At 41.2% G+C, this 539,440-nt stretch overlaps 1 protein-coding gene across 1 annotated transcript; it reads left to right on the top strand.

Moving 5' to 3' along the window:
- The first annotated feature begins 9,014 nt into the window (after positions 1-9,014).
- On the top strand, positions 9,015-479,940 carry CA10 (carbonic anhydrase 10). Its single transcript, XM_045569812.1, has 9 exons — positions 9,015-9,432; positions 82,784-82,858; positions 206,225-206,367; positions 382,084-382,269; positions 457,527-457,622; positions 462,125-462,197; positions 474,365-474,519; positions 476,388-476,562; positions 478,602-479,940. The coding sequence occupies exons 1-9, from the start codon at positions 9,372-9,374 to the stop codon at positions 478,622-478,624; spliced, it is 987 nt and encodes a 328-aa protein (XP_045425768.1). The 5' UTR covers positions 9,015-9,371; the 3' UTR covers positions 478,625-479,940.
- The last annotated feature ends 59,500 nt before the right edge of the window (positions 479,941-539,440 follow it).

The raw sequence follows: 539,440 nt of genomic DNA on the forward strand, positions 1-539,440 counted from the left end.
GCTACCTGATAGTACTACAGCTGGCTCGTGGAGAAGGAAATATTCCTGTTGGTGTCAAACTTCAGTGGAAAGTGTTTAATGTAAAAGAAACACCCCCCCACCACACACACACACACACAGTTGGGTAGATTTGAAAGTACACTGTACAGAAAAAGAAAATCTGGGAAAAGCATCTTCCACTAAGATGCACGGTTTTGAATAAAACATTTAGCGTCTGTGTTTCAGCTGTTACATGTGTTACTTGGTAACAAAAGAAAGGATAGTGGGGATGGAAGGTTTAAAACATGAATTAATAATTAGGAATCTAAGTTCTACCTCTTCCTCTGTCTCTGCCTCAGTTTAAATTTGGACATATCATTTGACTTCACCTTAAGCCCCCATCTTTTCACCTAAAAATTAAAGAAGTTGGACTAGATCAGAAATGAAAGTGTATTAATGTGCATACTAGGAAATTCAACATACTAGGAAACATCTGCCATCCAATCCATGACAAAAATACAGGAAAATGCATTTATTTGAATAAACAAACAAACTTATTCAATTTTTCAGCCATCAGTTACAGAGTGCCTGCTGTTTTTTATTGCAAGTAAGTCTTTCATCTGTATGATCTTGAGTTCAGGTGGCTGGATGTTTGAGAGAGAGATTAACTGTCATAAAAAGAAGAAAGATGCAGCATGGGTTTCACTGACTTCCAAAATGGAGCCCAAAGTATTGGCCACAATGCCTTAATCTTAGTGTGTCCTATTTATTTCCTATTCAATACTTAACCACCAAAATTTAAATGGCAAATAAGGCATAGAATTTTAATTTCTCTATGTTGGCCACGGATTATATAGTATGAGTGAGAAGAAAGCCTATTTTTAATGAATGAACGCTGGTGGTAACTAACCTATTATCCATTTTGATGTCAAAGAGAGGAAAATAATCTGTTCTCCTAGTGGTATATGGTATTTCAACATCCTGCCATTCTTTGTCCAGAGAAATGAATGGCATCCACTCAAATACTTTAACATCTCCTCTTGATAGACTCTTTTATGGAGAACAAGGTCTCATACCAATGCTTCAAATAACCCACATGAACACACTATTGAAAAATATAAGGCACATTACTGTACAGATTGAAAAGTAGCAAGCATTTCTCTTTTCAGTGACTTCACGAGAAGCTCCATTGATGTACGCTTGGCATTTTTATTGTGACCTAAATCTACCTGTTTGTGGTAGGCAGAATAAGGCCCCCCCCCAAAGACGTTCACATCTTGTTTCCTGGAACATGGGAATATGATACTTTACATGGCAAAAGACATTTTACAGGTGTGATAAAATTAAGGATCTTCAGATGGAGAGACTATCCCAGATTATCCAGTTGGGCCCAATCACAAGGATCCCTATAAGGGGAAGAGGGAGTCAGAGACTCAGAGAAGGAGATGTAAGGATAGAAGTAGACGTTGGAGTAAAGCCATTGCTGAAAGAGAGCCGTTAACCAAGGAATATGAAAAGCCTCTAGAAGCTAGAGAAGACAAAGAGCAAATTCTCCCCTAGAGCCACAGCAAAGAATGTTGCTCTGCAGATTCACCTAAGATTTCTAACCCTCAGAAGTCTAAGATAATAAATTTGTGTTAAATCACTAAGTTTGTAATAATTTATTACAGCAGAAATAGGAAACTAATATGCAGCTTGACAGCCTCAAGCTGCATGCTGGATAGTAGATTCCTAATCCCACTTTTGAGGTTCTTTCCTCCCTACTAACTCTTGGACAGTCCCTGCTGGGTGACTCATCTGTTCATAATCCATGTTATTTCTGGCATCTTCACCATCCCCCATCTCTGTTCTGCCACAGGTCTGGCCCCTGTCCATCCCACACTACAGTTTGGGTTTGAGGTACCCCCAAAAGTTCACTCCTGCTTCTGCTACCATCTTCACATTGGTTTTTGGAACTGTGGCAATATTTTTTATTCTTTAGCCCAAGGGTTGGCATGGAAATTTTTCCCAAAGAAGGTTATGATGTTTAGCATAGTCATCTGAAGAGACATCAGAAAGGAATAACATTCAGAAATTAACTTTAACTGGCTATTAGATATGAGTACTCTCAGATCACAGAGTTACTTGCCAATTTTATTAGGTCACTTCAGCATACCTGCCTGTGTTACCAAAGGCTTCCTCCTTGCCTAGCTTACAGCCCACAGCTCAATAACAGAATTCAGCTTCCCCATCACCACTACACATGCCCTCAAGTGTACACAGACTCCTTCACCTCCCATCCTTGCTCAATGTAAATGGAACATTCCTTGCTCATCCCCAGTCTAAGGCTCATCCTTCAAGATGTACTGACCTGGGTCATTTCCACTACTTTCCAGGCAAATGTCCCCAGTTAGTAATAGGAGGTCTTACCCTATGGTCCCAAGAGGATAATTACAGTATAACATAATAATCCAATACCTGTAAAACAGATAAAGATACAAATACAGCATCAGAGCTACCTCTTTACACCAGACTCTACAAATTATGGAAAGAACAAGTAGTTTAATTTTTAATATTTTTCAAAGTCTGAGTAATTTAGTAGGTGACAACATTTTACATAGAACAATGACAGTGTGGTAAGGTTGAGTTTCTCTAAGCCTAGTCCAGACACAGAGTTTATTAATATATCTATTTATAATTATAGTCTCTGCCTTATATTTTTAACAACTAATTCTTTCATTTGGATGCAGTATCTTGAAGGATAATTGACCTGAAACAAACTGCACATGCTTAAAGTGAATAATTTGATAATTTTTGACATATGTATATATTAAACCATCAACATAATTAAGATAATGAATAAACATTACTGGTAAAAGTTTCCTTATGCTTCTTTGCAGTCTCTCTCTCTTGTCCCTCTCTACTTCCCGGCCTCCCTCCCTAGGCAACCACTATTCTGTCTTCTGTCAATGTAGATTAGCATATATTTTCTAGAATCTCATGTAAATGAAATCATACTATATGTATTAATATTCTATTTTGCCTGACTTCTTTCACTCAGTGTAACGATTTTGAGATTAATCCATGTTGTTCCATGTTACAATAGTTCATCACTCTTTTATTGATACATAATTCTTCCACAATTCATTTATCCACTAATCTGTTCATAGGCATCTGGGTTGTTCTTAGTTATAACTGTTACAAATACAAGACAATAAACATTTGAGTAGAAGTATTTATGTGAAAATAAGCTTTTATTTTTCTAGGGTAAATACCTAGGATTGGAATGGTTAGGTCCTAGTGTTTATATATGCTTAATTTTTAAGAAACTGCCAAACTTTTTTCTAAAGTGGCTGTACTATTTTACATTTTCATTGGTAATGTATGAGTTCTAATTCGTTCACAGTCTCACCATCACTTGGTATTGTCATTCTTTTTAAAATTTTATCCAAACTAATATATGTTTGCTGGTATCCCATTGTAATTTTCATTTTCATTTCCCCAGTGACTAATGATATTGATCACTTTTTTATATTCTTATTTGCCACCAATATATCTTTTTGGTAAATTGTCTATTCAAATCATTTGCCCTTTATACAATTTTTTTCTTTTGTAAATTGAGTTTTGAGAATTATTTACATGTTTTGCTTACAAGTCATGTGTGACATATGTAATTTTCCAATATTTTCTCCCAGACTGTGACACTTTTTTATTTTCTTAACATTATATTTGAAGTGCATAAATTCTTAATTTTTATAATTTTTTTCAAACTTCTGGCCTCAAATAGTCCCAAAGCATGGGATTACAGGTGTGAGCCACTACTCCTGGCCAAAATATATTTTTTTAAAAAATGTATCATGCTGTTCATATCATCTCTAAGAAATCTTTGGATAACTGAAATTATTGTAAATTTTCTCCCATTTTTTAGTAGTTTTAAAAGCTTATGTTTAGCCTATAATCCACTTTCAGTTAATTTTTAATAGAGTCCAAAATATGAATCTTTCTTTTTTCTCAAAAATGGATATCCAAATATTGAGAAAATAATTTGTTAAAAAGGCTATTCTTCCTCCCAGGAAATGCTTTTGCACTTTTGTTGAAAATCAACTAAATCAAATACATGTCAGTCTATTTCTATACTCACTATTATGGTTCATTGATTTATTTGTGTATCTTGATGCCAGTACTGCATTGTCTTGATTACTGTAGTTTTATAAGTCTTGAAATCAGATAGTTTAAATTTTTCAACTTTGTTTTCTTTTTTTTTCAAAAATGTGTTGGCTATTTTAGGTCCCTTGTATTTTTATATGGATTTTAGAAACAGCTTGTCAATCTCTATGAAAAAGTTTTCTGGGATTTTCATTGAGATTATATTGAATCTATAGACCAGTTTGGGGAAAATTGGTATTTTAACAATATTGAGATTTCTCATCCATAAACATGGTATATCTTGACATTTATTTGGGTAATTTCAGCTATTTGATGGAAGTTAGGGGTAGTTGAATCACTAACTTCTCTTTCCCTCTAGCATCAAAGCAATTAAAAATAGAAACATTTCCTAAAATATGGATGGGACATTCATTAAATTGGGCTTGATATGTTCCAAAATGCTCTAGTATATAGTTATATTGTATAAAAGGGTTTAGACATAAGATTACAATGGCATTTTCCAATTACTCTCCCCAAATCTAGAACTAGGAAATCACCTGTCACGATAGTTGGGTCTACAGAGAAGGCTCTCAATATGCTTTCCCAGCCACATGAATGATGGGATTACTGGCAATTACTGCAAGAAAGCAGAGACTTTATTGGTCCTGCTCTTTGAGAGTGGTATAGAAAATAGATACACATAGATATACATACTGAGCTCATTAAGCCTGAATGCATGTTTACCAAGAGGGTAGAGGAGTAGGGAAGAAAGATAGATCTCCTTTTTCTTCTAATACCGTTTGCCCAGCTGCTGAGAAATGTGTCCTAATGAATGTCAAGATCATACAAAATTTGCCATCAAATGAGTCACTGTTTTTTCTATGGGGTTGAATGAAAGAGAAGGTACAGAAAGAACCCAAAACAATTCAATATTACCTTCTCCTGAAAATCGGAACTGTAATTCCATATACCCTACAGGGCAGCTTGTCTCATACTTGGGCTTGGTCAACACTCTGTTAAATGTGTAAGACACTCACACTGAATTTGTAGTGGAGAAATGTAGAGAAGTAGAAAAGAGACAAAAGATGAAGGCAGGTATTGTGGAGAGAGATTTTTTTATAGTTATTGAGGTGTGGATATAAGCTCATTAAAATATTTAAAAAAACAGAATAAATATTTTCTAGTGTCATGTGGTTTTTTTCATTTTTTGTTTGTTTTATGGGTTAAAGGAGATAATAAGGAAAGACACTTTACTTCAGTTTGAAGGTTTCTACTTAATATATTTTTTACTGAGTTACTTTCTGTACTAAGATGGAGGATTCCTGAGAAAAACATAGGTTAAGCCTAGAAATGACTTAAGAGTTATTCTTTCTTCTAGAAAATGCTAATATGTTATCAAAATGCTGGGGGACGATTGTGTTCATTGCTATATATTCCAAGTGCCAAGAACAGAATGTGCTTCTAGGAGTCACTCAGATTCTTTCATGAGAAATGGTTTTGATTACTCCTACTTCCTGGTGATCTTTTCTTTCTTCTCCTAATTCTAAGGCAGTTAGATTCTAAAATGCATAATCTGCCATTACAGTTTCATCCTGGTTTTGATTAACTTCTAGCTGTGTACTTCTGCTCTTACAGAGGATGTAGGGAGGTGGTTTGGTGTGGTTTCTGATTTTGGACTGCCCAGCTATGGTTTCTGCACTACTGATTAGTAGCTAAGAGACCTTGGACAAATAACTATTCTGAGCTTATTTTATCATAAGTTAAATGGCATAAAAATGATATTTGTTTCATAAGGATGTTATGATTAAATGAGATAATTCATTTATGGAATTTGGCAATTCCTGGCACATAGCAAACATACATTCAAGCCATAATTTTTACTAACAAATACTCTCATGTGAAATGATTTTAAAAATAAATAAAACAACTTAGTGTTGGGGAATGGATTAAATAATCTTTGGGAGTGCTGAAGGTGAGTATGCAGGCTGAAAAGACGGAAATGGAGTTATTTTACTGACATTGGCTCTGAAAGCAAAATGTAGAGGGATGTGTGGTCTGTAGCTTTTTGAAAGCAAGGATTATGCATTTTCCATTACAAAACCCCAACATCGCCACAGTATTTGACGCATATAAGACATTCACTTAAAATATGCAGAATTCATTAATAAAAGAATGGATCCTGGTATGAAAACCCAGGCACCCTGCTTCTGCTTCCAGAGGAAAGAGCTCTCCTGCTGGTAGCAAATCCCTCTATCCAAGAGCAGAACGGAGGTCCTCGTCCTATACGTTTCTCAAGTGGGCTAATTCTCGGATTCTTTTAATGTTCGCAAGTTTCCATGCCTTTCCTGCTCAGCCTGGAAGCTCTGCATAAGACTCCTTGATTTATTTTATGTGGGCCTAGATTTTTAATGTGTTGACCACCTGGAGTTCTTGGCCTTTATCTCAGAGAACGCTCAGCGAACCGATCTCTCCCCCGACCTCATCTCCTTCTTAAACAGTAGGCAAGTCTTGCTGGCGGGTCCTTTTTCGAATCCCTGGAGGCGGCGGGACGGCGCAGCTCTGGCTCCGCGGTCGGCCCAGCCCAGACAGCTTGGAGAGCCGCTTCTCCTGTCTGCACCCTCCCTTGTCCCTCCCTCTTCTTTCCGCCACTCAGCAAGAAGACCCGCCAGACTCCCGGGCAGCTGGAGTCCGTTCAAGAATCCTAGGAGCGGTGTAGTGTAACTCCTTTGGCTCCCCCCGCCCCCCGCAACCTCAGATGTCACACAGCCCGGGTGATGGGATCTCTACGGGGACACTCACTAGATTGTGCTGAACGGCACCTTTTCCTTCGCCTCCTGCTTCTCTACTTATCCACCCTTTCTTTATGCAGTTATTAGAGGCTCAAACTGAAATGACTTCTAAACCTCAAAAATTTTAAAGTACCAAAAAAAAAAAAAATCCCAGCGGGTTATGTGTGTGTTTGTGTTTGGTGTGTGTCCATCCGCGCTTGTGCAAAATCTCCCAACGTCACAGTTCGCAGTCGGGACAAGCGCGTGGAGAAATCCGAGATCTTTCCAGGGATTCCCTACATACCCTGCCCTCCTCGTCTCCAGCACCCCCAAAGAGGTAGGTTTGGGCTTTCTCGCAAACCACTACTGCAGCAATAGAAGGACACGCATCTGCTGCGTTTTTTTTTTTTTTTCTTTCCCCTTTCGTTCCCAGCCCTCTTAGGCGAACGGTCCCGAGCGCAGGGTTTCCTGCCAGCTCCCCTGCAGCCGCACTGCAACCGAGTGCAGGTCCCTCCCGGGCTCCAGACAGCCTGCCTCTCCGCCAGCCCTTCCGCGGACCGGCTGGCTCCGGCCTCCGCCGGGGTGGTGGGTGGTGCTCGCGCCGCCCCTACCTTCCCCTGGGCCCTCGGAGAGCCGGCGCTGGGCGGTGCGCGCGCGCGCGCGAGTTTGGTGGGGAAACCTCCATCGGTGGAAGCTGCTGAGTGTCGCTGGCAGAGTATCCTGGAGCCCAGCAAAAGCCTCCAAAGCATTAGAGCTTCCCTAAAGAAAAAAACAGAGTAAAAGATAGACAAGAAGGGAAGCCTGTCCCCCGCTAAAGCCCAGGTTTCCAATAGTCTTGGATCCTGCCGGAGCTGAGCAAAGGCGCAGTTGGCAGCAGCCGCTGCTGTCACCCCGACTTGGGAAGACGATTCCCGCCCCCCCTTTTCGGGAGGAGGGAGGTAGGGATTTGCAGGCAAGAGTTGCACCTGGTCTAGGAACCTGCAGAGAAGAGAACTCGGGGGTAAGTAGTGTTCTGGCACCGGAGCGGAAAGGGGGAAGGAGGAGGGGGCATGAGAGGGACGAAAGGGAGAGGGCAGGGAATGAATTATGCAAAAAAAAAAAAATCCCCAATATTTCGCAGCAGAGGGAAGCACTGCACAGCACTCCCAGGATGAGTCCCGCCGGGGTCTCCTGCGCCCGACTGGCAGGCGCGAAGTTCTTTTTAAGGAGAAGAGAAACTCAAAAATCCTGGAGGGCATCAGAGGCAGACGGAGCGGGGCGGAGCTGGGAGGCGGTTTCTGGGGACTGGGGCCGAGGCAGCGGCCGAGGTGGCCCGGAGCTCTGTCGCCCAGCCTTCTCCTCCTCCTTATGGCCGCGCTCAGCCTCAGCTCCCCACCCTGGCCTCCTGCCTCCGCCCCCGGGCGCCCGGCTCCTGGGCTGACTTTGGGACACCCAGCGGCGGCGAGGACGCTCACCTGGCCAAGCCTCCTCCTCCTCCTCCCCCCTCCCCTTCTCCTCCTCCTCCCGCCCCCACCTGCCCTCCTCTCGGAATCGGGAAGAGTCGGGATCCGTAGGCGAGGAAATAACGACCCCTGCAGTTGCATTGCGGAAAATCTGGGCAGCGGCGCTAGTTGCGGGCGATGGAAGCCAGGCAACCGGGGGTTCTGGGGAGTCCAGGAAAATAGGAGAGGAGCAGAAAGCGCGCCCGCGACTTGGGGCGCCCGTGGGCCCAGCGCGCCCCAGTCCCCGGCGCCCAGACGCTCCGCTCGGCGCCCCGGACGCGCGGCCCAAACCCGGCTCGGAGGCGGCAGGCTGCGCGCGGACTTGGGGAGCAGGGAGGGTCGGCGGAGGCTGCTGTCGGCTGGCGATTTCGGGCAATAATCCCTGCCTCTCTTTCTCTGTCTGTCTGCTGTGTCTGCTCCTCCCCCCGCCCCCCGGAAGCAGGAGAAGAAAGGCCCCAGAGCGGAGCGGCCACCCTCTGACCATGCCTCGGTGAGGGCGGCGGACTTCGAGGGCAACTTGTCGCGGACTGCCTGGGCTTAGCCAGCGAGCGAGGAGCGGCCGGGAGCCCGGAACTGCACGGCGCGGCCCGGCGGGGGGCTATCGTCTATGTCTTCTTGGGGCGCCAGGCGGATCGGGGTCTCGTTTTTCCAGGAAGAGCCCAGCGCTGGTGGCTTCAGGTGGCTGCCGCCGCCGCCGCCGCTGCTAGTGCGGTTTCCGCCGCCGGTGCGAGGAGCAGAGACGCGCGAGCGGGGAGACCTCCGAGGCAGCGAGGCATCGGACATGTGTCAGCACATCTGGGGCGCACATCCGTCGAGCCCGAGGGGAGATTTGCAGGAACAATTCAAACTGCGATATTGATCTTGGGGGTGACTGTCCCTGGCCGGCTGTCGGGTGAGAGTGCGAGTGTGCGCTCGCTCGGGAGTGTGTGCGCGTGTGTATGTGTGTGTGCCGTGTCGGGCTCCCCCTTTCCCCCCCTGTTTTCCCGTCGAGTGATGCACTTGGAATGAGAATCAGAGGATGGAAATAGTCTGGGAGGTGCTTTTTCTTCTTCAAGCCAATTTCATCGTCTGCATATCAGGTATGGGACGCGCTGGAGTCGCGGGCGGGTTTGGGTTATGTCGTGGTGTCTGGATCGTACAGGGTTTTATTGTGTGTAGACGTGCGGCGCGAGGGGGGGAGGTGGCAGAGACCCTTTCAGCTCTTAGGGTTTGCCGCCTTCAGAATCAAAACCCTTCTGAGCCCAAGGGTGTATGTGTGAGGGGTGTGCGTGTGCGTGTGCGTGTTGTGTGTGTGTGTGTGTGTGTGTCTAGTGGGAATTAGGATTTGTGTAGAGTCCTGAAAGGGGGCGGGGGGAGCGGTGAGAAAGAAGAAGCAGATGGGTGTTGATTTTCAACTGCTTTCCTGGATGAGAACTCTGGCGCCCAAACCCGAGCCTTGGCAACCCCCGCCCCCATCCTCTGGCTTTCAAAGTTCCCAAACTCGGTGGTTCCTGGCTGGCAAAATGGATGCAGGGCTGTGCTCTGGTATCTAGGCACTTTCAAGAGACTGCAGGAGGATGCGGGACTGGAGAGTGCCAGCAGGGACCAGAGAGATGCCCTCCATGCCTTCCCCAAACACATCAGGACTGATTGTGATGGCTTGAAACCTGCTGGCACACACCCCTCTACCCCCAAATAAAATGGGGGGGGGAACCTATCTGAAACAACACAGTGTCACAAATACCACTTTAGATCGTGGTGTTTCTTAATTCCCAAGGCAAGGATATGCTGGCTCAGACTCACTGATTTCAGGCAACTTGTGCTGATCTGTGGTTTTAGGAGCAAATGGGAACCCAGGATGTTGAGGTGAATGAGGGAGAGCTTGTGCATACCTGCGCCTGAGTGTGTGTAGGGAGAAATTCTGATTTTTGAGCAGTGTCTTTGTTGGTGCAGGGAATTGGGAACGCGAGGGCGCTGCGGGAGGGCGCTGCCAGGGAAAGCCCCAAGACCAGCCGTATTCCCCAGTTCAGTGGCTCCTCCCCTCAACAGCGCCCACCCACGTTTCCCTTCGCACCTGCCACTTAAACACCCAAGGCAAAGCCCATTTGTAGTGCTCCTTTCTGCCTGCATTCCCTCTGCAGAATTGGGGACTCAGCCAACTTCCCAGCAAGTCACCAGAAGAGGAAAGCAGGAACCTTGCCCCTGTGAGCAGACACATTTGAGCAGCATTGGGGTGGAGGGACTCTGTGTCTTGCCTCTTCCTTCAGCCCTGTCAATCCCTTCCCCCTAAACCAGACCTGACTCTGGATATTAAAAAGCCCTTGTTCTGCCCTCACCCTGGGCCCAGTTCCAAACACCACAATCCAGTTTCACTTTTCTTCTCATAGGGCAGGAATGGGAATCTGTTATCAGAAATCATTCTGTTTTGAGCTCAGCCACCCTGCTAAGAAATTTGCCTCTATAATATTTTAACGAGATATGTTGTATACCTGGCAGACAAGAAAAAGTGCCCCAGGGTCACGCCAACTCCTCTAGTGGGACCTCTTTTACTCCATCCTGCATCTAAGAGTAAAAATTCTTGGGTGACTTGTAAAGGTTTATATCACTCCTATGACCAGGGATGGACTGGGCCGTATCTCACAAGGCCACATTTTACATCTTTCTCTTTTGTATGTCTAGTTCAAACTCTCTCCCTTGTTTTAGGATATTTTGCCAGTTATAAAATAGCCTTTCCCTACTTCTCTCCAGCATCATAAATAATTTTCAAATCAGACAAACCATCTGAGTACCTTTAAGATTTGCAAAGGGTTAACATTGATTGAGACTCTGGACTTCCTCCAGCATCTTCTTAGTCCCCAGCCCTTACCCTGAATTTGGCCAGGAAATCACAGAGGGGAACAAGCTGAGAAAGGGTCTGTTCTCGGCCTCCAGAAGAGGCATTAGTGGGATACCTGTCACAGCTTTATTTGATCTGGTGTATCAGCAACTAAATTATTCAAATAGAAGCATTAGGAAGGGGTTATTTCCAACCCAGGCGGAGTGCGATGGAGTACATGGCCTTTCACATGTATTTACTAAATAATCATTATTGCTATGTAATGAGAGGATAAAAGTGTAAGCAAAATTGCTAGCTATTAGCTAAACACAGAAAACTAGGTTAGCGTTCCAAATGCCTAGTTAGTAACTGCATTAATTTGCACTTTATGAGGACATTTAGGCAGAGAGGCAACATTATGTACTCTATATTTCCACATGCATAAACTTAACTTTAAAAAGCCATTCTTTCTCATGGCCAAGGTGGACTCCTCCTCCTATAAGCAGAATTACTCGTTCAGTGATGCCCATGTATGTCAGGATTATTAGTAATATAATTGTGGCTCACAATTGCTACAGTTTGGGGGCCTCAGACTCCTTTCTTTCCCCATCTAACAGCCTTGGGATGTATAGGAATGCAATGCACTAAGGTTGAATAATTGTGGCTCAGGGAGACTTTGGTGGGTCTTTCATTTCTGTTTCTGTGATTTGCAGTTTTAATTTACTCACGACTGAGTTCTACCGAAAGGAACAGAACCCTGTGATCATATAACCTACTAAATCTTAAGTTTAAAAAAAATTAATAAGCAAAGCACCTCTTCACCATCATGGGATGAATTGCCCTAACCAGTAAATGGGTGCTAATTCTTACAGTTACCAGGCATCAATGATTGATGCATTGGTGGGGTTGGCTTTATTACTGAGGAATACCAGACTGGAGAAGGCTGGCAAAAGTCTGCAGCATAAACAGTTTGCAGAGGAAAATGTTGGTAGTAGCTTTGGCCTATGGAAGGTATATTGACTGAATTTCATTTGGAGACATTTGCTTTCAGGAACACACTGGTGCTTTGTAGCTTAGTATATTGTGAATCAAAGGTTCCAACTCCTCTCCACCCCACCTCCAGAATTAAAAGTATACCCAAGGAGTTTTCTCCCTGGGCCTATTTAAACACATTGCTTAAAGTACAGACACCTGGGCTTGCTATAGTTAGTTGATGACTCTGCACTAATAATTCGGTTGTGATGCAGCTGTTAGTAAATGGGATCTGTTTGGCCAGGCTTAGCTAGACGCTGGGTAAGTAGCATGCATGTCTTTTATTTGGGAGATCATATCTATTTTGGCTACTTAATGCAATGTAGCTAGGCTGAAGAGGGAATGCCATGATCTGGGAGTACTTCTGGTTTTACATTAAACTCAGATCTCACTTTACTAGCAATGTAAGGTAGCCAGGGTCTGTGAAGGGAAAAGAGAGAGACAGGAAGAGAGAGAGAGAGAAAAAACAGGACGATTTTTCTCTGTGCTGCAAGAACACCATTCCCTTCCTACAAAAGCAGCTCAGATCAGTGAGAATGTATGCTTAGCAGCATGAGGAGAAAATTCCCTGGTCAAAAGAGAGCTGCCTGATTTAATTTATACAAGGCTTGCTACTTCCCTCTTATGTAACTTTACTTCTTTGTCAGTTTATTCATGATACTAACAGTAACAATTTGAATTATGTGGTGCTTTCACATATTTTACATATATTGAATGTATTTTAACTAATCCATTCATAGAATTTGTGGGTTAATTTCATAGATGAGGCAACCAAAGCCCACAGAGGTTCAGCGTGGAGGATTCACACCCAAGTCTGACTGACTCAAAATTCAGTATATCATTTATGTTTTGGTTCAATATTCCTTTCAAATATTTTTACTCAATAATTTTTTTATTTTAATGTCTTCAATTGAAATAATAAATTGGGTTACATGGATGTAAATCTTAGAGAACTTGGAAGTGAAAGTTTAAGGTGATTACAGCTTAGAGCTAGAATTAAGGTAGCATTTGAGCTGCACCTGTCAATCAAACAGAGGAGACTATTACCCAAGTGCTCCTCTGCATTTAATGATCAACAGTCACTACACGCACGGGATATTTAGTGCATTCTTTTCTTAATCTGAAAATTAAAATGGTTTAACTTTAGTGTCTTTGTGTGTAGAAAGAGAATAATAGTGCGCATGTTTGTTATATGGATTAAATGAGATTGTATGTTCAGTGATTTTCACTTAGCAGTGTCTGACACATAGTAAGCACACAATCATATCATTACTTATTTCCTACAAATCTGACATTGTATAGGTTTGGTTGATGGTAGAGTAGAGCTTTTACCTCCTTCCAAGTCAACTGATTTAAAAACTAAAAGGAAATAATCTTTGGCAAGCACATTTTATAACACTGAGCATGATTTCCATTTTCAAGGAGGCCTTGGCTAAATAATTTTGAAATGTCTAATTTTTCTTCTCATATTGGTATGACACTGGTAGCACTTAGCTTTGGTGCATAGTCATAAGTGTAACCCACCTTATCTCTGTGAGCTTGGAATATTGAGGTGAAGCTTGGAAAGTTTAATAAATTACCTGGAAACCATGTAATGCTTATTACCCAGAGGATCAACAGAATTTTTCTCCTTCTGCTAATATGTTATAATTTGGTATTGACCCAATTTTAAGGTGCTTCCAAAATGGTAAACTGCATGGGCTTTCAATATGGCTTGATGTAGGACAACCCATCAAATAAAAAAGAGCCCCACCCAAAGACTACTCATCTAATTGTCTCATTAGCAATACAGTTTCTTTAAACCCAGTTTCCTACATGATGTCATATAGCCCAATCACTGCCACACAACTATCATAGATGAAACTCTAAGGATAGTCAAGAAAGTCTTCTGAGTTATATAAAATCCCAAGGGGAAAAAGAAATGTCAATGTGGAGAAACATTCCCCTGGGTGAGGAGAGGAGTTTGATTGCCATCCTAAGTCTGTAGCTAACATCTCAACTTGTCACTTTAATTAAGCATTCCATGTTTGGGCCTGGGGTTTAGGTCAGAAAAAATCCAGGTACCATAAATGTGTATAGTAGTGAGCCATTATGTAACAGAAAGAGTATGAAATCAGAAGACTCACCTTGCAATAGAACTCTGCCTTAATTACCTCTGACTTTGGGCAATTCTCTTAACCTCTCAGAGTCTCAGTTTCCTCATCTGTAAAATGAAAATTATGTTTGCTTTGCCTGTTTCAAAGAATTGTTGAGGGAAACATGACAGAGAAACCCTAATCATTTTTTATGTTAGGCAGATGTAAAGTATCTGTGTCTTAACTATACAATGGAGTGATCTATGCTTAAGATACAGCTATAAAAGCAAAATTGAGATACACACACATAGTCTAGAGTGATATAAAATAATATGAATGATGTTTAATCTTTGAGATATAATTATAAAACCAAAGTTGTAATGCCAAAATGTATTGTGGTATAAAACAATGAGAATAATGCCTGTTTAATAAGAGATATAAATTCTATAGAAGGGAGCAGTCCAGACATGAAATAAAAGGAGGATATTAGATTAATGTCGGAGGTTGGGATAAAAGAAACAGAAGGGGCCACATTATCAAAAGGGGAGGAATAGCAATGAGTAGCTATACAGAGAGAATTATCCCAACTGAAATAAAAGGTTCACTTTGGGAAATACTGGAAAATTGGGGTGAGACCACTTAGAGAGCTATTGAATTGAAAGAATATGGAATGTCCCAATATAGTTATTCTCTTTGTGATTTTTCTTTTTTGTTATAATTCTTTGCATTGATTCAATAGACTGAATGTGCTTAAAACTTGTTTGATATCCTAATGTTTCTTTGGATTTTAAATTTGTGGTGCATGTCTACAACTACTGCTGTACTATGTATACTTTGTAGCCTTTTTGGGATTGTTGACAGTTGAGTTGGGTTTTTTTTTGCAGGTGTGGGGGGTGATGCAGAGAGCTGAGGAGAGGTTCCAGCTTTCTCATCTGTAAAATGGAGATGAGAACCTCTCAGGGTTGTTAATACTTATCAGTTCACAAAGATAAGGTGGTTTATACTCATGACTATGCACCAAAGCTAAATGCTACCAGTGTCAATAGAAGAAGAAAAATTAAGACACATTTCAAAATTGTTTAGCCAAGGCTTCCTTGAAAATGGAAATCATGCTCAGGATAATTATAAAAATGTCAAAATACTATTTTTAAATGTCTAACAGGTTATCTGGAATACAGTAACCACTGGCCAAATTGTACATATCATCTGAGAGCAAGCATGGGCTTTGGAACTAATACCTGCCTACATGTGAACTCTAACTTTGACATTCACTCTCTGTGTGGTCTTGGGGAAGTAATTTAAGTCCTCTGAGCCTCAGCTTCCTCATCTGTAAAATGAGGACTAGGGAAAATGGACTTAAGTTCCTGCCATAGTAACGGGCATATAGTAGTCACTTAGTAAATGGAAGCAGCTCCCATAACATCATCATCATCATCATCATCATCATCAATAATAATTATTATTAACACTGTGGACCTGATCTATTAAATGCCAGCTCATTATTTAGTTGTTTAGTCATATGTTCAGTGAAAAAGTATTGACAGTGTACTGTATGCCAGGCACTGGAATCACAGTGAACAATACTTGGCCCTTAGCATTTGCAAGATAGTACATGTTATATGGCAGAGGTGTGTACAAAACGTGATGGGAATATAAATCAGGAGCAATTAACTGTTGTTGGTAGATGAAAGTGGGGAAGGGGAATGATTTATAGAGGAGAAAACATATGAACTAGGCCTGGAAGAATGCATGAGATTTCAAAAGAATAGGGGAGAAAAAAAGATATATCATGAGGCAAGAACAGTGTGTTCATCGAAAAAAACAAAATATCAGAAATACAGTAAAATGGGCATATGGAGTAGATGGGTTGGGATAAGTGACAGGAGACAGGGTTACAAAAATAACCAGGGGCCAACGTGAAGGAGCTTGCAAGCTAAGATAAGTAGTGTAGATCTTATCTTTAGTTATGAGTAGCTAGCTAAGAGGAAGCTAAGGAAAATGACATAATCAGGTTCATGTGCAAGTTAAGATACTTTTGTACTTTAATTGTAATAAGCAATAACTCAGAAACCCAACTCGTTGTCTTCTTTTCTTGTCAGCCTTTATTTTTGATCACAAAACCCATTAAAAAATATCCTGGCTTAATAGCTCAATTAGGAGATTATGGGACATTCTGAGTGACAGATTTAAAAAAAAAAAACAAACGGCCATTTTCCGATCTTTTGTGGCCCTGTTTTACCCTAATCTTTGAGATTTGGTATTTTCATGTTAAGCAAATGCAAATGTCTTCAATTTTGTGCTTGAATAATAATAATGATGTCTTTAGCATTAGATGAAGACTAAGAGAAATGAATCATCCATCCATTCATCATGTCATGAAGATTAATTGTGAGCCAAGCAATAGATTCACTATTTGACATGAAACAGACGCTTGAAGCACTATGAAGCATTTTGCAGAAGTTTTACCTCATAACAATCTGCACAACTCTTATTTCCAATAGATTGCATGTTTACTTGGGAGAATATACACATGGTCAACTACATGATATACCCATTTTATCCTCTCAATGCTCTAGTTACTACAGAGTGAGTGTAGAGATCTAAAATGAAATGGTTTCCTTTGTCCATTTAATCATTCAACATTTATTGAGGGTGCACTATACATCAGGAACTGGAGATCCAACAAGAATAAGTAAGACACTGACCTTTCCCTCGAAGAACTCATAATCTAGTAAGAGATTGATTTTTCAAATAGTAGTTATAACAGAATGTGATAAGTATTATAATAAAAAGAGATACAGAAAGTGTTGGTAATAAAAGGAGATACACAGAAGGGACATCTGATTCATCCTAGAGGTAGGAGGGGGAGAGGAAAGAGAATAAGTAGTGTTAGTTAGAGAATGCTTGGGCTGTGTCTCAAAGGATGCTAAAGAGTTGGCAGGGAAGATTTGGGCCGATTAACCAGGAGAAGTATGACGGGGAAGGGATGATCATAGGAAATAGTATTTACAAATGCATGTGATAAATTCAGGGGATGGTCAAGAGGTCAATATGGCGGCAACTAAAGAGTGGTGTGGGACTGATGAGGTTGAGATGGAAAGAATGTTTAGAATATATGATTTCAATAAGAGTAATGCCTTACATATAATAATGCCAGTAGTAAAAATCAGCCAGTGCCCCTCTGTACAGGAAAGCCATACTTTTAAGGCCCAAGAGGACATGCAGTTTGCATCCTTCTCTTTATTAGGAACAAACCAGTCAGGGTTAAAGCTGTTGGCTCTGGTCCAGCTGTGCTCCATGTGGTCCAAATCACTAGCCATTTTCCAGTGTTGTCTCTGATTCCAGGTGGCTTCTCAAAAGCTTTTGAGGTAACTCAGACATAGATTACAGAGTTTCTCTCTTTATATAGTTTATTGCTATGTATTTACAGCTTAGGGAAAAGATCCAGAACTCTATTGTCTGCTCCTGGATTTTGCCATGTGTCAATTATCATCTTATTCTCTTTAATTAGTGAATCTTTTCTGTAGTTGTTTTTCTTTTTGTAGTTTTCATTCTGTGTAACCTTAAACAGAACTTAAAAGAATTTCGAGCATTCAGGGGTTGGGGTAGGGGGCTTTGGGTGATGAGAAATGGTCTAGGATGACGTTTATAGCAAAGCCATATTTGCTCTTTATTAGCAAGATCGGGCTGGTAATGGGATTGCCAGTGTTTGGATTTGATTACATTTGCATTAAGGTGCCATCGGGATGGCAGTGGAAAGATCATCAGTAGTTACGAAGGAGACAGCCTACAAATGCCTTTGCTTCCCGATCTGGGAGACATGGTACTTTTGTCACAGCAAATGAAGAATTAATCTTTAACTTTGTCCAATATTTCATGCCCAGTGGCTGAAGGGGCTGGCAGTAGGAAATGAGGCCTGTGACTTTCAGGTGGGTTTTCCAGAGCCAAGTCTTGCTGGCTTTGCAGCACATTTGGCAGCAATGCCAGGGTTGGAATAAACACATTTACTGAAGGATATGAGTCAACATATTCCCTTTCCGCTCCCCCCTCTCCACTACACACACAGCTACCTTTTACCCTCAAGGAAAGCAATTCTGGTAGCCGTGCTTATTGATGAGCACAGATAGACCTTTCCTCCTCCGAGAGGTTGGAATAAGAATAAATACCTCATAGGATTCTTGAAGTGAACAAATAGGGTAACATATCGAGGAGGAATGGATTGTTTTTCCCTCAGTGTTTAATGTGTTTGTTTATTCCACAAATGCTAATGAATGCCTCCTATGAGACAGATACTGGGCCAGGCGTAAAATAACATGGAGCAAACTAAACAGCCATGATCTGTGGCCTTATAGAATGTGTATGCCGTGATGCACAGATATTGTGGGGTTTTCATTTCCCATTGCCCAACCCAGTGTCTGGCATTTAGAAGATACTCGATGATGAATGACTGAGTTAATACATAAGTGAATAACAAGGAATGACTTAGAGTGGCTTTCCATTCCTCACAGGGGTCTGGGGCACAAAATGTGAGACTAGGAGGGGGAAGAGATGAAGAAGATGTCTCTGTCAGCTGCTCTCTTGCCCCTACAGCACCTAGGGGTTTGAATGTGAAAAGAATCACAGAGGAAGGGAACCTTCCCAATGAGCAGCATATTTGCTAGCTTTCAATTTCCTTTTCAGGAACCATCCTTATTTGGGGCACTTACAGCTGTTTAAAATGTAATTCAGCTCCTTCGTGTCCTGTGACACCATACTCAAGACTTGAAGTGGGTAACTAAGGATCAGTGGATGCATTGCTGTTGCTTTCTCTGTGTCATCTCTGTTCCTATTAGAGGTGATTGCTTAGGACATGGTGTTTTCTTACTGGGTTCCAGCTTGGGAGAAGCCAACACTTCAGAAAGCTCACTGTTCTTTAGTTAATATTGAACTAGAGTGCTTTACGAGAATAGCCGACACCATGTTTAAGTCTCGATGCAGAGCAATACAGCAAATGCCTCTGGTCTCTTTGGTGTTTTCAGTCCTGTGTCAGAAACCATTACTTCTCCTCTGGCCTTTTGTAACAGAATTGTGGCTTAGCTGACTTGTTCTTGAGAAGAGTCAAGAGCCTAGGAATTGAGAGAAGAGTGTGGATTTGCTGTCTTTGGCTGGGAATTCTGCCTGTAAGGTTAATCTTTACTCCTGTAAGGAAATGGTCAGTGGATAATTTGCAGTTGTTTGCTTGTTATACTAATTACAGAAAAAAAAAAAATAAAGGGATGTTATGGGAAAAAAAGGCCTTACTGCTAACTTCTCAGTAGATGTTTAGAGATTATAGAAAGTGAGGCATCTGTGGGTATTAAATTTCTATCGTATGGCCTGGGTGTGAATAGAAGTATGTCACTTGCTGTCTAAATCTTCTTGTAATGCACCATAATGATACCAGCTCTAAGTTGCAGTGACTCAAACCTCTGTAAGATGGAATATAAAGTAGTGAAATCATTATTTTTTTATATCTGTAACAAGTTCCGTATTCCTGATTTTCCACCATGGTGAAGTTCTCTGTGGCCGTTTAGTTTGTTTTAGTGCTGTGTTGTAGTGGCTACATGAGAACTGAATACCATTTTAAGTTCGTGAGTTGGTGCAGCCTTTTTTTTTCCCTCCTGCTTTTAGAACTGCAGAAATTAGAGCGTGACTAAGCCAGGTAAAGTCTTGTAATGTGCCACATCAAAAGGTAAGATGTATTGAACAAATTAATGAATGAGAATTTTGTTTATGCATTGATTGTTTAGGCTAATCATGTATTCAAGTGAGATGCTCCTTCTTGATCAGCACTCCCTGCAAGACAGGGACTTGTATATGCAAAAGTAGTTTAATGTCACAAATACGAGTGATGCTGAGAATCAGAGTTTATTTTAATGCAAAATATAATACAAGAGTATCAAAGAAAATTAAAGAAAAAATGATTTTCCATAGACCAAATTTTTATTTACCAAATTTTACAATTATGACTTTTCCAACTTGTACCTTTTTTAAAACCTTTACATTATATCTTAAGTATTTCCCTACATTGCCTCCTTGTTGGGTCAGTTCAGGATATCCTGGACTCTGTAACAGAAAAATTCCACAATCTCAGTGACATAACACAATAGAAGCTTACTTCTTATTCACATTAATTGTCCAGTTGGTGTCTGTGTGTGTGTGTGTGTGTGTGTCTGTGTATGTGTGTGCGTGCCTTCGTGCACTCACGTGCCTGGTTGAGGGAAGAAATAAAAGAGAGAAAATCTTGTCTTTTATAGTGACTTGGGAGTCTCAAGGCTGATGCGGGCTCTGCTATCTCTAAGACATGCTTTCCAAAGTTGTCCTGGGCAACAGCATCAACAGATGGAGGAAAAAGTGTGGAGGAAGATCATGGGGGAGGCTTTTATGGGCCAAGAAGGAAAGCTGCGTGCATGATTTCTGGTCAGTCACATGGCCACATTTTCTTGCAAAGGAGTTTGGGAGTTGTAGGCAAGCCTTATGCCCATGAGCAAAAGGGAAAATGGCTTGGTGAACAATTAGCTAGTATCTGCCACTTTAATATTCATGATTTTCTTGTTGTATTTCCACAATAGTTTATTCACCTAAAATAGCATCATTTATATTTATCGTTCCTTCTGTTTTTGAGCACCTATGTTGTTTCTAGTTTATGACATTTTTTGGAATTTGTTTTCATGACTGTAAATACTTATTTTTATTGAATTATTTGTTTAAAATAATCCCAATATTGTGATTACTGGGTTAAACAGTATGAATTTTTTATGGATTTACTGTATTATATCCATAATATAATGGATATAGTTTATGCCTAAAATGTAGGCATACATAATGGATATAATATGGTGATAATTATACATAATGTATAATCTGTTTATAAGGCTCCAGAAGTACATTTTGATTCCTTGAGAGAGTAAGCAAGAATGTAGAATAGTGATTAAACTTTCAGAGATCTTTTCAACAATGACCCGCCCCAAAAGGTATTACACAAAAGCTAAATAGTTATGTGATGCAAGATGTTATTTTGCTTTACAAGTTATGTCAGAGACAGGAAACTGGTTGAGAATAAACAAATACCTTTTCTAGATCTAGAATTTTGAGACCTTTTAAGTATTGTTCCTAGAGCATATTTTTATAAATTATAGGGAAGAGAGAATCAGGTGGTTCACTGAAAAGATTATTAGGACTGAAGTTAGGACATGTTGTATTTGGTGTTATCTCTGTTGCATGGAGGAATTAATTTGACTGCTCTGGGTTCCAGTTTCTCCTTTTAGACAGGGACATTGGATGAAGTAATTTCTAGGTCCTGTTGCCACTTGGGAACTTTATGGTATTAAGAGACTTTCACAGAAAATTATCCAAGTTTGCTGTTGATGCTAAACTTCTCCAGTTTTTGAAATGTTGGGGCAACAAGATTGTAGTACAAGAACTTTCAAGACTGTGAGTGAACAGAGAAAAATGACAAATGATTTCCTAGATGGGCAAGCATAAGATAAGACATTATGAGAAAACAATCCAAATATTTGTAGAATTGATGACCTTGTAGCCCTCTAGGAAGACCCTGGGAAAGAGTGTAGAGGTCATCATTGACTGCTACATAAAAGTATTTATTGAAAACATTGTATATTAAGTCTTATTTAATCTCAACTCTGCTGTTACTCATTGGTGACCTTGGGAAGTTACTTAATATCCCTAACTAAGCCTCAGTATCCTCATTTATAAACTGCAGGTAATAACACCTATCTTTGGAGTTAAAGGAGATTGAAATTAAAAAAAAATGTAGCATGGTGCTTAGCACATAAAATACATTTGATACATGGTGGTTTTTGTCTTCGTTATGGCTGAAGCTAAAAGAACAAAAGACATGTTGAGCAAAATTAGGAAGGAATTTGGCAATATCGTGTAAAACATGGGATTAAATGAGCCAATGCATGTGAAAGTGTTTAGCACAATGTCTGCACATAGCACATAATCAGTTAAGGTTGGTTGAATTTGATTCACTAGGGGAAAGTAGGATGTTTGGGGAATATTTTAAAGGTAATAAGAAGGAAGACAATCATGCCTTTTCATAAAATGATTTGCAGAGATAATTTATTGGGTCTGGCTCACATTTTCCTTTAATAATTTTTTGAAAAATTTAGTACCCCATATTGTCATTTTATAACTGTGGTTTAAAATCATCCAGGCCTCTAATGTAGGTGTTAGGTCTCTAATAATCCAGTAAATATTAGGCTTTGACAGTAGTGGAATAAACAGAACCCTGATTCAGGAATTTGTTTGTTGTTTTTCCTGCTTAATACATTAGTAAATGTTGGGTCATTGGCCAGAGCAATAAAGAAGCAAGGTATCATGATTCAATCCATTTATAATAAAAGATATAATATTTACCCTGCATGTTTTGGAACTGCTCACTCATTTTTATTAGAATTTGGCTATTCTAGTTCCTTTTTATTGTTCAGTCCTGCCAGCTTCCCCAAGCACTAATTTGTGCACATTGTAACCTTAATCATGTTTTTTCAACCCATTTGCAACATGAACACATGGCTTTGATTTATGTTTCCTATTCAGTTGAGAGAAGGATTTTTTAAATGATAATTAAATGCTGAGCTATTCCTGGGATTGCAGCATCGTTCCTTTTCAAATATATCTGATCTGAGTATTTCACCAAAAGGCATAAAAGAAAAACCAGCAAGAAGTAGGAGAGATGATAAGTGCTGTACTGATGTTAAGTAAAGATAAGCAAACTGTGACCTGAGTATGTCGGTCTCTAGGGAGCCTGCTTTAGAGCTTTTCTGAGTGTTTGGTTTTGTGTGGGATTTTTTTTCCCCCAATCACGTTGGTAGAGGCTGGATTACAAGGGAGAATGCAGAGATTAATGGCCTGTTGTGACTAATCCACTAAACCCCTACTCCTGTTTCTCTTGCATTGATTGAACTGAGAGAAGCTACAGATAGACCCACACCAGATAGCCTGACATTATATCACAGTGATTTAATGAGACCAAATATCTTTAAGTACATGTGACCAAGAATCATGAAACTTTCATGGAACATAGTCACTTTTTGCATTCGGAGATTCTTTTATTAGTTGGTTATTAGATACCAAAGTGTTGTTTCGTAAGCTCCCTTTTTTTAAAGAGAACATTTTTGTACGTTTACATTTTAAAATTACAACACTAATATAACCAAATTTTAAATAATTTAGAAAAAAGAGAAAAGGAAACAAATCACCTCTAATCATATAACTGTAATACAGCTATTGTTAATACCCTGGCTTGTTTCCTTCTAGGCTTTTGTTTATACGAGCATTTTTACTTATTTGAAATTACATCACATTATTTGACAAAAAAATTCATGAGATAAATATATGGTTTGTGTGTATTAAAGCAAAGTATACCTAAAATGTAGGCAAAATAATGTGAAAATAATTATATATAGAGATAGGTATGACATTGATAAAAATCACAATTTTATGCTAAATCAGTGAGCTCAAATTAGATAAAATTTGGACAAATTCTTATATCTTTTAAATTTAGAATTCTTTCATTATTAATCCAGTGCTATTAAAAAATAATTAGTAGGAAGGATAAAAAGTTGAGAGATGTAATCGTAACATTGGGGTTTTTTGAGTAGGAGAAACACTGAGAGAAATAATTTAGAAATGAGGTTTTAAAAATGTTTTATTTAACTATTAAAATGAAGAAATATGTTTAAATGTACTAATAAGCCATATAGCTTGCACTGAAAATGATTAAGAGCCAGGTTTAAATCCATAAGTTGCCTCTTACGTGCTGGTTGGCTTTGTGTAAATTAACTACTTCTGCATCTCAGTCTTCTAATCTGTAAAATGGGGATACATAACACCTGCAGTGATTTTTTTTAATGTGTTAAATTACATATGAAAGTAAAGCACTTAGTATATTATTATCAGGCAGTTAATAATGGCTTAATAAATGTGACTCATGAGTAGCATCACATTTATTATATATGAGATGCAACTAGCACAGCTTGCTTGTAAAGGAATATTCTTTGAGTTCCAGCTTTGTAGGAAATATTTTACCAGAAGCTCAGAAACCTTCAGTTCCTCCCAGTGACTGTAAAAAAAAAAAAAGAGTTCGTATTGTTGAGAGTGATGTCTAAAAGTCTTCCATGATATGCCACGAACTGAGCTTCCAACTTTGCTCCAATTTGCAAACTTGCTGTTTTACAAAGACACCTTGTACACACTTACCTGTGCCTTTGCTCCTGCTGTTTTCCCACCTTACTTTGACCCTCCTGAACCCTGTGTGGCTCACACTCACACGTTTAGCAGAGATTAATGGCCCGTTGTGACTAATCCACTAAACCCCTATTCCTGTTTAGCCAGAAGCTCCTTCTCTGTGAATGCTGTTGTGATCAGTCCAACCAGTAGGTCTCTCACCCCTACACCCCATTGGCTCCTACTGTCTCCAGTACTGCGGATCCACTAGCCTGTCTTTCTTTTTTTATTATTTTTATTTTTTTTTTTTTTTCAGAATATTATGGGGGTACAAACGTTCAGGTTACATATATTGCCTTTGCCCCACCGGAGTCAGAGCTACAAGTGTGCCCATCCCCCAGACAGCAAGCACCACACCCATGAGGTGTGAATATACCCTTCCCCTCCTCCCCTCCTCCCACCTCTCTTTCTACTTTGATCAAATGGAAATTCACCATGGCCAGGGGGCATCTAGTCACCTAGTGTCTCCCCTCCCCACTCTCAGTACAACACGCTCAGAGGTTGGGTTTTACTCCCCAGTTTGTAATGGTAAGTTTTATCACATCCTCACAAGTAGTATCTGCTGATTTAAGTTTTATTTCCTCTTCCTTGATCCACCTAGTTCCTTCTAGATAGAAACTAGCTCAGACCAAGGCTTAGCAAAAAACAGCCTGTGGGACAAATGCAGCCCACTGCCTGATTTTGTAAACAAAGTTGTATTGGAACCCAATCATGCTCCTTCACTGATATATTGTCTCAGCCTTCTTTTACAACACCACAGCAGTTTGGGGTAGTTAAGACAGAGACCATATTGCCTGCAAAGCCTAAAATATTTGCGTATTGGTTTTTTACAGAAAAACTTTGTAACAAACAATGGATTTAAATACTCTCAACAGGTATAAGAATAAACTGGATGTCTGGATAATTATTTTTTTTTTAGTAAAGGATTGGTTGAATTTTAGAAGAAATATTCAAATTTTAAAAAGCCTTGAAGCTGTAGGAACCTCAGAACTATCTTGACTTTTATGGATACCTTCTTGGCAGTTTTTCTGCCACCCCAAAGTGATTCCTTAAGCACCTTCCACTGTCAAAAACCAAAAAGAGGAAATCTCAGTTTGTGCTGGTTTGGATTTACAATGCTCCCTTTGCTGTCAGAGGAGCTTGCAGTAGCTCTGGCCCTATCCAGCCATACATTCTAGGGGAAAGCCACCACCCCTAGGGGTGGCTTCTGCTGGGAATGGCAGCTTGGCAGGGAAGGAGCAGGCTTTCTGAGAGTGCTGTTCTGCTGCCAGCTCTTTGAGAAAATATCCCTTCTCTTTGGGGAATGAAGGTCAGACTGTATTCAGAAATAAGAACCTCACCTGGAGAACAAGCAATTTTAGGAATGACAACCTGAAAAATCAAACCTTTCCCCCTGATGATTGAGACAGGCCAGACTCACAACCCAGGCCATGATCAGCTTCTGTGCCTGGAGAGAGCATTTTCTTTTTTATTTATTTTTATTTTTTTGAGACAGAGTCTCACTCTGTTGCCCGGGCTAGAGTGAGTGCCGTGGCGTCAGCCTAGCTCACAGCAACCTCAAACTCCCGGGCTTAAGCGATCCTCCTGCCTCAGCCTCCCGAGTAGCTGGGACTACAAGCAGGCGCCACCATGCCTGGCTAATTTTTTCTATATATATTTTTAGTTGTCCATATAATTTCTTTCTATTTTAGTAGAGACGGGGTCTTGCTCTTGCTGAGGCTGGTCTCGAACTCCTGACCTCGAGCAATCCTCCCGCCTCGGCCTCCCAGAGTGCTAGGATTACAGGCGTGAGCCACCTCACCCGGCCTTGGAGAGAGCATTTTCTCCCAAATAACAAGCCGAATAGGCTTTCCAGAGATCTGAGAGATGATTTTTGTCCTCCCTGCACAGATGGGGAAATTGAAGTCAAGAAGCAGCGGCTTAGGCTAGCCCCTGAGGGAATGGGTTCTGGCAAGGACCCTGCAGGACTCAAAGGTGCTAGATCCCCAGCCCTTTAGACATGGCATTTGCACTAAGTCCCCAGAGCAGATTTCATCGTGCTGCCTACCAAAGCCTCTTTCCAACTCTGGAGCAGGGGCTGACAAAGAAGGGCCAGTGGGCCAAATCCATCCTACTGCCTGTTCTTGTAAGACCTGGAAGATAAGAACAGTTTTTACATTTTCAGATGGTTAGGGAAAAAAAAAATTAAAAGAAGAAATATATTTCGTGGCCCACAAAAAATTATATGAAACCAAATTTGGGTCCATAAATAATGTATAATTAGAACACAGCCGGACCCATTCATTTGTGTATTGTCCATTATCTATGGCTACTTTCACACTGCAATGGCAGAGTCAAGTACTTATCACAGAGTCTCTAGCCGGCAAAGCATGAATCATTTACTGTCGGGCCCTTCCAACAGAGAAAGGTTTGCTAACCCCTGCTGTAGACCGTGCATAATATATAATCATTAAAATCAATTTTGTTGAAGTATAATATACAAAAAATAAAATGGACCCATTTTCAATCTACTGTTTGATGAGTTTTGGGGAAAAATTCCAGTCCTGTCACTGCCACCATGATCAAGATATAGAACATTTCCATCACTCCCCAGATTTCCCTGTGTCCCTTCGTAGTCCATCCCTCTCCCATCCTTGAATGCAGGCAGCTAGGGATCTGATCTCTGTCACTAGCAACAGCTACTGAATGTTTATTTAGAGAGCATTTCAGATCACTAATGACCATGTTGATACAAGATGAGACAGAGGGTGTGGGAAAGCATGAAGCTGATTTTATTCTTTCATTTGATAATTCCTTAATTCATTCCAAACACCCACTCAAACGGCCACTTCACTGTTCATGATATTAGAAACTAACGGGCACTGTGCAAAGTGTTCTCCATTTATTATCTCATTTTATATTTTTATCCTATGAGGGAGTTCTTCTGTATCTCCCATTTTATTGAAAGGAGACAGAGGCACCTGGGTAACTTACTGAAAAGCACACACCTTGCTAAGAAGCAAGTTATTGTAAGATCTGAACTCTGGTCTGTCTGAATCCAGACTCTGAACTCACTCACCATACCACATACTGATCCAATCTTTATTACAACTCTACGTGGGGGTACAATGTCAACATTTTACAGAAGAGGAAGCTCAGAGAGGTAAAGTAACTGGTCCAAGTCACCTAGCTACTAACTGCCAACATTAGGATTTGAACCAAATCACTCCAAACTACAAGCAGAAAACACAGAATGGGGAGGGATTGAAATATATTATTATTTTTTTTTTTTTAAATAGCCCTGTCTTACAAATGGTTGAACTAAGAGCCGTGAGTGAGCAAGTTCTAGATAATGCAGAGGTGAGTGTGGCAGTAGGCAAACAGCAATCTTAAGCCATATGTACTTTTGCTTTCTGTACTAATGGATATTCTAAGACTATTTAATTAAATATAAACAACTAATGGCTGTAAAGTGCTTTGAAAATCACTGAGGTTGTACTCCCATGCTGACCAGCATCAGTAATCAAAATCTCTCTTCCTGTCCCTTCAGAAACGGCATTATTGTCTGCATTGGTTTGTTTAGATTGAGAAGGGGATGAAAATTAAAGTTGCCAAAGAATGCCTCATGGAGTTTTCTCTTTCTCCCCTCCCCCAGCACCTACTATTACAAAGGGTAGAGCAGTTTACCAGCCCCTAGTTTGAATGATTGCATTGCGCTTCTTCAGAGCCTTTGAATATGTACTAGGCACCTAAATAGTGCCACACATTGTTGTTTGTTGTTCCTATTTTCTGGGAGCATTCCAGCAGCCTCCCTGCAGGCCCTTCTTACAACCCCAGTGCAGAAGGCTTTGTCCATTGGAGCCCTTAGTTGGAAATAACGAGACCTTTTCCAGGCCAATATAAGCAGAAAAGAAATTCATTAAAGCATTTGAGGTGTTCACAGAATCTAAGGGTGGACCAAAGAATAGGAATTGGAAACTCTCCTTAAAGAATATGCTATGGTACTGCTCTAGAGAAGACTCCTGCTCCTGCCGCTGCTGGGCAGAAACATCCAGATCCCAGCCCTCATGTGGAGTGGACACTGTACCCCACTGGCATCCAGAAAGCGGGGCACCTCTGCTGCCAACTTCACCAGGAAATGGATTCCATATCAGACCTCCTTCCTTGTGTTATTCACTTCAGGTCTAAAGTCTCAGGCATCTGAATGGCCAAGTTGGGTCACATACTTGTGTCCTGTTAAAAGTAAAGTTCAGGATTCTACTTGGGTGGGAATTGAACATAAAAGGCAGTAAATACTCCAAATATAGTGGGTTGGCTTAATAGACCAGAGATGGTCCACATCCTGATCCCAGGAACTTGCGACTATGTTAATCTCACATGGTAAAAGGGATTTTGCAGAGGTGATTAAGTGAAGGATCTTGAGATGGGGAGATTATCCTAGATGATCCGGGTGGACCAAATGTAATCACAGGGTCCTTATAAGAAGGAAGCAGCACGATCAGTCAGAAAAAGGAGATGTGAGGACAGAAGCTGAGGTTGGATTGATGTGCTTTGAACGCAAAGGAAGAGCGTTATGAGCTAAACAACGTAAAAGGTCACTAGTAGCTGTAAAAGGCAAGAAAACAGATTCTTCCCTAGAACCTCCAGGAAGAATACAGACCTGCTGACACCTTGATTTTAGCCCCCTAAGACTCGTTTCAGACTTCTGAGCTCCAGAATTGTAAGATAATAAATTTGTATTATTTTAAGCCACTAAATTTGTAGTAATTTGTTATAGCAGCAAAAGGAAACCAATATACATAGGACAGGTATTAAAATGTGATGGGAATCCAGAGAGCATGACCAATGCCCAGCATGGCAACAGTGAAGGAAAGCCAGAAAAATTGTTTCCCATGTCCGGTTTATAGGGGTGCATCTCTCCACCCTTTGTAGAACTCTAATAGAGTTCTACAGATGGGGTGTGTGAATAAGCGAAGTAAAATCACTTGTGATTATTCAGTTTATTCACCCACTTTATTCATTCCATGTTTTATTCAACAAATGTTCTATTCGTTAAATAAATATTTACTGGAGCTGGGTGCCAAGCACTGTGAAAGATATCATAGTTATACAAAGGAGAGTTAGACTTAAAGCTAACAGTCAAGAAGTTCAGGGACACCAGCTTTAGATGTAACTTATTATCCATTGTCTCTACATATCGAATCCCACCCAAAATTCATATTAAGTTTGTTTTCAACAGTGGAAGTTAGGATTTCCAGGTGATTCCAGAAGAGGAACCCCAACAATTTATGAATAAAGGCATTATACCAGAATGAATGTTTGTAAAACATTGACTATCTATTATAACAATAGTCAGTATTTCTTGAGTGCTTCCTGTGTGTTAACGATAATGCTGAGTATTTTATATGATGTATCTCCTTTAGTTGTCATATCAGCCCTAGGAGGAATGCACAGTTATTCTGCCCATTTTATAGATGAGGAAACTGATGCCTAGGACATATGACCAAATTCTCCCTGTTGGGCCACACATAGAGCTGGGATTTGAACCTCAGGTCATCTGGCTCCTGGGGCCACACACTTTACCACCTTGCCTGCCTGTGTGCCAAGCAGTCCCAAGGGATTAGGGACTCACATGTCTTTGAGAAAAAAAAAGTCCCACATAAGTGAACTTCAAGTTTTAGTAGATAACACGAGCTATGGAAATACAAATGAGGAAACATGTAACTTTCAAAGGTGACTGATTTTTTTAAAAGGGGAAAACCCTCATTTGGATATTAATTTCCAGTTCATTTGGCAAAAGATCATATTGTTGCACAACCGAGGTAGGAGCAACCCTAGTGTTGCTTTCACTAGTCTAATTACAAAGTTCATTCTCCTAGATTATTTCTATTTTAAAATCATATTTCATAAAGAAAAGGCATGGATTGTACTCCTTCCCTGCATCCATAACAGGGTGATTGCTTTGGCCAGTGGTATTGTTGGGGTTAATACTCCCTGCAGCCTCTTGCCAGAAATCGGAAGGATCAGAAAGAGGAACAGAGGCAGCCTCCAGGTCCCTCTTCCTAGTTCGGTGCTTCCCCTCTGCAATCAAACATCCACACAGAAAAAGCCAAAACTGGCTGAACTGTGAGCAAGACACACAGATATCACTTATCACGCCTAGCCTGAATAGTTAGGGGATGTACAATTTCTTGACCACGGTGCCAAGGGCCATGTCTTACACAAAAGGCGCCCAAGCGTTCTGCTCCTCGGGTTCTGGGAGCTGCTGTTTGCTGAATTACCTCTCAGCAGTCCTGTTGACAGATGGTGTAACTTGCTCATTAAATCAGGATCCTCCCCATTCTGAGGGCCCCAGGCATGTTAGGAGACAGACTTGGTGTTTTCTAATGCTAATGGTCTGCAGCGCAAGAGCATGAAGATAAATATTCTACTTCATTGTGCATCCACTAACTTAAGCCTTACTGGGTCTGTTCTCTTCGTGTTGACAGAATGCATTTAGAAAAGTGAAATGAAGTGCTTTTAGGTACCCAGCTCCTCCATCCGTCAAGCCTGGTCATTTTCTCTGAGGCCTGTCTTCACACAGTGTTTTATATCAGCGGCATGCAATATCCTGAACCCAAAAGAGACCTTTCCGGGCTTAACTTTGGTTTTGCTGCAGTGTTGTGCAAGGCTTGTTTCTTTGGGGAGTGGTTGGAGGGAAAGACAGCAGCCTATGCAGAGAGGGGGCCTGATACAAGCCAGTGTGGCTCCAGCATGGTAACAAGCATGATTGTAGAATAACCGTGTTCAACGAGTTGCATTTTATGCTAAGGGCAATGATAGGGGCCTCAGTTTGGGGATTTCACATCATCATGTTTGCATTTTAAGAAGACCCCTCTGACCGCAGAGTGGAGAATTGACTGGGAGTGTGGAGCAGAGAGGGACACAGGGGACATTGAGAGGGACAGTCTGAGGGCTCTGGTGGCAGTCTGGGTTAGAAATGGAAGTAATCTGATGAAGGTGTGGCATATTTAGAGAGCAAGGGCCAGGGTCAGGAGCTGTTCAGGTGCAGAGTAACAGAGTCTGATGAATTGTATGTGGTGGGGGTGAAGGAGGATCGTGGGTCAGAAAGAAGCCCAAGGCTCTGGCTCATGAACTGGGTGAAGGGTAGTGGCATTCTCAGACAGGGGGCACAGTGGAACAGGAAGCTGTCACGCGTAGCATGCACTCTGCATTGAGTCACGAGGAGGATTATTAATATAAGACACCTTGAAGGGGAAAGGCAGATGTGGCATTGGGAGAGGAAAGAGAAAAAGAAATAATAACAGAAGAAAGAGAAGACAGCCCTCGCTCCCAGATTGTGTACCAAGACATAAGCACAGACAAACCTACCATTAATACCTTTTTAAACTAATATTGGCAACACTACTGTTACTAGCTGCCATTTGTTGTTTAGTCTATGTCTAAACCTTACAATAGCCTTCAATTCTTACAAAAACCATGTAGATAGGTATCATTTATCTTGACTATGGAGCTGAACAGACTGAGTCTCAGCTATATTAAATAATTTAGCTAATGTTAGAAAACTTGACAGTAGACAAGCTAAGACTCAAACTCAAGTTTGTCTAGCTCTAAAGAATATACTCATATCTCCTATGGAAAATTAATACCCTCCAAGGGACAAATAGATGGGTGTAACATTAGAATGATGTAAATTAAGGATAAAATACTGAGTAACAAAGAAGCTAATGGGAGGTTATTTTAGGAACATTTCTTAGAGAAGTTGAGGTCTGTTGGTTTTGAATGAGGCTATATATGCCAAATCTTTGAGTGTAAGCACATGAGTTTGAAGTAGGGGGCAAATAAATGAGATTAATAACATGTAGAGTGAAGAGGACACTGGGGTGATGTCATTGGAGGTAGGTCTTTGAAACATCATTCTGTTTTACACTTTGATTATGCTACTTTGCCAGTGAGACAAAGCTGAAGGATTTTCCTTCCTTCTCTCCCTTTCTTCCTTCTTCCTTCCTTCCTCCCTCCCTCCCTTCCTTCCTTCCTTCCTTCCTTCCTTCCTTCCTTCCTTCCTTCCTTCCTTCCTTCCTTCCTTCCTTCCCTCCTTTATTCATTCTTTTATCTGTTATTCATTCAATGATCACAAATTGAGCATCTATCATGTGCCAGGAACTGTACTATAAGTCCTGGAGATATAAAGAGGAACACCCTCAAGGAAATGGTGGGTGGCTATTGTACATGGACTGTACAATTCATTGCATTATATTTGTGTCTAATGAAAACTGAGACCAGAATAGGGTGTGACTTTGTCTAAGGGGGTGAACTTTGAGTTAGGGTTACAAACAAGTAGATATTTGTCAAATGGGTACAGGAGTTGGAAGAATGGAAAATAGTGTGCAAATGACCAGTTGAGCAGTTTCTGATATGTGACAGATTTTTTTCCCCCCTCATTACTATCTTTTGCTTTTCTCTTCCAAAATCCCAAAGCCTCTTGTATTGTCTCCTATTTTCTGCTTCCTTCCACCTCTTTGCTGACTTTCTGGATTAAGCTCTTCATTATGGATCTCTGACAGTTCCTCTCCTGCTTTGCTAACCACTTTAAAAAACAGGCATTTAAAAGCCTTCTGTGGATCTCCTGCTATGTTATGGCTCTCCTGCTGTGCGAATCTACTGCTCCCTGCCCAGAGGACGGGTGCCCCTCCACTGGGCCCTGGAGGCTCCAAGGCTTGCCTTAGAGGTTTGCTCCATGAGCTGTGCTGATGACAGCTTGGCCTCAGTTCCCTGGGGCTAGTCACCCGCCGTGTGTGCCTGCCTTCAGCAAAGGGCAGGGCACCAGATTGCTTGCTCACCAACAGGGTGAGGCCCCAGCAGGGCAGGGCAGTGAGGCAGCCCCATGCAACGTGGACCAGCTCCAGGCTGACTCCCTGCTTTTCCTTTCCTTCGGTGTCATATGGTCCTTACCTGCATGCTCAGCTTGTTTATGGTGCTCCTGGCTACTCCTCAGCTGATTTAAACCACCCCACCCCATATATTGGGCCCTGCTCCAAGGCACCCTTACTGCTCTCTCACTGTGATCCTTTGTCTCAGTTGAGCCATGGGATTTTGCCTGTGTCTGGAACCAAGTCCTGGTTGGTGCCCCAGTCCTAAGGAGGGCCCTCTCTCTCAGTACCTAGTGTGTGCATTTCTGTTGTAGTAACCCATACAGGAACCTTGGAATCTCTAGATGAGGGCCCAGTGTCATTCCTCAGTTTACTTCTGCGACCCATGGGCTAACCTCACTGAAACTGAGTGGACTCATATAGCCAGAGCGCTAGAAAAAGATGCTGAATTCTGAATACCTGCTGTGCCGTCATTCCCTGTTGCTATGTTCCACATATAAGTCATGAATCCAGATATCAGATATTGTTCTTCATTCTACTTATTATGAACAATATAGCAGTTAATGCATGTAGTGCACTTACTCTGCTGGTTACTGTGCTAAGTGCTTTAGAAAAACTGGCTCACGTAGCCTCCTAAGATTTCCATGAGAAAGGCACTCCATGGCACTAGGGTTCCAGTTCAGGCAGCCTTCCATCCAAGTCTGCTTCTTAGCCGCCATGAACTTTACTGTCCACTTCATCTGGACCATGTCCTCTTGTTCTGATGCTCAGTGTCTTTCCAGCTTAACCAACTTTTTTGCAGCATCTTTCTCTGAGTCTGCCTCTCCAATGTTTTCACAGCTCTTATGTGTATTTGCTGTGTACAACATGATGCTTTGATATATGTATACACTATGGAATAGCTAAATCTAATTAACATATCCACTGCCTCACATACTTATCATTTTTTTTTGGTGAGAACACTTAAAATCTACTTTCTTAGCAATTTTCAAGTATGCAATATATTTTTATTAACTGTAGTCACTATGATGTGCAATAGATATCTTGAACTTATTCCTCTGGTCTACCTGAAATTTTATGTCCTTTGACCAACATCTCCCCAATCCCCCACCATTCAGTTTCTGTAACCACCATTCTATTCTCTGCTTCTATGAATTCAACTTTTTTAGGTTCTACAAATAAGTGAGATTGTGTGATATTTATTTTTCTGTGCCACTTATTTCACTTAACATAATATCCTTCAGGTTCATTAATATTATTACAAATGACAGAATTTCCTTCTTTTTTAAGGCTAGATAGTATTCTATTGTGTATACAAACCACATTTTCTTTATCCATTCATCCGTTGATGGGCACTTAGGTTGATTCCATATTTTAGCTACTGTGACGAGTGCTTCAATGAACATGGGAATGCAGATATTTCTTCAACATACTGATTCCATACATTATCCTTTGGATATATACCCAGAAGTAGGATTGCTGGATCATATGGTAATTCTATCTTTAATTTTTTGTGAAGCCCCCATACTGTATTCCTTAGTAGCTATACTAATTTACAATGTCACCAACAGTGCACAAGGATTCCTTTTCTTCAAATTCTTGCTAACAACTGGTTATCTTTTGTCTTTTTGATAATAGGCATTATAACAGATGTAAGGTGATATCTCATTTTGGTTTTAATTTTCATTTCTCTGATTATATCCTTACTGATATTCAGCATTTTTTTTCATATACCTGTTGGCCATTTGTATGCTGTCTTTAAAAATATCTCTTCAGGTCCTTTGGCCATTTTTCAATTGGGTTACTTACTTTCTTACTATTGAGTTGTTTGAATCTTTTATATATTTTGGATATTAATCTCATACAAAATGTATAGCTTAAAAATATTTTCTCCCGTTCCATAGATTTTCTCCTCACTTTGTTGATTGTTTGCTTTGCTGTACAGAACTGTGGGCAAATCTTGTTCCAGTCTAGCCCCTTCCCCATGCCAAAGCCTATGTGAAGTAATTGGACCATGTGCAGTTGAGTCTTGAGATGATTGCAAAGTGGATTTAAGGGCACTGAAAAGACCAGTAGTGTCACATTGTATATCAAGAAGCCAATGAGTCCTTATTGTATAATATTTATTTATGTGCTCAGCTGTTTTCAGTACTATAGAGGGATCACATAGAAAAAGAGGTGTCAGTGGTTAAGCTCATAGATTCTAGAACCAGACTGCCCAGCTTTGAGTACCTATTTTACCACATGGTGTCCATGTGAACCTGAGCAAGTTATCTAGTGTCTCTATGCCTCAGTTTCCTCATCTGCAAAATGGGGATTAATAATAGCATCTACATTGCAGGGTTCTTGTGAAGACCAAATGAATTAATTCAGATAAAGCATTCTATACTCAGTAAGCTAAACAAATATTTGCAGAGGTGATGATGATGATAGTAAAGGACAATATGGCAACATGTTCCCTGCTTCAAGGAGCTTTTAGCCTAACAAGGGAGACAATAAATCACATAAAACAAAATGAAACCATATATATTTAACAATTAAATACTGGTTTGAGTAATGAATGTCAGAAGTTTAATAAGATTCCTAATAATCATTGGAGACAATAGGGGAAGGCAACATGGACTGTGGCTTTCAGGATGAGTAAGCTGGAGAGAGGCAGAGGGGAAAGTGATGGCTTAGTCTTCTTGACATGAGGGCTACTTTTTTCAATAGGACACTGATGGTCCTTGTTACAGTGTTTGTTACATGTTATCTAAACTGTCATCCAAATAAACAGAGCCCAGGATTCTGGGTCTAAGCTGAAACACTGGGGGCTTGCATTAATTATGGGTTGGGTGAGATTCATCCCTGGGAAGTAGAGCAGGGATTGGAAGGTGATTCAAGAGATAGTGTCCAGAGATAGAGCTGACATGGAAGCCAGACAATCAAGTCAGACTTCCACTCAGCAGCTGAGTTGGAAGGCAGAGTAAAGCCATACCCAAAAGACTGGAAACTGGGGTTGAATGCTAGAACAAGAGGACTTGGAATGAATGATAGAAAACAGCATAAAAGGAGGGAACAGCAGGCTTCAAAGGGCTTTGATCGATAAATTAAGGCAAATTAATTCTAATTACTGTATCAGATAAATTAACTCACATTAAGACATCAGGTCTTGCATCAGTGGAGTAGTAGGAGAATGGGCCATAAGGCAAATGGTTCTTTGTGGTAGAAATGGGATTAGAAACCATTCATGTCTGGAGGTTCTGTTCTAAGAATTATGTCCAGGAAAGATGACCCATGAAGGCCATTGTCAGATTCAGCATGCAGACACTTAGTGATCTTGGATTGTATGGGAGACATTTTAGAGATTGACTGGTGAGTATGTTTTTCTTTCAAAATATATTTATCAAGTTCCTACTGAGTTTGAGGTACTGTATCTTTTGAAACAGTGGTGGAGACAGAGAGTACTCAGCCATGCATCTTTCAGTTGAGAAGTGAACAGTCTAAAAGATAAGATAAATCCTATTCACAAATAACTAATAAAAGGTATAACAGAAAGCAGTGGCAGATTCAAGGGAGGCAGAGATAAAGAGCCTTAGGTGGGCAGAGGAGGGAGTGATTGCTTGCAGTGGAGCCTGGTGGCTCACCACTCCAGAACTGACATTGGAACACTGGAATCACTGAGCCCAGGTTCATATTTCTGCTCTAACACTGAATAGGTGTTATGACCCTGGGTAGATTCATGTCTCTTTTTGAATATACCCTCATCTGCAAAGTGTAGATCAAAAGAATACCAACCTCACAGAGTTATTTTAAGGATTAACTGAGATAGTGCATGCAAAGTATTTGGTATTCAATAAATAGTATTTGCTATTAATTCCAATAGACTATTTTATTAACGTCAAAGGATATATAGGTCCAGAGGATATCTGTTATCAGAGATCTATGGCAGCTAAAACCCGAAACAGGAAAGAGCAAAACAACATAAAAAATTAGCTCTAGAGAAATGAAAAGTGGAGAATTGTTGCCAGCTGAGCTCCTTCCACTCTCCTGGGATTTACATACTGACTGTATGTTCATAACCCCCAGAAAGCTAGAGCACCCCATCTTCTCCTTCCCTGTCCACTTTCTCCCTACAGTAGCACAAAGATGTGCCTTAACTGGAATGGATCCCGCTGGTGAAAGTGTAAATTGGTACTCCCTTCTTAGAGGGAAAGTCTGCAGTGTCTATTAAAATTTAAATGGGAAAAAAAGAACTGAATGTCCCTAAAGCCACAATTATACCTCTCAGTGTATACCCTGGAGAAATATGTACACATGTGCACCAGGAAACCTATACAACATAATGATATTAGAAACAGCCCAAATGTCCATCTACTAGGAATGGAATCAGTCAACTACAATGGACTCATAATACAATACCATGCAACAGCAAAAAAGAATGTGGTAGAATTCTATGTCTCTGCATGGTGAGGTCTCCAGGACATATGTTAAGAAACAAACTTGCTGAACAGTAGGTATCATGTGCTGTTTATATAAAAATGGATATATATGTCTGTGATTACATAGTAAAAAGTATAAAAGGATACACACCAAATTGATATCAGTAATTCATGGTTGGGATGAGGTTATGATGGTGACGGGGAATAGGCAAAAGGAACTTGAGCCTTTTAAGTACTTACTTCCTGAATTATGAACATGTGTTCACATCTTATTGTATAATTACAAATGTTAATACATAAATAAAATAAAGAGGCCTGTGCTCACTTCCATTCACCACATTTTCACCTCATTCCTGGATACTTTTCAAAAGAGTTGATATCAAACTCTTGTTTAGCAAGTGCAATATAGAAAAGGCATTGTTTATTCTCATGTACTAATCCTTTATAAAGCTAGTAAAAAAAAAAAGGTATGTTGCCATTTTTTTAAGATTTTGCAAACAGTTACAAAACTAAATTTGGTCCCTAAGTTTCCGTGGGAAATGATTTAATGTTCTCCCACACATTACTGGCATTCACATATGCCCCAAATAAAAATGAGCTACATAAAAATATAGATAACATTTATGTGAGATGGACAGTCCTGCCTAGCTTGTTTTCCAAAGTGGGCATGAAAATGTCCATTTAAAATTTACATTTAGACAGGAAAATTACTGTTATCTCAATAGTATAAGAAAAAAATAATAATCCTAGAGATTGATGCTTTCAAGTGCACTGCAGTAAACTCATGACTTTTCCAACCACGCAAATAGGTTAACAAAACACCCAGATAAAGAATGAAGCCATCAGCCAGACATTTGCTTATTTTCTAATATATAAATGACTGATGGATTTTTGAAATTCAGGTGTTGGCTCTTGGAGAAGGTAAACAGAGATTGTGTTACATCAAAATTAAAATAACAACCATAAAGACATACACTTGATATGTTTTCAAAAATGCATTCATATTCCTTTATACTTTAGCTTTGTAGCAACTTTACTGGTTATTTAGAGCAGATGTTATTCGTGCCATTTTACAATGTCAGTTTATGACATTGAGTTTGAGAGAGATTTAATAGGTTTGTCCGGGATAGTATGGGCAACATCATAGCCACATCTTTCCTTACAGCACTTATCACTAATGTACATTATATTGTATGTTTATCTTTTTTTATTCTGGTCTGACTCCTTCACTGGAATGAAAACTTTATGGGGGCAAAGGCTTTGGCAGGTCTCTTGATTGCTTAGAATAGTACCTAGCACATAGCTAGAACAGCTCCATGAATAGCTGTTGAAAGAATGAGTGAGTGAGTGAGTTAATGAATGGATAGGACCTGAGCCTAAGCTAGTAGCATCTAGTTCTGCATTCTTTCCACCACATCTGTCACCCGCAAAACCTTTTGTAGAGTGGTGATTGAAAAGATAGACAGAAATCCCCAATAGGGAAAATCAAGGAGAATCTGATCAGAGACTCTTTTATGGGACAGGCAGGGAATGTATCAAAGAAGAAGAAATCGGGGTCACAGGGGGAGAGTCAGTCACTAAGTGCTGATCAATGAGTCACCGGTGAGGAGGTGCACGGTGGCAGAAGCGAGGAAGACTGGCACTACCCCTGACTCAGGGGGGCTTCCTGGAGAAAGTGACATTTCAGCTGAGACCTCATGGAAGACTGAGTTGGAATTTTCCTAACAAAGGGGATGAGGGAGGCAGAGGGAGCTGTGTGTGCAAAAGCTGAGAGGAGGAGAGAGAGTGTGTGATGAGTGTGTGAAAACTGAAAGCTCTTCAGTATGGACAGAGAATAGTGCAGGAGGGTGTGGTAGGTACAGGAAAAGGTGAGACTGAAGATGTTAGTCAGAGACAGATCATGAAGGGCTTTGACTGCCATGTAGAAAGACCTGGATTTTATCCTGAGAGCTGTGGGAAGCTACAGAAGTAGCAGCATTGTGGGCACAGAGGAGAGCAAGCCTCGCTCAGAAAGAAAGTTTTATAAGTCATACTTTAGCAGGCTCTATAAGGATGAGTAGGGTTTTTCCAGGTGAACAGGGTGGGAGGGACATTGCCAAGGAAACGGCATATGCACAGGCTTAGAGGTGTGAAGCTGGAGGGCAAGGGATCCCGCCAGGCCTGAATAATGGGAAACGGTAGGGAAGAAGCTGGAAAGTCAGACATGCCCAATTATGAGGGTCTTATCTATCATGCTAAAGAATTATAATTTTAGTCCATAGGCACAGAAATATGTGGCTCTTCAGTATCATCTGAACTTTTTTATATGACTCATGTCACTTTTTAGGTCAGGCTTTAAGCAACTACATGCTATATACCTGGCTGAGGTCCTTGGTAATATAACAGAATTCTGCACACAGATGAAGGTGTGGGAGAGTACTCACCTGGGGAAAGGAGACGTGGTTCTGAATTCCAGATCTATCACTTGCTGAGATCTGGGGTCGACACACATAAATTCTCCGACCCTCAGTTTCTCCATCCATAGAATGAGACCAATGTTAACTTTTGCTTTGCATACTTCCTAAGATTGTTATGAGAACCAGTTGAAAAAGTATGTGAGAAATTATCCACACTGGACCAAATTGGGAGGTGGGAGGAAGGGGAATCAATGCAGAACTAGAGAGGGTAGACTAGAGTGTTGGAGGGGCAGGAAATACAGGATGGAGCACCACAGGGAAAATGAAGAAGAAATGAGAGTGTGTTCAGGGTGGGATACTATCTCAAAGAAGAAATTGGAGAGTTCAAGTGGGACAAATGCAGGAGAAAGAATCTGTGGGACATATCATTGATTTGTTATTCAATATGCGTGAGTGAGTATGAGGGTGTTTTATAACGTCTCCTAATCATTGTTCTTGACAAGATGCCTTTTTTAAGCAAGAGCCCAAGGCTCTGCTCCTATTGGATGCCTATGTCATAAAGGTACAGTTCTCTCTTGATTCCGTGTAAAATTTATTCACATGTTAAAACAATAGTGATGAAATAACTCATTCATTCCTTTATTTATTCCATAACTATTTATTGAGTCTGTCTTGGGAGGGCACCCTGCAGGATATGGGGACACACAGCTGGTTCCTGCAACTCAGGGAGCTTGCATTCCAGTAGATAACCTTGAAAGACATCTGGAAACGTCATTTTCTTAATGAATTATATATATATATATATATCAAGCTTTGGTCAATGGCCTTTGGTCCCTTAGCCTACTTGTAATGTATTTATAAGTCTTCTCTTCATGAATACTTGCTCAGAGACTCATTGTGCTATCAGTTCTCTTTTAGTTTTTCCTCATAGCTTATTCATATGTGTGTGTGTATATATGTATATCAAACCATTTTTCTTTTTACATAGTACATACTTTTATATACATACTTTTTATATACCTATGTGAAAACCAGTCTACCATTTGTTTTATGTCCCTCCTTTTAATTAATATCTCATTATAATTATTTCTGAGAACTTCTCAATGTTTCAAAATATCTAACAAAAATGTGACAGCCTTGATGAAGCTGGGCAGGCTGACCTGAAGGCCAAGCATCTATCTCTGCCTTTGGTCGTAATTGTGTCTGCTCAGTAGGGCAATCACAGGTGATCTCCCACTGATCAGGAAATATGATTGGCCAATACAGATATCTTGGCCTATTAAATGCAGACAGGATTTATTAATAAATGTATGAATAAATGTTTGGCAAAAAAAACCCCACATTTTCAAAACTCATGGCCTGGTTAGAGGTAGCATTAAATAATTAGAGTCTTTGATGGTACAAAGGCTGGGGATTACTCGTTTAAAAGGACCTTGCTTGCAAAACGAGACGCAACATGTAGCAGAAATGGAGAAATTAATGTTAAATTTGGGACTTTCCAATTACAATCTCTCCAGAATAAAAACCATGGCATTTGAACCTGAGAGGAATGTTCAACCTGTGTAAGAACGCTTAAGTAAGAACTGGCCTCATTCCCCTGGCGCTAATTCTGGGGCCCCTGATTTTTTTAATAAGATAGGTAGCAGTATTCTGGAAGGCTACATCAGAAGGCAATACCCTTGTTCTTTCTAGTGATATAAGGATTGTCAGTAATTTGGAGCAGGGCAGGAACAAGGCGGGGATAAGCAAGGTGCTTGCGTTGGGTGCAAATTTAAGGGGGTGCCAAAAAACTCTGAAATCAAGATAAGTAATATTTTAATGAAATACTTTTTTTCAAAATTGAAATTCATGCCAAAAAATCCATAATGAATGACACATCCAAATTTTTAATGAAAATAGAATCAGCATTACTGATTTTTTCCTTTTGCCTTAGGCTTTGAAATGGCTCCTCATGGCACTGTTGAATTCTGTTCTTTAAAACTTTGATATTTTGTTCCCAATAGATTTTTTTTGTAGTCACTTTTTAAAATATTGCATTAGAATATTATTGATCTCAGTTATGGAGCTTTTTGATGCACCTTGCATTTTGCTTCACCTGCCTAATGCCCACCACCTAGTCCCCATCATCTGTGGGTTCTTTATACAAATTGCATTAGAATATTATTTATCTCAGTTATGGAGCTTTTTGATGAACCTTGCATTTTGCTTCACCTGTCTAATGCCCACCACCTAGTCCCCAGCATCTGTGGGTTCTTTATACAAATTTGACTTTGTAGCTCATTGATCTGGTTTTTGAAATCTGACTCTTCTCCCTCTGCAAACTGTGTTAATGGCCATTTGGGTAGTTCCGATGGAGGTGTGCATTAAAGGATATTTGCTACAGAATGAAAGACAGTAAGAAGTGTACTTTGGATGAGAGTTTGGTTTGCTGATCCTGGTGCTAGGCTAAGAATCGTTACATTCTGAGGGATGCTCTAGCAGTCAGGGAGGAAAGAGTAGGTCCAGTTTCCTAATGATCAGCTTCTTGCCTGCAGGTTTCTGGAAGCCATTGGAGGGGAGGGCAGCACAGGTGTGCAGCTGGGCAGGATTGTCTGGGAGATGGGCTTTCTTTTCTAACACAACCTGCACTGCATGTTCTGAGCCGCACAGTGTTGTGATTGACCCTAGTGCCTTCTTCACAGTGATTGGAAGTTAATGGTCAGCATTTTGTCTTGATGTGTTTTGTGTTTATTTGTGCAGAGATATAGCCAAGGATTTCTTCCATTTTTTTCCCCTTTTATGTGATTGCTGGAGGAGGTCTACTGAGAGGCTGCGATTCTCTTTACTTTTTGATGAAGGTCTCTTTCTAGTGAAAATTATGGGTGGGGTTCATGGCTCCCCATACCTAGGCTTTGTAGAGTGATTTATGGAAGAGCTATTCACAAACTCTGTTCTGCAGTACATGCTAAGCATTAGGCTTTAGTTTGTGTCATAAGCAGCAGGGTTTTTTTTAAAGCAATGTCCCTGTTCACTTAGGTCTTCTCCCTATTTTAATGCTAATGAGACAGTTTTGCCAATAATAGCAGAATCAAGGAGTTCTGAATGTCATCCTTGTCTTCTCCTTTTGTCAAACCAACTGACCAAGAGATGATGGAGAGAAGGTGAATCCTTTGAGAATGCCTGGAAGGAACTCCTAGTGCATTCGCCACAACACCTGTGGGAGAGTAGGTGATTCAGCCTTTTGAGCCTACCTGCCATATGGAAAACTCTGACAGCACTCTGAGTGGATTAGATACCAAACCACAAATGGCAAAGATGTGGCAACCAGTCAGATTCTTGTAGGAATAGGATGTGATGAGAGAAAATTTCAACAGACCACGGAAGATATCCAGGGAGATATTCAGTCATCGTCTGAGCAGGCCCGACACAGACAAGATATCAGGAGGGACTCAGTCGGTAGAAGTGGTCTGGGATGCAGTCGCAGAGTTCTTAGAACGACTGACGTGGGGCAACACTGAGGGCTCCCTCCAGAGAAACATTGGGCTTTTCTGAAATCAGGACCTGATAGGTAGAAGGAGAAGTTTAGAATTAAGTTATTACCATTAGGTCCTATTGGTGGAACCAGGGGTGGGGTAAGAGACACACAAGGCCAGAAACAAGACTACCAAATAGATGAATTCTGACTTGTGGTATCTCCCTTTGTAGGAACAGTGTTGGTCCCAGAGAAGGATGCAGACTGTCCTTATAGCTGGCATGTTAAGTAATTAGAAGAATGCAGTGACAGGGTATGACAGCTTATATTTATTAGCTGCTTACTGTGTACCAAGATGGTTCTAGAAGCCTCACATGTGTAAACTCATTGGGCCCTAGCGACAACGCTATGAATTCAGTAATAGTATCCACCCCGTTTACAACTGGGCAAACAGGCTCCGTGGACGAATGATCAGTTTGTTCAACATCACAGTCGTGGGACTGGTATTTGAATCCAAGTAGTTTGTTTTGGGAGCCATGTTCTTTACCACTATGCTACGGAGTTTTTGCAAGCAGATCACTGAGTTACCAAAATATCAGCTCCAGTGGTCCAAAAGGAACAGAAATATGGATGTGAGCTTAAACTTGAATTTGGTGGCATATCTGGGAATAAGCCCCTTTCCCAAACATCTAAGAAGTAAGGATAGCAGCAGTGAATTGGTGAATAAGATAAAGAAGTGTCATTCAGGAGATTCACTTGCAGGTATTTTAGCTTGGTCTTTCTAGAACTTTGTACAATTCAGTCACTCCTGCCCATTCACCTGACTCTGGGGAGGCTGTTCTTTGAGTTCATCTGTGTTCTGTCAACTCTTGGGTTTTTGATGCAGTTGAGGACCCCTTCTCACTTTTTGTTTTGGCTATGGAAACATGTCATATTCTCAGGACTTCACCATTCCAAGTGTCCTGATTCCCATCTGACTATCCTACACATTTTGGTCTAACCTACACCTTCCCTCTAAAAACATTACAACCAAAGTTGTTGGAAAACAAGGTTCATTGGCCAATTAGTACACATGGTTAGCCTGGTAATTTAGTTAATTAATGTTCATTTTAAACTAAAACACCTTAAATTACTCACTTGAAATGTAAATACATATTTAACTTTTGCGTTTTTATCTTCCTTCAGTAGGAGAAAAGTAGGAAGGCTATTTTCTTACGTTTTAGTTAGCAAATTCACATGCCATGTGAATCTTATTCTCCCCTGAAATTTCTATCATGCTAACGGTCTGGAGAAAGCATTTAGCAACTAATTACTTACTACGTGGCAGTATCTTTTTCATTGTTGTCTTGTACTGTCATTGAACTCATTAATTGCTATTTAACTTTTCATGAGCTTGTCTTGCTTTTCCAAGTGGATTATTAACTCCCTAGGATGGGAATTTTACTTCATTTATTTTCTCCATGGTGCCCAGGGCAGTTTCTTGCACATATGGGTATCAGCATGACTTTTTTTTTTTTTACTCAGAACACTGACCTGTTATTATTGAACACTAGCCATACAGAAAAGGGGAAAAGAAAGAGAGAGAGACAGAGAGAGACAAAGAGAGGGAGAGAGACATAATCTATTCATCCATCTGTATTTCTTCTCAAGGAGGTGGGTTATTCACAGCTTCTACTAATTTATCCCCCTACTTTATACTCTTACCCTCTGTGTATCTTCAGCCACTAATCTACATGAACTAATAAACTCTCGTAGGAATTCAAGGTTAGTGTTCTAAACCAGTCTCTGGATCACACAATCTCTTCAGAACCCCTAACTGATTTTAAAGGTGATAAAACACTATTAGTTGGGAAAATAAACCTGTTATTTGATCAGGGTTGTTAGGCTGACCATTGACTATTTTAGTAAGAGACAGAAGAAGGAGGTTGAAACCTCTGCATGAGCTTTCTACTGAAGCTGTCTTCGAGGAATAATGTGAGGAAAAGAAAAAAAAATGGTTTCCCCTCTGCATGGCTGCTGAAGAATAGGTAGAAAGTGATCTGTCCACATTCACAGTAAGTCAGAAAGACATTCCAAACTTATCCATGGGGAAGGGCAGAAGGGAGTCTAGTCTGTTGGAACAAGGGCCAATGACATATATGGGGAGAGGAAGGAGACTTGTTCTTGCTGTTTGTAAGGGTCATGGCTAACAGTTAATGAATCATGAATACATGGTAGACACTGTTCTAGGACCTTTGAATATTTAAACTCATTCTATCTTCTCATCAACCCTAAGTGGTAGGTAGTGTTAATTTCCTTGTGATGATGATACTGAAAAACTTTCTCAAGGTAACACAACTAATAACCCCAAGGGGTTTAACAGTAGTGTAGGAGTCAACAAATATTTCCTGAACAAATAGTAAATATTTTTTGCTCTGTGTTCCAGCATGATCTTTGTCTTACCTACTCAACTCTACTGGTGTATCATAAAAGCAGCCATAGGCAATACTTAAATGAATGATCATGGGTGTGTTCCAATAAAATTTTATTTATAAAAACAGGCAGAGGGAGAGATTTGGCCCATAGTTTGCTGGCCCCTATGCTAGAGCTCAACTATATTCCTTTTGAAAATTAGAGTCTTTTTTTTTTTTTTGCCTTTACTATGGATTTACATGTGAGAGCTTACTTTGTGGATTATCCATACCAAATAGTTAGTTTTGCTTTTTACTCCCCCTCCCACCCCTTTTTCAAATACCTTGTGGTCCTGATAGAACTAAACTGAAATCTGGTGAATTGGAGCAATAGATCCACTTTTTTCACACATGTGAATCTTCCCAAATTCAGCAACATTCATTTCCTTGAACTCATGATAATGATGATGGTGTCTAAAATCCCCATTCCCTTTTTATATGATAACTATTGGCTGTTCATTATTAAGGTTCTCCTACCACCTGCTAACACTTGTTTTCTGGATTCAATTGAGTCCCTGCCAGGACAGAGAGTATCAGATAAAAGTACAAGAAAGGAGCTGGTCTCTCAACCAGTTTAGCCTCCTTTTTCATTTGTCCCCAGTCATTAGAACAGATGTAAAATCTCCGGAAGGGGCTGATTAATTCAGAAGGCGATGTGAAACCGAGGGCATTGAACATAAAGTTGATGGTGAAGAATTAATATTAATACTAATAATTGACCTTTATAAAACACCTTATGATTTACATAATGCTTTCCCCCATTCCTACCAGTGACCAACCCAGCTCTCCCTTCCCCTCCCTGGGTGCCTGGGGATTGGTCCTAATGGTGTTTCGGAGTGTGAAGCTGCTGATACAATCTAATCTGAGCAGGTGCTAGGACCTGAGCACATTACTTATTCGTGCGTTTGCTGATAGAGATGGAAACCGAAGCATGACATCAGTAGATACAGAAGGCGATCCTTCACATCTTCTATCTCTTTAAATCTGGGTCCTTGCTTGTCAAGGAGAAGAAAAAGTACATCATTTAAAAGTGCATCTGTCACTTACGTGCTTGGAAACATGTCACAGCGAGTGGTGAAACATTATTAATTCCTTTTGCCTTCGAAGAATAATTCATGCACTTACAAGTATAATCTGCATCACAATGAAATATTTGGATGTAAGCGTAGGTGTAATTAGTGCCAGAAAATCTCTGAAACAAGAGAAGCAAGGAAATTTATAGTTAAGTCAGCATGAGACATAATCAGTGTGCCAAGGAATTTAGGGACCTGCTACAACCTTGTGTAATCTTGGTAATTCTGAGGGCCAGTGAAGGGGAAAAATGCGAGAGCTGCCTCCAAAGCTTTTGGACCTGTGACCAAGACATGAGCTACTCGTTCTGGTTTTGCATACTCTCTGTAATTTGGATTCTTTAATTTAGTCCAATGTAACAATGATTTGTTGAGTCCCTATCATATCAAAATCTCCTATCTGGACATAGGATGATACAAATATAATAATAATAGGGTACTGGGTGCTGTTGGTTCCCTGCCCAGATCTTCCTGGCATGATTGCTGTGAGTGTTGGCTTTTATCAGCTCACAGCTGCCCTGTTCTTTAGGGAGTTGTCCTTGGCCAAACCGGAGCTGCTTGATCACGGAGGATATGTCCTTCCCTGCCCACCAAGGGGTGCAGCTCATAGCCAGTGACCGACTGACATGGAGGGTTTGGATGAGTGTGGGGAGGATATAATGGACTGGACCCATTCCAAGGTGGAACCAACTCTGGTGCAATTTATGCTCCAGACCTCCCCATGGGATCACGCTGAAGCTAGAGTTCCACTTAGCTTCCCCTGCTGCCCTATTTTGCTTCTTTCATTCCCTTATTCCTGAGACCACTCCTTCAATTAAATCACAGATACCCAAATCTTCATCTTAGATATTGCCTCTACATAGCCCAAACTAAGACAGTGCTAAGACGTATTGCATCAATTGCTAGGGGCAAGGCATTGGCTGAGCAATTTACATATATTATCTCATTGGATAATTACACTAACTTTTGCTGTTGGGATTGAGGCTCGGAGACATTCCGGGCTCCAACTCCTACAGTTAGTAGAGCTGACTTCTGGGATAGGTCTGTCCAACTCCAGAGGTCTCATTCTATCCTGCTGCCTGAGTTAGTAAGGGACATAATCATACCTGATCCCTACCCATAGGAGCTTACAGTTTAAGAGGCAGAAAAATTAAAGGAAAAACTATTATTGGAGAGATGCAAGAAAAGTTATGGGGATTCAGAGGACGGAGAGCACACACCCAGTTGAAAACCAGGACTGTCTGTAGAAATTATATCACATGCTTATACAGACACCGTGCTGCTCTCTCATTTTTCCAGCTGAACTCATACTGGTGTCTAGTGTGGGGAATTTTATGCCTTGTATTTGCAGAGTAGTCACTTGGATGAGATTGAAGGGGTATGAGCACACACAATTATATCATAAAGCTCTGCATACACCTCTTGCAGATAACACTTTGGTGAGCATGATACCAAAGGAGGCATAGGGTGTATTGCCTCTCGATTCCAGAGACAAAGGAACAGGGTCTCAAATCCTTTAATAGTCAGAAGGGAAGAGGACTCTTCTTTGATGATGCCTTCTCTGTAACTGGCTATCTGAAAGTCATGAAACACACCTTCAATGATCCTATTCCTACCTTTTGGACCATTAATCTAGGATAGTAATACCAGAAATGGAGGGAATGATGGGGTTTGGGACACATTTTTAAACTAGACCTGCTAGATTTTTAAGGACTTGCTCATGGGATTGGCTGTGACCTGCATTAAACTACCTCGCTATTACTTTCCAACCCCTAGAAACTATTGTAATGGCTACTATCTTGTCCCTGGTCCTCATAGAGAACAGTGTAATCTGCACTAATCTGCAATAGCTGGTTCCCCAACTAGGCAATGAACCGGGGAGGGATTGTAGCCTCTGATGTCTTCCACATGGTGCCTTGTTCTGGGTGATCTTCACATTGAATAGAACTCCTGCTTTGGAAAATGTAGTGCAAAATCAAATCAAACATTTCTTCTCCCAGCTCAATTGCTTTGTTTTCTTCCCCCTGGGAATCCATGGTTAATTTCATTTTTTGCTCTCCTTGGAAAAGAAGACACATGCACACATGTATACATATAACCCTAACATCCTTAGAATGACTTGCATGTTTGCTCAGAAAATCCTTTAGAGCAAGATTTTAAATATCGTAAAATATTAATAGTACTTAATATTCATATGTATGATCTGATCTTTGAGGGCAAGGTATATAATCCCCTCAGTTTCATCTACAAAATGAGCCTAATCATTGCTCCTATCACCCCCTCCCCAGTATGGTTTCAAGAAGCAAATAAAATTATGCCTTTGAAAGTGTCTGGTAGAATAAATGGGTGATTAAATATAAGGAAGTTGTTATATTCTTTTACTCTGGAAACCTGGTGAATTTTCACTGGGCCAGATCATGGCTAGGTCAATCAATTTTATGTTGATTTATGTGACATTTTCTGCTCTCCCTCATGGTAGAAATAGATGTTCTCAGAGCACTGCCTTGCTCTGACTTTCTTAAATGCTCTTCGTGTTTGTTTCAAGGATGGAGGATTACACTGTGCTCACCTCGCTAGAGCAAATGTCTCCTTTGAACTGTGAGTGGGGACCAGGGAGTCCAGAACAAACTGATGGAAGCAAAAGGTTGCCGATCGCATTGCAGGTCTGCTTGGTAGAGGGAAGGAGTCCAGCTTTTTAAAAATGTTTCTGCTTAGGTACTTAGAGGCAGCTGTTCTCCCTGGAAGGCCTCATCATTTTTCACATTGTAAGAACCTGAAATAAGTCTAGAATCCCATGTTAGATTTTTTTCCTCCCCTACTTTCTACACAATAAAAAACTTAAGAGTTTATTCAAATTCTTCATGTGGAGACAGTAGTTTCAGTTACAAGTATGAAGGGCTATGTAAGGGATAAACCTTGTTTTCTAGGGAGTTGTCCTAAAAACAAACAAACAAACAAACAAAAAACCCAGAAGAGTTTCAATGGGAATTATCCTTCCCAAAATTTTTCCTTGTGTGTGTGCTCAAGCTTAGTATGACTTAAGTCATAACATGTTAGAATTCAGAGGAGGCTTGGAGATTCCTTCTCCTTCTTTGTTCACTTTAGAGCAAGAGTAAAAGAAAATTAGGACTAGACCTCAGCGCACCTGGCTTCTAACCAGGGTGCAGTCCCCATCTTGCACCAGCTTGAGAGATTGAAAGGGGCTTTGTGTCTGTCTCGCCCCAACCTCTTTCATTCCCAGAGGAGAAGACAGGCCCATATGAACTCTGGTCTCCTGGCTCCCGGCCATGTTTCTTCAGAAATCACCAAATACATGAAATGGAACAATCTTTCACAAAGCAAAATATTCAAAAATAAAGAAGAAAGTTTGGGATTTAGTATAGGTGGGTCTCTCCACCGCACTCACAATTGACCTTGAGAAAGTGTGTTTGAGTTAAAAAGCCCAGCACTTTCCAAAAATAGCTGTCGTTTTTGTAAGACATGGTCAAAACCAGGCAGGTCCTCCAGTTTATGGCCAGTAGAGGGCGATCAAGTTAATACAATCTTTATGCGCCGTTGGACTCTCAATTAATGCAAGGATGTGAATAAATAAAACAAAGATCCAAGTTAGCCTAAATGTTTTAAAACAAACCCTTTAATCAATATCCACTAAACGGGGGAAACGCGTTTTGTCTTATCTACTGTAGTCGTTCACCAAGAAGTATCCCAGAGTTATAGCATAACCTGTAACAGTTCATTAATTAAGCCCCAGAAATCGAGGCAGCTTGCTACTCCATCACTGTCGGGGCTCTGGTGGCCGTCCGGTGGAAGACGGGCATGAAACTTGCCATTTGTATTTGTAAGGTTTGTAGAATTTTCATATTAACATCAACAAAAAGCTGTACCCAGCCAGAGTGAAAGGACCTCGTATCAAATGTGATGGGGAGTAGCCCTTAACTCATTTCTCGCACCTCCCTCTTCCTCCCTATTCAATTTTCAAGGACTCAGCAGTAAACAAATCAGTGGTGGAGGATCCCACCTCCCTGGCTCACTCCACAGGCAGCATAAATCAGTTCTGCTCGTGATTAGAGCCCGGGGCAGGCAGGTTTGAAGCATTTGGAATCAGAATGAATGGTCCCATGGTCGGGGCAAGTTTCACAATCTTGAGCCATGAGCAAGATCAGTTGGAGAGTGAAGGCAAATATAAATTTCCTGATAATCCATTCATCTGTGTATTCGGGAAACATTCCTTAAACTCCTGATGCATGCCAGCACTGCGAAAAAGGCTGAGAAACAAGTACGAGTGGGACACTTGGCCTCCTGTAAAGGGCCAAGTTGGACCATTTTCTTGGATAAGAAGTGTTTTAGAAATACTCAAAGATTATCAACCTTTACAGAAAATCTACCATTACGTGTAGTTATTATAGCTGGCATTTATTGAGCAGTTACTATGTACCGGACCTCTGCTAAACACTTTATGTGCAATATTTCTACTTTACATGTAATATTTCATTGAACCCTCATGACATACTTCTTTTATGTTATTTATAATCTGATGCACAAGGGGTTTAGTAAACAACCCAAGGTCACAGAACTGGAGATCAGACACTATGCCTCATACACACACAAACACACACACACACACACACACACACACACACACACAATGCTCACCCACAATAAAGGGTCAGTAAATTCTTTAACATGCTAATAATAATAATAATAATAGCTATCATTTAATGAGACTGCTGTGTGTCACAGATTATGCTAAGTTGATTTCCACCTTATAATACCCACACATACTTCTACTGCAGATAACGTTAATATTGTCATTCTATAGGTGAGGAGCTGGCTTAAATATTTTGCTTAAAGTAATACGGTAGTGAGTGCAAGAGTTAAGGGTATGAACACCTGAGCTCAGATCTGACTCCCGAGCTGAGAGTTTAATAGGAAACCAGTGGATTTTTAAGCTTTAGTTTGGATAAGAATCAGCTGGGGGCTTGCTTGCAGATTCCTTGATCTCACGCTAGTGCGTAGACACTAAACATCTATAAAAATCACCTGGGAAGCTTAAAAAGCTTTAAAAATGTGGCCCCACCCCCACCGCAGATCAGTTGAACCAGAAACGCTGGAGGTCGGGGTCTAGGCGTTCGGTGAGTCTAATGTCTAGCCGGAGTGGTAACTTTCCGCAGTTTTGGGGTGTGGGGGGACTCAGGAACCTGTATGTTTTACAAGCACCTGACTGAGAAAAGTTGCTTAAGCTCTATTGCTAATTAAACTATACCTGAACTATCGGGAGAGAGGAAATGGTGGTTACTGGTGCAGCAAATGATGAAGAGACGGAATGGAACCCCCAGCAGAGCCGAGGCTATAGTGGGGTGCCCTGGGCATGAAATGTCAGGGGTTAGTGCTCTCGGGACTGTGGGAGTGAGTGAGCACCTCCTTAAGTCCTGCTCCCTGGGGCCTTTACCCGAGTCCACCCACCCTCGAGACATCCAGGGAAGGCGCTGAGAGGGCAGGAAAGGGAGGTGAAGCTAGCATTTTCAAAAAGAGTTGGATCGAAGAGTGGGGGCATAGATATTTTTCAAAGCTGCCCCATTAGTTACTGTTATCTGTGCCCTTGTTGGAGGAAGAAAGCTAAAAAGGAGGCGGGGGTTGTGATGTGGGACTCCATCCCCCTTTGTAAGGGGAGCCAAAGTAGGAATGAGCATGTACTGATTGCTTAGCATATGTGCCTAATATCATCTTGTTAAATTCCATTAGACTCTTGAGACAGTTCTATTATTTTATTATTATCCTCATTTTACAGCAAATGGAATTTCAGTCAAGTGTAGTCCTTGGCCCAAGGCCACAGAACTTCAAGTGGCAGAGCTGGGATTTGAACCCAGATCAGTCCGGCTCCAAAGCCTCAGGTTTCCACACCGCGTCAGGCTGGCTCCCAGCATGTGCGGGAACCTCTAACGTGTGAGGCAGCACCCACACCACGGTGGCGTTGTGTCCTCAGACTGACCACCCACGTGCCGGGGGTACTGTCTTGTGCTGTACAGAGGAACTTGGGCCATGTCCCTGGAAAAAATGAGACAGCCTTGGAACCGAGATGAACTTGAAATGAGATGAACTGCATTTTTCATTGTATGTTTGTGAATCACTCACCAAACAGCAGTTCTCGGGTCTGTGGTTGAAGAAAAAGTTCAAAGCTGAAATCACCACGGTTCATGCAGGCAGCATCTAGCTGCCCAGCCACGGTGCATTGTTCCACTTAATTATCCTGGGAAAGGTGGAGTTTCCCCAAAGTAAGCGTCAGCAGTCTCGGGCACAGGTGCAGACCACTGAGTCGCTCTGAGTAGGAAGGGGGGGCTTACCTAGTCTCACTCTGGAGCAAAAGGTTGACCAGCTCCTTGAAGGGGAGCAAGAAAGAGATCAGGGTGGCACCCAAAGCTATAAAAACGGAATGTGCAGACAAGCACAAGCCTTAGAAGTCCCTGCGGATGATGCTGTGGACAACCTAAGCCTAAAGTCTGTACCTGACCACAGGAGTTGGTGTATTGGCACCCAAAGAAAGAAAATCATAAAGCTATCCTTCTGTGCTGAACAGCAAGGGAATCTCTCAGGGTTGGGCACAAAAATTACCAGGTGAGAAAGTTTTACAAAATGCAAATTCTTGGTGTTACCCCTCTGATTCTCATTTAAAACGTCTGGGAGGTTTTTGGTAGTTTCAAAATCTAAGTTATTCTGATAATCGCTTTAGGCTGAGCCCTGCAATTCTAAAAGCTTAAAGTCAAGGACAACAAAAAGAAGTAAAAAGTACACGTAGATAACAGGAAAAAAAAATCTGATATGTGAAAGTCCTTGAGTATTTATATTCATGGCAAGAATAAGTGACTTTCCATAGAATGTGGAGGGTAAATTAGTATATATCTGGGATCAGATGCATTTTGGACTTTGTGAGTTTTAAGCATTGAAAATAATTTCTCATTCTTAGGTCTGTAATGAGATTGAGAATTTTCTTTACCAACATTTTTGAGAAGAATACTGTTAAATGATAAACTGAGGCACAATAACATTTTCAAGAGTTTATTTAAACAAACAGTGACTCATGAATCAAGCAGCAAGTAGTTTGGGGTTCCATTAAGGAAGCCCAAGGGGAAGGTTTTCATAGGATGAATGCAGAAAAAAGACAAAAAATATTTAATTGGTTATGTAGTTGCCATATTCTATCCTACTGGAAAGCCCCTAGTTACATGACTCTAAGTTAGATGGCAGCTTTGGATTGGTTAAGCTGAAGTTTCATCTTTCATTAATACAGGCATTTACAAGAAATAGCTCAAGTTACATTTTGCTTATGTTTGCAGTCAAACAAGGTTAAGGTCACTTTCGAGGCTAAACTGGCTGTGTCTGCTTGGGAATTTTTCATGCCTGGGCTCGTTTATTTTAACACCACTGAATTTGCTTGGGAGAAACACTCAGCAAGGTTGGTTAGTAAGGGGGTGGGAAAAGGTAGAGACCTCAAGGACATGTTTAAGTCACCAAAGGTGTTCCACAAACAGTCTTCCAGGGAGGTCAGGCTCTATTCCCTGGAGGAGCCTTTGTTTTCCTGAGAATTTTGGTGTTTGGGTTTACAAGTTAAGAGCTGAGAGGGTGCTATGTTTGGAGGCAGCATACCTAGGAAAGAAATTCCACAAGGAAGGGAACAGGATCCAGAAAAATAGAGCTGCAGGTGTCAGGATGGCTAAGGAGGGATTTTTAGAGAACAGAATTGTCTGTGCATTTTAATTTTTAGTGGATATGCTATGCACTCCCACATATAATCCTTCCCCATGACTCCATCATTCTTCAGACTAAGAAAAAAAAGGTGCAGAAAAGAGGGAGAAAGGAGGGAGAAAAAAGAGAGGGAGGAAGGAATCTACTAATTTGTGGGTGCATTATTTTCCTTAGAATATTCCTATTTAAACCCTATACTATATATGTTTGAGTTAATTTTCTCCATACCCTAAGAACAGCTAACATTTGAAATGCCCTTGAAAAGAAAACACTCCAGAGGAGAGCATTTGAAAGGCACTAATTAGTAGTCAACAGTTCGATGACAGCCAGCTGAAGCCGTCAATTCCCCATGTCTAAATCTCCACCTGGAGACTCTGTTGGTGAGCACAAGAGATATTAGAAATAATTTTTATTGGTTAAATTAATGGTATTCCAGACATGTGGATTGGCTAGAACTATCATACAGGCACCACTGCCCTTGAATAAATGAGGTATGAGGATCTAGAAAGCTTGAAAGCTATATACCCCTTGCCAGTGGTGCCCCTAGCTTAGGGCTCCATTTAACTCCTATGTCCTGCCACTTAAAAGAGAATTTGTTTGTTTGATTCCACTGGAAGATCAGCTGAATTCAGCTGCTGACATGATGTCACATTTGCCTTAAGTAACCTTTTCATAGAAGGGTCCTTTTGAAAGTGCACACGGAGATTGTACTTCGCCAGCTCATCAAAGTATGGAATTTTGTGGACATGCTCGTGAATAAAAGTGTGCATGTGTTGCGGAAATCAGTCAGAGGCACGTTTTCATTGCAACATTCTACCTAGGTTGTGGGGGAGGGGACCTAGCTTTCACCTGGAGCTTGTTATTGGAGGCCATCAACATGCAGCCAAAATACCCTGCCGTCTGTGAACGGCAGCATCAGCTTACATCATTGTCAGGCTTGTTGAGACTAGACTTCTTGTGAGAATATATTAAGAATCTGAGTTTTGCAACTGTTTTGACTTAGAACCAAAAGAAGTACGCCTGTATGGGCAAAGGATCAGCTGATACCTGGACCAGGAGTCAGAATAGCCAACAAATATTTAGAAGGCGTTGTAGGCGATCAAGGTACCATTATTTCCTTCAAAGAGCCTACCAAGACTATAATACAGTATAAGAAAGACTTTGATAGGTGACGTAATAAAACTGTGAGAAATTAAAGGAGGGCAAGACAGGTGCCAATGGTGGGACGCATTGGTGGATATCAGGAAAGGCTTGATCTAGGCGATATATTTGAGGTGCCCCTTGAAACATGAGTGGGATTCTCAACATACCAGATTGAGAAGTAGAGTACGGGGAGAAAACTGTCAGGAAGGCACCATTTTAAGTGTCAGAAATGGTGATGAAGAAGTGCAATAAGAGAGGTGAACTATTTTAAGAATTGTGAAAGATGTGCTATTGATGATAACACATTTCTTTTCCCTGATGTCTGTGTTGAGAAGTTGCTTACCTCTTTTATCCACTTTGATGTAGAATATTGTATTTTTTTTTTCATTTGTAGTTCTGGTGGGGTCCCACCAGGTGTTGGCTTGTCTGTTTTTCTTAAGAGTGCTGTTGCACTTGAGAATTGGTTATGCCTTTTTAATCTGAAACATAAAGAAAAATAGAGGCAGGCAGGAAATGCATACATCATTTCACTGCCAAAACAATCTATCTGCCTCTGTACCTTGTCTTCTATTCACTCCTGTTTCTATGGAGATAGTGTCTCTGCACCTATCAGAGTCCGGTCCTAAGGCTTTTGGTCTGTATCCCAGTCTCTTTCACCTTCTCAAGGTCTTTACTCCTGCAATTTTATCTTCCTTTATTCCTGAATCATCACATTATCTTCCTCTACTAGTTCATTTCTATTATCATACAAATATGCTCTTGGATCGCCTATAAAAGAAATTGATCTCCTGTTTCCCTCCGGCTACCCCTCTCCTCACTCCCTTCACGTAAACTCTTGAACTTGCTGTCTGCAGTCACTATTCTCAGTTCCTCACTGGCATTCTCTTCTCGACCCATCTGATCACGCTTTCTTGCACACCACTCCACTAGGGCCACTATTACCAAGGTCACCAGTGGTCTATTGCCAGTTTTCGTGGGTATTGCCCTGTTCTTACATGCCCTAACCTTACAGTAGCATCAGGTATAGCTACCACCTCCTAGAGCTCACAAGGCTCCAAGTCTTTGTTCTTCCTCTTTTTAACTGGCCACTTCTCACATTCCTTAGCTGGCCTTTGCTGCCCTGATCAGTCTGTACATATCCCCATGGATATGGCTTAGGAGCCATCTTCTGAATATGCCAGGTCGTCTTCTCTAGCCCTGACAGCTTGTGGATTCTCTAGGACTCTTATTTCCAATAGCAACTTGGCATGAACGCGTGGATGTCTATCTAGCAGCCACCTCAAACTTGCCATGGTGAAATGAAACTCTTGGGTTTTCCCCTCAGACGTCACCCACACTAGAACTTTTCCCAACCAAGTAAACAGCCCCAACAGCCAACTAATTGCTAAAGCCAGAAACAAACAAAAATTAGATACCCGATAATTCTGTTTGAAGCCTATGGACTCTACCTCTGAGACAGATCCAAAAACCTCTGTAATCTCTACGGCTGCACGTCACATTTAGAATAAAATCTAAACTCCTGACCTGACTAATGCAGGTCGACAGGATCTAACCCCTTCCCACCTTTCCAATGTCAATGAATTCTACCCCAACGCTTACTAATTATGCTCCAGGCAGCTTACTGGCTTTCCTGTTTGTGAGTACATTAAGCTCTTTCCTGCTTCAAATTCTAGTACCATCTATTCTCCTGTCTGCAATGTTTTTTCTTGTATCTATACACGGTTTCTTCCTGCTAGTCATTCATATCTCAGCCTAACTGATGTCATCTCAGAGGCCTTTCCTGACCACTCAATCCATAGTAGGTACCCTGCCACTCTCATTTCTTGCTACTATCCTCAGCATAAGATTTAACACGATATGAAATTCTTGTTCATTTATTCATACATTTTTGTAGCACATCTGACCCCAGTAGCATGTAAATTCTGTGAGAAGGCACTTTGTCTCAGTACTTTAAACAATGACCTCCAGGGATGAGTGCTCAAGCACGACTTGTTGAAGGAATGAGTGAAATACTGCAAAGAATGTGTCTCGGAGCCTTAGCTCACTGGAAAATTGCTTTAATTTGGCAATGGACCTTTAGACAGGTTAGCAGAAGCTCAGGTGCGTTGTCAGATGTATATGAGGTATACCTTCTCTCCGAACTGACCTGGTTGAGTAACAGTTAGGTTTTATAGCCACAAACCACCATCGCTAGCCTCCAAAGTAGTGTGGCTGCAAAGATGTTTGTACGAAGACATATTTTCACAAAGGAAAGATGAAGATGTGTTGAAGTTAACTTTAGCCCTTCCTAAAAAGATCTAGAGGACTTAGATCAGTTATGTGCCCATAGTGTGACACTGTTGTCAAAGAACTGATGTGACACTGGGCTGAGTTGTTAGCAGTGTTGGTTTGGGATTAGGGGAGCGTTAGTTCAACTATATTCTGAGCTAGCGAGGCCCTTGCTATTCAAAATATGGTCCACAGACCAGCAGTAGCAGTATCTGCAGGCAAGTTGTCAGAAACACAAAATCTCAGGCCCCAGCCCAGACCTTCTGAATCATAATTTGCAATTTAACAAGATCTGTAGATGGTTCATGAACACATTAAAGTTTGATAAGCACTGTGCTTAGGCTGTTTCCTCATAGACCTAAGTATTGTTTAGCACACTATAGATGATGAGGGCTAAAGACAGACCTGAAAGAGAAGAGCTGGGATGGTGAGGATCCCTGAGACCAGATCTCAAGCGAAGGCAGCCCCTCCTGAAGGAGACAGTCAAAATTTGTAACAGCAGTTCTGGGCACCTGCCAATCTGAACAAGGGGCCGGATGCAGCACAGGCACGGGGTCCTGGGGCACCCCCCCAACACTGTGCCACCCCTTTAATGTAGATATATTGGGGGGCTCTTCCTACAAGAGTGTCCAGTGATGGGGGGAAGATACACAAGAGGTTTGTGACAATGGCTATTTATCACAGATAAATCTTATAGAATTCTTACCATTTTAATAAATGGTGTGGCGAAATGGTAAATATCTGTTAAAATCATCCTCATTCTGTGCTATCTTTGTTTCTTGCATGTGTCATTATCGTTGGACTTACCATGTTGTGGTATTTGTTGGTTCAATGTCTGTCTCCCCTAATAAACTATCTCATCATTAACTTGACCCGTGCATTATCCCTGACTTTAGTGAGTACTTAATTATTGTTTCCTGAAATTAACAAATGAATGAATGGATGAATAAATGAATGAACAAATGAAGGTGTACGGCAGTCATATGAAAGAATTATTCTTTCATTCCAGAATGTAAAACCAGTGTACCAGATGGAAATACCGACAATACAGATTTGGCTTCAATCTTAAAGAAGAAACTTGTGAAAATTAGAGATGTGAGAAAATAGATTGAGATTTGCTAAGGAGGAGTAAAATTTCCTGGAACCAGAATTATTTGAACAATCTAATAAACCATTTGATGTACAAATCATGTAAACAAGACTGTTCATAGATGAAGAAATTCCAACAGCCATAAATGTATGAAAAATTTGCTCAGCCTCACTGGGATTCAGGGGAAATTAAAATTGCAGTAGCATACCGTTCCAAACTCATCATATCAACACACATTTAAAAATCTGATTATACCAACTGTGGGCAAAGGATGTGGTGATTTAAATTGTTATAACCACTTTAGAAAGAACTAATTTATTTCAAGATCGGCATAATCTACAATTGAGCAGTTCTGCTTCCCAGCGTCTATTCTAGAGTTTCTTTTTAAATGGGATATCCTTGTGCATAAACAGATTTATACAAGGATAATCATTGCAGCCCAACTTAAAATGGCTAAAAACAGAGGAGAGGGGTCCTACTATTTATTAGTAGAATGGACAAATCAATGGTCACTTACACAATGGTTTAGTACAGAGCAGTTAAAATGAATAAATTAAATCTTATAATAAATGAGAAAGGCAAGTTACAAAGGATAAACAGGGCTAGATGCATTTTATGTAACTTTAATGAGGATTCTGGATAGAAAACCCAGAGAACGTATGCAGATTATTTACACCAACTTCAGAAGTATGTCGCCTCCAGGGAGAGGAAAGGTGAGGAAAAAGGATGGGGAGTGGAATGTCGGCCCTACCCATCATATTTTTTCCAAGAAAGAGATCTTAGTATTTAGCAAAATGTCAACATCTCTTCCAGAAGGGTGTTGAAGACATTGCTGTCTATTATATTATTGCCTGAACTTTTTGGTATCTGACAATATGTAATAATTCTTAAAAACTAAGGGTAACTAATTGTCAAGGAAGTTATGGAATTGGAGACACAAGATTGCTCACTCTGTCCTTGGAGCCAGTTCCTATATCTTTCTTCTACAATCAGCTGTTCCAGGATGGCCAGAAACTTTCTCTAAGGATGGATAGAAGGCAAGCCAGAGGTTCTGAGTTTCCTGGTCATTATCCAGCCAAGCCTTTTGAGACACTCACAGGCTTCTCTTTGAGTCCCCCTTCCTGACAGCAGAAGGTCTGTGTTCATTAGTGGGAACACCCATCAAGTTCCAGAAAGGAAATGTAGGTCAGAGAAAATGTGACAGATGGAGAGTAATGAGATCCTCAAGCTGTGGTGGGGACACTCAACCTGCTTCCGCACTGACGTCAGCCTGTGCACCCCGATGTGGGCAGCCAGGTGAACCCTACTCCCTTGCTTTTTAGCTCACACTGCTTTTCATGTGCATTATCTCCTGAGATATTTACAAAACCTGTGAGGTAAATGGGGGGAGATATCCTGATTTTTAGAAGTGAGGGGGCAAAGATTCAATAAATTGAATGGTTTACCCGGGATCACACAGATAATCAAAGGATGTCTAGACTCGAACTGAATTTTTCTGATGCTGAGTATTATGTTCATATACCATAGGCAATGTTACCTTTCAACTTCTGTCTTTGGAATCTTGTTCATTGAGTACATTGTGTTATGCCCTTCCCTGCATCCAACATGGTTTTGAGACCCTGGAAGGCATACATAAAAGATTTTCATCAGGATGGAAATGGGGCTGGAGTTGGGGGAGTGGGCAGCAAGAAGAAGGAATGGAAGTAAATATACCAAAACCCAGGCCAGAGTGATTAATTTAAATATTGAATTAGTATGCGCTTCCTGGCACGGGAAGACATGACAGAATATATGGTTTAATTGTCTGATAAAGGGAAGCTTGTCAGCGTGTCAGGAGAGACAAATGTTTGCCTTGGACCTTAATTTAAAAAGGAGAGATCACATAAATTGTTACACAGAAAGCTGGCATAGTTATATTTCCATTCACCATGATCTCCTCATTGGGAGACAGAGTGCTATGTGATTGATTGATTGCATTTTATTGGGATTAACATATAAAATGCACAAAAAATTGTACACATTGATTAATTTTGCATATATGTATACCCATGTAACCATCAGCCAGGTCAAAATATAGAACACTTTCAGCACTCAAGTAGGTTTTCCCTAGTCAATTCTCTAGTCAATTACCAACCTACAACCCTCACCCAACAGAGGTGAAACCTATTCTGACTTTCATAATCAACTTGTTTTGTCTGTTCTTAAACTAAATATAAATATCATCACATGGGACGTGCTCTTTATGTCAGGCTTTATTTTACTCAACAACGTACCTGTGAGATTCACCTGCATTGTTGCAGGTAGCAACTGTTTATTTTTCATTGATGTGCAGTATGCCATTGTATGAATATACAAAAATGTATTTATTCTGTCAATAGGCATGTGGCTTGTGTACAGTTTTTGACTATAATGAATAAAATTGATGAAAAGATTCTTATACATGTCCTTTAGTAGACATGTGCACTGATTTCTTTTGCACGTTTACCCCAGAGTGAAATTATTATCATAGGGTAGGTGGGATTTGTAGTTTTTATTAACTTTAGAAGATAATGTCAAACAGGTTTCCAAAGTGGCTATATCAATTTATGAGAATTCCAGTTGCACCACGTTCTTGCCAATACTTGGTATTGTCAGCTGTGCTAATTTTAGCCATTCTGGTGGTGGTAGTGGTATTTCGTTGTGGTTTTAATTTGTGTGATGAGTAATGATGTTGAGCAAGTTTTCATATACTTGCTGGCCATTTGGATATCCTCTTTGTGAAGGATATTTTCAAGTTTCCTGCCCATTTTAAAAACTTGGGTTATTTGTCCTTTCCCTATTAATTTGTAGGAGTATTTCCGGATACTGTAAGAGGATATTCTGGATACAATATATTCTAAATTCAAGCCTTTTGCCTGGAGACACTTCTCTCAAGTCATGAGTTACCTTTTCACTCTTTTAATGATATCTTTGGGTAAACAGAAGTTCTTAATTGTAATGAAGTTGAATTTATAATCTTTTCTCTTAGTGGTTAATACCACTTTTGTTCTACTAAGGGAGCTTTTACCTACCCAGGTTTTCTGAAGATATCCTCCTATATATTCTAGAAGCTTTATTGTTTAGTATGACAATTTTAAAGACAAACTTTGAGAGTTGCATCTTGGTTTCGGGTTCTAACTTTCCTACTTACCAGATGAATGACTCTGATCAAGTAATTTTGAGCTTCAGTTTCCTCCTGTGGAAAAAAGATAAAATCTACCTAATTTGTTGTGAGAATTAAACAATATATACTTGTAAAGTATCTAGTGCAGAGTAGATTCTCAGGAAATTTAGTTATTATCCTTTTCCCATTCTTTCATGTAAAAGTTCACAGCACTTAGGAGTATTTGTCTTTCACACTGAAAATATTAATAAATAAAACATTTGTTTAGCATCTACTCTTAAAGGGTCACAGTGAAGGAACAAAACTAAGGTTCTCTCTGTTGAAGAGACAGTGACAACAAGGGAAGAGTGAAATAGCAATACAAAAGTTAAGCAGTGATTAAAAATACCACTTAAGGAGTATTCACAGAAAAGTATAGGATAGATTGCCAAATACATGAAAACTGTCATAAACATTTAGAGAGGAGCCTTTGTTTTACTCTGTAGTAGCAAAGGAGACTTTCCATGGGTTGGTGATGGTTTCAGCCAGCGTGTAAATAGCGTTTGTAAAGGATGGGAAGATATCTCAGATGGAATCTACTAATGGAGCAAGAAAACAAGTTGCATTTATAGGGGGTACTTTTCTAGTTGGCTGGAGTGAAAGACTCGTTTATATGAGGATTGGGAGATAATACTAGCAGTTGGTTAATTAATCCAAAAAATTAATAAGCACCCACTGTGTACTCATCTCTGTGATGCTTAGTTTTCTAACTTAATTCCCTGGTGGGTGTACATATGCATATCCATTCACCTATATGTATATACTCATACACACATGTACAGTGTAGCCTCACTGAATATTGTCCATAGATTCTTAGAAACTGACTTTAAGTGAAACAACGTGTAACAAAACCATTTTTTTCTCCTCAACATTATAACAAAACATTGACGGAGATAATTCTTCAGTACTGTACATTGCAGTTTCCAAGAACCTATCGATGACATTAAATGAAGACTTACTCTGTGTATGTATGGTAAACATAATTATTTTACCTATTTTTTAATGAGAATAAATTCAGTATGTTACAGGAACTAAGGAAAAACTAAATTAAGATGAGTGCCATGGTGCTCAATCCTCAGAGAACAAGTACAGTAAGGACTGAGTAATGGGCATTGAGTCTAGGACATGAGAAGCCCCTTGGAAGGGTAAGTTTACATTGTCTAGGGAATGAAAATCAGGTTGCAGGAAGTTAAAAAGGAAGCTGGGAGAAGGGAGTGAAGAGGGAAGGAGGGAGGGCTTGTTGCTCTGTGCTCTGCCGTCTTTATACCTGTGGGTTAGGTCAGCTCACATCTTAGGCCATGGAATTGTCAGCCTGTAGATTGGGAAGAATAGCCCTTGTGCTACAGAAAGTGCTCTCTGCAAGTGTGTCCACATACCAAGAAAGGTGTTATTCCAGAGGGTGACCACAGAAATTCACTACCAAACAGCCATCTTTTGTGAGTAGACACAGCCTTTGGACAAAATCCTTCTGTGAGCATCAGTTTCCTGAATTAATAAGAAAAGTTCTTTTTGCCTCCTCTTAGGGTTGCTAAATGGCTTGAATTAAACAATGTATATAAAGTAACAAACATAATTCCAGGAAAAGTAAATGCTATATAAGTCCCATTCCCTTTTTTAAAAAATTCCATGGACAAGAAAGAAGGGATGTTGTGCAGAGAATTAGAGACAGACACCAAGAAAGAGACTAAAAGAAACAAACACACAGAGACAGAGACACAGAAAGAAAGAGAGGCAGAAGGAGATAGACAGAGACAGGCAGAGAGAGGCAAAAAGAGGAGAGACATGTCAGCATGCAGAAGTTTGTGTGTGATTTAGAACCACAGGTGTGGAAACAGCATAGGCAGCGCTCGCCTTTCCCAGGTACCATTTAAGCCCTTCCACATCTGGCTCATGAAACCCTATTAGCGGTGCAGAGAGCAGGTCTTTCCAGGGCACGCTTCATTGTGCAGCTGATGTCCTATTAGGAAGACGCTGTGTCATGGAATTGGTCTTCGGGTTCCCTAACAGAATCTGAGATTTCCTGGTAAACTGGAAGTTGGCATATACCATGAGGCCTCCCCCAGTGCCATCCATTGTCATTTTCTGCAGCAAATCAAAATCGAGTCGAAAGGATTATCAAGTTTCCTGAGCTTAGAGTAACCCTCCAGGCTCCCTTCGTTAATAGTCACCCTTAAGGAGGTGTTTCTGATTTGACATGTATCTTTTATGCATGAGTCAAAATGAGTAACTAAGAATGAGGGGAAATTGTTTTGCCAGCAGCATAGTGGCCAGTGTGAGTAAGAAATTATGCTCTGGGACAGCCAGTGTCCTTTGGATTTTTCTGGCTCCCATCTATAGAACTGAAAATTAAATATTAATGTTGGAGAAACTCATTATTTTTACTACTAAGAAGAGAAGTTGTTAGGGTCTTCGCTGAAATCCGGGTCATTGATTCTGGGGAGCTCAAACACAGTGGGAGATTTTGCCTCTTTAAAATTTTTATAACAGTTTTATCCTAATCATAAAAAATACATGCACATTTCAAAAAGTTGGAAAATACAGAAAAATAAGGGTTAGAAAATTGGCTTCCCAATCTAACCACCTGAAAATAACCTTACTTAATATTTGGTTGCATTTCTTTTCATAATATTTTTTCCTTCTCAAAATTGGGATCATATTTTATGTACATTTTTTATCCTGATTTTTTTCATGTAGTATTTTTTTGGCGAGGATATTTCTGTTTAAGTAATTTTAAAAAGACATGGTTTAATATTTCTTGGTATGGGTATTTCATGATATATTTAGCTAATGCTCTATTGCTCAATGTTCTGTTACCTGTAAATTTATTAATAAGATTATAGAGTCAGCAACCCTTATATAAGTCTGTCCTCCTAGGCTCGTGGTAATTTCCCCTAAAGGGCCGTGAGGGGTATCCAAGATCATCAGACAATCTACACAAACCTGTAACCCAGTTTCACATCAGGTTCGAGCTCATCTCCCATAGGGGTGTGGGCAGGATTTGTTTCAGTTTCTCTGAATGCTCTGTGAAAGGTAGGCTGCTGGTCTACCTAGAATACACAAACAACCCCTAGGTTTAGGAGAAGAGGGGAACCTACAGTAACTTAAAATTGCTTTATTTCTGACCCAGAACAAATGTTATTATATCTTCTCTATTTTTAAATTTACATTTAACTTAACCTAGAATTTATCATCTAGAATTTATTCATCTAGAATTTATATTGTGACAAATATATTTAATAATTTTGTTACATTTAGTCAATTTTCTTAGTAATTGTTTAAAGAAGCCACCACTTTGCCATAGATTTTGATGTTTTCGTTATATCTTATTTTAAAAATGCTAGGAAATATTTCAGCGTCAATGCTATTTTATTGATCTGTCTGCCAATCGCTTGTGAATAATTCATCATACTAGCTATTGTAACTTTATGAAGTTTTGATATCTGCACATGTAAGTCTCTAGCAATATTCTTAAAGATCTGATTGGTTTATTCTTCCATATCAACTTTGGAAACAGTTTAAGTTACTGAAGATTGTCTTGATACTGAAATAGAATTTCATTAAGACTCTATTTAAGAATTGACATCTATTCAGTCTGTCATTTCTGAAACACGAATGATCTTACCGATCTCTATTTTACTAACTTGTCTCTTACTCATCTCTTTCAATGCTGTTTTTTCCCAGTTAAATCACGTTTATCTAATAACATGTTTATTTACAATGATACCTCTTTTCTCTTTTCCTATTTCATAATCATGGATTTGTTTAAGCATACTGGAAAAACTACTTAAGACATGTCAATGGTACCCATCATTATGAAATACAAAATAACATTTTGCCACATTTGCTTCAGGTATTTTTAACAAATAAGAATTGTAATAATCAGTGTACCCCTTTCTAGTTCTATCCCCCACTCTCTCCACTCCTCTCAAGATACAGAACCAATTTCTTGAAGTTAATATATATCCACATTTTTATAAACTTAATGCATATGCATGCATGAAATTTAGTTTTATTTTGTTTTAAAATATGCATATTATAAATATATATAATTATATGCTATATATACATTTCATATTTTCAGTGTTCAAATTCGTGTTTTACTTAATTGTTCTATTTTATCATTAGTTATTGTTAATCTCTTACTATGCCCAATTTATAAATTAAATTGTTACAGGTATGTATAGGAAAAAAACATAGTATATATAGGGTTTTATACTATCTGCAGTTTCAGGCATCTATGGGAGTTTTCAAATGTAACCCATGCAGATAAAGGGGGGCTACTGTAATGCTGAAGAGGATGGATGTGAGTTTAATGAGTCAATGTATGTGAAGTCCTTTGAAAAATCCCTACCTATAAAAGCTATTTAAATGTTAGCTGTGATTATTTCTTCTCTTGGCTGACTGTTGGCTGCTAGGAACATCTTTGAACCCAACTCAAATCCAAAACCTGATGCCAGCTCACCCCGGTCCCCTGTGGTGGCACCTTCACACATGGCATACTCAACAGGACCAGCATCTTTTCATTTAACACCATAGTACACTAGTGACCCAAAAACTCAGTTAAGGAGAATATTGGTATATTTCATGCCAACTTCTTCAATCTTCTTATTCTATCTTTTTGACCTTGAAAATTAGAGCACAACATTTGCATCAGCATCACACAACATTTTCTGTGCCTGGTTTTGCCTACCTTTTGAAATTTATGATTGCATGATCCTGGATGTTCCAAATAAAGTGGACTTAGAGAATTGCAGAGTGTTAACCTAATGATGAAAGAGCATTTACTTACTTTCTAACTAGAATATGGTCCAGGAAACCTGGCCAGAATGATGAAAGCATTTTCTTGATGGAGCCCTCTATATATGATTCATGATGTATTTTTCTACATTTGTGCTTAGTGCTTTTTTTCTGAAAGTCTAGGGGGCTGTGGCTCTCAGGAATGGCATCTGGCTGGCCTCTGTGATTGGATAGTACTTGTAAGAGTTTTTTTTTCTTTTTATTTCTTGGTTTTGTGATCATATGCCTGTGTGCAATATTTATAGCAGAAATAGAATGTTCCTGGCATTCCCAGAAATTTGAGAAAACCTATTGTTTGAGGGGAAAAAATGGTAATTTTAAAGTGCATTTGCCTTTGTTCCTTTAGAAATTAACTTTTGGATGGGATCTTGGAGGAAGCAGGCTCCTGTAGATTCTCTTTTCATTTGCAATAATACTTGATTTATGAGTGGATAGACCTTGAGGGTACATGGCACAGTTCTGTCGCTGGATGATGGAAGAACAAAAGGCACTCACTATAATTCTGGAACTTGTCAAACTGTTCTTCTGCTCCATTTTTCCAGACAGAGAGGCACATCCTGTTCCCTGTGTACCTTTCCCAGGATCCCTTTTCCACATGCCTACGAGACAGAATCCAGTCGTGACAGTAGTTCGCTCTGGTGGAATTACTGCATGTGCTGTTAGAAAAGTTTAGACTTCGCTGATGACTGAACTAATTTTCCAAAATAACTGAATTCGGATGTTCTGTTTAACCTGACAACTGATCGTTCCTTTTACAACTCTAATTTAAAATCCTTTTAGATGCAGTCAGAAGAGCAGCCATTTGGTCCCCAGAAGCCCTGAGTCACAGTATTGCCCCTGCTGTTAAGAACCCTGAAGATTTTCACTCTTCCAGGTCTCAGTTTCCCTTTGATAAACAAGGGGACAGAAAACAGTATTTCAGAGCTTCCTTCCCCATCTATAATTCTATGTCATATTTTCATTTTCTGAACATTGCTGGCCCATACTTAGATAAAATGTAAATACAACTGAATAATTTCTGTATAAGGTAATTATAACAGCTATTCTTACTGTACAGAACAGGAGCTGGAGAAAGCATAGAGGCCATGTTGAATATTTTGCTAAAGTTACTCAGAGAAAGGGGAGACCCCCATCCCACCTCCTACCACCCAGCCTTTAATACCTTCAATAAGCTTCCTCCCTTGACATGTGCCTCTTTTTCTTCTAACTTTAATATGCAAGGAAAAGTATCTGGGTCATCACATTTCTAATTGTAATTGTGTGTTTTCTGTAGTCAATTGAATTGGCTTTATTGATTTATTGGCTGCAGGTGGTGATCAGGAAAGTGGGAGAAAGTATAGGAGGAGAGGGGGGAGGAGCACATTCTTTTTAAAAAAAATTATCGATACAAATATTTGTACATATTCATGGGGTACATGTGATACTTTATTACATGCATAAACTATGTAATGATCAAATCAGCGTATTTGGGGTGTCCATTACTTCGAGTACTTACCATTTCTATATGTTGCGAACATTTCAAGTCCTCTCCTAGATATTTTGAAATATACAACACATTGTTAGTAACTATAGTCACCCTATTGTGCTGTCAAATGTTAGAACGTATTCCTTCTATCTAACTACATATTTATACCCATTAACCAACTCTCTTCATCTTCCCTCCACCCACTCACACACTTTTCCCAGCCTTTGGTACCTGTCATTCTATTCTACCTCAATGATACCAGCTTTTTTAGCTCCCACATGTGAGTGATAATACATTATATTTGTCTTTCTATGCTTGACTTACTTAACGTAATAACCTCTGGTTCCATCCATGTTGCTGCAAATGATGTGATTTTATTTTTTTATGGTTGAATAGTATTCCTTTGTATATGTATACACCACATTTTGTTTACACGTTCTTGATGTGGATTAGACAACACACATACAAAACAAAATATGGGTTAATATGTGGAGGATCTGATACAAATTTAAGTGCCCTACAGGCAGAGTCTTCAACTTGGCTAAAGCTACATGTGGCAAAGACTGCTGTGTGTAGAGATCATATAACTTAACTAACCTGTGACATCTCAGAGCAAAAGAGGACCCTATTTATAGTTGTATCAGAACAAGTATAAACTCAGTATCACCTAAGCAAATTAGAAGTTATGTTCACTCTGGCTAGGTGTTTTCCAAAACATACATTTCCTCCTCTTAGTTCATTTCAAGGGAATAGAAAGCTTTCAAAATCTCTTCACTATCATTGTGGGGATGTGAAGGATTCAACAACACTTAGTTCGGTTCTGTCCAGTCAAACACCACTGGGTAGTCCATGGTTAGACTGTATTTCCCTAGCCTTCTTTACTTTTAGGTGTATTCATGAAACTAAGTTTTAGTCAATGAAAGGTGGGAAGAAATAGTGAGTATCATCTGTATGCCAGGAAATCAGCTTATGAGAGACTTTCCATGCTCTTTTCCCTTCTGGCTTAACGTACACAGCATGGTGGCCTTTGAAGTCATATGTTGCAGGTAGCAGAGCCACAAGATGGAAGGAGCCTGGGCCCTCACTTGGAGAGTTGCACACTAATCAGGAAAACCACTTTGGGATTTTACATGTGTGAGACACAAACTTGTACTGTGCCATTAAGATTTTAGAGTTGATTTGTTTCAGCAGGTAGACTAGCATTGTCAGCACTAGCATTATCTTAATTTATGCATTACACAAATATTAGCCTGAAATATATTAAATATATCCACTTGTTTCTCATTGAACTGTAAACCTCTCCAAAATAGAGACCCAGAATAGGTAGTCAAATACAATGAGCATATTCTAAATGTTTTCTGGATTAGATTGAATTGAATCATACTGAATTAAAATGAAATAAATTTTATATAAAATGGTAAGCAACTTCAGAGATAACAAAGCTTTCTTCCCACTGGAGAGACCATGGAAGGTTTCAAGAAGGTGGTCTTTGAGCTGGTACTTGAAGAACTGGTTACCTTTGGATACGCAGTGAAGAAAATGGTATTCCAGGAAAACCAAATAAGATAAGCATATGACAAACAAAAACAAGAGCAGATAGTTCAGTCTGACGAGGATACAGGGTCAATGAGAAACAAATGTCTAACTGTACTTCAGTTTAAGCATATTTATTGGGCACCTATTCTAGCAGGAGGACAAACCCATGAGTAGGTAATTTAAGAAAATAGTATGTGTGATAATGTAAATGTATGTAATAAATGCTATGAGAACACAGAGAAAAGATACCCAAAGGAGACTAGAGTGAGTTTTGAAAAACAGGTAAATTAACCACGCGATACAGATACTGAAAGCCTCAGTGGAGCACTTACACATTATTGCATAACCAACAGGAAGCCACTGGAGGGTTATTGTGGAGAGCCTTGAAAAATGGTCAATGAGTTTAGATATTGCTTTGTAAATAGTTGGTAAATGAGCTTTGTAAAAAGACTCTGCTCATGTCATTCACTGTTCCTTCAAATGTGAGAGACATGAGCAGAGAGATGCTTCAGGCAGAGGAATCTTATTAGTAGGGTAGGTGTGGAGATAGCAACAAGGCACATGGAGATACCAAGTCCAATTATTAGTTGGTTGTAATTGCCTGTTTCAGTGATTATTGAGGACCTGTGTCTAGAGATTGTGTCTAGGCAGTGTCAATGTACTGGGAGGAATGAGTTAGAGCTATAACAGAAGTAGAATCAATGTCTTAACTCTGGATGTTGGGGGTGAGTATATTATCACTTAGCATTAGTTTCAGCTGTGAGTAACAGGCAATTCTAAATAAGATGGAGGTTTATTTCTTGTAAATGTAGGGACTATAGGGATCGTAGATCCTTCTATTTTGTTGCCAGAAATAGGCTTTTGCTTCCTGGTTTAAGATGGCAACTTGAGGTCTAGCCATCATGTGCACATTCCAGCTTGCTGGAAGGGATGAAGAGAAGCATAACATCTCCCTTTAACACTTCTCTTACACACTTCCCTGGCATCTCATTCACTAGAACTTAGTCACATGTCCACACTTAGCTACAAGGGAGATAGGGAAATGTAGTCTTTATTTTGAGAAGTCATGTTCCCACCTAAAAACTAGGACTTCTCTTGTTAAGGAAGAAGGGGGAAATAGATATTGGTGGATTAGTAGCATTGTTTTTGCCATAGGGGCAGAAGACAACTGTGCCCCACGAGGTCCTGGAAAGTAGTGATAGATCTTCTATTTAGTGGGCTGCTGAAAATGTTGGAAGGAACTAGAATTTAAAAAACCCAGTGAGGAATAGAAGTTTGTGTTATCCTCATTGAAGTGGTAGCTAAGATAGATAAAATGAGCACATCTTCCCAGTTAGAACTCTCCAGATAATTCAAGTTCCAAATTTTACTCTGGTCTTGATTATTTATGTAATGGAACACTAGTCTGGCCTGTCTGGACAGCCCGGATATGCTCATAATTCACAGGCTCCACTTAAAAGTATATGACAGCACCCATCATGTAGTGCATGCTCAGCAAATACTGAGTAAATCAGAATCTGAATGAAGGACAAAAAGATGTCAAGCTATGGTATGTGAAAGAATAAATGAATAAAACTTCTCTGGCCTTTTCCTAAGGTTTGCATGTGGCCTTATGTCCCACCATGGCTCATTGATTCCAATTGGTTATTTTGTCCACTTTCCTATGGGCATTGGAGTCTTCCTGGGCTTTGTCCTAGCAAAGAGTACAATATTCCTGCATGAATTCCCTGAGTCAGCTTTGCATCCTGCTTCAAGGCTCATGTTCTGTTTCCAGAGTTTCCTCAGTGACTGTACTTTGGCTCGCAAATGTCGTGATTGTCCTCAGAGACTCCTGAGCTCTCCCTCAGTCCAGTAGAGCTTTTTACTTTCACAAGTTGGCTAAGAATTGAGAGGATGGAGCGTGCATATTATTTCTCTAGTCCATGGTATTTGTGTGTATATATTAAATTTTAACCAGATTCAAGGAAAACTGTGCCACAGCTTCCAGTTTCTTTTTCTGAGCAATTGTTTACTCACTGTACCCCCAGCCCCCAGCACCACCACCACTAACATCAAATAATGAGGATAATGAATGTCATTGACTGAGTTCAAACTATCATCTTACATACATTAACATATTTAGTCCTTTTGACAGTCCTTCAGGTATTTTTGCTCCCAATTTTCAGATAAGAACACTGAAGTATTGGGTTTTTTTATTGTCTTTTTGCTTATTCGTTTGTTTTAACTGAGCATTTAAAGGATGGAATAATTTGTTCAAAGTGACACAATTGGGATTCAACTCCAGGCTGCTGTATAGTTACCATTATTTCACACTGCCTCTCAAAACAGACCAATAAGCTTAAGAGATATATGAGGAGATTTTAGTCTCAGAGATGCTAGTTGTGATGGAAAGTTTTGTATGACATGAGATTAATCCCACAATTGACTGACCCATGGATTTCAGGAATTACCAATAATTCTTTGCACTTGTCGTTCCCTTTTAGTATTCTGAATACAGCACACACATAATCTCCTTATTGCTGTGACTTATGGGAGGCTGGGTGAACCTGAGCATGGGCTTTGAAGTCTTAGGGTCCCTAGTTTCATCCATCTGCTTAAAACTGAATAGACCCTACTTCCAAATTGAGCTACAATATTCATGGATAATACACCAACACCTCATTCTAAGATGATAAATAATAGTAAAAAAGATAAAATATGAAATGCATCCTGACTCTGATAAAATGTTTATCTCATGAATTTGTGACAAAAGAGAATCATTCATTAGACAGAACGGTAACATTTCTTGATTAGTTGTCAGAAATAAAAAAAAAATTTAAATGGATAGCATTATTCTATTATTGGTCTTGAGGATACCCCAATATTTTTTACAGAAATAATCACTTGAATCACTGTGGCAATGCAGATTATTATAACATATTTTACAAAGTTAGCTAACGTACACATTTATGTCACTCGACCCTGATTTTGGCATGCTGTGCTAAAGACAAGTTCTAAAAGAGAAGGAGTAAGGGAAGCTCCATCCTTGAAAAGTTTAACTGCAGCATTGAAACCACTGAAGGGTGAATAGGAAAGCAATCATTGTTAAACTAAGGCCTGGCATATCTATGAAAAGGACTATTATCTGCACATTAAAAATAATGGCAAAACAAGTAATCTTTGGTGAAAGATGCAGAAAACAAAATTATAGCTATACTTTTATAATTAAGGTTAGAGATGATCTCTTTGTCCCTTTTATTTTGCGTTCCACTATTGTTGTTTGAATTACACCATTCTTGAATTCTAAGGAGCAGTTATCATTAAATTTATTTCAAGGAAAACGTGGAGAGTAGTTTCAAAGGTGGATATTCCTACAAAGCTTGTGAATAACATTTGTAAATGGAGCTTTATGTGTGTTTCTCCCTTTGCTGTATTTATTAGACACTAAGCCATTGTACCTATGATACCCGCTGCATTATGGTAGACAAGGCACAGCATTCTTTCCCCTTGAGATAGCTTTAATTTAATTTAGTCAGGGAGACAGGGATAATAGGAAAATATAAATTAAAAATATATGAAAAATTGATGCATCCATGAGGAAACACTGAAGACATGGCAATTAAATTGTGTGCACGGGATCCTAAAACAGAAAAAGGACATTAGGTTAAAAATGTAGGAAATTTGAATAAAATGTGGACTTTAGTTAATAATAATGTATCAACATGGGCTCATTAATTGTGACAAATGTACTGTGCTAACATAGGATGTTAGTAATAGGGAGTCTGAGTATAGAATCTATTATGGAGCTGTCCATACTATAATAATTTTTCTATAAATATAAAACTCTTCCACAACAAAAATTGTGTGTGTGTATACATATATAGAGAGAGAGAGAAAGAAAGAAATGTACAAAAAATGGCACTGTGGACTACTATTTTCTCTCCTGTTTTTTTTCCCTAAATTAAGGACCTCTCCCTCTATTCTCATTTTGGATATTCATCCTCTATTTAATCTCTAAATACCTAGCATTCTGGAGCCTCTTCTGTGTCCCTTTGGGTCTCTTTCTAACATTTTCATATTCTTTTTGGTGACCTCTTCTAGACTCATGGCTTTTAAAATATCATACAAATGTCAAAGCCATAAACATACATTTCCTCTTGACCTCTCCTCACAACACAACTCATTTTATATTCATGAATAGGATGAACATCTCCCCATAAATGCTCATTAGCCATCTCCAACGAAACTCCGACTTACCTCTACGCTCCAGAGCTACTCCTCTGACGGTGTCCCTAGTCATCTCAGTAACTGTCAACATCTAGTCACTCAGGCCAAAAAAGTGAGTTATCCTGGACTTCTGGTCTTCAACTTCCCTCATCCGATTCAGTAGCAAGTCCTATTCACTCTTCCTCTAAAACATACAGTGTTGGATCTTTGCCAACACTACCCTAATTGAAGCCACCATCATCTTCCTCCTGGACTCCTACCTACACCATTGGACCTCATCTTGAACCTCTCTCCCCCTGCATCTGCAAAGGTCACACATAATGGCCACTTCTGTATTTTTTTTGAAAAAGCCAAACTCTCCTTCCTAGCTCCTTAGAGTCTTTGAATCCACCTGAAATACTATCACTGTTGATCTTCATGAGGCCAGATCTTTTTTTTGTTATTAAATCTCTGATTATGTGTCACAATCTCAAAGAACATTCCTGCCACACAATCGAATATGATCTTCCAGTCACTCTATTACTGCATCCTCTTTAGTTATACTACAGAGTACTTTTCTCCATCTAATATTTTTCTTACATTTTAATTCAGTTGTTTCCTTTATTCTGTCTCCACCAGTAGAAAGGAACTTCTTGGAAAAGAGGAACTTTGTTTGAATTCTCAATGCTAACACACTGCCTGACAATCACAGGTACTCAATAAAGGTTTGTTGAGTTAATGAGAGTAGAGAATAAGGAGTAGACACTAATGTTCTGAAATTCAGGGATTTCAGTAGAGTTGGAATGATCAGTAGAGGTTTCTTGAAAGGAGTGGTATTTGGAGGAGATACTTTGAGAATTCAGTAAGACAAGTGAAGAAGAAGTAGATGAAGAGGGAATTCTGGGAGATAAGAGGGTAGAGAGAAGGTGTGGAGAAAGTAATGAACATGTGTACTTGGAGGCAGCAGGTAGAACAAACTGTGTAAAGATTATGAGAAATGAGATCAAAATGTGTGGTCCATCCGAAGTGCAGAAATTCTAGAATACCAGGCTGAGAATCATCCACATTGGGGACTTTGCTCTTGTTGATTTTCAGTTATAGTTACCTCTGAGCTTCTTAACTATGACCCATGCTAGGCTTTTTAGGAGAAAGTAAGGCAGGCTGCCCCACCTCCATTTATTTTTTCTTTTCTTATCTCCCAACAGAAATAGAATTTTGATGTTCGTTTGCTTAGATCTGGTGCAATGAAAAAGGTGATGTTAGGTCATGTCCATCTTCTCTGCTTGGAATAGTCACTGTGTCACCCAGTTATTCACTGTTCTTGATGATCTGAGTGCTCTGTCTAGTTTCTGTGGTCAATGGGAGTGTCGCATAGGGTGGAGAGAGGGAAATGAGTTTCATTCTGTCTCACAGATTCTGGAAAAGTAAAGAATGGCAGAGATGTAAATAGTCTCAGGTATGGCATTTTTCCTCTTTGCTTTTAAATGAAACATATCATGCTAAAGAAAAGTGGGTTTGCTATGGCTTTGATTTCCCCAGGCAGGATGTCACCTCCTGGTGTTCTTCCATCTGTCAAGCGAGTATGGAGCTGTCAACCAACATGAAAACACTTTTGTCCACATTCCCCCTGACCACAAATACAGACGTCACACCCACAAGTCTTTGAACATAGACTAAAACCTCCCAGGGAGTGAGTAGCATGAGCTGGACTGCAAGTTTGTATGATATACAGCTTCACTACAACATTTGCCATGCATTCACTCAGTTTTTACTGGGTACCTATTACGTGTTAAGCTTTCCATAAATAATGAGATTTTAAAGGAAGATACCTTCCCTGACCTCAGGAAAGTTACAGTTCAGTAGGAAAGAATGACGTGGAAATGGACAGTGTAGGGCAATCCCTGAATCTTAAAATGTAGGATCACACAAAATACTGAGAATGCACAGAGAAGGGAAATAGCTAACGGGTGGTGTCAAAGTCACGTACTTGAGGACGGGTGTTACCCTGGGTGCCATGGTGCCATGCAGTGCACTGAGGTGGCCATTAACGTTTTCTCTGACGATCCGTGTTCTTCTCAACATTGCTGCTGCCCATTAGGAGGCAGAATTGGCCAGTAAGAGAAGACAGTGCTGTTCTGAGGATATGATACTTTCCTTGCATCATGCCTCTAAGAAATTTTTTTTGCCTTCCAACATCTGGTGTTTTCCTGGTCAATAGATTCAGTGCCTCCTTCCTTGAGTTACTTCCTCCAGCAAAGCAAAGCAGTTTCAATGTTTCAGGGATTCCGCCATCACATTAAAACCAAGTAACCACAGCAGCGTATGTACTCTAACTGCCTCTCCCATGTATTTGGCTCCGTCTTTGCTAGTCAGAGACCACCCAGCACATGTAGAGTTTGTTTGTTCTTGGAAGCGCATTTTTACAACATGTGTGCTTACAATTTGGTGTGTAAGCTGATGGTGGAGTTTTGTTAAGCAGTCTCCCTGTGTAAGGGGCTCCTCTATTCTTGCTGTACCATTTGCTTAACTCCCCTCAATTGTGTACTCTCAGGTGTTGCTCTTGGGTCTACTTCACACCAGGTCAAGAGACCACTAGAATTTCTACATGGAGGTTTTGCAGTTGTGTTTTCTCTGAACCTAAGTTAGTTCAATTACTTAGATTGGATTAGTAAACTGTCTTGCAACCAATGATAACGATTGACATGTATCCCTGCTCACACAATCCTTAAGAGGTTTTAGTCTATATCCAAAGACTTGTGGGTGAGATGCCTATATTTGTGGTCAGTGGGGATGTGAACATAAGTGTTTTCAAGTTGGTTGACAGGCCCACACTTGCTTGACAGATGGAAAAGCATCCGATTTTATGAACGTGTGGGGAAAATAAAAGGAGGTTTGGGAAATCATTCACATCTCTTGACTGGTTAGGAAAACTCAGCATGGGGTTGTGGGTTTGTTTATATGAGGCTCCTCTAACTTTGGTGGTTTAACCCACAATGGAAATTGAGTGAGGAGGGGGACGTAGTCAATTTTCTGTAGACTCTGGTTACCAACTTCAGAAAATCTGCAAAAGATTCTGTGTTACAATACTTTCTGCTGTGCATATTGGTCAAATATCATGTACATGTAATTAGACACCGTTACGTTTCAAAATTCTAATTTTCTCTTTAAAGCAGCTTGCTTCTGATCATTCAGTAAGAAGCAGAACTAGATAACAAAAATCCTTTCTAGCTCTAAGACAGGAGTCTTAGCTATGGCCTACAGACCAAATCCAGATCTCCATCTGTTTTTGTAAATAAAATTTTATTAACACACAGCGACATTCCTTCATATTGTATATGGCTGTTTTTGAGCTACGATGGCAAAGTTAAGTAGTTGGCTCAGAGACGGTATGGCCTTCAAAGCCTAAAATATTTATTATGTGGCCATTTATAGAAAAAATAATTTGCTGACTCCTGTTCTAATACCCTTATACTTTCATAAGTGTCATCCTTTTTCTCTGCCTATGTTTCCTCATCTGTATAAGAAGCAATTGGAGCAATGAATTTGGTGCCTCTTCCAAAATGCTGAGATTCTGAGTTCTCTAAGTTCTCTAACTGCTGCTATGAGAAAAGGAGAATAAAATCAAAAGATTTTTCCTTGCTATGTCTATCTCCCCATCTGGTCGTGACAGCAGCTTTTATTGTGAACACAATTTTTTTTGATGAGACACCTGGATTTTTCCCAGGGGCTGGTTGCACGTTAAATAAACAAATTCTGATCCATAGGCAAAGAGAAGCGAAAGAAGCTAAGGCTGCTCTCTGTTCACCTGTTTGAGGAATTCTCAATCAGCTCTGCACTCACTTCAGATCAGGTAAACAACAACAAGGTGACAGCTGAGGATCTGGTGGGAGAGGTTAAAATCCGAATCCTGCATTTCTCCAGCTTATCCATCTAAAATAACCCTCTTGTTAGTACTGTAGCAGAACTTTAAGTGGGGAAATGAGGTATCTTTTTAAACGTGCCACCCTGTCTTTCTAAATTGCCAAACAATACGAGGCCAGACTGAGCATCCAAAGGCAATCGAAAATATATTACATACAACACCTTCATTTTCTTCAATTCTAGCCTGCAGCTATCATATTTTGTAATTGATAGACATCAAATGGACTCTACTCAGGCTGATTGATTTTTGCAGGGAGAATTGGGTTCTTCACAATGCATGTCAAAGAAAGCTCACAGGAACTGCAGCTCTCCCTTACAATAGGCTTTATTCAGACGGTCTGATTATCACCTACCTGTTGCTGAAATCTTACATCATTCTACTTCTGAATGGATGGGATAGCTGAAGAAGGAGTGATTGGAGCTGAAAAGAGAGTATAGAGTGTTTTGCAACTTCCTGGGTGGAACCAGAGGCTTTCGTGATAATTTTGCCAGTTGTAACACTCTTACTTACCCAGGGACGACTTCTTCTTCCTTTCAAATGATGTTTCGTAAATTGATGTTTCCATCAGACTGATAGGCCTTCCTTATAGGGTGTGTGTGTGCGTGGTGGGGTGCGTGTATGTATGAGAGAAGGGAGAGAGTATGACTGCATCTAAAAATGTGAAAACCTAGTCATCTTACTCAGGGTTTTATTAGAATTACTTTCCCTTTTTTACTATCTTGATGACAAACATCTTTGCTTTCTCTTTTCCTCACTGCCTTATCCTTGGTAGAAATAACAGTTTTTAAGGATATGATCAAATGACAGGAAAAGTAGAAAATGTTTGAATGTGAGATGGGGTGGCAAATGTACTCAACATGACACTACAATTCAGATATATAGGGAAAGATGTGTCTTTCGTCTAGATAAAACACTATCCTCTGATAAGTGTTCAATGTAATGTTTCACTCTCTCATTTAACACGTATAAGTAGTACTATGAATAAGTCCCATTAGGTCAGCAGTTGTCAACAGGGATGTTACAGATTGTTGGGGAATATTTTGGAAATGGGCAAGGGCAGTTGAGATTGTTACATTAGTAAAATGAACAGGTTGCAATTAGCATCAACAGAAGATAGGCAAAGATGTTGTATGCTCAGCAATATATTACACAGTTCCAAAAAATGATAAATTATCCTATGTCCCAGCAGACATTCAAGTGAGTGAAAAACTGTTTAATTTTTCTCAGCCTACAATCAAACTCCATTTTGCATAGGAACACAAAGCATTTACGAAGTTTTATTATATCGTGTTCTTCAGCAGTCAAGAGAAGGCTTACTTTATTCTGTTCTGAACTTTGCCAAGAGTTGTTTACTGTTTTAGAAAATCACACTGATGAAACCACTGACACTTGTGGATTCTGGAATCTCCAATACAATAAATACAAGGGTATTACTTGTCCCTGTTTCAGCCAAGCAGCCACCTTCTCCATTTTATCTTCTAGTGCATAATGCTCAAGTATTTACATGTTGAAATACATATTATAAATCATCTTCCCTGTATTTCCCCCTTATATTACAATTAAAGCATTATGTTGATTGGTTTTCTTTGTGAAATCATGTATGTAAATTAGCAGTCAACAACCTTTTCCAATAAACCTAGAGGAAATATTTTAGGCTTTGCCAGCTGAATGGCATCTTTTGCAGCTATTCTGCTCTGCTATTGTGAAAAAGCAGCAATAGACACTGTGTGCATAAATGGGCATGGCTCTATTCCAATGAAACTTTATGGACACTGAAATTTAAATACAATATAATTTTCACATGTCACAGGTATTCTTTAATTTTTTTCAACCATTTAGGAATGTAAAACCAGTTTTAGCTCTTGGGCTAAATATACAGTGGGCCTTATTTGGGTAACAAACTAGTTTGCCAAGCTCTGTTCTAGTGTATCACGCTCAAGCATTCACACATCAAAATACATATTATTGTAAATTATAACATATCTTTTATGTCTCCTTTATATTATAGTTGAAACACTTTTGAATTTTTTAAATATCTATAAATGCTATAAAAACTTGTACAACAATTAAGTAAAAGTTTTAATGTAAAATAAAAATTTTTGAGTGCTGAGTGGAACCTTACTTGGAATAACGAAATATATGCAAGAGAATGCAGCTTCCCCAGTGACTAGCCCTGAGAGTAAAGAGAGAAGGTTGTATTTATGGTTTAAGTTGTTCGATGGCAGGCATCAATCCTGACTGAATAATACTTAGTGAGTTTTGATAAAACTCAGAAGTTTGTGATGAGGAAAACTGGTCCTGGCTTATCTCTGATGCAAGGCTGTTAGGTGATGTTTGCAGTTCATTGCTTTTGAGCTCTTAGAAATGTGTATCTTTTCCAGGCTTAAGACATGTTCGTTCCATGTATTTCAGAGATGGGCTGATGTTTAGTGAAATATCAGGGTTGAGATTTTGTTGTTTATAGTAGGTTGTACTGTCCATGAATTTCATGTAATTCTAGTCAAGGTGAGCCTTCCAAAGTGGTAGTTTCACAGAAGGGCCATTAAGTCTGTGTGCCTTAGGTCATATCTGATCTTATAGATTATAAGCCTTTGGATTCCCCTCTCGCTCCTATGATGCCCCTCCAATGAATTGGGGAGGAGAAGAGAATGGATCATGCCAATGCCAAGGCCCAAAGGAAGAATCAAAACCCTTATGAACTCCAGAGAAATGTTCTTAGAGTATACTCACTTGGTGGATTCTGCAGCCACATAACTCTTGATCAGGTTTCTCAACTTGGTCAGGCCCAAAGGCCTCCTGGATGACTGCCAATGTCCTTGGCTTTCCTTGGTGCCACAACTTCCAGGAATTCCAAAATTCATGATTGGATCTTCCTCTTGGCCCCGTGGCTGGACCTAGCCTTTCCTGCCTCTGCTTTGAGGTCATTTCCCACTTGCCTGTCCCAGAGCGGATCGCTGGCTTTCAACCTAGCCACCTTCAAGATCTTCCTCAAGGGCTGTGGAAACACCTGAACTCAATCCACACCATGTAGGAAGCCAGAATACCAGGAAATCATATACATTGATGCATCCATGCCCTAGATTTGTGCTGGGCTGTGAGAAAAGTGTTACCTTCCCAGAGCCTTAAACAGGTTCTTTGTCCCTCTTCTGTTTGTTTCCGAATCCCCCTAACCCCACCATCAGTTTCACAAGGTGTGGGCTTCACTTTTACTTAGCCTATATCATAATTAATTCTCCTTCAACCCCAGAGATACAAGCCTCAGGGGACTTAATGTCATGGGCAGAAGTATCTTCTCTATACTCTGAGAAGACCACTTGGAGATAAGCAACACAATCTGATCTGGAAGCTAGAGGAAGTTAGCAAGTCCTTTCTCTACATAAAACCTTGATTCCAAACCCATTGTTTTGTTACCCATTTTTCGTAACCCAGAAAGATGTGTCTCATGGCTAGGACTTTGAAGACAGAGGCTGAAAAACAAAACAAAAGCAATATGTAAAGAAGGAAATTAAAGTGAAGGATTAGCATTTGCTATATACTTAGCCAAATTACAAATATGGATGAATTTGCCCTATTCCAATGTGATGGAGAACTGAGATATGAATGAAGTTTAATTAATAAAGGAATAAACACAAGTTTGTGTGTCACCTGTACTTTGAGGTATACACGGATGTGTCTAGAATTGCCCCAATTCACCTACTGACTGTCATAAATAGATTATTCTGAGGTCAGACTTCTATGGTATTTCCCAAATCTTAAGTCTTCGACCATTTCTCACTGTGATGTCAAAAGCCCTAACCATGATTACTTATATTTTTGTTTTCATTTTCCTGGGACCTGAGGAAGGCTGGCTGGTTCCCCTTCAGCCTTTCAGCCCAGCTCCTTCAGCAAACTCCCAGCCTCTTCAAATACGATTGTTCCATGCACATACCAAGTTCTTGCTGTGGATGGGATTTGCCTCCTCTCCTCAATTCTAGCGGGGGTGTAAGAGAGAGGGAGATTTTGTGTGTGTGTGTGTGTGTGTAGGGGACAGATGAGGACTTAAATACACAAATACTGTCTCTTACATCAAAACATCTGAGCAGTTTTTATAAAAATCTGTGACAGTAGATTTTTTAATCATTAACAATCATGTTAATGATTTGGAAAAAGAGTTGGGGGGTTGCTGTTTTATTATGACTTTTGGATAGAAAAGGGTTATTTAATGGATATTCACCCTTCTTGTTTTGACAGCCAGACCACAGTGTAGTACTTCTCTACCACTGTCTTATTCTCTCTTCTCCTTTGCTTTTCCTTTAGCTCAACAGAATTCACCAAAAATCCATGAAGGCTGGTGGGCATACAAGGAGGTGGTCCAGGGAAGCTTTGTTCCAGGTAAGTGCACATTTATTCTTGTTACCTACTTTATTTTTTAAAAAGAATTCATATTAAAGCTAATGTTACCAGGATTTTACATTTGCTACATGGCATGGAATGTATTGCAAAAAGGTACTGTTGTCCAACTGATGTGTCAGATGAATACTTTCTCAAGAGAAAGTTTGTTAAATGAGTGTCAACTTAACACGTTTTTCTGAGCCTATAATCCCATGGTCCTTCCATCTGTAGGATGCTCTGTCAGGGAGAAAGGGATGGATAACTGAGAGTCAAAGCTCTATCTGCCGACATTTGACTAAGTGAGGAAGAGCCATTTATTAACATTAATGAAATAGAAAATATGAAAAGGCCAAACATGACAACAAAGCTTGCTGGGATGCATATCACTGGTGTCACTTTAGTACCATCCATGGCCAAGACTTAGATCAGCCCAAGCACCAGCTAAAAATAACAAAGTGGATGCCATCAGCATGGGGGCAGAAGGTAGAGAACTGAAGACAGGTTGGAGCTGAAAACATGCCATGACTTCAGTTCAGAAGCAGGGTTGGAGGGTCCTTGTCTTCTCCTCGTACTCCTACCCTCATTATGGTCCTCGTCCTTCTGCTTCGAGACTTTAATCGGTGGTGGGAGGAGGGAAAGAGTAAAAATATTAGAGGGAAGGATGGAAGGGAAGGCAGGTGAGATATTGCAAAATATTTTTAATAGCTTAGATGTGAAAGCATAAGAAAGAAAGCCCTCAATAGGAGCCAGTGTCCATTTTCTGCCCGGGCACTGAATGAAGACAAAGTGCCAGAGGTGTCTGTTGATGTCTCTGTAGTTGGTGGCAGGTAGCAAGGGCAGTGTCCCAGGTCACCTGGTTCATTCTTGGCTGCTATGTCGTCTTTTCCTATTCTTTTGTGGAGCCCATTACATCAGCTGTGCAAAGCTAAGAAAGCTACCTAATTGCTCTGAGAAACTCTTTTCTCCTTTTCATTATGGGGCAATAATAAGTACTCTTGGAGGTTTCCAATAGGAGGGAAGCAGGCATGGTAAGAGGGAGAGTGGGTGACCCAGGAAAAAGCAAACTTGCCAAGTATGGTCAGAAATTAACATTAACTGGATAAATTTACTCTAGCACATCTATTCTGTGGCCCAGAGAGCATAAAAACTGAACCTGATTAATTTATCCAGAAATGACCGAGTTTCTATAGAAAATAAAACAATTTAATTGACACAAGGTGTATTTGTATGAAATGATACAGGTCCATGGCATTTCATATTTAACATTAGAAGTGTCCCTTTACAACAAATAGAATGTTTATGTATTTTCTGGCAAGGAATCTGCTTCTCATATTTCCAGATATCCCATAAATTATATCTATAATTGTATTCTTGTACTTTGTAAGTATGGAGTTGGAGTAACACAGGGGCTTCCCTCCAGGTTATATAATAAGTCTTGCTAAATTGTCACTACTCCTGCAAAGAACATCCTCTGCAGTGACAGAAACGCCCACCAAGAACACTGGATGGTCACAGCAAAATTTTGCTTTTCTGCCCCACATCTTTTTCTTCGATGTTTTCTCCTCTGTTGTCACATTGTTTCTTTATATGTGTTCACAGCCCCGTTTGGGGTTGGTTGTTGCTTCTAAGACAACCACAGGAAAGAATTTTTATCCTTATGTGTTGATTTAAAAGAATGTAACTTTTCCTCATTCCCAACTTTAAGACGGTACGTGTCAGTCCCACTACATGGGAAGCAGTAAGGCGTGGTCATCTGATCGTGAACTCTGAAGTCAGACATGCCTGGGCTTGAGTCTGGGTTCCCTGGCTTCCTACTGGTAGGACTGTTAGCAAGTTACCCACCCACTCTCAGCCCCCTGGGTTCTTCATCTGTAAAATAGAGATAAAAACCAAATCGGCCTCATGGGGTTCTGTGAGGACTAAATCACATAATGGAGGTAACAACTGGTGCGTGGTGGGAGTCAGTAAAAGACAGTGGTTGGTATGTGCTTGAGAAGAGGCAGGAGCCACACTGGAAAGTGTGATAATGTAAGGGAGGTTCTCTGAAAATGCCTGTCATACAGAAGATGGTTAGTAAATGTCCTTAAAATTCATAAGCTCGAGGGTCTCTACACAGGGGCCAACCGAGAGATGACTTCATTGTCCTCTGAATGTAGCCGTCCCAAAGTATTCTGGCTTCTTGGCAAAGAAGGCTGGGATCTGATGATTTCATTTTCTAAATTTTTGGGAATGCTAACTCGGTTAAAAAAAAAAAAAAAAAAAAAGGGCAGTAAGAGTCATGAGAATTCATGCATCTTAATGCATAGTTGAACCTGGGGTTGTAACACCTGACTTCAGATGACCTACTTTATCTGAGTTGGTACTTGGGGCAAACAGTGGACCCTTTCTCTCTTACCATGACTTGCCTATAAGGTTAGGAGTATTCTTCAACTTGCTACTGAGATTTTTTCAGGTTCTGGATGCGTGAAAGAGGAGACAACTTGATATGACTACCTGAACTAGTTTTATTGTTCCATGAGTTTGTCCCTAAAGTGTCTGGAAATAATTGGCAGTTGGCGTGACAGTTGTGAATCTATGACTGCAACAAAGCTGTGCTAGATAAGAATGTATGAGCTCTATAGTAATGGTGAATGCAGGTTAATTGAGCACTCAAATACCCCGCTTTGGTCAGTTCAGTAGCATTTATGGACTACCTACCTGGTGCTGAGCATCATGTTTGGGGCTGTTAATGAAGAGGTAACTGATACATGATTCTTTCTCAAGGGTGAGCCCATGATCAAAAGCCATCAACCCAGGATTTAGGATGACAAGTGCTCCAAAAGGGTTTATATAACACATAAAGGAGGCTATACAGTATTATGATTCTGCCTGCCTGGTGGTTAACAGACCTTGTTTACCTGCTCAAATCCACACCTTCATCTGACCCCATCCATAGCCAGAGTGTGCCTTGCAGGCAGAGTCCTGTGTTCAGAGAAAGACGCTCCCACCACCACCAACCAGGGTTGGTTACTCTTAGCTAACATCTACACCAGTCACGGTGATTTGTCTCCTCCTCATCAGTGATTGGCTTAGACATTGTGATAGCTAAATTTTGGGTCCCTTTGGCTAGGCATAGTACCTTAATCTTTGGTCAAACACATCTGAATGTTGCTAGGAAGGTACTTTTTCAGATTAGATTAACATTGAAATCAGCAGACTTTGAGTAAAGCAGATCACCGTCCGTAATATGGGTAGGCCTCATTCAATTAGCTGAAGACCTTAAGAGAAAAAGATTGAGGTCCCCTGGGGAAGAAGAAATTCTGCCTCCAGAAGCTTTTGTCCTATAGTTTGCAACATCAACTTTTCCCTGGGGGCACCAATCTGTCTGTCCGGCCTACCCTGTAGACATCATACTTGCCAGCCCTTAACATCATGTCAGCCAATTTCTTAAAATAAATCGATCTCCAACCTCCCAAACCTCCCTCACCTTCTGTCGGTTCCGTTTCTCAGAAGAAACGTGACTAATACAGATATGAACGTGTGATGAGTCGTCCTACCCATGGCATGTGCGAGGAAGGCAGCTGAGTATGCTTGGGTACAAAAGCCATGCTAAAGATGGCAACATGGAAAGGTGGGGAGAATTCATGTCTTGTATGGCCCACTGGAAGGTGGAATTCACCAAGGAACCAGCTCGCCACTGACTGTGCTAAGTGAGATAACAAACTTATTGTGGACCCACTTTGAGTCAGGCTTTCTGTCATTTGCAGCCCAAAGCATTCTTCCAGATCCAGGTATCTGAGCACAAGGCGGAAGGAAGGAAGTTGGAACGGAGTCCTGATGATATTTATGATTGCTCAAAGTGGAGGAGCAGGAGAATGAGAGGAACATCAGACAGCAGGGGTGAAGAGGGATGAGAGTGCACGTTGCCTTTGGGGAGGGTGGTACTTCTGAGTACCCACAAGGCTGAGTACAGGGTCGAGATGACACATGAGAAAGCCAGCAAGGTTGAGGGGCCCAGTGATAAATCTCTTTGCATTCTGTGTGCGAGAGTGTGCGCACAGTTCCTTTAAAAGTAGGGGAATTAGTAGAGACATTTCTAAGCTCTGGAGAGACACAGTCAAATGTGTGTTTTAGAAAGCCAGCTATGGCCACAGGAGTGGAGATCCTCTGTATCCCACTGAGGGTATCAGAGTCAGAAAGATCAATGAGATACTTGGTTTGTTTTCTTTTAATATAGCCCAGATGAGAGATGACAAGTATGTCAACTAAGACTGTAAAACCAAAAATATAATGTTAATCGTGTTATTGAAGGATTGGCATGGGGCTTGTTGGATAGCACTTAAAGTGTATGAAATATATGAACAGAGTGTATATATAATATATATCGCAAGTAAAGAACATATTTATAATTTAGCATAAGTATACACATATATATTTAACACATTTCAGGAAACTTTGTGCCAAATACTGTCTATTCAAACTGTATTTATCTAAAACAGTAAGGAAATGGGGCATTGTTGTTAGAGGAGGCCCTATGCTAGGAACTAGGATTGCAAAAAAAGATGACCCCTAGCATCTCAGAGTTACGATCTAGTGGGAGAAACAGACATTAAAAATAATAAACAACCCCTCACCCCCAGCACCTACTTCACATGGTAATGTTTGAAAGGAATGTTTTGTCCTGCTTTTAAGACTGGGATGCCAGAATCTTGGGGCTCTTTTCCATTTTAAAGCATTAAGTCATGACCCTTCGGGTATGTATTTTTCCAACTTGATGGAACCCAAGAGCAAGTGAAAAGCCTCCTTTCAATTCTGCCACCTCTGCAGGGTCACTCCCAGGTAACTCAGTGCAAGCTCTGCTGCTCACTTGTCCAGCACACTGTCTGGACACCTGCTTTCAGCATGGCCATACTCGGTCCTGGTTGGATAAAGATGCAAAGGAGGTTCTGCAGTGGCCTCCAGGAGCTGAGTATAGTGGGAAAGAGACTGGCAAATATCTGTGACTTCACAGTGTTTTTCGTGTTGTCTTGGAGGGTGCCTGGGGCCTACCCAGGGGAGCTAATGCCTAAACTGAATCCCCGAGGGTCAGCTAGATTCTGCTACAGGAGGAAGCAAAGAAATGGGATTTCAGAAAGGGGTGCAAGATGGGCAAGGGCTGGGGGCCTGAAAGAGAATGTTCACTGGAGCAAGAAGAGCTCAGGGAGTCAAAGCCAAGGAGAGCAGCAGAGGCTGGACTGTGGAGGGCCATACCAGCCAGGAGGCTGGATTTTCTCCTAAAGCCACTGAAGAATTGAGGGAGGGACTGAAACTCTTACAGAATTCAAAGTCAGAGAAGAGGATGATGTGAGCTAAAATACCAGTGAGGACTCTGGGGAGAGTCCAGCTTCAGGGGCAGGGACCCCTTTGTCTTCTACCACCTACTCCTCCAGCAAGTAGCCTGGGCCTTGGACGCAGCAAAGATTCCCCAAACCTTATGTCCTTCTCGCATTGCAAAATGCAATCATTGCATCCCAACAGTTCAAAAAGTGTTAACTTGTTCTAGCATCAACTCAAAAATCCAAACTGCAAAGTCTCATCTGAGATTCAGGGCAAGTTCCACCACCTATGAGCCTGTGAAATCAAAATCAAGTTATTAACTTCCAAGATACAGTGGCTATATAGGCATTGGATAAACATCCCCATTCCAAAAGGGAGAAATCAGCCAAAAGAAAGGGATTAACAGGCCCCACACAAGTCTGAAACCCTGCAGGGCAGATGTTACATCTTAAAGCTCCAAAATTATCTCCTTTGACTCCCTGTTCCACATGCTGAGCACAGTGGTGCGAGGAGTGGGCTCCCAAGGCCTTCGGCAGCCTTGCCTCCATGGCTTTGCTGGGTGCATAGCTCATGTGGTTTCTATTGCCTCTTGCTGCTCAGGCCCTAACCCTTGTGTTTTGTGACCTTGCCTTTCTGGATGCTGGCTCAGGCTCAGTGCTTGCATTCCCCACTGCTTCCCACCTCCTGTTGCACTTTGGAACAGACCAACAGGCTCTGCAGGCTCTGATGGTCGAGTGTAGCTCAGGATACAAGCTTTCTCCCCTCAAGAATTCAATATATGATCATCTGTGCCCCCATTCAGTCTCCTTTGAAGGGAAGAGGATCCCACTGCCAGTAAGCTTATTGTATCCTCCAGCAACTTCCATACTTCCCAATTAAGTGATATATAAGTCATGGTATTAGTTCTCTGTGGCTGCTGGGACAAACTACCACAAACAACACAGATTTATCATCTTACAGTTCTGAAGGTCAGAAGTCCTAAAATCAAGGTGTCAGTAGGGCTGCACACCTTGTGAAGGCTCCGAGGATAATCTGTTTCCTTGCTTTTTCTACCTTCTAGAGACAGCCTTCATTGCTTAGCTCACAGCCTCTTCGTTTCATGACTCCAGCCTCTGACCCTGTGATCACATGTCCTTCTCTGGCCCTCTTTCCTCCCACTTAGAACAGCCATTGTGATGGCATTGACACATCTGGATAATCCAAGATGATCTCTCCATCTCTCAAGACCCTTAATCGAATCATATCTGCAGAGTCTTTTGCCATATAAGGTAACCTTCCATTCACAGGTTTTGAGGATTAGGATATGGACATTTGGAGAAGACGATTGATTCCAAAGCTCACGGCAGCACAATAATCGATCACGTGCATATTTTGTAGTTGTTAAAATACCTTCCCTTACATTAGTTCACTCTACCCTTACTACATTTGCACTATTATTCCTCTTTTTTTTTTTTTTTTTTTTAAGGTGAAAAAAACAAAGCAAATGAGCTGACGTTATTGTCTAAGTTTCCAGTACAGCCAGGTCAACATAGAAACAGCTCTGGAAATTGGTAAACTTTGCTTCTGATCCAGTGCTCTTCCCATTACAGATATGTTCAAGTGTGATTAACAGAAGACACCACTTCTTGGTTAGAATATAGTTGTGTTCAGCTCATCTAGTAAAAAGCAAACTAAGCAAGAGACAAAAGTCAAAGGAAATGCTATGCCAGATTAATTCACTCAAAACTCCTCAATCCAAATTTATCTTCTCTCTAGACAGGATCTAGCATTTGAATATAACTTGTTACATTTTAGAAAGCCTCTTCAGTTATCTTTTGAAATAAACTATTTATTTTGGAATGATTTTAGATTTATAGAAAAGCTGCAAAGATAATGCAGGGAGTTCCCGTATACTCTTTACCCAACTTCGCCTAATGCTAATATCTTACATCAGCGTGTATGTTTATCAAAACTAAGAAACCAACCTAGATACATTATTATTAATTGTAGTTTTTTTGGGTATTCCAGTTTTTCCATGGAGCTCTTTTCTCTGTTCCATGATCCAAGTTAGGATATTATATCACATTTAATCATCATGTCTCCTTAATTTTCTCTGGGCTATGGCAATTTCTCAATGTTTTTGCATTTCTATGACTTTGACAGTTTTGAGAAATACTGCTCAGCTATTTTGGATACTATCGTTCAAATTTGTGTGTTGTTTGATGCTTTTCTCATGATTAAGCTGAGATTGTGAGTTTGGGCTATATATGGTGCTATTTTCATCACATCGTATCAAGGAGTACAGGATATTAAAATGTGTTATGTCTCGTTTATGACAATTTATAAAGGAAAACTTACAGATATTTCTGTCACCAATCAGTAGGTGTGGAAGACTCATTAAGGCTATGGATTCATCCATGGTGTGGCACAGATGAATGGTGACATTGGATCTAGAACCCAGATATTTGCACTGATGGGCAGTATTTCTCAGACTAGACCATACCCCAAAACCCCTCCTAAAGTCATTTTATGACATCAGTTTCTTTGTGACAATAGTATATACAGACCTTTTTGTAGAATTGTTTCAATTTCTCTCAAGGATAGAACTTGCATCTTGAAGAGCCCTGTGGCATACTGTTTGGTCAAGGGAATAGCCCTGTCTGTTGGAGCCAGTTGGTCCTTACTATGTAAGTTCTTGTTTTAAAGATTTTTTTCTTGAGCAGGACATTGCTCACTGGCTCTTCCACTAACCAAACATGAAATCTTGGGCAAGTCACTGAATATCTCAGGACCCTGATTCCTTCACATAGAAAATCACAGTTTTGAGCTGTGTCGCTTTTCAAAGACCCATTCCAGCTTCTATATTCTCTGGAAGTTTGCTAATGTGATAGAAGATTGGTTTGGGAGATCTATTTAGCAGCATTAAGAAATAGAATGTTGATCTTTATTCACAGGATAATTTGATTATATTCTCAAGATGAGTATTTGGAAAGGTAGAGTCAGTGATACAAATATCTCTCTAGATTTCTGATCTCTCATCTCTAAGAGGAAGCAAGTAGAACTTAACGGTAATATTCTCTCTCAATATGGGAGGGTGATGTTACACTGACTCATTCTCTATTATAGATACTGGCGGTTACGTTTTCTTTTCCCAGAAATTGGGATACATATTGTTTAAAATTTACTGTGAGCCTGATGTGCCAGACACTGGGGATACAGAGAGGAGTAAACCACAGCTTCTGATCTAGGAACTCACAGTTGAGTTTAGAGACAGACATGCAAATCAGGGGTTATAGTTTAGCCTAATTAAGGATGTGAGACCTGCATGGTGAGATCCATTGGCCGCACAAAAGGGAAAGCACCTTAACTGTACCTTTGTAATGACAGAAGTCTTCACAGATGAAGGCTTCTCTTGAGTTAGGACTAAAAAAGATGCATAGGCATCCGCCAGGTAGACAAGATGAAAAAGAACATCCCTGATGGATGAAACATGATGGAATCTGAACTACTACTAAATAACAGATTTTAAGCTTCTTGAAAGTGGTAAACTCTCCTATTTATCATTACATCTATGATAGTCCTTATTATTACTGTACTTCAGAGCTGTATAGTGGAAAGTGCACCAGGCTCAGAAGTCCCTCCCCCATCACATAGCAACTGTTGGAAAATCACCCAATGTCTCAGTGCCTCACTTTACCCATTTGTAAAATAAGGCAATAAGACCTGTGTCTCAAATAGTTTTATAAAAATAAAATTATATATTAGACCTTGTCATGCCTTAGACTGTGAAAGTACACAAAGGTATCACTATCTTTATTACGATAATTTTCATTAGACTATTTAAATTTCCAAGGAAGAGACCTTCTCAGGTCTCCCACTACTATGAGTTCCTAATCCATCCTTCTAATCCAGGGAGGCACTGTAAGCCTTTTAAATATATGTTAATTACAGCATATTGCACATGAAGACACAACCTCAGAACAAGTATACAGAAACCTGCATACATATTTCAGCAAGAGAGGGTTTGTTTGGCTCAGGTTGCAGTCATATGGAGTACTCCTATTAGATGGGCTTTTGCACCAGTCCCTCTCAGAGATGCATGGTTTTCCTGGTGTCATATGCAAATCCCTGGCCAACCAACACACGTAGCTCTAGCTAATCAACCACTTGGGAAGTACTTCTAGAGCTTCAGGACCTATCTAGTCAGATGTGTGCCAAGGGAGGCACAGTGGGAGTGGTTCATGCTGGGTGTGTACAAGGGTGTACATTGGCTATAGAGAACTTAAAAAGAATAATGAAACCTACCGAAAGTTTGATCTGTTTTTTATTATCCCCAGATGCTGGACATTCTAAAAATGCCAGTGATAAAATATCCCTCCCCAAAAAATCTTTTACTGGTCTCATATTAAACAATTTCTATAGATGCTATTGAGTTTTAATAATACAATTCACCCTTGAACAACATGGGGATTAGGGGTGTTGACTGGTTGTACAGTCAAAAATTCTCATGTAGGTAGCTTTGACTCCCACAAAACTTAACTACTAATTAGCTTATTGTTGACCAGAAGCCTTACTGATAACATAAACAATTGGTTAACATATATTTTGTGTGTTACGTAAATCATATACTGTATTCTTACAATAAAATAAGCTAAAGAAAAGAAAATGTTGAGAAAGTTGTAAGAAAGAGAAAATATACTTACTATTCACTATGTGGAAGTCGATCATCATAAGATCTTTATCTTTAGAGTCGACATATTGAGTAGACTGAGAAGGAGGAGGGGTTGGTCTTGCTGTGTCCGGGGTGGCAGAGGAGGAAGAGGTAGAAGGGGAGACAGAAGAGGCAGGCACACTCGGTGTAACTTTTATTAAACATAAATCTGTGTGTCAGTGGACCCACACAGCTCAAACTCGTGTTGCTAAAGGGTCAACTGTATGTGTGTAATCTTCAAATGAGCACACATTTTTGTTACTGATCCTTTAATAAGCACTGTATTCTACACAGAAGTTAATTTGGGGAACTCTGCATTATTCAGTGAGGCTCCAGCACAATTCGGCTACCAACGGGACATTTCTAAATGTTCCAGATTGGTGGAGAACACTGCACACTGTACAGCAGTTCCTGTCACCAATTCCTGTGGTACTACTCATTTCTGAATTTAAACAGTTTATTCAAAATAAGCAACCAGTAGCACTGTGATTGTAAACACAAAGAACAGACCTTGAATTAGCTCAATTATGTCTTTCTGTATGACTATCTTGAGTTTTTATTTGTACTTAACATTTAAAACAGTGAAGGAGAATGTGCGCTGTCAGGTGTGATATTTCTGTCTAGTAAGTGCAACTTTCACCTCACACATGAAACATTTTATTGAATTCGAGTAATACCTTGTTGACCCGAATAAGTGACTGAGGCAAAAATCTCAACCAATGGAGGTTTATTAAGTCAAAGTTGAGGATGTGCCTGGGAAAAACATGAGCCACAGACAGACCTGTGATTGTTTTCTGAAGGGAGTTTGGAAGCTTCAGCATTTAAAGGCTTACAGAGGGAAGGGAAAGAGCAGGGGGCCAGCAGTGAGGCAAAATGGTTACATTTTTGTGAGACCTAGGAAATCTACATTTTACATAAGATGAGACCAAACATTAAAAAAAAAAAAAAAAAAGGGACTGTGAAGGAAGTGTCATTTGGGTAGATGTCCCTGGGTAGGTGGAAGAATGTCTGATCCTGTCTTGTTTCCTATTCTGCACCTGTGAAGATAAACTTGTAATGCATATTATTAGTGTGGAATGGAACAAACTTTAGCTTTAGGAGCTAGACACACAGTCTGTGGAACTAAAGTTACAGTTTGCATGTCCTTGCTTATGAGAGGTCAGCAAGGAATTTCCTTTATGAATGATCTGTTGGGGCCAATAATGTACAGGTCCCCGAAGCCTTTACCTTCCTTTTTGTATAAGGAGTTGGGGGCGGGGGTGGCCCTGAGATTTTGATTTTCTTTTGACAACTTTTAACATCTAAATTTCTTTTTAAATTGTTTGTTTTAAAACTAAGGAAACATCAAGAAAAATGATCATTTTATTATGATATTGTGTGATTATTACAGAAAATAATTGTGTTGTTGAGTGTGGATATGAAAAAACTAACTGCTCTCAGGTCAGATACTTTAAGTGTATCATCATAAATAGCCTTAGTCTCAGTAACTTTCTATTCACTGAAAACCCATTCAAGGAACCGGACAACCCAAAAGCAGAGCTCATGACTGTCTTCTGGCAACTGGGTTAACTTCCACAGTGTTGCTCTCGTAACCCCCTGGTTTCCCAGCTAGATGAAAATTCACTTTTCCCTTCTCCTGGCAAAGCCTGTCTGAAAGACAAGCTTGATTGCCTTCCTAAGCCACAGATACAGTTTTATTGAAGAGCAGCTTGGTTAGTTGTTGGATGATACTTTGTAAGAGTAAACAGTGCTCCTTGAGTTATTGTATGATAATGCAGTTGTTCACAGAATACACAGCAGGGTGCTTTAACCTCAGGTTTATACCTTTTGTCGGATAGAATATAATCAAAGACAGGAAGACTGTCTCAACCAGGGATGCTACTACTTTTACCTGCAAAAGCATGACAAGGAAGTGCCTGTGGACTGTTACAGAATATAATATTCTATAACAGTCTCAAACAGACACACTATATGGCAAAGGCATTTATGCAGCAAGTATCCGGCATGGGATTGTCTTACTTTGCAAATTTGACAATACCAAGCAAGCTAATTCCCCTCCCCCAACCCAGCCTGAGTTGCAAGATCCCAGTGTGATAAGGGCTAGGGTTGGGGGTCTCCTCTGTCACCAAGCACTCTGTGCCTTCTTATGAATAGACCCCATGGTGATTGTGATGACTTTTGCATTCTAACTCCAAATTGTCCTGCAAGTTGTTGTCTCCCCTCCTTGAATAGAATCAGCTCATCAGTTCCTGCCAACTGTCAATTGACTCTTTTTCAGCCCCCACTCCAATCACCAATGATCCTCCTTTGGAACACTTCCTCTTCCTTTCTGAAGAGTGCAGATTTCTAAGTTTGAGGACTCTTGCAGCCTTTTGTGCCTACTATTCTTCATGTCGCTTCCTAAAAGATGGACTTCCAGAGCCTCTTCTTTTGCCTTCTCAGCTCTTCTCACAGCCTTAGTTGATGATCACCTGCTTTATGTGAACAACTACAAAATCTCCAACACTGGGTTCTGGTGTATTCCCAGTTACAACCTCATACTCCAAGTATTTGGTCAGCTCTGTTTTTCCACCTGAGCACTTGAACTTCACAGGGTGTAGCTGATAACAATTAGAAACTCTATTCATCATTGGAGGCTATCTGTCTTATGCCTGGAGATAGGACATTTTTTTTTTCACAGAATGATTTTTCTCACACTGCATCAATTACTCAGAATTATGCTTCATTTTCGAGTGTTGTATATTTAGAACATGCCTTTTTTGCATTTATTTTTCCTGGGAAAATATCACTTTTTTGTGTGGTTAATTAGGAGAAAATATGCCCTCATCTCAACAGTATGAAACTATATCAGGTAATATATTATTATAATACTTTTTGAAATATGTCACACTATAATGTATCAATATCACAATAGATTTATACTCCTGATTTGTAATCATGTATTTTGTACTATAGCAGCCACTTTTTCTTAGAGACATGCTTTTTGGAGCTTCTAACATTCTGTTCTAACGTAGACTGATTGCTTTCCAAGCTTGTTGGTCAGCTATCACCCTGCGTTTTTGTTTTGCTACCTGGGTTATTTCTATTCCTTCTCATGTGTGATGGTATACTTTGGGATTCACTTGATAGTTTTCTAAAGTTCATAGTTAAGTTTTCCTTTTCTGTCTTTTTATAGGAGGGCATATGGAGGAACAATTTTCGGGGTTCTCAGGTGTCCAATCAAAGGTTTTTCTTTTGCCCTCACACTTGAGTGATAGTCCATCTGATAATAGAATTCTACTTCTAAAATTACCTTCCTTCATATTTTTCTAGGCATTATTCTACTGTCATCTTGCAAACAGTGTCCCAGATGAGAAGTCTGATGTTTTTGTAGATAAATGTTCCCCACTGGCTGAGGCCCTGACTAGCTTTTAAGACATTATCTTTATCCTTGAAGTTCAGAAATGTCATTGAGGTGTACCTAAATGAATATGTCTTTTTTCATTGTTTGTGTGCAGCATGCTGAAATGCAAGTTCCAAAGGGCAGAGATTTTTTTTCTGATTTTGTTCCCTCATCTATAAATACTAAAACACACAATGCCTGGCAAAAAGTAAGAGCTCACTAAATCTTACTAAATGGACTAACTTTCAAGTCACTTCTTCTTCTCCTTCTCTTTTTTATTTATTTATTTATTTAGTAATGACAAGATTTTGCTATATTTCTCAGGCTACTGTCAAACTCCTGGCCTCAATCGATCTTCCCTCCTCAGCCTCCCAAAGTGCTGGGATTACAGACATAAGTCACCATGCCTGGCCCAAGTCACTTCTGAGAAGAAATTTTCTTCTAGTATTCCTTTGATTATTTTCTCCCATCTGTTTCCCCTGCTCTGTCATAGGAATACAAGACTTCCATTAACTTTTTAAATTTGACAATTACATTTTAATTTTTTAAAACTATTTTTATTTATCTTTTTATGAACATTTTCTTGTTTTATAGACATATTATTATCCTATATCCCTACAAGGGTTACCCTTTGTCTACATCCTCACCAGCATTTGTTATTGCCTGTCTTTTTGATAAAAGCCATTTTAACTGGGATGAGATGATATCTCACTGTAGTTTTGATTGGCATTTCTCTAAGGACTTACTGACATTGAGCATTTGTTCAGATACCTGTTAGCAATTTGTATGTCTTTTAAGAAATGTCTATTCCAATCCTATGCCTATTTTTAAATTGGATTATTTGATTTTTTTCCTATTGAGCTGTTCGAACTCCTTAAATATTCTAGTTATTAATCCCTTGTCAGATGGGTATTTGGCAAATATTTTCTCCCATTCTGTGGGTTTTCTCTTGACTTTCTTGTTTCGTTTGCTGTGCAGAAGCTTTTTAGTTTTATGGGATCCCATTTATCCAGTTTTTCTTTGTTTGCCTGTACTTTAGAAATATTACTCAAGAAATCCTTGCCCAGACCAATGTCCTGAAGCATTTCCCCAATGTTTTCTTTAAGTAGTTTCGGGTATTCAATTTAAGTCTCTAATCCATTTTGGTTTAATTTTTGTATATGGCAAGAGATAAGGTCTGGTTTCATTCTTCTACATATGGATATCCAGTATTCCCAGTGTCATTTATTGAAGAGACTGCCCTTTCCCCACTATATGTTCTTGGCACCTTTGTTGAAGATAAGTTCACTATAGATGTGTGGGTTTATTTCCAGGTTCTCTTTGCTGTTCCATTGGTCTGTGTTGGTTTTTTATGCCCATACCATGCTGTTTCAGTTACTACAGCTCTGTAGTATAATTTGAAGTCAGGTAATGTGATTCTTCCAGTATTGTTCCTTTTGCTCAGGATGGGTTTAGCTTTTCTGAACCTTTTGTGGTTCCATATAAATTTTAGGATTATTTTTCTATTTCTGTGAAGAATGTCATTGATATTTTAATGGTGATTACATTGAATCTGTAGATTGCTTTGGGTAGTGTGGACATTTTAACAATGTTGATCTTCCACTCCATGAGCATGGAATACCTTTCCATTTTTTTGTGGCCTCTTGAATTTCTTTCATCCATGTTTTATTGTTTTCATTGTAGAGATCTTTCACTTCTTTAAGTTTGTTTTCAGGTATTTCATTTTATGTGTAGCTATTGTAAATGGGATTAATTCTTTGGTTTCTTCTTCAGATTGTTTGCTGTTGGCACTAGAAATGCTACTGATTTTTGTATGTTGATTTTTGTATCCTGAAATTATACTGAATTTGTTTATTCTAATAGATTTTTGGGGAGCATTTAGATTTCTCTAGATGTAAGATACTATCTGAAAACAAGGATAATTTGACTTCTTCCTTTCCAATTTGGATGTCCTTATTTCTTCCTCTTGTTTGATTGCTCTAGCTAGAACTTCCAGTACCATGTTGAGTCACAGTTCTCTAGCTAGATCTTCCAGTACTATGTTTATTTTTTTTTTTATTATTCAGGTTTATTTATGTTTTAAACAAAGAATTCAGTTGCTTGATACTGGAAACTGGTCTGGTTTCCTCTGCAGTTACGCCTGTTTCTATGATAAGCCTCTACCTGGAATGGGTGGGTTAAAAATGGAGGCGGTGCTGAATAGATTGTCTTCCTTCAAGGTATATGAGGAGAGGATAAAGGGGCAAGCTGGTGAATCCCAGTCTCTAAAGTAAGGAAAAACTTCAGGGAGTGATTTGTGTGGTTGCATTTCATTCCTCTGAAAAATTGTTCTTCTCATTTTTCATCTCTATGTAAGCTATGTGGTTCTAAAGTTATTTTAGTTTGGTCTGCATCTCTCCGGCTCCAGGCACATGCCAGTAAGCCACACACACACACACACGCGCGCACACACACACACATACAGTTGATCTCTGCTTTATTGGAAGGGCCTTTTCATGGCTTCAGTATGAGAGCAGATTCCATAGCCAGCCTTAGCAATAATGTGCCAAGGAGGAGAAGGGAACACAGCCAAGACTCACCTCTGTTGTATGCTAATCATTGCCCTAGGCTTAGGCCTGCTTCTGCTTATGCCACATGTGCCTTTGCCTGCGGGTTGGGCCTTTTTCTAGGGACCCAGTGAAAAGTTAGAAAGAAAAGCTATTACCACTGTAAGGGATTTATTCTCTTATTTATTATCTTACTAAATCTTATCCTGTCTACTTTCTTCTGGAAATTTCTCAACATCCCTGGCCCTGCAAATGGTACTTGTTTATATTTACTGAAGTTGTTATGTATGCGTTCCTTTTATGCTATCTGTTCTGTAATTATTTTGGGGAAGTGTGAATGGGAGGGAGAGTAAATATGTATGCCCTGAATGATGATGAACCAAAAGCAGAGGGAATCCTCTTATGCCGCCAAACTAGTTCTTTGTTCCCAACTCCCTACTGTTTTAATGCCCCACCAGGTCTGAGAGGCAAAAGTTAATGGCTATTGATTATGGTTGGTAAAGGCCTATCTTTCCTTCTTCCCTTCCTCCCTTCCTTGTCAAAACATATTTAAATCCAGGCATTGGGAAGCCTAGGTGTATACTGGTTAACAGAACAAATATGATCTTGTCCTCTCAGAGCTTTAATAGGGGAGATAAATGTCAATCAAAATAAGCCGATAATACATATTTACAAAGTATGGTACATTCCAAGACAGAAGTATGAGTGGGAAGGACTTGCTGGGAAAATGTCATTTGAAGTGAGCTCTGAAGGGTAAGTAGAATTTGACCAGCAAACCAGCAATGTAGGAAGGTCGCAACAAGGTGGAGCACAAACACTAGAAGCCCTTGAGGTGGGAAGGATCTTGGCATGTTGAAAGGATGGTAGAGAAAGCCAGCAAAAGGATTAAAGGACATGAAAAGAGAATGAGAAATTGGGAATAAGGAGTCTTGTAGGCCATGTTTTGGTATTGAGGTTCAATTATTTATCCAGTGGTAAGCAATTTAAGAGTGTTAACCAGTGGAGTGGCATGCATGTCATACATTCTTAAATAATCAGTTTAGCCATTGTTGGAAGAATTGACTAGAAGAAGCTCGGAGTGGAGCTGGGGAAATTAGTTAGAAGACTATTAAAAAAATTGATATGAGAAATAATGGTAGCTAGACTTGAAGAGGGAGGAATCAAGATCAAGATAAGTGGACTGATTGTGGAAATGTTTTGGAGGTAGTGCCTGCAGGACATACTGATGTATTGAATGGGAAAGAGTAATGCACGATGAATCTCAAGTCTGAGCTTTCGACAACTTGGTGAATGATGATGCCATTATGTGAGCTGGAGAACTGTATGTAGGAGATGCAGGCTTGGAGTGGGAGAGTCAAATATAGTCATGAATCACTTAAAATCGGGGATATGTTCTGAGAAATGTGGTGTTAGGTGGTTTCATCCTTGTGTGATCATAGAATATACTTATACAAACCTAGATGGCATAGCCTACAGATAACGAGGCTATCGTTTCTAGGCTACAAACCTGTACAGCATGTTACTGTACTGAATACCATGGGCAATTGTGACACAATGGTAAGTATTTGTGTATCTAAATATATTTAAATACAGAAAAGGCCCAGTAAAAATAGTTTTATAATGTGGTGGGACGACCGTCATCTATGCAGTCCATTGTTGGACTGAAATGTCGCTGTGTGGCATATGCTGTATTCTATTTAAGTCATGTTAATTTTGACACACTTGTGAAATTTTCGAAAGGAGGCATCATTTTGGGAAGAGAAGTCCGAGAGGACACACACATTTGCCTCCTCACAACATACAAGTGGTATTTACATCCACTGAGTAAATGAGATTGCCTAAAGAGAAAATACAGCTCTCAAACAGATTAGGAACTAAGGAAGCCAATATTTTAGGAGATGGGCAGAGATGAGAAAAATTTCACCCACTATGACGACTCACATTCACATAGGACTGCATGAACATAGTGAGGTTTTGTTTATTTTAACAAACATTTATACAACACTTTGCAAATGTTAACTCATTTATTCCTCATGACCACCCCGTGAAGTATGGGATGATTATTGGCTCTGTTTTACAAACGGAGGTATGTGGAGTTTTAGTAACTTACTCAAGGTCATACAGCTAGTAAGTGGCAAAATGAGGACTCAAACTCAGGCAGTCCAGCCCCAGAATTCACACTGTGCCACCACTTAAAGTGAATATTGCCAAAACTCGTAACTTTTAACCACAAAATCATTCTCATATGTGTCATGCCATTATATACCTTCTGCCACCATCCTAATTCTAGACTTGCAGAATATTGTGATAAACTTAGTTGGTTTTAATTTTCTCCATGTTCCAATCATTTTTTTTTTTTTTTTTACTCATTGTAACCAGATTAATGAAAGTACAATAGCATCCTATTATATCCTTGGTCAGAAACCTTCAGTGACCTCCCATTTCTTACAGGGTGTAATGTCTATGCTCCTCTCCTGGTATCCAAAGCCATCTGTAATTTGGCCTTAGCTTCCCAGCTCATCAGTCACAGTTCCCCAGCATGTAGCTCCTGCTGTCAACCTGGACGAATTAACTGTTCCCTGGGTTCCCTGGGTATGTCCTCAGGATTCTCAGGTCAGCAGCTTTGTCTTGACTCTCAGGATATTTAGTTTCTTCTTTTACTGTGTCCAACCCCAAGGGCTCCTACCCCTGCCTGTCAGAATCCAACTCTTTCCACACAATCCAGCTTTAGAGTCCTCCCATTCATGATTCCTTGATATTTCAGCTGGAAATGATCAAATTCTATTCTGCAATCTTAAACTTGGTTTGTGCTCTTTGCACTAGTCATTACAAGAATTTGTATGTACTGATTGTCAAGTCCTAGAGGGCAAGTTGTCTGTATCTTTCCACCCCCCTATCATGCCTGCACCGTGCCTGGCTGACAGTAGGTGCGCAAAGTATTTATGTGCCCCATAAACAGATGCAAGCGTTCTCTCCTAGCTGCTGTTTGCTGTCTGATTAGTACCTGTGGAGTGCTGGCCCCTTTGTCTTGCTTTCCAGTGGAATGATTCTGCTTCCCAAATGTATTCACAGCATAGAGTGATTTATTACATCTGTTCCAGAAACATAAACTAAAACCAAGGATGCTAAGTGACTCCAAAGTTAAGCCTTTTGCAGATAGGATGAACTACAAACAAGACGGGGTTTTTTTTCCCCCAACTTGGCTGTCAGCAAACTGCTTCAGATGTTTCAGGAAAAGAAATAAAACAAACTAAAAAAAAAAAAAGTGGTTTTTGTGGGGTGTAATGGGAAGAGCTATCAGTTTATAGATGGGAAGCAAGTCCTGAAAACCCATTTGTGCTCATCTAAATGAGAACAAATGGAACTTTTTCAGGCTTTCATTTTACTAATGATATTTCAATATAAAACATATTTCCTAATGGGAATTTATCTTTGAGTTGGAGAGAGTTATTTTTCAATACTTATGAACTAGATATTTTGAGTATTTTGACTAGAAAAATAAACCCCATGTATTAAGTTTTAACTTTGTAGGTTTAGTAATAAAAGCAAGATATGAAATCAAATATACAGTATGATTCAATTTTGTTTTATGTTCTCTCATAACTATGTAAGAATAACCCTGGAAGGAAAACTGCAAAATAGAAAAAGCATTTCTCTCTAGGTGATAGGGCTATTTTTTTATACCTTTCTGCATTTTCTAATTTTTTTTGGTAGTTAGCATGTGTTACCTTTATCTGAAAATTTTAGTAAAATCCATCTTTTATTTAAAAAAATGTTAAATGAGGTATTGAGTTTTTATAGTCTATATATAAAACCTAGGAATTGTGAAAATCTCAGTCTCTTTTAAAAATCTTTTATTGCGTTATAACTTACTTGCAGTAAAATTCTTTAATTTCAAGTTTATAATTCCATGAGTTTTTATAAGTGTATACAGCACTGTGATTAACCCCGCAATCATGATATATAACATTTTTCTCATCCCAAAAAGGTTCCTTGGCCCCCATTGTGGTTTATCAACTCTCCCTACCCCTTGGCCTCTGCAATCAGTGGTGTGCTTTCTATCAACTAATTCTCCATTTTCTAGAGGTTCCTACCAACAGAATCCTACATATACAATGTTCGGTGGCATTTCTTTCCCTAGCATTGTGCTTTTAAGGTTCATCCATGTTATCTTTTTGGAAATATTAATAGTTAATTCCTTTATATTTCTGCATAATGAGGTATTATATATATCACAAACACTGTTTTATTTCAGAATATTACAGGGATACAAACATTTTGGTAACACGAATTGCTTTTGTACAGTTTGAGTCAAAGTTATAAGTGTGTCTATCACCCATATAGTGTGCACTGTGTACCCTTAGGTGTGAACTTTCCACCTCCCTCCTCCCCTCTCCCACCTGCTTGATTTCTATTGAATTTTACTATCATATGTGCACATGAGTGTTGATCTGTAAGTTTCAAGTTAGTAGTGAGTACATACGGTTTTTGTTCTTCCACTCTTGTGTTACTTCACTTAAGAGGATGGTCTCCAGTTTCATCCAGGTTGTTAAAAAGGTGGTATTAGTTCACCTTTTTCATGGCTGAGTAATACTCCATGGTGTATATGTGTGTGTGTGTGTATATATGCACACACACACACACGTACATAAAGTATTTCATTGGTTCACTCACGTACTGATGGACATTTGAGTTGTTTCCAGATTTTGCCTACCTGGAAAAAAGCTTCTATGAATATTCTTCTGCAAAGTCCATGTGTGTGAACGTATGTTTTCATTTCTCTTGATTAAATACCTAGGAGAGGGATTGCTGCATCTATTGAGATGATTATGTGGTCTTTTATTGTTAGTTTGTTAATATGGTAAACTACAACGATTGATTTTTGGATGTTGAATCAACCTTACATTTCTGGGATAAACCATACCTGGCCATGATATATTATCCTTTAATATATTGTTGGATTCAATTTGCTAATATTTTGGTAAGAATTTTCACATTTATATTCAAGATATGTATTGGTCTAATGTTTTTTAATATTTATAATGTGTTTTTCTGGGTTTGGTATCGAAGTAATTCTATGTCTGGTCTCACAGAATGAGATTAGAGGTAGTCCATCTTTTTTCTGGAAGGCTAAATATTTGATAAAATTATCAGTGAAATCATTTAGTCCTAAGCAATTTCTACCAGAAGATTTTTAGCAACTACTTCAATTTCTTGAATAGTTACATGACAATTCAGGTTACATATTCCTCTTCTAGAGCAAGTGGTGATAGAATCTGCTTGCAAGGAATTGGTCTGTTTTTATCTAAGTTGTCAAATTGATTGGCATAATGTCATTCATTGTATTCCTTTATTACACTTACAGTGTCTGTAGTGTCTTAGTGATGACCTCCTTCCTTCTCTTTGTGTTATTGATAATTTGTGCCTTTTCTTTTTGTTTTACTTTTTTATTTCTTTTCTGACTGGAAGCTTACCAGTTTTATTCATTTCTGAAAGAACCAGTTCTTCATTCTGTTTTCTATTTCATTGGTTTCTCTTCCAATCCTCATGATGCCCTTTCTTTTCTTTGCTTCTGAGTTCAATTTCTCTCCTCTGTCTAGTTTTTTAAGGTGAAAGCTAGACATCTTGCTTGCATTCTTTTTTAATATAAGAATTGAATGCTAAAAATTCTCCTCCAGGTACTTACATTAACAGCAACCCAGAAATTTTAGTATGTTATTTAATTTTTATTCAGTTCAAACTATCCTCTTATTTCTGTGATTATTTTTTACCCATGGATTATTTAAAATATGCTGATTAAATTCCTAATATTTTGAAATTTTCTGTGGTACTAATATATCCCTGTTACTGATTTCCAGTTCATTTCTGTTGTGACCAGAAATACTTCTTTGTATATTTTAAAACTTCTTAAATTTATTAAGACTTGTTTTATGTCTCAGAAAATGATATAATTGGAAAGCAGACTGTGTGCATTTGAAAAGAATGTATATTCTGCTGTTGTTTGGTAGAGTGTTTTATAAATATCACTTAGTTTCTATTCGTTGAAAGTGATGCTCAGGTCTTCTACATATTTACTTATTTTTGTCATTAATTATGTCAGTCATTGAAAGAGGTGTGTTGAAATCTCCAGTTATCTTTGTAGACTTGCATAGATCTTTGGTCAGTTCTACCCATTTTTTTTTCATGTATTTTGAAGCTCTCTTATTAGTATATTGGAAACTTACAATAGTATATGTCTATTTCCTGCCTCCTGGCTTTGTGGGATTAATATCATACATTTAACTCCTACTTATGTTATAAACCCTATTATATTAAATACATTGTCATTTTCACTTTAAACCATGAATTATCTTTTAAAAATTACAAATGATTAAAAATTTCTTACATATTTAACTTTTCTGACATTCTTTATTTCCTTGTGTAGATCCAAATTTCGACCTACACAGCTATCATTTTCCATCTGATCGCAGTAGCTTCTTTTAATATTTCTTTTAGTGCAGATCTCTTGGCAGTCAGTAATTTCATATTTTGTTTTTCTGAGAAAGATTTTATTTAACCTTTATTTAGTAAATGTATTTTCACTGGGTAACAAAATCTAGGCTGATAAGTTTGTTTTCCTTTCAGTATTTGATACTGCTTCGATGACTCTAGCTTGCATGGTTTTAAATACATTTACTATCATTCTTATCTTTGGATCTCTCTATATAATGTATCTTTTTTTCTTTGATAGCTTCCAAGATATTTTTTTCTGATTTTTATCAATTTAGTTATAATGCATCTTACCATGATTGTCTTTATGTCCAGCTGCTGTGCTTCCTTGAGCTTCTTAGATATGTAGGTCTTTAACAAATTTGAAAAGTTTTTGGCTGTGACTTTTTCAGTTTTTCACTACCACTCCCTCTCCCACCTCAACTCCTTCTGGGATTTTAGTTATGTTTCTTAAGCTGCTTGATACTGTTTCTCAAGTAATTGGGGTTCTCTTGAGGTTTTTTTTGTTTTGTTTTGTTTTTTTATTTGTTTTTTTGAGACAGAGTCTCACTCTCCTGCCCGGACTAGAGTGCCGTGGCATCAGCCTCGCTCACAGCAACCTCAAACTCCTGGGCTCAAGCGATCCTCCTCCTTCAGCCTCCCGAGTAGCTGGGACTACAGGCGTTGTACCACCATGCCTGGCTAATTTTGTCTGTGTATATATTTTTAGCTGTCCATATACTTTCTTTCTATTTTTAGTAGAGATGGGGTCTTGCTCTTGCTCAGGCTGGTCTCAAACTCCTGAGCTCAAACAATCCACCCGCCTTGGCCTCCCAGAGTGCTAGGATTACAGGCGTGAGCCACGGTGCCCAGCCTCTTTAGTTTTTAAATTTCTGTTTTTGTACTTAAAATTTGATAGTTTCTACTGCTGTTTCTTCAAGCTAATAGATCTTCTGCATTGTTTAATCTGCTATTAGTGTCACGAAATATATTTTTCATTACAAATATGTTCCTTTTTCATGTCTAGAAGATCTTTGTGTATTTTTTAAAGCTTCCATTTCTCAGAAACATACAACCAACCAAGACTGGATCATGAAGAAATAGAAAATGTGAACAGACCAATAATGAGTAAGGACATGGACCAGTAATCAAAAACTTCCCAACAAAGAAAACCCAGGACCAGTTGGATCATGAGTGGATTCTACAAAACATTTAAAGAAGAGTTAACACCAATCCTTTCAAACTATTCTAAAAAATTAAAGAGGAAGGAAATCTTCCAAGCTCATTTTACAAGGCCAGCATCACCCTTACACCACAGCCAGATAAAGATACTAAAAGAAAAGGCTATTGTAGATCAATATTTCTGATGAACATAGATGCAAAAATCTTCAACAAAATACTAGTAAATTGAATTCAACAGCACATTAAAAGTATCATACATCATGCTTAAGGATGTATCCTGAAAAGGATGGTTCAACATACACAAATCAATAAAAATGATACACCACATGAAGAGGATGAATAATAAATACATAATCATTTCAATAGATGCAGAAAAGACATTTCATAAAAGTCAACTTCCTTTTGTGATAAAACCTCTCAAAAATTAGGAATAGAAGAAATGTAGCTCAACATAATAAAGGCCATACATGACAAGCCCACAGTTAACATCATACTGTGCAGTGAAAAGCTGAAAATGTTTTCTTTAAGATCAGCAACAAGACAGCAGTGCCCACTCTTACAACTTCTATTCAACATAGTACTGGAAGTTGTAGCCAGAACAATTAGACAAGAGAAGGAAAAGGTATCCAAATCAGAAAGGAAGAAGTTAAATCGTCTCTGTTTGCAGAAAACATCTTACATATACAAAACCCTGAAAACTCCACCAGGAAGCCTTTAGAACTGATAAATAAATTCAGTAATATTGTGGGATACAGAATCAACATAAAAACAGTACTTATTCTATACACTAACAACAAACTATCCAAAAAAGAAATTAAGAAAACAACCTAATTTACAAAAGCATTAAAAAGAATAAAATACTTAGGGGTAAACTGAAGCAAGATGATAAAAGATATGTGCACTGAAAACTGAAAGACATTGATGAAAGAAATTGAATAAGACACAAATAATTGAATAATTCTGTGTTCATGAATTAGAAGCATTAATGTTGTTAATGTTCATACATTTGTGACCTACAGATTCCATGCAATCCCTACCAAAATTCCAATGGCATTTTTCACAGAAATAGAAAAAACAATCTTAAACTCATACAGAACCACAGAAGACCTGAATAGCCAATGCAATCTTGAATAAAATAAAACTGGAGGCATCACACTTGCTGATTTCAATCTATATTACAAAGCTATAGTAATCAAAACAGTATAGTATAAAAACAGACATATAGACAAATGGAACAGACCAGAGTGTCCAGAAATAAACCAATGTAATACAGTCAACTCACCTTTGACAAGGGATCAACAATTCACAATGGGGAAAGGATAGTCTCTTCAATAAATGGTGTTGGGAAAACTGGATATTCACATGCCAAGGAATAAATTTAGACTCTATTTACATCATATGCAAAAATTAACTCAAAATGGGTTAAGACTTAAATGTAAGACTTGAAACAGTGATATTCCAAGATGAAAACACAGAAGAAAATCTCCTTGACATTTTTTTGGCTATTCCACAAAAAAAGCAACAAAAACAAACATGTTGGACTATATCAACAGATACTTTTTCCAAAGAAGACATACAGTTGATCAGCAGGTAGATGGAAAGGTGCTAAACATCATTAATCATCAGAGAATGCAAATTAAAATCATAAGAAGATATTACTTCACACTTTTCAGGATGCTATTATCAAAAAGACAGAGATAATGAATGTTGGTAAGGATGTGGAGAAAAGAGGGAGGACTCTTACACACTGTTGATGAGGATGTAAATTGGTATAGCCATTGTGCAAACAGTATGGAGGTTCCCCGAAAAAATTAAAAATAGAACTACCATATGATCCTGCCATCTCACTTCTGGGTGTATATCCAAAGAAAATGACATCAGTATCCATGAGAGATACTTGCACTGTCATGTTCATTGACATTATTCACCAAAGCCAAGATATGGAAACAATCTAAATGTCCACCAGTGGATGAATGGATAAAGAAAATGTGATTCACATACATGCAATGTAATATTATTTAAACATGAAAAGAAAATTCTGCCATTTGCAACAGCATGGGTAAACTTGGAGGACACTATGCTAAGTGAAATAAGCCAGATACAGAGAGACAAATACTGGATGATCTCACTGGCATGTGAAAGCTAAAAAGTTGAACTCATACAAGCAGAGAGTATAATGGTGGTTGCTAGAGGCTGACGTGGTGCAAGAGGGGGAAGGGTGGAGCACAGGGAAAATGGGGAGATGTTGGTCAAAGAGTACAAACTTTCATTATAAGATGAATAAGTTCTGATACCTAATGTACAGCATGGTGACTATAATAAATAATATTGTGTACTTGAAATTCACTAAGAGTAGATCTTAAGTGTTCTCACCATACACACAGAAAGTAATGATGTGAGGTGATATGTTAATTAGCTTGATTGTGATAATCATTTCACAGTGTACACACAAATCATCATGTTGTGTACCTTAAATATATACAATTTTGTCAATTACACCTTAATGTAGCTGGAGGGAAAACACTCCCATTTCTCTTTTTATCATATTCCTACTTTCTTCTACCTCCTGAGCATATGGGAAATGATGATAATAGCTGTTTTCATATGTCTGTCTGTTAATTGCATCATTTGTGTTATTTTTATGTTTGTTTCCATCAATTAATTTTTCTCCTGGGTACAGGTTGTCTTTCCCTGCTTCTTTGTATGACTTGCTATTTTGAATTGATGGCAGATACTGTGAATATTACTTTTTGGTTGCTACAGTTTGTTACATTCCCGTTCTGGAGTTGGATTTTGTTCTAGTATGTAGTTAACTTACTTGGAATGTTTTGGATCCTTTGAAGCCTTACTTCATTAGGGTAGATCTAGAGACCATTCTAAGGCTAATTTAGATCCTCTACCAAAATCATACTGTTCCATGGATTCTATCTGATGCCATGTATATTATACACATGTGTATTTCCATTTTGCTTACTGGGAAGAAAAACTATTCCAAGCCTTTTGTGATCTTCAAAACCAAGAGACTCGTGGAATTGATTAATGAATTCAATAAAGTCTCAGGTTACAAAATCAATACACACAAATCAGAGGCATTCATATATGCCAATAACAGCCAATCGGAGAACCAAACTAAAGACTCAATTCCCTTCAAAATAGCAACAAAGAAAATAAAATATCTAGGAATATATTTAACTAAAGAGGCAAAGGACCTCTATAGGGAGAACTATGAAACACTGAGGAAGGAAATTGCAGAACATGTAAATAGGGTGGAAAACCATATAATGCTCTTGGATTGGAAGAATCAACATTGTTAAAATGTCTATACTACCCAAAGTGATCTACAGATTCAATGTAATCCCTATTAAATTACCAACATCATTTTTCACAGATTTAGAAAAAATAATTGTACACTTTGTATGGAATCAGAGAAGATCCCATAGAGCAAATGCAATAAAAACAAAATGGGAGGTATTAATTTGCCAGACTTCAAACTATACTACAAGGCTATGGTTTTTAAAACTGCCTGGTATTGGCACAAGTGCAGGGACACAGACCAGTGGAACAGAACAGAAAATCCAGATATAAAACCATCCTCATATAGCCATCTAATCTTTGACAAAGCAGACAAAAACATACTCTAGGGAAAAGAATCCTTATTCAATAAATGGTGCTGGGAAAACTGGATAGCCACATGCAGAAGACTGAAACAGGACCCACACTTCTCACCTCTCACAAAAATCAAATCATGGTGGATAACAGATTTAAACCTTAAATGGGAAATGATTAGAATTCTAGAAGAAAATGTAGGAAAGAGTCTTACAGACATTGGTCTAGGCAAAGAATTTATGAAGAAGACCCCTAAGGCAATCACAGCAACAATGAAAATAAATGAATGGGACCTGATTAAATTAAAAAGCTTCTGCACAGCCAAAGAAACAGTCACGAGAATAAACAGACAACCTACAGAATGGGAAAAAATTTTCACATACCACACATCAGATAAAGGACTGATAACAAGAATCTATTTAGAACTCAGGAAAATCAGCAAGAAAAAAAATCAAACAACCCTATCAAAAAGTGGGCAAATGACACAAATAGAAATTTTTCAAAAGAAGCTATAAGATTGGCTAACAAACATATGAAAAAATGCTCAACATCCCTAATCATCAGGGAAATGCAAATCAAAACCACAATGAGATATCACTTAACTCCAGTGAGAATGGCCTTTATCAAAAAGTCCCAAAACAACACATGTTGGCGTGGATACAGAGAGACAAGAACACTCATACACTGCTGGTGGGACTGCAAACTAGTGAAACCCCTGTGGAAAGCATTATGGAGATACCTTAAACAGATTCAAGTAGACCTACCATTCAATCCAGCAATCTCATTATTGGGCATTTACCCAAAGGAACAAAAGTCATTCTATGACAAAGACACCTGTACCCAAATGTTTATAGCAGCACAATTCACAATTGCAAAGATGTGGAAACAACCCAAATGCCCATCAATTCACGAATGGATTAGTACAAGTGTGGTATATGTATACCATGGATTATTACTCAGCTATAAGAAATAATGGTGATACAACATCTCTTTGGTTCTCCTGGAGAGAGTTGGAACCCATTCTATTAAGTGAAGTATCCCAAGAATGGAAAAACAAGCATCACATGTACTCACCAGAAAACTGGTTTCCCTGATGATCACCTAAATGCACATTGGGGAATGATACCAATTGGATATCAGACTGAGGCAGAGGGTGGGGGGAGGGGATGGGTGTATGCCTACATGATGAGTGTGTTGCGCACCTTCTGGGAAATGGTCATGCTTGAAGGTGCTGACTTGGGGAGCTGGGGGTGGGGGGAGGGGATGGAGGTATAACTACATGGTGAGCGCCAGGTGCACTGTATGTGGAATGGACACGCTTGAAGCTCTGACTCAGGGATAGGTGGGACATGGGCAATATATATAACCTGAAATTTTGTACCCCCATAGTAAGCTGAAATTAAAAAAAAATTGTGGTTACCTTTTTCAGTGGTTTTTTTTTTTTTTTTTTTTTTTTTTTTTTTTTTTTTTTGAGACAGAGTCTCACTTTGTTGCCCGGGCTAGAGTGAGTGCCGTGGCATCAGCCTAGCTCACAGCAACCTCAGACTCCTGGGCTTAAGCGATCCTACTGCCTCAGCCTCCCGAGTAGCTGGGACTACAGGCATGAGCCACCATGCCCGGCTAATTTTTTTTTGTATATATATTTTTAGTTGGCCAGATAATTTCTTTCTATTTTTAGTAGAGACGGGGTCTCACTCTTGCTCAGGCTGGTCTCGAACTCCTGACCTCGAGCGATCCACCCGCCTCGGCCTCCCAGAGCTAGGATTACAGGCGTGAGCCACCGCGCCCGGCTCTTTTTCAGTGTTTATTCCCTGGCTTTGGGCATTCTTTTTTCAAGTGTGCTAGCATTTATACTCAGCCGAGGACTTTGAAGGATGCATCTGCACATCTCTGGAACTTCATCTTGATGATAGTTCCCTTCTCTTCAGTAACTTGTACCACATTTTTTTTTATTTTTCTTCTTAATTTCAGAATATTACAGGGGCACAAATGTTTTGGTTACATGGATTGCTTTTGTACTGCTTGAGACAAAGTTATAACTGTGCCCATCACCCAGATAGTGTACAATGTACCTGTAAGGTTTAATTTCACCTATCTGTTCTTCTCCCTTCTCACATGCTTGGTTTCCATTGAGTTTTACTTTCATCTGCACTCAAGAGTGCTTTTGGGTTAGTTCCAATTTAATAGTCAGTACAAGTGGTGTTTGTTTTTCCATTCTTCTGATACTTCACTAAGGTGAATGGTCTCCAGTTCCATCCATAGTCTACTCATGAATTGGTGAACACTTGCGTTGATTGCATGTCTTTGTGGTTGTGAATTGTGCTGCATTAAACATTCAAGTTCAAGTGTCTTTCTGATAAATAACATTTTTTCCTTTGGGTAAATACCCAGTAGTGGAATTGCTGGATAAAATGGTAGGTCTACTTTTAGTTGGAGGACTCTTCATGCTGTTTTCCGTAGAGGTTGTACCAGTTTGCAGTACCACCAACAGTGTATAAGTGTTCCTTTCTGTCTGCATCCACACCAGCATCTGTTTGGGGAATTTTTGATAAAAGCCATTCTCACTGGGGTTAGGTGATATCTCAAGGTGGTTTTGATTTGCATTTCACTGCTTGTACTACAATTTATAGCTGCCTTAGCTTCTCCAAACTCCGAACTCTGTCTTCTCAACTCAGTGAAACCATTGGATTCTCCCTTTCTCTGTTTTGAAATGCTGGAGACATTTTTTCAGGTCGCAACCTTGGCCACTCATTGGGGTCATCATCTTGTTCATTTTACTGCTGTCCAGTGTCTGAAAACTATTTTTCACATTACTATTCTAGCTATCTAATTGTTTAAGGCATAAGGGTGATCTTATCTGTGTCATTCCATGGTAGTCTGAAATGAAAATTTCTTGATCCATTCCCTTTTAAAGACTGACATTAAACATCTGTAGAATGCAGACAGGTTTTGAAGGCAGAACAGGAAGCAAATTACTATCATAGAAAATGATCTGAGAGTCCAAGTACCTGTAATAGAAAAATATATCATTAGTGGAAAACCAACATAAACCCTTATAAATAGAGCCAGTAACTGACATTGCTTTGCTATTAGAGTTCCATGTTTACAGGTGAGGAATGAAAGCCACATCTTCCCTACAGTGGAGGTGGTGATTTTTCTAACTTACTGATTTTGAAGATCACTTGAGAATGACTCCAAGAAGAGTAAAAAGGTAATCTTAATGCTACAAAGAACCTTTGTTATTTCCCAGCCATATCATCTCTGACAGATGGTCCTCAGCCCTCTCCTTCCATACATTCTGTGTCCAGTGTCACCTTCTGAGAGGACCTTTTCTAACGTAAGAGGGCTTGATCATTTGGAATCTTCTCTGTGCCATTGAACCGAATACCTCTTCCTCGTATTTATCTGTTCTTTTCTCCTGAATAATATAGAATATATTGTGCTAAATCATTTATAACAATTATGAGGTCTCCCTTAAGTCTTTATTTGAATTACAATCCTCTGTCTTCCTGTAGAGAACACGGCTTTCAGACTCTTTTACTGTACTAGCTGTTATTCCTTGGACAAACTTTAATGTGTTACTTTTACATTTAGCATGTGATTGCAAGAAGTGAATACTCTAATTTAAATATAGAGTGAAGGGGTTGATTATTTCCCATGACAAGGAAACTAGACTTCTATTAATGCAGCTTAAGGTGGTATTAACTTTTTTTTCAAACATGCAGAGATTTAATTTCTAGGTGTATCTGGAACCACAGGTAATTTAAAACACATTTATTTCCTACCCTATTGATACATGGGTAGCAGAGATGATCACAGGGAACCCATTGGTTCCTCCGTCTGTCTGGGATTTGGATGAAGATTCGTGCTGGTTTCAGATCACTTTCTAAAAAACCAATGTAACTTTCATTCCCTGAATTAAAGCCAGTGCCTGCTGTTTAAGATGAGCGCTTCTCTCCTGAAATTTTCTATCAGCTGCCAGCTGACGAAAGGTGCTGTGTAGAATGGAAGTATTTTTTTTTTTTTTTAAATCCCTGTCAACGGTGAGAATGTGAACTCAATCTAATATTTAGAGGAGAAAGTTATTCATCCTGGATTTCAGTGCTATAATAAGAATACTCATAGGGAGAGGAATTTGTCTAGTATGTATTTTCTTCCCCAGAATCATCTTGGGAACAGGAATAAAGACATCTCCAGATTCCTAAAAACCAAGTTGAAAAGGAAGGGTGTAATTAAACTGTTTCCCTTATCACATGGATTTCAGAAGAGTCAATAATCATAAATACATGAGTTCGAAACGATTTTAGAGATCATTTAATTACACTCTCATTTTACAGGTAAAGAAAGTGAGTTTGAGGCCAAGAGAAATAAAATTATTTCCATGTGGTCACACAGTTGGTTTGTGGCAGAACAGGCCTTCTGACCTCACCCTAGTCAAAATTTCCACTGCACTATTTGAAATGTTTCTTGAAAGAGACCAAACAGGACTTAATTGCAATCACATTATTCTTATGGCAAAAAGAAAAGGATAAGCAAAAATTTTTTGAGAGAAATATTTCAAAGAGGATAGGATGGGAGGAAGTCAGGGGGCCTATAATTATTTGTGTCTTGAGTTATATATGGCTTGTTTCAGTTTTGCAAAATGCTTTCAAAATATATTTGCTTCTCATCACAACTCTGTGAAGCAAGTAGACAAGACAGATCTGATTTCTCTATGAATGAGAATCTCAAGGCTCAAATCAGGTGAGTGACTTGAACAAGGGAACTCGCCTATAAGTGGAAGAGTCATGACCGAAGTCTAGGTTATTGAAGCTTGTTCAGTGTATTTTTCAACACATAATACTGTCCACACAATTAATTTTGATCCATCCTTTTAATTATATGCTTACTTGTTCTGGCATCAGCAGTATGGATGCCTTACCCAATCCTACTTCCTCTCCCCAAACTTCAGTTCTCCTTATCTCACTCAATTCTCCAGTATATATGCATATTTCCTAATTTTCTTACACTTGTCCTAAATTATTTTAAAACGCATTTTAAGCATGATACCATGTTTCCTCTATCCTTTCAATAACTCTATTGAGTGACTTCAATATATCAGGCACATGGATACGATAATAGAATCGAATAGAATACAGGTTGATCAAGACAGGTTTTTTCACTTTCACAAATGAAGTATAGGTTGTGAAAAATTGCTACAAAGAGTGCAGAGACAGAAGGTAGTGGAAGGTGGGCAGGGTAAGAGGGTCTGATAAGGCACAAGAATGAAGCTTTTTACAGTATGGGTAGAATTTTTCCTTATTTTAGGAGAAGGATAAGGGAATTCTACACTGGGGGAACAGAGTGGCCAGAGGGCATGGAGGGTTGAAAAGCCTTGGTGTGGGTAGGAAAAATACAGGCTCTCCACGTGGCTACAACAGTCTTCACAACAGGATGTCTGGCAAAGTGAGGCTGGGCTAGTTGTCATCTGGGGCAGGTCAGAGGACCTGGAATGTCATACAGGTCCTGGGACAGAGGAAGAAAGTAAAGCATTCAAATCTTTATTCTTCTTGAGGTTTTCAAAATGAGAGTTTCTTCTGTTTTTTTGTTTTTTGGGAAAATTTTGCTCTTTGACCTAATTTATGTCTATTTCCTTTATCTTTACCTTCTTATAATGCAAATCTGTATATCTTTATGAAATGTATATGATACATTCCATCTATAATATAAAACAGTTTTAAATTGCATCTCCTGGTCCTAAGTCCACTGATCCTTACCTTGCTCAATTTCTGGAGCACTCTGTATTATTGACCGCATCTCCTTGAAATTCTTCACTTAGCTACTGGGATAGTCTCATGAGTATTCTCTTCCACTCCTCAATCCTGACTTTTTAAGCATTGGTGGGAATCCTCTTCTCTTTGCATAATATCACTGGATGATTTATTTCACTTCCATCTATTCGTCCACCAACTGAGGGATCCCATATTTAGCAAAGATCTTTCTTTTGCGTTTTAGACATTTCCATTTAGATATTCCACTTACTTCGAAAATTGACCTCAATTTCTTTTCTTCAAAATCTGCCCCTACTTTCTGGATTATACATCACTCATCTTAATCATTCTCCCTTTCTTCAGTTATAAGGCAGACTTCTAGCATGCCACTCCTCTGCCTAAATTCCTCACTGCCTGCCCATTGCCTTCACGTAAAAAACGCCATACTAGACGGAGTCTTTCACTGGCTGGCCTTGCCTGCCTCAGTCACTCCACCTGGCTTCATACTCCAGCTCACTGATGACTGTGAATGTATCATGCTCTGATACATCACTGGCCATGATAATAATGCTAATAATAATTGGCTAATTGTGTCTTAGGCCTATGCTAAAATACTGTACATTCATCATTTTACATAATCCATACATCAACCCTATGCGGTAGGTTCTTTGAGTGTCCCTGTTTTTGGAAGAAGACACTGAGGTTTTGAGGTTAAGTAATGTACCCAGGCTTGTAGCTCATAAGTGGCAGAGCCAGAATTCCTGCTGTTAAGCATGATGCTATGTTGCTTCCCTCATGCCTTGCACAATCTGTTCCCCCTGCGTGGAATTTCCTCCTGTCACCTGCTTATTTTGACTGGTTGATTACTATTTATCTTTCAAGATACCCCAGGTGTCACCTCCAAGAAGCCAAGTAATTCTCTGTGGTCCTGCTGTTTCCTGTGCCCCCAGGAGTCTTGCATACTATGTCATCTATTATCTCATTCCTTCCATTAGACTGCAAGTCCCTGGAAGCCAGGGACCATGTCATATTATCTTCTCATACCCAGAACCTAACACGGCACCCAGGATACAGCTGCAACTTCACGTGAATTTTTAGAATAAATAATATTTTGAATGAATCCTCAATTCTCTCGCTTGCTCACATGAGAAGTTGAATCAATGTTTCTGATCTCGTTCTCTTTATGTACAAAATAAGAAAATTAGATCATGGCAGTGGTCCACCAAATGTGGTCCCTGGCCCGGCAGCACATCAGCATCACCTGAAAACTTGTTAGTTCTCAGCATCCACCCAGATCTACTGACTCAAACTCTGGAGTGGGACCCAGCAACCTGTGTTTAATAAGCTCTCCAGGTAATTCTGGTTCATGGCAATCACTGAGAACCACTAGACCCAGGGGTTGGCAAACCATAGCCTCTAAAGAGTCTGTGAGCCCAATTCTACCCAAGGCCTGTTTTTGTATGGAAAAGTTTTGCCAGCTTCTTCACTAAGTGACAAGATCACAGAGGAAACTTCTAGTTCTTTATTCCTTTGTTACAAGCCCTATGTGATTTCTCTGATGGATAGTAGATTGCCAGCCATGAGACAGATATGTCTTGCTCTGCCCACCAAGGGTTTTCAAACACTAACTTATCAGTCCTCATAGCACTGTTATTAGCCATATTTTATAAGTAAGGAATTGAGACTTGGACAGGTAAGGTCATTCTCCCAAGGTCACGCACGCACTGGTGAAGTGGTAGAACCAGGGTTGGATTGGACTCGAGCAGTCTGGCTTCAGACCCCTACTAATCACCGCACTAAAATATCATGGACTCCCCTGTACCCATCACTCAGCTCTCACATCTAAAAATGCTGCCTTATTTGTTTCACATTTCTCTCTTCCCTTTTATGGAAATAAACGTGCCAATCATAGTTACAGGTATATGTGTACCTCTTAATCCTCTTCCTTTTCTTTCCTACCTAGAACAAACCACTATTCAAACTTTTGTACTCACATTCCTGTGTCATCTTTAAAAAAACCCATTTTATTAGGGTACAGATGACATAGGAAAGACTATACATATTTGAAGTATACACCTCAATGACTTTGGAGAGAAGAATGCACCACAATCTATGCTATAAACCTATCCATCGGCCCCAAAAGTTTCTTTCTGCTCTCTTTATGATTATTACTATTTCGTGTGTGTGATAAGAGCACGTGACATAAGACCTATGCTTTAAAGGCAAATACTTAAGTATATAACACAGTATCATTAATCATAGATTCTATGCTGTACAGTAGATTTTAGGACTTACCTTTTATGTCTGAAAGTTAATATCCCTGGACTAACACCTCTCCATTTCCCCTCCTCCAGCCCCTGGCAACCACCATTCCACTCTCTGTTTCTAGGAGTTCGGCTATTTTAGTTTTCATATATAAGTGAGATCATACGGTATTTCTCTTTCAGTGTTATACAGTGTTTGTGTTTCTGTGCTTATTTCACTTAGCATAATGTCCTTAAGGCTCATCTATGTTGTGGCAAATGGTGGATTTTCCTTCCGTTTTAAAGCTGAATAGTACTCCATTGTATGTATATGATCTAGAAGAGATACGATCACTCCCATGTTCATTGCAGCATTATTTACAATAGCTATGCAAGCTTTTTATCATGTAATTATACTATTCTTGTATATGTTCATTAAACAATTGATAGTACTATTTTCATGCCATTAATCTTTATCGATATGGTATCCTATAGCACATGTCTTTCTGCAGCTTGTTTTTTTTCCTACTTAATGTTTGTGAGATTTATTTATTTTGATAGATACATTGGGTTTTAGTTCATTTAACTGCTGAATAGTAGTCTATTAAATAGATTTACTACAATTTATTTTTCCGTTGTGCTGTTTATGAGCACTTAAGTTATTCCTAATTTTTCACTATGATAAAGAATATGTAATGAACATTATTTATATATTTACTCTTGGATACACATGTGGGTTTGTGGCAGGAATTTTATTTCTGGATTATAAGGTATAAACATCTCCAATTTCATTAGATACTTTTGTAGTGGTCTCCCAAGTAGCTGTACCCATACATGGGGTATTAATCCATATCCTGATCAGTACTTGCTATTACAAGGCTTTTGTATTTTTTCAGTGTTGATGAAGCTTAAAATGGAATCTTCTAGTTGTTTTCTCTCTGAGTTCTGCACTAAGCTAGTTGCTTTCTGAGTTCATATTGGAGTAAGCTACACTGTGCAATTTTACAACTTCACATCTTTGTGCTTGCCATTTCATTCTGCATGATATATTCTTCTGTTTCTCTATTTAACACTTACTATTTTTTTTCATGATCCAAATCAAAAATTCCTGTGAAAGCCCTGGGGGCCTGCCTTCCTCCAAATGCATGTTGCTGCTTTCTGCTTTGTGTTCCAAAGCACTTTGAACTAACTATGGTAGTGTTTATGACAGTTGTCCTTGCATAATTATTAAGACTGCTCCTTTCATTTTCAAAGGTGACCCTATTTGGATAATGAATCAGTGTTGACCCTGATGGTAACTCCATTATGGACTTGTTTGGAGTTTACTGACAATCGTGTATTTGCCCATTTTTCCCTCCTTGCAAATCTGAGATCTCCTAGACCAGCGATCTCTTCATCCAATGTGCCTGACTTCTAGTGGTTACTTACTAAATGTTTGTTTCAAGCTAGCCACTCTTCTGTCATCCAGAAGGAAGGTTTTCAGTCATGTTTCATCCTCTTTTCATGGGGCTGGACTTGGACCAAACTCCTGGCCAGGGAGAAGTATAAAGAACCCTTTCTCTGCAGTGGAAAGAGTTTCCATTTCCTTAGGAGTGCTCTGCCAAAGGGAAGACACCATGAAGTCAGTAACAGAAAGAAAATAGTCATATTTCTGTTTTTACTTCAAGTTTTATTTAACAGTTGAGTTTCATGAGACAATTAGAATAAGTCAGTGTGTCCAGCATGGAAAAAGAGGTACAAAGCCTTATGGATTAGAATTATTCAGAAAGCTATCAGGTTAGATCTATGCATAAAAGGAATTGCTCTTCAAGGAAGGTTCTTTGCAAAATGAAAATAATAAAAATAGTGATATTGGTAGCCTTTGGTTTCCATGGAAATACCAGTTTACCTGCTCTTATTAGATTGTGGTCCATTTCACTATATTAGGTCTAATAGAAAATCATATACCCAACTATGTTTTAAAAATGTCTGGGATTTAAAAATATTCACTGGGACTGTAGTGGTAGTGGGTATGCATAAGCATAGAATTGTGCATTTTAGTTTGAGCCTTGGTATGGACCTCCTTCTTGGGTTTAGAAGGCAGAACAGCCAGTGTTTTTAACTTAATTCATGTTTGGTTGTGCGTATGAAATTAGAAATGTTTACCATGTACATGGCAGCTCCTGTATTTTTTTTAGAGTGCTTCTAATTTCAAATTCCTGTTCTTCTGTTAAAGCTCTGAGTTGCACTGAAAATGTGGTCATGGTAAAACTAAATCTCAAAGATTGCAAGGCAGCTAGACATTCTCAATTTCTAATGTTTATCGACTTGATTAGTTTCTTCCACATTTGTGGATGAAGCAAGTTAGTGCAAAGGGGAAGGTTGGGGATGATGGGAGAGAGAGAAGATACTCACACTTATTGAACCCATGATATGACCAAAGAACTGTGTGAAAAACTTCGTAATTGTGATCGTCTTTTAATCATTAAGATGGTAAAAACCCTTGATTTTTCTTGTTTAATATTTTGGGAAACTCTAGAGCTAGAGAATGGAGGAGGGTTTGTATGAATTCTTCTTATGATTAGTGACAGAATTCTGTGCCATTCCCAGTATACAATGATGAATTGATCAATATTGCATATATTTTAAAAGTGTAGACATTTACATTATCGGATGCAGGTAAGTAAATGTGTTTCTGCTTTACTTGTTCAAAAGTTGGAGTCATTGCCAACCATTTAATAAGACAAATATGTTACTTCTCTTGATTCATGCCTTGATGTGTACCCATATTAGTCAGGGTTCTCCAGAAAGACAGAATCAATAGGATACATAGATATGAGAGGGGATTTATTAGGGCATTGGCTTACGTGATTATGGAGGCTGAGAAATCCCACAACAGGCCTTCTACAAGCCGAAGACCCTGGGCTGCTTGGAGTGTGGCTCACTCCAAGTCTAAAGGCCTCAAAACCAGGGAGGATGATGGTGAAACTCTCAGTCTTAAGCCAAAGTCCTGAAAACCTGGAAGGAGGAATGGTCCTGGTGTAAGTCCTGGAGTCCAAAAGCCTGGGGAACCTGGAGTTTGTTGTCCAAGGGCAGGAGAGGAAGAATGTATCCCAGTTCCAGCAGGAAGATCAACTCATTTGCCTTTGCTCTGTCCCCTCTAAACCTCCAGTATATGGATGGTGTCTGCCGGCATTGACAGCGTGTCTTCCCCACCTAGTCCACTCAGACTCACATGCTAATCTCTGGAAACACCCTTACAGACACACTCAAAAATAACATTTTCCAGGTTTCTAGGTATTCCTTAATCCAGTCAAGTTGACACCTAAAACTTACCATTGCAGTACCCAGGGACCACATATTTGGAGCAGAGATGGAAGTGGAATCCAGTTTGTACTGCCTTTGCTTCCATTTATTTACATGGGATTCCTCAATTCCCGTAGGAATAAGGCAAGTTTCCTTTGTCATCCTAAACATCCCTTTCCCACTCTGCCCCTGCATGGGGGCTGCTTCTGTGTACACATTCTTTCACACTTCCTTCCATTAACGTTATCCCACTGTTTTGCAACTCACCATTAAGACAGAAAGGTCAACAGGCCCTACTGCATGATCTTTAAAAGGCTGATAATGTCAAGATAAATGCATCCTCTTAAATCTGTTTTTAAAGGCCAGAGTCATTCATGCATTTCCAGGAGCAGATAATGACATAAAAATTATGACCAGGAGCCAGTCCCTGTGATTATCAGGGGCAGCCAGAATTGATTGCCCAGCTGGACAGAAGCCTTTGCTACCAAGCGCCTGTGTTTCAGCCCTGGTGGACTCAATTTTGGGGTGTGAAGAGCAAGTCATTCCTCTGCTCTCTGCAACGAAGCAGTGTGTCCTCCATACAAATGAGCAGATACCCTCACTTGACATAAAAATTCTTATAAAAAAGTCTTTCTTCCTAGAAGTATAAATATATAGTTGTGAAATACATACACACATGTATTTATACCATAAATTACAGAATAAACCCACATTTTAGTTCCGTTACATGGCTTTTTTGATACTTGCATTTGAAATATAACATATGGCTGAGGAGTTACAAATTTCTTAGAATATTTGGGATCAGAATTCAATGGCTCACATTTCTCAATCCAGAGATTCAGGTTCAAGGTGACCATGAGGTAGCACTATTGGCCAGACACCAGGACAGGCACTTTGTGTCTTACTGATCTTCCACAATAATAGTGGGTGATAGGAATCTTTGGCATTTTACAGATGAGAAACAGTTGGGGCCTTGAGAGGTTGAGCATGGGACCCGAGACTTGTGGCTGGGGCTCGTAACTCCAGTCCTTTGCTCTGTTACTTCTCTGCTACAGTCTCAACAGGATCATTGTCAAGGTTAGGCAACAGGGTGCTTTTTGGTCAATGTTCATTCTAGAATCAGGAAGAGCTCTCAAAAGTTGTTGGAATCTAGTTAGATTTATGGACCAAAGGATGTTTTGACATCACAAGTTCTTAAATTTGAGATGATCTTAAATTCTGGGATATCCTGAGAACTTAACTTTGAAATTTGATCCTTGGTCATCTCCAGTGTTTAGGCAAGAAAGGGGGTCCTGGGTCTAACTGGGTTCCTTCTGTTTCTTGGGACTTTATGGAGAAGACATGAGAGAGAAGGGTAAGACCTGAGAGGTAACCCAGCAACCAATAAACATAAAATGGCTCAATTGAGTTATCGGATTAATTTACAATCTAAAAGGGAAGATGCTCAGTGTTTACTAATACAAAACCTTGACATATTAGGGCTATCGGCGCCCTCAAGAAAAATTATCCAGTCATTTTAAATAGGATTACTGAACAGAATAGGGGGCCAGGGTAAACAGGATTTGGGGAAAATGTAATACCAGGAAAATAAGTTCTCCACGCCACAAGCTGGGAAGAGTTGTAGTGGTAAACTCTGTGGGAAAAGGTAAAAATTGAAATGTTAAAAGTTAATGTTACCCTCTTCATGGCCCTAAAAGGCCTAGCATCAAAGCAGAAGCTTTGTGGGTACCCAGAAAGAGCTGGCAATTCTGAGGATTTGCATGAGAGACGTGGACAGTCTAATTTAAGACTTTGCTCCCACCTCTCTTGAATAGCACCCCCCCTTTGCAGCGCAGTGGCTCTCCGCCAAGCGTGGTCCCCTTCTTATTTTGTTCACACCCAGGTATTATTCTTAGTTGCTTTACCAGGGCAACAGCCTCCAACATTTGCAAGGGATGCAGTTGGTTGGTAGAATCTTATCCTGGGTGGGCAGCACTGCTGAAGTCTCAAGTGGTATCCTAGAAACTTCCCTTGCACTTCCCTTTATGCCAGAGCTGTGCCCTTGAAAGCCTTTGAGTAAATCACTGTTTTACAATTCCAATTTTGCTGAAATGCCACAAAGCATGAAATACACTGAAGAAGTCTTTTTTTTTAAATAAAATCTCGCTCTATGAAAAGTATTCATAAATAGAAGTCCCTGATTGGTATACTTTTCCTATTAATTGGGTTTGCATAAAATAGGTTTGTTTGAAAGTGAAAACACATTTTGTTAGTTTCATTATTAGGAAATACAAATTTCATATCTATGTTTCCTTCCTAAAAAAAAAAAAATGAGGGTGTAAGAATTTGGCCAAATGTTAACTCTGCAGCCCCTGCATGTTAATAACACTGTAGTACCCCATGGGGGGGGTTGGAGGTTTGTTTGGATTTCAGAATATTACAGGGGTACACATGGTTTAGTTACATGGATTGCTTTTGGTACTGCTGGAGACAAAGTTATAAGTGTGCCCATCACCCAGATAGGGAACGGTTGTACCCATTAGGTATGATTTCACCTACCCGTGTTCCCCCCTCCCACCTGCTTGACTTCCATTGAGTTTTACTTCCTATTGTGCACATGAGTGCTATTCAGTTAGTTGCAATTCAATGGTGAGTACCACCCTGAACATGCTCGATCTCATCTGATCTCGGAAGCTAAGCAGGGCCTGGTTAGTACTTGGATGGGCTTTTCACACCGTCATTAAGAGGAGCTCATCTGGCTCTCACCTTTATCATCTCATTTATCTTACCATCCCTCGGAGGCATGGGCTCAGATACTGTTACTTGCATTTACAGAGGGGAAACTCGGGAGAGGTCAGCCGATATTAAGAGATGGTCAGCTAGAAGGCTCCAAGGGAAACTCAAGTGGGCCAGAATAGTCCAGTCCATGAATCTTTGTTGCAAGTAGGATCCCAGGAGCTCTTGACACAGGGGCCCAAGGAAAGTGAAATCCTATCAAATGACAGCCCTTACCTCCTACTTGTCCCTCTCTGCCACTTACTAGAGACACGGTGTGACTTTGGGCAAAGTACTCAACTTCTCTGACTCACAGCTTTCTCATCTGCAAAGTGCAGAGAATATTATCTGTCCCACTTCTGGGAAGAGACTGTTTCCCGAGAAAGATTAGCACTGATTCTGAGTGGGGGTGAGGGAAAGGAAAGGGGAGGTGATCTGTGTGCTGATTTTCCTGCTGGACAGGGTTTCTACAAGAGCAGCAAGGTCACAGCTTCACACCTCAAGGCTCCTTCCTGCCTGTACTACATAGATTTTTTTAAAGGTGACTTATATGTGCATATCTCCTCTCCCCAATTTTATTGTGCATTTCAACTTTCTCATCATCCTATCCTAGAACCTACAACAATAGGATTCCAAAAATGTGTGCTGGTTTGAGACGGTTGGGATGATTTTCAGTCCCTGTTACTTACTGGGAAGAGCCAGAGGAAACACAGAATCCTAGATTCCGAGATCCCCCCGTGGGGGGGTAGACTTCAGAGAATTATAGTTCAAACCCCTCCTGTTATAGATGAGAAAACTGATATCCAATGAAGGGATTCCAAGAAGAAAGCTAGTCAGTTGTGTTTTATTTCCCTGGGAGGTTTTCTCCTGTCACTTGACTTTCTTTTTGAAGACTTGAGGTCACCGGGAGGAGTCAGCTAGAGAAAAGGGACAGGGGGAGGTGCCTTTGAGTGGAGAACTATGGGAGTTGTGTGGGAGGGGAGAACAGGACTCCCCAAGTCTGGAAAGACAGTGGTGGCTCAGAGGAGATTCGGGGAACTGATTTAATCATACGTAAGTGCTCATTTATTGCACACCTCACTTGGTGAAGCAGGATGCTCACCTACATGGGACCCCTATCCTACGTCACTCTGCTCTACCTCAGTAGGAGACCTTCGGATTTCTGAGACTATTTTCTCTATGTTCACTCACTAATGAGAGCCCATATTTGCCAGAATATTAACCTCAGCCGGGTCAGAGAAAAACTGCTATTTTTCCCTGAATTTAAAAGATATTTTTCCTGCACTTTGTGTATACATAATACATACATTTATATTTATACATAATATGTATTACATATTATATATTTTTTCCTTCTACATGAGAAAAAGAGCATAAAAGTACATCCCGGTTAAGTTTGTGGTTTCTCCTTTTATTTATTCATTTGCCAGCCATCCCTGTGTGGTTTCACCTGTTTCTATTATCATTGTTTCCCTCCATATCCACAGCTGGAAAAGCAGTCATCAGATTGATCTGTGTCAACAAAGTTTCCTGTCCCATGCTGAAAAGGCTGCTATTTGATGGATGTTAACTTCTCTATAATCAAAAATATCTTATGCTGAGAACAGGAAAGGTATTCATGAAGAAAAATGGCAATGTCCTGATTTTATATTCCTATCTAGGGGTCTTGCCCATTTGGTTTAAGTGGCAGTTAGATTTTTTTTTTAATTATCGTCTTTAAAACAGTGCGTTCTAAGCAAAAATCCATCTAGTCCTAAGTGAATGCAAGCCCTAGGAAAGTTGTTCTCTATTAGCACTATTTTCCAGCAACAGCCACAATGAGGAATGTGCCCCTTCTGAAATACGTGCTGTTTCTCCTTGGAGACCTTGCTTTGTTAATCATCCTGAAATTCCAAGCTGTATAAACTACTAGCATGGAGTGCTTCTCTAAGCTCTATGACGATGAGTGAGTTAGCTTCATTCGCTCCCTGACACTATTGGTATGAGGGACACAGTTGTAGCATGTCTTGTGTCACAGGGGGGCTGTTTAGGCTACTGGCCCCCCGATTTGGAAAGTCAGAAGCTCAGGAGTATGACCACTTTAAAGTAGAACAAATAATTTCAATGCAGTAAATGCTAGACTTTCTCTTTCTCCTCAATGCACAGTAAATGTATACATACTCCCAGAAAGTCAGCTGTGGTATGTCAAGACCATGCACTGTGATACCCTCTGTCTTCCTCCTGATAATAATTATTTTCATTTCATGATCATCATCACAATCATCAGTATCTGCAGCACACAGTCATCATCGTGATCACCATCACCATTATCATAGCTCTGACTTACTAAACAATTACTATAAACGAGACACTGTTCTAAGCAATTTGCATATTTATTATTTCCAGTCACTACAAGCCTGTAAGATAATTATTTATGATTATCATCATTTTAAGAAACCTGAAGCTTGGAGACAGGGAGTTGTCTGTTTTTAGAGGGAGGCCTGAGTATCATCTGTGCATGAGGAAGTAGCCGGTACCCCACGGTGTGTTGGGGTATCTTCTAATGTACCACTCTGCTCCCTCCACCTGCTTCCCTTCCTCTGCCTCTTTTTGGCTTGGGTTTCTGGCAGTGGCTTTGCTTCATCTGATGCCAGCTTATGATTTGGCAGTCCTTCCTGGACCCATGGGTGTACAGTGAGGGTCACATTGCCCTAGCACTCCCACGTAGGGCAACTGGTGACCAGGACAGCAGAAGATCTAAATTTTACTTAATAGGCTTGAATTATTGCTTTCTTACCTACCTTAAAGTTGGCCCACATTTCACATTTGTGACTATGTCTAAGTAAAAATAAGTACATTGTGTATTCAGTGTATGAGTAGGATTATTACAGTACAAAAAGTGTCACCTCAAAAGGGAATGTTCTCCTCCTGGCTATGGAAGATTAGCTTATCAGATTGATCCTTTTGCTAAGAACTGGATAATGTGCATAAAATACTTCTTAAATATCCCAGAAGGGATCACAGAGTACTAAGGTTGCCAAGCCTTAAGCAGCCAAGAGCCCAGACAGAAGGGAAGTACAGAACGAGGTAGGAGTCATGTTTGGTGAGATAACATCTGAGAATTTTCTAAAACTGATAAACACACTAACCCACCGATTCAATAAACTTGACAAACCCCAAGCAGAATAAAATTAAAGAAAACCACACCTAGGGATAACATAGTAAAATTGTTAATAAAGACAATGAAAACTTTAAATGCAGACAGAAGGAAAAAGAGACAGATAACTTTCAAAGAAGAAAAAATAAAACACAGATTTCTCCATCTCAACAGAAGTTATGGGAGGAGGAATAAATGGACTGACATTTTAAACAAATTAAAGAAAATCACAGAAATCCTGAAATTCTATACCAAGGGAAAATATCTTTTCAACACAAAGGCAAAATAAAGACAGTTTTAGCCAAACAAAAACTGAATGATTTTGAGAAAAGAAAATACAAGGTAATTCTTTAGGCAGAACAAAAATGATCCCAGATAGATGCAAGAAAATTCAGAAAGAAATGAAAAAAATCTATAAATTAATATTTACCTTATAAATCAATAATAAAAATAAAATACGCATAGTAGTTTTGAAATCAAAATGCATGCAGAATTAAATGCCCCCAAAATAATGGCATAAAATGAGGTTAGAGGACATCATTGAAATTCAAACTTCTAAGAACCTTGAATTTTTCAAGAAATGATAAAAATATTAATTTATATTAGACTTTAATAAGTGAAGTATTGATGTTATAATATATCAACTAAAAGAACAGTAAGATTATATATCCAACAAATGATATACCTTTCACTTGAAGTGAAGATAACAAAGATTTAATATGTTATAGAAGAATATAAAAAAACATACCTTCCAAATAGTTTAATATCAGCATAATAAGATTTTAAGGCAAGAAATATTACTAGAGATAAAGAGGACATTTTATAATGATAAAAGAGTCAATCTACTAGAAAGATATAATAATTCTAAATTTGTACTCACCTAAAACATAGCCTTACTCCTGATAAAACCCAACTTGACAGAACTAAAGAATAGAGGAATGTACAATTATAATGAGATACTTTAACAATACTTTTCAATAACCTATATAACATCAAAACACAGCCAACGTATAGAAGATTAAATATGTATTCTCTTCACAGTGATATTACATTGTAAGTAAATAACAGAAATGCAACTAGTAAATTCCCAAATATTGGAGAATTAAGTAACATGTTCTAAATAAATAACCCATGGATCAAAGAAGTGACGATGAAAATTACAGATTTCTTGCATATTCGTGTTTCTATTTGGGGCTTCTGGGTTGCTAGAAGGGTAGTCATATATTTCTTGATGGTAGGACCTACATTTTAGGTGACAACCACACACAGGTATTCACATTATGAGAATGAATAAGCCTACACATTTATCATCTGTGCACTTTTCTGCATGTATAGTATATATCAACTTAAAGTTAAAAAACCATAAAGTGTAGGCTCTGATTTTTTCTTGTAAAAAATAAATAAATAAATAAACCAACCCCCAGATGGCTTTTACTGCTGAAAGCTGCTTGTGGGAATAAAAGTAACCCTTTTCTCCCAGTATTCAGAGTGGCTGAAACTATGAAAGGTAACCTTTTTGGCATGAGAGTCAATTCAGGAAGAAATTAAATCGTTTATAAGCTACGACACTGAAACAAGTGGCGATACTGAATTCCATTAAAAAATTCATAATTTCAAAACTAAGATTACATTCTTTATTAAAGAGAATAATGACAGAAAGCTGACTCTAATTTTAAAACACTAAAATACCCGAATGTTGGTGTTTGTGAAAAGAAGCTAGAATTAACTTTTTTCCAATCAGTACAACACTTACTGAGGGGTGACTGAAATCCCAGGCCTCTGCTATGCACTGGGAATACGAAGTCAATAAAACGGTTAAAAGTGGGCCTTCTCCAAAATGGTTATTCCTCTCCTTTTCTTTGTTTCCCCTAATTTCTTAGAACAAATTGCACAAGTCAGCAGAAAGAGCCACCTACGTTTGGGGAAGGGCTAGCTACAGGGTGCCCTCGTGCTTTGCATGGAGATGCTCTGATCTTCTTTGGACCCTGGTGTCTGAAAGCCCCAGCTTTGCTGTAGCTCTCAGCTCAGTCCATGTCAGGACACCGTGATGCCCTTCTCAAAGGATTCTCCTTCTCTTCCACCCCAACCCCTGGATGTCCACTCCACAGCCATCCCCACCCACCTGGAATGTACCTTTTCAGAGGAACTCCTATTAGAAAAATTCCTCTCCACATCCAAGTTGGTTGCTCTAAAAGGATCTCTGCTTTGTTTCAGTAAAAAGTAGTATTCAAAATTAGTTCATATGCCAATGACATGTGGCCCAGGATTGTCGTGGTTCATTATCGGTCTGCAACGGAAGTTTTGTTTTTTTTGTATTTTTTGTTTTTTTTTTTTGTTTTTTTTGGAGACAGTCTCACTCTGTTGCCTGGGCTAGAGTGAGTGCCATGGCATCAGCCTAGCTCACAGCAACCTCAAACTCCTGGGCTTAAGCGATCCTCTGCCTCAGCCTCCCGAATAGCTGGGACTACAGGCATGTGCCACCATGCCCGGCTAATTTTTTCTATATATATTTTTAGTTGTCCAGATAATTTATTTCTATTTTTAGTAGAGACGGGGTCTTGCTCTTGCTCAGGCTGGTCTCCAACTCCTGACCTCGAGCGATCCACCCGCCTCGGCCTCCCAGAGGAACAGAAGTTCTTAATAACGAATTTCCTTAGATTAGGTTTCAGATGTTGGGCTTTAGAAATGGTAGGCATATTTTGCATAGATGTGCCTATTTTTGGGAGAGAGACTTTAAGCTTTGTTCAGCCTCTCAAAGATGACACAGGAATTTTAGGTAACACCGGCTTAGAAGAAATAGCTGGTGACCTGTAACTTATAAAACCTTATATCCGAGGAGTCATTTGGCCTCTGGCAATTACCTTCCTCATTAAGCCTTAGTTTTCACTTTGCATCCCTTCCTCACAAGTTGTTTCAAGATCTGTCTATTGACTTTCTTAGGATTTGTTCATTTCTTCAGTGTTCTCTTCATCACGCTCCTTGTGGTCAACCCACATTTTAGGAACCATATCAGTCACTGAAAAGTTACCCTATTTGGGGCAAACTTCCTGTTTGCTTTTAAGGAGCTCAGAGGCAATAAGTAGAAAACTAACATGTGTACCATCTACATCAAGTTACCAGCTTCACGGCCCAACTCACTGTGAGGTCAGTTCCAAAGAGAAGAAAATGGCAACAATAAAAACTAATGAAGTGTTTTTCTTATTTGGCTCAAAGATTTTATTTTTAGAGAAAATGGTCTATACAATTACTAGTATATACTTCCCCATTCCAGTTTCTTTCCCTTTGTCTCTAGAGTAGAGCACTACATTGAAGTTAGTACACCATCTTTTATTCTTGGTAGATGGGTCTTCTCATCATTATTGCATCATACTATACATATCCTTTTGAAACTTGTCTCTTTAACTATGTTTTTGAAATATATCCATGTTTATGCATATAGGTATAGTTTATTAAGTTTATCTTTAGGATTTCATTGTATGAATGTACCACAATTATTCATACATTTTTTCTATGAAATGTTTGCCCAATCGCAAAATTTTGCTGATGGATGTGAATGATATCTCTTTGTTTTTCAAATACACGTTTCTCTGAATTACTAGTGAAAGTGAGCATCTAGTCACTTGATTGGGTATCCTCTTCTGTGAATTCTTAGTTGATATCATTTGCCTATTTTTTGATTGGTTTTATGAGTTCTGGATACTAATATGTCCGTTATATGCCCAGCAAATATCTTCATTCAAAGACTTTCCATTTTGCTTATATAGAACATTTAAAATTTTAAGGTGTCACATTTACCTATTTGTTGAACTTTTCCATGATACTTTGTAGCTTTTGTATCTTATTTTGGTAACCCTTCCCTATGCTAAGGTTATAAAGATATTCTCCTGTATTTCTAAGTTTTACAGTTTTGCATTTCACAATTTGGTATTTTATCTACATTCTACATGGAATTAATTCGTGAATGGTGTGAGGCAGTAATCCAGTTACTCCCAACAACCAATTGACTCATTACAGTTTGTGAAATAGTCTATCCTTTAGTCTATCTTGATTTTAATTACCACTTTTTTCATATTTCAACACCCTACATATACATGCATGTGATTCTGGGATTTCTCCTCTGTAACCAGTTCACTTGTCCCCTGCTTATACTTGTATAAGTCCTGATACCTGGTATAATAAGTCATCGTCCCCTGTACTTATAGACTTGTCTTAGTGCTTTCTTCTTTCATATGAATTTATTTTTTATTGATATAAAATGTATAATGTTGAGACTTTAAAAAATGGAATCTGATGCTCTGTTTTTTAACTTGGAAGTTTAATTCCATTATTATTTATTATGACTACTGATATATTTGATCAAACCTCTACCATCTTCTATCATATTTCTGTTTGTTGTGATTTATCTTTGCTGCTTCTAGATTCTTAGAGTTCTATTTACAGTCATTTAACAAATAGTTATGCTCACATTTATGCTATGCCTACATGAACTAACAAAATTTGAATTTGATCAGTACAGTACAGTTGGACCTCCATGGATGCAGAAACCATTGATAGCGAGGGCTAACTATATTACATATTTCATATGAGGAACTTGAGCTTCTGGGAATTATCATATCAGAGCAGGGTCCTGAGACCTGTCCCCCAAGAATACTGTGTGATGAGTGTATTCAGAAGCAAAAGTGGAAATCAGTAAAATGCTATCATCAAAGACATAAGTGAAGACTAACAAACAACAATTACATACCCAAATAAGTTATTATTTCTTGGAAGGTAATCTATTTCTTTCCACCCTCTATATCTCTTTATCTGTCTTTTAATATATTCTATATTTTTCTCTCCCTGTATGGAACTCTGTGGTTTTCTCATATCTATTTTCCAATTTTCTCATTCTCTCTTCAGCTGAATCATATCTGTTTAATACATCCACTGCATTTTAATTGTATTATAATTTTCATTAGTTTATTTTGGTTTATTTTTTAACAACTTATGATGCATCTTTTTTACTTTGTATTTTTTATATTTATGGTTATAGGGAGTACAAGTGCAGTTTTGTTACATGGATATATTGTATAGTGGTAAAGGCTGGGCTTTTAGTGTAGCTATTACCCAAATAGTGTACATTATACCAAACAGACAATTTTTTATCCCTCGTCTCCCTCTCCCCTTTTGAAGTCTCCAGTGACTATTATTTCATTTTGTATGTCCGTTTGTACCTGTTTAGCTGCCATTTATAAGTGAGAATATGAAATATTTGACTTTGTTTTTCTAAGTTAATTCACTCAAAATAATTGCCTTCAGTTCCATCCTTGTTACTGCAAAAGACATTATCTCATTCTTTTTTATTACTGAGTAGTATCCTATGGTGTATATATACCATATTTTCTTTATTCATTCATTGACAGACAAGTAGGTTGATTCTATGACTTAGCTGTTGTGAAAAGTGCTGTGATGAACATATGAGTTTAGATGTCTTTTTTATATAATGATTTATTTTCTTCTGGGTAGATACCCACTAGTAGAATTGCCAGATAGAATGGTAGTTCTATTTCTTTAAGAAATATAGAACCCTGTAAGCTTGCTGAAGTTACTTATCAAACCTAGGAGTCTTTGGAGTTTTCTGTGTGTAAGATCATATCATCAGTGAACAGAGGTAATTTGAGTTTCTCATGTTCCAATTTGGATGCCTTTTCTTTCTCTTCTGTGATTGCTCTGGGTAGGACTTCCAGTACTATACTGAATAGGAATGGTGAAAGTAGTCATCCTTGTTTTGTTCCAGACCCTTAGGAGAAATGATTTCAACTTTTCCATGTTCAGTATGATGTTGGGTGTGGGTTTGTCCTGTATGGCTTTTATTATTTTGAGGTATATTCCTTTAGTACCTAATTTGTTGAGAGTTTTTATCATGAAGGAGTGCTAAATTTTATCAAATGCTTTCTCTGCATCTATTAAGATTATTGTATGGTTTTGTGTTTTTAATTCTGTTTATGTGTGGACTCAAATTTATTAATACATGTATGTGGAACCATCCTTGTATCCCTGGAATAAAACCCACTTAACTGTGGTGTGTTATCTTTTTGATGTGCTGTTGGATTTGGTTTGCTATATTTTGTTGAGAATTTTTGCATCTATGTTCATATGTAGTTTTCTTTTTGTGTGTGTCCTTGCCTATTTTTGTTAATTTTAAAATCTGTTTTTTCCCCCCACGTGGAGAATTCTTTCATTATGATTGCCATCTCTTCTTTTCTTTTTATTATAAACATGTTATTGCCTTTATCATGATTATATATTATTTTTGGTTCTTATAGCACATTCTCATTTTGATTTTAGATTTTTACTCTACCCCATATTGTCTCATTTCCTTATGTTTCCAATTTTAGTTAGGAATTTTTTTTCAATGGGTATGATTTTTTTCTGTGGGAGTTTCTTGTGGAGATGGTTGTAAAAGTGTTTCTATAGAATGATTTTGTTTTTCCTTCTCCCAGTTCTCAGAGGTTTGTTACTTTTTGAGTATAGGATTTTCTTATCATGTTCATTGTAAGATTTAAGTTAAAATTTCTCACGTAACATTGATGTCTACCCATACTCCTTGGCCAGCAAGTAAGCTACATTGATATTTTTCAGTAAATACATTTCATTTCCCTAATTCTCTGTCTATAGCAGAGGAAGCCCTTTCAAGGTCAATCCTGGGCAGAAAAAGCACTAACGGCTAACTAACTTCAAAATAAGACATTTTGAATGATCAACGTATTTCCATTCTCTCTTCTATGTTTAAACTTGCCATTCTCCAATCCTTCAGTATTACAAAGAGAATTAATATAGTATTGAAATATCATAGGCTATTAATCGTTACTCAGAAAACATTAAATTTGGTATCATAAAACTACACATGTAGGTAGATTAGTTTCTATATGTGTATGACTTTCATCCTTCATCTTAACAATTATTGAACATATGGAACACAGTTTAACTTTGAAGCATTTACTTCCCTTGGAGTATTTCCTCATGTATAAAATAAGCGCATTGGAATAAAAGATACCTAAGGGCCTTTCCATCTGTAAAATTCTATACAACTTTGGCCTTCGCACATGGTAGATACTGAGTAACCATTTGAGCTAGACACATCCTCTACTATGTAGGATAGTAGGAAACAATGTAGGTATCCCAAGTCCTAATGGATACATGTATGTGATTCTGCATTTTTTCACAGAAATATATGCAAATTTTGGTTCTTCTACCTGTCAGCTATGTGACCATTGTTAAGTTTACTCAAATTTTAGTTTCCTTGTATGAAAATAAGATTAATAATGCTAAATTGAGGTTGTTGTGAGAATTAGGGCTTTTGAAAGAATTCGTGAAAGTTACTTAACCTCTTTGTTCCTCAGTTTCCTCATTTGGTCATGAGATTCCTCATCACAGAATCACTATAAGGATTATAAGAAAAATTGTAATAAATTGCTTAATGTTATGCCTAATAAATGATAAGCTACTATAACTAACTCAGTTCATGGCATATTGAGGCTGAAAGGTGAAAGGTCTCCCTGGCCAGGCTTCTTCCTCATCCCTGCCCGCCTCCGCCCCAAACCCTGCCACTCAGCCTGGGTTTGGGCTCATCCCTACTCCTGTCTGGCCTCACAGACAGTTCTGCCTCCTTATCCGTGGATAACATTAAAACATAACTGTGTTCACAGCCATACAATTGGGGCTAGTTACTTGGGAAAACAATGTTCATTTCTTTTTGAGTGTTCACTTTTTTCTTCCATGATGCTGAAGTCATTTCTCCATCAGCATGTACTTCTGGTCTTTGCCTCCTTGATGATTCTCTCTCCTCCACAAATCCATAGGCCCTTGTCAATATTGTGATCTCTTACAGTTTTTCCTGTGTCATGTCACTTATAATACGTAGTCCTTGTAGTGTTGCATGTGTAGTTCACACACACATAAAGTTATCCCTTATTACAGCCCATTGATTTGTAGTAAAGAAGAAGAAAAAAAAATATCCAAATAAGCTTTTGGCAATTTAGACATTTTTTCCTCATTTGCTTTAATAAAGCATCTCATGTTTTATATATTGGTTAATATAACTGAATAAAATTATTTAGCATTATCTTCATTTTATGATAGACTGTTCTACTTTATTATGATCACCTATAAAAGATTAATGCTTAAGCCATCGAGAATGTAATTTTTAAAATTGCCCAAAGTATTTGCACCACAGCATGCTGTCATACTAATGACCCTGAGGACAAAGTACTTCTACCTCATCAAAGCAGAAACTCAAGTTCCAATTTACAGGGCTGATCCTAGGGCCTTTGCACCCAGGCCACATTGCTTACTTTGTGGAAAATTTTCTTCGTCATCATCATCATCATCATGCTAAATGACCATAAATTATAAATGACAGTCTCCTAATACGGTATTAAAAGCCTTCATACTTTTCAATAGTCTTCACAAACATTCTGCAAGGTCAGAATTATAATTCACAGTTTTCAGGCACAGAAAACAAAGCTTGGAAGGGCTAAGTGACTTTCCCAGGTTGGTAGTTCGCTGACTCAGGACAGGAACTTTGGTCTCTGTGATTCCACTACTTGTGCATTTCTAGCATTTCCCTCTGTACACTGCTTCTCAACATTCTCTACAGTAAATTTACTGAAACTGTACATCATTCTCTGATCATAGAACTTAACACCTTAATCACATACCTATTGGCAGAATGAATTGAGGGCTTTGATTTGCTTACATCAGCTTTTTTAACTCTATTTGAAACAAGGCTAACATGCATTTTTCTGAAACAAAAATATATTAATACACCTTGAATAAAATGTAAAAATCCTCCAGGTGTTATAACATTTTGATTTGCAGTGTAAGTTTTGAATCATAAATTTTTCTTACCCCTCTAAAATTAAACATCTCACAATTATAAATTCAGAAGAGAAATGTTCTTACACTTTTATGTATTTCAGTTGACCTTTGCTTTAGAGATCCTCTAAAAGCCTGGGAATTATATGTAGCCTTGCTATGAAACCACTGTTGAGGGGCTGATTCTTCTTTGAAGGGAAGGAAAACAACAGGTGCAATGCCCCCAGGACACCTTCTTTCCAGATGACATGTCATCACCATAGTTCAGGAATCTTCATAAAGACCTGGTGAACATAATGATTAAGTAGTAAACAAGTAAAAAAAAATCCAAAAATGTTAATTTATCTTTCTTATAAATTATTCACCAAATATTTATAATTTGCTTTGCTATGTATAGAACCAAAATTTAGACTTATTCTAGTCCAAGAGTTTATAGTCCTATAAAAAAGGAGAGTCTATATCCATAAGTCACTAGCCTATATTATAGGAAATAATAAGTGGCATAAAAGAGATGTTAAAGTACTTTTCAAATTAAAAAAAGGAAAGAAATTATTTCCAGTTAGGATTATAAAGAAAGGCTTTATAACAGAGTAGCTGATTCTTGAAGGAGTATAATTTAGACTTGTAGTGTCTTTAAGGTTTAGTATTAGTATTCTTATTTGTAGAGATGAGTTAGAATAATATCAGTGACAGAAGAAAGCATTCTGTCTGTCCAAGAAGTAATGGTTGATCACTCTGTGCTAGGCACTGTACTAGGCAGTAAGGTCAGACAGATAAAAAGCACTTTGCATCTTCTAGGAGCTCATGGTCTAGTGCTCAAGTAAGGGACTGAGGGAAAGGTGAAAGAATGGACAAAGGCAGAAAGGCAGCAAAATGCCAAACCTTCAACAGGGGCGCGCCGGTTACTCTGCCTGGGATGAGGGAAGTGTATGCAAAAGTAGGATCAAGAAATAAGCTCAGATAGGAAGCCCACTACATATGTGTTTGAATTCAGTTTTTTTATTTTAACAAGTTCAGAGAGCTTTATGTATCTAAGGTCTGCATGACACTTGAGACAGAAGTTACCTTTCAAAATTTTCTGAAATGAGAGGGAGGTGCTAGAGTATCTGTAACTTCCAGTAATGTCTGTTGTTGACTTCTAGTCAAGATTACATTGTATGTTTATATTTCAAGCCCCTGTTTTGCACCAAACACAGAGCAGTGACAGAAAAAAATCTTAAAAGAGACATTACAAAGGCTTAGGCAGAGTACTCCCTTAAATTATTAACGTACTTAACCAATGTGTAAATTATTTAGTTTCTCTACATGGTTCCTGCCAAAAAACAATTATGCATTAAATATTTTTTGCACTCTGCACTCCCTAGTAGGTAGTGTCTAAAGCCTTATCTCTCTTCAATAAAAAGCAGTTCTTGTAATATTTTAATCTAGTTGTGGATTCTGAATCTTCTCATTTTAAATTTACTTTGTGTTTCCTCTATTACTTTCTTTGTATCTGGAGCATATTCACATCTTAATTGTTGATTTTATTGACTCCCTTTGCAATAGTTTTCCTCAAGTATTTTAGAACTTTATTTGCAAATGAATCTTCTGGAAAGAAGTAGTAATGAAATAGGAAACATCTCAGATGATCAGCAAAACCAAAACTAGCCCTTTGAAAAATAAACAGGATTGTAAAAAATCTTAAAAAAATAAGATTGATTTAAACAAAAAAAGAGACTGAGTAAGGAAAATATAGTATAATTATACATATAATGAAGAGATAAAAGAAATTATAGTATTTTTAATTTATTTAATTTATTTATTTTTGAGACAAGGTTTCATTCCATTGCCTGGGCTAGAGTACAGTGGTGTCATCATAGCTCACTGCAACCTCAAACTCGTGGGCTCGAGTGATCCTTCTCCCTCACCATTCTGAGTAGCTGGGACTACAGGCATGCACCACCATGCCTGGCTAACTTGTAAAAATTTTTTGTAGAGATAGGGCCTTGCTATGTTCTTGGGCTGATCTTGAACTCATGGTGTCAAGCAGTCCTCCCACCTTGGCGTCCCAAAGTGCTAGGCTTATGGACATGAGCCACCATGAGCAGTCAATGATACTATTTTTATTATGCTATTATGACAAATATTAAAAATTTTAAGGGATGAGTAATTTTCTAGAAAAATACAAATGATTAAACTTGCTTGAAAAAAATAGTTTGGAAATCAAAATGAACCAGTAATCATTACAAAAATGTTTCTCTTAGGAAACTCTAGCTATAAATTCGTTTATGAGTAACAGTCCATATTTAAAACAAACTACTTCATAGGATAGAAAATAAGGAATGTTGCCCAGTTTATTAGCCCTCTGTAATCTTGAACCAAAATCAGATAAAAACAGAAGGGAAAAAAAGTATAAGCTATTCTCACGTGTGTTCATATGTGCAAAATCTTAAATAAAACATCAGCAAATTAAATCCAACAAAGGTATTAAAAATACAATGTATTATTCTTAAAAAGCCATTTTTTCCAGGAAACTTATAATGGGCTACCATCATAAAATTTCCTCATTGTAGGTTAGATGCACTGGTGCACTACTGTAATCCCAGGGAGGTTGAGGCAGGAGGATCACTTGAGCCCAGAGAGCTCAAGGCTGCAATGAGCTATGATCATGCCACTCACACTCCAACCTGGGCAACAGTGCAAGACCCTCGTTTCTGAGAAAAAAAAAAAAAATCCCTCAGTGTAATTTGCTATGTTGATTAAAGAAAAAATCATATGGTCATCTCAAGAGAAGCTGAAAAATATTTCTAAATTTTAGCATTATTCATAACAATTCTTATCTAAGTGAGGCTCAAGTAAAACTTCCTTAATCTATTGAAGGATATCCACCAACATCCTGTATCAGACACCTTACTTAAGGATGAAAGGTAAGAAGTATTCTCATAAAAGACAGGTATTTGGTAAGATATTTAGTACCATTGCTAGCATGTAAATTTGTTACTGGAAGTCTCAGCCATGGAAAAACAAGAAAAAGAAACAAACTGTACAATGATTGGAAAAGAAGAAAAAAAAGTCACTATTGAATATGATATGATTATCTATATAGAAATTTGAAAGGATTTACAGCCAAATTGTTAGAAGAGTGCTTAACAGGTCTGTTGCATATAAGATCAGTGTGAAAAATTGAGAGTACTTTTATACATCAGCCATAACAAAATAGAGACTATAATAGGAAAAAAGATACCATTCATAATCATAAATACAGTGAACCTATAACTATGGATGTGAGCATGAGTGAAAGGACTTTAACAAGAACTAACAAACAAGAGATGATCAACAAAACCAAAACTGGCCCTTTGAAAAATACACAAAGCAAATTATATTAAAACTTAAGCAAGATTGACTTAAAAAAGAGACTGAATGAGTCACAAAAAAATAATGTAAATATAATTATACATACAGAAGAGAGATAAAGGAAAACTATGATACTATTTTAAGCATAGTTTTTGCACATCAAATTATGGCAGTTGAAGGATCTAAAAGATTGGATGAAAGGAAAAGAATCACAGTGTATATGAATGGCAAGAAGTAATAAAATAAACATGTTAATTTTTCCAGATTAATTTTTTCTATTTCAGCATATTATGGAGATACAAGTGTTTAGGTTACATATATTGCTTTTGCCCCACCTGAGTCAGAGCTTCAAGCATGGCCATCCCCCAGACAATGTGCACCACACCCATTAGGTGTGTATCTACCCAGGTTAATTGTTTCAGCAATACTTTAATTTAAATTCCAAGAGGGTCCAAGAATCACAATGACATTTTTAAAAGCAGGTGTTTATGCAGTAATACATTGATATATCTCAAGCAATCGTGTGTGAAAAAGTTAAGTACATTACTGCATTTATGTAAAACCTTAAAAACTCAACAAATTAAATGTTGTGTGGAGATGCATATATGTAGTAAAAATATATAAGCAATGATCAGAAAGGGTATTAACACAGCTTCAGGACATTGATTACCTCTGGTGAGAGAGGGGCAAGTGGGCTTAAAAATGATGAAAATGAGTCTTCTACTCAATTTTCATTTTCTTCACAAAGAGAGATCTGTTGAAAGAATGACCAGTGTTAACATTTGGTAAATCTGAGTAGGGGCACGTGACATTTTTATATTATTTTTGGTATTTTAAAAATATTGTAATATTTCATAATTTTAGCTACATGTCTGCTCTATTTTCTGTTTTGCTGTAGCCGGTTGGAAACTAGGGCAAAGAATAGGGTGGTAAGTTGCACATCATGACTTAATCCTTTTTTCTGTAGAGATTGCTGGTCTAATGGTGGATCACTCAATAGAATTTATATTAGGTGCTATTTCCTTCTACAGAGACAGAGACCTGCATCTCTGGTCATTTTGCTATTAATCAGGGATTTTGAAGTATGTGCCTTCTGCACCTCCTTCTCTCCCTGGCCCTCTCATTACTTCACAGCTTATATCAGATGAAAGTTGCAGTCTAGCATCATCTCTAAGATGCAAGGAAGCTCTGGATGAGATCAAAATGTTTATCCATAAGGGCAGTGTTTTTTTGTTCTCTTTTCTCCTTGAACCCTTAAATCATTTCACCCTCACCTTTCCTATCTCTTCATTTGTCACTCTACTCTTTCCCTGTCCAGATGTTGAAATTACATCTGGTTTATGGCCCACCACTGCAGCCCCTGGTTGCTTCTCATGTGACTAATTAGCATGAGTCAATAGAGCCAAGAGATCAGTGTATTTTGGAGAAAGTTCTCTGCAACTGAGAATTTGTGAGGATATAAAATGATCTTTTGGTGGGGGGTGGAGTTTATCATCACATCAACATAGGAGACCACAATCCTGACAGCCTTCACTTACAGCTACCCTGACCCATGAAAGTCTGGTGAGGAATCATCCATCCATGAAATGGCTTTGACAACTGCTTTCAAGACCAATGAAATGGAGAAATCATGGTGTTTACTATGGACAAAGTGCCCTAAAGAGTCATAGTGTTCGATGAGTATAATGCCACTGAGCTATAGATTGGAAGCACACAATGAGAGTTTGTGGTGGAGCAATCCCTTGGCTAGGGAGTAGACCTGGTAGCCTGTTTTTCAATAAACTTTAGAAGTTACCTATTACTCATTGGTTAGAGAATGATTCTCAAGATGTCAATACCTAATGCAGAAAAAGTCTCTTTTAAGATTCCAGTAAATTCATAATTAATGTTACAACAGCAATGTGGAAGCATAATGAGGCATAGTGTTTATTTTAGAAGCAGAATTTATTTTTATGGGTTTAAATGATTTTATTAGTGCATGTATAGAATCATTAAGGTTCTGAAGTATTCACTGAATTATTTTGTACTGTACTATATTTTATGGAAGAAATGATGTGCTATAGATGTATTCACAACTTTAGGGATTTATGAAGATCCAGATTCTAATGTTTTCTAGTTACTTACTTCACAGTAACTTGCTAATATACCATAGAACTTCAAAAGCATTTAGATACTTGAGAGTCTTAGTTGTTAAGTCTTCATTTTGTTTTTTAGATAAGTTCAAGATTTGAATAAGAAAAATAAGTCTCATTGTTGACCTGGCTTTGAGATGTCTGAGAACAATTAGCAAATTTCTTCAGAGCCTAAAAGTAAACTGGAATTTTAACAATTTTATACTAAAAAAATAGAAAGCTCTTCATTATAGGATGTGATTTATCTGTTATAAAACAAGAAGTAGACTTGATGATAAATAGTTTTTCTCTGAGGCATTCACTGAACTTTGGATGCCTCTCCAAACTGTTGGATAAAGTTATTGAAATACTTAGATAATTTTGTAGAAATGGTGTGAAAAATAATTGGTGGCATGTATATTAGTGCAAAATTCATAAATGTGTTACAGAACTTAGGTGTTGCATCATTTCACTAACTCTTGTTAAGCTATAGAATGACTGTGCTAAGAATCTGTACTTGTCAACTTCTAAAAAACAAAACATACAAAGGCACAGTGGCTCATGACTATAGTCCTAGCACTCTGGGAGGCTGAGGTGGGAGGATCTCTTGAGCTCAGGAGTTCAAGACCAGCCTGAGCAAGAGCAAGACCCCTGTCTCTACAAAAAATAGAAAAATTAGCTGGGCATAATAGTGCATACGTGCAGACCCAGCTTCTGTGGAGGCTGAGGCAAGCTGATTGCTTGAGCCCAGGAGTTCGAGGTTGCAGTGAGCTATGATGATGCTACTGCACTCTATCCAGGACAACAGAGCAAGACTCTGTCTCAAAAACAAATACATACATACATACTTACATACATATACATATGTCTTTTCCACAGTGTTGGTTATAAATTACAGTTTTGATGGAATCAGCAAGATACTGTGTTTATTCCAGAAATATACAGGTGGCTTTCTTGTTATCTGGGTAATTTTGTTGTTCTGATTCCTAAATAGGTTAAGTGCTTTTTTATGTGTCTTTTGGTTTGGGTTCCAGTTAAGAAATTACAAGGTGAGAAATTTGTTTCATTAAGTCTTAGAATACATGTCTGTATATAAGGTATTGTTTGTGATTGACTGCTAAGGGTTAATATAGGGAAATTATATACTTATGGGGATTTATCCTGGTGCTGAAAAACAAGATAGTAAATTATACTGTAAGAAGAAACATAATTCAATGAATTTTTATCATCTGTAGAGATGGGCAAATTGCATTGCAAATGATAAATGAGTTTGCAGCATCAAGATCTATAAATAAATCATCATAAGTAGCTATTTTGATTTATTAATATAACTAGGAAGTAGCTCCCTTGGGATATGCATGTTATTTTCAGTGGTTGTCCTGCTAAGAGACAGCTAACTTATGTGTTTTTTTAACTACAAGTAACTACTCTAAATATTTTTAGGAAATGGTTTATTCCCTTAGAAATAAGATTCCTTGTTCTTGTAAGTGGCAATAGATGCTAATTTGATTAGCTCTGTTACCAAAACACAGTAAAACCTGATAAAACTCAACAGAACAGTGGGGAGGTCTTTCTCCAACTTTTTCTTAAAAAAGCCGTTGCAACCAAGTGTACCCAATTCCCTTATGAGTAAACTGAGTGTTTTCTTTTCTACCTGAGTTGCAAGTTCGATGTCAAATCCCTCTGTGTTAAGCTTCTCCTACTCCAGTATCATTGGAAAACTAAGAATAATTAGCATTGTTGTATGTATTTCCTTCATCAGCTACCATCCAAAACTGTAGCCCAAAACTATTAAATAGAAAAAAAGAGATTTTGTTTCGTCATTTCTTTAACACATGCTGACTGACCACTTGTAGGTCAGTGACTATGCTGGAGAATGGGGAAATAAAGTACAAACAAAATATAGCCCCTGCCTTCAAGGAGTTTACCTTAAAGCAAAAGAAAGAAATGTGCAAACTGGCTATTATAACAAACCGTAGTGCATGCTTGAGAGAGAGAGGGTGAGGTACCATGAGAACTCACAGGGCAGGCATCTAAACTGGAGGGCATCCTTGGGGGGCCAGGATAGTTGCAAAGTGAAAGGGTGGTGAGGGGAAACTTCCAGGAGGAGCTGATGCTCAAGCCCAACTTGAAAGATATGAAGATCAGCTAAGGGTATCCCTAGCAAGGGGAATGGCAGGTGCCATGGTTCATAGGTTAAAGGGAATATAGTCAGGAACCAACAATAAGATCAGTCTCTTGACAGGTCCAGAGTGCAACCTAAGGAGCAAAGTGGAAGCAGCATGGTTTCTAGAAAGAACAAGAGATTTGGAGACAGCAAACCTTCCTTTCTTTATTTCTGAGAGAAGGATAATCTTATATAGAAAAGGTAGGGTTGGAAATTGGCCAGGATTACAGCCAGTCGTAGAGTTCAAATTCCAACTTTAGAACTTGCTGCTTATGAGATGTTTCCTAAACATCTCAGTCTTAGCCTCACAGGTTAAAAGACAATAATTGCAATAACTAAATACAGGATAATAAGCATACCAGATTCTCGGGATGCTTGCATGAGGGAATGTGGAAGTATCTATAGAGTACCGGAAATATCAAAGGGAATCAATGGATGTGTTTCATTTCCTTTTATTTTCCTCCTAATTTCAGAAATGGAGGACTTGATTCTTCCTCCGTAGATGGATTTTAGTGATCAAATAAAATTATGCCTGGAAAATAATCAGTAAATATATTTAGGTATATATTCATTATTTATTTGTGTGGGGGGATAAATTTAGAGACCCCTAAAGTCTCACCATTTTTTAAATACTAGCGCTTTTCTGTTTGAGTGAATCCATATGTTTCCATCTCTGTTCCATGACCCCAAACTGGTCACTTCTTTGCAGCAGTACCTGCTGTATGTGGCCCCAGGGACCCCAGTCTTTTTATGGTACTGAGCGGATTTGTGGGCTTGTTTCACATGCCCTCTAGCTTCCTGCTTCTCCCTGACATTGATCACTGCTTTTCTCTCTCACACACCTTATCTCTGCAAGGGAGCAACCTAGAAAAATTTCCAGGAGATTCATGTTTTTAATTAAAGTTGCATGGCAGCCTTAGAAACACATACTTGTTTTAATATGTGGCCTCTTTACTCTCTTCCTAGCAGACCTCTGGTAAAACTAGGGTAAATTCTAGACTGGCTATCAGGTTGTCTGTCTTAAGTACTTCTTACTCCTTCTGCTTCTCTTTTATCTAGAAACTGGGCCAGTAGCCTTGAACCTCAGGGTAGCCATTGCCTTTGGGGTCACCTAACTGGAAGAGAGCCCAGTCTTCCAGCACAGTGACCTGGCTTCTATGCTTCCGTGTTTTTTCATGAAGACACATGCTACCTTCTAAACACACATTTTCATCATAGAAAGTTGTTAATAATAGAACCTGAAAATCTGCTACAGACAGGATAGTTTTGAGAAAATACATATGTAACCCTAATATAGTTGGGCGGCCTCATGGCCTATTTCCATACAGTGTGACATTCTAGAGAAAATACAAATCCACAGTCAAAAAGTTACATGAATCTTTGCTAGAGAGTATGAAAAAATGGTAAGAGCTTATATAGTGTGACAAGTAGCAGTGTCCTCCAGAAATAACCTACTGCCCTATAGTTATTTATCCTTCAATCACTTATAGCAAGGGGAGGCAGCAATGGCAAGAGAGTATCTGGTATTTCATTCACTTCACTAAAAAACACCAAATACAGCTTTTTTCTACCTCTTTCACTCACTCTTTCTATCTTCTGAGAGCTATTCATTCTCTAGGTTGAGAGAGAGTAAATCCATCTTTTTAGAGTAAATCAGTGTAGCCTTTATGGCTCTTTCAGTTCTATACCTCAGGGTCAAAGAAGCTGCATGAATAGACCATGAGTTGCTGAACTTTTTCTGTAAAGGGCCAGATGGTAAATATTTTAGGGTTTTCAGGCCACATAGACCTCTGTTTCATATTCTTCTTTGTTTTCTGCAATTCTTTGAAAATGTAAAAACCATTCTTATAGGCCATACAGAAACAAGCCTCAGGCTGGACTTGAGCTACAGACCCTAGTGTCCCAACCCCTGGCATAAGCAGTAAAGGCACCAGCTCTTTTTAGACTCACTAAGCCCTAGCAGATGAGACAGCTGACCAAAACAGGAGTGCTCGGTACATGTCAGGTATGGTATGAGCAGCTTGCTTCTATTGGCTTGGTTAGTCCTCACAACAACAGTATAGGACAAGTACTGTACTGGTCCACTAGTAATAAGAGGAGACTTGGAACACTGTCACCACCCCACCTACAGCCCCTTGATCATCTATAGTTTAGATTTTAATACCCACTTAACATTTGCCTGCTACATAACATAAAGAGGCAATTTAACCTCTCCTAATCTTTGAATCTCAGTTTCCTAATCTGTAAAAGAGTGAAACTATTATTGCCCTCATAGGTTGGCTGGCTGGCTGGCAAGAAAGAAATAAGCCAATCTGTGGAGGCAACGTCTGGCTTAGACGACACACTCTGTACATATCAGCTTCATCATCATCATGTTGGTAGATCAGGTTATTTGTCCTTGTCCCACCACTTGCCAGCCACATGACTTTCAAGCAAGTCATTTATATACTCTGATTATTTCCTCTTAAGTGGGTATTAACAGTGTTTCAAGATTTACTATGAGGATTCACTGAAGAATGCTGGCCAAAGTCAAACATACAAATGTAAGAAATGTTAATTACGATTAATTCACTCCTGTGCACCTAGCTTCATCCTGCAGTCTCCACATCTATTATCAATGTGTTTCTCACAGCAACTCTATAAGGCAGGCGTTTTGCCAAGTGTGGGCACTAGCTGTGAAAGCCCTTGAAAGAAGCGAGGTGTTAAACACATATGTGAATTTATTATTTTGATGCAACCACACTTGGCAACCACAGATTTTCCTCTTAATCTTCATCTTCATCGTGGGCTTCTTCACATGGGGGGCTCAGGGTTTGGGGACTCCCTTGAAATGTTGCTCACATCGTGAAGTCCAAGACCAATGGTGACTCTTACCTTCACAGCAGCCTCACCAGCTAATGTAGCTCATGATTATTAATGTGCAAATTACCTATTTTGTGAACTATCTGTGAACAAAAAGAAAAACCTCTTAGCACAATTCTGGGTCACCCATCATTTTCACTATAAAACCAGAGAGACTAATTACTGATAAAGAAACAATTATCTGCAGAGAAGAATAATTTTGTGGGACTTCTCATTGTCAGAGTTTGATCAAAGAAGCAGACCTAATAGGAGCTATAAAGAAGGAAGGATTATTATAGGGACTAGACCTTACGCAGTTACGGGCACTGAATAAACAGTCTATAGGCTATGTGAGGCTGCTACTTCTGAATCTTGGTGCTGGAGCCTGAATCCACACATAAGTTAGTAGAGAAGGAAGGATAGACATGAAGTCAGGGAAGCAAGGACAAAATGGGTGGGCTGGAACCCATGAGGACAGCCCCCAAACCCACATCAGTCTCCCACAACTCCCAAGCCTTCAACTTTCATGATGGAGTGATGTGCAGGAAAAGCGGGCGCCCTTCCTCACAGAGCTGAACACACAGGACATCCAGCAGGAACTGAAGGTGCTGCAGACCCAGCCTCTGCCCCACACTAGCAACACATGCTGGCAGAATAGTGACCACACTCTGTGCTACAGCAGTGCCTAATGCCCCTGCTGACGTGGCTTTACTTCCGCCTTCTAAACCCACACAAGATGTTTCCTGTGGCCCACACCACAACTCAAACACTGCAGCAAAAGGAATTTTGAAAACCAAAATTTCCAACTTAGCTACCTTGGCACAATACGTATCTTCCATTTTCAGTACATGTGTGATGGTCCAGAACTTGAACCCTGTTTTCTGTAACTCTTAGCCCAGAGATTTTCCCACAGTCCTGTTTCCTTCTCTGTGCCTTTTTCATAGAGTGATGGCATAAGATAATGTTTATGAAGTACCCCAGACAGTGTTTGACACTCTAAAAAGTACTGTCATCTTTTTCTTGCTGTCTACTTAGGGATTAAGAAAACATAATTAACAAGAAAGGCAAGATTTTAATATTTTAGGGTTAAAGTTAGAGATTTAGGGTTAGGGAGAGGGAGCAAACATATATTGTACTCCTCAAGATATGAGTACCATTGATTCAGAACCAGCTATTAGTTTACATTATTCACTCCACTGATCCCCATTGCTAATAGGAATAATGGAGAGTCAGTTATAATTTCACCAAACCAATTTGGAAGCTGGTGGAGTTGATGTGGAGTGGAAGAAATGTGCTATTCCACATGGAAGAAAGAGGACACAGGTAGAGAGACTCATTTGATTACTCTCAGTTTATGGCCTGACACCACTGGATGATGACTGAAAATTATTCTGTGAGCAAAATAAGTTGATTAAAACCTAGCGCTGAAGTGAAATTAAACTACATAGTGTGCTTTTAATACCAGTCTCTTTCCCTATGGTGTGTTGTGTAATAGAAACCAATTGAAAATACATATATTAGGACAAATAAATATAAATAAATTGATGTGCTATGCAGAAAGTGAGCCCAGGGGATCCCACAGTGAAAGAAGTTTGTCAGAGTTGAGAGCAGTATCTTTTAATTAATAAAAGATTTCTCTTCCTTCCCATTTCCCTACCAGAAGAAGATGGGATGGTACTGTAATTTTATAAGGTTGGTGTTTTATGGGATAAGGAATTCCCAGGGACAGGCATTAAAAGAAAGTAAAGTTAAATTTATTCTTGGCTGACTACACTCGATGAAGAATTGCAGGGGAGCAAATACTTATATCCCATCCTTCTCTGGATGCTCTTTCTCTCGTCTCTAAATAATCGATAACACCTGTAGTGTGAACATGTAATAGAGCACAAAATTATTACACTGCTTTTATTGTTCCTTCATTTACTTACATGTCTTTATTATCCTTGTTGCCCAGGATGTAGCAGTCTGGGGTGGATGATAAAGGACATGAGCAGCCCCAGCTTCTGTAAAGAACACAGGCTTTGACCTGGGCATCCACCCAGTGGAAAAACTGAACCCCCAGCACCTCCTGTGTCTTTCTTCACTGGGCTGGGTCCAGGGCAACCTATCTTTTACCTTGGCAGATAGTACAGTAAATATGTGCTCTCCAGTCACCCACTTGGTGGCCATAATCCCTAGATATGTCCTGTAGTTCCCACTGGGAAAGTGACCTTGGTGTTGTCACTGGAGGCTGACATTGTTATAGCAGTTTATGTTGACTTCCTTCTGTTATTCTGCATGCTTCTCTCACTGGGAACGTGGTGAGACGTTTCCTCAGTGGTGTCAATTTCGTTTGGGGATCCCTAAAAGTATTGCCCTGCTCTTTTAGTTTTTTAGTGCATGCTATTTTAAATATGATAATTTTCCCAGGTTGAGTCAGATAATATTTAGTTGTCCCCACATTGTGTTACATCTAAAATCGTTTTTTCCTCACACACACACACACACACAAATCAACATGTTTCATGGAACGAGTTTGCACAGCTTGGCTCTCTTCTACCTCAGGATGAATTTTCCATCCCCCAGACAGTTTGGGAAGGACTTTGCTGAGAATCATTGCAAATATTTAAAGTTCTTCTTTCCCCTCTTTATCTCAGGGCATCCATGGGTTCTATATACAGATGAAACTCTTAGAAACCATTTAGCTATAGGAGTAGATCTTCATTCATAATTGATTTATCCGGCAACCAAACTGTAACTCTTGAGGGCGTGCCATCTACTACTATTTTATACTTCTATATCTAGGATGAAGCAAAATTGAATTGTATTTATTGAACACATATTTATTGAGGTTCACTCTGTGCTAGGCTAGTACTGGGTATGCATGAAGTTTATGCAGTAGTGCAGAAAGGGAAAGTAAACAATAAATGTATAATGGTAAATTAGGGTAAGTACTAGAAAAGAACCAGATTTTCTGAGAAAGACAATAGCAGGGACCAATCTGATTTGAACATCTAGGAAGATCTCTTGAGGAGGTTGAATATAAGCCAAACCTTAGAAGGGACCAACCATACAGAGAGATTTGGAAGTCAGGAAGTTTAAGGTAAAATCCAGTCTCTATCACCTAGAAGCTCTGAACCCCTAGGCTGTACCTGTTGGCTGTGAGAAAATTGGATACTCTGATAAATGCATCAGCATCTTTAAATCCATGGAAAATAGTTGAGCCTTTTACAGAAGTGCTCTTGGTGAACATTTTTACCACATGGAATTGTTTCGTGCTAGCCTGGAGTGGTGTCCTCATCAAGTTTTTGATGTCACCTGGAGCAGCCTTCAGTTGTCGGGTGAGCAGCTATCTGGCAGCCCTTTGCAAATTGGGTGCCAAAAAGGCGAAATGGGCAGAATTTTTGATCCACTGAATAAGAATTTTTATGAGGAAGATGGAATCAGGAAGAAAGTTATGCCACGTGGAGAAAAAGGCATGCTCTAAGCTATAGGTGATATAAAGAGCATGACATGTTTAGGGAATCAAAAAAAGTTTAGTGTTGCTTAGAGAATGAGATGGGAAATGAGGCTGAAAAAGTGAAAGCCAGACTCTGAAGAGTTATACAGACCACATCAAGGAGATTCAACGTGCTCTTGTGGCCAATTCAGACCCACTGGCAATTTCTGAATCAGTGCTGCTTACAAAAATAATAATCTAGGGAGGGAAGACCCTAGTGGCAAAGAAGTTATGGTAGTTGCCCAGACAGAGATGTTGAGGACCCAGGTCATTGACAGTGAGAAGAGATATTAGAGATGTCCCCAAAGGAGAAGTCACCATTTGATGTGAAAGAAGAGCAGGGTATGACTTCACAGTGTTGGGGGCAGGGTGGATGATGACACTGTGGATAGAGGAGGAGGGAGTTGCCTCACTCCCATTTGAATGTGCTGCACCTTCGTTTGTGTGCTTCCTCTGACGTGTACATCTGCGTACGTATTTGCTTCTCTTGGTTGACTGGGAGCTCTTCAATAGCAAATACGCTTTATTTATGACTGAATGCCCAGCGTGGCTAGCAAGGCACATTTAAGGAATTCAGTAAATAGTAACTACTATTATTAGATTTTCGGTATTCGTGTTTAGGGCACACATGGATGACACACTTTTGACGGTGTAATAGTGAGTTCTGAAGGCTCCAGAGAGAGCGATGAGAAGTTGATTGAAAGAAGTTCTCTTTAGGTGAATTTATTTCAAGGAGGAGAAAAGTGACAGCTCCTGAGGGAAGAAGAAATGTAATATGTGAGGGGATATAATAGCTGACCCAGTTTGGCTCCACTGCTAAAAGGCAGCCACAGGAAAGGTTTGAAAGCAAGAATAACACAGGAAATGAGTTCTGAAAATCCAGCCATCTCAGTTGCGTCATCCTTAGGCCTGTGGACAGAATAGACAGAGAACCTTTGCACAAAGAACACTTAACTTTTTCAGATGTTACAGAAATTTTGGAATTAATCTCAGCTACACTTCTCTCCATTTATATCCTTTTTTTGTTAGACCCAATTCCCCTTATTTAAGGAACATCGCTGAATGTAAGGATTTAATATAACTTTTATGAAAATGTTAATTTGGCCTGCTGAGTTTTTTTTAATTTTTTCAATGGTTGAATGATGTTTTATCCTAATGACCAAATTTCAATTATTTGGATAAATTGTTATGTGCGTAAGTTTTTTTTTTTAAAAAAAAACAGAGCTAATAAACATATAAACAGAATTTTCAGTTGAAAGTTCAGCATTTGTGTTTTGAGCATTTTATTCCCTGATTTCTTTTTTACCTATTTGTAATAAACGAAGCACAACATAAAAGCAATTAACAATTTTAATTAAAGAATGACGTTTTTCTAATAGTCCAAATACTGGGTATTAGGCTCTATTCTTTTCTTGGTTGTTTTGTTTGCATTAAGTATCTTAAGAACTTGAGATTTGACAAGTAAAACATATTACATGATTTTACTCTTCTGTGATAACTTGATATATCAGTCATGATCCTATGATGTTATCACCTTTATTTCCTTTCTTCTTATCTAACGATACCTATTTGTTGATTTCTGCATTACCATCACATTCAGTTCTATTCAAGCATCTTCTGTAGTTCTAATGTTTTGCAAGCCATGAGACAATAATTTATTATATGTCTTAGAATTCTAAAGTTGGAAGATGTAGGTGGATCCGTAATAACAAGGAACCTCTAAGAATTGAGCTTTAAGAGAAATAGGATTGCCCTCTCCAAGTCAAATTTTCAAGTCAACTCATCAATCGTTAGGAATAAGCATCTTAAGAAGAAGGAATGTCCCAAAAAGTACTAGAGATTTTATGGAGGGATCAGTGGTTGTAAACAATATATATTTACTGTAATAATATATAGGAAAGAAAAAAAGAGGTCTATAGAAAAAAAATTGGTGAGTAATAAATGTTTAGAAGAAAAGTAAGTCTGGGAGGGGCCTATTTAACACTGTCCTTAGAAAAGAGTTCCTGGCCCATCTTATTAAAGGATCCCCCTTAATAGACCATGGAGATGGATACATTGAGGAATGTGTTTTGGGGAACTGATGTCATAAAACATTTAACACATTCAATTCCCTTTGCTTTGAGTCCACGCTTAAGTAAACTTTGACTAAAATAAAACTTGTCCTGTAGTTTTTTTATAAGAAGAAACTTTCAGGGGCAGGCTGACAAGAACATTGAAGATGAATCAAGAAGTTGATTTGTATACTTTAATCTCTTAAAAATTCAGTCTGTGTAAATCAGGTGCTCAAGTTCAGATCTCTGTAGCACTGATACGAGGAAGTTTCTGGGCTTGCAAAGTCAGAAGCTAGACCCTGAGCTACACACAGTAAGTTCATTAAGGTAGTCTTCCAGCCTACCTCTCCTGAAGGCAGACCAACCTCATTCCTTACTGTTCACCACAAACTCTGCAAACCTCCAGGAGGATGTGTCCTGCCCAGACTTCCTACATTAGTGTTGAAGAAATTAAAGCCTAGAAAAGGAATGTGACTCAACTAAGGTCATGTACAAATTTGGCATCTTGCCAGATCTGTTTCTTCCATTGTACCACATGGCCTTTTAATATACACCATTATCTTTAGAAACCTAAGGAGACAATTCAAGAAATCTTACCCAAGTTACAGGGGCAAACAAAATTTCTGGATTATTTACCAGTCTAATCCCTACTCTTGCGCTTCAGTGGGCAATGGAGTCGAAAATGCAATTCAATATACCGTGTGCTCTTTTTCTCCTTTCTGATGAGTCAGGACCAGGAAAATTTCTACTGACTTTTCAGTACTCACCATTGGTGACTTCAAAGCATTCCCAATTTCTACAAGTAGAGTTAGGCACCCCCTCCTCTGCCTGTTTGTATCTCTGTTATGAACTTGCCACATGTTAATTATCTATGTACCTATTTTCTTGCTTTTATTAAGATGTGAGCTCCTCTAAAAAAGTAGCTACAGGTTGTTTATCTCTGTATGCCAGCACCCATCACAGCACCTGGCACTTAGTAATCTCTTAATAAAAGAAAAGAGAGAAGAAAGGAAGGAGGCAAGGAGGGTAGGAGAGAATGCATCCTCCACTGGGAGAGACTTCTGTTCTCTGAACAGCAGATATTAGGATTGCATGAGAAAAGGAAGGTGCAAAAAATGTAGGCAAAACCACATATGTGGTTGAAAACAATACTTTGCTTTTTAAGGCTAATTTGGAAGACCCTGAGTTATTTTCTCTACCCTATTACCTTAAGCAGAATATAATTATACATTATTAGAATTTTTCTTTGCATTCCACAGTGAATTTAAATAATAATACCCTTAGAATACTGGAGACGCTGGGGAGGATTTTTGCTCACGGTTACACAGATGCTAATAAATAACTATATCACTTCTCCACAGTGACCTCATCTCAGAGCTGAAGGATAGTCAGTTTCGGTAGTAACTGAGATGTTGCATCGGTTGAACAGATGGGAAAGAATCAAAGTGTATGCTTGAGAAGAGGTCTTTATGACATTCAATTTCAGAGACAACAGTGGATGTTAATCCAGCAGAGCTAATTCTATAGTGGGGAGTGAAATATTATTTAATCAGCAGTGCTTCATTCATAATTCAATTAACTGCCTTCACTCATCAGTATTAACAAGAACAGGAGGCTGGATTAATGGGCAAGAGCCTCATAAAGGAGCTCCCAGCCTACCTGAGTGCTGCCAAAACTTAATAAAGTCCTGCCAATCAAATTCTGGTATCTGGACCCAATGCATCAGTGCACTGATATTACAAATTATTCCAAGCACTTCTCATTGTTTCGTAATTCTTTAATTACGCTGATATCTGCACTAAAATGTTTAATTAGTGTATGGGGGAAAACAAGTAAGATTGCTTGCCACTTCCTTAACTATTGGTATTTAGCATCAAGTAAACAAAATCGAATTTTCTTGCAAATAATGTTAAATGGCAAGTTCACCTTTTTTATTCTGTAAATCTCAATAATTGAATAGGAGACAGCAAGTTGGGTTATAACAATCTAAAAGGCTGCTTTTATCTTGAGAGGTTATTGAGAATGCAGAAGACTGGGTGCTCGTCTGCCCAGTATCTTTTAGTTCAGCCTCTGAACTTGCGGAACCTTAATTTTGTCCTGTTCTGGAGTCAAGCACTAGAGAAGAATACGTGATAGCAACAAACAGGGGATCAGGGCCACTCTAGGGAATGAGGAGATTGTTGTTACACTGGATGTTTCAGAATGAATGACTATTAGCTTGCATGTTCTGGCCAAGTTCCTGTTTTAGGGAACTGATGAAGAACTATGCCTAATGTGTTTTAAGCCCTATGCCTGAAATCAGAGAATGGAAGACAGTCCAGCCTTTATATTCATAGCATTTATTTACCTTACAAGTTTGGTGTGCTACATATGTATCAGGAACTAGGCTAAGCTATAGGTGTATAGAAAATAAATACAGTTCCAGATCTCAAAAACAGCAAAACCCTACCAGATATGATAGATAAATGTGCCAAGAAAAATAATAATGACAATAATGATGATGAGAAAGAGGAGGAGGAGGATGATAGATTCAACTATTGTTTTAACTTCATCAACCACGGTATAAATTTTATTTTACTTGAGTCTCATAAGCCTTTAGGAGATATACTATAACTCCATTTTTTACAGAAAGCAATATGAAACTTACAGGATAGTAGTTTCCTCTAAGGAGGGAGAGGAGTAGAATAGGATTGAAAGGTTCACAGATATATCTGAAATCATTTATAGATCTTTAGAAACCAGAACTTGAATAATAGGACAAAATGTCAACATGCATGAAATATGAGTAGTAGAGACATGGGATGTTTTACTTCTGTACTTTTGAAATGTTTTATAATAAAAACAAAAGAACAGCAGGAAGTGAGGTAAGGTCTATGATGGAGGGCCCTGGGGTAATAGTAGAGAGGGGCTCACAGAAAGTTTTCCAAAGACTTTTGGGGTGCTTTCATCAACAAAAGTCGTTTATTAAGCACATGTTAGTTACTGGCATTGTATTAGATGTTTCAAGAAGGAAAATGAAACTGACCCAGACCCTGTCCTAGGAATATTCATGATACAGTTGTGAGGAAGTAAATATAGTACAGTATTGCATACGCATATTATGTACATGAAATTCATCTGAAGGACAAATGCATTTTGGAGGGGATAGGTATGGACATGTTTGTGTTTGGCCATTAGAAGTTATAAAATAGTGATAACATCAAATCAAGGCCTCAGAACTCCTGTGCTTCAGAAGGAAAAGGACTGCAGAAAAGTACTACTGGGATTTTATTTTTCAGGTGCCAGGCTTGGCACTGTATTTTTTCATACCTTTTATTCTCAATGCTATCAGAAACCCTTGGAGATAAGTAAAAATGCCCACAGTATTATAGATGGAACTTCAGGTTCATAGTGGTTACCTAGTCCAAGTTTCCCTCCCCACAACTACCAAGAACGTCTTGGCCCCTTTAGTGCAGTCAAGTGAGAAACAAGAGTTAGGAGTTCCAAAGGAAGAACTGGACCATTTCCAAAGAATAGGCATATTCACTGAGAAAATGTGAATGGAATTAGACTGATTAGGTTAGAATTAAAGGCAAGAAGATTCAAAATGAGGATCACTAATGGATGTGCAATAAAAGTTATTGTTACCTGGATGTTAATAAGGTGGCTATTTGGATTTAGAATTAGCTCAGCTTCCTTCTTTCTCCCATCCTGCTTCCTTTGTGGCCATCTCACTAGTTTAAACAACTTCCATTTGTAGAACTCAGACCTATTAGATTATCAGTTAGATAAAAATTATTCCTAAAGAATAATTTTTTAGGAAGAAACATTTTTAGCAAACACTAGGTTTGGCTATTATAAAATTATATAAATACTTGCTTAATATTAATGTGAAATAATAGACAAAAAAATCCTGGCACCTAGGAGGTGTTTTGACTACTGCCTGCCACACAATAATAACGTGTCTACCAGCATCTGTAAAACGAGAGTCATGAGTAACGGAAGCATACGTTATACTACAGGTATTTGGGTCCTGGAAGGAAAGTCCTACTAGGAGAACAGAAAGGAAAGCTCTCCCTCCCTTCTTTCCAAAAGCATTTACTATATTATATAGATGTTACGGGGTGAAGATGTGTAAAATACACATCCTTGAAGGGCTGAATATACCTCAAGTAGAACAGACAGATATATAGACAAGTAATAGTTGGTTAAGACATAGGACTTTGTAAGAAGACTGATACCATCCCAGCTTCAACAATTAATAGCTGGGTGATCATGGGCAAATAACATAATCTATCAGTGCTTCTGTTTTCTTTTCTGTAAAATGGGCTGATAGGATTTGTAAAACAGTAGCACACAGTGACTAGCAAATAATAAGCACTGTTTGGAGGAATGATGGAGATAGAATTGTGCCAGGAAATAGGTTAGGGAACTGCTGTACAATTTCTAGAGGAAGATTGGGTTGGACATATGCAGTCTTGCTATTCAAAGTGTGGTCTGTGGACCAACAGTGTTGGGATCATCTGCCCACTGGTTAGAAAGAGATTCTGATTCAGTAGGTCCAAGGTGGGGCCTGAGATTCTGCATGTCTTACAAGTTCCTGAGTGATGCCAATACTGCTGATCTGTGGAATAGATTTTGAATAACAAGGGTCTAGAACCACACTATCCAATATGGTAGCCACAAACCCCATGTGGCTACTGAGCCCTTGAAATGAGTATGAAATAAGATGTGGTGTAAGTGTGAAATGCAAACTGGATTGCAAAGATTGCATATAACCAATATAAAAATACTAATGAGCTATTTTTATATTGATTTTAAGTTGAAATTATAATACTTTGGGTATATTAAGTTAAATAAAATGTGTTATTAAAACTAATTTCACCCGTTCCTCTTAACATTTCCCAGTGTGCCTACTAGGAAATTTTAAATTATATATGCAGCTTTTATTGTATTTCTTTTAAACAGTGTTGCTCTAGGACATTTTTGCCAACAGATTTCCCATTGCATCTCCTGAAGTAATTTACTTAGGAGCTGACACTAGTTAGAAAGGTAGAAATAAAGAATGTATATTCTTGAATAACAGTAAAGGACTAAATACTTTAAAATAATTTTCATTTCATTTCTTATTACAACAATGTTGCATAGTTAATGCAAAACAGTTTTGGAAGGTAGAGACAGAAAGAAAAAAATGAAACCACAGACAAAAGCACTACATTGAAACAACCACTGTTTAAATTTTGTTTTATGTGTATTCAACAGTTCAATATACTTTTAAATATACTTTTTAATCTGCTTTTATGAGAATTTTTCTTTACTGGAATTATGGAAACTATCCTTTCTTGGTTTGTCTCACTGCTACATTTTGTTTTCTTACCTGATTTCTCTTCACCCCCACCTACTAGATTTGCACGGTTAAAAGGTTTCTTCTCAAAGTTAGTGTCTAAAACCCAATTCTTAATATCTGTCTGTTAACTAGACATTTGGGTTTTTGTTTGCTTTTTTTTCCCCCTTTACTTAGTGGTTGCCATAGAGTTTGCAAAACACACTTAAAACTAAGCCAAGTCCATCTTCGAATAACACTATACCTCTTCACGGGTAGTGCAAATACCTTAAAGTCCTTGCACTTCCTCCCTCCTCCCCCCTCCCCCCTCCTTAAAACATTACTATTCACTTATCTGTGAATTGTAATATCTGAATACATTATTCTTAGGAAAAAATTGTTATCCATTAGAGTACTTAAAAGTAAGAAAAAGAAAAGAGTTCATTCTACTTTCATTTATTCATTCTCTAGTCCTCTTCCTTTCCTTATGTGGAGCTGAGTTTCTGTCCTCGTATTTTTTTTTTCTTCTGAAGAACTTATTTTAATATTTCTTGCAAGGCAGGCCTGCTGATAACAAATTTTCCAATTTTTGTTTTCCTTTTGAATTTCAATTTTTATATATTTGTGCTTTACTACTTCCTTAATTGGCTTGGTGAATAGTTCATCTATTTTTGTGGCATTATTGCTGTTACTTTTTACTATGGAACAAAGTATCAGTTTTAATAATCAAATCTGCCATTTTTCTTTTTTTTTATGTTCTCTTTTTATCTGGAAAATAGAAGATTCTAAATATTTGCTCAGTGGAGTTTTAAGTAAATCTTTCCCCGTGCTATTTATTTTTCATTGTTTTTTGGGATGTTTTTGTTCTTATTAAGTTATGATTTATTAATTTAATTTTCTAAACTTTTCTCCAAGTGGAGCTTAAACCATATTTCATAGGTCAAATAAGTAACATTGTAATTATTTTATAGGTAGTCTTTAATGAATTAATTTTCTTTATGATGTAAGAACTAATAGAGGAAATTTAAATCTGAGTAGCTTGTTTTCATTGTTTACATTTTATCCAGTTCTGTATTTCTTAATATATTGAAGGTATTTTTAGCCTAAAAACATGTGGTTAAGTCTTGCAAATGTTCCATGAGTACTCAAATAGATGGTATTCACAGGGTATAGAATTATATACACACACAAACACATATGCTTATTAGATCAACTTCATTAATTATGTTGTTTACATGCTCCATTTTCTTCCTTTGATTTGTCATTGTATCAGTTAAAAACCACAAAAGATTTTATGAAATCATCCTCTGCCACATTGTTGCCTTCACTTTCTCCCTAAGGTATCCCTGCAGGTATTTAAATGCTATATGACTCAGTACATAAAAGTTCAGAACAGTTCCAATTTTAATTTCACCCATGAAATTATCTTCTCAATTCATGTAATGCTTTTTTGGCTTGAATTTAACATGATTTGATTTTCATATTGTGACACTGACATTGTTTTTGTTTACATTTGTTTTGTATGTTTTTTCCCATCATACTATTCAATGAAATTGTAGACAGAATTACAGATGACCAGATGGGCGTTTTTTGGTGAAAGAGTACAGTGCTTTCATTACATTAGTGGTCTAATAGAGCTAGAATCCATTAAATGTTGAAAAGTACCACAATAGGAATTATTTGGAAAAACTAATTGAAAGGCAACAGTTAAGGTAATCATACTATACAAGATCAACTCTCACCTGCAGATTTCATGTTGGGAATATTTGCCAAAAAGAACAGAAGTCAAAGCACTCTTATCAAAACAGTTGAGGCAATTGTTACACCTTGGTTTGTGGCAAATTTCCCCTGCCACCCAAGCAGTGATACTGCCATTCTTGATTTGTTGACATAACATTTTTAAAATTACATCTTCAATCATGAAAGTGTGAGTAACAAAGTCGTTGACTTATTTTATTATCGTTGTTCACTAACTAGACCATCTTGTTGCTGGAGCTTACTGAAATTTTATCTAATTATGATATTATTTTCATGCTTGGTGTACTGCCACAAGGTAGTGTCTCATTTTGTTTTGTTTTTGCATAATGTTTTAAATTAATAAAAAGTAAAAAAAAATAGAAGGTGAAATGCATGTGCAGTCATCTGGCAAAAAAAAAAAACTGGACTAACTGGGGTCCATGAAAACAAATAAGGCCTGCTATCCATTCCCAGAGTTATTTAAGTGGAGTATATTATTGCATTCCAGACACAGAGAAGAGGCACACTAGGTACAGACAATTTATTGAGATTTCCATGGTACTTTTTACATTGCACAGTACACTGGAAGAAATCAAACAAATCAGAAAGCCTGATGTGAGAGAGATTGTGTATAGTAATCCTCAATTTGTTTTTAGGAGAGAAAGAAAAGTTATTCATGATAGCAGAGAGCACTCTATGTGTCATGAATGCCCTAGATAGAAATATAACTTGAAAAGTGCTCAGGTTTGCTGATGCCCAGAAAGCTGACAGGGAAAACATTAAATGATGAGTAATTTGCACAGAGTTGGTTTGATGGTGGATAAAATGGCATACTCTATTAAGGGTGACCAAATATAAAACACAAAAGAGTTTGGAATGAAGAAAATAGAAAAAATATATCATGTCCTATAGCAGAAGTGAAAGAGGACTCAAAGATGTGAAACCAGATTAGTCTGGAGATAAGCAGCAATGTTATTGCAGAGGAGGACTCTAGTGGGGAAAAAAATCTAAAACATAACTGAATATCTTCAGCTGAAATTACCTTCATGAAGTTGACACCTAATAAAATTATGGGGGTTATAGTGTTCCAAAATACCTCCTTCAGATGGGTCATTTGTCCTTCATCAGTTATTTAGCACTTGCTATAAGATAGATCACAGGGAAAGGAAGATTAATATTACAAAGTACCTGTCTCCAGTGAGCTCCCAGTCTTCTTGAAAAGACAGAAATGTGAGCAAATATATTTAAAATACCTAAAGTTGGGGAAATAATTTATTGGGCAAAGGTTGTAGTATTTGCACTGTCTTGAGTGAAGAGTACGTCTTGAACCAGCAGGGAAAAGGGGAGAGAACATTCCAGATAGAGAAACTTCCATAAATGTGCATGTTGACTCATGCACTTGGCATAGTTTATAATGGACTTTGCAGTTTAAGTCTGTTTAAGCAAACTTTGAACATATAAAACTGGGAAACTAGGATATTCCTTATTATTTTCTCTGCTTAATTTTTTGTCCTTGAAGGTCAAAATGAATCAGAAAATTAAATTTCCTTCCTTTGACTCACAGATACATAAAGGCTCCATAATGGATGACAGAATATAGCTGGATATCTGGGTAGATGGTGATTGCACAATTTAAGTCAATCAAGAAAGTGAACACGTGGTTGTTGATAGTAGTGATGGGAATCTTCCCTTCTTCACTGCCTTCATTGCCACCCCAGCTGAATCCCCAGGGCGGGGGTTGTATACAGTAGACACGCTGGCAAATGTTAAATACTGGGAAAACACTGTGAAAGACCCAGTGCCTGTGTTATTTATACACGATTTTCCCCTTGATGTTTACCTAGCCAACTCGGTTCTAAATGTTTGCGATAAGAGGGGGAAAAAAGGTTCCAAGAAAATTTTATAGTCTGACAGTAAATTATAAGTTAAAATTCATGACTGGGAATCTAGTTCCACATCTGGTATTTGTTTAATCTCCTGTGAGCCTGAATGGCAATTTTCCAAGTGTGCCTTAAGTTCTTAATACCTTTACATATTTCGTTCTGCTTACCCATGAACTATGTTAGGGAAAACAAGACAACAGATAAATTCAGCTGATTTTAGCCCATTCCTTCTTAATATTTAAAATGAGTTCTTTTGTCTTAAGTGATATCTTCCTAGTAGTCAGACCAATTTCAGTATTGTCAAAATCTTCTATTTTGCTTATTACTTGATGTACATATCAGAAACAAGGGGGAAAACAAACTAAATGGCAGGCGGAAGCAAATACCAGCTTTTATGACTAATCACATGGGCAGTCTTACAAAAATGAACTTATAATTTATGTACAGTGAATTGCATATAACTTTGAAATTCAGTGAATTTTGACAACTGCTAACACCTATTCAACACAGCTCTTGGAGAAAGAATGTTTTCAAAGAGTTTCCTTGGGTCGCTCCAATAAATCGCCCCCCCCCACAAGAGGGAAATCAATGCTATGATTCTTTTCATCATAGATCAGTTTTGTCTATTCTAGAACTTCATGCAATGGGGTTATTTGGTATACACTCTTTTCTGTTTGACATTCTTGTTCAACATAACGTTTTGGAGATTGATCCATGTTGTGGCATGTGTCAGTAGTTCTTTGACTTTTACTCCTGGACAGTTACTCTATTGTATGACTATCACAGATTATCTAGTCTTCTGTGGATGGTTATTTCAGGAGGTTTCAGTTTGCAGTCACAATGAATAGAGCTGCTATGAAAATCTGTGTACAAATCCTTATTTAGGTGGGCATTTGGGTTGTTTCCACATCTCTACAATTGTGAATTGTGCTGCTATAAACATTCTGGGGAATGGACATGCTTGAAGCTCTGACTTGGGCGGGGCAAAGGCAATATATGTAACCCAAACATTTGTACCCACATAATATTCTGAAATAGTGTATATACAACAGGGGAAACTTGAAAAAAACCTTTATTTAGGCATATACTTTCGTTTTTCTTAAGTAAATACCTAAGAGTGAAAAGGTTGGGTCCTACGATGAGTATATTTTTAACCTTTTGAGAAATTGCCAGGATTTCCTCCAAAATGGTTGTACCATTTTATACTCAAAACAATGTGTGGGTATTCGAGTTGTTCAACTTTCTCACTGGTATTTGGTGTGGCCACTGTTATTAATTTTCCCTAGTCCATTGAATGTGTAGTGAAAACCCTTTGTGTTTGTAATTTGCAGTTTTTCATTAATGATGAATGATGTTGAACCCTTTTTCACATGCTTATTGTCCATTTGCATATCAGCATTTGTGAAGAAACTGCTCAAGTCTTTGCTTATGTTTTTAAATTGGGGTGTTTGCTTTCATATTAAACATAATTAAGATATTTATTCTGGGTCTAAGTCCTTTGTCAGATATGTTTTACAAATAATTTTTTTAGTCTGTCACTGCCCTATTTATTTTCTCAACAAGACTATGTCATAAATGGGGGAGCAAGTCCCCCTTGTGGAGTCTTTAAGGATCACTCACTCCGATGGCTGTGGAAATTGCAGTTTAGAGAGGCACGTGAAACCAAAGGATTTATTATACCCACATGTCCTGGAGAGAGAGGCACCATGTGCTCAGAGGGCCATGCAAAGTCACCCAAAAGCCAGAAGTTTGCTCTTAGATGATAGGGAGGAAACCGAGCAAGGACCTCGTGGGCAAGTGGCTTTACTGAGAGTCATGGAGCAGTAGCTCTGGTGTATGGGAAGTGTTCTTGGGGGTGATTTGAATGTAACTGAGTTAACTTGGAAAGGAGGGAAGGAGTAAAATGGTGAAGTCGTCATGAGACTTCATTCGAACACACATGTTGGGGACGAGTACCCAGAAATGGACATGAGTAGGTAAAATTTCAAAACAAACACTGTGATGAGTGCGATGTGTACTGCCTAGGGAATGGACACGCTTGAAGCTCAGACTTGGGAGGATGGGGGGGCATGGGCAATATATATAACCTGAACTTTTGTACCCCCATAATAAGCTGAAATAAAAAAAACAAACAACAAACACTGTGTTTGCCAGCACTCAAAGAGCCATTAAGGCAACAAATAGCTTTATATTGCAAAGGCCTTTTGATGAGCAGAAGAGTTTTCATGTAGATGAAATATAATTTTTTTCCTTTAATAATTAATGCCTACTGTGGACTCTCTAAGAAATATTTACATACCTTAAGATCAAAAAGAGATTCTTCTACCTTTTTATAATTTTTATAGTTATACGTAGTCTGATTCATCAGAAATTAGTATGGATATAAAGTAGAGGTTGAAGTTTACTTATTTTTTCCCAAGTGTATATCCAGCTGGGCTAGCACCATTGGTTGAAAAGAGACTCTTCTCCATTGCCTTGCTTTGGTACCTTTGCAAAACAAGAAAAACGAACTAAATATATGTGTGGGTCTATTTCTGGGATCTCAATTCTGTTCCATTGATGTATTTGTTTATATTTATGTCAGTACCTCACTATTTTCATTACTGCTCTTTTGAACTAAGTTTTTAAGTTCTCCTACTTCGTTCTTTCTCAAGATTGTTCTGGCTATTTTAGATTCTTCGAATTTTGATTATAAGCTTTAGAATCAGTTTGTTTCTATTGAAAACACAAAGCTGCTGGGACTTTGATTAGAATTGCATTGAATTTTTAGATCTATTTGGAAAGAAAAAAATAATACTGAACCTTCCAATTCTAGAGCAGAGTATATCTTTCCATTTATTTAGGCCTTCATTTTCTCTCAATGTTTTAATAGTGTCAGCAGAGAGCTGTTGCACAGCACCCATTAAATTTAACCCTAAATATGTTATGATTGGATGATATTTTTAATGGTGTTTTTGTTTTTATTTTTCAAATGTTTATTGTCAATATATAGGAATCTATTTTTTTCTGCATTGGCTTGTATCCTGTAGTATTGGTGAGTTCACTTTTGAGTTTGGCAGGAATTTTTCTTTTGTACATTTCTTAGGATTTATTATGTACACAACAATGGCATCTACAAATAATGATAGCTTTACTTTTTTTTTTTTTTTCCTTTTTTAGCATCTTGAGGTCTGGAAACTTCTTTTACAATCTGTATGCCATTTATTTTTCTTACTTTATTACAATGTCCAAGACTTCTAGTAAAATATTAAATAGAAGTGCTGTCAATGTACATTTGTGCCTTTTTCTAGATCTTATAAAGGAAGTGTTGAATATATCATAATTATTAATAAGTATGATATTAGCTATAGGAGGCATACTGAGTAATCTCGTGTTTCTTCTGTAACTTGCTCCCTTCCCTTAAATATAAGGTCTGTCCAGAAAGTGTCCAGCCATTGTTCATATAAGGAGAATGGTTTGTGCCACATCAGTGTAACCTGACAGCCAAGGAGAGTGGACTGGGATGCGCATGCGTGAACAGTGAAGACTTCACTGTACTAGTCAGTGGGGTAGTAGATGCCATTGAGTGAGCACGTGTACTGTGTGGCTGTGGCATTCAAAACGACTGAGAGAGTAGGGCAACGAATCTGCATCAAAGTTTGCATTCAGCTTGAACATTCCTCCATGGAAACTATTTGGCTGATTCAGAAGGCTTTCTGGGACAATGCAATGAGTGCAGTGCTAATAAAAGTGTGGCACAAACAATTCAAAGACGGTTGAGAATCTGTCTAAAGTGATCCACATTCTGGAAGGCCTGCAACAAGCAGAACACCTGAGAATGCTGAACGTGTACAGGATAGGTTAGGAGAAGCTGGGAGAACTGAGTGAGGTCCCAAGGTGCCTACTTTCGAGGGGACTGAAGCATCATTGTCTTGTGTACAATGTTTCTTGTACCTTGTATCGTCTTCAGTAAATGTCTCTATTTTTCATGTTATGTGGCTGGATAATTTCTAGACAGACCTCATATAAGTGAATAATTCATAAGTTACATTTTTCATAATTTTGCGGTTCTTTTCGGTTTTATAATCACATATCCCTATATCTTTTTCTTCCTCCAAGAATACAAGGTATTTGAAATAAACAAATTGTGCTTATACTTTCTTTTTCAATCCTCCTCTAATTTGTTCAAATACCTGGTCTGAGAAACCAATAGAAACTAAATCAATGTTAGTTGGTAGAATCAGGGAATAAATCATATAAACTGAGAGGAAGTCTTAATGGAATTTTCAATTATAAAATAATTCTTATAAATTCTAGGAAAAATATTTAAAATAACGTTTAATATATACTAGCTTAGGCTAATAAAATCTCTGGTCACTTTATTCTCTGTGTAAACAAGTAATAATAACTTTTTATTAACACAGGATGCTATGTAAAATATGCTGTCTTTTAAAATGGTGAAAATGAAAAACTTAAAAATATACCAGTTGATTGTTTTTTAAAAATTTCCAATATTTTGTTAAAATTCTCTGTACTACTAATGAAAATTAGTAAATAAGATTAACTTTCACACATCAATGTTACCTGAAATAACACAAGTTCCTATAAGCAAATAATAATTTTCTGTAGTGGTTGCTGTCCAGCTAGATTATCCCAGAAATGTTTGCTGGGCTTTCTGTTGCAACAAGAAAAGGCTTGCCTTTCTAAAGATTGCTTTTGTAATAAGGGATCCATATCTTACACACAGATATATTTTTGATTCATCATGCCCAAGGACAGATTTAAACACAGTCTTACTAAGTATTTTGTACTTTTTAGGGAAAAAATTGTTTGGTAGAAGTTTGATATGATTTTTTGGAATCCTATGCAGATAATAAGCATAATGTTTCCCTTTGTGGATAAAAAGCTCACAGCTGCCTGTCAAAATGCACATGTCGTATTCTAGGTTCATTTCTAGACTGTCCTCATTATTGCTTTCATACTCTTTAAAATTATTGGTCTGAGACTAATGAAGAGCACTAGGTCCTTAGCTACCAAATCATATATGGAAATTTTTCAATCAAGTTGAAAGTCTGATCTAGAACTTCTTTTATGATATATTTTGAAACCCTTATTTATTTATTTAAAAAAAATTTTTTTTCTTGAGACTGAGTCTCACCTTGTCACCCAGGATAGAGTGCTGTGGCATCAGCCTAGCTCACAGCAACCTCAAACTCCTGGGCTCAAGCAATCCTCCTGCCTCAGCCTCCCGAGTAGCTGGGAATACAGGCATATGCCACCACATCCAGGTAACTTTTCTATTTTTAGTAAAGACAGGTCTTGCTCTTGCTCAGACTGGTCTTGAACTCATGACCTCAAGCAGCCCTCCTGCCTTGGCCTCCCAGAGTTCTAGGATTACAGGCGTGAGCCACCATACACAGCCGAAATCCATACTTAGATCACACCCATTAGCAAATGAACTCTAATTACCATATAATATCGACCCAAATGGGGAATACTCTGGGTAATATTTCTTACGCAGGTCCACGATGTAGTCAAGTAAATGTTCATTGCTTCTTGCCCACTTTCTCTCTTCCTCCTCTCCCCAGTCTCCCTATTATTGCTGGTTACTTCTTGGCTCCTCTCTGCCTCTGTCTCATACCTGGAATGTGGGTATTTTACCTTTCAATGAAAACATTATTTTTAAAATGAAATAATAGAGGGAGCAAATGAAACTTATCTGTGATAGGTATTAAGTAAAATAAACAAAACCATCCTTTCAGAATAAAATTTGAAAGATTCTTCAAAGAACTTGCCTTAGTAACATAGGAAAGGCTGATGAATTAGATCACGAAAGGATTAATGCTTATCATGCTTATCCTATATGAGCTAATAGCTCAAATAATTCTGAGTAAGGCAAATAGTCCTTTTAGCATGGGATTAGCAACACATCTATGGTTTACTGTACAAAAATTATGCAGTGTGATAATAGAATCCCTTTTCCTCTGTGAAAGCCATATAGGATAAAATTTAAAATAAGCTTCAGTAGTCACTTTTAATTCAGATTTTAGACTTCCCGTACCCTATTTATTCCTCATGTATAAGAGGAAAAAATAATAAAAAACTAAAGTATTCCTTTCACTTTGTGGAAGGCTTTTGTTTTTCTTTCCTGAAGGAAAAATGCCTTTTTGGATACTTCTCTCCGTTGTTCATATGTATTTTTTAATCCACACTCCCATAAAATTAAATTGAAGAAAAAGACTTTCTAGATATCATAAAAGAATATTTGACAAGATTGTATTTGAATAGGATTTAAATGAAGTAAAGACTTAGCCTGGGTAGCTTGGAATTGGACAAGCATTCACCCAGCCTTGCATAGTATCTTTTTAATTAAACAGGCTATAAAAATTCTATTTGGAGTACAAGATCTGCATTGGCCTGAGGTGTGTGTTTTGTCTCTCCTCTTTCTACTCCTTGGGGCTCGCTACTCTGTGAACTTCTATTACTCTAGAAACTCCCTGTGCTTTGGCTGCTTCTCTGCAGTTAGTGCATTCAGCCCCCACTGTCAGAGACCTGTGAAAAGAAGCAAAGAGTATTTGAGGGCCAGAAAGAATAGTTTCTCAGAGCGTAATTGCTTCCCTTTGCCTGGAGTGGACTTTGCTGCTTATTTCTTACTTACAAGATCCACATGACAGTTCCATACGGTTTCTTTAATTCATAAAATTTTTTGATCTGATCTTCATTGCTTAACACAGTACCTGGCACACAGGGAAACTCAATAAATATTCATTAGGGTGGGAGAATAAACATAGTTAAAGTCAAATAATAACTAGGCTGTTCCTTACTATTCACAGAGATTCTTTCATCTGCTCACAGCAGATGAGGGAAAGCATTTTGGAGGGGGAGCTGTTCTCTAAGACTGAGTTTGCTAGAAATGAGGTGAAAAAAGGCATAATGTTTGAAGGAATATTATAAGGAAAATACAAAGGTGTGAGTGTGGTGGAGTAGAAAAGGCACAGTCTTTGGGGTCAGACACGCTGAAATCCCAGCTCTGCCCACTCACTAGGTACATGAACTTGAGCTAATTGTTTAACCTAGATGAGTGTCAATTTTCTCATTTTAAATAGGAATAATATCTTCTGCGTGGAATATGATGGCATATGTAAAACACCTTGCAAAGGGCCCATCACATAGAAGATGGCCAATAATTGGTAGCCATATTACTATTGTTAATTAGTTCATTGTGGCTGAAGTGTTGCCTGCAGAAGCAGGCGGAGAATGGCAGGAGAGGAAACTCAAAAGATACGCTTATTTAGAGTTGGAAGACATTTTAAATGATATTTGAAACAGATTGCTGCCTTTTATCCAAACATATGCAACAACATGGATGCAACTGGGGAACATTATGTTAAGTGAAAGGAACCAAACACAGAAAGACAAATCTCACATGTTTTCACTCATACATGGGAACTAAATATCAAAAACAATTGATCTCGTGGAGGCAGAATAGAACGACAGTTACCAGAGACTGAGAAGGGTAGCAGGAAGGAAGGATAAAGTGGGGATGGATAATGGGTCTAAAACTATAGTTAGATAGAATGAACAATATGTGATAGCACAACAAAGTGACTATAATCAACAATAAGTTTGGGTACACTTTAAAATAACTAAGAGTGAACTGGAATGTTCCTAACCCAAAGAAATGATAAACACCTGAGGTGCCGGATACTCCAGTTACCCTGATTTGGTTAATTCAAATTGTATGCCTGTATCAAAACATCACATGTACCCTATAAAGATATACAACTATTACGCACCAATAATAAATTTTTTTTAAAAAAATAGAAAGTATGCCCTAATGTTGAATTTTCTCAAATAAATATATGTGGGCTTTTGTTTTCTCTATTAACAAAGCTGGATCAAAAAAACAAAACAAAACATATGCTTAGATCATCCTTTAAGACCTGAGCAATGTCTATTAGATCAAAACAGCTTGGAAAAAAAGATATTCAATTCAGTCCAAGTTAAAAACAAATGAAAACTGACATTTAAGAGGGCTTCAAATGAGACTGTATTTGCCTTATGGATTTGTGTTCATGTTAAGTATTTTACTGGAGTAAATCATTTATTTCCTAAAACTATTTGGTGAGTGTAACCGTGCCCTTCATTGCCACATAAATATAAATTAGTATTTAAATCCTTAGATGACAATGTAGATGCAAACTTACCAAAGCAGTTTACCATTTTTATTTACATACAATAAAATTCACTTTTGTGATGTATAATTCTATAGGTTTCAATAAATGTATAGTTATGTAACCACCACCACAGTCAAGATCCAGAACAGTTCATTCACCTCCCCCAAATTCCCTTGTGTTGTTCCTCTATGGTCCATATTGACCCCCACCCCCTAACTTCTGGCAACGAATGACCTATTTGTCCATAATGTTGCATTCTCCAGAAGCTCATATAAATGGAACTGCACAATATGCAACCTTTGAATCTGGCTTTTTCCACTCATTGCAATGTATTTGAGACTTATCCACGGTTTACATGTATCAACAGTTAATTTCTTCATGTCGTTGAGTAGTATTTCATTGTATAGATGTACTCCAGTTCGGTTATCCATTCACCAGTCGAAGGACATTTGGGGATAAAGTACAATGTTGCTATAAGTATTTGCATGCAAGTTTTTGCATGAACACATTATTCATTTCTCTAGAGTAAATGCTGTGGAGTGGCCTACGTGGGTTATAAAAGGTGTATGTTCACCTACATAACAACTATTAAACTGTTTTCTAGAGTGGCTGTACCATTTTATGTTGACACCAGCAATGTGTTAGAGTTTCTGTTGTTCCATATCCTCACCTTGCTTGGAATTTCCCCTCTGCTCCCTGCTTGAAGAAAACGCTATGCTTTTAAAAGGCTCATGTGATGAGATTACGATCACCTGGATAACCTCTCTTTGCAATATACAATAATATAAGGGTAAAATGTATCATCATAGTCACAGTACCAAGTACTAAGGTCGAAATTAGAATTCTACTTCTACATTTCTTAAATTAGTTTGGGTAGTGTTTGTCTTTCAGGAAATTGATTCATTTCATCTGAATTGTCTAATTTGGGGGAATAGAGTTGTCTATAATTTTCCATTATTATGTTTTAATGTCTATGTGATCTGAAAGGCTGCGGCCTCTTTCATTTCTAATGGTAGTAATTTATAACTTCTTTATTGGAGGTTTATTAATTTTATTTATCTTTTCAAAGAAATGCCTTTTGGTTTCATTGACTCCCTCTATTTTTATATTTTAAATTTCATCGATTTTCTTTTCTTGTGTTTGTTATTTTCTTCTTTCTGTTGGATTTTGGCTTAATTCAGGTTTTATTTTCTAGTACCTTAATGTGGAAGCCAGGTTATTGATTTGGATTTTTTTCTAATTAAGTATTTGATTCTCTAACTTTTCCTCTAAATAGAGTTTTAAATGCACTGCAGAAATTTTTATACAGAGTGTATCAGTCAGGATTCCACAAGAAAATTGTGTGTGTGTGTGTGCACGCATGTGTGCGTGTGTGCACACAGAAAGAGAAAGATGGCAAGAAATGGGCTCATGCAATTGTAGGATCTGACTAGGCAAGTTCCAAATCCACAGGTCAGGCCATCTGATGCTAGAACTCTTTTAAATGAGCTGGAGCTGAAGCTGCAGTCCACAGGAGAATGTCTTCTTCAGGGAAGCCTCAGTTCTACTCTTAAGGCCTTTCAACTAATAATTGTTTTCCTTAAAGTAAAATGACTATAGACTTTAATCCTATCTACAAAATACCTCAGACTCATGTTTGATTAAATAACAAGGACTATCGCTTAACCAAGTGGACAATATAAAACTGACTGTCACTTGTGGTATTTTCATTTTTACTTCGTTCAAACTTTTTACACATATTTCTTCAGATTTATTTTTTGACCTATGGATTATTTAATTTTCAAATATTTAGAGTTCTTTCTATTAGTGATTTTTCTTTTACCTCCATTTTGGTCAGAGAACATACTTTGTATTATTCCAATCACTTAAAATTTGTTAAAGTTTGTTTTGTGACCCAAGAGATGATGTATCTTGAGGAACTTTTCATGTATACTTGAAAACAGTGTATATTATACTGTTACATTAAATGGTCTATATATGTCAAGTTGGCTGGGTGTTTAAGACTTGTATATCCTTGCTGACTTTAATTTTTTATTAACACTAAGAGGAATGTTTATAATCTAAGTATAATTTTTATTTGAATATTTCTTCCAATTCTATCAGTTTGTGTTCTGTGCATTTCAAAGCTCTGTTGTTTGATGCATACCCATATAAGATTGTTACGTCTTCTTATTGAAATTACTATTCCAACATCATGTAATGTCCTTCTTTATCCCTTGTAATTTTCCTTGTTGTGAAGTCTACTTTGTCTAGTATTGTTATAGCCCTTTTAATTTTCTTTTGATTAGTGTTTGCATGGTATATTGTTTTCATTCTTTTTAGTTTTAACCTACCTGTATTATGTTTAAAGTGGTTTTCTTGTTGACAACACAGAGTTGGATCTTAATTTTTTTAATGTGATAATCTCTTTCAGTTTTGCCTAGGACATTAACATTTAACATAATAATTGATGTGGTTGGATTTAGTTCTATTCATTGTCTTTGTTCCCTCTATTTTTCATTCTGTTTACCCTTTTCAACCTTCTTTTGATGATTTTTAGTATACAATTTTAATTTACCTATTTGCTTTTTGACTATGTGTGTCTTTATAGCTTTGTTAGTGGTTGCTCCAATAATTAAAATAGACATCTACATAGAGTTCATATTTTACTACATAACTAAAAATTTAGAAACATAACAAACATATAGGTCCTTTTATGCTCCTTCCTTTATGCTATAGTTATCAAATGTATTACACCTATAAAAAATGGAAAACCCCATCTGACAATGTTATAATTTTAGCCTTCATCAATCATACGTACTTTAAAGAAATTAAATTGGGGGGGGAGGCTACTTTACTTGAGTAATTATCATTTCCATTTCTCCTCCTTCATTCCTGAAGTTCTAGGTTTCCTTTTAATATCATTTCTCTTTTGCTGAAGAACTTCGTCTATCATTTCTTTTATAGCAGGTCTGCTGCTATGAATTCTACTAGCTTTTATATTTTATGTAAACATTTCTTTCACCTTTCCTCTGAGGGATATTTTGGGTAAATGCAGAATTCTGAATTAGAAGTTCTTCACTTTGAGCACTTTACATAGATTGTTATCTTGTCTTCTGGCTTCTGTGATTTCCACTGAAATACACTGTCATTTGAATCATTGTTCTCCTGTATGTGAAGTGTTGGTTTTATCTGTTGCTTTGAAGATTCTGTTCTTTATTTTTGGATTTTAACAGTTTGATTATGAAGATCTACATGAGGTTTTCCTTTTGGAGGTTTGCTCAACCACCTAAATCTGTAAATTTTTGGCTTTCCTTAAATTTGGTAAGTTCTCTACTGTATTTTTTCTGTGAAAAACTCTCTTCTCTCTTTCTGGGATTCTAGTGACACAAGTACAAGACCTGTTCCCACAGGTCCCTGAGGTTCTGCTTGTAATTTTTATTTGGCTGTTTTATTTTTATTTTTTTAATTTCATAATTTTATGGAGTACACACATTTTGGTTACATAATTTGCTTTTGTACACTTTGAGTCAAAGTTGTAAGTTTGCCCTTCAGCTAGTTACTGTGCATTGTACCTGTTAGGTGTGACTTTACCCATCACCTCCTCCCCCTCCACCTACTTGATTTCCCTTGATTTTTTACTTCCATATGTGTACGTAAGTGTTGATCAGTTAGTTCCAGTTTAATACTGAGTACATGTGGTGTTTGTTTTTCTATTCTTGATACTAAGAAGAATGGCCTCCAGCTCCATCCATGTTGTTACAAAAGATAGTAGATCACCATTTTTTATGGCTGAGTAGCACTCCATGGTATACATATACCACATTTTATTAATGCACTCATGTATTGATGGGCATTTGGGTTGATTCCACATCTTTGCGATTGTTAATTGTGCTGCTATAAACATTCAAGAGGAAGTGTCTTTTTTATAAAATGTCTTTTTTTCCTTTGGGTAAATACCTAGTAGTGGGATTGCTGGATCAAATGGTAGTTCTATTTTTAGTACTTTGAGGTATCTTCATACTACTTTCCATAGAGGTTATACTAGTTTCCAGTCCCACCAGCAGTGTATGAGTGTTACTATCTCTCTGCATCCTCACCAGCATCTGTTGTTTAGGGATTTTTTGATAAAAGCTATTCTCACTGGAGTTAGGTGATATCTCACTGTGGTTTTGATTTGCATTTCCTTGATGATTAGAGAACGTTGAGCATTTTTTCATGTGTTTGTTGGCCATCAGTCTATTTTCATTTGAAAAGTTTCTATTCATGTCCTTTGCCCACTTTTTAATGGGATTGTTTGAATTTTTTCTAGCTGATTTGCTTGAGTTATTTGTAGATTGTGGTTATCAGCCCTCTATCAGATACGTAGCTCACAAATATTTTCTCTCACTCTACAGATTGTCTATTTGCTCTATTGATTGTGCCCTTGACTGTGCACAAGCTTTTTAATTTGATCAGGTCCCATTTATTTATTTATTTTTGTTGTTGCTGTGATTGCTTCTGGAGTCTTCTTCATAAATTCTTTGCCTAGGCTGATTATCTGTAAGAGTTTTTCCAACATTTTCTTGTAGAATTCTTACAGTTTCATGTCTTGGGTTTAAGTCTGATATCCGTCAGGAATTAATTTTTGTGAGAGGTGAAAGTATGGATCCTGTTTCAGCCTTCTACATGTGGCTACCCAGTTTTCCCAGAACCATTTATCAAATAGGGATTTTTACCCCAGTGTATGTTTTTGTCAGCTTTGTCAAAGATCAAATGGCAATATGTGGTTGGATTCATATCTGTGCTCTCTGTTCTGATCCATAGATCTATGTCTCTGTTTTTATGCCAGCACCATGCTGTTTTGGTTACTATAGCTTGAACTCTGGTAAAGTAATGCCTACTGATTAATTTTTATTACATAGGATTGCATTCGATATTCAGGATCTCTTCTTCTTCCACATGAAGCATAGTTATCTTTTTCGAGGTCTGCAGAAAATAATGTTGGTATTCTAATGGAGATTACATTGAATCTGTAAACCACTTTGACATTTTAACAACATTGATTCTGCCAATTCATGAACATGATACTGTTTTTCCATCGGTTTACATCCTCTGCAGTTTCTTTCCTCAGTGTTTCAAAGTTCTTCCTTTTAAATTTTTGTCTCTTATTTAGAAGTACCATTTCTATTGATCTATTTTCAAGCCTCCCTGACTTGTTTTTGCCAGCTCCTTTCTGCTATTGCACTCACCCAGTAAGACTTTTTCAGTTACTATATTTTTTATTTCTAAAATTTAGTTCTTTATATTTTCTGGGTTTTTTTTTTTTAGAAAATCTATCTTTCCAATCCATTTCAAAACTTATTTTTTCTTATTTCATGAAGTCTAGTTACAATAACTACACTAAAAGCTTTGTCCAATAATCTCAACATACAGCTCACCTCAGGGACTGATGTCAGTTGATTTGCTTTTCTCTTAAAAGCTGTTGAGATTTTCTTTGTTATTTTCATGTCTAGTAATTTTGGATTGTATTATGGACATTTGAGCATTATATTTGAGACTCTGGTCCTTCTGAAATCCTCTAGAGAATGTTTGACTATTGTTGGTTTCTGTTTTTCATTTGCCTTAGCAGGTAATCAACCTAATGTGGTTCTAGCCACAAGTCCCAACCTGCCTTCTGTAGGTTTTGGTTCCTATCTCACTTTAGTTGTCACACCCTTTGTAGTGTGGTTGTGTCTGTTCCACATAGACACTACCGAGCAGATAACCTGAACTTTGTTCTATAGTATAGCTTAATCCTGGAAGCATCTGCTGTGCTGTCTTGGGTGATTTCAATGCATGTGCCACTTGGGGGTAAACCTGAGATTTCATACACAAATTTAGGGGCTCTTTTTCTCTACCACCTTCCTCTGCATGGTTTCTCCTCATTCCCCAGTCCCCAAAGGCTCCTTTCCCCGGGCTTCTATCATGAAAGTCAGGGTTTTAAGTTTTCCATGCTATTTCACACTTCCCATGATCACTTGGTTCATTCTGAGGGCAAAGCAATGAGAGAAGGGAAAGAGAAAATTAATGTGGATTCCCTCCATGTGTCTGTCTGTCTGTCTCTCTCTCTCTCTCTCTCTCTCTCTCTCTCTCTCTCTCTCTCTCTCACACACACACACACACACACACACACACACACACACACACACACACACACTGAACCCCAAGGACCCAGTTTTCCACTTCCTCTTCTCAGAAAAAAAAAAAAAAAACGTTTTGAAGAGTTTTAGTTGTATGCATAGCTGCTACTTCCACTGGCGCAAGGCTTTACGAATGGGGCTTGTCTAGAAGGAGCCAATTGATCAAAAACAAACAATTTCCGTCTACAGTCTCCATCCTACAGACTCTTTCTTCCTGGTCCTCGGAACAGAAAAGGAGGGAATAATATACTCTTGAAGTATTTTCTGTCTGTGCCTGATGTGCAGTTCTGGGATTTGGGCTGTCCTGAAAGATTAAGAAGAAAATGAAAATACCAATAAATTCACTACCATATTGGTCATACTTTCAATTTTGATTCCTCTCCCCAATTCACCTGTTATTTACTTTTCTGAATTTTCAGATAGACTCTTTGCATTTATTTCTTTGTAGTCGATAGGAGATGGAAGGTGGCATATGCTTTCTGTATCATAGCCCAACTGGGATTGAACTAAATTACATGTTGCTTTTCCTTCTGTTGGTACTCTCATTTCTTTCTCCTTGTTTTGTTTTGGTTTTTGCTTATCTATATTTGTTTTGCTTTGTTTTTGCATCATGAACATACTGGCCTGATATGAGTTTTAAAATAATTCTTCTTAGCTTGCCTTGGTAAGGTATGTTTCTCTTTTACTACAAATTATCTGGAAAAAATGGGGAGGGAGACAGACATTACTTGGAGACATGCCATTCACAATTGTTTCAAGAAATATAATGAACCACAAATCTAAGGGAAAAGTAATACCCTTTTAAATTCTGTGTGTAGTGGTTTTCTTTTTCTGAGTTTTCTTTTCCAGGAACAAATTTGAACTATTTATTTACCTTAGCAAAAACAAACATTTCACCATATGCTATCTAGGAAAGATGAGGAATCTATTAGGAAATGGCCTACTTTGAAAATAATTTGTAAAAGAGATTGATGAGGAATACCTTGACACACCCACTCAAATGTACATAATTTGGTTTCTTGTTCAGGATATTGAACCTAAAACCTCTTGGGTAAAGCCAAGGGACTTAATACCAATTATCAAAAGGAAAAAAAAAGCCCTCACAATTATTTTAAATTTTCAGTAGAATCAACCTTATATGGAGTCAGAGGCAATTACACTACCAGGATCTGTCAACTACTAAGTTTTTTTTTTTTTCAGCTATGCACATCATTTAATGAACTTCACATTGAACACTTACTATATGTTGGCATTGTGCCAGGTACCAAGGTGACTACAAAGATGAATTACATGAGTCCCTGTCTTCTACGAGTAGAAGACGGGAAGGCACACACAATTTATGAGGCTATTTGTCAGACTGGGCTGAGTGCTTTATTTTACACAGGCAGAAACAGCTTTCTCTGGGAACACACACAGGGATGATTCACGCCCCCCCCCCCCATGGGGAGTGAGAAAGGTTTCCTGGAGAGACAATGTTTAGAATGAGCTTTAAGGTTATATTACACCACAGAGCAGTGGAGAACCCAGGGAATGTTATTCAAGGAAAGGAGTCTAAGCAAAATCTAGGAGGCTTGCAAATGCCTGGTACTCTTGGGAAATAGACAATAGTTCAGCAGAGCTGGTGCATAGCATATTCCACTTTGTTTTTATTCTCTTGAACGGAGTAATGTTATTTCTCTTACATCATGGTTTGAGCGGTGGTGAAACTGAATTACAGAAACCAAGACTTGGGTTCCAAGTAGATGTGCTATTGCCGGTGTTCCTCAGAGGCTGTGATAGTTTGTTACTCCTCAGTGCCTTTGCTTGCCCTGCTCCCTCTATGGGGAACGTACTTCTACTCAATCTCCTGCCTCCCGCAGCCAGCAGTGCCACCTCTCTCTCTTTTTTCAAAAAATTATATTTTCACATACTCAGGGAGTAGCAAGTAGATTCTTAAGAGCAGACACCATCTTAGTTACCCCAATATTCTGCCACTGTCCCTGTGAGGTTAGATACTCTCGTAATAAACCGAAATAAAAAAGTGATAAATGCAAATGTCCCAGTGGAACCAAGGGAAATTGAGTTGGTATAAGGCCTGTCTTGAACACCTTGTAATAACATTTCTTGCCTTCCTTTCAATTTGTAGAAAATCATTAAGAAACAAAATCCAAGCTCTACTTTAATTAGTTTACAAAATAGTTGGGCGAGCTGGTATATTCACTTGTACTCTGTAGAATTATGCATAGGCATATTTTAAAACTGGGAAAAAAACCAACCATATCTTGTGTAGCCAGGGTTTGTTTTTTAAAAGAGTTTATTATTTCGAGGGGAGATTAGAGCAATCTGGGCCAGTGCTGAATAGAGAAAACTAGGATTTAGAGAGATAAGACTCCAGATACCCTGTGGACTTAATTCTACCCTTTCATATAATAACATGAACAACATTTCCTACCTCCATTTTTGAGATTTGGAAGAGTTTGGCTGAGGCATAAGAGGCCCCAGGTAACAGGTGTAGCTCCCTGAAAATGGCTGGTTGATTCCCCTATGCTTTTAGTGTGGATCTTAAAAAAAAGGAAGCCTCTGCTTTTTTATAGATGTAAAGAATAAAAAGGTTTTTGCTAAACCAAAAGGAACAGGAAACCTCTCACCACTGCTGAATATATTATTTTGATGTTCCTATAATTTTTTCCCTACCCTAAGGGCTTAAACGATGTTTAAGGGTGGGAAAGCTTAACAGTTTAGCAATCAAGATGCAATTCCTGTTTTTGCTAATACAAGCAGTGCTGAAATGTGCTTTGTTATGTGTTTCCCTTTGTCCACATTTTAAGCACAAGGTGAGAAACTAAAATGTCTGTGAATCTAAGGGAATAAATTTTTATGTATTCACATGGTAAAATACTATACGGAAGATTAAATGAACTAGATTTATAAAATCACAAAGACAATGTTAAGTGAAAATCAAAATATGTACACCTGAATGATATATACAGAATGATGCCATATGTATAAAATTTCACGACGTACAAAACAATCATATATAACTTTGGAATACATACATGTGTAGTGAACATATAAAAATATGTCAATTAACCATAAATGCCAAATCAGGAGAGTAATTAATTCTGAGGAGGAAGAGAGATTGGGCTCAATGAGATTATAAACTGAGGGCTTTAAAGATAACAGTAGTCTTTTATATCTTTAAATAAATCTGAAGCAAAATGGCAAAACGTTGAGATTTGATGAAGATGAGAAGTGAGTATATAGGTGTTCGTAACATCATTCTTCATACTTTCCTAGAAGATACTTGATTCTAAAAGTTATTGGATAGGTACTTTCTATAACGATCTCTGCAACTTGTTTTTATAAATCTAACATTAATCTAAAATAAAGAAGTTATTTCTTTAAGTTATTAAGTCTGGCACCGGCCTACAATGGCTTATTCTTTACATCTAATCAAAAGAACCAGAGCTTAAAATCGAAGGCTCTGAGTCCAGAAACAAAGTTCAGGTAAAGCAGCGAATCATTTTGACTGGAGATTTCTCATAGATGCGAGCTGCTGACCCAAGCCTTGATTCACGGGGAGAATATCGATGGACGAAGGAAAGAGAAAAGGGCATGCCCAAGAGAATGAGCAGCAAGTGGCATGTGTGAGGAGTGGCAAGTGGCTGGTGTGGCTAAGCCGTGAGTTACCTGGAGCAGTGGCGCAGGAGCTGAAGCTGGGGTGGAAGCTGGGTTTGCTAGGATTGGGATTGCCATGCTGAGTAATGTGGAATCACAATGTGCAGATGACAGAGGTTTCCATGGGCGGTGCTTAGCAGGGTGGAGAACGGCCCTCAGGAAAGCCACTCGTAGGTGATGAGGCTTTGAGGTCAGAGAGATGACCAGTTTAAGATCCAGAAAGATCGAGGAGCAGCAGCAGTGAGACCCATTTCTCTCTTCGCCTTTTTCACCTCTTGCTTTCCTAGCTCTTTTTTCACTCTTGATTCCTTTCAAGACTTCTCCTGAAGCTTTCAGTTCCTTTATGAAGGCCATCAAATCCTCCACCCAGAAGCTAGGCTATTTTTAAAAATGAGATGCAGTGTATTCTACGGGAAGGTCACTCATAATAGAGCCTCAAACTCCCTATCTCTTTTGTGAATCTTGACAGCCTGAAAAGAAGCATACATTATCTCTTACACAGACTCCCTGGAACGAATTGATGTTCTTTCCCCTGGAACTGTAATGGGGTCTCTATAGAAAGAAGCTTCGTCCCGCAACATGCGACCTCTTTTCATTCCCTTACAGAGGAGCTGCTTTGTGCCTGCAAAGGGCACCAGGGCTTCCAATTTAATAATTTTGAATATCACTGTTGCACAGTATTGTACTCTTTTGCAGTCTCTTGCCTGCATCTTTAATGACCCTTCTTGCCTTCATAGAAAGTGGGATAAAGCAACCTGATCAGGACTTTATTCCAGCCGGTCATTCTCTGATTGAATCGGTGCCAGATCCTACACGTGTCAGAACACTGGGTTGGGAGTCAGGATGTCTGGGTTTTTAACTTGCTAGGACTAGGGCCTTAGCTTTCTTATTTTTAAAAAGGAGAATGGAAGCGGTGAGAAATTGCTGAATCCTGCATCCGGGAGGAAACATTCCGTAAACACAATAACTTCTATGTGCATGAAGGCATTATTTAGAAGTCCTCTAAGCCCATTCAAATCCTAAGCTTATGTGACTCTGTGACTCCCTGGGGTCTGAAGATGAACCGTCATCATTTGTTCATATTTTATGACCATCTGCTGAGTGGCACAGCAATGGATGCCTCAAGTACTTGGAGAAGCTTAGAGATGGTTGGCCTGTGAAATATTCTCCCAAATTTACATTTCAATGGAGGCATAGAAAGAAAAATGGAAGGTAAATGAACTTTTTAAATATTTAGTTTTGCTCAGAACAATACAAATGGAGGAAAGGGAGCCACTAGAATTTGAATCCGAACTTGAGATAGCATACAAGCTTCGTCAAGCAAGGCTATAACACTTTACTTAAAAAGTCACTTATTTTTGGACCTCAGTTTCCCTTTCTGTCAAATCAAAATAATGCTAGTCTCTCAGAGTTCACAGCGAACAAATGAGATACTGGGTTTGGAAATATTTTGTACAATGGAAACTCTAAACCACATGTAAGTAATTCCTATCACTACTAAAATTCAACTTAATGTAAACTTTCTTGGAGCACAGAGTAAGGGCCAGGCACTGTGTCTGGCACTCAGATTTTAATTTTTAGCACTCAAACCTACTTTTCCCTCTCTTAATTCTTACTTTGGTAGACCTCCACAAAGCAGGCAGGTGTAGATATGCCACAGCAACCTTTGCGTGGCTTTTCCATATAGGACAGGCCACTGCTTCTACTTACCCCTCACAAATACATGTGAGTCTCAGCTTCAAGAAGAGTGAAATAAAGGAGGTGTGTACTTAGGAAGGCACCAGAGCAGGGCCACATGCCCTGTGTTCTGGGTCTCTCACTGACAGGCAGCCCTGGATGAGTACACTCGCCTTTCTATTTCTCACTAAACAACAAAAAGGTTGGGTCAGATGGTCTCTTAGCATCTTCTTAAGGCCTAACTTTTTAATTTTTACCATTTGTTCTGGGTTAAATTATGTCCCCCCTCCCAAAATTTCCACGTTGAAATCCTAACCCCTGGTACCTCAGAATGTATGTGACCTTATTTGGAAACAGGGTTGTTGGCAGATGTAATTAGTTAAATGAGGTCATACTGGACTATGGTGTTGCCCCTATTCCAGTATGACCAGTGTCCTTATACATTTGGATGCAGACATGCACACAGGAAAGATGCCATAGGAAGTTGAAAGCAGACACATGGGTGATGCGGAGAAATCAGGGAACCCCAAAGATCTCAAACAAAGCGCTAGAATATAGGAAAGAGACACGTAACAGATTTTTCCTCATAGTCCTCAGAAGAAACCAACTCTGTCAATACGTTGACCTTAGACTTCTAACCTCCAGAACTGTGAGACAGTAAATTGCTATCGTTTAAGCCACCCAAGTGTGGTACCTGTTACAGCAGCTGTAGCAAACTAGTATAACATCGGAGAGTCATACATACCACTGCTACCAGTGGGAAAATATAAATGCTGTTCAAGTAAAAGAAAATTCTATCTTATTTTGCATGTGTCTATTTGTGCAAGAGATTCCATTCTGGCTGTAATAGAAAGCAGAGTTCCATTTTAATAACATCGGCAGTTAAATTTCCTCCTCTTCCCAAAGACTGAACATCACAATGTTTTGACTTACAGCTCAAGAAACTTAAAACCACATGAGAAAACTCTTACTCATGCCACTATATTTAGCCAGAGATGAGCACAGCATTTAAAAATGGAGTCACATGCACATAGAAGTTACTGTGTTTACAGAATGTTTCCTCCTGGATGCAGGATTCAGCAGTTTCTCGCCACTTAACATTCTCCCTCCCAAGGCAACCTCAGCAGGTTCCATGAGGTTGTCTCGAAGATCAGATTTTGTTCAGTACAGTAGGAGCTCTTATAATCCAGCTGCAGTTATTGATTAATGCGGAGAAAAGAAACTGAGGCATGTGTAAAATGATCTGGTTTATCCAAAAGTAAAGTGCTGGGCATGTTTAATAGGCACAAAGTAATTTATCAAAAAGCAATCACCCAAATTTTCACATGAAGGACAAAGTATTTGTATGTGTTTCTGATTTTTTTAAAAAAACCATTTTGTTTTGAATGAGCTCTTCTGTTCCAAGGGATGTTGTTACTAAAGACAATTGGTAAGTCTGATCTGAGCAACAAAGCCCTAGAAGTTATAAGTTAAACAGTAGAGCATTGTATGCAAATTCCCCAGCTGAGCCTGGGGAACAGGGTTTTGATTGATATTCTCCTAGTTTGAGTAGGGACAGAGTGAACCAAGTCTTTACTTCCTTGAGCAGTTTTTATGTTCCTTATTGGAAGAATAGCTCTTAAAACAGAAATCAGGAGGGAGAAGGACAATCTGTTCACTCAAAGATAGCTTGGAAAGGTGAACTAGTTAGGTCCTGCCCATGATAGGAATCTTGTGGGAGGCAAGTACGATGTTCCAGGAGGGTCTGATTCTAAATTACATTTCTTGTGATTTAAAAATAATCAGAGTGCTGTCCTAGATGGGAATTGGGCTAAATGAGTTCAACATTTAGAAAAGCTGGTGAGGAATGATATATACATGCCCCTCAAGCTGGCAATTTCCAAAACGAAATGCACAAGGCAATTCCTAAGGGCCCAGGAGGAAAATACTATTCGTCACTTCATTTGGTGACTACAAAGGTGCCTACTATGTGCTGTGCACTATCCTAGGAACTGAGCATACAGCAGTGCAAACAGGTGACAAATCTCTGCCCTCAGGGATTTTACATTCCAATGGGAGGGAAAAGACTATCTAAATATATGGGATATTTGATGTTGATAAGTGGCGTATCCATCAGAGTTCCGGACAGAAGCAGATGACATGCTCAAGCTAAGTTTCTGAGGAGAGTTTTTGAAGAGCTACTTATATAATAGAAAGCTAGGCAGGGTTTAAGAGAAACCAACAAGGAATGGTGAAGCACCCCGGGGACTCCCAGTAATGGGGACCTATCTCCCCAGGGAGCAGTGACCCAAACTTGGCTAGAAGCCAGAGTGCAAGGGAGTCCAGTTTCTGTAATCCATGCAAGTCACCCTCTTAGGGCACAGAAAAGGGCAGAGAAGGAATAAGAGGTATCTTCAGGACAGAGAAACCCAGCACAAGTGTTCGGGAGAAAGGAGGTGACAGAGGGCCCCCCGTAGCATGGGGGGAGGTCAGCAGAGCCCTTCTGAGAGACATTTGAGCAAAGTGGCTAGCTGATGCAGAAGCATCAAGTGCAGAGACAGAGAGGTGTAGGGCATGCTTGGCAAGGTCAAGGATCAATAAGAAGGTCAGTGTAGCTGCAACTGAATGAGAGAGGCTGATATTCAGTGTTTACCCCAATACTAATTGTTAATAATTGTACTAATAACTAGCACAGCAACATCCAAATGTATATAAGAGTGTTGCGTACTAAACTTATTTTTCACTGATAGGACTATACTATTCAAAATTTTTGCAGCCACTGCTTTAGACTGAGTTGCTTTAAGACAGTGCAGTCAGGTGACCTTATATAAGGCAGACTGCGTAGGGGCAATAAAGCTCTGCTAGTCCAATGCCCATCTTCACAGATTAAGATTAGCCCACGGCCACACTGTAGAACATCGACCTAAACTCAGACCTTCTGCGGTTCCTGTTCAACGGTCGCTTCCCTGCCTCATACTCCCCTCCTGCCTTATAAAATCTGAAGGTCACCTGTCTTATTAAGGAGTTCTATTTCGGCTTACACGCTAAATGAAGATCCTCTGGCTGTGGGATCTTGGTCACAGTCAGAGTGCAGCCTCATTGCCTTCCAGCCTCACCCACACAGCTCTAAGTGGAAATTTTGACAAAGGAATCAAAGTGTGGAAATTTCAAACATATGTGCAGATATTCAAATACTGTCATTTTCTGACAGGTACTCATGGCTTGATTGAAGGCAGAGGCACAGAGCTAAAATTAATGCATGAATGGGCTTGAAAAGAGAAGTGTAAATGAGACCATAATTAAAGCTTTTGCTAATTCTTCTTCCCAGCTGTGGACTTTCATAGGAGTTGTTTTTAGCTATATTTAGCTTAAAAAGTTAAATTTTAGATGCAGTTAGCATGTGTGCCTTTGAATTACACATATTTTATAAATGTTTTGGGTTTCAAATTATGACAAAAGCATCAAAAAATTGCATCTTAATTGTTTGATACTTATTGCAATCCCCGCTAAATATTGGGCAAAAGAAAAATCTCATCGTCATGATTACATATGTTAAAGCTATTTGAAAAGTTATTTAACAGGGATAATAAAGTGGTCTCATAGAGATCATAGTATCTTGGTATTTCATATTCCTTAACAATTTCCTTTATTTTTCTCTAATTATAAAACAAATGTTTCCTGTTTATAGAAAGCATTGCTTTTATCACGTAATATATCATGGACATCTTTCAGGACAGTAATATTGATCGATCATGTCCTTTTAAATAAATGCAGATTAACCATACATTTTTAGTGCTTGAGTATGCCTTCCAAATTATAAACACAATAACAATATAGTAAAAGTCTGTGTAACTCTGCTACAAGTAATAAGTTTGATCAATTAGGGCACAGTCAAGAAAATAGAAGCCATGCAGTTATTTCAATTTAATATAAAATAATTGTTTAATTGGATATTAGAGGGCTAGAAAGGCAAAAAAAAAAAAAAATCCTAGTGTACCATAAGAGTCCTAATAAAAGGAACCAGCTACCACCCCAGGGATGGCAGGACAGGGAGAAGAGACTAGGATGAGAATTTGGAAGCTGAGCGTTGGAGACCACAGACCTGGAGACTCAGACAGGGCAGGGCTTCCCCAGCTGCTGTTGAGGACTCTGAATCTTTGAGGGAGGAGGCCCTGGCAGAACTGGGACCCAGAACTCTAGGAAATGTTGCCAGCTGGTGTGTGTTGATGTCTCCAAGGGGGTGCGATAAGGCTGGTTCTGAGATGATGGGAGGGAACATTGGCAAAGTGGAACCAAGTGCTGCTGCCAGGTGACAGCCCCTCGCTGGGGTCACTTGGACTGGAGAAGCAAACAGGAAGGAGCTGGTCCTTGATCTCTAGCCTGCCGGTGTTCCTCTAGGTCTCCCCAGGGGCAGGGCCTGCAGGAATGAGCTGACGAAGCAGAGCGGTGGCTTGTGCAGGCCTAGCCCGAGCGTCTCAAGGCAGAGTGCAGAAGGGTGGATTGAAAGCTGAGAGAACCTCACAGGGGTGGGAATCTTGTTGCTAAGTCCCAGCAGTAAAAGAAATTCCACTGTGTCTAAAGGTGGGTCAAGCTCAGCTTCCTGGGCCTCCATTACTTAAAGTCTTAACGGACAATTATCCATGACAACAGTGAACACATTGAAGATAGATCTATGCCAAAGCCCCCAAGAATGAATCTAGATACTGGGTTTGGTCTAACCCCATCCACCTTTTTCTTTTTCCTTGAATTTCTAAATCCTTCTTAATATCCCTGGAATAGACATGTTTCATACTCTCCTAGGAGCAGAATCTTAGAATAGGACATAAGTCACTCTCTGTTGTTCTGTAGGGATTTGCAAGTGGAAGCATTTGAAGTTCTCAGAGAGGCTGATAAATGTCATCACAACCACCACCTGCACCATCTCAGGATTGCCAAGGTGTGCTGAGTGCACCGTGGCCCCTGCAGGTGACATTGCCGAGAGGGGCTTGAAAGAAGCAGAAAGTTTTTAGTCAGAGGTAATGGCTTAATCTGTGCTACAAACTGCTATGTTGTTAAATCTTGGCATGCGCAATTTTACCCTAGCTCCAAAAGGACCCCTGTCTCACATTAAGAATTCAGATTATAGTGTCATATTAGCTGAAGTTAAACATCTGTCTGTTTGCTGGGAGAATAATTTCCCTGAGTATAATGTGCCTTTACAATTGAGTAGAAATATTTGCACAGCACTAATATAGTCTGCAAAGAGACTGGCAAGGTCACGTCTACACCGAGGGGAACATATGCTCTGTTGACAAGGCTCAGGTAGGTGAACCTCAGTCAGACTTTGAGGCCCACCCATTTACTATTCCACAGTGGTCTGGGCTGCTGCTTGCCGTCTTTAACACCGCACAAATAGAGGTGGCTCAGAAAGTCTAGACAAAGCCTTTGGTTTATTGTTTTTTTTTTTTTTTCCTTCCACATGCAGATGCATCCTAAAATCAAGATTTTGCACTGTAAAAAAGTACCTGGGGGTCTCTGCAGAATAAGGTGCATTCTACATACAGAAATACTTAAATAATTACGTGCTAAACGCCAAATAGAAAAAGATCTGTCATTTTGGAGACAATGGAAGCATTAATTGCTACTTTTGTTTTACTTCTATTTTCTGTCGCTTATTGACCGTTTATTTTTGAACTTAGATAGCTGAATTGTCCTCACTGACAGTGTTGTGTATGTATATGAGAGCAAGAGGGAGGAAGCAAGAATAAGAGAAAGACCCATCAGTGTGGTGTGGTGGTATTCACTCAGTTTGTGCTCGGGACACCTCAACGATTCATTCCTCATTCATTCGTCAAACAATTGATAATTCCATTCTCATACTGTAAGCTATAAGGAAAATGAAGACATAAAAACATGGTTTGTGCTATTATTACAAGACACATTATAAAAGGGGCGTAAGAGAGACATGGATACAACCTAATTGTAGAGGAAGGAAAGAGTGCCACTTAATGAAAGGAGTGTTGAGGAAAGGTCTCAAAGGAAGCGATATTTGAGTCTGGCCTTGGAGGACGAGTGGTGTTTTAATGAGTAGACATGTCAAGCGGGGAGGGCATGGTGTGAAGAAGAAAGGAAAGCCGTGGGACACAAGGGAATGGGTGAAGGCCGAGGTGCGTGGAGATGAGCCCTGAGGGTAGATGGCTGCCAGGCAGGGGAGGGTCCGGAAGGCCAGCCTGAGGGGGCCCAGGACCAGTGACAATGAGAAGCCACTGAATGTTCTTGATCCCCAGAGATGCTAGAAGTATCTGATCAGCAGGTTGAAGTAGTTAGATCCCATGCGGAGACAGGGAAGCAGGCAGAAACTGAAACTTTTAAGACCTCTGAGTGCATGATTATTTTAGATTAGATGAGACATTAAGAGGGTGTACACAAGGAATGGAAAGGGAAGGACATGGACGAGACTGCATTCTTCATTTTTTTTTTTTTTTTTAAATTATGGGTTCTGCCCCCTGCCTTCCTGAGAGCCCTTTCATTTGCTTAAATGGCAGATGGCCTGAGCCTGGGGGCCTTTGTCAGTCAGTCTGGGGTTGGTGTTGGTGGCATGTTAGCTCTTCTCACCGTATGCTCTCTTTCCTTCTGCCTGCCCACTTTGTCAGTTTTGATATCTTCATTTTTCACTTTTCCAGCCATTTATTATTATTTTTAATAAATAAAATGATATATTTATGATGTGCAACATAATGTTTTAATATGTGTCTACATTGTGGAATGGCTAAATCGAGCTAATTAAATACAAGTATTACTTCATATGCTTATATTTTGTGGTGAGGACTCAAAATCTACTCTGAGCAATTTTCTTTTTTTGGTACCAAGAGTGGGGTACCAAAGCAATTTTCAAGTAGATGATACATTGTTTTTAACTATGATCATCATGTTATACAGTAGATCTCTGGAACTTATTCCTCCTGTTGAATGAAATTTTATATCCTTTGACAACATTTCCCCAATCCCACCTCTCATCCCAACCCCTGGTACCACCAGTCTACTTGCTGCTTCTGTGAGTTCAGCTATTTTTAGATTCCACATGTAAGTGAGATCACGTGGTATTTGCTTTCTGGCCCTGACTTACTGCACTTAAAATAACGTCTTCTAGGTCCATCCATGTTGCTGCAAATGACAGAATTTCCTGCCATCTTGTCAAGATAGCTGGGTGTGGTCCTCATCTGGCCCGAATTCCTGATCTAGCACAAATTTCAAACATTCTGCCTCCCTCCCCACCCCAACCAAGAGTGTGTTTGCGTATGTCTGGTCCTAAGTACCGATTAGTAGTTCAGACTATGTGCTTGTGAGATGTGCAATCCCCATGTTGGGGAGCAGGAAAGGAAGGCTGAAAGGAGCAAGAAAGGAAAACACACATCACCTGGTAAGGGAACCAAGAAGGTGGTTTAAAAGGCAGGTAAAAATGTCCAGAAAACCAGTTTAGTCTACCTCCACATTCTGCAGAAGCCTAGCTCCACTAAGTGGTTTTCTTCTGATTCTTTGACAGTCCCGGGAAATGAGATTGCTAATCCCTCTGTTAAATGGCAGAACTAACTGGTGTGGGACAAGAAGGCACAAACTCAACTGAGATGGGCTTAACTGGCAGCTCCAGAAGGCCTCAGTGCCCACATGGTGCAAGAGCCTCAGCCCCGCTGAGTCTCCTGTCGCCAGCTCAGGACAACTTTGTATTTGCTTAATCTGAATTCAGTCTTAGATGACAAAATCAAATGTGTGCCATCAGTTTCAGTTTTTCTTCAAAGAGACAAGAAGGCCTGTGGTGTCCCAGCAGGGACACTCGCCCCTTCCTTGATGGAGCCCCCACGCTCCAGGAAAGCTGGTACCCTGAGCCTTAGGACCTCAGACCTCCAAGACACATTAAATGTAGTCTTTTCAAACATCAATCAGCAGATGAGCCCTCTTGTTACTTGTTTCCTCCTCTTCAGTTTTTCTTAAGATTGGAATAGATCTGTCAGGCAATTAGGATGAAAACCCGCCAATTAACTAAATCCCTATTAACTTCTCATGTCCAAGGGCAAGGATGAAAGGGAACAATTCTTGCTCGATATATTGAGGTTTCCCATGTCTTTGCTTTGGCAATTGCTGAGTATGACTACCATTTTTCTCCTTTCTTATAAGGGGAGGGCTTGTCACCTGCGTTTTATTCCTGGTTCCACTCAGATCATCCAGTTGGCCCAGAAATTTGGAAAGTGGGTGCAGGGAAGTAAACAGTCTTTATCATTTCCCTGCTAATGAAAAGAAGTTGTGATAAGAGACTTAATCTCAGTTTAACAGAATATAATTCTCTAGAGGGTTAAAATTTGGCTCAAATAAACAGTCTTTTTTTATTTTATTAATTGTGAAAGTACTACTTGCTCATTGTAAAAAAAAAAAAAAAAGAGCTTGGAATATATGAACACACTTGCATATGTGTTAATATTCACCTATAATTTCATTATCCAGAGATAACTTGTATCTACATTTTGGTCTTTTCCTCCAGTGCACACTGTTCTATATATTTGAGGCAATATTCTATATAAAAATTTGCTGTATAGTTAAAATTTTTGTTAATAAATACACCAGTGTTCTTTATGTGGGTGTATTCAATTTACTAAACCATTCTGCTATTATTGTTGCTGCACATTTAGGTTGTTTTCAGTGCTTCGTTATTATAAATTATGTTCTGGTTAATGTCTTGGTGCACAAATCATTTTTTGTTTTTAGATTCAGTTCATTGTTTTTGACGTAATGAGTGCAGCCTGTCTCTCACTGAGGTGGGGTAGCCTACTGCAGAGGCAGGTCATTGAGAAGTGGGGTCCAGTGGCTGGCAGTGCCTGTTGGGGGCTGAATGCTGGTTAAAACCTCATAGCCCTGCCTGTGTCTGATAGGCAGATTCTTAAATCCAGAGGCAGGGTATTCTTGGCATATCCACTGATGATCAGATCCTCGGGGCTGATTGGTCCTCATTAAAATAGCACATCATGAAGAATAAACCATCATGACAATTCACTTAGTAATATGGACATCGGGAAATACCCTCCGTTTAGTGGAGCCATTCATGTCTACTACCTAAGACAACCTTTTTCTTTCTTGTGATTAGAAACCTGGGAACCTTTATCTAAGGGTTGCTTAGTGAACAAGGAATTAGAACAAAAGGTGGGCAAAATTGAGGGTAAGGTGGGTCCCAGTGAAATATTACCACTCTCACCAAGAAACACCTTTCTGAGCCTCTCAGGTGGCAGGACAGGAAGCAAAATTTGAATGTTTGTTTCTCTGTTCCATACTCTCTCAATGAACCTTTAGTTGATACGTTTTTCTCTTTAGATCTGTCATTATTAAGGTCACATTACTGACCTTGTGATACTGGGAGACCTCCTTTCTTCGGATAGATGTTAATTTGATCACCTGGTTTTTTCCCATTATTATGGTCTATGAACAACTTGCATTGGCAGCACCCGGGCTGCTTGTTAACTAATGCAAATCCCTAGATCCCGCCATAGACTTACTTAATCAGAATAATTTAATCAGGATCTTTAGTATGAGCCCCAGATAGTTCTTGTGACAAGCACCCCATTTGATTGTTGTGCACTTAAAGATCAAGAATTAAGGCGATGATATAAGATCACATGGTGGTTAAGATGTGCAGACTCTGGAGCCAGACTGCCTGGCTTCAAATCCTACTTCACCTACTTACTAGCTGCAATACTTTGGACAGTGTGCTTTAAATCTCCCTGTGTCTCAGTTTCCTCAACTGTAAAATGGAGATAATAACTATACCAACCCCATAGGATTGTTAGGATTAAATGAGCTAATATATGTGTAAAACACTTAGAACAGGGCCTAGAATGGATTTAGCATTTAGTAAATGTTAACCGTGGCATTAGACCAACTCTATTTATGGCGTCCTACAAAGACATTTGACTCTTTAACCATCTGTTGTTTTCCTTTCTTTTCAGGCATTAATCTACCCCCTTATTTCCTTACTGAACCAATACTAATGCCTGCTATGCTCATAGTTTCTTGCTATGTACTGAAATTAATGCTTCATTACTACACTAAGGCTCCATTGGTGTATGTTTAGAGCTGTCAGTGATCCATCCCCTCTAATTGCTTGTGCATTTGGGTTTTTGCTTCCTGCTTTCTAGATCAAAGAGAAATTTCAAAAGTTGCCTCCTGAGAGAAAACGGTATACAGTCTCGAGTTTGGTGACTTAGATTTTATACAAGGGGTTTTTTTTGAGCTGCCCTGTGAAATCCTGTACCAATGTATCAGGCAGTGGTGAAAACTGAATGTTTTAAGAACATACTTTATAAACTATAAAGTATCACAAAAATTAGGGATCTGCTGATTTAGCCAGATTTCCCAATGCAATAAAATGGAAAGAGGCAAAGTGCAGAATGGGGCAGCTTTGTGAGGAACCGGGTGCTGAGACTCGGGCCACTTACAGAGGAAACGTTTCAGGATGTGTTCGCTACTGATTAAATTTCTGAGCAGCCCTGCCTGACTCTCCTAGGCATCCTGGCCTTCAAAACTCAAATGCTCTTTTAATCTTTTGTCGCCATGAACTGCCGTTTCCTCAGGGCAGTTTGAGTTGTTCTCAGTGAAGACCAGGCTGCCATCTGACTAGAATGAGAAACTTCAGATTCTCACCATTTCAAAAAGAAGATGTTGGACTTTAATGTCCCGAGCCATTGATTTGAGAGTCTTCTGAGCCTGATCAGTGTCTAACAGGAAGCTTAGCTCAGATCAGCATGATTTTCTTTTGCTGGATTGTAGGGGATCTCCTAGGGAGATCGCAAGTTAGAGTATTATGGTTTGTTAAGCACCTCACTGTTTTCCTTAGGAAGCAACAATAAAGGAAAAGGCCAACATCCATGCCTTCTGTTTGAGCAAGCATTACAACAAAGATGTTGTGTTCACTATCTGAACTTGAGTTGTTTCCCTGCCTGAGAGCAAAATTGTACTGAAATGTGAAGACCCTACTGACCAGGAGAGTGCTGGTCATTTATAAGAGTATTTCAACAAAAATATGAATAATTAAGAAACCGAGAATGTATAACAGTTTGCAAAGCATTTCTACATTCATTTATCATTGGAACTTGGTACAGTGCTCTGTGGAAATGAGAAGTACCTTTAGAAATGGAAACGTGAGCACTGGAACAGGTAGGCATTCTTTTGTGTCCAAAGTCTGATTGACCAATGTCACAGTCTCCTAAAGTGCCATTTTACTTATTCTTTTTTCAGTCTGATTATCTGATGCAGTCTTAAATCTGTCTTTCATAGTGGGTATAAGGATGGATCAAATGTCTGCCACAGGACTGTACTTTGAAAGCTCAGAGCACACCGTGCTTGTGGATATACAGATGAATAAAACGCTTCTCTGTCTTCTTACAATCTAACTCATAAAATTCTTCTATTTCCTTTCCTACCTGCCCATCACGAATCTCCTCACTCATTCACTTTCTTCCTTTGGTTTTGCATCTTGAATCACTCTTTTTTCTCCGTTCCATTTGGCGTCCCAACTTTGGACTTTTGCCTTGCTAAGAGAATACCATTAGATCCCCACTGTGCCTGCTATTCATACTTCACAATGTGGATAAACAACACCGTGTCCCTGGGAGCAGGCTCATTTGCTACTTCATCTGGGAGGGTGATCAGACATTAAGTAGACATCCCGAGTAATGCCTAACCCAGGGGCTATCACAAAGCATGTGCTTGATAAAATGACAACCCTCCCCATTCTCCACCCTTTGCCTCTTCTTCCACTAGCATATATCACGTTTTGAATAATGGTTATCCTTTTTTTTTTAATTTAAACAATATTGCCTGTGGATCTACTAATATGGGGCACTGTGCTTAAGAATGGTAATTTAGAGATGGAACTTGCTGTTTTCAAGAAATGTCCATTCTAGTTGGAGAGACAGACATGTATAAAATTACAGCACAATGTATTAGAGTAAAGGAATTGCTACAGCCTTGCCAGGTTCATTGCCCACTGTTCAAGAGGAAGCCAATACACTGAGACAGCAGGGGTTACAGCAGAGAAAGAATTTAATGTCACAGGCGCCATGCGAGGAGATGGGAAGAAGTTCTCAAATCCATCTCCCTGAGAATTTGGGAGAAACTGTTTTTAAAAATAGTTTGATGAGTAAAAGTCTATGCAACTGGATCTGCTGATTGGCTGAGTTTGGGTGGAACCATAGGGGTACAGAAATTGTTTTCTTTTCCTGAGTCAGTTCCATTGGTCTGGGTGGGTCAGCCATTCCACTGGAATGCAGAGTCTGGAAGATGTCTCAAAAACTACGCTTAGGTTTCACAAGGGTGATGTTATCTATGGGAGCAATGAAGAAGGCTAAGAATCTTTATGCCCATCAGCTATGTGACTCCTGAGTAGTAAGCAATTATAGGAAAGCAAGCTAGGAAACAATGGCTGTTTACATATATATTTCCCCTACCATATTTCCTACCTTTTGGCCTTTTATTAATTTTATAAAGGGTGGTTTCAGAAAGCCCAAAGATGTCATGGGTGGGGCATGTGACTTCAATGGAAAGAGTAAAGTGGCGGGTGGGAAAAGCTTCCTGGAGGGGTTGCTTGACCTGCATCTTGAAGGATGAGAATATACTCTCTGCATAGGCAGGTGGGGAAGGGCGCTCCAGGCAGTGGAACCAATGCAGGCAAAAGCATGTTTGCGGAACTGCAAGGAACCCATAGGGATGGACATATATTTGGATACTGGGTGGTGAGGAGTGTCAAAAAAATCACTAAATCCATTTCCCTGCTAGTGTCTTTTTATAAATACAAAAGCTTTTCTTTAAAAGCCCCTTAAAGAGATTTAATTTTGGTCAACTAAATCACAAGCCACCTTTTCCAGGCCCAGGCATAGTAATCAGGTCTGATACTATACTGGAGTTCCTGATCTTGAGGAGCTTGCTTCTACTTAGGAAATGATACTGATCCATTTCCAAAACAATGAACAATATAGCCACACATAATTAAGTGCAAAGTATCTAGCCACCTAACCAGCTTCTCTAGAAATTCAGAGGGATGACTTGACTAGTAAAGGATGACTTAATGGAAGGATTGGGATTTAAATTAGGAGTTGTAAGGTGTGTAGAATTTGACTAGAGGGTGCTGAAAGTGGGAAGAAGAATCAAAGCAAAAGCACAAAAGTAGACATGAGCACATCGTATTGTCGAGGGTACTGAAATGAAGTAGAATAACAATCCTTCATTCATGCTGCAAGTTTCGAAGGACTCTAGTATAACTAGCACTGGGGAGAGACTGGCATGCAAAGCAGACAGCATGGTCCTGCTCGCTCTCGTTCATCTCATTCATTCATCATCCATTCAAAAAATAGTTGTTGAGCACCCACTTTGTGTCAAGCATTGGAGTGGGAACTGGCAACTTAATGGTGGCATCAAATCGGAGCTCCAGGGCTAAATTAAGTCTACAGTAACCTTATCCTGACGTTTTCTGTGCTCTAAATTCTTCTGTAGACCATGGATCTAGTCCAGTTTCCAGTCCTGGCTCTTTCTTGTCTGCCTCCCTCTCCTGTCATTTGTGATGTGAAACTTCCCCCGGAGCTGGGGAATTTAAGTAATTGTTGCAAAAACTAAGGGACATAGCAGTGGGAACCTGAATTAGGCTAGTGAAAAACAGGGTTAGATGAGGAGTATGTCAGAGCAAAGCAATCACTCAGATTTGATCATTGATAAGATTTGGGGGATGATAGACATGTACAATAAATGCCTGCAAGTTTTCCACCTGGCTAATAGGAAGTATAATTATGTAAAAGTCAAAAAGGAAAGGTAAGAGGACAAGTTAAATGTATTGGTGAAGGCACTATATCATAGAATCTAAATCTGGCATCTTAACAAAAAAACACATTGCAGACTTATTGGACAATCCATCCTAGTGCAAAATTGGTAAAAGACCAACAGATCGTTTGTGTGTTTTTGTTCCCTATTTAATGACTGATTGTGTTGTGTTGGACTCCAAGACTCAGTGGAGGCATAAAGATTATTTCTCCTGATGTCTCATGAAAATAACTAAGCCCTGTTATTTTTGCAAATGATAAAGAAAATGCCCTAAATACATGTCAACGTCAAGATAGACTGGAACATCTGGAGGTTTCTGTAGGATTACACAAATGTGAACACAGTGGAAAATTGCCAAAAAAAAAAGACTGAGTTATCTATTGCTGGAATGGGTTGTAAGGACAGGTTCAGATGATCTCCACATAAAATTCAGTGGTAGAGTGGTAGGGCTTGAATTACTAGTTTACCCTTCCTCATTTGCCTACCTTTGACATCTGTGTAAGGATATAATTTTGTATGCACATAGAGGGAGAATGACAGTTAAAGGGAGAGAGAGAAAGGGAAACGTTTACATGTTAAAATAGATAAAAGACTCTGTATTCCAAGATATCCAGATGTTTTGCAGGATTTAAAAAATGTTTTACCAGATGTTGGAATTTGTAGGAAATCATTGCTTAGTGCTGTCTTGGTGAACTTTCAGAATTTCTAAAGGCTGAAGAAGATCACTTACTTTCAGTGGCTACGTTATTTTTACCTGGCGTTTAATTATCACATCCCAGCTGGCCTCAGCATTACTGGTACATGCTTCTTGAAACCAAGAGGATTTGGCTTTTGTAAACTTCAAGTAGGTCATGTGGTTACCCAGAGGCATCAGCCTGGTCATTTACTTCAGAGATGAGTAGGTAGAAATAATTAATGGGCTGGTTTATTGACATGCACTGAGACATTCTTCTCTTTGTGGTTTCAATTCCCAGCTTCAATAAACTAATTTCAGATTTTATCTGAAGCACCAGTAATTACAGAGGACAAGAAAAATTGCCACCCAAATGTAATCTGATAATGCTTAATACCACTGTTAGGCTAAATCTTAAATCTGAGACAGGCATACAGGAGCTTAATGCGTACATAAACCAGACTATGTTTTATGCCCTCTTGTGGGTTCTCAAGGACCAGCCATCTGACTCACTGGCCTTCATTCTCAGAAAGCAAAATACTGAGGAGAAAATAATAATGGCAGCTTAGTTTGCCTTCGTTCTGTGCTGGGTCTAAGGAATGAATGAGAACAAAATGGGACGGGAGTTAGACCCGGGTTCAGATGACCAGCTCAGCTGTGCACTAGCTGAATCTCCTTGGATAAGTTATTCAACTTTCTGAGCTTCAGTTCCTCATCTGTACAATGGGACAACTAGTACCCATCTTGGAGGACTACAGTTATGAATAATTTGATGTTAAGCTACTCTCTATCCAGTCTACCACCAATGGCATACTTGATGGTGTATGGAGTATATCATGACTCGATCAGTAAATGGAATTGACTGAGATGATCGCTGCTAATTTTGTTTTGATCCTCACTATCACTTTGGTGGACACACACGTTCAGCCAAGTGTGTCTTCTCTCACAATCGTTTTACAAATTAGAAGACTGAGGCTCAAGAGACAATGTGTTTGGCTCATGTCAGGGCTCCAGGACAGAAAGGGGAGGTATAGCACAGTAATTAAGAACAAGGGATCTTGAGCCAGACAAGCCTGAGCTGTGAATCCTCATTTCACTACTTGCCAGACTTTTTGTATCTTGAGTAAGTTGTTTAACCTCTCTATGCCTCAGATTCCTAAAAGACCTGCAAGAATCAGGGGAAAAACAAAGTCTACCCCTAGATGATTAAATGAGGAAATGCATAGAAAGTACTTAGGATGGTACCCAACACGTGGTCACACTCAGTAAATGTGACTGTTAACAAAGAGAATCAGGATCTGAACCCAGTTCTGCAGTCCATTTCCATCACACTGCACTGCCTCCCAGGGAGTCACTCTCAGAGTTTCCCTGAGTGTGTTTGTCATACTACAGACAAAGTCTCCAAGAGTAAAATTTCCCTTTGAGGGCTGTTCGAGGACAGGAGCAGACACTGCCCTCTCTCAAATACAATTCAAGTACATAACTACCTGAAGGCCAGGAGGGACCAGGTAACCTCTAATAATAGTCATGTGCCCCCAAGAAGGTGACAACTGTGTGGGGTTTCTAGGATCACTAATCCCAGCAGATTTCCCTGGAGCTTAGATTTCCCTGTCCCACAGTGGTTGGCAGGGGAAGAGTGTGGGCTTTTTGATCAGGTTTTATAAATTTTATAAATTTATGGTAATTTTATAAATTACCATATATGTTACTATACTCAAAACAGCATGGCACTGACACCAGAATGTACAAATAGGTGGAACCATCTAGAAAAATGAGGAGCAAATCCAATGTATAGAAAAACTTAATATGTGATAGAAGTGGCAATTGGCATTCAGTTTAATGGAGAAATGTAGTTTTTTTAATGAATAATGCTGGCATTACTCACTTTTTATCTGGGAAAAAGCTTAGACCGTTGTCTCATAACATATACAAATATTAATCCCTGGTATATTTTTAAAATAAAATTATAAAAAGTATAACTAAATATTTAAGGAAAATGTTTATATAACCTGTAGTTGGAAAGATGGTCTTAACTAAGAGAGAAGACTCAGAAACGTTATAAAGAAAAAGATCAACAAATCCAACCATAAAATTTTGAAATCCCTACATAGCAAAATACCAAAAGCGAGGTTAAGAGCTAGATAATGGGCTGGGAGGAAATATTTACAGCACATGACAAAGAGTTAAGTATCCCTAAAATTCAAATGGCAGCTAAAATTGATGCAGGAAAACATAAATAACTCAGAGAAAAATACAAAAAGAATATGATCAGAAGAGAAATGCAAATAACCAATGAGCATATGAGAATATACTTAACCTCAGCAGTAGTTAGGAAATGCAAATTAAATCAATGAGATACCATTTTTTTTCTGTTAGATTGCCAAAAGTAAATAAATAATAAATAACATCCAATGCTATGGAGATTGTGGGGAAATGGACACATCACACATGGCTGATAGGAGTGTAAATATTCATAGATACTGCCAGTGTCTTTTAAATGAATCTGACAGCATCTAATAAAATAAAGCATGTGCATACCTTGACAGAACAATGCTACCTTTAGGAATCTTTCCTACAGAGATGAAAGCATTGATTAAAAAAAAAAAAACAAAAACAAGAATAGCTTCGGGACTATTTACTACAGCGTTGATGTTAATGGTAAAATAAGGTGAAGATAAACTTGTCTTTCGTTTAGGGGATGGTTGAGAAAAGTAAGATACATTCAAACTATAGAAGCTCTGTATCCTTACACAGGAATGAGTAGTTCTGTTAGTATTGACACGGAGGGACCTCCATGGCATAATATTACTGGAAACAAAAAGTAGTTTTATAAAAAGAACTTCTCAAAATATGTGTCTGTATTTGCGTGTGGTTGTATGAGTATAGCAAAAAATGCTGAATGATGCCTAATACACTGTCCACACTAGTTACCTCAAAGGTGTTACTGGAAGAAAGGAGAGATGTTACCTCTTCCTTTTATGAACCTATGTATTGTTTGACATATTACCATACAGGCACTACTTTGTTTTAAAGAAAAGAAACTGATCTCAAATTCTAGTCCCTTTACTTACTTGGCCAAGTGACCTTGGAAAGTCATTCAGTCTCTTTGGATCTTACTTTTCTCGTCTGTAGAGTAATAATATTATCTCCCAGAATTGTGAGGAAGATTAAGCAAGATACGACAAGTTCCCGGCACAGAGCTTTATTAAGTGAGTAGTGATCAGAAAAAGAAAACCCCCTTCCTTTCCCTTCACCCTCAAGCGATGTGTTTTCAGGGATACAAGGCAGGCACCACATGGGAACCAAGCACAAACAAGGAGGAGGATGAAGCCACTGCTATACAAACAAATAACCTGACAACCTCCAAAGCTTAAATTAAAATCATCTTTCCTTGGAGTTGAAACCCTCTTGGATGACCCACAGCACTGCTCACTACCCCCATTCATCCCGTCACTGAGAGCTATGGATCTAAGAAATAAATGCTCATGACTCATTAAAAGTATGAAATTAAGCAGCTAATCCCATGACCTAGAGTCCCTCAGAGCTCCCCACTCTGAAACCAGGCTGGGTTGTGCGGGCATCTGAAAGCTGCCTCTCCTCACCCTCCTGCCTGGATCCTTCACCCTCTCTTATCTCTGCCCTGGGGACGCTGCAGTGGTGGAATCACAGTGTGGCTCATGCTGTTCCCCGGTGTCACCTCACTCAACCCCTTCTCCAACATCATTAAATGTCTATTACAGAGCCAATATTATGGTAGATATTTCATAAATATGTTCTCACTTAATCTTCCTAGTGACTCTGAAGAGTAGCTATCATCCCCATTTTACAGATGGAAAAACTAAGGCTGTAGAAATTTAGCCACTGCTCCTGGTTCTATGGTAAGGACGTGGTAGCTCATGATCCTTCCTCCTGTACCCTCTAAACTGGAGAAGTCAGAAGATGTAGTGGCTTAAATGCTCCCTGTGCGATAGTAATTGAAAATCCAGGGATAATTCATCTCCACTGTTAGAACTGCCTGTCTCTCTGTATGAGGAAATGCTTCAGTGTTTCAGGACTTCTATGTCTTGCAGCAATGCCCACCTCTGCCACCGAGGCTTACCCTTGCACTTGAGCAAAAGGTCTGGATCAGCTTGCTCCTTTCTCTGCATTTAAGCTGTAATGTACACATACCTTTATTAGAACACATATCCTGTTTTGTAATAACGGTTTGTTAGCTTACTCATCTTCTCACCATACTGAGTGTCCTTAAGAGTGGGGCATTTCATTTATCTTTTTATCCCTGGTTCATTAGAGACAGTCCATTAATTTTTTAGATGAATGCACACATTAATGATTATGTGTTAAATAAGATATGTACAACTCGTTAAAGGTCCCAAATGAAAGAATGGGAAGCCGTCGTTAAAGATCCTCCCTGTACTGTGAATCAGAGTTACCAGCAGCAAATTGAGGAAGAATCCAGCCACGAAGGGGTTAGCTTCAAGGCCAATTCCTTCTGTGAAATAAATCTGAAATCAGAAAGGGACCAAAAGCCTGCAGCAGTGGGTATTTTAAACGTGCTCATTAATAATGGCTCAAAGTGGAGATTTATTACAGTTGAGAAGAGAGGAAGGGACAGTAAATCAGCACCAGTGAGGGAAAGAGCAGGGCAAAGATATGAGTTCTTATTTAAAATGTATTCATATGTTTTATAACCCCAAAGTAGAGATTGCTATATTGAAGTGGAAGGCTTTATTTGTAGGATTGAATTCACTTTAGGTGTGTTTTATGCCAATATTCATTTTCCCAACTTTCATTTGCTTTTCTTTGACCGAAAAGTTGGGGACTGACTTTATGACTTGAAGACAAGAGAAGATTGCCTTCGCTGAGTCTCTTCACGAGAATATTCCTTGCTTCACATTATGACTTGTAAAGCACTAGTGGGATCCTAGGATGATGCTATTTTGTTGGCACATATGTTGAAGAAAATAGTTTTTAAGACATTCAATTAGTTCTGCTTTTGAGATAGAATTTGAACACACCCGAGGCAATAGGATTAAATTCACATAAAAACCCATGTCCCCAACCATTGCTTGAGAACCAATTCTTTCCCCATTCAAGCTACTCCAAGGGTAATCAGGCTCACTCTTGGCTGTTTTCCAGCCAAGACAGATACTTGCTTTTAATTCACAAATCAAACAAAATTCTCCGCAGCTTTCTGTTACAGTGGAGTAAAACACAAGCTCCTTATTGTGGTCTGCAGTGCCCTGAATCATTTGTTCCGGGTCTACTTGGCCAGCCCCATCTCCTCTCGCTTTTCTCATCTGGTCCATTAGGCTCAAGTCAACTGGCTTCTCCTCAGTTCCTTGAATGCATCAAGGTCGTCTCCTCTGCTGTGGACACCTTTCCCCTGCTGCCATTCAAAAGCAGCTCCACCAAGTTCTTCTAAGGTCTTCTAGGTGTTACTTCCAGAGAGATCATCCTTGACCATTCTACCTAGGCTCTCTCTCCATCCGTGCTTAATCATCTTAATCATCTCTGCAGCATGCTCACCAAAGTTTTAATTTCATCGATAGGCATGTATAAACTTTTCGTCTCCCATATTTCCCACCAGACAGCAAGATTCATGAGAACAGGAGCCATATCTGTTTCATGCATTACCGACTACCTGGGACTTGAGGGCAGTGCCTGGCACGTAGTGGGTCCTCAGCAGGCATTTGCTGTATGAATTCTCAGTGCCAAGCCTAATGCCTGGCACATCATAGGCTATCAGTAAATGCTTTTGAATTTATCTTGTTGCCATAGGACTTAGAAAATTCACATAAGGTGTATAAATTAATTCCTAACATCCTGCCCCCAACAGCAAATTCTGCTGGCTCAGGACAAATGAATAGCAGCGTGCCTGAAAGCATGATGTGACTTTGGAGCACCTTCTCTAGGACAAAAATGTCATCAGGGCAAATTTTAACTCTCACTATTGGACTTGATTACTCTGGTTCCTAGCTCTCCAGACCTGTTTCTTGTTTTGGTGGCACCTTTTGTCGTTTTGTCTGGCAGTTGCCAAGCTGTATTAATAAACTAAACTGGAACTTTTTTTGTTTCACTGGTGGGAACAAGCAGCTGATAGGTTTTGCTTTGGGTTTGCCAACGCTCATGATTTAAGCAGTTGAAATCACAGAGTCACTGAGCATCTTTTTTTCATAACTCACAGGACCCAGAGCCAAGAGACTGTTTGGGATTTATTTGTAGTTGATGGTAAGAATGGCAGCACTGCTATGGGGAAATATTTTGGCAAGATAACACATAGCCGTGATGCAGCAGTTAAGTTCCATGGTTTAGGCTCTGTGAAAATTAACTTGCAAAAATATTCAGGTCTGTTGTGTGTTCTAGTTTATATGTAAATTAGAAGATTGTGTAAAAAGGATGCCAGGGACGGTGAAATTGAAACATTTTCAGACCAGTTGTCCATTAATTAGAGTAATTCTCCCTTAATTTTGCTTTATTTACATTTTTTCAACAATAAGTTGTATCGATTAAGCTAGAAAAAGGTAACAGCATTAGCTAATAAGTCATAAAAACTGATGCTTTAAAAAATAACAGCCTTAAAAATCTGATTCATTGGAATGGCCATGGAAACTAAGAGGAAAAAAAACTCAACAATGATTATCTGAACTTGGAAATAGAAGCAGTGCCACAGCATTTTATAACCCTGCCTCTGTTCCCAGAGGTGACATGGGGTGTCTATAAACCTGATGGATAACACTGTGGAGGATGGTGAAGTACTAGGACCTTGGGGGTAACTGAGAGTTCTGCACAAACTCAGAGAGTTTCTCACTCTAAATCTTGAAGCCTCAGTTCATACGTCCATCCTTGCACTTCATGGAAAGTCAGCCCACTCACTCCCATGCCCAGATAAGTGTGGGCACTTAATATGCTCCTGTTTTCACAGCCTTTATCCTAAACTTTTGCGTAGTGTCTAGATGACACCATGTGTGCAGAGCTATTTTTGGTCCATTTGGCACTTGAGGTCCCTGGACTAGCTTCAACACTTGTAAGTATTGCCCCAACACCTAACATGGCTCCTAACAGCAGCGACGTCTCCTTTATCTAGACTAAAACCTGCCCAGTCCAGCTGGCCCCTGGACACTGTCCCTGGAGCAGCTCTTCCTGAACAGCCATCCCAGTCAGGTCTCTTTGGCTCCTCATACATGGGACACAAACACATCCTCCCTCTCCGGGACTGAAGGCATTTCACCACCCAGACCATTCTGTCTACGTTACCCCATGGTTGTATGGCTCTTTTAAAATCCTGACTCTATTTGGGATAGTTGACTTTCAGAAGGCTCTGATTTGAACCTTTGCACCTGAAATGTACTTTAACTGGAAAATAGGCACTGACGTAACCCTTGATTTTACCAAAAGAGAAATCGTAGGAAAAGTCTTGCAAAGGTCATGGTAATAATTAATTCTGAAATTTCCTGGCTATGATAATCTGCTCATGCATGGAGCCTGCTGGGGAAGAAGGGGTTTAGAGCAGTGGGTCCTGGTCTTTACTGTTTCCCTCCTTGCCTCTACCTGGTTGTGTGGCCTTGGGTTGAGAACTTTACCCCCCCTGCCTCTGTAGTCTTAATTTCATGTATGTGTTTAGATGAGGTGATCTCCATGATGGCTTCTATTTCCGAAAGTCTATTAATTTATGGCTGACTTAAAGTCAGCAATCCAGCAGAGAATAAACTTAGACACCCCTTTAGGAGTGGAGCAAATGAGGGGCACAGCTGAGCAGGGGAGCCTGTTTCTTGGTTATTCCTCGATTGGCTGAGCAGGTGGTTAGAATCAGAGACATAGGCCTTGATAGTGAAGTGGGACTATAAAACCCCAAAACTGTGTGTCATGAAGAATTCCACGTCCAATAAAAGGGAAGGCAGATGTTCACATAAAGTTGTTGCTGTTTGTGTTTTTGTTGGGGGCGGGAGCGACTTTTTGAGTATGACGTTTATTAGGCAGGCACAGCGGCAGCTGCCCACCCACATTGCCACATAACAACAGTCCTACAATCCATTTACGGGCTTGGAATTATTTTTGTTAATGATTTTCATGGGAGTAGATGAAATGCATTGTGCACCAGCTGTAACGACGTTTATCACACAGCTGTCTTCCAGGGAAGGCATCCCCCTGCCAGACATCATAGATGTCTTGATTGTCAAAGAGGTTATTGTCACACAGAGTTTTAAGGGTAAAAGTCATTAGTTTCCTATTACTGCTGTAACAAATGATCGCAACTGTGAGTGGTTTAAAATAGCATGAATTTATTATTTTACATATCTGGAGGTCAGTAGTCCAAAATGATTCCCATGGGGTTAAAATCATGGCATCAGTAGGCCTGCATTTTTTCTGGCGGCTCTAGGTGGGGAACCCGTTGTCATGCCTCTTCCAGCTTGCAAAGGCCACCTGCATTCCTTGACTCATGCCCCTTCCTCTATTTTCAGAGCTAGCAGTTACCTTCTCTCCTCTCTGACCTCTGTTTCCATCTTCACGTCTTCTCTGTATCTCTGACCCTCCTACCTTTCTCGTATAAAGACTCTTGTGATTACACTGGGCCCACGCAAATAATCCTGGATAATCTCTCCATCTCAAGATCCTTCACTTAATTACAAAACACCTTTTATCATGTAAAATAGCATATTCACAGGTCCAGAGAATGAGGATGTGGACATCTTTGGAGGGGAGCCATTATTCAGCTTGCCACAGGGGCCATAGAGACCAACTGAGGTCCAAGGGGTACATGACTTATCTAAGGTCACATGGCTCACTCATGGCAGTGCTGTGACTGTAACTCTGGCATCCTCACATTTGCCACTTTTAGGTGCGTCACTGACAAAGATAGGAGCATGCCCTGATGAAGGCTGTATTTTTATATTAAATTTAAAATGATTGATGAATAAGTACAGGTATTAAGTCAGTGGTTTTTAAAAAAGCAACTTAGAGAAGACAGAAGTTTATACTTCTTGAAGTACATTCATAATGCAAGAACTTTCTTAAATATTATAGTTTTGCTATGACAGGGTACCTTCTAAAGAGGTTAAGTAACTTAGATAACATATTCTGATCAAGGATAAGAAATGAGGCCGGGCGCGGTGGCTCACGCCTGTAATCCTAGCTCTTGGAGGCCGAGGCGGGTGGATCGCTCAAGGTCAGGAGTTCGAGACCAGCCTGAGCAAGAGTGAGACCCCGTCTCTACTAAAAATAGAAAGAAAGTATCTGGCCAACTAAAAATATATATACAAAAAAATTAGCCGGGCATGGTGGCTCATGCCTGTAGTCCCAGCTACTCGGGAGGCTGAGGCAGTAGGATCGCTTAAGCCCAGGAGTCTGAGGTTGCTGTGAGCTAGGCTGATGCCACGGCACTCACTCTAGCCCGGGCAACAAAGTGAGACTCTGTCTCAAAAAAAAAAAAAAAAAAGGATAAGAAATGAGAGTGTCAAGAAAGCACACAGACAAGTGTAAATGTTCCTGCTTCTATGCTTTTTCCTACTCCTTTTCTTCCTCCCTCTGTAAGTCCGGCTATTGCTGCCATCTTGAAAATTATTAATGGCTAGAAAGCCCATTCAAACTTCTTAAACCAAAGGGAATGGAGCCATCAGAGGCTTATTGGCATGGATTAAACCAGGTTAGGTGTTGGTCATATACAATGAGGCTCATCTTATTTTGATGTAGAAGTATTTGTTTTGGAATTCAAGACATTTGTTTTTAGTTCTAATCCCCACTTCTCTTACAGATGGCTGTGATAAATAAGAATGTCATAGAATTTTGGGTTTAGATGGGACTCGATGTACCATCTAGCCCAATTCTTCTCCTGAATTATGGGTCTCTTACAGCATATCTTTGACAAGTATCTGCCAAACTCCTCTCTTATCTCAGTTTTCTCCATCTATGTTATGGGCGCAAGGATGATGGCTGCTATAAATTAAAGGCTGTATTAAATTTGAGTTTAATTAAATCTGAATTCCAGAGAGGACATGTAAGAGAGCTGTGACTTGATTGTTAGGCTTATCTTCTCCAGGAATCACTCCCTGACTCCAGGCCTCCGGAGCAGGGTTGGGTGCCCCTCATGTCCCATGACATACATGTATATAGTCTCATAAAATGCTCAACTTCACCTCACCTCCTTGGTGTGTTAGTTGTTCTTGTGCTTTTCTACTTTCCTCAAGATCCAACCTAACCAAGGCAAGGGCACAAGATGGGAGTTTACTGCACATACAGCGGGTAGATGAATGAATAAATGGCCATACAGTCTCAAGGTCCTATGGAGGACACGTGGATTCAGGGCCTCACTGGAACTACTGCAAAGGGCAGGAAAAGACTAAAGGTGTAGTTTCTAATCTTCACCAACATAAAATCAGGAGGTTGGCTCTTCCCCAACTTGCCCTGATAACTTGCTTAAATAGAAGGAAATAGGACAGGAAATCGCCATAGACATTTTCTTTAATAGATATTTTAATGTGACACTGAGAACGAGTGGACAGTTTCTTTTGGATGTTTGCACTCAGCACTCAATGTCATTTTTTCTGCCTATCAAGTGAGCACATTCCTCAGCTGCTGGTAACATCAGGTTAACGACACAGTGCTGCACTAAACAAAGACAAAGTCAAGTTGCTAAGCTCCTGTCTGGCACTGATTGGGAGTCGTAAAAATAATTCATTCCCTCAGTTGGGTCCTGACAACCCACAGAAAAACACCTTGAATATGTTGAATGATACCATCTTTGAATAGCTTCAAATCCCTTCTAAGTAAGACAAGGTTGGTTTTCCCATCATTCTTGCCAGATAGGAGAGCAGAGCATCAACTCAGGAATTACTAAATAACGAGTGTGCGGTGTATCTCAGACGTACTGCAAAGATGATGAGGCTTAAAAGATGATGTTAGCATTAAAGCAGTTATGCTGACTGCCTTCAGCAAAGAGGCCACAGGTCCTGAAAATCTGACCATAGATGATCATGAATGCAGGACTTAGAGAAATTGACCAAGACGTAGGCCAAGAAGGTACCATAGCAACACCCAAGGATCTCCACGGGTGGAAACATGGTGGTTCTCTTTGATTTTACCACTTTTGTACATAGCTCTTTTTACTTCTCTTCCCCAACCTTCTCCCCAGCCTAATTCTACGATTTCTTTTTGTGTCTAGTTCCTTCTTTCTGGGGATTGGTGAACTCAGCCTGGAACCTTTGCTCGGTGGGGAAACGGCAGTCACCAGTCAACATAGAGACCAGCCACATGATCTTTGACCCCTTTCTGACACCCCTTCGCATCAACACCGGGGGAAGGAAGGTAAGCCACTGCATCGCATCCATCCTGAGTTGAGGACTGGGCAGTGTTGCTTCTGAATCTTGAGCCTCAAGGTTGAAGCTCTGTGATGAGTTTGTCTTTCTGCCTAGGAATCCCACAGACGTCTGACCTGCTGCCAACAAATGTATGTCTAAACTGTGCTTTTTCTCCCTAGATAGTCAAACACTCGTGCTTCTAATTACTCTGCACCCTCTGGGGGTTGCCTGAGGTCCTAACCCTTGGTACCCCAGGAAGGATAGAAAACATAGTTGCCACCCCTGCATATCGTGCTGGGAAAATCCTTCCTCTCAGGAGGAAGGCCTTCTTTTAACCTCAACAACGTGGGAGGAAAAATTAATGAAAGTAAAATCAGACCTTTATCATCTTAGGAGGAAAAACAAACAAAAATCACTTTACATGATTTATAAGAAGATCAATAATTAATCTTCCTAGGGGTGTCTTGCTGGCTAAGAATCCTAGCTGCTGCCCAGAAATGCTGAGCTGTGCTCTGGGATTGCCCCCTAAATCCTTTCTTCCCTCTCCGCCCCCCAGGATGAGGTCCTCCTTAATTGGTGGAAAGGCATAGTGCCCATAGGGTCTCCTCATCGCTGGAATCTAGCAATTTCTTTTGCTGGTTCATGTCTATTTGGCTACATTTTACTGTTGAGTAGGTTGTAAAAGGTAGAAAAAAAATGCACATGCAGAAAATTGTGTTTGAAGGTGATTTAGCTGTTGTGAACTCAAGAGGAATGGAAAATCATTTGTGTGCAAAAAATTGGGGTTAAAACGATAGGCAACTTTTGTTACTGCTGGCAGCTGATTCTCCAGGGTTTGGCTCATTGGGCTCTGCTCTCTCTTCTTCTTACACAGTATCTTCACCATACATAGCACAAAGTTTATAAGTTAATTTTTCCCCTTCTGATATATTGGAAAATATTTTCTTCAACCATGTAACTATCACAAATTAAAAAAAAACTAATGATCAACAAAAAATTGTTAATGACTTTGACTCGGATCCCAAGGTAGGTTTAAGAAGCATTGCATGTGATTGAGGTCATTTCATTCTATAGTATTTGTGTGATGTTTTAAATACGACTTAAGAAGCATTATTGTAGAAAGGTGCTACGTAGGTCATTTGTTTCATTGCTCTGATTCTGTAGAAAACTAAGTTGCCCTAATTACCATTTGCAGTTTTACTTTTATAAACCCTAAGAAGAACTTGGCATGGCTTCCATGTACACCTCTCTAAAAAGGTAAATCATGTATTTAAAGGCATGAACACATGTAAGTTCACTGGTCAGTATTTAAGAAGCAAACTTGCAGTTTTGACTTAATATTCCATCCTTTCTTTCTCGGAGAGGGTACTGGAGGGGATGATTGCATTCTAGGCAAAGGACAAAACCCTGGAGGCAAAAAAAAAAAAAAAAAAAAAAAAAACCCTAAAAGCCCAAGATAGAATGAGTTTTGGTTACCTGAGTTCCAGAAATCACCTGAAAGGTGCCCAGCAGGGCTAAAGCACCGACACTGAAGAAAGGGGGTGGCAGGGGAAGGAGGGTGGCAAGGACAGCAGAGGACAGATCCTGAGGCAGAGTTAAAGAACTGGATCTTTTTCGTAAGAATTATGGCAAACATTTGAAGGATCTTGGAAGTGGGGTGGAAAAGATGGCAAACTAACACAAACAATGGATATATATGTTTCACTTTCCATTCTTTAACCTCTTAAAGGAAAATGTTGATGTGAAAGGAAAAAAAAATGTCCAAACGGCTTCTCCCTAAAAGTTATTGAAAAAGAAGAGACTAAGAGATAGTTTGTTGTTAAAAGTCACTCACTTGTTATGAATTTGGGTTTTTTGTTTGGGCTGTTTTTTTTTTTATTATTTTTTTTGGACAAGTGATATTTTATCTTTCCAATTCAGTAAAGTATACCTGATCCAAATCAATTTTCAAATGCAGTGGAGTTTGGATTTTGGAAACATTTACTTTTGATGATGTAAATATTTATATCTGGCATGATTTGTGCTGTCAGCCGTTTGAAGAGCTAAAAACTGTCTGATGGTTCTCTCTTTGTTGGTGAAAAATGGAAAATAAGATATGGATGGCAGTGTAGGATAAGCTAACCTGTGATGAAATGCCTACACTTGACAGACAGTAGCTAAATCATGTTTGCAAGCTTTCTGAAGGTGATGTTCGATGAGTTGGAGACTTGTTCTAGAAATGAAGATTCAAATCACTACTCTGGATTTAGGTCTACCTTATAGAAATATCCTACTCAAAATGTTTAAAAACTACTCTGTAAGACTAGGAGGTTTTATAGAATTTGGGAAAGCTGCCACATTTTGAAGTCTGAGATCAGCTGAATGTTAGTAGGTTAAATGTACCCAGTAACTGTATGTTTTATGTCACATTTTTATCCATGAGCATTATTCCTTCTGGCATTTAAATGTATCATACACAAAACAATGACACTCTGCTGCAGCTCCTGACTTGTGTTACTGCTTTTGTTTTAACATATTTGATCTGACATTGTGCTCAGATGATGGAACAAGGACTTTCCTTAGCACAGACTAGGGCTAAAATTCAACCTCAGCACAAGAATAACGAGGAATACTAATAGCTAGATGAGAATCAAATGCATTGTGTCTTGGATATAATAGAGAATATTTAAAAATGACATTTCTTCTACCTTCTAAATTGCTTATTTTCAATGGTAGTTGTTTTTTTTTTTTTCTAAGTAACATTTGTTATTTGTTTTCTTGGCTAGAAAAACAAGTATTTACCTAGCTATCTTTACCTAGCTGTCCATTTGTGACATGTAGGACTCCTAAGGACAAAATCCAAAACACATGTTGATTTCCCCTAACCCAAAAATCTGAAATCCAAAATGCTACAAAACCCAAAACTTTTTGAGTACTGTCATGATGCCATAACTGGAAAATTTCACACCTCAAGTGACATGTCAAAGTTAAAACGCAGTCAAAACTTTGTTTCATGCACAAAAGTATTAAAAGTTTGTGTAAAATTACCCTCAGGCTATGTGTATAAGGTATATAAGAAACAAATGAATTTTGTGTTTAAACTTGGGTCCCATCCATAACACATTACATATATGCAAATATCAAACATTTGATAAAATTCCAAATCTGAAACACTTCTGGTCTCAAGCATTTTGAATAAGGGACACTCAACCTGTGATACTCAACCCATACTTGTATTTTTACAGATAACTCCCTTAAGGTTGGGTTACATGTAGATACAAGAATATTAACTTGAAACCAATCTTCCACCCTTGACCCCATTAAACTTAACTTCCAATTGCTAAGTAGTTTGGAGCTAATTAATCCACTCTAGATAAAGCTACTAAATCAACTCAAGAATAAAAAGCAGGTAAGGAGGCAATTCTTTCTTCATAGTTTCAGATTATTTAGTCTCTCTCTATATGGGAAGTTGGATTATGATATAAACGGAGTTTTATACTGAGGTAAGTCTCACTGTTTCTAAGATTGAGACTCTTGTTACTGATTGAACTTGTGCAAATTCACAAACATTTTGACCTTCCTTGTCTTTTTACTGAGACCAAAGTGAGTGTATGCAACGTGTTTGTGTCTTAATTTTAATGTGCTATTTATGTAAGTGAGCTTCTGGTAATGTGAAAATGAAAATATAGAGTGAGAAGGTTACCCTAAAATGAAATACAGATAAACCTCACTTGATCATTCTGTGGTATAGATATTTGCCTGGAGTAATGGATACAGGTAGGTCCTAGAAGATTGAGTTAAGAATGAGTTTAGCTTTCGTAGAGGAATGCAGCTCTCTGCTTATCTAAACTATCTAAGAGGAGAAAAGATACAATAAAACTGAGTCTGAAACCAACTTACTGATTCTACCACCAAAAATCAGTTACAGCATCCTTCCTCATCTTTTAATTCTTTCAATAAAATATCTCAGTAGTTGATGGCGTGGCAGTTGTTCGTGATACGTAAAGTATATTAATAAAAGATAAGCTCTAAAATGATCCACTTAATGTTCCTAATTTTGTTTAAAAAGTATCTATGATACGCAAAGAAAAGAGACTGGGATTAAGGGTAATACTGTTTGATTTTTTTCTTTGCTGAAGTTTCTAGATTTGCTTCAGTAGGCTTGCATTAATTTAATAATCTGAAAAATATCTATTATTTTTTAACTTTATCTCTTCATTTCATGCAAAAATATACTCGGAGTTGGTAAATGTGGTAGGTAAAATAACACCCGTTTGTAAAGATGGTCACATCTGAATCCCCAGAACCTGTAGATATATCATCTTACATGTCAAAAAATAACCTAAAGATGTGAATAAATATAGGATCTTAAAATGGGAAGGTTACCCTGGATTATCCAGCTAGGTCCACTGTAGTCGCAATGTCCTTAAAAGGCAAAGACAGAAGCCAGAGAGTCAGACTCAGAGAAAGGAGACGTGAGGATGGAAACAGAGGTCAGAGACGTGCCAGGCCACACGCCCACAAGGCAAAGAAACGCATTCTCCCCTACAGCCTCGGAAGGAAGGCGGCCCTGCTGAAATCTTGACTTTAGCCCAGCAAAACTGATTTAGGATTTCTGACTTCTCAAACATAAGATAATAAATTTGAGTTGACTTAAGCCACTGTTTGTGGTCTTTTGTTACGGTAGCAAAAGGAAACTAATATAATAGATGTGAACTTAAATATGTTAGTGGCTTACTAACCACCCCCAATCAACAAATTATGGTTAAGATTTTCTGGTGTTTTCATGAAATTATAGCCTGAAATATCCTTTTTCTTGTCCAATGAGAAAAAAAATCAAAATGAATCTAATCACAGATTCATAGCAGCTTCTATTTGTGACAGCACCCTCAGAAGTCAGCTCCAACCACTTCCCATCCTGTACTTGAGTCTAAGTTGTTCTGACCCCCTTGATGTTACCTCATTATTTCTAGAAATTCTAAACTACTGATATTTCTTTAGGTGGGTCCTGTGTTTGGTCTCTGCTGCATAATATTTAACTTTTTTCTTTTACCATTTTAAAGTATAGGGTTCAGTGTGACATTATGGACATTTACAGTGTTGCACAACAATCACTACTATTCATTTTTGTAACTTTTTCATCATCCCAAATAGAAACTCTGTATCCATTAAACACTAAATCCCCATTTCCTCTTCTCCCAGCCCCTGTTAACCTCTACCCTGCATTCTCTATCTGTGAATTCACTGGATCCAGTAACTCATAGAAATGGAATCATATAATATTTGTCCTTTTTGTGTCTGGCTTATTTCCCTTAGCATAATGTTTTCAAGGTCCATTCATAGTATAGCATGTGTTAGAATTTCATTCCTCTTAAGGCTGAATGTGCATACCACATTTGGGGTTGTTTCTACCTTTTGGCTATTGTGTATTAATGCTGCTATGAACATTGGTGTACAGTTATCTGTTATGAGCACCTGCTTTCAATTTTTCTGAGTATATAGGAGTGGAACTGCTGAGTCCTGTGGTAATTCTATGTTTAACTTTTTGAGGGGAACTGCCATACAGATTTTCCACAGTGGCTGCACCATTTTACATTCCCACCAGCAATACGCAAAGATTCTAATTTTTCCACATCTTCACCAGCACTTATTTTTTTGTGTATTTTTATTTTTTTGTAACAGCCATCCTAATGTTTGTGAAGTGGTATCTGATTGTGGGTTTGATTTACATTTCTCTAATGACTTGACAAACTTTTAAGGACATCCAATGCAAGTTTTTAGGATATAGCCAGTCCCTGGTAGAGAGGGTGGAAGCTCAAGGATCTGAAACCTCCTAGGAGGGGGAAGGTGGTAGAAATAATTGACCTCAGGCTAGTGACAGTCAGGGATAAAAGAAGTAAAAACAAGACTGACTTTCAGCAGACCACGTACTCATCTCAATTATTGCAAAGAAGCAGTGTTTCCCTGTCTCTTGAGGTTTCTTTTTTGAAATTCTGCGCAGTAGAGGCCAAGAATACAGGTTCTCCAGGAAAGGCCCTGGTGTCTTTACCTACTGTGGTCATCAGTTTCCTTTTGACTTCTAAATACCTGGAACTTATATCAGGGAGTCTTGGCAGGAGACATGGAACACTTGTGAGCTGTCAGGAGTTAAACAGATAATTTGTAACCACCCCCCCCCCAGTCCTGAAGGGGTGGGGAGATGGGGTGGCTCCCAGAGCCTGGAGAAAGAGAGCTGAGCGGAGGAACACCTGACCTTCAGTGAGGGAAGCAGCCCACTCAGTGCACCCCATGGGGATGGAGCTAGGGAACAAAGACCCCAGCAGTGCTCCCTCCCCTCCCCTCTTCTGCCAGGCTCCCTTTGGAAAGAAGTCAGATACCAAGGGAGCCCGTTGATTCAGTCTCCATAAGCCAGCCTCCAGGACACCGAGCACAGTGAAGATGGACCTGAAGGGACAAACAGAAGACATCCAACACAAAGTTACAGGTGTGTCTCCATGTCCATTTCCACATTCCATGAAATAAATACGAGATAATAAAACTAATCATGACCCACAAAATCAGGCACAAAGACTTCAGCCTGGCATTCACAGCCCTTCCAATACAGCCCCAAATCTCCTTGCCAGAGACTTATCCCTCTTACACTTTGTGTATACCTTTTGCTCCCAGTGAGATTAGAAAACTTTTTTTTTTTTTAACTGAATGCATCTCACCTTTCCCTGTGATCTGTGCTTTGGCCATAATATACCCTTTACCCCATATGCCTCGGGACTCCCAATCCTTGCCTTTTTATCATTCAACCCCTGTGATGCCAGTGCTATCTCTTCCATGAAACTCCGAGTGATCTCTTTAGCTGACTGTGAAATCATCTTTATTTGGCTTCTTGAAATACCTTGCTTATATTTCTTTGAGGACCTGAAGGTTGGCCTATAGTATTACTTTGTTTGTAAGGAGGCATAAGACTAATATGCCACAGGTATTGGCCCTTAGATTAAGAGCTCCTTATGCTGAAGATGCTTTCATATTCTCATTTTATATTGCTGGAGTTACCTCTGATAGTGCTGGTTGATTTGAATTGAAGCAAGATTATCTTTGATTACCAAGCAAAGGGTTTATGAGGGATTCATCAAAAGCTGCGATGACTCAAGGTGGGAAAAATGTGAGAAGACCCATGGTGAAAAATAACTTCACTATCAATAGAATCTGTCACAAAAACTAATCTGCCATTGTACTTTTCGTGAGATATTAAAACTAGTTTAAAAAATTAGGAATATGAATTAGTTTGGTATTTAAAATCTTACCATGTCTCTATTTTTAGGTTTCACCATAAACCTGATTGCAAGATCTAGTTGACCACAATTAATCATTGCCATTCACAGCATGTCTACACTGCTGTGTTCTGAAACCTTTTATGTTGGAGGCATTTATGTTCCTTCAAAAAAATTTATGGTATATTTGGGGAGAAAATACAGATACACAGAAGTTAAATGGCAGTAACTGATTTATACAATAATTTGAGATAATAGTGGAATAGATATTAAAGAGGCAGTAAAATGATTAATTAGCAAATCGATCATTTTGGCATTAATTGTTAATAGGGGTAAGAAGTTGGGTTGGTCAAACCAGACTTTATGGAGGTGCTAGAATATGAACTAGCATGAAAAGGGAGGTAGAATGATATATAGTTTGCAGAGTCTTTAAATGTCAGATGACTGGTTCTCTGTGTGGAAGGTTGTGAAATGAAAGGTAAAAATAGATACATTTTGTCATCTAAATATGTTACCGTGGTGGTGATTTTTATTGGATAACCAATGTTAAAATTTCATAGATAAGTATTCTTACCCATTTAAAACTCATTAGCTATCTTAAAGCACCATGGGTCTTTTTACACTGAAACTCTGATATGGAAATGGTATGTATGATTTTATGTATATTTGTGGGGTAGAGTAGATCTTTAAGAGGTGCTTAAGAAATAGTTGCAGTTCTTACTCATCTGTATTTTGTAGTTTGGTAAATGTCTTATATGCCATATTGATAGTATCATTTCTCAAAACAAAGCAATAAGGGGTCTGTTTAATTTGGCTCTAATTCTAACCAACAAGGAACCGCTTAATGATGTGGAATAGACAGTAACTCTGGGAAAAAGTGGATGTGTTATCTTAAAAATTATGGTAGTCAAGGTAAAAAATAAAATACTAGGCATTGTCAGGCATGGATATGAACATTTCAAAAGCAGCTCTTTAAAACACCCTGGTTAAAATAGATATGATCTCATTGCCTCATGGAAGATGACTCCAGTGGATTGGGAAGCTCTTAAAAATGAGATTATGGTAATACAATTACAAATGATGAGACCAAAAAGGAACTGGTAGGAGTTAAAGATATGGATGTGGCCGCGCTGGGAGTTTTGCGAAGAATAATGTTGTTAAATGCCAGGTAGGAGATGGGAGAGAAAGGGCTCGTAGCCAAGGAGGACAAAAGGAGAAATGACTTGTAAATGGTTTCAGAGAGAATAAGGTTCAGAACAAGTTGAGACTTCGAGAAAATGAGAAGGGCTTTTAAAAGTTATGGTTACAGGGAGTAAGATGAGTAAGACAATGTCGACCTCTACTTAGGGAGGATAGATGTCCCCAAATGACCTGATAAGAACTGGCTTTGAACTTCAGATTTGCCACCTGCCAGCCATATGTGAGAGGCTTAACCTCTTTGAGCTTCAGTTTCCTCATTTGTAAAAGGGACATCATCATACTACCTTACCTTGCAGGGTTGTTGTGGAAGGAATTACGTGAGAAAATGCACTTACTGGGTAGGTTATAATACAAGTTATCAGACCCGTGACTGGCAGAGAAGAACACGTTCAATAATTGTTAGCTACCATCACAGGTGTTGTTCTTGCTGTTGGCAAGAAAACACAGCTTAACTCCCACTTGAATTTCTCTGTCAAAGAAACTAATGTTCACATTAGAATTCATAGCATGCGTGCCTAGAGGTGAAGTTATTTCGATTTTTTGGGTGCCAGAATAAGAGTTCAGAGCCACTCTGCAGTACCCCCAACCCAAGAGGTTGAAACCCAGTAGGCACAAAGGTAAAGCTGTCCTCCTAAATATGTATGTATACAAAATTTCACATATTCAGTTGGGCAAGATACACTGTAAGAACACTACATGTCAGAAAGTAGAGGAAGTTAATGGATAATGTGCTCAGTATGAGTAACCAGCAAAGGGGGAAGCTGAGAGATGAATTCAGCCTAATTACATAGTATGTGTAAGGTACTACACCCGTGATAAGTGAGAATGGCATGGAATATCCTTCACTGGGAAGACTGTATCCTGGGATACTGTGGTCAGTTCCCCCAGGACTGACGGTAAGATTAACTAATGGAAAAGATACTAACAAAATCAAGTGCAGAAGAAGAAGAACAAAGTCATGACAAGAAAAATATAAACGTCCTATATTCAATATTATCTGTCTATATGAAAGGAAAATATTTTAAGTCCTTAGAGCTGCCTTCTAACTGGACCTTTCCTGTGCAGGCTTAGACACAGAGAGCTGGCCCTGGTGTTGGGAAGTGGCTTAGACCAACCAGACTTCGATTCAGAATAGGAATTTGAACTATGTGGAAACCGAGTGACCTTTCTCTGTTTCATTGAGACCCCTGGCACAAAAAGAGCTCTGATGAGCACTGAGGGCTATTGGTGATCTTAGAGCACACTCAGTTATCAGATGAGAGCTTTGCCTGAACCTGTGAACTCCCTTCCAACCTGGAAATCCTTTGATTGTGCACGAGCAGTGGTCAGAGAGGACATGTGGGATATACTTGCATGAGGCCGACTCCAGGATGAGGATTTAACCCTTCTGAGGGAAAACACCCTTGAAAGCACCGGTGTTGGCCTGGAAGAAACTTGCATTGTCCTCTCCTCCTCAACCTTTATCAAAATAGTCCTTAAAGTTGTGGATCCAGCACTCTTTCTCCTTTAGGATATTATATTTTGCTCTGAGTAGCTAGAGTGGAGGATTCAAGTGAAAATGAATGTTATAAGAAAGGATTTTGATTAAAGATAAAGAAATGAGGCCACGATAATTGTATCTGTACTCAAAGCCGATCTTTTTGCAAGGAGTGGAAGGTTTCAGTGCATAGCAGTGAAAAGTGATGAAAAAATAAAATGTGAAAGACTAAGATGCTGAATTCTAAGTCAGGCAATACTAATAGATTCGGTGCAAGCCATTCCATTGTGGGTATCAGGTTCTTATGCACCCTTGCCCAGCTCAGCTCCAGGCTGAGGATTGCCGCTCACTGTCTTGGCAGTTCCTTGTAATGTTTTCTTCTTGACATCATCCAGAAGATCAATGTAGAGTCATGAGGGAAGTCTCCTAAGGAAACACCTGGTTGTTGGCTTTAGTATTAGTATTTCATGAATGTATCTAATTCATTCTTATTCTGCACTCCTGTGGTATTAGAAAAGACTTTGCTTTCCTGCTTCTTGTTCCTTTATTTCTCTATCCTTCTCATTTTTCCTCCATTTCTGCATCTCTTACCTACTCTCTCAGCCTTTTCTCCCCTCCTCAATCTTCCTTTGCAATCTCCTCCCTCCCTTTCCTCTTTAACCCTACACTTCCTTCATCCCCTTTCCCTCCCTCCCTCCTTTCTCCCAGTCCTGTCTATGTAGGACCAAGGAACTCTGTATCAGAGTAGAACATTGTAACTAAGCACAGAAAGATTGATCATTGTATGCATTTAGTGATAATACTTGAATGAGAGAAAATTCAAGTTATCCCAGGACAGAGCATAATTTATATAAGAAAACATGGAAGGATTAACTCAAGATGCTTAATAACTCTACAGACAGATGAGCTCTTAAAAGGAAGAATGTCCTCCAGGAATTGCCTGAGTTACATATCCATCACATCGTACCACTGTAGTCTTCTGGCTACCTGATCCCACAGATAAAACTAACAGGCACTCTACAAATTAACTACCCTCTTCAAAATGACAACCAAATGGGTTATTCATATACCCTGCTTGCAGCTCAGTTCCCTTAATATCCATCTGAACATGAGGCAGAAGAGGGAGGAGAAGGAGAAAAGGAAAACCCATGACCTAACTTTTACAGACTTCTTTCCAGCAAGCTTCACTTCTCAAGCAGTCCTAGGACAAGTGGTTCCATCACAATCGAGAAGATAAGATTGGTGGAGCACCTGGGAAACTCACAGGCACATACCCAAGAGAAGTTTTTGATTGCTATATTAAAAAGCTGGTATCAGTTGTGTGTTCTCTCCAAGAAGGCTTTGAAATTGGCAGTCTGCTCCTTGTAAGCCTGATCATTTGGCTGAATAAACCAGCCAAGCTCTGCCCTACGTGAACTTTAGAGACTTTGAATCCTTAAAGAGATATTAATAATTCTATTGATATTATTCCCTAGAAACCAGGTATCTTTGGTCTGAAAATCAAAGTAAAAATAAATAATAGTTTCCCCACCACCTCAGAAAAAAAAAATGAGGTAGATTCTGTTTGAAGGACTTAAGAAAATGCTCATTTTCTTCTAAGCTCTTTCTGAGACAAAAGAATTCTGAAAAACCAGAATAAAAAAATACATTTTGGGGAATATGTACAGCATAAACAATTGAAAATCTGAGCATCTATCAGACTTAATTTTTCCTATGAAAATTTAATGTTACATAAATACAACTTTATTAATGCTGTATGAAAAATGGATAACTAAAATAATCCATCCCTTTCTAGTATCTCCTATTTTTAACATCTTAAAATATAGTTCTAATCCCTTGCTCTGTAATACGCTAGAGCCAAGATCCAAATTGCAAATAATGTTAAGATTAACTATTAAACCTAATGTCTGTTTCTCTTGTACAGTAAACCCAGTGTCTATTCGGTAAGGTAAAGGTTATTGTTAATGTTATCCTTGCCCACCTAATATTCTAAACAGATTCATTTCCTGTTTTTACTTAGATCTTTATTAGAGACACTTAACATGATGTTAGTCCCCTCTGGCTCTTACCCCTGAAACTCACATGCTCTAACCCATACACAAGATGTTTACATATGATGAATCGTGATCTCATTTTCACTGACATATGAAAATATACACACTGAGTTTTGTGTGACATATCCAATGGAAATCTACCAAACCAGCATCATCTTCCTTGCCTTAAAATGTTTTCTGTCACTTTTCTATCAAAAGTAGTCTCCCTTCTAAGGAGTAGAGATTTGTCTTCATTTGCATTTCCCTCTGAAATGTTCTGAAAATATTTTTTTTTTTAGTTGAGAAAAAGCCACTCTTCTTTCCCTTTTTAGCCAAGTAGCTATTTTCACTAATTTCTCAATATAAGCAAAATGCATTACTTGGGACAATGATGAAGAAAATGAATACACATTATGGGTAGAATGTTGCTATTTAATGCTTAGTTACTAGGTAGCTTTGAATATAGAACTCGACTCAGTGTTTGCTGACTCTTGAATTATTTATTCTGAGTTTGGAAAATTCAAATAGGATAAGATTTTGGCAAAATTATCATTTCCAAGTAAGTGTTACATACCCCTTCCATAGTCTGATGCTCTCTAAGTGCAGGTTTAGAGCCTGAGATGGGGATTTTTATACACACAATTTCCTGAGGAAGTGTTGTCGGATAAAAGCAAGAAAATCGGGAAGTAAACTAAGGGGAGAAGTTTGGCAAAGATGAGTTCACCCGGAGTCAAACCATAGGGACCTCTTGAGCCTGAGTAGTCCCGCAGTGCCGTCATCCTCTCACCCACCCCTAGCAGCTAGGGAGCCAGCGTTTAGTACCTTCTAAGAGGGGTATTAACCTCCTTGGAATTTCCAGGCAAGGGGTCTCTTGGACAGTGGGGTCCTGAAGGAGTCCACTTACACTGGCCTTCAAGAGTCTATCATACATACCTCTGCCCACCTGTGCATTGGGTGCCACAAGTTGGTGACTTGAAATTCACTATGGTACAAATGTTTACACCACAGAATTCTGCAAATGCTACACATCGGGGCACTTCCCCCCCGCCCCCCACGACCCCAGAGAGCTGGATGATACAGATTTAGCAGCACGCCACTGCTCTTACAGGTCAAGGGCAGTTCCCACATGAAGGGTGAGTTTATTACAACCAACACCTATAGAAGCTGAGGGACCTGTCCACTGGACTAGAGTGGGGATCCAGGTGGATCACCACCATCTATTGTAGCTGGTGTTGAAAAGAAAGTGTTAGATTTGGTACAAACATTTATACTGGAAATGACTCCAGTGACCACGGTTTAGCCTCCTGAAGAATGATCCAGCTGAACTGCCTGTGCTCTGTATTTTACCCTCCCCAAGCCCAGTTGCCACGACCTGCTTCCCAAAGTTGGGGCAGCATGATTATACGGAACTCTGACTTTTCTTACCTTCCTCCTGATTCCACTTTTAATACATCCTCTTCCCTTGCTTTCCTCCTATGACACCGTATTCCTTCTAATAACACCTTTGCAACGGTAAGGTTGGCATATAGGTATGGCTTTTGCCCAATGCCTTGGCAGTCACAAAGCAACGTCCTCAACTTTTTTACCCGTTTAAGTTTCCAATACTCCAGAACCTGGGTGGTCCTGAGCTTATTTCACAACCTCAGCAAGACGACCCACCCCCAGCTTCCTGTAAATAATACCATGTTTCCAGCAGCATAGCATGTAACACTGTAAATGCATGCTGTAAACATGTTCAAAAGTCCAGAGAGGAAACAGAGAAGAGCTTTTTAGGTTTCTCCTAGTAAGTGGTCCTTATTTTACACAATGCCTTTTCATTTTAAAAAAACCTGGAAAGGAAAACAGTTTCAGAGTCAGCTTTTTTATTATTCCACAATTTCTGAATCTAAAAGGTAAGACTCTTAAAAAAAAAAAAAAAAAATCTGAATTAGGAGTGAGGAAATAGCCCTGTGCCAGGCAGTGTTGAGTCCATGCTGTTTAATCAATTCGACGTATTACTAGCATATTCCTCAAGAGTGTAATATACGACAACTGCCAAGCTTTCCTTTTGTGATGACAAAAAGGACAGATACTGGAGTGAGCCGTATTTCTGCACTGCAGGGACATAAAAAATGAACTGCTAAAAACGGCCCAGGAGAAATGAATTAGCAGTAAGACATCAATGTCATCTGTAAACTGATTTGTGAATGAATTTCCAAAAGGCTTAATGGTATGATGCTGTGATATATAGGGGCTTCCTGAAAGTTAATAACTGTAAGTTATCCACTTGGAAGAATGTAATAGGGAAAAGTAAGTGGTCACAGATAATACATAAATAAGTGACTTTAATAATACAGTTAGACTGTTCTATGTGTTCTGCGTCATTGCTCCCTGTGCTTAGAAATATAAAACTAAAAAGATAGTGAAGACAGGAGAAATTCAAATATCACAAAAACACCTATTATACATTTAGTGAGGTCTTTAATTTGCCTTTAATAGATTGGGACCAATATAACTGAGTTTTAATATACATGCATGTGTTGATCACCTTTCAGGGGTGAATTAATAACAGAGTCCTCTTATGGAGACGTTTCAGTGGGAGCAACAAAAACCACTTGGACAAATTGTCCATACCAATGACCATGTGGTCTGATATTTCCTACATGGATTGTGTTCCTGAAACATCAGCAGATATGAGGCATGGATCTTGCATATGGCGGATGTCTGTCCCCTTTTAATCTGCAGTCTGGGGTCCTTTTGGCCCACTAATTTTTATGGCTGTGTCAGGTAGCATCTGGTTAACAGCAGATGCATAATATATAGAAACCATTCAGTAAATGTTTATTGAATAAAATAATGAATAGATGAATTAAAAACTGTCCCAGATCCTAGAATTACAAATAGATGAGAAAAGAGAAAGGAGCTAAATATACTGAGTACCTACTATATCCATTGATACATACATATTTTATCTTACTTAATTCCCAAGACAACCTAAGATGTCAGTATTACAGACCAGGAAAGGGAAATGTACAGTTGTTAAATAATTTAGCCACAGTTGTAGAGATAACGAGAAAGAGAGCTGAAATTTAACCTTAGGTTGTCTGACTCCAAAACTGTTCTCTTTTCCAGAATTTTGCACTGAAGCTAAAGACAGGGGAGAGATATTTTCTGTCTGTATCAAGGAGTTAGGAAGAAGAAAGAGTGAGGTTAGAGAAATCTTGACCCTTCAGCCAATTTCCTTCTCTCTGCCATGTTTTGAGAGAATGAGGGAAGGCGGGTGCCCTGATCTCACCACGTTTCAGCCTGTTAATTGCATCTCTGAAGCTTGTTTGTTTTGGCTCTAGCACCACACATATTTTATTCTTGGGGGTGGTGCTATAGGTCTGCTTTGTTATCTGGCTGTGGCGCTCTTCCCTGGCAAGGTGGCGGAGCATGTACTAAATGTCATTTCTGAATGGGTAGTTAATTTTTTAATATCCTTCATCAAAAATGTGCCACATAAAATGCCCAATGTCATCCCTGCACCAGTTCGGGCAGCTAGAGAGTCCAGGGAAAACACACAGTCTTAATTTCTAGGGCACAGTATGTCTGCTTTCTCTCCATATGAAGGGAGGTGGTACTTTCTCTGTCTCCTCTGCAGTCTGTCTTTTCTGCTCTGTGTCTCTTACTTTGCGATGAGGACAGATGCTGGTGTTTTTGCATCTGGAATATTCCCCCCCAAGAACATGAACTGCACTTCGGAAACTCCAGGAGGCACATTACCAATTTCTGCAGGACTCAGAGTGGATCAGGAATAACTTTTAAAGTCATGTGCCTCAAAGGACTGGCCTATGCAAATGGCCTGTCCCTGTTTCTCCTAGGCAGTCATCCTTTAAGTCATTTCATATTATGTGCATAATTTAACAGGGACGGAGCTGACACATCCCTGCCATTCATTTCTCAGTCTGCCTTCAGTTCTTGTGGATAATAATGATAATGGATGGAAATTTTAGATATTTTCTACTCCTAGTCCAGTATTAAGACTGACAGGAATTCAAGGGTGACCCTTGGTTCCCAAGTCACAACATGAATAGGACAGTAGAATCAGAGGCTTGCAATAGCGATGGTGTTTGGCTCAGCATCCCCACCAAAGACCACAGCTGCCAGCTTCTCCCAGCCTCCCAGACTCCTCCCTTCTGCACGGTCTCAGGTGAAACATGTTTGCTTGGAGGCTAGTACCTGGGGAAGTGGGTTCACTCTGGCTTCTGTCACCCCCCAGCACTCTACTCAGCTCTTGCAAGCAGTGCCAAACATGACACTGTTACCCCATCTCGGCAGTGGTATATATCCAAAGCAAGTAAAGGCCTTTTTACCAAGCTTGAAAGGTTTGACCTTGAAGGTACATCTGTCTTGAGTTTCCCAGAAGATAGCATGGCTTTCCCAATGTCATGGGAGCCTCTGACAAAAAGTTTAAAACAAGATTCCGGAGGACTTTATGGGAAGCCATTGAGCCACTGCACCGGGTGGGACTCAGAAGTTCTCAGTCCCCAGTAAAAGGATGCCTCACCCTGGGCATATGTCTGTAGACTTCTACATCAGAAGTATTTCACTCCACCCCTAGTTCCTCAACTGGTGTGTTCGCTTTTCCTGCTTTTCTTGAGATTCGCACAGTCAGAGAGTGCCCTTAAACCTGTATGTAAATGTGTCTCAGAGGCTAGAATCAATACCCTTGTGATTTTAGAGGAATATGCAAATTAAGCTCAGACTTAACTCCCTGTGCATAGAAAAGAAATTCCTCCCCCACCATCCTGCCAGCTGGGAGGAAGCCTTTGTAAATAAATGCCCACCCCTGTGCCCCTTAGCTTGCCCCTTTCCTCAGCTATAAAGAGTGGGCAAGGCCATTGGGTTGGGCTTTTCCTCCCATATCTGAGGGATAGATTCCTAGCACAGATGGGTGAGCTGCCTACAGAAGTTTTTTTTTTTTTTTTTAATGCCATTAACGTGAATGCAGCATTATTAGAATGGACTTTGAGTTGTAGATGGATATTTTATCCTTTTGTTACCAAGGCTTTTCAAAAGATAAAATATACATTTTACTGCATGGAGTATATGAAAGTTCAGTAAAATATGATAATGTTGCTTCACACGCTGTTCTCTTGGGTATGATATCAGGAAAATGTTTTCCTCTGACAGCCTTTTATAATGGATGAAAATACTCCCTTTCATTGCATACATAGTGCAAGGTTTGAGGCATATTATTGGAGTCAGGTAATCTGCCTCTGAAATACTGGTATTTGAAAAGCAAATTTAAGGCTTAGGACATTTTTGCTTTATGATCATTGACACTGATGTTAGTAAACTCTGTCTCTAGCTATGAAGAAGAGAAATGGCAGGCAAGCTTTTTTTTTTTTTTTTTTACACTTGCCATTTGCTTTGTAGTGACTGCACCATATGGAGCAGAGTAAATAAACTATGAAGGTGGCAGGATGCATGGAATAAATGAATGCACTTGGACTCCAATGGTCCTTCAAACAAGTTACTTCAGTTCCTTGAGCCTGCTTCCTGATCTATTAATATAAACTGGAGTTAATATTTAAAAACTGCAATAAAGATCACAGCTTATTGGAATGCTGCCATCTTTGTGCCTAGCACGTAGTGTTTTCAAATTTTTTAATTTAGAGAAATCGCTGACCCTGAAAATTAAGTCAGCAGAGGCTACCTATGTAATAATATGCTTGTGATTTGAAGTTATTGTTTATGCCATCAGTATAACTGTGCTTTTTAGTCTACAAAAAGGTAAATGTGCTATAATACATTTAACATGGTGAAATATATGCTAGATTTAGGGGCTTTATAAGGTATATGCTTTATGATATCTGTACTTCTTAGTCTTCATGAACTACAGTAATTTATGTAAATTTATGTAAATTGCTCATGTAATTACTCGTGATTTATAACCATGTCTAATGGTATATCTCGCTTATCCCTGAAGCCACAAATTATTTGGCACATAGTAGGTACCCAATCAAGATGCACTGAAATTGCTGGTCAGTGTTTGATAAATGTGTATTGTACATACTTGGACTAGTATGACCAAACTAGGTTAACACATATCCACAAATGTGGGTGTTTTGATTCTAGCTCCTATTGGTATTCCCTAGAAAATGAGAAATAGATAATTCATAATTTTTCAGGTTGAACAAAGGAATCTCCATCATATCAGATGATTAGTGCCTAACTATAGACCAGCCAGACTTCCACTTTGGTTTTCAAACTCTCGTTGGTAGCTCATTACTATTTTGTCTTGGTCTTTTGAGCTTATTCTGGATTGTCCTTTTATATCATTCCAACCATCAGTCTCAACTCAACCCCTCGTCCCCTGCATGATGGACCAAATATACACTGTAATACAGAGTTTTCCACATAACATGTCAATTAATGGGCCTGGCAATGTTGTGCAGAACAAACCACTTCCTCCAACTCTGCCTTTGCTCCCAATTTTTTACAGTACTTCCCTGGGTCTCTCCTATTGCCCCAGGATCAGTTCATTTGTCAGCAAACAGCAGGCAGGTCTCCTGTAAACTCTATAAGCCATATATTGGACTGAACATCAAAAAACGAACAGTTATAAATCACTCATTAGATTTGGATATGCAGATAACATCCATGATCATTCTCTCACTTAATCTGCACAACTTTGGGAGGTAGTCAAGGCAGGGTACTGGTAAATTATTGCCACAATAATGCTATTTAACAAATAACCACACAAATCCCATTGGTATAAAACATAAGCATGTATTTCTTGCTCGCGCATCTTCAGGTCTGTTGGGGCAGATCTGATTCAAGCTTCAAGTCAAGGTCAGATGTGTTCTGTGGCCCAGGCAGAAGGGGCAGCAGCTACCTAGAGCATGTCCTCTTCGCTGAGCTCAAAGTCTTCCAGAGATGCAAGTGGAAGCCACATAAAAGTCTTAAGTTCAAAACTGGCCCACTGTCACTTCTACTCCTATTCCAGTGGCCAAGGTGCATGGCCACCTGTGACTTCTACCCACATTTTTCCCTGACCCAGATTGGCCTTGTGTGAGAAAATTAATACAAAACAATTCAAACTTAAGTGATAAATTGAAAGGTGATAACTTACAAAATTCATCACCTCCCCCCATGACAAACACCTTTTAGAGTCATTTTGCCTTACAAAACTCAAATTTATGAGCAGTTTGGGGGAATTGGTGTTGGCATTTTGTAAAGGACATTGTGTCATTGGGTCTTCCTGAAGGAAGCCCCAGGTAAGAAATTTCTTTAAACCCTAAGTTGCAGGAAAAACCTTACTTCCTCCAAACAGTGGATGTGCCTTTTCCCTCTGTAAGAATTGTATAACTGTGTTGTCCATTTCCCTTTGAGTGTCAAGACCTTCAGAGCCAAATTTTCACTTGTAATAAAATTAGCGGGACTTCATAACCTGCTGAATTATTCCTTGGACCCCGCCATTCCTATCGTGTCTTTCATCTGCTCTGATTTGTTGTTGTTCTTGTATATAATGTTAGATACAATGTTTTCATTTTTATGTAAAACATAATAAGTCTTTTGTGGAATGAGGCAGGAAAGAAGGAAGAACAAAACAAATAATTAAATGAACCTATACATTACCAGGAGCACGTGATTAAGAACAGGGACATCATCTTGACTGTTTCTCTGCTCTTTAGTTTTATCAATTACAATTGATAGAAGGATATTCTGTTTATAATCAAAATTAAACTAAATCTTTGGAGATTGTTTTCTGAAAGAGGTTAAGGGTGGGATCATCAAAGGGGATTGAGCACATGCTCTCTAACGCACCCCTCTCACCATCCCTGTCTCTAAGCCTCTCCTCCCCCACCCTCCGGGATGAACCCACAAAAGGACATGAGCTTCCCCTTCTGCTATTCGTGTCACTCTGCTGCTCATGGTGGGTCTGGTTTAAAGAGCGTCAGTCACCAGGATTTTAAAAGAAAAGACAACAGATATAAACAGGAGCAGATAAATTAAGCAGGCAGTGCAGAGCAACATCTTATTACACCCACAATTTTAAAAGTTAAAGTGGAAAATATTTCCAGTTGCAGACACAGTGGAAGAAGTTGCAGTGGTTTGAAAGAGTCTGTGCAGCAGAAAGGAAGGAAGGGCTGTAAGTTGGCCTGCGGGCTGTTGAGGGAAAAGGGTCTTTCTTGACACTCTTGTTACCTTCTGTGGTTAACATCGATGAGATGAGAACATTGCAGAAGAGTGAATCCCGCAAATCTCAGAGGTACTGAATGAGCTCAGAGAATAGGATGCCTTTTCTGGGAAACCAAATTATAAAAAGCTGAGCCTCTTGTTGACTATTAAATAAAAAGCTACCAAAAGAACATCTGTAGGAGATTCTCTGAAATGGGGTCTTTGTCCTCTGAATAGATGATTGGAAATTGACAGGTTCATTTTCATCTCAACACTGTAATTTTGCTCTTATAAAAAGGGGTTGCTTTTCATTTCTAATATTTGCCATGTTTCTTTAGTGCCTTCTCCTGTCTCAAAATAACTCTCGACAGAAAGAACAGAGGATGCCAAGTTTCCCTCATTCAAACCTGCAGCATTTACCTCTGAATTTCACCTGACTTGTGTCATTTTCATTTCCTTGAAATTGTGGTAGGAATTTTGTATGGTTGGTCTTCAGAATAAGTAGTGGCTAGTTTTGCAAACCTGACCTCCAGTTCTGGAGAAGCCTGAGCGCCCCTTCAGAGTAATTCTGCAGACCCAGAGTTGGCATCCAGTCTTATTTGATACTGCTGTAGCTGGGAAAATGAGTTTTTTATCTTTAACAGAGGTCAGGAAAAAGGTATCTCAGTGCACCTTTTACCTTCCATCTCACCTGTGAGGGGAAATGCCAGCACATTTATACTAACTATGGGAGACAGCATGGCAGCTGGGAAACACCATGTGGACTGGTGCATGTGTTCACCTGAGTGACAGTCTTCCCTGAAATATAAAGGCTGCTGTAGCTCTGGCTTTTACAGAAAACCAGATGAAACCAAGTCAGGAAATCAGTTACGGGCCGGGCGCAGTGGCTCACGCCTGTAATCCTAGCACTCTGGGAGGCCAAGGCCAGTGGATCGCTCGAGGTCAGGAATTTGAGACCAGCCTGAGCGAGACCCCGTCTCTACTAAAAATAGAAATAAATTATCTGGACAACTAAAAGTATATATAGAAAAAATTAGCCGGGCATGGTGGCACATGCCTGTAGTCCCAGCTACTTGGGAGGCTGAGGCAGGAGGATCGCTTGAGCCCAGTAGGTTTGAGGTTGCTGTGAGCTAGACTGACGCCACGGCACTCACTGTAGCCCAGGCAACAAAGTGAGACTGTCTCAAAAAAAAAAAAAAAAAAAGAAAAGAAATCAGTTATGAAAGCCAAGGACGTTTTATTCTGTGAGAGTGGCCTATTTTACTAATGTGTTTGCGTTGATACCAGATTAGCATAATCAGAGTTTGAGTCTCTCTGCATTTGGGCAGATGTTACAGTACACAGGTTTCCTAGTGATCTGGTAAAGTAGGGCTCTAAACACATCGCTGAAATATAAGCTGTGATGCTGTGGGTTAATCCAATGGCTGCGATAGGAGTCATTTGGAAGGTACAGCATCATTTCTCAACCGAACTGGCTCTTTATTTAGTACCTGGATTTATGTTTTCCCAGTAGTCAGGAATGAAGGTGGTCAATATACTTAACTATTCCTATTGGCTGCCTCCCATTTTATTTTGGTGTAGAGCTAGCTAATACCAAAAATGTCCAAGGTGCAATTCAAGAATAAGAAGATATGGAGTCAAATGCTCTCAGAGGAAAACTCTGCTTCCTAACAAAATCTAATCTAGCAGGCAGGAGCTGTCAATGTGATAAATATTCTAGTCTTTAATATTGGTTTACATATCAGGGAAGAAGAAAAGGGGAAATTATTCATATGCTCAAAATTTGTTAAAATTATGTTGTTTGACTTGGAGTGACAGAGGACCAAGGAAATTGAAAGTTAAGATGGAAATCTTGGGCTGAGCCTGAGTCTGGACTCTCCAGGGGCCTTCTGATGTGTCAATGCCACCAAAGTAATTACACCACCATGCATGAGCTCTCTCAGGTTCACCATTTGTGGAATGAGTTCTTTCAATTAATCTCTGTGCCTCCGCTGACTTCAAGTTTTATCTGGTACCAGGTACATGCAGAAGCGAGGGCAGAATTTCAAATAGAACTGGATCTCAAATTAGAAGTTGGAATTGCCTAGATGGTAGTGTTTGCGCAGCAGAGAGCATAGCAGCTTTGAACTTGTACTACTTGGTTCATTCATTTACTAGCTGTTCACTGAACATGTACTATGTGCCAGGCACCATTCTAGGCTCTTGATAGGCTCTTGATAGATAGGCTAGGCTCTTGATAGCTAGCTGAAAACTAGACAGATGAAGGTACCAGCACTGGTGGAGCTTACATTTTAATGAAGGTTTCACTGCGCAGGTTCCTCAGGAAGCAGTCTCTAAGATGGACATGTGTATGCAAGAAGTTGATTGGAAAGGACCGTTGGGCTTAACTCCTGTAGGGGAAAGGAAGGAAGAAAGACTGGACTGTGATGTCAGCGACAGATATTAAACAGGAAATATATATATACACACTTACACATATATGCACATACGCACACATGTGTTTGTGTAAAATATTTTTCAATATGGCATTTAAAATAACACAGAGTGAAAATGAAGGGTCAGGGTTGCTATTTTAGATGGGATAGCTGAGAAGACACCACTGAAGGAAGAGGGGACATTTGAGCCAACCCAAGTGGAGTAGGGAAGTGAGCCATTTGAAGACCAGGAAGTAGGTTATTCAGCCAAAGGGAACAGCTGCAGGAAGACCATGAAGTGGTACTGACTTAACATATTTGAGAAACAGGAAGACAGTCACTATGAACAGAGGGAAGTGAGCAGAGGGTGAATTCCAGTGACAAAAGAGTAGCTGAGGCTCTGATGATCCAGGGCCACACGGGCCGTGGAAAGAAATTTTGTTTTAATGCTGATGTTATAGGAAGCCACTGGAGACCTTTCAGTAAAGAAGTAGAAGGACACGGTTAAAGTTTTTAAAAGATCACTCCAGGTGCTGTGTGTGAAGTTGAATGTACAAAGTAATAACAAAGAGAAAGAGCAATGGGAAGCCACCATGTCTTCTTGAAGAGACGTGATGAGAGTTGGCAGATGCAGGGTATGGAGAAAGGGTTTAGGGTGGGGTCTGTTTCAAAGCTAGGGCAAGCAGGGCTTATGGATAGATTAGACCTGGGTTGTGAGAGAGCAGTTGACTGAATGGTCTTTTAATATGCTGAGAAGACTGGGGAAGGAGTGGGTTTTGTTGGGGGTGGGGAGATCAGGAATTATGATTTAGACTTACCGAGTTTGAGATGGCTTTTAAACATGCAAACAGAGATGTTAAGTAGGAAAGGTACATAAGTCTGAAATCCATGACAGAGACTGGGGCTGGAGATAGAAATCTTGGAGTCCTTGGCATATAACAGATCCAGAAAAAATAATTCTGTGCTTCATTTGGAACCAGAAAAGAACCTGAATAGACAAAGCAACCTTAAGCAAAAAGAAAAAAAAAATCTGGAGGCCTCACATTACCAGATTTCCAACTATACTACAAGGCTATAGTAACCAAAACAGCATGGTATTAGCACAAAAATACAGACATAGACCAATGGAACAGAACTGAGAACCCAGATATAAAACCATCCACATACAGCCAACTGACCTTTGACAAAGTGGACAACAATGTACACTGGGGAAAATAAGCCTTATTCAATAAATAGTGCTGGGAAAACTGGATAGCCACATGCAAAAGAATGAAACGGGAACACCATCTCTCACCACTCACAAAAATTAATTCAAGATGGATAAAAAGACTTAAATGTAAGGCATGAAACCCTAAGAATTCCAGAAGAAAATGTAAGAATAACTCTTCTAGATACTGGCCTAGGCAAAGAATTTAGGACTAAGACCCCAATGGCAATCACAGCAACAACAAAAATAAATAAGTGGGACTTCATCAAAGTAAAAGTTTTTCCTGCACAGTTAAGGAAATAATCAACAGAGCAAATATTAATAGACAACCTACAGAATGGGAAAAAATATTCACAATTTACACATCTGATAAAGGGCTAATAGCCAGAACCTACAAAGAACTGAAGCAAATCCAAAAGAAAAGAATGAACAAGCCCATTAAAAAGTGGGCAAAAGACATGAACAGAAGCTTTCAGAAGAAGAAAGACACATGGCCAATAAACATATGAAAAAATATTCAATGTCACTAATCATCAGGGAAATTCAAGTTAAAACCACAATGAGATATCACCTTATCATGTTAGAATGGCTTTTATTAAAAAGTCCAAAAATAATAGATGTTGGTGTGGATGCAGAGTGAAAGGAATGCTTCTACAGTGTTAGTGGGACTACAAGTTAGTACAACCTCTATGGAAAACAGTATGGAGATTCCTCAAAGGACTAAAAGTAGAACTACCATTCAATTCAGTAGTCCCACTACTGGTTATTTACCCAAAGGAAAAGAAGTCATTTTACCAAAAAGACACATGCACTCAAATGTTTATCAGAGCACAGTTCACAATTGCAAAGATCTGCAATCAACTCAATTGCCCATCAATTCATGAGTGGATTAGCAAAGTGTGGTATATGTATACTATGGAGTACAACTCAGCCACAGAAAAGGATGAATCAATGCCTTTTGCAACAATTGAGGTGGAACAGAAGACCATTATCCTAAGTGAAGTATCACAAGAATGGAAAAACAAACACCACAAGTACTCACTATTAAATTGGAACTAACCAATGAGCACATATGTGCACAGAGGGAATTAAGACTCAATGGAAATCAAGCAGGGAGGTCGGGGGAGAGAGGGGATGGGTAAAAACCTACCTAACTAATACAAAGGACACTATCAGGGTGACAGACACACTTACAGCCCTGACTGCAGCTTTAAAAAAGTGATCTATGTAACCAAAAATATTTGCACCCCCATAATACTTTGAATTTTTTTAAAAAGCCATGGACGTAGTTTAGACTATCTGGGGAGTGAGCATAGTTAGAGAAGAGGGTGAAGGATTGAGTCCTGTGGTGTGCCAACACTTAGAGATTGGCAAGCAAGGGAGACATCAGCAGTGGAAACTTAGATGGCACATGCAGGGAGAAAGGAGGGAAATCCAGAGTGTGGTGTCCTGAAAACCAAATGAGCAGAGTTTTTTCTCAGAGAATTTAACTGATCGTTGGTTTTAGCAAGACTGAAGTCATTGATAAGAGCAGTTTCAGTGGAAGAGTGGGAATGAAAACCTGCTTAGAATGGGGTGAAAAATGAATGTAGGAGAGAGAATGGAAGATGGTGGAGTGGAGGTGACCTCCTGGATTCGTGCTCCTGGAGAGAAAGGCATGGATCTTGGTCTGCCATGAACGCTAGAGGATCGCTCCCCTGCAAGAACAGCAGTGTGAATTCACGGAGAATCACCATGGGACACAGAAAGCAAGAAAAGACTGAGGTGAATGGGAAAATAAGATCGCGAAAATCTGGAGAGTGCTGGACCGACAATAGAGAGTGGAGGGTGTGATGGCTGTACCCACCTCACCAGCCAGTGAGGTGGGTTCAGCCCCACAGGAAAGCACCTTGTTTCCCCACTGACCTCCACACCCACTCAGTTAGGGATCTGCCTGAAGTCGGTGCACAATCACTGCGGGAGACGTGGGGCTCTGTGGAGAGGAGACATTAGCAGGGAGGCATCTTGGACCCCAGAGCATTGTGTCGGATGGCGCTTGGTGGGGGAGGGTCTGAGATGAGCTACAAGGGGAGACAGTCGCACAGTCTGTATCACACGGCTGGTCTCTAGCCTGGAGGATATTGTGGGCAGCTGGGTTCCCTCGATCCCCTGCTCCTCCGGCACCTGCCAGACCCTTAAGATTCACCCAGAGCGCCGGTGATCTGTGGATGCACAGTCACCATTTTCGGGGTCTACAGCCTAGATGCTGCGGAGCGATTGGGTACCCGGCAGCTCCCTCTCCTAGTCCATGGACCCTCACTAGGAGCTCCGCCCTTGTGTGAACACTGAGTGCTTTCCCAGCCGCAAGAGCGTGGAGCACGGACATTGGGGCAGTGCCGACCATCCCCCGGGGGAGCTGCAACAGCTTGGGCGATGGGCTAGCAAGGGCACTGCCCTGTCCCCCTAGCCAATGTCTTTCATACAGAGAGAGGCAAAAACCACCTCTGGAGAGGAAGAGACAAGAAAAAGACACTTTCCATCTCCAACCAGTATGAATACTGCCTGCTGATCAAAGGTCAACAGCCCAGTGACTTAACTCGTCAAACCGGTTTTAGGTCAAATCAATTCTTTGGGGCTGGACCCACCAGGAGCAGCCCCACAACTGAGGTAGAAAAATCCTAAACAACACATAACAGGCTCCCCCTAGTGACAAAGGAAGCAACACACCTAGGCTACAACACAGCCTAAGATCAGCACCCAAGGCAGGCCTCTATCCAGGCTAAAGCTGAAAGAAGAGATCTGATGCTTCATCCAGATGGGAAGGGCTCAGCGAAAGAACTCTGGGAATATAAACAATGAAATGGAAATATCACCCCCAAAGAGGAATACCAGCTCTCTACCAGTTGACACAAACCAGATTCAAAACAGCAACATGTCACAGGAAGAATTTCAAACATGGATCATAAATAAGCTGAATATTATGCAAGAAAAAATGGATAACCAACACAAAGAAACCAGAAAAAATCCAGGACTTAGAAGAAAAATTCACCAAAGAAATCCAAATGTTGAAGAAAAATCAAACCGAACTCCTGGAAACGAAGAATTTATTCAGGGAACTACAAAACACAGTGGGAAGTCTCAAGAGCAAGGTAGATCAAACAGAACAAAGAATCTCAGAGATCAAAGATAACACTTTCCAATTAAATAAGTCAGTCACAGAGATAGAGCAAAGAAATAAGAGTAAAGAGCAGAGTCTACAAGAAATGTGGGATTATGTGAAGAAGCCTAATGTGAGAGTTATGGGCATTCCTGAGGGTGAAGAAGACAATAATCAAGGGTTGGATAAGCTATTTGAAGATATAATTGAGGAATATTTGCCAGGCCTTGCCAAAACTCTAGATAATACAGGTTCAAGAAGCTCAAAGAACCCCTGGGAGATTCATAGCAAATAGGAAGACACCACGTCATGCAGTCATCAGACTGACCAAAATATCCACTAAACAGGCACTTTTTCGAGCTGTAAGCAGAAAGAAACAAGTTACATACAAAGGAAAGCCCGTCCGAATTACGCCAGATTTCTCAACTGAAACCTTACAAGCAAGAAGAGACTGGGGCCCCATTCTCACTCTTCTGAAACAGAATAATGCCCAGCCTAGAATCTTGTACCCAGCTAAGCTAAGTTTTATATACGAAGGAGAAATTAAGACATTTTCAGATAAACAAAGACTCGGGGAAGACTCGGGGAGTTCACCAAGACAAGACCAGCTCTCCAAGAAGTACTCAAAGCAGTGTTACACACAGACCAGCACAAGAAAGACCCAGGAATGTAAAACTACTCAAGAGCTAAAGATCAAAACCCATTTACCACAGTGGCTCAAGAGAGAAAACATAACAATGAAGTTCTACCCAACAAGATGAACAGAAATCGGTCCCACTTATCAGTTCCCTGAATAAATGTGAATGGCTTGAATTCCCCAATCAAAAGACATAGACTGGCCCAATGGATAAAAAAAATACAAGGCAAGTATCTGCTGTCTTCAGGAGACTCGTCTAACCTGCAAAGATGCATTTAGACTGAAAATAAAAGGGTGGAAATTGATATTTGAAGCAAATGGAAGCCAAAAGAAGGCTGGTGTGGTGGTTTTGATCTCCGATAACTCAGTTTTTAAATCAACAAAATTAATGAAAGAAAAAGATGGTTACTTATATACTGGTGAAGGGTAAAATTCAATAAGAAGACATAAGTATACTTAATACGTAGGCACCCAACTTAGGTGCACCTGGTTTCATAAAGCAAACCCTATTTGATCTGAACCAAATGATAGATAACAATACTATAATAGCCGGAGACTTTAACACCCCGCTTGACAGTACAGGACAGATCCTTCAAACAGAAAATAAACAAAGAAATAATGGACTTAAATAGAATGCTAGAACAAATGGGCCTGACTGACATCTACAGGACATTCTACCCAAAATCCACTGAATATACGGTCTTCTCACCAGCTTATGGGACATTCTCTATGATTGACCATATCATAGGACATAAAGCTAAAAAATTAAAAACATAGAAATTATACCATGCACCTTGTCAGATCACAGTGGAATAAAAGTAGAAATGAACCATAACAGAAATTCTCATTCCTACTCAAAGTCATGGAAGCTAAACAACCTTCTCCTGAACAATTATTTAATAAATGAAGAAATCAAGATAGAAATCAAAAGATTCTTTGAATTAAATGACAGAGGAGCCACAACTTATCAAAATCTGTGGGACACAGTTAGGCAGTCCTGAGAGGAAAATTTATTTCCATAAGTGCCTATATCAAAAAGACAGAACACTTACAAAGAGACAACCTAATGAATAGACTCAAAGAGCTGGACAAAGAAGAACAGAATGACCCCAAACCCAGCAGAAGGAGAGAAATTATTAAGATCAAATCAAAACTAAATGAAAAGGACAACAAAAAAAAATAAGGGAGATTAAAAAAAAAGTTGGTTCTTTGAAAAGATAAACAAAACAGACACACCTCTGGCTAGACTAATCAAGAGCAGAAAAGAAAACACTCTAATAACCTCCATCAGGAATATGAAAGGAGAAATCACAACTGAAGCCACAGAGATACATGATATCATCTATGAATTCTACAAAAATCTTTATGCACACAAACTGAAAAATGTGGATGAAAGGGACAAATTTTTAGAAACACACAGCCTTCCCAGGCTCAACCATGAAGAAATAGAATTCCTGAATAGACCAATGTCAAGAAAAAAAAACCTTCCCAAAAAGACAAGCCCTGGACCGAGATGGGTTCACACCCAAATTTTACCACACCTAGAAAGAAGAACTGATGCCCATCCTACATAAACTATTCTCCAACATCGAGAAGGATGGAATTCTCCTCAATACATTTTACACAGCCAACATAACATTGATACCAAAACCAGGAAAGAATGCAACAAAAAAAATGAGCATCTTCTGAACATAGATGCAAAAATTCTCAATAAAATCCTAGTAAATCGAATCCAAGTGCATATCAAAAAAAAAAAAATTCATCACAACCAAGTGGGCTTCATCCTAGAGATGCAGGGATGGTTTAACATACGCAAATCTATAAATGTAATTCACCACATAAATAGAAGCAAAAATAAAGACCATATGATCCTCTCAATAGATGCAGAAAAGGCATTAGACAAAATTCAACACCTTTTTATGGTAAGAACGCTTAACAAAATAGGCGTATACGGGACCTATCTAAAAATGATACAAGCCATATATGACAAACCCACAGCCAGCATCATGCTGAATGGGGAAAAATTGAAAGCATTCCCACTTAGACCTGGCACCAGACAAGGCTGCCCACTGTCCCCATTACTTTTCAACATAGTATTGGAAGTCCTTGTGAGAGCTATCAGGCAAGAGAGCAGAATCAAGGGAGTCCAAATAGGGAAGGAAGAGATCAAACTCTCACTCTTTGCTGATGATATGATGTTATATCTAGAAAATCCCAAGGATTCAACCAAGAGACTCCTGGAATTGATCAATGAATTCAGTAAAGTCTCAGGATACAAAATCAATACACACAAACCAGAGGCATTCATATATGCCAATAACAGTCAAATGGAGAACCAAATTAAGGACTCAATACCCTTCAAAATAGCAACAAAGAAAATAAAATACCTTAGGAATATATTTAACTAAGGAGATAAAGGACCTCTATAGGAAGAACTACAAAACACTGAGGAAGGAAATCGCAGAGCATGTAAATAGGTGGAAAACTATACCATGATCGTGGATTGGAAGAATCAACATTGTTAAAATGTCTATACTACCCAAAGTGATCTACGGATTCAATGCAATCCCTATTAGATTACCAACATCATTTTTCACAGATACAGAAAAAATAATTTTACGCTTTGTATGGAACCAGAGAAGACCCCTGTTTAGCAAAAGCAATTTTAAGCAATAAAAACAAAATGGGAGGTATTAATTTGCCACCCTTCAAATTATACTACAAGGTTGTGGTTATTAAAACTGCTTGATATTGGCACAAGTGCAGGGACACAGGCCAGTGGAACAGAACAGAAAATCCAAATATAAAACCATCATCATATAGCCATCTAATCTTTGACAAAGCAGACAAAAACACACTCTGGGGACAAGAATCCTTATTCAATAAATGGTGCTGGGAAAACTGGATAGCCACATGTAGAAGACTGAAACAGGAGCCACAGCTTTCACCTCTCACAAAAATCAAATCACGATGGATAAGAGACTTAAACCTTAGGTGCGAAACTATTAGAATTCTAGAAGAAAATGTAGGAAAGACTCTTAGACATTGGCCTAGGCAAAGAATTTATGAAGAAGACCCCTAAGGCAATCACAGCAACAATGAAAATAAATAAATGAATGGGACCTGATTAAATTAAAAAGCTTCTGCACAGCCAAAGAAACAGTCACGAGAATAAACAGACAACCTACAGAATGGGAAAAAATTTTCACATGCTACACATCAGATAAAGGATTGATAACAAGAATCTAATTAGAACTCAGGAAAATCAGTAAGAAAAAATCAAACAGCCCTATCAAAAAGTGGGCAAAGGACATGAATAGAAATTTTTCAAAAGAAGATATAAGACTGGCTAACAAACATATGAAAAAATGCTTTACATCTCTAATCATCAGGGAAATGCAAATCAAAACCAGGATGAGATATCACCTAACTCCAGTGAGAATGGCCTTTATCAAAAAGCCCCAAAACAGTGAATGTTGGCGTGGATGCAGAGAGACAGGAACACTCATACATTGCTGGTGGGACTGCAAACTAGTGCAACCCCTGTGGAAAGCAATATGGAGATACCTTAAACAGATTCAAGTAGACTTACCATTCAATCCAGCAATCCCATTATTGGGCATCCACCCAGAAGAACCAAAGTCATTCTATAAAAAAGACACCTGTACCCAAATGTTTATAGCAGCACAATTCACAATTGCAAAGATGTGGAAACAACCCAAATGCCCATCATTTCATCAGTGGATTAATAAAATGTGGTATATGTTATACCATGGAGTATTACTCAGCTATAAGAAATAATGGTGATATAGAATCTTTTTTGTTCTCCTAGAGAGAGTTGGAACGTATTCTATTAAGTGAAATATCCCAAGAATGGAAAAATAAGCACCACATGTACTCACCAGCAAATTGGTTTCCCTGATCATCACCTAAGTGCACATTTGGGAATAACACCAATTGGGTATCGGACTGAGGTGGGGGGTGGGGGGAGGGGATGGGTGTATACCTACATGATGAGTGTGATGTGCACTGTCTGGGGAATGGACACACTTGAAGCTCTGATTTGGGGGTATGTGGGAGGGATGTGCAGTATACATAACCTGAACATTTGTACCCCCATAATAAGCTGATAAAAAAAAAGAATGTAAAGTGAGATAGTAAGACAATGAGGATATAAAGCTTATTTAAAGGAATGCTGACATAGAAGGGAGCAGAAAATGAAGGTAGGGTAACTGGAGAGAAATGGGGATGAAAATAATGTTTTTTACGCCGTCCAGACCAGATAAACAGGAACTGTGCTTACTTCAAATATGCTACCCTCTAGTCTCCCACACACATACTTATCAGGTCATAGATTTCCCATTTTTGCATTGAAGATACAGCAACCCTAATGCTTCCAGAGAACCAAGAAATTTTTTCACATTGCTGCTTATCCAAGAAAAAAATTAAGGCCTTGGTAATATAAAAAATCTTACTACATTATTCTCTTTCCTTTGTTCTAAGAATTCTTTGCTTGCCAGAATATTTTGAGCTCTTTACTCCTGTTCTTGAAAGTGTAGTTTTCAACACAATGTGGATGGGGTACAAATATTGGCTAATTACTTTTTGACACATCACCATATTCTGTGAGGTGGCTACAGCATGCTTCATGTAGGAGAAAAAATTAGAAAGAGGGTAATCAGGTTTGCATTTCTTCTAACATAGGCATCCTGATGCCATCTGTTACCCTCAGCAGAGCATGCTTCAGGTTGGGAGCTAATGCTTTACTATGAATAATGTGGATACGATGGCAATTTTCTCTCCAGTAATGTATGCCTGGCTTGTTGGGAGAAGAGGAACAGTCCAGTGTTACACTTCATATATAAACCGAAAACAAGATGATTAGCATATTCGATAAGCAAGGATGTTGAGGGGGATAGGAAGCAGTTGGTGTGGCAAGAACTAGTCTATCAGATTGTTTTAATAAAGGTTATAAGTATTACTGAGCAGGCCACTTCCACTCAGCACCTGAAAACTATCCTATGAATGGCCAAGCCTTGGAGGGAATAAAAAGTTTCTCGGTTTCTAGTAGAGGATTGTAAAATAACTCTCCCTTCAATCAAAAGGATGAATTGTATGCGTTTACATGACTAGTTAGCCACCCTTTGTCACTTTTATCACTTCTGCTTTAATGTAGGTCTCTACCATCATTTGGTTAATTCTGTATTCCGCACTATATGATAGTCCTTAAAGGTAAAGATCATGTGTAATTCACTGCAGATGCCCCCAGAATCCAACATAAAGTATGGCAACAAGAAGTCCCTTGATTATTTGTTAAATGAATGAGTCAATGCCCAAGGAACAGCATGTCCCTCTTCTGAGAACCTGTGACACCTCATTATGTCTCTTTCACACTGCTCGTCCCATCACATTATATTTCTAGATTTAATTGACTGCTTCCCCACTATAAGCCACCTGAAGGGGCAACCATCACTGAATCCCCAGAACTTCCATAGTTCTTGGCACGCAATTAATGAGTGTTGCGCCAATGGTGAAACAAAAGGTAGTTTGCCACTCATATCTCTTTGATTTTGCTGAGAGTTGTAATGAACTGAATTTATAGCAGGCATTTCACAGAACCTTCACCCATAAATATCTTAGATAGCTGATATCTTTAAAGGCCTGTCTTTTCCTACCAAGAGTAATCAGGACTCTGCATAGATAGCCATTGTCATTGAAGAGTTAAAATTGGGTTCCATTCTTGGATGTTTATTAGCTCCTTGTGTGGCCTTGGCAGGTAATTATTCTCACTGTCCCTCTATAGCATGGGCATGGATAATGTCTGATGTCCTGGTGTCATGGGGCTCTTGTGAGGACCAAATGAAAAAGATGAAAATAAAGTTACCGAGAAAAATAGAAATCACCATAGACACCCGAGGTGACTTATTTCTTTACTTTTGTGATTCATCAGAGGCATCTTTCCATTTCTGAGAAGTCTATAACCATGTTCGTCTTTTGGTGAATTCTGAAGTAGTGCCTCTAAGAGAGAATGGCAAGAAATGCTTTTTTGCCTGATGAAGAGCAAAATCTAACCTAGCTTTCCTGGAGACCCCAAAAAATCCTTTGCTTAGTCATCTCCAGGAAAAAAAAAAATTCCACATTGTTTGTCTATTTTAAATAAATTTTCTTGTATTTTTGCATTTCTTTTATTATGTATTTAACAAGGGCACATGAGAAAAAAATAAGAAATAAAAGAAGGAAAAATTACAGATAGTTCTACCTTTGAGAATCAATAGCTATTGTTATTATACTGTATTTCTTTACAGTTTTTTTTTTTCAATAAGTAGTTTTTCCCTTGAAAATGATAAAATTCTATGTCTTTTTCTCAACTTTATTATAAAGTCTTGGTAACGTTATCTCATACTAACTTTGTAATTCAGTTTCATAAGATTGTTGTGAGGATGAAATGAGACAGTGAATCTATTCCTAATGATTTCTATTGAGGACTCAATAAATGTTAGTTGCTGCTATTATCAACAACATCATCATCATTATTAAGATTACCGTAGTTTATTTAGTGTATTCTTACCTTAGACATGTAGAGTGTTTCTGAATTTTGGATATTAGTAATAAGTTCTACACTGCTAATTCTTCCTTAATAAACTTTTTCGGAATGCTTAAGGAATTGTCATTTGACTGTTGGTATGTCAAGATTGTTTAAATCTTCCTAGAATGCAAGGAACATAGAATATTGTAAAATTACATGTTGCTAATAATTCTTTTTCTCTTCAGTGTTTCCACACTGAACTCACGAGTAGTGCACATGGGTGGAATAGTTGGGATATCAGAAAGTCCATGAGAATTTATCAAGTTCTTCATGCTCGTATTCACAACTGCGTTTTCTGACACTTGTAGCTGAGAGCATTTCTACTTGTTTGTTTTATTTCAGCATATTAGGGGGTGCCAATGTTTAGGTTACACATATTGTCTTTGCCCTGCCCGAGTCAGAGTTTCAAGTGTGTCCATCCCCCAGATGGTGCCCACCACACCCATTAGGTGTGAATATACCCACCCCCTCCCACCTGCCCGACACCTGATGAATGTTACTACTATACGTGCACATAAGTGTTGATCAATTAATACCAATTTGATGGTGAGTACATGTGGTGCTTGTTTTTCCATTCTTGCGATACTTCACTTAGTAGAATGGGCTCCAGCTCTATCCAGGAAAACACAAGAGGTGCTAGATAACCATTGTTTTTTGTGGCTGAGTAGAACTCCATGGTATACATGTACCACATTTTATTAATCCACTCATGTATTGATGGGGACTTGGGTTGTTTCCACATCTTTGCTTTTAGTGGATCTTTGCTGCCTTGTCATCATTACTAAACAGAAACAACACTAAATAGAAGCTGACTGTATGCTGGGCCCTCATTATACATAGAGAACTGTATCTAGATGGTTTCTACCTCCTGGGTCCTGCAGGACTAGAGTGGGCCCACGGGAGAGGATTTGGGGCCACAGACTCAAGCAGAAAGGGTATTCATAGAGAGCACATACCAGTGGTTAAGCACATGGGCTCTGGGTTCAAAGCTCATTCTGTTACTTTTTAGCTGTGTGGCCTTGAGTAAGCCACTTAACCTTTCTAAGCTTCATTTGTTGATGTCTGTGATGGGGATAGTAACAGTACTTCTCTAGTGGGATTGTGAGGATTTGTAGCCCTTTATGAAGTGGTTGGTGCAATGCCTGGGAAGAAGATGTGCTCAAGCGTTAGGCCCTATTGTTGTGATCACCAGTTTTATTTCTTCTTCTTCCTCTCCTCTTCCTCTTGCACCACCTCCTTCTCTAAGTGCCAGGAAGTAGCATTTTTTCTTTCATGCATGATCCAGCCAGGTGTAGCATATTCAGTTTAACATGGCATAATATAGGATTTGCATGAGCTGCTCAAGGTAGACATCTGATATGACAGACTTTGATCCAGACTGGCTGAAAAAGAGAACAGTATGAAATGCTGAAAGAAACCCCACTAATAGCGTCTCATTATTTTCTGGATGAGGAGCAGAAACTGTGGTTTGTGTTTCTTTTTTGTATGTCAGAGAGAACCATATTTCTCTCAACCATAAAGAAAGTCAGTTTGAAGCTTGATTTTAACTGGAGTCACTTAGAAGAAAAATCATGTAAGAAGTCATTCTGCATCCCATTAAGTACACACTTTTTAAATACTTATTAAGCAGGTTCAAAATCAGTTAAGATTCAAATGGATGGATCAAGTCCCCATCATAGTCAGAAGAAAGAAATCACATTTTGCGAAAAACACAGTTGAGGCTTCATTTCATGTGAATGATGTGCATTATGTGAAAGTCAATATTACCTCCTGTATGCTTCTAGAATCCTTCTACTTCTCTATGTATTTCCAACTCTATCCTAATCGAGCCCATCCTCCCTTTCCAAGATAATTTAATATATCTTCTAATTGGTACGCTCACCCCCCTTAGATTCCAATTCATCCTCCATTCTCTTATCCAAAGGTTTTGGAATTAGAATCTCCTCACTGCCAACACTAGCACTATTAAAACCCTTTCAGAAGTTTTCTAAAGTGTTGTGGGTAAGGACAAAATTCCTTACTATGTGCATATTATAAATTCTTATTTGAACCTGTTACCATTCCTTTGCAGCAATGATGACAGTGGAATTTTACCTTTATTTGGATCATTATTTAAATTTCACCTGCCTTCTCCACTATGTTATAAGCTGCATTGGGGCAGAGACTACACAACTTTACCCAACATACTACTTAGCAAATAGCAACTGCTAAAAAGAAAATGTATTGAATAAATGAAAGTGATATTAAGGGCACCTTTTGCCCTCACTCATCATTGGTTCTGGACAAGGGCAGTGGAAGGAAATATTTGTAATCAGGGAATTGGGTTCCCAATTTTTGAGCTCTTGATTTCTCATCTATTACAAAAACCCATGGTCATAAACTTGGTATTTTCTGTGACTTTGTTCTAGTGTGGAAAAGTGGAAAGGGTGTGGACTGTATACTCAGACCTTGGTTTAAATCTCAACTTTGCCCATTAATAATTCTGTGACCTTGGAGGAGCTTGTGAACCTCTCTGTCTTATTCCATTTAGGCTGCTATAACAAAGTGCTATGGTCTGGGTGGCTTATAAACGACAGAAATTCATTTCTCACAGTTCCAGAGGCTGAAAGTCCAAGATCAAGATGCCAGCATGGTCAGGTTCTGGTGAGAGCCCTCTTTTGGGTCAAAGACTGCAGTCTTCTTTCTCACTGAGTCCCCACATGAAAGAGGGCAAGAGAGCTCTCTGGGGTCCCTTTATAAGGGCACTAACCCCATTCATATAATGGCTCTACACTCATGACATAATTATATTCCAAAAGCTCCACCTCCTAATTCCATCACATTGAGGGGTTAGGATTTCAACATATGAATTATCATCTGTACCTAGTAGGGTAGCTGAGAGGATTAAATACAATAATACTAATAAAGCACATAACCAAATTGCTGGCAAATAATAAGCACCCATTAAAGGGTAGCTATTATTTTTGTAATTCATATTACCATAACTGCCACCATTATTACTTGTAGTATTTTCTAGAATTATTCTGTCTAGAATTCTGTGTTCTAATTGTAAGGGACTTATGACTACTAGAAGCCTGAGCTCTTGCTAGACAGCAGCCACAAATATCTCTGCTACATTTCTTTACAATATCTAATTCTTGCAGATGACTTTTTTAAAGTGCTTTTTAAAGTTTCTAAAAATAATGAAGGTGACAGCACCATAAATGACTTCAGTAGATTCAAGGATGCAGGAAATGTTTAAGGGGTTTTGGGATTCCAAATTTTGGGGATGTTCTTACCTAGATTTGAAAATATTCATCACATCAGTTTCCTCCACCTTTGTGGCATAAGCAAAAAAAAGGCTATTCTTAGAAACTAAAAGGTGACAGAAACAGGAGCGGGGGTTGGGGAAAAATAGTATGATAGTATTTCCTTATTTGGAAATAATAATTGCTCACAGTTGATCCAACATGATTATTGAATTAGTATTGAAAAGGCAATTTCGTGCTTCATGAAGTGGCAAATTTGATTCATATGCTAGGAAGGCAAAAGAACAAATGTGACATTGACATTAATAATTATATCCCACCCCAAAACAAGGCAAGGTAAATATTCCACACAACTTTGGCATGAAGTACCCTTTTCCTTACCACCTTAATTTTGAGTAAGGACAGGACATCATAAGATAACAGAAGTCCTTCTCTTGGAATCTACTGGCCTGATATTTTTCTAAGTAATAAATTACTGCATTTTGTTTGTTTTACTCAGCAACAGATCTGTCCCATGCTAACATGAAACAATTAATTACCCATATTACGTATGAATAAGCTAGAAACATTCTCTGTATCCCCAAGTTGTCATCATAATCTGTGTCCAGTTCTGGCCATGGCCTTGATATGAAAACAGCTTCAGTCCTTGAAGGAAAAGGGGTTTGTGGCTTGCTTCATTTCAGACTGCCCTCTGGCCATTCATTACTTCACTCTTCACTTTGTACAACTGGGTAGCGATTTTTTTTTTTAAATGATGCTGCTGCTATGGATGTTTCTGTCTGAAGAACTTAACTCTGACTCACTACTGTCTTCTCAAAGAAGAGGAGTTTGTTCCTCCTCGGGACAAATCTAATAAATGATCCTGTGGTCGGTTTAAGAAACAGCCTTACAAATTAATAGTGGTATTTATTGTGGGCAGGATTGTTGAGGTCATTTGCATCAATGCTATATATGAAGCACCAGGAGAAATTTCTGTTAGAGTACCTAGAAAAGTAGTACTTCTGGAGAATATGGCAACTGTTTCGCAAGGTTATTATGTTTTCTGTAACCATTGTACTTGTTGTTTTCCTTCTTGGTTTGACCACTGGGATGCTCGTTACGGGACTTACGATTCACCTATCCCTAGCAAATGCCCTAGATTTATGTGACCTCACCACCTACCCACAGGGGCTGCTTTCTATCCTAACCTTAACTTGCTTCCATTTTGATTCATTCATTTATTAATATTTTTGTTATTTAAATTATAAAAATAATGTTACATGTTCAAGTTTCAATACAGTAGTATAAAGTTAAGTCCTAAGGATCACTATCTGGAAAAAGTCATTGTTAATGATTCAGCACTGTGTATCCTTTTAGACTTTTCTCTAAACATAGTCTATGTAACATACGTACATGTATATATATACACATGCATATATATATATATGTATGGGGTTGTGTGTGTGCACGTGCTTTTCTTTACTCAGCAATATATGTACATTCTCCCATGGCAGTACATGATGATTTACTGCATTACTTTTAAGAGTTGTTCGTATTTTACTATATAGCAAGGCTATACTTTGTCTAGCCATTCTATATCAGAATTGAAGTTATCTTCAGTTTTTCTCTCTTCAAATAATCGTACGTTGAGTATCATTGCAATATACTTCATAGAAGTAGTCTGGCTATTTCAAAGGATCTATATTTCAGCATTTTTGGTAAGTACTACTAGATTGCCCTCCCTAAGTCTGAACCAATTCAAACACCAGCCAAGAAGGTATAAGAATGCTTGCTTCTCCACAGCCTAACCACACTGGTTTTTAGCAGACTTTACAAATGTTTTCCAATCTAATGGACAAAAATTGTGTCTTGTTTCAATTTGCATTTCTCTCATCACCAGCGTGAACAACTGTTGCTATGTCTATTAGCCAATTTCTATTTTTTCCTGGATCAGTTGCCAGTTTATATAATTCACCAATTTTTCTATTGGCCTGTTCATTTCTTCTCTTTAATTTGTAGGTTCTCTTTGTATGTTACTGGTGCTAAATCTTTCTTAAATAGACTGAGAGTATTTTTCTCCTTCATGTTTTAATCAATCAATGACTTTTTCTATGTAAAAAGCTTAATTTTTTCATTACCAAACCTGACATTCTTTATGACTATTGTTTCTCAGGTTGATACTCTGTTCTTATTTTTCTCTCATTTCTAAGGAGTCTGGAAGGTCAGTTTTGATTTTCTCTTTACCCAAAATGTTACATACATAAGGGCTTTAAAAATGTTTGAGGATTTTGATTTTCCTTTCGTTTTTACTTTTTTTGTTATGCTTTTGCTTTTTAATATCCAACTTTATTGCACTGTATATAGTCAGAGGATGTGACTTATAGGATTAGAGCTTTTGTACTGAGATTATCTTTACGGCCTAATATATGACTGGATTTTGTGAATATTCCATAGGTATATAAAAGGAATGTACAGTCTCAGCATGTCTGGAACAAAATTCAGTTTTTTCCGTTCCTTAATTCCTTTTTCTTCCCTCCCTTCTTTCATCTCTTCCTCCTTCCTTATCCTCTCCCTTCTTCTCCCTCTCATTCTTTCTAGATTGTTAATTATGTTATTCAAACCCTCTATATCCTCACTTTGGTATCTACAATATTTAAAAGTCTCACAGTATATTTTAAATAAAATTCTTCTATTATCCTTTTTTAATGGATTGTCCTGTGTATTAAGATTTGTCGCTATCATCACATATTAGAACATACATTTTGTAATCAATGTGAATTTTGCTCTGTTCTGTATGATACTTTTTGTCCTGAATTCTACTTTGTCTATTCTTTTATTTTCAGCTTCTTCATGTGGTGTTGTCTTAGGTATTTCTCCTTAAACAAATATAGTGGTGGTGTTTGTTTTCTTCACTCCAAACTGAGAGCCCTTAAAAACATTCAAGTGATAATCTTTCATAATAATGTCTTTTATGTTTGTTCTTATTTCATGTTTTTCATGCTTTATCATATTTTTTTGTTTACTTTTTATTTACATTTTACCTTGCAGTTTAGAAGTTTCTATTTTTGTTCTGCTAATGGACATCCTTAAATTCTTCACAATCAGAAATTACTTTCTTGTCCCCATAGAAATGAAGCAGTATCTGTAACCACCACACTGGAACAAAATAAGAGTTGTATCACGAGGTGTTTTATAACTTCCCTTTATGTCTTCCTTATTACCTCCTTTGTACTATTAAAAATTATCTTGAATTTTGGTTACAGATTGTTAATTTTTTACTTGGTGCCTCTTCTGTTTTATGAATTCTACTTAACAATTCCATTAAATTTCACTGCCATATTTTCAACAATTACTTAGTATTAGCCATAAGTTTTATTGATATCACTTCTTATTTTATTGGTATGCTATGTATTGCTATTTCTCTGCTTTATCTTGCTGAAGTACAACCTGAAATTTCATGTATTTTTGGTGTTTTGTTTTCAGAATGTGGGTGAAAAACTTTCCACATTTTGCATGTCTAAAAGTCTTACTTTTATCTGTCCTATACTTTAACAGTCAGACTTGGGAAGACTGACAACATACTTCCTTAGCTCTTTACAGGCACTGGTCCATTGTTTTCCTATTTTCTGTATTGTAGATGAGAAGTTTTATGGTAGCAATGAAGGTCATGGGTTTCAGAAAGTTGAGTTTTAATTCCATTTCTACCACTCACTGTGTAAGTGCCTAACTTCAGTTAACCTCTTCTTCATCCATATATACATAAGTGTGGTTGGTATAAGGTGCTGGAGTGGTGGAGATTAAATACTTAGCACAAATAAATTGCTGGACTCAGTGATGACAATAATAATTCTTTTATGCAAACCTTATATTTTTCTTTCTGGAAGCTTGTAGGATTTTTCTTTATCCTTGGGGATTCCAATTTTTTTAGTAATTTTTTGATAAAGAACTCACTTGGCTTTTTCCTCTCTGAAAACTCAAGTCCCTTTTCAGCTCAGAGACATTCCTTCTATGATTTATGTGATTCCATAGCGCCCTCTGTCTGCATCTCTCCTTTCTGAATTCTCACTACACAGCTGTTCGGTCTGTTGAATCTGTTCTCCATGTGCATTAGTTTCCTATTGCTGCTGTAACAGATTACCACAAACTTAGTAGCTTAAAACAACACTGAGTAATCATTTCATAGTTCTGAAGGTCAGAATCTGGAATGGGTTTCACTGGGCTAGAATCAATTGGTTGGTATTCGTTTGTAGACTCCAGGGGAGAGGTCATTTCTGTACCTTCTTCAGATCTGGGGGGCTGCCTGCATTCACGGGCCCATGCCCTTGTCTTTTAAGGCTAGCCGCATAACATCTTTAGGTCTCTCTCTGACTCTGGTACTTCTGCTTCCTCCTTTTACTTTTAAGGACCATTTTAATTACATTGAGCTCAGCAGGATAATCCAGGATAATCTCTCCTCTCAGGATCTTTAACTTGATCACATCTGCAAAGTCCCTTTTGCTGTGTAAGGAAACATATTCACAGTTTTCAGAGATTAGGACATGGGCATCATTGGAAGGGCCATCATTCTGGCTACCACACCAGTCCCTTTACTTCATAGGGTTTGTCTCTTAGGTTCTTTTCTCTGTTTTCTGAGAGGGTTCTTTGTCTTACTTTTCTAGATCTCTGACATCTGTGTATATTTTATTTCCACAATACTATTTTTGATTTTCAAAAATTCGGCTTCAATTTTTTTTTTTTAACTGGGAAGGAACTCACAGTTACCTCTGAAAATACTTACCTTAAATTTTAAGTTTTACTTACCTTAAATTTTTTTCTGTTTTCTGCATTAATTCTTTCTCCTAGGGAACTTGTCAATTTATTCATCTTATGAATCACGTTCAGAATATTAATTTTCATTAAATAGTAGTGATTAGTTTACTTGTCCACACTTATAAATCAGGAGCTAAATGAATAGAATTGGTACCTGAAGTTCATAGTATAATTTTTACTACATGCAGAAATCATTGTTTCTCCAACAATGAGTATAGATTCTGATGATAAAAGCCTTTCAAGAGGTGGAAGACCAGTGATTGGGAATCTTTTCTTTAGGAGGTGTGGGAATTTACCCTGTCATGGACCATCGTGTTAACCAAATTTACTTGGGAGCACAGCACTGTGTCTTTTCTGACCTTGGTGCCCCATCAGGGAACCCCTCATAGGTGGTTGACCAGTCTATCTGGGGAACCATCTTTCAGCCTTACTAAGGGAACAAATGCTGAAGGGGAGATAGCTCTTTCAGGGCTCTGTATTCAGTTACCCCTCACCTTTTCCCTGCACCCTGATCTTAGAATCCTTACAGAATGTTGCTGGGAAAACATATTTTCTTGGCCCCTTTTTTCCTCCATCTTGTGTTATGGGTTATTTAGCTTTTCAGGATTCTTAGTCAATATGTTACCATCTGTCTCACACCTTTCAGAAATTGCTCAATATTCTGATCTGCCAAATACAAGCTGTCTATACTTTTCCCATGATGTTACGGTTTTGTCCTTATTTGTATAGACCTTGTGTCATTTAGTGAGATGTGAGATAGGAGACATGGGTAATCTATTATCTCAAACTCTAAATTGTTTATTCTATCTATTGTTTGTTCTATAGCTATATATGTGTTTCTGTAAACTGTAACAAATATTTTTGAAAATGTGTAAATAAATATATAGACAATATGTAAGTAGATAAAAATTTTGGTATTGACATCCTGAATATAGGATTTCTCATTTTATCTAAATAACCCTATGTTATTTATGTAATCATTCACTTATTTAGCAAACATGTAAAGCCTAGGCATTAGAATTATTTAATTAAGAAAAGGGAAAGATAGCTGTTTTATTCTTTATAGTGTCTATTGTTCGTAGGATTCAATTTTGCACTTTAGGTTTATTCTGAGCATTTAACATACATTGTAGATTAAAATTTATCTTATTTAGTAATTGGCTAGAGAATTCTGAAGGTGAGAGAATTCATTTCCATGGACCTTGGCTTCCCTGATTTTTCAATTCTTTACCAGAAACCAGTTTCTCTTTGCTAGTTTGATTTCTCTCTATCCCCAGGAACACTGAACACTGAATTTAAGTCAGAGCGACAGAATCCCTCTTCCAGAGACTAAGCACTAATGTTGCAGTCATCACTCAGAGTTTTCTAGTAGAAACGCTCCCCTCCCCCATGCCTGCCATGTGTGCTCTCTTTCTGCATCTGGACAGAGAGTTTTTTTACTATAATCCCAGCTTTAGGCTTATAGCCTGGATTTTCCCAACATCTGTACAGTTTTTCTGCCCATGTAGCAACAAAATGGTTTTATGTTACTCTCAGTCCTTTGTGGTGACTGTTTTCATCTTTTCATGAGGATATCACATATTTGTTTATGTATTTTGATTATAGTCTTTTGCTCTGCAAGTTAGCCTATAGCTTAACGTTGTATAACTCTTACAATAATAACAATATTGATTATGGCAATAGTAATAGACATCATTTATTGAGTGTAAACTTAGGTACCAAGTGCTTTTATTTACTATCTCAATTTTAGAGTGAAAGGCAGCTAGGAGATGGCTGAACTGTCTCTATCACTCGGCGGGTCTGTAGCCTTAGCCTGGAATCTACTGTGGGCTGTTGGGCTCCCTCTGTCCCCAGCTCAGGCACCTGCCAGACCCTGATCATTCACCTCCAATGCTGGCGATCTGCGGACAAGCAGTTGCCATTTTCGGGGTCCACAGCCTAGACGCTGCGGAGCCATAGGGTGCTGGCGGCTCCCTGGGTGGCTCCCTCCCCTAGTCAGTGGACTCTCGCTAGGAGCTCCACGCTTGTGTGAACACTGAGTGCTTCCCCAGTCACAAGGGAGTGGACCGTAGACCTTGAGGACATTGGGGCGGGGGCAGACCATTGCCCGCAGGAGATGCAGCACCTGGCGCACTGGACAAGGGAGGGCACCGCCCCCTCCCCCTAGCCACTGTCTTTCACGGAGAGAGGCTGAAACCACCTACGAAGAGGAAGAGGCAAGAAAAAGACACTTTCCATCTCTAACCAGTATGAATACTGCCTGCTGATCGAAGGTCAACAGCCCAGTGACTTAATTTGTCAAACCGGTTTTAGGTCAAATCAATTCTCTGGGGCTGGACCCACCAGGAGCAGCCCCACAACTGAGATAGAAAAATCCTAAACAACACATAACAGGCTGTCCCTAGTGACAAAGGAAGCAACACACCTAGGCTGCTACACAGCCTAAGAACAGAGCACGTGCCACCATCCAGACTAAAGCTGAAAGAAGAGATTTAATGCTTCATCCAGAAGGGAAGGGCTCAGCGAAAGAACTCTGGGAGTATAAGGAATCAAACAGAAATCTTGCCCCCAAAGAGGAATACCAGCTCTCTACCAATTGAAACAAACCAGATTCAAAATAGCAGCATGTCACAGGAAGAATTTCAAACATGGATCATAAATAAGCTGAATATTATGCAAGAAAAAATGGATAACCAACACAAACAAACCACAAAAAAAAAAATCCAGGACTTGGAAGAAAAATTCACTAAAGAAATCCAAATGTTGAAGAAAAATCAAACTGAACTCCTAGAAATGAAGAATTTATTCAGGGAGCTACAAAACACAGTGAGAAGTCTCAAGAGCAGGGTAGATCAAACAGAAGAAAGAATCTCAGAGATGGAAGATAACACTTTCCAATTAAATAAGTCAGTCACAGAGATAGAGCAAAGAAATAAAAGAAATGACCAGAGTCTACAAGAAATGTGGGATTATGTGAAGAAGCCTAACATGAGAGTTATGGGCCTTCCTGAGGGTGAAGAAGATAATAAGCAAGGGTTGGATAAGCTATTTGAAGATATAATTGAGGAAAATTTGCCAGGCCTTGCTAAAACTCTAGATAATACAGGTTCAAGAAGCTCAAAGAACCCCTAGGAGATTCATAGCAAATAGGAAGACACCACGTCATGCAGTCATCAGACTGACCAAAATATCCACTAAACAGGCACTTTTTCGAGCTGTAAGCAGAAAGAAACAAGTTACATACAAAGGAAAGCCCGCCCGAATTACGCCAGATTTCTCAACTGAAACCTTACAAGCAAGAAGAGACAGGGGCCCCATTCTCACTCTTCTGAAACAGAATAATGCCCAGCCTAGAATCTTGTACCCAGCTGAGCTAAGTTTTATATATGAAGGAGAAATTAAGACATTTTCAGATAAACAAAGACTCAGGGAGTTCACCAAGACAAGACCAGCTCTCCAAGAAGTACTCAAAGCAGAGTTACACATGGACCAGCACAAGAAAGACCCAGGAATGTAAAACTACTCAAGAGCTAAAGATCAAAACCCAGTTACCACAGTGGCTCAAGAGAGAAAACATAACAATGAAATTCTACCCAACAAGATGAACAGAAATCTGTCCCACTTATCAGTTCCCTCAATAAATGTGAATGGGTTCAATTCCCCACTCAAGAGATATAGACTGGCCCAATGGATAAACAAATACAAAGCAAGTATCTGCTGTCTTCAGGAGACTCATCTAACCTGCAAAGATGCATTTAGACTGAAAATAAGAGGGTGGAAATCGATATTTCAAGCAACTGAAAGCCAAAAGAAAGCTGGCATGGTGGTTTTGATCTCCAATAACTTAGTTTTAAATCAACAAAAGTAATGAAAGACAAAGATGGTTACTTATATACTGGTGAAGGGTACAATTCAACAAGAAGACATAGCTATACTTAATCCATAGGCACCCAACTTAGGTGCACCTGGTTTCATAAAGCAAACCCTACTTGATCTGAACCAAATGATAGATAACAATACTATAATAGCTGGAGACTTTAACACCCTGCTTTGACAGTACAGAACAGATCCTCCAAACAGAAAATAAACAAAGAAATAATGGACTTAAATAGAATGCTAGAACAAATGGGCCTGACTGACATCTACAGGACATTCTACCAAAAATCCACTGAATGTACAGTCTTCTCACCAGCTTATGGGACATTCTGTAAGATTGACCATATCCTAGGACATAAAACATGTCTTAAAAAATTTAAAAAAATAGAAATTATACCATGCATCTTGTCAGATCACAGTGGAATAAAAGTAGAAATGAACCGTAACAGAAATTCTCATTCCTACTCAGTCACAAAAGCTAAACAACCTTCTCCTGAACAATTACTTTATAAATGAAGAAATCAAGATAGAAATCAAAAGATTTTTTGAATTAAATGACTAAGGAGACACAACTTACCAAATCTGTGGGACACAGCTAAAGCAGTCCTGAGAGGAAAATTCATTTCCATAAGTGCCTATATCAAAAAGGCAGAACACTTACAAAGAGACAACCTAATGAATAGACTCAAAGAGCTGGACAAAGAAGAACAGAATGACCCCAAACCCAGCAGAAGGAGAGAAATTATTAAGATCAAATCAAAACTAAATGAAAAGGACAACAAACCATAAGGGAGATTAATAAAACAAAAAGTTGGTTCTTTGAAAAGATAAACAAAACAGACACACCTCTGGCTAGAATAACCAAGAGCAGAAAAGAAAAAGCTCTAATAATCTCCATCAGGAACATGAAAGGAGAAATCACAACCGATGCCACAGAGATACATGATATCATCTATGAATTCTACAAAAATCTTTATGCACACAAACTAGAAAATGTGGACGAAAGGGACAAATTTTTAGAAACACACAGCTTTCCCAGGCTCAACCACGAAGAAATAGAATTCCTGAATAGACCAATATCAAGAGCTGAAATTGAAACAACAATAAAAATCCTTCCCAAAAAGAAAAGCCCTGCACAAGCTGGGTTCACACCCGAATTTTACCACACCTAGAAAGAAGAACTGGTGCCCATCCTACATAAGCTGTTCTCCAACATCGAGAAGGATGGAATTCTCCCCAACACATTTTACCAAGCCAACATAACATTGATACCCAAACCAGGAAAGGATGAAACAAAAAAAGAAAACTACAGACCAATATCCCTTATGAATATAGATATAAAAATTTTCAGTAAAATCCTAGCAAATGGAGTCCAAGTGCTTATCAAAAAAATAATCCATCATGACCAAGTGGGCTTCATCCCAGAGATTCAGGGATGGTTTAACATACGCAAATCCATAAATGTAATTCACCACATAAATAGAAGCAAAAATAAAGACCATATGATCCTCTCATTAGATGCAGAAAAAGCATTTGACAAAATTCAACACCCTTTTATGACAAGAACACTTAAAAAAAAAAAGGCATAGACGAGGCCTATGTAAAAATGATACAAGCCATATATGACAAACCCACAGCCAGCATCATGCTGAATGGGGAAAAATTGAAAGCATTCCTACTTAGACCTGGAACCAGACAAGGCTGCCCACTGTCCCCATTACTTTTCAACATAGTATTGGAAGTCCTTGCAAGAGCTATCAGGCAAGAGAGCAGAATCAAGGGAGTCCAAATTGTGAAAGAGAAGAGATCAAACTCTGACTCTTTGCTGATGATATGATGTTATATCTAGAAAACCCCAAGGATTCAACCAAGAGACTCCTGGAATTGATTAATGAATTCAGTAAAGTCTCAGGATACGAAATCAGTACACACAAATCAGAGGCATTCATATATGCTAATAACAATCAAACGGAGAACCAAATTAAGGACTCAGTACCCTTCAAAATAGCAACAAAGAAAATAAAATACCTAGGAATGTATTTAACTAAGGAAGTAAGGGACCTCTATAGGGAGATCTATGAAACACTGAGGAAGGAAATCGCAGAGCATGTGAATAGGTGGAAAACCATACCATGCTCATGTATCAGAAGAATCAACAATCAACATTGTTAAAATATCTATACTACCCAAAGTGATCTACAGATTCAATGCAATCCCTATTAAATTACCAACATCATTTTTCACAGATATAGAAAAAATAATTTTACACTTTGTATGGAACCAGAGAAGACCCCTGTTTAGCAAAAGCAATTTTAAGCAATAAAAACAAAATGGGAGGTATTAATTTGCCAGACTTCAAACTACACTTACAAGGCTGTGATTATTAAAACTGCTTGGAACTGGCATAAGTGCAGGGACACAGACCAGTGGAACAGAACAGAAAATCCAAATATAAAACCATCGTCATATAGCCATCTAATCTTTGACAAAGCAGACAAAAACACACTCTGGGGACAAGAATCCTTATTCAATAAATGATGCTGGGAAAACTGGATAGCCACATGTAGAAGCCACATGAAACAGGAGCCACAGCTTTCACCTCTCACAAAAATCAAATCACGATGGATAAGAGACTTAAACCTTAGGTGCGAAACTATTAGAATTCTAGAAGAAAATGTAGGAAAGACTCTTAGACATTGGCCTAGGCAAAGAATTTATGAAGAAGACCCCTAAGGCAATCACAGCAACAATGAAAATAAATAAATGGGACCTGATTAAATTAAAAAGCTTCTGCACAGCCAAAGAAACAGTCACAAGAATAGACAGACAACCTACAGAAAGGGAAAAAATTTTTGCATGCTACACATCAGATAAAGGATTGATAACAAGAATCTATTTAGAACTCAGGAAAATCAGTAAGAAAAAATCAAACAGCCCTTTCAAAATGGAGGCAAAGGACATGAATAGAACCTTTTCAAAAGAAGATATAAGATTGGCTAACAAATATATGAAAAAATGCTTAACATCTCTAATCATCAGGGAAATGCAAATCAAAACCAGGATGAGATATCGCCTAACTCCAGTGAGAATGGCTTTATCAAAAAGTCCCAAAACAATACATGTTGGCGTGGATGCAGAGAGACAGGAACACTCATACACTGCTGGTGGGACTGCAAACTAGTGCAACCCCTGTGGAAAGCAATATGGAGATACCTTAAACAGATTCAAGTAGACTTACCATTCAATCCAGCAATCCCATTATTGGGCATCTACCCAGAAGAACCAAAGTCATTCTATAAAAAAGACACCTGCACCTGAATGTTTATAGCAGCACAATTCACAATTACAAAGATGTGGAAACAACCCAAATGCCCATCAATACGTGAGTGTTTTATTAAAATGTGGTATATGTATACCATGGAGTATTACTCAGCTATAAGAAATAATCGTGATATAGAATCCCTTTGGTTCTCCTGGAGAGAGTTGGAACCCATTCTATTAAGTGAAGTATCCCAAGAATGAAAAATAAGCACCACATGTACTCACTAGCAAATTGGTTTCCCTGATCATCACCTAAGTGCACATTTGGGAATAACACCAACTGAGTGTCGGACAGAGGTGTGGAGTGGGGGGAGGGGATGGGTGTATACCTACATGATGAGTGCGATGTGCACTGTCTGGGGAATGGACACGCTTGAAGCTCTGACTTGGGGGATGGGGGGCATGGGCAATATACATAACCTGAACATTTGTACCTCCATAATAAGCTGAAATAAAAAAAAATAAAAAAATAGCAACAACAGACAGTACCTCCAAACACACACACAAAAAAATTTTTAAATGTTTTTAACTGAAAGTAATGGAAAATGAAACCAGAGTGTCTTAAACAAGTAATTTTTTTTTTTTTGTCACATAATGAGAGAACTGAGGGTTGGCAGCAGCTGCCAGTGCTGGTCCAATTGTTCATTATTATGAAACCTCTAGTATCCACATGTCCTTTTCCTCATTGTGCTAAGATGACTGCATCAACTCCAGCCATCATGCCCACCAGTAGGAAAAAAGAAGTAGACAAGGAAGGAACCTGTATCAGAGAAGTAAAAGCATTCTGGAGACTATAGCTGACCCCACCTGTGTCTTATTGGCCAGAATAGTAATATGCAATCACCCTGGGTGAAGCCAGCTAAGGAGAAGAAGTTTGAGAATGGAGTTTAGGCCAGCAAACCCTTATTGGCCATATGTTTGCCATGCCACATTATCTTATTTTATACATCTCTGCCATTGTTATTCCCCTAGGGATATTGTAGGGCAGAGAATTTGTGTGACTAACCCGAAACCACACCATTGGCAAGAAAAAGGTCTGGGATTTGAACGTATCTCTGTCTTTCTTTGATCTCTCATTCTTTACACTTATTACACTCTCTCCCTGGGTTGTTTACAACACATCAGTAGACATGATTAAAGCAGGATTGAAGAAATAAATGAATTATTAGCTTCCTAGCATTGACGTTTATGCACTTGACTCTGTTTAAGAAAGTTCTCTTTATAGTCCTATAAAGTCAACTGTGAGAAATGGGTGGAAAGAGCTTGGGAGCCACCAGCTGGGTTAAAATCCCAATTCCACCACTTAGTCATATGGGACTATGAATCTGTCATTTGATCTCTCTGCACCTTAGAGTTCTCATCTTTCTCTTTGCAACCATTCACTCCAACTCCAGTTATGTGTTGCAGCCAAATGAATTGTCAAGAAACACAACTTTTTCTGTCATTCTCCTGATCAAATACCAGGGGAATGGTTCTGCACCAGTCATAGAACCACCATATGGTGGTCAGAATAGTTCCACAGTGGACACTGTGGACTGCCCACTCCAAAGGGACTCATAATTACCGTTTCCCTTAGCTTTCTTTACCACAGAGTCAGAAAATGTGAAATACTCAATTTCTCAGCCTCCCATGTGGCTAGGGGAGGGTGTGACATGTTCTTAGCCAATGAGATGTCAGTGAAAGTCTTGGTAGGGCATTGCCCAGCTTGTCCCATTACCCTTAAGCCTTCTTCCTCCCTATAGCACAGAGAGATGTGGGGCTAGAAGTAGAGCAGGAGCATGAGGACAAAAGCCACATGTGGAGACTAACAGGGAGGAGCAAATGGAAAGAGCCTGGGTCTCCCACAGCATCTGGAGCCACCATACCAGCCCCGGACTACCTGCCTCCTGACTTCTTGTTGCATGGAATAAACCAATTCCCTTCTCATTTGGACCACTGTCAGTCATGTTTTCCCATCATTAGCAGCTAAATATGTTCTTATCTATTATTAATAACACTTGCCTATCAAGTAAAATGTAAATCTTTATTTCAATATTGAAGATGCTCTAGAGTCTGGCCTCAACCTTCTTTCTAGACTTCTTCCACTTCCTCCATTTACAACTCTATGCTTCATCTAAACCAAATTGCTTACTGTTGCCGCCTCTGTTTCAAGGCCAGGGTGAAGTATGACCTCCCCCTTCAACAAGTCCTTCTCATTTTGCCTGACTGGTGCCATTTCTCATTCCTTAGAACTTTGGTCTTTTATAATATTTAGCACTTGCTCTCTTGAATTATAGTTTTTTAGGCATCTGGCTCATCTCCCCTTTTGTGAGTTTCTAAAGGCTTTATTATTCAACGCCAACACGTACACACACACACACACACACACACACACCCCACCTCAACCCCCACGCTGTACCTGCCCAGGTGGGTCCTCAGTACCTCTGTGATAATGAATGGATGGGGGTATATGTGATTGTTTTGAGTCCTTTCCTTTTGTGTTAACTGTCAAAGGTAATCATTGTTATCTCTTATGTGTCCCTTCTGTTGTTTGCATCTTTGTCAATCAAAATAGTTTTCTAAGACATCTTTTCTGAACTTACTATTGACCTACTCATGAAAACCTGGAAAGGAGGAGAAATAGCCTTGTTTGCTGTGCTTGGTTTGTAGCATTCTTTCCGACCCGTCTGCTGTGCACTGAGCAGAAGCAACTTTTTAATTCTTTCCTTGACAGGCAGGCAGATTGGTCTGTTCTCCCAGCGTAACTGTCAACTGGCTCCAAATTCAGCCATCTCTGAATGAACAGAGGGAAAGAAGCTCTGAATACAAGGACCACATATGAATCTGGTCCTCTCTACAAAGTCTACCACAGTGCCTTACATATGCTAGTAACCCAATAAATATTTCTGATTGCTTTGAAACAGTGGTTCAATCCCAGATTTTCAAACAAGCTTGCTTTGCTTTGAAATACTGCTCACTGATTTATTATTCATGTGTATTATTCACACCCTGACTACTTCTCAAAGAGAGTTATGGTAACTAAAAGCTACAGGTACACTATAACCACCAATTCATTCAAGTGATGTTAAAAAGACAAAAACCAAACAAAAATTGCCCAGTGGTAGGAAGACGGTAGGGTAGGGTCTTAAAATTCAGCTCCTTTATTCTTCCCAACAAAACTATGGGTGTGGTATTATTTCACAAATCAGAAAACTGAATATCAGAAAAATTGGGCAAATGGGAGCAGGTCTCACCCTCGTGAATTTCAGAGCCCAAGACCCAAACCCAGCACCCACTGACGCGATGGTCTGCAGTCTTCACTCTGCTTCACATTGTGACAGAAGTAGAACTCTACTCAGCTTCTCTACCCCATCCTCATGAGTGAACCAAAACACAAATGAAAGAGATAATTAAGTAAAATATGTTAGAACAACCATAAATTAACCAAAATGTCCTATTCTGTGAAGTTCCTTGTAAAACCCTAAGCCACTGGCACATTAATGGGATGTCAGGAGAGAAACACCCCTAAAAATCATCCAGTTTTCTCTCTCCTTTTTCCCAGATGAAGAAACTAGGACAATTGAGTTTCCCAAGATAATCACTGTAAAGTATGCCAGCCTACTTCCCCAGGACTGTTTAGAAGCTGAGAGACTCCAACTTTCTTTCTGTCTAGGAATTGGAATCAGAGACTCACAATTGCATGATGTCTCCAGTGGGTCATCATATGGTGAAAGAGTTTGCAGAGACCCTTTAGCAAGGAATGTTCGGTCATGTGTTCTGTGACCTTTGTTGTGACCCTTGTGATCCCCCATGTAGATGACTTCCATTTGAAATTTGTAGTTAAATGGTAAGTGCCCCCACTGTTGATCTTAGAAAGGTAGAAATACTCCCATGAGCAGGGAAATTTAATAGGAAGTTTAGTAAGTGTAGCAAAGTATAGCAACTAGTCTCCAAAGATGGTCCCCCAATAAACCATGCTTCCTCGTAGTCACCCACTTGTGTACCTGACGACTTGTACATTTGATTCTTGACCCTATGTAATCAATAGAATGCAATAGAAGTGACACTGCATGATTTCCAACCCTTGCAGTCTCCTCCTGGTTCTCCTGAAATGCTCACTCTTGGGACTGTCCCTTGCAGAATCCAGCCACCATGCCCAAGAAGCCGAAGTCCCCTGAGAGGCCATGTGTGGGTATTCTGGTTAACAATGCAGGCTAAGCTCCCAGCCTTCAGATAACTGTGTCCGCATGACAGACTCTTAGTGACAGCCATCCTCCTGATCCCAGTAAATCCACAGAGCCACGAGTGGGAATAATCACTATTTTAAGCCACTGAGTTTTGAGGTGATTTGTTATGTAGCCATAGATAATGAACAGCAGGACATGCTAAAAGATTATTTTTCTCTCCAGTTTCCACAAAAGTCAGTGGAAAATGATAATCAGTATCTACCAAGATCTAGAAGATGGTCAAATTGAAATTTATTTAAACTCCTCTCCCACCTCTCCAAAGATTATGCCATTTCCAGCTAAGTTATTTCTTTCATTCCTAAGAGAGATGCAAGTGATAGAAGGATCTTGAAAGGGGAACTCAATTTAAAAATATCTATTGAGACAGGTGTTTTGACATTTGAAGGAAGAAAAAACAATTTAGGATGCTTTAAGAGCTTTCCAGTGTTTATTTTTGTATTATCTCACTCTGAGCTACAGAAAGTAGTCGTTTTTCTACTGTCTAGTTATTTGAAGCAATCTACGATACCATGGTGTACCCTTTGAAGATCTTAATTTCTGTGTTCAGTGAAACATTTTATTGCAGGTAGCTTATTATATCTGCCAAACTGGACCAAGCTAATTTGATTTTATTTTTCTTTTTGTGTATTTTCTTTTTCTTTTCTCTTTCTGTCCCCTTCCTCCTTTTGTTACTTCCTTTTTCCTTCCCCTTACTTTCCCTCCCTTCCTTTCTCTTTCCTTCCCTCCTTCCTTTCTTCCTTTGACCTTCTTACTATTCTTTATTCAATCAATGGCAACTTCTGATTATTGCTTATTGGAGACAAGGGAAGGGGAATCTGGAAGATGTCTTATTTCAGGGACCTCCCAAATGTCAAGTGCCATGTAAGGGGATCTCACACACTTTATTTCATTTAATCTTCACTGCAGGCAAGCCAAGTGGTGATGTCATCCCCATTGTGCCAATGAGAAAACTGAGGCTGAGATAAATTAAATATCTTACCCAGATTCACTGAGCCAGAAGTAACTGATAGAGCAAGAACCCCAAACTGGTTCTTTCTTATTTCAGAGCGACAATTGTTCCCCTTATACAAGCCTGTATCTGAAATCTACATTTAGTTCAGTGTTGCTATAAAAGTGTAAACATTGGCTGTGCAGAGTTTCTACTCGTTTTGGAATCCCTGCTTGCCTTTCAGTTTGATTGCTAACAAGCTCTCGAGAGCTTCTGTTCTCCCCTCTTCTGTGTTTCAGCCCTTGGGTCTGATTGCCTCAGCCTGCAGGTTTCTCTCTGGATACTCACCTTCTAAGGATAATTCTATGGAAGATGGGGGAGGAAACTAATCAGAGAGACCCCTACTTGAAGGCAAATAAATCTACCCAAAGACTTGCTTTATTTTCATTCCTTTTTCTCCACCTTTTTCAATATATATATATTGAAATATATATATATATAGAGAGAGAGAGAGAGAGATTTATTACAGGAATTGGTTTACGTAATTAGGGAGGTCAAGGTTCTCATGATCTGCAGTCTACAAGCTGGAGAACCTGGGATATCAGTGATGTAATTCAATTCAAGTCCAATGGCTGGAGAATGGGGAGGGGCCTCAGGGAGTTGATGGTGTGAGTTCAGGTCCTAGTCTGAAGGCCAGGGAACCAGGAGCATCCAAAGTCTGAGGGCAAGAGAAGGTGGATGTTCCAGCTCAGAGAGAGAGTGAATTCCCCTTCTCTTTGCCTTTTTTGTCCTATTTGGCCCTTCAACGTATTGGATAATGCTGGCTGTTGGTGAGGATGATCTTCTTTACTTGGTTTCCTGGTTCAAATGATAATCTTTTCCAGAAACACCTTCCAGACACACCCAGCAATAATGTTTCATCAGCTATCTGGGCATCCCTTAGCCCAGTCAAGTTGACACATAAAATTAACCATCACAGTGGTTGACCACAATAAATCATATAGATGGATTTAAGAGCAGGTTCCCATAATGTAGAAATCCTTAACTGTTAATATGTGTCACATTTTCCTGGGAACTTACAGACAACATATATCCTAGGGACTTACGGCAAAGACCGAGTCCAAGGTGATCTTAGAATGGGACCCAGGAATTAGATTTTTTAGAAAGCATTCACATTCCAACAGAGGGGCTCTAAGACTTCGTGGAACTCTGCTTCAAGATGAGATAAGATCAATTGCACTTTTTAGTTACTTTGGGAAGGGAATCATTATGCCAGGAACTTTTTATAGTCGGCAGCTGCAGTTTTCATAACCACTCAGTCTCATCTGTGTCGAAGACCACACCGCTAAATTCACCCACATGCTCAAAGTGCCTCTAAAAATGGCTCTGGGGAATGGACCCTTAGAGGCGATGCAGCTGGCTGTGGGAGGACCCTCCCCTCCACTTACTGGGCTGGGATTAGCTGTTAGGAAGCTTGGAGAGACACAGTCTCTTTTTTGTCCTCCTGTTTATTTCGAGTGCTCCTGTGTTAATCTCTGCATTCTCTGCCCATGACTGAGGACTTTCCTGAAAGGCACTTGTTTATAATAACTTCCAAAAAAAAAAAAACCCTTGAAACCCTCGTCTTTCCCACCCTACTCATTGGCTGACTCTGTGGTACTTATGTTCTGGGAGTCCAGAGGACAAAGTTTTATTTGCTGTTACTTCAAAGCTTAAAGGGCCAAATCTGCCTTGCTGCTTTTATTCTGTCACCAGGTAGTTTAGCACATGGCTACTATAGCACAAGCACTGGATAGATGCTGGAGGTCAAGTGAAGGAGAGACAAGGAAGGCATGGGCCCCCTCTCTGAAGGATCTCCCAGTTTAATGGGGAAGGTCAGGGTTGTCAGGAGAGCAAACCAACACATCCATGTGATAAGATTTCTAATGGTAAAAATGGACCAGCCTTAACTGTTCATATGGGCTCAAGGAAGGTTTCATGAAGTGAGAACTGTGCTGATCTTAGAAGAATGTGTAAGATGTTAACAGAGAAATATGTTTTTTTGAGGGAAAGGAGGATTATATTGGGGGAGGAGAGAGAAAGAAAAAACATGGTGATTTGGGAAAGTGTGTGTTTGAGGAAGAGCCCGGAGTTCATTTTGATAGAAATGGGAGACACCAAGGGAAGTGATGATGGCTAACAGTGAAGCTTCAGTGAGGACCACTTTGTCCAGGAGCATTGGACCTTCATCCTCCCTGTCATGAGGAGCTGGGGGGACTTCACATTCAACAAATCTTTATGTGGTGCGTCCCACTCAGGTACTGTTTCAGTCCCTGAGAGTATAGCAGTAAAAAAAAAAAAAATCATATAAAACTCTGCTTTCCTAGAGCTCGCATTCTTGTATAAAGAGAAAGACAACAAAGTCAGTAAAAATATGTTGTAAGTCAGACAGTGCTATGAGTTCAATTGTGTCTCCCCAAAAGATGTGTTGAAGTCCTCACCCCGATACCTATGAGTATGACTTTATTTGGAAATAGTCTTTTCAGATGTCATCAATCAAAAATGAGGTCATACTAAAGGGAGGGCCCTAAATCCAATGACGGGGTATACTTATAAAGAAGGCCATGTAAGGACACAGGAATCCAGACAAAGATAGTCATGTCATGATGGAGAAAGGGATTGAAGCGATGCATCTGTAAGCAAAGGAACACCAAGGATTGCTGGTGACCACCATAAGCCAGGAAGGAGGCGTGGAACAGATTCTCCCTCAGAGCCCCCAGAAGGAACCAACCTTGATTTCAAACTTGTGGTCTTCAGAACTTGTGAGCCAATAAACTTCAGTTTTTTAAGCTTCCCAGTTTGTGCTTATTTGTTACAGCAGCACTAGGGACCTAATAGAGATGGTAGTGAGTACTATGAAGAAGAAAATGCTAAAAAGGAGGGTAGGGAATGCAGAGAGGGGGGCAGACAGGGTGTGCTATTTTAAATAGTGTAGTGAGGGAAAGCCTCACTGAGAGTAGGACACAAAGTCAAAGACCTGGATGGGTTACATCTGCAAGCCGTTGGATATCTGGGGCAAGAATGTGGCCCAAACAGAGAGCGCAGCAAATACAGAGGTCCTAAGGCACCTGTTCTGGAGAAAGGTAGGAGGCTAGAGTACAAGAGTGGAGAAGTAAAGGGCAGTGAGCCAAGAGGGATTGCAAGGACTTTGCTTTCGCCCTGAGTAAGATGAGAAACTTCTGTAGGGATGTGAGCAGAGTGACGATCTGCTTTAGAGTTTAACAGAATGACTCTGTGTTGAAAATTATTGAAGGAGCTCAAAGGCTGAGTGAATCCAGGCAGCCAGTGAAGAAAGAGGCTGTTGCAACAATCCAGGAACGGGAGGGTGGTTGTGTCTTTACCCAGGGAAGCAGCAGAAGAGCTGGTGAGAGAAGTGTTCACATTCTGGATATAATTTGAAGGTAGAGTCAACACACTTTGCTGGGGGGTTAAATACAGAATTTGAAAGAAAGTGAGTTGCCAAGGATAACTTCAAGTTTTTCTCTGGGGCTACTGAAAGGATCAGAGTTGTTCTTTATCATTTTGTGGAAGAATGCAAGAAGAACATCTTTGAGAGAGAAGATCATGAGCACAGTTTTAAATATGCTGAGTTTGACATACTTATCAAACATCCAAGTGGAGATGTTAATTAGGCTGTAGAATATATGAACCTGGATATTATTAGTCTTTAAAATTTTTGGCAATGCAATATGGGAAAAATGCTACCTCATTGTTGACTGAATTTGCATTTCCCTGATTGTTAGTCAGATTCATGGCCTTTTCATAGGTTTATTTGTCTTCTGTATTTCTTTGTGTGAATTATTAATACCTATTCATATTCATTGCTTTTCTCTTAGATAGGCTGCCTGTTTCATATTGATTTCATGAGTTCATTATAGATTTTGAATATTGACCATTTTTATATTTTAGGTGTTGCAAATTTTATTTCCTTTTTTAGCATTTGTTTTTTTGAATGTGTTTATAGTGACTTTTACTGGTATACAAAAACTTCCATTTTTAAGATACAAAATCTATAATTCTTTTCCTTTGTGGTTTCTGGATTTTGTCCTTCCTTGGTAAAGCCGTCTTTAGTATAAGATTATTTTTTTAAATTATCCTATTAACATAATCACCATGAAGTTTATTTTTTACGTTTATGTCCATAGTCATCTAAAAATTATTTTAGTCTACCTTGTGATAAAAATATCTATTGAACTTTTTTCCAGTTACCCAATGTATTGAATAAATCACGTAACCCACCACTAATTTGAAATACAGCTATGTTTCTGCATATACATGTAAAAAACCTGTCCTATATTTTCTTTTAATTTCTCTCTTCATCTATTCCTGCACTATGAACATTATCTTTTTTTTTTTTTTTTTTTTTTCGTGCTTCTACATAGGTGCGCCTTTCTTTGCTCGGCTTTTGGGTGCATTGTTCTCTGGTGTTCATTTCTGGCCAAGCCTCTCATATTTGCTCTTTATCATTCAGAAATTCCTCAGAGTTTCTGTTTATTCCTGCTCTCTAGAGCTTCACTTGAGTTAGTTTCCTACTATATGCCTTTTGCTCATTTAAATAATTTTGGGAAGTTGAGAGAAGTTAAATAAGTGTGCTCAAGTCCACCCTGTTGAACAGGGATCCCATCATGGATTTCATCAAGTGGGATGGGGGATTGGTGGGGTAGACTCTCTGGGTTAGAAAGATAACCTTGGCAGTAGTAAGGAAGGATGAGTAGAGGAAGAAGAGAATGAAAATAGAACATTTTCAAGACTCATGCAACTGTTCCTGGTGTTTGACCCCCCAGTAACTTCAATTCTAGTAGTTTATCCTAAAGAAATAATCAGAGCTACACATAAAAATGTATATTAAAAAAATCCACCATAACACAATGTTCAGTGCAAAGTAATTGGAAACTACCTAAAATGCCTGACAGTAGAGAAATGGCTATGTAAATATGGTAACTAATGAAATACTTTGTAATTATTGAAGTTCCATTTTGAATAAATCGAATCAGGCAAAAATTTCCATGTTATCTTGGAAAATAAAAAGAAGGTTATAGAGCTATATATTGTATATTTAATTTTAAAAACATGAAGAAAATCTAAAATATTTACAGTGGGTATTTTGGGAGGTTGGAATTACGAAACTGTATTGTTATATTTGCATTTGTTTTTCATCTTTTGTATAAGTATTTGGAGTGATAAAAAATATTTTTAAAACAGAGAAAAGCTGAACTGATGAGACCCTCAACAGAACACTCTGTTTGTCAATGAATGAACAGTTATAAATTTGGAGAACATTTATTTGGCCCATATGCATTAAAATCCTGGCAAAAGTAGAGTATTCGGTAACTCATGCAATCATCTAGTTGAGTAATTTAAAAAAAATGCTTGGATCCTAGAAAATCATGGATCCAAGACTTTTATAGGTGAAAACCCGACTCACATATTTGCAGGTATGGACCCTGGTGCCCACAGAGTTAGGTTCTCTGCCTAAGTTCTCTCTGCCAGTTCGAGCAAAGTCTGGGATAAATTTCAATCTTGGACAGTAATATGAAAAATATTCTCTGGCAGGTTGTAACTTGGACAAGTGATTGGTATAGGCTGTTGGTCTTCCTAAATAGATCGGATGCTTTCAGGAGTTTTTCTAAGTGTCATCACAATTCTCAGGGTGACATTTCCACCCTTCCGTAACTAATGCAGGAGCTTCTGAACTTGTCTACTTATCTCACGTGGGGAACTTTTAAAAATATGTGAAGTCCTAAGTCTCACTGTGGATCTAGTGTTTCAAAATCTCAGTGGGGTTAGATCTTAGAATCAGAATTTTTCAAACTTCTGCAGGTAGGTCTGACACACCAGCAACTCTGAGAATCACCGTGTTTTTCTACCTCTTTACCTCTCTTTATGTTCTTAGGAAATGGACAAGGGCACCCAAAATGTGAAAAGGTTGTTGACCAATGAAAGGCCTTCACAACATACAATGATTTATAAGACAGGTTTTTCAGTGACTTAATAATGTTAATTGTCATGCAAAAGAGTGTATTTGCATCTACATGGTGATGCTGCCTCCTGGAAGCCTGGAAGGTATATCAGCACACCTGAGGGCCAGGTGGCCAGTGAAATGTGTACTTACTTCGGTCGTCTCTTTGAGACCACTCTATTCTCAGAGTGCATTAAAGAAGCTAAAGTAGTTCTGTTAATGCATTACAGAGAGTAAAAGCTGTGAGTTTATAAAAGGGTGAACCACCATGGGGTGGGATGTTCTAGGGAGAATAAATAGTTATAATAGTAGCAACCATTCACTGACAACTTATTTTAAGCCAAGAACTGTGCTAAATGCATTGCCCACATTTATCTTGTCAATGCTAACAATGAGCCTATCAGGTAGGAATTCGATTTAGTCAAGGTAGGCTAGATATAATGAGGTAGTAAACAATCCCACAAGATCAGTGGTTTATAACAACAAAGGTTTATTTCTCATTCATTCCTTGTGTCCGTTTGAGGTTTGGCAGGAAACTGTCCCATGTCACTTCCACTCAGTGACATTGGCTGAAGTCTCCACCATCTGGAAGGTAGCTGGTTGCCAGAGCTGGGGGAAGGGAAGAAGGCGCAGGTGTGCACTGGCTCTTCCACATGCCCACTGGGAAGTGACCCACCGCGTCTGCACTCTGGCCAAGGCCATTCACATAATCACACGCAACTTAAAGGGGGCAGGAAATGAAACTTTCTCAAGTGAGGAGAGTCGCAGAACTAGAAATACTATTGAGCTGCACTAATATCTGCCACAGTATTGTTATCCCTGATTTTAGAATTAAGGAACTGTTTAATACCTAATTATTAAAACCTGCTAATACCAAGTGTGACACACAGAGCAATTGGAAGTCTCAGGCATTGCTGGTAGTAATGCAAAATATTAATAGTACAGACACCCTGAGAAACAACTTGACAGTTTGTTTCAAAGTTAAACATATGCTTACTACATAGAGCAGAATCCTACCTCTGAGTCTTTACCTTAGAGCATTGATTCTCCACTGAAGGCAATTTTGCCCCCCAGGGGACATTCGGCAACCTGAGGAGCCGTTTTTTGTTGTCACAACTGGGTCAGAGGCTGCTACTAATATCTAATGTAGATCCAAGGATGCTGCTGACCACCCTGCAATACACAGGACAGCCCCTCACTGCAAAGAATTGTCCCACTTAAAATCCAAGGTCAAGAAATTCTGCACTAAAGAAATGAAAACTTATGTTCACAAAAAAAAAAAAAATCTATACATGAATGTTTATAGCCGCATTATCCATAATCACTGAAAACTGAAAGCAACTCTAATATCTTTCCATAGTTAACTAGGTAAACAAATGCAGTATCCCATACAGTGGAATACTACTCAGCAATAAAAAGGAATGAACTATCAATAAATGCAACAACATAGATGAATCTTGAAGGCATTATGCTAAGTCAAGGAAACGAGTCTCAAAAAGTTATGTACTGTATGATTCCATTTGTACAACATTTTGGAAAACACAATAGGAACGGAGAACAGCTCAGTAGTTTCCAGGGGTAAAAAGCAGCCGAGGACGATGAAGGGGAATTTGAATCAGAAGGAGTTGCACGGGGGAGAAGTTGGGGGTGATGGAACTGCTGTGAGTATCCTGATTTGGGTGATGGCTACATGAATCTGCATGTGGGTTAAAACTCGTTGGACTATACACCCTCCTCCAAAAAAGTGAATTTTAGCGTAATGATTTTTTTCAGTTGAAAAAATTAAAAATAAGTAAAAACATAAAGGAACAGGTGCTGAGAGACTTGTCTATGTCAGAGAGCTTGAGGTACAGAGTGACAAGTAGAACCCAGACCCGAATGACTGCAGAGACAGCGCTCTCCCCCCCCCATAAAGCTGCCCTGCACAGGGAAGGACAGAGAGCTGTGAGCAGGTTGTAAATAACTTTTAAGTTCAAAACTATTTGTTGTTCAACCATATTGACTCTTGAAAGTGTTTACTTACACGACTTGGCACTCTGTAATAATACTGTGGCTCTCCATCTGTGAACACAGATCCGGACCAAGGTTAAAACCACCCTCTCTGCTCTGACTACCCCTTCTCCCACCCTGTACAGGATGCCCAAGGGTAAGCATGGGGACATGCCACCAGGGGAGAGACCCAGTTCAAGATGCACTGTCCTTAGGTAAAGCAGAGGTTCCATAGGAGCAATAGAAGCAGACACTGAATTTGGTGTTGTAGTTATTTCAACTCATGTCTATATTTCATTTTTCCAGACCTTCGTTTTGTAATAATCTTGCAATGTGTTTAACTCTAACAGTGAGCCGTTGCCTGAGGTGCCAGAAACAAAGCCAGGAAGAGCTGAGTATCAGTGTTTTCAGCACATTTTACATTTGGAACAATGTTACTATAATACACCATGTTAATAATGAGGTCACCTAGTGTTCTCTTTTATGGCTTTCTTGGTGCCTGTGGTCAGAGGCTATATTCTAATCAGCTCTGCCCACCTCCTGACATTTTAATCACTGAAACAATTATGATTGCTTAGGAAACAACTTGAAAAGGGCTTGAATAAAACAGCAGAGAGAAAGGAGTGCTGAGTTTTTGGGTTTTGTTTTTGTTCTTTTAATAATTATTCCAAGAGTAGATTCTTAGATGGAAAATTTTTAAAAAATGAAATTAAAAACATAACATTGGGGGTTGGATACTACCTCCACTATGAATGGGCATATATGGACAGAAACCTGATTCTTGGATCTCAGGGAAAATTTCTCTGAGCAATGCCATCCCCTGTCAGATTTCCAAAAGGAATGATGTTACCTCCCAAGTTGAGCAACTGCTGTGTAGACTTGTCCATGAAGTCCATAGTATTGTAATGTTATTTAGCATCCTTTCAGTATATACATGTATAAAAAAGGACTTAGAAAAGACATCTGGATTTCCCAGGGAGCAAATACACAGTTCCTCTACATGCTACACAGAAAGGTCACAAGACAAATCATGCTGATTACAAGCCATGATGAACTAGGTCTTTTTCTTCCATGTAGAAAAGAGGGCTGATGAGTATGGGAAGAAAAGGAAACTCAAGTTTATTAAGAACCTGTTACATGGCAGGCACAATAATAGATGTTTTAGGTGCACTATCTTATGTGCCTATGTGATCCTCCCAAACCCTATTACCAATCAGAGTCTAGTTGTAAAACATAAATACCTCTTTGATCATTTTAGGCAGTGAACTGGGTGTTGACAACATCACTGAGAGGGCTGAAGAGAAACTCTAGGATGAATGCCCAGAAGTGACTCCCAGAACAAAATTGTGGAAGCCAGGGGAGCTACTCCCACTGCCATAAACAAAAGGCCCACCCTAGCCAGCACAATTGTCTCTCAGCACACCCACAGCTAGTCATGGACACTGAATTTCTGCTGCAGAAAAGCGCAACATCTCCACACCGTGCTTGCCAGTAAAGAATATAAAAGTTGGCCTCAACCTTGCATTTGCATTCCAAACAAGGGCATCTTATTGGTGGAACCTAATTAGCTTATGATTGCTAGCTGCAAGGGAACATGGGAAATGCAGTTTTTTGCTTCCCACGTTCTGCAATAGTGAGATCAGAAGGAGGAAAAATAGACGCTGAGTATCAACTACCTAATGCATTGCACCCTGGGAAGGATTTCATGTTTTTCCAGTTCTTTATAGGAAGAAACCGAGATCCAGGGAATTTAGAGAACTTTAACAAGACAATACAAGCCAGAAAGTAGCAGTACCAGCATTTGAACCTAGGCTGTCTGTCTTCAAAGTCATTATTTATTGGGTACTTACTCTGCTCTATATATTTCTAAGTGCCTTCAAATATTACCTTATTTAATTATCATTGTAACTGTGTTACATAAGTACTATGATCCCCACTTTGCAGGTGAGAAAAACAAACTACAGAGACTTTAAATAACTTGCTTAAAATCACACAGTCAATAAGAATTAAAGCCCATGTGTAGACAATCACTTCAGTGCTCTTCCCTTCCCTGCAGCACACTGAAGTCTTGACAGTGGGTGTTTGATCAGTACCATTGTTGATATACATCTCTCAACACTTCCTGGGATACCAACCTCCATGTTTATGGATAAGGTGATAATCCTCTGAAAACCACTTATATGCTCTTGGCTAACTAGTATGGACTGTTTGAGGACTCTTACAAGCTAAATGCTTAGTGTGGTACTGGTAAAAATCGAATAGCAAGATCCCTAAAAATAAGAGCCCTGATATATAACCTTTGGTAGTTCCTACTGTGGCCAATTCCAAGCAACCAATATAATATCAACCAGCTTGAAAATTTCGTAAATATTTATTTGTTTAGGACCCAGGATAGCCTTACATGAAAACTTAAATCCTTCTCACGTTTGGAGTTCTGACATGTACTGAGATGTCTGAACACTGGAGATCTTCTGACAGAAGGCAGACAGCAGGGAGAGACAAAGGGTTCTCGGGGCAGGGGGTGGGAGGGAATCATAAGGGTCCAAAGTGTGGCAGGATGGGCTTTGATGATGTCTGAGGAAACAATGGTTTGGGTGTTATTCTTGAACTTGCCTGGTCTCAGGCCCCATGAGCACTAGGAAGGAAAGGAAATTAAATTTTTAGGGGTTCAAGACACTTGGCTAGGGGAGTTCCCCTCTACACATACACAGAGGCAGGTGAGTAATAAATATGAAAACTCTATGACTAAGGTTACAAGTCACTCTGTGGAATAGCCCCCTATCCTTTTTACTATCACAAGGAGGAAAAGATATTTCCATTCTATCCAGAGACCCATGTAAGCACCAGCATTGCAGTGACACTCCATGGAGAAGACCAAATGTAACTACTCCTTTTCTTTTCTCTAGATCTTTAATAGGCTATTTTTGACCTGGGAATGCTTTTTCCCATTTCTCTACTGATGAAAATCCTATTCCCCTGTCAAAGTTCAAATGCCATCATGTATGGGACACTTTCCCCAAATCTTTACAGTTTGAATGATTCATTCTTCCCTTTGTTATATTATCTTTAAGGTAGACATTTCATTCTTATTGATGTTATTATTAATTATGTACATGTGATTCTCTTACAGTAGATGATAAGCTCTTTGAGGGTGGGGGGTGGTAGCTCATTTGTGTCTGTGACTCTGCTCCTCTGGTACATAGCAAAGGGCCTGTCACAAGCAAATGCTCAATAAGTAACACTGGCATTGCTGACACAGTGTGCAGAGAAGAACATCTTAGAGCTACCTGCCTAAGTCATGTCATGAGAGTAATCCCACTTACATTTCCTATTTATGATTCATTCTTTCTGGGGATACATATGTTCCCCAAAAGAAGTGTTCACCAGAGAGATTTTCCCTGGCACAGCCACTGATCAGAGGCCAAAGCCTCATTTCGGTCTGTGTGCCAATGCTTTCTTGATAGCAAATGCTTCCATGATGCGAACACCTTAATCACTTTGTTTTTCTCCAAGCATGTCAATAAGTGCTCATATATAATAAATGTGGGCTAACAGCATATATAATATATATGGATGTGTGTGGTGTTTTGTATTCCATGCCTGAAAGAACAGCTGATTTATTTCATAGCTTTTACGGACTGTTTTATTATTCTCAACAACATCACATCCATTCTCTTTGCATGCATATTTTATATCACCTTGATGGACTTATTTGGTTTGACCCAGTGTTTTGATGACAGCACAGCCATAGGAGGTGCACATTAACTTACACAAATCATTTGCTCAAATCACTGCAGAGTATGATCCTGCCCTCAGGTGATTTGTGGACTGCCAGTTCTTCCATGATGGGCAAAATAGCGTAACAGGGCCTGTAAAAAACCATGGCTCTACAGAAACTATTGGTGATTCTTGGATCAGCGGGGCAATCTCCTAGGAGGCACTGCTAGCTGATAAGTATAGTCAGTCATTGCCAGAATCATATCATTGGCTTGGATTCTATGTGATTCTTTTCTTCTGGCTTTCAGCTTCCTTTTAGGGAGAGGGTAAGACACAATATCATGATTATAAGTCAGATTCTTAAATTACAGAAGATCATGCAGCAGTAGATTGGTCTTAATTAATGCTAATGAAAGAATAATTTGAGCAGGAAAGCCTAAGACTTAGCTGTGATGACTCCTGACCTCTACCTCCCTCTCAGTCTTGGAGAACACAGACCTAAACTCTAAAGTTTGCAACTTCTTGTTTTTGGTGCTCTAGTTTTTACCTGGCTCAGGAGAATTATCTTGTACCCTGCGGCAAAGATCACTTATTTGTAAGTGATCCTTCTCACTATGTTGTCACCCTGGGTGATCCCATCTGGCTTAGGTGGGCTGTGATTTCAAAACATCATTGGTGTAGTGATGATCTATGAAATTTTCCTGATGTCCAGAGGATCTTGTCCTAGAAAGGTCAGTGCTCCCACCAGATTGTAGAATTTGACACATTCTTGCATTTAGCACATGCAGTATGTTATCATATTTTCTTGGCAGTCTAGTAGTTGCCAGGCACTTAATAAGACTCAGCCCTACCCTTAAAACCTTTCCTACACCAGAGCATGTCAGAATCACCGGTGTAACCATGAAAAATACACATTCTTAGATATGGGATCTCTAGATACGGAGTTCAGGTGAGCACCAAAACTCATAAAGCCCTGCTTTAAGAAGCTCATAATCTTGCCAGGGATGTTAACATGAATTCTAATAGACATCTCTATAAAACGCTATGGGAGCAAAAAAGAATGCAGTGACAAACTCCATTTGGGGTAATTGAAGCCAGTCTAAAGGAAGATTTAACACCTAGGCTCTTTCTCGTCCCTTGAGATATTTTTTTTTTCCCACTCTGATAGACACACTGCTTTCTCTCTTTGCCTTACCCTGTCAACATAGCTCTGTCCAGGGTCCTGAAACCCACCTTCTGCGTGACCATCATATAAAATATTAATAATTTCAAGTATCTGGAAGGGAGTCTTTTGTGTAAGTCTCCTTGTGAGTTTTGACTTGTTTCATGGTGCTCCCTTATATTAATGCGGCATGAGGGCCACATGAGTAAATTTACCAGGAAACTGAAAGCTGAAGAGGCCTATAATAGCCTGGATCACAAAGTGAGCTCACAGCTTTCTGACCTTTAAGCAGCTACTCTTTCCATGACTGTGGGTTTGCTCCGATCTCCTCCCCTTGCCTTCAATATTCTCCCTGCACATCTGAAATGGCTTACAGTTGGGTATGTGTCCATCGAAGAGTTATGCAAGAAAATTCAATATTCAAGGCTGAAATTTTTATAGTTTAATTTCAATAGGGATAAACTTCATAACCTTACAATTATTTTCTTCTTTTCTATCTAGCCTTTGTTAGCAGACAATAGTCCTTTTTTTATTAGCGTTTCTTTGACTTTCTTTGTATTTTTTAAAATGATTATAAGCATCTAAATCATTCTGTGTCACTATATCTTGAATGTCTTTAAACGTTTGTGAATCTGTTTTAAAGTAAATATGTTTTCATTAAAAGTGATTAGCATAACTTAGACATTATGTTGATTTTCAGTTCTTTTATACATGTGTATGTATGTAACTTTTTATAACACTTTTTGTAAAAAAAAAAACCTTGGGCTTCATGGCTAACTTTAGAGTTCCTTCCTATCAGATTTATTTGAGAATGATCTTGAGTGTTCAACATCAACCCTCTTGGGCAAGAACTGAGGAGGACGAGTGACTGTGTAAATACTGAGTGACGTCCAACAGAGTTGCTCATGAATGTTCTTTGTAAGGGATGGTCATAAGGCCAAGCAGGAGATGTCAAAATACCAGGTGGTCAGTTTGAGTAGTACTGGACTAGAGGGAAAAAAGGAGGAATCAAACCTTTCAGTTGCAGAAGCAGCTAACTCAAGGCCACAGCTCTGTGGAATTTATTAACAGGGAGGCCAGAAGATCAGGAGACACATCAACAAAAGTCAGGCAGAGATTGGGCAGGGCTCATAGTGTAAAATTAGGTCAGTTCAGAGATAAATCTTGTGATCTTAGCCCCTTGAGTGCCTTTTACTGGGAATTTGACACCTTTACACTGGGTAGGGCAGGAGACCGCATGCTGAGAGCAGTAAGCAAGCACCTTCTGAATATTAGGTCAGTTTTTCCCAGAAGCAGTCCCACAGTCATGCATTTATAACCCATGGCAGTAAAAATAATTTGAGCATTATGAGAAAGAGTAGAAGAGATTCTGGTGCTTTGTGTAAAAACCTTTAAATTCCCATTTCATTAAAAATTCTTCTCTGCAGCTGGTAGCAGAGATTACCATGGTTCACCATCTGTGCGGATTAATGTTTACTAAAAGAGAGGGTGCAAGAGCAGCAGAGATAAGATGAATGGTTTCCATATAGAAGAGAGAGCCAAAGTGGAATATCTTCCCATGACTGTTGGGAAGGGGGATGTCTTATACCTGTTTTATTTGAATCTTGTGATAGAATTGTTTGAATAAAACTCAGGTTTACTTATTTTTAAAGACTGAATAACATAGAAACCATCAGTCACCATCAAACTGTTTAGATTTACATTTTATGCAAAATTTGTTTTGAGAGGTTTTTGAAATCTCTTAGAAATAATTAGGTACTTTTGGCACTTCCCTTTTACATTTCCCATTCTGGGAAGATTTTCTCTGATACTTTAGCTTGAGTTCACAAGGCAAAACCCTAGATTTTGTCCTGGGGGACCACAGATTGCCAATTGCCTGTAGGTCTGAGTCTAACCCATTATAGAAGTGCATCTCATCCGTAGATTGACTTAGCTTTCAACAGATCACTGTTTTAGTTGCCTTTTGGTAACTGGAGTTGCTGGATAACTAATAAAACAATGTAGGTAGATTTTCGTTTTGATTTTTTGTTTTGTTTTTTTGTTTTTTTAGCACTTGCTGTGTGAGAAGCACAGTCTTTGCTTTACATACATTGTCTCTTTAATTCTCACAACCACCTAGAGAAGGTAAACACTGTTAGCATTCCCATTTCATTATAGAGGAGATTGAGACTTAGAACATTCATTTAAAGAACTTGCTGCATGTCAAAAAACTAATACATGTTAAAATTGATATTTGAATTCAGATCTGTCTCCCTCTAAAGCCTATGCTCTTAACCATTACACTCTACAGTCTCATTCAATAGTTAGGCTATTTCCAATTCTATTTGGGCACTTTTAGAGGCCCCATCTTAGTATTGAGAATCTCATTTCCTTGAAAATCATGCTTTTTCTTCTCAATATGTCATGAGTCATCATTACCAGGAGCAGAGAGCATCTTACTTACTGCAATTACACTTACTAATCAATTCTGCATCACTGCCCAGTGTTATAAATGTCTAGTTACCTATATTCTATTGACATGTGGCCTCATTTCTTACTGAAACGGGCAGTAGTCTCAATTTAGAGGCTCTTTTTCTAATAGCACAGGGAAGCCAAGGAAATATGTCAATCTCATTGCCAACCAGACAGAAATAAACCATTGTAGTCCTTCCTCATTGTGGGAATCCAACAGCTCAGTGCAATCCAGGTACTTCGGAGTTTTAACTTCTCAATTAAGGAGACTATTTCTGAGGAGCTGTGCTTCCTACCATTATTTTCAAATTTTTCTATTAATAATTACCTAACTTGCATTAAAATATTTTCAGTATTTCTTCGTGGGGTTTAAAAGCCATTATGCAGAGCTACATTTCTACTAAGCTTTAAAAAGTGAAACATCATAAACCATGTAACTGATTATGTTATCAGACATCTGGGATTGATTCTACAGCTGGCCATACCTTTAGGGTGGTATGATGGAGGCTGAGGGGGTCCTGTTGCCTCTAAAGGAAAGATCACAAATCACAAAGTCCAGGGAATATCTTGAGTTGACAGTGATGTCCAGGGTAAAGAAGGAGCAAGGGCTCGTAAGCAGAGGTCTTAGCATCAGATAGTTGTTTAAGCTCTAGGTCCAGAGAAATCTATTGTCATAGCTGAGGAGTTGCTGGAAACATAGTCAAGTGTTGAAAAAAGACTGACAAGAGCCAGATGAGAATAACACAGGAAGTAACTGGAGTAAAATCTAGCTGCCAGGAGGAAGAGCCTCAAAATTGTGGGGGCCGGGCAGTCCAGACAGGATGGTTCCATGGAGAGGTTATTATGTGAACACCTCCACCTTCAAGCAAGGCATGAAGACAGCATACTGTTTTCAGAGTACTCTCCCTGCTAGAAGGATAGAATGGTTCCTAACCTAGTTCCTTGCAAGGGCATTATTGGCTCAGACCTGGGAGGGAGGGGGTCTTTAACCAGAAGGAATTAGGTTAGGAATCAGGGCAGTTGAAATGGACTTAGTGGAGCAGTTAAGAACTAAGAGGACATGACAGAAACTTTCACAACATTGCCTTTTGTTTATTTGATAATAGCCTTTTCCTTTTCTCCTTTAATTTCTCTTAGAAGTAAGTCACCAGGGGCATGGTCACCATGGAGATGAGGAGAGCCAATAGCTCATTCACTGTGGCATTTTTGGACCCACTCTGTCTAGCCTTCGGTGAATGGTTCCAAGGGATGCATGCTCCCAACTTTATATCCTTATAGACCAATGTGATTTCCTCTGTGCAGATTTGTCCATCATAGGCTATCAGTGCCTCCACTGGAACAAATGCATCTTGCCCAATTTTTGTGTTCTCCAGAACTTGGTATAGAAGAAGCCTAACATCATAGATGGGAACAGCATGGACCATGGAGTCCCCCAGGCATGGGTTTAAAGCTCCACTCTAGCAGCACTGATGAGCCGTGGAAATATAGACACGCTATTTTCACTCTCCTCCATTTCCTCATTTCTGAAATGAGGATAATGAATCCTATTGCAGGGATACAGTGAGAGTTAAATGAGACAACACACACAGAATGCATACTAAATTGTCTGGCTTTGAATGCACATAGCTTCCCTCCTCTGGGAAACATGTCCAGCCCACTCTGGATGGGTCGTCTTGCTATAAACACATTTTTTTAAATTTTCATTAGCAGGGAGGAGTGTTGGACAGTTGAGGGGAAAAGGCTCCTGTTTAATAGATTTATTCATTCATTCAGCAATTTTTATTGAACACCTACCATGTTCCACACACAGATTTAGGAACTGGGGATACAGCCATGAATAAAACTAGACAAAAAGCCTTGGCTTCATGGTGCTTACATTCTAGTGGGAAGGAACAAGCAAATAGACAAATGGGCAAATTGTACAGCACATCAGATGTTGATGAATACCATGGAGAGAAAGAAAGGGAAGTAAGACAAGGAGTGCCAAGGTGAGGTGGAACCATTGCGATCTTATATATACCAGTCATACCTGAGAAGGTGACAAAGAGACTCTGGAGAATTTCTATTAGTTAGAAGGAACCTCAAAGGGAAAGCCCATTCTGTTCCCATCCCCATTGTTCCTGAGACACCAGATTTCTCAGGAATGCGTCGTGCCTTCTTAGTACCGGCATCCTCAGCCCCAAGCACAGCACCTCAAGCACTCAATAATTGTTTGTTGAACCAAATTGCACTCCTCAAACCTCTCTCTGGAGCCAGTGTGCCCTTTGACACCTGAAATATCTGTTTGCGTTAACATGCCTCCGTCTGACAGGCAGTGAGTTCTGAGCCTGCAGGTTGCTTATTGATTTGACTAATAATAAGTAATGGAGCGACAACTTGAGTGACATTAATATAATGTGGAAATGAACACCAGGATTGAAGTGCTCTCATGCATCAAGGCACCTCTGCTACTGAGAGAGAAATCTGATTTTCTTGTACAGTGTTTTCTGTTTTACTTCCTCAGCTCTCAGAACTGTAAAATCCCATTGAAAAGGTGTGAAAGGCAAAGGCAGAGTTTTAAATAGGAACTCAAAGTCTGTTTTACAGTAGTTAGAAATGGTGACAGTGGGAAGAATGCAATGAAAATAGGAGAAAGTAGGAAAGGAAATAGAACCAGGGATGTGAGAACTTCAAATGCCAGAAATAAATCTATCCAAAAAAATAAAGACAATTGGCCAACTCTCTCTTCCCTTGAGGTTGAGACAATGGCTTTATCTTGACTTCTATTATTTATTCTGTTATTTTTCCAGCAAATATTTACTGACCACTTACCATAATTTTGGGTCCTCTACTAAGCACTCAGGGTGCATGACCTCTGCCCCTAGGTAATGAAAAATGTGACTGGCCTTTGTCCTGGGTTTCCAGGAGGTAACCCCTAAATCTTTGGAATTTCCCAAGTGATAGGAGTGTCTTTGTTATCCACGGTGGACCCCTTGAAACATATACCTGATGGTTTTTGCCAATGAGATGACTCACCGTGGGCCCCCAGATAGTTTATGCTAATAAGTTGACTCCAGGTAGCAGCTGGCCACCCTAGAAAGACCAACTGTGTGATTAGAAGGTTGAGTATTTTCAAGCCACCTAATATCCCTTGGTTGGGGTGGGGGGGTGGGGAGAGGGACTAGAGATTAAGTTCAACCACAGGGTCAGTGATTCATCCAATCATGTGGCCATAATGAGGCCTCATTAAAAACTCTGGATACCAAAGCTCAGGTGAGCTTTTCTGGTTGGCCAGTACCCTGTGTATTGGCACATACTGTTGTGCCAAGAGGATGATACACCCCTGAGGATGATGGAAAAGTCACATTTGGAATCCCAGACTTCACTCTATGCATCTCTTCCTTTGCTTGGTTCTGATTGTATTCTAATCATAAGTATAGCACTTTCCTGAATTCTAAGAGTCATTCCTAGTGAATTATCAAACATGAGAGAGTCCCTGGGAACCCTTGAATTTGTATCCAGCTGATCAGAGGGTGGCCCAGAAGATGCCCAAATTTGTGGCTAGTATCTGAAGTGAGGGCAGTCCTGCAGAGAACTATGCCCTTAACTGTGAAACTTGGCTTAACTCCAGGTAGTTCTTCAAGTAGCTCAGAGTCTAACTAGAGAGATGAAAGAAAAAGTCACATTCATATTGCAGTGAGAAGGCTGTTGGCACACAAATGTGTCTTAGTGTGTCATGGAAGAGCAAGGTTGGTGCCACTGGGGATAATCAGAGGAGGCCTTCTAGATAAAGTGCAGTGAGCTGAATTTAAGCACAAACAGTAATTAGAAAAGCAAAGTAATGACTAGGTAATGGAGACAGAGACAGCAGCATGTGGAATAACTTTCAGAGTCATCCTTGTCTCATCTGAATTGATGATGATAATACAACAACAGTAGAAGCAGCTAAATATTCCTTAGACAGTTTTTATGTGGAATGGGCTTAATGTTCATTGACTCATATAATTCCCAAAAAGCCTTCTCATGAAGGTATTGTTGTGGTTTCTATTTTCCAGCAAAGTATCTGAGATTTAGAGGGGGATATACAGTCTGTCCAAAGTCATCCAACTAGTAGGTTGCAACACCTTTGCTTCACACTTCGGTTCATATTATAGAGTGAATGTGTCCACCCAAAATTCATATGTTGAAGCCTTAGTGCCCAATATATTGGTATGTATAGATGGGGACTTTGGTAGGTAATTAAAGTTACATGAGTTTGTGTTTTCTCTCTCTGCCCCCCCCAACATACACATACACACACGCAAGAAAGGCCATGTGAGTACAAGAAGAGAGCCCTCACCAGAATCAACCATGATGACACCATGATCTTGGACTTCCAGCCTCTATAACTGAGAAAATAAATTTCTGTCGTTTAAACTACCCCATCTATGGTATTTTGCTATGGCAGCCCAAGCCAACTTAAGATAGTTTCTGAACCCAGAACTGTTTTACATGATTATTACCGCATTTCCTTTGGAAAGAGCACCTTAGCCTCTGACAAATGTGGCCAATGTGTAGGCATCCTGTCCTCTCTAAGGTATAATGGCACACCTGGAAGTGTAGGGCTTCTGAGGCTGAGACCAAAGAAAATGGGGTCCTGTTAGGACAATAGTCCCCAACCTTTTTGGCACCAGGGACCAGTTTCATGGAAGACAGTTTTTCCATGGACTCGGTCAGGATGGGATAGTTTCAGGATGATTGAAGCACATTACATTTATTGTGCATTCACACATCTTTGCTAATGATAACCTGTGTTTGCAGCCACTCCCCAGTACTAGCATCACCACCTCAGTTCCACCTCAGATCACGGGGCATTAGATTCCCATGAGGAGCACACAACCTAGAGCCCTCGCACGTGCAGTTTATAGTAGGGTTTGTGCTCTCATGAAAATCCAGTACTACCACTGATCTGACAGGAGGTGGAGTTTATGCAGTGATGTGAGTGTTGGGGAGCGACTGTAAATACACATGAAGCTTCACTTGTTTGTCCACTGCTGACCTCCTGCTGTGCAGCCTGGGTCCTAACAGGCCATGAATCGGCACTGGTCCATGTCCCAGGGGTTGGAGACCATTGGGTTAAGAGTTGTTTCTGTCTAAAACCTCTCTTATCTGAATGAATAAAGCTGTAACTATCTATTGTAACATATTCTCACTCACTGAAAGAATCCTAAGAATCTCAGAGCAAGAAGGGATCCGCCATCTGATTCTAGATTTAAGCAATCCTTAAACTTCAGCTTGACTGATGACAGTTGTAAGGAATTAACTACCTCTCTAGGTCCTAGCTGATGCCTCTGGCATACAGATCAGATCATTAGAAAATTTTTCCATGCAATTGAAATTTACCTCTCTGTATTTTCCACTCATTGATTCTGGCTCTGTCTGTGAGATAATTAAGGCAGAAATTAATAGCAGTAGCAAGAGGGTAGCTGTTGTATATGGCAGACCATACAAGAAGGCTTGCAGTTCTGTTTCAAATCATTTCTAGGCTTGCAGAGTCCATTACAGCTCATTTTAAGAAAGTCATGGGTTTGGAGTTCTTTTCAGATGTAGCCTTTGGTAATTCATCTTTCGCTACAAGCCTTTGAAGTGTCTAGTCATATACATAAGTAATCTTTTATTCAACTCTTATTTTCTGTGTATGCTTTCGTTGTTCACATTAGACTTCTTTTATGTAAATCAAGTCCCCCGATATGAGAGAAACAAAGCAAAGCCAGATTAATTGGCTAATTTTCAAAGACTCATTCTACATTGATTGCAGCTTTTTTTCCCATGAATTTTTTATTATGATCGCTCTTTGCTATGCCAAGTGGCCTTTGAAACAACAGTATGTAAAGTTGGTATATAGAAAGTTGACCCAAATCATCTCATTTAAAGAAAGAAAAGCCACACATCTGCAATCGTGACCTATTTCTCAGTTTTCCTACTCAGCGGGTTTAAAATATAATAGCAAGGGGGAAAAGAAGGAATTTTTCACAGGTGTAGCTTTTCCTAATGCCTTTCTAATCTTATACTTTGTATATGTACATCTTTTTTTTCTCTCTCTCCCACATCCTCATTTTTCTACCTTTGCAATTTTAACCCACGCGTGTAGAAAACGTCAGCAACGATGCTGGCTGTGCAATGTTGGAGAAACCACAAACTGGGTTAAATTGCTGTGACAGGGAGGAACTACTGCTGCCAGAGTGGAAAGGTGAGGCCAGCAACACATTGCCAGAAACACCAAGCAGATACTAAGGGCACAAAATCTCTCCTGGGTCCTCCAGCCTTTCAGCCTCCTCTAGCACCCCCTACTGGCAGAAATTCACAAGGATCCAGCTGGTGACACACAAATGTTTGCATGGCGCTGGTCCCAACATCACAAAACAAGGTGTATGGAAAGCTGGACTTAAAGCTGAGAAACAATAGCTTCATAAGTGGCATGGGAGGTATTTTATGTTAAAATTTCAAAGAGTACAGTTTTTGTCCTTGGTTTGTCCCGTCAGCTCAATACAACCCACAAGTCATAAGGAGGAGTAAATCAAGCACTTAATGCAATAGCTTCATCCTATTCTCAGTCTCTCTCTTTTTTTCCCCAAATCTCTGTCCATCAAGGTGCCTGACATTGGGGCTTCTATTCTGAATACCCCCAGAGGCATTTTAATGGGGTAGAGAAATCAATAGGTGCTGTGCTGATTTATATATATCACTGGTATATGTATAATATGATGTATTTATAGATTACTGGCATGTATAAATACATCATTAAAAGTCTGTAGCCTGTTTCTGTTGCACAGAGAGAAGTCTAAGAGGAGCAGGAAACCTACTTGCTGCCAGTCCTCCAAATTCAGGGTCCCTGGGAATCATTTGGGTTAGCGAGCACCCCCTGGTCGTTTCTTCCCTTCAGTTATTCCTGCAGATCTGCAGCAAGGAGTGGCAGTCCCACTTCCTCCCCCATAGTCCAAATACATACCACATATTTGGCCCCTTTTCCTAACCATCACTTGCAGTCAGACTTCCAGCCTCTCACTTTGGCTGGTGTTTGAGAGACAGAAAATAAGAGAATGCTACAAATAAGGCCTTAGGACTGGTGAGGCAAAGAGAATTGCAGATCCGGCTGTGCTTGACGCCTCTCTGTAATTGGGTGCTTCTAAACAGGAAGGGCTAATTTCATGGGGTCAGTACTGGGTCCCGTAAAAGCATCTACCATTTAAAAATGAATGTTTGCTGAGTGATAAGTCCAAAGTGTCTCAAGAGGCCAGAGGAGAAATGGTTGCCAGGAATGGGATTTGGAAAGAACGTAAGGATGAAATGGGATAGGTGTGTACGGAAGGAAGAAAAACAAAAAGAAGTTCAAATCTAATAAATCGGGAGTAAGTGCACCTTGCTCTCTCCCTGGCACACACTCCCTGTCACCTGGTACAACCCTGAACAAACAGCCTCTCGCCTCTCACTGTCGTACCCTATCCTTATCCAATCTCACCACGCTGACCTTTGAATGAGAAATGAAACATTTATTCTTATGCATCTTACGCCAATCTTCAGCCACACTGAAACCCTCGGAATTCTTAATGTAAGCAATTGATCAGACAGTGATGGACTTGCTTACCAAAAGTAATAATAACATTAATGTAGCTCTTCACAGTTTAGAATGCACTTTTGTGTTACAACTTTTAGTCTTAACAAAAACTCTGTGAAATAAAATAATATTATTTCCATTTTTCAGATGAGGAAACTGAGGCTGAGGGTTTACATAATATGCCTCAAATCACAGCATCAGTATGAGATGGATTCAGGACTCGAACTCAGCACTTTTGATGCCAATATTTACAGCCCTCTAGTGGCCTATGTGAAATGTGGCACGAGAAATCCTTTGCCTCCCTGGGTGGCTGGGTCTCCCAAGGTTACTTCCAAGCCAATCATTCTGCCACAAATTCCAGAACGCTTCCCTGATGCAGAAGAGAAAATTATAGCAGTCCGACAACAATAAGAAGTTGGGTAACTTTAACTGGGCACTTATTATGTGCTTTGTACGACTTGTTTAATTCCCCAACATCCTAGATATGGAGGTGCCATCACTGTTCCCGTTTTGCAGATGGGAGCACTGAGACTCTGAAAGGCTAAGTGACCTATTGACATAGGGATTAAGAGGCAGCTCTAGGAGTCCAGCTTAATCCCTCTGACTCCTCTCAGTGACTACATCACGTGGCCTAGATCGGAAGGCTGTCCTTGACTTCCCTTCACCAGCTACTGAAATTATTTCACTGTGACGTTTCTCTCAGCGGGTTTGCACAAATGTGCTCGCCATGACAATTTACAGCGTTCCAGCATGGGCAAGGGCCAAGACACATAGAAAGCGAGGGTTTTAATAACTTCCTGCGGTAGCAGTTATAAAAATGTAATTGTTGCTGCAGGTTCAAAGAATTAAAATATGGCAAGGTAGAAGGAGCTCTTAAAGCCAGCTTTCAGAACGACAGCTTTGCCCTTGTAAACAACTTTTTATATACCCCTTTTGGAGCACGTATAATGAAATGACTAACATTTTCAGCTGTAACCAGGGCTATTACACAGCAGCTAAGTGTTTTGTAGCTTGAAATCTGTTCAGGAAAACACTGAAAATTGGTGGAACGGGTGGGCTGTGGGGACTCCTTGTGTCTGCATGGGCACATTTTCCCCATCCTCCCAGGGGGAACAGCCTGCACAACGCAAAACAAAAGCAGAGCACCAGGTGAGTCACACCCACGGTTTCCTATTTGCCTGTCTTGCTTCCGCTTTTAATGCTAATGTCCCTTCACTCTTGATCACTAAAGTGGAGCATATGTTTTCCCTTATTTTTAATCTTCTCCAAAGGAAACTACAAGTTGAGGATTCCAGGTGCCCACCTAGAATCCGGAAACTTTCCTGATGGAGGTTGCCAGAGAGATATCTGATGAGTCATTTCTTTCCCCTTCTGTTTCTCGATTTACATGATAATATAGTTGCAGGTCACAGTTATAAATATTCAGGAAAAAAGGCAATACACGACACAGCCCTCTTTCCTCTGACTTTCAGAAGGTTAGCTGCCAAAGATGGAGTGACTGTGGCTCCAGGAAAAACCCCTGAGTTTCTCTTCTAATCTCAGCCCTGACTGTGCTGAAAATGAATATTTTCTGAGGGGAGACAGTATCGCAGAATCAGAAAGGTTGTTATTATGCTTGCTCCTGCAGACTAGGAAAGAAATCATAAAATTAAGAAAACAGCATATTGTACTTGTGTCAACCACCGTCTCATGTCATTCAGATCATACAGACAGACTGTTCTTTTTCCAACCTTTTCCTATGAGAATGGCTATGGGAACAAAACGTGGAAATATCGCCCTTCCCCTAAATCTGTCATTTGTACTCGTCGTGTGTGGCGTGTGTGGCCCGGCCCTGTCACAGCAGGTCAACTGGCCAGTATCATTACCTGAACCAGCTCACTGTACAATGCTTTGTGGTGTGGTGCTTGGAATTCTGAAGAGCAATCCCTAAAGAGCTAAGCTATTGATGGTGTTTGCACCCAAGCACTCCCTGTTAAAATACAGGGTCATGTTCTTGGCTGATAAAATCAGTAGCACATGGGAGAAGATGTATATGGCAGGTGGGAGAGAAGCAGCCTTTTGAGTCCGAGAGACTCTCTCTCTTTGCCACGATATGCAGATTATGGATGTCCCTTCCCAGAACTTCAGTGTCCTCATCTGTAAAACGGGGATAATAATACATATTTGAGAGGGTTGTGGTGAAAAGGTGGCAATTGTAAAATGCCTAGTAATGGTAGACACTCTGTAAATGGCACTTATTGTTAATATTATCATGGAGTGTAGGATTTTGTGAGGAAAAAAGCGGTGGTTTCAATTTGTTTGGAGGGTATTTTTTAAATCCTTGATTTACCTAATTGTTGCATCACTTCCCTCCTCAAAACAAGTGAATTGCTCTGCACTGCGTATGGATAAAATCATTCTCTCTGTCTCCTGCAACAGACAAGCACAGAAACACACGTCAAGTCCATACCCTGGTCACCACTCACTCTGGACCATTGTCCCGAAGCACGACTTTGCCTATGCTGTCTCAGTCACCTAAAGGGCCACTTCCTTCCTTCTTTACATGTTGAACCATCTTATCAACCTGTTCAACCTGACTTAACCTCCCCCTTCATAGAACCTTCCATAAACCCCCTAATTCAAGTTGGAGTTCCTCGGGTCTCCAGGTAACCTTTCATTGTAACTGTATCCTGGTACTCTGCACGAGCAGTTGGTCTTAAAGCTTTTTCTCTGCTCCATGAGAACGTGAGACCCACACACATTGGGGATCGTGGCATATTCAGCCACAGTGGGAATCGTGGCACATTCAGCTTTGTCTTCCTTTCAGTTGTGGACCAAGTCGATCTGAACAGATGCGCGGAGTTTATGCTACTCCCATCACTGTTGTGAATTTTCTACTTGCTTATCTGTGATGTATATGTCTTGTCATTATTTTCATGCTCCTTGGAGGCCACCTACTTTACAACTATCTGTCCTTTTATATTAAGTATTTCTGTATTCCTTGTGCTCTCATGTAAAGCATTCAGGGATTTGGGGGAGAGTTGTTGTTGTTTTACTGAAATGTCTCCCTCACCTATTTTCGTATGGGTGACCCCTTAAGTAACCAGAATTAACATTGCAAAACAAACTGCTAGGAGTTTGGAATGCAGATTTTCTGCAACTGCTACAGCATGGAATGAAAGAAAAATCTAATACATTAGGATTGGATATGCTTTAGGAAGATGTTTTAATTTAGCATGTCAGTCCGTCTGCAGGTAGAGAGCTCCGGCAGCAAAAAGGCAGGATTGTGCAGGGGACAGGTTGGCAATGCTTGAAGCATTGGAAAGTCCGGTTTCCTACTATCCTCTTCAGCCTAACCCTTCAAGCTTTGCCCTGGGCGTAGGTGCTTGCTTGCTCACAGCCAGAAAAGCCTTGCTATTTTCTCTTTCAACCCTCATTAGTGGATAAGGTCAGTTGGGTCCACAGTGAATCCACCAGCCCAGATCATGTAGGCAATTAGGGAGGAAAGCAGGGTGGGACAAAAGTCTTCAGGCTCTAAGTTCACTGCTCTCTCCTCCCCTATACCCTGTATTCTCTCCCTGTTCATTGATTACTCGTGCAATTCAAATTTTGACATTTTAAGGATCCATTTAAGGAATTAATCACAGTTTTTGTCATTACCAGCCTAAGGAGGCGTGGTTCTAGGTGGCAGCATTATTAGATTGCCGTAACATTTCATCTCCCCAATCCTGATTAAGTTTCTGTGCGTTTTATTATTTAGTGATGTATTATCATCCAGGACCTTTACTTCAGAGTAGCTCAAGATTTCAACATTACTAAACTAGGCAGCCCCTTGAATGATAAAGAGACCAACCAGCACCTACCTGCCTCCGTGCACTCCCTACCAGCAGAAAGCTGGCCTGGATGAACCCCTGTTTGTCGGTGTTCAATTTCCTTATGGTCCAGGCTCTGGGCTCCTCATCAAACGGGCTCTCTTTACTTGTTTGCATTTCTTTCCTTCCTTTCTGGTGTCAGAGTGGGAGGGAGGGGATCCCAAATGCTTTTGGGTTGTTTGCACATAGGTATACTACACTATATTTCGCATTTAGCATCATAGAGATTGAGCTGTGTCTTACAGTGAAAGGTTATGTGATAGTTTACTTCTCACCTTTTTTTTTTTTTTTTGAAAGGATGGTACATTTCACAATCTTGTCATTGTGAATTTTAAAGGTCTATGATAGTTCAAATTTTACCAAGTGCTTTGCCATACGATCCTAAGAGCTGACATATATAATAAGACCACCGTGGGTCAGGTGCTGTGGGCTTGGTGGGTTACATTAATTATTTTATCCCCTCTTCATAACTCTTCAAGCTGGCATCATCCTCCATTCTATAGATAAGCAAACCAAGGTAAAGTAATTTTGCCAAAGTCACAGAGCAGCCAGGATGATGAGCTGTATCCACACCCAGGGTGATTCTAATCTAAGGTTTTGCTCTCTGTCTCCCCTGGGACTGAGTGGGTGGGAAGAGGGACAGCATCAGAACACAGACTCTGACGTCACCTGGGATGACTGGTGACTCCTGGGGCCAGTCTCCCAACCTCTCTGTGCCTTGTTTCCTCATCTGTGAAATGGGATTAAAAAAGCCTAAGGTGGTTGCGACAGTTCAGTTCACTGAGCTATATGTAAAGCACTTAGAACACAGCACCAAGTGTTGAGGAATTGTGAGCAACCAGGTAATTCCCTGGTTTGTTGAATCCCCTGTGGGCACCCTGGTAAGCTTTGAGTGGCCTTCAGCTCCTTCTATCAGGTCGTAAACCACATGCCCAGAAGCCTCTGGGATGCCTTGTACCATAAACCCTCTTCTGAGAGAGCAGGATGGGAACCAGAGGCTGGATGCCTCTGCCCTCCAGGACCCCTCCACAGTCTTGGGAAGACGACTTGAGCAGAGCTCGCCTTCCTCAGATGCTGCTGGCTTTAGGAAGTGACCCCTCAGCCCCCTCCTCTGTCCATCCAAGTCCCCCAGGCAAAATGGGAGCTGCCCGTGGGACTAACCGCTGAAAACTCCTCGTGCCAGTAGTAATGAACTCCAGAGATGGATCACCTGCTGCCTGATTTCAAACTGAGTGGAAATACATTTCACTCTTCCCTGGAGGAACATTTCCCAGCCATAACTCTGCCACTTCTGGCCAATGCCTGCTCCTAATACTAGTTCTCCTGAGTGACCAGAGATAGTCTGATCTCACTGAAAATTAACAATGCCCGGCAGGGGTGGAGCTGCTGGCACCCCTGCTCTGTGAACTCATTTGCTTGGCCCCAGTTTCTTATTCTGGACCACAGGTTGGCCAGAGTAACCTCCTTAGGAGAGATGATGAAAGAAAACCCCTGGTGAGCAAAGCAACTGGCCGAATATTCCCTCAGATGCTGGGTGAGGAGAAGGTGCCTCTCATCCACAGTCAAGTGCAAGAGACCAGAGGCTAAACGTCTGAAGTGTATGTCTGAGGGCAGGGGCAGAGACTGAGTCAGAAAACGTAAATGGGTCACCAAAGCCAGGGAAGCCTACAGTGGACACAGAGCTGAGCGTGGAGGACCTAGGGACCAGGAGAGGAGGGGGACACAGATTGGAGTAAATGCACCAGGAGGTGACCTGGGCTAAGACCAGAACCATGGGCAAGAGCCTCTATTAGGGTTGGGGGGGGGGGCTCCCAGCATGGGATAGACTCTCCAAATGGCCAGCACTCCCTGCACACACAGCAGGGTCCCTAACCAGTGCAGGGACAGCAGCCAAGCTCCAAGTTGTGCCCCCTGACCAGCCCTTGTCCAGCCGTGTGCAGAGCAGCCTGAGGCGGTGTGGTTCTAGGTGGCGGCGTTGTTGGATTCCCATAACATTTCATTTCTCTACTCGCGATTAACAGTTTCTGTGTGTTTTATTATACAGTGATATATCATCATCCAGGACCTTTTAAACATTCTTTTAGTAAACAACTAAGATAGTAGTCTCCAGGTTAATGTCTTGCAGGAGACTCAGCTCTGTTGCTGCCCCCTTTCAATTTTTCAAGGTCATATGCTAAAGCCTCCCTATTTCTAATAGAATCCTACTCATTTAAATGAAACAGGTCAGGCAGACTAGAGTTTCTAAATTATAAATCTATAAAGCTATTGTTCTCTTAAGAATTAAGAGAACAGAAATTCTCTGAATTAAGTAAATAGCATGTTATAGGACTAGTACATTTAAAAAGCAGTAATAAATAACTAAACTTGCTGGAACATTTACTTTGGGGTCAGACATTGTGCTAAGTGAATCAGATGCCAAATCTCATTTAACCGTCACAACAACTCTGTAAAATGAGTAGCGTTATCATTCTTATTTTACGTGTGGCAGAATTGAGATTTATGCAGTTTAAATAGATTTGCTAATACAACACAGCTCTTTAGAGGCAAATCAAGAATTTAAAACTATTAATAGATCCTTCTGATTCCAGAGCCTCAGTATTTAACTAAGCACATGGCATTAAGATTCAGACCTGGATTTAAATTTCAGCTCTGTGACTTTGGGAAAATTACTTAACCTCTCTGAATCTATAATCTGAAGGTTCATTATCCCCTACTTTAATTGCCATGATGACTAAGTTAAATAATATATAAGCGAGTGTCTAGAACTATAATAGTACTATAATTGACACATATTTACTACTTAAAAACTGTTACCCAAATTTCTAAGTAGTTCAGAAAGTCGATAGGAATTTTTTTTCCTGCTGAATCTCTCTGCTATTTCTCTGAAAATTGATCACCTCCATTTACCATTACAGCATGAAGAACAGAGACAAACCCAGTCTCCTCCTCTCTAACTCAGGGAAGCTGCAGTGTGTTTGAATGGAAGTGGTACCCACTCACCCCTCCACTGTCTTAGAGACATGGACAGGTGAATATTGCAGGTGACAGACACGGTGCTGTGTGACCCTGACTCTAAGTCTGACACTGGAAGTTTTAAAGGCTGTGTGAAGCTGGGTCCTGGGAGGAAAGTGTTGCCTTTACATTTCCTCTGCTTAATTGTAGGACCCAAAGAAGAGCAGCAGATTAAAACACACACACACAAAAAAAAAACCTTCAAATAGGCAGCTTTATTGTGTGTGAATTTCTGGCTGACAGCCACATAGGAAGCTTTTCTTTAATTTCTCTCGAAATAAGAGGATTTGGGCTGGGACTAAAAGTGGGGAAGGAAAGTTGAGTGACATACAAAGTTTAGTGAAATCTAAACCTTTTAACTGAAACAAGTCGAGAGATATTTGGCTTAAATTTCCCAGTGTTTGAAACGGAAGAGGAAAATTCACAATGAGACATGGTCAAACAGACTCAGGATTTTATTTACCCATAGCTAGTCCAGGTTAGTTCGACAAATATTTATCAAGGACCCAGCATTTGCCCAGCACTGGATGAAGGGTGATACATGGATAAGTGGACATAATGCTTGACTTCTAGAAGCTTCCATGTTAGTCAACCCTAAAATAGGTTGTTTTAAACACAGAATAAAAAAGTGGTAAAATATCATAAAATAATAACAATAAAATATTTCTTGAGCCCTTACTGCGTGCCTTCTGACTGCTTTGATTTCATCCTCACAGCCACCCATGAGGTACATATTCCTTTTATTCCCATTTACAGGTGAGGAAACTGAGGCAAGATGGCACAGCCCGAGAGTGGCCGAGCTAAGATTTGAACTTGGGTTTGCCTGGCTCCCTTGGTAGCATCTTTCTCCTGGGCACCCCCTCCTCTTCTGTCGAGGAGCAGGGCCGCTGTGTCACACAACTCCAGGGGCCCCATTCACAGTGTAGGTTACAGGCTGTGGGGTTGTGCACTATATGGCCTGTGAATCTGTGTCCAGCCTGGAAAATAGTAAGAGGGGCATGAATGCACTCATTTCAGGAGGTTAGGCGACACTGCCAAGGTCATATAGCTAATAAGTGGCACTGCCAAGACTTGGAACTAGGTCTGCTGCCTCTACATTTCTGGCTCTTTCTAGACTCCATGCTGCCTCTACTTTGCTCCTCAGAGGCACATGTGAGCACAGAAAGGAGAATTTAGTACAACCTAGTCTGGAGGCGTGGTCAGAGCATGTTCTGGGAAGAAGAGACAGCTTGCCCCTTCAACTCTGGGATTTCCCCAAGGATCTCTGTGACTGGCCTTCACAGAGGCAACAGCTCTCGCTGTGCCCCCTGAATCCTATCTTCTGCACAGAGGAGCTGCTTCATTCCTCCCATCACTGCAAAAATCCCAGGAGAAGAACACCGAAGAGTCAGCTGAACTCACTTGGAGTTTTCCATCTTCGCTCACTTGCTCAACGAATACCTACTGAGCACTTACGATCTGAAAGGCACTGTTGTCAGAGCTGAGGACGCAGTGGTGTACAAGGCCCTTGCTTTCATGAGCCTTCTATTCCAGTGCAGTTATCTGCTGCCTGTGTGTCCTTCCACATGTAACTCAACCTCTCTGAGTGTCAGTTCTCCCATCCGTGAAATGGGACAGTAGTACCTGCCCTCATAGAGTTGTAGAGAGGCTAAAGTGAGATAATGAATGCAATATGCTTAGCAGAGAACCAGGCCCACTGCAGGTGGTCAAGAACTCTTAGTCTGCTCTCTACCCACTTGCCACCCTATAAGATGAATGCAGTCAGACCTGCCTTTGCCCCTTGCATCCTTCTAGATGGTGATTGTACTTGCTTGATGCTGTGTAAGGTCGATGGCTTATTCCAAGTCCGTTTGACCAGTGTGGGTTAAAGCAATGAACTGGCTCTCCATGTTCCTCTACTTTATATACATTATGACGCTGTATATGAAACTGTAAAACTGAGGACAGATTTATACATGTGCTGTACTGCATATTTTCATAGAAATGTTTTGCCAGGCACCTGTAATACACTGATATATGTGAGCCGTTTTCTAAAGTTTATTTCTCATATATCTCTCTTAAGCTGCATGTGAAGTGACATTTTATGATTTAACTTTTCTTTTCATGACACGGCCCCAATTTGCATCTCTGCTGTAGCATTCAGGACTGCCCTGCTCACAGCATGTGTGTCCCTCCTCTCCTTGAAGCATTTTTTCAGGAAACTATTTCTTCCTTTGCTTGCTTTCTTTTTTTTTAGACAGAGTCTCACTCTGTTGCCCTGAGTAGAGTTGCCATGGTGTCAGCCTCGCTCACAGGAACCTCAAACTGCTGGGCTCAAGCAATCCTCCTGCTTCAGCCTCCTGAGTAGCTGGGACTACTGGTGCACACCACCACACCTGGCTAATTTTTCTATTTTATAGTAGAGATGGGGTCTCACTCACACTCAGGCTGGTCTCGAACTCCTGAGCTCAAACGATCCTCCTGCCTCGGCCTCCCAGAGTGCTAGGATTACAGGCGTGATCCACTGCACCTGGCCCAGGAAGCTATTTCAAAAGACCCCAGTTTGGTATCTTTCCTGGAGAAGCCAATCTGTCTGTGACGGTCTTGTGGAAATCGACCTGAATTATTCAAATCCCGTATCTGACTTGTTCATGGGGTGTTGATGCAAAGAAACGGAGCGATCCCATTCTTTGTGTGGTCAGAGCCCTTGGCATGGCAGCAGCCATGAAATCTCATTGCCCCTTTCCCAAATGGTTTTCTTTGCCTGGGGTTGACTCAGACCTTCTAACCGGTACTTCCACCAAGTTCTGAAACAAAATGGAAAGAAAAGTAATGCCCATCCACTGAGTTACTTCCATGAGCCAGACTCTGTATGAAGCACTTTGCAGATCCAAAAATCTCACTCAAGACCTGTGCATTTGGTGGTATTGACCTTATTAAGGGAAATAGTTGCAGAAAGATTAAGTAAATTGACCATGATCACACTGCTAATGAATGGTGAAGCCAAGTTTCAAGTTCAGACCTGTTGACCACAAAGTCTGATTCTTTCCATTGCATCAGTCCCCCACCCAACCCCCACATCCAAGGCACGAAAGTGGCTCCAGGTGGACACTGTGTAATGTTGTCATCACCCTCTTACTTACAGGAATTCATTCATTTGAACAGCCATCGAACAAATATTTATTGATTAAGTGTGTCTTACGTGTTAGGCTGGTGATGGTGCTGGGTGATGCGTTTGAACAAGCCACAGCAATTTTTGAGGTCCAGAAGGATTTCTCACTACTGACTCTGGTGAGGCCACTGTAAGTGAGTGTTTTGTAAGGAAACACTGACTCACAGAGAAGTGACCCTTCTTTTCCTGTGACCCCAGTTGGGGGTGCTGGGCACACATGGAGGGGGTGCTTCCTGAACATTTGGAATGATCCAATAAGTGGATGCACTCACGACACCCCTGAAGAATATACGGCATGTACTTGTTTGTGTATGTGAGTTCTCCATAGACCAGTGCTGTGTCTTGTCATCTGTGTGTCCCCAGTGCCTGGCACAGCACCTGGCACAGATTGGAGACTTGCTGAATGAGTGTGTGAGTGAAAAGATAGTTAATAGCAGATCAATTTAGGCACAAATAGAAATCATCATTTTAGCATCAAAAATATAACCAGAATCAACAGTAGACATAAGCCTCAGGTATGAAAGTTAAAGGTACACCAAAAACTTAGCAATCAAGATAAATAGTACAATAATATAATAATTTAAACAGTCAAGACAGGATCTGACAGAGCCAAGGTCAGAGTAAGGCAGTGAAGTACACCATCCAAGTGAAGAACTGGATCCTGTCTTTGTTTAAAATTTTGATTTTTTTAATCTTTTTTTTGCATTGATTTTGGCTTTTTAAAATATTACATGCAAATATCTCAATTACTGAGATTTTGACACCCCTTAAATTTTGTGCCCAAGGTGAATTTTTCATTCCCCTTAGCCTAGCCCTGGCTCTGTAAAACCGGCAGCAATAACTAAAATTCTCTGAAATCAGATGAGATGAAAGGTACTTTGTATACGTAAACTCACAGAAGGTCGACAAAAGCTCTCATCTGGAAAGTGCGGTTATAATCTGTTTTACAAATTGGGTGGCTGAGACTGGAGGAGGCAAAGCTGCCCTCCTGGGGTGTCACAGATAAATCACAGATGTGCCTGAGAGATTGAGTTTCTCAGCCTCCAAGGGGTGCTGCCCAGAACCTTTGGCTGCAGAGACTCATGGGTGGTGCACTTACCCCAGCATGCTGCACATTGCCATGTTCCATCAAATCCCAAGATCCCAGCCGTTATAAAGAGAAGCATGATTTTATGTACCATGTCCCTGCACCCACCAAGATGATAGCAATGTAAGGTGCTAACAATTATAAAGTCTTTTAAGTTAGGATATATCTTACAATTTAACAAAAAGGCGCATTTTGCAATAGGATGAAATGCATTATTATCATATCCCAAGTGACCATAACATTGGGGAAAAAAAAAAAAAAAAACGGGGAGACTCAACTCAAGGAAATCTGCAATGACAGTCATAAAAGGATTTTGGCATTATCTCTCTCTGTCTCTAAATATCCAGAAGTCCGTTCACCACCCCCAGCCTGTCAAAAGCTGATGTGATTCCTGCAATGAGACAAACTTTAATAGAAAGGCAAAGGATGCTTTCAAAAGAGACTACTTCATTTACCTTCTGGAGAGATTTCCATGAGAGAGGAAAGATTGCAGTATTAGTTGTCTGATTATGTTATTCTTGGATGAGTTCAGAATTTTATCTACTTAGGAAATTATCTGGAGCCACAGATTAAGGGCTGACACAGTACAGCTGATGTGAGCGTCAGAATCTCTTTTCCTACCGGCCTCTATTTAAAGTAAATCTGTATTGAGCTCCAGAGACTCCCTAGCTGGCATCCAGAGTCTCATGGAATGGTCCCAGGTCTATTGCATAACACTACACTGTCCATATAATTCCACATTCAACGGATCTGCCTGCCCCACCAGGCAACAATGAGTGCACCCGATTGACTTGGTTTCAAAATATTACATGAAAATTTGCTTCGACTTGAAACATATACAGTGATGCAGGGGGCATGATTGCAAAACAGCTGAATCTGCCTCCTTATCATTTACTTTTTAAAAACATATCTACCAAGCCCAGACACAAATCAGCCTGTGGTGGTGAAGCAAGCTCACTGGCATTAGACCTGCATGATTTGCTTAAAAGGCTTGAAATTCTGTGCCATTCTTAATCGACATTCCAAATCAGCTGTAGTAAAGCATAAAACATCCTTTTTGCTGGCATCCAAGACCATAGAGAGATTAATACAGAGGGGAATGGCCTGAAGCCAGACTGCCTAGGTTTAAACTCAGCCTTGCATCTTGCCATGCCTCAGTTTCCTTATTTGTGAAAGAGGCAGTGTTGTCCTACCTCTTAGGTTTTCGTGAGGATTTAATGAGCTGGTATTTGTAAAGGACTTAGACCATTGCACAGCATCTGCCATGTAAGATTAGCTGGCATTTCTGACCCCACACAGTCCCAACTCAAGATTTCCAGAGTCAAACAACCATCAGAGCTTGTCCATTCTCCCGAGGGGCATGAGCCTGTAGTTCTGGGCCTGCCATTTAAGCCGATTTGCTTGTCCTCCCCTGCTCTTTATCTTCCTCATTTGACATTATCACCTTGATGGTTCCTCCCACGCAAGTTCCAATGATGAACAAACCTTGCAGGGCAAATAGATTCTAGAATTCAAAAGCATTTGGCAAGCTCATGGCATCTCCTCTGGGTTTCCCTTGAACTTGGTACATATCTCCATTACTGGCTTTACCATGTGGCATGTCATGATCTGGTTATGGGTTTGGATCCCCTGATGGATAATAATGGGCCCTTAACTTTTATTCTTCCTTGCACACCCAGGACCTAACATCTTTTGCCCAGCACACAGCAGGTACTTGATAAATTTGTCTTAAATCAGGCAATGATCAGTGCCTGCCTCTGGAGACCTATGGCACGTCCATGTGGGGCTTCTTTCCTCTCTGCTCCGTTTTCAGGGATCCTCTCCCTCCCTTGCATACCTACCAGGCAAGCTGTTGGAGCAGCAAACTGCCCTCATGGAGCACTCTTAGGATCAGGGAGACTAGAGACCAGCTGCTCATATAAATGCACCCCTTGCCTGTCCCCTAAAGCTTACCGGATAGAACGCCAACCTTGGCATCTGCATCCATGAGCGTTTTCCAAGGGGAGATGAGAACCTTCAGATCATTTTTGAAATATCTCAGGTAATAAAACTAATAAATCTCATTCTTGAAAGGCAATCGCCCTTTATTGAGAATCTTCCCCTCTCGGAGATGATAAGCCCGTGTGACAGGGTGTTCTGTGGAAGAAAGAAGCCCACTTTTTATTGTGTCAGAAAAAGAGGCAGATAAGGAGTGGAAATGAAGTTATGAAAAGTTATCAGAGCCTTGGGAAAAGAAAGCTCTGTTCAGTTGTAATTGTATTTTGAACGTAGTTGGATCTTCAGAAGCTTTGGAGTTCGGGAAATCAGATCTGAGGGAACAAAGGGGTATTAGTCGTTTATGGCTGCAGAAAATATCATGCCAATGCTCGGTGGCTTAAAACAGTGGGTATTTATTTTCACAAAGATTCTATGAGTCAGGGATTTGGAAGCAGTTTCATTGGGGTTCTGGCTCAGGATGGGTACAGTGAGGATGTTGGCAGGGTCCGTGGTCATGCGAAGTCTTGACCGGGGCTGGAAGGCGCCCTTTCAAGTTGACTCACTCACATGGCCATTGGCAGGATGCTTCTCCGGTTCCCACCATGGGGCCTCTGTGTGGCTGCTTAACAGCTAACGTCCATTGGAGTGAGAGACCCGAGAGAGAGAGAGCGCAAAGAGGAAGCCACGGTGTCTTCATAGTGTGGTCTTTGAAGTCATCTCCTGTGTTGGTGTTCTGGGGCTGCCAGAACAAAGCACCACAAGCTGGGTGGCTTAAAACAATATAAATGGGTTGTTTCACCCTTCTGGAGGTGAAAAGTTCAAAATCAAGGTGTCAGCAGGGCTGTACACCCTCTCTGAAGGCTCTAAGGGGAGGAATCGTTCCTTGCCTCTTCCCAGCTTCTTGTGGCTACCAGCAACCGTTGGCATTTCTTGACTTGTAGATGCATCATTCCAGCATCTGCCTCTGTCTTCCCATGAGTATCTTCACACAGTGTGTTTTCTCTTTTTATAAGAGGACCAGTCATATGACCTCATCTTACCTAATTACATCTGCAAAGACCGTATTTCCAAATAAGTTCACATTCTGAGCTTCTGGGTAGACATCTATTTTTGGGGGGAGGGGCAGGGGGTGCATTATGCAATTCAGTATACCCACCAGCATTTCTTTATTTTATTCATTAGCAGTGAGTCACTAAGCCCAGCCCACACTCAAGTGGAGAGGAATTAGCACATCTGCCTCTTGAGAAGGATCAAAAAAATTGTACACTCATTGTAAAACAATAGAAATGTATTATTTTACCCTTCTAGAGGTGAAAAGTTCAAAATCAAGGTGTGTCAGCAGGTCTATGCTCCCCAAGGACAATGTTACACTTCCATTCCAGATACTCTTTATACTGGGGTTTTCTAGTCACATGTGAGATGATGTGGCTTGGTGACAAGAGCAGAACATTTGGAACATTCCATTATTTAATGAAAAGGTATACCTAGAAAAGCCTCTTTAAAGTGAATTCTCTTAAAATGGGAACCAAAATGTCTTTAAAGATGAATGAAAAATGTTTGAGGGATTTTACAATTAAAAAATTATAAAAAATAATTATATTTTACTTAAGTTTACAACCTGAAATATTTTTCAAATTTAACTATCCACTAATTCTTAAAGAATGAATTGTCATATTTTCTTTCCCCTGTGGATGTAATTTTCCAACAAAAATTATGTGATTTCACAACATAACTTTGCCCTTCAGTTTGACTTTCTCAACATAGTCATTAACAGGATTATTTTGCAAAGTTTAAAGATTTTATTAATATTCCTTAATCCCTTTAGGATTCATGGAATTCTGTTCTATGATACCTAAACTGTCATTATCCTTGGAAACTTCCTCTTGTTCAAAAAATGTCTAGTAATGTTTCTGTCCCATCACTATTTATCAATAATTCTGCAGGTAATCCCAGCAGTTCTTCAGCATCACTATTTTTATAACTTCATAGAAGCTTCCATTTTAGGGGGGAAGTTTGAACATTTACTTTATAATCAATTTACAAAGCATTTTTAGAAGACTGTATTTTATAAGAGTTGATGAGAGACCAGTAATGAGGTTGACTAAGATTCTGATGTTAAGTGTGGACTGATTTTGAATGGGGATTGATTTCATAAATGGTCAATTCAGGGATGAATATTTTCATGCTATTTTCAATTTACTTCTCTTTAAAACCTTATCACTGTGGAGACTCCAATCATGAAAACCTTGGTGACAAGGACTCCCTGACATTTTCCTCTTCTTCCTACAGCACCACCTCCATCCTGCTAAAGAAATCATTCTGATCTTTCTATCTTCTTTAAAGCAATGCCATGAAAAATACTAATATTAGACAAATTTACTTTGTATATTGCCGTAGGGAAAGAATAGTGTATACAATTAGACTATTACTAGGATCTAACTGCATCACGAACTTCTTTACTGAAGATGAGCCAACATTATTTCAGATAACCAGGTGAAGGTCTAATACCTTGATTTCAAGAAAGCCTTCACGTGGGGGAAAAAGCAACTAGAACTGGATGATCCCAGTTTAACCTGTCCTGTAGTAGAGGTCCGAAGTTTGTTCTTCAAAAGTCCTATGAAGTCTTTTTTCTTTCAGATATATTGTATCTTTTTTTTATTTCAGCATATTATGGGGGTATAGATGTTTAGGTTACATATATTGCCTTTGCCTCACCCAAGTCAGAGCTTTAAGTGTGTCCCTCCCCTAGATGGTGCACACCACATCCATTAAGTATGAGTATGCCCACCCTCTTCTCCTCCCTCCCACCTACCCGACACCTGATGAATGTTATTATTATATGTGCATTTAAGTGTTGATCATTTAATACCAATTTGATGGTGAGTATCTGTGGTGCTTGTTTTTCCATTCTTGTGATATTTCACTTAGTAGAATGGGTTCCAGCTCTGTGCAGGATAATACAAAAAGTGCTAGATCACCATTGTTTATTGTGGCCAAGTAGTACTCCATGGTATACATATACCACATTTTATTAATCCACTCATGTGTTGATGGGCACTTGGGTTGTTTCCACATCTTTGCAATTGTGAATTGTGCTGCTGTAAACATTCTCATGCAGGTGTCTTTTTTATACAATGAATGTCTTTTTTTCCTTTGGGTAGATGCCCAGTAATGGGATTCTGGATCAGATGGTAGATCTACTTGTAGCTCTTTGAGGTATGTCCATATTACTTTCCACAGAGGTTGTACTAGTTGGAAGTCCCACCAGCAGTGTATGAGTGTTCCTATCTCCCCACATCTATGCCAACATTTATTGTTTTGGGACTTTGTGATGAAAGCCATTTTCACTGGAGTTAAGTGATATCTCACTGTGGTTTTGATTTGGATGTCCCTGATGATTAGAGATGTTGAGCATTTTTTCATAGGTTTGTCTTGAACCAGTGTGCAAGGCAAAAAGTAGTTTAACAAAAGTAAATGACAAGATGTCTTGTTTTACATATGCAATTGTTAATTCAAAGACTGTGTGGTTAGAGAGTTGTCAATTAAAGAAATTTTCTGAGCCCAACATTAGGGGCCCAGCCATCAGAAGCTGCCCACCTCTCTCGAGAGAATGGTTCCTTCCCTCAGCAACCCACTCCAGTCCCACTGTACCCACTTGGAATGTGCTGGATGCTTGGAGTTCCTTGCTGTCTTCAAAGAATGAACTGCCTCGGGTGCTGCAGATGTTTATTTCTTCTGCAGCTGTTTCCATACCTTCAGTTTAGCTTGCTTGTGGGTGGATCTGGGCTGCTCACTTCAGCATCCCCATCAATCCCAACTTCAGCACGTGCACATGGATTTTTAGCAAGAGATGTAGTCAGTGTATTTGTCATTCACAGATAACTCAACAAGGCTGCGTATCAACATTCCCCTTGTTCCACTTCTGGAAACAACTCACTTGCAGCCCTTGCTCTGCTCATTTTTGTGCAGCAGAAATGAGTTTTTGCTTGTCTTTCATAAGCTCATTTGTAAAAACTGAAAGCTAGCTGAAGTTAAGGGGTCAGGTTGTATGGTCCCATATACTGTTGCCTTCTCAGACTAAATGTTTCCATTTTAATTACTTATTGATTTATTGACATGACTTTCACTAAGCAAAAATTGTTTAATATATGTTAAAAATAAATGATTACACATATATTTTTCTGTGTAAGAGCATAGGCGGAGGAGAGTTTCATGCCAATGATGTCTTGTCTTCTATAGAGACATGTTTCCAATAAGTAAACCTAATGACTGTGACTCTCTAAAACTGCACATAGTATAGTGCATAGTGACTGTCACCTCTAAAAGTGCGCATACCCCAATAGTGAGCACAGAGTTATCCACTTGGCAGTGCTCAATCTCAGTAGCATTTAATGGATACACAGGAGATACACTTATAATATATTTCACTGCTCCTGAGCAGGGAGTTCTTCAGAACTTCAAATTTTCTAATTGTGTTGCACTATCCATAACCAGAGTCCTTTGCCCCAGAATCATTCTATCTTCTTGAGCTTGGTTCTATTCTAATAGCACCCTTTGTGTTCATTTTCTATCTTTTAAAAAATAAAAGGTATTATATGCAGAGAGTAAATGTAGGAGAACCTGTTGGCTATACACTGAAAATATGGCCTCCCCTTCTTCCTCGTTGATGGAGTACTGATTTTGTTCAGGGTGTCCCCTCTCATAAAACATGACCCTGTGCCACTTGGGGGACAAATTCCAAATAGTCTAAGACCATCGCAGCTAATCCCATACTACTTGTAAGTGGCTGGTTTAGAGGCAGATATACGAACTTGTTCGGCCCAGTGAGATGAGAAATTATCAAGGAACTTATGGGAAATGGTTTTTTGGTCTTAAAAAGAGACGCAAGAAAGAGACAGTCCCTTCTTTTCTTCTAGTCGGTGGCATGCCTGGATTTGATGCTTGGAACCTGCTGATGAAGCAAAACATACAAAGGAAGACAGGGTCACAGCGAAGTGGGTTCAGGGTCCTGGCATCCTCTGCCTGGAGCCTTCCCTACCCATAGGCAGCTTGCCTTGGGACGTAATGAATCTCCCTGAATTTAAACTGGTTGAGTCCAGGTTTTCTGCTCCTTGTGCCAAAGCTGTTAAGTAGCCAAAATAATGAATCAACCTTTGCTGTGTGCTTAGCTCAGAGGGAGCTTGTGCCCTGTTTACTTGATGATTTTGAAGACTAGCCAAGGTTTCTTCGGAGTGCAATGAACCACTCCCTAGTTCAATTTCAGAAACCTTGTGCATACGTCCTGCTATTAATATTTATCCTATTTGCTGGAGCTTGTTTGTAGGTTTGTCTTCCCACACTTGCGTGGGAAGTTCCCCCGTGGAAGAGTCAGACCCACACCAGAAAAAAAAAAATGCCAAGAGTTCTGTTAGGTAAAATGCCTACCAGCAAAGAATATGTGTTCTTATGCTCACTGGTTTGTTGGAGAAGATGCTACCAGAGTTAGAGATGACACTTGTGTCATGGGCATGCATGGAGGCCATGAAACCAGAAAAGGGGACTTCTAAAATCAACTCTCAGTACATACTCACAGATAAAGTCATGTGGGATGGCAACTGTGAATGGCACCAGGGACTGAAGACTCACTGTCAGTGTCACAGGGTGAATTCCTGACTGCCGCAGGTCAAGGAGGAAAAGGAACCAAGGAGGGAAAGGAGCCAAGTCTTTCTTTAAGGGCAGGAAAGGGACTCTATGGCATACCCAAAACTGGTCCTCTCCAGGAGAACAGGATCTTGACTGTCTGGTTGATGAAGATGAAGGCCATTACCATCTGTCCCCACTTCCGTCACTTGGCCCTCCAGGATATTAATTCAACTCCACCTCCAAGCAGTCATATGGATCTCATGAAATGGACTCAGCTCCATTTGTTTTCCATTTTTTTAACTGATAAATTGTGAGTTTATTCTCCCTGAGGTCTGCCTCTGCTGCTGCTTTGGTTTCAGTGGTGATGTGTTTTGTTTAAGATACCTAGAGTAATAGCCACACTTCGTTGACTGTGGTTTTGATACTTTACTTCCATGCTCAAGACTTCCTGGCCTTCTGTCTCATGCAGTGTTTCCATGTGTGCTTTCCCCTGTGCTTGTGTAATCCATGGGAATCTCAGGTCCAGTATGTTCAAAGCTGAAATCCTCAACCTTCCCATCCTCAGGCTAAGACCTACTCTCCAAAGTCAAGAACACAGGAAACAGCCCTAATTTTTCCCTCCTTTATCTCTCACCTACCAGCTCTGTATTATAGCCACGAAGAACTATTTTACATATGTATATATATATAAATATGTATAGATAGATAGTTGGGATTGAGTTCAGAGTTTAAGTACATTACAAAATCTATTGTTGGGACAGAAATACCCTAATAATTTAATCAGAAGAACTATAGTCTTCCTTTTTGCCCACATTAGACATATAATGAATGTATGTCAAATTACCCAGTTTACCCAAAGGCTACAAACGTGGTGGAAACAGCATGAGATTTGTTTAATAATAAGGAAAGCATGAATGTGAAACGCTGTGTTGACCGTTAGCTGGCTGTATGGTCTCAAACTACAGAAATAGTTAACACTTAGTGGGCTCTGAATACGGCACTGTGCTAATAGTACTTTACTTGCCACTCCAGTGAGGTGGGTCATTAGCCACTATTCCAGGAAAAATTCCTGTAGCTTAACTTGGTTTTTCCAGAGTCACACAGTTAAGTTATGGACCCAACATCCAAACTCAGTTCTGCTAAACTCCAAAACTGGTGTATTTAACCCCTATACTCTATTTACTTTATGCTCTTGATTCTAAGTTTTTTTGTTTTTTTGTTTTTTTGGGTTTTTTTTTCTGTAAAAGGAGTCAGGTATTTACTTTCCAGGGTAAGTATAAAGAATAAATGGTACAATAGAAGTAAGACACCTACCATACTGTCTGACACTGAGTGACACTTCATCTCAAAGTTAGGGACCTATTGCTCATTGACTGGCTGTGTGTTACTAATTCCTGGAATTGATTTTCACATGGATTCCTCTGCCAGAGTTGTATTTATATCTCCTCTGAAGTTTTCTAATTATTTTTATCTCAATCTTCTTTCCATTTAGGCCTTTGGTTTACTTTATTTTAGTTACCTGATTATAGGCCAACCTCTTCCTACCAAGCTATAAGACCCTCCAAGGTCCCTGTCATTACTTTATGTATCTAGTCAGCAGCTAGTGCATGGACCACAAATACCTGATGCATCAATGAATTTTTTTTTACATCATTTACATTTTTAGTTACCTCTTCTACAAGGTAGTACCTTTTCAACAACAACATTCTGTGTGTGGTAAGAAAGCGCCATATATACTCAAAGCCTATTGCTGCTTTTGCTCAACAATGAAAGTGTAATTATAATAACTAAGAACCAAAGCCCTGATATTGTGCACTTGTTTATCTTCCAGCAAACATTTCTGGGTGCCTTCGTTGTGCTAGGTACTGTATTAGACATCAAGACTACAAATGGAAATAAAACAAAATCTATCTCTGACTTTGGTAAGCACACAATTTTGTAGGGGAAAAAAATAAGAAATGAAAACAAAATAGCTTTATTATTCGTAGAGGTCTATAAAGGGCACAAGAGTGAGAGATGGGAAAGAGTGATCCAGTCTTTGATGGGAGAAGTGGAGAAGAGAAGGGCAGGAACAGGGTCACGGAAAGTGCTGAAGAGCTAATCAACAGGCTCCTTGAACAACAGTGTGTACCTTCCAACCTTCTTCCTTGTGTCTAAGAAGTACAGAGCGTGTATGTGGAGATATTTGCTATATAAAGGGGAAAGGCACTTGGTCTGCTATGGAATGTCTCATTGAATCTCTATGGAAGTTTTGGTAATGCAGGAAGTCATTCCAGACAATAATTGCCAGTGTTCAAAGAAACTAAGAAACAAGGCCCTTCCCTTCTGAGTAATAACTACAATCAGCTTTTTGTGGCAATTAAGCAGTCCCATCCCTTATAATTGAGTTAGCACACAAGCTGCCTCGTGCCATTGATTTCTCAGGATTTCTGAGGTTGCAGCAATTCTAGGAGCCATGTTTCCATGGGGGTTTGGAGGAAGATGATTTAGAAGGCACTGGTTCCATCAGGATCTTTCCTACAATAGGAATAAATCAGCTAAGACATCAGGAAAATACGTACAAAAGACACAGATTAGTAGTACCAGGATTCAGGCAAGATGATTTGGTGAGAAATATCCTAAATTCAGAACCTAGGGCCAGGAGACCTGTTTCCGTTCTGTCATTTGCTGTTTCTGTTAAACTGGAGGTAAATCAGCTATCTCTCCAGGGCCAAGACTTTTAAAATCTGTTAACATATATATTTGTAAAATGAATGGATTAATGGATGTATGTAAGATGAAGATGATAATACTTGCACCACCTACTTCATAAGAGTTTTAAACAAGGTAATTAATTATTTGGAAAGATAAAATGCTTCAAGACACTTGCCCTCCAATTTTTAAATCAGTGGTGATAAATGTCACTTGAAGGATTTCAGAGTCTGAGAATGTACAGATTCTTTCATCATCCAAATTTGCCCTTGACCAGGAAAGAAGAAATGTTAACTTGAACAGCAGGTGTTATATTGCATTTTTATTAGATAATGAGCCAGGTAGAAAGTCCAAAAATCTAGCTTCCCATGGACCAGACTCAGAATTAAAATTTGAAGGTATAAATAATGGAAATTTTTCAATAGCTCTAAAATAATAAACAATTATAATAATCTCTCATATATGTATAATACTTGACATATATAAAATATCTTACATTTTAATATTTGATCATGCACACCTAAAAGGCACAATTTGATACAGTAATGGTGCTAGCTAATGTTTTCAGAGCAGAGATGTATACGGGGAAGGACATCTGCTTTGGGATAAAAGAGCCCTGGGTTCAAATCCTAACTTACATCAGCCATGTGACCTTCAACAATTATTTCACAACTCAAAGTCACAATTTCCAGTCATCGGTGAAATGGATCTAGCCTTTCCTACCCGACATTATAAGATGGTCATAAGAATTAAACAAAATTATATATCTATATGTATCTACTAGATAGATGATAGTCCCTCAAAAATGTTACTACTCACCTCATCCCCACTCTAATTGGTAGATGAAGGTTCTATTAAATACTTTTATATCAGGTACCATGATAATGCCAAAAGAGGAGGTTCATATTTTCTGGAAATGCAACTTGCAAAGAAAGCTCTGTGGAGGCTGCTAATGCTATTCTGCTTTGGGGGCCTCTTCCTCAGAGAACTTTCCTGAAGACTTAGAGCCTGAACAGCAGCATTGACCTGAATCTTTTCACTGATTTTTGCCCCCCAGTTGTGTGCGTGTGTGTGATCTGAGCTCAAACTGGTGTATATATACTATCTCTATGGCATCATAAATGCTCACACAATACTCCACTCCCCAGTCCTTCTCCTCACCCTCATACCCCCCTACCCTCCATTTCCCCTTTATGCTGGTCAAGTGCTTTACTCCCTGGGTAAAACCTTCCAATGGAAGGAACTAAGCATATGTGATAAGAATTAAAACCTGAGACAAGCTCCTCTTTCTCTCTCTCTCTCTCTCTCTCCCTCCCCTTTCATCCTCAAGTATATTCAGCTTTAGGAAGTATTTTCTGTACCCACACCCTCCCTGTCAAACCCCACCCCACCAATTGTCTCACTTCCTTGTGCCACCACAGAGTTGCGTAACATCCAGCATATGCTATATACAGTTATTTTTTTTATGTCTGTTTTCGTACACTGAGAGATCCTTGAACAAGTTGCCTGAAGCACTTGGCGTGAGCATTCCACAAACGTTAAGCAGCGAATAAACGAATGAACCCATGTTGTCTTCTTCATTCTGGGTGTCTTACTCCCTGGTGGGGATGGGTGTGGTCAGGCTGTTACAAGGGGCTCCCTGCAGGCTGGCGTGGAGAGACTTGGCTAACTAACCCCTGTGCCCTGTGCCTGCACCGCCAGACCTCTGCCGCCAGCCTGCCCGGTCATGTTTGTCTTCGTCCTGTGAGCTCTGGCTGCAAAGGAGGAGCCTAACTTCCATATGGAAACAACTTTGCCGGTATGTTGGGTCCTGCCACCTTTTTCAAAGTGCTTTTACACAGAGCATCTGACTATATTTACTAAAGGAGTCATGGGATCCTGGGGTAGAAAGATCCCAGGAGCAGTAACGACAGTTTTCCTTGGCAGTGTGTATACCTAGAATGGCAGGTGGGAAATAGAGAACCAACCTTCAGCCTTCAGAAAGGATGTCTTGCTTTTTGGCCGAGTCAGTAAAGGCTGTCCCAGTCCTATTCATGTTGCTTCTTAGGGTCCCTTCCAAGTCAACGAGTGATAAATGTGTGTTGAAACATAGGCCTGTGCTGAGAGGTGTGTTGATGGTAGCTGGGAGTGTAAATCTCTTACGCCCTATTTAATTGTTTTCCTTTCTCCTCCTCCTCCCCTTTTCCCTCTTCCCCATCACCAGTCATCATCAACACCATCATCATGCTTTGTTCATGTTCTTTTTTTCTATTCGTTTTCCACATGGCTGATTCTTACCCTGTTAGCTCAAACGTCACCTCTCTGACCTTCCTCGCAGCCCTTCTCTATGCTCCTGGCATTGTCCGTTACACCCTGTGGACTTAACACCAGCACTGCCCACTCAGCTGGGGAAGTGGCTGACTCCCCACCTCATTCAAAGGCAGGTGTCATGTTAAGTTATTTTTCACAAAATACATAACATACTTAGAGCACTGCCAGTAGGCAATCAAACTCATGTTAGGAATTACCGTCATTGGTATGAACCCCCTCCCACTGTTACATTCCCTAGCTCCCAGGAGGTACAAGGTGAATGTTTCTTTTATTGAATTGAAAAATAACGACAACAAAAACACCTCTCTTGGAAACTTAATTTCATCTTGCCTTATGCTAGTTCACTTGCAGTGCCTGTGCTGGACTCAAGGTGTGGCAGAGGAGGAAACGCTGCTTGCTGAATGGGAGTAGCAAGCCGCAGACAGCTGGGATATTTGAGAAGGACAGCTACCTTGTCAGCAGGCCATGGTCCCACCTCTGAGATGCCACAAAGTAAATCTTGACTCATAAAATATATGGGTCAAGGGACAGTGGCCTCTCTTCTCAACTGTGTGCTCTAAGGCATAGCCTCAACTTGAGCGGCAGACCCTGCTGCCTACTCCTGAAAGCAGCCCCTCCACCCCCACCCTATGTCACCCGCACATGGCACTGTCTGTGGTTGACCGTTAACTCTTCCAGAGGGGAGGGTCTTAGAGTAGGGGCTGATATCAGCCCAGTTACAAATACTCCCCTGAGAAGCTGGTATCCAGCTGCAAGATGTTTTTCTGCAACTTTCTTGAGCAGCTAGGGCGTAAGAGCAGATTGTTTTTGCCACTCTGCTGAGAATTCTCTCATACTCTTCCCATACAAAGCCAGAGTAGCAGGGGTGGGTTGGGTGCCATTTCCAGAGTACAGCCTCACCCTGTGTGTCTGGCCCACTCAGCTGCTGGAAACCTCTTTAAGGCAGAGGAGAGAATGGGGACTTGTCATGCTGATCCTATGCTTATAAATTTGCCCCATAAAACCTGCTTTGGCGTGACACATTACCTCCAGTCCCCATTAATAACCACTTAATTCCCTTGACACCCATATGAAATGTTTCATCGACCCCCGTGAGCAGTTGAGGAATCTGGAGCTCAGCTAATTTAAGCAACTTGCTCAAGGACCCACAGCAGGTTGGCAACTTGAAGAAACAAGGATTCCAAGCCAAGCTGGTCTGACAGCAAAGCCCTGTTCCCTGTGCCACCAGCTCCCACTCCACATGGAGACGGGAGACCACGTGCTGCTGGTGACAAAGATCCTTCTCACCGCCTCTCACCAGCCCAGATGCGTAGACTCTGCTGGTCTCTCTGAACCCGCAGTTCAAGAGCAAGTGAACCATCAGGGACTCGGCTTCATTGTGATCATTTGAACAGCAAGCGATTTTTCCCCTTCTTCTAAGTAATTGCCATCGTACAGATGAGGCTGCTCAGGGGCGTGCACAGAGAATCCAAGGAAGGAGGCAGCTCCATGAAGAGTCTCCATTCTCTTCCTACTTTTCCATGAAAACCCAGTAAGTGCTACATGCAGTTTCACATTATGAACTGAAGTCTGGGTTAATCCTTAAATCATTCTCATGCATCATATGCTGCTTTTCAAAGAGAAAGAAATGTGCATTGAAAAGATTTGTTCAATCTTAAACCTGCCTCTGAGCATCCAAGATCAATTTGGAGGCTGATTAAGTTGTGCTCTATAGATTTCTGTGGTCAAGTTCATCGAGGCACCCATTTCTCTTCCCCTAATGATGCTGAACCCCCAGTTCGTCTCTGAAGTGCTTTAATTTTCACTCGGTCATTGCAGGAAGACAGTGACTTAATGAGCTGCAAATAGGAAAAGAAAGTTACATAAATCATCTTCGTATCCTTGTCCGTGGTCTTACCGTGGCTGTTCTTCCCTCATTACTGTGCCTCCAGTGGCTTCTCTGTACTTGGCAGTGGAAATTAAATTATAAACCACATTTTCAGCAGTGTAACACACCAATAAAAAAACATGAAATCATCAGGATATAAATAACAAAGATAAATTAATGTCAACCCAGCACAATATTATTTCACCCCGTGTTACAATAACTTTCTCCCAGCTGATTCTTATTAGATCTTCTAGAAGATGGTTGTGGTTGTCTTCTTTTATAAATAAATACACACACACACATTCCAGGACTACTGTCTACAATGCAAACTTTACAAAGCCAAAGAGACTTCTACACAGCACTCTTTTTTTAATTCTCTGGCAAACAGTCTTGCCTTTCAAAATGATAAGATAATGAGTTTGTGGTTTGAACACAGCTCTGTGTTTTAAGGGTGGCATTGAAAATTAAAGTGAAGTATTAATTAAAGATTAATCAAAAGTGCTAGACCTCTAGTAAGTACAGTGCTTTTTTTCCCCCTTAATTCTGAATGGCCCACTTTGAAAGAGCATTGCAACTTAACTAGAATTTTAATCAGCTGTCTAGAAGTTGGGAGAACAAGAGAAAGATGGAAAGAAAGAGAAGTAATCCTGAGGGTAAATGCTTAAAAATGCATCAAAGGCTGTTGGAACATAAGCTCTTAATCCGTGTGATGTTGGAGGGGCAGGATGCTGACGAGAGACCAGGATGTGTCGGTCTCTCCCGGCCCCCAGGGCCGTGGCATCACTGAGATCTGCCAGTGCCAATGGTCAGCGCCTTTCCTTTCGGAATAAGCTGCTCCTCCTAACGCTCAGGGCAGAACCTGGGTGCCAGAAGGACTTCAGAGACATCTCCCAGCAGAGGCACTAAGGGAAGGGCAGAGGAATCTACATCTGTGTTTGGCTCCAGAGAACCTGTCTAAATCCAGCACCTCTCCCTGCTAGAAGGGTCTGGAGACTCTGTCCATTCCAAAACCTCCTGTGAGGCTGGTGATGTCCTGCTGCTGTCTATCACAGAATCCTAGATCTCAGAACTGACAAGCTCCTCACAGTCATCCAGCCTTACTTTCCTGCCTCATCTAAAGCACAAGCCACCTCTACAGGATGCCAGTGCTGCTTGATTACCCCCAGTGACAGGAAGCTCACTTCTTACCAAGGCCACTCATTCTACTGTTGCCTAGCTCACGCTGCACTTCCTTCCTTCTGTGGTTCAAAATTTCTCTCCAGCAGTACTATTCCTACCTTAGTCTCTGGAGACTGTGTATATGTGAAATTGCTGTTGTACAAGCTGACATTGAGAGACAGCCAGAAAAATGCTCCTGGATTTTCTCCCAGTACATACTCAACGGTCATCAGGCCATCTGCTACTGACCTTCCTGCTCAGTTCCCAGGTGCTGAGGTCAAATGCGAAGAGCCCAGGTAGACCTGGGTGAGTAATTCTGCCCGACGCTTACCAGCTCTGTTCCCTGGCATCCACCATGAGCATCTCTAAGCCTCTGTTTCCTCACCTGTGAAAAGGTGTTATGTGAGATTAAATGAGATGAAGCCTGTTAACATTTTTTTACAACACTCTTGCAAACACACATTTGATGAATACCTCACCTTTGATAAAGTGGTTTCAAGCTGTGTCTATTCAAAAATCACCAGATTGTATACATGTATTTCGAGTCACCCTCCCTGGGAAGATTTCGTGTCAGAACTCTCCGCACTAGTATTCTTCCTCCTTCTATAGTAAGACAGTTACTGTTTATCACGTCCCAGGAATTGTGTGCTACCGGAGCGTTCAGTCTTGACCACAACCCATGAGGCAGCATTATTGCTATCCCCATTTACAGACAATGGAAGAGAAGTGACAGATCCCTTTGCCCAGGTTCACACCAGGGCATGTGGCAGAGCCAGACTCAAACCCAGGTCTCTCTGTACGGCTGAAGGTTTGCAGGCCCTGGCAAGTTGGCCTGGGGAAGGTGGAGACAGGAACGTGCTAGGAAAGCGCCTATCGCAGGAGCAGGTTCCCATCCCGGGTCCGGGCAAGGGGAGAGCAAGCTTGAGGTGTAGGTTTGGTGGACGTCAGTTGCCCACCCAGCCACTGCCCTCCCTTCTTTAATAATAGAATCCGAAGTGCCCGGCCCCTGATAATAAAGCATGGTGGGTCTGAGTTCACCGTGGCTGTCACTTTCTGCTTCATCACACACGCCTTGTGCCACGAGGGGTGGCTTGTAACCCAGCTCTGGACAATGAACAATAAGGGGGCGCATGGAGGAATGTCTAGAAAATAATCTACCTTTAATTGAGAAAAAGAAGGAAGAAAAGAGGAAGGAAGGAAAAAAGGAAGAAAGAAGCAGGAGAAGGAGCACTTTTTCTGCCCATCCATTTCTTTTCTGTAATACTTAGAACAACAAATTATGAAGGTCTGATACTTGGAGCCTCTGACAGGTGTCTTGGTCGCTGACAGTGACCATTAGACAACCAGCCTTAAGGAACAAAATAAACGCACAAAACGTGGGAGGATAGAGGCTGAATCCCTAATGATGCCTGGAGCCACCCCACTGACCCTGGAGTCACTTCTTCCTGCCCTCTACTTCTTGCCACTTGACAGCGCCAGTCGGGAATCTGAGTTACAAACTACGGCATCCACTGGGGCTGGTTCAAGTGAAAAACATTCATTTTAAAAGGATGTTAGAGGATTCATAGACTCCAGAGAGGCCAGAGAGCCAAGCTTTGAAACTACAGTGACGGGAACAACGTCCAACCATGCTGTAAGATGCTTTATAGTGAAAGCTTCGTGGTCACAGCCGTTGCCCTCCAGCCGCAATGATGCACGTGCCCGGACGCTAGAAGGTCTGCTCAGCTCCCTGGAGGAAGTAGAAGCGTCTTCCAGCATAGTGAGTGCCCCGTGCCTGGCCACCCTGTCACAGCACTCAGTCTTGAATCCAAGTCTTACATGGGTGCAAGTTTCAGGCCTGTACTCTATCTGCAAGGGAATCTAGGAAGACCAGTTTTCTGGTTTCCCTATTTAGCAGGGAGAACTTATAATAAAAGACAGAACCAAAATACAGGGAGCGTGTGGGGCAATCACCAGTGACCCACTAGGGTGAGACAAACGCATGCCATCATTCTGTAAGCCAGTGTCAGTCCATATGTATGTTATATAAGAGGTGTTTGGTTTCCTGGTTAAAAGTTGGGATTCTGGATTCAGATAGTCTGGGTTAAGTCCTGGCTTTGATGCTCACTAGCTGTGTGGTCTTGGGCAAGTTGCTTAATGTCTCTGTGCCTCTGCTTCTTTATCTGTACTAGATAATGCAGATACAATATAGACAATGTTTGCACATACCTCCTAGGGCTGTTATGAGGATTACGTGAGTTAATGTATGTGAATATAGGGTCTGGCACAGAGGACATTCTAGGTTAATAATTATAATAATATTATAAGGATGGTCCCAGGAGAGCTTTACAAAAAGAAGAAAGCATCAAAACCTGATTAAATCTCATCTTTTGACACAACCGTGGACAATATATCTTCATTTTTTATGCATTCCTTAATCCTGTCCCCCCCCATACATGTGGACACACAGTCACCAGGCGAGTGCAGCAAGCCTCTGATTGAACTGACGAAGCATGCTTTTGGCATGCCTAATGGTTTCAATTTTTGTTTCGATTAGATTAGAAGACTTACGCTTCCTCTTGCTAGATTCAGCTCCTTCATTTTTCTGTTTTCCACTCATGTTCGCAAAAATAATAAAGGAAATGTAACAGAACGGTCCAAAAGTTGCACACCAGGAAGTGTAAGACAGTGGTGATGGCAAACTGAACCAGAAGCTGGCCGGCAATGCAAATGGCCAGCGGTTAGTGAGGTGAGGAGGTTGGAATTTGTGGACTCAAGACTGAGCAACAGTGCATGAGAGCTGTCACACGGTGGGATATGATTAGCCCACCGTAGTTTAGGAATATAGGTAAAACACACAAAAGTGCAAATGTTTCAGGAGGTCAGTATTTCAAAGGCCAGGAGCATTTGTGCAAAGGACTGGCAGGAAGAGATCCCTAAAGAATAAGAGATTGAACACAGAGCTGAGTATGACTAGAGCGTGGGGCAGGGGGCAGGATAATATAAACATTTTAAATAAAGATGAGATTGGTGCTGGCCTGAGCCATACTGGGGCCTAAGGCAAAAGGAGAAATCAATAGTAATGATCTTTATTTAAAATTTTGAAGTTTGGTTCCTCCTGAGTTTTTTGGTTTAAAATTTATGATTTTTCAAAAAATGTATTAAAATACTATTTATTTTGATTATTGAATTTTTGGTACCCCCTTACATTTTGCATGGAGGTGAATACCTCTCTTCTCTCACCCTATACCTGGCCCTGCTAGCATGTAGGGTACCTACAGAGACATATTTAAAAAGATATCTTTGAAGTCATCAGCAAAAGTTCAAATCCTGGTCAGATCTACTTTCAGCCGCATCTTGGATATGTTACTATGGACAATTTACTTCCCCTCTAACGCTAGGTTTCTTTCTTTGTAAGAGAGTATTAAAACCTAACTCATTTGTTCATTCATCTACCAACAAATATTTATTGACCACTTACTACGTGCTTGAGGCATAGCGGATAGAACAGTTAACAAAACAAAGCAAAAAGTATCTCGCTCTTACAACATTTTCATTTTAGTTTAAAAGAGCAATGACCAGTACAAATAACATATAATAGTTAATACAGCATAGTTACAGTAAATTCTTAGAAGGAAAATAAACCAGGGTGCAGAGACAGACTGATGGCAGCAGAGAAGGCAAAGAAGTGGCACTAACTTAGAGAAAGTGTATGGAGAAGCAGTGAGGTAATTATCTCTGAAGTTCACAGCACAATGCCTGACACATCTTAATGCCTTAATAAGCGGTTACGGTTTATGTTGGTCTAAGTAGGGAAAAGTAAGTCTGCAAAGGCAGGTTGGGACTTACGGGCATGGCTATGCTTCCACCTATGAAGCTCAAACTCTGGAATTCTGGGCAAATCCACCACTAAGTGCACAGACACAGCATTCAAGTCTTAATGGCCGCCTCCTCCCCTGGTTCAGCTCTGGGAGCATGGAGGTCGCTGGCTCTGAGGCCCAGAAAATGGAATAATCTGCAAAATTCCATCCTATTCTCTCTCCGTGGTGGGCACACTTGGGCTTCCGTCTATTCCTCAGAGAGAATAGGGGAGAAAGACCACATATGCACAAGCGAGTAAAAACGATGAGCAGAACTGGAAGGCAGCCCCTCGGTAACTGGTATCCCAAAGTGAACCTGAATCGTTTCCAGAGCAGCGTCCAACCGTGGGCAGAAAACATCAGTGAAGCCATTGCCCTTGGCTAGAACCGGAGGGGCTGACCCACGCTCTGGCCCGCAGCAGAGCTCGGTGCACGTCCACCCGCGGCTTCCTGTGGGTGGGCTGATCTGGCCTGGCCCAGCCCGTGTGACCCTTTGCCAAGGCTCTGATGTGACCGTCTGGGCGTTTCACCAACTCATTTCATGGTGTCTGGATGCCAGCAAAGCAGCATGTAAAGAAAGAAAGAAAAGCTTCCTCTTCTTCATCTGGACTTTAAATGCCTGTTAAAAACTAAGGAAAACAAAACAAAAGGAAAATGCTGCCCAGGTTAGAATGAGCAGGGCTTGGAAAAAGGTTTAAAAATCTCTCAAAGTTTATAAAGCCTCCAGTAGATCATTAAGGAGCTAAAGAGTATGAGAGGACAATGGCTGAGTGCAGCTTTATCTCCCTCTCAGACCACTGTACGAGGATTCTGGCCACCAGTCCATCTAGAACCACTTCAGGTTTTCCAAATGAATCACCTCCTTTCATTCCTTTAGATCTTTGCACATGATATTTGGACCCTCCATCAAATGCATTCTTCCCTCCTTTCTGCCTGCAATTTTCAATTCTTCAAAACTCAGAACAGGTTACATATATTTCTAAGAAGGACTCATGACCAAGTCCAGTTAGATTCCCCTTCTATGGGTGTCTAGTGCACCACTTTTTGTATTCATTCTACTCACATTTATTGAGTACCTTCCATGTGGCAGGCACTCTTTTAGATAATAGGAATACGTCAGTGAACCAAACAAACCAGCTTTCATTCTATGGAGTGGAGGACAGTAAACACCTAAACAATTCATATACATCCAGTGGCATTAAGTCCTTCGAAGAAAAGTTAAACAAGAGCGTGGTGATAATGGGAGAATATGAGTAGCGATAAGAGAACACAGTCAAGGGTGGTGTTTTTAATGTGAGATATGCATAGAGGCCTAAAGAAAGCACGTGATCCACGTGAATATCTGCAGGGAGGATACTGCAGGCCAGGACTGGGGGCACGCAGCTGTACAAACTCTAAGGTGGGCGTGCGAGTGGTCAGGGCCAAGCTGGGAGGCCAGTGTAGGGGCTGAGCGAGGAAGAGGGTGACCGCAGCTGAGAGCAGAGAAGAACTAGGGCCAGACTGTCGGGACCCTGTAAGGACTTCAGATTTAACTCTGAGTGAGATGAGAAGCCACGGAGGGTTCCAGCAAAGTGACGTGTTCTGACTTATACTTTTACAGGTTCTTCCCAGCCTCTAGGTGTAGACCAGACTGGATGGGATAAAAGTAAAAGGAAAACCAGTTAAGAGACCATTCAAATAGGTCTGGGGAGAGATGGTAATGGTTTGGACCGAGGCAGTAGCTGGGGGGAGAGAGGGATGAGAATTGATCAGATTCATGATGTATTTGAGGGTAAAACTGGCATCATTTGCTGATAGGCTGTGATGTGTAAGAAAAATTGAGGGGTCGAGGATGATTCCAAGGTTTAGACACCGGCTCTCCCTCTATCCACCTATTCATGGCTCTCCGCTTACTGAGTGGTGGTTGGGAATTCACCTGTCTCTATTTCCTTATTAACTATGTGATCCATGAGGGGCAGGATCTCTGTCTTACGTGATTTCATCTACCCAGCATCTAGCACCTGAATATCCATCACTTAGCATCTGATACTTGGCTTGCATTTAGTGCGCAATAAATATTTGAAGGGAGGAAGGGAGAGGGGAGGAGAGGGAAGGAAGGGGTAGAAAGAATTAATCAACCACAGACTTTCTACTTCAGGAGTTTGACCAGGGAAAACCATCCTCAAGATTTCTGCTGGATTTGCTATCCAAAATGAAGCATTTCTCAATTATTCTGCCAAAAGAAACATTTGTTTTCACTTTGTGGTCAGGAAGAGTGATTGATGTAGACATTATATGCAATGTATTACCTAATTTAACCCTCACACTAAGTCTGTGAGGTGGTCTGGGTGAGTAGGTGCTACTGTCCCCATTTTACAGGTAAGAAAATTGAGGCTCAAGAATCTTAAACCAATTGCCAAAGGTCACAGCTAATAGGTGACAGAACTGGGACTCAAACTTAGGTCTTCTGACTTTGAACTCCATGTATTTTCCCCTACTAAGGTGGCTTGGTGTTAAGTAGACTTTGGGTGTAGGTGGAAATTTTCAAATATGGTTCATGCGAAGGAAATGAGCTTAAATTCCTGTGTCAGAGATTTCACCTAGATTTGAGAAAGAATTTTCCAAATAAATAGGACCATCTGATTTTCAGGATGAATATAATAGGTTCAAACTACAAGCTCAGCTTTGTGCAAGGAACTCGGGGCTGGGAGAGAGGGGTCCCTAGGTATCTAAAACAAGATAATTGCCCTCAAGAATATTATAACCCATGGAGTCATCCAACAAATGTTAACTGAATGCCCACTGCATGCCAGTTGGGGAGGCCCATTGTACATACACGAGATAAAGACACATTGAAGTGGGAAGTTACGTAGGTGCAAACAGAGCCCATCCTAGGAACTCACAGCTGAAGGCAGTACGACGTGCGGGTTTCAGGTTCAGGTCCTGAAGTCAGACTTTCTGGGTTCTCAAATTCTGGTTTTGCCACTTGCAAACTGTGGGACTTGAAACAAAAGTCACTTAACCTCTTCATGCCTCATCTACACAACAGGAACAAAGGCAGTAACCATCTCATAAGGCCTTTCTGATTATTAAAAGAGAATATGCATATAAGAATTCAGAGTAAATCCTCATACAGGGTTGGGGGTGGGGCAGAAGAGACAGAGATGGAGATAAACAAGAGGGACAGACAGAGAAACCGAGAACAAGAGATGCTGAGAGAAGCAGAGACAGAGCGTACACTTTATGGTAGGGAGCAGGATTTGAACAGAGCTCTGGAGGACGGATCCAGAGGGAAGCAGAAGAGAGAGGAGAGAAGTCTGCTGGACGGGCCACCCAGTCTCAAAGAAAAGAAAGCGCAGAAGAGCACCAGAAGCCCCCCCAGGTCCCAGGCTCCAGCCTGGCTGGGGAGAAGACCACACCTGCACTAATTCCTCCTAGAAAAAATATGAACACGGGCTTTGGGACCTTATGAAACTGCTGGAAAGTTCCTTTATTTTTAGATTGCAAATCCGCTAAGTGACTTCGGAAGGTGACTACGTTTCAGTTGCATTAGCTCATCAGCAGTTTCTTAATGAGGCTAATTAGCCCCAAACAGCTCCCACCGCTGCAGGGCTCCGCTGAGAGCCTGGTTGTGCGGAAGGCAGCCAGCCTGTGACCTCCATCGGTGGCTAAGGGGGCCTGGCTCCTGGGCCTCAACCTCATCAACGCTTAGTGCTCAAAGACACTTCATAGCCAGGAAGGGTTTGTGGTGGCGATGGACCTCCAGAGCCACCAAGTGCCGGGGACCAGCTCCGTGGCCAGGAAAGGGCTGCCGTGCGTGAGGACTAAATCCAATGGTGGGTACCAACCCTTGGCTGGAAAGATGCATCCAGAGGAAATTTAACTCAGGGAGTTTAAGGTGTTTATGAGCTATTCCTCAGTACCCACACTCGCTGACACCAGGACACAAAATAAATGTATATTTAAGCTCACGTTTAGTGATACTAAGCAAGAGACCTAGACTAGCAGTGATTTTCTGGAATGTTCTTTTTCTCAGTTATAAAACTGGGCAGACGGCCACGACTGCTAGTGCCTTATTTCTTTAGCATTCTTTTTACGGACCTCAGAGTGACATGTCACAGCCTCTTTGCTGCCCGATGAGTGGATTGTACTAGGAGGTCCTTGTGGGTAGGATCCTTACCTTGAGTGGCTAGAGCAGTAACCATAACAACACCTGGCATTTGTCACCAGGGACTTTATTACATGCTTTATCTACGTCGTCGTAGTTAACCTCTCAACACCCTGTGAGTAGTGGGCATTGTTATCCCTGGTTTGCAGGTGAGCACACTAAGACTCCATAGCGGGTAAGAAATGAACCCGAAGGTGTCGTAGTTTATCAGTGGCAGAGGCACCATTGGGACCCAGGCCTTTCTGGAGCCAAAGCTGGTGGGTTTAATGTTGCACACAAAGGAAAGGGACACATCAGTTGCAACCTCTGTGTTCAGGAAATCATCACACAAAATCAAGTGCCCTGAGTAGGAATCAGTCCCTTCCTCGGGGGACAATGAAGAGTTCCAGTCTCACACTTCCTAGGCGACCCACAGCAAATCATGCTGCCTCTCTGAACCCCGTTTCTTCAACTGCTAAAAGAAGAGTTGGCTTAGAAAGATTTCTTAAACTTCCTTCCAGCTCTTGCGTTATGTCATTCTATGATGTGCTGAAATAATGGAAGCAAATAAAAGATATTTAACTAAAAGAGCCAGGTGCTAATTTTGGCAGCTGTCAGTTTTGTAAGTCTTTCAAAGAAAAACGATTTTTATTTTAGTACTGAGACTTAAAAAAAAAAAAAAGTAGTCTAATTTACTTTCTTCCTTGAATGAGCTCTCAATTCATGAGGTAGGGTAAGGATTACAATTCTGTTTTGACAGTTGAATGAACTGAAGCTCAGAGAGGGTAAGTGACTTACCTAGGATCACACAGCAATTCAGTAGCAGAGGACAAAGAAGAGCTGACCGTGTATCACTTGCAAGACCATTCTAGACTAAGTTACAGCAGAAGCTTTGTTACAGTTACACTTGGTAAACATGTACACGGCATAAAGGCTCTTGGATGAGGATACTAGTAGCAGTGAAAATGGTGGTGGAAGCAGTGTTGGGCTGTATAGACCGTGCTGGGCATGGAATCAAGTCGGGTTAAAATCCCAGCTCTGCCACTTACTTAATTCCACCATCTTGGGCAAATCCTATGACTACATCTGTCTTTATACAGTAGTTCCCTTCCCACATTCCCTTAACCACTCTCTGACTCAGTTTCCGCGTCTGTAAACTGGGTGTGGGATAAATATTTTAGGCCTGTGATCTCAACTACTCAACCCTGCTATGAAAGCAGCTGCAGATACTATGTAAGCCAGTGGGTGTGGCTGTGTTCAAGTGAAACTTCATTTGAAAAACAGGTGGGTTACCATAGTTTATTGATCTCTAGTTTAGGAGAAAAGCAGCCTTATTTGATAATTCCATAGTAACCCCCTCATCTGTGGTGCATTTCCACACATTCTTCCCACCCATCCTATAAACAGATAACATTCTTTCTAAGAACAAGTTTGGAAGCCAAGGCTCAGAACAGTTAAAGGGCTTCTCAAGGTTAATCAGTGTATCAGGATAGACTAATGGCTGTAACAAACATCTCCCGTATCTCAGTGGTTCGACACAGGAAAGGTTTATTCCCTGCTCATACAGCCCAATGTGGGATGACAGACCCTTGGTGGGAGGGAGGACCCGACCCAGGCAGTCATTCAGGGACTGAGTTCCTTCCATCAAGAGTAGTGACTCAGTCTTTTTGTGCCATGAAACCGCCTTGACAGTCTAGTGTGGCTTGTGGACCCTTCTCTGAATAATGTTTGTAAAGGAATAAAATAAAATACATAGGATCACAAAGGAAACCAAATTTGAAATCATCATCAAAAATACAAAGAACATATTGCAATACAATAATACATGTGTTGCTTTATTAGTACATCATAAAACAAGATCTTGCAGCTCCTCTGATAACTACCGTAATTACAAAGTAGTGATGAGCAAAAATAATATTTCAAGGTAGTGATGTGACAACTATAGGTGATGTGAAAATATCTCTGATTTGTCTTAGAAAAGAATTCACAGGTACCACTAAGACTACAGTAGTTGGTGCTTGCATTTGTAATAAAAAATAATGCTAACTTTCAATTAGAGGGTAGTGACAATAAAGAGGTCATTTTTCCCCCCTCTCAAGTTCCAGCAGCCACAGACCTCTTGAGGATCCAAAGATCCTAAGACCTTAAACAGAACCCCTGATCCATCATCTAGGCCAGGCCTCAGAACTCCCCACGGAGCACAGATGGAAGGTCTCCAGCGTGGCTTAGGGGCCCAACCCAGAATAGAGTCACACAACTTCACCTGCAGCCCACCCCCAGGTCCTAAGTCACAGGACTCTACCAACCCATGGTAAGGGGCAGGGAGGGGCCTGTTGCATGAACTTTATCTGTGTACCAGGAAGGAGAGGAGAACTACCTGGCAATGAGCCCCGGAAGTCTTTCTCACACTGGTGGAGGGCAGGATTTGAACCCTGACTTTCAGACAACCCATCAGCGCTTTTTTCACCAATCCAAGCTGTGTCAGTAATTTGACACACAACCCAAACCATCTCATTTTCATTAGTCCAGGACTTCTCTACATCAGCACTTTTAACACTTGGGTAGGATAATTCTTTGTCATGGGGTGTGCCATAAGATGTTTGTACCATAAGATGTTCAGCGTCCCTGGTCTCTACTTATTAGAGGCCAGTAGCACCCACCGGTTACAACAACCAGAAGTGTCTCCATATACTGCCAAATGTCCCCAGGCAGGAGCCAGGTATGGGATTGCCCGTCACTGAGAATCACTGTTTTAGTCTCTGGAATGTTCAGAGAAACTCAGAAAGAAGAGCCAGCAAGACCCCAGCAGTTATGTTTACAATACGTGATCCTTTTAAAATGGAAACACTAGGATGTTTCAATATATCTTTCCCTAGACTCCACTCTCATACCTTTGGCTGGATGTTTATAAAGGTCACGGAAGAAGCGTGGGCCAACCACACAGCGATGTGAAACTCACTTGGTCCAGGCAACTCAGCGTTTCATTAGCAACAAGTAGAAGTCAGTGGGGACTGGAGTGGTTTTCCAGCCCCGCTGTGCCAAAACAGATAAGAAACTGAACGATACAGGTAGTTAAACTTATTATGAACTTAGGACTATAGGATATTTCTGCTATAACTGCAAGTCAACTGCATATTAACTCAGAAGACCTGGTTCTTCCAGCCGCATGACCTGGATTAAATCGCTTAGTCCAGATATATTAAAGGTCAGTTCCAGCAAACATGAGAGCCAGAGAAACCTAGTTTCTCAAAACATTAAAAAGTGTTTAGAAAGGGATTTCTCTTTGATGGTTAAATGTTTTAATAAACATACTTTAAACAAAAGTAAGCAGGGTTCCTTACTGCAGGACTTATCAGAGCCTTTAAGGTACCATGTACTTTTTTCTAAGTAAGAGACATAGCATGCAGCATTTCCCACTCTTTCCTTTCTTCATAGAGTATCTCCAGGGACTAATGTGCTCCCAAAATGGACTTTATATAAAATGCTGCTGGAGTCTCTCTAGGCCTCAGTTTCTTCACACTCACATTGGGGCAGTAATATCTGCCTTGCACACCTTCCAGAGCTATTGGGAGAAAAAAATTAGACACTTGAGAAAGTGCTTTGTAAACTCTAAAAGAGTTATAAAAGTTTAAGAGGTCATTATTAATGCATACTTATTAATAATTTACCACTAATAAAATTTTCCCTGACTTACTTAGCTGTTGAGTTGATGAATGTGATAATTGAAGTAACTGAGGTCCCGGGAGGTTAAGGTCTTGCCCAAGGTCGCACAACAAGAAATGGAGTCACAGCACAAATTAGTTAAGATGACAAACACAGAAGCATGCTGAGCTGCAGTGTCAGCTGCTCTTGTTGGGATGGTTCTGATGCCCGCCGCAGTGGCAAGCCAGGCAGTAGGAAGTCAAATGGTGGCACAAGCCACCCAAGAGTCCAGAAACAATGAGGAAACAATGCTGGACTGAGTGTCGGGGCTAGGCCTGAACACTTCTACAAGCAACTTGACTTTTGTACCTTTGTTTTCCTATTTGCAAAATGGGGATTTTACGTCAGGCCTGTTTTCTGGAGTTACTGGACGAATTGGTATATTCCATGGCATATCAGGGTGATAGTGTGAGAGTGAAGGCCATTCGGAGAAGAAAGCATTCTCTGTCATCGTGCAATTGCACACAGCTTTATGGAGAATCCACTAAGCCCGCAACTCCCTGATGGGCAAGTCCCTTTGCAGAGAGCAGGAGAAGCAGGTGGAATGATCCCAGACCTCCAGGTGAAACATGCAAATCACTGTGCAAGGTAACATTGACCTGACAGTGACTCAAAGGATAGACAGTTACTAGAGTTCTGATTAGGGCCTAGGAACCTGGAAGGAAGGGGAGCATACACTGGCCACCTCTCATTTCACATGTAAGTATAGGCGTGGCCCCTGGCATGCCTCTGACCCTCACCACTGTAGCCTGGGTGAGTGTCTGGGTATGGGCCAGGCCAGAGCCTGATGCAAGCCGTTGGATTTATGCCAAGACTGCAGCACTAACATCGCCCATTTAAGAATGCCCATTGTGAGCGTGCAGTAATGAAGCTCCACGTTCTGATACAATGACACAGTTATGTCTCTGCATTGATGCAGTGCTTTATGGTTTTGAAGGATTTTACAACCATTAATGACCTGGACTGTAGAATGTGCCAGACAGCGTTGCTGGATGAGGCTGCTTTCTTCAAAGCACAGAGCTCTGGTCCCTCTCCCAGTGGTGTAATTTTTAATCTGTGACTCTCTTCTATTATCTGATTTAGTCTAAGTGAAATATTAATGCTGATTGAATATTTTAAAATAAATAAATAAACTATGCATGTTTATTTCCAAACAGACCCTGAAGTGAATTTAAGGTGCACCTATTGTGATTGTTCTCTTAGTTGAGAATGGGGAGATGGCTAAGCAGGGTCCCCTCATCCCGATGGCTCTCACTGGTACTCTGAGAGCACTGTCAGTAGGACTGCACTGAGCTATCTTTCCTTGTACTCAAGCCATAGACCAGTAGCCAGCCTGGGGGGGCAGGTGGGACTCAGGACAGCATCAGGAAGAGGGGGGGATATCCATGCCCAAAGACAGGCCTCCTTAGGCAAAGGAAACCAGAGCCTGCCTACTTTTTATACCATAGGACAGGTGAAAAGTTCAGATAACTAAATCTCTTCTCTGTCAACTCTCTTACCACCTAAATAATTCTTGAATCCAACCATATCTCTAGCCTTGGTCTCAATGCCTTTGTGCAAGACCTCAACATCTATGGATTAATGTAACCAGTGCTGTGCTGGTAAATGTTTACCAATCAACTGGAGGAAGAGGAGCAGAGGAAGCCTTGATTTGTAGTGTCGCCAATTTTGATGGTGTAAACATTCCCACTAGCAAATTTCGAGCTAACAACATTGACCACATTGAACCTGGAGTTGGGAAGAAACTATTTCCATTGCACAGATAAAACAGATGCTAATAATCTTTAAAGCAGAGATAATAGTAGAAGTAGTAAAAGAATTAGAAAGTAATGAGTTTTGAGAACATACTATCATTGTTTTTAAGATCATGAAATTTATTTAGTTCTACGTTTATATAATTTAATTTTTAGTAGTGGTGTGTTGAACAATCAGATTGCAAAATTCCTAAAAATTTAACAGTCAGCTCTCATGAGCTGGTACAAGTGGGCTCCAGCGGATTGGTGATTGCAACAGCCTTTTAGCAGCGCCATTGCCTTCCAGACAGAGACAGGAACATACCCACAGTTGAACAAGTGGAGTGTATTCTTTCCAATGAGAGAGAATGCATATGACGAGGTACTGTAAGGCATCTCAGCAAGAGTTGCTAGGAAGGACTTCTAGGATTGAGACGTGTTAGACTTTGGAGGACGGTTCAGGGAAGCAAGGCTTTGCTTTGGACTGCGAGGTGTTGGGAAACAGGGCTAATTCTAAGACTGGGTATACTAATCTTTCTACACAGCTGGAGGAATGAAGCAGGCAGGGCTAAAACAGTAATTGGTGAAGAAACAACAGCCACTCCTACTAGCCAAGAAAAGGAAACATTTGGTCATTTTTGGAGGTTCAGACAATTTTCACGTTTTTTGTTTGTGTTCGGAGATGATTATGAAGTGGTCTTGTTTTGACTTGACCCATCAGAATTGCAGTGGCCTTGTCTGGTGTAGTTGGAGAAAGTGTTTATGTTGGTCAGGAGAGCCCCAAGTCCTGGCTGGTTGTCCCAGCCCAGCTCCTGGGGGTTAGGGGCCACTTTTCTCTTTCTCAATAGGAGTCCCCACCTCCCAGTCTCATGTCACCCAAATGTGTCCTTCTGTACCGCCAAACTTGTAAAATACAGATCTAATCATGTCATATCTCCACTTAAAATTCTGCAGTTGATGTCTTTTGTCCTTCAAATAAAGTGGAAGATTCTAGGCCCTCTGGAATCTGGTCCCTGCCTCACCTTTAGGCATGTCCTGCCTGACACTTCTCAGCTCCTCTCCATACTGCTGTCCCCACCACGCCTCTGCATGTGCTGTTCCCACGCCCTGGAAGGCCCTTGCCCCTTCCTTGCACCCTCTCGCTCCTACTCTGGAAGAACCTATTTAGGACGCCTGGGCTGTCCTGGACATCCCTGAGTGGAGGAAGAAAGGGAGCAGGGAATGGGCCCGAGCAGAAGAGAGCAATTCCCTGCAGTCACATTGGTCAATGCACATTCTGGGGGCATGTCCTATTCATCCTTTAAGCCGCATCTCAACCACCTCCTGCTGCAGGAAGCCTTCCCTTGACATCCGCCCCTTTTTCTTGTCCAGGCTGAGAACACTTCCTGATGTTCCCATAAAGTCAATCAATTAATTCAACAAATACCCAATGAATGCTTTCTTTTCCGGTCTCTGTTCTAGGGCTTTAAGAACTCAACTAGAAATAAAACACACATGGTCCCCACTCTCTTGGATTTTATATACTAATGAAAGGAAACAAGCAATAATTCTTTGTTCAAAAGCTACAAAATGAGAAACAAAACCAATATTGATAAATACTCTGAATAGATTTAAGATTGGGGTCTGTGGACAATGACCAATTGACTACTTCAGACCAGGCCTCTCTGCAGAATTGACAATTTGAGCTGAAATCTGAATGACAGTTTAACCTCTCCTGTCTCACGTTGTGGCCCCGTTGTCTGATTCTGGACCCATTTCCCTTATAAGATTCAGGGAGGCCAGATGGTGCCTTAGCCATGTCTTCATTTCTGGCACCTTTCTAGATACAGATGTTTAATAAATATTTGAGGAATCAATGGCTGGCTCTTTATTGTTCCTTATTGCAGCCACAGCATTCTACTTGAAATAATTTACTGGACTATGTTGTGATGGCCTGAAGGAAATTAACTACTCTCCTCAGCCCAGAGTCTCTCCCCTCTGCTGCACCCCAGCACTGTGATCACAGGATCGTTCTCGCCTCCCTGCCTTTCTGAGCTGCTGGAGTACCTTCCCCGTCGTCATCCCTGCATATCTAAATCTTATCCTCTATAAGGCCTACTGAGGTCCTCCCTTGTCCACGAAGGCTTTGCCAGCTACCGAAGAGTTGGTCAGTCCTGCAGCATCCACATCCTGTACCCTGTGGTGGTCTTTGGTATGGGATGTTGCAGAGAAGCAATCAGGTGTGGTCCAAAGAGCATGTTAGTAAAGCCTAAAAGGGCTTAACGTAAATCCTGACTCCAGCCCTGTCTTTCTGTGGGACATTGAACAAGTCATTTCACTTTTCTAATTCTGTTTTTCATATCTGTTTTGCAGGCAAACTTCCTTGAGATAAAGCACTATAACTTTTATGGTTTTTTAGGTATAATTTACATACAGCTATAAGGACTGTATCTTCTTTATTTTTGTAACCCCAGCATTGAACACAGTGCCTGGCACACAGTAGGTGTTTAGAAATGTCTGTGGAATGAACAAATGGGAATGATCCTATCGACCTTCATCTGGAAATATTTATGAGAAAACTGATTTCAAGTATCTAATAGGTAATGGGTCAAAACAAAATGTTAGCCTTTATTTTTACATTAGCCTCTGTTTTTTCCCAATCGCTTTTGTCCCTTTTATTTATATCATTATACTTTTATTTTATCCCACATAGTACTATGAGAAGTTCTAGAAACCAAGTTAGGGTTTAATGGTTTAAAAATGTAATGTTACTAGCAATAGAAGGGACTCGATAGCTTTGAAAAAATGCAAGACGTTTAGAAAGGATGCCTTGAAAATACTAAAAATGAATTTTGTTTTGTCTTCAAAGATGTCATTTTTGAATTTATAAATATACTGCATGCTCATTAAAGAACATTTGGAAAGTACAGAAAAGTAGAAAGAACAGCATACCCCTAGTTCTCCTACCTAAAAATAATCACTGTTGACATTTGAGTATATTTTAGTTTTATATGTGTATAATTTTGCTTAGTTGACACACACTGTATGTGCAATTCTGTTCACTTTTTCCAGTTAACGTATCCTAAGCACTTTCCAGGCTATTGTTTGATTTTAATGGCTGCATTATATTCCATCCAGCAGATGCACCATAGTTCACTTAGGCATCCCTCTCATTGACATTTATTTGCTTCCTGTTAGTTTCTATTATAAATAATGCTGCAGTAAGCATAAGTATGGATAAAGATTATTCCCCTAAAACAAAACCAAAAGTTCAAGAAACAGAGATGCAGATGTAAATCTGAAATTGCCTCTAGAACTCTCAGCTGGTAAAGAAAGCTATACATAGGGCTAAAAGGGAAAAAAAATCCCTTAGATCCAAACTCCATTGGTATGGGTTGAAAAGTCAGAGAAAAAGGACTTTAGAAGTTAATTAGGAAATAACAAGCAAGTTGAGCAAATTGCCTAATCTAAACCCATCAGATAAATGTTTATTGCAATACAAAATCTTGATGACTGTAATAAACACATTTATAAACTCTCTAAGAAACTTAAAACCTCCCTTCTATTGACTGAAAACCAGCAGCTTTTTCACGTGGAGCTTATGGCTGGGCTGGCATGTTCCCTGGGTTGTGGGCTGGGCCAGCAAATTCCCTGAGCCCAGTATTCTTAAAGCTGGTCTTACCTCCTACCTATTGTAAGAGGAACAGGATATGACAGATGGAAACTTTTTTTTTCATTCATTAAATCTATTGAGATATAACTTACATTCAGAAATATGCACAGATCTTAAGAGAATTAGGGAATTGTTAATACATGTTGATACCTCCATGTCACCTCCACACAGATCCAGACACGGAACGTTCCCAGTGTCCTAAAAGGCTCTCTCAGCCAGCAGCTGCTGGCACTAGTAAGACCTCAATCACTATTTTGCCTGTTCTTGAACTTCATATAAGATAAATCATTCAGTGTGGCTCTTTTTTTGGTATGACTTTTGTTGCTCATCATTGTGTCTGTTAAGATTTCCCGTGGCTGGGCACGGTGGCTCATGCCTGTAATCCTAGCACTCTGGAAGGCTGAGGCGGGCAGATTGCTTGAGTTTGGGAGTTCGAGACCAGCCTGAGCAAGAGTGGAACCTTGTCTCTAATAAAAATAGAAAAATTAGCTGGGCATGGTGGCACTGCTTGTAGTCCCAGCTACTCAGGAGGCTGAGGCAGGAGGATTGCTTGAGCCCAGGAGTTTGGGGTTGCTGTGAGCTATGATCACACTCCTGAACTCTAGCCTGGGCAACAAAAGGAGACCCTGTCTCAAAAAAAAAAAAAATTCCCCTTGTTTTGTGAAGCAGTGGTTTATTCTTTTTCATTGCTGTGTAATATTTCATGTTGTGACTATACCACAATATATGTACCCATTCTACCACTGATGGGCATATTTGTTACTTCTACTTTTTAGCTATTATGAATAAAGATGGTATGAACCTTTTTTATACGTCTTTTGGTAGTTAACAGATGTAAGCTTTTAAGTGTTCTACAAATTAGTTGTGAGAATGGTGACCCAAGAGCTAGAGAACCTGAGTTCTTTTTGGAGCTCTGCAATTTTCTAGTTGTGTGATTTTAGTCAAATCATTTCATGGCTCTGGTTCTAAATTCCCTTAACAATAAAATGAGTGAGGAAGTTTTACCCTGAGAGTGCATGGCTTTCTGACTAAATACCTGTGTAACCTGAAAGTCATTTCATTTCTGTGGATCTCAGTTTCCTTACCTGTAAAATGAAGCGGCTGAAGCAAATGTTTCCCAAAGCCTCTTCCAGCTGCAAATTCCAGTATGTTTCCAAAAAGTTCAACATTGTATACATTCTAGAGACAGCTGTTGCTCCCCACAGAGAAAAGCCCAAGTGTCCGAGATGTGACAGTCCTTTCCAAGAGCCAGTATCCAGCAAAAGAAGTCACAGGTGTGAACCTCAGCTGATACCTTAGGTATCCACCTTAATCTGCCTTGGTTTCCTCATCTGTAAAATGGGGATAATTAGATTTTACTCGCTCCCCACCCCACCCATCAAGCCTATTGTACAATGTCCTCCTCTTTAGATTCCTCCAACAAGACCACAGCCCCTCTCAAGCAAAGTTTTACTCTCTCTCCTTGAACCTGGTACCCACCAGCAACACCCAGCACCATGCCTCGTATGTGCTAGTTGCTCAGCAACTATTTCCTCAATGAACAAAAACTATTCATTGTTATATGAATATTGGCTTTCATTATTATCACAGGTTATATTCCATGAGCTAATGGAATCCAATGTCAAGGTAGATTCATGTATGCAACGTAAAATTATGCATTGCCTCTCTTGTGCATTAAGTTAGGCTACTTGCTGAGAGGATTCAAAACAGGAGGCATGATCTCAGTCCTTGAGGGAGGTGCATCATTCAATTCAACAAACATTTATTTCCTGAACACCTGTTACAGCACCAGGCATAGTGCCAGGTGCTGGGAATAGAAGGAAAAATAACATAGAATTCTTTTTGCTTTCTCATTTTTATTTGTTTGTTGTATTTTCCATTAACTGACTTGTTCAAGTGAGACTTTTGCCCCCCCATGCAATCCACCAAAGGATTGGATAGCCTACAGGGAAGACAGACACATAAATAGATCATTAACAGTTGCATATAATCAGTTGTTTTAATGGAAGCGTGAATGATGCCGTATGGGAGCCAAAGCAGGGACGCTGACAAAGTCTCCCCAAGTAGGTCACATTTAATCAGGCCTGAAAGAACGAGTAGAATTCAGTCACTTGGAAGTAGCCTCCAAAGTGATCTTCCTGCTTCTCTTTTGTGCATTCCTCTAATCTAGTCTCAGCAAAGCTGCTGGGAATCTTTTTAAAATGAGAATCAAAGCATGTCACGCTGCCACATAAAACCCTCAGTGATTTCCCATTGCTCCCAGAAGAAAACCCAAGCTCCTCATCATGCCACAGGGCCCCGAAGCTTCTGGGTCCTACCTGCTGCTCAACTTTGGCTCTTGCTCATCATGCACAGTGGCCTCCTTTCTGCTCCTGGGCTATGCCAGTCTTTTTCCTTCCTCCAAGCTCTTGTCTTTGCTGTTCCGTCTGCCGGGAGGGCTCTTCTACACACTCTGTGCATGGCTGGTTTCTTCTCATCCTTCACATCTCACTTTAACCACTCCCTTCCTCATTCACTCAGTCTTAGAGGTTCTCAATCTGGGCTGCACCATAAAACTCCCTGGGGAATGAAAGATCTAGAAAAGGCAGATCTACAGAAAGCAGATCAGTGGTTGCCCCGGGCTGGGCATGGGAATGAGGAGTTACTAGAAACAGGCAGGAGAAATCTTTCTGGGTGATAGAAATGTTCTGAAACTGAACTGTGGGGATGGTTGTGCAACTCTGTAATTTAGTAAAAAATCATCGAATCATACACTTACAATGGGTAAATTTTATGGGATGTGACTTATACTTCAATAAAGTTGTTTCTAAAAATTTCCTGGGGAGCTTTTACAAAATACTGAAATTTGGACCTCACTCCTAGAAATTCTGATTTAATTGATCTGAGGATGGGGCCCAGGCATCCATAAGTTTTAAAGTTCTCCAGACGATATTCTAATGTGCAGCCACAACTAAGAACCAGCGCTTTATCTTCTCACCCTGTTTATTGCCCTCATAGAACTGTAATTATCTTATTTACTCGACTGTTAGCTTGGTTATTGTCCTCCTTAGGAATTATAATAAAACCTCCCTTTCGGGAGAGACTTTCACTGGAATCTCCAGGATCTAGCACATAGTAGCTGCTTTTAATATGTGTTTATTAAGTAAATGAATAGAAAAATGGAGGATGGAGTGGGAGCCCCCACTAAGACCCAGAAACATGGAAGAAGGTGGCTTGTTAACATAGCATGTTTGCCAAAGAGCTGCCCAGAATGGTAAACACAGCTGAAACTAAGATGTTTTTATGAAAATCATTCAGGAGTGCCAACAGGGACCACTGAGACCACGGGTCCCGCAAGGTGGTCGCACAACCCTGCAAAGCCTTGTGGGAAGACCCCAGACACAGAAAACACAGGTGTTTAGTAAAGGAGCCCAGCAATATGGAATGGAGAGTTGAGGGAAAGGGCTGTCTCTCCCTTCCCTACATCTCCACCCTCAACATGGGAAATCTTACTAAGGAGGAACTTAAGACCTTAAACTTTTGTACCCCCATAATATGCTGAAATTAAAAAAAATATATTAAAAAAAAAAAACTCTAGGAATATATGAACCTTCCAGAAACCACACACACAAAAAAAAAAAAACAAAGGCCTTATGGCAAAAAGAGGGTTAAAGAAAGTGCTGTAAACCTATGCAAACCCTTATGGATGTTTTTGCATTCGTGAAGATAAAACGAAGCAACAAAGATAAGTTACTAAATAATAAACTATAAATAGCATCACATTCATATTTAATTAGTAAAAATGGACTAGAAAGTTTTCAGGCTCTCCCTTCCCCATTTTTAATGAGATGTGTGAACCAGTATTTCTCCTGGAAAAGCAAATTTATTTTTTCTCTTTGGTGCTCTATCCAAGCTGCAAAAGTGAAAACGGAAACTAAAGCCAAGTCTTGGTGAAGACTGGGAGAGCAAATAGAAACGGAGGCTTATTTCAATAAGGAAAAAACAAAATGTCCAACCTGTTGACCATAAATGGAATGTAGGGGTGGGTTTCAAAGGAGAGGACCCCGTAGACAGAAATAAGAGTGTAGGGCTGGGAAAATCTCAGAGGGAAAGCACAGGGTAAACAAAATGATGTGGGACTTGCCCAGAGCTCAGCAAGAGATCAGCTGCCTCTCTTTTCTGCATGTGTGATTTCCATTGGACACGTCTCACCCCAGTGCCCTGCCTTAAAGAGGTTGTTCATGCTAGTTCATGCTACTGCAGACCACTTGGGCTGAAAATCCAGGAGCAGGAATGCAAGAAGGGTACAATTGATCTTTTGAACAGAGTTCATGAATACAACTCAATTATGTTTTGGAGGATGTCTGCAACAACTGTAATAAAAATTGTAACTTTCAATATGGTGGATTGTTCAGAATCATCTGTGTAAGTTATATAGCAGAACCATTGGTCAGTTTCAGCAACTTCTAGGTTGTGATATCATGGAAGACAATTCTTTGATTTTCTATGCCTGAGGAGTTAGCGTGCAGATCATGACAAAGCTAATTAAGACCATAAATTGGTCAGCTAAGAAGAAGTTTCTGATTATAGCCCTTTGTCATAATTATCTCAAAAGAGTATACCCACGAATCCTAAGGATCCTAGTGGAATTGCAGCATAGACTTTGTCTGATCGTCTGTAACTAAGAATCTGCAGCTTCAACTCATACTGGGCCAAGTTAAAGACCAAGAAAAGGTCAATGAAAGCTGCAGAGATTTTGCATTATTCTTGAGAAGTTGTTTACAAAACGATAACGAGTGTAACAGCTGTCAATAGAAGGGGTGGCCTTGCCTAAGTAAAGTCCATTTGCTCCTCAAGAAAAATATTAGCATAAGAAATGCCAATCTGTCATTTGTTAAGAAGAAACTGACCAAGTTTTTACATTTCATATATCCAGGTTTTGTGGTTATATGATATCGAACCAAGTTGTTGTGGGAGTAAAAACATACCCTCTTTGAAGCTGGCTAGATCATACATTGAATCTGTTTGAGTGTGATGGTGCCATGGTATTTATGAGGGTAAAGAGTTTGGCAAGGGTCATGTTGGCCAGTCAGAAAGAACTGGAACTCGTTTGGGGGCCAGGGAATCTTTATTAATTAGATTGTGATAAGTAAATTACCAAGCAAACAGCATACTCAAATGGAACACTGGAAGGATCCTTACCGGTATCAAGACTACAGAACGCAGCCAGGAGTGGCTCTGCTGAAGCCTCCTCCTCCCAGAGCAAGGTGGCCAAGGCTTTGGACCAACTTCATGTCTTCTGCCTCCCACCAACTTCACATCTCTCCATATTTTGAACCATAGGAAAGAAACTGGTTCTATTTTGGAAGCACCTCAAGCATTTTAGATTTTAGTGCTTTTGTCTTCTCCTGGCCTCCGTAACGGTTCCCAAGAAGGTACCGGCCTGACCCAAATCGAGCAATGAGCCAGCCGCTCTGGGCACTTGCGAAACTTCAGTTGTCAGAATGTGTGAAGGGGATGAAAGAGAAGCATTGTAAGCAAACATGTGGACGTTAGTAAGTTAAAACTTAAGAATGATTGGCTAAGTTTGTGTGGCAGATGTTATAGTCAATGACTTTAGCTTCTTATTCTCTTTTCTCTCCAGATCCATTTCTAGAAATTTGTATTTTTGAATATGCTTGACATTGGATCAGAGATAAGTTTAGAAAGCACAGATTGTTTAAAAATCTTCATAGATAAGACTAATTTAGCATTTAATATGTGGTGGGCACCATTCTAAAAATTGTATAATAACTAACTCATTTATTCCTCTCAACTCTATGAGACAGGCAGTAATTAATATGAATAAACTGGGGCACAGAGAGATTCAGTAACTTAGTCAAGCTCACACAGCCATTGAGTGTTCGAATTAACCTGTGGACCAAACAGCCCAGCTCCTGGGCCTATATACTTAACTAGTATACGATTCATATAAAATACAATATGGGAAGAAAGTCTCTTTTGTTATTGTTTTTTCTGTTTTTTATCCTTTAACACAAGGAAAGATGGTAGATTCCTTGCAGCTTAGTGACTCACACGTCCATTTGTGGCGAAAGTTAAAAACATTGAAAAGTAAATTTAATTAGTTCACTGGTAATTATTGTCTGACTAAATTATATTTTAAAATTTAATATACCAGTCACAACTTAATTTGCAAGCTGAGTTGTAGAGGCTAGCTTCATGCTCTGGACTGTCCACAGCTGGACCTAGAAATTGGCATTGTGTAGCTTTCTCCTTTTCCCAAAATGTGACGTGTCTTCACTTATTCCTTCACACCATCCTTTCCTCCAACACTACTACGAAAAAAAAAATAGTAGTAGAAATAAACCAACAGTTTTTCATGATTTCAAAATCACGGGAAGTTTATTCTTGCTCTATGAGATCATAAAGCTGGTGGAGAGAGACGGAAACTGGGGTGCGGGAGAGGAGGCAGTAAGGAGGCAGTGAGCCCTGCAGCCAGGGCCTGGAAGACAGGAGCGCAGGGGAGGCAGAAACTGTGGGGAGGCCTGTCCAGTCCCAGCTGCCATGCGGGGATGGACATGAAGGCCCAGGGGAGGGAAGTGCAGAACCAGAAGTGTGGAAGGCACAGCCACTTGTGCTGTAGGAACTCTTGGGCAGAGTATCCCACCATCCTCCATTCTCGGACCCAAACCCCAAACCTAGCTTCCCGCACAGCCTTCCTGCCAGACTCTCCTAGTTGCCTGTGAATCAGAGATTGAACACTACCCATCTCCTGGGAGGGTTTCAAGTGATGTCAGGGAGAGTTAGGGAAAAACGGTGTTAGTCTAATTCCCCATTTAAACCAGGAGTAGCATGTTAATCCTGGAGCCAGAGGGTGTCTGGGCACAGCTGGCAGTGTTCTGAGATTGTAGAACAGGAATCTTGCTGTCTGTTACTCTGCACGTAATGCCAAGAAGAGGGCTGCCTTATTCCTATTAGTGAACGGATGGGGCACTTAAATATAGGCAGATCCAGCAGTACCTGGAAGCAGGTATAGCTTAGCTCCTTGCAAGGAGGCACAGGCTGCAGAGCTGGGTGTTGACTGTTCAATATCATGTCCTAATGAGCATGGAATGGACATGGCAAGGTCCTTCCTCACCACAGCTGTCAGTGTCATCTGCACATGAACTGGAGGTGGGGGACACTGTGGGGACACCCCTAACCATCTGCCCCGCAGGCTGAACCTAGACTCAGCATCCCAAACTAACTTTAGCATTAATCTCAGATGCCCTTTGGCTCAGATGTAGGAAGTGTTTCTGTGTTTTTCAGGTTTCAGGCACAAATTATCCAAGCAGGGCCTGCAGAGTACGTTAGACTTTTTCTGAAGGCAGTGGCCCGGGAAGAAAGAGTTTTCCCGTGTGGAAAACTTCTATAAATTACAAGGTTTGATTTTGGGGCATTTGTGAGGATCACCTGACCCAGAGTGAATGCTGTGTAAGAGATCACTTGTTATCATTATTCCTGTTTCATAAATGAGAAAGTGGAAGTTCAGGGAGATTAAACAAATGGCCCCACTATCATGTGATGAAAAGTAGAACCAAGATTGAAACCAGGAGTGCCTGATCCCAAATCTTTCCCCTCTAGATGGTTGTGTCCCTGAGAGGAAATGACTGAGAATATTATAACAAGCGGAACGCAACCCTACCCCCAGCCCTAGCTGAAAGCACAGACAGGTGTGATCAGTAATAGTGCACTTTGCAACTGAAGTTCTGAAGCAGCCTTAGAATCCTTCTCGACATGATAGGCCAAGCCAGCCACCTCCTATCATTCGGAATCCAGGTGAAAAATGCTGTTTCCCATCTTTGAGTTGTGATACCCACCTGCCTAGGCATCGAGACCCTGTGGACCACCCCGTGCAATCCTCCTCCTCCTGGAGCATCCTCCGTTGTGGTCTCTTGGGAATTGTTCATTGAGCATTGTCTCCAGTAAGCCTGCAGTTGAGGCTCCAGAAAGAAAATCTCACACATGCCAGACACAAGCATTGCTTTGAGAATTGTATGCCTGATGCAGCGCGATCAAAGACTTCCTGGTGTCGCTGGGTTAGACACCTTTCATAAAACATGGGTCGCCTTGCACTAGAATGCCTTCTTCCTGCCTCACTGTAATTTTCGCGAAGTTCTACTCTAAACCTGGGACCACGTAGTACAAAACGCCAGCCCAGGAGAACCGTAGTGATGTAGATGCGGCACGCACAGTGCTTCTTACTGTGCTCTTCCTAAATTTGGTTTCTGAGAATGATTGCTTCTGATCACTCTTTTTCCTCATTGCCTTTCCCCACAAGAACAATTCCACAGAACACCTAAGGCTCGCAAATATGGAAGACGGGACCGAAGAGCCTGTTTTCCTCTTTTTCCCTCTAGTGTGAAAATTAGAAAGCACATTCGCGCCATTAAGAAAACACATGACAGCCTGCCAACAATGAAGCTATTCTATTGTTCCTAGATGAGACTGGTAAATTGCAAGAGGGAGAAAAGAATTCTCCCCAGTCCCTAAAGGGGACTAAAGATTTACTGACAACCAGAAGATGGATGGGTTAGTGCTTTTATTCATTCCATTGTCCGTCAGTCAACAGCTCTGACTGCTTGTCACCCAAACAAAAGTGAACACGTGTGGTTTTTCACTCTTTCGTGGAAGCTGCCACTGGGGACCAGATGTCTCTCGCCACAACAAAGCACTCTCCTTGTTTATCCCAGTCATGTCCCATCATAGGAAAGGAAAAAATGCTTGAAGGGCTTGGGAGGCAGGAATGACCTCCAGCCCCTGGGGAAAGGCAGGCTCTTTTCACGCTCCGGGCTCTGTCCCTGCAAAGAGACAAGAGACTCTCAGGAAGACCAGGGACTCCTAGGGCAGGACTACTGGGGCATGATGGGGCAGGTTGGGCCAGAGAGGGCAGGTGTCTCACCTACGCACGCCTGCTGAATTTGATCGAGTGTGGGAGTCAAGAATGGAGACTCAAAAAACCTTTAATCTAGGAAGGGTATGTGAGCCTAAAAATTGAATCTGAAGACAGAAGGATCTGCTCAGTTGAGTAGACTTCACTACAGGTGCTACTCACGTTTCTTCAACATGTGCCCCTTCATTGGTTCAAAAACACATTTTTCCACATTTTTAACAACTTTGAAATTAGGATATGTCTTATAATTGATGATATTTCATAGTTTACTTGGTAATTTTTTTTCTTTCTCGGTGGTACTATCTACAGCATCATGGATTTTACGAACTATGGTTAACCAAAGTTATAAGGTACTGTACTGGGTATCTTTATAGGAGTTACCTCATTTAATTCTTTTTTTATTTTGTAGGTTTATTGAGATACAGTAAAATTCACCCATTTAAAGGATATAATTTATTGTATATACACCCAGGATTGTACAACCATTACCAGTATCAATTTTAGAGCATTTTTATCACTCCATAAAGAAATCCGACATCCATTAGAAGTTACCCTCCTTTCACCACAACCCACATAGCCATAGACAACCACTAAGCTACTTTCTAGCTCTGTAGCTTTGTCTCTTCTGGACATTTTATATGAATGGAATCATAGCATATGTGGCCCTATGTGTCTGGTTTTTTTCATTTAGCATAATGTTTGCAAGGGTTATCCATGTTGTAGCATGTAACAGTATTTCATTCCTTTTTATGGCTGAATAATAGTCCGTTGTATAGATATACTATTAACAAATTTTACTTATCTGTTCATCATTGGATGGACATTTGAGTTGTTTTCACTCTTTGGCTGTGATGACTAATTATGTTATGAACATTTATGTACAAGTTTTTGTGTGGACATGTGTTTTTATTTCTCTTGGGTATATATTAATACCTAGGAGTGGAATTGCTGTATCAAATGGTAATATATATTTAACTTTTTTAGGAACTGCTAAACTGTTTTCCAAAGTGGCTGCAGCAACATAGATTCCTACCAGCAGTAGACGAGAGTTCCAATTTCTCCACAATCCTCATCAGCGCTTGTAATTATCTGACGTTTTGTTGTTAGCCATCCTAGTGAAAATGAAATGGCACCTCATTGTGGCTTTTACTTTTTCCTGGTGACTATTGATGTTGAATATCTTTTCATGTGCATATGGGCCATTTATGTATCTTCTTTGGAGAATATTCCTTTTTTTTTTTTTTTTTTTTTTTTTTTGCAATGAACTTGTATTGAGCTTTTGCCGTATTCTAGTCACTTGAGAGACTGATTGCACCAAAGACCCCAATTCTCCACTCTTCTCTCTATTTATACTCTTTGCCAAGTAATTTAGTAGCACCCTGTCATTCTGACTCTGAACTTAGCCACATGATGATTTGCTTTGGCCAATGAGATGTTAGGAGATCATGCCCAAGGGGCCTGTTGGAGGATGAGATTCATGGTGCACAGCTAAGTTGCCCCCTTGTCCCAGTTAAGACCATCCTAGATCAGCCAGCAGCTATCAAATCCCCAGACAGGTGAGGGACCCTAGCAAGTTTGGCAGAGCTGTCTAGATGATGTGCAGCTAACCACAGACACATGAGCAAACTCAGCTAAGATCACTTGAATCTCAACAACTCATAAGCTAAATGATTATTGTTATCTGCCACTGAGGGTTTACAGTTGTTCATTTTGCTGCATTGTTATGAGACTAGATAACTGATCCAAGACGGTGTCTTAAGTACTGAGGATAGAAAGATGAAAGACACAGTTCCTGCCTTCAAAGGACCGTAGTGGAGTGGGGAAAGCAGAAAAGTACCAGAAAGTGATACTTTGCCCTGCTGTGAAAGATATTTGCACACTCCTTTGCCAAGGCAGCTAGGACTAACCATTTTTTCAGAAGGAAGCTTTGAGAGTTTGAGTGACAACCCTTCCTAGCTGTGTCCCCCCAGTTGCCCCCTTGTGCATCTGACTGGCTCCCTTGATGTTCACTGCAGTATATCCTGTATCCACATCATGTTCTTCGTGGAACCATTAAAAATGTTTGGTGATGCATAGAGTTGGCATAAAATTTTAATTATGAATCTTGGTTGCCCAAATTAGTGTCCTAGCATAACTTTAATTAAAACTTACTGCTTTATATTCCTCCCAAGTTTTGCCCTGATAAACTGGTTTATTATCCTTCCACGTCTGTGTCTGTAAGCCTTCCCTGGCTTCTCTTGCATTTTCTTTGAGACATTTTGGGTTGGCCATACTTTTGCTTCACATTTGTGATGATGCAGCTTTAAGCCAATTAAAAAAAAAATTCTTAGGCTGCATTGCTTGTATGATCATGTTTGCTATGCTGACATTTTATCAAACATTTTCGCTATGCATGAGACAGCAAGATGTGCTGAAAAATTGTAACTTAAGCTGGGTCTCTCAAGTAGACTTATTTTCTTTTTCCTTTTTTTTAAGTGCTAAACTATCTCCTTCAAAATAATAGGTGAGGTAACCTCTTATCAGGGATATTATAAACCAGAGGTTTTAGCCATTTTGGGGATATAGACAGATGCCTTTGAGTGTCTGATGAAAGCTATGAAACTTCTTGCCAAAAACAAGAACAGATGCATATATACGATAGTATTCACACATTTTCAGAGGCTGATCTCTAAAGCCTTGGGGTGGCCTGGCCTCAATAACTTACGTTAGAGAGGGAATTTGAGCTTCCAAAGGGAAGCAGGATTAGATTAAATACTTTCGATCAAGAAATGTGCTTGCCTAGCCAAGTGTGCATGTGTGGTATCATGAACATAGAAAAATAGGAAGGAGGGTTTTGCCATCACTAAGGGACAGGGAATGTGCATTGCGGGAAGGAGCAAAACTTAAGAAGGGAAGAGATGTACCTCTAGTCCTGTAATCCCGTCTGTGTCAGGGCTTTGCCATAGGCTCGAGGCAAGTCACTTCCTCTCCCAGGGCCATTGTGTCCTCTACAATAAAAATTGTGCGGAGGGGTGGGTATTCAAATCATGATCGGTGGCCCCTAAATGCTAGTCTGTGGATATGTGGTGAACTAGCTGCATCCCAATTATTTGGAAAGCTTATCACATACAGCTTTCTTTCCTTTGGTTTTTAGGGGTCGGGAAGTTTACCTGTAGATATTCTGATTCAGGAGGTCAGGGGTGGGGTCTGGGAGTCTGATTTCTAAAAGCTCCCTAGGTGGTCAGTAGACATGGGCAAGCTTAGGAACTACTGGATTCATGATCCTCAAGTGAGGTCACTTCATGAGTCAGTGATCTCGTGTGTGTGTGTGTGCTGGTGCATATGCGCTGTGATTTAGGAGGGGGTGGGATCTGAAGCTTGTGCCTCAGAAGTCCACAGAAACAGCAGCACTTTGCACAGCGTGGACAACTGCATATCCATTTCCAAGCTGCCAGAATGTCCTCGGTATCTAGTCCATGTCCAAATTGGCTGTGTCAGCCACCAACACCTGGGGCCGCCTGTGACAAGCCTGCCCGCCTCTCTGATGCTGGGTGTGTGTTCCGGAGTTGTGCAGAGGCTGTCTGGGTTCATCTTGCTTCTGATGGGCAGCTGTTCTGGCAGAAACAGCTGGCAGGTGGCCTGTGGCTAGAAACCTTAGTGTTCCTAACATGCTTCTGGGGGTGGGGGGAAAGATATCTTTAAAGATGAGGATAATGACTGGATAATTGCTAGTGAGGTGACCATCCTCATCTTTAAAGGCACCTATTCTATGGTTGACAGAAAAAAGTGCCAATGTCTCTAACAGCTCTAGGAGCTGGCATTGCAGTGACTTCCCCAAGCCTTGGTAGCCTTTGTGAAAGTAGCAGTGCTCTTGGCAGCATGAATGCTAGAGGCCTGGGCAATGGATAAGACTTCAGGGAGTTGGAGAGCAAAGGGCTGAAGTGACAGATGCTACACTGTAATTAGGAGAATGACTTCCCTGATTTGAGAAGTTCCAGATACCCTGACTGTAGGTAGGGAAAACACAGTTTTATGACTATTGTTGTAAACATAGTTTTAACCCCAAGCTACAGTGGTCCAGGATGCGTGAGTGTTACTGGTATTACCTAAAAATGATTAAGACTAGGGAATAAGAAGTCTTCTTGTCTATTTTGTTGGCCCAGTCTCCTTCCAATCTTCTGCATCCCATAGGATATAGATTTTTCTGCATGAGGCCCTAGAGTGCCCTCAGGACAGTGCAGACATGGGACTTGAACTTGAAGTTCCTGGGAGTGAGAGGAGCATGTTAGTCCTCTCTGGAGTCTCAACATGCTGCAGTAGAGACTGTGATGGGGAGTGAGCTGTGGTCAGGCTCTGTCACTAACTTCCGTGAGACCCTGGGCAAGACACTTTCCCTTTTCTGAACATCATTGTCCTCTGAATAAAAACAGGATTGGAACAAGAAGTCTGTTTGATGCCTTCCACCTGTAGCATCTGACTCGCTGTTCATGGTCCGTGGATGGCCTTAGGCAAGAAAGTAAAGGACCAGGTCATCAGGGAGAAGTCAGCAAGAACACTGGATGAAAAATCAGTGCCCCTAGGTCTGGTCCCACTGCTGCCATTTGCCAGAAACTTCTGTCTTTTTCCAGACTGCTGGCAGGTCCCACTCTATAAAATAAAGCATCTAGGTAAATAGCTCTGGCTTCTAGGACTTTTTTTATGCCGTGATTTTCTTATGCTGTGAATCCCCCCCAACTCCTATCATATCCCCAAAATCTGTTTTTGGAAAGCAGAGGGGATTTGACACATTTGGAGGCATTAGCATGTGGACACACCTGTTCCTTCCTACAGCTGCCCAAGTGCATGGCTGCCCAGCAGTCCTAACACATGTGGGTGAGGGCCAGCAGAGGTCACCTTGTACCTCCCCAGGAACAGCCCTGAGCTCCGTAAGCACCGGACAGATCCAGGAGGGACTATTTTTAGTAAAGGCACTTGGGTCCCATACCTCTTAGAAGAAGCTGATGCCAAAAAACACAGACCTGCACCAAAGACACCCCAATTCTGTTAATACAAAACAAAACCTCAATCACCCACAGTGCTCATAGTCGCTGCATTCTGGTTTATTAAATCTTCTGGTTGACTATGTGGGAAATGCTTTTTGTTTCTTTTTCTCTCTCTTTCTTTAGCTAAAAAGTCTTTCCAAAATGTTTAACTCCGTTGCTCTGCTTTGATAACTGGAAGACATTGTTGAGAATGGAATCGTTTTTAGATGGCTACGGCTCTCCTGGAGCCCCATGGCCGTCATTTCCAATGTTGGTCCTCACTGTTTCATCTTAGGATGTAAATGGTGCCAGAAAAAGCTCTGAGTATGGCTCAAACCCAGCAAAGTCCTCGGGAAGCACATTTTTAGAAATAAGAAAATGAGCGTTGACTGAGCAGGTGTCGTATGTCAGATTGGGCTGGGTACACTGCCCATTTTCTAGCCTCCCACCCACACGGTGAAAGTCTCACATTGGCCATTTTCAGGAAAGGAAACTGAGCCATAGAGGATTTAAGATTTCTGGAAAATCTGGAGCTAAGCCTGGTCTCTTTCCAGATGCCATCCTGCCTGGATAGCCTAGGTTCTTTGTGGCTTGTCTCTTTCTCCCAAAGCAGAACTAGCAAAACCACTTCTGATTAATTGAAGAGCATTTCTTTCGAGTTAACTGAGATTTCACTAGAAACTCTATCTAAAATGAGGATTTTTAGATGTTTCTAAAAGTCTGAAGCATCTTGCCTTATAGACCTGGAAATACCCTTGCTGAAGCTGCGGTTAATACATTTCCTGAGTTGTACTCTCTGTTTTTCTTCGGTACTTTTTTCTCTACTTTTTCACTCTATTATAAATTTCTTGTGTTTATGTTTGAAACTCTGACAGTCTCTAATCCAGTGCACAAAGGTCCTAGATAAACATTTGTTGAGAGAGCGAGAAAATTTATGACACTGCATGTTATATTTAGTTTGTGTATGTGTATATATATGCAAATATATATACACACAAAAATACATGATACTTATTTGGCTTTATTTCTTTGGTATTAATTATTAAATATCACACAATTGAATTTAAGATAAAGAATAGAAGAGGGTGTCTTAAAGCCCTATACATAGAAATTAAAATTAATGCAATATAGTGGGATGACATCTGCCAACCCAGGGGTAAAATGACCTAGTCTCCACTTCCACCTCTGCCACCAATTAGCTACATGACCTTGATCCAAGCATGTGACCTCTCTGACATCTTTTTTCTACTGGTGGAACGACAGGGCACTTCCAGTGCCTTTCCTTCTAGCTCTCACACCCGTGTCTAGACATGCAGATCCCAGCCAGCACAACACCCTGTTTACAGGTTCATTTCTGTAGTTAACAGTGGAAGTGGAAACAAACTAAAAACACACCTTTCCCTCTTATGATATTCAAGAAACTCAAGGTGACTGGTGTAATTAACTTCTCTCCACGGGCCTTTCGAGACCCAACAAAAACCCTGGCAGAAAAGCAGTTGTTTTAATTTGCAAATATCTGTCCTGCCTAGTTTAATTCAGCCTTCTTCCAAACAACTACGTGGCATGTGTTGACTTTGCAGAGGTGGGCCCCACAGTCACCATTTGCAGTTTGATGTATTGTGTGCAAAGAGAAAAGGACTCCGAAAAGCAAATCCCCATCAGATCGCATCGGATGTCCGGAATCTGAGTGTGCTCAGACACTCGCAGGCAGATGGAGGCACAGCAGGTAGATAAATGATAACCCTACACGGAATGAACAGTTGACAAAGAAAGGTCAGGAATGAGATGGTACGGAAAGAAAGCTCAAGGAGCACCAAACATCTGTCCCAAAGACACAAGGGAAAAAGAAATTGTCTTTCCTCTACAGATACCATGTGGATCTGTGTACTAATTTACCAGTCAGCAGATGTTCAGTATTTCCACTGTCCATTGTATAGGAGACAAGTTTATTACCAAGCTACAGTGAATTTCTCTATGCTCAGCCTCTAGTCAAACAAACCATTTGTTTTATCCTTCCATCTTAGTTAATAGTTCCAATATAGGGCAAAACCTGGTTTCTGTGGGGTACCCAGCTTCCCAGGTGATAATGTAATAAGTTTTCAATAAATTAAAGATGATAAAGGATCATGGTTCAAGCCTTGGTCCATTAATCAACAATATTCATGATGCACCAGTTTTGTCGCAATATGTAGCCTTTCCTCCTTTTCAACCAACAATGACTTCTGAACTTTAATATGTAGGTGTCATGTGGCCAACCTATAGGGGTGAGCAAATTACCCTAGACCCACTCCCATCACGTGAAATCACAACCACATGGTTTCCATTGCAAGCATCTTGTTTTCTGTTTCCTTGATTTTTTTTCCCAGATGGCCACTGATCCAATGGAAGTTGTCAGGAAATTCAGGGACTGCAAGAGGTTCATGGTCCAGTATTCTCTCCACTCTCCTGCACCCCAAGTTTAGTTTAAAACACAAAGCAACAATTCCCACCTCTTCAAGTCAGATGCAAGGCACGCTGAGTCCTCAGCATTGGCCATGGAGAAAGGAAAAATATGGAACAGTGTAGGACAGGAGTAAAGTGACTGGAGTCATCAGTACTCTCCGCGGACCTCACTGCAACCATCAAAATCCTTGGAAGAAAAGCTGTTCCTTAATCAAGAAGTGAGGATGGGGAAGGAGGGGGAGGATAAAAACCTACCTATCGGGTACAGTGAACACTATTCAAGCGATGGGCGCACTAATAGCCCTGACTTAAGCATCATAAAAGCTATCCCATGTAACAAAAAGATTTATATCCCTTTAATATTTTGAAATTTTTAAAAAAAAAAAAGCAGCTCCTTGAAGATCTGCATTCTTCTCTTTGCTTATTCATTAACTATGGGCAACCTTAGGCAAGTTGCTTGAACCCCTGAATCTCTGCTTTCTTGCCAGTGAAATGGGGGCAGTAATAACATACCATAACTCATAACCATACTCATAACTCACAACTCACAACTCATACATACTCAAAACATAATGCTTTTAAGGATTAAAATTCATGAGGGTTCGAGATTGTGTTTAAACTACAAAGAGCCGTAGTTTAAACACACAATGTTGTTATAGTTGTAATAATGGCAATTGGACGGCACATTGAGCAACTGTAAAGTTCACTCACACATGATTTATGACTCTAGCTGCATAATGCAGACCAGCCTCTCCATGGGATCTGTTGGTCTTGGTGTTTATTTTCCTGGGGTTTTTTTTTTTTTTTTCCTTTTTCAGATGCATGAAAATGTAATTAATAATCAAAAGTCAATTTAATTTTGATTTGATAATAATTAACAGTATGCTATGGTAACAGTTTTGCACAAATCCAGCAACCGAGGCTGGGCTTCTACATACACTAAGCTTAACTCATTAATTCAATCTCTGCTTCCTATCTAAGAGAATTGCCTTCTTATAATGTAGTCTGACAGATATATGCTGTCACCAATCTTCTATTACTCAAGTACTTTGAAGCTGTTAAATGATTTGATTATGCTTAGCTATGATCACTATACCTTCTGTTTCTTACTGGATTTATCAGATCTTGCTTTGACACTTACTAAGCCTCTAGTTTGTGCAAAACATTGGAAGGAAGCAAGTAAAGCAAAAGAACAGATTTTGAAACCAAATAGAACTGGGCTGTGTTTCTAGCTGCACCGTTCACTGTCTTCATTGCTCGGAGCAGAACAAGTTGCTTAACCTCTCTGTAGCTGTTTTCTCTTTGGTAAAATTGAGAAGGTAATTCCTGTCTCTCAGGTGAGAATTACGTGTGATATCTATAGAGCACTTGGCATAATACCTGAAATCAGAGGAGGTACCATGCAGCATCTCTCTATTTCTCTCTCAGTTGCTCTCTCCTTCCTTCCCAGCCCCACCCATCATGTATAATGTTTCTCTGTGTAGAGATGAATAAATGTCTATTTTCAAGAGCTTGCTAACGAGTAGAAAAGAGAGAAATGCACATAAGTAATTTTCATACAAAACAGAATTAAATATATTATAAAAGTTCAAACAAATTTCATTGACATCACAGAAAAGTGGATTAATCCCAAGAATTCAAATGGCTTTATACAGGGTCTTCCAAGGCTAGCAGAATCCTAATAAGTGGAAAAAAGAGAGTAGTCACTTTGCTAGTTAACCTGAAAGATCTGATTCCACCATAACACCATGAGGAAATCATTTGTGTCTGGTCATCTGAGTTGGTGGAACCACAGTATTGATGATTTCCCAGATACGGGGCTTCATCTCCGTATGAACCACAGGTGAGTTTCCTTAGGTTGATCCCAGACAGTTCCCTTAACATGGGCCAGAAAGAATGGGATTGGATCAGGCAATCTAAAATATGTCAATATCCTCCTGTTGCAATCAGTTAGAAACTCCGGCACCTGCAAGTAGAGGAGCGAAAAATCCACGGGGGACATTTCCTTTAACAAACATTAGTTGAGCACCTGCTGTGTGTCGGGCACTGTGCATTTCCATCAAATGAATATACAGATGGAATATTAATTTCACCTTTGTAAATGAAAATAGAAATATGAAAATTCACTGTCATTGTCATTTGACCACATGAATTGGTTTTGAACAAAAATTTAAAATGGGAGACTAACAGGCAACATTAGACTAACACAGTAGATAAGTCATGAAATTTGGAATGTCTGTATCTTAGTCTAGCTCCACCATTTACTAGAGATCTGACAAGAATATTATTACCATTACCGTGCACAGAGAGAAAACTATATTCTGGGTAACATAATCTCACTTATCTTTTCAGAAGCTCTTTGAGGTACGTGTCTTGGTTCCCATTTTATGGATTCAGGAACTAAGGCTAAAAGAAGTCAAATAACTTGCCCAAAGTCACACATCATGTAGCTGGTAAAGCCGGTCTGTTTTGCTCCAAAATGTGTCCTCTTGACCAGTATGTTATGCTGCTTCTATACAACTTGTCCCCTGAACCCATTTCCTTGCCCCCAAAGTGGAGATAATGTATATGAAAGTGGTGAGGTGTTGCAAAACACCATGCAGATGTGGGCTATTACTTTAGAGTGGCATTTAGTGCATTGTTAACAAACATTACTATGACTGAGATACACAGATGGTAGAACCTTTAAAATTGATCAGCCTACTCATCTTACCTTTTCACAGTAACAATGATTTTGAGGCCAGATTTATCTGGATGCACATTTAAGGCAACAAATATTTTTTGATATTTTGAACATCCCTGTGTTACCAGAGTAAAGATGAATAGACAAAGCCTCTGCCCTCAAGATAGTTTCAGCTTAATAGGGAGACACACTTACAAGCAAATAAACTGTAGTCTATTTCTGGTGAATTCAGGAAGAGAAATATGTTCAAGGTAAAGAAATAGCAGAGAAGAAAGAATGTTTACCAGAACTAGGAAAGTGGCAGGTCAGGAGGGTGAATCGTTACGGGTTTGCCAAATGCAAGAGGTATAATCCCAACCACCTGTCACTTAAGCCAGAGATTTATTGCTTGCAACTCAGAGGACAGTTGTTACAACAGGCACACCATCCTGCTCCAGACAGCTGCAGGCACGTTAGACTGTCACGTCCTTGCTGAGCTCCCTTCTCTTCTTGTCCTTGAGGCACAGTTGTCCTGGGCCCAGCCAAGCAGGGGAAATCAGGGGCCAGGGCTCCAGCAGAGCAGCACATTAAACCAGGGTCCCTGGCTCTGGCAAGTCTTGCTTTTGCATATCTAGAAAACCACCATCCAGCATGAGTCCTGGCTCCCCACCCCTTGGTCAGTCCAAGCCTGGATGCATAACGCCACCTCCCACCACCACCAGCCAAGGAGACCACGGAAGAAAAGCCAGCCACTGGCCCAGCTTCACCCAGCAGGGCAAGGCTGGGGCTGGCTGTTGCTGGCACAGCCTTGTGCACTGACAGGAGGACCATCGAGGTGATGGGGGTGTGAGATACCTGGCTCATTCCCAGAAGAGTTGGGTCTAGAGGCATCACTTTAGTGAGCCTTTAGTGAGCCATCTGCCCCGTATCTCCTAAGGCTAAGAACCAGAGTCATGGGCTAGGTTTCACAGGCCCATGACAAGGGTAGAAGGTGAGGTGCACCTACTGTCCTGGGCATCTAAAATGGAAAATGGCAAATGTGTCTGTCCGTGTGAGTGTGTGAGTGTCTGGCTGTGGGCACTTGGCATGTCGAACAGGCTTAGGGAGCCATTCAAGGATGGGCATCAGAGAAGCCTTCCTTGAACAAGGAGGGGGACGTTAGCCAGCTGGAATGGGGGCAGGGGTGGGCAGAGCAGCTGGTTTCCATGAGCACACACTCAGAGGCAGAGGTTGGCGAGCTCAGGGAGCTGTAAACCATGGCACATGCGCCGGAGTGTTGCATGCAGGGACAGAATCCTGGAGATGGCCTTGGAGAGGAAGGTACGTCCCAGGCTTTGTCAATGGCACATAGAAGGAACGAATGATCAATATACTGAACTTGTGTTTCTTTAAGCTGTAGGCTGTAATCTTAGTATAAAATGAATTACAAATAAATATAGCATCGAAGCATTACCATAATGTAAATGTCTTTTATTAGAAAGCTGTAATTGAGAACTAAATTGTGTGACAAACACTGTAAGTGCTGTTGAATTTCAGAGGAAAGGGCAAAATAAAGGCGGTGTTATTTAGTTACTCTGCAGTTGTATATTCTCTCTAGGGGTATAGTAAGTCAGGGTAGGTTTTTTATTTCAATTTTTTAGAGGAGGAAACTGACTCTCAGGGAGGCAAACTTGCCCCCAGAATCACACAGATAATTAACAGCAGAGCCAGGACTTGAACCTGGATCTCTTCACTTCCAGAGCCACTGCTCTTGCCTTCCAAGACCCACTGAAGTGGGTGGTGGAAATCTCCCTGGAGGCGCAGAAATGGCTCCATGAAAATGCTCCATAATAGTTTTTTGTTTTTGTTTTATTTGTTTTCATAATTATTTTTAGTGATACAGAATAATGGTACACAATTACGGGGGTGCATGTGATATTTTGATACAAGCATACAATGTGTAATGTAAACTAAGCCAGGCACAGAAAGACAAATATTGCATGTTCTCACTCATATGCAGGAGCTAAAATAGTTGCTTTCGTGGCCATAGAGAGTAGAGTTCCCAGGGTCTAGAAAGGGTGGTGAAGGGGTTGAACAGAGGTTGGTCAGTGGGTACAAAAATACAGTTAGATAGAAGGAATAAGTCCCAGTGTTCCATAGTAGGTTTTGCTAAGAGCCATTTTAAACTGACACATTAAATTAAACCTTCCCTAATTTCCAGAACCAGGCACAGCTGCCTCCCACGTTCCCCTCCACACCCTCCAGATGCTAATGAGAATCGCAGTACTGCAGGGTCCTCTGGGACTCCAGGCAGTGGCTAGATGGGGTGCCCCTTCCTGGCTGAGAAGGTGACATCACCCTCTGTCCCCACAGTCACACAGCTGGGTTTGCCGGCTCCCCGGGGTCCGGCCAACTCCTCTAACAAGCTCTATAAGAGTACACTCTTGGCTCCCGGCCTTGGGCAACCAAAGCTGTCTGGTTTGCTTCCCTGTCTGAAAAATGGGAATCCTACTGCTTAACTCCTGCTCTTTAAACCAACCAGGCCGTTGCCTCGCCTCACCTCTGCCTTCTCTTTCCTTCTCTTCGTTTCTTTTCTCTTCCCTGTTTGTTTTTTCAGTTCTTTTCTTCCCTTTCCTATCATCTTCCCCTTGCCTGCCTCAGTATAGGGAATGGAAAAAGCATGCATTGGAATTAAGTGCTCCTTATTGAAAATTTCAACTCTGATATTAATCAGTTATGTGATGTTAGGAAAGTGACTTAACCGCACTGAATTTTGGTTTCTTTATCTATATAATGGAGATAATGGTAGCTACTTTGTGTATTTGTTGTGAAGACTAAATATGAAGATACCTGAGTGTTTAGCCATTAATAGGTGCTATTTAATGTACCGTTCCACATTTTGGGGGTACGGCAACAAGCAAAATCAGCACAGGCTTCCATACTTCTCTATGGGTCGTCCCATAAGTATTCACTTCCGATTTAGCTCCTTATTTGGGGGCATCTTCCTGCTTATCAGTCAGTGTCCCTGAAACATGGGAAGGAAGAAAATAAGAGTTTCCCTTCAGCCAGTGAAACAACTCTGGGAAAAGGAAGTTAAAATTTAGACAACAATTAGTTAGGAAATTACTGATAAAATTCTGTGTGCCATGCTATGTCACTCAGAATTCTTGGTTAAATGCAGCAGAAACCAACTCTAGCTTTCTTATGCAAAAAGGGGATTTATTGGAAGGAGATTGGTGGGAGGCTAGAGGGCTGACTTCGAACAAGGGGTGCCGAGCATCAGGGACAACCACGCGATGGTCAGGAGGCCGTCAGTGACACTGAGATGTCACTGCTGCCATCACCACTTTCCTGCTGCCAGGACGAGTGGACCTCCACCAAGCTGCCACTTGCTATCACATACTCTAGATGCAATGCCCTGCCTCCTGGCTGTGCCAGGGAATATTAGAACTCCAGGCTTCCAGAGTGGGAGGCAGGCATTGGGAATTGCTTTCCTGCCAAGACCATACACACCGGAGGACAGAGATTCCCTCTTGGTCCATCATACTTTTGTTCCTGTTTTCATGTTTCTATGGAGAATGGAGAGATAAAGAGAAAAAGTTTGGCCTTTTCTTATCTGTAGGGAATGAACCAATGCTGGATACCACCTGTCATTGTTAAAAAGAAGATTCTAGTCCAATGGGCCTTGGTTTTAATCTAAGAAAATGTTTTCTCCAGGAAGATCCCCAGTATCGGGCCTGCTCTACGTAGAGACTGCACTTCTGATCTGGTTTGTCATCTGTGATTACAGCATCCAGGAGCTTGTGTGATGGATGGCAGGTCTATATTTTCAGGCAGCTGTTATAATGCTGCTTAGCATATAAACATAGGAAAATATTTCCATTCTTGCCGTATGTCAAAAGAGTGGTAATTCCCAAAGACCAGAACAAGTTAGTAGTATATTCTCTGGAACAATCCAGGTAACCATGGGACAAAGGTCTTTTCAAGTTGTCTCCAAGTATTTAATAAATGCCAACTTTTCCATATTATATTGGTTATTGAGAGAAATATATATATATATATTCAAAAGCACAGACCAGTTGGTAGAAGAGTCTAACTTACATGGAACAACATGGAACATCAGAAGACTGCACAAATTCAGGCTGTAGAATCACACAAGCTTGGTTCAAATCCCAATCCTGCTGCTGACTAGCTGTAAGGTCTGGAGCAAATCTTCTGAGCCTGGTTCATCTATAAAATAGGAGTAATAATAATACCTGTGTCATTATTATGTATTATATTATACCTGTCTCATTATATAAGCTATGAAATGGTATACATAAATTCTTAAGGATAATACCTAGCACATTATGAGCATTCAAAAACTGTTACATACCATGATTGTTATAAAAGCAAAAGTCTGTGTTGCATAGTGATAAAAGTGGGATTTAAAGGGCAAAGAGAAAGAAGGAGCCGCACACAGAATGCCAGGCACAAAGGCATCTGCATCAGGCATTCATTGAGTCCTGTTGTTTCTGGTTGTGTGGATGCAGAGATGAATGGTCTGCTTTCGAGCACCTCATGGTCTAGTAGAGGAAATGAACACGTAAATGTCAATTAGGGTTAATGTAAGTAAGGTCAGATCATAAGAGGCCTTCAGACCTAGAGCCTCCAGGAAGGTTTCTCGTTGAAGACTTCCCCTCCAGACTTCGGGCCAAATAGCCTCTGTCCTTATTTAACCAGCTGGAGGAAACAGGGCACCTTGCTTCTGGAGTCTCCCTCTGAACTCCTGATAATGTCACATCCCCCATCTCTAAATGTATCCCATTTATGCAGAAAGTGACAGCAAGAGCAGCCAAGATTTTATAGTATTTACTAAATGTCAGGAATTGTGCTGAATTTATCTCAGATGACATCTACAGCAGTCTTTCTGAAAAGTGACTTCTATTTCCATTTCACAGATGAGGAAGTTGAGGCTCAGAGAAGAGAAGTAACTTGGCCAAGCGTGTTTTTATATAAGTCCTCTTTTGGTCTGGTCTTTGCCAACCTCAGCAGATTCATCTTTTGCCATATCTTCGCTCCCAGTTCTTCCTCCTTAAGCTCTATGCTCCAACCATTCTGAACCACCTATGACAATATACTTTAGAGCAAGAGTCAACAAACTGCAGCCCGCTGGCCAGATCAGACTCACTACCTGATTTTGTAAATAAAGTTTTATTAGCACACTGTCATGCCCATTCGCTTACATATCGCCTGTGGCTGTTTTTATGCTACAACAACAGAGTTGAAACCATATGGCCCATGAAGCCTAAAATCTTTACTGCCTTACTCTTCACAGAAAATACTTGCTGACACCTGCTTTAAAGTTTTAAACCTCCAGGCTCTTGCTCATGCTGTTCTTTCTGCCAGTGTGCCGTTTCTTTCATCAGGATGTGAGGAGCTTTGACTTTTGACTCAAAACCCTCTGAAAAAACTACCCAAATTTTTTAAGGAGTTAGTCACTTTCTCTTTTGCGTTGACATTATTTCATGCATACTTCTGCTTTTGCATTTGTCACATTACATCACAAATGTTCATTTGCATGCCTGTGTGACCTAAAGGACGGGGACCTTATTGTATGTATTTTTTACCTCACCATGCCACTCAATTCCTTGAACATGTTGGGCTCTCACTTAGTATGTATTCGAACAAATTGAAGTCCTTACTGCCTTGCCTGCTTCTTAGCAGAGTGTGTAGTAGCTGTTGAGGGGGAGGATCTCAGAAACCATATGGTATTTCAGAAAGAAACACTGGAACCTGGAAACCGGGGTTCAGGAAATGTGGTGCCTCTCGTGCCACCTTTGGGTCTCTCCTTTCATCATCCGAGTGGCCTTGGGCAAGTCCTTTCACCTGTCTGAGCCTGCATGCCTTCATCTGCACTGTGAAAGGGTTGGACTAGGTTATCTCAGATGTCCCTTCCTGCCCTGAAAATTCTGTGAGACTCTGACGTTTGAGACTGAGTTTCAGCAGCCAGAACAGTTAGCCAGGGACATATCTAAGTCACAGACTCTCCTCCCTTATCAAGGCAGGTTTTGCTAGAAAGAATCCCAAGAATATTTCAGAAGTCCAGGTTGGGTGCCTATGATTACACACTCAAGGCTATTTAAATCAAGGTTTCTCTCTCTCTCTCTCTTTTTTTTTTTTTTTCTTGCGACAGGGTCTTGCTCTGTTGCCCAGGCTAGAGTACACTGGTGTGACCATAGCTCACTGCAACCTCAGACTCCTGGGCTCAAGTGATCCTCCTGCCTCAGCCTCCTGAGTAGCTGGGGCTGCAGCCCCACACCAACATGCCCAGCTAATGGTTTTATTTGCCGAAGAGATGGGGTCTTGCCATGTTGTCCAGGCTGGTCTCAAACTCCTGACCTCAAGCAGTCCTCCAGCCTCAGCCTCCCAAAGTACTGGGATTAAGGGCATGAGCCACCATACCTGGCCTCTCTCTGTTTTTTATAAAAAAGTACTAAATGGCAAATGATAATGGCCCCTTCTTGTTCTCATGCTAACTGGATTAGAGCACTACTCACTCAGCATCCACAGCGAGAGATGCAGCCTTTGGGATACTAGACACGGCAAAGCCAAACCAGAAAGAGGTAGCAAATGTCACTGTAGTGTCCCACTGTCATCTATCCCCACGAGTGGCATTTCACAGCCCCAGTCAGCTGCAGCCTTCACCCAGAGCGCATCCCCCAAACTTGTCTATAACAAGAGTCACATGAATTGCTTTCTAAGATACAGATTTCTGGATTCTTCCTTAATCACCTGGAGTGGGGCCAGGGAATCTGTATGTTCCACAACTGCCCTGAGCAGTTCAACGGGCAAGTTTGGGAATCCTGATTTAGGAGTCAGATTCGAAATATGTAGTTCTGCTGGCTCCTAAGCCAGAGAGGTTCATCACCACTGTGTGGCTGAAATGGCAAGTCCATTTGTCACCCACACAAATGGTAATTCCAGGAAGGCATTTGCTGGAGGGGAGGCATTTTTCAAGTCCGGCTACAGCCCCTTCAGAGTGGGCTCATTTGCACACCTGCATATTTTCCCCCAATTTTCCAGCGTAACCCTCTGTGAATAATTGCAGTTTTGCTAATTGAATCTGAGAGCACCTGTTTCTTAATCAATATTAATGTATCACATGGATGCAGAATTTGTAATGAATCATTCTAGGGGGGAAATGATTAAATTAAAAAAATGAAAAGAAAAGTAAAGCATTCACACTGTTCATCTGCAGCCTGATGACTTGTGGCCAGAATCCTGTCTGGAAAGGTATAGAGTAGCACAGGGTTGCCACGCCACGACACACCAAGCCCCTCCACGGGGCTGCCACTCCAGGTGCATCTCTCTCTCCCATTTTAGCAAAAGGGAAAACAGTGCCTGCAACCTACAAGCCCCCAAATGCCCACCCCATTATGCCCCAGATTGCTCCTCCCTGGCTCTGACCACCTCGGTATTCATTGTCTGTTTTGCCTCAGTCCCCAGGCCGTGCACTTCCTGCCACAAACTCCCTATAAAGAAGGTGCCAATTCAGCCGACCGATAGAGGGCAGGGCCTTTTGGGAGGAAGGAGCCTGGGTTCTACCATTCCCAGAAACCCCTCTCAATTTTTTGACTTGGGATCATGAGGCTTCAGTGTTCCTCTTCCTCAACAGTTTCAGCTCGGAAGTTGATTTCTCCTGGAAAACTCCTCCCTGCACAGCCCAAGCTACAGGTGTCATGTCTGCGATCCTCTCCATGCATGAACCCTCCGGCACACTCTGCTCTGATTGTCTCGGGAGCAGGAACGGTGCCCTGCGAGTACCTGTGGGTCCCTGTGCCTCACCCAAGGCCTAGGGAAATGTAGGTGCTTTCCAACTTTGAGTTGAGCAAATGACTGAGCACTGGGTTATTTCCTCCATGAAAAGGTGGTAGATGTGATTTTACAGCTATCAGGACTATTATTGTGTGGTCACGGTGTGTTTTCTGCAATCCTGTCTAAACTGCTGGAACAAAACCTCCTAACTAGTTGGGAAATCCTATAAGAACTTATCATCCGGGTCACCTATCCAGTGGCCTTATCCTTAGAAAGCTGTCCTCGAAGTGCCCATGCGATGATTCATGCCCCTGAACCAGCCCACAAGCAAGGCCAGCGGGCCACGCTTGGCGTCCACAACGTGCAGGATCTGAAGGGCTGTGGGCTGTGCCTCTGGTGCTTCTCTGGTCCATCAGTCGAGTCTGGGGGAGCCTCCTGTGTGCCTCACACTGGCCTCGTCCCATAGCAGAACACTCAGAGTTGATGGGTCCCAGAAAGGCCAGCCAAGGTGAACAAGCACCCGGAAGAAGGCAGCATGAATCTGAAGGCTGCTGTTATCACTTAGAATGGGGACTCTGTACAAAGGCTATGTCCTTGACCCAAGACAGCTGTCTCTACTATCACTTGCCAACAGCAGGTGCTGCAGGAGCCTGGGCTCAGAGCACAGGGGAACATGCATTTCTGAAAGAGCTTTCCTATCAGCTGGGGAGATGGGGAGCCTTTCCATGCAACCACATTCTTTCTTTACAACTGTTAATATCTGCAATGTGGCTGCTGTTTTATGTCATGCTTAGCCTGGAAGCTATTCTAGAATGTTTAAGATGACTTTGCTCATATCTGATTAGTCATTCCATTTCAGTCATCCCTCAGTCTATGTGGTAGATACCCAAATGCATGCATACTCAAGCCCCTTAGTCAGCCCCAAAGAAACTGCACTTAGGAAGAGTCAGCCCTTCATATATGCGGGTTTTGCATCCCACACATGCTGTTATTTTGATCAACGTTTGGTTGAAAAAAATCCATGTGTAAGAGGACTTGGGCACTTAAAACCGGTGTCATTGAAAGATCAACTGTATATGCTATTTTTATTACCCAAGCTCTAAACTGTCCTAAAATCTTTCCTGATATCCTGGCCAATCTATTCCAAAGCCAACTCAACATCTCCCCTTGGATATTTCACAGAAACTCCAAACTCAAATATGCGAAACCGAGTTAATCCAAAACCAAGGCCTCCTTCCACCTTCCCTATTTCAATAAATGCTACTCGTCACCCCACAATTTTAAGCCAGAAACCTGCAAATCATGCTTGATTTCTCTTTCTTTCTTTCTTTCTTCTTTCCTCATTTCACACATTCTATAAACTGTTTCCAACAGGAATTCTCCCACAGCAGGTTCAGGCCTGCCCTTTCCCCCTTTGGTTTTGTTTACATTGGGGCCCATGACCACCCAACCCCACTACAACTGCTTCCTCTGGCTGCCAGAGTCCACTCTGCCCAAGCGCAGCCGGCCTGCAGTGCCGTGGTCCTCATCCAGTGGTTGCAGTTGGTGTATGAATAACCCGACTCCCCTGCCCCCACCCACAGAGGGGATACTTTAAGGCCAAGCTGTCCAATACGGTAGGCGCCAGCCACATGTGACTAGTGAGCACTTGATATAGGGCTAGTGCAAATAACTGAAATGCTAATTTTCCTTAACGTTAACTAATTGCAATTTAAGATCTGATAGTAGATTGAGTCATTGGAAAACGTTTAAGTGTGTTAGTACAACTTCGGTATGTTGACTACGTTTTTAACTATAAATTTTATGAAACCTAAACACAGATCCAGTATTTATAAGCAACTTTGGTGCTCAAACTGAGACGTGCTGTGTTAAATACACACTGGATTTGAGAGGCTTTGTATTTAAAAAATACATGCAAAATATCTCATGAATACTTTTTAGTTTGACTACCTGTTGTGAAATGATCATCTTTGGGATATGTTGAGATAAGCAATGTACAGTCTTAAAACTAATTTCACCTCTTTCCTTCTGTTCTTTTTCATGTGGCTACTGTAAAATGTTACATTGTGTGTGTAGCCTGCATTCTGTTTCTCCTGGTCAGTGCTGCCGTAAGGCCTGCGTTCTAGCAGGGTCAAGCTCCACTCGCCCACCGTAGCTTGACTGCTCATGCTTAACTGGCCTTGCCCTCTTTCCCATCTCGCTCTCCCCTTCCTCTACTGGTGTTTCCTACAGTCACCTCCCAGGTAAATTACTGTACTGGATTCTCAAGGTTTGCTTTGGGGGGGTGGGCAACCCAAAGTAAGACACGTAAACCCTCTTCAATACAACAAGATCTGTCCCTACCGCTAATGTCATATTTGCATTAGGGTAAGGGCCTCCTAACTACGTTCCCAGCTTCTGTTTTTGCTCCATTCTAATTCATTCTTCACACGACAGCTAAAGTGATCTCTGTGAAACCCAAATCTCAGCGTATCTCTCTCTTTCATAGAGCTTTCGAGAATCTGACCCACAGGATCTTGCACGATCCATCGGCCCACCTCACCAGCTCCGTCTTGCAGTAGGTCCCATTCCGCTTCCATTTGTCTGTTTCAGTCACACCTCCCCCCTTTCAGTCCCCAAGTGCCATGTGCTGGGATCATCCTTCACCCCTCTGCCCATTCATACTTTCCTCAGCCTCCTTCTGCTAATCCCTCAGGGCCCCGTTTAAATGTCACTTGCTCAGAGAAAACAACCTTCAACTTTCAGACAAGACTATGTCAGGCCCCCTGTTATACATTCTCCCAGCATCCTATATTTCTTTGCTTAGATCTTATTACTGTGTAATTGTGCATTTAATTGTTGAATGCATTTCTCCATTAAAATACATGCTTGGTGAGGACCCTTTATTTAAAACCTATGGCCTGACACATAGTAGATACCAAACAAATATGTGTGGAATAAATAAAAGAACAGCCTTGCTATTTACTAGGTAATCTTGGATTTATTCTTATTGGTGTTGGAGGGGGCTAATAAATAACATTCCCTACCTGTCCTCTTGGACCCTGCATGATTTAAATTCAGTAAGAGAGAGACCCAGGAGCCAGGTGGAAACCAACATGTCAGCTTTATTAATGATGAAAATTGTGTTGAAAGATGTGGCTAAGGCATGCTCCAAAGTGAATTTGAGAACATGGCCTACCCCATCACCCCAAATTGAACTTACCCTCCTGAATCGTGGGCCTGACCTCAGAGGGGACAAGACTTAACTGCTGAAGTCCCAGCATGGCCAAGAGAACAAATCAGAGTGTGCAGAGAGTACGGCAGTGAGCTTCACGGGCCCAGTTCTCTCTCTCAAAGTCACCACTCAGAGAAGTGAGCCCCATCTTCCTTGGGGAGGAATGAGACAGGGACAGAGGGGCCAGAAGCATGTTTCTGGGAAGTGTCCCTCCTCGTGAGCCAGGAGGCATGGGGAACAAGGGTCCCCCCCGAGGCCTGGGAACCTGCTTACTGATATGTAAGAGGATGGGAATAAATACACTGTTGGGAGGGGCAAGTGATTTGGGTTGCAGGTAAATGCTTGGAGAGGCACTGCAAAAATGTTAGGTATATATATTAAGAACCTGTACACGCACCTTGGATGGCTGGCATCCTGCTTTCTTTCCTCATCTTTCTCTTTAGAAAAAAATTATTCATCACCTGAAAAAACTGGGCTCTGGCCCATGGCCTTAAGCCTAGAAGGTGGCCTTGAATGAAACAAGGCTTCCATTCACCCCTCCCACCAACCCAGCTTTATGTTACTACCCCACTCGCGGAATGGAATAGCCAAACAGATTGGTTTGCAGGCTAGGGGAGGGGAGAAGACTCCAATTAAAAATGTGCTAAAGTCCTTTGCAAATTCATAAGTAACAGCGAAGGTTCTAGTGTGGTGCTTACATTCTGACAGCCTGACAGCTTCATTGGTTGAACTCTTTTGAAAAAGTAACTTTAAAACTTGCATAAACTGCACCTTTTGTATTTTCAGCCACACAGGCATGACAACATGATTATTCATGACTTTGGAGAATGTTCTTGACAACGGGAGGACATTAATATCCCCAGCCCTGTACCAAATTAATAAGAAGCCCCGAGAATCAAAGACAGCAAACAAGCACAGCCCCTTCTCCATGGGAGAAGAGAAGAGTCCATGCTTTGAAATGTGCTGGGACCTGGGGTGTCCCTTATTAAAAGGCAGGTGTGTGTTTCTGGCTAGTGGCTGATCAATATGCCCAGGCAGACGCTGCTGAAGAGACAGGTCTCTCTGCCAGCGATGGAGCCGGCTTTGATTTGCTTTATGTTGCAAGTAGCAATTGGACCTCTGAGAGTTCTGAAATGAGGAAGGAAAAAGTGTCCAAGATGCCAGAAACATACAGATGGAAAACCCAGCACAATCAAGTGGAGGCACAACCTTAAAATGATAGCAACAATTCTTTTAGGATGCATTATGCATCCAGCACTGTGCTTCAGCACATGACATGGGGTCCTGAGGAAGGTACTATCATCTTCATTTTACAGAGGGGGAAACTGAGGAATGGGGTGGGTAAACTATTTCCCTGTGGTCACATTGATTATAAGGAGAAACAAGATTTGGACCCAAGAAATCTGGTTCCAAAGACCCAGTAGGTTCCTTCCATGATGTGCCACCTTGTAGGAATCTAGTGACTTTTCCACCAGGCTGTGAGGATGTCTTACCTCTGAATGTCTGCTTCATCCTTCTCTCTGCTTCTCTGACAGAAGATGACCAGCCCATAGCTCCTGAGTTTACACCCCTTGCATCTAAGAGGCCAGCCTAGACTGAATCTCCTAGACCTACTCCCAGTACCAAATTAGTAAGATTTTCTGAGCAGCCCAGCTTCAGTAAGGGATGCATGCTTAAGCGAATCACCTACAGCCTAGATGGGAACATGTAGCTCTGAGCTACACTCTGAGTACACACTGAGCAGCCTTTGCTTATAAAATTGCTTGCTTTCTCTCCAGTTTTACACGTTGCAGAATCTCTCCTGTCCACCAGGCCATTCAGTAGATACTCACCAGGTACAAGGCAGTATGTCAGGCGGGTGGGAAATATATAAAAGCGACTAAGGCACTGACCCTACCTTCAAGGAACTTCTAGCCTGGTGGTAGGGATCACTGAGGTGTGCAAATAATGCAGTATATGCTGTGTATGCAGGTAGGTTACAGAGATGCTGAGTGCTCCAAGAGTTCAGAGAGGTGAGAAACCAAAAGCTGCTCTCCCAAGGTAGAAAAAACATAGGTCTTGGAGTAAAAGATCTGTGTTAAAATTCCTTCCCATTCTGTGACTTCAACGAGTTGCTTAAACTTGAGTCTCTGTTTCCTCATTTGTAAAAATGGGGCTAACAGTGCTTATTATATGTGCCAGTTATGAGAATTAAATTACCTGACTGTATTGGCTGTCTCCCCTCCTCCTCCTGTCCCCAGGGCATTTGCAGCCTCTGCCTCCTTCTAACCTGACCACCTCTGTGTCTGTCTCTCCATCTTTCCCAGTTGGGAATTCCTTGAGGATTTAGTCCATATTCTAATTCCCCTGGTGGCCTTAACCGCTGAAACATGAAATGTTAGGGATGTGTGTCAAAAACAGCCAAGTTTGGTAAAAGTTGTTTTCTATCACTTTTTGCCCCCTATCATTCAACACTTTCGTTGCAAAATAATAACAAGCAGATGCTTGTGCTTATTTGCATATATTTGCATATTTATTTATAATGGTTTTTATTTGCTGTGTAAGCATCATAGTAGTAGCAGTAAAAGTAATACCAGAAATTAACTATTGGTAGTAACTAACTGCTGGTACCTAATGTTTGTTAAGTAATTACTATGTGTCAAGTACTCACCTAAGTATCTTTACATGTATGTATTCATTTAATCTTCAGGACAAAACAATAGCCACTGTTGTACTCCCATCTTACAGATGGGGAAAGTGAGGCACAGAGAGGTTAAGTTGCGTATGAGAATGAAATAGAGGGAAAGGAATACAGGAGGGGTTGGACTGAAGCGGCTATGCCACACCAGGGCCCCCCCAAGGCATCCCATGTGTGGTAATGAGGCCCTGATTCTGCAAGCCACGTGGCCATAGGTGAGGCACTTAAACTCCATGCGAGGCTTTGCCTTCATTTGTGAGATGGGATGCCTGTTCCCACTGCAGAGATTTCTGTCTGGGAACCTTAGGAGAAAGGTGGGGTGAACATGCTCTGCGGATGGTAACGAGCTGTATTGGTATTAGCTCCCTCAGTACCGGTCAAGTCTCATCCCACTTATCACCTCCGCTCCTTGCCACATTGCACCACCACCCAGCACCTAGGAACATGTTGGTACATAGCTCATGTTCCATCAGCACTTACTTAAATAAACCAGGAAAGCGCCAAGGCTGGGACATGGTGGGGCAGCCACCCATGACAAAATCGGGAAATAGGGAACTTCAGAGACTGCCATGTGTATGACTACTGAGTTTCATGAAAGTTGAAGGGTCCCCAGATCCCCCACATACATTGCAGAGAGTAGGCTGCCAGGATGGTATTGGAAAACTCCTTTTTCTTGCTTCTGGGAGGTGATAGGATAGAGAGAAAGCTTTGTAGTGGGCAAGCTTGGGTTGGTGACCTACTTTCATCACCTCCTAGCTCCGTGATCTTGGGCAGGTCAGTTATCAACTCTGAGCCTCAGTTCTCACATCTATAAAGTGGATGCAATATTAGTACCAGCTCATAGGATTGCTGTAATGATTCAATGAGCTGTTGTGCTCAATGCAGGGTCTGACACATAGGAAGTGTTCAATACAGGTTAGCAAATACTAGTGTTGATGTTGGTATTTTGTACCCTTCCAGGCTTGAGGGGGGGAGGGGGGCTTTGTGTATTCTTTGCTTTTATTGTTTTAGGATTCGCTGTTCCCCTGTAGTACATGGAGAGAATCCAGGATGTTACAGCTGCACTTGGTAACTTGCTGCTTGCCACAGATAACTATGATTTAGGGCATAACATGGAAGTCATGCCTCGAAAGCTTTTGATTTCTAAGGGGAAAATGCATTTTACAATGTGCAACTACTGTGCATTCTCATGCATTAAAAACAGACAGGTACTCCTAAATAGTTGAAGGGGAAAAAAAACTACAAGGGCTATTTTAAAAAGGTTTAACCTGAGCCCTGTAAGAAAGCAGTGGAGACTCTTAAATTTAGGAGGAAGCCTCCTAGATCTCTTGTCTAGTCTTCCTGTGCCAGATCCTCTAGCAGTTGGCCTAAAAAATGCCCAGAGTAGCAATTCACGGCTTCAGACTAACAGAGCGACATCTACTTCTTAAGCACGAACGGACCCCCATATTTTACACACTGCTGTTTGATCATCACCTGCGGGTGAACTGCGGCTGCCCTCCCATCATGGTACTTGTTGGCTTCTCTAATATCTCCGCTTTACCTGGTTTGAGGCTGAGCAATCGGTTCCTGTAGATCAACTGTTTCAGGATGCACCAGCGAATGCCCAGGAAGTAGTGGCCCACCCCGCCCCTTTTGCACATCGCTGATGTCTACAAATTCTGCTAAACGGAGGTCAGGTTCTGTCTCCTTCCTGGAAATTTTCCTGAGCACCCCTTTCCCCACTCCCATCACCCTCAGATACACACACCCAGGGTGGGTCACAGACCTCCTTTGCATATCGCACTAACACCCTTTGCAAACCTGTCATAGCACTTAACGAACGCTTTGTATAGAAATACAGGTTTACTGCTCAGTCCCTACCAGCCTATGGAGGTGCATTCATCTTGTTATTTCTAGTCCCAGCACACTGCCTAGCACATTGCAATTGCTTAAGAAATGTTAGGTGAATGACCCAATGTGCCTAGTGGTGGCAAAACCCTTCCTTTAGCTCTCCCATCCCACTAGCTTGGCATGGATCCTGGCGTGTGATCTCCAGGGAAGCTGTCCACCCATTTAAAAAAATAAAAAATAAAAAAACTATGAACAGGCTAAATATTAGTCATCCCAACACTGTTTTCTCATTGCGTTGCCTTAACAAATGGCAAGAACAGATGGCATTGAAGACATGTTGTCGTTATACAAGTATGAAAATGTTATTTGTTTTTAATGTTTTTTTTTAAAAAGAGCCTGCATATCACTGCGGACTATTTCAAGAGCAGCCCTGGAAAAACCGGTGTGGGGAAGAAATACTGTACTTTGACTTTTTCCTTTTCGGTTTTGCCATGTCATCAGTTTTCATCATCAGCCCTTCCCTTTCTGGAAATGGGATGAACTCTCAAAATTGAGTTCTGAGACCAGCATGAATTTTTTTTTTTGTCCTAGCAGGAAAGGGAGCATTAACGCAGATTGCACGACCACTGGGTGCCAAGTACTTGCTTAAGTGACTTACAGTGTAGACTCACTGGGTTCGTTTCATATTCCTTAATAAGCATAAACAAAATTTTACTATAAAATTAAGGCAGCAATGATGGAGAGAAGATAACTATCATCAGTTTGGATTTGATGTCGTGCCAGGAACCGAAATTTAGAGTCGGGGACCCTGGCCTCATAAATGTCTCTCCCTGCGTAAGCACACGACATCCTGCTTGCAGAAAAGTCCCAGCCAGCAATTCTGGCTGGCTTGCCTTATTGAAAGTTGAGCACTAAGATCAATAGAGCAATATTTTATGAAATTCAATTTATCAGAAGATTTGACGTCTTAAAAATGATGGAATGTCTTATTTATTGGCGATCGTGGAAACTTCAGGAAGGTTTGGCGCAGTGAATGCGAAGGCCCAAAGTTGATTTGAAATTTCCTGTCCTTGAAAGAAGACAATGATAGAGAGTTGCTTTGGAAAGCAGAATCTCAATCCCAAACCTTCACAGCCATTGTATAAGCAAGCCAAGATCCCGAGCTGAAATGAAAGTGTCATGTGCAATGAGTTTTAAAAAACTGCTTCTACCAGAAGCAAAATGAAAAATGAACAAACAAGCAAAAAAACTAGCACATCTCTACATGGGGCCAGGCCACAAAAACTGTCAGCTTTAACCCCTACCCCAACCTTTTCCCAAATAAAGTTGCAGGGGAAAAAAAATCAGGTTAAAACTGAAAGTCACTAAATGCAATGTGGTCTCTCAGCTCGGATTCTGGGAGGATATGGGAAAAGGACATAAGTGGAAAAATAAAGTCTGTAGTTTAGTTGATAGTGATGAAACAATGTTAATTGCTTGGCTGTGACAAATGTGTGATGATTGTGTAACATGTCAACATTAGGGGAAGCTGCATGAGGGATATACAGAATTCTCTATACTATCTTTGCCACTCTTCTATAAACCTAAAATTATTCCAAAATATAAAGTTTATTTTGAAAAGTTAAAACTATCAAATCCAGAAGTCACTGACGATTAGATATAAAATACTAAACAGAATGTGAGATACGGAATTCACTCAAAGGCCTGAGTGGGAAACTCCTCTTCTATTATTAGCTGTCCCTATGATTAAGTTCTTAACCTCCCTGAGCCTCAGTTTTCTCATCTCTAAATTAAACAGGTATAATTAAACCCTTCTCATGCAATTATTAGAAAGATTAAATGATGCAACACATAAATTGAACTTGTAGTTAGTAAATGTACAGTGCACAACAGTTGGATTTAGTCAAAGGCCAAGACAAGGTAAAAGTCAAAAATCAAAGAAGGGATTTTTTTTTTAAGAAGTGGAAAATCTCTTCCAAATTACCTCCTGCGATTTCTGGACAACCAGGAGTTTTATTTCAAGGATGGGGCAAGCAATGAGCATTGCCAGCCATCGCCTATCAGGGACTCCTGGCAGGAGGTTGAACTTAGCACAATCCATTTGTCACCTTAAGTAAACACTTCCTAATTAATGCATTATCATTTTAAGCATATTATTCACAGAAAAAAATCTTTTTTTTTCACCAGTTTACTTACAAGTTACTCAAATTAACAGCAATCTTACTTTCCTAGGTAAAGCCCGTTATGGGTTAGAATTGTTTCAAAGGAAAGAATCCTGATTCTGTTTATAACTTATTTTATTCTTATCTTTGGTGTTGGAGAAATCAATAAAAAAAAAATAAGCAAACTGCCATATTCATGTATTGCCCTACCTCCCTGCAAATAGATTGCCCAGCAAATTAAATGTCAGTTAAGGGAACCACAGCTCAGAAGAAGGTAAGCAACCTGCCCAAAACTATTTAGGTAGAACTTGAATCTGACTCCAAAGGCTGTGCTTTCTCCTGCCGTGTTGCCTGTCCACTCCACTGGAGTCAAGTTGAAAAATGCCAGTGGAACCATCTTTCCCACCTGGTTCTTCCCTCCAGATCAGAGCTTCCCAGCATGGTTAGGTAACATGCTGGAGATTCATCAGCTCCCGCATGGAGACGTGAAATTCATTTCCATCTGTTTCTTCCTTTAAAACCAAATAGGTACCTTATGACTCTTATGAGTGTAGATTATAGACTCACGCAATTCCAGCAAGCCTGACTAGGGGAGTCCTTGCCCTTAAGAACCCTTGCCTTGTTCTTCTTATACCACCTGGGCAACCCTGAATCTGTATGAGTTCCCGGCACTATGTCTTGCCTCCCAGCCTGGGTCCTGAACCCTTTTGCTGCCCAGAACTATTTTTCAATTGTATCCTGTTTGCCTCACCTTAAGGACCACCTACCTTTTCAGGCTGGATTTCACACGTGGCACTGCTTAGCTAGTAGGGATCTTGGCTTCTCTTTTCAGCTGTAATTCACTGGTGGCTCTCAGATTCCCTACTCCTGAGTTTTCCAGATATCCGTCTGTCTGCCCTGAGCCATCTCAGCTCTCTGCACCCTACCCCAGTGCCTTCCAGTTCCTGACATTTCTGCTGGATTGTCTACACCCAAGCCACACACACACACACACACACACACACACAAAGAGCTGCCTGCCTTGTAAGCTCTCATTAGCATTAAATGCCAAGTTTCAGAAATAAGCAGCCTTCTTGGTTACAAGTAAATCAGAGCTCGCTGCATTAATGCAGTAATGGAAATATAATGAAGGAATTTATTGTCCCTGAAAGACAATATCTGCCACATGAATCCCTTGGGGTGTCTCCAGACAGTAAGTATAGCTCCACGCCTCTAATTCCTCTGGCCCATAATTATCTCGGGAGGAGCATGACCCTGCAGTTCTCCCTATTAAAAGTATACTTCCTTACAAAATGAACTGTGCTTTATTGAATTGCATCATTTTGATCACTGGAAATTGACATATTGGGCTCATTAGCCAGGAAGTTGGATAGTTAATTTATGAGGTTTCTCGGAGCCTGTCCCAGACCACTCGTTGAGGGAACTAAGCAGCCCACACTGAGACGGAAGAAAGTTACGCCGGCAGAGGTGCTTTATTTTTCTCTCATTACAGAGATAATGAACAGAAAACTTCCCTGGTGCAGATACTACTTTCCACCCCTCCCCACACACACCCCAAAATGATTTTGCTTTCGTGCAACCAGATACCATTTGATCGGCAAACAGTCTTATTCTGCTCATTAGCACCATTTTTCGTTGAAAACGCTTCAGCCGCTGAGATGAAAGATGATCCGAGCCTTTGTCTTTATCTTTAATATTTAAAACTGTTCACGCAACCTTTTAAGAATCAAATATTGATGCTGCTACCTGTTGTTCTTCAAAGTGGAGCAATTATATTGCAGGCCCTTCCCAGCGAGCCTGCCTTTATTAGTAATGAGCATGGGGATGTTCGGGAGACACTTCTTGTCCTGTCTGTGGCCTCTGTCCCCTTCTGCCAAGGGCGGAAAGATGGGAAGAGCTTTTGGCTCTTAATAAAGAAATATGCTGAGGCAGCCACTCGAAAGCACCCAGTGGGCGGGCTGGCAAGAAATACAGGGACGCAAGGAGCTTTCTCAAAGTACATTCTGCAGAGTGGTACTGGGCCCTTGAGTTACACAGCCTCCTGGGCTCCCAGCCAGTCTGCCCACAGGAGGCCGGCTTCCTTCAGCCTCTGCAGTCTAGATTCCCCGGGAAACAGCAGCGGTTCTGGGCAACGGGACGGTTCCACACTGCCCTCTAGTGACCGTGCTCGGAAGCTACATGCACCGTGCAGCCCTTGACTGCATTGGGCCATTCGCTGAGGACCTGCATGCAGTGTGTCAGGGGATATTGAGGTGAACAAGACATACAGACAGCCTGTCCTTTACGGCTGCGGTCCCCAAGCCCCGTCCCCGCCGTCTGCAGAAAAATTGTCTTCCATGAAACTTAGGAGGGAGGTGGGGTGCACAGCAGGAGGTGAGCCGGGGGCTCCGCCCCATCCCCCACCACTGCCCCGCACACACACCCAGTCCATGGAAAAATCGTCTCCCATGAAACCGGTCCCTGGCAGCAAAAAGGTTGAGGATGGCTGCTGTAAGGATTCCTCCTAGTCCACGGAGGGGAAAAACATGAAGGCAGATAATTACAAAGCGATACTTACGAGCTGTTACACGTGAGCAAGCTCAGAATGCCCTGAAACTCAAGAAAGCGTCATCACCAAGCCTGCGGGGTTTCCGAGAACTTCGAGGAGGTGGTCTTGAAGGATGAGAAAAGTAAAAGAAGGTACAGCTTGAGGCCTGATTGTGAAGGGCCTGCTGTTACCATCACAAGATTGAGGGCACGAGCACTTAGGAGACCATGGTAAGCGTTTCGTTGAGATACTGTGTCTTGTCCGTTTTTTAAGATGCACATTTCCTGTTCATGTTTGAACATTCTTTGGGACACTTCCTACAAACGATGGTGTGTCATCATTTTATTTGTAGTACTTTTTCTTTTCATGGTAGAACATAAAATCAGGGTACATTTTTACAACCTATGGCACCTGAGATTTGAGGCAGTATGGTAAAAATAAAGGCTTAAATTGGGCCACGGCTGGGGGACAGAGAGGTGGGAACTGCGGAACATGAGGGGACAGGAGGAGATAAGATAGTGGCTGTGGAGACAGAACAGGACAGAATATAAAGGGTTTTAGGTGGTAGAGTTTAAAATTCTTGAATGATTATGTCAGAGGTGAAGGAGGAGAGAGGTTTCCTCTGCAGAGTGTGTGTGTATATGTAGAAACACTGGCATAAACTAGTAAAAACAGGTTTTGCTGTGAGCATTTGAAGTTCATTGACAATAAAAGAGGTAGGGGAAATTGTGTAATGGAAAGGCACCATGAAATCGCCTCATCAAATAGAAATCTGAGAGGTTTTTCAACGGACTAGAAGGATGTATGTGGGGCAGGAGGGGTGTTGAAATGGATTGGATGATTTCTTTTTGACCCTCTGGTTTTATGATTATCTTCTGCATATAGGATGCAGGAGCACAGCGTTGCGTTTAACTGGCTCTAATTCATCTGGTGAACATGCTCTCCTGGTATCAGCTGGATCAGTTGTGCAAAGAACTTCAGAGCCTCTCGATACTTTTGTCATGGATGAGATGGAAGGGTACCATTTGCTCTCCAGGCCAAATACCCAAAGAGCTGGTTTTAGGATCGCTAGATAGTAACAAAGAACCCCCACCCCTGCAGCACACGGACCACTACCTCTCCTCAGTAGGCATTTCATTGTATTGAAGACACAAATTGGCTGATGTAACTATTACTTTGAAGCCATAAAATGGAAAGTCAGCTCCATAAAACTGTGCCACATATATCTGAGATGTTGGTTATTCCAGTATATATCATCTCACCTTTAAGGTAAAATTCTAGTTTGTACTGTTTAGCTACTTAATTGTGTTACTGGGCTTTTCTCGGTTGTTGATTTCTAGATTTTATTTGTATTAGCCAAACAGTGGAGAAGAGGGAGAAGACAGTTGACAGGAGTGGGGTGGATCCGGGGTGGTGTGAGCATTATGGAGGAGCCACCCTTGATGTAGAGATGTAGCAAATCTCGAGAGTCAGTGTAGTGGGGCAGAGCGTGCCATCAGGACATTATTTCTTAGGAAAAAATGCCCTTTTAAAACATGATTTATTTCACTTTGCAGTGAAAAAAGTGCATTCAAAGGTATGCATTCAAATCCCCCCTCCCTTTCTTGCTAGCTGTTTAACATAGGCAAGATATTTAACTTTAAGCCTGGTTTTCCTTATTTGTAACACAAAGTTAGTAATATTTCCCACCTCACAGGTTTTGGTGGAAATTAGACAAGATGACCTTTGTGAAGCACTAGCAAAGATCTGTCATACACTGAGTGGGTGTCTGGTACCTGCTGTCACAGAGACTCTGTGCACCCTTCCCCCAGGTTGCTCATGTTCCAATCACTCCGGGATCGCTGGACTCGTCGATGCTGCCATTTCCTTTGCATTCTTGTATTTTTCCCATCCCCAGATGTTACTCCCTATTCTAGGTTATCTCTGGATGCCCACATCCCACCCGTTCTCCAAGGCCCATTTCAAATGCCTGCTCTTCTGGGAAATGCCCCTGCTGCCTCTAGACAGAAGCCATCTCTCCTCCTTAGTGACAATATCACAGCTCAGCAGGCAGTCCACGTGGGCTTTTCATGTATATTGTCTCAGACACTTCCAGCTCTGTGACCCATTTACCCTCGCTGAGCCTCAGTTTCTTCATCAAATGGTGATGATAAAAATATCCGCTTCCTGGGGTAGTGGCAAGGATCCAGTTGCTAATGCATGCACAGTGGCAGGCATATAAAGCTCTGTAGATGGTAGTGATACTGATATAGTAGTAGTAGTATATCTAGATGTGACCTCTAGCCAGAAAATGTAATTTCCTTGGTTGCTTGCTTCTAGAAAAGATGCATGCTGTTTCTAGAAATTGGTGCCTTTTCCCACGGTCACACCTCACTTGCTAAGGGCTATGTAGTAAATGGCAACAGTGGTGAATCCAATAACAAGTGCATCAGGGGTGGAGTCCTGTTTGGATTTTGGTTGTGGATGTTATTTATTTATCAGCTTAAGACCCTAAGCCTAGCTTCCGGAGCATAGGAAACGTTCATTACACTTGCAGAGGGACTGAGAAATGCAAAGTACGTGCAAATGCACAATCAGTAACTGACAAGACTAAGTGCGTTGATGAATGCAGAATAAATGACTGATCTCCAGAACGGGAACCGGGGCTGCGTAGTCTTGGGAGGAGGAAGAAGCAGTGGGATTGGAGCGCCTGAGAATTTCTCCGTGATCGCCCAACAAATAAATACCTCTGTACGCAAAAGGTTTCTCACTTTTATATCATTTATCTTTTCAGTTTCTTTATGATTTTCAGATTCAACAAGCTTCTTAGGAGGAATATTAAGAGGTTCATAATTTAGATAATGAGACGCATTACGTATTCCTAGTAAATATCACCAGGCCTTCCATTACTGAGTTTCACCATCAGTGGATTCTAACTGTCAACCAAGGTGACTGTCACGTAGCTGCTGCCATGCCTGGTTGCCACATAAAACTTGCAATACGAATCACACATGCACATACACACACAAAAAAAAAACTTCAAGAGAATGAGGGCTATCTGTCTATTTGGGTAGAAAAGAGTTGTAAGTTATTGGCACTCCATTCCTAATTTATTCCTAGAGAGTTTAAGACTCCTTGGAGTCTGCTATGCCCAGCAGCTGCCCAACTGGCCACCCCTTAACATGCCCTTGGGAGGACAGATTGGAAAGGACGAGTGTCCAGGACACACCATCAATATGGCAGCCACTAACTACACGTGGCTATTGAGTCCTTGAAATGGGCTGAGTTTGAAATTGGTACGTGCTTTGAGTGTAAAATACATGTTGAATTTCTAAGACTTACTATGAAAAAAAATTTAAAACATCTCATTCATAATTTTTATATCAATTATGTGTTACTGTTTGGGATACATTGAGTTAAATGAAATACATTCTCCATGTTGATTTCACTGTTTTGTTTTTGATATGGCTACTAGAAGATTTAAAATTGCAGGTGTCGCTTGCCTTCTCTTGCTACTGGACAGCTGCTGTATCGGACAGGACCATATAGTGCTGCCCAGGTTGTACAATCTGATGTGATTGTCTACAGGCTCTCACTTTATTTTAAAAATCATTGTGTTTACTTTCAAAATTTGAACAATACAAAAGGGCACCAAATGGAGAGTGTGAGATCCTTGCGCCTCCCTGTCAGTCCCTCCTGCAGGGGCTGTCTCTTAGTGTTCTGTTCCAGAGACATGCAGAGGAGAGAGATGGTGCTCCCCAATGCCCCCACAGCATCGTCCACTCTGTGCTGTCACACACCTGGCCTTATCTCACTTATCTGCGTCACCTGCTGACTACTGGGGGCATCTGACTGTGTCCTAAGGCAGCTCATGGTGAGCCAGAGTCCGTAGGGGCAGGGACACAGGGGGAGATAAACGTTGACTAATTAACTTGCGTACAATGAAGTGATGAACCAGCAAAGGGACTTACTATCTAAATATCCCCCAAACATTTGCTAATTTCTAATTTCTTTGAAAAGCTGTCATCAAGGATTCTAACATCGGACCAGTGGGCCCTGCGCCACCCACACAGGGGATGTTAAGAAGGTGATGCGTGCCACTGTGTTGCACGGGCTCCCCTTCAAAGGCACTTCCCTCTTTGGAGATGAAATAACTGGAGATCGGGAGTTATTTGCCTAAAGCCCTGAGAATCAGGGATTGAATTAAATGACATTAAACTAGAAATAACCTTTCTAAGTCGAGTTTTAGTATGTTAATTAAAGCAGGCTAACCTTGAATTTACATAGCTTAGGGAAAAATGGTGGCCGGTAGATGAATAAATGTGTAGCCCACTATAGGTATTTAGAAAGAGCTTTAGTACTATATCTTTAAAATTATCAAAGCAATTCCTTAAGGCATGAAGGGAGGATGAAGAAAGGATAAAGAAAATTACTCTATATTACTGTTCTCCCGCACCCCGCCCCCGCCCGCATCAAAGATCTGTCGGACTCAGTTCAAACGAACATCAAGGGAAGCTTAAAAAGAGGAAGACGGCAGATTCCAGAGTCCCACCTGAGACCTACGGAGTCAGACTGGGGGGCGGAGCTGGGGCCAGGCACTCAGATGATGCTCAAAGCAACATCTTGTTCATTTTCGTTAAACAAATAAAAACAAGCATTGTTCAGGTGCTGGGGATACAGCAAGAATCAAAGAAGGTAAATCCAGTCATGCCTATATTATCCTTTAAACAAAACTTTTTAATATATAAAATATATATACCATATAGTATAAACATTAAATATCTTAAGTATATTTATATTTGAAATATTAGATATAAAATAAATATATCATGCAAATATATGTAATATATGATGTAGTATGTATGAAATATATATTAAATGTTATATTTTATACATTAAATATAAACATATATATAAAATATATGCTAAATAAATATGTTTGCTATATTAAAAGATATTTTAAAAATATATATACACACACACTACAAAGGAGTGTTCTCAACCCAGGCTTGATTTGGGCCAGCACACGTGGGCCAAGGTGGGCTCCCAGCCCATGAAGGGAGCAGAGGAATAGGTGTTCCCACTGCAGGCAATACTGCTGGTCAGTCAGCTGGTACCATCTTGGTTCCGGTTGCTCTATCCAAGGGTCACAGGAGTCCAGGCCCCTCACTAGGGAGTCAAAAAATTGAATCCAGGCAACCAGCAATGAGGAACTTGACAAGAACTCTATAGGCTTTCAGCACACTTGGTTGGCTCAGGTTTTGGTCCAGGTAATAAGGAGACTGGAAAACTAAACCAGAAACCCAGACTGAACTGTGGCCATACAGACCAGGCCTGCTTGTTGAGGGTTAGGAGAAGCACAGTGAAGCAGCAGGAGACCCACTTTGCAATCAGACAGTCTCGTGTTCAATCTCTAGTTCTTGAACCCACTGGTGATGCGGCCCTGGGCAAGTCACAGCAACCTCTGTGTGCCAGTTATTTCATCTGGAAAATGGGGAGATCACGCCTTTCTTGCAGGTTTTATGTAGAGATTTTAAATGTTCATAATGCATCTAAGCAGACACAGAAGACAGACTTCCAAATTTAAATTTTACTTAAAATATTGAATTATTAAAATCACAATATCAAACTAATTAAAATCATTGGTTGGCAGTGGTGACTCAGTAGGATATAAGAGGTACGTGAGTCTCACCTAGAAACCCATATACCAGGACTACAAGGGAAAAACTCATTCTAGATATTACTCTCTAGGGTCAGAGGCTGGGGGCAGGCTGAGGTATAGGGAAGAACTTTAGTGCCAACAACTACATGTGGCAAGAGTATGTTCAACCTGGTGCCAGCCACCAGCCCGTGGTCTCCTTGAAGGAGGAGGACACGGAGCATTCTCTTCACTTAGCTCACACCAGGGTGGACCAGGCAACATCTTTCACACCTATTTCTGTTTTTCTTGTCACTACTACCAGTACCAGCCAAGATGGTACTGGATGCTTTGCTGTAATGGTGCTACCAAGCATCCCTGTAGGGTTTGCAAACAAATCATCCATTATTTGAAGAATCAATGCTACTATTAAAAGATTCGATGTTTTTTAATAATAATGGGATTAATATAATAGTGAGCAGCACATGAGATCATTTCATCTGGTTTTTCAATGTCAATTCCAAAATCCTAGTCTTTTCACAGAGAAAAAGCAGACTGACTCAGATGGGAAAGAGAAATATTGGAGTAAATGTAGCATTGCTAAGGAAGAATCAGAATCCTCTATCCTTCCTACAGGGTTAAGAGCAGTGGGTTAGATCTTGGAAGCACATCAACTCTCTCCCACCCAACTCCATCAATGACAACTCAAAGCAGATCACTCCAGTCTGGTTCTACTTTCTTCTAGGTCCACATCTCAGCCACTTCCTTCCTGACAGCCCCAACCGACAAGCTCCAAATATTTTTCTTCTGCTTTCTTTCAAAGCTGTGTCGAAAAAACAACAAAAATAAAAAGCTGCCTCCTAAAGCTCCACACCCTTTACCTCCATTCTTTCATCTAAACATCTAATCTTTTCCATTTCAAATCATTGCTGTGAAAGCTACATAGCATAAAACATCTGGACAAACACTGAGAAGAGCTCACTCCCCAGATGCATGGCATCACGTAAGTGGCAGATCCAGATGCCATGCTGAATTTTTTCTATTTTTCTATAGGTTATAGTATTCATGTATACACATACTTAGTATTCCAATATTTCTAACTCTGGGTCAGTATGCTTATGTACTCTTGGCATAAAATAATCTAAAGGAAGAACAAATGGATAAGAGGAAGGGAAGGTGTGCAAGGAACAGTCAATGGGCCGATTTCTATTCTTGGGTCTGCCACTTACTTGCACAATCTTGAACAATTCACTCAACCTCTGTTCTCACTTTCCTCGTGTATTGAATAATAGGTTGGGCTTGATTATCTCTGAAGTCTTTTAGCTCTAGAATCCACACGACCCCAAGTTTGCCAATCCACATACATGCTATGCTTCAGTGAAGCCAATGATTCGACTCCAGTCTTTTGAGCCACGTTGTTTTTTCTTGCAATGATGCCTCCAGAGTACACATGTGAGCAAGTAGCACACCGGTTTCTTACATTCATTCTTTACAAATCAGCCCTTTGGTACCTCGAGCTACTTTGCAGGAAACCAGACTAAGCAATATTTTCAAATCTCTTAGGCTCACTAATTACATTGCAAAGAAAACCTATTCCAAAGCTCAGCAGAGTGGTCAGAGAAATATAATAGGAAACCTCAGTGGCAAAGAAAGGACACCTAATTTATGATGTGACTGGGGAACTTTCTTCACTAACACCTCCTTGCACTGAGTGGCCTTTCAACAGTGTGGGCTCAGCCACCCAGTTGCTCAGCAAATGCTACGAGAGACAGATCTGACCCATTTCTCAACTCCCAGCAAGCAGGGACGATAATTGCCCCAGCTTCCCTGGGTTTAGAAACCCACAGTAGTGTCCAGACCAGGTTTGGCCAAATTAAACCCAATCTGGCACATCCATACAGACGCCATTGTTTAATCAAGGGTTGATCCCTAACCCCAGAAGCTTTTTATAAACTACATGGTTTCCCCAACACTCTTCCTATCAACTTCTGACTTCTTCTCTTTCAAGAGCTACAGAATTTGGAGTCAAACAGTCCTGGGCTGGAATTCTGGCTCTGCCAATTTCTAACTGGGGAGTTTTAGGTGAAATCATTTAATCCCTTTAAGCCTCCATTTCTCCATAAATATAATATAGATAATAGTGCTTTCATTGCCTGGGCAGTGTAAGGATTAAATGAGACGATGTAAAGGTACCAAGTACATGACACAGAATACACCATAGTCATGTCGCTGTTGTGGATGCTGTGGGATGTCATCCACCCATGCATTTATAGTAATGTGTTTTTACAGTTACAGCAAAAGACAATCTGCTGAATAAGACTGTATCCTAAAGGCAAGAACGCCAGCACTCCCATGTTACCAGTGAACAGGGCCTGAGTGCCAGCACCATGTAGAAAAATAAATAAATAAGACCGTTTTTCAGTTTCTGAAATCTAGAGGGTGGCTGAGACATGGAGTGCAGCCTCTTTAACGGTGGCTTTGAAGTTGCTCTGTGAAACCCGGGGAGGACCATGAGCTTGGGATCATAAAGTCTCCTTGCTCGTAGCCCCTGAATCTTTGAGTAGAATTCTTAGCCTATCTTTAGCTGGTTTCCTAATCTAAAAAGTGGCACAACATCTGACACGCAGGCAACCCTCCAAATTTGTGGATGTCCTCCCCCTCCCTTTCCTAACCACTATGTCGAGAATGCAAGTAGCTTCTGTACAAATCAGATGGCCATCTCTCCCTTCTAAGCAATTGAAATTGTTTCCTCTCAGCTACTCCATTTGTAGTGCTACATTTCCATTTGAGCTGTAGGGAATTATTTTTCAGTTTATTAGGGAAGATTTGGGTCAGACTGTCTTGAGAGAGAATATAATGGAAACCTCACATAATCTCTGGGTTACTTCAAACAAGTAACTACTTACTGAATCTTTTGGAATTTCTGAAGGTAAGGTTTACTCTAGCTTAGCTTTCTGCAATAGACATCAATCCTACCAGTGCCATCTCCATTAAGCCAAAAGATCTTTGGTATAGGTGTTTTGTGAACTGGGTCTTTTCAAGAAAGCATGCCTCCTCCTCTGTTTTCCCGTCTGGAAATAGGAAGTTATACAACATCTAAGACCCAAAACAAAAAAGGATTTTATACCAAAACAGCCTCTGAGGACCCATCTATACTCAAAAATAAACCTGCCTTGTCATGCACATGGCTTTTGACAAGTTAAGTTGTTTCTTTACAATCATTGTATCATTCAAATGTGCATTATTTCAAACCAGCTCTCCTTCCATATGACTGAGGCATAGAGAACAGTTTTTACATAGCTGACTTTTTAAATTATATAGGAAATATAAAATATAGATTATATGTATGTGTATATTATATATAATAGATACATGTGTATGTACATATTGTATATATATGTATACATATACTGGTATATACACATGTTTATATCACATATATTACCCTGTTATATGTGATATGAGCACAACTATTTGGATAAGAGCTATTTGAACAGATGTAATAAACAAACAAATGGGATTTGAAAGTAAGTGTGGTGGTTAATTTTATCTGTTAACTTGGCTGGGCCGTGGTGCCCAAATATTTGGTCAAACATTATTCTGGATATTTCTGTGAGAGTGTTTTTGGATGAGGTCAGCATTTAAATCAGTGGATTTTGAGTAAAGCGGATTGGCCTGCATAATGTGGATGGGCCTCCTCCAATCAGCTGAAGACCTGAAGAGAACAAAAAACTGATGTCCCGTGAACAGAAGGAAATTCTGCAGCAGAAAACCTTCAAACTCTCCTCCAGGTCTCCAGCCTGCAGGCCTGCCCTGCACATTTGAACTTGCCAGCCTCTGCAATCACATGAGCCAATCCTTTAGAATAAATCTCTTTATATGTGTATATATACATATATAAATACACGCATCCTATTAGTTCTCTTTCTCTAGAGAACCCTGACTGTATGGTAATTCCAAACATCCTGGACTCCGATCCAGTGTGAGGCTCCTATACCATCAACCTGAGTTTTGAAGAAAATGCTGTAATATCGTATTGTTAGGTAATCAGCTGTGCGATCTAATAATTTCCTGTGATTAAAAGCACAGGCCAGAGATAGCTGAGGTCAAGTCTTGGCTCCCCGCTGGGGGCCGTTTGCCTCTAGGCAAAGAAACCAGGTAAGGCAGGTATGCCCTGTGAGCAGCCTTCACTCCACATGTGGGTTTAGCCTAATGTATTCCCAACAGAGAAGCAGCAAATGGTAGGGCTCTAAGAACCACAGCATGTTTGGTGCTGGGTTTGGTGAGGGAGAAATTATGAGGACTAACAGAGGAAGTTCAGGTTCAGGACTTAGTATCCCCCTGACACCAAGTAAAGATTCAAACCAAGATGCCATCTGTGGTGAACAGGATCATTGCTGACCTTCAAAGAATGAAAATTCTCCTTACCTTAAAAATGCACTGACCAAATTTATTTCCCTCTAATACAGTGGCATCACCAGAATGAAAGAGAAAATGAGCCCATTTGTAAGAGGCCCTGGTGCCTCTTAGACCACTGCAATGCTCTGTGTTTGCTATGCAAGGACATCCATTTTATAAAATGAATACACTTGGGGTAATTGTTTTGCTCTGCAAAAGAACATACTGCTTTTAGACAATCTCAAATTATCAAGAAAATGTTGATTGACATGCAACCTTAACATGCACATCTATGTGGCACCCATTACCTGCTTCCCTCAGTACATGTAGTTCCAACCTGTCTCAAACCAGTATAAATGTCTGCAGGTGAGGAAACTGAGGGACTTTCTTGACCTTCAGGTTTCTCCAGGCCTCCTCCTGCGATGAATTTCAGCAGCCTAACGTTCAATTCCAATCTTCTATTTTCATGAAAAAGAATCCTACTGCCTCTGGAGCTGCCTAAGACCTGCAACTACAGACTGAAGAAGAAATTAAAATCCCCAGCCTATGTTTCATCTGAAATGAGCAAAGACACTTGCATTTGTTCACATCAAGATCTTTAGTCTCTTGGGATCAGAAAACCTGGGTTTGCCACCTGCTGCCATGTGATTCTGGATAAGTTACTAAACTATCACCAGCACCCCCCTTACTTCCCTCGTGGGTCAAATGAGCATCACACACATCTCTAGCCTCATTTCATAGTGCATTAAGATAAAACAAAAAAAGGAGAACTATGGGGACCCAGGGACAACCTGGATGTCCCCTGCAGCTTCAACTTCTCCATTCAGCTCTGTTTCCTGGTCTGCATAATACAACTTTTACCAACATGCTGTGCACCAAAGCAGTTCATTGGAAACACAGTAATTAGCATTACAGATAAAATGACACTGCTTTAATGTTAATTACTGTAGTGCAGATGTACCGTTAGATATCATACATAATATTGTCAAGCCTTTATTTTTAAATTAAAGTGCAACAAACCATACCCTGGCGACACAGCTTTTTTTTTGATTAATACAAATTAATGTTATTTTGGTGTCTAGAAGAAGAAGGGTGGGGATAAGGGGGTGTTACATCTAATTATAAGAACACGTAGGAAAATGGTAGAAGATATGGATTCCCCATAACTTCGTGCCCCTACTCAAGTCTCTCCATAATGGAGTGTGAACTCCATAAGGGCAGGGAGGGGGCCTGGTTTGGCTCATCATACCATCCCCAGCTCCTAGCACACAGTCAGGTGTATTGAATATTTTCTGAGTAACTGACTGATTAAATGAAGGAATGAAGGAATGAAGATGGAGCCATGTATGCAGAAGGGGTCTGGAAGCAGAGGGGAAGAACTGGAAAGCACAGTGTTTCATTCCTGCTTTTCCTAGTTTGGGGTTTGCTTCACGTCCTTCAAAACAATCTTGGATGCTCCTCATGTCTGGTGCTTTAAAATCCGAAATGAGAGGCCAGTGAATCATCACAATGCAGAAGTCAGCTCAAGTTCTTCATTGTGCTGTCTAGCAGGCAACATTACACTCCACCAGGCTCTGGGAAGTGGGGAAGGAAGATCAACGAGAATCCTTCAACACCACCTAGGCATCCATGCACTAATAGCCAAAAGTAAAGGAAGGAAGAGAATGAAAATGTTAGACCATCACATATGTTATTGAGTTAATTCTCACAACAACCTCATGAGGGAATTTTTTTTCCAGGTTTTTTTTTTTTTTTTGTGGTGAAATACATATAACATGAAATTTACCATCTTAACCATTTTTAAATATACAGCTCTGTGGTATTAAGTACATTAAATTGTTGTACAACCGTCGCCATCATCCATCTCCAGAACTCTTTTCATCTTGCAAAACTGAAACTTTATACTCGATAAACACTAACTTTCCATTCCTCCCTCCCCAGTCCCCGGCATTCACCATTCTACTCTGTGGCTCCATGATTTTGACTACTTTAGATACCGCGTATAAGTAGAATCCATTTGCATTTAAAGTAATTACTGATAAGAGATTTACTTCTGTCATGTTGCTATTTATTTTCAATATGCCATATAGTTTTTTTTCCTCATTTTCATGGGGGAAGTTTTGTTATCTCTATTTGTAGTTAAGGAAACTGATGCTTCAAGAAATTAAGTAAACTCCTCAAGGTCCCACCGCTAACAGAAGGCAGACTGGGAATCTTTTGAATCCAGTGCCCTGGATTCTTCCTCCTGCTGTGTGCCAGGGTGTTGTCCCAGTACTGGGAAAATGCAGACAAGTATATGACACGGTCCCTGCCTTACTTCACTGAGCAACAATTTTCTTGGTGACATCAGTCAAACACAGATGAAAGGATTTCTAAAAGTGTCGGGAAGCGCAAGATGCTTGTCCAATAGTACAGGGGATACATACTGTAAGAATTCAGAGCAACTCCTTGTGGGCCGTCATGGGGGTCATAGATGCCCGCAGATGTTACTGGATTGAATCCCTGGCCCTGTGCTTACTGTCATTTGAAAAGAATTACCGGGATCCCCTGTGAGATCCACTCCCCATAGCACATGGGTGTGGCAACACGTGGTAAATGCTGTCATAATGTGTACATTATTTGACTCAAAATTTGCCTAATGAAATATCCCTGGGTTAGTAAAAAGATTTATCCATAAGGATGTTTATTGCAGTTTTTTTTAACAATAGTGAAAAAGTGAAAAGCATATAAAGATTGAACAATGAGCTATATATTTTTACAATGGAATATTATGCAGCCATTTCAAAATGATATTGTGGAAGAATAGTTAATGACATAGAAATATTCATATGTTTGTGAAAATAACATACAAAGTCATATACAGGCATCTGTATGTGTATGAAAAACATTTGTTACATATTTGCACACACATATATATAAAAATATGGTTGTATATATAGTTAAGAGTGTGAAAACTATATATCCCAAAATATTAGTGGTGTTTACTGGTTAATTATGGAATTGAGCTATTCTGTATCTTTTGAATGATATATAATGCCACTATATTATGTTAACAATTATACACATACATTTATTTGAGGCTGGAGAACAGGAGTGGATTCTTTGACAGGGACCATTTGGTTGCAAGAAATACGTAACATGAGGGGAAAAAAGAAATTTATTGGTAAGATACAAAGTATTTAACGAAGTATGTCTCAGGCCTCTGGAAAGAACCAGAATGAGAAGATGCAAAGTTATCTGGAGCTCAAATGTTATCAGTTCTGTGTCTCTCTCTCGCTTTGTCTCTCTCTCAGTGTGTGGTTTCCTCTGTCACTGTTGGCACATCTGCCTCATTCTACTGTCTGTCGATCTGACTTTCTGATGCTTAACAGGCAGAGATGGTCTGGGCCCCATATGACCTTGCAGTTCAAGCATTCAGCAGACACTCTTCAGAGCTTCTGCCCAGCGTTCCTGTTGGTAGTTTTAGACTCACAGGACAAAGAAGATGATAGACTTAGTATGTGTCAGTTCACTCTTGCCACATAACAAACCACCCCAAAACAGAGGGACTTAATTGTTTAGCTCCAAGTCTATGAGTCAACGGGAAGTTCTTCTGGTCTGGACGAGGCTAAGCAGATCCTGGCTGGAACAGTCAGTTGGTGGATCAGCCATGGAGTGGCCAGTGTAGGATGTCCTGTCCTGGGATGACTGTCCTCCCTGTGTTCTTGTCTTCCAGCAGGCCAGCAGAGGCTTGTTTGCATGATAGTCTCAATATTCCAAGAAGGAATAAGGAAGCATGATGTCAAACCTGCAGGTCTACTCTTAGGACTACCATGTTGCATCCACTACATGCTATTGGCCAAAGTGACGAGGCCATCCCAACCTCGAGGGGTGGAGAAATAGACAATCACGTGGATGAGAAAAGCTGTGAAGTCACATTCCTAGGAGTGCAGTTATAGGGAGGCGAAGAATTCTGGCCACTTTTGTAAACCGCACATAATCTTTAGGGACCCGAGATGACACAGCCTCTGTTGAGTAGCTGCATCACATTTACCTTTACAGATAGTGCCCTTGGTTAATGTAGCAGAAGAGGAGAGAGCCTGCAGAACTTATTGTTTCTGCCTTAAAGTGACACTTGTCATGACTTCTCATAGCCCAGTGCCACCACCAGGCACATGGTCTCTGCCCTACAGTAAGGTGGCAGAAAAAAATGAGTCACTAGAATATTTAGTGAGCATGACTATCTCTGCTGTGGTGAGAAATCCAAGAACCAAACTGATCACTCTCAACATCAGTGTCAGAAAGGTGGAGGGTCTGGTAAAGGCCAGTCCTATGGGGGAAATGCATGAAAACCAGGTCTCATGAAGGTATCAGAAGTCACATGAAGCTCTTAAGGAATCTCTAGGGCAAAAGTCTGGACACAAAGGAGGCAGAATAAGCAGGAAGAAAACCCAACCAGCTCATTGTCCAGTAACTCAGAAGCTTTCCATCCAGCTTCATTCAAAATTTCCCTTCAGCTCCGGCTCCTACTCCCAGAACTAAGTCAACCCAGGAGAATAAGGAAGTAGAGTCCCAGGTGGAAACAAGGGCTCTAGATCAATTGTTGTGAAGTATAAAATCATAATCAGGAAAATGAAGCTGAACATTAAGTCCAAAAAGAAAAGAAATAAGAAAGAGGAGTGCCTAGCAGTAAGATTAGCAGTTTGGAGAGGCTGAAGCAAGATGGAATCAGGAACGAGCAGTAAGCCTGGGAATCCACGAAGCTGGAGCTTGCCCAAATCTCCTTATTTTAGCCCTGAGGCCACAAGCTGTAAAGAAGGCTCAGAGTTCTCATTCTTCGCCATGTCTGGTTATAGGGCCAGGGGAAGGGTCTAACCAAGACACACCAGACTGGACACTTGAGACTCCAGACATGGGCCTTCAGTCTCCCTCGAGGGTCTGTTCCTAGTCACCTGCTTTGGCTTCCTTGTCACATTTGGCCTTCTCAGCATCTCACCCCTGCTAACTGCTTTCTCTTGTTTCTCACACCTGAGATGTTGAACTCAGGTATGCAGTATGTCTGCATTTCAGATACTTATGATAAGAGGGACAAGTTAACTTTGTGTAAGGTGCAATGTACAAAATATTAGTCGCAGTTGGTGAAAAGTCTCCTTTGAGGTCCTACCTCAAATTGCTAAATGATAATGTGGTTTATACCTCACAGAAAGTACCACAGAAGCCAGACAGGGCAGTAATGCCCTCTGGGGAGGCTGCGACTCCTGACTCCACGTGTGGACTTAGCCTAGTATCTTCCCATCTCAAGGAAGCAGAAGGCATCGTGTGCACCGTGCTGGGTTTGGGATGGAATGGAAGGAGAGCCTTGCTTGACTTGCTGCGATTGCCTTGCAGGTCAGTGGGACCATGTACAACACTGGAAGACACGTATCCCTCCGCCTGGACAAGGAGCACTTGGTCAACATATCAGGAGGGCCCATGACATACAGCCACCGGCTGGAGGAGATCCGGCTACACTTTGGAAGTGAGGACAGCCAAGGGTCGGAGCACCTCCTCAATGGACAGGCCTTCTCTGGGGAGGTATGTGGCTTTGTCAAAATACTAAGGTGAAGTGTCAACTTATACGATTTGGTGCCTGTTTATATCCAAAGATGGAAAGATTTTCTTGAATCTGTGAAATGGGAAGGTCCATGCCTGCTTTCTCCATGTGTCTTTTATAGCTTGACTTGGAAGTTGACAATAAGCTTCCAGTATTGACCAGGAAAGGCTACAATGAAACTGGCTATTTCCTTCTGAGAGGTTGGTGCAGGTCTCTTGGGACTCATGCCCTGTGAGCATTATTCCAACCTCAAACCCTCCCCTTTACTTTACTTATAGCTGTCTGGGTGATCAGCCTCTCATGGGCCAGATGTGATAGCATAGTTTCCATAATTTTCCTTCTAGTAGAATGCGTCTTATTTGCACAAAAATATAACATACTGTGAAGTAAATGTCAGGCAGCCAAATAGTTTGCCTGAGTTTCCACCGAATGGAAATGTCATCGTGTACCACCATTAATGGTGAGTGTCACTCTGTGCCACCATCAACCCAGATGGAACTCAGGCCACAGCAGTGAGCCCAACTACAATTTCAATTATAGGATGAGAGCTACAGTTTAAACAGTCGTCATCTGTGGTGTGACACTTGACAAGCAGGGCGTGGTTCATTTGACCTGTTCTACCTCCATTTCACTTGAGGGTGTTTATCAACTAGGGATCAGGGTCCTTATGTGCTAAATACTCTGTAACCAGGTTTCTGCTTATGAGTCCTGAATAATTGATGCCAGGAAGGCTTTGAAATTACCGAAGTGTGTACTGCATACGGTCTTTTTATTTTTTTAAATCAAGATCACGTTTGAACCTGGCCTTGTTTTTAATATGTTAAGGCCACATACACTGAGAAATAGAGCCACAACCTTCATGAGTCCAGTGGCCAGATTTTAATGTGTGTTCAAAATGCATCACTAAGAGCCTGCCTAGGCATCCAGCTAGTTATTAGGGATACAGGGATTTGAAAAAAAGAAAAAAAAGAACTGCTACCACAGAGGAGTTCAAAGAGTGCTATATTCAAATCATTAAAGTATAATGTCATGCTGTAATGGCCATGTACAAAGGTCTTGACAAACTCAAAGGAAAATGTGAAAAATTTTGCTTGAAGGGGTCAAGAGAAGCTTCACAGAGCAGGTGGCCTTTGAACTGGGCTGTGAAGAGAAGCAATGAAGAACAATTTTAGGGCATCAGCTTTGGGGTCAAAGGACTTGAGTTTGTAGCTCCTGCTTTGATATATACTATGTGATCTTGGGATGTTACAGTTTAGATACCTCACAAGGTTATTTTAAAAATTAAGTGGGATTCCAATGTAAGCAACACTGGAAGTACTCAGTGGTTGATAGACAATGAAGATAAAGCAGGAAATGAGAAATAGCATGAGCAAAGGTCCTGAGCATATCAGGGCAGTGCGTACTGGGGAAGCTGCATGTAGATTTCATCTTCCATTTGATCTGTGATCTATTAGTAGTGTCTGCATAGACAGTAGGGTTGAGCAGTCCTGTGAGTCTCCCTCCTGGATCCATGGGGAAAAATGCTAGGATTGATTAGGGATGTCTGCCAAAGACACGGTAATGGAAAGCTTCCAAGAGTTGCATATTCTGAACTACAGTATATCAAGAAATACGATGAATGCAAGGCAAGAAACTCACAATTCAAGAGTAACTGGGTACTACCAGTCTGAATTAGAGAATATTCAAAATTAGATAAAATCTTCCTTTTAACAATATAGGTTAAGATTTGTAATTATTTTATTTGTGGACTTACTTGCTTATTTATTTGTTTGCTGTTATTTCTTTGCCTCCCACCCAATGGACTATCATATTCTAGTGCTTATCATAACACTGCCCCAGAGTAGAAATATTTGTTAAATGAATGAGTGAAAAAATATAGATGGTTACCAGGTGAAAATCTTTGCATTGTAGAATTCTGTAGTGTCCTTGCTTCTTCAATATATAATAAGGGTGCTTTTTAACTTGAACATGAACTACAACTTTGGAGTAAGTGAGTTTTTCCAGAATCCTTATGGGAAACATAATAATTTGATCTCCTAGTGTATTAATTTTCCTAGACCTCCCCCAGACCACAGGTATCAGGTGCTCCAAAGAATGCATTTTAAAAGTTGCTTAGGAGAGTCTGATGATTAGGTTTGTGAAGCACTCCCCAGTAGTACATTATTAAAGTGTTCTTAATGAAGAAAGCATTCAGTGAGGAAAGCATTTAAACAGCGTGGCAAATCAGAATTAGCTTGGGAACACTGTCAAAACATTTATACCTAAGTCCTTCTCCAAACCCACTGAACCAGAGTCTCAGGGAGTGGGGTCCAGGTATGTGCATTTGTAAAAGTTTCCCCAAGAGATTTTGTTTAGCAACCACTATGCAACTTCAGGCCAAACTCTGACTGAAGTATCCCAGTTTTCTGAACAAAGAGGACTTAATCAACAAAACCACACAGCACAAAAAATGGGGAGGGGGAGCACCCATTGGTAATTGTCCCCTCGATATGGCAAGGCTGGGGTGCTATCTAGACTGATGAGACTTGGAGAACAGCTTTCCAAGCAGGATACACACACATACACACAACTCCAAGGCAGCCTTGAGCATTAGTCTCAACATAAATACAATTATACCTTGCCCTGGGTAGACTACATCAGTTGTATCTCATTTCTTTCCAAGCCCCTCAATATGAGTAGTCTATAGACAAGCTGGTATGAGTTTAGGTGCAAGGGACCACAATTTTGGAAGCTCTAATCTAATGTTGTACAGAAATTAATTGGACAGGCAGTTGGCCCCTGAGATACTATTTAAAGGGCTCTAGTGGGCAAGAAGCATTTGGCATCTTCTATGTAGCACGAGGGAAGGGATAGAGGACCAGTGGGTGGAAGCTACAGAAAGACAGAATTCAGCTAAATATATGTTCTAACAATGAGAGATATCCATTGATGAAATGAGTTTGCCTCTGAAAATAGTGAATTCTCATCACTGGAATTATTAAGCATTGAACAGAATTTGGTGACTTCATAAAAATGACTCACATCCAAATGGGTGGGGTGTCAGGAGGGACTGTTAGCTTTAGTGTACCTTCTGATGCTGAAATTCTATACATTCCCATGATTTCCTACCTTCAAAGCCACCTTTGGTCTCTATTTTTGGCTGTCCTTTGAGAGGACCCAAGTAGACACTTGTGGCAACAAAGCGTGTGTTTATTTTGTTGACAGTGAATAATCACATTGCCATCTGCCCCATCTATCATTGCTGATCGTGATAAGTCAATTAATGCCAGGCATTTTCCTTGGCACAGTGCAACAGTCGTTATCTGAAGAGCTGTAGATTAATTGCAGTCTTGTCTAGTGAGGTTATTGTAATTGATGGTAATCATTTGCTTTGTTTTATAAAACTGCATGGATGTATGACACAGTCAGCAACTGCATTTTTATAAAAATTATTCATGTCCTACACAGAGAACTCCTGGATGCCTTGTTGGGGGTTGGTGATAAATGAGCATATTCGGGGACTCAAATGTCTCAATTTTTTTAAGAAGGGAAAATTAACTGTTTTTAATAAGACCCTTAGCTTGCTAATCATGTCTAAGTGGTTAGATGAATGTCCAGTAAAAAGTAGGGTATCTATGAAAAGAAGCAAATACATTAGCCAGACAAAAGATAATACTTGAAAAGAATTGTGCCTGTGGTTTAAGCTGCAGTAGTGGGGCTAGACTAGAAGAATCTTTCTTATTTTAGAGAAATTAGACAAATTCATTTTAAAATCCTTCCGTAAGTTCTTTTCAAAGGGGGAAAGGGGCTCACTGAGAATTGCAGCAGCCACGTCATGAGCTATCTGTGGCCAGATCCTCTTGTTAATTTTATCCACTCTTCACATGCATATTCTGCTTTTGCTGTGTGCTGGGCTCTGAGCTAGACATGAGCCTGAGCCCAGCTTCTGCCCAGAGGAGCGTAAAGTCTATTGAGGGGATATGTACGTTGATAATACAGCATAATGTGGATTAGACGGGAGGCTTATTCCGGAAGGGGATTATGAAATGGTTCTCTCTGGGTGGCATTAAGGAGAGAATGGATGAACAGCTGTGCAGCCTGACCCGCTTGCTGCTGCCTCTGAAGGTGGGGTAGAAACACCTTGACCTTTCTTGATTTCAGCTTTGGGAGTCTCAGATCTGCTCAAAACACATCTGGGGGAGGGAAGAGTCCACGGCTGTTGCTATGGTAATGTAAAGAAGATTTGTTTAATTAAAAGGGGAGAAAAAAGTCATATGTAAAATACAGGGTTTTCTCTCTGTCTCTTTCTTTTTTGATGGTTCTGAATCAAAACAAAAAAGACAAAACAATTATCTCTGCACCAACAACTGAAACTAAACAGAAAATACAGGTCTCGTCCTCTTTCGGGAATCAATTATTTGCGTCCTTGAGAGACTGGTTTCACTAAAGCAACACAAATCTGTAGGCATAAGCAACTAAGACCAAATTGTCCTGAAGTGTGCCAGGGTATGAAAAGTGCTGAGGAGCACATCCCTGAGAACCAGGGCCCCACTAGGCATTGAATGGCTGGGGGGAAATGCTCGGGCTACCCAATTAGCACTTTGCTGTTTGGCTGGGACCTCCGGGTGGTGGAGATGCTCGGTTGGCTGAGTTGGAGACTGAGAGGGAGAGAGGACTGAGATGTTTGAGAGTTACTGGTACTCAGGCAATACACATGGAAGTGCTACTCGTGTGCCGTGATACAGCTGTTGCCTCTCCTCTGAGTGCCAGCTCCGTCTCCCTACCCCATCCACCACAGCCCCCCACTATAGCTTCCCAAGCCCCCATCTATCCCCCAAGCCAGAGAATCCTGTACATTCATCTATTATATAGAGGTCTGCGAACCATACCCTGTGGACCAAATCCAGCTAAGAATGGGTTACATTTTTAAATGATTGTAAAAAAAAAAAAAAAAAAGACACCATATGTGACCTGCAAAAGCCAAAATATTTACTGCCTGGCCTTTTTTGTTGACCTCAATTTATTATAATACCCATCACTGTGGATTTTGTAACGATTTACTCTCATTTCTGTCGTAACCATAATTCTTTGTCGATGGGAATTTTATCTTGATCATCACTGCATCTGCAGTACCTCATGTATTGTTTGGCACATAAGGGTAGTCACTAAATGAAGGGATAAATGATCTTGGTAAACCTCTTAAGGACAAGAACTTATTCATCTTTGTATGCCATGCACCTAGCATAGTGCCAGATATCCAGTAAGTGCTTAGGCGATGTTTGTGGATTGAGTCATCCAATCACTGAATCAACAACTCAGCCAAGTAGGGTCCCAAGAACAAAAACTTTATAGGCTTCTTCCCTGGAATTCTGAAGTGTGTTGCGTTCATTGATTATATAGGACATACAGAGCCCCTTTTTAACTGAAGATGCAATGTTTCAGTAAAGGTTACTCAAAGCATCAAATTCCATTAGAAACTTAAAAAGAAGAAAAGTGGTTTTGTTCACAGTTACCATTAAGATATGTTCTGGGATTTCTCTGGGAAAGGAATATGCTTTGAGAAATTCAAATGTATTTTTTATGAGGCATCAACCTTGCCTTATCCCAAATGTGGCAGAGGACACAAAAGGATTGAGCCATCAAGTGTTACCCTGGAGGGATTTCAGAGCCATTGGAGGGACAAGGCGCGGGCTTGAATCAATTACTGTGCAGCACAATCCAGGACTTGCTCAGTCACGCCCATGGGTGGCTGCAGAATCTTATCGCTAACCCCTGGCCACTGTTCACATGCTTTGTGATTTATCTCCATTCATCCAGTTAACAAATATTGATTGTGTGCCTTTTATGTGTTACAGTGAATAAAACAGATTTTTAAAATCTGTGTTTGTAAGGTGCTTACAGCTTAGACAGGTAATAAACAATAAACATAATAAATGAGTAAATAAACGTATGGTAAGTCAGCATATGATCAATGCTTCTGGGACAGAAGTAGAGCAGGGTAAGAGATATCAGAGGATGAGGAGCAGAGGGAGTGAGTTACTTGGCCAGTGCAGGCCTCACTGAGAGGATGACATTTGTCAGGTTGCCAGTGGGATGTCTGGGGAAAGATGTTCCAGGCAGAGGCAAAATAGCCAGTCCCACGCTTTTGAAGTGGGGGAAAGGGTTGGGAGCCTTCAAGGAAGGAGTGAAAGTGGCCTGAGCACTTGTGCAAGGGATAGAGCATGAGGTCAGAGAGGTCAGAGCAGGGCCGGCGGCTACCACAGACCGCGCTCTCTGCATGGACTTCCTGTAGACTTTGGCTTTTCCTCTGAACAAATTCCAAAGCACAATGACATAAACTCTCCCATTTGATCGCTAGACACTAGCTCAGTGAGGTTGTTCTTAATGTTATCTCCTTACCTGGGGACACTAAGGCCCAAGACCATCCAGACAATGAATGACCAAGGTTGGACTTAGCTCAGGTCTCCTGATTCACAGCACTGCTTATTACAGGCCAGCGTTTACTCATGAACCCAATACTGATGATTATTTGCCTACTCTGGGCCCCAGGCCAGTGGGGAAATTCTCTTTAAGGAGCCTACAGTCTAGGAGAGGATCCTGTCTTCCCAATCAGACTGTTAATTCCCTGCAGTCACAGAGCAGGTGGCACTTTTTAATATCTCCCCCATGTACATAGTGGGCACTGGGTAGATATTGCTCAACAAAAAAATAAAAAGATTAAATGAGTAAATGAAGATAATTTAAAAGACTGTACCTTCCAAAGCGCCTAAATTACACCCATATATCCTGAATTAAATTCTGTAGTCATAATAGCAAACCTAATAAAGTTGATGTCAATATTAACAGAAGTTCTAGGAATTTTTTTTATGTTAAATTATTCACAAATACAAGGTAAGTGAATTCTTCAGGGTACCTGGGAGAAGTAATGGAACAATTTAGAGCCTATGTGGTAGAAAAGTTCACTTAGATTCTTCATTTCGGCCCTGGAATGACTCCCAGGATCAAACTAGAGCACTGGTCTTTGCCAACACCAGGAGCTGAAGTTCTGGGTTCCAGGATCCAGTCCCACCCACAGGGAGCAAACTGGCCTTGGAGAAGCAAAGCAAGCAGAGGTCAGGCGTGTGGTAGGGCACGTTGTGATGATACCAGCAAGCAGATCATGACTCTGACCTAAGGAAAGGAAGTTTTTTATAATTACTTTTTGGAAGGGACAGCCTGGTCAAGTCAGCAGCTTTGTGAACTGCCAGTATTAGACAGACATAGCCGTGCAGCCGAAGAGGAAGGACACTGCATCTGAAGTGAACCTGCTGAGGTCAACTCGTCATCCTGCTGGCTCCATCGTTAGGATGCATCATGTCTCTGGCCTGTCCCCACCAGGATGGCATTATGACAGCCACCAGCCTCCTCCACTTGACTCTCATCTCCCCGCTGATGTTTCATCTAAAGCAGGAAGGGGAGCTGTGACATTACAAAAGCAATATGAATGACAGGCAGATTATGTTCCAAAGACAATATTAAAGATACGCATTAACTGGAACTTGATCAGGGTTCAGCCTCAGCCTTAACTGTCCCCATGGAAACAGTCACTGTTATCGCTTTATAAATGTTAAATGAGGTCTTCCCATATTTAATAACCAATGACACTGCAGTTAAAGGGATGAGTACTGCTCACACCGCTTCCATAAAGTAGCTGTGTTTTTGAACTCATTTCCAAAGCCACAAGAATGGTCAACTGGATAAGAAGGTGTTAAGTGAGAATGGCCTATTCACTGCTACTCTGATCGCTCTTAACAGTTCATGAAAATTCATACAGGTTCCATGAAAAATCACATCTCCCACTTCAAGATATAAACTTGGACTTGGAAAGAGCAAGTCTACTCAAAGCTTCCATCTAAAGTGATAGTGTTAGAGGTACTTTCGAGGTCATCTCTTCCAACGCACCTACTGTATATACAAAGGAAAAATCAAATGCCAGAAAGGGCAAGAGACCTGCCTAAGGTCACCAAGATTTGGTGGCAGAATTAGGACCAGAACGCAAATGTCCTGCCTCTTCGTTTGGGATTTTACATTTTTCAAATAAAATTTAAAATGCTATGAAATCCCAGGATTCAAAAGGCCTTTTTAGGTCACCTGGTTTAGTCGCCCAGTGGAGCGAGTATAGCCCAAGAATCATTTCCTGCACTGGTGAGCGGAACCCCATCACAAAGGCCTTTGTTAGAGTCAGCCTGAAAACAGCAAACACGTCGGCAGATTAATTTACAAACGTGAGCAATGATGAGTGTCCTTGAGGAAATGGATCTGCAAGTCACCAAATCACCCCCCAAGAGAGACCATCAGTGTGAGAGCAAGCCACAGTAGTGCCCGATTGAGAGAAATGTGGACATTAAAGATTGAAAATATGGAAAGTGAAATAAATGCCTTACAGATCCTTCCTGGGTCTCAATATGAAAAGGCAACCATACCATTGTGTTAAGAACCTAACTAAGGATACAAGCAATGCTTTTGTGTAATTTGAATCTCCCCGCCCACACTCCCCAATGACCCTCCAAAATAGCTCACTGATATTAAATACAAGTAATCTAGATAATAATATTGCAAAATTAAATCATTAGATGTCTAGCCACTCCATGGATGTGCTGCTCTACAATTCAAAATAAAGCCGTTTAAACCCCCGGATTCATTTGCTCTGACGTATCGATAAACTTTTGCTGAAACAAAACTAATCATCTCAATGGTGCCGACTTAATTGCTCACCAGTTGACAGATAATAAACAGACCTGAGGATTAAAATATGAACTAATTACTATACTCAATTCCATTTACCTGATTTCATGTTCCATTAATTTTTTGCATCATTTCGGGTAGAAGCCTTAGATTTATGGTCGCCCCAAGTGAATTATGCCACTTAGTTGCCTGTGGCATTCTTGTCTTCAGAATTGGTTGGAAAGGGCAGAATTCTGGGCAGTAAATATTTAGCTGAGGCAGCCTAGGATATAGCAAGTGAAGGTAATTACCCACTCCCAAATACCAGCCAGAATCAGCCTCTATAAATCTATCCCCAACTCGGCAGTAAAAGGGCAACAGTAGGGCTACTCTTATGATTATTCATCGAATCTGCTTGCTAGAGTCAGTCTCCAAGAGAAGTGGCCGGCTTGACCTGGAAGGGGCTATGGGGAAGCAGGGACAGGCACACCAAGGGGAAATGGCATTGACCTAAGAGTCAGATGCTTGGGCCACCAGACGGAGGGGCAGCATTTTTACCTAGGAGATCTCTGCCTCTCTGCCACGTACTATAATAACTGCGTGATCTTGGTAAAGGCAGAAGTGGGTAAATCACTTAGTGTTTTTGAGCCTTTTTAATTGTGAGATGGGCTAATAATGCTGGTTCTATGTATGTTATAGGGTAATTGTGCAGTGCAAAAAAACTCTCCTGTGATACGGCTTTTTAAGCCATAAAGGGCTATACGAGTCAGTTATTGGCCAGCCTAAACCTTAGAACTCATCTAGCTCAAACCCCTTGCAGATAAGACATTAGGATAATGACAGTGAACTAATAGGACTGCTACTACCAGCAGCTCTATGCCCCAGGCAATGTGCTTAGGGCCTCATCACACCTAATCCTCATGACAAGCTTGTGAGGTAGCACTCATTAGCATCGTTTTATATATGAGGAAAAGAAACTTGGAGAGGTTAAAGAACCTGCCTTCAGTCACATGGCAGGTCCAGGGAAGAGAACTCACGTCTCTGACCTCGGCTGTGCACTGGGTGACCTTAGACCAGTCACCTCACCTCTTTGGCTCTGCCTCTAAGTAGCTGCTTGATCACAGAAAAGTCTATTCTCTCTAATCATAAGTGCTGTCTTAGGTAACCTGAGATGATCTTTCGGCTCCTCCCAGTTCTACATCAGCTGTAGGAACAGCCTGCACTTTTTCTGGCTGTAAAGGGAGACAGGAGTCTCTTTCTCCAAGGGGCAAAGTAGCAGCGTGAAATACGACACAATATCATTCTGTGCGCCTGCCCAGAACCACAGCCTCATTTGTCTTCCCCTCCCAGATGGACAGCAACTGGGAAGTTCCATGCAGATGTAGTTACATTTTTCCCTCTCTCTTCTTTCAAATATAATAAGCGAGGAATTATATATTTGTAAATGTGTGTATAAATGCGTCTATTTGCCTCTGCAAAGCGCGAGAAACCGTATTCCTTAGTCTCAGAGGTGGCTTGAGTAAATTCATTATCTTGCTTTGGATCTATTTGCTGAGCTAGAAATTTCTGGATTCAGCCTTGGAAATGAATCCTGCAGGAGCTATTTGGCAAAATGAGCTTAGCCAGGAGGTTTTAAATCACACTCCCCGCGAGGAGAAGGGGGAGGGCCCAGGGGCCAGCAGATATCTGCATCAGGACTCAGTGCCCCTGCACCAGTTTTTCAAGGCAAATAATTGTGTCTGCTTCAGGAAAGACTAATTGTGTGTGGACCCGAATGGCCACCCCCGAACAGCTGCCGTTTGTGTAAGGTCCTCTGTGGGGGTCAAGCTTTCCCTGCCTGTTGCACCTGCCTCGTTAGGGCTGGTTCCCCCGACCCAGGTGAGGAGCCGTGACCTACTTGCATGAGCAGCTGTTAATTGCAGAGGTGACAACTGGTGAAATTATTCATGCCTGTGTTTGAATCCTGACCGTATCAGCTGTGACCCTAGGCAAGTTGCTCGCCCTCCTTCTGCCTCGGTTTCCTCATTAATGAGACAAATACAAGTGATGCCCATGCAACAGGGTGGTTCTCCCTAGCTTTACTGAGGTATAGTTTACATACGAAAAATTCAGTATTTAAACTGTACAATTTGATGTGTTTTCACAAAAATACAGTCGTATAACCACCACCACAATTATCTAGAACACTTCCATCACCCCAAAATGTTCCCATGTCCCTCTGTAGTCAGTCCCCTCCTATCTTGGCCCCTGATAGGGGGCTGATCTGCTATTACTATAGTTTTGCATTTCTTGAATTTATCAATAGACACATACAGTATATAGCATATTTTTATTTTTATAGTTATCATACAGTAAAAATTAACTTTTTTTTCTTTGGGCATACAGTTCTCTGGAGTTTAACAGACAGAGATTTGGATAACCATCACCACAGTCAGCAAACAGAACAGTTCCTCCCTATACAGCTGCTCTAAGGATTAAGAGAATTAATATATGAAAAGTTCTTAGAACAGTGCTTTGCGCATGAGTGCTCAAAAAGTGGTAGCTTTTGTTAGCAGTGACATGCTTCTTCGAGCTCTATTTTCCAGGGTCAGCATTTCTATCCTCCATGCACATCTAACAAGAATCCACGGTGGCATCTGTACAGGAAGTGAAATTCTTAAGAATTATATCCGCAGTCGTGCGTTGTTTCCAAATACCCTTATTCTAAGAAGATGGGTCCAGCGTCCTCTTCTGATTGCCGTTGTCTTGTAGATGTCAATGCTTCCTGCAGCAGAGGCTCCTCTTTCTTTGAAGAAGGTGCCATCCACTGGCTGGGTGTCTGTCCTCCTCAAGACGGCACCTTTTCCCGATACGTAGTCACTGCTATGGTTTGGATGTGTTGCCTCCAAAAGTCAGGTGTTGCCAATGGGGCCCCTTTAAGAGGTGATTAGGCCAAGAGGCCTCCTCCCTCCTGAATGGGCTTAAGGCTCTTACAGAAGGGGCCTTACACAGCCTTTGGCCAGCTTGCCCTTCTGCCGTCCACCATGTGAGGACACAGGATTCCTCCCCTCCAGAAGACACAGCCTTCACCAGACAATGAACCTGCTGGTCCCTTGATCTTGGACTTCCTAGCCTCCAGACTGTGGAAAATAACTTTCTGTTCTTTATAAATTACCTAGTCTCAGGTTTTCTGATACAGCAGCACAAGTGGACTAAGACACTCAGGCCTACACAAGGCAGTCCAGCCCCTGCCAACCCCAGCTTAGAATTATGGGGAAAATGCATCAGCTTTAGGTCCTGCAAGGAAGTGCCCTCCTCATCCTGGGCTCCAGGCGGTACCCTTCCACATCCCTAGAGGACAGCTCATTCTTGCAAAGGGCACCAGCAAATTGAGTGTTCCCCCACTCCCTGTGAGTTTGAGACGAAGCCTCCAGCTGTCTCGATAGGATGATCACCTGCCCTGGTTTGCCTGGATGGTCTAGGTTGACATCAGTTAGTCCTGCTGTAATTGTAATAGCACCTCCTTTCACTTTCAGAAGTGCCCTGGTTTGCACAGTGACTCATATAATCACCCTAGGTCTTGAGGACCTTAGGCAAGCCACCTAATCTCTCTGGATCCTTTCTTTTATCCAGAAAATGAAAGGGCTGGAGTAGTTCAGTCAGGGCCCTTCCAGCACCAAGAGCCCTGTGGAAGTAAAATCTTCTTGCATAAACTTGTCATCACATATAAACATTGATTGGGGGAACATGGTGCTATCTGGAGAGTCAGAAACACTGACATGTAGTAAAATCTTTATGTCACATTGGAAAGGCTCCCCGAAAGATAGAGTACACACTTTGTAAGTAGCCACCCTCATTCAAACCTCCTTTAAGGTAAAATCTTGGGAAATTAAGTCATTTGATGCGACACCAAAAATTAAAGCTCAGATTGTTCTGCTCACTTGGGTATGTGACCTTTTCTTGTTATGATACTTAAAATATTGAACCTCCTCCTCCTCCCCCTGCTGGCGCCACCACACCACACCACACACACACGCTGTCATGCTTCAGTCATTCTGCCACCTCCCAGGTAAAACGCCCCTGTGGTTAATAAGGTATTTTACTAAAAACTGTGAGTTCCTGTTGAATCATTTTTGCTTTGTATATTTTAATTACAAGTTAAATGATTTCTCTGCACTGAGCACCCCTAGGAAGAAACCCCAGGAATTATCATCATCATCCACTTAGGCTTTGTTTCAATTCTGGTCTTTAGAGAGCACGAACAGCAAGACGATTCTGTCACCTTCAGCTCCTCTGTGAGTCCCCATTGATGTCGGCATTTAGCCTCCTTTGCCATCAGACAAAAGGGAAAGTGTTTCTGCTCCAAAAAGCAGTTGCAGGCTTTGCTTTTAAAACCTCGGGGGCATCCAAACACTCCATCCCACAAAGCTCTAGTGCCGCTTCTGGAGTATTCATTTAGCTTGATTTACGTAACTTTAATTTTCTTAGGGGTGTGTTTACTAACTAGAGGGTGATTTTTTTCCCCCTTAATTAAAGAACAAGTTGATTCCAAAGCACTCAGAACAAAACAAGCCCCTTTCATACCCTGTCTCACTTGTCACTTTTTCCTGCTGTTCTCTCTCTTCTGAGTGCATTTCAGCTCACCACTGTACCTGCCTTCTCAAACTAGAAACAGGATGGAATGACGGGGAGGTGTGTCTTTCAGTGGAACCGGCCAGCCTTGGTTTCAATGTCTTTAATTTCCTGGAGCATATGGCAATTTGGGGAGGACCAGATAGTGTTATCTCTGTCTCATAGATACAAAAGCTGTATCCAGTCAGTGCAATTCGACAGAAATTCATAGAACTGGGCCCAGAACTGTGCTAGCCTCAGTAGGGCTGCCTGAATGAATGAACCCTGCCACTGACGTCTGGGAGCTGAAGTTCCTGAGGGCATCTTGGGTAAAGAGCTTTGAGGGGCAAATAATAGAAACCGACTCAAATGGGGTTAAGCTAGACGGGGAATTTACTGGCAGGTCTTCAGGTACGTTACAGGACTCAAGGGTGACTTGGCCAGTGAAGGAACTAGAAACCAGAATGGAACAAGTTCACAAGCCCAGGAACTATTCTGACTCCATTTCTCATCTCTGCATGGCTGCTTTTTCTCATTCTCTCCACAAGCTGTCGTTTCTTGGATTCTCTGTATGCCTGGAGGACAGAAATGGCCCCCCTTCAGCTCCCACATTTATTTCCCTTTGGGTCAACACCTTCCTGGACTGACTGGCTCTTCACGCAATGCCAGATTCTCCAAAGAAGAGATTTGACTTTCCCATCCTAGATCCGATGTTCTCTCCGACCCATTCAGCTATACATGTGAGATGACGTCATGGAGATGAACAGACCTTGGTTACCTGCCTGTATGGTGGGAAGCACAGTTATCTGGAGAAGGCAGGCACTGTAAGCTTTGCAAACACCCCAAAAGATGTCTACCATGGCGGGGAAGGTAGACAGTCCTCTTGTGATCAGCTGGACAAAATCCACAAGGTCAGGTGCTATCGACACACCTGACTCAGGTTTGGGGGTCAAGCAGGCTTTCTGACATCAGCAGAATCTTGAAAGAGAAGTATGAATGTGGCTGAAATAGGACAATAGCATCTCATGTGAATAGCAATGTCACATATTAATAGAAAGACTAACTGAAGAAAGACTAACTCAACACATCATGTGCACTCAAAGAATTTAGCGTCTTGAAATTGAGTGTTACAACAATCTTACTAATCATAGGGACATCAGTGGTATGTCACAGCCTTGTCACTCAACATTGTTCTCCTTCTCCTTTCTGCCAGTCCATGCATAAATCACAGAGTGGGCTCAAAGGAGTGGCCAAAGGGTTAGCATTAAGCAAATACACATTGAATGCCAGCTCTTCCCACCTATTGTGTGTCCTTTAACAAGTTACATAGGATCTTCCTAAATGAGAAAAATGGTAATAATACTATCAACCTTAGAGAGCTGTTGTTTGGATAAAATAAGATAGTGTGAAGCAAAGAACCTTGGCGCTGGGTCTAGCACAGATTTGGTTTCGAGAATGTTTTTTTCCAGCTTCTTCCCTCTCCATCTGTTTTCTTCCCCTGTAGTAGGCTGGTGAGATGTCGTGTATTAAAAAAATGCAGATAGAAATGTGGTCTAATGTAGGAATCAGAATAGTTAATATTAGGACCTGCCCTCTACACTACTCCCCCCACAAAAAAAAAAAACCATTACTGACATAATCAGTGCTCGCACCTCTTGTCTCACTGTCAGTTTCGAGAACTCGGGGAGGGGGGTGAAAAAAGAATTATGCTGTTCCCAATTACTCATTGACTAGGATCCATTCTCACTTGCTTGGTATTAAGTCTATTAGGTGTGAGCCGTCCTATGTAGCCAGTATTCCTAGCTCCCTATTGTCTACCTCAGTCAGGGACCATCTTACCTGGGCACAGGTGATTAGTCTGTGACAACTGTATCTAGTAATCTGTCCTTTCCATAGTACTAAAACACCCCAAGGACTTATTTTGTCGCTTGTGTTGACTTACCTTCTTAAGAGACCCAGATATAAGACACTTTCTAAACACCTTTTTAATATCTAAGTCCAAGATCCCCCATTGGGATAGTTTTCCCATTATTAATGTTTTGAAAAATGTGAACAGGTTAGAAACACACAGCTTTCTTGGGCAGAGGCTGAGCCCCATCAACATTGCAGGTTATGGTATTTAAGTTTTGTGCTCATTTTAATTAAAAGAAAAGTTCAGTTACAGTGGACCTTTAATGTTGAAGATGTATTTTTTTCATACCGGCATGTATTTGATTTCTAAAGGAAAAAGAATTTGTGGGTTTTTTTTGTTTTTTTTTTTTTTTTTGAGTTAAGAGCTGCAGGTCAGGGTTAAATTTGCAAAACCCCTATTTCCTTAGCTATAGTATAAATGACTCTCTTTATTGCAAACACACATTAATCCTTTTAATCTCTCTTAAGTCCCTGTTGATTGTCTAGCCAGATTTACAAAACACTTCTAACAGGGAAATCATGGCCAACAAGTTCAGAAAAAGAATCCAACATAGGAAAATAGATTCCTGTATCATAGAGTTTGACAAAGTATGACTAGTGTGTCAAGGAAATACGAGAAGGACTAATTCAAAATAATAATGCAAAATCTCTGCATAATGAATTATATTATTCCTCATAGACACATATTTGTGTTACTGCTGATGCTCCTAGCAACTGGGGTACCGAGTCACTCACTGGATCTGAGGGGTGTGTGTGTGTGTGTGTGTGTGTGTGTGTGTGTGTGTGTGTGTATGTGTGTGTTGCAGGTTTAAGGTGATACAGAAAAAGCAGGTTAAGCAGTTTTGGGGGTACCAGAGGTGAAGACATGCTGCTATTTTCAGTAAGAAGGTCAAAGAAGGCACCACTGAAAAGATGACATTTGAGTAAGACCTAAGGGAAGTGAGGGAGATGACCATGAGGGTAGGAGAAAGAACAGTTTCCCACAGGGAGCAGCCATTGCCAAGGCCTAAGTATGGAGTGTGCCTGGTGTGTTTTAGGGACAGAAAGGTGGGCAGTGGGGCCAGAGGTCAGATGGCGGGGAGACTGCAGGTTGTGTGGATCAGTGTCGGGACTATGGCTTTCTCTCTGATGGGATGGAGTCCTTGGAAGGTTCTGAGCAGGGGAAGGGTGTGGTCTTCCCCCTAAATACCAAGTGCTCTGTGAAACGTGTCCTGGGAAGGCTCCGGTAGGAGACAGTCCATTGCTGAGGAGTCTCAGCTTCTAAAATGCAGGCTCTCCTCCCCCAAAAAGGTGTGAAGGCACCAGGGAGAAGGGTGAAGGCATTTAGCAAATGGCTGAAGAGTGGGTGGCACTGAGACAAGGCTGTGATTGACATGTGTCACACGCCCATGACATCCATCCATCTGTCCGTCCACCCATTGATCCACCCATCTATTCAACTAGTAAGGAACCAACTGATACAACAGGCAGATCACTACCTGACAATCAGAAGACCTGGGTTCTGGTCCTACCTGTGCCAGCAAATGTTTCAGCAAAGTTCATTTCCCCTTTCTGAGCCTCTCATCTATCAAATGAGGGCAGTTCTCTGGAAAATATCTTTTTCTGGCTCTTTCTAGATACATGTTAAATATTTTTAAGTACTCTGTTCTATGCTTGTCATAGTAGGAAAACAGAATATATATAAGATATGCTCTGTGCTTTCCAAGGGCTACCAGTTTAGTCAGAGGAAAAAAATTTGATATATTTTGAAGAGTTAAATAACAACACAAAGCACTAGATGATAATGTGCAGACAAATAATGCTACCGAATGATTCTGAAAGGAGACCAGAGTGTTTTCTAGAGTAGTCTAGGTCAACGTCTCACAGAAAGTAGGACTTGTTCTGAACTTTAAGAATCCATCAGATTTACATAAACACAGAACTAAAGAGTTACTTCCCACCTTCTTCTCTGAAAACCACATTTTTTGTACACCTCCAGGCCTTTGCATAGGCAGTTCCTCTCCCCAGGTCACTCCTCCCTCCCGCCCTGCTTGTCTGCCTATCAAAACCGACTTCTCTTTCAAGATTCAGTGCAAATGTCCACCCCATCTATGAAGATTTCTCTGTGATCCTTGCCCCCGCAGCACTGCCACTTCCTCTCCCAGGCAGGGTTAATGGCTTTATGGGGGGCTCTCACAGAATGTGTACGTGTGTTCTTACTGCACATCACATTTTTTTTTACACCTAAAGGGTCTTCCCATCCCCAAGATTATTTAGAGTCCCTGTCTTTCTTATTTCTCTGTCCGCAGTGAAGAACACAATGTCTGGCAGAGAGTAGGCACTCTAGAAATAATAAATGAATGTACAAATGAACCAATAACATGAATGAGGACTATGGGAACAAACCTTGAAGCAGCTATAGCTGGACATTAGCATCTGCCTTCTACTTAACCTTGAGGGACAGGCATACAGGATGGATGGAGAGAAAAGATGGAAATCTCAAGAGAAAAATGGCCTCTCAATGAGCAAACACACCCTCCTTGATGCTGTGAAAGGAGAGTGAGACCAAAAATGGTCCTTCACCTAATATCCAGCAAGTGGCTACTGGGTACCTCTCATGCACAAACTCCCACGTCCTAGGGATGTGTGGAGACCCCCAGAAGGGCTGTATGGCTGGCCCTGCCATGGAGGGAGCTACTAGGAAAGCTCTCCCCATCCCTGGTGATACGCTGGGCAGTGGTGCACACTTCCCCCCCTGGGAAGTGTGGCTCGTGCTAATGAAACTTGACATTTACTGAAACTACAAAATGGGAAGATGTGTGTACTTTTAAAGTGTGAGCTGGAGCAATGGGAAAACCAGAAACCAAGCTGACTTCTCATGTGGGTTATTCAAAAGCTGTTTTCAAAGGGGCTCTGGCATGTGCGTGAGTCTTTGGCCTGTCCAGGTGACAATAAAGTGGAGCACATCGGCTAGTCACAGCAATGTGTGTCCTGCCCCACACTCATCTCTAAAGCAAGGGCTTTGGGATCTAGGAATTCGGGAGTCTAGTTCCAATCCTGCCACTTACTAACTGTGTGGCCTTAGACATCATCTCTTTGAGTCTCAGCCTGACCATTTGTAAGTTGGGATATAATTCCTTCCTTGCTGGTTCTTCATGAGGACTAGAGATGACTGCAAAGCTGCTCCCCCCAGAGCAGGAGCTGTTGGTAGACACTCAACAGTGAAAACTATTACCACTATTGTTAGCTATTACTCTGTCCTCTATCTTCAACAATATTAACTGAGTGACCAGTAAAATCAGACCAATGTGCAGGGGGCCCTGGGGAGGCACAGAGATGTTTAAGGGAAATTTCACGGAGGAGATGGAATTTTCCCTGGGTCTTCAGGGACAGGCCTTGGTTTACTTTGATTCTCAAGTCAGGAAGGGAAATATTCTCTCTTACATTGTATTTTCAATTGCAAACCTTCATTTCTTTAGAGAATAGGTAATTGTTTTTCTGCACTGCACAGGCATCATAATAATCTGAGAAAACAAAATCAGAGAAAGAAAAAAATGTACACACAATCCTTCTCCCCAAGAAACCAAACTATTTTTGATTTCCCAAGTTCAGGGTGAATGCAGTTTCATTATCAAAGACAGGAAGGAGAGATGGTGTTTTATGCAGAGGCCACTGGGCCTCTTTTACCACATCTAAAAAGTGGGAATGCTAGCTGATCCTATACTTCTGTTGGCAACTGCTAGTGTTTACAGAGAAAAACACATTCCAAGCATTCACATTTAAAAATGCATATCCCAACTAGGGCCTCCTAAGCATATATATGGAAACAGTTTTTAAGTAGAAAACAAGCCCAAATAATCTCAATGTGTCTCCCCCACCACCCCCCAGGAATGTCATTTATTGTGACAATATTCTTTACTGTTATATCAGTTAAAGAATTCATGAGAATGGGTGTGCCTTCCACTCTGCAAGGACAGCGATATAAACTGCACTTACTGGAAGCTCTTTCTTTCATTTAGAGTGACTGTTGACAAAATCTCTCACACTTTCAAATTCTATCCAAAACCTCATTCCTCTCCAGCCACCCTCGACATTCTCAACTCCCAAGCCACCTCATACTCCTGATTGCAATTTGCCAGGTTTGTCCATCTGCCCTGCAGCACTGTTAGGAGCCAGGACTCAGGGCAGGAGACGGTGGAGCCGTTGCCTTCTGCTGGTGCCCAGGGCGATGCCATGCACCCCGTGGGCACCCAGGAAACACGGGCTGGCTAGCTGCAGTGGTGCCAGCTAATGAGTGCCAGGCTTTTTATCTGTACTCAGAAATGGGAGGACAGATGGGGAAGAGGGCAGAGGGGAAAACAGCCTCACACTGAAGCCCAGATAGCATTGCACCAGCACACGCGGCGGACATAAAGGATTCTGATTTCGGCAAAGATAAAAAGGTCTGCAAACACTATATGAATGGCAAGTAGGTTAAAAAAGATTTCAGTCTGATTCTGCTTTTCTCACATCAAAGGAAAGACGAACTGACTGGGTTTCAGAAAACTTCTCCAGAGACTGGAAATGTATGTGTATGTAATTCTTTGAAATTATACGATGTTACTTCCCTGAATTGTGTGCCTTTCCCATAGATGATACCCACGGGATCATCAGTAGGTGACGTGGTCCAGGTCTGCATAGAACCACATCCCAGATACCAATCCCAGGCACCAGGGACACTTAGACTGAATTTGTCCCAGTCTTGAACTTTTAGGCTTCAACTTCATGATTCATCCTCCAGTTTCATCCTTAGTCTCACCATTTGGACTTGGCATTCGGCACTCATTTTTTAGCTGCCAACCTCGGTCCTCCCTGTGACAGTTCATGTTCTCCTACCAACCACATGTGCTAAACTAGCCTGAATAAGGACATGCCCAGGCTGGGCCGCTCTTCCATTTGTCCCAGTCCCGTGAGTGGGAACCAGGCACCATCTTGAAAGGCTCATTAATTAAGCTGAGTTTGTTGGTCTAATTACATTTTCTGAATCAGCTGGGCATTCTTTGACCCAACAGGAGGGGAAATAACCTCATGGGGAGCTTATATTTCATAGATAGTGAGATTGGGATGGGAAGGAGGGAAGCCTTAGATTTGTTATGAAGAAAATCTGCATTTGAGATCTAAAATGCAAAGGAGGAAGCACAAAATTACTAAGAAGTTAACAAAAAAAAAAAAGAATCAAGACAACTGGGTTTCAACCCCAGCTCTACCAATGGCCACGTGGGCTTGGGCAAGTCACTTTCTAATCCAGGCTTCATTTTTCATTCATAAAATGAAGAGATTGAGCCATATGACCTCCAAAATGCCCTCCAGGTTTAATACACTTTGATTTTTTTATTAGTAAGTCTGCCTTTCTGAGATTCCATAGTCCCATTTGGAAAATAGTGATAATATAACCAGTCCAGACTTCCTCCCAGGGCTATTGTGAGTGTCAGATATATGCAAGTCCATGGCACGCTGTTAATTTTTGTCGGGTGCAGAAGGCAGGAAACCCTGAGGCCGTCACACTACCTACTGTTGGGCAGAGTTACTGATACGAGCTGTGACTGTGTAAATGCATGCTTCTTCCTCATTTCTTCAATTAAAACAAAGAACTTTGAAAGTACACAAAGTATACCTGGACTAACAGGATACCTACATCTGTCCTGTTGAAAAGATGCTTATTGGGATAAAATGTCACACACCCACAAGACTGGAATGGAGCTTGATGTTGGAGCAAAAAGGTGGACCATGGAATCAGAGAAGATCACTGAAGCGGGTTAGGGAGGCAGGAGTGAGAACAAACGTTCACACAGAGTCTATCACATTCTAGTTACTCTGGGTACATCATGCAATTTAGCTATCTTTAAAGTAATGCTGTAATTTATTCTTGTTATTATTATTGAGTATTTTCCAACACCAACAAATTCTTCAGTTCTCCAGATATCAGCTGAATTTCCTACACTTTAATTCAATTCTAGTACTATCTACCTAAAGTTAACATCAGATCCAGCAAGTCAGAGGGCTCGGTCCTATAAGATTGCTCCTACTTCAGATGCCAATCACAAGTCTAGGCTCCCTGTACTTCTGATTGACCAGCTATAAATCAAGTATTCCTACAATCCCTCCTCATGTTTGATAATTTCTAAAATGGCTCACAGAACTTAGGGAGATACTTTACTTATATTTACCGGTTTATTATAAAGGATATAACTCCAGAACAGCCAGATGGAACAGATGCGCAAGGCAAGGTTGCAGCAGGGGAGGATTAAGGGAATATGCACGCACCTTCCATGTTTCTCTGGGCGCACCACCCTCCCAGCACCTGATGAGTTCACCAATCCAGAAGCTCATCAAATCTCATTAAGACTTTTTTTTTTGTCATGACTCCTGACCTGCATGGGCCCTTATTTTTTATTCATAAGTTTTCAAATTTATTTTTAGTTGATAAATAGTAACTGTATATATTTATAGAGTACAATGTGATATTTGGACATATATACACATTATAGAAAGATTAGACCAAGCTAATTAACATATCCATCACCTCACTAACTTATTTTTTGTGGTGAGAACATTTAAAATCTATTCATTTGGCCATTTTTTTTTTTTTTTTTTTTTTTTGAGACAGAGTCTCACTTTGTTGCCCAGGCTAGAGTGAGTGCCGTGGCGTCAGCCTAGCTCACAGCAACCTCAAACTCTTGGGCTTAAGCGATCCTACTGCCTCAGCCTTCCGAGTAGCTGGGACTACAGGCATGCACCACCATGCCCGGCTAATTTTTTCTATATATATTTTTAGTTGTCCAGATAATTTATTTCTATTTTTAGTAGAGATGGGGTCTTGCTCAGGCTGGTCTCGAACTCCTGACCTTGAGCAATCCACCCGCCTCGGCCTCCCAAAGGGCTAGGATTACAGGCATGAGCCACCACATCCCGCCCATTTGGCCATTTTGAAATATATAATACAATAACTGAAACTTTGTACCCTTTGATTGACATCTTCCCTTTCTCCTCCTCTTCCCCGCCAGCCTCAGGTAACCACATTTCTACTTGCTGTTTCTGTGAGATGGACTTTTTTAGATTCTACATATAAGAGAGGTTATACATTTGTCATTTGTCATTCTGTGTCTCGCTTATTTCACTTAACATAATGTTCTCCAGTTCCATCCATGTTGTTGCAAATGGCAAAATTTCCTTCTTTTTAAAGGCTGTATAGTATTCCATTGTGTATATATACAGTCTTTTTCTTCATTCATCTGTTGATGGGACACCTAGGTTGCTTTTTATTGTTCATGACTTTTAATAGGGCTTATGTCTCCAGATCTTGGGTCGGTGTATGGGACTGAAAGTTTCAACCTTCTAATCAATTGGTCTTTCTGTTGACCAGCCCCACCCTGAGACTATCTAGGGTCCTTACTCTAAGTCACCTCATTAGCATAAACTCAGATATGATCAAAAGGGTGTTATTGTGAATAGCAAAGGACACTCCTATCACTTGGGAGCATTCATTGCTTCCAGGCTACAACGCTGTGCTATAAAGGGAAGTGCAGAAGACTTCCTTGCTGCAGTACATTTCCAAAGATGGCAGCAACCTACTGCATAGATCATTCAAGTTAACACTGTAATTCATTTCTCCATGTCTCATCCTACTTAAGATCCCCTTGTCTACATATTCAAAGCTAGAAATTCCAAGGCTTTTAGCAGCTCTGTGCCAGAAATCAGAGATAACCAAATGTATTTCTTATTATCTCACAGTTATTATTACTCTTATTATTATCATCACAGTGGTGGAAAACCAGGATTCAGAGATCACATGCCTATTATGTTTTGGGCTGAGAACCAAACTCCAGCCTGTGTGGTCTCAAAGCCCACCTCACTTCCTCCTTTAAAGGCTGGAAAACTAGGTTCTTCTCCATCTGCACATACTTATTCCCTTGAGTCACCCAAATATAAGGCTGGAACATCACTAATGAAAGATATCTGATGAGTCTTCTCTTGGACAGAGGCAGCTCTCCTCCCCAAATGGAAATATACCAGAAACATTCCCAAGCCTGTATTAGGTACTAGAGTTGCAGGGGTAAATATACTATGGATCTTGCCTCCAGTTCCCCGGTGACTTGACTTTCTATTCTCCTTTTCAGCAATAGGCTGAGTTCAAGTGTCACCAAAGTTCAGTATTGACTGATGTGGCTATTGCACAAGTTTTTTGAGGACAAGTTGGAAAGAACAGAGGAGAGGCCATCTGGGAGTTTAAAATTTCATGTCTTCATGCCTCAATTTGCACGTGATGTCATGCAGCATTTATGTGGGGGTTTGGGTGGCATTTATTTTATTCAAAGCCCATTTATCCTGGACTTTTTCCACTGCTGTGTGAGATTTTATGAGTCATCAAATCCCTCTTCTCTGTAATGTAGTTTTGCATACATGCTGATGTGTGTTATGCTCAGATGAGCTCTCGGAAGGGAATACAAGACTAGAATGAGGTCAGAGGAAAAGGTATGGCCATTTTTGGAAGTGCCCACTGCTTCTAGTCTACAACACTGTGCTGTAAAAAGAAGTACAGAAGACATCCTCACTGCAGTAATATGAGCTCTAGAAAAGAAAAAGTGTTTTTTCCTACTCTCTTACTCAATGACCTCTGTGACCTCTGATCACCAAAACATGTGGGGATTTCTTCCCACCATCGACCAAGCAGTCAATTCTGCAGCAGACACCAGCTGGGTGTGCTCTTATTTAATTTAATTCTGACACTGTCTACCCAGAGACAGCTTCGGATCCCACAAGTTGAGGACTCAGTCCTGCATGAATACCACGCCCCTCAGATGCCAGTTGTAAGCACAGGTTGTGACTTGTGCTTCTGACTGACTGGCTCTAAATCAGGGTTTCCATGCCCCCTTCCTTGGGTTCAGTTGATTTGCTAGAGCAGCTCACAGAAATCAGGGAAACACCAGTTTATTTGTTATAAAGGATTTTATAAAAGATATAAATGAACAGCCAGATGGAAGAGATGCGTAGGGCAAGATATGGGAAAGGAGTAAGGAGTTTTCATGCCCTCTCCAAGCACGCCACCTTCCAGGAAACTCCATGTGCTCGGCTACCCAGAGGCTTCCTGAACTGAGTCCTTTGGGGTTTTTATGGAGGCTCCATTAAATAGGCATGATCAATTAAATCATCAGCCATTGGAGGTGGATTAAACCTACAGCCCCTCTCCCTTCCCCAGACGTTGGAGGGTAAGGCTGAAAGTCCCAACCCTCTAATCATATGGTTGGTTCCCTTGGCAACCAGCCCCCCATCCTGGGCTATCCAGGAGCCCACCAAGAGTTATGTCATTAGAACAAATCACGCTCCTATTGCCCAGGAAATTCCAAGGGATTGAGGAGATCAATGTCAGAAACTAGGTCAAAGACCAAATGTTAGAACAAAAAGTTCTCCTAGCACCTCTATCTATAAGGGTATTAGGAGTTCTGTCTCAGGAACTGAGGCAGAGACCAAACATTAGAACAGAAGATTCTCCTAGTAACTCTATCACTCAGGAATTTAGATAGCACCCATATCTACAAAGGTATTACGAGCTCCGTTCCAGGGACTGGGGGCAGAGACCAAGATGTATATTTCTTATTTATTTCACAAGTAGATTTCCAAAGATGGCAGCAACCTATTCTATGGATTACTCAAATAATACTATAATTCATTTCTCCATGTCCCATCCTAATTAAGATCCCACTGCCTGCATTTTTAAAGCTAAAAAGACCATAAACCTGATGAGCAAATGCTGGACCTTTCATGACCTTGGTGCACCTCGTACTTTCTTTTGAATGAAAAACCAATTCCGTATCTCTGCAGGGCTTAAGGTTGAAGGATATATAAGGGAAAGGATTTATATTTATTTCAACATTTATTAAGGCCTACATTTCAGTGGGGTGGACAGCTCCCCTACATGATAATGTAGAGGGAACTGTGGCTCAGTGAGGTCCCCAAGTTCATACATTAGTAAGTGGTGAGACGGTATTTGAGCCATGCTGCTGATGTCACCTGAGGGACAGCCCTTGTTTACCCACTCCAGCCAGAGTTCAAGCTGGTGGGTAGGAGGTGGGGAGACAAGGAAGGAGCCAAAGGATGGACTACTTGGCATTTTTTCTGTTTTCTTTCTTTTTTCTCTGAAAAGATTTCACTTTTTGGTGCAAAAGAGAGAATGATGAGCATTTTAGATATCCTTTCCTTTGAGGGTAGTTTTTTGCCCTCAATGCATTTCTTCCCCGCAAAGTACACTGATCCATTTCTCTAATCTAGTCGCCTCCAGGCCTGGGGCTGTCCCACTCCAACCAAATTCCTCTGAAAATGATTTGAGGACTATAATATGTCACTCAACCTCATTTGCTGGATCAAATCTGGAGGGAGAACCCTTGAGTGGGGTGGCCCAGGTGACTGTCCCCAGGTGGGGAGCAAGTGAGAGAAAATGGTAGCTGTCTTGACATTGTTTTTCATAGTATTTATTGATTCAGGAAAACAAATGCAAAATTATGAATAAAATTGCTTGGAAACTGCCCTTCCCCAAAAAATATTTTAACCCCCCATTACTTTGTTCTTTTCACTACAATAGACATAGAATGTGAGAATGTGAAACTATAAGAACTATGATTATTGAAAAGCTTGAACTCATAAAGCAGTGATAATCTGGTAATAGAGTTCTGTGCTGTCAGGCTCTGATGTTTTGTTTTGTTTTGTTTTTAATTCTCTGGATAATGAGCACCTATTTAGCCAGAATTGTAAATATGGAGAAGGACCCATGAGTTTTAATTCCTCCCTGCCCACTCTCTTCTCAGGCTACTAATTGAAATAGTTCCATGTAAATGAAGATAAAAATCTTCTTTTTGCAAACTTCTTTTGCTGAAGACTCCTTCTTCTCTCTCCATATGAGCACACGCTTGCTTACACCCAAACTGAGTTTTCCCATCACTGTGTAAGTGCATTTTCTCGTCGCGGGCACCCATCACCTCAGTCATATCTCCTGTGCTTGAAGCCACAGAGTGTCTCTACTCATCCACCTGACTGTGGCCTCATCATGTATCTAGAGAAGGTCCAACATTATAAGATAACCATGACAATGAGGATTCCAACCCACCTCTCAGAGAGCTTGAAAGAACAGAGGGAAATTATTTTTCTAGTGCAAGTCACAATACTTGGCCCTTTTTATAAATTGGTTTATTTAAACTTCACACACCCCTGTGAGAAGATAATATTGTCCCCATGTCACAGGAGAGGAAAGTAAAAGAATACATACAAATTACAAATGATGGAACTGGCGGTCAAACCCAGTTTTCTGTGATTGCAAAATCTGTGCTTGTTCCACTGTGGGACTCTGCCTCTTTGAGACAGACATGAATGGTAACCCATAGTATTACGTCTGCTTCTCAAACTGACAAGATGCCTAAAGAAAACTTTGTGAAGGCCTTAGGGGCTGGTGTCATTGCTTACACCAGCACCAGTGCACACATATGGAGGAGGCAGGGAGAGAGAAGGAAAGAGCGTGTGCAAGAGAGAGACTAATCTTTCCTTAGGTACACCATGGCCCCCTACACACAAGCACTCGGTGTTCTTTGATTATAAGCAACAGAAAGCCACTCTAGCTAATGTAAGGATTAAATTAATTTTTTTGAGACAATACTAGGCAAGTCATAGAATCAAGGCCCACAAGAAGATCAGGAACATCAGGTCAGCACCAGCAATCTCAGACTATCAGACTATGTCTGTCTTAAGCCATCTTCTATCCGCATTTCACTCCACTTATAATTCAGATTCCTGGGAGATTATAAGGTCATGGTGCTACCCTAGAGCAGCAACTGGAATTGGCAATGCCCCCAGGGCCATGTGAAATGCAGCAGGAACAGTTCTTCAAAGGAAACGGTGGATGTTGCCACCAAAAGAAGGGGGAATAGATAGATACTAGGTAAGATGACAACAGATGCCCACTACCCACACTCTGCCCTTTGCTCTAGTAAGTAAGCCTAGTGGTCAGGACAGCTAGCCTTGGGTCCTAGGTTTAAGTAATAGCCAGGGAGCCATAATTAGCAAAAGATATGGACCTGACATTTATATTTTTTTCAGACCCTGCTCTTTTTGAATGACTTACCATCACCGGTGTCCTCAGATGCTCTCCTTGTCTTTTCTGGACATTTTTGATGGGTTCTGTTAATACATTTCTAATTATAACCTTATACCTGCCTGTTAGACATCTGTTCCCTTGCTGGGGTCATTACTAAGTCAAGAAATGGCCAATGAATGGCCAATCATAGGATCCTTTCTCCTTCTGACCACTTCTGAAGTCCAGTCATTAGTCCCTTACTCAACAATGAGAAGAACAACATTGGAACCATTCAGTGAGTATGAGAGAAGGTTGTCTTGAGGAGTAGCTCCCAATTCTTCAGGAACTTTAAAATAGGAAAGCACTTTCTTGAGAAAGTTACCCGGTTGGACAGGTGAAGTGTTCGTGTTCCCAAACGCTAAGAACCTAACCTCCAATTTATTGTTTGTCTCTGCAATGACCTTCTGTTCTGAACCCACAAACAGCTGCCCAGCAGGGGCAGGAAAGGTGAGTCTCTGCAAGCCAGGAAAGATCACCAGACAACCAGAACACAGAGGCACAGAGCTGCTGGAGACAAATCTATTCACCCTCCTTTTGCTTTTATAGCAAGTGGTGGGCAATGTTACCTTGTTTTTGGCAAACCCAAAAAAAGGGGAAGTCATCCCACATAGCCTGAGAGGGAGGGAGTATAGTAAGTGTTGTGCATAAAGACCTCATTAATGACCAACACATGTTTTATTTGCAACTGACAATTTCTGTAGTTAAGAGTTTAGAGCCTGACCTGCGGACTATGCTGGGAGATAACACAATGGGATGATCACTCCAAGTGTGCCTCACTTCGCAGAGTAACTTCATTCCTAAAAGTGTGTTCTGCAGACCAGTATCAATCCATGGTGCCTATTGGCTTTACAGTTCCAGCATTGCTTTATCTTTACAGAGTAAATTTTTATTATTAGAGGCTTTAGACTTCATTGTCTCTATTCCTACACATCAGCCTCTCTGCCAAAGAAAAGCATTTTATGAGACAATGCTAAATTACTAAGCATTTTCATGTGCCGTTTCGTCTAATCCTCACAAGAGCCCTATGAAGTTGTCTTTTTCCTATTTTAAAGATCGGACAACTGAGGTAGAAAGACTGATTCCTAATGAGAAGCTGCACTAGGGCTCCAACCCACATCTTCTGATGAGACTGAACCTCCAGTAGCCTGTTACTGTTTTATCTTCAGTGGGTGTTTGTGAAATGTTTAGAAATGGCACAAAATCTGCTCCATGTCTGGTAGGCACTATAAATGATCATCCATTTCATACACATTTAATACACATTTGTTGACTGACTTGTTACGATGTTCAGAGATGAACAAGATAGCATCTGAAGCCTGGAATAGCTCACACTTGAGAATAGGCTTTTTGATCAAAGGCATTTTTCATCCTTGACCTTGACTGAGATTACCCAACAATCTCTATGGGGCAGAAGTTCCTTGGTCTCCTTGGTCCAGAAATTAGACCTCCCATCCAGACCCCATCTGGTTGCTGCTGCCTACCTGCCCCCATGACTGGGGAACACATCCTCAACAAATCACTTGAACTAGACACCCCATCTCAGGCTTTGTCTAAGGGAACCCAACTGAAGACATCTACTTTGACCTTGTTTTGTAGCAGAAGAGTTACATTATAAGATGCAAATCTAGGAAAAGCATTTGTACGTCATGTTTTCACTCATTCAGATTGAACATTCTCCTAAAGTTAAACAAAATCAGCAAGATCTATTTGTATTTGCATGGTTCTGTTTGCATTGAGAGTAAGGAAATAGCGATCTCTTAAAATATTCAAGACTATTAAAACACACCCCATGGCAGTGACCAATTTCCCAAAAGTGTATCCCTTAACCAGTTTTTTGTGAGAACATCACATCCACTGATAGGAGTCACGAGCCTTTGCTTTTGAGTAATGGTGTTAACATAAGTGTGAGTTGCATTGAAAATTAATGCACTGCCTGCGTGATCATTTTCACAGAGCCTTTGGTGAGGTTGATGTTGAGCTTGGTGGATAATTATCTGTTTTTGAAAAATCTAAGCATCTTTTTATACATTGCCATTTCTGTTTGCAAGTTTAGCTTCAAGTTTACTGAACCATTTAATTAACTTAAGTGTTTAAACTTCTGGAGGTGTTGATTGATTCTAATCAGTATTTTCTGCTACTCTAATTGAAGGCTTCCTCTCTTGGACTATTGTCAATGAAGCAAAAAATATTTTTTAAAAAATCAAAATGTTGTTTAGTCTTTGGCATAATCTAACACAAATTTAGTTGGGCCCATAATTGCATGAACTTCAGGAGGCCAGAAAGGAGCCAATTTCTTTTCCTTGAAGTTGCAGAGCCAGCCCCAGGAAAAGAGATCGTGCCGTGGGCACAAGGAGGAGGCTCTTGCAACCTCTTGCCAGGACTTAGACTTCAAGCCAAACCACTTTCAGGTTTGGCAGTTTTCACTCTTCATAGAAAGTCCGGGGTGGGGGAGGGGCGGGTGTTTTGCAGGGACAGTTTCCACCCAGACAGAGAGATCTTTTCTTTTAACAGCTCTTCTTTTCTCAGAAAAACAAAAAAGTTACCCTGACCTCCCACCTCCTGTGGTATTACCCCAGGCAAGTACAAACCTAAACCCTAGAATAAGAGCCTACCCCACATTGAGTAGGTCTTCCTGCTGGTGGTGAGGATAGAAGTGAGGCTTCTAAACTCCAGGTGTTCCGACGCCCCAGGTGTGGTGTTTATCTGCCCTTTAGAATTCCACTGGAGAGAGTGGGAGGGGAGCCCAAGTCAGCACAGTCTGGGGAGCACCTCCAGCCTGCAGGCACCTGTGACACGGCCCCAAGACCGCTCCCCAACTTCAGCTTTTGAAGACCAAGTTTTCTGTTGCTTTCAAAAACACTTCCTGGCAAGCTGCCTTTGGTCTCTCCCGAGACACTTCTGTGCTAGTTGACTTCTGTTCAGCACAAAGTAATGTATTATGGATATTGCATTTTTCTGCTAAGAAAATGTCGGCTGCTAAACTAGATCAAACCGCCTTCCAGTTCATCAGTGCTGACACATTTTAATTATTGAACTTTTCTCCCTGGAAAGTATGCTCTGTGCTGTTTGCCGAGAAACTGGCGGGTTTAACACGATTTGGAAACTTTTCATAGATTGATCACCACAGGAAAACAGGCAGCTGATCACCAGAGAAATTCTGCAGTTGAGATTAGTTTGCTATGTGATGATACTGAGGAAATGAAATGTGTGGGGTTTTCTCCCTACCTTCCACCCGGCCTCTTTGGCTGCCTACAAGACAATGCCATCTGCGTGCAGCCGGGAGCCCTTGTTGCCTTTGTACTCCAGGGATCCAGTCCTGGACCCATGGCAAGCTTACCAGCTCACTTTGGCAAATATAATCTCTGGCTCCCTCTCCAAATGTGTCTGTTGCCTCCCTCTGATTCAGTTGCTTCCTTCCAGCCATACCCATGTTCTTTATGCTTTGAGAACACTCCAAGCTTTTCCCTACCCCAGGGGCTTTGTGCATGCTATTCTATCTATTAAGTTCTGCTTCTAGTCTAGGTTGGTTTGCAGTCCTTGCTACATATTAGAATAATCTTAAGCCTCATCTGGAGATCAATCAAATTATGACCTCTGGAGGTGGGGTCCACCATCAGTATTTTTTGAAAGCTTCTGGGATGATTTTAATGTACTTTAAAGGTTGTGATCCATCACTTTAAATCTTCATGTGGTTTGGTCCCCCATTGTTCAGATCTGAGCTCCAACATCCGTGCCCAGAGATGCCTTCCCTGACCATCCTATCTGAAGTAGCCTGAACTCGAACCCCCAGGACTCTGCATCATTCACTGATTTTTTTTTTTTATCTCTATGGTATTCATCACTGTCTAAAGTTATCTTTTCTATTTTTTGTTTATCCACTTTTTGCCTATCTTCCCCACTATAATTCATACTTCAAAAGAGCAGATTTCTTGTTCATCTTGTTGACATCTGTATTAGTTCATATGCCTGATACATAGTAAGTGCTCAAACTATATTTGCAAATAAATGAACGAGTGGGTATATGAACGAATGGATGGATGAGTAAATGAGTAAATGAATGAGCTTCTGTCCTTGGAGTCCAAGTTCCTATTTTTGATAGCATGTTTCTCTTAATAGACCACTTAGTATACCTGGGGAAAATACGCTTACTTTATAGACATCATTTTCTTCTTTGAGTTCCTCAACATGAGGATGCAAAAATTTTTGATAAATAACAACAAATTTATTTAACCACAACATATCACAAATTGTACTTGGATAGTGAAGATTCTGTGAATGTCTAGATGTCTGACGTCCTCTCCTTCCAAGAGTCCCATCAGTGTGGCCATCAGAGCAGCAACCACCTGTGCCCTCCCCACCCAGTGCTGACCCATGATGGAGGCACCAGAGCTCTTCTCTTTCCCTCTCTGTTGGCCCTCCCTCCCTTGTGGGCTCCTCAGAAAAGCATTTAGACAATATCCTGGTCTTTAATTGGATCTCACTGGGAGAACTACTGGAGCCCACCTATGATCAGCAACACAGCTAGGAGAGATCATGTCTTTCAGGATCCTCTGCCACTGTTAGTGCCACCCTCCGCTCCCCTCTACTGCAGGTCTTTCCTGGGCTGAGGTCCTGCTTTAAATCTTTCCGTGAGCATCTTATCCAGCAAGTGGCTTCACTGTGAAGCCCCAGCACCTCATCCTTTGACCTACACATGTGTCCTGACGTGAAGAAGCCCGATGAGTTCTTCTGGGCACCACCAACAGTACCACTTCCCTTCTCAGAGCTGCCTCCAGTTTTTCTATAAAAACTAAACCACTAGTCTCCAAAACAGAAAAAAAGGTACCGCCTCAAATTTGGCCATCCGGTCTTCCAGAAGGGATTCCATTTTTCTGCATAAGGATGGGAACATGAGAAACATATATATATTTATCCACTTCCCTTCTCCGATCAGTAGACATCACGCCTGGTGCCCAAGATGGTAAGCGCCAGACTTTGCTGCTTCCTACCTGTCTTGGCTATTTATGCACATCAGCAAGTGTGTTTCTGCTTCAGGAAACTGAGAGATATTTCTAGTGACCTACAAGAGCTTATTCACCTTCAGGAGGTGGAGTAGCTAAATATTTATACCATATCAGAGTCCGGCTCGGTATCAGGGACGTCTAAGATCCAAGACTGACTCTGCAGCCCAGACGATTCAGATACGTGATCATAGCAGAATCCCTCTATAAAGAAAGAGCAGGCTTGGGAAGCCTGGCTCACATCCACCTTATAACCCAGTTTCTGAGAATACACAGAAGGCATCGTAACCCAAGAAGTGAGTTGACCACTCATTCATTCATTCGTATAATAAGTCTGTATTAAGCACTTAGCACGTTGTTTCTATGAGAACCCAGGCACTGAAGTACGACAAGAAACAAAAAAAGAACAAATGCTTCTTCGTAATGGAACTTGCTAGGGGAAGACAGACAATAGACAGGTAAGTAAAATATATGTTAGATCAAATGTTGACAAGTGCTGCAGGAAAAATACAGTAAGAGATGGGTTATAGAAAAAAGCGCCCAGCGTAAGATGGGGATTGCAGTGTTCCATAAGGCAGTCGGGGAAGGCCTCAGTTAGAATGTGACGTGTGAACAAAGACCTAAAAGAGGCAGGAAAGCCGGCTTGCAGGTTTCTAGGTAGAGAGGATTCCAGCCCTCAGGCAGGAATGTGCTAGAAGAGAGTGGATAGGATCAGAAAGGCTGGCCAGAGTAGATACTGAAGGTTTTGAGGGACAGGATGTGGATTTGGATTTCGTTCTAAGCATGCTGGGGACTATCAGGCAAGGGAGTGGCATGATCCAAGTTAGCTTTTAGCAGGGTTGTTCTGGCTGTTGTGCTAAGAACAGATTGTCGGGGCAAAGGCACAGGCAGGGAGGCCACTGCAGTCATCTGGGGAAGAGAGCTGGCGGCTTGGACCCGGGCAGTAGCAGCGGAAGGGGAGAGAAGTAACGGGATTCTGCATACACTTGGGAAGGAGAGCCAGCTCGAGTAGCTAATGGACCTGGTGTGCTGGGGAGAGAAACAGAGGAGGCAAGGTTTGGGGCCAGGAAGAGGATCAGTGCCCACAAGAGCCCATTTCTGGCCAGTGGGTCCACTCAGGAATCAAATGCAGACCAGACAAACTGTTCAGTGGGCACAGAATTACAACAAAGAAAGCAATTCATCTCAGCAGCTTTCATTTAAGGAGCCAGGCCCTGTGTTGAGCACTGGACCTGCATAACTTCATTTTCTCTTCCAACAGCCCAATGGTAAACACACCATTGTCCTCATGAATGAGGAAACATAGGCTTAGAGCAAAGCAACTTGCCCAGTGCTGCACAGCTCCTCGGGGCTGGAACCACAACTTCACCCAGACACAAGCCCTCAACCACTGCGCTGCCCAGACTCCTACTCAAGATGCTCTTTAACCAAGCTCAGGAAAAATTATGAATTGTCCTTCTTCCTCTGAGGCTTTTTAAACTATTTAACCAATTTTCTAGACTGAGCTGCAGCCCCCACCTTGCACAGTGGTAGAGACTCCTGGTCAAATTCTGACTCTCTGGCCTTCTTTCTGTTCACATCCTTTCTTGCCTATCACCTGAACCCTCCATCAGCAGCTGGCAACATGTTGCAGGCTTCACAACCCCCACTGTTGGGTTTTTGTTTGTTTGTTTTTGAGACAGAGTTTCATCCTGTCACCCAGGTTGGACTGCAGTGACAGAATCATAGCTCACTGCAGCCTTGAACTCCTGTGCTCCAGCGATCCTCCTGCCTCAGCCTCCCAAAGTGCTATTGTTGTTACACCCTTTTTAGTTCAAAGGAGTTTTGAGAGACACCCTGGACCACTTGGTGGGATTTAGGAAGTACCTTGTTCTTATATGCAGCAAATTTATAACATAGGAGTGTCTTTCTTTGGAGGTAATTCTATTTCAGGTGAATTAATCCAATAAGGATGCCATTTCCTGGCCTCACCTCTGGATGTGGGGAAATTTCATATTTCTCAGCCCGTGGCCCTAGCCATATTCTCCATATTTGTTGAGAAGAACGCTTGTCAAGCATCCCTGACGTGCCAGGCACTGTTTTCGAGAATGCAGCAGTGAGCAAACTAGACACAGTTCCTGCTCTCAGGGAGGCTCTAGGCTGGGGGAGCAGCCAGACGTTAGACCAGGGGACCTCCTGGTTAGGGTTCAGGGTTGGAGTTTGTGCTGTAAAGGGAAGAAACATCCATCTATGTGTGTATATAACAAAGGAGCCAGGCCTTGCCTGGGAGGTTGAGAGGAAGTGTCCCTGAAGAAAGGAAAGAGTGAGTAGGTTGCTGTCTGAAGGATAGTAATTGTCCCTGGGTAGAGGGCTGGGAAAGGTACAAGTGGTCCACACAGAGGCCTTGTGGTAAGAGGGACTTCAGCTAGTTTAAGGAGCAAAGAAAGCAAGTCAAGGCTCGGTGCAAAATGAGGTGGAGAGTTGGGAAGGACCATGAAGAGCCCCTTAAGAATGTTGACTCTGGCCGGGCGCGGTGGCTCACGCCTGTAATCCTAGCACTCTGGGAGGCCGAGGCGGGGCGGATCATTGGAGCTCAGGAGTTTGAGACCAGCCTGAGCAAGAGCGAGACCCTGTCTCTACTAGAAATAGAAAGAAATTATCTGGACAACTAAAATATATATAGAAAAAATTAGCCGGGCATGGTGGCGCATGCCTGTAGTCCCAGCTACTCGGGAGGCTGAGGCAGTAGGATCGCTTAAGCCCAGGAGTTTGAGGTTGCTGTGAGCTAGGCTGATGCCATGGCACTCACTCTAGCCCGGGCAACAGAGCGAGACTCTGTCCAAAAAAAAAAAAAAAGAATGTTGACCTTTAGTCTAACAGGGGTAAGAATCCACCATTACAGGGACCAATGAAAAGAGAGATGTGATAGATTTGCTCCTGAAAGGACGACTCTGCTGACCCTGTAGAGGATGCAGCGGAGGGGCACGGTGGACAGGGGAGACGACTGAGCAGATGGTTGCACTGTCTGCGCTCACCTGGTGATCTAATTTTACCGTGAATTTGCCTGGACATAGAGTCTTAGCATGTCTGACCTGGAAGAGAGCTTAGCATTCCTCGAGTCCAGCTGCAGTATCTCATGGATGGAAAACTTGGCCTAGAGAGAAACTCACCCACAGGGCCACTTAAATTTACAAAGTCAACATTCAAACTCAGGCCTTTTGACTTAAAGCCTTGTGCTTGCAACCATTGTTTCAGTTGTCCACATTTGCATGAAGACTGAGCCCTTTCAATGTATTAATTATGTCATATTTAGTATTGTATCTCCAGTGTGTGGTGGGAGTGAGTACTCAGTATAAGTTGGATGAATGAGTAGAGATGAGTGGATGGATGGACAGATAGATGGAAGATGATGGATAGATGGATGATGGGTGAATGATGGATGGATAGATGAAGGATGGATCAGTAGATTTGGAAGAATGTTTTTTCCTTTGCAATGTACAACTTCCATAGCAACAGTTGAAGGAGGAAATCATTTTTCCCTTAGTGAGAACCATAGTTCATGACCTTCTGTCCTAACAAGTATGTCCTCTAGTCATGGCAGCCACTCTTAGGCCACAACACCAGTGTGACCCCAGAGGACACCCTCCCTTTCCCAAGCCTGTGCCTAGGCAGCCTCAGGCCCTGAAAGAAGTTGATAAACCCGCTGCAGTAGTTTGGGATGGCAAGCAGCCCAGGATCAGTTAGGTCATGCACCGACTTCTTATTCCTCCTGGAAAGGAGCCTGGCTTGCTAACTGTCCAAATTGAATTTTAAAAACTTTAATTAGGTCACCATAAAGATTTGTCTCTTTTAATGGCAGAAAGCCCAGCTTCCCAAGTGTTTCCACAAGAGCTCATTCCTTGCCACCTCACTACTCCCGTACATCCCACACCCCATGAAGGGAGGAGCCTGAGTGGAATGCTGATGAAGTGCTATCTTGAGTGACAGCAGTCATGGGGGTACTTGGAAAGTGGCTCAGAGACTATTGCCAATGACAGATATCATCCTTGACAGATATCATCTCATTTAATCCTCACAACAATATGGGGATGGGAGTGGGGAGGAATGAGGTCTTGTCTCAATTTTATAAACAAGGAGAGGGAGACCCCAGAGTCTAAGGGGCTTGCCCGCCACAGGGCCGATATTCAGACTCAGCTCTGCTAGGGACATTCCAATTTTTCTTTCGTACGATAATGATATTCCAAATGGAAAATGACTTCCTAGTTGTAGTCATTTAGAATGTAATCATTGCAACTAATCAACAAGGAAAATGTGTTTGTCATAGCCAACATTTATTGATTACCTACTGTGTACAAGGTATATCTTACCAGAGGCTTATCTCAGGCCAACTGGACTTTCCTCTTTGCCCTTAGAACACTAGACTAGGGACCTCATTCGAGTCCCCACTCAGCCATTTTCTCCACTGTATGACCTGAAGAAAGACACTTAACCTCCCTGAGCCTCAGTCTCCTCCTCTGCCAAATGGACACAGTAATTTGTATACAACAAATTCTCAACAGGGTGTGTATGGCACACTCAAAATTAGATTATCCGAAGAGAGTGTGTTACAAAAGGACCACTGACGACAAAGGCCTAGGTGTAAAGGGGCCACTGGAGATAATGCACTAACCCAGAGATGGCCTGGTGGTTACTGCCCCAAGGACAAAGGGACAAAGGGAGGGAGAGGTTATGGAAACCAGAAAGAGAAAGATTCTTGTAGAGTTGGCTTCACTGAGAGGCAGTGACCTTTGGGATATAGCCAGGCTGAGACAACGTCACAGGGCAGGAGCAGGGGCATAAGGGCCCTGATATCCCTGTCCTCCTCCCGCTGGTTCCTTCCATGGTGGCCAGTGGCAGGACCCTGTGAGAGCCGGGGCATGGGAGCCAGTCAATGCAATATGCACAGCCGGTCTCCCTAAGGCCCAGGCAGAGCAGAGACGGGAGGAGAGGGAGGCTGGGGTGCAGGTGGAAGCCACCAGCACACAGCTCCTGCTCTGCCTGCATGAAGGTGACATGATGAAGACAAAATGAGTTCATGGAGGTGGGAGTGCACCGTAGAAGAGAGAACGTCAAGCTAGTGTGCAAAGCTATCTACTAACCTGGGAATAAGAATGACCTGTCATCAGCCCTCTGTTGGCTGTGTAGTGTGCCACCAAGAAGGGGATGAGAATGATCAAAAAGAAGAAGAGGACGATGAGTGGGGTCAGCTTTCCTCACCTTCCAGCTGAATAAGGAGGAGCTGGGGTCAAGGGAGTGTCCTTCAAAGGCCCCCTACTCCAAGCACACTGGATCTGAGTCTGGATCCTCTGCCTGCAGGATGCGTCATCACGGCAGGTTTCTCAACCTCTCTCTGACTCTGCGCCTCATCTGGAAGGCAGGGACCATGGTGCCCACCCCGCACAGTGACGTGAGGTTGATAGGGGACAGAAAGGGAAACTTGCAATGCCTGGCACAAAATAGGTGCTCAAGAAATATATTTTGGGATAAATGAATGATTTCTAGGATCCCTTCTGGCTCTCAAATGGTAGGAGTCTGATTCTCCAGGCTGGCTGGCAGGTTCTGAGAAGGATTTGTGACATCTGGGCGAGGGACCAAGCCGGGGGCAAGATCCAGGACAGCGTGGGTGGCCGGAGGTCAGCACAGTGACTACACGGTCCACAGGAAGAAGAGGTTCTGAGTGGAGACGACTTATCTAAGAACTCTGTCTCAAGTTCTATAACCCCCTGTAGTCTGTGGCAGCCTCTTTGTAAATGGAATGTGAATACAAGCTGGAAACGTTGATAGAATGTCTAATTTGTCAAAATGGGATTTTTCTGGCAATACATTAGAAATGACTGTGAAATTACTTTCTTGGCCAGTTGCCAAATATGGGTGAATAATTGGGAATTAACCATTATGAGATTTTCGTTTTGGAATATAAGTAATATTTAAAGGATTAAGAACTTGAGGGAAGGAAGCTGACATTTACTGCGTGTCTTAGGATTCAACTGGCCCATAGAACAAAGGTCCCAGCCTTCACAGACCTTATTTTAGCAGAGGGATGCAAACAAGAAAAGCAGTAAAAAAAAAAAATTATCCAGTGTTGTGGGTTGAATTGTGTCTTCCAAAAAGACATGATCGTGTCCTCACCCCCAATACCTGTGAATGTGACATTGTTTGGAATCAGGGTCTTTGCAGATGTACTCAACCAAGTTAAGTTGTGGTCACACTGAACTGGGGTGGGCCGTAATCCAATTATTGGTGTCCTTATAAGAAGAGGGACATTCGGACACAGACAGATGGAGGACAGCCATGGGAAGACAGAGACAGACATCCGAGAGCAGCCACCAGCCAAGGATCCCCAAGGGTTTCCGGCAACTGCCAGAGGCTGGGAGAGAGGCAGGCAACGGTTTCTCCCAGAGCCTCCAGAAGGGACCAACCCTGCCAACACCTTGATTTCAGACTTTTTGCCTCCAGAGCTGTGAGAGAATAAATTTCTATTGTTCTAAGCCGCCCAGTTTGTGGTCATTTGTTATGGCGGTCCGGGGAACCTACTATTTACACGTGTAGAAAGTTAGGAGATGGTAAGTGCTATAGTGAAATGTAACCCAAAGAGCAGGGAAGAAGGATCAGGAAGGAGGAGGCTGGGCAGACCCGGGAGGCGTCGAGTCCTGGGACAGGCTCCATGGAGAAGGTGCGACGTGAGCAGATTGGAGGCAGTGTGAGCCGAGCACAGGTGGGGAAGAACGTGACAGGCAGAGGGAGCAGGCGCCGTGGAGGCCCTCACGGGGGGATGTGCCATGTTCAAGGAACACCAAGGAGACCAATGTGGCTGGAGTGACAGGGAGCAGACGTGGGAGATGGGGCCAGGGCAATTCCAGGCCAGACCGGAGGGGCCTCGGCAGCCATTGCTAGGGTCCCCCTCTCACTCTGCGCAGGGCAGTGACAGGATCTGAAATGTGACTTAAAATGCTCTCTCTGGTTAGAGGGTAGATGGAAGCAGGACAGGACAGGACAGAGCAGGGAGGCCTGTTAGGGGGCCACTGTAGCAGCCCAGTGAGGAGGGCTTCATTGACAGAGACGTCCACCAGTTTTCCAAGTACACCTGCTGTTTAGGGGGCAGAGCTGGGACTCCCAGCCTGGTTTTCTCTGCAGCATCATGCAGCCTGCAGGCCCGTTACCCGAAGGCCCGGCTTCTAGCCACAGCCAGGATGCCAGCTTACTGCGAGACCTTGAAAAGAGACAAGGAAAGTAACTTGCATGCCTTCCTGGCTTTCCTTGCTCTCAACTCTGATGTCTACTCCAGAGGGATCTTGCAAGAATTATATGAAGGAACAGCTGTGGAAGTGTTTTCAAAAAGGCATAAAGCACTAGATAAATGCAAGTGATTGTAATTAATACTAATAACAGTCACCCCTCTCTTCACCCTGCAACTGTCTGCTTATAAATACCACCAAAACAATGTCTCATGAAGAGATTGATCCCCATGTGGGGATGAAACTGGTGTATACATCTGCTGGGGAGAATTTTTCATTTAATGGATTTCATTGTAACAAGATCAGCAATGCCCTGTGACCATGGGCCATCTGTCTGGCTGTACAAATAGCCTCGTCATACAGACCCGGACCTTCGAAGGGAACAGCAGTCTACCAACACGCGATAAATTAAGGCATTGGATTCATCTGTAATTCTTATTTTAAATGATGTCTGGTTTTGTTTTTCCATGCCCTGGAGGGATGTCTTGGCTGAAGCTAAGCAAAGACTGGACATGGGGGACCAAGGACACCTGTTGGCAGACAGGCATGTGCATGAATTAGCAGCCTTGGAGCTGTGCCTGCCTCTGGCTGAAAGCAGAGGGAGAGGCTGGTTCACAAGAAGCTGGAAAATAGTATGGAGGTTCCTCAAAAAACTAAAAAATAGACCCACCTTGTGGTCCAGCAACCCCACTTCTGGGTATAAGCCCAAAGGAACTGAAATTCATATCTTGAACAGATACTGCTCTCCCATGTTCATTGCAGGATTATTTACAATGGCCAAGATACGGGAACAACCTGAATGTCCATGGACAGATAAATAGATGAAGAAAATATGTGTGCCTATATGTGTATTTAAATATATAATGAAATAGTATTCAGCTTTAAAAAAGAAGAGAATCCTGCCATTTGTGACAACGTAGATGAACCTGGAGAACATCTTGCAAAGTGAAATAAGCCAAGCACAGAAGACAAATCTCGCAAAATCTCACTTGTATGTGGAATCTAAAACAGTCAAACTCATAGAAACAGAGAGTGAATAAATGATGGTTACCAGGGGTTGGGGGCAGGAGGCAGTGAAAAGCTGTTGGTCAGAGGGTACAAAGTTTCATTATACAAGATGAATAAATTCTGGAAATGTAATGTACAGCAAGGTGACTACAGTTAATATACTGTGGTTGTGTATTTCAAATTTGCTATGGAGTAGCTCTTAAGTGTTCTCATTACAAAAAAAAAAAAACAATGAAGAAAGTACATGGTAAGAACTTGAGGTGATAGATATGTTCATTAGCTGAGTTGTGACTATTTCACAACATACACTAATATCAAAACATCACATTGTACAACTTAAATATATACAATTGCTATCTGTCAATTACACCTCAATAAAGCTGAATAGGAACAAAAACAAGGGAGAGAAGAAAATAGAGGGCAGGATGGTGTCTGTCTGTCAGGCACTTGTCCTAAATCAAAACCAAAGGGGACTGTCTTGTCCAGCGACCTTGAGAGGCTTGGAGCAGTCGCTGTTTCACTTCAAGGTCCAGATGAGCCAGCCAGACGGAAGGTGGGGAGAGGAGCGTTTCCTGAGTCTCTGGGGAGAACACAGCGACGGCAGTCGGCAAGGACAGGAGCAGCAGCGGTAGCAGTGGCAGCATCTGCTGTGCCTGGCAGGGGACTGGGGAAGCCGCGGTGGGGCCCAGCAGGGCAGCGGGGAGACAGGAGAGCAGCATCCCACAGAGGGCAGCAGCTGCTCTGGCAGACGGGCGCCACTCCACGTGCCATCAAGTACCTGATGCCACCACAACTACAAGCCCAGAGCTAAAGAACAGAAGCAGATGGTCCCCTGGGCCCCTGTGGAGTCTTATAAATGAGGAGGAAGACCTGGTAGTAGTGGGGAAAGGAGGGTGATGTCCCGCAGGTGCGCAGTTGTACAGTTGTGGCAAGTAGTGAAATCGGGGCATTAAAATTATTCACAACCCCAAGACAAAGCAGCCCGCGGCTATCCAGGTTGCAGCAATAATGGCTACGTTCACTGGACACCCACAATATGCCAGGCACTGTACAGAGTGATTTCATTCATGCATTCATCCATTCATTTCTTCATTCAGTAGACATTTATGGGATGCCTTCAGTGTGCCAGGCTTCATTCTGGTTGCCGGGGATACTTCAGTGTGTAAAACACAAAGATGCCAGCCCTCATGTGGCTTACATTCTAGCAGTAGGAGATAGGTAATAAATGAATATAATATTTCACGTGCAAGGAGATGGCAATTGCTATGGAAGTAAGAAAAAGCAAAGCAAAGGGTCTTGGGTGTGGCAGGAGTAGGTACAGAACCAATTAGGGGAGTCAGGACAGACCTCATGGAGGAGGTGATGGAGGGGCAAGAGCTAAAGGGGTGAGCCGTTAGGTATCTGAGGGGAAAATGTTTGAAGCAAAGGGAAGAGCTGGTGCAAAGGCCCTGTGGTAGGCACTTGCCTGATGAATCTGCGGCATGGCTAGGAAACCAGTGCAGCTACAGATGAGGGTGTGATGGGAAGCATATCGTAGGATATAAGCACAGAGAAGAAAGAGAGGCCTGGGCCAGGTAGGATTTTAAGTACATTTAGTGCTCACAATGAAACTAAAATAGATGTCACTCTCCCCATGTTGCTGATAAGATGAAGGTGCAGAGAGTTTAAGTCATTTGCCTGCATAGATACAGCACTTAGGTGACGGGACAATCCAGCTCCAATGTGATGCTTTTTTCATTACATTGCATCATTACCTCTTAAGAGGTCCCTGTTAGACACCTACCCACATGCATAGATTAAAATCAAGATCGTGTGGTTTACTGAACTATTTCCAATAGCCAAAACACAGCGATAAGGACCTATATATACAGTTAGATCAGGTTTTGAGAGCCACGTCTCACTTTTAAGCATTCCTGTTGGGATATTTTTCCCAGCAACATCTGAAAGTGACTCAGACAATGTGAAAGCAAAGGAGACAAAGGTGCAAGGACACACAAAAGGGCTGAGAAAGGACAGTCTCTTCAATAAATGGCGTTGGGAAAACTTGCTATCCACGTGCAAAAGAATGAAATTCGACCCTTGCCTCACACCATGTACAAAAAATCAACTCAAACTGGGTTAAACTATAAATGTAAGACCTGGAACTATGAAACTACTGGAAGAAAAGATAAAGGAAAAGCTCCATGACATTGGTCTAGGCAATGATTTTTTTATACATGAGCCCAAAAGCACAGGCAACAAAAGTGGAAATAAATGGGATTACATCAAACTGAAAACCTTCTGCACAGCCGAGGAAACAATCAATAGGGTGAAGAGACAACCTCCAGAATGGAAGGCAGTATTTACAAACCGCACATCTGATAAGGGGTTGACATCCAAAATACATAAGGAGCTCAACTCAATAGTAACAAAACAAATGACATGATTTAAAAAGGGGCAAAGGATCTGAATAAACATTTCTCAAAAGAAGACATGTAAATGACCAACAGGTATATGAAAAAATTCACAACATCACTGAACATCAGGGAAATGCAAATTAAAACCACAATGAGATATTGCCTCATACCTGTAAGAATGGCTATTATCAAAAAGACAAAAAATAACAAGTGGTTGGAGAGGATGTGGGAAAAAAGAGAACCCTGGCACACCATTGGTGGGAATGCAAATTAGTAAAGCCACTGTTGAAACAGTATAAAGGTTCCTCAAAAATTTACATTAGAACTACCAAATGATCCCGCAATCCCACTACTGGGTACATACCTAAATGAAATAAAATCAATATCTTGAAGAGATATCTGCACTCCCATGTTCATTGCAGCATTGTTCACAGTAGCCAAGATATGGAATCAAAGTAAGTGTCCATAAGAGGATGAATGGATAAAGGAAATGCGGTCTATATACACAAGGGAGTATTATTCAGCCTAGAAGGAAATCCTGTAACTTGTGACAACATGGATGAGCCAGAAGACATTATGTTAAGTGAAATAAGCCAGGCATAGAAAGACAAATACTGCATGCTCTCAATTATATGTGGAACCTAAAAAAGTTGAACTCATAGAAGTAGAATAGTCAAATAGTGGTTAGCAGAGGCTATGGGACAGGTGGGGTATTGGGGAGATGTTGATCAAAGTATATAAAATTTCAGTTAGCTAGGAAGAGTAAGGTCAATAGATGTACTGTACAAGATGGTGACTATAGTTAATAACAATGTATAGTATTCTTGAAAACTGCTAAGAGTACATTTTAAGTGTCATCACCACAAAAAAGTACCTAAGTAATATGTTAATTAGCTAGATTTAGTGATTCCATAATGTAAACATATTTCAAAACAACATGTATGTGATATATATATACAGTTTTTATTTAATTTAAAATACAAATAAATTTAAAATAGTGTGAAAGAAAGAACATATTCTCTGAGTACCACAGGGTGTATGGAGGCTGGGGACAGCTCAGATTGTACAGGATATCAGCCTGTACACTGGAAATTGTCACTGGCAATCAGGAGGTCACATAATTTAAAAAGTTGTCCAGCACAAAGCTGCCTTCTTCCTGTGACATCATTTCCTTATGTCTCAATAACTCCATTATTGCTTCAAATTGTATTTATCTCAAAGTACAAATAAGTGCATATGGATCAGCCACCTTTCTCCTTTGCTACTTTTATGACAAACGATATTCCATCCATACTTGTTCATTCATTCATTCATTCGTTCAAGGATTATTGGAAATGTTCTGATGCCATGCACTGGAATTGCAAGACCCTGGGCTGGAATCCTGAGTGCTCTTCCCCCATTGGGAACCTTACAGAAAGTTATTTAGCCTTGCTCAGCCTTAGGGTTCTCATTTGTAAATGGGGATTTAAAAAATCCCTGCTTCATAAAGTGCCCAGAATAGTATGTTGTATAGCAGAAATACATGGCTGCTGTTATTTTGATTGTAAACTTCCCGTGTTCCAAAAACTCTAGTGGGTCCTAAGGAGGCCACCATAAGTGAGCCAGGGTCCCTTTCCCAAGGGGCTCACGCTACCTAGAGGGGATGTGACAGTGTGGGGAAAAGCACGCCCTTGGGAGCTGAAATAACTGGGTTTTAATTCTGGATCTACCACATGCTTAACCCTCCTGTGCCTCAGTTTCCTCTTTTATAAGATAGAGATAATAATAGCACCTGCCTCGTAGGGTAATTGTGAAGATTACATGAGTCAATATATATATGAAAGTGTTAGGACAGCACCTGGCTCATGGTAAGGACCAATAAGTTTTGGATATGATTGGATATGGTGGGAGGGGGGGCACGTAAATAACTAATTATAGTACAGAGTGATAAGTACTGTAACAGACATAAGAACTAAGGGACAAAGGAATAAAGGATCAGCTCTTCTAAGATGGTCAGGAAAGGCATCAGAGAGGAGAGGATAGATACTTGTGCTAGGTCTGGAAGCCAGAATGCTTCTGCAGGTAGGCGGGAGAAAGGATGCAACTGAGGCAGAGAAAATGGTACTGCAAAGTCATGAAGGCCTGAAACAGTCCACAAATAACAATATTAAACAAAAATAATGATAACAGATAATATGTATTACAGCTAATAATAGTTGCACATACAGGCATCATCTCATTTAATCCTCGCGGCAACCTAAGAGGTAGGGATGAATATTGTTCCCATTTTATAGACAAGAAAGCTGAAGCTTAGAGACTTCTCATGGTTAGACTGGTCAGTGGTGAAAACCATGATTCAGAGCAGATTAGAGTAATACAGAGGTCTTCAGACTCATGGATTTTTATGAATTAATATATTAGTTATCCATTGCTGCATAAGTTATCCCAAAACTTAGTGGCTTAAAACAATAAGCATTTATTATTTCATACAGTTTCAGGAATCTGAGAGTGGCTTAGGTGGGTAGTTCTGGGTAGGGGTCTTCCAAGAGGTTGCAGTCAGATGTCTCCTGGGCTGCAGTCATCTGGAGGCTTGACTGGGGTGGAGGACCCACTTCCAAGGGGGCTCACTCACATGGATGGGGAATTGGTGCTGGCTGGTGGCTGGAAGCCTCAGTTCCTCACCACACACGTCTCCATTGCTTGAGTGTCCTCAGGACATTGCAGCTGTCTGTCCCCAGAGCAAAGTGATCCAAGAGAGCATAAAGAGGAAGCAGCAATGTTTTATGACATAGGCTTGGAAGTCGCATGCTGTCATTTACTCAGTATCCAATTGGTTTCAAGTTCAACTCCATCCACTGTGAGAGGGAACTACACAGGAGCATGAATATCAAGAGGTGATGATTGTTAAAGGTGTTCTTAGACGCTAGATACCACAAGCATAAAATTTTTTTAAAAAATTAGAAACATTATTGGGTTGTCACAGTTTTATTTTGTCAAGAAAGCTAAAATAAATCCCCACATAATTTGTCATATATTATCAACAGCATTTTATGAAGCAGGAACATTTTAACAACAAAAAAGCAAGAAGGGAATGATCTCAAAATATCAAATTGTTGCAAGTTGTTTATATTTGATAGAACCATAATGATCTCTTTGTTCTCATTTTACCTTGGACTGACAAAAACTTTGCTCAGGACAAGGGTCTAGAAACTATTGGTTTAAACCATAGTTTGGCCACTACAAACTATCAAATCTTAAGCCAGTTTCTCTGAGGCTTACTTTCTTCACTGATAGAATTCATGGCTCATGCAACATGTACTTACTGAGCACCTATTATGAGCCAAGGTCTATATTAGACACTGAAAATTCAGCAGTGAATAAGATAGACAACGTCCCTGCTTCGTGAAATGTACATTCTAGTGAGGGCTGACAGGTGACAAATAAATAAACAAGAAAATATCACATAGTGATAAATTACTAATTGAAATTGGATAACTAAGGGCAATCTCTTTAAGAAAATGACATTTATGGTGTGATCTAAATGTCAAGACCCAGTGAGCCCTGCGGTCACAGATGAAAAGTGCAGAATTCCAAAGATGGGAATGAGCTTAATGTATTTGAGGCCAGAGTAGCTGTGCCTGATGGAAAGAGAGAGAATGATAGAAAATGAGGTCAGAAAGGAGAAGGTCAGGGAGGGCTTCAGGAATCAGGATAACGAGCTTAAGTTTTATACGACATGGGATGGAAGCCATCGGAGGTTTTTAAGCAGGAATGTGATGTGAATAGGTTTTAATTTTAAGACCACTTTGGATACCAGGGGGAGGAGGGATTATAGACAACCTGAATGTGTGCAAAGACTAATTAAGACTCGCAGTGGTCCAGGTTGGAACTGATGACAGGATGATGTCGGATATTTTCAAGTTAGAGCTGAAGAATGTGCCTGGGGGGTTGGATGTCGGTAGTGAGAGAAAGAGAAAAGGCTAGAATCAAGCTTAGATTTGGGGCTTCACAGATCAGTGGATAGGGAAGAGTAGAGATGAGCAGGTGTGGAGTAAGAGTCATAACGAAGTTTGTTTGGCCATGTTGAAACGCTAATCATACATCCACGGGGAGAGGTGAAGTAGGCAGTTGGGTATAGAAGAGTCTAGAGCAGTGGTTCTCAAACTTGGCTGCACAGTGGAATCACCGGCAGAGTTAAAACTGATGCCTGGGTCTCACCCCCAGAGAGTCTCACTTAATTGGTCTAGGATATAGACATTGAGGTTTTTAAAAAATATTCTCCAGGTAATTCTTTAATGTAGGAAACTTTGAGACCCACTGACTTAGAGATCTAGGGAGAGGTCACCCGAAGATGTAACTCTGGGTATCATTCTGGTATAGATGATACTTAAAGTCCAGGGACTGATTAAGATTCTCTGGAGAGAGAGTGAGGCTAGAGAAGGCTAAAGTCCAAGCCCTAGGGCACCCCAAACCCTGGGGCACCCCAACTTTGAAGGTTGAGCAGTGGAGCCGGCAAGCAAGTGTGAGAAGCAACAGTCAGCACTGAAGTCAGAATAGACAACAGGCCATTTTCATTCCTCTGTGGAGCATCCGGTCCCTCTGAAGCAGGAGTTCACCAGGTCACTCCCTTCCCTCTGATTTTCTGGGTTTTTTCTCCAACAACAGAGACCGGCCTCTTCAGCCTTCGCCTCTGTCAACTGTTTGGCTTCTGCTCAGAGCCATTTCTGTTTCCCTGTCGGTAGAATGCAAACCAATTCGTTCAGCAGCTGTTCCTCCTTCTGATTGTTTGTTCCAAGACATATTATCCCACATTTGTCCGCATTAAACTGCATTTTATCACCCATTATCCCAAGTCCTTTGATGATCTGGGCCCCTCTGTGTTTGATTGCAAGGCTCCGTGATTTGTGGTGCCTGCAAAAGCTGTCATTGGCAGATTTGAAATCTTTCTTGCAGGGCCATTACCTGGGTCATTAGCATCAATAACACAGAGTGGCTGTACCTGGCAGCTTTGCAGAGGCAGGAAGAGATCCAAGGGACTGGACGCACGTTGGTTTGTTTTCTTTACCAGGACACACAATGACACCCTAGCCCTCCCTTCTCCCCTATTCCTCCCACCAGGGCTTCCCCTCCTGTCCCGACAATGACACTTCAAGAGTGTCTCAAATGATTTGCAGACTCCAAATCTGAGCCTTCACGTCATCTTCCCCAGCATCTGTGGCCTTCAGAAATCTCAATAATTTAATAAAACGCTCATACCAGCATGCCTCTGGCTATTTCTTACCAAGCTGAGTGCGTTTCTCAACCTTCTCTATCCTAATTGTAAGGGATGTTTCTGGAGATCAAATATTCATTTGCATTTTTAACATGAGAGTGCCCAAAAGGCCATATCTGGTAAACAATGCATCATTCTTAATACCCTTTTATTCGCCTTTGACCCACATGTGAGACCTAAAGTCGTGTTTAAGTGGTTGTTGCCTGTCTAATTTCTGCAGTCAGGAATTCGAGGCCAAAGTGGAGCTCAGAAACAAGAACCCACCCTCCCTTTCACCCCTATCCCAGGTGCCTGGACATCTCTTTCTCTGCTCTTTTTAATGAGATTTCATTATCTTCAGCTTATACTTTTTAATATTTAAAGGTATCATAAGCACTTCTTGGAGGCCTGGGAAATAATTCATCGAAGAATCAATTTATTTTCTTCACAAATACTTAGCACCTACTCTAGGCCAAGCGGTGGATCCTGACATGCAGGGGTCATGTAGGCATACATAAGAGTTTCCGGTCTCATAGTGAGCAAATTAATACTAAAGAGGACTACTGAGCTTTAAATGTATGTTTTTAATTCTATTTCTCTGAAGCCCATTCCCACATGCTCTTTTACTCCCCAGATGTCCCCGCCATATAAGCTGTTTTTTCAACCAAGGCAATGTCAGCCTCCATGGGGCATTTGGTGATGCATCGGCATGTTTTGGGTAGTCACAATGATGTAGAGGGAGGCTGGCATGTAGTGCCTACAGGACATGACATGACCTGCAATGCCAGGGAAGAGCCTTCACTACCATGCCAACAGCACTCCATTGATACACACCGGCAGAGGAAGTGCATCGGTTTCCTGTGGCTACTCTCACACATTACCACAAACTTAGTGGCTTAACACACATCATCTTACAGTTCCGGAGGTCGGACATCCAAAATGGGTTTCACTGGGCTAAAATCAAGATAACCGTAGGGCTTTGTTCTTCCTGGAGGCTCCAGGCAAGAATCCATGTTCAAAGCCAGCAGTGGCCAGTTCAGACTTTCTCATGCTCAACACTCCAACCTCTGACGCGACATCACATCTTCTCTGTTCTCCTCCCTCCCCTCCCCCTTTCACTTATACGGATCTTGTGATGACATGGAGTTCACTCAGATAATCCATGATAATCTCCCCATCTCATCTGCCATGTTCTTTTTTCCACGTAAGATAACATGATCACAGGGTGCAGGGATTAGAACATGAACATTTTTGAGGAGCTATTATTCATCCTGAAGGTGCACCGACAGTCTCAGCCACTAGAGGGCGCCCTCACACGATGCAGGAGACCCTCCATTACCCTTGCTAAAGCGGTGGCCTGGTTAATATTCAGTTATCCAGATTAATCTGGTGGATAATTTGCTATCACAGATCAGGAGATTCAGAACACAAGTACAGATGCCTTTGGAGGGCGGCTTGTCCCGACTACATTGCTACATTGAGTAGCAGCCTTTGATGGGGAGCACATTTCTTAACATTATTTAATCTGTCAATAAATGTGAATTCCTTGTTCTCACGTTGTCCACGCGATGGGAAGTGATCCAGAGGTGAGAAGAAAAGTTGAAAGCTTTATGTATTGCACAGAAAAGAAACTGGTTACACAGATAATCGGGCATCGACCTCATCAGGACTCGATGATACTAAGACCTCATAGGCCGGCTTTACCATTTGCAAAACGTTTTCACATCCATTATCTCATTCGATCCACACAATGAATCTGCAGACAGTCAGAGCAGGTATTATTTTTTATCACCATTTTACAGATGAAAAAACTGTGACCAGGAGAGCTTTGAATAACTCACCCAAGGTCACAGAGCTGATAAATTGCACAGCTGTAACTCAAGTCCTTGGGCTCTGGTCACAGCAGTTTTGTCCTCTTCACCACGCTGACTCTATAAGCTCTCAGGAGCTGATATGCAAAGCAGAGACAGATTTTAAGCCCATCTTGTCTGAGTCTTAATTGGACCTGTCATTTCTAAGGAGGCAGCATGAAGCCATGAAAAGGATTTAGAATTAGGGGTCAGGCAAAGCCCAGTTTCTACATCTGTAAGTTGAGGAGGATGAATTACAGTTTAGTGAAATGTTTCCAAACTAGCCTGATCATTAGATAAGCCCTGAAGTGATGGTTACAAATATATTTTTATGTTTCCCCGGAGAATCGGATTGAGTAGGTCCAAGGGTAGGACAAAGACCTCAGGATTTGTAATAAGTCTGGTGGTTCTTATAAGCAACCAAGTTTGAAAAATAACCGTGCACAGGATTTTTGTGTAAGTTAAATGAGATGATGTATTAAGCACCTGACACTGTCCCTGACACAGAGTCGCCCTTCTTGGACCTCTTTTTCTTCTCCCCACCTCAATCAGGGCGTGTTCTGTCTCTCCATTTCTTTGCATTTGATTGTTGGTGTTAAAAAGACAAGCTCTTGCCTATAACATCCTATGCATTTCATAAATAATTGTTGAATGTACATGTGAATAAATGAATGAGTGCTGCAAAAAAAATGCATATACAAAGTTCTAGAACTTTCTCATAGAGAATATGGTTTGGGGTGGATGGGGTAGTGAGGGTAAAATGCTTCAGCAGCAGCAGTAAATGATCATTTAGGAAAGAATCTGCTGTGTTTATTGAATTCCCTTCCTTTTCTGCATTGAGTAACTATATGTCACTATCCCCTTTCACCTTTATCCAGGGAGCAGGAATATCTAGCCCAATGCATTTATTTTACTTATCTGCTGATTTATAAAACCCACCTTCTGCCTTGAGCTCTGAGTATATTACACTCATATAAACAATACACCCCATATAATCAGTCTTGTCAACCAAACCACATCCCTTGAGATAAATCCAGCTTCCCTGTGGTGGCAAGAGGAACTTTGATTTTGCCAGCGGGTTCAGCTTGTACCTTGGCCCAACTTTCAGAATAAACACCAGCATAAATCCACCCAGCCTCCTGTCTTATCAGTGTGTCTGCCCAGCCACATGTTTTCCAGAGACCGGATGACAGAGCCTCCCTGGAAAATGAATGGCTGCTTGATGGCCAGAGTTCCAAGGTGGGACTCTGCAAAAGAAGTTTGTCCCTGCCTGGAGAACAGGAGCCATGTCTTATTTCTATCTGTCCCTACGACCTAAATGCAATGCCTGGCATTAAAGGAAAACACAGAAGGTTGTCGTAGTTACAGGCCACAAAATTTGGAAGTTTATGGTCAGGATTTTTGTTTAGACAGAAATCAAAGCAATCCCACATTTCTCCCTTCATCCAAAACAGCACAACTTTTCTCTCACTTTAAACCAATAGTTCTCAGTTGAAGACCATATTGCCCTACAGGGGACATTTGGTAATGTCTAGAGATGGTTTGGGTTGTCATGACGTGAGGCCAGTTGGGATTGCTACTGGCATCTCTAGTGGGTAGAGATGTTAAACATCCTACAGTGTACAGGACAGTCCCCATGACAGAATTATCCAGCCCAAAATGTTAATAGCTAAGAAGCCTTGCCTTATACCAGTCAATGCCATGCTTGGCTAAAACTTGTGTCCCTCTAATTTTCCCAACTGGCCCATAATAACAGCAGTGTTGGCATCAAAAATCAGTGTGTGCTCGCTGAAACAAAGAGAGAAAGAAACTCATTTACTGGGCACCACTGTGTGCCCCAATATTGTGCTAATCGTGTCCCACAGATTAACTCAATCTACAACAATCCATTACCATACCCATTTTTCAGATCAGAAAAATAAAGTTAAGAAAATTTAAATAACTTGCCCAGGTTCCCCCAGCTAGGAACAGACAAAGCTAAAATCATAGCCAGTTCTTTCTGATTCCAAAGCCAGCCATCCAGCCCCTGTGCTGATAAAGGTTGAAAGAGTGGTTGTGAATAAATGATAGTAATTGACCTTCACCGACCACACAAATCTTATCTTTCATAGGCACCACAAATAGATCCTAAAACATAGATGCTTTTTGGATTTGTGCATTACCCTGAAATTCTGGCTTTCCTGGAATTTGAGGGAAAAAATAGAAGTCTTTCAGTCTAACTGCCAAGCATTAGCGTCAATCAAAATTGTTTGGTCTCCATTCATCAGCATCCAAGTGGGTTGCATTCCCTTCATCCAAGTCGTTTTATTCCTCAACTCATGGCCATTCTGCACCACAGAAGAGTCCCTAGCCTGAGTTTGTTAATGAGGGTGCTGTTGGCATTTGGGAGAGACATTGGACCTTGCCCAGAACTGCAGTCTTCTGCATCTCACTGCAAATTCTTTAGCATCTCTGACCTCTGAGCAGTAAATGTCAGGAGATGTTCCCTAATTACTGTGACAACCCAAAACACCCTGACACATTTCCAAACCCCGCTCCTGAGGGTGGAGAGGCAGTGTCACTCCACAACTTTGGGAAGTACTGGGTTCCAAACTCTCATCCTAGAAAACTGATGTTATGCCCAGGCTTCATTACTGCTCGCAGAGACCCACGTAGTCCACTGAATACTTGCCCAGTTGGTTTTATCTTCCAGCCCTGGGAACAGGCTTTCTTTGTGCCAGGCCATTTCTCTTTCCCATTCAGAGGGAAGCTTTAAGGATGCTTCCAGGTTGGCAGTCTGGACAGCGGCCTGGCTTACTAATTGTGTTGACACGGCGATCTCTAATCACATGACCTGGTTTCCCACTTCCGCATCTTCGTACCTCCTGGATTTCCTTCCTCCCCAAAGGCTGCCACTCAGCTCCTACCCACTGGTCAAGACACTGAGACGCCTTTCCTCCTTGAAGGCTCCCCTGATTAATCCAGCAGGAAGTGGTCTCCCCGCTCTCCTGAAATCCCTTATTACTCTTTACCAGGGATGGACAAACTTTTTTCCTATAGAGGGCCAGACAGTAAATATGTTAGGCTTTGCAGGCCATACGGCTTCAGTTACAGCTACTCCACTCTGCCTTTGTAGTGAGAAAGCAGTCAGCAGCCATAGACAACATGCAAATGAATGGGTATGGCTATTCCAACGAAACATTGTTTACAGACACCAAAATTTGAATTTTAGATAATATTCAGTTGTCATGAAATGGTATTCTTTTGTTTTGTTTTGGATTTTTTCCCCCCAACCATTTAAAAATGTCTAACAATGCTTAGTTCATGGGCTGTACAAAAAGAGGATGTGGCCCCACAGGCTGTGTCATTTGCTGAACCTGTTTTACATCATCACACCTGCATTGTGATTGTCACATTCTAGCTCCTCAGACCAGCAGTGTGGGCTTCACCTCGGTACGTTTAGAAATAAGGAATCTCAGGCCCTGCCCCAGACATCATGACTCAGAATCTGCATTTTAACAAGATTAACCAAAGGATTCATGTGCACAATATTGTTTGACACACACTGCTATAGTTTGTTTTATAACTGCTTGTGTCGATGTGTCCCCCCACCCAAGTCAAATAAACTCTTTGAGGGCAAAGAATGACTGTGTCATGTGTGTATGTGTGTATATATAAACAAAAAATAGACACGCATATGTACATATACATATATGCCTACATATATACATCTTTGATTCCTTGCGTTATACAAATAAGAAATGCAATGGCATTTGAGAGTGAAGGAATTAGTGAATGAATGAATGGAGAAAGCTTAATTCACCTGCCAGCACATACCTCTTAGTCTATAGGAGACCCTTTTCCCTCTATCTCTTCACCTCGTTATTAGTCTCTCTCCAAAGGTTAGTTTCCTATTTTCCAGCTCATCCATTAAGGGAAGGAAAGGGCTTACTCTACCTAAGACTTTCTTTGCTAATTAAGATAAAGAGAGAGACAGGAACTTGGAGGAGACTTCAGATCATCCCAAATTGTTTAATGGAGAGGAACTGCCAATTTTATGCCCCTGAATCTGTCTCTCAGGAGTACTTGCCTGCATCCTTTTCCTTCACATTTCTCTGTTGACTGCATTAAACCAATCCTATGGCCCTGTCTTACATGTTCACCTGTCTTAGAAGCAGCTGAGTTATTAATAACTGTTATAGTTCCTGATTTTCATTAGAAATCCCTGGACCAGCAAAGCCAAGTTTGCTGGAGGGCCACTCATCCTTCACCTGAGTTCCCCAGATGGACTCAGGGATTTTTAGTTATAGCAAGAAGCAATAGAAATAAAAAGATCTTTTTAAATGGTTGTGCTTTTCATGAATACCTAAATCAGTTATTCAGGCTCAACCTTTAACCCTTTAGTGTTAACACATTAACTGCCATGTGAGTTGTATGTAGCTCATGCTAGTTTTGAGCCCAGGGCCTTGTGAAACATGTAACTCACACGTCTCTTGACCTTGGGAGCCGCGAGAACGATTTTGCAAGTTGCATGTAACTCACACACAGAAAACAAAAAAAAAAATAACAAATTTTTCATTAAATTAGGAAGGATTGTTTTGTTTTTGAAATTTTTATTATATTTTCATAATAAAACACCGTAGTCCCAAGGGGAAAAAAAATTTCTAGTGTAGCAATATGGTAAACATATCTATGTATACATTTTTAATTTTAATAACATCAAAGTGACCATTTTAAAGTGAATAATTCTGTGGCACTTAGTACATTCACAATATTGTGCAAGGACCACCTTTATCTAGTTCCAAAATCTTTCTTCATTCTTATCTATTCTGAATATTTCATATAAATGGAATCATACACTATGTGACCTTTTTTGTCCAGCTTCTTTCCCTTAGCATAATGTTTCCAAGGTTCATCCACATCGTAGCACATATAGGTAATTTATTCCTTTTTATGGCTGAGTGATATTCCACTGTATCCATTGTATCTACCACAACTGATCTATTGATGTATACAGCAATGGGCACTTGGGTTGTTTCCACCCTTTAGCTATTGTGAGTAACACTGCTATGAACATGCGTGTACATGTTTTTGAGTACCGATTTTCAATTCTTTTGAGTATGTACCTAGCAGTAGAATTGCTAAGTTATTTGGCAATTACATGTTTAACTTCGTGAGGAACCACCAAATTATTTTCCTGTATTTTTTAATTGAGTACTAACTATGCCAGGCACTGAGTGAAAGAGTTCATAAGATAGTGCACTCGGATGACAAATATCTAGGGCTAAAGCAGTTCAGAAAGTCTTTAGGAATTTGTGACAGTTCTTGCTTTCTCTTTCCCCCTCACCTTAACATTATGCCTCTTTTCAGGGGCATGTTTCTTTTTTTTGATTATTAAAATGGGACAAGGGGAAGAGGAGAAGAAGTACCACAAGGAGTTCCCCCACACATCATAACAATGATTAATAACAATAACCACTATTTATTGGACAGATACTCCCTTTAGTAGATATTAATCCATTTTTCAGGCAGGGTACTAAAGACTTGGAGAATTAAGAAACTAAATATTCAGGTTCAAGTGGCAGAACCAGGATTTGAACCCTGGTCTGTTTGACAGCAAAATGCATGATTTTTCAACATACTACTATGTTGCCACTTCTTGGCCAACAGAAACATGAAAGGCTTAAAACAAACACCAAATTTCACCTACCAAGGCTGCCATTGGCTCTCAGGGACTCTCGGAGGGCCACTCCAGGGCAGTGGACTCCGCGGTAGACCAGTCATCACACTTGCAGGCTGGCAGGGGTGCTAAGGAAGAGCACGGTCTCAGGAATTACTAGGACAATCATGGATTACTTCTGCAGTGACAAGTTGAGAGCCCCTGACATGACCTGGAACCGAGATGACTCTCCATGCAGAACTGCCTGGAATGGTAGGATAGTGCTACTGCACGTGAAGTAGGGTGCACACAACTTGCTAAAAGCGAGGAATGTTGCATATGATTCTCTGTATTTAAATTAAAGCAGATTCAATGCTAGCCTTAAAGCAGCATCTGTCTCTCACTTTGTAGCCAGATAGGTTTTCACATGTGAGAGCAAAGAGGGTGGATGTACCGCTGCACCTCCATCTAGCTCAGAGCTCCTCAAACCTGAGCAATTATCAGAATCCCCTGGAGCGCTTCTTAAGAACAGATTCCTGGCCTCACCCAGGAGATGCTGATGTAGTAGGTCTGGGTGGGACCCTAGATCTGCATTTCGAATAAGCTCTCAGATGATACGCAGGCTTATGCTGTGGCAGACAGTTACGGTGGGGTAGAGACAATTATGACAGATTCCCAAGGACTTCTCAAACTACTTCGGCCCTCTGGTGCCCACCTGGCTTAGACGTTTACCATCCAAGTGCCCTATCTTGTGAACTCTCCAACTTAGCCCCTGGCATAGGTAAGTGCTCAATTTAAAAAATATAGGAAAACAATTGGGTGATTCCTCAAAAAGTTAAACATAGAATTACCATATAACCTGGTGATTCCACTCCTAGGTATCTACCCAAAAGAACTGAAAATGGGTACTCAGACAAAAACTCGTGCATGTTCACAAGCTCCACTTTAAGTAGCACAGGCCATTCTTATTTGTGCTGAAACCCCCAATAATGAGCCATTACTGACTTACCATAACTACCGAGGGAACTACAAATTATCACAGCACTTTATGTCCCTACAAGATATTTGTGGGTGCTTCTCAAAAGCAGAGCGTTCCCACGGGAGAGTGTTTCTCATGTGGATGTCATGCATGTGTCTAGGTAAGAGAAAAATTTAGAACTACTGGTCCAGAGAATTGGGAGACTTAAAAAGTCATGGATCCCATTCACACTGCTCAGGCCACACAGAAAAAATGACAATTATGCTAATTCCTCCTGCAAACCCCAGGGCAGCTCAGGGGGACACAGAAGTCAGCCCGGTATTCCCTCCTCCCAGCCCCCTCTGTGAGCAGTGTCCCCTGAAAGCTACCCATTTTTTTTTTTTTTTTACCTCCTTGCCTCTTCAGAACTTATCTTTTATGAAGGAGCACGCAATGGGGGCAACAGTCTGTGTGCCGAAGATGAAACGGGAGTCGTGTTAATTCCATGTTAATGACAGCAGAGCAATTTTCCTACAGGAAATAACTAGTTACTTCAATCATTTTAAGTAGTTATTAGCAGCAGCCTAGAAAGGATGGCTGTGCTTATCACAATACACGCACAAAGGAAATGAAGACATGAATAACAGGACCTTAAACAGACTTCTGGCATCTTCCTTCTGGGTGGTATTAAATGGTATTAATCTTTTTAACTGACTTCAATCGCGAGTCCGCAGCCATGTGATAAAATGTTAAGCGAAGCGCTGGAAATAGAGGTGGTCCTGCCGGATTTATGGCGCCAATTTACCGACGGCGGAATTGCACACCACTGCTGTGAGAGAGGCCGTAGAAAAGAGAGAATGACAGGTAGATGTATGGATTAATTAATAAAATGCAGATAATAGCATCTTTTCCAATATTAATACTTCTTCAGAGGCTGCTCTGTATATGTCTCTGGGAAAGAAAAAAGCTGCAATAGATGCAATAGATTGTTTGTTATTTCTTCCCATCCACCTGCCCCAAGATAACGATCAGAGTTAGGAAATGAATAAAACTCAGGCAACTTTGCCCAGACCACAGCCACGGGATAAGAAAGAAAAAGTAACCGCACAAGAAGAATGAAGTGCTTGTTCAAGGGTTTTACAGTTTTAAGATGTGTCAAATAATTTTTTTCCTTAAGTAAGAGGACTATTTATTTTTCTTCCCTGGGGTCGTTATGCTTGGTGAAAGGAATCGGCTTGATCAATTCGGGAAAATCATCCGTATCAACGTGTAGTGTATTTAGTGCATATGCAGTGTCAGGAACTGGGCTAGGTCCTGGGGAAATGATTTTTATAAGCCAGAATCTAGCCTTTCAGGCAGCTCTCATTCTCCCGGGGGAGGGGGGGGGTGTACCTACCCACAGATCATTGCAGTGTGGAGCAGTGGAGGCCCTAATAGGGTCATGTTGTAGGGATAACGTTGGCACAGAAACACCCGTGGGCCACTCTACATGGAAGGTGAAGCCTAAGCAGGGTTTTGAAGGATGAGTAAGAGTTTGCCAGATGAACACAGAGGGGAAGGACATTCCAGGTAGAGAGGAGGTCATGTTCAAAGACACAGATGTGCAAACAGCTGGATCTGCCCAGAAGGCTGCAGTAGCTGCTGTGTGCAATTGGGCAGGGAAGTGAGGCTGGAGGTCTTGGAGGGCCTTTCAGGCTGTGGAAAAGAGCCTGGATGTTTCCCAGAGGTGCCACCAACGGGTTCCCTGAGCAGGGAAGTGAAATGTTTAGACTTAGAGCCATCACATTGGCTGTGGGGAGACTGGCTCAGGGAAACACAAGGCTGGAAGCAGCAAGGCCAGTTAGGAGGTAATGCAATAGTGCAGGTAGGATTAGTTGAGGCTCTGACCTGAAGCAGTAGCACAGGGAATAAAGAGGACAGGGATAGTTATAAGAACGGTTAAAAATATTACAAACATCTACAGGACTTTGTGACTAATGGGCTCCCACAAATAAAGAAGACAAAAGAGTCTTTGTAGGCGCCCAAGTCTATAAATGTCACCCTGGGAGGACGATGGCTATGTTAGAGGGGACGCAGGAAGAGGAGCAAATCTAGAGTGGAGTTCAGGGTGGTGGGATAATGAGCTTGACTTGGGATAGGCTGAAATTCGGAATATCAAATTCCCTCTGAACGCTCGTAAGTCTCCCCTGGACACAATGATTCACCACAGCCACTTGAGGCAGCTGGGTGGATGGCCCTGGGCTGGCCCTGCATCTCTGCCACCTGGGGCATCAGGGATCCTGCTCACCAAATGCAAAGGAGAATGAACACGAGAGAGGCTCCAGGACTGGGACTGGGAGGTTCATTTTCTCGTTGCTGCTCAATCTAGCTCTGAATTCAAGGACCAAGAAAGCAAAGAATAGTCTTTTCTTGCACCCATCCATTTTGATAAGCCTTAAGGCCATAAGACTAGTCAACTCAGAAAGACCAAAAACAGAGGTGTGTGCTTCGTCTCAGCCCAAGACAGAGCTAAGAGTCTCTGTCAGTCCTCGGTGTGTCTTGGAAAGACCCTAAGCTGGTGCAGCCTCCAGGTCTCCCCTTCTGCAAAGCTCACTGGAACTCCCCACCAGGAAGCAGCCAGACTCGGGGAACTCATTGTGGCTATTCAGGGAGAAGACGAGGAGGATGAGGGGTCTGGCTTGGGTAATGCATTTCTGTTCAATTCAGCTCCACTGGGCAGAGCTGGGCAAAGAGCCCTGGCACAGGAATCAAAAAATGAGCTTTTTCTGAATTTCTGCAGTCCTTCCTGGGACACTGGGGAGGACTCTGAAAATAATGCAGGATATCTGGGGTCCACTTTGATTTTGGCTTCCGGTTAAGACCCAGGCTCTGGAATTAGGCTCTGGGGGTTCAAATTCTAGCTCTTCGATATATTAAGAAAATGAGATATTGGGCCAACAAACTACTTACCTTCTTTAGGCCTTGGTTTCACCCTCTGTAAATAGGGATGATGAAGATATTATTACCTAACCTCATAGGGGATTGATTGGGAGGATCAAATAAGATAATGCTTATAAAACACCAACTACAATGCCTGACACGTAGGAACCCAGTGTTAGGTGTATTACTATACTAACTTAGGACAACAGATCCCTACCCAGGTGCTAGTTACTCATTTGTACAAACAGTGACTAAAACAATGGATTGCTAATGAACCTTACAGCTCTCCTAGGCTGTGATCCTCTGTGCCCTTGGCCCTGAGCCATCTCGGCACTAGTGATGGGGTGTGTGCATGAGTGTGTGTCTGAGTCTGTATTTGGGGGAAGAGGTAATAAGAAAAGTAGGGCAGAAGGGTAAATTAAGATTCTTGAGTACCTATTGCATGTCTGGTATGTGCTGGGTATTCTGCATGCATTAAACTTATCCTGACAACTGGAAAAATAAATAATATTATCATCATCTTAAAGACAAAGAAACTCAAGTTCAGAGAGGTTAACTCAATGCCCTAAGTCACAGAGTTATTAAGTGACAGGGCTGGGGTCAGATTTCTAACTCTTTTTACTAATCACAGGCTATGGAGGAATTGCTACAAACTCATAAAGGTTATTTAAGGCAGAGTAAAGTTCACATTTTAGTGTTACAAGGATTCAAAAAGAGGAAGAGAACACATTGGCACAGGGAAATCCAGAACACCAGCATGGAGAAGATGGCCATTTCGGAGGGGCTTTCAATGGGCAGAAAGTACGGCTGAAACAATGGCCATTTCAGCTAGAGACAAACTACATGAGCAAAGGCCGGAATGTGGGAAACTGAGCCCCTTAAACTATAGGTTGTATGTTCTGGAGATGTAGGCAAGAGAAGGCTGGAAAAGTCAGGCTTAGGCTGTGGGGGGCCCCTGAGAGCCATCCCAGGGCAGGCAGGATGGAGGTGGGAAGGAGACAGCATCAGCAGCTGGGAAGAGCCCAGAGGCTGGCTCCAACAGGACCCTGTTGGCACGTGGGAAACTCTCAGTAAAGGGTAGCTACGGTTATTCTTTTAGAGTGAAGATCAGGCAAGATAGGTTGGGTAGATAAAAGTAGGGAGGGTATACACCAGACAGAAGCAGCAGCTTGAATGAAACTCCAGAGACGGAAAATAGACTGTGGTTAGGAATAAGAGGCCTGGATTCAACTCCAGCATCTCTCTCTTACCAGCTGCGTGACTTGGCTCCTCAGTTCCTCCTGTCAGAAAGATGGTTTCAAAGCTTCCTGTCCCAACTCACTGCTGTACTATTGTGTGGGTCCAAAGAGGAAAATGGATGTGAACTGTTTGAGGCCAAGACTGGGTCTCCATCTGAAATCACCCCTCCCTAGTGCAGTGCCTGGCCCAGCTTGGGTGCCGCCACTCTGTGGATGTGAACCATGCTGTCCCCTCCCACCCTTGGGAATGTGTCTGGTTCTGGCTGTGCAAGGGATGAAAATCTTCCCCCCAGCTGACCCAGTTCTATTGGAAACAACCTTTGTGCTGGCAAATGGCGGAGGCCCCAGATGGAGCCGTGATATTTGGGGTAAACTCTTTGCTGAATGGCTGGGCCTGGGTTACCGGAATAGGAAGGAAAGAATGAAAAATGGCATCTGCTCCAGAGAGATTTAAGCCCAGTGGTTTCCAAGTAAAGCCACGGTGCTCTCACACGCACACGGATAGGCTTAGAATGGATGTTGAAATCTTAATATAGACTGCCCACACGCCTGTTCCCAAGTGCTGTCAGCAAAATGCTGTCTCTATCTCCCTCCCAGGGTATATTTTGGAAGCCTGGGACAAGGGCACCATCTGGGCTCCTCTGCAGTACACTGAGGGTAATTTGGCTTTTCCTCCTTCTGTTTCCCCACTGTCACCCCCAACTCACCTCTCAGTAACAGGATCCTTCTGTAAAACCAAATCCACTAGGAGAGGAAGGAACCAGCTACACCCTGCACAGAATTGGCATTGAATGACCACATAGGGGGACAAGAGAAAGGATGTTGCAACCCAAGGTCATTTTTGCTTGACCCCAGAGGCACGGCAGCCTTCATGAAGATGCATAGCACAGATGTGCAGCATGAGAACCCTATCATTCCTCCAGTTTACAGAGAAGGAAACTGACTTTCCTAGCCCTCAGTCTAGGCAGAACCCCCAGGTCTCACTCACACAGACACACAGCCCTTGGGGGCTGTTTTAAAATGCATAGGAGGCCTTTAGGATTGTCATCAGGATGTAGGGTATTGCAAGTAATTAGCGGGAGTGGTGCAAAGGTTCTAAAGGCCCTACAAAGCATGAGAGAGTCACACGCAATGAAGACTGGTCCAAACCCAACTGTCCACAGCTCCCTGGTTGATAAGAACACCAGCTGGGGACCAGAGGGAGGGCTGTATTCTGAGACTGTGTTAACTTGGCCTGAAGGCACATTCATCATTATTCATAATCCCTTCCTTCTTCTTCGGTGTGTCTTTGTGGCTCCCTCCCTCCAGTGTGGCATGGAAGAACCCTAAAGGCAGACGTCATTGTCCTCTGGCATTTGGCTTCATTTTAAATTGCAATAACAGGCCGGAATCCATGTAGTTATCCCCGGATCGTTCAAATTAGTTCCTGAATTACTGCTTTTGTACTTTTCCACATACGTATGAGGCCTTTTCTTGGTATTTTCTGCCATTTATTTTCCAATAATTGTATGAAATAGATCTTATTTCCTGGAATAAGCTAATACTTTTCTGTGTTTGCCAAAAGTTGTTTTGTACTCATTACTCATCTTTCATAATCTTTTAATTTTTCAGAAGCCTGTTTGGGGGACTCCCATTCTCTTGAATCTGAATATATATGTCGTTATCTTGTTCAATTTTTTATTAAGAAAAAAGATCACTAAATAATTTGTGGTGCCTTTTATGATTTAAATACTTAGGCAGATATTCAAATTACTTTTAGCTTGTCAACATGAGATATATTTTTAAATTTGGGTGATTGGATTCCAGGATTAGGAATGCCTGGCTCACCAAGAACCTGGGCAGGGTCTGGAAGGGGAAAGAGAGGGGAAAGTTGGCAGGCAGTCATGGAAAAGTCAAGACACCATGGAGAGAAAATGTGCTGCAGTAAAGGATCACTTTTGTCTATAGTTTTTGGTTGGGTGATCTACGCCAAAAGCAAATGTGATGTCATCGCCCTCTCCTACCCCTCCACACATACCCTCTTTTCTATCTTCAAACTTTTGATGACTTCCCAAATGTTCTTAGGATAGACGGAACATTATTACTAGGGCCTCCAAGACTGGGTGTGATCTGTTCCTACCAATTTCTTCCGGGTCAGTTTACCTTCAACCCTCTTGCCTTCTGGGCTCCAGCCTTTTCCTCTTACACGTGGGCTTCCAGATGCTGCAGGGCATCTGCCTACGTGCTTCCTCTTGCCTCTAAGATCTGCTCTCTTTTCATCCACTCATGCCCAGGACAGTGCCTGGCACATGGGAAACACAAGTGTTTGTTGGAAGAATAAATGAACGAAGGCTGGGGTGGCAAGTTTCAGGTTTGGGATATTTTGTTTTGTTTAGGTTTAGTTTGGCCCAAACACTGTCAAATGGAGACACCAGAGGTTACAAAGTGGCAGCCAGGAGGCCCCAGGACTGTTCTACCTGCCCACTCATGTTCTTTGATGAGGTCCCCACCTGGTCTCCTCCTCTGTCCATACAACCAGCCTGGTCCCGTGGTCATCCATTTGCAGCCACAGTCATAAACACGCTGCCTACCGACCCTCTAGTTTAAATATTTGGTTTCAATTCATTGAACAATCATGCATTGCATAATGACATTTTGGCCAACGACAGACTGCAGAAATGACAGTAGTTCCATAAGATTATAATATCGTATTTTTACTGCACCTTTTGTATGTTTAGATATGTCTAGATACACAAATACGTACCATTGTGTTACAATTGCCTACAGTAGTCAGGACAGTCACTTGTTGTGCAGGTTTGTAGCCTGGGAGCCACAGGCCATACCATAGAGCCTGGGTGTGTAGTAAAAGCTATAGTATCTAGGTTTGTGTAAGTACAATCCATGGTGTTTGCACAGTGACCCAATCGCATAATGATGCGTTTCTCAAAATGCATCCTAGTCGTTCAGTGACGCATGACAGTAACTGAATTGACTTTGATGGAAACTCAGGAGGTAACATTCTATGCTTCCCAGCAATGTTTTATTTTTTTAAAAAGAATCACAAAACCATGCTCTTAAAATCTTCCGGTTTTCCAGATAAAGACCCTAAGGTCTAAAAGGCGGCAGTGACTCACCGAGAACATCCAACTAGTGAGTGGCAGAATTGTCGTGTAAAACCCAGCCCCTCTGACTCCCAGCTCAACGCTCTTTTTTCCACTCTTGTTCGCCTGTCACGCCCCTGTGGGAGGTGTTTATGTGTATTGAATGGCTTTGAAACTCGTGAACTAGCGTGTACGTCTATTTATTAAGTATCCACTTTATGCAATTAACATGTACAAAATCAAGCCTAGTTTTCTGAACATTTTATCCAAATTGCTGTGCAGCTTGATTTACAAGAGAAATCAAAAATGAAAACCCTCCTTCTTTTCCCATCTAATAAATGTTGTGTTTCTCTTTTCCATTAATATGGCAGTTAGGAGAGTAGCCACGTAAAGTGGAGTCTTCTAAATTAATGCCAACTGAATGAGGGGGCTTTGGTAAGCAGTGTGTGAGGATCTAATCATTCCTTCCTCCGTGGTGGGGATGAACTGTGAAGTGGAGCTAGAAAGTCTTCTCAGGGAAGCCTTTGGTGTGCAGCTGCTGCAGGGATTGATGGTCATCGCCCCTGAATGTTTTTGACAAACCACATTCCTCTTCAAGTTGGTCATAAAGGCTTATGGATTCACTAGTTTAGTTATAACTAACAATAAGAGGATAAAACCTTACATTGTGGTCCCCTGAAAAGTCATTCACATTGTGCTCTGGGTGCCACGTTGCTGAAGCTTTCAGAGCCTTTCTTGGCCTCCCAGGGACATGCTTTTGCTCAGATTGTCTTGTGGTCATTAGGAAGCTGCCTGCCTTGTTCACTCCAGAGCTCGGTCCTTGGGCAAAAGACATCCCAGGCATCAGGTGGAAGCATCAGAATGTTTTTGTTTTTTTTTTAGTACAGTTCACCACTGAAGTCATTGTAACCTGAAAAACACACACGTAACTTACTAATAGTTTCTACTGTGCCCAAGATATGCAAGAACTACCTGTCACATCATTTAAGTCAAAAGAGCCAACTGTTAAAGCCAGGGTTCTTCCACTGACATGAAAAATAATTCTGTTAAAACTGGTGTTAATTTGGTAGTCCTATTGAGATGTTTTGTGTTTCCTTTTTTCTACATCATTCAACTGAAGTGCTAGATTCCGTTGGAAGATTTCTCTCATCCTCACTACTCTTAATTGCTGAACCCTACTTGATTATAATAAATTATTTTTAATGTAATGTTTTTCATTAGGTAGTATTACTTTAGGCTTTTTGCATATATGATTGTAAGAGACATTGGCCTATCTGCCCCTCAAAAATCTGCTGGAACATACTGGTAAACCCATCTGGACCAAGGCTTTTTTGTGGGTAGAAGTTTTTGTGGACAGGAGAAGCAGGAAACTGATTCTTGCCTTAATTCAAAGGAACTACATAATATTACATCTCTACGATAATTAAAATGAGCCCTCATTAAAACTATTTATGTGGGCTCTAGAATTACTTAGTCAAATATTTAACAAAAATGACCTGAACATACCAGTACGGTGGTTTTCATGGGACAAGGTCTTCCTTAGAGATGATAATGATCCCAGGAGAGGCAGTGAATAGATAGTTTAAGACAATGTGTTCAATGTATCTACTGTTTTCATAATATAAATTACAGGAAGAAAAGACTGGCAAAATCTTCTTGGCAGTCAGATGACACTAAGATGAAGTAAGACACAAAAATGAATCATATGTGGACACTGCCCCCAAGAAATACAGTCCAAAAGTATTAATGGCCTCACTCTGTTGTTATCTATTGGAATTTAACAAGTCACTTCATCATTCTGCACCTCTCATTTCCTTTATCTGAGCTCCAGTAGCCAGAGATTTGCTAACAATAATCATTGCAACTCCTGTGTAGTGAGTGCGTACTTTATGCTTTTATCTTGCGTACACCTGAGCTCATTTACATATTTTAGCTCATTTAATCAGCACAAGTTCTTTCAGTGGTTGTATTGTATCATAGTGTTGCATGTGAAAACGCTGACGCTCTAACCGGAGTTGAACCCAGGATGTTTGACTTCAGAGCCAACGGACTCTCTTCCATCTATGCCCTATGCTGGGAGGAGTTTGAGGTCATGGAGTATAGGGAGGAAATAGATGGACGCAGAGAAAAAGAGGGCATGAGCAATGAAGTCTGGATTACAGGGTATCAGTGAGTTGAAGCATTTAATGAAAATCAGCTCAGGTTCCAAAAGTACCCACAAACTTCACCTTCACATCCTGGATGGTGACAGTCACTGCCAAGAAGTCACTTCTGGGAGGATCTAGAGGTTCATCCTGCTTTGGCTTTCAGCAGCTCCTTTAATGAGAAGTGGGAGAGATACGGATGCTTTGGGGAAAGGATTGTAGAAGTCAGCCTCCAGAGGCAGCTATTTCAGAATGTCTCGGGGGGGGGGGGGGGGAGCATCAAGGAGCATCCCTAATTCTTTAGATGTGTTACCTCATCTATTTTTCTTGTTTGCTTATACCCTGCCTAGTTCCTGAAAGACCGTGTAGTTGATTATCTGGTTTTACTCTCATGGTGATTCTTAGATGCATCTGGGCACAGAGGAGCAGAGTAACTCACCCAGAGTTACTTGGTCAGAAGAGGTACCTGCCTAGGCTCAAAGCCTTGCATTTCCCAGCATCATCCTGCACCCAAACACTCAACCTTTGTGCAAACTGCCATATGACTCAATGAAAAACACCGCACTTTAAAATCTAAGTTTTGTTATCTTCTGGTGGAAAAATAATCTATTTCACTATGGTTTTCTAGGTTGCTAGGATAGCCAGACCACATTTGGGGGTTTTCAAATCAATGAAATTATGGGATTTTTTTATTTTTAGCCATAATTGCATTAAATGTCTTAAAATGCAGAAAATCACCACCACCAGGCAAACCAGTGATAATTGCCAAACCTTAGGGCGAGAATGTGGCGGTTGGTAAATATCAGACCGTGTTCTTTTCTACAGATTATGTGTGCTTTTACACATAAAGACAAACGTGTTAATGACTTTCTATAAATAGGTTCTAGCTTATAATTGTTGTTCCAGCAACAGCTGCTGGAATGTGATCTCCCCTCACATATGAAACATTTTTTCTTTTCTCTTTACTTTCTTGGGGAAGGAAAATGTTTGTACACTCAGAAGCAAAGAGGACCAGGGTCATTATCATTGTTAGGCTGTGTGACATCAGGAGAGTTGCTTAACTTCTCTGTGCTTTTGTTTTTTCCTTTGCCTATTTTGAAAATGAATGAGGGAATATAGGTGAGCTCCTCCAGGATATGGAATATATAGGATTCATCTCTGGACTCCTGGGATCTGGCATAGGGTGGGTACTTGGAACTTAGGGGTTGACTGGAATTAAATTCATTTGCGTTGAATATGTTTTGAAAAGTTAAAAGGACTAGAGAAAGGTGACAATGGTGATCATTGTCATGTAAAGGGGAGAGGTTAATGCTTAGGTTCTCCCGAGATGTATTTTCTTCCTCTCTATCTATATAGAATATCTACTGAAAAATACATGCCCCGGAAGTTCTTTATTCATCTCTCAAATTTAAACCAGCAGGGGTTAGCAAACTACAGCCACAACCAAATCTAGCTTGCAGCATGTTTTTATAAATAAAGTTTTATTGGAAACCAGCACACCTATTCTCTTATATTTTGTCTATGGCTGCTTTCATACTACAAAAGCAGAGTTGAATAGTTGTGACAAACTACATAGCCTCCATAGATAAAGAATATTTACTAACTGACTCTTTACAGAAAAAGTCTGCTGACCTTTCAATTATAGTATGAGCCACCGGGCATGCATTTCTCTTTAAAATTTCTCACCTCATGCAGTGTCTAGAACACAGTGGGTACCTGCCAATAGGTAACATCTTCCTTAAATTTCCTTGGGAGAACAGACTCAAATTCCGGATCTAGAAGAGGGGGCTGTACATACTTAATCCTTATTTCTGCAAGAGTTGAAGGCTCTATTATCTATTGCTTATATAATAAATATAGCATACTAATAGCTGATTATGGAATACTTACTATATGCCAGGCCCTGACCTAAATGCTTTATATATTCTGTCTCATAAAATCATCACCACAGTTCTATGAGGTTGTCAGTATTACTGTCCCTATTTATAGATAAAAGGCTTGGCTTGCCCAAGGGTACCCAGTGGTGAAGCCAGGCTTTGCAATTCACATAGCCCAATGTGATACTGAAAGTCTTGGTTCCCATTAGAGATACCCTTCAGGATTCCAGACTGTTCCTTAACCAGCTCAGGCAAGCACCTTGTTCTCCCTGTCCCTTAAGACATCCCATTTCACTGTATAATCACCAGCCTGCATTGCTTCATTCATTTAACAGTTATTTCTACCTTGCTACTGTTAATATGTACCAGGTACAGTGCTGGGTATTGGGGACATCACAGGGACCAATGAGATACAGACCTGGCCCAGATGAAGCTTACAGTGTACCGTAAGAAGTGTGCATTAATCAATCAATTGATAAATGTTGAAATAAAACCATGGTACGTGTTTCAAAAGGGAAAAGTACAGAGTGCCATGAGAGTGGGTGGTAGCGATGCCTCTCAAGAGGTGATCCTTGAGCTGAGATCCCAAGGAGTTCATAAATGAGAGCCAGGCAGGGTGGAGGGAAAGGTATTGTAAGAAGAAACAGAATGTGTACAGGCTCTGGAAAAGGAGGAAGCTCGGTGTATAGGGAGACAGAGAAAGTCACTGTGGCCAGAGCACATAAAACAAGGAGACAGGGTTGGAAAAGTCAGGGCCACACAAGGACTGTGCTCAGAGGTGGGGCTTTATCTTACAGGTACTAGGAAGCCACTGAGGCCCTTAAGCAGGGTTAAGGTGGTGGCAGTATGACTCTGAATGCCGTGTGTAGTCTTCCGTTACAAGGCTGCTCCAAGGGCCTTCTGCTAATGGAGCATCACGCTGAGAAAGGCGAGCTAAGATGTATACATCAGCTCTGAGAACACAGCCGCTCGCTCTCCCAAGGCATGAGGGGTGAGTGAGCAGCCCCGGGCACGCGCTGGCGAGTCACCTCGCTACTGCAAAGGGAAAACTCTGTTTGAGACCTGTGCAGCCGAGGCTGCTCCCAGCTTAACTGATGACAAGGACAGCTCGCTGTTGACTTGGAGCTTGCTTGGAGCAGATCTGCTTGTGTAGCAAAGATCGGTACTTGTGTATTATTTGAAAGCTGAGTTGCTTGTCACCAAACACCAGGGATTTTCAGCCTCCTCACTTTCATTATGGAACATAGGATAAGTTTTGCCTTTTTGGTCTTAAAAGAATTCTGGGACATAAATGAAATTCTCCCTTTCCCTTAGAATGGAATCCAGACCCCCTACTTTGGCCTGCCAGGCTCTCCGTGGTCTGTTCCTGCCTTCTACTCCAACTTCTCATAACCCTCTCCCTCACTTAGTAGTTGTTCAGTAAACCCTTGTTGAATGGATGGATGGCTGAATGACCATATAACCATGGGCAAGACATAGACCCTCTCTGATCCTCAGTTTCTTCATTTTTAAAAGGAGTGGGCCAGCCTCAGTTTTCTTTAAAGCCCCTTCCATGACTAAGACTCTATGAGATCTAGGATTGGTATCCATTCAGCAAATACTTGCCAACATCGCCTCCAACCAAATTCCATGACAGGCACCAGGATATGATGATGGAGATCCACACCCTTGAGATGTTTACCCAAAAGTAAAGAGAATAGTTTGAGTAGCACAGTGCTTCAATGTGAGTTCTATAGTCATAGGAACTGGGCACGATCCCAGCTGTATTGCTGCCTTGGGCAAATAATCTCAGAGGCTTGGTGTCCCTGCGACTCCAATGGAGAAAATGGCCCTAACTCATGGGATTTTTTGAGAATTAAAACTCTCAAATATTTCTGCTGCCCTCATCTGTGGCACACAAAGAAGCGTTCAACAAATGTCGGTGATGGTCATCAACAAATAACGATGATGACTAACTTTGACAATGATATTCAGCATATGACTGCATCAGTTGTCTGTGGTTTACGTCTGTTCTGATCATCCAGTACCCATGCAGTTTTTGTCATTTTGGTTGTAAAATATTTTAAACTTTGATAAGTCAGGGTTCTCCCAGGAGACAGAGTCAATAGGATATAGGCATAGATAGATAAGAGGAGATTTATTGTGGGAATTGGCTCACCTGATTATGGAGGCCAAGAAGTCCCACAGTCTGCAAGTTGGAGAACCAGGGCAGCTGCTGGTGTAATTCCAAGGCCCAAGGCCTGAGAACTATAAGGGTGGGAAAGTATTGGCTGGTGTAAGTCCCAGAGTCCAAAATCTGAAGGCTCAAGAACCAGGAGGTCTGATGTCCAAAAACAGGAAAAGATGGATGTCCCAGCTCAAGGAGAAAGAAAATTCCACTTTCCTCCTCCACCTGTCTATGCTCTCCAGGCCCTCAGCAGGTTGGATGCTGCCTGGCCACACTTCTGAGGGCAGACCTCCTTTACTCAGTCTGCTGATTCTAATGCTAATCTCTTCCTGAAACACCCTCACACACACACCCAGAAATAATGTTTTACCAGCTAGCTTGGATCCCTTTGCCCAGTCAAGTTGACACATAAAAGTAACCATCACAAACTTGCCTCCCCGATGACAGCACCGTGAGGACAAACTGCACTTGGCACTCAGAGTCAGTGGTTCATGGAAAGTGTCCCAGAAAAGGTGAGGCCAGAGCTGCACTGTGAGGTCAAAAAAGGTGGGCAAGGCCTTGTCTGTCTCCACCTTGCCCTCGTCAGCAGCCAGAGACATCTTTTAAACATGCAGATCAGATCAACTGATTTTTTTCCCTTAATACCAATGACTTCCTGTTGCATTTGGCATCAAATCTAAGTTCCTCGCCATGGTCTACAGAGCCCTGCATGAGCTGTCCCATCTTGAGCCACCTTCAGCCTTTTTCCCACCATTCTCTGCTCCTTGTCCCTACCTTGGGCTCGTTGCACAGGCTGAGCTCTCTGTGAGCATTATGTAGGATTTCCCCATGCCTGGCCTGTCTTGGCCATGAGAACTCAGCTCAGATGTGACCACCCCAGTGAGGCCTTTACCAAAGACTCTACTGGATGTTGCTCCCACGTCCACACCCTGCCCCATTCTTTCTACTACCACCTTTCACTTTGAAAGCCAAAATCTTGTTTCCTTCAAAGCTATCCTTGCCCTTATCCAAAACTATGTCTAGGAGAACAAAGAGTTTATCAGTCTTATTCCAAATGGCCTCAGCACATAGTTGGCCCTCGAATAGTTTTTAAACACATGAATCCCAGGCCCATAAAGGATTGAGGTGAGGCAGCGTTTTTGGGATGAGACTACGAGGTTCAAGCTAGTGACACACAAGGACGAGTCACCTCAGGTCATGGAGGACTTAGAGAATGCACTGGCTTGTGGCACCTGCTGTGTCTGAGCATCATGAAAAGGCCAACGAAATGTTTATTTCTTCCTCTAAGATCACCATTTGTTAAGTCTTGCATTTGCAGAAAGCTTCTCTAGGATACACCTGTCCAAAATTAACAAAAAGTCAAGATTATAAAATAATTTTTAGTCATCCAGGTTTAGCTCTTTTACATGATAATTCCAACTAACCTAGCAGAGGCCCTCGGGCATCTCCTTAATGAATAGTTGAACTTGGTCTTTAATTAGCGTGTCCTGATTAGCCCCCAAACAGTTTGCTCTCAGAAGCAGTTTCAACCTTGTCCCTGTAGTTTTGGTCGCATGGGCACACTTGGCTCGGACGGTTGAACGATCATTTATTGATCACTGATTTCATGTCACACACTCTGATTACCCTGCCTAAGCCCCAAAGTTGGGGCTCAGTTAAACTACAGCTTAGGGCCCATCCAGGTTATTCGAAATTCTGACTTTGTAGGGGGGTTTTAGTTTAAAAGTGGTGCCTATGGATTACTTTTTGTCATTTATAGGTATCACTTTTGGGACCCACCGGCCAGTCTGATACTCTCTGCCGAGCAGGATGCAATTTGCACATTGCTGCTCCCTGAGCCCAAATTCATGGTAGGACAAGCAGTGAACCCCCTTCCCCCAGACCCATGCACGTGCGAGTGGTTAGGGGTCCTGGGGTGGCACCACTGAGCCTGGCTGCGGAGAAACAAAGGCAACAGCTGCAGGAACTGTGATCACCACCAACAGGGACCTAGAGGATGGTGGCAGGGAAGTGGCACTTTTTCATGGTTAAGCCCTGCTGGCGGTGCATGAACTGGTGCAGGCCCCAGGTTATCTTTCTCTCCTCACTTTAGCCCCCATATTGTGCCACTGCCAAGCTGGCTCTTGGGCTCTTCCAATGCTTCTGGATGTTCTGTGGCTGGGGGGATCTCCTGGTGCCTCTTCACCACACATACACACACATGCTATAACCTGAAAAGTCCTGTGGAGCACATCTCTGCCTTAATGGCCATCACCAGAAATAATACCCCTTCCCTCCCACCTCTAGCCTCTTCCTGCTCTGATCTGCCCTCTTATGGTCCACACTGATTATCTCACTCCCCTGCTCCAAGCCCTTCCGTCACTGATGTCCCAGGTCACCTAGGATTGAGACTCAGCCTGTCTTCCAACATATGTGAGGCACAGGACACTTAACCCAGCCAAACTGAAACAGAGAAGGGGTGGACACACAAAACAGGGCTCTGCTCACCAGCCAACAGTGTTTGCTAAAGCAGCACTCCTCAAACTTTAATGTGCATTCGAATCACTGGGAATCAGTTAGAATGCCGATCTCAATTCAGGATGTCTGGGCTGGGACTCTGTATTCTGCATGTCTAACAAGCTCCCAGATGCTGTGGCTGGTCTCCAGACCACACATTGAGTAGCGGAGCATTGTTATCTCATTAACATCCAATTGGGAGCCCAGGAAGAGAATGCTGTCTTCAGAATAGCTTTATTTTAAGAATATATTAACAGTACAAAATAACTATATTTGTGGGTCACAAGGTCAATTTCCTATGGTTCAACCTAACATAACAGGCAGTCGGCAACTCCTCATAGAAACGAAAGCTTGCAATATCAGAATGCTAGCCAATTCACCTTGGAACAAAGAAGAGGCAAGACTCCAGAACAGAATGCTAAATGTGATAATTTAAGCTTAAAGCAGAGCACGGCCTCAGCCCTATACTCACCAGCCCCTTCTGCACAGCCCCGGGGCCCAGAGAGAATCCCACCCTTGGGGGCAGCCCCAGGCCCAGGAGACGTCTTCCCGCCTTTTCCTGGCTTGCAAGTTGGAAGGAAGGATCCCACTACTGGGCTCTGTTTCACGTCCCTCCTCTGGTGTTCAGCACATGCCGCAACTTCAAGGCATGTCTTGAAGCACTGGCATGGCCCCAGGTGGTTTTGTAGGTTACCTGGATCAGTGGGAAGATCTTGGCAGATGGCAGGATGTGTTTTGCTCTCATTGAGAAGCTTACTCGACACTGGGAGGGAGGAGTGGTTGAGTGCGTAGGAACCCCACAGCTCCTGGTTCTTCTGCATGGCAATGCTTCTCCACTGCAGAAAGTCCTGGTTGAGCGGGAGAACAAGGCAGAGGGGGCTGATAAGCAAAGGACTGATGGAGTCTCGAGCCCCTACCTGTGGCTGCCCCCCTGACTCAGGACTCTCAGGTCCAAGGTCTTGTCCGTCTGAGTGGGCACTGAGGGGATATTGATGCTCCTTGACTATGTTCCACTGGTTCTCAGCCCCAGCATCCCTCTAGATGCAGAGCTTTTATCAAATACCAGGGCCTGGTTCGCACCCCAAATTGATTAAAGCAGAATTGGAGGGGGCATAGGTGGGCTCTAACAGCACCCAGGTGATTTGGGTACACAGTGAAGGTTGCAAACTACTATGTTAGAGAGGGTTTTCTCAAAGTTCAAAGGAAAACACCTTTTTTGATCATTGCCTTTCTCAATTTCTAAAACTTCAACCTTCTTTTTTAAATGCAATACAGGCTATTGGCAATAATGAATACTTTCGCATCCTTTCAGAGTCACAAATCACTTTTACATGTTCTACGTCATTAGATTCTCAAATCAGCTTGTGGAAAACACTAACACCATTACAGAAAGACATACGATATGCTTGCTGTGACATTGTTTATCAGAGACAAAAAAAGATGGAAACAACTTGAAAGCCAATGAGAGGATGGTTAAATATGTTATAGGGCATTCATGCAGTGGAGAATTCTATAGCTATTAATATTAAGATGATTCGGGGAGATCTTTATGCATTGACTTAGAAAGATAGTCACAAACTATTCTTAAATTTTAAAAAATCAATTTCAGAATAATAATTAGTAATGGTTTCTTTTCTGTTATTTTCTAAACCCTGTGTGTGTAATGCAGGTGTGATTTATAAGCACAAAAAAATATATGGACGGATATATTAAACTGTTAATGGGTATATGCTTGGGCTAGAATTAGATAAAGGGGGAGAAGGCTATCACTTTTTTTTACTTACATATTTTTAATTTGTTACCAAAATTATACTTCCCTACTATTAAATCTATTTTAAAACCACAGCCCTGAGATACATTCCAATGATAGATCGTCACACCCATTTTCCAGAGGAAGCAACTGATTCTCAGTGATGTGGGGTAACTTGGTCATGTGGCTAGATATTGATGGAGCATTACTTTGAATGTGTATGAAAGGAGTTTTAAAAATTAGGTAACAGAGAGAAAATCGAGTTCACTGGAGCCCTAGTCCAGGAGGAGGGCTGGACAGAGACACCACTGACCCTTGTTGAATGAGGAAGAAATGAAGTCCTGTACGACCATATGCCAGGGCAGGCTCATGCTTGGGAGCCTGAGCCGTCAGCTCTCTTTCCATCAGAAACACTGCATCTTGCAGGCCGGCCCAGTCTGCTCTCAGAGTCACCGGGCTGACTCAGAAGCTAACGGCTCCCTGCTTGCCCCGAGGCTGTGGGGAAGACTTACTGGCTGCCGGTGGCAGCTGTTGGGGCAGCAGGGAAAATACATCCGCCCCCTGCAGGGCAGTTCTAGTCCTAATAAGGAAAACTCAACGATGCGCACACTTTTCGGGGAAATGTCCTGGGACAGAGCCAGAGCCAGATGGGCACTGAGCATGTTAAAAGCATGCTTGTTACCAGAAAACATTTGCAAATATGTATGGGTATTTTTCTATGTGTGTGTGCTCATGCATTTCACACACATACACACGCGCTTACGTATCCCTTTGAAATCCCTTCCATGAAAAAATTGTCTTCCCACCTGTTTCTCAACATACTTTGCAGTTCACCCTTATGTAGGGGCAGATGCTACCCCTCACACCTTTTAACGCTGGATTGTTGTTCTTTTTCTTGTTTTTCCCTCCTGCCAGGTGCAGCTCATCCACTATAACCATGAGCTATACACAAATGTCACAGAAGCTGCAAAGAGTCCAAATGGATTGGTGGTAGTTTCTATATTTATAAAAGTAAGTCTCTTGCATTCCTTCATTTTTCTCTTCCCACCATCCCCCCCCACCAATGAGTTTACAGTCTCTGTTGGAGTTAGAAATATGGAAAGAGATGATGTACATGCCTAAGACAACTGCAGGATGGTGACTTTTATATAGAGGAGATTTATGAAAAATGAGGTCTCTTGCCGTGAGATGCAAAAACACTGGGCTCCCCCTTCAGCTCATCAGAACTCGAGGACTCAGGCAGCTTCTGTCCTGGAAAGAAAAAGAGATGCTGGATCCAGGGACAGGATTCAGGTCCAGCCTAATGCAGTTAGGACCACAAGGATATAAAAGTAGAAGGGGAGGGTTGGCCCACATATGCCCTCCAGGATTAAAGTCCTGTTCCTCACTCCGCTGCCCTGTGGACAAAGGAAAGGCAAGATGTCCTTCCCCCCTCTAGGCACTCAGCTGCCCCACAACTGCTCTGAGTAACACCTTGCCCCCTCGTGAGCATCTCGGGCAAAATAAGGCAGCGGTCACCCACACTGACTGTAATGGTTCTGACCTTGAGTGTTTTTTTATTTCAAAATATTAAGGGGGTACGAATGCTTTAGGTTACATGGATTGCTTTTGTAATGTTTGTGTCCCAGCTATGGCTGTGCCTGCCACTGGAATGGCACAGCCAATGGGTACATTGTACCCATTACGCAGGTCTCTATGGAAAACAGTATGGAGATTCCTCAAAGAACTAAAAGTAGACCTACCATTTGATCCAGCAATCCCACATTAGGGATTTACCCAAAGGAAAAGAAAACTTTTCCTCAAAAAGACACACCTCCTCACTGACTTTATGACATCCTAGGGAGGCTGCACATCTCTTAACAGTCAACAGCCGCATAAAATCTCCAGCCAAGTAAATTCCAATTTGTTAAAAAAAATAATTATAGTCATAATTACCTGGGACATTTTGGCAGATGTAGAGTGAAGAAGATATGTAATTATTTTTAAAAATAGGGAAAAAAAGGCAATGTGGGGCAGTTCCAAAAGTTGGTAGTCACTGTGCTAGCCCCAGGAGAAGTTTTGACCGAATCATTGGACAAAGCACCCCAACCAGAATTTGGAATCTGATAAAGACGTCCAATAGAACCCAGCATTGGCCTCCAGGGAGTTCTTACAGAGCTCTCATGATGGCATCATCCATCATTACTCAGGAGAACGTACCTGGAGCACCCCATGGTCCTATTCCCTCCCCGAAAGCATCCCCTGTGCAATAGGCGCTTGGCCCTGCCTGGACATCCTCTCCAGAGCCCATGTCCCCTCCTAAGTCCCTCACCATGTCAGGGCAGGGCTATACTCTGGGCAGGGGTGTCCTTGACATGCTGCCCCGGGCCACCAACCCCAAACTCTTCTAAGTCTGTTATTAGCAAAGAGATGATGAAGGGTTATTTGGCCAGAGAAGCAGATTTTTAGGCTTCCATGCCTTCTTGGCACTGGACATCCTCCTATTCCCTTCTCTGTATCTCTTGGCATCATCACAAACTCTGGAATAATAAACATTAGATTCCTGGATGCCAGGCACTGTGGAATGTACTTGACAACTATTTTATCTTTTAACCCTAATAGTTATGGGCAGGGGAGGAACACGGTCCAGAGAACCTTTGGCGTTCCACCCAAGTTCCTGTGGCTCATCACAGCCCAGCCAGGAGAGGGATCCAGGTCCTGCCTGACTTTAATACTCATGTCCTTATTGCCCCTTTGTGTGCTTCCCCCACAGGGCTAGGAGAAAGCAAGTGAGGGCAAGAGGAGGAGAGAAAGCAGCATTTCAAAACTTCCTCCCACCCCCATGCTACCCACAAGCACCGGGAAAATTCCTGTATCCCTAGTCCAGCCCCAATTATAACAAATTGGAGCCTACAACTTTGGCCATGCTTATTGTTGTGTAGCTTGCAGATACACCACACTATTGTCACTGGTGTCCAGGAGTACACCTCCCCCTGGAACTTTCCTGGTGCGAACCCTTCCATGAGTAACTCCCACAGGGCAACCCGACAGTTCCTGACTTTGCTCAAAGCTCCTGAGTCAGTGGATGCCATCCTGGAGGCACAAGCCCATCACAGCGGACAGAGTGAGGGATGCCCAGCTCCCTCAACACCGAACTAGTGGTGTGTTTCACAGGGTCTTGCAGAAACATTCACTCCCCCTGAGACCACAGTTAACAGCCAGGGTTTGCAGGTCCTGGCTGCTTCCCTGTGGGCTGTGGGGAGGCACTTATGCCCTAGACCCTGAGGTCAGCGAAGGGATGACAACTCGCTCCTACATTTTCTCAGGCCAGCTTGGCTAGATTTCAAAATAAGCCCCAGTATTTCTATCTTTGTTCCACAGGACCACCTCCCAGATAATCAACTCCACAGGGAGTTGTCCAAGCTGTGACTTACCATTCCCCCCTCTCAAAACACTGAGTGTGGGATACAGGCCAGTCACCTGCTAGATGCTGGGACCCAGAAGTGATATGAACAAAGCCCAGAGTCTCCAAGGGTGCACAGCCTCTTCTGTTGTCCTCTCTTCCTCTGATCTCTCCGCTGCCCCTTCCCAGCTTCCTGCAGGGAAGGCAGGACCAGGAGATGAGAAACCCCACATCTAAGTGACTTGGCCCCAGAGATAGCGCCCTGGCCAAAACTGAGCCATAGAGAAGTTGGAGTTATTGGCTGAAAGAAGACACTTGATTATATGTGGGTTTTATTTATCTCTGTCCTCCATTAATTCCCCTCCTTCCCCTGACCACAGGGAACAAGGATTTGGCTGTAATCGCTGCTCAATCACACACCATTAACTTCCCACTTAAGCTCACTTATACCAAGTACATATTTTATCCTCTCACCCACGCAGCCAACACACTAGAGCCCACAAATCATCTGTGTGCACTTTGGAAATTTTTCAATTATGGTTAATCAGCTAAAAAGAGTCTGGTTCCAATGTTAGCGCTGCCCAGACTCACCAGGTACCAGGAGCCCAAGGCACCCAGTGATCAAGGTACATAGATTCCCATGACAGTGTATTTTGGGCCATCCTTGTTTTGTGGGATGCATTGGCACAAACAGGAAGCTTCAAGCTGTCTTTTAAGTGGCCGAAGAAGGTGTCAAAGTAGGAGCTGATTTTAGCCCTGAAGTTTCCAGGGAGCAATAGTGTTGGATTTGGAGCTCTTCTCCATCTTGGGGTGCACTCTTACCTCCATGGGGCACTGTCACTCCCCAAGCTCCCCTCAGTGTGTGTCTCACCACAGCACCCCCAGGAAACTGTACAAAAAGAGAGACAGATGGAGGGAAAATAAACAGTCTGTGCTTTCTCCAAGCTAAAATTACCTGTTGCTTATCTAATAATAATAATCATCTGCTGCAATTTTTCCAACCCTCAGAATAAATCAGATTTAAAATGTTGATGTGTCACAACATCCGATTAGCTGCTGAGGCATAAATTGCAGAGCAGAGCTAAGCAAGGTAGGAGAGAAATGACTAGAATAAAAATGGTACCTCAGAAGGAACGGCTGAGTTTTGAAAATAAAGGGGGTTAAGAAAACCCCCTTTCTTATGTGGGGTCACATCACAATTTCATAAATGGTCGTTCCCTGGGTTAAGCCCCTTAAAGCTAGGCTGCCTCTCCCACCAAAGGAAGAATTTGGAGATATAAGGACATAGGCATGAAATGGGACCTGCTCCCTAAACATCTGGTGCAGTGTTTGGCCTATAGTAGGAACTCTACCAATATTTATTGGATGGATGGACGGTTAATTGAATGGTATGGCTCATGATATATATGAGGAGGGACATAACAGTTTCTCTATGACTTTTTAGAGCTTTTTTCCATCTCCTGATGCTTCTTTTCTGCGTAATCATTCTCTTTCACTTTACCTAGATAAATATTCCCTTCCTAACATGCCCCTTCTTACCCCCTGCTTAAAACCCTTGGATGGTGCCCCATTCCCACAGAATAAAGTTTAAATGTCCTAACATGACATTTGAAGCCTGACAGGGGCTTGCCCTTGCCTACCTCTCTCAGCTCACCTCCCATCCTTCCCCACACCCTCAGCTCCAGTGAAATACTCATGTGAGTGTGTCTACATCTCACTCCCCTGTGTCTGTGTATATACGGATCCTCTGTAGGGAATGTTTTTCTTTGACCTTCCTCTTTCTCCATACTGTACCATCAAAATGCTTTGTTAACTTCTACCCATCCTCCCTGACCCAGCTCATGCCTCAGATTCCCCAGGGAGGAGGTGGTCGTCCTCTAATAGCATCACGCCCATGACTCTATCTTGGCATTCTCCACACTGTATTAGAACCATTTGTTTACTTACCTGTCTTCCTTCTCTAGACTGGGAGTTCTTGGGTCTGTGTATTTGATCTCTGAATTTCCAGCTGTCATGGTGTCTGGCACATGGCAGGCACTCAGTAAATATGAATGCATGAGCAAGCGCCTGGGGACAATGTTTATCCTGGGGGAGGGATGCCCAGTCATTAATATTTTCCTTTCTCCTCTAGGTTTCTGATTCATCAAACCCATTTCTTAATCGAATGCTCAACAGAGATACTATCACAAGAATAACATATAAAAGTAAGTTTGGTTCATTTTCTTGTACTGCAACTGTTCTATAAAGGTTAGTCCTGCCTGAAGGCAAGAAGCCAGAACTGACGATCTCAGTGGGCCCCTTTCGGCTTCGTGATCCTGTAATTCTGTAGAAAGTCACTCGGGTTTGAAATGAGCTGCTTCTTCGCCAACCCTGACTCTCCAAAGTCCTGGGGCTGCCTTAGACAGGCGTGGATGACAAAGGCGATGATGATGATGGTGGTGGTGGTCCTTATCCCATGGGTTGGTAATGAGCTGGAGGACTCTGGTGGCTGACAAATTCCACCATGTCAGGTGGCCACAGTTGGGGCTTTGCCAATTATGCAATTGAAAAAGCACCCCCAGGGACTGTGGATCCAACCTCAACACTGCCGGAGGCCTCAGCTGGACCGAGTCTCTCTCTCTGTAGCTGGGTCTCCCTTCTAGACGGAGAGAGGATGCCATCTTTCTTCATCAACCTGTATGGCCCATTGGTCTAGAGGACTCTGTCTGGCTTCCCTGGGTTTACAGGGTGTTTTATCCCCAGACTCCTTCAGCAGAAAAGAGAGAACAGTGCAAAGTTGAAGGAAGAGCTTGCTCTACAATCCACAGCAATCCTAGAAATTGGGAAAAGTACGTGAGGTAGCACACACCAAAAGAGGAAAGAAATCAGTCCAAGAAAAAAGTTTGTTTTTACCGAAATTAGGACTGAACAGGAAAGTAGGATTCAAGTGTTGACCTTGTCCTTCCTCAGAGGCTTCCTCCTCTGGAAAGTAAAAAAGTTAAGCTTCAGGTTTCTAAAGTCCTTCTAGGTCTAGGATTCTGAATCAAGCAAGAGGTAGATAATGATGCTCACAGAAGTGAACAGCGTGCAAACACTCCCACACCACTCCCTTCACCCTGCTAGTAGCTCGCTGTCTCTGCCACTTCTGTCTCCAGTGCTGACATGAAGATGACAGAGTGAAGGGGTACAGCTCTCACCTTGGACTGCTAGAGGGAGAGCATGGAGAGCCCTTCCCTCATTCCTTTGCTTATTCATTCAAGAAACATTTCCTCCACACCTGCCCCAGGGTGGGCACCAGGTGAGGCTCCAGCCCTACCCACAAGGTGCTCGCTGCCCTGTCCCTCCCCTCTGAAGAGGATGGGAGGCTGCTGGGGGTGAGGAATGAACCTGGAGCACCACACCCCACCCCACCCAGACAGACATCTCCCAGAAGAATGAAGTTGCCTCCAAACACACTGTGCCTTCCTCCTCAGTATGCCTGTGGCGCCCTCCCTAATCACACACTTAGACTGCTCAGCTAAGGGAGATATTGCTGCCTTGTGTGTAAATAGCACATTTATAACTGCCCATAAAATAGTATTATTCTTTTAACTTTTTTGATTAAAAAAGCATGAAAATTAAATAAAATGTTTTCAAATAATCTTGGATTTGCAATTTAGAGACCAGGAAAAGCCATGAAATTGTGTTAAGCCCCAACACACAATCTAACAGATTGCCAGGTGTGGAGTCAATCATCAGTGGGACATTCCTCCCCACTCCACCCCCAGCACTGGTCTGATTAATATTAAGTGATGTGGCCGCCACCCGGGGAGAGGGAGGGGAGGAAGGAAAACAAAGCATTCCAGGCAGGGGAAGCAGCATGCACAAAACTTGGAGAGTGCTGAAGGACAGTGACAAGGTTTAGAGAAACACCCTCACCACCTCTGCCGACACATTCCTGCGATGCAGACGGAAGAGAAGAGGAACATCCTCTTTCCCTCTGACCCTCTCTTCCTTGGTGCCTGTCAGGGCCAAGAGAAAAGAAAAGGGAACTAAGGAAAGATAAAGAGCCCCTAGGCTGCATGGGGAGAGGTAACTGCTTTAGGCCCCCTAATACCAAGAATTTTGTGCTCTTACAATTCAGCAAGGAATAATGGAGGTGTCCCCTGTAGTAACCTTTGTCACATACCTGAAGGGAACAATACCGCAGAGATAATGATGCTCCATCCATGGGAATGGCCTCAGCACTGCTGTGCCCAGGACACTGTCATAGAGGGATTGATTGGCTCAGCAGGAAGCCACAGCACTCTTTGAGCCAGCTAAACTGCCCTGAGACAGTGAAGCTTGGCCAGGTAGCAAGGAGGGGAGTCTAAAACTGGAGTCATTCCCTAGGACACAGCCAGTGGGTGGGGCACACAAGCCTGGAAGTCCCTGCTGCAAGAGGCAGCAGGTTATGCTGGCATTAGTCCATGAATTCCAGTCCAGATGAAGACAATGGCACCTGCTCAGGGGCACCTATCATTCTTCTAAGTGCAAAAGAGAGAAATCAACCCTCCTGCACCCACTGACACTTCAGCCACACTATTCAGGGACACCCGACCTTCACCCCTACCCACTCTCTGAGCCAGCCCATGCTACGAATGACACCCCAGCATAGCTTCAGTTTGCCTTGCTCACCTAGATGCAGTACACACCCTGTGACGTGCTGAGCATCAGGAATATGGAGGTGATGCTAACTGAGCGTGTTCCACACTTTGGGATCTGTGCTCTCCTTGGGGCACCTTACCTAGTGTGCACAAACTCCTTCAGAGCAGGGACAATTGCTGTTTCCTGTGTACAGATGAGAAAACCAAGGCTCCAGGAAGTGAAGTCATTTGATCAAGGACACAACATCTAGTAAGCAGCTGTACGTCATCAATTTCTGCATAATAAACAAGCATTCAACAATGAGCGTTGATTTCTCACTTCTATAGCTGTGGGTTGGTCGAGGTGGCTCTGCTTGCAGCTGCAGGTCTGCAAGTTGACTCCAGCAGTTCAGCTTTCCATGGCTCCCATTTTTCTAGGATCCAGAGGGTATATCCAGGGCAACCACTTCTCATGGTGGAGGTCAGAAACATGTGATGTGACTTAAGCCCTCGTCATGCAACTCACACGCTCCTGTCCACTTTCCACTAGCCAAAGCAAGACACATGGCCAAGCCCAACATCAAAATCCTCTCAAGGAAGTGTGGGTGGAGAGGGAATAGACACTTCCTGAACAGTAGTCTGTTTCCATTGTGGAAGAGCAAGGATTCAACGATCCTCCTGGGTACTTTTCTCCTATGTCTTTTCCTTCCTATCATGCTTTCCCCTAAGGAGCAAGGAAAGCTTAGCTCTGAGGCCTTAAAACTAATTGTAACACTGATACTTTCACATGCCATGAAACTTGTCAGCATGTTCTTCTCTAAGTCCAACTTTGGTTCAGTTTGAAGAGCCATCTCTTTGCTTTTGGCATGTCCTTCCCCTTAAAAGGGAAATATACTGACCACAGAACTTATGGGAACTTTGACAGTACAGGTTCATCCTGGCCTAAGCTCTCTGTGACTACTGGCTGCTTCTAGGCATGGGACCTCCAGTAGATATCAGTGTCATCCAAAGGTACACAGTGGCATTGCCATTATTGACATACATAGGAACCAGAGAAGGCACAGAAATTGGTTCTAGATGGAATCAGTCTTCTCTAAGTCTTCCCCTTGGAGGGCATGGGAATGAGAAGCCAGTCTAAGACTTTAAGCAGAGTGACATGATCTGCTGAGGAAAGAATCACTAGGTGTTGGCAATTGGTTGAGAATAGACTATAGAAGGGCAGAGCTGACAGTGGGAGAGGGTTGCAGCAATCCAAATGATGAGATGATGGCATTGATCGTGACCAGGCTAATGGGGAGAGGTGGTAAAAAATGATTGGGTGTACTTTGATAGAAAAGCCAAGAGATTTCTTGATAGGTCTGATGTGAGAGGAAGAGAGGACATAAGGATGACTGCAAGACATTTCCATCAACTGAGATGGGGAACATTGTGGATGAGGCGTATTTGTGGGTGGAAAGGGGATCAGAAGTTTTGAATATGTTGAGCTTGAGATGTCTATTAGGCATGCAAGAAGAGGTGTGGAGTAGGCAGTCGGATGTATGAGTCTGGATTTCAGGAGAGAGAACTGAAGATATAAATGTGGAAGACATTGGCATCCAGATGGCATTTAAACTTGGGTGAAATCATGGGAGTGAGAACAAATAGAAAAGGGAGGCGGGACACATCCTCACTTTGCAAAGAGCAACTCAAATCTCCACGACTTAGGATTAAAAAGCACTTCTAAAGATATCTTGGAAAGCCCACCCTGGAGAAAGCTCCTGTGGGGCTGTCTCATCAGCTAGCTGAGCAGGGGAGGGAGAACGCTCCTAGAGGCACAGGGGCGAAATTGGTACAAAATGGCAGCTGGGATAGACACAGTCCATTTGCCTGGCTTGTAAGATTGGGCACAGAATGGATGACCAGGAAAAAAGGGAATTGTGCAAGAACATTCTTTTGAGCCAGTTAAGAAAATCAATGCCAGAGAATCCATAAGAGGAGGAAAGGAGGAGACTCTTTCCAAGAGGACTAGGAATTTTGGAAGCCAAATGCCATGGTAGCGAAGGCCACCATACCCATGAGAGGCAAGTGCGTTCTAGCAAAGAGAGATGGAACAATGCAGATCTACAAAGTAAAGCCACTCTCCTGGCTCTGCCACTTCCTCTGTTGTGTGACTCCAGGCAAGCTTCTTAACAGCTCTGAGAGACGATCCCCTCTCGTCAGTAAGATGAGGATACTGAGACTGATAGTGAGAGGGCTGTAGAGTGAATAAAGCAAGGTAACAAGTCAGTTGCCTGGACAATCACTGGTATAAACTAGGTGCAGAATCGACGTGTATTCCTGAGTTAGCCTCAGGTGCATGGCTGTCAAATCCAGCGTTCTGAAAGGCAGGAAGCAGGTCACCATGATGCCAAATAAAAATTATATCGAAGGTGAATACAATATAGAACACACAAGCAACAGAATTTGCTTACTTAAAATGAAGCCCAGTCCTGTGGATGATCATGACTTAATGAGGTTCTACTACTTTCCTTGGAAGCTTAGCCATCATACGTCTGCATCAGACTTACAGAACGCTCTGACTGACCAGGACCAACACTGGAAAAGACGAGCCTGAATTAATTTCAGGCCGAATTTAGAAAGTCTTCTAAAGAAAATCCATTTTATTAAATTCCCCTTCAACAGATTGAGGGTCAAGACTGCAATCATGACATTGAAGAATAGATTTTCTGAATGGATTTTCTGGAGGAGATATTGGTAGTTTACTTGCAGTGTTTTAATTTTTTAATGCAGGATATTGGAATAATGCTCATATCCTTCTATTTTCCTTGTGTTTGTTAATTAGCATTAATTAACAGAACCCTGATTACATAAAAGGTAACATTGTTGTCATTTTAGTATCCACTTGATTTCATTGAGACAGCATTTTTTTAAAAAGAGATTTTATACTACTTTCAAGTGGCAAAACTAGTGACTAATGGACTGCAAAGAGCACTTAAATGGGTAAGAGGGAGCAGTTATTAGGACATTGCATATAAATAACACTTTCTTCCAATGTCCTGGGACAGTGAAGTATTTCAGTAGCTTCATTTCCCTTCCATTTCACGTGCCCCGTTCATGTCATAGATAGTAAATACAATTGTGAGCATCAGTCCAATGAGAAGCCAAAGGCTCACAAACTCCCAATATAAAAAGGTATGCCTGTCATCTTCATATATTTTCTGTAAAGCAAATAAAGACATGTGGGGGAGACCTTTTAAACGTGGTGTTTGGACACGTGGCACAAAGCCTCTTAAAGCACCTTTTTCAGTCTCACCTGTTTATAACTTTGCTTTAGGTCCCTCCAGCCTTTCAGCTAAAAGATGAATTGAGTAGGCAAAGACAGACCAACTTGGAACTGCCTGATACTTCTCAGTTCTTCGGGAAGTGTTTTCTGCGCTGCTCCTTGGAGGGACCCGATGTTAAAGGTGATGAAGTATCACCAAGAGGTTTAAGCACATTGCTCCCGATGACTTTCTCTGTGCTTATTGGAACTTGTACTTGCACATCAAAGGCACGGCTTTGGAAATGCAGCACACACCACGTCCCATGTTGCAATCTAAGTAGTCACTCACGTCAGCAAGGAACAGAAAGGGAGCAGATTACCACCATGAATCCCGTTCTCAGGGCCCCTTTATTCGTTTATTGTTTGTGTAAAATGAAAAATCGTGTTACACTATTCTTTAGTAATTGCCTTTTTTCATTTCGGTTGAATTTGCCTCAGATTACAAGAGGAAATGTCATTCTCTATGAGAAAATTGCCAAATAGTTCCATATTGATCAGGAACAAGTCCAGTATTGATCTCTGAAACTGCTGTGCCTTTTTCTCACTGGAATAGTCCTCTTCGAAAGCAACTTCATAAGCAGGAAGTGGGGCAATGTTCAGTCTCAGGGGTCCGCGTGAGTAAGCACGATGCATTTACCAGAATCTGCCCTGGAAGCTCAGACTAAGGGAAAGATTCCCCACCGCGGTCCTAGGCATTTCATCATAACGTGCTTCTCTTTAAAAAAAAGAAAAAGCCAACTTGGGAGTTGTAACCGTGACTAAGGACTCAGTATAAGATAAATCATAGATGTGGCAAGAATATGTCATAAAATCAAAGGCACAGCTGTCAATTTCTCCAGTCATTTGAGAAAATAAAATTGGGCTATAAACTGTACACAAATATTCTACACTTATTGATTATCCAAGGGGTCTTCCTATACTATAAAGATACAGCCAACACATAAAAATTACAGCACTGTCATATCCAAAAATTACCCGAACATGAACTTAGCTATGTAAGCTTGATAGCTGTTTTTGTTGAAAGATGTTTTTGGATCTATAGCATTTTTTTATTACCTGAAGATCCAATTATCCAGAACTATCTGGTGCCCCCAAGTAAGAGGTTACATGACTCATCCAGGAAGGAATAGTAAGTTACTGGCAAAGCCACAGTTAGGACTTCGACTGAATTAAGACTCTTGAAGACTAGGGCTTTGCCCTCTATAAGCTATTTTCTCATACGACAGGTAGATAGGTGAGAAAGAGAGAGAGAACCTTTTTAGAAAACTATCCAAGAAAATTTATTTGAACTTCTGCCATCATGTCCTCTTAATAAATAGCCTTAAAGCAAGCAGAGATGTGCATGATCAGCCCATCGGCCTCTGAGCTGTACCCCAAACTTGTACCTCTGGTTCACAAACAATTCTGAATTCCTCTAGATCTTTGCCATCCTTACTAATGAATAGAGCCATGTGAGTTTAGAGAGGGGAATCTACCTTCCAGGGCATTTCTTCTCAGTTTCCTTTCTGTCTGCAACACCCACATGATAACACTGACATGCACAAAACAATGTTGTTTTTTTTTGTTGTTTTTTTTGTTTGTTCTTTTTGCTAGCCACTGCCTGGACAAGATAGTTTGTGAGTAGTAAGTAGTTTCTGGCCTGGTTTAGCCATGGAAAACACCCCAGTGTGCCTCGACACTAGGGCTGAAAACGTCTGGGTTTACCTGTATTCTTTTCTTCGGTTCCACTGCCCTCTATCTTGCCAAACACAGCAAGCAAGCTTCAACGGAGAAGAAAGAAGATGCAAAAAAGCAGCCTGTCGTTCTCAAATCCCAACACCTAAAACAAACAAACAAACAAAAAGCACTAAATGATGGCCTGTGAAGCAACATGATGAACCACGAGGACAAATGTTACATGTTAAAGGCACACTGGCTTCAGCAATGTAAATATGAAGGCACAGGTGTGTTCAGTGTAGACGCATGCCAGTGTCTTATGGAGATGGAAAGAGGGCAAGCAGTCTCCCCCTGACGTGTTGGGTGTGAGGTATATGGGGAAGACGGCAGGCAGTGTGCGCTTAAGCTAATGGTACTAACTGGAGCCTCAGAGATGGTTCCACGTCACCTGCTAGATGCTACTGCCTCTTCCTCCCTGGGTATCTGCCCATCACTGCCCGCAGGTAGAGCTACTGGGCAGAAACCACTTCATTCATTCATTCATCCGGTATTTACTGAGCACCCACTACGTGGTGGACCCCATGTTGGGACTTGGGGTTCAGAGATAAAAGATGCAAACTCTTCCCCTGAAGGCTCACAGCTTAGTGATGACAGTCAAATAGGAAAGTAATTATTGGCAAGCTAATTCAGTAAGTGTAGTGAACAAGTGCAGTAGCCCAGCCGGGAAAGCCAGGGAGTCCTCAAGGAGAACAGCAGTGGTTCTCCCAGAAGGTGGGGCAAGGACACTCCAGGTAGAGAGGAGGTGACCTCAATACTGGCCAGCATTGCAGAGTGCTTACCTGATCCGCACCTTGTGCTAGGCTCTTGAAAAGCATGATCCCATTTGTTCCTCGAACAACCCTGTGAGCTAAGTATTCCAGCCATCTGCATAGTGTGGATGTGGAAACTGAGGCTCAGGTGGGTAGCTGTGGGTCCAAGGTCACATGGACAGTGAGCAGCAAGGTCAGCACTCAAACCCGGGTCTGAGTCCAAAGCTCACACTCCTCACACTGGGTCTTTCCAAGTTCCATCGTGTGAGGATATAAAAATAGCAAAAGATAGAGTATGAGCATGAACAAGATGGGTGGGAAGAACATAGTGAGGAATGAGGAGCTCAGGAGGGCAGAAGCTGCCTGGGTCCTTGGGTGACTGTCAAATCTCCCAGAGGAAGCAGACGAAGAGGAATGTCCCAGCTGGACCACAGCGGATAGAGTCTGGGGTATCAGCACTACAGTGTTTGGGAGACACCTTGTCATCCTGCTGTGCGGGATAAATCCATGAGCATAACCTTTTCCCTCTGTTCCAGCCTCCACCCCCCTCCCCCAATCCTTTCCTCAAATGCGGCTGCAACACAGAGGCTGGTTATAGTTTCAGAGCAACATAAATGTTCTGTTCTTTTTTTTTTTTTTTTTTTTTTCTCCAGTCATGCCTGGAATGCCTCTCCTTCTACTGCCTCCTTCATTCTCTCCCCCCCCCACCGCCCCGGATAAAATAAAGTATAATAATAACAGCACGCTAGAGTACCCACTGTGCTCTTCGTGCAAGCTTGGTTAAACAAATCACATTGACCTTTAATAAAAATGTGCCGAATGCTTCCTTCTCTCATTCAATATGTTAATCTTCAGGTCAAACCACCATCAGAGCAAGCCTCATTAAGTGCAAATCTGATCATGCTACTCCCCGGCTTCAAACCCTTCAGTGGTTCGGCACTGCCTCCAGGAGGAAGCCCGGACTCCCAACGGTGCAGAGGCAGACCTTCAGGTGTGGCCTGTGCTCACCCCAGCAGCCACATTTCTCACAATGTCCCTCCCCCTTCCTCTCCACGTCCCTCTGCATCTCATACTCCAGCCGTCCCCAAGTACACGCTGCCCTGCTGTTTCCTCTCCTCTGTCTAATGGTGCCCGTGACACCACGCCCCCTGCCAGCCACACATCGATCACCTCCCGTTGTTTAAGATGCAGTTCAGGGCAGCTCCTCGATTCATTCTGTCCAGAGTCCTCCCCACCCCAGGCAGAACTGATAGCCTCTCTCTGGGCCCAGTGCAGATTTATGTCATCATCTCTGTGATGCCTGCATTCGCTTAATTACGTCCCGTTCCCCCATACCTGGCTTAGTACCTGAAAAATATTAGGCACTTAAGAAACAGAGACAAATATGAATACCTGATGTAAACATACTGTGTTGGGCACCTGGTCCAGCTCCCGAGGACCATCGCAGCGGCGTGTGCTCTGGGCACGGTGGCTTTGTCATGGCAGCATCTGACCACACAGGCCAGGGCACAGACTCAGCTCAGCCATATTCCAATTACTACTTCTCTGTTGAGCTGAGTATGTCCTGGTGCCTTGGGGTTTTGATGGAAAGGAGAAACATTTCAATGGGCAGTGGAATAAAGTCCTTTCTCTTAGGGTTGGTCCCCAAATCCAGTTTGATCAGGCTCTCTTGCGCATTGGGCTTTGCACAGACAGAGCCCTGGAGGGCTTCTGTAACCCCATCAGGGGAGGAGGAGGCTGGGAGGGTCAGTTTTGAATGGAGCAGGCAAAATGGTGGTTTTCTTTACATCATTCCAAACCACTGGTCCAGTTGATTTGTTCATAATTTAATTGATAGGCAAAGGAACACTGAAGCTAAACTTCCCTTGACAAAGATAGCTCTTATGAAAGAAAGCTGAATGAGCGATCTCTGGAGGAAGAAATGGAGGGATCTTTGCCCAGGAAAATAGAGTAGCAGCTTTAATATGTAGGTAAATACAGGCTGGTCAAGGTGCACTTATCACCTGACATCAGAGCCTGCATGTATTTATTTTGCCATTTGCTGTCTATCACTCCAACTGCAGTGAAGGAAGGCACTGCATCTGTCTTGTTTATTGCCGTATCCTCAGAGCCTAACCCTGTGCCCAGCATAAAGGGGTGCTTAGTGAATATTTATTGAATAACTGAATGTCCTTGGTCTGGAGGTCAGGAGAATTGAGTTCCAGTTCCCACTTTGCAGTCACCAACTAGCTCTGTGACCTTGGGCACGTCACTTTGCCTCTCTGATGTCTAGTTTCTTGTCAATGAGGATATTGCTATCTGCCTGACCCATCTCACTAGGTCACTGTGAGGTTCCACCTATATGAACATGTCCTTCTTTACCATTATATATGCACAATGCTGACCTTGAGAGATCACATCAACCACTGAAGAGTTAGTCCTTTACCACTGGGAGTTAGACACAAGGATGAGAGAACCTATATGAACCCAGGGGTGCTGAGAAGCCAGTCTTATTCCTCTGCCAGCCATGGGTTGGTTCCCTGCCATGTGTTCTCTAGGCCTCCTGGACTGGCCATGGTGGAGGGTGCTCATGCCACACCAGGAGATGAAATACTGGAGACATAGATCTGGAATCACTAGGGCATAGGGAGCAATCGAAGGCATGAATGTAGATGAGCTACCCTCAGATGAGAGCACAGCATGAGAAAAGAAGAGACCTTTGGACTGATCCTTGAAGAACTGAATCACCAAGAGAAGCAGGTGAAAGATCAGAAGTCAACAACAGAACCTGAGAAGGAATGTACAGAAAAATAGCAATTCTGATTATGGTGTTTTGGAAGCCAGAAGCAGCAGCTAGAAGAAAGGAAGAGAGATCATGGGGAGAGAAGGAGGATGAGAGATCCATGGCAATGTATCCAGTTTTTTTTTTTTTTTAAGTATTTTAAGTTATTGAGATTTGAAAACTATTACTATTTTATAAAAATATAACCAATGTGTTGAGTTAAAAAAATTAAAAGGAAATATACCAAAATGCTAATAATTGTTTTAGACAATTGGAATTGTTATTTTTTTCTTTTTTAGATAAAATCTAACATGTACTTTTGTCATTTTTATCAGTGACAGTCATTTATATTTAATAATAAAATATGAGCATGAATACCTCAAACAGATCCACATGAGCAGGAAAGAGAAAAGATTCACAAAAAGTGAAATCAATTGTTAAACCATTAGATCTCATGGTAGGATTTGTCCCAACTTGTATTTCTTTTTAGAAGTACTTTCTTAATATTTTTTTAATAAAACGATGTTAATAAATAAGAACGGTGACCAGGTAAGTTCAACAAGTCCTGAAGCCTTTAATTGCCCATTTTGTTATACCTGTAATGCCTGGGGGTGGGGGTCCAGGTCTCAGGGACTATACCAAGGACTCTTCAAACAATCCTTGTGGGAAACCTCTGAGTGATGACTCAGAGTTCCCCAATGGTCAGTGCCCCGTCCTGTGGGAGGGGATCAGCCCTAATCATGTGACTCTTTTGGCTACTACAGCACGTAAGCAGAAGCGACCTGTGCCAGTCCTGGGATGGAAGCTTTAGGAGCCAACATAACGTTTCACCATGCTTGCCTTTCCTTTCTGTCACTGTGATTCACAAAGGCCCAGACAGTGGCTGCTCTAAGAGCCTAGGTCGCAAAGTGTGTATGGCCAACCTGGAAGGGACATGGATGTGAGCAAGAAATAAACCTTTGTCACTTAACATGATTGATGAGATGATGGATGTGCTAATTACCCCGATCTGACCACTATACATTGTATGTATCGAAACATCACTATGTACCCACTGAATATGTACAATTATTATTTGTCAATTAAAAATAAATAACTGATATCTGGGGGGATGGGGAGCTGTTTGTCACTGCAGCCTATCTTGACAGTACAGTCTTCCAGGTACAGTCTTCTGGAATTCAAAAAGAAAAATATATATACATCAGCAATACCAGCAATTTCTTAGGAAACCTAATTCTTAAGTCTTTATTTTCCTCTCCAGATGATGCATATTTACTACAGGGACTTAATATAGAGGAACTATACCCAGAGACCTCTAGTTTCATTACTTACGATGGGTCGATGACTATCCCACCCTGCTATGAGACAGCAAGTTGGATAATAATGAACAAACCTGTCTATATAACCAGGATGCAGGTGAGTTTCTCTGTGGTCCTTTAGCTAATGGGGAAGAATGATGTGAAAAATCACTAGGTTTGTGGAGTGCATACTGTATTGGTTTTCCAGGACCACTATAACAAAGCACCACGAACTGAATGGTTTAAACAAGGGAAACTTTTGCCTCGCAGTTCTGGAGGGTAGAAGTCCAAGATCAAGGTGTGGCAGGGTTGGTTCCTTCTGAGGGATGTGAGGAAGAGTCTGTTCCATGCCTCTCCCCTAGTTTCTGGTGACAATCTTTGGTGGTCCTTGGGTTGTAGAAGCATCGCTCCAATCTTTACTTTTATCTTTATGTGGCATTCTCCCTGTGTCTGAGTCTCTGTGTCCAAATTTCCCTTTTATAAGGATACCAGCTACCTTGCATTAGAGCTCACCTTAACAATCTTAACTTCACTAATGACATCTGCAATGACTGTTTTCAAATAAAGTCACATTCTGAAGGTGAGGTACTAGAGGTTACCAGTGCCTTCACAGCTTCTGAATTCGGGGGTTGTCCACCATTCACCCCATACACCGGTGTTTACAGAGCCAGCATCTGAAAGGCTTAGCATGAACTAATTTGAGAAACATCCTATCTGAGTGAGGAAAGACAGCAAGGTGAGTTCTCAGACTGTGTTCTATAGCCATAGCGTTCAAAAAGCAAATGAGCAAAGTGGAAGATGTGGTCAAACATGTTTGAAAATGTTGGGTTTAGACAAGTTAAATAGATTCATCGTTGAGGGATTTCTCACGGTCTTTTCAAATGAGAACACAAGTGTCCATCTCCAAGAGGAGATGATGTGATATGTAGTATTTCACAAATGCATTTGAACATGGAATTTTTTTTGTACCCTCTCCCAGGGTTAGTATTCCTCAGATCTGTCCTCTTGCGCCAGCTTTGTGAAATGGCTCATTGGACACATTAGGACTATCACCCCCACTTCTGTGAAATGAATACGTCTCCTCTTTATCATGAGGGGTAGACACATGAGTTTGTTCCAGCCCCGACACTCTATGGTTGTGCGAGTCTATACACACATACGGGAAAAGACGAGTGGGAGCAGCAGGAGCCTACCTCCTTAACAGGACACATGTTCACAGCCCAACAACAACTTGAAGTCCCTGATTCTCTCTGTATTGACTGGGACTCCTTGAGTGACAAGCAACAGTAACCCCCCACCGATAGCTTAAGCTTAGGAGAAGCATTTATTCGAGAGCTACGAGGGTGTCTTATGCAATTCAAAATCAGAATTAATGTCAGGAACTCACTGAAATCAGGATCCCAGAAGCCCTTTCTCTCTGATTTGCTCTTCTTCTAAACTGCACATTTGCTTCATTCTTCCCTCCTGCTAGAGACCATCTGCTTTCTCTCCACGGCCCCATGGCAGGACGTGGCTGCTAAACATTGTAGTCCAGCTACCTGGCCCTGATACTCACAGAAAAGGAAACAGATTGGTCCAGCTTTGTTTAGCTCCGTCCCCCGACCCACTTGCTATGGTCTAGGTGATACCATGAAGGAGTCAGGGAATGATTGAACCACAGGGTGTCAGAGAAAGAAGGACCCCTAGAGAACACGTAGCCAGACTTCTTATTTTAACAGATGGCACGTTTGAGGTTGAGAAAGAGGAAATGACTTGTTTAGAGGCATATATGGGCTAGTGAGCTAGAAGCAAGACTCACTCCATGTGTGGAGGCATGAGTGGGCCTTCAGCTCAACTGAACCCATGGGAAAAGGTGCTCTGTGGGGCTCGTGCCTTTTCCCAGACAGCAGTACCCCACCTGACCTGGCCACAGCCTACTTGGTCTTACTTCTTCCCTAGTGCATTTAAGAGGATGGTTGGATCTCACAGCTACTTCTCTCTCCTCAGATGCATTCCTTACGCCTGCTCAGCCAGAATCAGCCATCTCAGATCTTTCTGAGCATGAGCGACAACTTCAGGCCTGTGCAGCCACTCAACAACCGCTGCATCCGCACCAACATCAACTTCAGTTTACAGGGGAAGGACTGTCCAAACAACCGGGCCCAGAAGCTGCAGTATAGAGGTGGGTGCTGTGCCTCTGCGAGCAGAGGACCGAGGCTAGAGCTCAGTCTTCTGATTACTCCTGTCCTTAAAGGCCTGGTGTCGTCTCCCATGATAGGAATCATGATTATAAATGACAATAAGAACACTATTTACATGGTGCATTTTTCTGTTGGTAAAGCCCATGCGCCATATATAGAAGATGATGATAAAGGTTTAAAGGTTTGATATATGTGATATAGATATCTATGTAAATGATGACATCTATATATACATATATGTAGATATCTATATATTAATGTACAAAGGTTTAAGAGTTTGATATATGCAATATAGACATTTACATGAAGATATCTGTATATATACATATATAGATGTCTAATATAAAGGTTTAAAGATTTGATATATGTGATCTAGGTGTCTATATGAAGTTACCTGTATCTATACATAGATATCTATATATATGAGGGTTTAAAATATGTGCTATAGGTATCTATATCACATATAATCAAACCTTTAAACCACCTCTGGTTCAGGCAAGACAGTCTTTTTTATTGTCATTTTCAGAAAAGCCCAGAAAGGCTGATTTTTCCCAAGGTTATCTGTTAGAACAAGACAGCAAGAAGCATTAGAGCTTTTAGTTATGTGCAAGATAGACCACCTTTCCCCTAAAAGGTGAACAAAATACTCTAAATGCTAGGCCATTAGGATCCAATGAGGTAATGTGTGTGAACCTATCTGTGTCCAGTGCTGTGTCCCTAGAAATGATTATTATGCCCACTAAGGGGACATTTAAGAGGACTTTTGTCTCCTGTAACTCACTGGTCCACCACACCGAGACCTCTCTCTCTTCCCTTCTTCACACTGACTAAATATCTGTTGATCATGATGGCAAACCCTCACGCTGTAGAAAGGAAGTTGGAGGCAGGACAGGGTCTGGAGAGGCCCTGGACTGGGAATCAGGACACCGGAGTTCCCAGCCTGGCTCTAACAAGCTGTGCAAACTCAGCCAAATCACTTACCCCTCTAGACCTGACTTCTTCATGACGGTCCCTATCCCACCCGCTTCTTGTTGCCTGAGGCAGATGAGTGCCTGGGTGGAGAAGCCCTTTGCAGCAGTAACATGCTCCCCAAACGTGGGAGCTGTCCCTGTTACCACACAGCTTTCCGAAGCAGCCTCCCCCACTGCGCAAGTCCCCCACTTCTTCTCTCCTACTTCCTTCACGTCCTTGTCTTTCTCCTCTCTCTCTCAGACCCACGCACAGAGCGCCCAAACTGTACATTGTCTGCTCTCTTCCAGCCAGAACCACCTGAAAAATAAATGCCCACCTCATCCATTGATTCTACTCTTTATTCAACACCCATGTACTGTGTGCCAGGCGCTGAGCTGGGTGATGGGGAGATAGTGGTGAGGAAGACAAATGTGACCCCCTAACCCTACAGAGCTTACGGTCCAGACCAGGAGTTGGTACACTTTCTGCAAAGGGCCCAAGAGTAAATATTTTAGGCTTTAAGGCCATACAGTCTCTGTTTCACTCTGTTTCATTCATTTACATATCATCTAGGGCTTTAGACGATATATAAATGAATGGGTGTGGCTGTGTTCCAATAAAATTTAATTTACAAAAACAGGTAGCATGGTGCATTTGGTCTGTGGGCTGTTGTTTGCCCATCCCTGGTCTAAACCAGTGTCACCCACTAGAACTTTGTGATGATGGGAATGTTCTATATCTGTATTATCCAACACAACAGCTACTCACCATAGATGGCTATTGACCATTTGAAATGTGACTAGTACCATGATGCAGCTACCTTTTTAATTTTAATTAATTTAGGTTTATGGTAGGCAGTGGGGCTAGTGGCCACCATATTGGACAGCAGAGGCCTAGGGGATCATGGAAAATTGGAAGGGGGTGGTTGGGATGCATATAAACAAACAGGCATTTACAAAACTGCCCCACCCCCTTTGGTGGAATTCCCCTAAAACTTTGTGCAAATTAATTCAATGTGGCTTGTTTTGTGTTATGTGTGTGGTTTTTTTCTTTCTCTCTCTCTTTCCAGTAAATGAATGGCTCCTCAAGTAGGGAACAAAGCCGAGAAGAATGCCACCTCAGTGAAATGCTACAACTGTGAATTGACGTAACCTAGAATGTCCCCCCTTCTTGCTTCTCTCTCCTTCCTCTCCCCAAGCCTCGTTCACTCTTTGGATTGGCCCTTTCTTCATTAAAAGTGTGCACAAAACCATGGCAGAGGAATACATCTCTTACACACACTCACAAACATTTGCACATACATACACACACACATCCAAACATACCTACACACATAGACACTCACAACCTCCGTGATGGGAAGTCAAGTTTCAGAAACAAAAGGCTCATTCATAAAAGGTCTTAGAAGAAAATAACCTGTTAACCTGATTACAATTTTGATACTGTTTTCCTGAACTTATAAACCTACTCAATGAGACTTTTCAGCCTTTGTACATACACAATTCTTCCACAAGAGAGAGAGGAGAAAACAGCTCTGACAGCATCAAACGGACTTTGCATCATGTAATCTCAGATAGTGTCCCAAGACCCTCTGAGGGTGCTGGCAACAGGGGAGCCAGGACAAAGTTGACCAAGGACACTTATTTCTAGATTATGATTCTTCTGTTTACTCAACAATTTCAAAAGAAAAAAAAAAAAAAGGACAGACATTGAAGAGCTACACATTGTGTATATATATCACCACAGACTATAAAGAAATGGAATTATTTCCCTCTTTGTCACATATCTGTAGTAGGATTTGCCAAGATCAGAACTGATCCATTTGCTGTTTCCTGTTTTCCAAAGGTCATACATTGTGTTTGGTTATTGTTAACAAGCTCAATAAATGTGTTTAACGACTTAATTTCATTTTTCTGGCTTTGGTCTGTTCTCCTTCCTTACAGGCTAAGCCCTGGCTCCATGCAACTGCATTCTTTGATTTCACTAATTCCTTCATCTACATGTTTTGTTCATTGGCAGCCCGGTTTTTTGGTTTGGTTTGGTTTGGTTTTGTTTTTGTTCTTTACCTAAGTTTGTGGCAATCAGGAATGCATTTGCTAAGCAAGTATAACTTTAAATTCCACTCCATGGCTCGATCATTCACAAGAGGTGAGCTTCAGCCTGAGATAACAGGCAACAGATCCCTTGCATTTCAAAACTGCCATCCCCCCACCCCCCACCCCCGCTGTGATGCTCCCGTGAAGGAATGAACTTTGCCTTGTAAATTCCTGGGAAAAGGGGTGTCTTCTCTCTCCAGGTACAGCCAGATTTCACAAAGTACAAAAGAATGCCTTTCTTTTCTTGTTTATAATGGTCACTCACTGTGTTTGGTTACTGTCAAGAAATCAATAAATGTGTTTAACAAGTTACCCAGTACCCATGTCTGAGTTTATTGAGAAGGAAGATGCTCCCTGCTGAAGTCTCTGCATCCTGCTGGGTCCAGGAGCAATTGTGTGCGGGGCTGGGAGAGCAGCCAGAGCTGCCGGCACAGCCTGCCTGGCCATGCCAGGGCCAGGTAATTAATACCCTGTCGAGAAAACATATAGGCTGAGCCGCTGGAAGGGAAGACCTGGATGTTTGTTCAGTGGTCAAATTAAAAATAACTTTCATCTCTCCTTTCCGACACACTCTCTAGAAAGGAGCAAAGTACAGGTAGAGTTGTGCAAATGGAAGCATTCCCAAGTTATCCAAAACTTCCCTGGTGACTAGGTATATTGACAATGAAAAATTCAGACACCCTGTTATTTCATATTTGAAACAGTATACTTAACTGGATTTTCTTTTTTACTTTTTACATCAATGCTAGTTATGTGACAGCCTTAGCTACGATGGCATCTAGGCCTATTTCTGGGCAGCCAGAAAGCCAACATTTACAAAAGTTTAGGGTGGGCAGGTGGTAATCTTTGTGTGGCTTGCTGCTTCCTCTGAATTAGAATCTTCCTTTGCCTGCAATGGCAGGCAGTGATATAACAGTTGAAGAATGTGGATGGTAAATCAACTTCACTCTGCCATTCGCCTGCTGTGTGACCCTAGGCAAGTTGCTTTACTTCTCTCATCTATGTATTGGGGATGCTAATAACTTCCTCCATGCGTTATGAGGCATAAATACTATACAGCTACTAAAAGCAGCTAGCACAATACCTGCACCGACTGTTCTAGGTGTGGTACCTAAGAGCATTTGTGTGGCCTCCCTGTTAGAAGTTGATCTGAATCATACTACAGCTTCCTTTACAGAGACACCAGATTAATTTCAAACAAAAGCAACAGCTACCCAGCAGACAGCACAATGCCTACGGTGTGTTGAAGAAGAGAGGACAGAGCACAGGTGAGGAAGGCAGGGGACTGGGTTCCTCGGTCCTATTACCAGCATCCTCTGTGACTTTGAGCAAGTCAACTCCCCTCCCTGGGGAGTTGAGTCCTTATGTATGAATGGTTTGGACAAGACGACCTCCCATGGCCTTTCCACTCTATCATTCAAATTCTTTAGTCCAGTGAAAACAAAGGAAAACCCAGGCTCTCACCTCTAGAGTCCCCGACATGGGCAGAATTTCACCTTGGCCAAACAGAACTTGAAATGGAACAAACTGGCCCCTGTCTCCCTCCTTCTGGTCCAGTCCTAAATGACCCTTCTCCACACTCACTGGGTTTCCCAAACTATAAAGTGGAACTACGGGCACTTTGCCCTCAAACCACATGGGAATAATAAAGATGAGCTAGATTAGAATCTCTCTTTAAAAAAGAGAAGTTTTAAGTGTACCAAAGAGCCCTGGGACTTGGTCTGGTGAAGACATCAAGAAATAAAATGCACTGATATATTTTTCAGTCCATGGGTGCTCAGGAAAGGGCGGGCAGCAGTGCCGTTGTGCTCTGCAGTGGGTGCCAGCCGGCCAGTTTTGCCTGTTGGAGCCTCCCTGAGCTGACACGGGCCTCCCTTCCATCCTGGAGAGGAAATCTACAACCTGCGGGGACATACGCTGAGCCTCACTTTCCTCTTCAGCGAAACGAGGGAGGGAGGTAAACATACACACAGGAGAGTTCTGAGCAAATTGAATGAGAAAGGGAGAAAACATAGTTTGGAAATCCACAGCCCCCTCTTGGGGACCCATTTTGAGGTTTCCAAGACCATTTTTAGGGTCTTGTTCCCATCTCCCTCTGTAGCAGTTTGGTTTCCATGGTAACATCAAGACAACCACAACCCGCTGCCCTAAACATGTCTAGAATGTAGCACAGGACAGTGTGAGAATAACTTGGAATCTGGGCAGGAGAGCAGTCCTCAGCCATAGCCCATCCACCCACAGCAGGCTGAAGGGTGCGACTGACGACGGCCAATCCGCACGTGCCAGCCCTTCCAGGGTGGACCCTCCTGCTGGACCACAGAGCACCTGCAGTGCATCAGAGTATCCCAGTTTTCCTGTTCCAGAAAGCCTAAAAGTGGGAACTCCGGCAGCAGAAATCCACTTGACTATTATTCGCCAACTAGCATGATTGAACATAAGGAAAGATCTGCCAGGACCCCAGCCAAGGAAACATCCTCATAAAAACCACCATAGGTGGCATATTTCCTGCGACCCAGGCCCGGCACTCAGCATCATTGGTTAGAATGCAAATTCTTAGACCCCCTATAGACCTACTGACACTCTGAAGGTGAGGCCCAGATATCTGTGTTTTAACACCCGCTCCCAGGCAATTCTGATGCACACTCAAGAGTGAGAACCACAGAAAATCAAATGCTCATTCCTACTACTTCACACTGGAGAGGTTCCCAGCCTTTGCTACACATTATAATCTCCTTAGCATCATGTCCTCTAAGTTCATCCATGTTGTAGCAAATGGCAGAATTTCTTTCCCTCTTAAGGCTGAACAATATTCAATTGTATATCTATACTACATTTTCTTCATCTATTCACCTATCAATGGACATTTAGGTTTTTCCCATGTCTTTGCTACTGTAAATAATGTTGCAACAAACATGGGAGTGCAGATATCTCTTTGCAACCTTGGTTTCAATTCTTTCAGGTATATACCCAGAAGTGAGATTGCTGGTTCATACCTTTATATTTCCAGCAACAGTATACAAGGATTTCCTTTTCCCCACATCTTCACTAATATTTGTTATCTTTTGTTTCTGAGACAGGGTCTCACTCTGTTGCCTGGGATAGAGTGCAGTGGTGTCATTATAGCTCACTGTAACCTCCAAGACTCAGGCTCAAGTGATCCTCCTACCTCAGCCTCCCAAGTAGCTGGGACTACAGGCGCACACCACTATGCCCAGCTAATTTTTCTATTTTTCATAGAGATGGGGTCTCACTACATTGCTCAGGCTTATCTCAAATTCCTGGCCTTAAGCAATCCTCTTGCCTCAGCCTCCCAACGTGGTGGGACTACAGGTGTAAGCCACCACACCAGCCTATCTTTTGTTTTCTTGATAGTAGCCATCCTAACAAGCGAGAAGTGATACTTCATTGTGGGTTTGATTGGCATCTCCCTGAGGATTAGTGATACTGAGCACCTTTTCATCTACCTGTTGGCCATTCATAATGTTTCCTTTGGAGAAATGACTATTCGTGTCTTTTATCCAGTTTTTCAATTGGATTACTTGAGGGTATTTTGCTACTGAGTTGTAGGAGTGCTAAATGAAATAAGCCAGACATAGAAGAACAAATACTACACGATCCCACTCCTATTAAGAATCTGAAACAGTCAAACTCTTAGAAGTAGTAAGTAAAATGGTGGTTGGTTCCCAGGGGCTTGGGAGGAGGGGGAATCGAGTAGGTCTTTGTCAAAAGGTACACAGTGTTATGCAAGATGAGTATGTCCTAGAGATCTGCGGTACAGCATAATACCTGTAGTTAACAATACTATGTTTTATTTAAGTATGTTTAAGTATACTGAAAAATTGTATACTTAAGAGGGTAGATCTTATGCTAAATGTTCTTATAAAAGGGGGGGACTTTTAGAGGTGATGGTTAAGTTTATGGCATTGTTAATGGTGATGGTTTCAAGCATACATACTCATCTTCAAACTCATCAAGATGTATACATTAAATATGTATGACTCAATAATACCTCAATAAAAATTATAATAATAATAAATCTCCTGGGAAATTTTAAAAAATCTCAAAGCCCAGGTTGTATGTATTCTACTTGAGTCAGGATATCTGGGGGCAGCAGCCAGGCTTCATTGTTTTGTAAAGATCTGCAGATGATTTCAACATGCAGCAAAATTTTTGTCTAAAGGACCTTCTCAGAGGAGGGCTCACCTTGAAGATGCCTCCATGGGAGCCCAGGGGCCAGCGTTATCTAGAGGGTATCCCCTTTCCAGAATCACATCCCAATCCCTATGCATATTAACTATTTTGGACAGTCTCAGAATGTTCCCTAAGACCCTTTTCTCCTTCCCCAAATTTTCAATTCACAGGTCCAGAGTTTGAATAACAAATCTCTCTCTTTTTAAGTAAAAGAAACATTAGTGTTTGAAATAATGGCTTGGCACCAGCCTTCCAAAACCCACCCCAGGTCATCATTCCTAATAACTCAGATTGCAAAGTTTCCAAAACTTCACATCATTGTGAACAAATGAAGACAAGCTGAGAGTCAGGATACCAGAAGTTCAGGAAGATAAGCTGGGTCCATAATTATAAGTCATAGTCAAGTTTTGGCCCCGTCAGTTCTAACTTCATGGTGTCTCTTCCATGCAGTGCTCCCTCCCCCCAACCCTGCATCCCTGTCATCTCATGCCTGGACTGTAGCAATATCCACCCAACAGGTCCTCCTGCCTCCAGCCTCCAGACAAGTGAAAGATCCCAGGCCAAGAGTGTAAAAATACCCAAACTCTGCTCTCAGATAAAGAGAACCTGAGTTCACCCAGAATGAAGGTTGTAGAAAATTTAGGCTGGGCTGAGGAGTGGGTGGAGGACAATCTGAGACACTTTCCAGAGAGGAGACCAAAGCACAAAACTAAGCGGAAAATCCAAAAAGCAGCACTCCAGGCTGATCTGGGAGAGAAACAGATTCCAGGCACAATGCAAGAGGACAGCACCTGGATGCCAAACCTGGAATGAAGGTAGGAATAGGGAGCCAGGAGGGTTTCCTGAGCTCTCTTCATTAGGTGTCCAAGGCCTTGGCCATGGTCCAGAGTGGGAGGAAGGGATGGAGCATCAGCTCCTGACCCAGACGTCACCAGCCCATTCCCATCCTCCCATCACTGGGATCAATGATCCAAAACCTCCAACCGGAGCACATCTCCCAACACTCAAACTTTCAATAGTCCCCAGTTGTTTTCAGGTTAAAGGTTCAAATTCCTTAGCAAAGCAGGCAAAGTCTTGCTTAATGGATTCTCAGCAGAGCCCCATAGACTCACATCTCAGCCCCCCCGACCCATGTCAGGGGCCAGCTGCCCCAGACCCTTCGCTGATGTTCAGACACTCGCTCATATTTTCCAGCCTCCTGATCTCACTCCATGTCATTGCTCAGCTCAGAATGTTCTTTTCAGTTCCTTCTCACCTGCAGAAACATTATACATTTTTAAACAGACCCAGCTCAAAGGCCACTGGCCAGGTTTCCTGGATCTCCTGTGGGAAAATAACTTCTTCCATCCTCTGAGTTCACATGACATATTGATTGTATCTCTAATTAAGGTACACTTCATTCAGTTCTATATTAGAAATATATATAATATCTGAAGAACTTAATGTGGCTGTATATTCTCCTGGCTGTGCATGCCAATCTGGAGTTCCCCGAAGGCAGAGATGATCTCTTCATCTTTGTATCTCCCCCTCCTGTGCATAGGAGGAGAAAGAGAAAGAAATCATAGCATAATGCTTTGCAAATAGTAGGTACTCAAAAAAAATTGTTGCTACATAGAATTTTCCTATGGGAGGGGGGATGGTATTTGATTCTTTTCAATTCAGAGTTGTGGATCTCCTTCTGTGTACCAAGGATGTATCAGGCACAGTGTTGGGTGCTTTTACATGCATTTTTTATATTATTTGGTGCTTCCAATAGTTCTGCCAAGTAGTTCTTGGCCTTATTTTATAGATAAAAGAGGCTAACAATCAGAGAACCAAATATACATACCCAAGATCATATAGCTGGTGAGTACTGGAACCCGAGAGTTACAGCAAAGGCTGATGCTGGAGAAGTCTCAGGTGAACGTGCTCTTAGCTGGTGCCAGAATGGAGGGGTTCTTCCCTTTGGGATTGTCATCATTTAGCCCTATTCTTTATACTGGACCTGTTATGTTCTGAATGTGTTCATACCCATTCATATATTGAAATCCTGCCCCCCAAGGTGATATTAGAAAGTGTGGCCTTTGGGAGGTGATTTGGCCGTGTGGGTGGAGCCCTCATGAATGAGATTAGTGTCCTTAAAAAAAAGACCCAAGAGAGATGACTTGTCCCTTCTATCATGTGAGGACACAGCAAGAAGTCCCTGTCTATAAGCCATTATAAAAGGTAGGACCTCACTAGACACTGAGTCTGCCTTGATCTTGGACTTCCCAACCTCCAAAACTGTGAGAAATAAATTTCTGTGGTTTATAAAGCACCTAGTTGATGGCATTTTGTTATAACAGCCCAAGTGGACTAAGACTGGACGCAAGGTACAGGAACTCTGCCAATGGTTCCCAACTGCAGGCCAATTAGATCAGAGTCTCTGACAATGAATGAGTCCGTGCCATCGATAGATTTTTTTAATCTACTTTTTTAAAAGCCACAGGTGGTTCCACTCTACCATCTGCAAAGACATCAAGCTATCTGCCAGACAGTTCCAAACACTTACAGGTTACCTGACGCTGGAAGGGAAACTCCAGTGGAATGGTAGAATGGAGAGATGAAGAGAGAAAAGAACAACTCCTTTAGGGGCCCAGGATGCTGGATTCTGACACAGGAATTCAGTGAGATGTACTACAGGTTGATTATTCCTTATCTGAAATGCTGAAGTATTTCAGATTTTGGAGTATTTGCAGAGTACAAATCAGTTGAGCATCCCAAATCTGGAAATCCAAAATGTTCCAAGTGAGCATATCCTCTGAGCATCCTGTCATCGCTCAAAAAAGTTTCAGATCTTGGAGCATTTTGGATATCGGATCTGGGGTGCTCAGCGTGTTGTAGGATTTCCAGAGTTGATGGGGATCCTCAACCCTCCATCCACGTCAGGCTCTTGACCTGGCTCAGATTCAGTGGGAACTTCAAGGGTAACCAGAGCCAAACTGTCAGTGTGCTCAAGCAGTCACCCAAGTGAATGGCAGCCTCACCCCTGTTACCAGACAATAAGATGTTTCTGCCTTAAGTGAGATGGAGATAATCATTTCTTTTCTCATATCCTAACAGGCTGTGGAAACAAAATCAGGGAAGAAGTGAGAAAAAGCATGGGGAAAGTGTTAAACAAATGTCAAGTGGTGCTAGTGGAAGGAATGCAAGTACCTCTGCTGCAGAGAACGAAGATGCATTGCTGGAAAACGTGCCTATGTAAGGACCCTGGTGGATGCTGATTCAGCAGACACAGAGTGAGGGCCTACTGTGTGCCAGGCACATGTTCTGTCCTCAAACAACTTGGAAGGGGCAATGCTGGCCCCAATGTATTTCAGGATACAACTCCCTGGTACAGATTTTAGAGATGAAAATTTGAGCTACATCTAAAGAAACAGTTTTGAAAGTTGAGAATGGTGGCTTGGAAGGGAAAGACCACCGAGGGAATTGTAGGAGGGAGAAACTGGTTCTAATAAAGGTTTCTAGGAATGAAGCCTTCCCCAAAGAACAGCGTTTGAGCTAATAAAGCTCAAAGTGTGGTCAGGTGAATAGGGAAGGAACCAGCACTCCAGAGAGGAAGCAGCCTGAAGGAACTGCGGTAGTGGGTGTGTCCCAAAATGGAGATATGGTCAGTGTGGCTGAGGTCACCTGTGGATGTCAGGCAGCTCTTACCTGTAAGAGTTTTCCTGCGTCCCTTCAGAGCCAAGGGCTGACACATGTCCTCTAAGTCACTTCATTCACTGGACACTGGAGACTAAGCATCTGGCTCTGAACCAGGAACAGCGGGGAAAATTAAGGGATAAGTCATGGTTCCTACCCTCAAAACCTGAAAATCTAGTCTTGGGAGACAACATGAACATGGAACTCTTGCCATCTATGTGACTTAGGAATGTTTAACACTCAGAAAACAATTATTTTTGAAATCGTCAGATGGGCAAGTCGGCCAAGTGTGTTTGTACAATCTGCACACTGTACAAAAGTGCCCAGCTGAGAAGGAAGACTGGAGACATCTTTTAGCAATTCATCAGCCTAGAGGGGACGAACGCCTTCTTGTAATCCACACAAGGATTCTGGCTTATGCTAGATGAGGCCCAGAGAACAGCAACTTTAAGAATGAGAGGAAATTCAGAAATGAAAAACAAGGTCTTGATTGAAAAGCTCAGTGGGAAGCTTCAGTGAAGAAAGAGGGATTTGAATTAGGGCTGCCAAGCAGCAGGATTGGAACAGGTGAGAGGCAGGATGGTATTCCAGATAAGCAGAGCAGCTGGGGTAAGATCTGAGGCTGGAACAAGCCTGGCAGGTTCTCCTGGCATGATGAGAATTCACTGGCTTAGTCCAGATCAGAGGAAAGTGGACTAAGGAAAAATCAAGGTTTTGGTACCCGGAGGCCAGAGAGGGGTGGCAGTGTACAAACCAGAAGGAACGGGAGCTCCTGGGTCTGCTAGTATTTTCGAATCTGAGCTCTGCAATTCACATGCTGATGCCACTGGGCAATTATCTTATGCCTCTAAGAGTCCTCATCCATAAAAATCAAAGGAAACTCCCTCATCCCTTTGCAAGCAAATACACAGAAATGAAGTGGGGGGAGAGCTATCTACTTCATGAGGTTTTAGAGGAGTCATCTTGGCTTAACAGACAAATAGGAAGCCATTTTAAGTCTTGAGCAGGAACATGACGACAGAGCCATACGGGGTCTGGCCATATCTCTGGGACACAGATCCAGGCATTCTGGCGAGGAGAGGAATAAGGCAGCTTTTGGAGGGAATAAACTCAAAGCCCAGGCCTCTAAAGCTGGTTGGTATCTTCTTCCTGTTTCAGAGAACCTGATCCTCCAGCGTCCCAAGACTCTGTATTAAAGGGACAGCCCCGTAGCTCAGCCACCTTGCCCAGGAAGACACTTCAGCCACCAGATGCTCCAGGAAATATATGAGAGATCCTAAAACAAACGGGGGTTTAAAAGGAGATTCCAGGAAGGAAGTATTGAAAGGAGAGGGTCACAGTGATTGCCAACGTTCATCACACACAGATTACATGCTTCACAGGTATCAGTTCATCACAGTCCTCCCAGAAGGGAGGAACTGTTGTTACGGACTCCATTTCACAGAGGGGAAAACAGAGGTACAGAGGTCAAGCCCCTTGACCAATATGGTTCAACCAGCAAGGTGCAAAGGAGAGAGCTGGCACCAGAGCCCTCACTGCCGTCATGGTGCCACTCAGAAAAGGTGGTGGAAAAAACACAGCAGAGATGAATTCGAAGAAGCAACCAGTATACACCCCAAAGAATTGAAAACAGGCACTCAAATAAGGACACATACAAGCATGTTCATAGCAGCACTATTCACAACAGCCAAAAAGTAGAAAGAGCCCAAATGTCCACCGTCAAAGAATAAACAAAACATGCTATAACCATACAATGGACCATTGTTCATCCATAACAAGAAATGAAGCACCTATACATGCCACAACATGGATGAACCTCAACATGTTATGCTAATTGAAAGAAGTTAGACACAAAAGGCCACATATTATATCCTTAATAGATACAGGGTTTTCTTTTGGGGTCATGAAAATGTTTTGGATCTAGACACAGGTAGTGGCTGTACCACATTAGAATGTACTAAATACCATCAAATTGTTCACTCTAAGACAGTTAACTTTATGCTATGTGAATTTTACCTTAATTTAAAAAAAAAAAAACAAAATAATAAATAACCAAAGCTCAGGATAGCAATGTCTGCCAGTCACTGAAAACCTCCCATGTGCCAAACATTATGCTCAGCACTTTACCAGCGTTATTTTATCCAATCCTCCAAAAGTCTTCTATGATTAAAAAATACTTCTTGTCCCCGGGCACAGTGAGCCAAACAGAGGTGCAGAGTGTTGCAGCAACTTTCCCAGCAGCCCACTCTCTCAGTAAGTGTCAGAATACCTGTCAAACCCAGGTCTCCAGGACTGTTCAACACCACACTGCGCTCATCCCTCTGTCCCTGAAACTTCACAGTCCCTCCTCACACGGGGCTTACTTGGGGACTAGGGAGATCACTACTGCCGACATCCAGTAACACTTTCACCCCAGCTTCTTACCGTCCTTTGGGCAAGAGAAATGAGCTCACCCTCCCACCAGCAGCGTGCCCTGGAGCTCCCTGCCCGAGAGCAGTTAAACGAAGAGTGGGCAGCTTGGCCGTGCGGCTTCTAAATTTTCTTTCCCAATCCGAGATGGACAGAAGATGAGAGCTCAGAGCAATTGTTTTGTTTCCAGTGAATTAAAACTGTCAAACCATTGAGGCCATCTTCTGGATTCTTGCTACAGAATTATTCAGAAGAGAAGTTTGCATGAGAAAGACCCAATCCAATTATAGAGGGAAGCCTAACATCAGCGAGAACCCAGACTCCTTCCTGCAGTGTCCAAAGTGTGGAAATAACTAAGGATCTGTCAAATATCCAAGTGAAGCAGAGAATGAAAAATGGATGATAAATCTTTTTAAGAGGAAACCGGGAACCCACAAGAGAAAGCAGTAGAAATGGCCCAGTTCTAGGAATTCAGACACAGCTTAACCCCCACTCAAGTGGCAAACGACCCAGGCCTCTTAGAAAAGCCAGACTTGGGGAGAACTGATGACACCAAGGAGAGCTTAGTAGGATAGTAAAATTTAGTGCAAAAGAGGAGAAATCTGGTGACCCTAGGAACCTCCAGAAATAACTAGTATCACTCCCCCAACAAGAAACCCCAACACTTCAGCGCACGTTGGAGACCAAAGACTTAGCTAATTGGCCTCTCCTTGAACACATTCTATAAAGTTAAAATTCTTTTTTGAAAGAAAGAATTAAAGCAATAGGTTGATATTAATAGTTCTTAGATCTATGACAAAAAAAATTAACAAAAGCAAAGTGAAGATAAGACCTTGATTTGAGTGGAGAAATTTGTCAAAACTGGGAACCCTGTGGGTGCCAGCTGCTGCCCCCCTCCCAGACGTGCAGGCCCATCCCCCACACTTGGCTCCCCTAATGTTGAAATGTGGCTACGAGGTGAGTTATCTAGAAAAATCGAGCAAGAGCGATCCTAGGAGTTCTGTTTAAAGACTGAACACTTTACCTATCAGTAGAAGAAAACAAGAATGGGCGTTGAACATGAATTCAAATCCCAGTGTTCATCTCGCTAGCCAGGTGACACAGATGTGGTACTCGACCTCTGTGAGCCTCAGATTTCTCATGTAAATGGGTACAGTGTCATCTTCTTTTTTTTTTTTTTTTTTTTTGCTGAGAATGCACATATGTTCTGTGCGATACGTGGTGAAGCTTCCTGAACCCTGACAGCTTGTTGACTCTAGGTCCCTTCTGTGTGGCAGGTGACGCCCTTCCTCACACCACCTTGCTCTTCCTCATATGCTGCTTTGAAAGTCTTTCTTGTATTGTTTCATCCGAGGGCCCTGCTGCCTTCCAGATTATTAGTAACTTGAAGGCTCCCCGGCTGTGCAATGATGGGGAAGTTATTTAATTTCTTTGAGCCACAGTGTCTTCTTACGCAAATCAGGGATAACAAATAATAAATAATATCTTACACTTATGCTCATTGAGAGGATTGAGTTAACATGTGTGAATATGCCTAGCACATGTTTTAAAAATGTCTAGCATAGCATTGGCCACAGAGTCAGAATTAGATAAGTGTCATTTTTATCTTTCTCTAAGAGTGAAATGCCAAAATAGAGGTGGTCTCTGCTCCCACATACAAGTAGAAATTTTTTCACTGAATATTTCCATGTAAGCGCTCAGCACACAAAGCACACATTTGAGGTGTCACTGATAGTCACAGTTTTAGGCAGTGTCCAGCTAGAGATTAGGAAAAAGAGGGCATGTTAATTACTGAGGTTAATGCTTGATGCTATAACAATCAACCCCCAAATCTCAGTGGCTTAACATAACAAAGATTCTATGTTTCTCTTTCATTACAATTCAATATCAATGTCTACTCTCCTTGGTAGCCCTCCTCCAGGCAGTGGGTGACTAAGGGATCCAGGTTTCATTTACTTAGAACACTGCAGAGGACCAGGGAAGAGGGAGGGATTGAGAGGGGATTTATCAGGGGAATTGGCTCTCATGATTTTGGAGGCCCCAATAGGCCACTTCCAAGCTAGAGACCCAGGGATGCCAGTAGTGTGCCTCAGTTCAAGTCCAAAAGCCTCAGAACCAGGGAAGCCAATGGTGTCATTCTGAGTTTGAAGCCAAAGGCCTGAGAACTCAGGGGGCTGGTGGTGGTAAGTTCTGGAGTCCCAAGGGCAGGAGAAGGAGAGGGTCCAGCTCCAGCAAAGAAAGAGAAGAAAATTCTTTTCTCCCCTTTTTTGTTCTATCCAGGCCCCCAGCCAAGTGGATGGTGCCCACCACATTGTGGGCAGATCTCCCCCACTCAGCCCACCAACTCACACACCAGCACCAATCCCCTCCGGAAACACCTCACAGACACTCCCGGAACTAACGCTTTACCAGTTCTCTAGCTATTCCTTAAATCAATCAAGCTGACACCTGAAATTAACCATCACAGCCACTACCATCTATTTTGAAGGAGAAGAGAGTCCTTTGCTTCTAGCCACATAGATGGGAAAAACCAGAGAGTTTGTAGACAGTGAACTCAAGAGGTTTCGTGACCAGGCCTGGAAATGTCATGTGTCATTTCCAGCCACATCCTATTGGCCAGAATCCAGTCACATGGCCCCACTCCAACTGCAAAAGAAACTGGGAAATGTAGTCTCCCTGTGTGCCCAGAAGGAAGATGAAAATAGTCTTGTGAGCATGCGGCATTGCTTCCACCACCACCTGGAAGGAGATGCAGGGGCGAGTGCTCACCCACTCTACCCACTGCCTTGAGAAACATCAGCCGCTGCCTCTCCAGGGACATCACCCCAGCCAGGGCCCATGAGAACCTTTGCTGCTCTTGCTCCAAGGGGACTGTCCTGGAAGAAAGCTGGGTCCACTGGGCAGAAGGTAAGAATTTCACTCAGTACACCCGGCTGACCTAGCCTTTTTGTGCAGCCCTAAAGAGCGAGACCTGACTCGCCTGCCAGGGGAGGGGCACCTGTGAAAGTGCACGTCTCTGCAGGAACACAAACACTTGGCCGACACCTGCGACCTAGACCCTCTCTCCATCCAAAAGTCCCAGGACAGAGGTTCCTCACTTCCCCAGGATGCTATAGAGTCTCCTCCTGCCCCTCCAGACCCGTTCTCCACCCTGGCTCTGTGCCCCAGGAGACTGACCTTGAGGACCCATTAGTAGCCTCCCTGACTCTCTCACTACCACTTGGATCCAGCAATGGGTCCTGTGACAAGCAAGAGACTAGAGGATGGGAGGACAGAGAGGTGGAGGTATTTATTCCTGCAGCTCTCCCCCAGGCAGCAGGCTGACAGTGTCTGGATTCTCTGTCGAAGGCCACAGCTCCAGGGACCAGTCCCCTCCGGGCCTCAGAGGGCAGCTGCTCCCTCCCCTGCCCTGTGAGTTTCAGTCCGCCAGGATGCAAGTCCCTACCACGCTCCCTGGGCTAAGGCGTTCAGGTTGTGTGTGTCTGGGTACCACCTGGCAGCCTCCCCGAGAGAGCAGCCATGTCCCACATCAAAGCTGCAGAGGTGGAATGAGGATTTGGATCCCGAGGCTGAAAGACCCAGTGCAGTGTGGACCCTCCACTGCAGCCTCAGGCCCAGTGGGGTTGTGGGATATGCTAGAAAGAGCCCTAAATTCTAGACCAAACTGGGCCAATAATTTGTTTCACAAATGTGAGCAGCTTCCTTGTCCTCTCTGAGCCTTTTTTTCCTTATTTATAAAGACAAGTTGATACTATCCCTGTCATGAGACTAAATGAGCAACGTAGAAACAGTGCCAGCCGCAGCACAGCCTTCAGTATACATCAACCCCCTTCCTTCCCTCCCTCCCTCCCTGCTTCCTTCCCTCCTTCCTCTGTCCCTTCCATCCTTCCTCCTTTCCTTCTTTCTCTCTTGCTCTCTCCCTCTCTCTTAAATTCCTCACCCATGCAATAAAGGAGGGATTGTTTTCAATCAGATTTAAAACAACACACCTTAATTAAGCATCTCCCACACGTAAGCATGGTGCTTGGGGGACACAAGGCTACGTGAGACGTGGCGCTTGCTTCCAGGGAGCTTAGGACTCTGACAAGGGAGACAGATTCTCAGTACCCACATCTGAGACAGGGGTTGGTAAGCAGAGGCCTGAACAAAACCCCAAGCGGGCACAGTGCAGGAGCAATGAAGTGGGGCTGGGGAAACGCAGATGCGCATTCTGACAGAGATCAGTTCTGAAGTTGGGACTATTAATTGCCTATTCACACCAAGCACCTCATTTCCTACCGCAACCTGTCACCGAACAGCAGGTAGGGCCAGACGCCCAACTCTGCCCCAGGCAAAACACTCTTCAGAGTGTAAATGACATTTTCTTATTGTTCTGTCCAAAAAAATAAGAAATAATGCAAAAAGGGAATAAAAAACAATGCTTCACACTCTGGGTTCCTGACTGCAGTGGCAACAGAGCTGATTTGCTGAGAAGTCTCTAGAAGGCTCTCCTGCAGCCCCTTTGTGGCAATTTATAATAAATAGTCCCCCACGGCCCTTACACACATCTGACCTGTCACTTCTGCCTGCATTTTTCAAGGTCCCCCATTGCCCTTGGAATAAAGACTAAATTCAAGCTACTTAGTATGGTCCATGGGGCCTTTCGTTATCTGACCACACCTACTACCTACACCCCCTCTAGGATCCCGAACTCTCCCCACTACACCCTATGTACCCCCTTCCTGTCCTCCTCCCTCCCTCCCTTCCTCCTTTCCTTCTTTCTCTTGCTCCCTCCCTCCCTCTTATGTTCCAGCCACACAAATTACTTACAACGCGTGGAACAAATCACAGTATTTCGAACCTTGGTATGGAGCACCCCTCCCTACTTCACCTACCTCTCATCTACTTATTAAAAGCAAATTGTATATACTACTTCCTGCCAGACCCTCCCCTGACTTCATCCTCTGAGCCACCTGCCCCTCCCCCATGTCTGTGTCTATGTCACAGAATCACAGACGCTTTTGCCTCGTATTTTAATTGTTTGCTTGTCTATCACCTGATACGTGAGCAACTCCCTGGAGGCAAGCACATGTCTTGTTTGTAATCTAAGCACCTAGCTTAATGCCCGGCATATAGTAGATGCCCAATTAATGTGGAATGAATGAACAAATGGGTGAATGAATGAATGAATGAATGAACGAACAAAAGAAACAACAACTAAGTGACTATTAAGAGGAGCTACTCAGAAACCAAACCATGCATTCAATTCAATGCAACGGTCATGTAAACTCCCTGGCAGAGGTAAGCGTTTGGGGTCATTGCAATGACCGGAGGCACTCTGGAGGGAGAGGGAACAGAGCAGCCACTCAGCCGTCACTGGACAAGATGCTGCTTCCTAGATGGAGGAAACAGCCACAGTTAACCCTTGCTGCACTCTTGTGTCATAGGTACAATGACAGTCTCCATTTTACACATTAGTCCAGGGTCCCACAGCTAAGGAGTGGTGGGCAATGTGACGTCAGGGCCACATGTTCAACCCCTACACAATAGTCTCCCAACTTGGTGACACTGCAGTCAGTTCCCCATCACTCCCCAAGTCCCAGACCACCTGGATCCATTTCCTGTCTTTGCCTTGCATTACAGGATGTCACCTGAACGCTTATAGTCAACGCTCTGCACCTGACCAGCAAGTCAGTGTTTCCTGTGACCCAAAAGGCCAGATTAGAGGTTCTCTGATGGAAGCCTCCAGAAGGAACGGGAGCAAGGGCCATGGCAATGCGTGGAGAGGACCTAAGTGGGCCTCCCTGAAGCTCAGGGCAGGGAAGGGCCTCAAGGGAAGAAGGGAGGCTCAGACTTCCTGGAAAACATGCTGGAGGGTGAAGCTCAGTCTGGCATTTTAAAAAGTAAATTTCTACCAACTCACTTTGAGTGCTGTCCCCAAAGCTTCTCTTTATCTATCCCCATGGCATAAGTCTGGATACGGAATCTGCTCGAATTGTTTATTGTTTCTTAGAAGAAATGTCACCTAGCAGCTGTCAAGCCTGTGGCTCACGGAAGCCTGAACTAAAAATTCCATCAGGATTCTTAGCCTCATCGACTCCTTGAATAGTAGGAACTAGAAGAATGAAGATAATAGCGAAAGCTGCGATGACCCTGTGCCAGGCCCTAGGGTAGGTGACTTGATATGTATTCATCCAATTCTCCCAACCCTCCCTGCAAAGTGAGCATTACCGCCCTGGTTTTAATGGCAGAACAACCTCAGGATCAGAAAGATTAATTGACTTGTCTAAGGTCAAACAGTTGGTGTCCAAGGTAAGGGTCAAATACATGTGGGTCTAATCTCGTTTCTCAAGCCCGTTCCCTCATACCAAACCCTTTTTCCCTATACCAGCATCAGCCTGATCCTTATTTTTATAAATAAAGTTTTATTGGAATGCAGCCATGCTCACGGTTCTGTGCCTGTGATTGTGGTCTACTAATAGAGTTGAGTAGTCTCATGAAGAGAGACCATCTGGCCTGAAATGCCTAACATATTTGCTCTGGACCTCTACAGGAAAGGTTTGCCAACCCTTGACTTACACCTTACTGCTGTGGAGAGTTCTTATTCTTACCTTTATTTTAAGATTATCAAAGTGATCTCTCCAGATAAGTGAAGTAACCTATCTGAGGCCACGCTAGCTCTCCTCTATTATCTCACTGCTTTCTCTCAGTCAATGTTTACTTTCTCACTGTGCCATTTGCTCAGAAGAACAAGAATTGGTTCTCATCCCTGAGGAATGTAAAATATAGTCACAAAGACAGACACACATACTAGAAAATATTTCTGAAGGCAAGTCAACACACACTACACATTGCCCTGCCTCTCACTCCAAGCTCACCTCCTGCTGCCCTCCCCTTCTTCAGCCGCACCCTGGCCTGCCTTCTGTTCCCCAGCAGGTTGTTAAAGACTGACCATGGGCCAGAAAATAAGTTCTGGCATTCGAAGCCAGGAAATCAAAACAACTGGGCACAGATAAAAAAATCAAAGCGTGCACAGGTCAAGCCAAGTGGTTCAGATGGAGGCCGTGAGCTACATGAAGGTGGACTGAGAACTTAGAAGCCAACATCTCATGTCAGGAGTTTTCCAGGTGTGTGGCTCTCTTTATAAAGCTGATGTCTCAGCTTTACTTTGTATAGGAAACCTGGGCTGCTTTTTCAGTAACACAGACGGACAGAACTCAGTTAATAACATGTTCTTGGTTGCAATGTCCGAGTGCCTTATCTGATGTAAGAGGTCTATCTCGATTTCTCCCTGTAGAGAGCTAAGGAATTTGCATGAAGACCAGTTGGGTGACTGTATTACCTGCCCCTGTTACCTAGCCAGGCCAAGAACTACACCTCCTGGGAGTCAAAAGTCATTTTGGCATGGTGAGCTACAAAGACATCAGAGACAAAGGGGGATCTTGGCCCTCAGAGAGGGTCACAGTCCAGTAGGGAAGAAAGGGTATGTACAAAGCAGCAATGTGACAGAACGTGCTGGGCTTTTGAAGACACAGGTTGCAGATCTGTTCCCTCAGCTGAACCCCTCTCAGGCTTGGAGGCCTCAAGTGTAATAACTGAATTAACTTCTTGGACCCTCAGCATCCTCATTTCCAGCCTGGAGACTGTCTTGCCTGTGACATAGGGCCACTGTGAGGATTCATGAAATTATCGTCAATATTAACAGTTAGTTACCAACTAGCATTTGATCCACAGTTTACAATTAACAAATCACTATGCACTTAGCATTTTAATAAATAAATGGTAAAAGTGTTGTGAGAAGCAAAGCTTTGTGGAAACACCTAGGTCGTGCATTTTTCCTCATCACTACACAGAGGACTGTACAAAGCTGTCTTCCCATGAGCTACCCTGTTTGAGCCCAAGGGCCTGTTGCCCAGGCATTGGTGCATGTGGCCTTGGCGGGGAGGCCCATTCTTCTGGAGGGTATTACAACCAGATGTACTGTCTGTCTCACGTAGGATCCCGGACAAATTACTTCTTTCTGAATTCCAGTTTTCTCTCCATAAAACAGGGTTATTATCACTCAGATTAGTGTTCTATCAAGAAAGAATTCCTGAGATATAGGAGAGATGTAGGCTAACAATATTCCCTAACCAAAGGCAAGCCATTCCCTAAGTTAGACCAGAATTCATGATTTTTTTTTGGTTTTTTTTTTCACCTACAGTGAAGTTCCAAGTCAAGGACCTGTGCTGGGGCAACTCATACCAACCAGCTCACAGAGAGACGACTATAAAGTATTCTGCAGTTTCACAAGTTCACCCACTGGTGGCTTAGAGTCAACCACAATGGGAACATTTACACCATGGAAATTGGCAAATGCTGCAAATTAGGGCTTTCTTCTTTTTTCTGGGGAACTGGTTTACCAGCACACTACTGACCAAGTGAACAGCTTGTTAGGGACCCAAACATCAGGATCAGTGAATAGAGGTTCACCTGGGAATAGGAGTATGGAAGATAAGCTAACAACATACTGGATGCTATGGTATATTAGATTCAAGGAAAGCCATTTTCCTTTCCTTAAGACAAGGGTTCTTAAAATTTTCCCCCAGTCCAGTCCATGTCACAGGAAAGGCACATTCCTCTGGATGCTCCAGACACAGTCAGATTTCCCAGCACCCTGCCCAGAGCCCATCCGTCCCCCTCCACTGAAGAAAGCATATCAGAATGCCACGAGTGCACAGTAATACTTTTGAAGACATAATCTGGAGGCTGCTTGCTGCTACATCATTTGTAAATACTGCCACTTCATTACTACCAACAAATTGGTTGTGACAAACTTCACCAAGGAGCCAAGACCCAGCTATTAAGAATAATCATACTAAGCAGATGATTATGCCTCACGACTTATATTCAATCCCGTTTCCTCATTTTTCAAGCTGACTTTAAAGCTGCTTATATATTCTCTGAACTGATTTGGAAAAAGGAGGAAAAAAATCATTGCAGAGGTAGTACCTGTGATTTCATACTCAGGTTTTTCCATAAGCCATCAGTCATTCACCCATCTATCCATTCAATAAACTCATAGTGACCTTGCCATGTCCCCGTCCTCTAGCTTGTCCCAGGGGTAGCCATCAGAAATGTGGGTCTAATCCTTTTCATCTTAGACCCTTTCAAGAGCTCTCCATTGCCTACAGGATGACATACAGGGCTCTCATCCCCGGGCCCCAGCGTATGTCTCTAACCTCATCTTTGTAGTTTCTGGAATGACCTGTGCTCCCCCATCTCTGACTTTTTCTTGGAAGAACAATTCAAGAACACATTCTCAGGCTTAAAATTTTAAACAATAAAAATATATAGAGTAGAAAAAGAAGTTTCTCTTTCTCCTCTACCTCTCACCCCCAATTTCATCCTATTCCCCAGAGGTAACCACATAACAATTTAGGTTCTATCTATACATACTTTTTAAAAATGCATGTACATATATATATAGGAAGTGGAAGTATTGTTTGGATTTTTAAATTAACCAATGAGACCATTGGTCAATCATTTGCTAGAATGGTTCACAAAACTCAGAGGAACTTTTTACTTGCATTTCCTGGTTTATTATGAATGATACAACTCTGGAACAGCCAGATGGAAGATGCATAGGGCAAGGTATGGGGGCCATGGGGAGGCCTGTGTGTGGAGCTTCATGCCTTCTCCGGGCACTCCACCCGCCCAGCACCTTGATGTGGTCAGCAGCCTAGAAACTTATCAAATCTTATTGTTCAAGAGTTTTTATACAGCTTTATCTCCAGCTCCATCCTCCTTCCTGGAGGTCAGTGGGGGGGGCTCAAAGTTCCCACCCTGTCATCACTTGGCCTTTCAGAAAGCCACCCTCATCCTGAAGCTATCCAGGTGCCCCACTCTCAGTCATTCATTAGCATGAACTCAGGTGTAATGCAAAGGGGCTTGTTGTGAATAACAAAAGACACTCCTATCACTCAGGAAATTCCAAGGGTTTAGGAGCTCTGTTCTAGGAACTAAGGACAAAGACCAAATATATTTCTTATTATAGTTTATTCTTCTGTTGTCTGGGGCAGAGGAGGTAAATACAAGCTTAAGAGTACATGATACCTGCACCCTTGAGGTGTAACAGCCACCCAGGAAGCCCAAGCACCATCTCCTTCCTGACCGCTTGGTCTCATGCACATTCCTCAATATTGCAACACTTATCTCCTTGTTCTGTAGTGTTTTTACTTATCTGTGAGCTCCTGGAGGGTAGGGATAAGGCCATATTCTAATTTTTTAGCCTACACATTTGTCATAGTGACTGAAACTCTATAGCTATTCAGTAAATGTTATTGCACTAATAAATGAATGGCCATTGTACCTACCAGTGACTGCATAACTATTCTGTGTTAGGCCCTATGCTAAGAACATTACATACTTTATATATAATTTAATCCTTACAACAATGCTATGAAGTTGGAGTTATTATACATATTTTACTGCTGGTGAAACTGGGGATAAGAGAAGTTAAGTGAATTTGCTAAAATCATATGGCTTATATGAAAGTCATCAGAATCAAAATGGAGTCATTTGTGTCAAAACCCCTGACACATAGAGACAGACAGATGGAGAAGGCCATCAGAGAGGATTTTTATGCAAAAAACCATCACAAAAGACTCTGCAAAAGCTGCAGCCTTACACAAGGCCATCACAACCTTACATACACAAAAAAACACTTCTGTGAGGACATCTGCCCAGCAACTGCCTGTCCAACCTCAAATTGATGTCACCCTTGTTATTGATCCTTGTAGCCAGGGTTACTTATCTCAAAATAATTATGTTAGCTTCCTCGCTTTTTCTTTAAAAGCCTTTGTCTTCCTTTACCTCCCTGAATATACACATAGTTTATCATGGCAAACGTATTCCCATTGCAACGCCCTATTCCCAAATAAATATCATTTTATTTTAGAGAGCTTCTCTCTTTTTGTTATTTAGGTTGACACTTATAAGAGGCTAATCCAGAGAAAGGTCTACCTGAATCCAAAGCCTGCTACCCTGAACCACACTACTGTAGAGTGCCTCCCACTGAAGTCAGTTCCACAGCTAGGCAGGATAACATCATTGTCTTTATAGAGCAGAAATCACTATGACACATTCGGTACCTAAAATATTCTGCATATAACAATAGAATATTTGAGCTATTACAAATGATGCTAAGATGAATATTTATTGACAAGTATTTATTTAAGTGGAAAACAGCCATTTTCAAAACAATATACCCCATTATATACTCTATGTAATTATGCACAGAAAAATCTAGAAGAAAATATACACTAAGCTATTATAATAATTATCATGGATCTTGTGAATTTTCCTCTCTTTGAATTTATCTGTATTTTCTAACGTAGCTGGCTATGAACCATCCTGCCAGTTTAAGGGTACAAATAATCTTTATTTGTACTTTTTTTAGACATCAGGCAATCACTCAAACATTCCCACATTAGCAAGATGCATATTTCTCATTCTTGAACTTGTCCAGCTTCATGAATGTTCCAAGAATCCTCATGCTTGCTTAGTTCTGTTTCCAACTACTAGGTAAAGAGAAAAGCAGAAAAACCACTGGGTCCGCTGACAAGCACTGGTCTGTTTTCACTGTTCCTGTTACTGTTAAAAACTTGGGCCTGCTCAGCTTGATGCTGCCTTAGTGATGTTCTTGCTGGCCCAAATCCTTGCTCAAGCCAAGGACATCCTTTCAGGAGGACAAGCTCCTCTCTCTGTAGTACCTCAGCACGTGTGGGTGCCCAGAGTTAGGATCTTTAGTTCAAATTCACAGGCCAGACCTTTGTTCCAGGTTCATCCAGACCCCATCTCTCATAATGAGTGCCTGTTAGAAGACTCCCTCTTCTTTCTAATCCGTGCCTCTCCCTGGAGCCCACTACAATCCATCTGGGAGTGTCTACTAGCTTTGAACTTCAAAAGGGAAGCACCTGGGGTTTTCTTCCCAATGACTCCTTGGCCCTGGTACAAATGGACCCACCTTCTCCAAAGCACCAGCTGAGCATCCCAAAGGAATTCCCAGGGAGCAGTCTCTGCCGGGTGACAGAAGGCCCTCTTACCTCCTTTCCCAAGGATGGGATGCACACACTAAACTTTCCATATATATAACCTTCTAGGCCACTGGAGCAACTCTTCCCTAAAGAAAGATCTCCTCCAACTCCACTGGCCTGTCCACCCAAACAAGGTAGCTACAACTTGTAAATAGCAATTTCTTAAAGATCTCACAAATAGGCACCCCATTCCAGTTTTTCTACAATGGACGTGCACTGCTTCTTAAACAAGAAAAAAGGTTTACTTTTTGTTAAGATATAATCTTTGTTGTATGGGTCCCTCATAGTTTATTCATAGGAAGTATCATGGCCAAAAAGGACAATCCAACAACCAAAAGTCATCAGAAAAAATTCACCTACAATTCTCTAAAAACATGAATGGGCTCCAAATACATAGTCCAGAATGATTATTATACAAAACTTTCTTGGAGAAATAGAATCAAGATGGCCGACTAAACACAGGTAGTATATGCCTCTTCCACAGAGAGAAACCAAAATAGTGAGCAGATTCTCACATTTCAAACAGGTCTTCTAGCAGAAAACACCAAGATTTACCAGGGGAGTGATAAGAAGCACCACAAGTGGGAAAAGAGAGGGTTCAGGGCAACTTGCCCCGCCAGGGACTGGCTAGCAGCCAGGAGAAGCTGGTCTTGGAAAAACTGCAAGACAGAAGCCCCCAGAGCCTCACACTCCAAGATGAGCTTTTTTGAGCTTGACTACAAGAGAACTCCCCAGCCCACACAGGTGTCGGGCCAAACACAGGGGGCTGCCTGGAGATTGCACAAAGACTTCGCTCCAGAAAGGGAACCCACACAGAATCCCACAGGCATCCAAGCCTAGAGAAGCTCGAGCTGGGTGCCATTCTGAGAGCCTAGATACCAGGGAACCATGGGCACCACCACACGGCTCTGAGGAAGGATAGAGGAGCCCAGGTGATCCCACGCACCACTTGGAAGGTCCTCACCATCCTGCTGTGGGCTGCTGTTGAGACTCAGACACGAGCAGACAGCTTCTCTGGTTTTTTCACTTACGCTGCTTGTCTGGGTAGGACGCCCCACTCTTTCCCATCACAGGTCCAAGGCACCATTTTGAGAGTTTGACACTGGGCTGCACGCTGCCCTTGGACTGAGTTTGGGCTGACTCAGCTGCAGCCCCTGCCTGGCTAGAGAAGGGTAGGGAAACCAGGCTTTCCAGCACTCAACAGGGAGAATGCCCACCACCCTGCAGCTGGCTGTTGTGGGACCAAGTCTCAAGCAAACTGCACTCCCCCCAGCATCTTGCCTGCGCTGTTTGCCTGAGAAGGGCAACTCCTCTCTGATCACGGGCCCAAGGCACCATCTTGGGAGTTTAAAGCCAGGCAACACCCTGCCCTCGGACTGAGTTCAGGCTGACACAGCTGCAGCTTCCATCCAGCTGAGAAGGGACAGGGGAGCTCAAGCTGTCCTACACACAGCTAAGACTATTTCCACCATCCTGCTACAGGCTCCTATGACACTGAGACTCGAGCAGAATGCACTCCCCACAGTTTCTTGCTCATGCCACTTGCCTGCAAGGGGCCCTGCCCTCTTTAAGGGCAAGCCCATAGCCAGAGCCATTTTGAAAGTTTAATGCTGGGCCATGCCCCACCCTCACAGGCACATTCAAGGTAATGTAGCTGCAGCTGCCACCCAGCTAGGAAGGGACAGGAGAGACCAAGCTCTCCTAAGCACACTTACGACAATTCCCACCACCCTGTTACAGGCAGCTGTGGTGCTGGGGACTGGCCTGCCCAATCCATTGCAGGTACCAGTAACACCAACATGGACCACTCGGGTCCTAGTGCACAGCACCACCAATGCTACTGCCACCTCCCACATCAACCAGGTGCTCAGGGGCCTGAGAATCTGGCCTCTGCCCCAACTACTAGCTTCTGAACAATCCACCTGAAGGCCCAACAACTGGCCCCCCAGGATACACTAACACTGCTGCCAGTATAAACTGCTCTGGGGCCTAAAGCCAGGCATACTCAGCCCTCTGCTTCTACCACTGGGGCCCAAAGTCTGGCTCAGCCGGTGTTGAAGTCCCCAGAAAAACTCCACCACAACCTCAACTAATAACTATTCCCTAAACCACCAAGGAAATCACAGATACCACTGACTGTGTACTGTCTAGGAAATTATACAAGGTCACACTACTACAGGTACCCAAAAATCAAAGTGTCCTAGAAAGCCAACAACATATGTCTGTGTGTATAGATGCACACACACATACACATATACATACACAGAAAAAAATATTCTTCCCTTTAAAAGCAATTTCAAAAAATTGCAATTAGGTGCATAGATACCAATGGAATAACACGGAAAATATGAAAATGCAAGGAAATATGACACCAAAGGACCACAACAATTGTGCAACAACAGATCCCAGTCAAAAAGAATTCCTTATAATGCCAGATAAAGAATGCCAAACATTGATTCTATAGAAGCTCAGCAAGATGTAAGAAAAATCTTAAAACCAATACAAAGAAACCAGAAAAATCATTTCAGGATATGAATGACAAATTTATCAAGGAGATAGATAACTTTATAAAAAAAAAACACAAAAATTCTGTAGGTGAAAAGTTTGTTGAAGTAAATACAAAACACATTTGAAAACTTCAAAAACAGACTAGATCAAGCATAAGAAAAATCTCAGAACTTGGAGACAGGTCTTTTGAAATAATCCAGTCAGACAAAAATAAGGAAAAAAGAATTAAAAAGAAGAGCAGTCTTTGAGACATCTAGGACTACATAAAGTGACCAACCTTATAAATTATCAGTATTCCTGAGTGAGAAGAGAGATCAAAAAGTTTAGAAAATCTACTTAAGAAGGTAATCAATGAAAACTTTCCAAGACTATCAAGAGTTAGAAATACAAGAGACCTAATGATCCCCAGGAACACACTGTAAAAAGGACTTCACCACAGCATATTTATAAACAGAATGACAAAAGTTGAAGCAAAAGAGAATTTTAGAATTATCAATAGAAAAGCATCTAGTCACAGCTGACCTCTAAGCAGAAACCTTACAGCCAAGAGGAGAATGGGAAGGCATTTTCAAAGTGCTAGAAGAAAAAAACTGGCAGCCATGAATTTTATATCTTGCTAGAATAAGCTTCATAAATGAAGGAGAAATAAAATCTTTCCCAGATAAGAAAATGCTGAGAGAATTCATCACCACTACACTGGCCCTACAGGACATGCTCAAAGGAGCCTTAAATATGAAAACAAAAGGTCAATATTCACCATCATGAAAATGCACAAAAATATAAAGCTCACAGGTCTTATAAAACAATCACACAAAGGAGGAAGAGAAAGGAATTAAATGGTAACATAACAGAATTTTAAGAAACCACAAAGACAAAAAGACAGAAAAAAAACAAAATTTATAAAAACAACTAGAAATCAACCTACAATATAACAAGAACAAAGCCTCACATATCAATATTAACCTTGAACATAAATAGCTTGAATGCTCCACTGAAAAGACACAGATTGGCAGAATGGATTTAAAAAGCATAATCCACCTATATGTTGCTTACAAGAAACTTAACCATAAAGAAACATATACACTGAAAGTAGAGGGGTGGAAAAAGATATTCCATGTAAACAGAAACCAAAAGTGAACCGGAGTAGCTATACTTGTAACAGATAAAGCAGACTTTAAATCAAAAACAGGGAAAAAAAAGACAAATAAGATCATGATAAAAGTATCAATTAAGTAAGAGGATATAATGATCCTAATATAGGATCCTAACACTAGAGCCACCGCTGCTAGTAAAGTTGGGAGTGGGGTTAACAGAATCACACAACAGGGGAATCTACATTTAGCTCAGACGTTAATTGGCAGGTGTCTCTTCCCATTTAAGGCCACGAGAACCCTGTTCCCTTTTCAGTGTGGGGACTGTTGTCACCAACCTGAGCACTCTGGTGAAACAGAGTCAGAGAAACATAAGGATTTCCCATTGATAGGAACACGGACAGCGAACATTCCATGCTTGTTAAATTACATTAGAGGAAAAAATGTTGCCTCCCATGAAATCTGCGGAAAATGACTAAATCCTTAGAGACTTTTTTTTGAGCGGGTGGGATTATTTTTTAGGGCCTATACTAAAAAGCCAACTTGGGAAACACAGATGATTCTCAAAACCTGAAGGAAGGAGGATCCATCTCAAGCCAGCACTTAGGGTTATCACCAGTCCCCTCCCCAGGAGAGGACATAGACTATTATTTGTACATCTTTCCATTTCATTTCTGACAAGCATGTATGGCAGATGACTCTATTTCAGAGTGAGACTCCAATCATTCTTTACAACTCCTTCCTATGCATTACTGTGTCTCATCTCAGGGAAACACCTAGTATGACACACACCTGTATGCCTTACAAGCCGACATCTCTCTAATTGGTCAGGGCTGATGACAGACCCATTGTTAGGTTGTGTTTTGTTTTGTTTTGTTATATTAGCCCTGGTGTGGGTACAGAAAAGATTCTGGTACCTACAGTAAGAAAAGCTAAGGAAACAAGACCACTCATAGAACATCTTCTTAATGAAAAGTATTATAACATAATATGGTTGCACTGTTCATTGTATAAATTCACTTGTTGAATTGTTGGAAAAAATTGTCCAAAGTGAAGATAGAAATGTTGTGCCATAGGCGTGGTTTGGGACAGCTATCTACTTCTCTCCATGGGCCATGAGATAAATCTGTGTGTGGCAGAAACTTTGATTTGCCTTTTCTGATATCCATTCTACCCTTTTATCTTATATATGTTATTGAGAGCAGTAATGTGCCAAGCTAAAACACTACATTTACAGGAATATGGGGGTGGATTAAGGCACATAAATGGAAATCACTAGGTGGAATTTCCAGGAAAGCTATTTAAAAGACTTCCCTTTTGCCTTTGTCCTTCCTCTCCTCTGGTACTTGGTATGTAAATGTGATGGCTGGAGCTATGGTGGCCACCTTGAGACTGCAAAGAGACTTTGAGGATGAAAACCATATCCCGAGACTACTGGGACTGAGTCCCTATTGACATCATGAAGCTACCACATCAGCCCTGGACTGCTGACTGAGAGAAAAGTAAACACCTATATCATAATATCATAAGCCACTAATATTTGGATTCCCTGTTACATGTAGTCTTCATTGTAATTCACACACTACATTCCCTTGAGATACTAGAAGACAACAATGCTATCAAGCTATAAATCCTTGTACCAGCTGGCAACTGATAATCATATGTGAAATAAAACAGTATAGAATATTGAATTTAATAATCTATATAAATATTAATATCCCATAAATTGTTAGATTTAATAATTAAAATAATAATAATGACTTCAGTTTACAGATAAGAGCAGTAAAGTCCAAAAGCATGAAGTGACTTATCTAAGTTCACCTAGCCCCGGAGCAAAATATCCAGGGTCAAAGTCACATTTTCCTTCTCCCAACTCAGGTTATCTCCAACTTACAGCATGGCCAACTTCTTCCAGCCAGCCTGAATGAGGGCCCCTCTGTCATGCCAAAAATAGCACATGATATCTCCTTGCACTAAAGTCCCTTTTCCCTGTGACTGTCACCCTCCCAAGGTGACTTCTAAGAGTATCCCCAGATGGAATGCTAACTTATTTCTGAAGAAGCACTTTGACATAAACAACAAATGCACAAATATACAAGAGAAGGTAAGAAGCTAGAAGATACAATTACTCTAAAACAGAGCTCAATAAACAAAGGTCACTGAGCGAAATCTGGCCCACTGTCTGTTTTTGTGAATAAAGTTTTATTGGAACGCAGTCATGTTCCATTCCTTTATGTCTTGTCTTTGGCTGCTTTTGTGCTACAGCAGCAGAGCTGAGTAGCTGCAACAGAAACTGTATGAGCCAAGATGCTGAAAATCTTTACTATCTGACCCTTTACAGGAAAAGTTAGCTGATCTCTGATGTAAAAGAGTAAGCATATTTCCCCTTTTGGTGACACTCATCAATAGTGACCATCGGAGAATCCCCACAGGCTTCAGAGGTGCTCACTGAAGGCCATAAGTCCACACAGCACCTCTGGCCAGCTCCAGCAGGTAGGCAGCAGAACAGGTGACAACAGACACCCAGATGTGCTCTCAAATGGTAGCGCTCAAATAACAGCTGCACATTTGATGTTTGTAGTTTTCCTTTTTCTTTTTTCTTTTTTTTTTTCTTTTTAATAAGAGAGAAACACACAGCACTAACATACAACTAAAGGTCAATGAGGCAGTTAAGAGAGAATGGCGACAGGGCAAGACAGGAGAGAAACGCAGTCGGTGCAGCCTGCAAGGCTCCAGCCAGCCGAACGGCATCGATAAGGAATAATGGGCCGTCTGAAGAGCTGGAAAAGGTCAGGGGAGACCGGGTGGATGATATTAAAAAGGAAATAAGGAAAATTGGCAAAGGCAGAGTATTCATAAGTGGGGGCAGGAAAGACAGATGGACTGTCACAGAGGGTAAATTGCTCCGAGAGGAGATGAGAAATCTGCCAAGAGCGGAGAGAAAATCAGATCCCCGACCCACCGCACGAGGTGGGGAAAGGAATAATAAAGACAAGTCTGCGAGCAAAATGATGTACACATGGTATTTTTTTTTCAAAAATAGACTAATAAAATGCAGATGAAACCCATCAAATTGAAAAATGCTTTTCATCACCTGAACCTCAGCAGCACAATGTGCTAAAAAGCGTACGGGCATAGAAGCCAGTTAGAAAGGGGTTTGGATTCTGGCTCCACTGCTTACTAGTACACCTGTATCAAAATATATTTGACTGAGAAGAAATTCCATAAGTGACCCTGCTTACCTAGCTTGGCTCACCATAAGCACCAGAATCTCAGATGGCAGTGATATGTTACCCACATCTCAGGGGGAATATTCAAAATATCTAATGACAGCTATGGCATCAGCCCAGGCCAGTGAGAACAGATGCCTACTGGTAAGCCACATCGATGACCCATGACAGGTGTGCACCAGCAGAGCATCAGCCCTGATACGGCATGCAGCAATGCCTAGGATGGATTTGCGAACAATGACTGGAGCGTCAGTCTAGAATAAGAACTACTGGCTGTGTGTGTGTGTATTCAGTGAACTAGAAGACGACATGAGTCCTTGCACTAGTCTCTGCTTCCTTCTCAGGAAGGGCTGATGACAGCTGTCAATGCTGGCACGGGGTGAATCCTCCTTCCTTTGGACATTGAGGACCATCTATATTTCCCACGTTGGCTTCTCACTACAGGCCCTAATGACTAATCCCACCTGCTCAGAAAGAAATCTTTAAGGATTTAATCATTTTTCATTGATTTCCAGGCAAGTCGACATTTTCCTCTAATGTAATCCAACAAGCACAAAATGTTGACTGACTGTATTCCCATCAGTGGGAAATCCTCATGTTTCTCTGACTTGTTTCACCAGAGTGCTCAGGTTGGTGGCAGTAGCCCTCACACTGTGACAAAGAAGAACGTTTTCATGGCCTCTAATGAGAGGAGACACTTGCTGATTGAGATCCGAGCTGAAAATGGATGGAAGGTATGTCACTTAACCTTTCTGAACCTCAGCTTCCTCACCTACAGAATGGTGGTAGCAGAATAAGAAATTATTTTAGCAGCTGATTCCCTGTTTGAGCCTGAACTTCCTGGATGAAAAAAAAGAAAAAAAAAAAAATTTGCCACCCATCCACCAGAGAATACCTGTGTCTCCCCCCTCATCAGTGAGGAAAAAAAAAAAAAAAAAAAATCAAAGAAAACAAGAATTGGGTTTTAGGCCAACGTATTTTAGTGAAAAAAACAGGCTGAGAGCCAGGCCTAGAGGCCCAGGTTCAAGTGTCCATCCTGGCACTAACTGGCCATGTGTCCTCGTACTGACTATCTTCCCATCTGGGCCTCAGCTTTCCTGTCTGTCAAATGGAAGCTCAACTCTAGAAGAACAAGTTTCTCTGCGGCTCCAGTGAGATCGCTCAGAGAGCTCAGAGAACAAGACTGAACACCAGGGACCCTCTCCTCTCCCCACTGGCAATCCACTCCTACCTGACCAATTGCCCGTCATCTGTTTTATATACAACCTGGTAACATTTCAGTTGATAAAAGGGGACCATTTTTAAAAAAGATAAAAAGTTTAAAAACCTCCATAAACAAACATTCTATGCATCTATCACTTGGTCTTTCTAAAATCATTTTTAAATATTTTTGTAAGATAAAAATGTACTTATGTTAAAATGTTAAAAATCAAAAGAAAGCAAGGAAACTATGGAGGATTAACCAGGGCATCTAGTGGAGAATAATGAAAAGTAATAAAAAATCATCATCTCTTCATTTTAAAATGGGAGTGGATAGCTGGGGTGAGGACTGAATTGATACGATTTGTCATAAATTGCCTGTGTACTAAGTCTTTTTGGAAATGTTCTGAAATCCACGTTCCCTTGTCTTTTTGTCTTTAAGTCTGGGCTGATCTGCCAGAAGGGCACATGGTCTGCCTGAAAGGGCAGAGGATCAGTTTCCTATTGCTGTTCTAAGAAATTACCATCAACTTGGTGGTTTGAAACAACAGAAATTTATTATCTTACAGTTCTAGAGGTCTGAAATAGGGGAGACCCATTCCATTGGCAGAATGGTTTTTTTTCCTGGAGGCTGTAGGTGGGAATCTGCCTTTTGCAGCTTCTAGAGGCTGCCCACATTCCTTGGCTCATAGCCCCTTCCACCTTCAACACCCACAGTGGCCATTTGAGTCTCTCTCTTTGTCTCTGTCTCTTCTGATCCCCTCTTTCCCTTAAATGGACACTTGTGATTACATTGTGCCCACTCGGATAATCCAGGATAATCTCCCCATCCAAGGCCAACTGATTGGCAACCTTAATTATATTTGCAACCTTAATTCCCCCTTGCCATGTAACATATTCACAGTTTCTAGAAATTATAATAGAACATGCGCATCTTTTTGGCGGTGGGGGAGTAGAAGGGAAGACATTATTCTTCTCACCACGGGCGGTGTACAAGGAGGTCTCGGGACCTGCCAGAGCAGGAGGTGGATGGGAGATGATGGAAGGAGAAAGGGTCATTACCAGGGGTCCTGCAAGCACTAATGTCAGGTAGAAGGATAAACCGAAATGGAAGTGTCAGGAGACCAACATAAATGTTGAGAGCTCTGATCAACAAGTTCATGGCAGAATTGGAAGGATTTATGAGAGGGGGACCAGGATCTGCATAAGGAGATGATCGGAGTCAGGAAAGGTACAGGCAGGATGATGCAGGGCTGCTGCTAGGAAACCTGAGCTTTGGAGGCACCAACAATGACAATGGTGACAGCCTTTTATTGAGTGCTTGTCACATGCCAAATATAACACTGAGTACTTTATAGTATCTCTGATTCAATCCTTGTAATAGCTCCATGAGACTGGTAGTTTGGAGCCCATTTTAAAGAAAGGAAACTAAAGCTTACCGAGATAAGATGACTTACCTGAGGACACTCAGATTTTGAGACTGAAATTCTAAGTCACGTGTGCCCGACTTCAAAACCCCACTAGAGCCCTGCACGCAGATCCTTACGACAGAATTGGCATGTGTTGCCAGACTTGGGGAAAGGGTCTTACAAAAATTTTGCTACTCAGTAACTTCACATTTTTCTCCTCTTAAATAAGCTTGTGGAATCAAAATTTAATTTAAAATAATATTTTAGAATTCTCAACTTGTAATTTTTTTAAGAATTTTTAACCACACTTTCTAATATCCAATAAGTAATAGCACAGTGCGAGCCACCTTAGGCCGTGTGTTTGGAAAATGTCTTCCCACTTGACAAGCAGTTTACAAGTGTTGGTTACACTTTCATTTTGAAAGCATTGCCCGGGGAGTGTTGCACTTAGTTTTAGAATCCCGTCTGGGCATTGAGAAACTACAGACAAAACCTCTGCCTCGAGGTCTCCATCCCTTCCTCTGTTCACTTCTCTTTCACCCGGAAGCTGTCCCTGTTCCCTCCAGGTGTCTGAACGTGAGGCAAAATATTTAGCTCCCTTTAGCTGCCAGGGGAAAAAGGACCAATAATTTAATTTTGTTTTCCAGAGTCTATTGGATGGATTCAAATTAGCATTGATTCACCTCCAGCACAAAGTTTACCCACAGAATGCCTCGACGTTTGAGGCAAAGGCGGCCTTCTTTCTCATCTCAAGAGCAATCAAAAAGTGTCTTTTGAGACTGAATTATGGGGCCCTCCATCCACGGAGCCCCATTCAGGCTCTGACATTATCTGCCCTCGATGTATCGCTTTCCATACACAGGGACTGGGTAGCACGGTGAGGATCCTTGCCCACCAAGCAGGAGATGAGGTGTTCCCCAGAGGGAGTTCTCATATGACTGGCCAACAATAGCTAGGCAGGTCTTAAGAGTTAGAGACAATATGCACAAAGTGTAAGCCTTCTAAAACAAAGCCAGATCATATCACTCCTCTTCAATTCTACAGTGATCCTCCATCACCTATGGGACTCATTCCAAACTGCGAAGCAAAGTACAAAAGACTCTTCCTACCCTGCCCTCTGCTCACCTTTCCAGCCTCATTCTCAAGCCTTTCTCAAACCTGCAGACAGATCCTACACTGTGGTCTTATCAAATTACTCACAGTGTCCAAGCGCACCACTTCTTAAGGGATTCACACATGCTAACTGTTCTCTGCCTAGAAAGCAAATTCTTGACCTCAAGCTCCGCCGTGTTAACTGAGCTAACCCTTTTGCAACCTGTAAGACCCTAGTCAAGTGTGAATGCATCCATCCATCTACCCACCCATCCGTTCATTTACCTATTATTGCCAAGACAGTTGTTCCATATATGTATCTTCACATATATGTGTAACTCAGAAGCAGAGAAAGCAAAGAGAAGGCAATATTTCTCTCCATGTCTGTTTCAGCTTCTCTTAGTCATCCCTAACTCAGGGCCAGGGTTGAATTCCCCTTCCTCTATGATTTACACTGATAAGAGTACATAAATCTGCAGAGACCAGCCTTAGAGTGTCCGATTTAGGGACCAGATAGACCAGGGTCCTACCATTATTATCATAATTATCATTATTTTATCTTGCATACACTACTTAATTATTCTGACCCTTGGTTTTTCTTTTCTGTAGAATGAGGGTACTAATATCTACATTATAGGAATTTTATATAAATGAATTGATAGAACTTAAGTAAGGAATCTAGCAGTGCCTGATACATAGTAGGTGCAAAATGAATGGTATTAGTTATATGCTTCATATATAACAACTGAAAAGTTCACATTTTAATGAAAAAGAAAGTACATATGTACATCATGTTTCAAACTTAGCATCCCTAAGAAGTGCAGCTAAAAGTGGTGAAGACAGATACCCAGGAAGAAGAAAAAGGGGTGAATGAACTATGACACATCCCTAGATGACTGGCCATTAGCTGCCTCTGCTTTACAATGGGTGGTTCGAAATATTGCAACTACAAAAGAGCCCAAAGATCATCCAATGCAACCACCCAACATTGTACTTTCCAAAAAGGAATCAAAGACCCAGTGGCACTGCTGAGAAACCTTACACGGTCTAGAAGCTTCAAAGGACAAGGTTAGAAAGTAATTAAGAGATGTTAGCTGCCTCAAATTGGTTTTTGAAGCAGGTGGGGCATAAATAATACATAAAATAAAGAGAGAAGATTAATACTTTTCTTCTTCACAGCAGAGAGACTGCCTGAAGCTGATAAACCACAAGCCAAGTGAAAAGACCCCATAGACGGGAGACAGACGTTAGCCCACGTTCAATCACAAAAGAAGGGCAACGCTCAGATAGGAAGGACAGATCCTAGTAAAACGGTCTTCAAAGGAAGAGTAGGAGTGATGAAATGCACCTTATTTATAAGCAGCAACTAGAAATTACTATCTTCTTTCTTAATAAAGGCTTTTGTAGAAAAGTATGACTGAGCGTGAAGAAAGTCAATTTATTGTAAGTTATTGCAAACAGAGTTTCCCAAAGTGCTGACATTATTTCGAAGAGGATCTGTGTTCCGCCTAAGTCTAGCATTTCACCCCTTAAAGGATGTTACTTTTGAAACATTTACAGATTTTTCCCAACTTAAAAATGGTTTGACTTAGATTTTTTTGACATTACAATGATGTGAAAGCAATATGCATTCAGTAAAAACCGTACTTCAAGTATATTTCTGCTTTTTCACTTTCAGTACAGTGTTCAATACATTACATGGGATAGTTAACAGTTTATTATAAAATAAGCTTGTGTCAGTTGATTTTGCCCAACCCTAGGCTAAGGTAAGAGCTCTGGGCATGTTTAAAGTAGGTGAGGCTAAGCTATTATGATCAGGAGGTTAAATGTATTAAGTGCATTTTCAACTTACAGTACTTTTAACTTGCAATGAGTTTATCAGAATGTAACCCCATTGTAAGTTTACAAGTATCTGTATTTATTCACTGAATATTTATTGAGCACCTATTAAGTATCAGGCACTCTTTGTCTAGGCACTAGGAATACACTAGCAAACAAAACAAAACAAGGTTAAGCTGGAGAAGGGAGACACAGTAAACAATTAAATAAGCAAGATAATTTTTAGGGAGTGACATGTGCTCCATTTAAAAATAAAGCAGGGTAGTGACGAGGAGAGAACCACTTTGGCAATAAAGATCTCTCTGGCAAGGCGATGTTTGCACCTGATCAGAAAGCATGAAGCAAGTGAAAATCTGGGGTCAGTATTCTAAAGCAGAAGAAAACCCAAGTTTAAAGGCAATAAGGGAAGGGCTAGGATGTTGTTCAAGGTACAGAAAGAAATCAGGTGTGGCTGGAGGAGAAAGAGCAAAGGGAAGACTACACAAGGAGAAGTCAGAAAAGTAGGGAGAGAGTAGATAGTGTCAGGCTCAGACAAAAGGAGTTTGAATTTTATTCCAGAATTGGAAATCATTTGAGGCTTTAGACATCGAAGTGAAATCATATGATTTACATTTTCAATATCAAGTTTTAAAATCTTCAATATAATGGGAGTCAATCTCTGAGATATGTGTTCTTATAGAAAGAGCCCAGTGCTAGTAAGCAGCAGAACTTCCCCTAGAGTGAGGCTGAAACAGCAGCTGAGAGAGTATGCGCATGTAACCCAAATAAATCTCAGGGCCCACATGGCCCGGTGTCAGGATGAGTCATTCATTCATTCACTCACTTGTTTATTCAACAAATATGGATTGAAAATGCTAAGTTCTGGGCATACAGCAGTACATAAGATAAAATCTATCTCCTGATGGACATTACATTTTAAGGGGGAAACAACCAATAAACAAGCACATCAATATTTAAAGTTAGTACTATGGAGAAATATAAAATGATGTAGGGACTAAAGAACGCCTGGAAATAACATTTTTTATTCCTCTCTTTCTAGAGGGAAATTCCCTCTGAGGAACGGAGATTTGAGCATAGAGCCAAAGGAAGCCATGCAGCTGTCCAGGGAAGGACCATTCCAAGCAAGGAAGTAGCAACCACGGCAGCTCTGAGACAGGAGCACACTTGCTGCAGTCCATCAACAGCAGAGGACAGAGAGAGAGTGGCAATGGGGAGGGGAGAAGGAGATGCAGTCAGAGATCAGCCCCACGTATTGAAAAGACCCTTTTCGTCCCCACTGCTGGCAGGGTCAACTTTGCATACACGGAAAGTCCACAATGGCATGGAGCCATTTGGGGGCCCCTCTACTCTGTTCTATAGGTCCATTTATCTGAGCTTGTGCCAATACCACTGTATCACGGTCAGGACATACCCAAGAGACAGAAACCTCATCAGTAATTTGAACATGGAAAATTTTAATGTAAAAAATTATTAACTAGTGAAAGGTGGTTATAACTGCTTAAAAGTATTTAAACGGAGCTCTAAGACAGACAGAAATAGCACTCGTAGGGAGTAGCTACTAGCCCTGGAGCTGGGGTAGGACCCAAACTTGGAGCAAGCTTGGAAAAAGGCCCCTCCACCAAGGCCGAGATTAAAACCCCATTGGGGAGCATGTGGCTGCAGCCAACTGGGTGGTGGTGAGGTTCACTAGGGCCCTTGCAGCCAGCAGGCCAGAACTGGTGAGCTCTGAGCTGCCTCTGATGGAGCCTTGTCCAGGGCTAGCAAGCTAGGAGGTACCCAGCGGGGCACTGGCAGACAAAGCTGGAGGGTGGGCACCACTGAGGTTCCCACAAGCTGCTGGAAGCCATAAGATCAGAGGAAGAAGAAAAGCACCCCAGAGCCAGGAAAGCCCCTCCCTGCTTCTGTTATGCCTTGCAGTGTCCCTCCAGTGCCCTCTACTGGCAAAGCCCGACATTCCTCCACCCGGCAGTAAAGAAATGCCTACAGGGCTCAGCTGCAGTATCACCAAACAGAGCAAAGAAGGGTGGATTTGGAGCTAAAAGTCAGTAAGTTGATAACCAGAACAATCGCATTGATTATTTTTCTTTGTAATGATTTTTGAAATCCTTTCAAACAAGTTTTGAACAAGTCCTCCACCTTCTTATTGTTCAGAGGTGTCTTGGCTATCCCTGGCCCTTTTGCATTTCCAAATAAATTTTGAAATCATCTTGTCAATTAAAAAGAAAAAAATGTAATTTTTACTGAGATTGCATTGCATATATTATCAGTTTGGAGAGTACTGAGTCTTCACAATGTTGACTGTTTCCTTTCATAAACATATCATATCTAAGTGTTTTTTTTTTCCTTAATATGTTTTTCATCTTCTAGGTAGAGGTTTTGTCAAGATTTTTTAGATTTATTTCTAGGTGTTTGGTATTTTTGATATGTGGTCATGAATTTCAAGTATGGTAGTCAGTACAGTAATGATTTTTCTTCAGTTACATGCAGCTCCTTGGATGCAGATAGAGTGGAGGAGGAGAGATTTTACCTGGAATGGAGTTTGTCTGATTAAGGCACAGGGAAAAGGGAGCAAGAGAGCTGCTCCATAAGAGAATATTTATGCAAAGGGTTGTAATGATGGGCCATGAAATTTAAGTTGGGTAATAGGGAAAGTGAGGATGTGAAAAGGATAATGGGCAGTGAAAAGTGTTAAGGTCAGTAAATTGAAGGCCCTGGTAGACTCAGGGTTATTAGAGTCAGGTACCTGAGGGAGTGAGCTGTAAGATGGAAATCTGGAAATATAATACTCAAAATTGCAATGACAAGGTCTTAGCGCAGTGCTGTCCGGTAGAGCTTTCTGCAATGATGGAAAAATTCTATATCTGTGCTGTCCAATATGGTAGCCACTGGCCACATATGGCTATTGGGCACTTGAAATTGTGGCTGGTGCTATTGAGGGACTAATTTTCATTTTATTTAATTAAATTCAAATTTATTTTATTTAATGAAATCACCATATGTGACTATTGGCTACCATGTTGGACAGTGCAGGTGTAGTGTATAACCATGGCGATGTCTGGCTGAATGCAGTGAAGGACAAAATCATTGGTGGTGAGGTGGCCAAGGAACCAGGAAGCCAGGACATTGGATGGATCATCCATGTGGATTTTGAAAACACCAAGAATGATGGCAGGACTAGGGATGGGAAGAAGGAAGCAAAACCAGTTGCTTTGATTTTTCAATGAGTGAGTTTAACCATAAGAACTGAAGATGACTGCAACAAGGAAAGGCAGTGGGTGGCGTGGCCTGAAGGAGCTGGGTTCTTCAGGGATGAGGAAGTCACAATGATCTGCGAGTGGTAATGAGAAGCAGAAAAGACACCTACGGCACCTTCAGGCCCAGTGGTAAACAGGAAGTGGGGGAAGGAAACAGCCACCACAGGAGAGGCTAGAGGGGAATCCATGGCCTCAGGAAGAATCAATTTTCAGACAGAACAAGGAGAGGAAAGAATATTACAAAGAGTTTGAGAATCCTGGGAATTTTGCTAATGCAGACCGTTGAGTTCTAAAGGGCAGAAAGAAAGGGTCTGAGGAGGGAGGAGTGGTGGGATATTGGGTCAGACTGGGGGTGTACAGCTCCATATGGGGGTGAGGGTCCAGGTGATAATGAGCTGCCTGAGAGGCTTGAAAGTTTGGTGGTAACTGGGGAAACACAGATAAGGGTACCACGCAGTTAGTCCCTGTGGCCCTTGTGGCAGTGGCTTTCAATCGCCTTTGACTGAAACTCACAGTAAGAAATACCTGATAGAGATACCAATATAAGTACAGACATTATGAAAAATAATGTGGACATTTCTCAAAAAATTCAAAATACAACTACCGTATGATCAAGCAATCCCTCTTCTGGGTACGTATGCAAAGGAAATGAAACCAGTATGTCAACGAGGTATCTGCAGTCCCATGTTCCTTGCAGCATTATTCACAATAGCCAAGATATGCAGTCAACCTATGCGTGCATTGATGAATGAATGGATTTTTTTTTAAAGTGGCATATATACACGATGGCACACTACTCAGCCTTTAAAAAGCATGAAATTCGCTCATTTGCAACAACATGGATGAGCTAAATGAAATAAGCCAATCACAGAAAGACAAATACTGCATGATCTCACTCAAAGGTGGAATCTAAAAAAGTCCAACTCACAGAATTAGAGGGTAGAATGGTGGTTACCAGGGACTGGGGGGAGGGGGGGGTTGGGGAGATGCTGTTCAAAGCATTCAAAATTTCAGTTAGAAAAGGAGGAATAAGTTCAGGAGACGTAGTGTACAACCCAGTTAACAACAATGTATACTTGAAAATCGCTAAAAGAGTAGTTTCTAAACGTTCTCACCACAAAAAAAAATAAAATAAAATAAGTATCCGAGGTAATGAATATGTTAATTAACTTGATTTAGCCATTTCACAATATATACATGTATCAAAGCATCATGTTGTATACTATCTTAGTCTACTCACTCTACCACAACAAAATACTTTGGACTGGGTAATTTATAAATAACATAAATTTATTGCTTATAGCTCTGGAGGCTAGGAAGTCCAAGATCAGGGTGTAGACAGATTTGGTGTCTGGTGAAGGCTCTCTGCTTCATAGATGGAACGTTGTTGCTTCCTCAAACCTGTTTTATAAGGGCACCAATCCCAAAGTTACCTCCCAAAGGCCCCACCTCTTAATACTAACACATTGGGAATTAGATTTCAACATATGAATTTTGGGAGACATGTTCAGATCATAGCATATACTGTGAATGTATGCAATTTTTGTCAATTTAAATATTAATACCTACATAAAAGAAATACTACATTCATATATAGTAAAACAAAGCCTTTAACAAATGATACCTGCCTTTACTATCTGCCACATTGTCTATATTTTTATCGTTTCCTTGTTTATTTTGTTTTTAATAAAAACATAATTTGCTGGTCAAAAGACACTAAATCAATTCTCTTAATCTATAATTTGAAAAACATTGGCTCATAAGGAGGTAGATAATCAGCACTGGTCATGTCCTTCTTGGAAATGGTCTTTTGGACAGTTTGGTGGGATGAGGAAGAGAGTTCACACACGGGGGTGGGGTGTTGGAGGGTAAGGGAGAACATGTTCTTATCGGGTTCACAGAGAGCTCTGTGGTCCCCCCCCTCTGAAATCCTATAAAGAGGACTGGTGAATCCAGAAGAGAAAAAAAGCCTTAGCCTGATGTCATGAAGTTGTCCTCAAGGAAATACAGATCAGCAACCAAAAGCAATTTTCATCTCTACATACATCTTCTGGGAAAAAAGAATTTAAAGATCCAATTTATAATTCACAGCACTACCTCTTAACACTTCTTCAAATCCATTTTCTCCTAATCATCTTGATGTCCAATCCTCTCACAAGCCACAGCCACCCTGGAACCTTCCTCCTCACCAAACCCTCACTCATCAAAACTCAGTCTCCATGGCTCTCAACTGTGCTTGCTCAGGGGAATCACCAAGGCGCTTTTATACAGATGCCAGTGCCCAGGCCAGGTAAACCAGGGGCCCATGCATTGGCATTTTCAAAACACTCCCCAGGACGTCCTAACAAGCAGCCCTGCCTGCCTTAACACGATTTGCTCTCTCCCTTTCCCTCCCTTCTCTTCTCCTTCTGCCATTATCATTTTTTTCTTCCAAGTAATCTTGGCTAGATGGGGGAAGAATGCTGAGGAAAGAAGGGAGAAAAGTCAAATAGAAAACATGAAAGCTTACCAAGCAGAAGTTTAGGGTGGAAAAGATTCAGCAAAGGTACTAATAGAGTCATAATTTTTTTTTGCCTTTGATATATGTAATAGCAGGAGGAAGAAACAGAGTTTAGATGTATGAATGAGCAAAAAATTCCTAATTAACCACCATATGGGTCCAGTATAGAGTATAGGAAGACTAATGTGGGACTTTGTGTCTACACTGTATTTCCTGTGAGCTGATGTGTACGTTATAGTCCCTGGAGAGAAACCTGGAGAGAGATGCCTTTAACCACAGGGCTGCCTGGGATCAAGTGGCCAGAAAAACTGGACCAAACAGAACAGCCATCTAGGAGTGTTCAAGTGTACATACACTTTGCAAGTAGACTTTTAGCAATGCACAGTTTCCTCTAATTCAAATGTAGTATTAATAATAGCAGATAAAAAACTTGGGTTTTTATTGATACACAGTATTTGTACATATTTATGGGGTAAATGTGATATTTTGTTTCATGCATAGAATGTGTAAGGATAAGTCTAGGTTTTTAGGATATCCAAGATCCAAGTATTTATCATTACTGTATATTGAGAATATTTCCTCTCTTCTAGCTATTTGGAAATATACGATATATTGCTAACTATAGTCACCCTAACTCTGCTATCCAATACTAGAACTTACTCCTTCTATCTGTGTGTTTGTACCCATTAAACAACCTCAGGCTCTGCTATCCATCATTCTACTCTAACTCCATGAGATCAACTTTTTTAGCTCCCACATATGAGTCAGAAGATGTGATATTTGTCTTTCTGTGCCTGACTTATTTCATTTAACATAATGACCTCCATGAATTCATATTTTTGAGGTCTGGAGAACTCTGCCATTTTTAGAAGAGCTACACAATATACATGAATTGATCAATAGTTGAATAGTTTCCAAAGTAACTTGGAAAATAATTGCATTATTTTCATCAGATATCTACATTTTTCTCTGGGCATTTTCTACCCTCAAAGGAGATAAAGGAAGAAAACAGGGTGGAAAGGGCATGAATTCTGAAATAAAGCATGCACAAGGTATTTATAACGCCCCTCCACAAAAGGAAAATAAATGTTCAGAAAAGGAAAGCAGTTCTAAAACGTGCTCTTCTACCCAAAGCTCCAATATAAACATCTAATGATGAACGTGGAAGAAAGGAAAGGACAGAGAAAAATGTTTCAACACAATCTTTCTTTAAACTTCCCCAAAACAAAACTCTTTCAAGTTGAAATTATCCCTGCTACTTGGAGACTGGTGCATTTTTGCCTGTTTCTGATGGATGCCTCCTTTTTCTCTCATTTATATTTCCTTCCTAATTAAGGTAAAATCTTTTCCATGACTTTCAATGTGAGAAGCAAGGTGCAAAAGAACAGCAGTAGGGCCATGGCTGACTTAACCACACTCTGAGTCTTACAAGGAGATGCCAAGATTTACAAATCCATGCAAAATTCTAAGCCTTGTTCAGGGCTTTTATCTCATCAATGTCAGTTTGCTTTATGTAATCTGTCTTTCAGTTCAGTGGTTGTTTTAACCCCAGGGTGAAACTGGACAGGCACAGTAGTCCTTCATTGTAACTTAAGTTCAAAGAAACTTCAGTACCTGGGTCATGGGTCTATGGGACAAAAAAGGACTGAGTTTGGATGTAACTCAGAAAGTAATCTTGGAAGTGGCTAAGGCAGGGTCTTCAACATTCATGTTGGATCCATCTTTGTTTTCCTGGATTGGCATCAAGAGGCCATGGAGAGAAACTCAACAAGACTAACAACTATGTACAGATGTTATCTTTTTTCTGCCTAGCAATTCTGTGTGTTCGCCATTTGGTAGGACTCAGCTGGAATGCCTCATCTCTGTTCCCCATGTTGTCAGCTGGGCTCACTTATGCATTTGTGGTCAGGTTTCAGATTGGCTGGTGGCTGGCTGGTCCAGATGGTCTCAGTCACATGTTTGGCAGTTGCCTGGGGCTTTCAGCCAGTGTGCCATGAAGCCCCTCTTCCTCCAGTAGTTAGACCAGGCTTTTCCCAGGATGACAGATGCATTCCACAAAGATGACAGTGGCAGCTGCAAGATCCCTTAAGGCTGAGCCTCAGAAGTCTCAAATGTCACTTCTGAAGCATTCTATTAGTGAGAGTAAGTCACAAAGCCAGCACAGATTTAGGAGACTGGAAAACAGACTCTCTGGATCTCTGGATGAGAGAAGCAACAAAGTCACATTGCAAAGGGAAAAGACAAGGAAGCATGACTCATTGGGGGCCATTATTCTAACAAACTACCACTGTCTTCCCTCCAGCCCTAGTGATTTATGTGAAATACATGAAATATACTCACCCTCTCCCAAGATTCCCAAGTTCTCATTTAATCACAATATCAAGTTCAAAGTTTATGATATCATGATCTGTATCAGGTTCCAAAGTGATTGAGGCTATTTGGGTATAGCGCCTCTTGATCCAGAGATGTTCTGTCGGTGGGTAATTTGGGCAGGGCTCAGCTGGGATGGCTCTTCTCTACCCCATGTAGTGTCAGTTTAGTTCATTCATACTTTTGTGGACAAGTGGTAGGTTGGCTGGAGGCCAGGTGGTTCCAAATGGCTCCTCACATGTCTGGCATCTGGCAGTTGATTGTACCTACATCCTCTTTCATGTGGCTTCTCATCCTCCAATAGGTTAGACCAGGCTTCATTACATAACAAAAGCATTCAAAGCTGGATTTTTTCATTTGATGAGTATCTTAAACTACCATTACTATTGTATAGGATATTATTTAAAAATTATCACAGTAGCATACTTGTACAGTCTTACCTAAGGCCAGGTTCCCCCAGAAACAGACCCCAAGACAAAGATTTGAATACAAGTAATTTGTTTGAAATGTGGTCCCACTGGTTAGAAAAGTGAAAAAGTGAGAGAGAAGGGAAGAAAGCCAACAAAGAGTATATTATCAGCCTAGGCAACATAGCAGACAGCGTCTCTAGAAAAGAACTTAAAAAATCAGCCAAGCATGGTGGTGCATGCCTATAGTCCCAGCTACTTAGGAGGCTGAGGTTGGAGGATTATCTAAGCCCAAGAGTTCAAGGTTGTAGTGAGCTATGACCATGACCAGGCCACCACACTCCAGTCTGAGCAACAGAGTGAAATTCTGTCTCTTAAAAAAAAAAAAAAAAGAGTGTGTTTTATCAAACAGGTTTCCACTGCAGAATTTAAAGCTCAGTCCAGCTGGGGAACCCTGAGAGACAATATAAAACCCACCACAACGGCTGGATGCGGTGGCTCACCCCTAAAATCCTAACATACTGGGAGGCTGAGGTGGGAGAATTGCTTGAGCTCAGGAGTTTGAGCCTAGCCTGACCAAGAGTTAGACTCCATCTCTACCAAGAAGAAAGAAAAAAAAACCCAGCCAGGCATGGTGGCACATGCCTGTAATCCTAGCCACTTGGGAGGCTGAAGCAGGAGGATTGCTTGAGCCCAGCAGTTGGAGGTTGCAGTGAACTACGATGACACCACTGCACTCTACCCAGGGCAACGGAGTCAGACTCTGTCTCAACAACACACAAACAAGGCAACTGAGCACCTCTCCTCACAATCCCTCACTCCTTCATATTAAAAAAAAAAATTAATAAAAATAAAACCCACTGCAAAATTATCTGCCTTGAGTGGTGAGGAAGCAGGGGTATTTATCCTCCAGTTTTCATATTTCATTGGCCAATGGCTACTCCCAGGGCCATTAAAACTCTAACACTTCTGGCCTGCCCCAATTGCAGGTTAAGAAACCCTCAGATATAGAGTTTTAAGAGCTTGTAGGAGGATTAATCAGAGTATATTAGAACAGTGAGCACCAAAAAAAAAAAAAATGTGGGGAGACATGAATAATTATTTGCTTCTAAACTCTATACCTGCAGACTTCAACTCAGAAATTTGTTGTATCCTAGAAGTTTATATGCACAGTGGGATCTTTCAAACTCAGAATATATTTTTCTCAAAAAATAAAAATAAGATTTATATATGTATACACATATTTTTCTTTTAAAAATTTTATTTGTATATGTGTACGCATACACATATGTTCAGTTCTTAACTTTAGGTCCATCAGTGGGATCCCAGATGTTTATTTTTTCAAAAATCTCCCAAATTCTTATCAACAGGCAACAAATGGAATTCTCCTCTTAGGCTGGTTGGCTCTGTGACGCCCCATCATCTCCCGAGAGTGGAGGAAACAGAGCAACCAGGAGGGGGTGACTTTATTCCGAGATTTTTATTTTGCTTTTTTGGTTTTGTGTTTTACTTTTCGCTTCTTTACTCAAGTTCAAAGCATTCTTCAGAGGTTGGTTTTGTTCCAGAAGTATAAAATAAAAATGAAAATATCAAAACTTTCTTTAATAATGCAAATAGAAACCAAAATTTGTCATACCTGCTGCCTGCCTGTGATTGCAAAGAAGTACAGGTCTGAAATCATGTGAAATGCTAATATCTGTATTTAGAATTGATTAAGAATATATATGAGGAAAAAATAGTAACAGTGCAGAAATCAAACGAACCCCTGGATGGTCAAAATTAACGTCCTCAGTGAGGGGCCGGTGGACGTGGGTGACTCCAGGTGTGAAACCTTGAGAGGGCACAGAATCACTAATATAGTATTCAAGCCAGGAGGCACAACTTCAATCTAACCATGAGGAAACATCAGAAAAATCCCAAAACAAGGAATTCTCTCCTAAACACAAAAACAGGATTGTACCTTCAAAAATGTCAATGTCATAAATGACAAAGAAAGGCTACAAAATGTTCTAGATTAAAGAAAACCAAAGAGATGTGACGACCAATTGAAATACTTGAGCCTACATTTGTTTCTGTACTGAAAGGGGGAAAAAAATGCTTAAAGGACATTATTTTCTGCTGTGTGTAAAAACAAAAAAAAATAAAGGACATTATTGAGTCAATTGACAAAATTAGAATATGCATGGTAGATTAGATAAAAATATCATGTTGAGGTTAAATTATTGAAGTTGACATATAAAAGAATATTTCTATCCTTAGGAAATATACATTAATGTATTTAGGGGTACAGGGACATAACATATGCAACCTAGTATCAAAAGGCTCAAAAAAAAATTGTGTTTGTGGGAGGAAGAGAGGAAAGGAGAGAAAGAGCAAGAGAGAATGCGAGAGCACAAATCATAAAGTAAACGCGATAAAGTGTTGATAACAGATAATCCAGATAAAGGGTATATTGGTGGTCTTTGAACTCTTCTGTTTATTGTAGCTTTTTTGAAAGTCTATTTCCTAATAAAATGGGGTGTTGGGGGGTTTTGGTTTGGGTTTTTATTCCTGAGTGTTTATAGTGCCACATGGCTTCATTCACCCTGAATTTCACATGCAATAGCCCAGGAAATTCTAGCACTTGGAAAAATTAACACACACCAAAGAAGATAGCAAGGCCTGTGCTCTCTTCTGCCTCCTTTGTCAATCAAATGTCTTTATTAACATAGTCAAGCTCATATATTAAACAAGATGTTGTCCTTTCCTTAGAGATTTTCTTAATTGTCTCGTTCCTCTATCCATGCCTGGTAAGAGAGTCCAGTGGCTTTCCCAAGATATCTGAAAATCCTGACTGTCCCCATCCCAGCATCACTTAGAGGGTAACCAACTATCCCGATTTGCCTGGGACCGAGGAGTTTCCTGGAGCATGAACTTTCAGTGCTAAAATTAGGAGAGTCCTCGATAGTCACCCTGTGTTACAGTTCTGAGTTCTGGCTGTAGATGAAAATATGGTTTCACTCCCATTACCTACATCTCTTTTTTTCTCTGACCTTCACCGACATAGATCAGGAACTCAGTCCCTCATCCTTCTGTGGTGACACTCACCATCTGCCCCGAAGAGGAATCTACTCTCTCCAGTCAGCTGAGGAAGCAACAGATGTGTCTGAGGATCTGAGCAGCAAGGAGTTTCACATGCCACATTGCTCAGCCCCTTCTCTCCCTTGGTTTCCCTCCTCTCTGGCTCCTTCTGAAACTCAACTCCTCTCACTTTATCAATATGCAAACCGTTTCCCTCTGGAACCTGTACTCCTGAGTCTCCTTTTGCATAGTCTAAAACATCTTAACATGGTTCACTAAATAGGGGGCCGATTCTGTGTTTTTCACTTTAGAGGTCAGAACCCTGGACAGTGGCTTTGAAAGTTCTATGTTTACTTTTTCTCTTCCATTTCCTTCTCTCTGTGATCTTGAAAAATGTTCTGTATCAAGAAAGAGAATAAAATCTATTCTGTATAGTTTGGACTTTGTGTACTTTATTTTATTCTAATTCTTTGAAAATAGCAATTCATGGCTGGTGTACATGATATTATAATATCTTCTATAGGTTTATATATTTCAATATATCATGTTCAAAACACTCATACATACACCACCTTGTTTGATTCCAGCATAATCACTGACAGGACAGACACCCAGTTAGTAGATTCAAACCCTGAAGTTTGGATAATTGATGTGATTCACTAGAAAGCAATAGAGATATGCCTTTGACTCTCAGCCCAGGACTCTTGCCACCATTCTGCAGCCTCATGTTAATTCTCTATCAACCAAAATGTCCAATTAACCAAAAAATTGATTCCTGAGCCATGCAGGGTATCAGAAAATGTCCTTAAGAAGAGGATAGAGCAGACATGGGTGGGTGAGAAGAAATTCCTTTCACCCTTATTAAGAACTGCTGGTCTTGCAGGTACAGCCAGGTGCTACCTGACAGGAGCCTTTACGTACAAACCAGAGGCTAATTAGGCCCTGGACAGCCAGTGATTATTCTCTGCTAGCCTAGAAGAGTGTGGGAGGGCTGTCTGGGTCAGGCATTGTCCCCATTTCAAAGTCCTCTGGAGCCTCTGCGGGCCCATCTACCACCTTTACTCTCCTGTTCTCCTTGGTGCTCCCCTATGCCCTGGCTTTACAATTTCTGCGCAATTTTATATCTTGAGCAATGTCAGTTTAATTTAGCCTCCTATAAATCCACCCTACCTTATTTCTTTGCATGCTACTTTGTATCAATTGCGCTTCCTGTTCAGCTTTAACAGCCACTCAGCTACCTCCAATTCTTTCACGTCATGGCCCTCCTATTTTACCTGACACAGACAAGATCCCATTTCACCTCTACCACTCAGACAAGACTACAATCCACTTTATCTTAATAGCTTCTGTCTTAGCCTCTTTCTCCCCGGGCTTGCTTGGAAAACAAGACAATGTTGCTCTGGCACACCCCACTCCTATCTGAGTCTCTTTTTCAGAGATTGAGGTCAGGCCCAGAGTGTGGTTCATGACCAAGCAGAGTAGAGTTCTGAGGACAGAGCTGTATTCAGTAGGATTCCTCAGAACCGAAAGTTATTGTGTCCAGAAGTTGAGTGTAAGCTAAGAAATAGCCAATTCTTTAAACCAAAATGATGCAATTGATCCATAGGTCTAAAACAGAGCTTCTCAACCAAGCACTAGTGATATATTGGGTTGGATAATTATTGTTATGGGGGGCTGTCCTGTGTACTGGAGGATGTTTAGTAGACACCCTGCCCTCTACTCACTAGATATCAGTAGCATTCTCTCCAAGTTGTGACAACCAAAAATGTCTCCAGACATTGCTAAATGTCCCTTGGATGGGGAGAGGAAACATCACCTCTCCCCATTGAGAACTGCTGACCTAAGATGTAACCACAAGGTGGAAAAGGAGAGAAAAAGTCACAGGGTTAAGGTGAGGTACATGAGGAACAGAGAAGAAATCAAGTTGCTAAAATGGATCAAGTGAGACTAAGAACTTTTACCACCATTAAGAGAGGGATGCTCCAAGTTCATCCTAACTGGGAGCTGGGCATGAGTTATATGGTTAAGGGAATAGAGTCTAGGTGACTTCATCATGTCTGCCACAGATTATTTTCCCTGTTAGTGTAGAGTAATCAATCTGTAGCCTGTTAGGAATCAGCTCAGCTCTGCAGCCTACATCCTGATCACAATCATGAGCTCTGCCCTAAAACTCTGAGCAAAGCAGCATCGTTTTCCCCCAACAGATTACCTTGGGGTAATAGCACAGATCTGCCCACCTCAGGTCAATTCATTGTGCATCCTTTATTATTAGCCAGGACCCTGTATCAGTTGGGAATGATTCAGGCTGCAAGTAACTAAAAAATTATATAGAGAACCCTTATAGTTCTATTTAAACTAATTTAAACAAATAAAGGCTCTTTAAGGATTTTTTTTCCACATAATAGTAAGTCTGATGGTAAACAACTGATAGTAGCTCAATGACTGCAGGGCCAATTTCTTGGTAATTTTCTTAGCCTTTCCTGTGTGGTGGCAAATTGGCTACTTCAGCTCTAGGCATTTGATCCATATGTTCCAGGAAGGAAAAAAAGTAGAGATGATGTCAGGTGTACTCATCCTTTTATGAGGAGATCCATTTCTAGGAGCAAGGAAGACTTAATAATGTGTATTTAGCTTTTCCAGCCTCTACAGAGCAGATGAGTCAAGGAGGAGCAGACATTGGATTAGCCAAACAATAATGTCTTACATAGGCCTCCATGTTTGAATTTTCCCAAATTACCACCCTACTATTCCCTAACCTAGAGAAGGGTCTTGGTGGAATGGCAAAATTACTGGTCTAAGCCTGAACTGATGATGACAATCCTCCTAGAATATTCAATGAAATGAAGGTATAACTCCAATAATCAGCCCCCTAAGTGGATATTTTAATAAAATGATTTACCCTAACAAGTAAGCCAGGAGTCAAACAAAAGATATTACTGGAAGATCAGTCCTACTAATGCAGGACTGGTCTTCCTCTCATCTGCAGTCTCCACGTGTGGGACAGGAAGATGAACACCACGATCATTTCCTAGAAAGCCCAATTACTTGCTTGGGTGCCCTCGTGCTATTTGATCACTAATTTCTAGATCTTCCCTGGTTCTGGATATTCAGCTTGAGTTGGCTCTAATAACTTTCCCTAGCCCTATGCTAGCTCCTAACCCCAGTCCTGGCTTTTAGCCCTGTATTCTTGATTGGCCTATGCCCACGGCTAGAGATAAGATATGGGCAGGTTTGCACTCAAAGCTTCAGGTCCCAACAACCTCACTGAGAAAATGGTTGCTCCTAAGCAAGAATTCTGCAAAGAATCTGATTTGCCACTTTGAAAAGCCCCATTTGCTAACATATCAGAGCCAGCATTTTATCTCATGCAGAGTCACAGAGCTAGCAGGATAGGGAGAGACCATCTTGGTGTCCCCTCCTGTCCAACACAACAACTAGTCACTGCAAAAAACAGGTTGTCATCTTTTAAAATATTCCAGAAGAGACTTTATAATATCTTCCCAACATTCTTGACTAAAAAATACATATCCTGATATATTATATTCATGTTACTGTCAGCTGCATTTAACAGAAATCAGACATTAACCCAAGAGTGGTTTAACCCAAGATATTTTATTGGGTTAAAGAACAAGAAGTCCAGAGGGGTATGGTCTAGTGTTGGTGCAGCTATTAAAGAAAGCCAATAAGGACACAAGCTCCTCCGAGCTTATAGCCCCATTGCACTTGGTATGTGGCTTTCCTTCTTGTGCTCACAACTTAGCTGCACTTATTTTATATATTTACTTTAATGAAAAAAAATAGCACAAAAACTCCGAGACCCCCATTCTCCCAAAGGAAAACAACAGGAGTTTCCCATGCTTGCTTTGAGTTATAGAGATGATACATCCCAAAACACACTAGGATGACTTCTCCTTGACCTGAACAATAGTAGCAACAAGACCATTTGCTCTGAGTACCCAAAGAAATGGACCCCAGTGTAACCTCCTAAAAATGCAGAGGAACCTCTGAAATTAACTGTGTTTTGTTTGAAAGAATGTTGATCGCTCTGCTCAAGGCATATTGAGTGCCAAGGAATAAACCCATTTTAAATAGCTCCAGTTAAGGGGAGTATATTCTACATGTATAAACAAAGTCAAGTAGAAATCTGAAGATTCATTGAGACAGGAACCATGACTTTATTTTCCATCTATCAGGAACTATGTGGGTCTATCTTAACTTCTCCTGGCTGCCAGCAATTTGGCTCTTGGTAGTTTTTTCATTTCCTTCACAAAGACCTTGGCGCTTAATAAATGGTACATGGGAGAGACAAGTTTGTTTGCATGACAGTTAAAGGGACAAGTCCAGAGGGGTGGAGGGGCATTGACCGGGGTGTGCCCTGAAAGAACAGGAACATAAGACCATGGACAGATTACAGTGGAAAAGAATGTAGCAAGAGAGAAAGGAGGAATTTGGGAAAGGTACAGCAAAGCCAACGTGGGCAATTCCAGGTTATCAGTTGGGTGTCATCAGGTCTTGAGGGGGAAAGAGACCCACATATACATTCGAGTGCTTCTACATAGACAGGAACTGTACCAGGCAGCCAGGTACCAAGTGGAAAACTGCACAGTGTCTGACCTCAAATTTCTCACCGCCAAGCTTGTCAGAATCTTGAACCTAATTTGTGCCTACCACTGGGATTCAGATAAGCCCAGGCAAGCTAAATGAACTGGCACGAAAGTCCCACCTGAAGGCTTTTTAAATTAGGACCTGAAAAACCACCTGAGAAAGAATTCATCCTACAGAAATAGAGCCAGGAAGAAAAGCCAGTATTAGTAACCGATCCTTAGATTATTGCAAAAGAGAGACAATTTAGAAGTCAGCATGATCTGTTTTTGCAAATCTGACTCAAGCTCCAACAGCATAACCAAACCATGTTGCTTCTTTTAACAATGACCATGTATTTCTTTTATAGTAAAAAGAAACTAGTAAAATTTTCTTAAATAAAAAGGGTTTTGGTGGTGGTGGGCTACTAAGGTGAGGGAGGGACTCTTTCTAAAGTTTTTCTTGGGACCTAAAATCTCTTCTCGGCTGTCACTGTCTTGTACTCTTTGGAGACACCACATTGAAGCTTGAAAACAGATGTTTTCATTCCACTGCCTGAGTTCTCCTCCCCGAGTCACATCCTCCACACTGATAACAGCAGATGGCTATTCCCATCACGACAGCAGCACAGCCGTCCGTCTGTCTCCCGCAGCAATTTGTGAGCCTCAGAAGCTGGTGTTTTCAGTGCATTTGTGCTTGGTTTATGGCAAATCACAACCCACACAAAGTAAAACGCCAAGATGGCAACAGCAATGGCGCAAGACCAAGCAAGTGGCTCACTCAATAATCACATACAAGTCACCTCAATGGGAGCCTAGCACAGCTGCCACGAGTGGCTGAGAGGGGATGACACCCTGTCCAAGATGGGTTGCATGTGAAAGCAGGTTGTGGGTACAGAACCAAGAAGCAGTGTGACGGGTTCTTGGATGGGTCTAGAATCCAGGGTACGGTATAGGTGAGTGAGACTAATTCAGAAGAGTGGAGAGTGATCCAGGGGCCAGTGGTCTGGACAGAGAAAAGGAACCAAACTCAGGAGACTATGGTCTAGAGGAGGGGTCAGAAAACTTTCTGTAAAAGGCCAAATAGTAAGTATCTCAGGCTTTGTGGGCCATAAGGTCTTTGTCGTGACCACCCAACTCTGCCGTGGTGGCATGTGAGTGGCCATATGCAATACCTAAATGAATGATCACACTGTGTCCACATAAACCTCTGCTTAGAGACATTGCAATTCTAATTTCATGTAGTTCTCATGAAATATTATTCTTCTCTTGATATTTTTTTCAACCATTTAAAAATGTAAAACCCATTCTCGGCTAATAGGTCATACAAAAAACAGACAGAGGACCAGATCTGGCCCAGGATCTTATTGGTCGACCTCTGCTCTGGAACAGCACAATCCAATAGGAATATTATATGAGCCACAAACACAAGCCACATGTGTAATTGTGAATTTTCTAGTAGTCACACTTTAAAAAGTATTAAAAAAAAACCGGGTGATTGAGAAATTATCCTAAACATCTTGCAAACGAGGACCAGCCCCGTGCACAGAACCAGTGCCCTGGCTCTTGTTGCCTTTCTAACTAAGCCACAGGCTAAACAAGGGGAGGAATATTCACAGAAGGGGCTGTGTTTCTCCACCATCTTGGTTCTAACCTGTTGGAACTTGTCCCGCCTCCGTCCTGTTTTGATCAGCGCAATTTATTAATAAAACTCTGTTTGGAGGCCTGACTCCATTAGGCAAATGCCATACCCAAAGCAGTACCTGCCAGTTCCCTGTCTTGGTTATATAGGATTTGTCAAGGGACTGAGAGCCCGTGACACTGAGAGGTGCAGCCATCCCCTAATCTGTGCTGTTGCTTGTTCTTCTCAGCTATTTCTGCTTTGGTTCCCTATTCATCTCTATTTTCATAGTCTGGGGCTGGAGTCTGGTTCTGAATCCCTTTAATAGGGGCCCCCTTCCAGATCTTGCCAACCTACTCCCCCCACACACACCGGAAGTCCAATTCTAACCGTCAGATGGGTTCTGTTCCTAAGGGACTCATTGCTTGGCTCTGGGTACTGCTGATGTCTGGTTCCTCCTATGGCCATGTCCCATACTCTGGCTTGGGGTCCCTTGTGTTGCAGTCTGAAACCACCCACGCCCTGCTAGACAGTGGGTTTTAGACTGATGGTTTCCCCTTTAGAGACCAGCTCTAATGCTGAGCCCCCTTTCTTAGTTCCAGCTCTTTTTGTCCTGCTGCTCCCTTTGATCACACATCCATGGAGCTAAAGGCCCAGAACCTTCCTGCCTATGTTCCTGACTAAGCTCATAAACATATCCTACCGACAGTAGTGATGTATGACTTACATCCATTCCCTTTCATGCTTACTTTCCAAAGTCTTTCACGCAGCTTTCAATCAACAATACTTAAAGTTGGTATATACAAACAAAGACTGAATCACCAAATAGAGGAGGGGGTTGGAAGGGCATCAGAAGCCTAGGTTAAGGACGTTCTTGTCCTTGAACACCACATTCTCAATTGAGTTTTCTAACAGCTGAAGCAAGAATGAAAACATAGGTTGTGTGGTTCTCTTTTCTAGTTAATGGTGGCATATTGAGATCCTGCTGAACGTTACTTAATTTTGTACCTTTAGGTTGATATAGTACATTGTTGCAGCTAAAATTTCTTGAACATTCTTAAGGAACAAATTGGCTGGAAAACACTTTTAAGCTTCATGATAGATCAATTCAACTCAACCAATATTGATTTATTTTTTAACTAAACAAGCCTACCAAGTTCCAAGTCCCTAGTCTTGGTGTGAAACATGGCACATACTATGCGACAGAAAGATACATAACCTTTCCTTGAGGAGCTCACGGTGTGGAAGGGGAGATGAGAGACATACTCACATACTTATGAAGCAAAATAGAAAGTAATAGGAGCCATACAAGTGGTAGAGAGGAATTGGGGATCCAAAGGTTCACAAAGGCATGTGAATTAGACATGCCTAGACAATTAGAGTCTGTGCAAGCAGAGATGGTAGGAGGGATAAGTAGAAGGATAGGTAATTTAAATGTGAAGGAACAATATGACCCAAGGCACATATGTAAAAATCATAGGTTATGTTTGGGAAAAAGTCAGTGTAAGGGAGTCCACAGCTGGTTGAGTGGGTTCTAGAACGTCTGCTCAAAATATAGAAGACGAAGTCAAAGACTGTGAAGGTAGCATGATGGATGGGTCATGGAGGGTCTGGAATGCCATGCTTAGAAGTCAGAGAGAGGTAAGTAGGTAGGTAGCCTAGGATCCATGTCTAGTGCTTTATTCTGTAACCAAGAGAAGCCAGTGGAGGGTTTTGAGCCAGAAAGGGATATGTCCAGAATCGGGCTGTAAGCAAATTATTTTGTCAGTTGCATGCTGGAAAAAAAATGGAACTGGGGAGACTGGGGACCAGGGTTGATGCCAGTGCATCAGTCCAGGTAAGAGGTAAAGAAGAACGAACTGGAGCCAGGTAGTGAAGGTGGAGAGGAGAGGATAGATGCCAGAGACAACATTGCTCAGTGTCTTTCCCTGGGTTCTGAGCTTTTATGCACCTTCATTGCCTGGCTATGAATGAGCACAGTGCAGTGAATTGAGGAGGCTGAGTGGGCGTTGGAACTGGTATACACAGGTTCAAATCCTACCCTAACTCACCAGCTGTGTGATTTTGAACAAATTGCCTCATTTTCTTTAGAGTCTCATTCCTAACATGAGGGTAGGAATATTAGATTCACAAGGCCATTGTGAAGATCAAATGTGAGAATGAATGTGGGCCTGGCCCAGAAGGTCTCCACTGCCCAGATGTTCTTCTGAATCCTGGACCACAGTCTGCTCTGGTGCTTTTCCAGATGCCCAAAACTGACCTGCCTCCTTGACTTTGAACCTTGAACTTTGCCTTTTATGTCTGATATTGTCTATCTCTTCCTAGATCTATTCTACTGCTTGACTCTGACCTTTGATACATGGATTTATCTTTTCTCTAGACCTGTGCCATCCTAGATGGTACTCACTAGCTACATGGGGCTACTGAGCACTGCGAATGTAAGACATAGGTGTAAAATATACACTGGATTTCAAAGACTCAGTATGAAAATGTAAAATATCTCATTAATAATTTTCTTATATTAACTAATTATTGAAATAATATTTTAGTTGTATTAAGTTAAATATTATTAATTTTGCCTGCTCTTTTGTGAAAGGATGACAATGAAGCTAAGTTTATTGAGTACTTACTATATGCTAGGCACTATTCTAGGCACTTCACGTGATTCGAGTCACTTAATTGTCACAATAATCCTATCAGTTACTACTGTTAGCTTTAATTTATAGGAAACTTGGACTTCAAGCGGCTCCCAGCATTTGGAGTCACTTTCCTGTGTCTGAGTCCAGTGGGGCTCAGAGCCATCCACAAGTCAACAGAGTCTTAAATAGGTATCACCCAGCTGTTAGCCTAAAGACTGAAGGCCACACTCTCTACAGGAAAATTTAATAGGAAGAGACATGGGATGATAATTTCCCATTTTGACCAAGGACCTGAGAGAATGCCAGCTATGATGGGCCAGCTTTGGTGGGGGTTAGTGAACAGGAAGACTCCGGAGAAGAGGCCAAGGGCCAGAGAAGCTATCTACCTAGGCAGAAAACCACATAGAATACAGAACACATCCATCAGCAAGGAGGCAGAGGCCTGCCCCAGGGGCACCCTCACCATTGGTAAATCAGGAAAACATGTAAGATGGGAAAAGGAACAGCATTTCCTCCCTGCCCACGATAATCGACGCTCTTTCCTTTCTAAACTTTACAGCAGACATTGCTGTCCCCATTTGACAGGTGAAAAACGGAATCTCCAAGTCATCCAGCTATCACAAGGCAAAATTCGGGTCCAAGTCCCTCTGGCTCTCGAGCTGGTGCTCTTGCCACAGCCTGGGCTGCCATCCAATAAGAGATGACAGAAAGTAAATAAAACTGCTGGAGCTCACCAAAGACTCCACCTGGTGCTGGGCTGGGGTGCAGAGTCACCCCAGTGAGGTTGGGGCTCTCCCTGCCTGGGCAGCAGCTGTGGGTGGTCTCAGGAGGGAAAGCACATGTCGCAAGGAGAGCTGCACTCACACCTGGAGAGAGAAATCCCGGTCCCCACAGGTGCCCGCCACTGCTTCTGTTCACAGAGCAGAGCATGTCTGCCAGCTCCTGGGGCCAAGGGCTGTGCTGCAGAACTGAAAGGTCAAGAGCACTGCTCCTCACCACCCCATGGCTGGGCCAGGCTGGTGGCCGAGGGCTCTGAGCTGGGCAATTACACCTGCTAAGAGCACAGGATGCCTCAGGCCTGCCCTGCCCGGCTTGACATTTCCTTTTTAATTGCCAAGCCCTGCTTTTTACCTCTTTCAGGAGCTGACTCATCTTTTGGAGCCATATAGCTGGCATTTTGGAGTCCCCTGAATTCTCAAATGCCAAGAGTTTTCTCAAGTAGCATTTAATGGGGAAAAGCTCGGGCCTAAATCAACTGTGTTTAGCAGGTATTTATCGTTTGGTGTTTTCCTGAGCACAAGCAACTTTGCAGGCATTGTGGTAGACCCACAGTTCTCCATCCAAAGGGAAGTCAGAAACATACATCACTAACTGCAATGCAAAATTTGCTTAAGAAATCTGTAGAAACTATGGTTAAGAAACAGAACACACTGCACTCCAGCCTGGGCAACAGAGCGAGACCCTGTCTCTAAAAATAAAAAAGAAACAAACAAACAAAAGAAAAAAGGAGCAATCCAGTGGCGCCTTAAGCCCTTACCTGGTACAGTCTCTGGTATCCTTTCATCTAGTAGGTTCTGAGAGGATAGCATCTTCTTCTGGCCAGTGAAATATTCTGCCTTGTGGGGCCCCCATCTCTGTTCTAGTAAAAGCATTTTAATCAACTGCCACTGATGATACTTACACCAGGACATTCCTAGACTCCCCAAGTTGTTGACCCCATACACCTATGTTCCCATGGAGATGGGGGACAGAGAGCCTTCTCTCCACCAGGATTAAGACAAAGCTTCTATTAATATATTCCCAAGAAGGGGGCCTCATTGTGTCTGCTCTTCACCAAAGACTCAAAGACAAGTTCCCCTCTGAAGCTGATTTTGAGGACACTTGAGTGTCACCATCTATGACACACCCAAAGTCACCCTCCTTGTTAATAATCAATTTGTGTCCCAAGACAGGAGGAGACTCCAGGGGGATAGTCTAGGAGACCCCACGGTCCCCAACCCCTGGGCCGCATCACCACCTGAGCTCCACCTACCCACCAACACACACCGTGGAAAAATTATCTTCCATAAAACTTAGGAACTGGGCTTCACAGCAGGAGGTGAGCAGTGGGCCAACGATCAAAGCTTCCTCTGTATTTACAGCTGCTCCCCATCACTCGCATCACTGCCTGAGCTCCACCCACCTCCCCACCCCCATGGAAAAATTATCTTCCATGAAACCGGTCCCTGGTGCCAAAAAGGTTGCGGACCACTATTCTAACCTATGCCAAAAAGTTCCCCCCAGAGGTGGGTGATGTAGTTTGTCCTCCTCTCTTAGCTGGAGAGACTTGATTTTGGTTTCCCAACATTCAATCATCAGGTTCAAAATACTCTTCTCTAATATCCCAAGAGATCCATGAAATCCCCAGGTCAATATTAACAGTACTCCTGGCAACATGCTCCACTGAGCCAAAGTTCTCACGCAAGCAAATAGATTTGGCTTCTCCCTCAAAACCACACAGCACTCATATAGTTGCATACACACACACACATATATAAATATATTTATAGTACTTTGTTAATGATTTTGTAGGGGAGAACCTAGAAGCATCAACTCTCAAAAGCAGTGAGAGGTGATTTCTGAGTCAAGTCTTAGAATGTGGCAATATTCAAGTCAGAAGGCAGGAGGACCAGCACCAAGTTGTTACGTGATGTGTCACCACAAGTGGTTCCAAATTAAGGCTGCGAATGGTGAGAAGGTGCTAGAGGTGCAGCATTGCTGACTGTGTATCCTGGGACAGGCCCAACCAATTAGGGTCAGATAAAGTGGCCAGAATCAGCTGGTCCTCCAACGGCCGTGAATGTGAAGGGTCAGGGCTCCTAGCTCCATGCTGAAATGAATGCAAGCATTTCCTTCTCGTGCCTGTGCTACAAGCTGTGTGCAGAACTGGCCTGAAAGAGGGAAATGTTGGGAGGGAGTTGGGGCAGGGGCGCTTGGGATGAATTGGCTACCCCTGGAGTTCACCTTGATTGATGCTAATTGAATTCTAATTGAAACCATCCATCCAGGCCCCAAGTGCACCTGAAGGAAACTTCAATATCCGGAAGCCACACCCCAGGGAGTATGCGAGACTCTCTCTCATTGCACAATTCTACCAAGTACATTATTTGTCTATTAAACCTTAATACACCTTTGGAGACTCTGCAGACTGCCCCGCTAAAGACAAAAAGAGCACAGCCTCTATTTTGAGCTGCCCTACAAAGCTGGGTTTTGACCTGGTAAGACTATTACAGTTCATTTAGCATCACTGCCATGCACCATACTAATTAGAACTTGGGGACTCTTAAAAATCACTGGATTATGCAGCATTTCCTCCCAAGCCTTTTTGTGTTGTGGTCCAAATCCTTATGAAACTTGTATTCAATGAATAAAGCAGGGGTAGGAGGGCATGGGGAGGGAAAATGTGGGTGGAGGTGAATGGGAATTCTATATAGCATCATAGTGTAAATAAGCTCTTCAAATACCCTTTTGTCACTCATTCTGCAAACATTTACTGAGCCCCTACTATGTGCAAGGCATCGAGTATTCCAGACTCCAGGGATGCATCCTCTTAAAAGTTCATATTGTAGTGGAAGGAGGCCAAGCAAGTAGAAATGAATAAATGGAATACTTTCAGGTGCTAAGGACAATCAGGGAAACAAAATAGGCTAACAAGGCAAGAAGTAGATTGGAGAAAGAGGGAGTTAGCCTGGGTTGGTGGAAAAGGCCTCTCTAAGGAGATGACATTTGAGTTAAGAGCTGAAGGATTAGAAAGATTTGTGAGAAGATCTGAGGGAAGAGTATTCCAGAGGCAGCATAGCCAGGATAAACAAACAGAGGCAGGGAAGAACTTGGCATGTTTGAGGGTTAGAAAGAAAGCCAGTGGGGTTAAATAAGGGAAAAATAGAGACAAGTGAGATTAGAGAGGTAAGCAGGGGCTTACAGGGCCTTGTAGGTCATGGAACAGAACCGGATGTGCATGTGTACATAAGCGTGTGTGCTCGTAAATGAAATGGAAACCATTCCTTAAGCACGAAAGTGTCCTGATCTGATTTCTACTTTAGAAAGATCATTCTAGCTGTTCTATGGAAGATGGATTAGGGGAAGGAGAGTGGAGGCAGAAATAGAGCCAAAGAGACCAGATAGGAAGCTGTTGCAAGAGTCGAGCAAGAGATAGCGATGGCTTGTACCAGATAGGAGCAGTGAAGATGGGAAAACACGGAAACAACGTCCCCAGGATGTATGAATGGACTGCATTTGGGAGTGTGTAGAAAAAGAGGAAATAAGGAAGCTCAGGGTCTGGCCTGAGTGATGAGCTGGATGGGGCCACTCTCTCCTAAGATGGAGAGAGCAGGCTGAGGGATGGGGCCAGAAGAAAATCACCCCGTGTTGCATTTGGGCTGTGCTTTGTCTGACAGGGCAGTTGAGCATCCAGTGTGGATGTGGAGGAGGAAGCTCTTCGACAAGCCTCGTACTCGAGAAAGGGGGTTGTGATAACATCTCGGCATGCAGAGAAGGGATGAGACCTGCCAGAGACAGAGTGTGAATGAAGGGGACAGCCACTGGGGTCAGAGTCCAGGGCAGGGAGAGCCTGGTCGGGGGAAAGGGGCCACACAAAGGCCCAGAGCAAGGGGTCTGTCCTGCCAAATGCTGCCGAAAGGTCCAATGAAGTTGCCTT

This window comes from Lemur catta, chromosome 15 (genome assembly GCF_020740605.2).
Source record: "Lemur catta isolate mLemCat1 chromosome 15, mLemCat1.pri, whole genome shotgun sequence".
NCBI classification, from domain to species: Eukaryota; Metazoa; Chordata; class Mammalia; order Primates; family Lemuridae; genus Lemur; species Lemur catta.

Excerpts from the sequence above, each read along its gene's own strand:
- CA10 (XM_045569812.1), top strand. The coding sequence starts at position 9,372 with ATGGAAATAGTCTGGGAGGTGCTTTTTCTTCTTCAAGCCAATTTCATC. Across the intron at positions 9,433-82,783 it reads TTTCATCGTCTGCATATCAG|CTCAACAGAATTCACCAAAA; the intron begins GTATGGGACGCG and ends CTTTTCCTTTAG. Across the intron at positions 382,270-457,526 it reads GACAGGCCTTCTCTGGGGAG|GTGCAGCTCATCCACTATAA; the intron begins GTATGTGGCTTT and ends CCCTCCTGCCAG.